The 539,186-nt window shown below is 42.4% G+C and overlaps 1 protein-coding gene and 2 long non-coding RNA genes across 3 annotated transcripts; 1 reads left to right on the forward strand and 2 right to left on the reverse strand.

Moving 5' to 3' along the window:
* The first annotated feature begins 108,179 nt into the window (after window positions 1–108,179).
* Window positions 108,180–113,287, forward strand: LOC135981125 (uncharacterized). The gene is made up of 4 exons (XR_010598088.1): window positions 108,180–108,269; window positions 110,201–110,256; window positions 111,341–111,407; window positions 112,435–113,287. It is a non-coding gene; the product is annotated as an uncharacterized LOC135981125 (long non-coding RNA).
* A 45,829-nt stretch (window positions 113,288–159,116) lies between these two features.
* LOC135981500 (uncharacterized) lies at window positions 159,117–168,059 on the reverse strand. The gene is made up of 2 exons (XR_010598536.1): window positions 167,913–168,059; window positions 159,117–159,817 (listed from the first exon to the last, which is right to left on the reverse strand). It is a non-coding gene; the product is annotated as an uncharacterized LOC135981500 (long non-coding RNA).
* Window positions 168,060–169,065: 1,006 nt separating this feature from the next.
* Window positions 169,066–484,706, reverse strand: DNAH5 (dynein axonemal heavy chain 5). Its single transcript, XM_065584236.1, has 79 exons — window positions 484,178–484,706; window positions 396,779–396,913; window positions 394,463–394,547; window positions 385,157–385,320; window positions 381,855–382,076; window positions 380,945–381,082; window positions 378,369–378,545; window positions 375,600–375,713; window positions 374,525–374,632; window positions 373,590–373,712; window positions 368,881–369,096; window positions 367,058–367,165; window positions 366,090–366,175; window positions 361,271–361,592; window positions 356,060–356,266; window positions 350,310–350,481; window positions 348,626–348,771; window positions 345,112–345,286; window positions 344,187–344,426; window positions 340,184–340,374; window positions 339,984–340,083; window positions 338,039–338,175; window positions 335,831–336,032; window positions 333,753–333,988; window positions 331,077–331,295; window positions 330,138–330,200; window positions 328,882–329,120; window positions 327,626–327,866; window positions 326,778–326,977; window positions 325,426–325,579; window positions 323,718–323,881; window positions 323,026–323,182; window positions 321,287–321,499; window positions 320,657–320,881; window positions 318,002–318,174; window positions 316,168–316,346; window positions 315,098–315,285; window positions 314,168–314,362; window positions 312,400–312,534; window positions 311,442–311,549; window positions 303,431–303,584; window positions 299,460–299,606; window positions 297,682–297,923; window positions 293,138–293,314; window positions 288,752–288,956; window positions 288,084–288,226; window positions 285,851–285,985; window positions 284,836–284,958; window positions 284,270–284,483; window positions 272,758–272,981; window positions 270,644–270,842; window positions 261,031–261,203; window positions 257,449–257,579; window positions 256,680–256,833; window positions 253,999–254,266; window positions 250,221–250,452; window positions 245,517–245,631; window positions 245,052–245,228; window positions 241,571–241,774; window positions 240,983–241,162; window positions 239,048–239,185; window positions 235,677–235,812; window positions 226,444–226,760; window positions 221,712–221,867; window positions 221,062–221,244; window positions 208,376–208,619; window positions 206,501–206,615; window positions 205,850–206,040; window positions 204,316–204,437; window positions 203,558–203,707; window positions 199,833–200,078; window positions 195,967–196,186; window positions 195,019–195,224; window positions 191,921–192,124; window positions 190,776–190,991; window positions 186,646–186,858; window positions 178,865–179,017; window positions 175,025–175,256; window positions 169,066–171,151 (listed from the first exon to the last, which is right to left on the reverse strand). The coding sequence occupies exons 1-79, from the start codon at window positions 484,595–484,597 to the stop codon at window positions 171,000–171,002; spliced, it is 14,268 nt and encodes a 4,755-aa protein (XP_065440308.1). The 5' UTR covers window positions 484,598–484,706; the 3' UTR covers window positions 169,066–170,999.
* Between the last annotated feature and the right edge of the window lie 54,480 nt (window positions 484,707–539,186).

The raw sequence follows: 539,186 nt of genomic DNA on the forward strand, positions 1-539,186 counted from the left end.
TTATTTACTCCATTATCTTTCTGGGTACTGAAGTTAAACTGACTGGTCTGTAATTCCCTGGATTGTCCTTATTCCCATTTTTATACATTGCCACCATATTTACCCTTTTCCAGTCCTTTGGAATCTCTCCTGTCTTCCATGAGCCTTAAAATAATTGCTAATGGCTCATATATCTCTTCAGTCAGTTCCTTGAGTATTCTAGGATGTATTTCATCAGGCCCAAGTGACTGGAAGATCTAACTTGTCTAAATAATTTTTAATGTGTTCTTTCCTTATTTTAGTGTCAGATGCTACCTCATTTTCACTGGTGTTCACTATATTAGATGTCCAATCCCTACTAAACTTTTTGGTGAAAAATGAAACAAAAAGTCATTTAGCACTTCTGCCATTTCCACATTTTCTTTTATTGTCTTCCCTCCCTCCCCCCCCCCCCCATCATTGAGTAATGGGTCTTCCCTGTCCTTGGTCTTCCTCTTGCTTCAAATGTATTTGTAGAATGTTTTCTTGTTAATGGCACTCTGCTACTGTTGTATCCATTGGTTGCTGAATGCCCATCATTCCGAGCCCCAGCTAGGTTTGTATGTTGATGGATGCATAGTAGGAAGAACCCATGTTAACCAAGAGATGATTTTTCAAAAAGTTTCAATATTGCTTGAATGGGAATAGGCAAGCCTTCATATCATTGTCTGCTCAGGCTAGCTGCAGGAGAATGTTGCTTTTCTACAACTTTATATCAGTTTACACACAAAAAACACTAAGGTTACAAAATCAAGCACTCAAAAGTCAGGAAATGTTGCTTGTGCAACCTCAATTTGGCTCTCTTCTGCATATACATTTATGATACACGATCACATAGTATTTTTTCCTCAGGACCTAGCCTCATTCCAGGCACTGGATGGAACTGCTGTGGAGATGAATCAGGGTTGTGGAGTGAAGGAGAATGGTGTCTGGGACCCCTGCTTCATTTGTTGTGCAAATTGGAATGTACATAGTGAATGAAGCAAGGGATTGTAGGACAGAAAAAGAAGGGACAGCCTTAAGGTCAATTTAGTTGAATGCTGGAGAATTGGATTCTATCCCTGCCTCTTCCACAGAGTCCCCGTGTGATGCTGGGAAAATCACTTAAACTTAGCTCTGTTCAGGTGATCACTAATTATCAGGCATTTTCTGGATGCCAGACATGAGATCCTGGAGTCTGATTTGCAGAAGAGCTGAGTACACCCAGTTGCAAATGAATTCAATGCGAGCTCTTCTTTGAACATATGACGTGTTCTATCATCTAAATACTCTGAAAAATCAGATCCTAGGCTAGCTCGATTAGAGCTAAGTGCATGCCCATCTACCGGCGCTGGGAATTAACCTCCCATCTGCAGTGTAGACTTTCCCTTGGAGGGACGGAGGATGCATGGGTTTTGTCAAAAAGGACAATAGGTAATGGAAAGGGATATGTTTCATAGTAAGACACTTTGGTAGTTTTCCTGGAGGACCAGGTAGCAAAGCTCAGGGCAGGTCTACACTACCGCTTAAGTTGAGCTAACTTACATCACTCAGGGGGGGTGAAAAAGCCATCCCTGAACCCCCACAGCGATGCAAGTTTTGTGCTGTCCACACCAGCGTTATGTTACGGGAGATGCTCTCTTGCTAACATAGCTTCCACTTCTCACCAAGGTGGAATGATTATGGAGATGGCAGAGCACTCTCCCATTGGCATAGCACGTGCTCACCAGGCGCGCTACAGCGGTGCAGCTGTATTGGTGCCCTGGCAACCAGAGATGCCTTGTGCTATCCCCATGGAAGTCCACCCAGATTTGGCAGAATTATAAGCCTTTAGGCTAGGGAGTGGGGACCAAAATTTGCACAAGCTTAGCAGAGGTTTTTGGGGGGTATATCTACACTGCACAGTAAATCCAGGGTTAGTGGGACTTGAGTCAGCTGACCCAAGTTAGGGAACCCTGGTCTTGAGCATCTACATTGTATTTAAACCCTACATTAAGACTTTTCTAACCCATGCTGGAACCTAGGGCTCTGGTGGCCACACTGCAGTGCGCAGACCCAATTCAAACTAACCATCTCCCAGAGTCCCTAGTGCCCCTCCCACCCAAAATGTGGCTGCTCTAGTCCTAGGACTGTGGTGCTCTGTGGAAAAACTTTATTGCCTGTCCTGCAAGTTACCAGGAAGCAGCTCACTTTTCTGCAAGGCTTGATAATTGTTTTCTCTCCCCTGAAAACCCAGGAGGCTCTATGATAGTGTGCTTGCACATCAGTGATCAGAACAGAACTCTGACCTGAGCGGCTGCCATTTTCCAAACTGTGGGAGGGCCTACTTTCAATAGAGAGGATTGCAGATTGCTAGCATAGAATGGACTAAGGAAGTTGTCCCATGGAATTGTGAGATGCTTCTGGATGATTCCTGGGACCTGAGGCAAGAGGGGCTGTGGCTACACTGCAAAGCAATAGGGCTTGGACTCTAAGTCCTGGCTTGACCTAAGCTCAGACTCTCTAGCCCTGCAAGATCCTGGGACCCTGGGTCTAAGCCTTGGGTTAGCGCAATTTAACTATTTTTAATGTTAAAAAAACACAAATATATAAAATTTTCACTGATCTTTTCAGTTCATTGAATGCAAGTCTCATAGTAAAAAAGTCTGAGTTTAGTTTGTTGTGGAACACTGCCATGTACCTCCTTTTTACCAGGAACATATACAGGTCTGAATATCCAACTTCAGCTTTGGTAGATGTATGTTTGAACACTTTCCCTTTGGAAGCACATCAGTGACCCAAGCATCATGATGATAAAGCATCAGATACACTATTTTTGATTATCTGTATGGTGTGGAAGCAATTGATTACCCACTGATTAGAATTTGAATCTAAGTCACAATGAGATCCTATTGTGTTCTATGGCATGCCATGAGACAGAACCTTACAGTGAACTAGAATAGACACTAGATTTGTCTCAATGGTTAAGTTATGCAAGACAGTGACAAAGGATTTGACTAGACACAGAAGATGGAGGCAATTGAATAAATGTAAAGACCCCAAACATGGAATATGTTATACCCATGAATTCACATGTAAGCTAATTCATCCCTAGTTTGTCATAGGGAAATGGCCATATGAGAATGCTGCTTAAGGATCAGCTTTCTGGATGTCAAAGCTCCTGTGCTAACAGAAAGAACACATTCTAACGCCAGTGCAGACAACAACTAAGAGGAAGAGCGCAAATACAGACTAACCTGCCGATCCACCTCAATGTCTGAGCAAGCCACTGTGAAATCAACTGTTTTAGGGAAAGTGGCTCTATGAGCAGAAGTAAGAGATTCACAGATAAGAAATGTCAGCCAGAAATATTAACTATTTTTTGGAAAATAAAATGGAAGTAAAACATAACCGTAGCCATTGAAATCTCTGGATACTGAACCCCTGGTGTTGCAAGGGTACTAAATCTTTGTCATTATGACCCAGAACACGTCTCTGGGTCCAGCAAAAAATCAGCACACCCATGTGTCAGACATATCACAAAAGGGAGCTGATACAGTGGTTCCAATAGGACCATATTTGAAGCAGAACCATTAATTTACCTTAAAAATCTTTAGTCACACAGTGGGTTGCAAGACGAAGAAAAGATTATGTGGTGGTACTATGGGCTCACACATCTAGCAAAGGCTAGAGACTAGAAAACCCTCAGAGCAGTTAACCAAAGTATTTTTAAACAGCTAAAGTTTGTTAAACTTTATATGATGTTACAGAACATGTTGTCAACTCTCATTTTTAAATCACTGATGTTAGTAAATGTTACTTGTGTAATGCACACTTGTTTGGTCTCACCAGTCTGTCCTCGCTATACTTCTTGCCCTATAAAATGACTTGGGGAAAATTTTCCCTGTGAGGCTAGACACATCAGTGGGGGCCACATTCAGATATCCTTACTCAAGATAAATACTACCTTAACTCCATGTAATGTCGTTAAAGTGAAGGTGCTATTCAACTAGAGTAAGGGTTCAAAACCCAGCCTTAGGTATGATAAATCACTGAACTCTAAAGAAACTTTGTTACTCCCAGTCTGGTCTTACTTGATCTGAAAAGGGATGCTATTCAAAATTAAGTGTCTACCCATTTCTGTCATACAGTCAAAAAAGCCATAGTCCAAATTTAAAACTGTATATCTGAGAAAAGTGAGATATTTGAGCTTTTAAAAAAAAAAATACTGATTGTATTTTTGCAGCCTCCTGTTTTCTTTTTTAGTTCACCAGTGACAAATAGTTCCTCTGTTCCCAAATCATTTTGTCCACAGCCACTGTATTTGAGCAACAGGAGACAGAAGTCCATCATCCCTTTGTGTTGTTGTATCACTTCCTGTTACATTAATGAAATGGGCATTTGGCACTTTACTTATCTCCTTAAATTTAAAGGCAGTGGCAACAAAGATACTGACTAGATTTTAGGCATCTCCTCAGATTTTTTATTATTACTAAACCATTTTTCTCCACATAAGAGGTAGCAACAGAACGAGCTTTTGCACAAGGCCCTGCTGGTGTGCCTTGAAGGACCACCCAGAGGTTAGTTCTATCTCCAAACCACTTAATTATCCTTTAGTTTTATTTAGTGTTTATACCATTCTCATTATATCCAGCTGCCTTCTAATAGTACATCAACAAACCCAAGTTCCCTCATTTCCTCCTATCTATCCCCACTGTGGGAAGTAAGTTATATACTATCATGTTATCTGGCTTCTATGCTGAAGCTGCCAATACCAATATGAATACCATTGAGTCTTCTCATTGGTATTGTCCTTCACCTCAGGAAAGTTCAACCAGATTCACTGAGCTCTGGAGTTTTAACGAAGAACGACTACCCACAGAAGAGAACTTAACACACTATCTCTGAATAGCATTGAAAAGAAAAGGAAAAAAGCTATATTTGATTTTTCTGCCATCCATTAAGAACAAATTCATTTTTGAGCCAGATATGTAACAAGTACATGGGCTCTCTTTTCAGGTGTTCCAGTGATGGGCACTGAGCACTAGACTTACTTTAACTCATTACGCCCCACACACATTCCCATTTATTTTGAGCAAAATGGGACCCAGTTCCACCTCAAGCAATCTAGTATGGTAGACTGCAAATTCTGTCTCAGCTTCGAGTCACGTAAAAGTGGACATGCTTAATAAATTAGAAGTTAAAATGAATAATATTTATTTAAAATCATCAGTGTTCTTTGATATTTCTGACACTAGTTTGTTTACTTTGATGTCCCCAAATTTTCAGTGGGTTGCCTAATATTATATTTAAAAATGCATGACAATGGTAGACGTTTGCAATGTTTTTGTAGCTGTGTTGGTCTCAGGAATTAGAGACATAAAATGAGTGAGACTCTTATTCGACGAGATTCTGTTGGTGAAAGAGACACGCTTTTGAGCTACACTGAGCTCTTCTTCAGCTCAGAAGTTGTCAAGTAGGAAGCCTGCACACTGGGCAACCCAATAGCAAACAGTTGGAGATATAGACACTCTTCAGAAGGCATGTGAGATGTTTTGGATTGGTTATATAGAGGGTGGTCAAGTGTTTTGGCAGTAAGGGATTACCTCTCTTTTCCTCTTCTCGTAAAGAGATGTGGAAGAGATATGACACTTCTCAATCTCAGGAGCTCTTGACAACAACCAGATCTGCCACAACCCTGACATCTGTCAATGCATGCAGTAATGATGGTTAAGCATATTAACTAAATATTGCTGCTATTGCAATCAGCAATGAAATAATTAACTACATTGACAGCTGTGATGGGTTCAACTCACTGCCGCAGCACCTCCTACTGGCCATCCTGGGAATTAGCTTGGGGTTGCCAGTGTGCCCTCCTCAGGTGGTGTCTCACCTGTTGTCAATCCTCTCTCCACGTCTGGGACCCGCGTCGCTCCCCGAACCGTGTCATCCTCTTCTCGACACAGCCCTCTGGCTGTGCCCCACTCAGTACCTGCAATAACTAGAACTGAAGGTGCTTGTCAGACTGCACATAGCATTCCAGCACCCTGCTTTCCTCTTTAAAAAATGTTTACACACAGAAAAGGAGATTTAGAGACTGAGCCTCTAATGTGGCAAGTGCCTCCTGCAAAGTCTTGTCAACGCCTACTGAATAAATTGACTCACAAAAGATTGCTCAGCACCTTGCAGAACTGAGATTAAAATGCTCTAAACATCAGTGCAGTGTAAACTTGTTGTTTTGAAAGCACAAGAGTCAGGAAATTAAAAGCTACTTATTTCAGCAGCAACTGAAACTCAGTCCCATTACACACCTACTGTGAAGTCTGTACTGAATCACCATCCAAGAAACCAGTAATACAGACTACAATGGAGCAACATAGAGTGAAATCCAATTCAAGGGAACTGTAGTTATTTTAGCTGGTAACTTCATCTATTCCATTTCTTTATTAAACATGCTGACTGCTATCATTGAAAACTGATGTACTGAGGACCGCGTTGGAATTGCAAGCTATCCTTCTAAGGGCTTGTCTTCACTACCCACCTGGATTGGCGGGTAGAAATCGATCTCTCGGGGATCGATTTATCATGTCTCGTTGGGACGCAATAATCGATCCCTGAATCGACGCGCGTGCTCCACTAGCCCAGGTAAGAGTAAGCGCCGTCGATGGGGGAGCCGCGGTGGTCCATTTGCCGCAGTCCTCACAGCGGGGTAAGTCGGATCGGATACGTCAAATTCAGCTACGCTATTCTTTCAGAAATTTGCATATCTGAAATTGATCCTCCCCGCCCCCCGTAGTGTAGACGTAGCCTCAGTGTGCAGGAAGGGAGGGGTTCCTGGTCCTGCAGCCAAATGTGGGAGTAGCAGTCAGCATGGAAAGAGATAACTTAAAGCTAGGAGGGATAAGTTGTGCCTCTGCCTTAGGGAGTAACCTGTTCTCTCTCTGCATGTGTGTTTTCGGGGCAGTCTTGTATATAACTGTTCTGAATGCCTAGAAATAAAGTAGTGTTATGATGTAACCTTCCAGCAAGAGTATTTATGTTTTTATCTAATTTCAGAGTGTGTGTGTGTGTGTGTGTGTGTGTGTGTGTGTGTGTGTGTGTGTGTGTGTGTGTGTGCTGTGAACACAACACAAATGTTTTACAAACATTGGATCCTATGATTAATAAATATTTTATATATTACCAAAAGAAAAAGCAAAGTTATCAGTGCTTATAATTTCTCTTTAAAACCAACAGAGTAAAGAAGGGGGAAGGTTATAAGAGTTGTATACTCTGTTAGCTAGCACAGTAGTGGCACTAAACCACATGCATGTTAAATACTAGTTTGTGAAAAGCAAGACAGCCACATGCAATTGATTTGTAGTTACACTGTGTAAAAGCCATAGAATTTCCTCCAAAAGAAGTATTCCTCTTGTATTTTCTTTGAACTGTTTAGGGATTGCCTGTAAGGCCTTGTCTACACTACAAGAGTAGTTCGATTTTACTTGCATCGAATTTTTGTAATCGATATTGCAAATTCGAACGTGTGTGTCCACACTAAGGACAGTAATTCGACTTTGTGCGTCCACACTAATGGTGAAAGCGTCGACATTCGAAGCGGTGCACTGTGGTCAGCTATCCCACAGTTCCCGCAGTCCCCTCTGCCCATTGGAATTCTGGGTGTAGCCGGCAATGCCTTCTGGGTAACAAAATGTGTCGAGGGTGCTTTTGGGTAACTGTCGTCATCCGTCCATCACTCCTGCCCTCCCTCCCTGAAAGCGCCGGCGGGAAATCATTTCGCGCACTTTTCCAGTCATTGACAGCGCGGACGCCACAGCACTGCGAGCATGGAGCATGCTGCGACCATCGCTGCAGTTGTGGCCGCTCTCAACGCCTCGCAGCTTATCATACAGGTTTCCCTGAGGCAGATGCAGAAAAGTCAGGCGAGGAGGCTACGGCACCGCGGTGATGTCCTGAAGTCTGAGAGTAGCACGGACCTGTCAGAAAGCAGGGGACCCAGCGCCGAGGACATCGCGGTGGCAATGGGTCATGTTGATGCCGTGGAACGGCGATTCTGGGCACGGGAAACAAGCACTGAGTGGTGGGACCGCATAGTGCTGCAGGTCTGGGATGAATCCCAGTGGCTGCGAAACTTTCGTATGCGGAAGGGAACTTTCCTTGAACTTTGTGAGTTGCTGTCCCCTGCCCTGAAGCGCAGTGACACCCGGTTGCGAGCTGCACTGAGTGTACAGAAGCGAGTGGCCATAGCCCTGTGGAAGCTTGCAACGCCAGACAGCTACCGGTCAGTCGCGAACCAGTTTGGGGTGGGCAAATCTACCGTGGGGGTTGTTGTGATGCAAGTAGCCAAGGCAATCGTTGATGTACTGCTGCCAAATGTAGTGACCCTGGGAAACGTGGAGGCGATCATAGATGGCTTCGCAGCGATGGGATACCCAAACTGCGGTGGGGCCATAGATGGAACTCACATCCCTATCCTGGCACCGGACCACCAGGCCACCCAGTACATTAACCGAAAGGGCTACTTTTCCATGGTGCTGCAAGCACTGGTGGACCACAGGGGACGTTTTACCAACATCTACGTGGGATGGCCGGGCAAGGTTCATGACGCTCGTGTTTTCAGGAACTCTGGTCTGTTTAGACGGCTGCAAGAAGGTATTTACTTCCCGGACCACAAAATAACTGTTGGGGATGTGGAGATGCCTATAGTCATCCTCGGGGACCCAGCCTACCCGCTAATGCCCTGGCTCATGAAGCCCTATACTGGCGCCCTGGACACTGAAAAAGAACTCTTCAACTACCGGCTGAGCAAGTGCAGAATGGTGGTGGAGTGTGCTTTTGGCCGTCTCAAGGGGAGATGGAGAAGCTTACTGACTCGCTGTGATCTCAGCGAAACCAATATCCCCATTGTTATAGCAGCTTGCTGTGTGCTCCACAATCTCTGTGAGAGCAAGGGGGAGACCTTTATGGCGGGGTGGGAGGTTGAGGAAAATAGCCTGGCTGCTGATTACTCACAGCCAGACAGCCGGGCGATTAGACGAGACCAGCGGGAAGCGCTGTGCATCCGGGAGGCTTTGAAAGCAAAGTTCCTCAGTGAGCAGGGTAACCTGTGACTTTAAAGTTTGTGTACTCAGAAGCTAAACCTGCCCCCGTTTCTTTACCCAGGTAATGTTGACTATCCTATCCAGTTACATACCCCCTTCACCCCCCTTCCAACACACGTTGCGAAATAAAAATAGTTCAACTTTGTTAAAGCACACCGTTTTCTTTAATACTGTTTTCGCGGGAATTTTTTAAAACTGGGACGCAGACTGTGGTGCGGAGCGGGTGTAGTGTAGTGACGCGAATGCAGCTTCTAAATTCAAGGATTGACAGGCTCCGCTGCGGTGGGATGGTTGTTTCAACGGAGCCTGTCACCCCTCCTGATCGGGACTGTGTGTATGGGGGGGGGTCTATGTGACTTTGTGGCAGGGGGAGGACGGTTACAGATCCTCTGCTGTGTGGCTCTGTGATCCTGCCTAAGGACCGCCGCTTAAGATCTGTAACTGCCCTCCCCTGCCACAAAGTCACAGATCAACCCACCCCCCACCACATAACATGAAAACAACCTCCCAGACTAACCAGGGTAACTAGTCACTGCATCACTGCACTGTGTATGTGCCCTGCTGCTGTGCCTGCCCCCGACTATGTACCCTGCCAAAGGTGACTGTCCAATTACCAACCCCCTTTCCCATCCTCCTCCAAAAGAACATGATTGAAACAGTAGTTTACAGAAACGTATTTTTTATTATCAACTAAACATGGCATTGGGAGGTGAAACTTGGACGGGGGCTTGTGTCAGGCGGGAAGGAAAGAACTTTTCAAATTTTGGGAAACGAGAGCCTTCTGCTACTAGAGCTCTCTGCAGGGGTGGAGTGAGACTTAGCAGGGACTCTGCCGCCTCTCCTTCTTTGCACTTTGGGTGAGGTGGGTATGGGACTTGGTGGCAGGGGAGGGCGGTAAGAGATGGACTGCAGCGGGGCTCTGTCCTCCTGCCTCCGTTCCTGCAGAACATCCACAAGGCGCCGGAGCGTGTCCGTTTGCTCCCTCAGTAGTCCAAGCAGCGTTTGAGTCGCCTGCTGGTCTTCCTGCCGCCACCTCTCCTCCCGATCCATGTTGGCTTGGTGCATTCGGGTCAAGTTCTCCCGCCACTGGGTCTGCTGTGCTGCCTGGGCTTGGGAACAGGACATAAGCTCAGAGAACATGTCCTCCCGTGTCCTCCTCTTCCTACGCCTAATCCGCGCTAGCCTCTGGGAGTGTGATTCCAGGCTAGGATGTGAGACAGTCGCAGACGGGGCTGTGGAAATGGGAAAAAGGGAGTGAATTCCTCAGAAAGAAAAATGTAGTTGTGAACAAAGAACATAGTCTTTCTCTGTGAACAAGACCATGCACAGCACCTATCACATGCGCACTCAGCACAAGGTCGAATTTTCGGCCTTCGCATTCAGTGCCTGGGGTCTTGCACAGCACATTTGAGAATCGGGGCAGCACAACGGAATTTCTGTTGCAGGCAGACATGGTAAGCCGTACACTTGTGGCAGTTTAAAACTTTTAGATTACCACTGCCCTCATTTCACATTTAAAGCTATGTCAGTTCCTGCAGCCAGCAATCCGGCAAGCGGGAACTCTGCCCCTGTCCCACCCCCTCGCGGCTGTCCCCGGGAACGATCCCTTTCGGCTGCCCCTCTCCCGCCTCCACCGCGTGGCTAAAAACCAGCGGTTACAGTTCTGTCAAGGAACGGGAAAGCAGTCTCAACACTAACATTCCCCTACCTAATTAAAAGCAGGTCACCATGGGCGACATCACCCTGATGAGGATCTCTGAGAGCGACAGACAGAGAATGCTCCGGGAAAGCCTCCAAAGACCAGGGCCGTATGCCGCCCTGCTATGCAGAGCAATGATTCCCGAGTACGTGATAGTCTCGTGGCGCGGCAACGTCTCGTACTTCGGAGGACCCAATAAGGCCGCTCTCCCCAGGAACCTCATGGAACGGCTTTCAAGTTACCTCCAGGAGAGCTTCGTGGAGATATCCCAGGGGGACTACTGCTCTATCCCCGGACATATAGACCGCATTTTACTGTAGCTGCAGTAGCAGGGAATAAACAGTAGAGCGGCTTGTGCAGGACAATCACTGAAAACCGGACATTGCTAGATTTTTTTTTTCAAAACTTGCACTGCCCATGACTAAACCGTTAAGCGCATAGGGCACACTAATCATGAACAACCCATTCTTTTAATTGTTAATATTCCTGTTTTGTTAAAAATAAATGTTTAGATGTTTACAACACTTACTGGCTGATCCTTCACCAGATTCTGTGTCCGGGGTAACGGCTGGGGACGCTTCGTAGGGGATCTCTGTAAGGGTGATGAAGAGATCCTGGCTGTCGGGGAAATCAGCGTTGTGAGCGCTGCCGACTGCCTCGCCCTCCTCATCTCCTTCCTCATCTTCCCCGTCCCCTAACATGTCTGAGGAACCGGCCGTGGACACTACCCCATCCTCAGAGTCCACGGTCACTGGTGGGGTAGTGGTGGCAGCTGCACCGAGGATGGAATGCAGTACCTCGTAGAAACGGGATGTCTGGGGATGGGATCCGGAGCGTCCGTTTGCCTCTTTGGTCTTCTGGTAGCCTTGTCTCAGCTCCTTGATTTTCACGCGGCACTGCGTTGCATCCCGGCTGTATCCTCTCTCTGCCATGTCTTTAGAGATCTTCTCGTAGATCTTTGCATTCCGTCTTTTGGATCGCAGCACGGAAAGCACGGACTCATCGCCCCACACAGCGATGAGATCCAAGACTTCCCGATCAGTCCATGCTGGGGCCCTCTTTCTATTCACAGACTGCACGGCCATCACTGCTGGAGAGCTCTGCATCGTTGCCAGTGCTGCTGTGCTCGCCACGATGTCCAGACAGGAAATGAGATTCAAACTGGCCAGACAGGAAAAGGAATTGCAATTCAAATTTTCCCGGGGCTTTTCCTGTGTGGCTGGTCAGAGCATACGAGCTCGCACTGCTGTCCAGAGCGTCAACAGAGTGGTGCACTGTGGGATAGCTCCCGGAGCTATTAGCGTCGATTTCCATCCACACCTAGCCTAATTCGACATGGCCATGTCGAATTTGGCGCTACTCCCCTCGTCGGGGAGGAGTACAGAAGTCGAATTAAAGAGACCTCTATGTCGAATGGGTGCAGGGTTAATTCGATGTAACGGCGCTAACTTCGACATAAACGCCTAGTGTAGACCAGGCCTAAGTGTGATTTCCTTCTCTTAAATTATCAGTTTAAGTGAACAAAGTTAACCCAATGACATCAGAGGTGCAATCCTCAATTTAATGCAGAATCATTAGACTTGAGAATTAGTCATTCAGGAAACACGTTCTATCCCAGAGTCCAGCGATAAGTATTGTGGAAATTGTATTAAAAAACTAGCATGTAACAATGGACTCTATTATGATGAATGGAAGTTATCAAACTCACTTACATCACTGAATCGGAATGAAATCTGCATGATGAAATGCTTATCTTTCCTCCCCATAAGGAGACTAGGACAAAAGCATAATCTGACACAAGCGCCTTCCCATAATAATCTGACACCAGTGGAGGATAAGTAGAGACTGTGCAACAGGACTGCCATAATTATGAGCTGGAACATATTGTCTGCTTCCACAATATTCCTGCAACCTGGTGTAATATTGAATCAATATATTATTACATAACAACATGATAACATCATGGACGTTATATAGAGAGATCATCATGCTGCCATACAATGTTGTCATCTGATAATATTACATAGGATCCAATAAGGACTTCAGACCCAGAGAAGAACACGGCATGTCTGGAAATTCCCTCCCCAATTCTCCACCCAAAGAGACAACCCTCTTCTCCTCCCCCTCCCCGTAAGGGTATATTAACCTCTCTTCCCTGCCCAGAAGTCAGGAAGATATTGGAGACAGACCATTGTGAAGAGATTACAATGCAATATCATCCCATCTCCATGCCAGACAAGCTTGAGGACATGCAATGAAAACCCAGCCTCACTCAGACACAATTGAGGGCTGTAATTCTTCCTACAGTAGTCCTCATTAGAGAGACAGTATTTGCCCTTGGTTACTATACAACTGTAGTTGACATACTATAGTTCTCCCTTGAGAGATTCACTTCTATATCCCATGAAACATCAAAGCTAGAAGTGAGAGCTTTAGCTCATGGGATAAAAGCTGGGAATTCTTAGTTGCTTCACTTGTATCCAATTTGTGTGTAAATTGTTAAGTAATACTAGCTTCATTTGAAACCACTGTAGAGAAAACCCCAACCCTGTTCTTGCAAAACAAATCAAAGAAAAAGTCTCTCTCCACTATGGCTCAACAAATATAGAGTATCACCCTCATACCAGTTCCTCATTTAGCATTTACACTAGAAATGTAATTGTCATCTAGACACAAACTTATAAGATTAAAATATTTAAACTGCTCCCCATGTTTTGGGGCAAATGAAGTTTGGAAAAATAACTTTATGGTTTGTAATTGTCTGATCATAATGGCAAGAGCATAGGACCCCATCTAGTGCTTCAGCTTTGCCTCAGATGAGTATCCCTCAAGCTGGTAAGGTGATTTGTTCCTCTTGCCAGAAATCAAGAGACTTCCCTCTTCCAAAGCAATCATATGAGTTCAAACAGAAACCACAAAGTTATTTTTCCAAACTTTAACTTTTTTGCTCAAGCTGTAGTGATTCATGCTTTTCATAGTAGAAGGTCCCAGTTCAGTCACCAGTAGGTAAGAGCTGTAAAAGTTTCATATCCTTTGTGGAGCAGCATACAGAGGAATTTTGTTTTAAACCACAGAAGAATAAAAGAGGAAGGCACCTTGTCACACTATTATAGTTAGGCTGAGGTTGTAATAATAGCTCTGCCACTGCTGTCTGAGAGGGGAGGCAAAAAAAGAAGCATGTGTGTATATTATATACAATGCAGATGGTGTACAGCAGTTATAAAGATTTTGCTGGTGTGAATTTGGATGACTACATTACTCACAAATGGCAAAGCAGTTAGTGAATTATGCAAGTCATCTCAAATGAGCGCCAATACAAATTTTACACCACACCACCATGTACTTTAATGACATATTTTAGAGAAACTATTTTTTAGAGATGTTTTAAATAGTTTTAAAAGTAAGTGATTTTGTATCTTTAAAAAAAAGTGCGTATAAAACCAGGTTTCCTTAATACAGTATCTGGAGTCTAATTGTACATACTTCAGAGGGAGAAAAAAAAGATAATTAACACATTTTGGAATGCTCTACAAATTAAAGTAGTTTTTCCATACATAATGTCACACTTTTAAGGTCTAGCATCTTGTGTTCAAAGCTAGAAATAAGCATTCTATTCCACTGAAAAGAGGAAAATCCCAGGTATTGTCACAGTTCTCATTTGTAGCCTGTCGTCAGTGGTCTGGCATGGACTATTCCCTATTCTGCTTCACAGACCAGTGTAACTTGAGAGGAAATCCCACATTTGTTGCAATTTATTTTTGTTTGACAGACCTTCAGACCTCCAAGATGTTAGCCACAGTCCTCCACCAGATATGGAAAGATGGGCAGAGTACAGGTAAAGTGCAATATATATGTTTTTTATCATATAGTTCTTCAGTTTACCACATGGCTATAACCATAACTTATAAGCCTATATTATGAGAGAGAATGAATAGCTATTTTATTTTTTGCATAAACATTGTTCAAGGAAGCAATGATTGCATTAAGTAGATACATTTTATTATTTTTCTGTTGTTGAATTCTTTTCCCAAATGCCACAGCATGAGACTCAGACAGCCATGGAAAAAGCCATTGCAAACACAGACAGAGGATGTAGTTTCCTTAGCAACAGAAAGCTCTGAAAAACAACTCATTCCTTCAGGTTGCAATTCAGTTTACGAACTTCCACATCTGCTTGCATGGAGAATGAGACACCTGGGAATATGTTTCTAGAGCGATGAGAAAGAAATTAGAAAACAACAAACATTACGTAGCTAATTTTCTGTGTGCTGTGATGCGAATGAGCCCTCTGATGTTCACTGTGATGAACCACACAAAGAATATGATGTGAATAGGATTAAAACCCCAACACAAACATCAAGGCTCTCCTATCAGTCTTGCCAAAAGTTGGAGGCCATGGGGCCACCAAAGAACATGGCTGCCTAGTATCTACTAGTGAGGCTTAGTGTCTGCATGGGAAAATATGGAAAAAAAAAAACTTTTTCGCTCTAGGACACAACATAAACCAGAGGAAGGAGAGAACTGTACTGTCGAGATGATGCCTGGGAGAGAACAAGCAGGTGGTTCTGCTTGCTATCTCCAGGAAGTATGAAGCAGAAAACTATTACCCTTTGTAATCAGTCTCTGCACATTTAAAGTAATTTTTACTTTGGTGGCTTGAACTGAAGGACTTTAAAAAGTCAGGGCATTTTTATTTTCCAATAGCCTATTTGGAAATATATTGCACCTCCTTGGTGTTTTACCTGTAACTTTGCTTCACAGATTCCGTTGTATAACTGTCACCACTCCAGCTGGCGTATCACATTCAGCTTGACATTTTCAGGAAAACTGCAACAGCCAGACTTCAATTAGCACATCTGAGAAACCAGTGAGCTCCCCAGTTGTTCTCCGCACCTGACTCCCTATTCAACAGCCACTGAAAAGAGAGAGAAAAGCTAATTCCAAGGGATGTTTGTGCACTAGTCACATGATTCTAGAGTAGTTCAAACACAATTAATGCCTGTAGTAGATATAAATGCCTGTAGTAGATATAAGCATTTATAAATGTAAATTATGTGATAAATTACTACAGTTTCTAAAAAAGAAATTCTTCTCAGTTGCCTCCTATTGTTATGGACCAGCAGGTCTCAAAAATTAAGTTGTCTATTGTAAATGTGAGTAGATTTTACAGAAGCACATAAAGTGACAGAGGAGCACAAGTTCTATTGCAAACGAATGGGCTTGTGTTTCTAAGTTACTCAGACAGTTTTGAAAATTCCATTCTGCATTTTCTGCCTATTTTGAGCCCAGCTCTTAAAACACTGGACACAAAACACTTCCTGGAGCATATGTTATGTTACAAAAATAATTTGCCCTTTTCTGGCAATTTTACAAACTCACTTCAAGTTGTTTTGCATTTTATTTCAGTAGCACGACAACACTGTCATAATTTACAGACACTCTACTGCATGAATTGTTCTAGGGGTGTGGTTGTAAAAACAGCAACTGCAGCAGCAAAATTGAATAAGGGCATGAGATGGGTGGCTGGCTTCAGTGAAAATTTGTAAGAGTTTTTAGGAATTTAGATGTGTGTTTGGTAACTAATATTAATGATAATGTTCCACTGTTAAGGTTACACCAGAGGTGACTACTTTGTTTTTTTTCTTCCTACTACCCCGATTGATTGTGTTGCCTGGTGATGAAAGCAGAAAGAGAAAATCATACTTGTTTTACTCAAGCCCTAGTTTAGTATTCTTTATGTTGTTCCAGCCCAGGTCCTTTCAAAAGAAGCAGAGTAAGTGATCATCCATTTCTCACAGGTGACTTAATACTGCAGAGATAAACAGTGAAGTGAATTAGGAACAAACGAGCCCCTGAAGTGCAGCTTGATCCATCTCTTCTTTAAAAAGCATTGCTGGAGTTTTCTGTCCACCAGCACTTCCTTAATGAAATGTTTAAAAACATTGTTCCTACAGTTTAGTGCCATGATTTATCTTGTGGGTGTGCTGGAGGCTGGGAGAAGAACCAAGCCCAAGTCATCATTATCCCACCATAGGTCTTCCTTAGAGAGCGTTGGAAAATGGAAATCTCCTCCTGCAGAAAATTTCACTTCATGGAACAAATTTTCATTTTGAACAAGGATTGTGACACTGAGCCAGTGAGGGTTAAGCAACCAGCAGGCTGGTTGACCTGGTAGCAACCCTTAAGGACACATTAGAAGAGTATTGAAATGCTAACAGGGCCATTCCTTGTAGATAGTTATCAAAGACATGTTACGTAGACTAGAATCTTTAATATGTAGGCCTGTATTGTTAGAGAATCAAGAGTAGATACTAATTGTATTTGTCTGTGTTTACCTATACCTTATTAAAAGTTTAACAGTGATCTAATTAGCTAGTAGATGCTAAAATTCTATTCCTGTCCTTTAATGACTCATTACTGTGTTCCATTGACTAAAAGATCAAAGATGTAAAGTTACTGCAGGAAATAATATTATGTACATTGTCTTCAGCTTAGGTATCGGATATAATGAAATGCCTTGATCGTTTGAATGGTTAATTGCTTTATGTTAATGAATGCAGTTAGTTACCTGTGTATGCCTAGGACACAGAGATTATCTTCAAAGCAACAACATACATTACCTATTCTTCATCCAAGGAAGGCCTGCTGTGACCATTGCTGTCAAGAGACATAACTGGTGGCCTTTAACTATAAAAAAAGCTTCAGGCCTGATCCTTTTTTTATCTCAGATCTGCTTAAACTTTGACAAGGAAAGTCTAAGCCCACAAGACTGAGGTCTCCAGGATACTCCGGATCCACCCTGAAATTCTGATGGAAGAATTTGAACAAACTCTGTGTATGGACTGCCTATTGGACTATAACCTATTGAACTGATTCTAGAAGGACTTTTGCAGATCATCAGCCTCACCATCTCTGCTATGAAACTGACCAAAGAACTTTACTCATATCTGTATGCATATTGACCTTTTAACCTTAACAATTCTCTTCTTTCTTTTTATTAATAAATCTTAGATTTAGTTGATAAGGATTGGCTGTAAGCTTGAATTTCGGTGAGATCTGAAATATTCATTGACCTGGTGGGCAATGTGTCCAATCTCTTGGGATAGGTAGAACTTTATATATAGTGAATAAGGTTTTTAGTAACTCTCACTATATTAGACTTGGCTGTTTGGGTAAGAGCAAAGGCTGGATAGCTTAAAGACTGTATTTTGGCTTCTTGGTAACCAGTAAGGTATTACAGAAGCTGTTTTGTTACTGGCTTAGTGAATCTAATGAAAAAAATAAACCACTCGTTTTTGGATTGTTTGCACTATTACTTGCAGTTTGCCCCGACTGAGCATTTTCAGCATGGCCCCTCAAGGCACAATGGTCATAGGGACACAATGTCAAAACTGCAAAATGTTTCAGTGGAAGGAGTTTTATGAAAAATTCTATTTTGGAAGAACCTAAACGGAATTTGTGAGCTTCCAGACTGCCTGGTTGGAAGTCACTTGTCACGTTCACTTTCTCAGAAAGTGAACTTGACAAGAACTTTTCAGCCTAGATGCCAAAATGCCTGGCTACTTAGGGTATGTCTGAGGAACTGCAGCCAGGATCAAGCTTCCAAGCTTGAGTAGACAAACTAGTGTTACCAGGGCTGGTGCTAACATATTAAAAATAGCTGTGTGGGCATTGCAGCATTGGTGGAGGCTCAGGCTAGCCAACTGGACTCGTCTCCACCCTGGATCCAAGCTCAGGCAGCCAGCCCAAGCCTCCACAGAGGCCACAATGTCCACACAGGCTATTTTTATCATGCTAGCCTGAGGCCTGCTAACACAATCTCTCTACCCAGGCTCAGAAGCTCTCAGAAAGTGAAACTGACATGAGCCTTCCAAGCAACAGCCCGAGGCCTGTCATTTTGACTTTCCCAACAGATATTTTTCCTGCAGAAAAAAAATAATAATTTTCACAAGAAAATTATTCCAGTGACAAATTGCTAACCAGCTCTATTCTTCCTTATATCTAAAAATTCAACTACTTCACATCCATATAATGTATTTCCATCTCCTCTTTTGCAACATGATTCTCCACTGCCTTCTCATTTGCATGGGCATAACTGATGACTCAGTGTGCGTGGAAAACTCAGCCAAAACAAAAAAGCAGCATTTTACACTCACTTTGGACAGATGTAAATGACAACACAAGCAAAAAGGCTATGGTGAATCAAGCCCTGTATTTCAGTGTGGTTTATATTGTTATTTATTAAATCTATTGCATTATACTATTTTGCCCCTTTTATCTCAAGCAGCTAAAAGTTTGGGCCTCTGTAGGTTATTCCAGCTGGGAGGAAAAATTGATGATGGAGTCTGGTACCTTTGATGTAATTTTGTTTAGTTACAAAGAATATATAAATTCCTGTTTCCCTGGCCACACAGGAAGAACTAAACCCATAAATGCGGAGATAGTGTCCTTGCTCACAGCACCAAAAATTCTTTCAGACAGCACTCAACCACAAGCTCTCTCTCTAGGCTTTTTCCAAGCTTGTGCTACCAACTGCTTCTTCAGAAGAGATAGTGTAGAGGAGGAGTGTGTGAGAGCAAGACTGAGAGAGAGAGAGAGAGAGAGAGACACCATCTACCTACCTACCTTACCCAAAGACAATACTCAACAAAAAACCTTCCGTGCAAGGCCATAGGCACACCCAAGGCCAGATAGGAATTCTATTTGTTTCTCACACATAATGTGAATGAAAGGCAGCTACTGCACTAATCAGTTGAAGGGTTTTTAACCCAGCCTGTAACACTATTTACCTCATCAGTGGCTTCAAAGTCTTTATGTGGCTTCCTCTTCTTCAAACAAGTCCCTGTTTCCATGTATCTCCTGCTTTCTATGGGAAGAAATTTTAACAAAATTCTCTCTCTTTTTTTGACTTCAAGTTATGCCTCCTCTTTATTGTCTTTGTAATAAGATAAACAGTCTAAAAGCATCCATTCTTTTCATAGCACCTAGATCAAGAAGATTACCTTTTAATCACCTTTTACATTCAAAGACAAGAGGTTGCATTTTTTTGGCATTCCTGAACATCTATTTCCTAGGCCCTGTATCATTCTGGTTTGTCTTTTGCTGCACCCTATGCACTGAAATAGCCACATCAGTTTGGCTAGGACGCATGCTAAGCATTTTTTTGTGTTGTTTCATTTCTGCAATGTTAGAACCTAAAATGCACAATTTGCTGTCAACTGATTTTAGTGACAATTTTATTGCCTAGGTTGTTCGCCTCAGCATTTTTTTCTTCCCATGTAGTCCTACCTCCTAGTGCTTAAATAGGGTGAGGTTTTTTGGGAAGGGAGGGGGGGGGTGGGTTTTTTTTTTTAATTAGACTTCATTATTCTGAATATTTTTCTTTTAAATGTTCTGAGTACTCAACAGCTTTGGACATTCACATCTTCCCTTTAATTCTTAAGTGTGCTATTTATGCAGACAGTGTTCAGGATTATTTTTCCCCCACCTGTCTTTTCAAAGTCAGAGCTAACAATATTTACAGGGGCTATGCAGTGCTGCATAGCTCTTGCCACTAAATATAGATTAGGAGGAGTATAATCAGTGAATGTGTTTTAACATTTCTGAAAAGCTCACTTTGAGCAGAGCTCGCATCTAAAATAAAATGAGTTTGGCAATCTCAACTCAACATCTGTTGAGATTCCTTTTCCTATACCACTAAAATTAAAAGCATACTATTTTTTAGTTTTAATGTAAAAAAGAGCCCCGTGGCACATATATATGAAATTATAATATGTCTTAGAGACAGAGCCACATTTAACCCACTGGTGGATATGAGGGACAGATGGATTCATCTCTGCTCATTTTCATGACTCCTTAATCTTTGGAAAATCTCACCTAATGAAGACTGGTGGGTTTACTAATGAGATATAGAGACTCTCACTTATATGTTACTGATTCAGATCCAGTCAATTTAGTGAGTGGCTGAAGGTCATTACAATAGAATGGCTGTGTAGTGGTAACTGTATGTGAACTGAGCTAGTCCCGTCAATATAGTTCCAAATGATGAACCCAGTCTAAATTGATACTCTTCTGGGAGTCTTCCACATCAGAGGCCAGGGAATGAGTGGGGAAGGACATTCATGTAGTCTCAGCCATGAATGGTGTGCCAGTTGGTGAAGACTGACTTATGAGATTGTATGGAAACTGATTGCTACAATAACCTTTCTTATGCATATATAGACAGTAATGCCATCTCTTGAAGTATTTATTTTTCTTAACACTCCAACTCTTATTAGTCAGGTGATTACATGAACATTTTTAAAATCAACAATAAAATGCTCTAGCCCTTGTGATTGAATAGAAAAGCTTGAATATGTGAACCCTACATGCTAACCAGCTGGAAAGAGTGAAGAATAAATAAAAACAAACAACAAAATTTTTAACTTTGAAATTCTGGTGGCCTGACACAGGCTATTTAAAGACTTGGGGATGGCAAATCTGGTTTAAGAATTTCAGTCTCCAAAGCTGTCAAGTCTGATTTTGTGCTTGGGAAATGTGCCAATTCATAAAGAGAATTCAAAAGGGAAAAAAAGAGTGGATTTTTATTCTGCACAAACGGGCAAAGCCATATTCAAATTAGGTGCCAGGATGGCACAGTTAAAGGGATGGTTTCCTCCATCACTCCTTCTTCAGAAGGCATGGATTTTGTTTGGTTTTTTTTTTAAATGGCCCAGAGGTAATAGTTGTGGTAATAAATAGTATGTCTATTTCTATTACAAACCCCTTTTCCCAGTACCTCAGCTTATCTCTCAGCTGAAATACAAGCCAGAGTCCTGTCTTTTCAGAAAAATAAGTTTTATACAGAGTTAAACCTTGGAACTATAATATGCCAAACCCTGACTGTAGGTGTTAGTAATTAATGCCAGCTTCACTGGGCGAGTACAATACTATTTCTTAGTGAACAAGCGCTTAATACATACCATTTAAAACTGTTTGTGTATATGGAATACTTTTGAATAACTTCTTAAACAAAACTATTAAGCAGTGAAATTATTGGTGTTCCTTAAACAGACTTTCCCACTTTGCTTCTGTTACATATATTTCAGTGAAAGCTTTCAACAGAAGATATGCACTTTTATACGTCAGTACATACAAACACATTTCCGTTTGATCTATGGACCAACAGACAGACATCTGGATTCTCCAAAGCTTGGGGAGAATGGCAGCCTCTCACTTCCCATCCAAACACCTCAATCTCCCCAGCAAAACAGTCCAGAGAGCCTTACAGCCAGCAACAGCTCCAGTCCCTGAGCTAATAGACACTGACTACCTCTTTAGTTTCTAGTAAGATAGGGAAGCCCATATCCAAAGTGGTACTGGTATTGGGATGCAGCCTTCACAACAGATACATCTCTTGGTCCTGTGTCAGTCAGCCATGAGTGCATAGGGATGTCTCCAGCTCCCATATATAATAATTCCCTCACCCTATATGGATCACTAGATGGCTCATCTCTCAAGTGGTGAATGTGTGGAGCCTGAAAGACTAGTTGCCCTTAATGGAAGCTTTCTTTATGGCATCAGAAACAGCTAGAGAACATGTATAATAACTACCACACACAACCTCTAGCTGTCTGTGCCCTTCTGACTAAATTGCCCTGCCCTCTCTCTGCATGTGTGCAGAGACAACGAATTCAACTGCCTCCTCCCAGCCATTTTTCTCCCTTTCTTTGAACTTAAAAAAAAGACAGACGTCAAATGCTTCAGTGTAAGCATATGGGTTATAGTTTCAAATTATTTTTTTCCCAAAAAGCATGGGACCCACAGTATTTCATTATTCACCACATTATCCTTCTATGATGTGACCATAGAAAAGACCCATGAACAGTTATCCACTGTGTCCATGAGCCTGTCTCAAGTGGCTCTACAGAAAGCATGTCTGCTTTGCATTTTAAGTTGTGGAAATAATGAGTAGCCTTTTAAGGAGAGAAGTACCCCTGCTACTGCTTCTGTTCTGTAAAGCCTTAGTGCCACTTTGTTTCTTTATTACAAGTATTAAGTATGCAGCCAAATGGTAGCTGTCACAGCTATTAATCACTTTAGAAAATATTGAAATTACACAATATTGAAATTACACAATTACAGATGAAATTTTTGTTTTATTACTATTTCTGCTTCAGTTTGTGCAGATGGCACCAACACAACATATATTATCATCTTATTAAATGACACTGATGAGGCATCCTAAATTTAGGAGAACTCAGTTGTGAATGAAGTGATTTAACCCATTGATTAACTTCCATGTTCATTACTATACACTAAAAAAAAAAAAAAAAAAAAAAAAAACGGTTTACAGCACGTAGCTGTTTCAAAGCATAGCTTCACTTTAATGTGTGTTTTAAAGGTATTATTTGTATCACATTAAGAAGGACAAGTTCACATTGTCTTTCAAAGAAGACAGAAGCAACCTTTGATAACTGGAATAAAGGAGTTATATGGAAAGGATTTTAAGGCCTCTCAAAAGTGAGCTGTTTGCCAAATAGAGAGTGTAGCCTTCAGTTGTCAAGTACCATGCATTTTACATTAGAATACATGTTTATATAAAATAGCTTTGCATGCAGAAGCTAATGAACTGTGCATTCTAGAATAGCTCAATTAGTAGTGAAGGCCCTAACATTGCAGTCAAATCCATCCAGGCAGCCCCCATGTGCATCAATCAGATTGCAGGAGCGGGATGTTAAAAGGCAATGCAAATTCTAGGTGACCATATCCCTGAGTGAAATTGGTCAAATCATTTTGGGGAAAAATCCTGGGGGATTTTCCACCACATGATTTTCCATCTTATTTTGTATCCACTACCATTTTTGTAATTTAGTGAAATGTAGAGTACCTAAACACCTTGTTGTTCTGATGAACAAACATGTCTTTGTATTTGACAGGTGCAATGTGTTTGTGGACCGTCTTAGAATTATTATGTCCTTAACTTTGCATTTCCTTGCTTTTAAGTCCTTAGGTTTTGTTACTTTTGTGGTCATGAAGTATGTGTGATCATTTGCATGTCTGAACTGTCTTTGGAAATGAAAATGTTTGTTTCTGGAGTTTAGTGAGTCCTCACAGCGCTCCTGTGAAAGAGGTAAGTTATAGTATCAGGTTTTACAGATAGTTAATATAACACTCTGCCAAAGTTTATGAGGTGCTATACAGTTGAATAAAATAGTACTCTCCAGAGGAGGAAGTGAAACACAGAGAGGTTAAGTGTCTCCAGCCAGGTCAGGCAACAAATCCTAACCATGGTCCTAACTCCCACATTACATCTATTCCACTAGAACCTTTTGCTTCCAAGGGAAGTCACTTAACCCTTGTGTTTCACCTTCTCCATCTTGCCAGTTATATGGGACTGTACATCTTAATTACTTTTTTATCTTTGCATATCACTACCACTAGTTTACACAAGCTCTACATCTTTTAGCAAAAAAATCCCATTCTTTTTCCTCAAATGGTGCATTGTAAAGGCATCACTAGTTTCTCATCCCTAAACCAGGTCTGTTGTTCACGGAAGACCTGACAGCTCAGGGGATAGGTAAGGAGATATGGAGAACGTGATGTGTACGGCACCAGTTTAAGGTCAGCCAACTTCTGTAAGGACCAAAAATTGCTGCGATCTGAAGGCTGACTGATTAATCAGTGATTCTAATATGGATCATGGTGAATACTGGTCACATCTTCATGATACAAAGTGACAAATTATCCTCATACCTCTAGAGATAATCTCTACAGGTCAGTGTTGGTGCAAACCAGTATGGCAGTGTGCATAATTGCAATGCTGCTCTGCAAATAAATGTAAAAATTGAGCCTGAAAGGCTTTTCAGCCCAGCACTATCATCTTCTCACACCTGCTCTTTGGTCTCTAGGCATCGCCCTTGTGTTCACCAGACCACAATCCCTGGTAATCCACCTCTCTCCACATTCCACTGACTGACTCCAGAAACTCAAGTGAGGTTTAAGGCTCCAACTGTTTTTTATCCTTCTCCTCTGCTAGTAAGAGCTACAGGCATTCCTGTCCCTTTTGGGGTGAATGTGACGTTACCCAGGCAAATGCACGCTTCTTAAAAACAAAGATTTTTTTTAAAAGAGGGAAAACCAGATTATAATAAAATAAACCATTTTTTCAGAAAATGCCTCCTTAGAACACTTTGTTAAGTCCAGTGAGGTTGGATTCCCCTAGTATAGTTACAGAAGGAAAAAAAACTTCTATCTCTTGAAATCATTCTCCTTGACTTACTTTTGTACTGTTGCAGGGCTAGCTGCACATCTGTCCCTTTTCTGGTCTCTTTCACCCCCTCAGGTGTCAGGCCTTGTGCCTTTACCTCTCCTGGGGTAGAATTTTGCAATTCTCTCACTTTTAGACCAAGCCCTGGACTACAGTAGCCTGTGTATCAACAATTCTTAAGCTGCAGGTCTGACTGAGTTTGGGAACCTGTGATTCTTCCCCTCAGGGTCTGTAACCAGTCACACACAGTGATCAGACAACTTTCCTAAAACCAGGCTGTTGTTTAATTTAGCCATAGGTATAAAGCTTTTAGAGACAAAAGAATGTATACCAAGCAGTTTACATGCTTGTCTGTCTTACCCAAGACCTACATCTCCAGTACCTTTCCCTCCTGTGTCTTAGAAAACTCCCTCACCAGTCTCTTAGGACCAGACTTTTCAAACCTGTAGCTCCCTGTCAAGTTCTTTGATGCTCAAGGGTGTCCAGAGTTCATTCTAATATAAGACAAGCCCCTCTCTATGTAAGCCACCTATTCCCCAAATAGTTCTTTGGAGAGCAATACGCACAGTAGGTGTCCATAGAGATTTGCATACCACCATGCTCAAGTAGATTATCTAAAGAGAAGAAAGTGAGTTAGCAATGCTGAATAACCTCCTTTCAAATGCTTAACTTCTTGACTTAACAAATAAGCCTTGGCCAGTTACGTGACACCCATGCCACATCTTCATCTGCATTTACAAAGGAAGCCCATAGACTGTCATAACTTAGCTTTACCCTAATTTTACTCCATATATAGTATTACTTAGCTACCAGCACCTTGCTCAAATTTCATTGGCTTCTCTGACCTGATCCCCATGTATCTGAGCATCTCACAAAATATTAAGCATAGGTTCACTGTAGTAGTAAAATTTTATGTTTGTAATTTGTATAATTTAAAATAAAAAATAATAATATAACATGTATTAAATGTATTGATGTATGATTTGACCATATCCTGCCAGCCACATTTTTTGAAAAGCAGAAAGGAATGGCCTAATACACCATTGGTAGAGATGCATCAGCCAGAATTTTTGTGTGTGTCTGAATTGATTTCAAGGCAGTAACAGACCTTTGAGGGTCACCATTTTGTTGTAGTTTTAGCATTTTAAAATAAGTAAAAAAAATTCCATAATTGTTTTCTTTTGCATTGCAACTTAATGTTCCTGTTCAAAATGTTCTGTGTAAATTAATTCTGTTTTGTGTGTGAATAAGAAATGGGTGTTAAAAAATAAGTGTGAAGGCCATCACTAAACGAGATGTTCTTGGGAGGAACCGGAGACAGACGCAAGGGCGCCAGAAGGCTGCAACATGCCCCTATTAAAATATCAGAGAAGGGCAAATTAACAACTCTAAAAATAAGACAGGCACCTTTCAATGGGAACAAAATAGCTGTAATCAAAACCAGCATGGAATAACTCCCTACAAAAATTAATAAAAAAAAAAATAAATAAAAAATAAAAAGGCCTATTTAAAAAAATAAGCACTCATCAAACAACAATTGATTACAGTATATTGGTGCAAAACTCATTGGTCCCAATGAAGGAAAATCACTATATAAACAGAGTGCCTTGCCATGAAACTCTGGGTTCATCCTGCCAAGACTGCCCCGGAGCATTGTGTTGCGACCGACAGAACCCAGATCCTACCTACCCGTGATCAATCTAGCTGACAACTAGATTGAGCCGAACTCTGAATTGGTAACTATAACATCAACTGGCAGAACAGTGTGTGTGTGTGGTGTAATTGAATGCATATGCTAATTGTATCTTCAATAAACGCAGCGTATTGCCTTTTCCCCTAAAAAAAATCCCATGTGCTTCTTATAAGCATAACATCACGACATAGGCTTCACTATCTCTGTGAAGCAGGAAAGCGTTATCCCAATTTTACACATGGGCAACACAGAAAGATGAAGCAACTTGCCAAAATTCTCACAAGTAGTCTGGAGCACAGCTGGGACTAAAACTCAGATCTCATGATTCAATCTCATGACTATGTAACTACAAGACGATCCTTCCTCTTCTAACTGATACTAAATAAACAGTACTCACCCCACAGAAATATTAAATCTAGTTACCCTTGTCCCCTCTCTATGGTCTATAGCGCAAAGTGCTGAAAGGAAGACTGGAGCAAAGGGTGGGGTACAGCATTGTTAATAGAATCTGTGTACCAATAACTGTGTGGTTGGAAAGGAGGAAGGGGTGGCAGACAGTGATAAGAACTTGTACTGCTAAAAATGTTATTTTTACAGGTCTGTCTTTGTGTTCCTGGGAAAGGATTCAGGGCTGAGATTAATGAGAAAGGAGACAACAGAGGAAAAAGAGAGAGAGGCTGCAAACAAGAAAGCAGGAACTAAAAAGATGCAGCAGAAAAATGTGAACAGAAATATAGATAATCACTTTACGTAATAAAAGTAGTGACCTCCACACCCACACAAGCTCTGAAAGATGTTGCAGTAGTGGAGAACAGATGGAAAGATATAACACAGATGCCACTAAACCAAAAAAAAAAATTAATTAAACAATTCAGGCAATCTCATCATCCTCAGAACTCTGTAGACTTGACCTTGGGGGACAAAAATGCTGCTCTCTTTCTAATATTCCTGATGATTTTTCCCCTGAATTGAGAAACAGCAAAATGACCCTTTTCCTCCACTACCTTTACAAAGCAAAAAAATCTCCATTTATTGAGCCCAGCATCAGTTTCCAGCATGTTTTTATTGTTATAACTTCTCTTGGTAGAAGTTGATTAACAAGACAAAGACTGCAACGAAAAATGTTTCAGGAATAAAAGATATTCATAAATGATACCTGTGACATTACGCAGGGTACAATCTGGACTGTTCAACAGCTGTGTCCCCTCAATTCTCCAACTTGGGTGCCTTTTACACTGCTTCACTGTGAGAGCAACTACTCCTGGTCTGCTCACACACAGCCTCCAGCATGTAAATTACTCCCACTCATACTGTAGGAGAGCTATGGAGCCAACCACTCTTGAATTACACTACAGAGCAACACCACCAAATTCTCACTCCTAGACTTTCCCCTAGAAATGTGCATCTTGTACTGCCCCGCCCTCTCCTGGACAACACAAGCTCACATAAAGTCCATTTTATTAATAGAAAACAATAACAGGATTTCTGCACCTCTCAAATGGAGTCTCCCAAACATTTCAATCCAAGCACACTGGTTTAGATAAAATAATGAAACAAGTTTAACAACTACAGAAAGGTAGATTTTAAGTGATTACAAGTAATGAGGCATAAAAGTTAGAATTGGTTACAAAGAAATATAAGGTAAACCTAATTTAACAAGCTAAGTGATCTCAAAGCAAAAGTCACACATCTTTTAGCAGTCTTACTGACTGAATTCATTTTTGCCAGGATCCCTTCCCAGTCCAATGATGCTGCCTTTGTCCTTCCATGTTGTCAATGCCATGAGTAGAGATGAAGGGAGAGATGCATTAGGGCGTTTGTACTCACTTCTTAGGCCTTGTCTACACTGCAGTTTTTTCAGCAAAAGGCAGCTTTTGGCAGAAAAACAGTGGAGGTGTACACACTGCAATGCCACTTTTGGCAACAAAACTCTTCAGTTTTCATGACAAAATAAAGCCACCTCGACAAGAGTCATAGAGCTTTTTGCGGCAAAGTTAAAATTACAAAGCATCCGTATAGATGCTGTCGTTCATTACATCGCCAGAACTGGCCTCCCCCAGTATCCCGCAATGCCTGCAATGACTGCTCTGCTCACTGTTTTGATCTCTGCTGCCCTGCAGGCATGTGCCCCTCCCCTTTCAAAGCTCGGTGAAGTTCTGACAGCTGAGCGTACTGCTCTGCTCTGGCAACAAAGAGAAAATCTTTAACCTGGAATGTTCCTGCTCTCTCCCATATTGCAAACACAGAGGCAGGCAGGCAGGGGCAGATGTGTGTGTCTGTGTGAGAGAGAGAGATGGCTGTGCTGTGCAGAGCCAGGGAGGGAGGTGGAGGCTGATGTCAGGGATGTCCCCCTCCCCTGCCTCAGGATTGGTTGCTTTTGGCAGCTGTGCGCGCTTAGAGACAGCATGCCAACACATACATTCTCCCCCAGTGCACACACCCCCAGTCTGTCACACACTCCCCCAACACACACATTGTCTCTCCCACACACACACAAACACACATGCACCCTGTCACCCACTCTTCCACACACACTTCAGTTGAAAAGCAGCTGGCAATCTAGTAGGATGCCCACGGAACAATGGGATTCAGAAACCTGCATCATGTGATGCTGTACCAGTCCCATAAGGCATTGTAAACCCTTCCCAAACCACCATATGGTCAGTTTCACAGTGGGATAGCTACCCACAGTGCATTGGTCTCTGTGTCAATGCAAGAGCTGCTAGTGTAAATGCGCTCTGCCAACACAAGAAGAATAGTGTGGACATGCCACAGCGGTTTAATTAAAACACTTTAATTAAAGTGGCATAACTTTTGGTGACAAAACTCTGCAGTGTAGACATACCTATAGATTCTTCTTCTTCTTTGAGGATCACCTCCAGCTTTGGTTTAAGAGACAGAAAGTCCACATGGGTGGGAACTCCCAGCTGTTTTTTTTTGTTTGTTTTTTTGTCAAAATGTAAATCTTCATCCATATCCTTTTTTCCTGCCAAAGAATGGCCACTTAAGCAGGTGATGGTTCATTTGATTTCACTGATGCCTGGCTGAGGTGTCAGTTTGCCTTTTGTCTCTGAGGAACTGGTTTGTGGCTGCTTTTTTAAACTTGGAATATGTTTCAGTAAGGTCATACAGTAGAATTTTATAACTTTACATACAATGTTGCCACACATATTTTACCAGGACAATAATGATCAGCAAATCATGAGTTTTCAGATACCTGGCAAGGCATAGTGTGTACAAAATTTATCATAGTCTTGAAAAAGAGGCAGATATAGGGATACAGACTGTCACAATACCCAATTGTGTTAGTGTGTCCATTTATATAGTCAACCAGGAATCAGTATTAGTTGGGTAAAATATTCATATTAATTGCTGAACAAGCTATTTGCTTTGTTGTTCACAAACATTGTATATTTTGCTTTTTCAAAGCTGTCTGAATACTTAATATGAACAAAAATTCATTCCAGGGATTGTTCATGAATTGTGTAGTTGATATAGATTATTACCACTGCATGGTTTAGGACATTTTAAAGCTCTTTCATTCTAAGCCACATAAGGTAGATCCTCCCTTAGCCATATCTGTAAACCTTATTAATATTATTGGTGGTAAGACTTAAAATTAACTCTCCCTCATCACATTCTCACAGAAAAATTGCATGTGTTATATGCATGGAGGATCCCAACCATGAAGAGTGGGGCTAATTTTAATTAGACTTATTTCATTGCCTCTGTTCCAGAGCTGTGATATTGGATTTTATAATCCCACCTATGAATCCCACCTATTTGTTCTTTTGTATTAATGCCAGTATTTTGGAATGCCAGAATCCTGGGATTTTGGAATTGTAGTCCCTGGGGTGTTAAGAACTATGTCCCATTCCATATTCAGCAATATTTAATGTATTTGCCAACTATAGTTAATAAATGTACTGGTCTCTAATTTTCTGATATAATTTCCCACCATTCTCGACAATCATTCTCACAAACCAATTATACATTTTCATGGGTTTATGTATAGACAGTTCTTATTGAAAAGGGTGCAATGGAGCCTTTACATCGTATACTGTTGTGGTGGTGGTTAGCAGTGACCCATAAACCATGTGATGGAATGGGATAGATCCCTGCCAAATTATGGACCTTGTTTGTTGTATTATGACTGAACTATGTACTGAACTGTACTATGACTGGAAACTAGTTTGGACAGGCCCATAGAACAAACTATTGTACTGCAGATAGCTGCTCTGCTCAGGAAAGGTGTGTTTGATATCTTGTTGCAGAACCATCACCGAGAGCAATCTAAGGTTACCATCTTTGGATGGCCCAAGTATTGGCCTACAGCCATGGATCAATGGTTTTCGATACAGATAGGGCAAGCATGACTGAAGGAGGGGGTCTGGAGCATCCCCTGTTGTGAAAATAGCACAGAAGAGGCACTGATCTACATAAGAACAGGTGCTATTCTGTGCACAAAGACAACCATCAGTGCGTGTAAGCAAGACCTGCAGGAGAAAGAGGGGAGGAGAAGCCCCAGATGCACAGAAGAGCTGAGATCAGACATGGGGAGTGTCTGTCCAAGGACTTCTGGTTCTCCCCTCTGAAAAAAATCTATAATTTTTGAGTACTTTATGAGTAAAGTCTCTGCAGTTAAGAAATTCTTTTGCTAAGCCTCTGTTCCTTGCTTTTCTGACACATTGTCCTTGAAAAGGTTAGTCTAGAAGCGTAGAGAGCCCACAGCCCAGATAGAATATGTATAAGTGGTAGTGGTTCAGGTCTCAAACTGATTTCAATGTCTAGGGTGCTGGTATCCCACATCCCAAAGAGGGGTGTCAGACAAGAGGTCTGAGGTCTAAGTGTGTCCTAAGCCTTCAGACCTAGAAGTAGTGACAGGCCCAGTAGACTTAGGGCAGATCTTCACTACAGGGGGCAGTCAATTTAATATACGCAAATTCAGCTACACGAATAGCGTAGCTGAATTCGACCTATCGGAGCCGACTTACCCTGCTGTGAGGACGGCGGCAAAATCGACCTCCGCGGCTCCCCGTCGACGGCGCTTACTCCCACCTCTGCTGGTGCAGTAAGAGAGTCGATTCGGGGATCGATTGTCACGTCCTGATGAGACACGATAATTCGATCCCCAAGAGATCGATTTCTACCCGCCAATTCAGGCGGGTAGTGTAGACGTAGCCTTAGAAGCGCATGTGACCCAGTGATTGGGTCTACTGGCAACAAACAGGTGACCATACAGCAGGGAACTGGGCCAGACTGTAACAAACCATATTTAATGTAACATGCCAAAGGTATTGGATATAAATGTGTCCAGTTTGCTGTCATCCATCAGCATGCGCCAATCATTGACATAATACTATATTAGTTATAGCATGTGTATATGTACCTTCCTAGTTGAGAAGTATGTGGTCAGATCTCCATAACAGACTCAATGTCTGGATTCCGCACAGGTGTCTGGGGAAGGTTTTCTCTGGTCAGTCCTTTAGTTCACAGCACAGTCTGTTCAATGTCATTCATCAAAGCACTTGAAATTATACGGGGAGACTTTGGCAAACCAGTAAAGTGCCTAAAACCACTATGACTTATTGTTAAAAAGCAACCTAGTCAGCAAACTGTAAAATGGCCATTCAGCAAACTCAGCTTCACCAAGGCAGGAGAGGAGGGGGTTTTGGGGTGCCACTGAAGGGGCAGCTTGACCCCGCATCCTTCCTGATAAGAATTGTGTTGAAGTTGCTGATACATGCATTTTAAAAGAGTAGGATATGCCCCTGGAATGTCTATTGGGGTCTCAAGGCTGCAGACTGGAAAAACCCACACCTGGTTAATCAATAATCAGAAGGAGCCTCTTGCTTGCCCATTGGAACTGTTTGCTTGACAAGGTTTCTTTAAGGGACATGTCATTCTATTACTAATGTATAAATAGGGGGAAAAAGCTTGAGATGGGGGGATTCTTCGGGACTGGTCTCTCCCTCTGGATGCATCTATTGTTCCCCACCGGCAGACGGGCTGCTGCTGTGTCACTTGAAAGCCACACTCAGCTTTGGTAATTATCGAGGGTTGGGGGTGTTTTACTAATCCTGTTGCGAACATGTGTAAGTGCTTGAGACTAGTAAAGTTTCGCTTTAAGTGAAAGCACTCTTTTGTTGTCCTGTTTGTGCCAGCCATCTATCGGTCGGACGGCCATGTCTCCCCTGATTTATTTCCTGACATCTCCTCGCACAGAGTAAAAGTTACCAAGAGCTTTGGGTTGAAAGAACCTCAGGTAACAAAATGACATGTTTGTTGTGTACACTGCATGGCACACAAACTGAATTTGTTCTTAACTAAGAGCTGCAAAGCTAGTCACGAAACGAGGGTAGCATTTCCTCTCTTCCAATATTAAAAAGTGATTCGTGTGTTAAGTTCTGTTCTACTGGCAATCACATGTTCAAGGTCCAAATTCCCAAGATCCCTATACAGGCTGGATTTGCCTATGGTAAGGTTTTATGCTGCCAGCGAGAGGAGTCAGGCTGAGGAAAGGAAAGGAAAGAGAGACTCACTCTTGCCTATCAGAAAGGTTTTGACAGAGTTAAGTGAGAAATCTTTAATAATTTTTTTTTTAAAAGCTATTATGGAAGCATCTGGTCTGATGTTCCAGATAAATATGTTTCCATATGACTCTTGTACTATAATGCAATACCACACCATTTGTAGGGCATCTTATGTAAACACCCTCAGGCATTTTATAACAGAAATCAATAACATCACTAAAAAGAACAGTAAAACAATTTAGCCATATGCTATATTAGACAGGAAATACTTAGAACTTAATCCTTGAAAATAAAGTGGAATCTATCTACTCTCACCTGTCACAATCAGCACTCCCTGGACCAGGAGCAGCAGCATACAAAACAGTACTACCAGACAAAGTATTTAATTCTAGAAGCCCATTTTGTAGTGATGATATTATATTTAGATGAGGAAAGGTGCGGAGTGTGGTTCTTACCATGCATGGGTGGCATGGGATGAGTTAACCCTCTATCTCACATTATGTACCTATTGGTAGCTTTCCAGATCTGAGAACAGCAAGTCTTTTATATGGTGGAAAAAGCATAGTTAGGACAAGTCCCAGCTTGCCTGACTGAGTAGCTAGATTTGAAAAAGCAATTACTGAAGAAAAGGGAATGAACGGATATTGATCAGGCTAAGGGAGCGAATTCTACTCTTATTTACATAGGGAAAATTTGAGTGTCTGCAGTTGTGTCAGTGGAGTTACAATGTATTCATATTGGTGTAACTGATTAGGATTTGACTCATTCTCCTCTGTGCAGTGGAACTGTTTCCATAACAATGAACCCTTTCTTTTTTTAACTTCAGGAACTTAAAGTACCAGTAAACAGCCAAATTTTAAATGAAATACCTCTTCTGTGTTTTCTTGAAAAAGTTATTTCTAGACTCTTTGGAGCCACTTTTCTTAGGATGTACAATTTCAAGAGATGTCACTTCAGAACAACATTAGTAAAATACAATTGTGCAGAAGTTTCTATGTTTCCGTTTGGAAGTGTGTGTAGTATTTCATAATATAACATAACATAAGAATGGCCATATTGGGTTAGACCAAAGGTCCATTTAGCCCAGTGTCTTCTGACAGTGGGCAATGCCAGGTGCCTCAGTGATCCATCCCCTGTTGCCCATTCCCAGCTTCTGGCAAACAGAGGCTAGGGACACCATCCCTGCCCATCCTGGCTAATAGCCATTGATGGACCTATCCTCTAAGAACTTATCTAGTTATTTTTTTAACCCTGTTATAGTCTTGGCCTTCACAGCATCCTGTGGCAAGGAATTCCACAGGTTGACTGTGCATTGTGTGAAAAAATACTTCTTTTTGTTTCTTCTAAATTACATTTCAAGATATATAAGTATCAAATTTGTTTCCTTGAAAAGCTCCATTAGATTAGCCACAGATTCTTATTGGAAAATACAATTTTCAATGTCCAAATGCTTTAAGAAGTCATTAAGATTTTTTTTAACCAATTGTGACTTAATAGTTCATATACACCTTTGCCACTCCATGAGACAGGACTTCAAAAGCATTCTACATTGTTGATAGCTTTGGAGTCAGCAGGGCATTTTTCCTCTGTTTTAAGTCTTTGCCCTTACAGTCCTCCCTCTCATTTTAATGCAAAGCTTTAAAGTTAAAGGGACAGCCCTGTGCAAAATCTGCATCTTTGGAAGATAATTTTGTAAGTGAACTTGACAGAAAGATCCAGCAGCTTGTGGTACCAAACCTAGGTTGATAGCTTTGTTCCCTAGATGGAATCTGACATTACAGGAAAGATTTAAACCTATTCATATTTAAGTGAACCATTATTGATTCTAATACCCAATATTAATTCATAATCCCAAAAAGCAGCAAGCAACTTTCATGCAGATGCCATGAGGTACGTTTCCATACTACTGGTATCTCTGTTGAGAAAATTATCAAACAGACAACACAAACTTCAAAGCCATCTAAATATAAAGGACTTTTTTTTTTTGGTGGACCAAGTGCCACCAGCAGTATTATTCATATTTGATGAGTTCTCACTAGCCTCAAAACAATACCAATAACAAATGAGCTAACAATAAAAGATGGGTATATGGAATGTTAAAGTATAGGCATGTTCACTAACTTATATCTAATTATGTTTGGGCGAAGAGTGTAATGCTGAACATTTATAGAATGGGTTACTGTTAAGATGCACTAAGATTTAGGAATAACATGCGTTAGGGATTGTTATTGTTTTGGTTATCACTACTGTAATACCTACTAAAAGGCTACAATTTAAAAAAAAAAAGAAGGAAAGCTGTCTTTCTAATAGATGTTCATTAAATAATCTGCCTACAGTAGAAGCTGCATGAAGATATTTTGCATAGCAAATGGGGTAGAAAATGTCAGATGAGGTAAAATTAGAAGATTTACACTATTAAATTATCATTTTAATGGAAATGTACCAATCATATTTTGATTATTTTGGAAGATAAGAATTAAAGGAGACACTAGAAATAGGATAATCATGTTTTCTCAGTGCATTCCTTTTCTTTTTTGTAACCTCCCAGCGATGGGGCGTAACCCCCATCACCTGCAAGGCTAGCAAATGCACCCAATTAATTATGCTCTGCAGCTGGGGAGGTGAGTAGCTAATTGGCTCCAAGTCCGAGGGAGCAGAGTTAGGCCATGATAATAGATTGCAGGAGCTCAGTTGAGAGAGAGAGGCTGCAAAGGAGACAGGTCTCTCTGGCAGTGAAGAGCTCAGAGCTAGGGTTTGACAAGAGGATAAAGGGGAAACACACTACAGGGACAGAGTACAATCTTACAGGGGAAGCCCTGAGATACGATTTGCAAGTAGAAAGACAAGAATTCAGTAGCCCAAAAGCGCAGAAAAATTATTCAGTTTTGTTTGGACTCATTTATGCTACCCCAGAAGGTATCTGAACTTTGTGACTTGGTTCGAGGGCTGAGCCACAAAAGGTCTGGAGCCAGAGGCAGACAGTCAGCAGGAAGTCCTGGAGCTGAAAGTATCAGCAATTGTACAATAGGATGCAAGGGGGCACACCAAGGTGCCCCACCAAATCAGCTTAGAATTATACACTAGGGCAAGGGTTATGCAGGTGGGAGCCAGCTTCCCAGATTTTCCAGGGTTCTGTAATCATTTCTATTACTTTGTTATTTGTACTGTGATACTGTCCATAGGTCCAAACACTGGTCAGGACTCCATTGTGGAAAATGCTGTACATAAACATTACTGTCCCTTCTTGAAGCTCACCATCTAGACAAGACAAAGCAAGTATTCACATTTGACAGACTGGGAACTGAAGCAGAGAGATTAAGTAATGTATACACACAGTCACATGTGAAGTCTGTGGCATAGCTGGGTATTGAACAAGGTCACCTGAATCCCAGGTCTATGCTTTAACCACAAGACCATCCTCTATCATCCCTGTTTTGTTCTGATTGGAGACAAAATAATAATCCCAAACCACTGACATTTTTGTGGGAGTGAAATTCACTTTCCTAGCCATCTCTACTTGGGGCCCATCTCTGGAACTCAAAAAAGCAAGGTTTTGCCATTTCTTTATTCCCTCAGTGCTTATGTTCTGCTGGGAGTCTACCCTGTGAGACTTGACTTGGAAAATTGAGGGAAAGAAAAGCAGTGATTTACCAGGAAAAATAAAGGAAGAGAGATGATCATGAAAGCAGGGGATGGAAAGAGACCAGTTAGGGTTGTCCAGTTCATCTCCATCTGAAAGCACTTTCTAGTGCATATGCTCTCTGCTATGACAATCTTTGAAGGAAAAAAAATAATAAAGTGCAGCGATTGTAAATGGAGTCTTTAAGTAAATAAGTAAGTCTTCTCAAGAGCAAAACACTAAGTTCTGTGTATTCCACAATTTGGATTTAAGCAAATCGAAGGCAGTTGTGAAACCTACTGTGGCATTCATTATCCTGAGAAGTAGATTCACACTGCTGTTACCTTTACTGAAGACCCCTAATTACACTGGGGGGAAAACAAAGAAACATACCACAAAACAAACTACAATTTGCATAAAGCAACAGAGGGTCCTGTGGCACCTTTAAGACTAACACGGCTACCCCTCTGATACAATTTGCATAAAACTTAAATAATATTGTTGGCAAAATTAGACAATAGTAATGCAATCAACTGTTTTGCAAATATCACACATATTTTAATATAATTGCTACAGTTTACAAGAACCATTACCATTAATTTGATACATTTTGTAACAATCCAAGAAGTAAAAAGATACCTAACACAAATTCAAGCAAGGGCTTCAATTGGAGAGGCAAGTATATAGCACCTTTGAAAGTCAGGACCTTACTCTCAAATTAATCTTATGCCTTTCAGTCAGTATTTAAAAAAAGAAGACTAGATCCCCTTCCTCATATCTCTCCCCCCATTCCCATCCCCCTCCTCACACACACACCCTCAAAAAGGGGAAAAACAATAAGTGGGGGAACCCAATGGGAAAAGTTTGCAAGTTTCTCCACATGAAGCTTCTGTGGAACCTTCCCTACCAATAGGAAGGGGCTGTGACCCTGTGGAAGAGATAGAGAGTGAATGGACTGCAAACCCTGAAGCTCTGTGGAAGGGGAAGAGTCCAAATATGGAGTTCTTATAATCCACTGTGCTAATTGGTTTCTTCCCCATTATTCTGCCCAGTTATTATACCTCCTGCATAAGTAATTCTAGCATTTGTGCAAGTCCTGTAGTTATGTACTACTCCCCTCTTTTTAGAGGCACCTATTGCAATATTAGCCTCCATTTTTCCAGTAGAAATCCACTATATTAAGAAGCGGGATGAGCTGCTCAGTGTTCCCCACATCCCAGAACATTACTATCGGCAGAGCTCGCCTGCATGGAATGTCTACAGAGGTACCTACATGGTCTCTAAGGAAGGAGATCATACTGTAGTCGTGCTCTTCATCCTTTTTCATGCTTCTTCCCTAGATGCACCCATTTTGGCAAGAAACATGGCACTTTGAGGCCATATTTTTGGAGCAAAAAACTCCATATTTTTGCTCCAAAAAGCATTTTTCCTTGTAGAGGTGTAATTTAGCATTAAGAAAATAGGCACAAAACCTGTATATTATATGGTTTGCACTACAACCCTAAGAAAAATACTGTCACGTTGTACAAGTGATGCAAGTTGATGTTGAGAGGGCAATTCCATTATAATTTGGCAAAAAAAAACACACAAAAAAACAAACAAACACACATGCAGGACTAAAACTTCCCACTTATAAAATATGATAGACCCTACAGGCCCCAAACAAAATTTCAGATCCCAACATCCCCAAAACTAGAGGAAGTCTCCAAGCAGATATGAACTTGGAGGCTTAAAAGTGATTTGGAGACCTCTGTACAAATTCACAGAATTCCCACCATATGGCTTCATGAATTTTAGGAAGTACGGTGGTGTAATTTAATCATCTCCCTTGAATATCTCCCATTTAAATGACAAACCATTTTAACATGACAAGTTTCTGAATATCACACACACAGCTGAACTACTCCTTTTTCTGACTATTCTCTCTGACAAGATTTTTCAGCTTGTATATCTTCATGTATAGCCTTGTACATTTGTTTGTACAAGTCAGCAGAAACCATATCAGTTTCCTTTGTTGGTCCTCAGTGGCTACAAGCAATCCAGGAGATTAATAGCAAAACATGAAAGGACAGTAACTCTCTGGAAACTCAGTCCAAAGAAAATGAGCAATCATCAGGTCTGAAGAACTGCTCAGGAGTATGCTTGATGAATTGCACATCTACCATACACAGTGATAATACAAATTAAGTTCTGAGTCACCTCAGGAGATCACAAGCTATCTTCCCGGTATCCATTAAGTAAAATGCTTACACATTACAATTCCTTGTGATATAATACAAAACTAGCATGAGAGCTATATCATTGCACTATGGAGCAGAAGTCAGAAATTATCTAACAAGAATAAACTGTAAGTCATCTTTTCAAACGTTTCCAACAGCAGGCCAATATGCATAATTTTTCATAGGTGTTTAATTATCCAAAGTGCCCACCACTGAGTGGGTTTTAATCAAGGAAGAAGTGAATGTCTATTGGTCTACCAACTAGTGACAAACTGGCAAGTCCAGCTGTTTGGATACATTAGTCATGACTAACCAGGTGGTTTAAAGGAGTGTAGCAGGCCCTTTGAGGCCCCCTGCTGGAGGCCTTGCTGTCCTACAACATCCTGCTCCAGAAAAGGATACACCCTGGGGAATTATGCACCTGCATAATTTTATGCATAAAACGTGTGAGCATGCACTGTCGCATAATATTGCATACTATTCTTTAAAAGACAAAGACTGTGATTGAGGGTCAAGGAAGCATTGATCAGTTTTGCCAGAAAATGCCATGACAAAGGTCACACATTGCGAATATAGCAGCAAAAGAGAAAGTAAAAGTTTTTCCTGGACTTGTATTTGAAGATGGCAGAAAATTTTTGCAAAATGTGCAAAATTGTTCTGGATCAGAGGAAACTGACAATTGCAAACCACCTCACCAAATCACAGAAGCATTTAAAGAGAAAAGCAGCTTTGTAGGGAGAATCACAAAAAATGCAGCATACACTTTCCATGTGTTTCAACATAACCGTAATAGCCCAACCGAGCACCTGGATGTTGTCCATTGCGGGTTCTTTAACTTGCGCCACTGCAAACATACCCTTACATAAAATCGACCATCCTTTCATACACCAGTTTCTAAACACTCAAGTCAAGAATGGTGGTGCAATTTCAGAAAGTTACCAACTTCAATCTACATTGTGACGTGGCACCCATAATGTTTTATAGAAATATGCTTATGAGTGTAAATATGACATAACTGGAATATGTTTTATGCTAGATATGCCATGTAACATTTCTGTGCAAAGGTTATGTTCTTCTACATGTATTCATTCTATTTGTATGAATGTATAATTCTTGTATCTGAAACTAGAAATATGAAATATAACTCTGAGGTCCTATTGTAGTTATGCAAAGTGTGGACCAGTAATGATGGTTTGGAATCTTGATGGCTCCCATTAACCAGGACAATTGATTGTAAATGGCTCTGTTTACTTGTAAGTCTTCCTGTATAAGTGTGTGCTGGCAAGTGGGTAATGAAGTCTTACAGTGACATGTGATCATGTCACCTGAACTGGAATCCATCTTTAACCTGGTGCTTTTTCATTTAGAAGGAGGGGTGGGAACCCAGAGAGAGAGAAAGGATTCCCACCTTGTGCAAAAGATATGTAAGGGTGTGGAACAGAACAAAGGGGGCTGCAGTCATGAGAAATACCCTAGCTACCACCTGAGCTGGAACAAGGTCTGTATCAGGGGAAAGGATTGGGCCCAGCCTAGAAGGAGGCTAGTCTGTCAAAGAAGCTTTTTGGAACATCTCTGAGGGTGAGATTTACCTGCATTTAGCTTCCTACTGTATTAGGCTTAGACTTGTGTGTTTTGTTTTATTTTGTTTTGTTTGGTAATTTACTTTATTCTGTCTGTCTTAACTTGAAATCACTTAAATCCTACTTTTTATACACCTCTACCCCGATATAATGCTGTCCTCGGGAGCCAAAAAATCTTACTTTGTTATAGGTGAAACTGCATTATATCAAACTTGCTTTGATCCACAAGAGCGTGCAGCCCTGCCCCCCTGGAGCACTGCTTTATTGCGTTATATCCAAATTTGTGATATGGTGGGTCGCGTTATATCGGGCTAGAGGTGTATTTAATAAAATCACTATTTACTTATTAATTAACCCAGAGTAAGTATTAATACCTGGGGGGGGGGGCAAACAGCTGTGCATATCTCTCTATCAGTGTTAAAGAGGGCAAACAATTTATGAGTTTACTCTGTATAAGCTTTATGCAGGGTAAAACGGATTTATTTGGGGTTAGGACTCCATTGCGAGCTGGGTATCTGAGTGTTGGAGACAGGAGCACTTCTTAAGCTGTTTTCAGTTAAGCCTGTAGCTTGTGGGGGATGTGATTCAGACTTGGATCCGTGTTTGCAGCAGGCAAGAGTGTCTGGCTCAAACAAGGCAAGGTGCTGGAGTCCCAAGCTGGCAGGGATAATGGGCTCAGAGGTAGTCCCAGTACATCAGGTGGCAGTCCCAAAGGGGTTTTTGTGATCCAACCCATCACAGTTACATATCTTACAGATGTCTCCAAAACTGAGAGAAATAAACTTAAAGACAAAGTGAAGGAAAACTACATGCCAGTTATATTGGATGAAAAAAATGATGATGAGAGCTACTATGTACTTAACATTTTACTCGCATTACTGGTGAAAGACAGTACTGGGAAGGGGTCCTCCTATTTTGCTGACACACATTTCATGCAGAAAACAGATCATAGTACCATGTCTCAAGCAGCCATACAGACTGTGCAAAGTTACAAAATTACTTACAACAATGTGGTTGTCTTTGACATGGATGATGCTGCGTACATGAAAAAAGTTTACAAAACTGTACTATCTGGACTGTTTCCCAATAGCATCCATGTAACATGCCTTACTCTCATAATCAATCTGGTGAGAGAAAGTTTACATAAACCATTCAAGGATGTCAATGCACTGGTAAAAGTTTTCTCACAAATGTTCTATATGGCAGGAAGATGAGGTATTTAAATTACCTCAGGCAAAAAGTTCCCAGTGCAACAATGGCACCAGACACAGTAGCAACTAAATGGAATAGCTGGTTTGCTGTTGTCCAGTACCACAAAAATCACTATCAATATTATCCTAGCTTTGTTGAAGAAGAAATGGTGGTGTGTGACAACTCGGCACCTCATTTGTTGTGGGAACTTCAAAGAGTGCTGTCAGATGAAACCCAATGTGTAATGCTGAAGATTGCATCGTGCTTTATCAATGAAATGTGAAAGCCAATCACTGACCTAATGGCTACATTTGAAACCCGGGGACCATGCACTCTCTTTGCTTTTTGAGAAAATGGAAGAATTGTTCTTTTTCCTTGAGACACATACTCAGTTTTCAGAGGAAACCACTTAAAAGTTTCTCAGGGCTGAAGAGGTCAACAATGTAACAACTGATCAAAGCAGCAAGCTGGTGCACGTGTTTCTTTTGGCTGTTGACAATTCAGCTGAAAAGCTGAAGTACATCAGTGATACTGAGGGTGGGCAGCCCACAATTAAGTTTCTGAAATGCATAAGGATTTTCAACCACAAAAGAATTCCTGTGATGTCTCATGTCAAGAAGGATTACACTTCAATTCCTGGCTTCAGTGACATTTCAGCAGAGTAGTTTGCTTTGTATACCAGGAAGGTGGCCCCCCAACACAATCCAGAGTGCTCTACAGTCAGAGGAAATTGACATAGCCATGTTTTGGTCATGAACAGTTGACCATCTTCCAAAATTGAAAATATTAGCTTTCAAATACACAAATGCTATAACAAACACAACTGATGCTGAGTGCAGCAACTCACTGTATAATCTTGTCCTCTCCAATCGGAGGTGTTTTCTTTTGGAAGACAAACTAAAAAAAGCTGGTGTTCCTTTATTTGAGTCTTGGAATTTAAAAAGACTTTATGTTAACAAAAAATCCATTGATTTAGTCTTATGGATGCTTTATTTTATTTTACTTACTGTGCTCCTATTTTGATAAGCAGTTTGAGACAAGAACCCAATATAACTGCACAATAATTTTATTACACATTGCACAGTACTTGAGATACCACAAGGATTCAAAGCATTATTTTGTTTAATTGTTTTTTGTTTTGCACTTACTTTGAAAAGATATGAGCATCTAATTTACTGCAGAAAAGTGGCCATTTTGCTGAAAACTATAAAAACTCATCTCAATTTAACAAGTCCTTATTTAACAACTTTATTTAGTTTTTAAAATCACACCTGTTGGGTCACTTTTTTTTGTTCAAGAAATCATAAAGCATTACAGTAGATTCTGTGATAAAAATGTGCTGTATGTGCTATATAAATACAAAATACCTGCATATATTTCTAAAGAAGATTCAAATGTTTAAAGATATTTATTTTTTCATAATTTTGATTTTTTTTCCCTTGCATAATTCCCTGGAGTGTAAAAGGAGCAGTGAAGGTGCATTCTCCAGGCCTGCCTAGAAAGGCTGCAGGAAAGCAGCCAATTGGAGCACAGCAGGTTCAGATAAAAGGAGATGCGGGGTTGAGCAGATCAGTTCCTGGTGGGGACCAGAGAAACAAGGAAGGTGCTGCTTGCTTGCTGGAGCTCAAGGGAGAACTAGAAGATGGGTTCTGGTGACCTTGGCATTCCATGAAGAAGAACTTCAGCACTGAGGTAAGGGTGAAGAGGAAGGGGTTACATGGGAAGTGACCCAGGGAATAGCAGCAGCAACTGAAATTCTGCAGCTGATTAGGCTTAATGTACCAAATGGGAATTTAGCTTTGGTACACAATACTCTGAGGCTACAGGATCAGTTATTAAAGTAAACATTTGAACTTTGAGGTAACATAACAGTATTTCCACAGCACATAATATAGGCAAACATTTTCCCTGTGCTAAATAATTCCTCTCAGTGGGCTATAAGGCATGGTTAGCATACCACTTCTTTGCTGATTTCCATTTGTCTCTCAACTACTCTCATGCTAGGAGTTTCATTATCTCCATGATCACTAAGAATCATGCCCAAAAGGGAGCAACATTACCTCCTCTCTTGCTCGTCAGCCCAAGGTCCTATGCTGTACCCATATGTTCCATACTTTTCTGTATGAAATTTAACCCATCCCCAAAAAACCCTGTGGTTTTCAGTGCCTACCAGTCCTACAACTCTTTGCAATTCTTTCACCTGTGGTGAGTTAAAAAAAGAAGCCTTTTCTGGGTCTGTCTGGGCATACATTGTTTTCAGACCAACATGACTATAAAATGTAACAGCTTTGTAATAAATCATTCCTTAAGATTAAGTTTCAAGTCTGCAAATGCTAACCTTTTACAAAAAATGCTTGCAGTTCATATTTCTATTCTGGCTTCACAAGCACCTACCCATGCAGCCAGCATGTGACCCTCGTGCTCGCACTGAGGCAGTTACAAGTAGTCATCAGTACTACTCATTATCAATGCCCATTGTCTTCACTGGGACAACTTGTGTGAATATGGGCACATATGTGTGAGTAATGATTCATAGTCAGGGCCACAGACTTCTAATCTGAGGAAAGGTATACAATTAAATCAGATACATCCCATCGTTCTTAAATGGGTGGAGAAAGGAAGAGGAAAAATAAAAACTGCCTCATTTTTTTGAGGTGAAAAGTAATATTCAAGTTGCAACTTCAAAAACACCTAGTAGTGGATTTGGATAAACACCTAAATGTTTTGATGTCTCCAGGGTCTGAGAAACCTGGAATTCTTGAATGCTGATGTAACAGCCTTCATCTTGATCCTTGGCACTTCCAGGAACACAAGTCCAAGTGGCAAACTAAAGGACAGAAAAATGGAAAAAATAGCAGAAAGGAAAACTGAACTTCTGAAACCTAAAAAAAGTTGTTCTTGTTTACTCAGAAGCTCTTAATTTAATAAGTTAGTTTCCCAAAACAAAAGTTTTCTTTAACCATGAATTCCATACCAGAAGTCAAAGAGTATGTTTGCAACATGAGACAAGGAGTAAAAGATCCACCCTCTTATACTTGATTTTATCCACCCATGCTTTGCAGTTTCACAGTTACTACCTTTACAACTGTAACAGCTAGTTTTCACTGAGAAGATAGGCAACACTATTCACCTAAATATACCTTTGGAGAACTATTACTAGTACTGGTAGAATTGCAATGTTTGGGATCTCTCTCCCAGTACCCCCCCATTTAAATATTAAAAAGACAACTAGCAACCTTAGATTCATGCCAATAGTCAGATATAAATAAACTCAAAAGATAAGTCTGATCCAATTCGCACTAATATACATTATAAAACATGTATAGGTATCAAGTGTAGTAGGTTCCAGTCCCAAATTTTGGGAGATGTGCTGAAAATAATTATTGTCTAAAGCTACATATATACATAGACACCACAAACCAATCTTACTTTAACTTGCATTACAGTGCCCTCAAGTTTCCTGATTTCTTTGCTGTTACTATTATGATGTTGACGGATGCACATCTATAGAATGTTTCAATTTAAGTGACATTTCATCCATCCAAATTGGATCCGAACTACAGAAATAGTACTTAGCTGCCCACAGGCAGTAACGGTTGGCCTTATGTGGTGCTTTTTATTTCCAGATCTCAAAGCACTTTATAAAGGAAGCTAAGCGCCATTCTCTCCTATTTTACAAATTAGGCACCTGAAGTAGAGGAATCAAGTCAGTCACCTAAGGTCAAACAGCAGGTCAGTGGCAGAGCTATGATTGGAGCTCAGGTCTCTTGCCTGCCTATCCAGTGCCATATCCACTGGAACACATTGCTTCTGAGCACACAGGCAAACAGGTGGGACTTGGTGTTTCTTGGAAACTGAAACTTATTAAACTACTGAACATAGTTTAGGATTTGTATGTTGGTCACCATGTACAAAATGTATATCGAACAGATCCTACCTTTTAAAACACAAACCTTGGTATAATGCTGGAGTGTTCGTACCTACATTTTATAATCTAGTAACTTGGAATGGATACATGCTCCCTGTTTGATAAATACAGTCATTAGAATTAATTAGAGCACTGACCTAGCACACCTGAGGTCTGGAATGAATCCCCAGGTCTGCCAGAGATTTCTTGTTTGCAGTGTTCCTGTAGCCGTGTTGGTCCCAGGATAGTAGAGTCTAGGGTGACCAGATGTCCCAATTTTATAGGGACAGATCTGATTTTGGGGTCTTTTTCTTATATAGGCTCCTATTACCCCCATCCCAATTTTTCACACTTGCTGTCTGGTCACGCTAGTAGAGACGCAAGGTGGGTGAGGTAACATCTTTTATTGGACCCACTTCTGTTGGTGAAAGAGACAAGCTTTTCCAAAACTCCTCTTCTGGCCTTCAAACAACCACCCCCCCCCCAAACTCACCATGCTCATCATCAGAAGCAAGCGCCCCACAAACCAGGACACCAACTCAAGGTATCTGCCATAACAGATAAAAACCTGCAGACAAATCTCTGCTACCATGATGATCAGTAACCCACACGACACAACTTTCACGAGGCATGGGTCCTGCCTATGCCTAGCACAGCACATGTTGTCTCTCATCAGTGCACTAACTGCCCCAATAACAGTTATGTGCATGAAACCAGACAGTCACTGTGCTCTCAAATGAACTGACGCAGAAAAATGATAAAAGCCAAACACCATATCGCCGGTGGGCAAATGCTTTTCACAAAGTGATTGCTACAACCTCTCAGATCTCGTCCTTCAAGGAAACCTGCACAACATCTTCAAAACACTAGCCTGGGAGCTTAAATTCATAACTGTGACAGCCACTAAAAATCATGGGCTTTGCATTTAATGGCTCATTACAAAAATCTGTAACCCACTAACCCTACTTCTGCAGAGATGTTAACTGCCCACTTCACCTTGAATGGTCTCTTGCAACATATTAACTCCTTATGCTCAACTGTTTCTTCCACTTTGTATTTAGCTGTGACACTCTGAGTACCTTTATCCAGAGCTGAAGAAGAGCTCTGTGGAGCTCAACAGAAGATGGTCCAATAAAAGATATTACCTTGCCCACCTTTTTGTGACACCTTAAGACAGTTAAATAAGGCCTGATTTAAAAGGCAGTTCAACACCCACAACCATTGCCAGCACCAGTTTAGGGACTTAAGTATTCAGATTTTCAATACATATCAACACGGTAGGGCCTGAGCTATTTTGAAAACTGACACCAAACTCTGTTAAAAATCTGGTCCCAAATGTTGGTGTCTAACACTTGGTCTTTAGTCTTTTTGTGCTTAGGTTTCTCAGCTGTAAAACGTGGATACTACTATTTCCCCCACCTAGCAGAGGTGTTGAGGATAACTATTGTGACATTCTATACCTTGGGGGAACACACGAACCCCCATATTCCTTATTTTCATATAATCATGATCTCGCATATAAAGCAAGTCTTGTAACGGAGCAGGGGAGAGGTTATGATCTGCTGAAAGTCATTTCTCTATCCCTATATGTGTATCATTAATGCATATGAAGTTATGAGGATTGTGTTGTATGGTTGTCACTAAAACATGCTGTAAGTTGGGGAATCAGCCAGATATTAGCTTCCGAGAGGCAACAGCAAGGAAAGTAACACCCAGGTGGTGTTTCAAACAACCCATCAGCAATCATTGTCCAGCAAGGGAACTACAATTCAATGGGCTTGTCTACAATGGAAATTTGCAGCACTGCAACTGAAAAAACACACCCCTGAGTGCAGCAAGTTTCAGCGCTGTAAAGCGACAGTGCACAAGCACTGGAAGCCATGCTCCCAGCGCTGGTAGCTACGCCCCTCATGGAGGTGGGTTTTTTAAGTGCGCTGCCAGCGCTGCGCCACAACCACACGAGGCACCTTAAAGCGCTGTCACAGCAGCGCTTTAGCATTGCCAGTGTAGACTAGCCTAATGACTCACCTGCATGGGGCCACACCAGGGGAATTGCTCAACTTTGCCTGGAGACTCAGCAATGCTTGTAGAATACATGCCTGCAGTTGTGTTCTACAACCACATGGACTGAGGGTATAAAACAGAGTGGACACATACTGGGCCTTTTCTCCTGCCCCCACCTACTCTGCAAGCAACAAGACATTGAGAAGAAAAGACTCCAACAGAGGAGATTGCTCCTTAAACCTGGGCCAAACCTGTATATTAAGGACTGCAATATCCAGAGACTTCTTGTTTGCAGTGTTCCTGTAGCCGTGTTGGTCCCAGGCAAAGTTGAGCAATAGGATAGTAGAGTCTAGGGTGACCAGATGTCCCAATTTTATAGGGACAGATCTGATTTTGGGGTCTTTTTCTTATATAGGCTCCTATTACCCCCATCCCAATTTTTCACACTTGCTGTCTGGTCACGCTAGATTGCTCCTTAAACCTGGGCCAAACCTGTATATTAAGGACTGCAATATCCAGTGGGGTGAGAAACTGCCTCATCTAGATGTTGCCCAGTCTAATAAGGTTGAGGGTTTAGACTGCATGCTTATATTTTATTTTGGTAACTAACTTTGACTTTTTTTTCCTATCACTTAATATCACTTAAAATCTATCTTTTATAGTCAATACATTTGTTTGTTTATCTTTACCAGTGAGTTTGTATGAAGTGTGTGGCAAATCTCCTCATGTTACAAAGGCTGGTGTATATCCACTTTCCACTGTTGAAGTGGTGAACCAATTAATAAATCTGCACTGCCCATCGTGAGCAGTGCAAGACTGTGTATTCCTGAGGTACAGGGCTGGGAGGATTTTGCTCTGGTGCCTTTCTGTGTGTGATTCATGAGTGGCTGTCAAGGCTGATTCTCCACTCTGGCACTTTGAATGCAAAAGATGTGTGTGTGTGTGGGGGGGGGACGGGGGGTGGCAAGGATTTTAAAAATAATACTGGCCACTCCAGTCTTGTATTAAATTCCCAAGGTTACAGCTTTTCTCTGACCTTGGCTTGGTAAATGCTGCCACCACTCAAATGCAAATCCCTTGGAACCCAGGAAAACGCACTTGGGAATTCTTTCCTGTGGGGTACCATCAATCCCTTTCTCACACACTCTCCAGGGAAGAGCTGAGGAGAAAACAAAGGAAATCAGCTGTTACTCCCAGCTAATTATGCACAAACCTTTTAGGACACAAACCAAATCGTGTTCTTAAAGGTAAATTTTATTAAAAACAAAAAAGAAAATACATCTGGAACTTAGGCTTTTGCTAGATTTTAAAAGAGCAATTTCAAAAACTAAGCACCCAAAATAGCTTTCTTGGGGGTTCAGCTTAAAGGTTACAAGCAAACAAACGCATCTGGGGTTAGCACCTAGCCATAAGAAATAAACAGAAATAACCTATTTGTGTCTTTCTAAACATTTCTGATCTACTTACACATTTGTTCCAAATAAGTAGTTCTAGGTATGATCATACCTCGCTTAAAGCTTCTCATAGCATAACTGCTCTCTGTTCCCCTCTTTCCTGGAGAGCAACAACAAAGACAAAGGGAAGTTTTTTCCCCATTTTAAAAAGTTCTAGCCTTCCCATTGGCCCTTTTGGTCAGGTGCCCACTCCATTTCCTTTACCTGGGGGACTTTGTTAACCCTTTACAAGTAAAGCAAGCAGAGAACAGCCACCAAGAGGGACTTTATAGGTAAGTGGCTGGCTGGGTGTCCATAAAAGGGAGCCCCCCCTTCATTTATCACAGTGGCTCTGGTAGCATTCATGCAACATAGCCGGGTGTGGGGCTTCACATGTGATTGTGCTGAGTGATAACACCTGAAGGGGTTTGCTGCTAGTCACTAGCAAGGCACTGTGAGAGACAGCCCAGGCTGGAGAGAGTTAAGGGGGCACAGCGGTCCCACAGTCCCAGGCTGCACCCGGGGGTGGGGGGAGGATCACGTACAAATATATCAACAATTAAGGTGCTCAGATACTATGGACATGGGAACCATACAAGTACCCAGACAGATTCAAACTACTTTTGGCGGTCAAGTATTTTAGGGATTTGTAACACCTGATAAAGAATCCAAGTTTTCCTCTGTGTCAGGAATAAGCTATGCATGTACAAAAATCACTCTAATCTTAACAATGTACACAAACATCCAAAAGCATGGTCAGTTTCAATAAGCATGAGTTTTTACAAATTCAGGTACAATGCCAATGTTGGATAGCAGGCCATTAAGCTAAATATTTACTGAACCTGGAATTTTCAGAAGAGACTAAGCAAGTTAGGCATCTAAATCCCATTGGAAGTGAACAGGATTTCAGCACCCAGTTAAGGTCTCTTTGAAAATCTCCACTATAGACTTGGAGTCCCCAGCCATTCTCCATTAATCTGGACTTGGGCAATACTGTCCTTCTAAAATGACAGAGAAACTTCTGGAGCAGCTTAGATTGAAAATGTTGATTCTCTAACTCCTTTAACATTTCACTCAATAGTTCCATCAAAACCACCCAGCCCTAGGAAGAAAACCACTTAAAAATTAGCTTTACAATGAAAATAAGTGGATCACCAGAGCTATTGTTGTGTGCTTCCATGCAGTCAGGCTGCTTTCAGCTATCATGCCCGCTAATAGTGTGTGATAGCTGAAAGTGGCTTATTGGTGGGGATGCGGTATTAAAAGCTGCCTCCCTGCTGGCATTTTTTTTATTTCCAAAGCAATATTATTTTTATTGCTTTTTTCACTGGCTAGCATTTTATTCTTATAGCAGTGCAGGGTGAACATCAAAAAGTTAACTTTTGTTGAGAAATAGCTTCCAAAAGTTAAGGGTTGGATAATTTGAATGCAAAACTGCTTCTGAGCTTGCGACCAGAAGAACAAACACATTCCCTGGCTGGCAGAGAAATAATTAATACCTTTTCCCTTTACCCTGGGAAGGGCCAGAGCAGTCATGTTTTCACTTCAAAGACATCCAGAAGAAGGTAAGAAACCATTGTGTCAATAATTGCTGTGTAATGTTCTACTCAACTCGAGTAAGGATAGCAGAAACTGGGCCTTAGGCAACAGCATTCAGCTAGCAACACACTTCAAAAGGGTGAGGTAGTTAAACACAAAGTAACTTTGCTATATGTGCAGAGTGCCTCCCAGAGATGCACTTAAAGGAGCAAAGCAGATAACTGAGGCTAACTTAGCAGTAAACGGAGTAGACCTACATGTGAGATCACATGTTGACTTTAATTCTTTGTTACACATCATACTACAAATTCAGTTTAAGAATGGCTTACTGTTTATTATTCGTTCTTATTGCCATAGCACCTACAAGCCCTATTCATGGACCAGGACCTCATTGTGCTAGGTGCTGTACAAAACACAGAACAAGAGCCCTGTCCCAAGAAGCTTACAGTGTTTATTTTTCCAACAAGTTATTTTCCTAGACTGTCTGGCATACACAGAGGAGTAGTACACGGTACTACAAGATGTCATACATCTACCTAAGTATGTTAATCTGTACTTCTCTTGCCAGCCCATATTTTGTGTGAATGTGGCAATTTTTCTTTATGGCTGTGCTTTTAAAACCCTGCTAACTATGCTGAGAACCAAAAAAGTATAATGTAGACTATGACGGGTTCAGTCACAGAGACCCCCTTGGTACTGTCGCCTGATGTGCTGAAATTACCTCTGAGCCCATTTTCCCTGCCAGCTTGCGACTTCCAGAACCCTGTCTTGTTGAACCAGACACACTATCCTGTGACAACACAGACCCAGGGTCTGGTCCATGCCCCCAAAGCTGCAGACTTAACTGAAAACAGCTCAGCAGGGTACCTGTCTCCAGCACCCAGACACCCAGTTCCCAATGGGATCCAAACCCCAAATAAATCTGTTTTTCGCTGTATAAAGCTTATAGAGGGTAAATTCATAAATTGTCCACCCTCTATAATACTGATAGAGAGATATGCACAGTTGTTTGCTCCCCCAGGTATTAATCACTTACTCTGGGTTTATTAATAAATAAGTGATTTTATGAAGTATAAAAGGTAGGATTTAAATGGTTTCAAGTAATAACAGACAGAACAAAGTAAGTTACCGAGCAAAATAAAGCAAAAACATGCAAGAAACTGATTCGAGGTAATATTTCACCCTCTGAGATGTTCCAATAGGCTTCTTTCACAGACTAGACTCCTTCCTAGTCTGGGCCCAATCCTTTTCCCCGGTACAGTCTTTGTTAGTTCCAGCAGACATCTCGGGTGGTAAGCAGGGGTTCTCTCATGACTGGCAACCCCGTTTGTCCTGCTTCACCCCCTTTTATAGGTTTGGCACAAGATGGGAATCTTTTGTCTGTGCTTGTCCTCACCCCCTCCTCATCAATGGAAAAGTACAAGGATTAAGATGGATTCCAGTATCCTGTGACATGGTCACATGTCACTAAGACCCCTAGTCTCCATTCTTCCTGGGTTGGCCCACAAGTACACAGGAAGGTTTGCAGGTAAATAACCCATTTAGAAGCAGGTGTCAGAGTAGCAGCCATGTTAGTCTGTATCCACAAAAAGAACAGAAGTACTTGTGGCATCCTAGAGACTAACAAATTTCCTAGTCAATGGGAGCCATCAAGATTCTAAACCACCATTAATGGCCCACATTTTGCATAATTACAATAGGACCTCAGAATTATACTTCATATATCTAGCTTCAGATACAAGAATGATACATGCATACAAATAGGAGGAATATATTCAGTAGGTTATAACCTTTGTTATGATACCTTACAAGAGACCTTTTTGCATAAAGCATATTCCAGTTACATCACATTCACATTCATAAGCACATTTCCATAAAACATATGGAGTGCAACATCACATAGACATTAGAGGTAACTGTGGCTAGACATTAGAACACTGGACTGGGTGTCAGACCTGCCTGGGTTTCAACCATGGTTCTGACACAGAATACTTCCCCTTTGACCTTTATGCATGGCATCTTACATCTGTGCCTTAGGATGCTATTTTTATTTTACAGCTAGGAAAACTAACTCAGATGCATGTTTTAATGCCAGTTTGACCCCTACACTGGTGAAGCACTCTGATCCTTGGAGAGAGAACTCTATAGAAGTGTTTTTATTTTCCTATACTGAGATGAAGGTGACACTGATGGGACTTTGCAATACAATGTATATTTGTCCACAGAAAATAAGTAAAGCAATTTTATATTGATTTCCCAGGTGCAGGTCTGTCAGATTTTTATATTTGTATCTGGATATTGGTCAGAGATCAAGAGTTTCAAGGAATGTTAGAAATGAATTCCCTCCTGCTCTGTTTAAGAAGCTACTAAGGTTAGGTAAGAGAGCCTGCCCCTCCCTCCCCTCCCCCCGCCCCCCCGAGTGGATGAGTAGATGCAGAGATACCATTTTATTCCTACGTTTATTAAAATATGAATTCTGATATGGCACAGTAATGTTTGTATCTTTTTCACTCTAGTTGATGAGATTTCATAGATTTGCTATGGACAATTGTATTTCTGAAAATCAGATTTACCATGGTGCAGCTCTACAAATTCTCTCATTTTGAGAAAGGGTCATTGTGCTACATGTATCTTTCATTACATTTACTGTATGATGCCTATCTCCTTTCTTAAGATTAGGGCTTTGTCCTACTGTCCTCAAACAAAGATCACTCCCAAATATGCTATTTTGAAGTGTGCTCAGTGTCAGTTTTTTTCTGGGTCTGGGGAAACTACATATAATAAACATTAAATACATTTAGCCCTTTCTTTTCACAAAGTATCTCCAAACTCTGACCTATGGACTTATACATGAGTTCAAATTGTTTCACCAACCTTTTGTGTACCTACTTCATGTGTGTGAGCTATTTCCTTGAATGTGTCCTTGTATTGTATGACCTGAACTACGAAGATATCATTTCTACTCTCCGACTGTGTGACTGATTTCCATTCTTCTGTCTATAAAAGTTGTAAGAACTTAACATGGTGAATAATTGTATGCCTTTGTATGATTTTTATTTTTGACACTTGCATTCTGAGAGATTTTTGTGAACAGAACCAAGGGAATATTCACAGAAAATTTAGAAATCAATACCATCAAAAACATTTGCTTTATTCAAATGAACCTTTGAATAATTTTAAAAAAATATATTTTGTAGCATCTCATGGTACATACTACACTTTCTTGGAGTATTTACTCAGCTCTTTGCCTCCTATAATTTTAAGACTTGGGGAGCTGAGTAACACTATATATATAGACTTGGCAGGATTCAATTTCTGTTTGTTTTATAATTTCAACAAATATCATCAATAGGTTCATCAATGGCTGTTAGCCAAGATGATCAGGGATACAGCCCCATGCTCCAGGTGTCCCTAAACCTCTGACTGACAAAACTGGGATTGGGCAAGAGGGAAATGGATCACTTGCTAACTGTCTTGTTCTGTTTATTCCCTCTGAAACATCTGGCACCGGCCACTATTGTAAGACAGGATACTAAGTTAGATGGATCGTTGGTCTGACCCAGTATGGCCATTCTTACATATTTATAAGCATTTTTATTTTTATCTATTTCAATTTTCACAGTTGCAGGAAATTATGGGGATGTCCAGTGATATTATTTAAGACAGACATTGAGATTCAAAGTTAAAGTTTTATAACCATTAAAACACAAATTGTCAACATCACACAGCAAATTATACAAAGAAAATAGCCTTAAATCAAACTGTAATAGGCTCTCAAGCAGTATCTTTTTTTTCTTTGTCTATCTGTAAATTTTGATTGTTAATGAAAATATTTATTCATAGGTTTGTACATTCAGTGACAATCGATGTTTATTGGGATTTGCCAATTAAAAATCTAACCATTCCAAGCCTAGCTGTATAACTTATAAAACAGATTATACTCAAAGGTTGGATAACATAATACTAGGACTGGATACCTACTTAATGCGGCAAAGTTAGTCTTCCCATCCTTTATTCAGGCCACATCAAATATGTCTACACAGCAACTAGACATCCGCAGCTGGCCTGTGCCAAGTGACTCAGGCTCAAGCTGTGGGGCTGTTTCATTGCTGTGTAGATGTCTGGGCATGGGCTGAAGCCCAGGCTCTAGGACCCTGCAAGGTGGAAGTGTCCCAGAGCTCAGGCTCTAGCCTGACTTCGGAAGTCTACACAGCAATAAAACAGCCCCACAGCCCAAGCCCGAGTCAGCTAACATGGGCCAGCTGTGGGTTTTTCTTTGCTGTGTAGACATAACCTTCATGTCCAAATACCAAATACACCATCCTATTGAAATACTGAAACTTTCCCTTTTTTTTTTTTTTTAGATCTTTAAAACAAGAAGTCCTAATTTTTCTTTCCATTGTAATAAGGACAGATAGTTTGAAACTAGTTTAAAAATAAAGACATTCTTACATAGTCCTTAGACTTTATAGTGTTTCATAAATTAACATGTTACAAAATAGACTTTTCTCTGTCCTGATAGTCTGTTCTATTTCCTTTAAAAACAATGTATTTAATTAATGTTTTAATTAATTTAACCTGTGACAACTAATTCTCTGTGCAGCCTATAGGTGCAATCAAATACTTTACATAACTGAAGATGGATTGCCCCTAGATGCTTTGGTACCATGCATTATTTGGGGAAATGATGTACTGCCCCTAATGCACCTCAAAATTCTGCATCATGAAAACATTTCATAGTACTGACCCATTATAATAAACATTTGCTGGGCTTTACATTTATAAAGCAGAGCTCATCTGAGAAGTTCAGATCTCTTTACGAATATTTATTTTGAAGCACTTGGAGGAGAGGAAGGTGATCAGGAACAGTCAACATGGCTTCACCAAGGGCAAATCATGCCTGACCAACCTGATTGCCTTCTATGGTGGAGATAACTGGCTCTGTGGATACAGGGAAAGTGGTGGATGTGATATATCTTGATATATATATATATATATATATATATCAAAGCTTTTGATACAGTCTCCCACAGTATTCTTGCCAGCAAGTTAAAGAACTATGGATGGAATGAATGGACTATAAGGTGGATAGAAAGCTGGCTAGATTGTTGGGCTCAACGGGTAGTGATGAACGGCTCGATGTCTAGTGGGCAGCCGGTATCAAGCAGAGTGCCCCAGGGGTCAGTCCTGGGGCCGGTTTTGTTCAACATCTTTATTAATGATCTGGATGATGGGATAAATTGCACCCTCAGCAAGTTTGCAGATGACACTAAACTGGGGGGAGAGGTAGTTATGCTGGAGGGTAGGGATAGGGTCCAGAGTGACCTAGAAAAATTGGAGGATTGGGCCAAAAGAAATCTGATGAGATTCAACAAAGACAAGTGCAGAGTCCTGCACTTAGGAAGGAAGAATCCCATGCACCGCTACAGGCTGGGGATTGACTGGCTAAGCAGCAGTTCTGCAGTAAAGCAGAAAAGGACCTGGGGATTACAGTGGATGAGAAGCTGGATATGAGTCAGCAGTGTGCCCTTGTTGCCAAGAAGGCTGTATTAGTAAGAGCATTGCCAGCAGGTCGAAGGAAGTGATTATTCCCCTCTATTCAGCATAGGTGAGGCCACCCCTGGAGTATTGCATACAGTTTTGGTCCCCCCACTACAGAAGGGATGTGGACAAATTGGAAAGAATCCAGCGGAGGGCAATGAAAATTATTAGGGGATGGGCACATGACTTATGAGGAGAGGCTGAGGGAACTGAGCTTATTTAGTCTGCAGAAGAGAAGAGTGAGGGGGGATTTGATAGCAGCCTTCAACTACCTGAAGGGAGGTTCTAAAGAGGATAGAGCTAGGCGGTTCTCAGTGGTGGCAGATGACAGAACAAGAAGCAATGGTCTAAAGTTGCAGTGTGGGAGGTCTAGGTTGGATATCAGGAAACACTATTTCACTAGGAGGGTGGTGAAGCACTGGAGTGGGTTACCTAGGGAGGTGGTGGAATCTCCATCCTTAGAGGTTTTTAAGGCCCAGCTTGACAAAGCCCTGGCTGGGACGATTTAGTTGGTCCTGCTTTGAGGGGATTGGACTAGATGACCTTCTGAGGTCTCCTCCAACCCTAATCTTCTATGATTCGTAATCCATCCTCACCTCACCGTTGGGAGATAAGTGCACTACAGTTATTCTACAGAAAAACAGATAGAAAAATTCAGGCAAGAAAGAGACCGAGGCTTCAATTTTCAAGAGTGTCCATTAATTTTGGATGCCTTTTGTTTGGTGTGCCCAGCCTGTCTTGTGTGTGTATTAGAATATAAATTACACAATCATATGGGAGTTGTAGGTACTCAGCATTTAGAAGTCAGTTAGAGTTGGTACTCAGCACCTCAGAGGCTCTTGATGTTATACTGGACACCCCGACCCAAAAGCACCCAAAATTAGCAGACAGACAATGTTGGAAACTTTCACAAAGTTAAGCAGCTCATCAGTGGCAGTGTCAATAATTCAACACAAAACAGGTGACTGCCAGTCTCCTTGCTCTGGAATGAGCCTCTTGCAGAGCAATTGGATAGAAACAAATCAATTTGGGCCCACCACTGAATGTTGTTAAGTGCTGGGTGGTCTATGTAAAACCAGTAACCAGTTTATGACCCAGGCTGTCTTTACTCTAATTGACAAGTTTACTTAATTTAACTTCTATATAAAACCCTCCTGCATTGACTCCTTAGACTAGACATTTTGTCTTCAGCATGCTAATTTGAAGCTGCAATCAGCTGTAATTTTTCAACTAGGCTTGACGTTCTGGAGATCTTTATTGATTTTCTGATAAAGAGGGCAGCTCTTTCTGCCTCTTTCAATTAATCATTGTGTTTAGCACCATATCCTCATATTCATTTTGTCTGTTGTCCTCATGAGTAATAAAACTACTGTCAGAAAGCAATAACAGCTTAAATAGAAAAAGCCACCTGATTCTCTTCCTGGGCATGGTGCTGCACAACTAGAAATCACTGTAATTAGAACAAACAAAATTAAATTTAAAGGAATTACTGAGGAACCACAGAATAACATCTGAAAGCCTCATAAGTTCTCAGTGCTAGCATAAAACCTTATTCACAGGCTCACCTTCCCTCTCTTCTCATGCTGTCATAAATCGGTAATAGGTATTTTATGGTATCCTAATAGCATAGTGGTGGCATAACTTAACTCATCACCATGTAATATCCTGATAAGGCAGTGTGTAACTACCATCATTTCCAATAAAGTTAACACATTGTTATAGTGACATACAGGGCAATATTTTTCTGAAAGAGCACATACAGTTGCTAGACTAGTGGCCATTATTACTGGGACATAGCAATCCTATTTGAGTTGAAATGAAGACTGTCCAAACCATTCCTAATGCCAAGGACCTGACATTTTTCACCAGTTTTTCGTTTTTTTGGTTTGTTTGTTTTTTTAAACCTAACTTCCTTTCCCTGGCTGGAGATTCAGCTGTGTGATTATGCCTATGCTGCTTTTCCCTCTCCTTGTGAACTTCCAATAGTTTAGAAGTCAAGAAGACAGGAGTGGGCTAACCTCAGTATTTCTAACTTTCCTTCCTTCCTCCTCACATTCCTTATAGAAAAAGACCCCCCACACACACACACCACCAACTCCCTGTTTTTAAAAACCTTGCCTTTGCTTACAGCCCCTCCTGGACCTACATGCAGTAAAAACAGAAATCTTTTATGCTCTGAGGTGCATGGTATACTTAGGGGCGTAATAACTCAGGTTGCATAGAAACAGGGCCAAATTAGACAGCTGCTAGGAATACGGACTCTCTCTCACACACACACACACCCCCCTGCATTTCCTCCTACCACCTCTAGAAGGGAGTGACTGTGCCTCCTTGTTACCTTGTTATCCTTGTTACCCACAGAGACAGTGAAAGGGCTTGGCAGGTTATCTAAAGATCCCTGCTGCTAATTGGATAGAAAAGAGTAAGGCTGATATCCATCAATGAATAGTGAGACCAAGGGGATTTAAAGGGTTTTGGAGAGCAGCTAGGCTATTATGATCCAAGAACTCTTCAATGCCAGCTGGCAAGGGGGTTACAATATTATCCTGATTCTGGTATGTACATTCTGGTTCACCAAAGAATGGCATGTGAGGTCTTATGAAAGCTAGGGTCACGCTGGTCATAGTCATTGTGAAATGCAAATACAGACACTATGTAAGGAGTTATGTATTATACTGAAAATATGTTCTTAGATTCTGTATCACATCAGAAGTGGAGAAATGGGTGTCCTGTCTGACAAAAGATGTTTATTCACTTGTCTCTTTATTGAAATGTAAATTAAGCAGCATCTCACTCAGAATGGGTCTCCTATTGTCTGTCTAAGCTGAATGCAGATGAAGGATTGTCAGAATTTCAGAAAGGAACTAACAGGTATAGAGACACAGCAGAGCAAGAAAACCTTATATTGAGATACACTTCAAAGGTTTGCTGGACTATATTTGGGGAACATAGACAACACCCCATCATCTGTCACTTAGGAAATAATCGGGTAGCGTGTTTACATTCATGAAAATGGGATAACCACCACCGTTGGTTGAAACACTGCAGAGGAAAGTTGTGGTGAGATAAACCTCTTTTCAGCTTAGTCATACTAGGCCTCAGGCATAAGGAGGCCTGACATAAATAGGTGACCCAGAAATAACCCTGTGCCAGTAAAGTTACAAGATGACTGTGAAGAATACGCCAGTAGGTGACGTTCCTGGAAAATATGCCATAATGCTCCAGTCTAGACCATAAGACACCTGATTGTCATGTCAGGGAAATTCTGCTCTTACGGCAAATTACCATGGAAACATGTGTTTGTAGATGTTAATGAGATGCTAATGAGAATAACAAGAACTAAGAGGACAACATATGAAAAGTGAGGTGTGGAAGTACAGCTAAGGAAAAGGAGGTTGGAACGCTCATGGAATGCTCATGCATATGCATAAGGTGTTAGGCGTGGTCATAACAGGATAAAGAGGGTTCCTTGGCATGTATAAAGTGGGAAGACCCCATCAGGGAAGTTCACATGGGAAAACCCCAGTAGGAACTACCCTTCTATCAAATGAGCGTCTGTTGAGAGATCCACCAGACACTACCATCTTTGGGTATGTGTGACATGCTGTACCTCAAAATAGCACCCTGTAGCCCCCATATTCATCATTTGTATGTAGTTGTGACATTTCATACAAAGCATGACTGTAAGATACCATATGAAGGGTCATGATCTTCTGAAACTTATTGTTCTGTCAAAATATGTATAGTGTTAGTGTGTATGAAGTTATGAGATTTTGCTGTATGGTTAGTATTGAAATACGTTGTGAGTTTGGGAGACGTCCATTGCTAGCTCTCCAGTGACAACAACAAAGGAGGTGACCTTAAGGCATTAAGCAACCATCACAGGGAATCGTAAAAAGAGATTTACAATTCTGTAAGAGACAGTTGCACAAGCACCACACAAGGAGAATCGCTCAACTCTGTGACACAGCAAGGCCCACCAGGATATGCCTGGGCCAGTATCTTTCCTGGGGCATGAATTGAGAGTATAAAATAAGGTACAGTGGCATCATAAGACCGCCTCTCTCCTGCCCCTCCTACTCTGAAGGCAACAAGAACAAAGACTTTGAACTGGGGAGGTTGGTTCCAGGCTGAGAAGGGAATTCAGTCTGTGTATTAAGAACTGCAACCTGCCTGCAATGTCCAGTGGAGTGAGAAAAGCTGTTTGATTCAAATCTTGCTTAGTCTGAAAGTTTAGGATTTAGAATGCATGTTTACTTTTATTTTCTTAGGTAACTTTATGCCTTTTTGCCTACCACTTACAATCACTTAAAATCTATCTTTCTGTAGTTAATAAACTTATTTTAATATTTTATGCTTACCAGTGAATTTGTCTAAAGTGCTTGGGGAATAGGTTCAGATTACAAAGGCTGGTGCATGTCCACTATCAGTTGACAAAGTGGTGAACTAATTACTGAGCTTGCATTGTTCAAGGTCTTGAGCAGTGTAAGGCAGTATATTTCTGGGGTGCAAGGCTGGCGACTGAGGGGAGGATTTGCTGGTGTTTCCCTGTGTATGCTTCATGAGTGGCTCAGAGAGCATTCATGCAATTTAGCTGGGTGTGTTCCTGCATGTTGTTGACTGAGTGATCGCAGCATCTGTAGAGGTTTGCTGCTTGTCATTAGCAAAGCACCATGAGAGACAGCCCAGGCTGGAGATTTAAGGGGGCACAGTGGTCCCAAGTTCCAGGTTGTACCCCAGGGATCCCGTCACAGTATGTGAGTACAGTACAGCAGTAGCTATCACAGGTGCTATCAGGTTTTGTATACTTATGAATGACTGTAACCCCAATCATTTGCTTAGTAAAACCTATAATACAGAGAAGATTTCTTACTTGTGACTGGATTAGTGGTTACTGTCCTCATTCTTTGTATACTCCTAGAGTCTCACAACCTAATAAAAGTGCTTGGGGTTACTCTGGCCCTGTTGATCTTTAAACTATAGCAACACCGAAGCCGAACTAACTCATTCCCTAGGGCCACTGTGGTTCAACATAGAACTATCAATTCCATTTAAAATAAAGATTATATATAGATATTTAATTTCCATTTTACAGATGGGAAAACAGAGTTTAACCAAGTCCAAGCTCTCCCCCTCTTCAGCCAGTGAACAGGGAGCATTAGATGATACTTTCTTTTAATCAACCAGCAGGTATTATTGTAACCCACTGAACAGGATACATTACATGTCCCTCACTGTGTCCAGTCCACAGAGAATACAAGCCAGTTGCAGCTCTCAACTATCCATCCTGGCTCCTTAACTCAAACTAAAGAGACTCATGCTTTTAGCTCTGGTGGTGCTTAGTTCAGTTGACAGTGTGTTTGCCAAGACCACATCATATAATCTTACTGTGACTCTGTTAGTGGAACTAACCAGAAGGGAAAGAATCTAATATTTAGCAGTACTTCTTATCAGTCCTCAAGCTTGCTGTTTCTTTATGCTCGTCAACAGCAGCATTTTTAACTAAAACAACAATAATCCTACGTGTGGTCAGCTCACTCTCCCCAGTTACCTGGGTTTGAGTCCAAACAAGTTAGGCAGCTCCCAAGAAAGACTTCCCCAGCCACGCCCAGGTAAAGTCAGCAGGCTGCATAGCTCCCAACTTACAGTTTAACACGCCCTATCTGCCAAATAGCTTAGTTATTTCAAATCCCTGATGGTCAGTAATTGAGGCAGGTATAGTGGAGTTGAGTCCCAGTCACCAGATTTGGGGAGATAGGAAGGTATGCATTACCTATAATGGAGGGTAAGTCAACAACTCTACATAGTACAGGCACAGAGTAGTAATATTCAGGCATTCCAAGCTACAGAAAACTAAAATAAAGTGATTTGTCAAAAGGCTATACAGCCAGCCAGTAGAAAAAATGAATGATTGTACCCAGATCTCCAATTGCCAGTTTCTTTCTCCAACTATTAGATCAGGCTGGTATGAAAATAGCTTCCAAAATACAATACAGATTTCACAGGTGCATAGTGTTCATCACACACTTAAAAAGATGGCAAGGTACCATAGGATCAAATCTTGTTCTCCACTGTGTAGATACACAACTCCCATACATAGGAGTTATCCCAAGGCAGAATTTGGCTCCTCTATTTTACATCTGGGGAATGGATGTAAAATGTAGACTAAAATATTATTACATAAATCTCAATAATCAATTATTATACAAGCCTAGCTGGTAGATAGTTTCAAGCTAACACAGAGCTAGATTCTGCCACCCTTACTCCTGGCAAGTAATTTATTCCATGAATAAACTATATTGTTAGTGGAAGTATGTTGCTAATCATTGCATACATCTGGGCAAAATATTTCACCCAAGATTTTTTGAGCAAAAAAATGCAGATTCAGAGAGACTGAAATTTTGCAAATTTATGTTCATTTTACCTAATTGTTTCAGTAAAAAAATCCTGAAAGATTCCCAAATAATCTAAATGTTTTATTTGGTTTTTAAAACACTGAAACATTGTAATTTTTTGATTGGAAACAACTTTCAAAATGTCCTTTTAATTTTTTAAAAATTAAAAAACATTTTAAAATGCTCAATCAAAATGAAACATTTAATTTCAGATCAAACAAAACATTTTGCTTGACCCACAACTTTCTTTTTTATTGCCCAAAGCCCCATTATTCATTCAGCTCTACCAGAGGGTTAGAGAATCTGGCCCTGCGGTAATGTTGTTTACTTATAATGAACTGACTGCCATACCTGTAGGCTATGCAGACACTTGGCACTCACTCTGTCACCAGAAATATCTGCCATATGATCTAGCAATGACTAATTATTTTACACAGATGGCAGTCAAAGAGATACTTGAGAACAGATCCATTGCTGCTGTATAAAGGTTCTAAAAGAAAGGTTATATTCCATATAAGAGGCCTTCTGAATGAAATCAGTTGGGAAATGAGAGCAGAAGTGATACATTTCTCATGTTAATAACTGTATTTACTCATGTGGAAAAGTTTATTTTTCAGGAAGACCTAAATAAACATAGGCTCTTATGCTAATCATTGGATCACAGAATAAAACACAAGGGTATTTTTAGGCTCCCCCCCCACACACACACACACTTTGCTCAACCTCCATGTGCAGAGAGGAACCTGCATTATTAGATCCTGGCTTAAGTGGATCCTGGCTGAGGTATGGTGCATGAAGGCAGTACAGAGCATTCCCAACTCACACTGGGTTCAGTGGCAGCTGCTCAATGTTCAGCACCTACGAAAAATCAGGCCACTTAAATAAGTACCTCACTTTATGTTGTCAAGTTTGAAGGGGTTGGTCTTCATTTTAACTGTATAAAAGTTGCATATGGATTTGACAATTCATTTTGTACAACTCTCAAACAATAAACCAAAACAGAGTGAGTACCTACGAATATTTTGAGCAAATTAAGTGATTTTTTTAAAGAAATTAATATTAAGGATAGACCTTTGTGGATGGTAGCAATGCTCCATTTCAAGTAAAGTTTCTTTTAATAAAACTTACATCATATGGCAGCTGGCTTATTGGTTTAGTGACCAGTCTCACGTTGAGCATGAAGCCAGAATTTGAGTCCTCTTACCTGACCTAAGCTTGCTACTAGCCTCTTCACAGTCACTGGTCAGTTCTGAGGAAGGAACTGGCCAGAAGGATTGGTTTTGAATCAAGTTGGGCAGTTAATCCTGGATAGCCTCCAGGAAAGTGTATGTCCAGGTTTCCTGGGCCAGGAGGCTGGTATATAGGCCAGAAAACTGAAAGCGCTCCAATGTCATTAGAGATTCCTCACAGAGCACAATATTGTAGAGTATTCAGTTTAATATAGTAAGCACATGGTAAAATTGGAATTTTGTCCATATGTACTTCTACTTAAGGTGCCAAGTGCATCAGCTAGGATGTACCTTCAGGGATTCCCCCAATATACCAGATACTTCATGATGTACCATGGATTTTAGTCAAACTTTAGATTAGTGATCCCCAACGTGGTGCCCATGGGCGCCATGGCGCCCACCGGGGCATCTATTGTGCGCCTGCGTACTGGCCGGCGGATGAGAATCTGCCGAAAAGCAGTGTCATCCAGAGGCGTCGCCGCTGAAATGCCACCGATTTTCAGCAGCATTTCAGCGGCGACGCCTCTGGATGATGATGCTTGTCGGCGGCATTTCGGTGGCGATGCCTATTGACATTGCCGCTTCTCGGTGGCATTTCAGCGGATGCTCATCCGCCGGCCACGGTCTGCAGTGGCTCATTGTCTGGCACTCACCAGACGAAAAAGGTTGGGGACCACTACTTTAGATCATCAGTAGAATGCTGCTGTAGGTTGCCAAGACACATAGCAGATGACCAGCAAGTAAGTGGACAATCATGATCCCTTTCCTCATTTTTTCCTCTTAGTTAATCAAATAGCAATCAACTGCAGATGTCAGATCACCTTGATTGATGGGTCCATCAGCTCTCACAGAGAGAGCCCCCATCACAACACATCATTCGTGTTGTTCTAGCAACACCTTCAGCCACCTGCTGGCCAGGCTGCAAGTGGCACTGAACACCCGATTGGCATAGCCACTGCAACCCAGAACCCCTGAGCTATTCTCCAGCCTCAGCCTCCCAAGTATCTGGGATTACAGATGCACGCCATCACACCTGAGATGTCAGATACCAATTTAAAATATGTAACAAGTGTACCCTTGTGTTTCTAAAAATGTGTCTGTTGAAGGCACTCCTAGGGAACTCAGTAATGTGCTATCTACTACAGTACTGGTCATCATAGTCAGTTCAATTGCTTTATTTAATTTTTACTAGGGCTGTCAAGTGATTAAAAAAATTAACCATGATTTAAAAAATTAATCACAATTAATCGCGTTGTTAAAGGATAATAGAATAGCATTTATTTAAATATTTTTAGATGTTTTCCATATTTTCAAATATATTGATTTCAATTTCAACACAGAATACAAAGTGTACAGTGCTCACTTTATCTTTATTTTTATTATAAATATTTGCACTGTAAAAATAAAAGAAATAGTATTTTCATTTCACTTAATACAAGTACTGTAGTGTAATCTCTTTATCATGGAAGTTGAACTTACAAAATGTAGAATTATGCACAAAAAACTGCATTCAAAAAGAAAACAATGTCAAACTTAAGATCCTACAAGTCCACTCAGTCCTACTTCTTCTTCAGCTAATCACTCAGGGCTGGTCTACACTGGGGGGGGGGGTCGATGTAAGATACGCAAACTTCAGCTACGCGAATAGCATAGCTGAAGTCGAAGTATCCTATTCGACTTACCCCGCTGTGAGGATGGCGGCAAATCAACCGCTGCAGCTCCCCCATCGACGCCGTTTACCCTTCCTGACAAGGTGGAGTACGCGCGTCGATTCGGGGATCAATTTCTACCCGCCGATCCAGGTGGGTAGTGAAGACGTGCCCTCAGAAAAACAAGTTTGTTTACATGTGCAAGACACAATGCTGTCTGCTTCTTGTTTACAATGTCACCTGAAATTGAGAATAGGCATTCGCATGGCACTGTTTTAGCCAGCCTTGCAAGATATTTATGTGCCAAATGCGCTAAAGATTCATATGTCCCTTCATGCTTCAACCACCATTCCAGAGGATGTGCGTCCATGCTGCTAATGGGTTCTGCTCAATAATGATCCAAAGCAGTGCAGACAGCTGCATGTTCATTTTCATCTTCATCATCTGAGTCAGATGTCACCAGCAGAAAGTTGATTTTCTTTTTTGATGGTTTAGGTTCTGTAGTTTCTGCATTGGAGTGTTGCTCTTTTAAGACATCTGAAAGCATGCTCCACACCTCGTCCCTCTCAGATTTTGGAAGGCACTTCAAAGTCTTAAACCTTGGGTCAAGTGCTGAAACTATCTTTAGAAATATTACATTGGTACCTTCTTTGCATTTTGTCAAATCTGCAGTGAAAGTGTTCTTAAAACAAACAACATGCTGTGTCATCCTCAGAAACTGCTATAACATGAAATATATGGCATAATGCAGGTAAAACACAGAGCAGGAGACATACAATTCTCCCCTAAAGAGTTCAGTCACAAATTTTATTAACACATTATTTTTTAACAAGTGTCATCACCAGGAAAGTATGTCCTCCAGGATGGTGACCAAAGCATGAAGGGGCATGCAAATGTTTAGCATATCTGTCATGTAAATACCTTGCAATGCCGGCTACAAAAGTGCCATGGGAACGCCTGTTCCCACTTTCAAGTGACATTGTAAATAAGAAGAGGGCAGCTGTATCTCCCATAAATGTAAACAAACTTGTCCGTCTTAGTGATTGGCTGAACAAGAAGTAGGACTGAGTGGACTTGTAGGCTCTAAAGTTTTACATTGTTTTGTTTTTGAGTGCAGTTATGTAATAAAAAACCTACATTTGAAAATTGCACTTTCTTGATAGAGATTGCACTACAGTACTTGTATAAGGTGAATTGAAAAATACTATTTCTTTTATCATTTTTACAGTGTTATTTTTACACATTATTCAAATTTTCTTTCCATAAAGGGAAAAATCCAAGACATAATCCACACAAAATGAACTTACTGATATGGACCAAATACTGTTGTTCCTTGCAAAGCTAAATACCCACTAACAGTGATAGAAATATTGCCCAAGGACATGATCGTATTCACACTGATTTCAATAGGAATTTTGTTATTGACATCCGTGGAAGCAGAATGAAGCCCTAAATCAGGACTGCAGAATTAGGTGCTGTATTTTTCTGCCTCTACACTATCAGGACTATAGCAGCATAACTATGGTGTCATAGCTATGCCAGCATAATCCTGTAGTGTAGATGCAGCCTACAGTGACAGAAGGGAATTTTATGTCACTGTAGGAACTCCACCTTCCCAAGTGATGGTATCTAGGTCAACAGAAACATTCTTTCATTGAGCTATCTGCATCTACAACAGGGATTTGGTCAGCAGAGCTACGGTGCTCAGGGGGATAGTTTTTTACACCATTGAGTAACATAGCTAAGTCAACATAAATTTTAAATGTAAATCAGGCCTTTCAAATTTTAAGAGGATGGAGTGTGACACTGCAGATAGCCTTTATAATGCTACTGATATGACTGATTCAATATTGCCAACCCCCAAGCATTCAACACCTGACAATGGTGTTGGTCCATTCCTAGAGGGAAATGGTAGAATTATCAATAATAATGCAGAAAAGGCAGAAGTATCCAACAAATATTTCTGTTCTGTATTTAGGGAAAAACACGATATCGTATCATCAGATGGTGGTGAAAACTCTTTCCATTCCACTAGGAGGTAGCTCTTTTAAAAACTCTTGGATGCAAGTTATCTGGAACTGCTCATTTTAAAATGTTTAAGTTTAGTAGCTGCTGTTTAAAATTCTCCAGAAATACTAGTGGAACAGAAAGAAGTTATCACCACCATCTGGTGACACTATATCATCTGATGGGGGTTTTGTTACCCCTCACCACCTCCACCAAATACAGAACAGAAATATTTGTTGGACACTTCTGCCTTTTCGGCATTTTTATTCATAATTCTACAATTTCCATCTAGTAATGGAAAATACCATTGTCAGGATTCTTTTAGTTCCCGTTATATTTTAAAAACTCCTTATTGTCCTTCCTTGCTGGCCATAGATGGCTCCTTGTATCCCTTGGCTTCCCTTATCAATTTTCTACAATTCCTAACTTCTGATTTATATTCATCACTGTCAACTTCCCCTTTCTTCCATGTATTGTAATTTTTTTTACAGGTGTCTTCACTTCTCTCTAAACCAGGTTGTTTTTTTAACCAGCAAAGCCTTATACCTCAGCTGAGAGATTGTGGCTTTTTAGGCATCTAGTAAAGTGTTCTTAAATGATTCCCAATTATCATTCACATTTTTCGAACTAAATTCTTCCTCCCAGCTCATTTGGCTCATAATTGTTTTCAGCTTTGTGAAACTGGCCCTATGAAAGCACTAAGTGTGTGTGTGTGTGTATGTGTATGTATAACCAATGTGGACTTCATTCTGCTTGCCCATTATAAATGTGATCAACTCGTGATCACTTGTACCTAAGCTACCATTAATTTTTAGTTCTCTGATCAGTTCCTCTCAATCTGTCAGGACAAGGTCTAATATAGAAAGCCCCACTTTTTGAGTTAGCAAATTGTCCTCTGTTTATAAATTCCAAAGATATATTTCTACTGGCAGCAGAATGTCTCTAGCATATGTCACTCAAACTGAAGTCCCCCCCATGATCAAACAAATGTTTTCCCTACACATTATGAATAGGTGTGTAAGGAGGTGGTCATCTTGTTCTCTAGTGTGATTCGGTGGCCTGTAAAAGACACTAGCAAGTACCACATCTTGTGATTTATCTGTTAGGACACTGATTCATAAGCATTCAAGATCATTTTCTTCCAAGTTATTAGTGACTCAGAAAGAAGGTAATGCCATTTTTGATGGGGTCCAGTGGAATTGAGAGCATAATTAAGCCAGGACATTAGTAATCTCTTTCATACTCCCACTAAAGCTGCTTTCTACACTGACCAAAAGCTTGCTCAGTGGTGTCCATCATTCTGTAACTCATTAGTGTGATATTGCCAGTTACCCTTACAGTATGTATCAGCAGAAGCATACTGCAATAATGCCGCTCTAATTCAAAAAAATGTGTTCTTCATGGAACTGACATCAAATCCACGTAGAATAAAGTTTGATTGAGGCTCAGCAGCTGTAGTAAGTGGATTCCATTGATGCATAGCAGGGTCTTAGACTAAGAGCTGAATAACAGTATAAAATCTACATATAACATAGCATGAGTTGCTGTATATCATTATAGGGTTATCATATGAATGAGATGCTTCTATATCATGATACAAGGGAAGATGCAAATTTGGGAAGATTGAAAAACTGTTCGAATATGCGGTAAAGCAAGTCAGAAGCAATCATTTGGATACATGGAAATTGAGCTTTGAATCTCTACAGAAAGAGACAGAGTCCTACAACACTGTCTCCCAGCCCACGCTCAGAGAGAGAAATTTGGCACACACGGGCTTTCATGTAACACCAACAGGTATGAAAGTTCTCTCTTTCAGGAATATAGTCCAAAAAAGTGTTACACTAGTCAAAACAAATCCTGTGTTGTGTTTTTATAGAAACTATTTCCTGAGGTTTTCTGCACTTAATAGAATTCTCACCAATTTTTCACTGTAACCCCTGATCATTTGAGACTTGTGTTCTGAACACCATTTGTGCAGGAAGTCAGAATAGAAATTCCATCAGTATAACTCCTCAATGGCCAGACAGTAATAAAAAGCAAATCCTCCCTTCAAGACTGAACATGGTCCCTTGCAGAATTCCCAGTCCATGACAGTGAGGGTTAGTAGGGGGATGGGGGCATGTAATGGAATGCTAAACTATATTATACTGTTCAGTCACTAGGCAGGAGCGGTGTGCATCATACGTTCCTTAACCTCACAATGGCCATTCCTGGCAGTGCATTAAATGATCTGTTGTAGACATCTCTGCTGTATCTCTCTGGGAAGGAAACTCTGTAGCCAGTCCATAACTGATACTGAAGCCTGACCTGCTAGTAGCAGGCCTGCGGCCTACTGTGTATACCATGTATATGAAGGGGCTATGTAAGTGATAAAGTAGAGGAACACTCCATTTCTTAGGCAGAATGTCTCCACTGAAAACTTTAATGGTTTTTAGTGCATAGGTTGCACAAAACCAAGGTATTTTTACAATCTTTTTGGAAGTTCCTGATAATAGCACTCAAAATGAATTATAGTAACTTGTCTATTTGGCTTTGCTTATCTTGCCTGACATAAAGTTGTATGGCCATGCCTCAGTTTCCCCTCGCCTCAGTTACTTGGCTGCTTTGCTGAGTTGGCCATCCAACTAAATCAGGAGTCTACTCTTCTGAAGCCAACAAAAGTCTTCAACCAAATCCACTCAAGCAAATCAACAAAGTGAAATCCAAATCATCCGCTCAGTATCTTACTCAGTCATACTCACAGCCCTCTGTTTTCTCCCCTCCTGTCTCTTTCTTGGCTACAGTTTCCTCTTTAACCTCTGTCCCTAGGTCATCTGGATTTCTGCCTCTCCTCTAAGCCAGAGGGAACCTACCCCTTTCTATTCCAGGTTCCGGCCCAGGGATCCTAACTCAAAACTCCAGTCTCTGTTTTCCTCAACTCCCAGGTCACTTCCTGCACTGTCTGCAGTCCCTGAGGGTCTCATTCTTCTGAGCCACAACCAACTGTTAAGCCTGACCCTTTCAGAGGACCAGAAATATTTAAAGGGCCTGAAACAGGAGCAAGGACAGGGTGGCGGTGGGTCCAGGCTTACACTTAGAGCGGCAGCCACCCTGACAACTTGGTTTAAAAATCAACAAGTATTTGAACACCAAGAAAGGAGAGTAATTGTTTTGGGCAATTGAAAGGCATGCATACTTTAATATATTAGTCATGCATGTATTTGCTTCATGAACGTAATAAAGACCTCAGGAACATTTAAGGCAGATTTAGGTTCTGATTCGCATCTGTTTGGTTGCTAGTATCTCTGGAGACAACAAATACAGGTCTGTTATTATTTCAAAATGACTCAAGACAGCCACTAACCTTGTAGATTTTCCCCCAGTAATGACCCCACCCTACATCAGCACCTGTCAGCTGAACTAGCTGGACACACAGAGTAGATGTTGTACCTTCTCCAAGCATGGTATAGCTGTTGTACTTTTATTGCACACTCTGGGGCTCCATTAAAGACAGTGCACATCAGCACAACCTCCAATTAGAGTCTGTGGCTATATGCCACGGGTGATTCCTTTGTTCGTAAAGGAATAATTAGCAAGAGCAAAATCAGGATGACTCCATAATTATTTCCGCACTACCTAAGTGGTATCACAAAGAAAGGACTGACTTTGGACAGGGAGTAAACAGAGCAAAACATATTCTCAAACAGATTGTTCTTTAAATGTCCAAATACCTCGTGATGAAGATCAGGAGAACAAACAAGCAGATGTGTAGTATTTAGAAAAATGTTTATCAATAGAATTGTTTTCAGGAGTTTCCATACAAAGCAAATGATACTAGGTAACTATTTCGCCACTGTCTTTCTTTCAAAACTCACTAAGTCAAGGAATTTAGTAGGAGATTTTATAATCTGAAGGAAGAATACAACTGGATATACTCTCCAGAATTAGTACAAATGTACACAGTGAAATCTAACCAGCATTCAGAAAGATAACATTAGGGCAGGAAGGAGGTATTTATAAGTTACATATGGGGAGCACGGTTTACAACTGAAAGGGGAGGAAGCACACAAATGTACTTCAATCCTTTGAATAAGTCAACAAATAATGGATAAAAGAACAGAATGACATAACTTATTTGGACTTTCAAAAGCCTTTTACACACAAGTTATTAAGGAAAGTGACTAGTACTGTCTTTCTTCCCCTGTGGCTATGTCAGTAAATGTCTGTTTCACCATACACACAAATGGATTGAAAAAATAATCATCAAAATTTACAGAAAAGCAAAGTAAGAAAAATGCTGCTTGATAATTTACTAGACTTTGGTTTCATAGAGACATAGAATCATAGGGTAAGAAGGGACCGCAAGGGTCATCTAATCTAACCCCTGTTGTTTCTAAACCATCCAAGACAAATGGCTATCCAGCCTCCTTTTGAAAACCTCCAGTGAAAAAGCTTCCACAACCACCCAAGGCAGTCTGTACCGTTGTTCTACTGTTCTTACAGTTAGGAAGGTTTCCTGAGATTTAATCTAAATCTGCTATGTTGTTGTTTGAACCCATTGCCTCTTGTCCTGCCATCTGTGGCAAAAGAGAACAAATTTTCTCCATCTTTTTTATGGCAGCCTTTCAAGTATCTGAAGACCCTTAATCTCCTCTTTTCCAAACCAAACATACCTAGTTCCTTCAGTCTTTGATCATATGACTTACATTCCACCCATAGACACCAGCTTTCTCACGTGCCAGGGAGAGCACTTCCGCCCCAGGCCCAGCTATCCACTCCATCCCTTCCCCCAACCCCCCCACCCCACCTCTTCCTGCCCCCACTCCACCCCATCCCCCAAGTCCCCATCCATACCCCTCCCCTTCCTGCCCCCACCCCGCCTCTTCCCACCCAGTTCTGACCCCTCCCCCTGAGTGCTCCGCCCTCGCTCCTCCCCTCCCATCCCAGCACCTTCTGCATGCTGTGGAACAGCTGATCTGCGGTGGGCAGGAGGCACTGGGGGGGGGAGGGAGAGATGCTGATCAGCAGGGCTGCCAGCAGGCAGGAGAGGCACTGATAGGGGGCTGCTGGTGGGTGGGCTAAGCACCCACCATTTTTTTCATGGGTGCTCCAGAGGGTCGGCACCTATGCATTCCATCCCTTTGATCATTTTTATTGTTCACCTCTGGATCCTTTCCAGTTTCTCTACATCCTTTCTATACATTGGTGACCAAAAATTGGACACAGTACTCCAGCTGAGGCCTAATCAGTGCCAAGTAGAGCAGTACTATCACCTCCCATGACTTGCATGCAATGCCTCTGTTAATGCAACCTAAAATTGCATTTGCTTTTTTTGCAACAGCATCACATTGCTGCCTCTTGTTGATGTCTTGTTGATGTCGTGATCCACCACAACTCCCAGATCCTTCTCAACAAGGATGCTGCCAAGCTAGTTATCCCCCATTCTGTATTTGTGTGTTTGGTTTTCTTCCCTAAGTGTAGCACCTTACATTTGTCTTTGCTGAATTTCATTTTATTGTCTATAGCCCAGTTCTCCAATTTATCAAGATCCCTCTGAATCTTAGCTCTATCCTCCAAAGTGTTGGCAACAACACCCCCCACCCCAGCTTTGTGTCATCTGCAGATTTGATCAGTATGCTCTGTATTCCTACATCCAGGTCATTAATAATGATATTAAACACCACCAGACCCAGAATAGATCTCTGTGGAACCCCACTTGTGATCTCCCTCCAATCCGACAACATTCCATTAACAGTTACTCTTTGTTTCCAGTTGTTTAACCAATTATGTATCCACTTAGTGGTAGTTCTGTTGAGCCCGCATTTCTCCAGCTTACTTATCAGAATGTCATGTGGGACTGTGTCAAAAGCCTTGCTGAAATCCAGGTATATTATGTCCACCACATTCCCCCTATCCACCAAACCAGTTACCCTGTCAAGGAAGGAAATCAAGCTGGTTTGGCATGATTTGTTCTTGGTAAATCCATGCTGGCTACTAGTGATTACCCCTTTGTCCTCCAGGTATTTGCAAATTGAATGTTTTATACATTGCTCTAGTAGCTTCCCAGGTTCTGAAATCAGGCTGACTGATCTATCATTTCCTGGCTCCTCCTTTTGAAAGATGGGCACGACGTTGTATATTATGACATATGATGTTGACAATGTGTTCTAATGGTTATAGAGCTTTAACTTTTTGAATCTCAACATCTACTGTCATTGAATAATCATTTGACATACACCCCCAATAACTTCCCACAACTGTGAGAACTGAAAATTAATAGAAACAAAAATGCTAAAACCCATAATTTTGCATAACTATGAACATTTAAATTGATACAAATATAGATATTGATATTATCTGTCAAAATTATAAAAATCAAATCTTGCCAAACCTAATTATCGTGGGTCAAATTACTTAGAAAAGGGAAAAATGGGCGATATTCAGCATGGCAATAGGCTTAGTAGAAAACCTTGGGGCTTCATAGTAAGATTGGTATTAAGTAAGTTGAATTCGCGTGATAATACAGATATATTAATTAAAGTGTAGTTACATGAATTACATTTTAGACCTAAATCTTTGTTCCCACAAACCTGCTATATACAGATCTTGCTATATGTCATATCACCATAAAAAGTGAATTTATTTAAATACTTGATATCAGAAATGCTGATTCATGATACAGATGATAGATTTATACTAAAAAAAAACAAACAAAAATATATTCTAAACCTTATGCACTGTCTTTCTGAGCAGTGGGAATAAGGTCAGTAGACCTGTCCATGGTTCATGATAAAACCTCTAAGCAGTTTAACAAGATGCCTGGTGAGAACTAGACACAAATCAGCCAAAGCAGTCTTTGTGGGTGGGGTTGGGGCAGCTGGTCACAAGCAGGTTGGACCTTCCTGCTCTCCAAACAGAGCACACTGCCTCACAAACATGCCTAGCCTCATGCAGCATCAGTCCAGGAAGCAGCTGTGCAGACCTGAGAACAAACATCTCCTGCATGACACTTGGACATTGTCAGCTCTTTTGGGATATGTCCACACAGAGAAAAAAAAAAAAAGCCGTGGCATCAAGTCTCAAAACCCAGATCAACTGACTCAGGCTTGTTCTGCAGCACTAAAAATAGCAGTGTAGACGTTTGGGCTCAGTATGGAGCTCCGGCTCTCAGACCCTCCCCCCTTGCTAAATTTCAGAGCGTGAACATCTACACTGCTATTTTTAGTCAGTTGAACTGTGCTCTTAGACTCAGCGCTGTAGGGGTGGTTTTGCTGTGTATACAGATCCATCGTCTCCTTTTTTGACCTCTTTCCTACTCTCACTACTTAAGGATATGTCCTGTAGAATTTAATCCATAAGAATGCATTTTCTGTAGATCTTTTTAAAAGCCATACTACAGAATTTAACCAAGAACTAAATCCCTGCCATAGAATTTGATAGAATGGTGCAAAAACTAGTCTGGCTGTTTTCTCTGCTTCTTAGTATTGATGTTTAGTGAACAGCAAAGGGGGTTTACTCTATGAGTTAGTTATGGGGCTCCCTGCTTTTCTGCCTGGCCCTACTAGGCAACTAGCCTGTGCAAGCTGATCACAGGCAGAGCACAATGCACCCTGCCCACTCCTCCCTCCCATCCCTAGCACCAGTGCTCTCCACTGCACTAGGGAGGCTGCCGTACGATGCAGCTATTTCTGCTCTGCACCTGCTGGTGACCCCCCCATGCCAGGATAATCCCTCATTAAAAACATGTGACTACACCTCACTCCCTCTATGGATGAGAAAGGCAGCACAACCGCACTCTCCTTGTCCTCATTTTGCCTCTTCACTTCCCATTTTTCCTCTTTCTGGACCTGCTCTTTCTAGGTCTATGAACTGCTCTCCGGCTCACAAAATACTGAAAAGAGGCACAGCCCATAGGGGCTGTTAAGGGAAAGCAGAGCATGCACATGGTCATGACTGACGTGGATTGCCAGAGAAGTGCGATGGCAGCTTGTGAAGTGCCTTTCACTCCAGCTCCTTGAGCACCAAAAAGTATACAAGTTAACAAGTCATTTGACAAATACAAATGCCTTCCCAAAACTTCCAGACCAGGAAATTCTGAGAGTTTGCTAGCAGTCATAATTACACATGCAACCTTTAACAAAACCTATTACTTCAGCGCCATCTAGTTTTTTGTCAGCTTTTTGGTACAAGGACTTCATTTTGTGACTTGTACAAAGCTGAGCATTACTTATGGCACACAAACCACCACACACCAATCCATAGCACAGTGATGGGCCATTGTTCCGAAGAGTTTATAGCTTAAATTAGACTGTCAGAGTGAAGTCTGCAAAACGTTAATACATTTTTTTAGTTTGAAAGAGGATTTGTAATTCATGATTATAGTTTTGGAAATGTAGAGCACTATACAAGTGAGATTAGTAACTACAGCTCTTTTCGACAAAAAAAATGCAGATTTAGTGACTCAAATGTTTGACGAATGTGTCTTATGCCTAATTGTTTGTTTAAAAAAAAAAAAGTTTTGTTTCAACTTTGTCCAAAAAATAAAAAGGTTTTAATCTTTTCAGTTCAGAACAGCTTTTTGGTTTGACATTTCCTTCAATTTTATTTTAAAAATAAAAAATAAAAAGTTTAAAAGCTCAAAATCAACATGTAACATTTCATTTTGAATTAAATGAGATTTTATTTGACCAAAAACTGAATTTTTTTCTACTTTTTTGTTTTGTCAAAAGATTTGAAATTTTTCATTTTCAGTTCAACCTGACTGAAATTTGATTTTTTAATTGCCAGCAAACCAAAATCATATTATTGTTCATACAGCTCTCTCAATGACCGTTAATAATCCCCCCCCCTCTTTATTTTAGCAATGCCATGACAGGTTATTCCATTGCATTTCAGCAAATATTTCCATTTTTAGGCATTCCGAGATTTTTAGCTGTACCTTGCTAATGGTGCTGCTAAACCATATTATAAAACAAATCTGCATTGAGTATTCACCCCCATTACTGCATGGAAGGGGAACCTGCTAGAAAGCAGACTTCAGAACCTTGTGCCAAGAGAATTAATTCTATACCCTCCCTTGCTCTGATTTCTACAATCACTGACATGAATAGATAATGGTGCTATTCTCTGTTCTCATACCCATCTTAAAATTGTCCTTAAAATGGATTCATCTGGCACTATTCATTGTTCTCATCAGAGACACAGAGATAAGAATGGAAGTTTGTTGCAGAATTTCAGTGCCTTTTTTGGTTCTCATTCTTTCTTAGAGGAGCGAAAAATGAACAGAAAGGCAGGGAAAGTATCCATTCTTGTCAGGCTCTCAGATCAGTCTTCTCCTTGGATGTCTATTTTCCTCCACATAGCCATCTAATTATTTAGGTAGCTGAGTTAAGACGACAAATAATCCCCCTTCATCATCATACTGTACATAGAGTCCAGCACATGCAGACATTTTCATACACTTTTTGATTATGGACAAAGCACAAAGGTTAGCTTCATGGATTATTCCAGGGACCAGATCCATTCTGTCATTCTCATTTTTCTTCATAGCCAGGAGTCATACAGGTTTTATTCATGCAGACATGAAAAGAAAGCCCTTTCTGTAGGATCCTCTCAGTTCCATATGGCAATGGGTATTTACCAGTCTGATATATTTTCTCCAGGTATTTGTGTATAATTATTTGCAGTGATCACTATTAATTTCTTGTATAAGCTATTAGCATGACAAACAGCCCCTTAAAGGAAACCAGTTATCATCTGGAGAAGGAGGAAGGAATAAAAATACAAGTATGCATCCATGCGTGTGCGTGCGTGTGGGTATAAATATATGAAAAATGCACACACAGACCCCTACACTGTTTGATATTTGCATATCACAACTGTTTCCATGTAGGGTAAAGGATAATTTCCTGGAGGAAAATTGACAAGGCTGACTGCATTAACCTGGAACCATCATTCCCTTAGATTGTAAATTCCTGCAACCTTCTGACATGTGAAACTGTTTGGAAGGGAACAGCAGGAAAAATAAACAAAAAAGAACTTTAAGTTACATTAACAGGAAGAGAGAATAATTTTCTCTTCTGAAATGAATGCTGGGCCAAGAGCACAGGCAGAAATCCAAACTTACTCTAACCAGCTGCATTTGAGTCTTTCCGGGCCCCAAACAGCACTTTTGTGAGTTCTGTTTGTCACACTATAGTATTTGCATCATTGTACACACATCAGCTCATTGTAACTCCAACCAGAAGGGCCTTATGCTTTGGGACCCTACCTAGGAGCCAAGTCAGTTGAAGGGTGAGTGGGCTACAGCAGAAATTGGAAAGGTGGGGGAGGGGGAGAGGAGGGAAATAACTTCAGACCAGGGTTAGGAGGAAAACCCTTGAATGAAAATAGGCAAAGGATCAACAAAAGGATCAATAACCTAAACCAGGCTCAGTTCCTGACAGCCTAAAATTGTGTCCTTCTAGACCTTTCCCAGCCTTCCTATAACCTGTTGGGGAGTGGAGGGGTCCCTCAAGAGCCGATTAATTTAATTCAAAGTGAAAAAGCTTAACACAACTGGTCCCCAAGCTTTCCATTTCTTCAAGGAAACCACCTGTGTTGCCAAACAGATGAAAAAACTATAGCTGAGCTAACCTTACCCTCTTGTCCCCACCACTCCTCCTCTTGTCAAGGAAGATTGTAGTCCAAACACTTCAGGCATTTAGAATACATTTCCTTCCAGCCTTACAAGAGATCCTTTCTCTGCTAGTGCAGCCAACCCCCCTGAAACCTGTTCCCACCCTCTTAATACCTGTTCCTCTCCTAATTATTTTCTCCCTCCAGCTTGATGTTTCTGGGAGCGATACAGGGCAGAACTGATTGCAGCTCCAGGCTGCTGGCCAGACCATTTAATAACTTACTATCCTAGCCTCTGTGCAGGATTTCTGTACTGTATCACAGATCTCATTCATGGGACCCTGCAGCAGGGCCCCCTGGGAAGGAGTTCAGGTTTAGATTGCAATTTAGGTTTTGCAGGTTCATTCTCCCCTTTATGCTACCCAGCGACACTGCAGCACCTAGCAAATGAAGCTTACATTCACACCCCTCACAGCCTTTTGCCCTGCCTCAAAAAGCGTCTGTTAATTCTGTGGCATGTTGAGTATCTTTGCTTTTCAACAAAAGGGTGCCTAAAGTTAGGTTTCTAAATCCTGATGTAAGCAGCTGAAGAAGTAGCAGCCTGATTTACAATAATGCTGAGGAGCACCCAGCAGACTTCAAATTAGTGGAGCTGCTGGGTTCTCTGCTGAGTCTACCATAATGCAAAGTATTATCACTAGAGAGAGCAGAGGGCAACTGAAGCTCATCCCTTCTGCCAAGCTATATAGTCACCTTTGGTTCTGCTCCTCAGACTTATGTTGTGGCTGCTAAATAGGGTATAATAATCTTGCCTGAAATATGCTGCTATTTTGAAGTCTTGTTATAAATGTGAGCTACAGTCTAGGACAGTGGAGCAGGTATCCCTTTAAAACAGAGGGAAATAAAGCCATTTTGTTTCTCATTACTGGGCTCAAACTCAATTTTTTCACCTTCACATAAGGAGAATACACCAGCTGTATTGTTTAATCACGCAGCCCTTTAAAGCAATGGGGAGGGAAGTGATTAGAGCAGCCATTACATAAAAAAAGCTCATGTACAGTCCTACAAGGATTTGCTCTGCATTCATCAGCTGATCTTTTTTCCACTTGGACTGAAACATGGAGGATTTCCTCTTCTCTCATATAATGTTTCTGCCACTGCACTGCTTGCTAGTGTATGACCTCAGCAGACTTCCTGAAAACAAATGAAGGAACTGGCAATCAGCTGTTTTAAGTGCATTCCAGAATCAGGGCTGGCTCATGGAGGTGATGCTTGCAGGTGAAAGTGGCCCACACAAAATCTTGTAGTGCCAATTAAATAGTAACTTGTAGACAGTGAGGGAAAGGGGAATATAAAGTCAGTGTATGGGGCAGAATTCTAAAAGTAATGCCATTGTAGAAGCATCTGGATTTGGGGAGGAGGGGTTAAATACCTGCCTTTTGGTGTAATTTGGTGTTTTCCAAAAGCAAAAAAAAATTGCTTTTCAGAAATAACTTCAAGTCTGATTCTCTCTCCAAAAAATGTATTTTAACCACCCCCTCCAAAATAAATATCACCCCTTCTCCCCAAAGAATTCCAGCAGTCACTCACTAACTACTCATGTTTGCCCCCACAGAATTTGATCTTGCTCCTCACCCTCTAGATTCCATTTTGTGTTCCTTGACTCACTGGGTATGGGAATGGGTGGACAGAAATGTAGGCTGGCTGAAGAAGGCTTAGTAAGAGGTGCTGGACTGAGGAAACTGCCAGAGGGAGAAATGGTTACAGTTCCCCTTACTTCCTTTCTACCAAAAGCATATGGCAGAGGCACCGCAGCAGGTCTGAGAGCCCATTCTGTCGAAGGAGAATGCTCATGCAGTGACAGCAATGGGACGAGAGCCTTGAGGGTGAAGTGAGGAAGGGGAACTAGTGTAGATTAGTAGCTGGGACAATTGACCGTTAGTGTTAAAAATAGAGAGAACCCATTTGACTGTGCAGACACTGTTGAACACATTTTAATTTAAGTTATCTACTAGACTGGCAAAGACCGGATGTGAGAAAGAAATGGTTACTCTGCCTGTTTGTCTTCCCAATATGCTCTTGTTTGGGCTTACACTACCAGTAAGTTTGGGTGATGTGGCTCTACTGGCAGCTGAAAGTTGTGTTGAGAATTTCTTTCATGCAAAAATTGAGTATTATAGGTAGGGTTGGTAGCACTGTTTGACACTGAGCCAGCAAGCGTTAAACAACCAGCAGGCTAAGTGATCCAAAATCAACCTTTAAGGACATATTAGAAAAGTATTGAAATGATTATCAGAGCCTGATAGTGTAATATCATCGTCTATATTTCTCTTTGACGTTTTGTAGTAAACTATCTATGAACTGCTTGAATAGTTAATTGCCTTATGCTAATCCATGCAACCAGTTACCTGTGTATATATAGGAAATAGAAGTTAGCTTCAAAGCTACAATATACACTGCCTATTCTTTACCCGGGAAGGCCCCTGCTGTGATGTCTGCTGTCAAAAGGCTATTAGCCTGCTAGAGAATTATAAAGGAAGCTTCTGGACTGATCCTCACCATCTCAGATCTGCTTAAACTTTGTCAGAAATTCAAGCTGCAAGATTGAGATCTCCAGCTGCATTTTGGATTAACCCTACAATTCTTATGGAAGAATCTGAACAAATTCTGCACATGGACTGCCTATTGGACTGTAACCTATTGAATTGATTCTGGAAGGACATTTTACAAATCAGCAGCTTCACAATTTCTGCTATGAAACTGACCTAAGAACTTTATTCATATCTTTTAGCCGCAGTAACTCTTTCTTTTCTTTTTAAATAAATCTTAAATTACCTAAGAACATAAGAATGGCCAGACTAGGTCAGATCAATGGTCCATCTAGCCAGTATCCTGTCTTCTGACAACGGCCAATGCCAGGTGTTTTAGAGGGAATGAACAGCACAGGTAATCATCAAGTGATGCATTCCCCATCACCCATTCCCAGCATTAGTTAATACGAGTTGGCTGTAAGTGTGTATTTGGGTAAAATCTGAAATATTCATTGACCTGGTGAATAATGTATCTGATCTCTTGGGATTGGTAGAACTTTATATATGGTGAATACGATTTAAAGTAATCCTCATCATATTAGACTTTGGCTGGATTGCTTAAGGGAACTATATTTTAGCTTCTTGGTAACCATAAGGTATTATAGAAGTTGTTTTGTTACTGGCTTGGTGAATCTAATTATTAGAATAAACCATGAGTTATGGGAATCATCTGTCCAAGTCTTTGTAGTCTGCCCTGATTGATCATTCTCAGTGTGGCCCCTCCAGCGGCCATGGTCACGCACTGCCTATCATTGTTAATTGTATTGCCATAGCATCTGGGAAGCCCTAGTCATGGACTAGGACTCCATTGTGCTAGGTGCTGTACAAACACAAACCAAAAAGAGCACCTGCCCCAAAGAGATTACAAACAAATATTAAGATTGCCTGAAATTTTTTCATCATAGGACCTTTTTTCAGTTTCTTATAACTTTGCCAGATTTTCACTATTAGGACTGAAATTTTCCATGCTAGGAATCTGCCTCAGGCAGATTATTATTATTATTTTAATTTTAAAGTATCAGCCAAAACGGTTCAGCCATTTCCAAGAACAAGGCTAGGGAAAACTTTGGCAGGATGGCAAAACCATTTCCCACCCAGCTCTACTGGTATGTGTGTGTAAATGAAATGAGTTGCATTAAGAATATACCCAGATGTCAGGTCACTGATTTCTCCTGTAATGGGAAACCAATCTATAAGACCTTGTCATGTGGGAAGCTTGGTAAAGGGAAGACAATTTTGAAGTACTCTTGTTAAATGCAATACTTGCTTCATTGTCAAGTTCCCATTTTGACCACAAAGCCCAATTCTGATCTTGCTTTCATCAGTGTAACTACTGATTTGCATTGGTGAGGAGGAAGAATCGCATCTATCTGAGCAAATTAAGGACTTAATTCTGCAACCCTTACACTGAAAAGTACTTGTTCTCATGAGTAGTCTCAGTGAGCTCAAGGGTACTACCTGACAGTAAGTAGTATTAAGCAGAAGTAAGGATTTTCAGTTTGGGCTTTGTTTTGTGCAAGGTTCTTACTACTGATAGTACAGGTCATTTTTTTATTATTTAAATACTTTGGGTTTTTGTTTTTTTTAAAGTATGGATCTAAACAAAGTAGTGCTCAGTCATTTAGTAGACAAGGAGCGACCCCTCAGCAAAAGTCTAGATAGACACATCTTCAGATAATGTCTGATGTGTTTAGATTATATACCGGTGCAAGATTGTGTGCACAGAATTTTGAAGTCTGCAGGAGTTATTGGCATACAATTAATGAAGACTGCATCTCTTTGGAAAATACAGATTAGTCAAACATTATAAAACTGTCCATTATTTTCTTATAACAGTTTATTTAATATTAGCCCAGAGTTGGGTCTGCCATTCATAAGAGGCTGCTTCTATTTTTGAATGATTATAGAATGGCTAAAAATAAGCCATTAGTTAGCAGATATCTGAAGCCAGAAAAACCATGCCCCGGGCTGTCTGGTTTTCTTTCTGATCAGTGAAATTATTTTTGTGTGTGTTTTTTTTCCCTTTAAGATTTCTTCTTGTCTTGGGAAAAAAACTTTAATAAAATCTTGTAGCTCTGCTGGAGATTAAAAAGCAAATTGTAGTTTCCTGGGCATCTTACAGCAAAATATCTACAATGTATTCTGAAAGAAACAACTAAGATATAAAATGTCATCTTTTTAGGCTCTATAATCAAGAGAAAATTACTGAATAATAAAGGCTCCCTACCCTCTCAATCACTGCAGGCCAAGTTACTAATAATCACTAATAAATCCTCTCTCTCCCTCTTCCCTCGCCCCTCCTCAAAAAATCTTCATTTTTTCCCTTTTTTGTAAAGCAATTACCCATTTCTTTTCCTCACAGTGAGCAATACAATTAACGACACCATCCTTGGGTGTCTGAGGTTTAAAGCATGGTTAAAAATAATCTCAGAACAAATCCGGTTAGGAACAATAACCTTTGTTGGGACAGTAACACATTCCTCCTTTGCCCAGACAGATTTATTATAAGCAAGGAGTGGTGTCCGGAACTGCTTTTTAAGAAAAATCACTGTGTGTTCTAACACACAGACGGGACCCAATTTATTATAATGCAACTACACCACCATGAAAATGGCAATTTTATTTATCTTTCTGCCAGTGTGCCCAAAAAAATACACAAAATGGCCATTTTCTAGCCATCGTCCATCTGCTAAACTTATCCATTTCCAGACATCAGTGTTATTTTGTGCTTTAGGGAAAGATGCATATTACATGAATAATACCTGACTGGCTGGCTGTGGGTTTTCTGTTGGTTTGATTTTGGGGTTTTTTTGGCTCAGCTGCTCAGGAGCGTGTGTACGTGCGTGTGAACTGAAAACATTTTCCATCCTCGCCAACAAAAGCCCCTTCGACTAATTGCGAATGGTTGCTACTTTTTAAAGATGTGTCAAACCTAACTATTAGCCCTACCCCCTTTCCGAGAACCATCCTCTCCCCCGCTTTCCCCTACATTATTTGTTTGGCAATAGCTCTGCTGTTTGGGTATGAGTTCTTTCAGATACATTTCTTTCTTTGTCTCTTCTCTTGCATCCATCACCACAAGCGGGTGGCACATGACACCACATGATAAACACCCTACAGTGCCCAGTCCCTCTGACTGGACACTCACAGAAATTACTAAATTTGCTGCCTCCGGAAAGACCTGCTAAGTTAACTGAGGATTCACTCTTTACTTGAATATAACAGCACTGAGATGGTTTATAGTAAAACTAAGAATAAGTTTATTAATAAAGAATATAGATTTAAGTGATACTAAGCAAGGAAAGAAGAGACAAGTATGGTTACAAACAAAACAAAATATGCTCACTTACACCAAGTTACCAGCATCTCTAACCCTCCAGGCCAGATGATCCAATGTTCACAGAATGAGATGATGCTATCTCCTAAATGATAGATAACTAATATGCCTTCCCCCCCCCCCTTAAATTTTCCAAAGTCCACTGTCTTTGTCTCTAGAGCCAGGAAGACTTTCTGAGGGTGCACACGCTGCCCCTGATGCGCTCACTAAGCTGTTTCCTCCACCACTTGTTAGCTCAACTGCTTTGTTTATCTAATATATAAATGTACTTTCATCATCCTCATCCTGTAATCCAGCCAGGTAGACAGGTCATTCCTTTGTCTAGGGCAGGCTGGGTTTATGCACTGCCTCCCAAACACATTTTAAGAACATATTTCCAGCACACATACATACACCTTTATACACAACCCAGACACACATTACACAATAATATTGCTGACTAGCAATCACCAGTTTACACAGGATACCTTACAAGATACCCTTTGGATATATATCATGATAAGAGTGTGTTGGGGATAGTGTGTGTGTCAAGCCTGATATGAGTTTCAGTATCTTGGACCTTCTGCCAGCAGGCATGGAGCATTTCTTAGGGTCACAGAGCAACATCTGTTTTCAAGCCAACAAAGTAGCAACTAATTAAATGAAAGTAGTTTGGCTTCAAGTAAAGCAAGTTATCAAAACAGAGATAGCACTGGATAAAGCAACAACATTTTTGCCTACAGGCTTCCCTACTGCATTCACTCTTACCAGAACATCTTCTCCCCCCCCCCCCCCCCCCAGAGTGGCAGCATGTTACAATAGATCTAGGCATTAGAGTGGCATCAGGAAACCAAGTTCTGCTCCCAGTTCTGCTCTGGGATAACCCACTTTCACTGTTAGTTTACTCCTTTGTAAAAATGAGGAGATGATACCTCAGAAGTGAACCAACACAATCTTCCTGAAAAGAGCAATCAATCTTCAAAGCCAACACTCACTGGAGAAAGCTTCTCCAACTACCGTCCAGTCTCCAGCCTTCAATTCCTAGGCAAAACCTTCAGAAAACAATAATCACTGGGCTGCACCAACCTATGCCATCTGTCTGCATCTTGGATGCTTCAATATCTGGCTTCAGATTAGAGCACAGTACAAACAACTCCAGTAGCACTAAACAATTATATCCTCATGACACCTAACGTGGCACCAAACAGCGCTCAGAGCACTTGGCCCTTGTCCAGCCTTCAACATCATTAGTCACCAGGTTGTGTTGACTCAACTGACTCCAGTTGTATGGCACAACTGGAATGGATGGCACAGCATTGCAATGGTTCTAATCCTTCCCCACAAGGCCCAGAGAGCAGGGGGGGCAATTGCTTGTCTTCCCCAAAACTCCACATCTGCACAGAGCAATACCGAGATCTATGCTGTTTCCTCCTCCTCTTTATTGTCTCAGCTGTTAACATGAAGCTGATGACTTCCAGCTGTACCTCATTTTTCATAGATGCAAGCAACTCCATCCCAAAGATGACACTCCTACACTACACCTACACTAAAAACATTTGACTCAAATTCAAGCAAGACAAAACTAACATAATGTTGGTTGGAAAGGTAATATTTTGACAGACTAGTCAAGATAATTCCATCAGGAGTCTGTCCCTTGTCCATCCAACTGGTGCAAAGATCTTGCTATTACAATACATTATTTATAATGTGGTAGAGCACCTTCAAGCCCCAGTGTGGCAAGTACTGTACAAATGCATTGTCAGCGATAGTACCTGCCCCCAAGAGTTTACAAGCTAAGTGGACAAGACAGACTAAGGAAGAGAGAAAGTATTATCCCTATTTTACAGATAGAAAATCAAGCCAAGGAAAGATTAAGAGACTTGCCCAAAATTACATAGAAAGTATGTGACTGAGCCAGGAATTGAATTCAAATCAGCAGAGTTCCAACCCAGGGCTTTAACCACAAGGCCATCCCTTTCTCTTTACTGAAGCAATCTCTAAATTTGGATGACCAGGTAGTATTGGCAGCAAAAGTTGCCTTCCAGGTCCAGCTTGCTAGCAGTCTTCTTCCCTTTCCTCCTGGAGGAAGACCTGGCAACTTTGATCTGTGTATTCATGACTTCCAAACTGGATTACACTAATTCACTGGTATTGGGGGCTGAAAATGTAAATGATACAGAGGTACTATCTTATGCATAGTGTGGTATCTTACCTCTTCAGCACGGCAGGCCACCATGACCACTTCATCTCTGTGCTCAGATCTCTCCACTGGGTCCTAGTTCACTTATTACAATTTCAAAGAATTAGTCCTGATGGTCAATGGCTTTATAAGACCCTGTTTTCAATTGCTTATAACTTTGCCAAACTAATCCTTTGGGCTGAAATTTTTCATGCTGAGTATCTTCTATGCATGTGGTTGTGCCATAACTTATTGTCTACATCGAACCCCCTGAAACATGTGTCTGAAGATGAGTAAAGGGTGAGGAAGCTTGCACACCTTAGAGGTGTGGGTGTGTACATGCCTCCGCTGTTGCATGGCCCTGTACTCATGCCAGTGTGCAGTGTGGATGGGGACAGGGAGTGTATAACAGGTCCTGGGTTTCAGTGGTCTTCCAGGCCCATTCCCACAATGCAGTGACCCCTTTCATGACTAACCCTTATCCAATCTATAAATATCCTCGTCCCTCTGTTGTCACCAGTAGGCGTGAGCTGCACTGACCACTTGAGAACAAGTGTTCTGCCGCACTTTTTTGATCAGTACAGATGAACATGGATCATGTTCCAAGAGCAGCTGCCAAGTCTGCCACATAGTACACCATCCTCCATGAATTCTCCGGAGCAGAAGGAACATTCATTTGTACCCAGAGTTTTCACAGAGGATGGAGGAGGCTGGCATTCACTAGACCTGGCCCAGTCCTGAAATGAATCAACCACCTGAGGGCCAAAGATTCCAACAGTCACTCTGGGATGGACCCTCATACATGCCCATTCTGTGACAAGCTGGACTGGTGCTCTCCATTACTCCCAGTACTGAGCATGAAGTGGCTCATGACCCCCTCCGGAACCCTGCCGACCTCATCATATGATGGAACCCTGATCAGAGCCCAGGTGAGGAGGTAGCAGGGACTGCAGTACTCACCTGTACTGATCAAAAAAGAAACCTGGGGGAAGAGAAGCATGTAAAATGAACAAAAGGAGGTACTTCTTCACAAAACACAGTCAATCTGTGGAACTCATTTCCAGTGGATATTTTGAAGGCTAAAAGTATAACTGGGTTCAAAAAAGAATTAGATAAGTTCATGGAGGATAGGTACATCAATGGTTATTAGCAAAGATGGTCAGAGCCACAGCCCCATGCTGCTGGTGTCCTTAAATCTTCTAGTGCTAGAAGCTGAGACTGGGTGATTGGGGCTGGAGCACTTAAAACTGCCCCGTTGTGTTCATTCACTCTGAAGCACCTGGCACTGTCAGAAGACAGGATACTGGGCTAGATGGGCCATTGGTCTGACCTAGTGTGGCCATTCTTCCGAATGAAAAGGTACAGAAACAAAGATGTAATTACATAGTTAATGAAATGCCAGCTGCAAGGGAACAAAACCTCACAAAGGTATGTTGGCACACGGCTACATGCCAATGTTCTCTCTTGTGCTGTTCTAGCAGCTGAGTAGGGTGTGAGAATGTCCATTGGCACAGGCAGACTTCACTCTCTGCCTTCTCGCTGTTCCAGGATGTGTGCACATATAGCATCCCAGATTTCCTGTGCCTGCTGAGAACCAGGACTAGTGTGCATGTGGGTGGGATCTGGCTGTTTATAAAAGCTTTGCAAACCAGTCCTATCCTGGGACCACACTGTACCAAAGTATTCCCCTTTACCTCACAAACACTGTAAAGGGCATGGCAGGCCATGATTATCCTACAGCACTAGCCACATTGGATCCAGACTGGTTCACCAGCATCACCAGTGAGACTTCAGCTGCGCAAAGGAGCAATCCATGACCATCCCTGAAGTTACTCAGTCTGTAGCTGAATTCAATTTTTCCTGGGTCATTAACATCAGGGTACAGTTTCATCAGCTAAGATAGGAGTGGGTATGCAAGGTCTCCCAAAATAACTGTTGGGATACTCTCGCGCGCGCTCTCTCTCTCTCTCTCTCACACACACACACACACACACACACACACACACACACACACACACACACACACACACACACACACACACACACACACACAGTAGAGAATGTCAAGGGAATAAAGTCCTTTCTTTCCCTCTGAAATACAATCCAAATCTCCTGAGCACTCTGGTGTCACAAATCTTTCCTCTGTTTCCAGTGCTGGTATTCATGAACCTGCCTTTGTGGTCCACAAAGCCTTGGAAAATGAGTCACAACCTTTTCAGTTCACATACTCATCCCTTTTGGCAGGTACAATATTGGGATGTAGGTGCCATTGATGGCCCCTGCACAGTTCAGAAAACCCATCCTCTGAAACTCAGTTATGATGTCCAGTACTTGATATATGGTAACAACCTGTGAGTAGAGGACAGTACTGATTGCCTCATTATCCTGTACAACTTCAATCTGATAGTGGACTTTCCCACCTCTAACTGGTTTGAAACTCCCCAGGACCTGTCTGGTGCTGCCAGCTTCCACAGATCAATAGCCACCCACTTCTGAACTTCGATGGGTTCCAAAATTGAGTGCTCTGGCACTGGAGGATTGGTGCAAGCTCCTTGCACAGCTCCATGAAGGTCTGTTTCTTCATTCAGAAGTTTTGAAGCCACTGGCCATTATCCCAGGCTCCAAAGACAATGTGATCTTACCACATCGTGCTGGTTCTCCTGCACCAGAAGCAGCAGTCCTCGATTGGGCATATTATGCCAATACTGGCAGTCACTCTATCTGTACCATGGAACCACAGCTGATCGTCACTTACCCTCTCAGTCAGCTGTCTTTGGCATGTCAAAAAGTTCTGTTCCAATTCCATACAATAGCTTGCTGATTGAGTACTGCACTACATGAATATTTGTCCCGCAAGAAGGAGCAGAACCACATCATCAGACACTTGCTCCATGTCTTCCACCCAGTTTGGCAGAAGGGAGAGGTGAGCAGGAACTGCCATCAGCAAATGTGTCAAGATAGTGGACAATACCAGCAACATGCAGCAAGGTTGTTCCAATCCAAGAGTATCTCCTGTGTTGCTCAGCACCCTGGGTTACCACCCCTAAAATGGTTGCATAACAAACAGAGGTAGTATAGATACACATATACGTACGTGCACAGAATGTAGCCATGTCCAGCACAACATACATGAGCACTTGGTGAGAGCATAGCAAGCTCAACTACCTGAGCACATGCACTAATATAGTCATAGCCTTAGATTTTGGCAGCTAAATTTCCTGACAATTCAGTCTACAGTATGGCCAGTATTTCCATAGTATGCCCAATTGAATCATAGAATATCAGGGTTGGAAGGGACCTCAGGAGATCATCTAGTCCAACCCCCTGCTCAAAGCAAAACCAATCCCCAGACAGATTTTTGCCCCAGATCCCTAAATAGCCCCCTTAAGGAGTGAACTCACAACCCTGGGTTTAACAGGCCAATACTCAAACCACTGAGCTATCTCTCCCCCTGCACAGGTAGCCTTAATTCTGGCATTTCCTAAATTCAGATTGTTTGACTTTGCACCCTTGATAATGTTCTTTTATCCTAGTTTTGTGTGCGCAATTTATATATAAAGTAAATTTTAATTTAATTATATACAATTTATTCAAAAGGATGTTTTTCTCTCACTGCTAAGCTTTCCCCGTTTGGTCAGCAATTCCATTGTTCCAGTGCAACATCGCCATCATGGTCACTGAGAGAAACAACTAGTTTGAAACATAGATGAAGGTAATATTTTTGCAGGGATGCTGAAGAAGCTGCCAGCCTTAGTAAGATATTGCATAACAGCAGCACATTTTAGAAGACTGTTCAGAGCAGCTACAGAAGCTGGTTCATTCCAGCAACATTCAATGTATCAGAATCCCAGTGGGTGAGAGAACTCTGCAACCACTTTCATTTATTAATACTTTTATTGTGAAGACACTTTAGTTTGATTTGAAGAATAATTCCAGGTGTAAAAAACACTAGCTTCTTTGAAAGACACTCAAATGCGAGGCAATCTGTAGTTGGAAATACATAGCAACATTATTAGACTTGAAATCGTGAATGACTTCTAGTCAAATTTTCTGTACATTACACAAAAAATCTTTTTTTGCTAATAAAAGATATTACCTCACCCACCTTGTCTTTCTAACATAAATCCTGAACACCAGAAAAGAAAACCGAGGTGAGTTTGATGCAGCAGGATTTAAGAATGGAACAGGCATTCATATAAAGCTCACAAATAAAAGGACTCTCATTTTCTAAAATTATGTAAATGTTAAAGACTTGTCCTGCAGATGAGAATCATAAAATAATCAAGTGGATGACTTGCTGTATAATTTTCTTGCTGCAGCTGCTCAGTTGCTTTGCTTTCAGTGTTAACTTTTGGAGATGAGACACTGTCTCAGTTGCCATGGAAAAGAAACTGCTTTTAAGTGTGTGTTTATTTGGTTTAGGCTTGCTTTTTTGATTAACTCAAAGCCTGCTAATACAGGGAAAGCTCACTGTATAACTTCTTTCCTTGTCCAGATATATCAAAACTAGTACTAGCAGCTAGCACATATGCTTACCCATCTTCTCTAGTCTCATAATGTGGAGACAAGGAGGGGCAGAATGGTGAATGGACTATTTAACCCTTTTGCTGCTACTTCTCCACCACACCTGCCATGATGCCATCCATCACTGGGACTGATAGAATGAGGACAAAGCTAGCACATTCAGTGGCACAGGTGGTATGTTCTGCATGGGCTGTTTGGCAGCAAAGGGGGAAAACCAAAATTTAGAAACATGGGTTCCAAAAGTTAGGCACTTGCTTATAGTTGAACATCTAAGGAACCTGTAGATGTTCAGCACTTCTGAAAATCAGCCCATTCTTTTACGTACCTAGACTTAGCCATCCAAATTTGAAAATGTTGGCCTAAGTTTCTTGCCTTCCATTATCTTACTGTATTTCTGCATTGGAATCTTATGGTTCTCCCAGTTACTACTTGTAGAACTTTTGGTTACAAAACAGCCAACTTTAGTCTCACCTGCTGTTTTGTCTTTTGCCAACATGTTTGTTAGCTGAAGCCAATAATGACTTCAAAATTCATGTATGAACTATTACTACCACCCTTGCTTTCCTATGTGATCCACTAAGTACAATCATGTGACTGCAAGTGTTAAGTTCAGCATGATGGCATGTACAAACCTCATCAAGTAACTGGCAGGGCGAGGGTTAACACACCTTATCAACCTCTAGATTTTATAACTACCTCTTATTTTCAGATTAAGTGCACAGGGACTGTTCTTTGCACATCTGCTTTGTTCTCTTCTCATTGATACCAATATCTGGCATCAATAGTGGGACCAGAATGGGTTTAGATGCAAACTGTAGAACTAGTATGCTTTATTTTATGAAGCAAACTTTTACAATTGGCCAAGTTGACACAGCTCTATGAAGGCAAAGAATGTTCAGTTGCTGGAAACCCTCTTGGTCTTACTACTTTTACTGCATGAATCCTGTTTGTATCAAGCCCTCAGTAGTCAAAACTTTTGGGTGGCTTCTCCTTCACCTGGCAATGACTACATAAACTGTCAAATTCAGAAGAGGAGCCATGAAAGAGCATCCAGCAACAGAGAGAGAGAGAGAGTACAGAAGTTCTACTGTGATATTATGATGCCAAAAACTTGAGATTGATATGCCAAATGATATGGTATTTTTAAATGAGACAAGAAAAAATTAGAGTACTGTGATATCATTATGAAGCTGTGGGTAGTGGTATAGAAAGACTACCAACAAAGACATTTTTATGTACCATGCAAGTTATACTTATTCCTTTTTCACTACCATTTAGCAGTAGCTTTAGATTTTGCTTCCTGCATGCAGTCAATTTACCTATGGGCATCAGTAAATAATATGTTTGCCTGGCAAAATAATTCATCAGCTAAGAACATAAAATTATATACCAGGTGATGGCAAATTTAAAGCAGGTTACTGCCATGGAATGGAATTTCAGTACCTGGCCAGAGTGTGCTTAACTCTTTCACAGCATAATATACCATCGTGAAATACCAGTGTAAAAGAGCTCTGTGACCGTCCTGCTTTACTGAATGCTCTACTTATCTTAAGTAATGGTAGCCCCATTTCTTTTTGTGAATCACAATGCATATCAGAGTACAAAAGCACAGAGATGACCTACTCTCTTATTCTAGACAGAACAGCTTTTACAAGTAGTGTTTTTAGTGAGACAGCGAAAGTATGTGGCAGAGCATTGGTGGTTCATTCTACATCACTCATCTTGTCCAGTGCTGACAGTGGTTAACTGGTAGAATGCTGGAGGATCAAAACTGTAACCATGCACCTCACAAAACTGCAGGAAAGAATATCAGTCTCACCATGCAGCTAAAAAGCATGAGCCCCAACCACAAGCAAACTTGAGGGATGTTGAAATAAGAGAGAGAACAGAATAGCAATCTTAGTGTGTAAGCCCTTTGGAAGAATTTTTGTGCTTTCACGTACACCAGTTTTACCTTGGCACAATGTGCCTACCAATTACTAATTCATAATTGAGCAGAATGAACACAAGAGTTTCAAAGAATTATTGCTCTTTAGTCAAAAACCCTAGCTATCAGCTAGGGACAATTCAACTGGCAGCAGCTGTGGGCAGCTTTGTAAGCCCAAGTTCCAACCTCTTGCTTGGCCAGCATGTTAAAAGGAAAAAGGGTAAAATTGTGCCTATGCAGAGTAAAGGCCCTTTCCTGAGGAAAGAATGGCTTCTCATTCCCCCCCTCGTATACCTTCCTCATGTTTTTCTCAACTAGTTGGGAACAGGCTCCCAGTGAACGATGCAGCAGTGTTGATTGCCCCTTCCTCTCTTCCAATGTCTGCTTTTGCTGAGAGAGTGTGGACTTTACCTAACCATGCCCAGGTAAGGGAGTTAATACACTGGGACTAAGCTAAAAGCTTCCAAGAATGGGAAGTGGAAGAAGTGCTCCTCAAAATCTGCTATGGCATACACCATTATTGGCCTGTATCTTGTAAAGGAGCTCCAGATACAAAATTGATGTCCAAATCTGTATTTTAATACCACAAAGTGTGAAGGTGTTCAGATCCAAGGCTGGTCTAATAATCTATGTATGTTCTTACATGATGCTTATTCTTGTATCTTTTTTTCACCATTTGTTTCCAGCATCACCTGTGTGTTGAGCACTGTACAAACAAAGGAAGACCACATCCCTGTCACCCACTTCCCAACCCCCATCAACTCATGACTCCTGCCTGGGTCTTTAAGCTTCCTCCTGTTTTCACCTGCCATAGTCCTTTGCAATACATCTTAAAGCGAGAGGCCCTTCTGTCCATGTCCCATCCAACTTAGCCTATTGGTGGGTGGGTTAGGATCCAAGAACTACTTACCCTTCACCACTGTGCTCAAAAGCATCCCTGTATTCACACCCTATGCTATTTCCCTGAGCCTCTTCCATCTCTATCCCTATCTCAGGGCCAAGGTCCTCAGGCTTATCTCCTTCTGCAAGCCCAGTGTAAGTTCATCCAGCCATAAACTCTGGCTACTTATCAGGCTCCTCTGGCCAAAACAGAGCACCCTTCTTCACTCCTCTGGTCCCAGCCAGGAACTGGCTTGCTCAGGGCCTGCACTTCCTTTTGTTTGAGCCTGCTGGGCTCTGATTGGTTGTCACTAGCCCTTAAAGGACCAGGTCTCTCTAACTTCCAAAATGGCTGCTTCAATGAGGCCTCCTTAGGCAAACCTAGAGGACTCATCTTTGTTGCTCTTTTTCTCCCACCTCACTTCTTCCTGGAACAGAGTGTAGGAGAGGAGCAGGGCCACCAGCAAGGGCCACAAAGGCCTGGTACTCCCCATCACAGTGCCTTAGAAAAAATTCCCCCTCAACAGACTAGGACAGGGAGGGGACATCACTCAGCTCCAACTGCCAAGATTAAATCTCAACCTACAGTTCTTGACTAATTGAGACTCTAGTGAAGAGGGTGAGCCTTCCTTAGTCTAGTAATTCACCTTACTATTTGGTACATTACTATTATTGTTTTACAATTAAAGCTTTTCCTCCATCCCCCAAAATCAAATGGGTGGCTTTGAGCTAAAGATTCTGTTGTGTTCATCCCAGCTCACAGTAACTAGAAAACATTCCTCTGAATTCAGTTCAGGCATCTGTCCAACTGTTACAGTGGCTCTATCCACTTCACACACAGAGAACTTTCCTAATTCTGATCTGAAGTACCCACACGTGCACAAAGACTTGAAAGGATAATGTGTGCTGTTTTGATAAGACAAGTTGAAAACCTGCTGAGAGAAAGCCTAACTTCATTTCACAACTGTCACATCATATTTATATAGAACATATTTGAACCAGAAGAAACAACTACACCTAGAAGTACTGGAGTGTAGTAGCTTCTGACCCAGAAAGCAAAGCAGACTATGAGATAGTACACCAAGCTACAGATGTCACAAGTTTCTATTTTAGTAACACTTTTTGAAAACTTATTTTTGGAAATGAATCCAGTCTGAGGAGGCTTCCTTGTATGAAATTTGCAAGTTGTGTCATGCCCTGGCTGTTGCTAAGACATCTGTACTTAAGATATGGTTATGTTACTTTCCATATCTGCTCCTCAGGTATCCTCCAAGTCATGTCTGCTTTGTTTATTGACACCAACAATCAGTTGCTTACTGCCAGGTCTGCAGAGCTAAGACAGCTATTGAAGAGCAAGCTGGAATGTATTCCACTGGATGCATCCTCAACAAATTGTTATTGGCGACTAAGTACTAATTTCAGAATCTTTTATTATAGTACTTGATTGCTTTTTAGATTCAGAACTAAAAATAAACATTGTGCCAGAGTGCTGAGAATTTTTCTCCAAAGTTCTGCTCTAGATTTTTCATTACTTCACTATTGATTATTTTGCTCCTCTAATGTCACCATGCCCAAAAATGATGCTGAAAAAGTAATTTTTCACCTCAAAACATGCAACTAAGGTAAAAAGTTATTCTGCATTTTATACTGTCCAAATATCATATGGAAATGGAAATAGAACAGTTACCAACTAATCTTTCAATTGGGGTGGGGGCCAGGAGGAAACATGGGTTTGTAGTGAAGAAAAGAGAATGAAAGAGTCAGAAAAATGTTACTATGGGTGTTGCTAGTTACCCTAAGACTGCTCTGGCATGCACCAGGCCTGGTATCAGGGAGTTTAGGCGGCATAAATGTGGTCTAAAGCCATCATCCTCCCACATCCCCCAAGGACTGCATCAAAGGACAGCTCAGCCAGAACAGAGCAGCTAGCCTGTGTGTGCCCTGTAAAGAATTCTAGTCAAGAATTTTGTCCACTCATTTCTCTATTAACAGAGAAATAACTCACTCCAGGAGTTCAAATCTTTCCTGACTGTGCAGGAGATGAGACAATGTCCAAAATTGGACATTTTCTAATTGAAAATCCAGCTACTAAAAAAATTGGGTTAGTTCATACTGTAACTTCTCCCAATTTGTATAACAGAAATCTCCCCCAAACATCATGTAAGACTTCACTTATATCAAAAACACTCACATTCCTCCCACTGCTTGGATGTTGAAACTTTTTTCTTTATAGACACTAGTGACTACTTATCACTTGGAATATTTTCACAGCCATCTTTTAAAACATTTCCTACACTGTCCACTCCCAGTCAAATTTTTACAACATTTTGACTCCTCTTCACACATGATTCTGAAGTTACAGTATATTTAATATACAGCACTTGAGGGGGAAAATCACTTCTCAGTAATGAACTTTACTTTATTAGTACCATGATAGTAAGCCAAAAAGCTTTCATATTTTATTCAATAACATTTCAACTCATAAACAAACTAGGGAAATGCAACCTAGAGGGAACTATTATAAGGTGGGTAGATAACTGGTTGGAAAACCGTTTCCAGAAAGTAGTTATCAGTGGTTCACAGTCATGCTGGAATGGCATAACAAATGGGATCCTGCAGGGATCAGTTCTGAGTCTGGTTCTGTTCAATATCTTCATCAATGATTTAGATAATGGCATAGAGACTACACTTATAAAGTTTGCAGACAATACCAAGTTGGGAGAGGTTGCAAGTGCTTTGGAGTATAGGATTATAATTCAAATGATCTGGACAAACTGGAGAAATGGTCTGAAGTAAATAGGATGAAATTCAATAAGGACAAATGCTAAGTACTCCACTTAGGAAGGAACAATCAGTTGCACACATACAAAATGGGAAATGACTGCCTCGGAAGGAGTACTGCGGAGAGGGATCTGGAGGTCATAGTAGCTCACAAGCTAAATATGAGTCAATAGTGTAATGCTGTTGCAAAAAAAAGCAAACATAATTCTGGGATGTATTAGCAGGAGTATTGTAAGCAAGACACGAGAAGTAAGTCTTCCGCTCTACTCCATGCTGATTAGGCCTCAACTGGAATATTGTGTCCAGTTCTGGGCCCACATTTCAGGGAAGATGGGGACAAACATGATTAAAGGTCTAGAAAATATGACCTATGAGGGAAGATTGAAAAAATTGGTTTGGTTAGTCTGGAAAAGAGAAGACTGAGAGGAGACATAATAGTTTTCAAGTACATAGAAGGTTGTTACAAGGAGGAGGGAGAAGAATTGTTCTTAATCTCTCAGGATAGGACAAGAAGCAACGGGCTTAAATTGAAGCAAGGGAGGTTTAGGTTGGACATTAGGAAAAACTTCCTAACTGTTAGGGTGCTTAAGCACTGGAATAAATTGCCTAGGGAGGTTGTGGAATCTCCATAATTAGAGATTAGAGGTTAGACAAACACCTGTCAGGAATGCTCTAGATAATATGTAGTCTTGCCATGAATGCAGGGGACTGGACTAGATGACCTTTTGAGGTCCCTTCCAGTCCTATAATTCTATGATTCTAACTTCCTCTCTTTATCTTTAAGAGACTGTATTAGATTTTACACTGTGGGCCTGGTTTTGCTCTCACTTGCACTGGTATGTAACAATGATATAATGATGTAGCTTGACTGACATCAGCAGAATTACTCCTATTTGATACGGGTGTAATCCACAGGGGAATCAGGCCCCTTCTGCCTTTATTACAGAACTGTATGATGTAGGTATACCTTCAGATGCTTAGGTCGCTATACAATGATGTAATGCTCAGAGCAATCTGATTTGCTGACTTCGACATGTGACTATGCACGTACGTTCCCAGCACAGATGTTAAACTAACATCTTAATGCTTTTAGGGGATTTCACTGATTTTATTTAATTTCTTGAATGGATATATTTAAGCCTTGAGGGTAATAAATCTTGATACTGAGCTCAAAGTGACTCAATAGACATTACTGTGCCTGTTAACAACATATAAACAATTTCTGCAACATGCTGAATTGGTAGTACAAGTTATCTTATAGTTATGCTTTATTACTACTTCATGAAGATATCCCCCTTCACAGCCATTGCTGTCATTACAGGGTAATGTCCCCTACAGATCTGAAAGTTGACTACAGCTTTACTGGGTGTTCTCTTTCCAACTGTAAATTACTATGGGCTGTAGTCATCTGGAATGATACGTGGCCGCATGAGCCCATATCTTGGCTCCAGCTCATCAGAAATTCAGCCAACCCCAAAAGACCTTTTATTTTTCTTGAACAGTTCAGAAAGCTGTTCTGATTCTGAATCCATACAAATAACCTCTCCAGCCTCCAATCAATTATTCACTATAATTATGAGGTGTCAAAACCTGGCAATTCCATGTCCATGGAGGTGTTACCTTAAGAACATAAGAACGGTCATACTGGGTCAGACCAAAGGTCCATCTAGTCCAGTAGCCTGTCTTCCGACAGTGGCCTATGCCAGGTCCCCCAGAAGGGATGAACAGAACAGGTAATCATGAAGTGATCCATTCCCTGTCGCTCATTCCTGGCTTCTGGCAAACAGAGGCTAGGGACACTATCCCTGACCATCCTGGCTAGTAGCTATTGATGGACCTATCCTCCGAGAATGTATCTAGTTCTTTTTTGAACCCTGTAATAGTCTTGGCCTTCACAACATCCTCTGGCAAATTGTTCCACAGGTTGACTGTGTGTTGTGTGAAGAAATATTTCAAAGTGAGATTAGCACAAAGCTAGAATGACAGTAAATGTGTAAAGCTAATTGTTAGCAAGGTGCTTGTCTCATTCACTAATAGCACACTGTGTACTATCCAGCAATTTTGTAAATATAAGAAATTTCACCTACATGAGCTTATAGTCTCTACTGTTCTATGGTACCGAAAGAAGAACTGCAGATAAACCACAAATCTTGTTAGCAAAACCACGAGGCTACACAATAGTAGTTCCCTCTCCCCCTCCCCTGTGAAAGCAGAGTTATGTGTGCACAATGAGCCTTTCCATTCTGAATGAATCCTCAAGTACTTCAATCTCTTAACACATCCATGGATGCTTTGATGTGCATTCGAAAAAACAGATTATATCTATGTGATAAAATCCATTAGCCCATGTCTCTGACCACCTCACCTGCTCTCTGCCTACTAGTCAAAGTCCCCTGCAACTTCCTGTAATAGTCCAACCCCACATAGCTTGAAGTCATGTGACAGGTGGCTATAGCCTGGTGAATCTGGCATCTGTATTTTTTCAAAAATAGTTTTAGTCTCATGAAACTGATTCTTCTGCAACTTTGTGGCTTAAGAAACAGAAGTAATTTGCTCCCCCTATGGACAAAAGGGCCAGGATAGCCTTTAACTGCTGTGAGGTCCAGCACAGGTCAAACACAAATTCTCTACTTAGAGTAAGACACATCAGTCAGCGACGACTAAGTCCATCGTGAAATACCCTGGCTGCATAAATGTACCTTTTTCATCTCTGTGAATGCTTCTAACTTGGGCTACATCAGGCCATGACTCTATTCCAGCAGTAAATAGCAAATGGGTGATGGCATTGCTATAAGTGCTCTGGCCTGCATAGCAACCTAAGATACACTGTGGATAACTCCAAAATTACTGAGCTGTCTCAAAGGGACTGGCAACAGCTTTTGCCATAATCTTTTGTGACTTAAATAGTAAAATTCTAAGTGTCTTTCAAAATAAATTCAGACTTGTAAAGCTCTTTTTAAGATCCAGAATAGCAAGGTGAAGTCTGATATGGTACTAAACTTTACAGTAATACTGTCTAATGAGTGAGAAATTGGGTTTCATGAAAGACGAGGAACACAGGTTGGCTGTGGTGAGAATACAGATGATTACATTGAAGTAAGAGTAACAACTCATAGGGATAATTAAGGGCAAAATCAATTTGTGGAAGGTTATTTTCTCCTATTTTCCCTTGGTTTAACTGTCCATATCTCTCTCATAAGCCCCACGTTCTTAATCCAGATTATACTGGTACAACAGAACACAAAGCCTAATTTAAGAATTCTCTAACTTGTATTGAGGTTTTTTCCTCATTTGTACTAGGATACCAAGTGTGTTTGCAGTCTCTGGCACCAGTCTAGTCCTAAAAGGGGGCCGTGACAACAAGCTCACTGCTTCCTAAGGCAACAGCTCAGGAATGCATCAAACAACAACCCACTGGATTTGACACTCATTATAGGCCACTATTCCCCAACCTTTTTACATTCCGATCTCCTTCTTCATTTGTTTCTTAGTAGTGCTCATGCCAAGTTAACGTAGCTGCCACCACTAACAGAAAAACACCACCATCCGTCCTTTCCTCCACTGGAGAGTCTAAGGCCATCACTACTGTTAGACACTCTGCCCCATCCCAGCACTCATTTGCCTGAGGAGCAAGAGCTACAGTGCAGTACCCCAAATAAAATCTTGTGTTTGGGCCTACAGCCTCCAAGGGATCTAGGCACCTAACTCCCTTTAATGTCAATGGGAGTTATATGCCTAAATACTTTGGATGGTATGGGCCTTGGTCCATTGTACTGTCATTTGGCTATCTAGAGGAGATGTAAAATGAACAGTATTTCCCCTTCACTTCTCACTTGTCAGTGTTTCTATGAAGTTTCTAATTAGGATTGGATTATAACTTAGTAACGGATTTATACCAATTCACATACAAAAATTATGTGAAGGTAATATGGTAATTTCAACAATGTGTGTGTGTGTTCAGTCTCTTTACTGATCAACAGGATTTTTCTCCAGTGACAACTCTTAGGCCCCTTTCATGAGAAAGGACAGTTTTGTGTTTAAGGCAATGAACTGGAACTCCAGCAATCTGCTTTCATTTCCCAGCTGTCCTGCATGTTTCTTATATGACTGTGCAAATCTAGGCCTCAGTTTCCCCATCTGTATAAGTTTAATTTCTCCTTTGATTTACACTAAGAGGCTCTACCCACAAGCTCAGAGGGCCCTTTCAAAACCAAAACACGCAGTTCTGTCAGTTCATCCCTTCTACTAAGCAGCAGCTCAATCAAATAATAGCACCTCCGTATGTTGGCCTATGTCTCAACGTCCATGCCTCACATTCAAAAGCCAGGTGAAACAAGGGGGTCCCTGCACTGTGCACTGAAATCTGACAAATACAAGCTGTTTCAGACCAAGATGGGACAGCGTTCTAGAATCCCAAGCCTTTACAGGTAATGTCAGCCACTCTTACTCCCATATATGAAGAAGCACCTTTGCTGATTGCAACTGTGGCAATGTGTCACTGGAGGAGCCCTCAGATAGACATTGGGATAATGCTACTTTTCCTGCCCAAAAGAGGTGATGTGATTATAAACTCATTAATATTTGTGAAGCACTCTGTTACTATGAAATCATAACATCATACAAATAAAAATACCAGTTTTAATATACATATTAATCCACTAGCCTTACATTTTAAAACATCACTAACTTGAAAAACTCATTCAAATTAGTAATAATGCACAAAGCAAAACAAACCCTAAATAATCTTATCCAGAATAGTAATCTTACAACAACAATTTGCCACACTTGAATAAAAGATGTGTTCAAAGCTCTGCTTATATTACAGGGAATAATCGTTTTAACTGAATTAATTACATATTGCCACTTACACAGTTTGTTGGAACAGTATCATTCTCACACAAATGCTCTTACCCCTGCTTCATATATCAAGTTGACAAAAGTGCTGCTTTTATTTAATAATAATCACAGCGTCAAGCAGGGGACTCTTAGCCAATACATATATGTTAGGCATAGGACATACCATATTAATATTGTATTATACCCAGCATGTGGGCAGTTATGTTCACTTTGCTTGCCTATGTCAAGAAATATATATCCCACAATACTGTGCAAAGCTAAACATAGTTTTTAGCATAAGCGAATATACCTGTCAAAGGCAACATATGTTTGCTCTATACTCTAGTACAGTGACTCTCAACCTTTCCAGACTCTGTACCCCTTTCAGGAGTCTGATTTGTCTTGTGTACCCCCAAGTTTCACCTCACTTAAAAACTACTTGCTTACACAATCAGACATAAAACTATAAAAGTGTCACAGCACACTACTACTGAAAAATTGCTTACTTTCTTATTTTACCATATAATTATAAAATACATTTATTGGAATATAAATATTGTACTTACATTTCAGTGTATAGTCTATAGAGCTGTATAAACAAGTCATTGTCTGTATGAAATGTTAGTTTCTACTGATTTGCTAGTGCTTTTTATGTAGCCTTTTGTCAAATTAGGCAAATATCTAGATGAGTTGATGTATTCCCTGGAAGACTCTGCGTACCCCCAGTGGTACACGTACCCCTGGTCGAGAACCACTGCCCTAGTTCAGATTGGAAGGTACCTTCACGGGCAACTGATTTGGAATGCAGTATCTAAAATAAAGATAAGGAAAGGTGCAGCCAGGGCCGGTGCTACCATTAAGGCAAACTAGGCGGTTGCCTAGGGCGCCAAGATTTGGGGGTGCCAAAAAGCGGTGCCCTCAATTTTTTTTTTACAGCATTCCTGGGCTGGGCTGCCGGCAGCGCGCTGACATGTGTGGCTCAGACTCCCTCTCCCAGCGCAGCAGCCGCTCCATGCAATTATTGTCATTTCCAGCGGGGGTGGCATGCTCGGGGAGGGGGCGTAGCAGAGGTGAGCCGGGGTGGGGAGCCCTGCAGCAGCTCCCCCCCCCCGGCCCTGAGCCACCCCCGCCCCCAGTGGCAGCTCCCCACGCCCCCGGGCCGGGGAGCCAATCAGTTGTTTGGCACCACAAGTCTGGGAGGGGAGGAGAATTTGGGGGGGCGGCGTGCTCGGGGAGGAGGCGGAGCAGAGGTGAGGCGCTGCCGCATGGCTCCCCGAGGGGGGGGTGAGCTGCCACAGTGGAGGGCGCCTCAGGATGGGGGGGGCAGGGAGCTGCCACAGGGTTGGGGGGCCCTTGCACCGGCCCTAGGTGCAGCATGGTACCAGATAAAACAAGGTAAAAAGATGATTAGTAAATTTGAATCTTGAATGATGTATACAGTGCTTTCTAACTTGTAAAAGGATCTGGTATAAAGAACGGTAGTTTGGGGGGCATATATTTGAAGTACACTTACTGTGCAGCATGAACGTGCTACAAGATAAGAATTGCTTTCTGAAAGGCTGGGTATGTATGTCTTCTTTTCATATTGTACTCTTGTCTTTAGGCAATAAATTGGCTAAGCTTGGTTATTTGGTCTGAAACATTTTTAATATTGAACCACAAGTGTAGTCAATCAATCAGCTACATATTCTAGAAATAATAGAGAGCTGAACTCACTTCTGAATTCAATGTTTACACATATTACAGGGGGAACAGAAGCAACTCATATAGTAATGTTACCTAAAGCTTCCTAATATTAAAATATAAGGCTAGAAAAAAATTTAAGCTAAAACACCTTCATGATCCGCAGTGAGATTTTGAAGATTGGCAGGGGTTAGTCCTGGGGTCAGAGAACTGTCTTTTGCTGTGCCCAAGAATTTCTGTATGGATTTGGCCAAGTTATAGAAAGTCAAAAATAACTATTTTGTATTCTGGGTAGAGTTGGTAATCTTAGCTAGACACTTGCTACTCTAATCACTCACTCAATCCACATTTAGCAGAATATGAGTATTGCATTGCAGTATGCCTCAACAAACTCCATTTCAAAATGTGACACAGACAAAGTGGATCCTGCATGTCCTCTGCGTATGGCAGTGGTGGGCAACCTGCGGCCTGTCAGGGTAATCCGCAGGTGGGCTACGAGACAGTTTGTTTACACTGACTGTCCGCAGGCATGGCCACCCACAGCTCCCAGTGGCCGCGGTTCACCATTCCCGGCCAATGGGAGCTGCGGAAAGCAGCACAGGGACATGCTGGCCACCGCTTCCTGCAGCTCCCATTGGCCAGGAATGGTGAACCGCGCCCACTGGGAGCTGCGGGTGGCCATGCCTGTGGACAGTAATGTAAACAAACTGTCTTGCGGCCTGTCAGTGGATTACCCCAAGGGGATGCAGGCCGCAGGTTGCCCACCATTGGCGTAGGGGAATATGCACTGGGTAGAATTTCAGAAGATTGTGACAAAACCTCACCTCACCTCTTCTTTTGACTGGAATTAATTATTTGCCCTTCATAATCCTTATTACAGAGCAAGGCCAATCTCACTCCCATGCTTATATCTCTGCCATTGAATTTAAGGATAGACAACAAAACAAGTCTGCTGCTAACAATTTCTTATTTAAAAGTATTTACAGAATTACTTTTCCAAATGAAATAGCTAAGTCCCAAGCTCTGCAGAAATGTGATTTAATTTATAGAATTTTAAAAACAGACACATTTTTATACAAATATTTCTGTTCTCATTGTACAAAAGATGCATCAACCATCCAAAACTACAAAGCCTTTTTTAAGGTTACAGAAATGTAACATTAAAACATCCCAGCTATTTACTTTGCCCTCCAATGACTTAAATCCCAGAAATATTGTCCCTGGATTAAAATCTAGTATGTCATATTTCAACCTTGGAGGCAACTTTTATAACTGAATTATACCTTTGAGTATACATCATATTATACTGGAAATACTGGCAGGTTTTTATATCTAACTGCACTGGGATATGTGCCACTGTAAAGAAGAACCAAGGTCCCAAAAGTTTACACATACCGTAATTTGTTAAATTGGCCTAAAAAACTATGGCCTGTTTTCTAATCAAATTCCAGGCCTTGTGCTCCATTAATGTATGTTTAATGAATAACTGATTTTATATGATGGGGGGGGGGGCAGTGGGGCGGTTGTATATCTGATTTAAATCTTTATTTTATAAGTGCTTTTCTATGAATTTGCTCTATACTATAGGAAGCAGTAGGGATAGGATTATGTCACAGAAGTCGCAGATTCTGTGACTTTCAGAGACCTCTGTGACATTTTCCGCTTTAGCCCTGGGGCAGCAGGGCCAGAGCTCTCAGCCAGTGGGGGCACCCGAAGCTCCCAGTCACCACAGGTGGTGGAGGGGCACCTGGAGCTCACAGCTGCCACGGGCAGCGGGGGGCACCCAGAGCTTTACAGTTACATACCAGGGGGGCCTCGTGCCATCTGGCATTGGGGTGCTCTTAGGGTCACAATCAGATCCTGATGTGATAAAATGGTGTTATCCTCATTGTACAGATGAAAGCACATATATTAAGGCCAAATTGTCACAAGTGTCCACTAAATTCAGATGTCCATTTTGAGATGCATCGGACCTGATTTTTCAGAGTACTTAGTATTCTATTGCATTTCATATGTTCAAAGCACAGCTTCCACTGACTTCAGTTTGCAGCTGTGAGCACTCAGCACTTCAGCAAATAAGACTCCCTGTGTCTTTCACTTGGCATCCAGAAAATAAGGAACACAATTAATGGCCAGTGGTGAAAAGTTTTGTTTAAGTAACTTGCCTAGCACCACACGGGAACTCTGTGGCAGAGGCAGTTGTTAGAAGATATTAAACTCCCACAATGCTTTGTATATAAACTCCCCGTGATCTTTGCGCATGAACCAAAGTGATTTGTACTTAAAATGCTAGTTCTCTAAATCTAGGATCATAGGGACCCTCAATTTAGGAATGTATGTAATATCTTACTATGACTCTGTTAGCCATGGAAAATGTGTCCAGATGTCCGAAGAGAAACCCCTTGTGATTGATCAGGGTTGTAGTTGTCATTGCAAATGTGTTTTGTGATTGACGAAATAATGAACTGCTGAGCTATGTTTTCAACTCATTAGGAATTGCTTGATGCTACAGGTCATTTCTGTAATAACTTGAGTACCAGTGCCTTTAGTTTATAAATTATATTATCTTAGAGATCTTCAAAGAAATTCTAAGGTAAATCAGCTGTGGTCAAGGAATTTTTTGTTGTTGTTGTTCTAAACACACTATACAAAGAGGAAATGTTTTGAGAGTTAGTTGAAAGTCAGTCAAGCTGTAGGATGCTTCTCCAGATCAGCTGGGTAACGTATAAGTTTCCTTTCTGTGTTCTGTATTGTGCTGTATTAACCTTTAACTAATAATCTTTGATTAATATATTCCAGTTGAGCCTGGTTATGTGATGTCTTATCCGTAATTTAAATTGAACCCTAACACAGTGTTGGAATCCAATTCTCCAGGGCAGCATTCAATTACTTCAACTATGAGACCCTATGTTCTCTTCCTGCATTCCCCTACCTCATGCAGTATACACCTTCCAACTTCTGCAACACATGAAGCCTCATTCACAACACAGCCTTAATTCACACTGTGAGCACCCCCCATCCTATGCCCTGCATGAGGCAGGAGTCGTGGAAAAAGTGTGATCAGGTAATTCAGGACTGTATCAATACATATGTACAAGGACACCAAACTAAGGTTGCAACGGTAACCTTACTTCTGGCATTTCCTGACTTTGAGGCTTGACTTTGAAACTTTTCTCCCTTTTTAAAAACAGTATTTCTATGTATATTTTGTACATATACAACTGAATGAAGCATCTTGACAATCTAACATCCCTGTAATGTTCTGCCACATGGGGGATCTGAGTTCAGGACCTGAACTTGCTCCTTGAAACCCCAAGTTGACGTGTGTTAGATATGCTGGACAGGCAGCATACTCAGTCCTAGGGGCCAGAAGCACCTCATGACACTCACTTATCATTCTTCCCACCCTTTCAAAGTGCATCATTTAGAGTCTTCATAAAGCCAACACCCAACAATCCTTGGAAGGAAGCGTTGTTTTTATTATGCCAGTTCTGTGGGGCCAAACTATAGGAAGTGAAGTACAGAGATCCTTGGAATGCAGAGCATCTTCCTTGAGGAAAACACACGTATGTGTTAAAGCTAGCCAGAGAAATAAGAATAAAAAATTCTCAGAATGGTTTTCCATTTTTCAAACAGCTGTAGCATCCCCCTAGCATTTTTGTAGTCTAAGCATTCACTCTATTCCAGATTCCTGTTGCCATGGATATTTGATAATTTAAGAATAACTCACTACAAAAATGTACTGCTTCCAAGGTCATTCAACACTTTCAGCTATTCCTGACCTTAACCAGAACAATTCACTGTGACTCACTAATGAAGGATCACTCTCAAATCCAAAATGTAGTCATTATGCATAGTTTCTTCACCAAAAGCTAAATCCTTTAGTCTTTATTCAAGTAAACTCCAGCTGACATCAATGACAATTTCACCTCAGTAATCAGTGAATAAAATAGGACAAGATGATATCAGGAGATTGAAGGAACAGACACCAGAAAAGCCACTATCAGTTCCCAGTTATGGACATACCTTGAATAAAGTTTGTTTCTCCTGCAAAAAAAAATCTCTTGTTTCAAAGTTTCAGTTATTCAGTTCACATAAGCTGGGGGAGCCGGGGGGTGGGAATTACCAGCCTCAACATTAGCACCCACAATTTTATGCCCGTGGTTTCTGGAATGCAACTTTTAAGCATACAAGTGCACCTGTAAGATTAGATCCGTACCTTTAAACATCTTTACACACACACATTGTGAGGAGCAGTTAGTGACCTAGAATTATGTGTGTGCAAATGCTGTTTGCATGCCCAAATCAATATGTTAGGACCAAATTATGAGCCTATATGCTTTAGTACTTTAAAATAATGGGCATGCATTTAGTGACACTTTAAAGCTGTGGTGTGATATTGTTAAGACTCATAATTTGGGGAAACGTACCCAATATGACATTTTTATGTTTAGTGGACAGGAAAGAAAAGGAGAGATGGCAAAGTCAGTTGGTGTGTTTATGACAATTTGGTGGTTTGCAGACTGACTTCCCTAATGACATTCTCATTAAAAGTTCTTGCTACCAAATGCTGTTTGCTTTTGTCTTCAGAAGTGTTTGCATTAATGAATAACTCCATTTGGAAGCCATTTACATAACAGTATTGTTCTCATGTCACTGTCATAGACAGTAGTTCCATACTAGATATGAGAGAGAGACAGAGAGAGAACAGGTGCACGTGCACCTTGCAAATAAATGTGGGGACAACTCCACCCAGGCTAGCCTATCATGGGTTAACCTCAGTGAATACATACCCTCAGAGGAAAGTGCAACACCTACCCACCACAACTTAAACAGCTTATTGAAATCCATGGCTAGCTTCCTTAAAGCCAAAGGGATAATTGGCTTGTCAGTTTTAGCAAAGCAACACAAAAAGCTTTCTGAAATTTTAAAGTGAAATTTTCCATCACTTTGAAAATGAAGAAATTTTTATCCTACACTATGGCAGAGACAGTAGTTACACCAGTTTCTACATGCTGTACCTGATGTGTTTGTTTATTGTGACAGACCCAGACCAGTGGGGTACAGGAGTCTGGTAGAGGGCAAATATACTGGTCACTGGATGAGTAGTTTTCTGTTCCCTGAGTGACCAGAGCAGGGGCTGCTCTAGAGTAATCAGGAACCTGCTAGAACCAGTTAAGGCAGGCAGGCTAATTAGGACACCTGGAGCCAATTAAGAAGAAGCTGCTAGAATCAAATAAGGCAGGCTAATCAGGGCACCTGGGTTTTAAAAGGAGCTCACTTCAGTTTGTGGTGGGAGTGTGCGGAGCAAAAGGCGCAAGGAGAAGGTGTGCGTGTGCTGCTGGAGGACTGAGGAGCACAAGCATTATCAGACACCAGGAGGAAGGTCCTGTGGTGAGAATAAAGAAGGTGTTTGGAGGAAGCCATGGGGAAGTAGCCCAGGGAGTTGTAGCTGTCATGCAGCTGTTACAGGAGGCACTATAGACAGCTGCAGTCCACAGGGCCCTGGGCTGGAACCCGGAGTAGAGGGCGGGCCTGGGTTCCCCCCAAGCCTCCCAATTGACCTGGACTGTGGGTTCTTCCAGAGGGGAAGGTCTCTGGGCTGTTCCCCCAACCCACATGGTGAATCTCTGAGGCAAGAAAATCTGCCAATAAGTGCAGGACCCACCAAGATAGATGAGGAACTTTGTCACATTATATATTTAAATATAATTGTAACTCTCTTCCAATAGTGTCTGTCTCAAGATCTCCCCATCCTCAGACCACCCCTCCTATTCCAATGCACCCCGTGTAACATAAGCTGTCTCTCGATAATTTAAAATGTTGCGTATGCCAACATTTGTCATGATGGGCTTTGTACTATTAGAGCCAGGAAACCTTCCTATTTCTTCACAAAGTATTCACAGCAATCTTGAAAATTTGAGCAATATGTCACATAAATTTCCAGGAATTCACTTTCATTTTGCAAGATATCCATTTTGTGTGTGTGTGTTTGTCTGTCTTGGAAGACAAGGTCAATTTCCACAGGCAAGATTTTACAAGCAACATTCCACATCTTCACAGATTTCTTTTGACTATTTAAAGTCAATCAATAAAATGACCAAATTCCTACTACAATTCCTATTTTAAGCTCTGTGGGCCAAATATTGTACTGAATGGAGTCTATAGCACAACTCCCAATGACTTCACCTGGATCTAGTTTTGCTCCTGTATATCAGACTTTTTGCTGAGCTCTTTTTTTTTTTTTAATGAAAGAAAATATAAAATGGTGGGACAGAGACCTATATTTTTTTCTGGTCTTATTTAGACTTGTAAGAAAGATCACCATCGCTTGCATACCCTGGAGACCTGTACCATATTTAAAAGCATCATCCTAGAAACATCTGAACTAAGTAAGGCAATTCAGCTAAAAATCTCTCACCAAAAACGCAGCTGGAAAACCCAGATTAGATGGAAAGGAGATGGAGGGTGTCCTTAGATTAGCAAACCGAAACTTTGTCTGACCCACTGGGAAGCGAACTCCCAAAACTGGAGTTCCATACTATGTGTCCAACCTCCAATTCACAAGTGGTTAAACCTGGGAACCATTTTCCAGAATTTCCAAGCCAATCTCAACTGATAATTTATAGTGCATAAAAATCACCTTGAGCAGGATATTCTTACTCCTGATTTACTCCAGTGTAAGTGACTCCTTTTAAGTGAAAGGAATTCCAGAGGTGTAAGTTAGAGGGAAATCAGGCCCCTTGAATTTCATACAGAAAAAACAAAAGTAAGATTGTAACAGGGTGGTCCTTCCCATTCAAGGGCCAGGAGCCAGTCAGCCCTGTGGTGATATCAGATCCAGCTTGGAAGGGGTCAGGTGATCTCTATAAAGAGCTCAGTTGGAAGGAGTGTGGCTCCTATGACTGGCCCTGAAGCAAAGAGAGACGGTGCAGGTTGAAAGGCCTCTAGGGCCCTGCAGCCCATGTTAGTCGGAGGAATAACTTTATTTTGTGTTTCTTTGCAAGTATTTTGTTTGAATTAATGACACACTTGTTACCTGATAATTTTCTGTTGGCCGCTTCTCTCTGAATTCATTACTCATGGGCTAATGCCCCCTCCTGTGTATTTGGAGTTGGTCCAATGTTGTTGTTGGAAGCTCCAGGGCTCCACCCTTCAGTTCAGGCCACCAGAAGAGTTCTTCCACAGCTGTAGACACACTCCAGCAACAAATTATCAGCATTAAGACAACTTGATATAATGTACTAAATTAGCCTTCAGACAATAAATGTCTAAGCCCACCCCTTTAATGAAATTTTTCAATGTATATTCTTATTATTCACAAGGCTACCAGTGTGGGTTGAATTCAGAGAGACAATACTAACAGAGAGACAGCTATCAGGTAAGAAATTTCTCATTCTGTTGCATAGCTTCTCTCCTCATGCATTATTCATAGGAAGTAGTGAGTGGTGAACCCCAGAAAAGTAGGGAGGGAAAGGATAAGCAGAGTTGAGTGTTATAGCAGAATAATAGGAAGGAATGGAAGTTCCCCCCATATAAAGAAAGCTTTATGAACTAAGGAGTTATGTGGAACCAACACAGGAGCACCTTCCTACCAATGGATGCCTTGGCAGAGGAATAGAAACTTACTTTGCAAATCTCCCTCAGGTGAGGCTCATATGCTTTTTCCCCAGTTCATCTAGGGACCTCTGAATAATTTCCCAGATGCCTCCCATGCCAACTGGTGTAAGATTTTAACATCTTGCCTACAGCAACCTTGAGGCTCTAAGGCCTTGGCATTTTGGATAGAATGAGATGAGCAGCTGTATGTATTCTACATGCTTGAGATGCATCTTTAGAGCTCTAGGAATGGTCATTTATGCCACATCTTTTCAACAATTGGGGGGAGGGGGGGAACTCTTTCCCAGGAACTTACCTTGATGAGAGAGGTTTCTGGAACTATCAGAATAACTTTTTCCTCATAATAAAGGCAGTGTGGTTCTTGTCTGGATACAGGAACTAATTCCAAAACTTGCTGTTCAGAAGTAATGGAGACTAGAAAGTACAGCCACGGGCATGCCTAATTTGTCAATGCGATTAAACTTGGCACCTGATACTCAAATGGAGGATCCAATATGCCTGGCTACAAAATGCTGCTACAGCTGGTATCCATAGTTTTGTGGTGCTTGGTTGTAATATCGCAGCCAAACTTTTTGGAGAAACGCTAGATGTAGCTGAGATCATCAGACCTTTCAGATTATTTTAATATTTCTTTATGATAGCATTGCAAGGCCAGGGCCCCCTGTGCTGGACACTGCACACAGAGGCAGTCCCTGCCCCAAAGAGCTTTGTTTCCTCTCATCCCACAAATATACATTTGACCAGATCAATGAATGAAATACCCTGATTGAGTTCTGTCTGGATACCCAACTGTCAGAGGTTAATGGAGAATCCATGCTGAATTACACTTCTCTTTCAATACCCAGGGTGTTACTGGTGTTCCTGGTCTGAATGAAGGAGTCCCTGCTTCAAGAGGTCCGGTGTTTCCTGCAGGTACAATGTGGGTACTTGGCTATCTATCAAGTCCAAACTGCCTTCTGGGCCAGTGGAGGACTAGGAGGAGGACTTCAACTCTTCCTTTTCCTCTTTTCTGTAGCCTTTATTTGAACTGTCTTGAATTGCTGCAAATTCTTCTCAACCCAGGACATTATTTCCATTGTTGTGGAAAAGCTTTGACCTCTGGTTACTCCCTGATTTCAGAAGGGATATCACCATTCATGTCTCAAACATAAGCCAACCCCCAGTGGAAAGTAGGAGAAAACTTCCTTTGCAAGTACCAGAATTGCCCTCTGTGTAATTTCTTGCACCGTCCACTGATACAGCTGGTATTGGTCACCATCATAAACAGGATACTGCACTCGGTCGACCACTGGTCCAGTCCCAGCAGGCCAGTGTCAGGGATCAAGGCCTGCAGCAGAATCAGTCTCCTGACAACCCAACAAGAGCAGCTGGCCTGCAGCAGACTGCCTGATTGGCTTCACCACCTGACTGGTCAGGAAGGGTAGCTGGCTAGCTTTTAGCCCAGTAGCAGCAACAACCTGGATCCTCAATGCATTCATACACACAGCTGTGATCCTCCCTGTACCTGCTGCTCCTTGCCTTGCTCCTGTCCTGCTCCAGTCCTGCTCCTATCTGAGAAAGATACCTAAGTTTGCATTGCATGAGTGCATGGTTATATGTCCTCAGAAGGAATTTCACCAGGTGCATTTTGAGAAACCCACTCCAAGGATGAAGCTGATGCATGGCACCAGCAATCCTAACCATTAGAAATAAATAGCTACTGATGGTAGCTACTCTCAGGAAATGATTGCTGAATGAAGTTTGGGATCTTTGCAACTTTTTACCATTATGGTAAAATTACAGAGAACATGTCTGTTTCAATCTCTGGGTGAGCAATTCTCTGCATGGGGATCAAAAACTTCTCTTGATTAGTGGCTATGAATTCTCTCCAGCAGTGCTTCATTTATGAATGTGTCCATTTCTCTGGATAGGGTACTGATGGCATGTTGTCTATCCACAGGTATAGGGGCATAGCATGCAACCTCTGCCTTGCTATGACTACCACCAGCTGCTTAGGATTCTGGGTGCAGAGGGTGGATCAAAAGGCAGAGTCTTGCACAGGAATTGTGAGCTCTCATACACAAATGCTCTTCGTCTTTGTTATGCTGAAGATTTTGTTGGTTTGAAGGAAAATTTATCTAGGTTACTTTGGAAGCTTCTGCTCCTGATTTTCCCCTCTGCCAGGGTAATAGTCTCTTCTTGGATACCCTTGGTGTTTGAAGCCTCCAATGGTTGGCTTTAACAATGAGGGATGAGGCCTCTCTTCAATTTCAGGTAGTAATTTCTCTAATGTTTCCACCAATAGCACCTCACCTACAAGTTTTGCATGTACAAGATATCAATTTAATAAGCAGTGGATGTTCATGGGTGTAACATGGCTTCCTTATAGCCACCAAGCTGGAATTTGTTGCTCATCACAAATCATATCAAAGGTTTGATCATGACAGAACCCAAGACGTCTCACTACAAGTGGGGATCATACTTCTAGACAATAAGCCACTTGTTTGCCACAGAGTAGGCTTTCGTTACTAAATATATGAAAAACCTCTGGTCTGAAAAGCTATAGCAGAGCCTTTGAAATTGCTGTGCGGTGTGTCAGCACTCCTATGGTCTATGTGGTCTTTTGAAAAGGAAGTCCCCTTCTGGAGTTGTGGCGATGTCTTTCACTGGTGGAACTATTGCTGTGCCAACCTTAGGCTCCCAAAAATTATGAAATTTCTTTGTTTATATAAAACATTTTGGTTTAACATTTTGTGTAATCTGATGTCCTCAAAGGAGGCATCAGCAGGAAAGCATGTATCTGAGAATGCTTGAAGGGGAAGATATTTTATTAATAATAAAGAGTTCCTTGCAAATCAGACTGACTGATACCCTGTCCTGGAAAAGTCCTAGAAGAGGTGGTGGTGGTTGTTTTGCATATGTGGTACTTCTTCCCCTGGCTGTTTACGGGGAGGGAGGTGTAGTACATGATTCATCCTGGCGTGAGGACCACTCAACAGGGGAGGGTTACTAGTACACATACCTCAGTTGTGAAAGTAGCTTGTGAAAGGCTGCCTTCCTGCTTCCCCAGGCTGCCCAGCACCCACGCAAGTGTTGCAGGAGCAACCTACCACTTGGGATTTTACTCAGTAAATCAGGATCATTCTGAACATGGGAAGGTATTTCTCATTTACTTCCCTGTAATCCCATGATAATGCAGCTTTGTGAGGAGTGGAATCCTCATGTGCATCTGTTCTGGGCACAGACTTCTTGCAGTGCTCTTAAGACTTTAATGTGTGACCAGCCTGTAAAGCAGGTGCGGGATCAAGGGAGCAGGGGAAGGTGTTGGAGAGAGAGACCCTTTCTGAGTCTGGAACCAGGCAGGCTCAATTTCTATTAGGCTACAGACTGAGGCAGGGTTCTGTAGGAGGAATAGGCTACTCTGCATGCCCAGACATACTGTAGAGTGTGGGAGGAGTGGTGAGCATGATACAGAGCAGGGCCGGCTCCAGGGTTTTGGCCGCCCCAAGCAGCCAAAACAACAACAACAACAAAAGCCGCGATCACGATCTGCGGCGGCAATTCGGCGGGAGGTCCTTCACTCCCAGGCGGAGTGAGGGACCATCCGCCGAATTGCCGCCGAATACCTGGACGTGGCGCCCCTCTCCAGAGTGGCCACTCCAAGCACCTGCTTGACAAGCTGGTGCCTGGAGCCGGCCCTGATACAGAGCCCTGAGAGAGAGAGACTTATTTTAAAAAAGCCCCAGCAAACACTCCCTCAGAAGGAGAAGGCAAAAGTGAAGGGCTTTCACCTTCTTTGTTGATTAACAATACTAATCAATGCCTTGCAAAGGACACACTTGCTTTTGCTTTTTTGGAATTTAGGATCTCTGGTATTTGCAGTTCTTACTCCACAGTATCAGGAGAATCTCCCAATTCACAGCATGAGGAAAGGGAGCAGTGTAGGAACTATGCTTCTTTCCCCAGGAGTTGAGAATCCACTTCAGTATCTGGGGGTGTGGGGGACTCCTGGATCCTTCTCCTCCCCACCTCCAGCCCATGTAGGTTGTGGAACGTGCACCCTGAGCTGGCCAGATAGTTTCCTCCTTAGACTCTCTCCCCAAACACTCAGAAGCTCCTGAACTAACTTTTTGGTATTGGAGTTGCAGCTCCTTTGGGGCAGGGTAGGAACCGAGATGCTAGTCTGACTCAGCCTCATGCCCTAGCAGTGCAAGAATCAGCTGACTGCCCTGACTCTGAGCCCAGCTGGCACCAGGCCGGGCATTATTTATCCTCTGTAGAGCCTGTAAGTGCTGCCTCTCATAGGGAACACTGCTTAGATTTCAGCCAGGTATTTGCTGGATAGCTCTGCCACACCTGAATGGGAGCAGAGAAGTATGGCAGGGTGGCACTGCAGTTGAAACCACCAAAATGCCTTTTACTCAATGCAGGGGAGGGAGGAGAAGAAGATTATAAGTTGCAACTGCACGAAAACAAATAAGAATAAAGGTTGTAAAACAAAATGGTCATGAGAAACTGAACTGCCAACTTGTTCCACTGCTGCAGGCAGACAATCTGGTGGCTTGAACTGAAGGGCTGAGCATAGTCCTGGAACCTCCAGCAACAACATTGGAACTCCACCAAATTCCACAGGTGGGAGCCATTGACTAATGAAGTGGTCTCCAAAGTGGGGTGTGTGCACCCCAGGGGGTGTGCAAGAGGATCCTTGGGGGTGCGCAGCAAGAGGAGCGCTTTTTTTTTTTTTTTTTTTTTTGCTTTGGCAAAAATGGTAGAGCTGGCGCGGTAGGGGGTGCGTGCTCAAAAATTTTTACCGATGGGGTGAACGATCAAAAAAGTTTGGAAACCACTGGACTAATGAATTCGGAGAGAAGCTGCACAACAGAATAAACCACGCCCTGAGAGAAAGGCCTGAAAGACTTGTGTGTGGCGCTGAGTTTTTCCTGGATTGGTGAGGGAGCTCATCAGACTACAATACTCTTTAGAGCAGAGATGTATAACCCTTCTTGCCTGGTGTCAATAGCAGCAACAAGGGCTGGATTCAAAATATTTAACAGTCCTTTCTGGCAACTGACTAAAACAAATAGCTCCAGCCTTCACCCAGAGTCTTATTTTATTTCAGCTCTGGGGAAAAAAGTAAAAAAAAACCCTCTCCTTTGTCAGCCTGAGCAGGTGCTTCTTTCCCACTCACAAACACTCCTGAGTCGATTTTGGAATAGAAAACAAAGAAGTATTTTATTGGGAGAAAAGGAGCCACAGAAAGGAATTATGGCTAACTATATGCAAAGGAAACTGGCCAGAGCTGACTTTTCCCTTCCTCACCAGAGGGAGCAGAGTTCCATCCCTTGAAGTCCTCTGATCACGGCGCTTACAGACATAATATACTCCATATTCATGACACAACTGAACAAGGAAACCTCCAATTTGTACCATATGAATTTTCAGAGTTGTCTTTAAATTGTCCTGTGGAGAAACAAATGAGTTTAGTGTGAAGGTAGCAGACACAGAATTCACTAGGCCTATATTTCAGAAGACTCTTCATAACCTCTCTAGCTTGATACATATGGGAAAAGTCACCTAGGTTTACAGCTACTCCCTGAAAAGCTAGGAACCATCAAGCATGCAATGGCCAATCTGATAAATAAATCCCAATAAATAAATACCCATCCAAGCCCCTTATTTGGCAGGCATTAGGAAAGCAAAGATACAACAACATATGGGTCTGATTAAATTAATATGTAGAGCTAGTATAAGCATGCTAATAACAATACAACCCAAAGTATCTCACTGTCTCCAGAGGTCTAACATGTACGCTGAACAGAGGAAAGCAGGGAGATAAAAAGTAAAGCTCCAGAATTCCACATGAATATCTGTGGGCAGATGAGCAACTTCCCAGTGCTACTCTTCAAGATCTGCCTCAGAGCAAAGAGCTATTCAAACACATTTCTATTCCAGCCAAGATCTTCAGACAAGTCAACACTATCATGATCAATGGTATCAGAAGTCGTCAACAGATCCACATACACATCAGAATGGACTCCTGGCCTTTGGCTGCGGGATACCGTAAATTTCTCTGCTATAAGCAGAGGGAGAGCTCCCCTCCTGTTCCTGTCTTGGCTGTATAGCTGTCTCCCACAGCTCTCCTTTCATCTGTGCAGTGAGAACTGCTCATGTTTCAATCCACGTTAACTGCTATCTTTGCTCATTGCTAGGAAACCACTAAGAAAGTCAGTGCAATCTATCTATCATATCCAGGTCTCAAGCAGGATTGACTGCATGTCACTGAAACCAGAGATCGCTGGAGAAGGCTGGAACTGCTTTGTCATAATCTTTTAACCATTTCCCAAGAGAAGGTTACAGACAAGGCAGTAATACATTGTTAGCATTAAGAAACAGTTTACTTGGGAAAGGGTCCGACAACTGTTCATTTGAATGAGCCCAACATATTTTGCCTTCCCATAGGGAGGCATTGAGAATTTCTGCTAACAAGAGTCCCAGTATTATTTACTTGCTTCCATTTGCCATGGAGTCACATTGGTCCATCTCATGGGTTGTAGACAGACGTTCTTCAAGCACTTTCAGCAGCTTCATTTAGTCTCAATTTTTGGTGCAAAAAGCACTGGTCATTAGTAACTGGTTCATGCGTTGGTGGCTACTTAGACATTAATTATGAAGATGATTAGTGAGACACACAGAAACTTTGAGTTTTATCAATATCACGCAATATACGCAAAATCACATAACAAAAAAACCCCCCAAGATAAGTATAACAGCAGAATCTGCATCATGTGTACTCACAAATGCACCAGGCTGTGGGTTGTCACTACCCTTCTGAGGGTTGGGTTTGATTCCTTTTCATGCACCTATTCCTTACACCTACCTATTTCCAAGACCATATTTAATTAAGTCTTGGCCGCTTATCCATTTGTCATTCCTGCTATATATTTTGGGGTTCCAACAAATGTCATAAGCATTTGTGCAGTTAGATGGTTCTCTATACAATGTGGTTAAAATGTCTGGCTAAATATCGCCTTTGCAGTCTAACTCTATCACATGGTATATATTGCTAAATCTTCTGACCCAATGTTACTTACTTATGCTAAACTTAGATTAAGCCAAATAATGGCCTTACGTTAACTATTACTACTACTAGGCCTCTGACCCACTGCAAAGCCCATTTTAAAATAATGGTCACGTTTCTTTGCTTACTCCTACTTGCATTTTAGCTTTAGTTTCGTTTGCACTAGGTTAGCAAGTTTCCTGACTCTAAAATATAAATGAGTATTTACCTGATCAACTGAGCTCAGGCATGGGTCAAAGATTAACAGTGTGGCCTGCCCAAACTCAATCAGGGAAGTTCTCTTTGTATCCCCTTTGCTGCTGGTTATCATCTCCAGCCGTTGTGCTGTAGCAGAATATGCTTGTATTCAATTGACGTTCCACAGAAGTGACAGTGGAACACACTGATGTAGTATTACTGCTTGGTGTATTAGGTGACAGCGGCAGCAGAACACCTTGTCTGACATACTTCATAATTTAAGCAAGTTATATTTGTTCCGCACACATGCCTTTTTTGAATTCCTAATAGTGTAAATGATTCCTACAGGAATAGAAAAGGGTGAAGATGTATGTGGAAGGGAGGAAGTATTGGTACATCGACTTTTACAGGACTTTTCAGGGCACTATATTTGTTGTGGAAAGAAAATCAACCTAGTGGCCGCTGACCACACATACTAAATTGTACAACCAGGGTCATCAGGGCAAATTATGGAGAACTGCTATTACATTCAGTTTCTTGTACTTCATCTTAACTTTGCTGAAGCACAAGCGGAGCTCTGCCTATCCAGAGGATTTCTAAAAATATTAGTGATACAGAGTCAAACCCAGGGCCGTTGTATTTTAACTCTCACTTTACATCTTATTAACATTTCCTAATCACCTGGGTTTGACTCTATGCATCACTTTTTTTGCTTAACCACAGGCCAGAGTTCTGTCTCTTCATGGGTTTTCAGTGAGTTAAGCTGAAGCACAGGAAAGGATATATTTGAAGGTTCTTTGTTACACCGTAATATTGTATATAAATAAATAAGAATGTTCAGCAACAGACTGATGTCTTTCCATAGCAGAAATACGCTATGGTAGATGTACTGATACCCCACCTTCCCATATTTATCTTCAACCCCTTTGCCCTCAAATATCTTGTATTTTGGTAGGAAGAAGAAGGCCTTAAAAAAAACCTGTGTGTTTAGTTAACTGCTTCGCCACTGCTCGAGTTACAAGGAACATCAAGCAAGATGCTGGCCTATAGCTGCCAAGTGTACCAGGTAATAAAGGGACATCAAGACATTCCATGCCAACAGAACACCAGACCATCAGCTGTAACTCTCCTTGTGCAAGCATCATGTGTGATCTCACATCGGTGCTGCACTCCAACAGCCTTTCCCACACTGCTCTTCACTGTGCAAGGACCTACAGGAACAAAGCCTTCATGTATGAGGTGCCTATTTGACCTAAGGGAAATGAAATTTCAGTTTTGTTTAAAAAATTAAGAGGGAGTACAGGGGGAACTTCACCCTGCATTACTAGAAATGCTGGCAGATAGGCTGCATCTTTCTGGTGTGATGTTTAAGACCTAAAGGGGTGAATATGCAGACCAGCACCTTGTAAGTGTGATGAGTATCTCAATTAAACCCAGGCCTCTTCAGACATTTCTGTTCTCTGCCTTCAACCTGCCCCTTTTACTACTCTTCCAACTTCACTGTAAAGGTGCAAGTACATAGGGGGTTTGAAATTTACTTCTGCTCAGTGGGAAAGACAATAGTATAGAAGTACTGGTAATAAACTAGATGCCTCATTCCAAGAGTTAGAGAATACACATATTATGTGATCAATGAAAACTAAACCAACACAACTCACAGTGCAAATTCTGAAAACTCTCCAACTGCCCGCAAACTATCTATGAAGCACAATTATTGGCAAAAAATATTCACTCGGTTAATAGTTGTGAACAAAAAAAGTCGCGATCTGCTTGCAAACAGTCCACACATGGAAAAGAAGAGTGCTAGTCAACCGCATGATTGGTTATAAATTATTTGCTGAGATCTAGACAAAAAGTTCTTCATCCAAATTTGCAATTATCTAATGGTTCTGGATAGGATGAGACGATGAATTTTACAAAGCAACTCTGTTTTCAAAGACCAATGGAAACAGTACATGTTATTTGAAGCAAGAAGGCAGCACTGTCTTGTTAACCTTGAATTTATCAAAGTGTTCACAGACAAATGGATTTTCCTTTCATGACATATTTCTGTCTTTGATGATGATTGTTATGATAGTTTCCTTTCACGTGTATTTTTTTAACAATTGCTTTGAGCATTAAAATAATTTGAGAGTTTAATAGAAAGAATCCACTTCCTCCTTTGTAATTTGTTGGTGTTTTTAAAGCATCAGTTGAAAAGAGAGTAGCTATAACACTAATACGAAACTATAATATTTTATTTCATTTCATTTCAGGTATTTAAGTATTTTCTAATTAATCTTGTTGAAGCAAATGAGACAAATTGAACAAAAAAAAATTTGTACTTGACCAATCTTTACATTGGATTTAAACATCACCATGCTGAAGTTGTGTTTTATTCTCTCTTTATGCAAGTGTTGGGTAGTACTGGCTGCTGTTTAACTTACTTGAAGAGTTCCATGGAAGGCTTGTCTTCACGTACAGTGCTACTGTGACGCAGCGGTAGCACTTTAGCGAAGATGCTCTTACACTGCGGGAAGAGCTTTTCCCATTACCGTAGTTTATCCACCTCCCCAAGAGGCGGTAGCTATGCCAGTGGGAGAAGCTCTCCCAGCGACATAATACTGTCAGACGCTGGGTGGGTAGGTTGGTTTAACTGCATTGCTCAAAGGTGTCCATTTCCACACCCCTGAGCGATGTAATTATACCGAGATAGGTCTGTAGTGTAGAACTGGCCTGTGTGCAAAACACTCTCTACCCTTTCTCCAAAAAGCAAGCAAGTTTCCATGTAGGGATCCAATAAGAGTGGAAGTGTTTGATAAAGAATTATCATCTCTGGAGATGCATTTTCTCTCACAGCAGATGTGGGTTACCTGGCTCATATCATGACCCAAGGTGTTTTATGCCCCTATCTCCTCCGTACTTATTATTCTTTTAGAATATAGAAGCAGCCTTGCTTGAACTATGGTTTTGATTTAGTGAATATAATATATATATGGCTGCTGTAAACAGTCCTCTACCTTTACTTACATTGTATTCCAAGCCTTTCCCTCTTAAAATCACAAATACATCTCATTAAAGGCTTGCTTTGTGGCCTGCATTCCCTCCCCTCTCCCCCTCCCCCCCCCCCCCCCCACACTCATACTGCAGGTGTGGTTGACTAGCCCCTCAAAAAGAGCACTTGGGTTTGTTTAACACAGAATGATCTCCTCCTGTGATCCTGACTAATCTTAAGTAAAAATATTCAGTGAAAAGAGTGATTAATTTCTGCTCATCCCTGGTATATATTGCTGTAACCATTATTAGGAAGTCAATACATCTCAATTAACATGGCGACTCTCCTCTACCATCTGTGAGGCAAACCCAGAGCTGGACCAGGGCTGCTCACTCAGCTACAACGTCTAACCCCTCCAACAGAGCCTGCAGTCACTCATCTCTCAGGCATACTGCAGCAATACATAATTATGTACAGACTGATAATTTCCATTAGTGTCTAAAAGGGCTTTGGAAGAGAGTACTGTCAGTATACCGCTATTATGCCCGGTAAAGTACCAGGCAGTAAAGGCAGGTTGTGATGCTACATTTTCCTTTCCATGTAACATAAGTTGAACATGATCACATCTTGCTGTCTCAGAGATGCTGCAGTGAAAAGCCAGCAGGAAAATGGAATAGTAAGTATACTTTAATAATCAGGACCACAATATATTTTCTATGAGAAAGTTTCCCAGGAGTTGGGCAAGGGAGGATGACCAAGTTTCACTCAAAACATTCAAAAATCATTTGTACATAAACTGAGAACACACCTGCCAAACTTCAGCCCAAAAGCTATGACTGACAAAATTACAAGCAGTTGAAAATGATGCCTTAGAGTGGAAATGATGGTGAAGCTTCAACCAAAAGCAGCCACGTTGCATCAGACCTGTGACCCACCGAGTTCAGTATCTTGCCTCGGACAGTAGCCATCACAGACGCTTCAGAGGAAGGTGTAAAAGAACTCCACAGCAATACCTTTGAAGCCACAGAATACCTTCCCATAGGGAAAAACCAATGCCTTCACTAAACTTCAGTAGCTGGTAGTATATATAGTTGCAATGAAGCACAAAGATTCACATTCTAGTCAAGCTTTTTTTTAAAAAAAAAAAAAAACCCTACCACTCTGGATGTTCTGGCTAGCTATATCCATGTCTAATCCTTTTTTGAGTCCTATTGCTCTTGGCCTCAGTGGTATCTTATGGCAATAAGTTCCTTAGACTGTGCATAAAATATTTCCCTTTATCCATTTTAAATGTGTTGTCTTTCAGGTTCATTGAAATCACATTTTTCTTGTATTATGTGGGAGGGTCAATAGAAGTGCTCAATCTATCTACTGTAATACCATTCATTAATTTGTATGTCTAAGTCTCATCCCATTTTATTCACCTCCTCTGTACAATAAGCATCATTCTCATTATGTGGGCACTTTTCAGTGCCTCTAGAGGTGTCATTAAGTGAATTATCTAAATACTTAAGTAGACAATCCACTAAAATAAAAAAATTTAAGAGTTGCGCATATTCCTAATGCCTACCTTCCATTTAGCTAATTACAGCAATCAGTTGCTATTCCAGAAACTAACAGTGGCTGAATAAAATGTAATACTGATCCTTAGCATAGATCTCAAAACCTTTTTATAAGATATAAGGTATATATATTTCATATATAGGAAAACTAAGGCACAAAAAATGAATTTCTTGTATAAGGTCAAGCAGAAGAGCTCTGAATAGAAACCAGGTCTGTAGAGTCCTACTTGTACGTCATTGACAAGACAGAGTTACGTAGGTGGGAAATAATATTGAAGAGCATCCACAAGTGTACGCTAGATCTGAGGGAATAGTTTATTCAATGATTTGCCCTTTTTTGAAGTGTCACTTTTATGACTAAGTAACCTTTCAGAATGAAAGATACAGTTCCATTGTTTGGCTCATCTCCTTAGCTGTTGTTATATAGTGTTGGAAGTTACCACTAACTTTTGTCACAACACTTACATTAACGCACACTTGGTAAGATTCTGGAACATTAAACAATTTTAATATGTATATTGTAGTGCTATTTAATGTACTCATTTTATATAGAAAAAGGTTATTACTTCTCTTCAAGTGCAAACCGGCTCGAGCCCCCACCCAGTGACCTAGGACAATTACATACCACCCCCCTGGGCGCCTCTAAGAGGCAATACTTCCCCTCTTGCAAGCACAGAGTCTGAGTGTAGCAAAAGCCTTTTAATAAAGGAGGGAAACAATGCGGCATTATGTTGGGGAAACACCACAAACAGGATTCATAACACAAACCATGAGCAAAAGACTCACTCCCAAGTAAGTTTGGCAGTGTCCTTTTCCCCTCAGGATCTTAAGTCCAGCAAGCCAACAGTCACCACCTCCCACAGTTTCTGTCCTTGGTCAGTGCAGCCCCCCAGAGTTCAGAAGTTCATCTGCAGAGTTTACCTCCCCCTGCCTGGGTGGAAGTGGGGGAAGTATGGCGGGGAGGCATCTTACATGCTCCACTGCTCGGGTTGATGGCCAATTGCCACGCCTCTCCATGGGGTTCTGCTGCAGTCTTCACCGCCAGCTGCTCTGCTCTGCCAGCCACCCTGCTATCCGCTCCACCAGCTGTGCCCCTCTGCTATCCGCTCCGCCAGCCATGCCTCTCCACTATCCGCCCTGCTAGCCACTCACCAACTTGTCTTCAGCCTCCCTCCCTCCCCACACACACACACACACACACACACTTAACACAGCACTCAGTGATCTCAGCTCTTAGGATATGTCCAGACTACCCGCCATATCAGCGGGTAGCGATCGATTGATCAGGAATCGATATATCGCGTCTCGTTAAGATGCGCTATATCAATCCCCGAACGCGCTCCCTGTCGACTCTGGAACTCCACCAGAGCGAGCGGCGGTAGCGAAGTCAACGGGGGAGCCGCGGCCGTCGATCCCGCGCCGTGAGGACAGGAGGTAAGTCGGTATAAGATATCTTGACTTCAGCTACGGTATTCCCATAGCTGAAGTTGCGTCGACACTCTCTTTCCCCCCCCCCCCCCCAGTGTAGACCAGGCCTTAGTAACTTCAGCTCTTTAGTGACTTCAGCTCTCAGTGATTTTAGCTGGTAGTAGGGGAGCCTCAGTGCCAGTGCACCACTAGCCCAAAGTAGGTTGAATGCTTAGACCCAGATATCAGTGATTTCATCTTTGTAGCATGTAACAAAACTCCCAGATATCAGTGATTTCATCTTTGTAGCATGTAACAAAACTCCTAATGGAGTCAAAATTAGCTCTGTTGTTGCACAGTGGAGAGAGGAGGGGCAAGAGTGGTGTTTAGGGCCCTCAAAAGGGGCCCACACTACCAGGTACACATACCTGTCCCCAGCCTCTTTCAATTCACTGGGTTTGGTTAGAATAGATTGAAAAAGGAGGGGGAAGGTTTTGCTGTACGAGCCAAGGCTGCACTGTTGCTGCACATGCTGTAGTTATTCTGTGGGTAAACAGGGGGTTTCAGGATCCAGGCCTGTACCATCTTGGCACCTTTCATCAGATCCTAAAAGTCAGTTTACTCACTGGTAAAGGAGTTTGGCAAGATCCCGCCTCTTCTAACATAATCTTGAAAGAATAAAACAGTGTTATAGTGCCATCTACCAGGATGCATGCAGGATGCATACAGGAGGCAAAGAATCACAAAAGCCCAAGGGTATAGGCTGAATCAGTAAGCTGATAGATGGTGACTAGCATGGCAATTTTGAGAGTTAATAGTCACAGGGATGCATTTCTCAGAGGTTTTAAGGTAGAGCAGCACAAACTTTGAACGAGAGATGAGAAAGGTCTGTTGAGGTATAATTGTTCTGCAATTGAGCCTCCTTATAGAAAGGGCCTTGATAAACATGGTATTGTAGGAATAGGACCCAAAGGATTGACACATCCTATAAGGGCCTCAGAAGGCAAATAGCTAAGACCTGTACCCTGATGGAATGGAGCTTGAAATCTTTGTTGAAACCCATTGGATAAAATGTAGGATGTTTTGAATGTTAACAGGAGGGAAGGTTCGGTCTGTTTCAGGGAAACCAGTTAGAAAAATCTACAGAGATTTTGGATCAAGTTTAATTGGTTGAGGCTGTCTAGCTGCTTGCCAGGATGCTGACAATGTCAGATGAAAAACCTTCTGCTAGGAATCATTACCATGCACCCTCCAGGCCATGATGTTCAGCAAGATTGGGTTATGGAAGGGAACGGGACCTAACAATAGCATATGAGTGGAGAAGGATGAACCACTTAGAACTGAATGAGTAACTGATTTTTGACATGGTGGTTGAACAAAAAAAAAGTGGGTGAAAAAAGGTTCATTTTGAACTAAAGCTGATTTTTTTCCCCTCGCCAAATGAAAAAATGAAATAATTTGATTTGGGTCAAATAAAACATTTCAAATGTTATTTCAAAACAAAATTCATTTTAAAAATCTCAAAACAAATCCTTTTGACTTATTTGAAATTTTTTCCCCTCATTTTTTATTCAACTGAAACTATTAGTGAAATTCAAGCAGAAAACAGCAGCTAGAGAACTTTGCATTGCACCTGGAAGCAAAGCAGTTCAGTGAATGTGTGGCCCACTGATGACAGAGGGACATGAAGACAGCTTGGAAAAAGAAACATTCCCCTGAAAATCAGGATTGTTGATTCAAGTCAACCCACTGGCTCAGATTGTCTGGTCCTTTGGGGTACAGGGCTCAGAGAAGACCAAATGAGTTTCCACCAAAGAGCAAACTTCTAGTACCTCTGTCAGCAGTTGAGGACTGTAGGTGCCCTTGACATTTAAAATAGGCCACCGGTGTGTTGTTTCTGCACAGATCTTTACATGCTTCCCCAGGATGATTGGGTGGGTGAGAGATGTACTGGGATTCCAGTGTTTGAGAGCCAAGCCAATAGCCCAGGTGTTCCAATGATTGATACGATAAGCTCCCAACTCAACAAGCTGGCATCTGAGGTAACTATAGGGTTACCTTCTCTCCACTAATGGGAAGATTTTGGCACTATCACTGGTAATATCTCCGAGAGTCAGTGTGGCTTTTGTGCAGGAAGCAAAACAATAGATATGATTTTTGCTGCTCACCCAAACACAGGAAATGTGCCAAGAAAAAAAAAACATGACCTCTAGATAGTGTTTGTAGACCTCACAAAGGCCTTCAACACTGTTAGTCACGAGGGTCTCTGGCGGATTTTGCACGAAGTTGGGTATCTGCACAAATTCATCACCATCCTGTGTTCATTCCACAATGGCATGCTGGCTAAAGTGATGGAAAATGGTGTTTCATCAGAGCCTTTCCTTGTCATGACTGGTGTTCAGCAGGGCTGTGTGCTCACACCTACATTATTTACCATTTTCTTTGGTGCTTTGTTGCTAGATTCTTTTAAAGACTGCATCTGGGGTATTTGCATGCAATTCCACACAGATGGCAGCATCTTCAATCTCCAGCATCTTCGTGCTCACTCTAAAATGATTGATTTGCTCGTCAGGGAGCTCCTCTTTGCTGATGACTGCGCACTTATAGCACATACCATTGAAGACATTCATTGACTGCTTTTCTAGATCAGCAAAGCAATTTGGACTGTCTATCCTCCTCAAGAAAAGCAAAGTGCTTTACCAGTCTGCTCCAGGAAAAATGTATTCTGCCCCTGAAACTGCAGTTGATGACACACTGCTTAATGCAGAAGAAACATTTTGCTATCTTTATCTAATAATGCCATGGTTGACTATTTTTGGTTGACTATGAAATCACACTGCACATTTCTAAAGTCAGTTCTATCTAGGATTCACTTTGTCACCACCTGTGGAATATGAGAGGCATTCAACTTCACACCAAGATTGGCATCTATTATGCAATCATGTTAAGTGCTCTTCTCTATGCTGTGAAACATGAACATTTTATAACAGACACTTGAAGCAATTAGAGGGTTTTCATATGTGCTGTCTGCATCTCAGCTGTAACATCAAGTGGTTGGACAGGATACCAAACATCAAAGTCCTGGAGCAGTGCTGCATGACTAGTGTGGAATCCCTAATCATACAGGCCGAACTTCGCCAGGCTGGTCACCTCATGTGTATGGATGATATCCAACTCCCCAAAGCCATATTTTATGTACAATTGAAAATGAGTATGTATGCTGGGAGGCCAATGAAAATTATGTAAGGGCACACTCAAAGCTCACCTGAAAGCTGGCCAAGATGACCTAAACACATGAGAAACTGCTGCTGCTGACAGATCAGGATGATGGCAGACCTGTTCATCTGCAGTTAAAGCCATCAGAAAAAGCCAAAGAGTATGAGTGAAGAAAGCAGGCTGTGGCAAAAACATGCAACCACATCTGTCTAATGTGTGTTGGCATCTGCGAATCCCTCATCGGTTTACATTCACACAAGAAGACACACCGAAACAAACTGATTCATATGTAGGTAACTCCAAAAACGACTTTAACATCTGAATTCCGAAATGGTCATCTGACCACCCTACTGCCCCCCAGAAGAGGAGGTTGCTTATGTACTATTAGTGACCATCCTTGTTCAAGAGCTGGTGTAGCTAGGAGAAACCAGCTAGCTCTGCTAAGAAAACGCCTTTACTCAGTGTCACTGATTTCACCATCAGTGGGAAACAGACTTGCAAGATCCCCAAAAGCTGCTACCACTTGGCAGAGGGGAGATAAGATCTACAATCTACAATCTTAGAAATGAGACTTTAACAGGAAGTCAAAACTGGCAAATACACCTCTACCTCAATATAACGCTGTCCTTGGGAGCCAAAAAATCTTACCACGTTATAGGTGAAACTGCGTTATATTGAACTTGCTTTGATCCACCAGAGTGCGCAGCCCCGCCCCCCCGGAGCACTGCTTTACCAGGTTATATCCGAATTTGTGTTATATCGGGTCGCGTTATATCGAGGTAGTGGTGTGATTGCCTCAACAAAAAGAGTGTTGAGCTAAGTGACTCTGCAAACCCAGAAAAAGTAACACTGCAATCATTTAAAACTACCTATTGTAGTGTTATGAATGTACAAATTTATTATGTTCTTACTGATAAACAATTTTCATTCTCCCACACATTCTCAGATATCTCAAATGTCAAATAAGCTTTTCAATACCACTGTTACTCAGCAGCTTCTACACACTACAGCTTCTCTATCACTTGTGATATCATTCTGGTTCTCTTTCAATATCATATCATTTAGAAATCTCTCCCCATGTTTGCTCAACTCCCCCCACTTAGTTTGTGAAGGGTGGGGGGGAGTTTTTTTACAAGGTTAACTACTCAGTGTCCCTCTGACAGTTCAACATGTCTTCCCAATGCCCAAATGTAGTATTTTTCTGCAACTATATGACACTGGGTAATCCATTTTTTAAACAAACAAGACATCTATCAATTTCAAGTAATAACAATACTTTGCACTAATATAAAACCTTCCTTCTGAGCATTTTAAACATTTTAAACTTTAAAAGAGTTAATTAAGCAAGCCGAAGTGGTAAGGGAATAGTATCTTTATTTCAGATGGGTAAACTGAGGCAAAAAGTGATTTGTGCAAAGGCACAGGATCAGTGACAAAGCCTTGAATAGACTCAAACACCTGATTATCAGTCTTGTGCTACAGTCACTCGACCCTTCTATTATGTTAGCATGCAGATACTTTCAGGCAGATAAGCGATTATCATTTGCTTTCTATACCAACATTCATGAAAATATGCTCATTTCCTTTTCAAGTACAGTACTTGTGTGATATGTATTATAAAATCAGTGATTATCTGTAATTACAAAGCCTCAATTCATATCCTAATCATAAACCACGTATATAAATCTATCTGTGGCAGGTGGACTAAAGGGCAAACAGGCACAGCTAGTGAAAAGCAGCCAGAATTTGTGGGGTTCATGCCAGTGACAACCAAATAAATTATGTCTCCTTCATCTGCTATAATGGGATAAAATAGCAGTCATTCTATGCACCTCCCATAATAACACTCATCCCTTAGAAGAGGTCATGCTATCTATACATTGCCTTCCTAATGACTGAACTTTAGCAGGTACAGATTAATTTGGAGTTGCATTGTATTCGGGTCTGCATGCCTTAACATAACAGCACTGCTGAGCAGGCACAGTAAGTATTTGATGTTAAGTATCAGCAAGTGCCAGAGAGAGAAGAGGAAGCGTACAGATACTGTAACAGAAATGAAACATGAAGTGGTTCACCATGTGAGCAAAACTCAAGTGATTTCACGTCAGAAGGGTCTTGACATTACACATACAGCCTTATCTATTTTTCATGCATTATATTTTATAATTGTAACAGATATCCAGCAATCAACATTGACATGTGCAGCAGACACAAATAGGCTGTTCTGCATGATTACTCTTGGTTAGATGTAGTTTATCAGGGAAACAAATTAGGACAGAAGAAAAGTTGCAGAAAAATATTCTGATTTCAAAATAGCTGTGAACAGCATAATGGTGGGTAGAAGGGACTGGGATAGCTGAAGCATTTTAGCCAATTTCTATCCAGCTGACCATTCCATTTATTTACATACCACATCATCAGTTTTAATGCAGTAAAGTGTTGTGTTGGATTTTTCTTATGCTCAGGCATATTTACAATTAGGGATAGGCTAATGTGTTTTGGCTAATTTTGAACCTGATCCAACACAGTTTTAATAAAGGTTTAAAGAAACACAAGATACAGGCAGAAGGTAACACTTACGACCCATTGACATAGGCAAAGGATGGAAACAAAACAAAATATCAAAAGTAGACGTTTCACTAAAAGCACAAGATTCAATATTTTTATGTCAGTTGTAATCAAGTTGAATACTAAATGGCCTATGTAATCACTTGTCATTCTCCTTCCCTTTTTCTCTCCTACGGTTTTAACACCATCTCATTGCATCTTGTTTTAAATTAATTATAAGATCTTTTAAGCAAAGACCGAATCTTACTGTCTGCACAATGCTTAGCACAATGGGGCCTGCTCCCAATGGCTGCCTTTGCACAGTGTACTGTAGTCATATAGAAAGTAAACCCCAACCTAAAACAAAAAACAACCCCACAACAACTTAAAACTTTTAAGCCAAGGTGATCAAAAAAGGGGAGAAGTTTGTGACAATATGACACATTTTTTCCAACAAATTTTGTTTAAAAATTTATTCAATTTCACCTAGATTTTTGGGGAGGGGAAATGGACCAATCTGTTAGGAACTCATGTTTTGCCAGTTACTTTCTATTGCTGTCAGCAGAAGCAAGCAGCCTGGGCCATATGCATTTCTAGCTAACCAGGGCAGCCTGCCTTTTATCTAAGCTAAGATATTTATGGAGTAGCAGTAATGGGCTAAGACTGAGCCTTGATGTTCAGCCATACATAGGGAGTGGCATATGGCTTTACTGACCCAGGAGAGTTTTGTCTACATCACAATTATGCCTTTTCTCCTGAGACAGGGGGTGGGGATGGAAGAGGTAACTTTCTTTATCCATTATAATAGTGCAGCATGTTTCCCCTTTGCACCTGGCCAACAATGCTAGCCAACAGGTAGGGAGGCAAAGGCACAGCTCCATCCGTTCCCCAGTCACTTGCTTGCGGTAGGGGAGTCAGAACATGCAGCTCGTGTAGGGTGACCAGATGTCCCGATTTTATAGGGACAGTACCAATTTTTGGGTCTTTTTTTATATAGGCTCCTATTACCCCCCACCCCCGTCCCGATTTTTCACATTTGCTGTCTGGTCATCCTAAGCTAGTGCATTTCCTCCAGGCCTCAAAATGAAATATGGACAACTAACATGGACAGAAGGGGGAGGAGGGAGTCCTTTCTCTCCTTTACACAGCTGTGTGGCTGCTTATGGGGTGGGGCAATCAAGCATTTAATTTAAAAAAGGAGAAATATGCAAAAATGAGGGGGTTAGATAAACAGAAATTAAAAGGTACAGGGACTAAAGTGAAATCCCTGCAAGCTGCATGGGCGCTTTTTAAAGACACCATAATAGAGGCCCAACTTCAATGTATACCCCAAATTAAGAAACACAGTAAAAGAAATAAAAAAGAGCCACCATGGCTTAACAACCATGTAAAAGAAGCAGTGAGAGATAAAAAGACTTCCTTTAAAAAGTGGAAGTCAAATCCTAGTAAGGTAAATGGAAAGGAGCATAAACACTGCCAAAATAAGTGTAAAAATGCAATAAGAAAAGCCAAAGAGGAGTTTGAAGAACGGCTAGCCAAAAACTCCAAAGGTAATAACAAAATGTTTTTAAGTACATCAGAAGCAGGAAGCCTGCTAAACAACCAGTGGGGCCCTTTGATGATCGAGATACAAAAGGAGCGCTTAAAGACGATAAAGTCATTGCGGAGAAACTAAACGAATTCTTTGCTTCAGTCTTCACGGCTGAGGATATTAGGGAGATTCCCAAACCTGAGCCGGCTTTTGTAGGTGACAAATCTGAGGAACTGTCTCAGATTGAAGTGTCACTAGAGGAGGTTTTGGAATTAATTGATAAACTTAACATTAACAAGTCACCGGGACCAGATGGCATTCACCCAAGAGATCTGAAAGAATTCAAATGTGAAATTGCGGAACTATTAACTAGGGTTTGTAACCTGTCCTTTAAATTGGCTTCTGTACCCAACGACTGGAAGATAGCTAATGTAACGCCAATATTTTAAAAGGGCTCTAGAGGTGATCCTGGCAATTACAGACCGGTAAGTCTAACGTCGGTACCGGGCAAATTAGTCGAAACAATAGTAAAGAATAAAATTGCCAGACACATAGAAGAACATAAATTGTTGGGCAAAAGTCAACATGGTTTCTGTAAAGGGAAATCGTGTCTTACTAATCAATTAGAGTTCTTTGAAGGGGACTACAAACATGCGAACAAGGGGGATCCAGTGGACATATTCAGAAATGATCTGGAGAAAGGGGTAAAAAGTGAGGTGGCAAAGTTTGCAGATGATACTAAACTGCTCAAGATAGTTAAGACCAAAGCAGACTGTGAAGAACTCCAAAAAGGTCTCACAAAACTACGTGATTGGCCAACAAAAAGGCAAATGAAATTTAATGTGGATAAATGTAAAGTAATGCACACTGGAAAAAATAACCCCAACTATACATACAATATGATGGGGGCTAATTTAGCTACAACGAATCAGGAAAAAGATCTTGGAATCATCGTGGATAGTTCGCTGAAGATGTCCACGCAGTGTGCAGAGGCAGTCAAAAAAGCAAACAGGATGTTAGGAATCATTTAAAAGGGGATAGAGAATAAGACGGAGACTATATTATTGCCCTTATATAAATCGATGGTACGCTCACATCTTGAATACTGCATACAGATGTGGTCTCCTCATCTCAAAAAAGATATACTGGCACTAGAAAAGGTTCAGAGAAAGGCAACTAAAATGATTAGGGGTTTGGAACGGGTCCCATATGAGGAGAGATTAAAGAGGATGGGACTTTTCAGCTTGGAAAAGAGGAGGCTAAGAGGGGATATGATAGAGGTATATAAAATCATGAGTGATGTGGAGAAAGTAGATAAGGAAAAGTTATTTACTTATTCCCATAATACAAGAACTAGGGGTCACCAAATGAAATTAATAGGCAGCAGGTTTAAAACAAATAAAAGGAAGTTCTTCTTCACACAGCTCACAGTCAACTTGTGGAATTCCTTACCTGAGGAGGTTGTGAAGGCTAGGACTACAACAGCGTTTAAAAGAGAACTGGATAAATTCATGGAGATTAAAGTCCATTAATGGCTATTAGCCAGGATGGGCAAGGAATGGTGTCCCTAGACTCTGTTTGTCAGAGGGTGGAGATGGATGGCAGGAGAGAGATCACTTATATTATATATATGGAGATATAACTGTCTCATAAAACTGGAAGGGACCCCAAAAGGTCATCAAGTCCAGCCCCCTGCCTTCACTAGCAGGACCAAGTACTGATTTTGCCCCAGATCCCTAAGTGGCCCCCTCAAGGATTGAACGCACAACCCGGGGTTTAGCAGGCCTATGCTCAAACCACTGAGGCATCCCTCCCCACTTGATCATTACCTGTTAGGTTCACTCCCTCTGGGGCACCTGGCATTGGCCACTGTCGGTAGACAGGATACTGGGCTAGATGGACCTTTGGTCTGACCCAGTATGGCCGTTCTTATGTTCTTATGTTCTAAGCACTATATAATCTATAGCTTAAGATAGATCAGACGTAGCAAAACCCCAAAACTTTATTCAAAAATGGACTCTGCTCTTGCCATCATAAGGTTTGTTAGCTTTTATCTGGATTTCTCTCTCCCTCTTCCAGCTTTTGTTATTGTGGGTTGGCTTTACTGGAAATGTGGGCTTCACCGCGTGCTTGCCTCTCTTCTCCAGGAGGGTGCTCCACAGCCAGGAAGTACACACAATACCCACAACCCATTGCCTGTAGGCTCTAAAATGTTCAGAAGGATTGTTTGTTCCCATTGAGCATGGCTGTCTCAGAAGATTGCAAATGAGTAGGTAGTCTCTGAGGTAGCTGGTTCCAGTCTTCTGAGGGCTTTAATTTTTACAGCCAGGACCTTGAACTAGACCTGGTAGTGATGAGAGATACTGGGGTGAAGTCCTCAATTTTTTTGGACCTGCTCAATGTGGGTATGAGCCACATATGACTTCTACTGAAGTCTGAGTGGCCTTGACCATTAGCTCTGCTGGCAGAGCATTACAGGAATAGAGTCTTGAGGAGAGAAATGTGTGAATTGTAGTTGCTAGGTCCTCATCCAAGAGGGAAGTGTGTTGAATCCTGTCAAGGTGGAGGCGGAATAAGATGTTCCTTGTGACAGTTACTACCTGGTCGTGCTCACTTAAGGAAAAGTGATTAACATTAAGACACCAAGTCTTCATGCTATTTTGCATTGAAGAGTGGATGCTTTTGATCAGGGTTTCAGCTAATTCCCCAAAATGTTTCACTTTTCCTATGAGCATCACTTCCACTTTACTTGGTTAATCTTCTTCTAGCTGTTCTTCCTCCAAGTACTTGTACTGTGACATCTTTGTCATGACATTGTCTGTCAGGTAACAAAAAAGGGGATAAAACTTGGTTGCATCAACAGACGGGTGTCAGTGGAGCCCAGCAATGCTCTCTGGTCTATTTTTTTATTTTAGAGAAATGATTGGAGGATTTCACAGTGTGTTGTCACCACCCAAGTAAGAATCGATAACCCCATGGGGCCAACCACTTCCACCAGTTAGAGAGAAGAAACTCTCCCTCCTGTCTTCACTCCGGCCCCATTTCTATTCTTTTTTACTTTAACTTGCTTATTGCTCACAAAAAGGGAGAATGTCAAAACATGCAGAGAACAGAGCATCTGCCTCAGGAGTGCTGGAATTGTTCAGGACAAAGAGTTAGCCTTTATGGACAGCACTGCCAAAGCCCTGAATATTCATGTTATTAGGAAAAACACACTAGTAAGAACAGTTACACACACATCACAATGGACCGCTGATTGTCTGGTGGTAACCATGGATACCAGAGGGCCATGTCAGCAGCTTCCCCAATATGGCATTTGGTGCATTTTCAAATTGAACAGGAATACAACTCTGCACCATGAATTCTGTAGCCTGGAATGAAGATCGGGTGTTAAGTCAAAAATCAAACTAACAGCATTTCCTGAACTGCCCATTCATGACTAATCTTTAACAACCAAAAGAAAAAAAAGCCACCATGGCTTGATTGATTAGGGTAAAGAAAGAGACCTTTATCTCCTCAATCTCATCTAACAGAGTAAGTCCGGGAAGGCTGGATTCACACGTTAGTCCTGTCAGTAATGTAAGTCAGCACTGTGTATTAACACTGAACATTGGCATTGTACTTCTGGTGGGGATTTAAGGAAAATTAGCATTCGAGTGTCACTGGAATACAGGGGATAGAGGAGCAGCACAGCTCCCCATCTATCAAGAGCACAAGAGCTCCCCTAGCTTGGGTAATGCAAGACCCCACCCCCAAACTCTCCATTCTCCTTGGCTCATACAGCAAAACCTTCCCCCTCCTTTTTTCAATCTATTCTAACCACAGCTGGCATGGGGAATCTCTTATTACTTGCAGCCTCGAGTGATGCTTTTGGAAAGAACAGGCTTGCTCCCTCAGGTAGCAAGTGGCCTCAGAAACAACAGAAGTATTTCAGCAAGCAACCCCTATATTAGGAAGTGCTTTGTGGGGGAATTAAGAGCATTACTTGCCATACCACTGATCCGGTGTGACCATATCAAATTACAGCTTCTCTGTGCAGCAGTTTGCCCACCTGCATAATGGACATACGACTACTTACCTACCAAATCATATTTATCCATCCTAACAAAGAAAAGTATCGTAACTCTCCCTGAACTATCAAGAAGTAGTCCACACAAAATGGATTGATGATGAGAGGGTACAAAGGGGTTTTGCTAGAAGTTTAGTATTTGGCTCCTGGCACCCAGGAACCTCTTTGTGCCAACTGGCAGAGTGCACAGGGACTGTACAGCGTTTTACCGGGACCCACTGGGTCAGATATCTGCATAATAGTTCATCAAAGGGTTGCATGTGAGCTCTCTACAAGAGTGTGACAGGGTCTGCTTACCCCGCACAAGCCTAGACGGGGTTAAGACCATGGTATTGACAGCGGAAGTCCCGCCTCCCTGGCAAGACTGGGCATGCTCCAAGTGCTCTAGGGAGTATAAAGGGAGGGAGACCACCTCATTCTGGGCTGGAGGTCGCAGGGGAAGGACTTGCCTGGGAAACTCCTGTGGAAGGCCAGCCACAGCTTCGGACTGCACTGGGAATCGAAGCTGCACCCCTGCGACTGGAGGAACCCCTGGAGACGACTGGCCCTGCTGAACACAGAGGACCCGACATTTCATTGGAAACCCCCACTCAGACTATGGTAGGAACTGATCCAGGGATGGTGACGGAGTGGTAACTCCCACCCAGGATAACTCAGTGTGTTTCGGTAGGATCCCTCCGCTGAGTCAGTGGCAAGCTGCTACGCCACTGTTAGGGCCCTGGGTTGGGGCCCGATGGAGTCGGGTGGGCCCAGGCCCCCCAACTGGGGCTGCCCCACCCCAAAAGGGGTGCCCAAACACTTTGTAAACCCTGGCCGCTAGGCCACGCTGCCCTGCACCAAAGGGCCGCTTTGTAGACTCTGGCCGCTAGGCCGTGCTGCCCGACACCCAAGGGCAGTGCTATAGACTCTGGCCGATAGGCCATGCTGTCCTGCACCCAAGGGCGGCGCTATAGACTCTGGCTGCTAGGCCACACTATAGACTGTGATGAATAGGCCACGCGGCCCTGACCCTAGGGGCATGGACCGTCACAGAGAGTCATTTCAAAATGAATGTACAGATCATATTTAATATTTATCTTCACTAAAAATTATGTTCTGAAGGTCTGGGAGGTAAGGTATGTCACCTCCTGGTCATGTTGCTTTCAGGCAGGAGGTAACAGCTCTCTCTGCCTGGCCATGACAGTATTGTATATTGTATGCCTCATAATGGATGCCTATTTGTATACTGACCTAGATACACATTAAAAGGTTGTGAAAACTATAAGAGGGAAAATCTTCAGGAAAAACCAATCGGCCAAGGGGTGTCCTACTTATGACTAAGATCAAAGGATTAGTCTGGTATATCAGGGAATGCAAAGAACCACACAGGATCCTTCACCACTGAGACAAGCTGGCAGTGCGGTTGTCTCATGAGAAGAGGGTCACAGCCAGCCTGGTTGTAAAGCACCGGAGAGCAATACTTTATTAGACATGAAAGTATGTTAATTAAGTCTAGGCTCTAGAGTGTGTTACGATTTTGTCTTGTATGTAACCACTTCTATTTGCTACCGTTTGACTCTCTATGCTTTGTTAAATAACTTGATTTCACTATAAACATATCTAAGTGCCATGTGTTAAGCAGAGCAGTGATCTGAGGTAGAACTGGTAAAGTGGGGTGTATTGCTTTTTTGGAAGCAGCAAATCTGTGAATACTGCAAGGGAAATGATCGGAAGGCTCAGAGGTTGGAGTGTGCCTATGGCTAACCTGTAGAGAGACAGTGGGGCCTGCATAGGCCTAGAGGGGAGTGCCTATGTTGCCTGTAGCTGGTGGAGTTGGGGAGCTGACCCCTGGCAGGCACAGACAAGGCTTCCTCACACTAAGGGCAGGCAGGTGCGAGGTACCTCACAACTCTGGGTACTCCAAGGATGTGTCGCAGCTCTCTCAATATTATTCAGAACAGCTGTATCAACTTCTGGTCCTTGCAAAACAAGAATATATCAGTTGTTCCAGGGAATGAGAGAGGAAAACTAAATTTATCTAAATTATTATGGAAGAATGCGGGGGAGGGGGAATGAAAATCATGTTAATTACCCATCCATGTTCAAAAATTCCTGCCTCTTTCCTGTATCCTGTTACACTTCGGATACACAGTCACTTTAACAGTCTTACAAATTCACAAGAATCCAAGATGGTAGTCATAAGGAGCAGGTACACATGTGAGACACTGAGTCAGCCATGCTGGCAGTGATGGCACCACATGCATCAGAAAATACCCTGGTAGTTAAAGACTCCACATGAATAATTGGATTATTGTAGATTAAACTCAAATTTCCCATTTCTCACATAAATTATTTAACATTTCCTCTCTATAGAAGGAAATGAAGGATTATAGAACTCTTTAAACTCAGACTCAATTCATGTTTTTCATATTTCTGTTGCGGGGGAAAGCATTCAAATTTATTTTAGGAAAGAAATTAAACATCTATTATATCCCATCCATCTACGGATGGTTAGACAATACTGCACAATGAGATGTTTGAGCATGCGTGCATCAGATAATATCAGCATCCTGCACTTTAATATATGAAGAATTTTGTAACCCCAGAGTTCAGCTACTGCAATATGTAGCCCTTCCCTGGAGTGTCTTACTGCTGAACCCAGATGTTAACTTGATATTAATACATGAACTGCTCAGCTTCAACACTGAGGCTCAGTAGCAGATTTATAAGAAGTAGACACCAAGTTCATGCAAGGTCTGACTAGATACTAACCTTATTTTTCTTTTCCCTGAAAGTTCCTTCCTACCTAAGCTCCCCAACTTAATTCTATATTTGTAATCAGACTTTCCTTTCACGTAGCACTTTTTTGTCTGAAAAATCTCAACTTTTTTTTTAACAAATGTTAATAAATTGACCCTTGCAATGCCCCTGTGAGGTATGTAAAGATTATTCCTCTTTTATTGATTGGGAAACTGAGGCCCAGAAGTTCAGTAACTAATACAAGGCCCTGCAACAAGTCCATGTAACCACCAAAGAGTGAATTTTAGATCCTCTGACTTCCGACTCTGTTCCTTGATCAGAAAACTGTCTTTTCTCTCCAGCACAGGTTCAACAGTGTGTCACACTCCCACCAACAAAAAGAGGTCTTGACAAAGATCCCTACAGACTGTGTTAATACCTGGCTATGTGTCCATCAGATGGACTAATTAAATAGCCCCAGAAGATTCCAGTCCCCCTTATTCCCAAGTGGTTCAGTACCTCACACTACCCTTGGTCTTGGAGATTGGGACCCAGACTCCAATCTCCCATGTTGGAACCCTTAATTATTATAGATCCTAAATAAAGCCAGCTCATCTTAATTATCCTGACCAAGACACTGCTACAGTATTTCCACAAGGTCTTCCACAGTGAAAGGTTTTCTACTAACCTCACTTTAGTTTCTGTGCTATGAGCGGATTCCTTTAAATGGCTCATTTATTTCTGTTCTTTTCAAGTGATATTCCTGAGAGTCACTTTTATCCAAGTAGTATCTAGTTTTGGCAGTGGTTCCAGTTTCTCTGATTAAGCTATTTTATCTGAGAACCCCTCATAGCTAATGTGTGTATATTTCTTTTAACAGTGCATCCAACCAATCTGGTGGTAACATATGGTTAGTTTCTTTTTTTAAATTGGGCTTTTACTTATGCTACATCTGCAAAGATTCTTTAACTTTATACTTAAATATTTGCCATCCTCAGGCAAACTGTTTTGCTATGTCTGTGTTTATTGTTCCCCATATGACTGTAGCATGTTTTATACTAGTTTCTGGCAGAAGCTTTGTTAAATTCCATCATGTGTTAACTCTCCTTCATATGCATTTCCTTCTCACCTCTGACTGTTTCTTGGGTTCCAGTTACAATGAAGCATCATGAATCATGTGGCAACAAACTACCTTTTAAATTAGTGCAGTGTGACCTTTTGATTTTTAGCCCAAAGCAAGCAGGAAGCCATAGAAAAAGCAGATGCAATGATGGTGTGAAAAGTGACTGTTCCCCTGGGTAAATCATTTAGAGATCCTCAGATGAAAGGTGTTATATTAGTTTTAGGTGTTATTTCCATGTCATAGGTGGTTCACTAGGCATTTGATGCCAGAGACTGTTCTGGCAAGTTCAACAGCATGGAGCAATTGTTTTCATTTCTTTGGCCTCTAGGTCTTTACAGCTTTGTTATTTCTGCTGTATGTGGTGATCTGCATGAAGCCTTTGGCTTTAACTCTGAAGACAAAGCACTGTTTCTCTAACAACCTTTCTGTAGTGGAACACCTGCTATATGACAAAACTTGACTGGATGTGCCCATTGTGTAAAATGTATTTGTTTCCCTTTCATTTTTACAGTTCCATCAATAAGGTACTATCTGTTTTTTTTATTTTAGTACAGTATTTCACAATGGGGTTACTCTGCAGCTTCAGGTTTAGAGAGCCACACGTAACCTTGAAGAGCCATCCTATAAAATCTTGATTGAGAAGTGTGCATTCGGGCTGGTAGGAGCTGATCGGTGGGATCCCTGAACCTAAGACAAGCGGATTAGCCACTTCTGTATGCGTCCCTACTTAGTATGATGAAGTCAGCAGCAGAATGAGTTGACAATCCCAGTTAACCCCCTAGTTGGAAGTGCCTTCTTCTAGACATTCCTTCATACATCTCCTACTGAGCTACTCTGTCTGAATGCCCTTCAGATCCCATCTTCCTCTACCAGCATGACATCCAGTGGGAGAAAAGGGAGTCTATTACTGCAATTTATGCAATGACAGCTGTTAGTTTTAAGCACAAATCAGTTTTGTGTGTGTAGGATCTAAAGATCCCACTGGTTTGGGAGCTCACCAGCCTGTCGAGATGATGTCAGGACACAATATTAAACATGCTTGTGGAAGAATGTAAGATGTGCGAGGGACTTTGCAAAATGAGATAGGCAGTCCCTGCTGCCAAGAGTGAGCAGTCTCAAAAACAAAAATGAAGGGTGGAAGAAACGAGGTGTAACACACCCATTTTTGCACAAGCCACATGCTTTGTTTCTCTGTGCCTCACATCTGTCAGAAGCAGCAGATGTTCAGGGACGATACACTGTTTCTATCAATGTGCATTAAAGAAATGCCCCAAGAGCTACAGTCACACATCTGTGTTCCTTCATGCACAACCTGCACCCTCTTTTTCATGTCCACTGGGGAGAATACCTGCTGAGAATTTGGCCCTTGGAATTTTGTGTTATGACCCATTCAGCTCAGAATAGAATACTACTTATCTGTCTAGATGCATAGTATATGATTAAAATTATTGACTAAGAAAATCTTATTGTAATGCTCCACACATTTTATATTTATACACACAGAAGTAATTTTGTAAAGCTAAAGTTAATACAAAAACAAATGCTATATTATAGGGTGCTGGTTTTTCTTTTTCCTTTTGTAAATTTAAACCACATTACCTCATCATAATTTACTCTGCCTTGTTTAGTTAGTTACTCTTGATGAGGTCACAGCCAGAGAGATGTTTTAACTCAGCAAGAAAGGTACTTCTGAAAAAAACTCCCAGTCAAAAAATTGTCACTACCCATAGTTTTCAACAGACAGCATAAGTATGTTGACTTAACCAGTCATGTTTTGGCAAATGCTCTCACAAAGAGGAAATCCCCATAGCAACAGTGACTACTCCATGGAAACTGCAGCTATGGAACAAAAGAAATTAGAGAACTACTCTAAAATGTATAAACATATGCAAACACTTTTTTTTGGTTATTTCATTGTGTTGCTTTGTCACAAATCTTAGTACCTGAGAAAAATCCCTAGGAAAAATACAGAGCTCACTGAAACTGTGTATAATATGTTCAAAACACTTGTTTAAAAAAATCAAGATTGCTAAATCAAACACTCCAAAGTTACAAAGTGCCAAAATTAAGGTTGCCTGTGTAACCTTAATTTGGCCTCCTTGTGCATATGCATTATGACAGTCCAGACTCTGGTTAGCTGATTACATAATATTTTTTCCATAAGACTCCTGCCTAACTCAGTGCATAAGGTGCACAGTGCTCACTATACAGGTAGCTTTTCAATATTTCTTTTTATCCTCATAATTCTGTGATGGCCCCCTACATTATTTTCTGCACATTGTGCAAACCCTCCACAAATACAGAATTTTTCATTTCTTCGTGGGCTTTTGTATGATGCTCTCATCAGGGTATCTTACTTCTTTACAAAGATCAATTTAACTTCACAACACTCCAGTGAGGTGATATTTGTGGCACTCTGTACCCCTAAGCAACACCCTGGAACCTCATATTCACCAATGTCATATGATTATCATATGTTTCATACAAAGCATGCCATGTAAGGTATCATATGAAAGGTCAGGATCTGCTGAAACCCATTGCTCTGTCCAAATATGTATAACATTAGTGTGTATAAAGTTATGAGATGTTGCTGTGTGGTTGTTACTGAAATACGCTTTAATTTTTCTCAGGACAACCCCCCACCCAGAAGGGTACTCAATGACCATTACTCAGCAGGGGACTTGTAAACAAGGATTTACAATTCAAGGACAGTTGCACAAGCACCACACAATGGGTCTGCTCGACCCCATGGGATAGCTGCACAAGACCACACCAAGGGTATTGCTCAACCAAGTGACTCAGTGAAGCCCTCCAAGCTAGTGTCTTGTAGGGAAGGATATAAAAGAGAAGAGTAAAATTTCATCTGAGGGACTGGTCCAGGCTCCAGGGGGAAGTCTGTGTATTAAGGACTGTAACATCCAATGGAATGAGAAAATTGCTTGATCTAAATACTGCCTAGTGTAATAGGGTTTAAAATTTAGATTGGGCACTTATTTTTATTTTCTTTGGTAACCATCTCTATCCTTTTATGCCTACCACTTATAATCACTTAAATCTATCTTTCTGTAGCTAATAAACCTGTTTTATGTTTTACCTAAAACAGTGTATTTTCCTTGAAGTGCTTGGGGAAACCTCAGCTCAGGTACAATGGCTTGTGCATATCCTCTCCATATTGAGGGAGGGGCAGAGAGAGTTATAAACTTATATTGGTCAGGCTTCTGACGAGGGAAGAACCATACAGCTCAAGGGTACTAGGCAGAGGAGCTGGAGGGAATTGGCTGGAGCCTCTCTATTTTTAGTTCTTGGATGGCCGGGAGAAGCATTCATGTAACCCAGCTGGGTGTGTCCCTGTCTGTAGATGTCTGTGTAAGTGCAGTACCTGCCAGAGGTTTTAAGCTTGTAACAGCATCACAGAGTGAGAAGGAGCCAGAAACTGGGAGTGGGCGACAGGGGATGGATCACTTGATGATTACCTGTTCTGTTCATTTCCTCTGGGGCACTTGGCATGGCCAATATCAGAAGACAGGATGCTGGCCTAGATGGACCTTTAGTCTGACCCAGTATGGCTGTTCTTATGATCAGCTTCTTGATATGCTCTTTGCGTGTTAGTATGTGATCTAAGAAGACCCCAGGGTACACCAGATATTCATAGTGCTCAAATTTTGTACCATCCAACAGTATGTGCAGTTTTTGCTAGACCTGATGGTGTTTCATGTGGAAGGTGCACACTTGTGTCTTGCTAGGAATTCAGGAATGTTGTGCAATAGAATTTTCAAAGTACACTCATGGAACCAGTTGGAATGTGCTCAGTGTCCTCAAATCTCTCCAGGTGGATAGCAATGCAAAGATCATCTGCACAAATGAATCTCCACACCTCAGAGAATTCTGGTTGGTCATTTGTGTAGACAGTAAACAGCAAGCGTGATAGCACTGAACCTTGGGGCAACCCATTTGTGATGGGGTTTACAAACCCCACACTGGGCAATAGCGGGTTAAGGGATTATTTTGAGCTCAGCCAGCCCCACACCACCACACCTGCAGCAAATGCTCCAGCTGCTGGAGGAATTAAGAGACAGGGAATTAGCTTATTTGGATGGCAGAGTTGGAGGTGAGCAGACCTGCAGCCCACAGCTCCAGCAGCGCAAGCAGAGGGAAGCCTAAAGCCTCTGACACAGCTGCCCAAAGGGGCACTCCCTGAGGGAAGGGAGGACCCACCCCAGAGACAACCAGAGAGTTAAGCATCCTGTGGACCTTGGACATTGGTAACCAGTGTTCCCTCTAATTTTTCCCACACGTGTGCGGAATTAATTTTGTTATATGCACCAACATGAAGGTGATGTGTGACACATCACCTTCATATTGGTGCACATAACAAAATTCATGTGGTGGGGGTGGAGCCGAGGGGTTTGGAGGGTGGGAGGGGGCTCACGATGGAGGCAGAGGGTTGGAGTGCAGGGGGGTGAAGGTTTCAGCTGGGGGTGCAGGCTCTGAGGTGGGGCCAGGGATGAGGGGCTCAGGGTTGGGGCAGAGGGTTGGGGTACAGGAGGTGTGTGACAGTTCTGGTTGGAGGTGTGGGCTCTGGGGTGGGGCCAGGGATGAGGGTGCTCCAGGGCTACGGTGGAGAGAGAGGACTCCCCCACAGCTCTCTCTCTCTACAGCAGCACTTCGGCTGCGGGAGAAGCACCACTCCCCACCGCAGCTGGTCGGGGGGGGGAGGGGGCTGAGTTTGGGCCAGGGAAGGGGAGGGGTTCCGCAGCCATGGCAGATCTGGGCCAGGCTGGGTTCTGGCTGCCCCTCCCCCAGCCACAATCAGGGGAGGGGCACCCCCCAGAGAAAAAATTAGCAGCAGCCAAGCTCCCCCAGCCCTCTAGCACCTCTCATCTGCCGGTGGCCCTGCTTACCACCTCCTCCTCCTCCATCCCAGCACCTCCCATCTACCGCGAACAGATGTTTCATGGCATGTAGGAAGCTCCAGGAGGGAGGGAGAGGAGTGGGGATGGGGCGCGCCTAGGGGAGGAGGCAGGGAAGAGGTGGGGACTTGGGAGAAGGGGTGGAAAAAGGGGTCGAGCACCCCCTGGCTAGAGAGAAAGTCGGCGCCTATAGGCGCCCCTCCCCTGGCTGTGGCAGGTTGGAGCTGGGGCTGGGCAGGTTCCCTGAGCACTGCGAGCTTACAGGGAACTTAGTTGATAACCTCCTCTTACTCATTTTGGTTTGGATTTCCCCACCAGGGCAAAGCCTTGGACTAAGCTGATTCCGTGATTCCGGGGGGGGGTGCAGGGGGGACGCGGATGAGAGGAAGAGGCCCAGGTAGATCAGCCTTAATGAGCCTTAGTTGCCAGACTACAGAGGATGCAACAGAGACCACTAGGCCACACTCCCCTACCAGACCCTGAGTGAGGACCATTACACCATTACAATGAGTAAGCTATTGACTTCTGGTCATCCTTCTGTACAAAGAAACATCAGTTCCTGAGAAGGAAGGCGACAACTTGGACTGTCTTACTGTTTCTCAAAATTCTTGCCAATTTCAGTAGACGTGTGTGATGGTTCACAGTGTCCTAAGCAGCCTATGTGTCAAAAACACAGTCCCTGTAATTTTGTATTTTTGAAGCCATCTTCAATGTATGGACTCAGGTTTGCAACTTGGCCACTACATGAACATCCTGGGTGGAAATTGGCTTGGTGAGTCAGTCAGCTGCCCTTCCACTGTTGGTGCTGTTCAACCCACCATCATCCACTCACATTGCTTATAGGTTGAGCAAAGTAAGGATATTGGGCAGTAACTCTTTGTAGAATTAGGGTATTCATGTAATTTGAGTAGTACAGCCATTTTGGACTGTGTCCACAGCCTACGTATCTGTGCTTTCTCCATGCTAGAGTTAAAAAAGGCACGCAACCCCTTCTGTGGTATCATCCCAAAGTGTAGTAATAGGTCATGAGATATACCATTGAGTCCAGCTGCCTTCCCACATTTCAGGGTTTTCATGGCTGTTGTCTGCTTCTCAGTGCTGAGTTATTCATTGTGGACTTTGTTTCTGAGACGTGAGCAAAGTTTGGCCAAAGTATAAGCAACTGAAACAGGGTCTTATAATGAGAAGTCTCATACTACTTTAACTATAGGCAGCACTACCTGTGACTCCTATAATATGACAACTTCAGTTTGAAAGGAGGCATGTATGGTAGTAAAAGCACTGGAGGCAAAATGGTCCATGTTTTATTCCTAGATTTGCTACATACTTGCTGGTTAACATGTGACAGGCTTCAACTTGTGTGCCTTAATTCCCCCATCTTTACAATGTGTTATAGTATAATAGTTACAAATTACAAAATGGAATATAATTTGTTCATGTTTGTAAAGTGATTTTGAGCCTCAGATATAGAAGTACCATCAAAATGCAAAGCACAGTATCTTCTTTTAGGAAAATACACTTTTCTTCTAAGTCAATTGTGGCTTCTGATATATAACTCTTCAGTTATTTGCTTACTGTTGCACTAGTGTATACGTTAACAATAACTGACCTAAGTAGTAGGATAGTGATGATTTTGCATTGTTTTATTAACACTTTTTTGTTTTCATTAGTAACAGCTCATGAATAATTCTGTAATATTAAGGTTAGGAATGGCAAAGTGACAACTAGTAGGTAATGAAAGCTCAAAGTATTAGTTTAATACAGCATCTCTCTTGTAGGTAAGCTGCAGCCAAACTGTAGATTAAATAGCTTTAGAACTTCTCAGCAGATTCTGTTGTCCTTTACCCATTATAATATTTTCTTTATATGAACGTCTAGCCTTTTACCATTGCAAAGAGATCCATTGCTACATTAATGCACTTTTGCCCTGTTTATCTGGCTTTACAGAACACAGTCTGTCATGCCAAACAATAATGAACCTGCAGACGTCTGAACTTTGTTCCTCATTTACTTCAATAAAGTTGTTATGAGCAGACATGGGCATGGAGCACAAGCACAGAGAGAATTTATTCTAACACTGCCACAAGCACACTGCCAGATGACTTCCCGAACTCTCCAATTTCCTTTCACTGTTGTAGGCACATGCTAACAATGAAAGAAAGCAAACCCAGCACACACTCAACTGGCATTGAACTGCTTACAGAAAACAAGCCAAGAAAATCTTAATATTCCCCATTGCTCTCAGTTTATCCAGGAGGGACTTTCTTTTGTCCCCTCTTTCCTTCCCACCCACCCACCCACCAACAGACCAGTCATGCCACACACAGAAACCTAAGCCAGAACAGCCCCTATGTTGCCATCTACTTAAAGAAAGTAGGCAGAAGGGGAAAGTTACTCATCTAAAATACCAGAGATTTGTTTTGCATGGGATGATGCACCAAGGCATATGTTCTGCAGCCAAGGGGTCAATGGCTACACAGAACAAGTAAGTCACACGCCAAAACCAGCACACAGACTGAAGTGTAAAATACCAACATCTGAATGCCCATGAAACTCTTCCTCTACTCAGAATTATGACTATCTTAGCATGCATGGGACTCCTCCCACTATCATGGCAGGCTCCAGCAACAAGTACTGCCATTGCCTCTCCCTGCTGCATGCGCTAATGTTACCTGTCTGGCTCTTTATCTATAGTAAGTGAATGGTGCTCAGAACAATCATGTTTTTCTAGTGTCAGTACAACTCGCTTCAGTGGCCCTCATGCTGAGTTAACCTGTTGTTCCAACTTCTCACCCCTTCTGGCATGCCAAGCCCCATAGATTTGGGCTGTGTAACATTGCCTCATAGTAGTAGTTGGCAGCTGCTCAATGGTTATTAGGCAACAGCTTTTCCACTCCAAGCACTTCCCCAGACTCCACATTTCCACTGTGTAGATGTTTTCTGTACTGTGTAACAAAGGGAATCATAGGGCCAAAAATATTTGGGTTTTTCCTTCTCTATCATTCTCCTCATCTTGACATTTAGGTTACTGATATTTCTTCCCTTGTAGCAACAGCAACACGGCAACTTGTCTTCAGTCTAGAGCGTGGTCTAGTATTCTCTTGGGTAGCTACTGGTGCAAGCTGTGGTACATACATTTAACAAAGGGATGCTGGAGAGTGATAAAGCATGCTCCTTAGATTTAGAGACACAGCATACATTGTAGTAATATCCAGAATCTTCAAAGACAGGAACTGGATCCTCTCAAGTCAATAGGAGCTGTAGCTGCTTAGCTCCTCCGAGAAACAACTGATTTAGATAACCAATTATGAATTCAGGAGTCTAAATTGAAGTGCTATAAAATGAACATAAGTAAACTTACAGCACTAGCAGATGTTAAGATTTAATGTCTGTGAAATGCTTAAAACAGGAAAACTCTGCTTAAATGCCCAGAATTAATAATGAAAGAATCAGTATTGTCTTGAGGAAGAACATTGGGATCCACTTCTTTTCATATTGAATACTCTCATATTTGGATATTTCAGACTGGGAGGAAAATACTTTGTATATCCCAGACGAAAATGTTATTGTCCCAATGTTTGGGCTGTGGTCAAAATCTCTCAGCAGAGTTAAAATGTAATATCGTTGCTGTGACGTTGCACTCAATATGATATTATGAAAATATGCTAATGTGTGAATATAATATAACTGGAATATGCTTCATGCAAAAGGTCTCTTGTAAGGTATCATTACAAATCTTATAATCTACTGAGTGTGGTCATCCTATTTGTATACACATATCATTTTTGTATCTGAAACTGGAAATATGAAATATAACTCTGAGGGCCTATTGTAATTATGCAAAGTGTGGGCCATTAATGGTGGCATGGAATCTTGATGGCTCCCATTAACCAGGACCATTGGTTGTAAATGGCTCTGTTTACTTGTAAGTCTTCCTGTATACCTGTGTGCTGGCAAGTGGGTAATAAAGTCTTACAGTGACATGTGATCATGTCACATGAACTGGAATCCATCTTTAACCTGGTGCTTTTCTATTTAGAAGGAGGGGTGGGAACCCAGAGAGGGACAAAGGATTCCCTCCTTGTGCAAAAAAGATATAAGGGGGTGGAACAGAACAAAGGGGGCTGCAGTCATAAGACATCCCCTAGCTACCACCTGATCTGGAACAAGGATCGTACCAGGGGAAAAGATTGGGCCCAGTCTAGAAGGAGGCTAGTCTGTCAAAGAAGCTTTTTGGAACATCTCTGAGGGTGAGATTTACCTGCATTGTTTCCTACTGTATTAGTCTTAGACTTGCATGTTTTATTTTATTTTGTTTGGTAATTTACTTTGTTGTGTCTGTTATTACTTGGAACCACTTCAGTCCTACTTTTCGTATTTAATAAAATCACTATTTACTTATTAATACCTGGGGGGGACAAACAGCTGTGCATCTCTCTCTATCAGATTTATGTGGGGTTTGGACCCCATTGGGAACTAGGTATCTGAGTGCTGGGGGCAGGAGCACTTCTTAAGCTGTTTTCAGTTAAGCCTGCAGCTTGTGGGGGACGTGGTTCAGACTTGGATCCGTGTTTACAGCAGGCCAGAATGTCTGGCTCAAACAAGGCAAGGTACTGAAGTTCCAAGCTGGCAGGGAAAATGGGCTCAAAGGTGGTCCCATCATATCAGGTGGCAGACCCAAGGGGGTTTCTGTGACCCAACCTGTCACAGTTACTACTGTGGTTATCTAAAGGTATTTCTTTGTATTCTGCTTCCTCTCATTTGTTCTTTTCATGTTCAATGTCCAGCTGACATGATCTTATGTTTAATTTTGTTCCCACTTCAAGATGAATTAGTGTCACTAACACTAGCACCACTCTGACAGATCAGAATTGAGACACTTATTTCAAATTCCAGTATCTAATTATATTATGAACAATGCTCATGTGGCTTGAAATCTAGATCTGATCATATAGGGAAGCACTCTCTAGGCCAACACTACTGCTGCCTATTCTACTGTTAAGAGTTCAGTGAACATGTCTGCTAATAAATATTGTTACTGATGCCCCTCCCATCGAGGTAATAGAGAATAACCTGATGGGGCAAGACAGCATGTACATATGCATGATGAAAGGCTGAAGTCCTGGAATGTGCTTTGTTGCATATAAGCATGAGGGCTTGTTTTGATTAAGTTAATTGAGGGAAACCCATGTACATCATTGCAATGCTACAGAACAATAGTATTTTCACCAAAAGCAAAGGTACCCTGAAAATTGTGTCCTGGTAGTCATAATTGTGTGTCCTAGCTGCTGAATGTGCACTGTCATACAGAGCACATCATAATGAATACCTTGTCTCAGCTTGGCCTGAATACTACTCCTTCAACAGCCCATATTTAGTGCTTCAGCATAAATGGAGGCCAACCTGTTTTCTCCGGAACTCTTCTGCCTGGATCCCCCAAAGTTGTTATTTCCTGTGATATACTTCAGCTTTATCAGATTCCAATAAAGTAGATCAGCCAGAATATAAGGTTTCCCACCCCTTACAAAACCTGATGTACATCCACACTTGATCAGAAACAGACTAATCATCAGTTCCATAAGCAACTAAACCTCACTTTCTGTAAGCATTGTCAAGACAATTCCCAAAGCCACTCAGCGATTGCTTCCACAGTCTTTTACCTTATGGGTATTTAGATAGTTTGATGCAAAATTAAGGGAATTTGGGGAATTAATCTATTGCAGAGTATTTCAAAATCTTGAAAACAGATCATATTTATTGACATAGAAGCAGAGTTAAACAAGATGTCAAATATGTCGATCAACTCAGGTTGCATTTTCCAGAATGATGTCATAGTAATGGAAGTGCCTTGTGGACCAAATGGTAATCTTCTGAAACTTTGATGGATAAATATATGCATATTGCACACAGACAACATTTATATCTTAATGCAAAAAGAAAGGAGACAATCCCTTCTCATGTACTGTACAGCAAGATAGACAGTGTAGGCAGATTGGTTATACATATCTAGTTATACAAATCTAGCATATATCCAGTGCTGTTTGAAGTTCTAGTTCAAGTGGTAGTCTAGCTGAGGTCATTGTAGAAAGACTTTTCTGAAACTTATTTTTTGATGGAGGGATAGATTTAAAGGAAATGGAGATTGTCTGTCTGGTGCCTGACCAGGGAGGCACTTCTGAAGTTAGGGGGTGAGCTGGAAGAAGGTACAAAGATGAAAGTGGGAGAAAGATACAAATGGCAGAGTTAAGGGGGAGTACTATGAAGTTATGTTCAGAGGAAAATGAGGACCAGAGATGTAAGGCAGTAAAAAAGTTGCATGTGGCTGTGGCCAGAGGAAAGCAATGAAGGGACGTGAGGAGAGGAATAACATCTGAGTGGGAGGAAAGGGCAATGGCTTTACCTGCAAGTGAAGATACATCGTATGTCTGATAGAAGCCTGCTGTGATCTGTTCTCATAACATTTAACAACCAAAGCTCTTCTTCAGGTCTGGGAAAGGTATTCAGAGTATCACAGCTAAAAATAATCTTCCATTGTTGTTTGCAGTGTTGTTGTAGCTTGTTGGTCCCAGGACCTGAAGAAGGACTCTGTATAGCTCCAAAGCTTGACACTTTCATCAACAGAAGTTGGTCCAATAAAATATATTACCTCACCCACCTTGTCTCTTGAATACAGGGAGACAGCAGTTGAGCTAGAAACAAAGCTGATATAAATGTAGGAAGCCCAGTAGCACTACCTTTTTTATTCAGGCTAAACTGAGCCAAACAACCTACTCTGGTGAAATATTTGTGTTATCTATCTGAAGGTGGTAAGCATGAGTTACTTTCACAGTCTTCCAACATTTCTAGATTACTTGGCTGCCACCAAGTGGGCTTTAATGTAAGATTTGTTTTTTTAAACCACATTTTAGAGAGTCTGGAAAATGAGAGGCTGTTATTGAGATATTCTTTTTACTTCCACTTCTAATGCACAGCTTTAAAAAGTCAGTGCTTATGATTTGTAGAAGACTGAATCATATGACCCACAGTGCACTTTAGTGGCACCAATTTCCCTCATCACATTTACAATTTTTCCTTTAAAGTAAAAATTAAATTAATACTACTTTTCTAATGTGATGCATCTGTGAAGCAGGGGATTATAACTCCCATCAGCTCCCTGCCCAGTACATTTCCCTTTCCCCAGGCCAGGTAAGGAGAAAGGTCCCGGAGTAAGGAGTGACTGGGCTCTGTTTGGGAGTGCTGGCCATGTGGCTAGCTAGGTGCTATAGGGAAGCTGACATAGGAGCCACATGGCAAGCAGGGACTGGAGGGAAGCCCCAGGAATTGTATGCAGAGCCACATGCAAATCACAAACACTGACTTTTTAAAACTGCATTAGAAATGGAAGTAAAAAGAATATCTCAATAACAGCCTCTCATTTTCCAGACTCTCTAAAATGTGGTTTAAAAAAATCTTACATTAAAGCCCACTTGGTGGCAGCTAAGTGACAGCTGGACATCACAGCTGGGGTGCCACTCTGTGTGGGCTTATGGGGGAGCAGCAGCTGGGCAGGGAGCTAGTGGCAGGGGCCCCAGTGAGAGACATTAACTGAGCTTGGCTTGGAAAACTGCAAGCTCCTATTTGCTTGAATAAAGACTGGACTGGAGAGGACACCCCAAACACTAGGCCTGAAGAGCCTTACCTCTCAACTGGACAGCCCTGAGGGAACTATTATAACTCACTTTGAACTGTAACTGCTGACGTCTCTGACCTAAAGTATCTGCATTCTTTTCTTTTCCTGCCAGCCCTAGTAAAATATCCTTTCACTTAGCCATGTATCTGAGTGGTTATTGTGACCCACCAGAGCTAGCACTTACAAAGCCTAGCAGCTGAAGAACCTACAGTGCTTGCAACCGAGCTGTGGTATGCGCAGCACATCACTGGCACTCTAGGGGTTTGGTGTACTGGGCAGCCTCAATGATTACATTAATATACAGATGTGCTAATGTCAACCTCCAGAGTGGAGTGACTAGAGGGAAAGGGGTAATAAGGAGTGCAAGAGAGGTGGAAGAAGAAAGAACACTGAAAGTTAGGTTTTTGAAAACTTTTCACAAAGTTTTCTGCCTCAAGGAAACCTATCACAGGCTCTGAGTTTCAACCTTTTCATTTCATATTTCAAAAGCTTAACTGGGAGCTCTTGGATCTCATAAAACTTACAGTTAAAGTTTTTAAATATACAGTGACAGTTAAAATCAGCTCCTTGTTACTGCTCCACACTTTCTTTCAATCCACTACTATTGAACTACGGCATTGTATTCTTTGTTTGCTTTGGGGTCATGCCAATCTTGCTATATGTTCTGGGCCAGATTTTCAGCTGCTGTAAACTGTGATAACACTGGCTAGGAACCAAGCCTTGTATCTTTCAGAGGGCAGAGTGTTTTCAGGTCTTCAAGACTTCTGCAGATTACAATGTTTGTGCATGTAAATATTCTAAGAACGGTCACCCTCACTGCTGAAAATGGAAATTAAGGGCTTTAACCAAAGATGTGCCAGCTATCTGTGACACCTGCAGTGAGTAAGTTAGCCTCTCATCCCTTCAGAAATGGTTCCCAAAGGTCAAGGCTCTGCATGGTAGTGTGACACTGTGGGGAAACTTAGACTGCCCCCAGCTGTTATGCATCCCATAGTTGCCAGTTTGGTATTGTTCACATGCACTAAATGCACTTACAATTTATCCTTTTAAAAATATATATTTAAATACATCCAATGTACAAAATGTTTTGGTACAGAAACAACAGCACAGGCAAAGCAGAGTTCCTCTAAAATTTCTGTGTCAATTTTCAACTTAAGTCAGTAGCGCCAACTGTCATTAAGTCATTATTTAAGCAGAAAAAAACATAGTAAAATGTTAAGACTTTCTCCAGTTCATACACAGAGTACGAAAGGTAGGGAGCTATGTCAGCCAAGTACAAGAAACTGACCAAAAAAACAACTAGTGAATGGCGAATGCTGTCACCGATTAAAGTAAACTGGAGGTTTTGTAAAACTCCTTTTCATTTTAGAAATTATGGCAACAGCACTGCACCTGTCTTCTCTCCTATGAGTTCTACTAGTTTATGCGCCCGCAATGTTTCAATACCAACACTTCTACCTCCCTCCCACTCACTTTGCCTCTACCCCTCAGGACTATAGCCTGTACTACTTGGTCACTTCACTTGTCCACCGTTTCTTTCCACTACAGAATAAAAAAGAGCTCCATCCACTTAATTTAACTTATACCTGTCTCAGGGAAAATAATAAAAAGAAATTAAAAGTCTAGTTATGCAATGAGTGACTTTATATCAAGGTGTCAGCTGAATTATTTTACATTGGAATTTTAGCCAAAACTTCTGACATTAATTCTCCCTCTCCATATATAAGCACACTTCAATCCTTAGCCAGAGTTTGGGAGGGTAGTGAAGGAGTTGGATTGAAAAAGGCCTAGTCCTTAGATCGGGGTAGGCAACCTATGGCACGAGTGCCAAATGCAGCACGCGAGCTGATTTTCAGTGGCACTCACACTGCCCGGGACCCAGCCACCAGTCCAGGGGGGATCTGCATTTTAATCGAATTTTAAATGAAGCTTCTTACACATTTTAAAAACCTTATTTACTTTACATACAACAATAGTTTCGTTATATATTATAGACTTATAGAAAGAGACTTTCTAAAAATGTTAAAATGTATTACTGGCACGCGCAACCTTAAATTGGAGTGAATAAATGAAGGCTCGGCACACCACTTCTGAAAGGTTGCTGACCCCTGCCTTAGATGAAGCATAATCAATACACACAGGGCCACACAGACCGGCGATCTGACAAAATAAGTTGTGGGTCAGGTCCTGAGGACTTCAAGTATCTGATGACTATGGGGGCATATCAGAAGTCACCTCAAGTGGAAGCAAAATTATATTGATCCTCAAGAAAACACCCTCCCGCGTCAGAAAATTGTCTTCTGCTCAGAAATCCAAACATCAATACCCACATTCTTCTCCAGAACCTCTGACAAACAAGCTGGCCATATACAAAATACTTGTAATTATGATTGTAATTGATTGTTTTTGCATGTAAGCTTGACAGGCACCACTGAGAAGTTAACTTGTTCAGCTGAAGTATGGGCTTCAAGCATCATTTAACACTGCAACTCTATTAGAAACTAGTAGCTGAAAGCCTGTGCTGTCGCACAGATGTAATTCATAAAGTCGTGTGTATAAAAAAAGCAGCTCAAAATGGCTAAGAACTTAAAAATTGGATAGTAACAGACTGCAGATCCCAGTGATGATTCAACCTGGTGATATGCTGAGCATAAAGAGCTCTCAGCCATGCTTGCAGCTCTCGCCATTGCTTCAGACTGACTCAGACATTCTAGCTTCAGAGTGACAAACCTGGAAATGTATTGTATAGATAACAGGTTTGAGCTTTCAAACTCACACCTGTCTCAAAAACGGAACATTTAAATAGCTTTCTGAAGGACAAGGTTAGAATTCATGTTTACGGCTATGATGTGGATTGTTGCCCAAATATATGTTCCTGTTATTTGCTGATCCTTTTGAAATCATGATTTGGTTTTAACTTGATTTATTCTTTGTTTCTAGTTACCATGATCTCCATATGAGATGACTAGTTCCAGTAAGTTTCCATGAACTCTAATATACAATTCTTGTTCAACATTATAACTGGATGATTTGCCCCCCTCCCCCCCAAAAATGGACATTTGAGAAAAAATGTTTCATCAAAAACAGACACCAAGTGTTTTTCAGTCTCCCGGGTTTTTTTTGTTTTGTTAACAAAACCCCCAATCACTTTTAGAGCCCAAAGTGAGTTTATTTGGAAATTTTGCACAGGAAATAAATTCATTTCCCTAGCAACCCTACTGAACATTACTCCTGGGGGAATTCTGCACCAAAAAATTAAAAATTCTGCACACAATATTTTAAAATTCTGCAAAATTCTGCAAATTTTGTCAAAATAACACTACATAATCATGCCGGTTTCAACTATTTTGGTAATTTATTTAAAAATACCTGTCAGCGGGTATGTCTGTAACAATATAGACACATACAAAATTTCCCCCAGGAGTACAGAGTTAAACAAAACCCCTATGACAACCCAGTTACTGTTTCTCTGCCCCCTCACGCTCCTCCGAGCCCAGTCAGGGGGACAGACACCCACACACACACCCCCGAATCCAGTCACAGGGCCCCTCCAGTCAATATACCCGAACCCCCTTCCCCCAATCCCAGCCATAGGGGCCCTGCTAGCCCAGATACCCACACCCCTTCCCCCCCAAGCCCAGTTGTGGCCCCCCCGCATCCCAGACACCCTCCCCCACCCTCCCAGAGCCCAGCCTTGCCCCCCCAGCCCAGACACCCTCCCTCACCCTCCCAGAGCCCAGCCTTGCCCCCCTCGCCCAGACACCCTCCCCTCCCTCCCTCCCAGAGCCCAGCCGTGGCCCCCCCGCCCAGACACCACCACCCTCCCTCCCAGGGATCCAGAAGGAGAAAAAGCCTGTTGCTGTGTCCCAGCCAGGCTTGTGTGGAGTTTCCTTCCCTCAAGGCGTCTGGGGAACTGCAGCTGCTAGGAACTCTCTACTACCCCCCCTTGCAGTGTCTTCTATGTGCAACCTGGGCTCTGCCGGGTCCAGCAGCTCCTAGTAGTGGCCAGTAGCACTGCAGCCCATTTCTGTTGGGGAAAGGAAATCATGCACAAAAACCATTAACTTCTGCAAATTCTGCAATGCGCAGTGGTGCATAATTCCCCCAGGAATAGAACATACAGTATATCCATTATCCTGTATTTTAAAGGACTCTATGTATTAAAGATACACCTCTGGTTTTTTTCCCTAACATTGTTCTGAATAATACCTGAAAAAGACCCTCTCAAAAGCATTTCTCTGCCTTTTCAATTTTGTGCATTTGACAGCAATTTGTGTAGAGTCAGTTCAAGGGATAGGGGGAGAACTTGTGGGCCAAAACCCCAACTCTTCTGCACCCTCCATCCACCTCGTGGGGAGGTAGTGGTGATAGGACTCAGAGTGAGTTCAGTCCTGGGGGGTAGGCTGAAGAGAGCCTACCCCAAATTACAGGTTATATGGTAGGACCCTGTAACTCTCAAACTGGGACAAGTTCAAAGCCTACTCTATGAGAGTATGGGTGATGGGTAGGTAGCAACCTCTCCCCTCTGTTTAAGTTAATAAAAGTAGTGGCCTGCTGTTTAAAATCCATCCATATGTCTGTCTTCATTTCGCTACTGTGTCCAGATCAACTGAGGCATATGAAATAGCTGGAGCTGGGAAATTCTGGCCAATCAGCACTCAGCCACACCCCCCCCAGCTAGCCAATGGGTGCCAAGGTGGGGGAGGAGCTATCTTCTTCCCTGGCTGTGGGGCTGTTCCCCCTCACTGCCAGCCCAATCAACTTCCCCCACCCATTGAGGTGGGTGTGTGGCATCTGTGGTATACCCAGTCTGACATACCTTAAATGCTCCTGATTTTCACAAGGGGGTTCTCAGGAATTTCTGAAAATCAGGCCCCTGTAAAGTGTCTCAAAATTGCACACCCAAGAATTGAGGTATCCAAAGTCACTAATCACTAATGAAAATCGTGGCTGTAACATATTCTTTTCTCAGTGCATGATCATAGTTTCTATTAACATTAATGGAGACTCTGTATGATTGTTAGTAGAATCTCTCTCTACTGGAGCAAGTGGAGGGAATAGGAGAAATGGATGTATTTTAACAGAGTAGTGCAGTAAAGGAGTTTCTTTTGAATTAAAATCCTCCACTGTCTAGGCTCAACACTGTTTAGATAAGTGGCTGATAATACACTGTTTTTCAGCACCCATTTTAATTGACTTGATTCCTCTCCACATCTTTCTTATCTCAACTGAATTCAGATAGCAATTCCCTTACAAGAATAAGCACAAAGATGGTTTTAGTGATTGCCCAATTGCTACACCTTGCGTTGTAAAATAGCCCAGATAAAAGATAATACAACAATATGGACAAGGTGGGACCCGAACTGTCCAATAGAGACATTTGTACTATTTTAAGGTTTTTCATCTTCAAAGCTCTGTGCAAACACTAACCATTTATTCCTTGGAACATGTCTTTGAGGTCAGTATCACCACTGAACAGAAACTAAAGGGGAAGCTAAAACAGAGATTAAGTCTGTGACAGGTATTGCAACCCCATAGAGTGTCGGGGGGGGGAGGGAGATTGTATTAAATGTTATGAATGGTTTATGGAGGATTTGTTCTACTCCCTGGGGAGGGTTACTACAACTCCTACACAAATTAAAAACAGTGGGTGGTGATTAAGGTGAGTCACAGACTAAACCCTAGAGAGAGGTAACATCCCCAGAGTGGTTTGCCTATATTGGTTCAAACTGTGTTTTCCAGAGACTAGCAGACAAAGAAAGGGCTTGCGGTATAAAAGGATGAGCTTGAACTGACACAGGCCTTCTTTCTGATCCAGCAAACGAACAGTACCTTCTGTTCAAAAGGGGCCCAACCCACCCTTGCGGATGGGTTGGAAAAAACTTTGGCCTACTTGGGCCCCATAGGAGCGAGGGTGACTCCTTGCATGTTTAGTGTGTGTTTTTAATCTGTTTGGGTTTTTTCTATTTTCTGTGTAATGCTTTTATCTTAGAATAAAAGAGAAAGAGCTTGTTATTCATAGAATATCAGGGTTGGAAGGGACCTCAGGAGGTCATCTAGTCTAACCCCCTGCTCAAAGGAGGACCAATCCCCAACTAAATCCCCAAACGGCCCCCTCAAGGATTGAACTCACAACCCTGGGGTTAGCAGGCCAATGCTCAAACCACTGAGCTATCTCCCACCCATTACATGTGACTACTGGCAATCCACTGTTCAAAGCCTTTTGAGAGAAAGCAAAGCGCAAGTGCTGGCCTTTAGACAGAATGCCTTGCTGGGGACATGACAGTGTAAGGCAGGGAGCTGGGCAGCCTTAAACCCCCCACTCAGAAGGGAATGGGAAAAGGGTCCCTGACCAGACACAGGTGACAGCTGGAGACCTGAGGCCTGACTGATCACTCCTGGAGTTGACCACGGGGGCGGGGGGGGGGGGGGAGGGGGAAATATAACAGCCAAATATCGTTCGGGACAAAATAAATTCTTAAAAGATTCTACATTATCATTTAAAAAAAAACATTTTCTGGGGTACTTATAAAATTAGAACATGACCAGCGTGCCCTGCTATTACTGGACTGAGGCAACAGACACAAGCACTTGGGCAGATCAATTGCCTTCTGCTGCATTTAAGCAACTACTTCTGGCAAAAGCTCAGAGCACATGGATTGAAATTAAGGAGGAAGTTCCTTATCACTATGGGATACACTTGAATGACCTCCTCTGACCTCCTTGTTACATGCCCAGAGATAAGCGTCAATTTGTGCCATGTCTAATAAACATAATTTTGCCATGACAACCCCCCATTCACACAGAAATTAACAGAGCTGTTGGGCAGTTCCCAGAAAAGACAATACAATGTACAATAAAAATCAGTTTATCTAATATTAGTTCTATGTGTATCATGTCTTCTTTATTACCTTTTTAGAATTCGGTTTGTCTCCACTGTCTTTCTTACTGTTCAGATTCTGCTTTCTTCTCCTCAGATCTAGGCATCCCATTGGACATGCACCAAAAGAAACATATGGGCCCTGCTCAAAACACACTTTCCCTGAGATATGTAACTAAGAAGCACATCAAGCTCTGAAGCAGTGCTAACCTGGCTCCATTTTGAGAGAGTGAAGTCCAGCCTTCCCTTGGGTGCGGGGTGGGATTACTGACACATGGTGATTTGGAGGCTGGTGTGGGAAGGAGGAAAGGAAAAGCCTGTATGGGAAGGGCTGCACACAATAAACAAAATCAAGTTTTATATTTTTATACATTACTATATATTGTAAAACAGCTTTTACACCAAAAGGAAAGTGCTGAATACTCACCATGTCATTGTCTCTGTCATATGAGTTATCATATGCAAGACTCAAATGCCAAGTTTACTTTCAGGTTTATTATTCTGTGCTTCAGTGAGCATATTACAGATGTAACAGAGAAATGAAAAGGACAGTTAAATTTTGGGCTTGAACAACTAGACATTGTCCTTTTAATATGCCCAATTTTTGTACTTTCATTGGAATGGACTCATTTAAAATTCTGAGTTACAATGGACATATTTGGATAACACTAGTACAAAATGGGCAAAATGTTGCAATGAATAAGTATCAGTATATGTGAACAAAACCATATTTCAAAACAAAGTAATGCTAAATTGCTGCAAATGAAGACTCAGACAGGAGTTGCTCTGAATATGTCTTTATTCAGCAAAAGAATCATAGATCTGCCTCACTCAGACATATACTGCCCTCTAGCAAGAACAGTGGTTACAAATCACTCATCAAGTCAAACAAACTGGTTAAGTCAGTCAGCATATTTGCTATTGCAAACACATATTGATCAAGTCACCAGAAAAATAGTACAATGTTCAGCAGAGCTCCTCACATTCAGAGTGCATTTTACAAAGTGGCATGGACTATCACTGCTGAAGCAAGTATGTATCTGTGGAAAGTAGTATAGTTGCGAACTACTGAAAAGCAGAGACAGGAGGGTATTGTGTTGCAAGAGAGTGAGACCAGTGTACAGCAAGGAATACTCCAATTTAAGTTTTTTAACTTAAAAAGGGACATCTTTTGTCTCCAAGTTATATATGTTGCTTTTATATTTGGCAGTGGTGTTTGTGGATATATAATGATAAACTATGAATCTATCAACAATATTTTATAGTCTGGAGATTTATTTAAAATTAACAGCCACCAACTCATGTTAAACTTGACTTAACCATGTGTGTGAAGCTTTTTCCCAAACTGTAGTTCTCTAACTTTTTTTCTGTGCAAATGCTTTTGTCCTTTAATGGAAACTTTAAAGATGCAATAATTTTTTTCAACTGCAGTCAAACATCTGTTTATTTTCAATGTCCTTGCCAAAGCCGGATATATAGTACCTTCAGATAATAAAAATAGAAATTGAGACATCTACTTCAGTTGAGTGATCACAACAGGAATAATGCTATCATTGATAAATTAAGGTGTGAATAACTGCTTCAAATATTAACTCTAAATGGAAAAAATATTACCCATGCTTATTATGCTTATTGAGAGTCCTGCTGAGGGAAACAGCAGGAGCTGCAGCTCTGCTTTGAAACTGACATTCAAATGAGCTCCAGTCTGAATGGCTGAGATGAAACAACCCCAGGAAAATGCTTCTCTTTTAAACTAAAAAGAAGGGGGGTGGAAGCTTTAGGTCGTCAACATTTGTAAGTCTTCTCTCCCCTTCATCTCCCCCTCAGGAATATTTACAGCAAGGAATGCACCTCTAAACTGTCAAATGGGTAGCATCCCTCAGATGACAGAGTACATTTTAGGTTTAATTCTACCACTTCTATTAACCAGAAACCTCTAAGACCCTGTAGATAACCCAAGGCTCTTCCCCTAGTTATCCACCCCACCCTCCCACTTCCATTCCAAGGCCATGTGCCATGGCAAGTCTCTCTCTAATGGAGAGGGCTGGACGTAGCTCCCTCCAGAGCTCATCAGCGCTACTTCTTCAGTGAGTGTTATAGATTGAGCTCCCCTGCATCGTGAGGTGTTAAAGGAGCTGCCTTCACAGCATGTTGCCATCATGCTAGCTGGGTGGCTTATGTCCCAGACTCCGACTCTAAGTTCAGATGAATATTAATTTAAAGTATTTAGTATTAAACAACAAACTTGTTTCTGATTAATCATTACATTTCTGGAGAGTGAATGTGTTTGTGTGGGAATTTTGGAATTCTCAACACATTTTTAAAGTTATCTGTCAAAGGCATCAGCACTTAAGTTTCATTATTTAATCAGTGGGCGCATCTGTCTTCATAAAGATCAATACTTCTCAAAACTGAAGAGTTAATAAAAATTATTTAATCCTAAATACACTTAAACATGCATCACCTGATTTCACTGATATCACCATTGTAAAGGGCTATAGTTACCTAAATTATTTATTTCTTCACTAACAGCCTTTTTTCTATTTTGTTAAAATGCTTGTATTTAAATGAAAGCTCAGAGTAGATAGAGAAATTAAACGATAACTACTTGCATGTTGCTTGAATGCAAGCACAAGATTTTTTGACTTTGTTAAAGTCAAAGTTCCAATTCAGGAAGCACTGGACATTAAGCACTTACTACTTAACTGCTTTGCTTAATCAGAACCTAAGCCATGGTATATGGCCTACATTTTCATAATGTAAGTTATCGACCTGACTCCCATTCATATTCATGGGAATACGCTATTTTGAGAAAGCAGAATACAGTAATGTTTGGAGTTTTGTTTTAGCTCTAGGACAAATCCTGATGTCCTTGCTCAGTTTTTAGTTAAAATATTTAAAGTCGTTAACAAGTAACATGCCTTGAAGCGTAGTTTCTCCTCATTTCAGAGGTCTGCTAAAATGTTTTAAGCAAGTGAAGATGACTGAAAATGCAGTCATATTAATACAACCTCAATACGAGTGCTCACAAACACTGGAAGAAAACTAGGATGCATCATCAAATTCAAATATTGCTGTTAACTAGACATCAGGTGCCCAATGAAATTATACTTTATCAGCTTTAAAAATGGGGGGGGGAATGGTTCCGGCCACCCAACACTGTAGTCAAGTGTTTGCCCTTGTCTTTAGGCACATTCAGCAAGTGAGGAAGTTTTAAGTGTGAACATCACAACTCTGTGTGACCTGAAGCTCAGCAGCAAATTGGAAAAAGGGTGTCAGAAGTAGAAGAGATTTTCAATCTCTGTCAGAATATAGGCTTTTCTTTACAAAAGTTCTCTTTTTCCTCTCTGACAAGTGCCCCTAGGCCTCACTGTACTGAGCCATGTTTGGAAAGGGTATCATACCTGTGACTGGGGAAATCTCTTCAACTATTCCGAGTGTTTCATTTACTAGGCCGGTCTGTCTGAGGCTACACATGACAACCAAATACTGTCAACTGCAGGTTAGGAAACGAACTGAAGAATTTTAATACTATAATTACAGAAGGCTACTACAAACCAACATCAAGGCCATTCAAGGTTCACAGCGAAATTCATTTGGCTGCAGAGGCTTTAAATAAAAAAATGAACAAAACTGATGTTCAGTTGGAAATCACTAGATGCAGAGGATAAAAGTAGAGGAGTGGTCCTCAATCTGCTATACCTGACTGTATATGCTCATACAAATAATCCTGAGTCCCACCAAATGGGCAGCCAAGTTTGACAGTGCAGTATGAACCCCTTCCTGGACAACTCAGCGTTGCCTGAAATCTGAGCTAGGGATAACTAAGGTTGCCACTGTTTCAACACATCCCAGTTTTACAGTGCTATGTAGCTAACTTGCATGGCATCTAAAGATCCCAAAGAACTGCACATTTGACATTTGTACCCACGCACCCCCATTTTCCACCGTTTCCAGCATTGGGAATATGTTAGGAGTGTGGTTGAGGGAAGTGACATGGCAGGAGATCTGCTGCACAGCAGAGACCCCTGGCCAGAGTAGTTCAGCTTAGACCTGACGCCACTTTAAGTTGTGCCTCTTACCCACCCCCAGGATCAGCAAGAGCAAAGGTAGTGTAAAGCCACACTGTTCTTCCCACCATAGGCTCCATGCTAGCAGTGTGCCAGACCACAGGATTGGAGCAAATAATTTTGTTGCACAGAATACTAAGCCTTCAGGTACACAGCTACTCAGAACAGGATCCAAAGCCTCATTAGGTGATCAACTGCCACTATTATTTCCCCTTTTCCAGCAAAAGAGGCGGTCACTTACCTGTAACTGGAGGTTCTTTGAGATGTGTGGTCGCTATCTGTATTCCACTGATGGTTTATGCATATGGACCATGCACCTGGAAATGGAGAATTTGAAAGTAGTATCCGTTGGTCTGTGCCTGCGCCCTCGTTCACCTCGTGCTTCCATCCAAAGTAATAAAGGGCAGGGCGGACCGACTACATCTGCAGTTCCTTCTCCACTGCGAATCCGGCAGATCCATAGCAGAGGGAAAGGACGGCGGGGAGTGGGGAATACAGATAGGGACCACACATCTCGAAGAAACTCCAGTTACAGGTAGGTAACCTCTTCTTCTGAGTGGTGGTCCCTATTGTATTCCAATGACGGTGACTAACAAGCAGTACCTAAGTCAGAGGAGGGTCTGAGGATGATGATGGAGTAGTCCTGTACAAAGGCGTAGTGCAGTGTAGCGGTGCGTACAGGTCAGTGAGCAGCATATTCTGAAGGGAGACCGAGGTTGAAGCCTGGCCCCCAGTGAAGTGAGCTTGTGCTCCTGTAGGAGGAGGTAGGCCCAGCTGTGTGTGGCAAGTTCTATGGGCCCCTGGTTCCCAGGCACCAGGAATATTCCTGGTTCCCGGGCACCACAGGCCTGGCTCCAGCACTGGTCTCTCCCTCAGCCCCACCTTCTGCCCCCAGGCACGCCCACCCCCCCCCCCCCCGTGTCCCCTGGGCCATTTCAAACAGCCTGGGGTGCCCACTCACCATCAGCAGTGCAGCGGATTTGAGTGGCTTCCTGCCTGCTTGCTCCACATGGCTGCTGGCCCCTCCCTGCGGCCCCTGGGCGGGGTGGGTCTGTGTCCCGCCCCAAGTGCCCCTGCAGCCAATAGGAAGCTGCGGGGGAAGTGCCTGGGGGTAGCAGCACACAGGGGCCATTATGGGAGCGGATGAAAGGAAGGAAGGATTGTCATGCTCTCCTCACGACTGAGCTCCAGGGTGCATCCTAGATTCCCTGGGAGTCCATGTTCCTTGAACCATGTGGTCGTCAAGATGCATTCCCCAGCCAACCAGAGATAAGTTGGTGATAATAATCTTGTCTAGGGAAGAAAGGGAACTCTCACACAAATGCAACGTGGCTCTGTCCACCACTGGAGGGATGATAGTACCACAGCAGGAACTGTCAGCATGGAATTCATGGAGTGGCAGTTTAGTGAGTAAACGGACTGGAGCCTTGTCAGAAGGCAGTGAAGGTGGAGACGTGTGAAGAGGGTCACGTATGCCATATGCCATGTGGGCTAAAAGGGACAGGCAAGTCCTGGCTAGTACATATGGATTGTTCATGATATGGGTTATGATGTTGATCATCGCCTGGAACCTGTTTGCTGGCAAGTAGGATCGCGCTGTGACTGAACTTACTGTAGCCCATATGAAGTTCAGAGACTGTGTGGAGTCTAGAATCAATTTCTCGACATTGATGCTGACTCCAAAGGATGAAAGAAGGTTAACATAGAGGTTGATGTGTGGGATGTGTGGGCTTCTTGCCAGGACCGCGAGGCTAGAAGCCAGTCATCAAGATATGGAAATATGAGGATACCATAATGTTTAACATAGGCCGTTGCAATGGAAAAAACTTGGTGAAGACTCTGGGAATGGTGGCTATCCTGAAGGGGAGCACTCTGTACTGGAAATGATGAGTGTCCACTGTGAATCTCAGGAAACATCTGTGGGCTAGATGGATATTGATGTTAAAATGAGTCCTTCGTATCGAGATTCATAAACCACATGCCTTTCTCTAAGAAAGAGATAATCACTGCTAGCATAACCATACAAAACTGGAGTTTCTGGATGAAGCAGTTGAGCTGCTGGAGATCGAGGATTTCTTCTAAGATATCAGGAAGTAAGTTGAGTAAAACCCCATTCCCTGATATTCCAGAGGGATGCATTCTACCATTCCTCATTGTAATAAGGAGTTCACCTATTGGGCAAGAATGCGGTCATGAGAGTGATCCCTGACAGGGAAGGCAGTCTTGGAGAAGGTAGCGTGATAAACTTGATTGTATAGCCATGGTGGATGATGTTCAACACCCATTTGTCCATTGTTATCGCACTCAAGCATGGGAAAAGAATGATAAATGACCCCCAAAGGGGGTGGGAGGATCATGAGGTTGTTGGCATAGTGGTTGCTGGCTCTTGGGATTGCATCAGAAATACCTCTTAGCTGGTGGTTGTAGCTGCGACATTGAAGCCTGCAAAGGTGTGAGATCTCTGTGTCTTTTGATGTTTCCTCAGAGGCTCGTAAGATCTGATGGTAGAATTCAGGAAACCAATAGCACTGAGTGGAAGGTTGGTGGTGGAATTTGCGCTTCGGGGTGGAGTGTAGATGTGAGTGAAGAGTGGCCCTGGAATCTTTGAGGGTAAGCAGTGATTCATCTGTCTTTTGATTAAAGAGATGGGAATTCATCAAAAGGGAGGTCTTCAACTGTGTTCTGTACCTCCCTAGGGAACCCAGAAGAATTGAGCCAAGACTCCCTAAGCATAACTATGGCCATAGCCAGGACCCTGGAGGAGGTATCTGCTTCATCCACTGCCAATTGGAGGGCCGTTCTGGCCATCAGTTTCCCTTCCTCAATGAGTGCCTGAAAATGAGCCTGATCGTGTTATGGCAGGCTATAAGTAAAATCCTCTAATTTACTGTAATTTAGGAAGTCATACTTGGCTTGTAATACTTGATAGTTCACAATCCTGACTTGTAGGCTAGATAAGGAGAATACCTTTCACACCAAAAGGTCCAGACACTTGCCCTCTTTATCAGATGGTGTGTATCAAAGTTGTTGTTGTTTGGCTTGCTCAGTCGCAGCCTGGATGATTACGGAGTCGGGAGGAGGGTGACAAAAGAGGAACTCAGACCCCTTAGCAGGAATGTAATAATGCTTTTCGGACTCTATTGGGTAGCTGTGCACACGGCCAGGGTGTGCCATAATGTTCTGGAGGGCTCCAGAATTGCTTTGTTAATTGGTAGTGCAATTCTGGCCGGTCCTGAGGTGTGGAAGATATCAAGCAGCTTATGTTGGGGGTCTTGAATTTCTGCTAAGGGAATCTGGATTTCTCCGAAGACTCTCCGCAACAGTTCCTGAAATTGTCTAAAGACATCCAGTGGGGAAGGGGATGCTGCAGTCACCACTTTGTCTGGAGATGAAGAGGGAAATACTGCTGGTTCTGGAAACTCTACTGGGACTAGACTAACTGGTTCCTCCTCTACCATCAGATCACAGCATCTGCTAGAAGGGTTCCTTAAGGAGGGGGCAGGCGAGCATTCCCTTGTGGATCAGGCAGCTTCCAAGGAGGGGGTATTGGGATCAGAGTCCCCAGTATGGCTAATAGGCTGGATCCAAGGGAGGTTGTGGTAGTCCCCACAGCATGGGGGTACCAGTGACTCCAAGCTGGTTGATGTGATAGATGCTGCCACGGACATGACAGTCTCCATGAAGGCATATAGGGATGATATGACATGATCTTTCTTCTCCCAGTTGCGATTTGTTGGAGGAGGAGAAGGCAGACTCTAGTTCCAATGGCAATACTGTCGGAGCTAGTGGAAGGATGTAGAGTACCGGTGCAGATAGTGAGGGGTCACGTACCGTAGGCATATCGTGATGGAGATATGATTTCTCAAGAAGTGGAGGGATGATGGACGGGGTGACTCCAGGTCGCCTTGCTGGACATGTCCTGAGGCCCAGCTATGGTGCCGGATCTCCCCAATGTAAGAAGCACTCTTTTTTTCAGGTATCGGTACCAGTGCTGTGGTCTGGCTTGGAGGAAGACTTAAGCTATGTCTATAATACCACTTCTGTCGATATACCTTATGTTGTACCCCATGAGCTACATAAGTTACATCGACCTAAGCACCAGTGTGGACAGTGCTATGTCGGTAGGAGAGCTTCTCCCGCTGTCATCGCTGCTGCCACTCACTGGGGCTGGATTAAGTCAATGGGAGAGCTCTCTCCCATCCGCTTAGAGCGGCTCCACTAGAGAGCTTACAGTGGCACTGCTACATCAATGCAACTGCGCCGCTATAAGCTCTCTAGTGTAGCCATAGCTTTAGTCCCATGCTTATGGGTACGCTTCCTTACCTCCTGACTAGGCCCCGTCATGGTGTCCCTGGGGTAGTTCCACTGGCTCCAAATTTGGATGTGGCAGTGGGAGGTGCACTCCTTGCTGTGTCAGGCTGATGTACAGGGCGTGTTCCCAAGCCTGGGTCCGAATGAGGTCTCATGGCAAGCTCCATGAGGTTCTTCTGGAGGAAAAGAGCAGAGCCTTCTTGGGTGTGTGGCGGGGGAGGATTGGCAAATACGATGTGATGTAAGCTTCCCCCAAGTGGTAGAGGCAGTGTTCATAGTCATCACTGACCGACAAGGAGCACAGGCAAGAGGTGCAGAGTTTGAAGCACAGAGTTCTGGGCATAGTCCAGTGGAGTGGAGGGGTAGTTTCAAAAAAAAAAAAAAAAAAAAAAGCTATCTAAACTAAGTACTAAAACTACAATAAAACTGGCAAAATGGGTAAAACTATGCACCTTATCTTATTTTAAAGTGCATCACAGACAAGGACAATTAAAGTTCTGACCCAGACCATGCAACAGTGAGAAGGAATTGGAGACGCGGTCAGTCCATCCCTCCCTTCATTGTCTCGGACAGAAGCACAAGGCAAACTGTAAACCATCAATGGAATACAATTGGCACCATCACTCAGAGAACAGTCTCGTCCACTCACTTTTCCCACATTGTGACTATCTGTCTAGATCTCCTGGAAGGATTTCTGGAAAATGAATTTCAACAAAGCTGTGCAAGCAGCAGTTTAAAGCTATTCTCTATTCACAGTATCTTACTCTAGTCTTTCATGCTCACAGCATTATCTTGTTCTGGAAACAATCTTCTGCTTCCAGTTGACATCCTCCCCACATGCACTAAAGAATCTCCAGGCAAAATTGGGGCATTAAGCAGAATTATGCATTTAATTACTCTCCACCTCCTCAGATTAGAAGCTTGCAGGAAAAGACGGTGACAGAAAAGTCTCAAAAGTTACATGTTAAACATGCAAAATTCTAGGAAATGGAGGGGCGGATTCCCTGAGTTAAACAAGTCCATTGACTACCATGCAGTTGCTCCTGATTTACATCAGCGTGAGAGGTATATCAAGCCCAGAAAGATTGTTTTATTTAAAGCACAGCACAGGGGAACATAATTAAAGCTAACTGTTAAAACAGATTTATAAGCATATTGCTCGTGCAATAAACCCTTACCCAATGCACATAGCTTACCGCGATTCTGCGGCCAACACTGCGGAACCCAAGGCTGGCCATAGAAATTAGTTAAAAGCTGGAAGCAGCCCTTCTTCCCTTTCCCTCCTCTCTCCCTTCCTCTGCTGGCTTTTGAGGTGCTGGTTAATGCTCCTTAAACTCATTTCCCTGTGTTTGGATATATGAGTAATTATTCAATGTATAAGGAAAGGCCATAGAAGTCTTACATTACCTATTTGCATGCTTCACAAGCCATATTCACCTCAACAATTTCAAATCACTTTAGAATACTCATTTTCTGTTTTTCCTTTGTCTATATACACTGTTGATACTGAACACTAACGTAGCTGTTATTATAGATTGTGTATATGGCATGCAGCAAAAAAAAAAAATGTACAGCAAAACCAAGCATAATTAAGGTGGGGAGAAGACAGCAAAGGAGTAAATCAGAACAAGAGGAAGATGGGGGAAAGGGATAAAGAATGAGGAGAGGAGGGTATTGACTAGAAGGAGACAAAGTGCAAAGAGGTAGAGCTTGAAAAGAAGCAGCAAAGGTGATAGGAAAGAGGAAAAACATGATATTGAAAACTGAGTTAGATTCTCTAGTAGTCAAAAAATGAAAGCTACATCACCACCCACCCCAGGAATTCCAAGGCAGACCAACTTCATGCTTCTTGTTTGCATAACTGTGAGTTCTTAAGTTTCATGATGCCTACAATGTTAAATAAAACAGCCAGAAATTGCCAGGTTTGTAAGCATTTCCATTAACTATGCTCTGGCCAGTACAAGTGTTTACATAAATTGAAGGATTTAGGATTGAGGGGTTCAGAATCATACTTACATGTACTAATACTGCAGCAGGGCAATATTAATCCTTTTATCTTCTTATAGCTGAGGGTGTTGCAGATACAATCTACACACAGCCATATTAATACACAGTGTGACAGTATTAGAGATCTCTAGCAGCCTTGCCCGTAGAGATTCCACTACACCATGAAATATTACAAAAAATGAAATACATTCAGGTTCCTCCAAGTTATTGATTATCGACTAACATTTAAGATAGTAGTAAATTAATAAATGTACATTTTTGAAATTAAACAGTGTGATTGTATTATAGAAATGAAATGTTACAACTATCCCTTCCCCATTAAAACACCAAGTACAGCCATTCTGAAATAGGTTTTTAATACTTGTTTTGTAATACTGTGAAAGGTTGTCCTTAGATCATCGATGAACAAGAGTTGCATTTTTTTTACATTTTTATATAAGATCAAATTATGTATCTACTGAAACAAAAATAGAATCAAACCTCCACCAAATGCTTCCTTGTGTTGAAATGAAAACCTGCTTTTCCCCCCAAAGCATTTATGTAAGGCAGATCCACTGTGCATTGTTGGCCCATCCTGTTATGTATTAGAGCTCCTGCCACTACTGAAGCAGTAGTCTGCCACCTGTGACTTTGATGTATTGCAGACTACCATGAGACAACCGACCAGCCTCAATAGCAAAGATCCAATAGCTCTGTGCTGAAAAACAAAGGCACTTTATATGTGAAGTCCCAGTGCAACTGACTAGTACTGCCTACATTTCTCTCTGCAGCCAGCTCCCAGTGTGGAATGTTTCTATGGTAGATGAAAAGTCAACAAGGCTGCAGTAAGACAGACAGAAAAAAAGGAAGGAAGATAGAAAAGGAGGGGACATGAAAGCAAAATACTGCAAAATGAGAGCAAAGCAAAGATAACAATGGTGGTCTTAATGTTGGTACCCTGCATAAAGGTTTCCCTCCAACATAAGAACAGCCATACTGGGTCAGATCAAAGCTCTATCTAGCCCAGTATCCTGTCTTCCGACAATGGCCAATGCCAGGTGCCCCAGAGGGAATGAACAGAACAGTTCATCATCAAGTGATCCATCCCCTGTCGCTCATTCTCAGCTTCTGGCAAACAGAGGCTAGGAACGCCATCCCTGCCCATCCTGGCTAATAGCCATTGATGGACCTATCCTCCATGAATTTATCTAGTTCTTTTTTGAACCCTGTTATAGTCTTGGCCTTCACAACACCCTCGGGCAAACAGTTCCACAGGTTGACTGTGCATTGTGTGAAGAAATACTTCCTATTGTTTGTTTTAAACCTGCTGCCTATTAATTTACTCTTGTTTTATGAGAATACTCCAAATACTCATGGCCCACAATTCTCAGAATAGAAAATAAGACTTTTCTGGTAAACAGAATTTTTAAATGAATTTAGTGCATTAGTGAGGCAGAATGACAGCAAAGTGCTATGTTAATTAAGGCATAAGGAGGAAATGCTAGCTTCCCACACTGAACTAACAGCCTCCCTACCTCTAGGTGCTAAAAAAGTGAATGCCCATTCCATTTTTACCCTCTGTGCTGAGACTTCCATGAGACTCATATTTGTTAGGGTGATGGCCTCTGTGATGTGCACCTCTGTCCAAGTAGGAATTGGACTGACACTACAAACTCATTTCACACAAACCCCAAGCAGCGATCGGACTGCATACCACTTTGCATTTACCACTGACCTAGGGCCGGATTCAGACTGGTTCTCACTAGAAAACTGAGTCAACCTGGAATACGATATTGAGGAGTTGTGCTAACTAACACAACATTTAACACACCCTAGCTGTCAGCATTGACAGGATTTGTGTGCTTAAAATTGTAATCTGGTTGCAGATAAGCACTGCTGGAACAACAGCATTAGCCATGACCAGCTGACAATGCTAAGGACAGCTAGCCCATTTACACTCATGGCTATGTTGTGTTTAATACAGCATTTGTTCAAATGACCCAATTTTCTAGTGAAAACAAGCCCTGAGAGGTGAATAGGAGTGGGTATAGTCAGTCAGTTGAGCCATCCAGGCCCAAGAGACTTATCTTCTAGTACATGTCTTTAGCCCACTAACTTCTAATAGATAAAGCAGGAGTGGAATAAAGGGGGAGCACAACTACCAAAAAGAAAAATCTGTGATCCATCATCAAGCTCATTACCTCATTAGTGTTCATGTTAAAATTATGTGCAGAAAAAAACCCTCTTAAAATCCTGGTGAGAAACACTGGGGGGAAAAAGTGAAAATTGATTTAACATTACTTGACATCACAAAGAAGTGCTACACCACGCAGTATCCAATGCTCTGGAGGTTGGATGGTTTTAAGGTCCACAGCAGCAACATAATTCAGGTCTGTTCGATGTGGTTTTTTGTAGATTGGACACGAGTACAGACGAGGATCTTTTGAAGCTAGGAAAATGGAGGGGGAGAAAAAAAACACACATGAAAAGATGCCCTGGGAAATGAGGCTGAACAGATAGGATGTGAGAAAGCAGAGCACAACTGAAACAGAAATATAAATACATCGAGTCAAAGTTCAGTAACCGATAGCTCTTCTCAACAAAAGCAAAGGAAGTTCAGTTAACAACACACTGCTCACTTTTTTGCTACTACTTGCAAAACAGATCACATACAGTACCGTGTGCAGCTCTTGTAAGTTTGGGATTTAGTATTAAACTACAGTACTTTGACAGAGTAAGAAGTTTAAATGAGCCCCATGCAGTGACTAGGATGCTGGCAGTTTCACCCTTCCACTCTACTTTCCTATTTTTGAATGTTTCATGCTGACACATCAAGATGTGAAAATTACCTTATTAAAATCTATTCATCTATTTTGAAATACTTTTTTCAGTCCAGTACAATTATTTACATGCTGCAGAAGTATGCATTGTCAACCGATATTCTTCACTGTAAAACTGGGACAAAATATTCCAGGCTTGATTAATATACAAGTGTTTGTAATTCAGTATCTCGGCTGGTTTTTAATTTGCTTTTTAATATAATAATGATTTTCAGCTTGCAGGATCAGAGCCTTATTTGTCTATCAAATTGGTTTTTGTAAGTAATACAGTTTATGATAATAAGACTTCTATTTCTTTCTTCCCAAACATCTGTAGAGTTCAAACTGTGCTAAACAGATTCATTCAATTTAGTGTTAAATTGTTACCAGGCTGAGATCTTGTGTGTCAATCAGTTTGAAACAATTTTTATGGCTAGGTTGTAAGTAAACTCCTGCAAATAGTAATTTATACTGAAAATACTGATAGACTGCATATTATAGGCATTTAGAATGTTACCCTTGGTTAAGCAAATGACATACACAAAAAGGGCACGCCACGTACTGTCAGAGAAGATAAGCAACGAACATGGAATTCTGATAGCAAAGCACAGGAAACATAGCCTGTAAGCAGACTGTCTCTAACAGCTAAATGATTCCATATCTTTTCAGCTGTTTTCTGTGGGATTTGATTTCCTACTACCTACTTTATTTGCAAACATTAAAAATTCAGTTCCACAAAGCAGAATGGCCTCGACTTCTGTTCTCCAGCTCGTTAGAATAGAGTGCAGACTGACACGTCTTTTCCTCTTTGGTGGCCCCAAATGTCATCCCACCTCCACCAGCTCTTTCCATCCTCTCACTTGGCTTCTGTTTGCTCAAGCAAATCCCCTCCACAGAACATCAGTGTTGTGGCATTTATGCATACAATCAACACCTAGGTATAACACAGTGGTTCCCAAGAACATTGTTAAACTTTCTGGAAACTACATTTTCCTTGAACCTCCTAGGATGTTGTCAGCCATGCCCTCGTGGGTATATAAGGGGTGCAGTGTCACCAGTCAGTCAGTGAGATTTAAGAATGAAGTGAAGTGAAGTGAGAGCCAAGCTGCAATATTGTGAACTTTGTTTTATTGTGTAATTGTGAAACTTTACTTGTGTTTTAAGACTTGAAGAGTGTAATTAGTTACTAATAAAGGGCGTATTTAATGAGACATCAAACCCCTATCTACGCAACAATATAAAAGAAATACTGTTACTTCTTTTGCCATGCTTAACATGTAATGTTTGATGACTTTCTACCACTGCGGAACATAGATTTTTGCTCTCCCTAATGTTGTGTTTTCGCCTGTAGAAAATAAAAGATGCCCCCGAAGAAGCCTTCAGGAATTCAGTATAGGAACCAAAAAGCTCAATTGCAATCTAGTTTGCAGCAAGGGACAAATCTGAGAGGAAAATATCTGAAACAGAACAACATAGACTGGGCTTTAGGCAATAGTGATCATCCCAGTGCAGAAGAAATTGAGGAGCGAAGCATAAATGAAAGAAGTCCTATTACTCAGAAGTTAGCAGATTTACCTGAAGAGAAGGAATGGCGGCATAAAGGAGAGTGATGACAAAGAAGAATGTGGCTCACATGAAAAGGAGAGAAACAATAAAAAAAGAATCAGCCTCTCATGATGACAGAAACAGCAGTGAGAAAAATTGCACACCACGAATCTATACATCAGATCCTGCTTTATGGCTGGCGATCCTAAACTGTGCTGATAATTTATCGTACAATTTTGAACAGGCTGGGCAAAACTGAGGATATGACATTGCTAGTAAATGAATAGAAGCAACACTTCTCAAAGTCACACTGCGAAAGAGTGCTTGAAAATGTTGAGAAACTGAATCAGTCTTCGGCTAGTTTACTCAAACTCAACTGTTCTGTTTTTGTTGCAAAATATTTGACAAGAATGTCAAATCATTGCTTGTCCTTTCCGGGTACAATTACTGGCATAACTTAGTTGATGCTCTGAAGCAACATGAAAAGCAACATCTGGCTATTTTACAGCCTACTCCAAATGGATGGAGGTCAAGTCCAGGCTCAAGCTGAATAAATGTATAGACGCAGGAAACCAGTGCATTATTAATGTAGAAATCCAACATTGGAGGAACATGCTTCAGCATCTGATCTCAATTACCCTCTTCCTTGCAAAGAATAATTTGGCTTTCCGGGGCTCGTTGGATAAGTTGTTCACTGAATATAACAGTAATTTCTACGGTTTGGTAGAGCTCCTTGGGAAATAGGACAATGTCATGCGTGAGCACCTACGTTGAGTAGTTCATAAAGAAACTATGAACCATTACTGCAGCAAAACAATCCAAAACTAATTGATTGACCTCATGGCAAGGAAGGTGCTTGATAACATATTGATGCGACTCAACAAAGCAAAGGACTACACGGTAATAATGGACTTCACTCCCAACATTAGTCACAGTGAAAAGATACCATTTACAGGAAGATTTGTTGCTATCACCTACTGTAACACTATAACACTGGTCCACCCAATATTGGTGCACAATTCAATTTCTCGATGTTAGTACATTTGAGTTATTCTTAACATTAAAAATTTCTATAAGCTTAGAGGAAACTTTTTTGGAGGGGTGCTTATAATAAATACAGATTTACAGATTCTAGCATGCAAATTTATCGTCTTATATGACAGTGATAAATCATGCATGCAAATCATGCATCAGAGTCATGAAATGCAATACAAGTGCAATAAAAAAATAAGGTATTCAAATGTTTAACAAATGGAGAAGGGGAGGCACCGAAGATGCTCCTTGCTGGGGGCGCTATTTGGTCTAGGGTCAGCCCTAACAGCCCTATTGCAAAGTTGGGGCTTCATTCTTGTAAAGAAGCCTAAGTTATGCATGTAGCCCCACTGATATTTTGGACTATCAGACAAATATTCAATGAGAAAAAGGATTCCTACTTCATTTACAATGCACTTGAGTATTTTTGGTACTCCAAAAGACTGTATAGAGAGGGGATAAATGGTTTCTGCTTCCACAGTTATGCTGTAACACCACTACTGGGGTACACCAGAATTCTGAGTCTTAAACATACATTTTGTCATATACATAATATAATGGTTAAGCACATTGGAAGTGGAAGACAAAATGCTACAGTTTTGCAGAGGTAAAGAAGGTTAGGAATCATTTGTAATTGCATATATTCCAAAACTACAGCAACAACAACAGTATTGTGACATATGTTTATAACCTAATTAGAGTGTCAGTTTTCAAGGCAGGGACCATTTATTACTATTCATGAAGTACGACTTCAAATCCTGATTGTTTTCCAGTAGAAGCCCGCACTATATATATATATATCATTATGGATAGGCAATCACAACACCCCATGCTCTGAAGAATCATTAACAATTGGTCAAGTATATGTAAAACAAATTAAAATTAAGCTGCTATCAATACAGCATAACCTGAAGTTAGTCACTTACTGTTGTTCTCTGCATAAATCCGTATGACAGGCATCATTTCAAAGAGCACCTTGGGCTTAGACTCAATGATTTTTAAATTTCTTCTGTCCCAACCAGCTCCTTCTAGATAGAGTCCGTATACATAGACGCCCTCAGGAGGAGGAGTTGTGATGTCATCCTTCATCCACTTGGTGACTTCATTGCACAGTGCTACACTATCAAGTGCCCACCCTTTGTTGGCTCGAGTTATTTCCTATTCAAAGCAACAATGAAGACTATGGGTAAAATTATGAAGAGTGTCTATGATTTAGGACAATGATTTCAGTGCATACAGGGCCATCCTTAATCTTGCATTATCACAAAAGTAATTACTTTAAATCATCATAAAAGCAAACATTTACCTTTTTTGCAGTACTCTCTATGATTAAAGCAGCATTATTTCCCTCTAGCCGAGCAGCAGGGTGTTCATTTCATAGCAAATTAAGTATTTTATTGCCAACCACCCTTCTCCCTCCAAAAAAAATTCACTTTTGAGACAAGTCATTTTTAGATTCATTTTCCCTTCCAGATAAATAAATAATGAAAAATGCACTAAAAAGGTACCAGAGTTAAACAAGTCTGCCTTTTAAAGGTCGGTTTGCAATGTTGTAGCTGTATCGGTCAGAGGATATTAGAAAGACAAGGTGCGGGAGGTAATAGCTTTTATTGGAACAAATTCTGCTGGTGAAAGAGACAAGCTTTCAACCTTACACAGAGCTCTTCCTCAGGTCTGGGAAAGGTAGCTTATCTTAAAGGTCAGGACAGCATATGAAAAATAGGTGACTATTTAGGCTGATTTTTCCTGGGAGTGCCAGGAAATCTTTCCTGGATGATATATTATTAAAAAGAGGTCTGAACTGATTTATCTGTATATGTGATTTTCAATTTTATATTTGTAACATTATAGCTCATTAATGTAAGTACTATGACTTAAGAGGAAAGAAATAAAACATCCAGTCAATGATCTGGCTAACTGGCTTATCTGAGTGTGAACGTTAAGAGCGACTGCTTCCTGGAAGAGTGGGAACATTAAATTAACACATAATCATTGAGTAAAAAAGTCCTAAATCAACATGGTTATGTACTCTCTGGAACTACATGCAGTTCTGTTATTGGAGAACTCTGTTCTTTCTGGGGCATGAAGTGTGTCACTCCACTATATAAAGCTCGAAGGAGACTTTCTGCCATAAACCAGGCATACAATGCAACATGGTAACCCTCGAGATTTGACTTGTGTTTAATTTTTCTTTAGGAGTGCAGTTCGTGTGTATTATCTACACTGTATATTTTAAAAGGTCATTTCTGATTCCAAGAATTTTCTGACATACTGTAACGAAGTGAGAATCACCGGTGTGGCACTGGGAATTAGCTCTTGTTCAGTCTGGACCGCCCTCTGCAGGCAGGTGTCTCGCCTGCCTTAGGGCCCCCGTGTCCCTCCCAGACCCTGGCGCCCCTTTTCCTCTGGGTTCTGCCCCCAGCAGTAACCCACAGTCTGGGTCTCCCCTCCCAGGGGAACTCCCAACCCTCTACACCCACCTTGCCTCAGTGGCTACTGCCAGTCATCATCTAATCCCCCTCATTGTGGCAAACTGCAGTCTGTAAAGGCCACTCATCATTGGCAAGGGGTTAGGACCAGCTGTCTCTGCCTATTCCCGGGCTGCACCTCTGTAGCCCCAGGACCTTGGTAGGCCTCCAACAAGGCCTACAGCCTGGGGGTTTACCAGGCTGGAGCTCCCCAGCTCCCTTTGCCCTTCCCCAGCACTGCTCTACGTTCAGTACCCTACTCCCAGGCCACTAGCCCGTCCCACTCTAGAGCCATAGTGACACTCCTTCAGCTCCTGGCCCCCAGCCCTCTTATAAGGGCCAGCTGGACCCTGATTGAGCTGGCCACAGCTGTGGCTGCTTCCCCAATCAGCCTAGCTTGGCTGCTTTTAACCCTTGTTACATACCTTATAATAAAAGCCTCTTTTATGTCATCTGGTTGTTTGATTTGGGGAGATACTTGCTGAAGAAAGTGATTACTTACCAGCTTTCAGATCTGGAGAAAGGCAATAAAGTATGTTACAGTGCAGGGGTGCATTGTACTTTTGACCTCTCTTTCATTCGCTCCCATAGGCATCCTTTGCAAGTGATATGCCTAAATCTGCACTCTTCTCAAGAGTGGAAACTCTGCTGTTCACCCCACTTTTAGGCTGAATCACCAGGTTACAGCATCACCTGTATGCAAGAATTGTATTACCTCTGCAAGCTCAACTGGTTTCAGACCCTGCTACAGAATTCTCTCTAGGTGCTTATGACCAGTATGAAATGGCAGTGACTTAGGTCATTCAAAGCAACTATGATTATTCAAAGCTTATTCAAAGCAACTATGATTTATTTATTCAAAGGAACATTACAAGTAGAGAGTCAAGGATTAAAATAACAAAAGACTACATGCATATGGTCTGACCTAAGTTTGGCCTCCACTTACCCCTGATGCCACAGCATCAGGGATCTGTGTTATAGTCTGTTTCTCCGCAGATCCTCTGAACTACCTCTACTCCAAATCTCAACTTTTTAAGCATTTCAAACTTTTTTGTTTGACTGTCCCTGCCTAAAAGGTCCTGGGGTTTCCAACTAAAGATTCCCCCTGCCCCCAACTATCTAAACCCTAATTCCACATTCCAAGAGGTATATATTCCATTGAATGCCTCCTCTGAGTATGGCTGTCTACAACCAGTAGCTTTTAGGTTCCTACAATCCAAAGCTAGCTCAAACTGATTTAACTCCTAGGCAACCCTTTACCCAGAAACACAATAACCACCATGTTCACAGATTGCACATATCTCTTCCATACAGACAGTTTCACATTCTTCACTGAGAGAAGCTACTCTGCTTCAACTTCTGAACTCCAGGTGTGACAAAGAGGATTAACTTCATTTTTTCTGGAAACTCTTCAGATCGGCTAAGCACTGAAGAGGACAGAGACCAAGGGCTAGACTCTGGTCAGCCCTTGTGTGAGAGTGTGCAAAGAAGAAAAGGGCACAAGGATTTCCTACCCTTTGCACACCCCCCAGAGGGGCTGTTCAGAACCCAAGTGAAAAACATAGTATCTCCACCACAGTTGCCAACTTTCACGTGGTAAACAAACACCCTAACTTTCACAATAAGCCAAAAATCAAGCTAATCCAATTTCAAAACAAGGCCAAAACAAGCCAATCCCTAAGAACCCCAACACTCTATGTGACTAGATCCCCCCAGCATGCAGTCTGGGACTATGGTGGGCCTGCTGTTCACACACTCTCTCTCTCCCCCCCCCCCCTTGCCTCTGCTTGCCCACCCTTGCCGGGAGCTGATAAAAAAGAAAAGAAAAGAAGAAGCAACAAGCTACAACAAGCAACAAGCCAAACAAGCTACAAGCCAAACACTAGCCAATAAGTAACTCACAAGCCAATTAAGCCAAAAACAAGCCCAATTTCTGCAGTTTTTTCTGCGGGTTTGCCATGTCTGATCTCCACTCCCTCCTAGAGACCCTCCAAGGCAGCCCTTGGCATGAAGATGGGTGGGCCCAGAGTAGTAAGTACAGTGCACCATACTCAAGGGTAACATGGCAGGTATGACTGCTAAGACAGCCAAAATTTGTCCTGGGGATTTCAGCTGTCCCGTAGCTCCCCTTCTAACATGTCCTATGTAGCCCAGGGCAGAATCTAATCCTAAGAGGGCAAAGTAGTTCAACACACAAAAGAAAATATTCCCTCTCACACACACACTCAGCCTTCTCATGCAAGCTATAATAAAGGGGGAATATTATTGAAAGGGTAATATAAAAATAAAACTATTCACCTGTCTCATTGCAGTCAAAAATCCTTGCGGGTTAAAGAACCCTGTCATCCAGAAGCAATTTGGTCGGCCCTCAAATATCCAGCAGTAAAACTGACTGTTTCTTTCCAGAAGTTCAGTAAACCAGAAACCTAGTGTGCTGGAAGCCCAAGATCCCTAGAAACAGGTATAAAAGAGGTGTTTTTTAGGGGAGGGGGATGTTTAGAACTTTCAAGATTTTGTAATCATAGCAATGCCAATTAATTTATCATATCAAGGAAAATATCTCAAAGTATTAGAGACATATTATTACAAGACTATTGAAATATTAAGTTTGGAATTATCAACCTCAGGCTGAAATTTTGGCCCTACTAAAGACAATGATACAACTCCAATTGACTTCAGCAGGGCCAGAATTTCTCCCTATATCCATTATTATAGACTGGATTAGTAGCACCACCTGTTGCTATGGTGGTCAGACATTTCCCATTGTAAGACCCCATTTCAGTTGATTATAACTTTGTCAAACTAATTGTTTGGGACGAACGTTTCCATGCTAGATGTCTCTCACAGGCTGAATTTTTTTCTTTGAACTTTCAGTCAAAATGGATTGGCTGTTCTGAGACCTAGTGTAGGGGATTTTTTTTTATTTTTTACTTATGTTAAAATTCTGTCACCTCTTTTTGAACAATAGCAACATACCCATTCTTCGGAGCAAGGACTTGAAATTTGGCAGATGGGTGGACCTCATGTAAGGTACGTGCCTTCTGCAATCCCCAGGAAAATCTGCCCAAATTTGGCCAAGTTATATGCCCTTGAAAAATGCAGTTCCACTGAGAGTATCACAAAGTACAGGAGCACCTCCGACTCCCAGGGTAGGGGGAAAGGCCTACCTCAGTTTCCCCTGACCACCTTCTAGTTCCAGCACATGATGCCAGAAGCCCAACCACCTTTCTGGATAACAGCCTTCGCTTGCTGTCAATTAGTCCAGTATCTCAAAGGGTAGCAGTCTGTGTTGCAATGATTAAATCACATTTCCAACCCTGCTAATGATGCATGATGGGGAGGTAGTTGCATGTAAAATAATTGTTTTTGCCTTTATCTTTTTAAGAAAAGGCTTTAGGAAATTACATAAAACAAATAGTATTTAGGTTGCAAAGTAAACAACTCAAAAGTTATTAAATGCCAGCAATAAGGGGTGCCCAATTAACCTCAGTTGGACCCCTTTCCACATTTAAAACAATACCTAACTAGTGCCTTTTATCCATAGATGTCAAAGCACTGCATTTTTCTATAAACCTGTCTAGAAATCATATGCTCATACATTAAGCTGCTTTCATGTCACTTACAGAATAGACAATTGTCTTGGGAACTAAAAGACTGAATTTTCAGACTTTAAAAGGCTCTGTCTCAATAAAATCTTATGCAGTGATAATACAGAGCATTTGAATAGCATTTTCCATCTTCAGAGATCTATACCAAGTACCTCTATAGCAGAGAGAGATGAAGAGAAGCTAAGTTATTTGACAGAGGAAGCCAGCGTCAGGCTGGGATTAGAACTCAGTCTCTGCTACTCCATCTTATGCTCAGACTACTCCACAGAAAATTAAAGATGGAATCATAATGCATTAAGTTAATTCCACAATCACATCTGTTTTTTCCACAGGTCCTCTGCCCCTTTCAGTGTCCAGGATGGATGCGCACAATGAGGAATTAATAAGGTTGCACGGGCAACCTTAGTTCTGGCACTTACTGAGGTGGCAAAGCCAAACACTCAGTAACATCCATTTAGCATAGTTTTTTAACATAATATTTTAAGGAGGCTTTGGCGGTGATTCATTAATGCTGACTTCAGTTTTGAACTTAAAGCAATGATTCAAACTCTTCTGCATGAAAAATATGTTTCCCAAGACTAAAGCACATACTTTTGAGGTACAGAATGAATTTTCTGACAACTTTGAAGTAAAAATGGGCCATAAGAAATTATGCATCCAGTATCAGATTTTTACCCCAATAAATCTCAGTAACAGAACACCATTCCTTAGAGTCCCTCCATAGTTAAAACTCATTGAAATTCTGCGTATAGGCTACTTTTCTTTTCTTTTGTTTCTTTATGAATTTAAACTCATTCTCCCTTTGATCTTCTTCATAAGTGTATTTTTCAGCAGAAACCTTAACTCTGCCCTGCCATAGCACTATGCAAAACCCATACAATTAGGATTAATCTATTTTAGTGTTTGTGAATTCAGAAACTGATTTTTCAAGACACATTTTCCCCTTCATAGGGTCACTACAGGAAAGAATTAAGGGTGCCTTATCTGCGCATTTCCATACCTTAATATGTTTGGATTTCTTTTCAATTCAGACTTAATTCTAAATTTCCTAGGATTATGATGCTCAGTTCTTGGAAGATGACAACATACCTGTAATGCAGTTCACCCTAAATATCTGATATGTGGCCTCAAACTTAACTACATTTTGATGTAGTGGGTGTCAGCTTCTATAAAAGTTCTTCTTAATCCCAGGCAATTAATGGTCAGTTTATGCCCTGAACCATGAGGGTTCACTATCTCTATAAGTTTTGTCCTACATTTTCAAGAATGAACACATGCCTCTCAACATTTTAAAAAGCCCAATTTTCAGGAAGTGCTCAATGCCCACCCTCTGACCTCTTTAAAAAGAATGAGTATTTGTGGCACCTTAGAGACTAACAAATTCATTTGGCCATAAGTTTTTGTGGGCTAAAACCCACTTCATCAGATGCATGCAGCGGAAGATACAGTAGGAAGATATATATACATAGAGAACATGAAAAAATGGGTGTTGCCATATCAACTCTAACGAGACTAATCAATTAAGGTGGGTATCATCAGCAGGAAAAAAAAATTTGTAGTGATAATCAGGATGGCCCATTTCAAACAGTTGACAAGAAGGTGTGCGTAACAGTAGGGGAAATAGTTTTTACTTTGTGTAATGACCCATCCACTCCCAGTCTTTATTCAAGGCTTGAATTTTTTCATGTTGTGTGTGTGTGTCTTCTTATTGTATTTTCCACTACATGCATCTGTGACGGTTCATGCCCCTAGGGTCAGGGCTGTGTGGCCTATCCGTCAGAGTGTATGAAGCAGCCCTTCAGAGCAGGGCAGCGGGGCCTAGAGGCCAGAGCCTACAAAGCATTGGGACGCCCCTTATGGGGTGGGGCCCCCCACTCCACCGGGCCCCGACCCAGGGCCCTAATAGTGGCGTAGCGGCTTGCCACTGACTCAGCGGGGTGGGGGGGGAGGTCCTACCGAAACACGCTGAGTTTCCCTGGGTGGGAGGTACCACTCAGTCACCCTCCCTGGGTCACTTCCTACCAGAGTCTGTGTTGGGGTTTCCCATGAGATGTCAGGTCCTCTATGTTCGGCAGAACCAGTCGTCTCCAGGGGTTCCTCTAGTCGCCGAGGTGCAGGCAGGCCGTGAATGGCTTCGATTCCCAGTGCCGTCAGAGGCTGTGGCTGGCCCTCCACAGGAGCTTCCCAGGCAAGTCCTTCCCCCACGGCCTCAGCCCAGAATGAGCTGGCCTCCCTCCCTTTATACTATTAGAGCACTTGGAGCATGCTCAGTTTTGCCAGGGAGGTGGGACTTCCGCTGTCAATACCATGGGCTTAACCCTGTCTGGGCTAGTGCAGAGCAAGCAGACCCCGTCACAGCATCTGATGAAGTGGGTTTTAGCCCACGAAAGCTTATGTCCAAATAAATTTGTTAGTCTCTAAGGTGCCACAAGTACTCCTAATTTTTTTTGCTGATACAGACTAACACAGCTACCACTCTGAAACCAGTCCTCTTTAAGTTGTCCCAAAAGGTATGTCTACACTGCAATTAAAATCTGAAGCTGGGCCATATCAACTGACTACTGTGTCAACTGATCGACGTCTCATCTTAGCATAGGTAACTGTAGATGATGTCATCCAAATAATTACTACTTTGAGTCTCATAAAGAATTTGGCATCATTAATAACCTAATAGTAGTAATGAGTTCCACAAGTTATGCATTGCATAGAAAGTTATTTCCTTTTATCACTGTTAACTATTGGCTTTCAGTTTCATTTAATATCTTCTTGTTCATATAGTATGAGAATCAATGAAGTACTTGATTTACCTTCTCTAAACCATTCACTATTTTAAACAAATGCACCTATTTCTACAACATTGCCTTGCTTTTGTAAATGTGTGTCCCATATATAACCATGCAATGTTTGGTTTATTTTATGTGTTTAGTAACATACAATGATTATCATAGTAAACGTATCTGAACAAACCCCAATCCAGGCAATTTATGCACATCATTAAGCGTTTGCAGGATTGAGGTTACAGAGGTTTCATTAAATTTTTGTAGAAAAACTAAATAAATGTTAAATACAAAAAATTAAGATGTGTTTATAAAAGGATTTAATCAAGAAGGCTTATAGAAGGCTTATAAACTGTCACAATTCAGCTCATTAGTGACTACATGCATATTGTAACCAAAGCTCGTTATTTTAAAAAAAGCTAAACTAACTTTAGAAAAAATAAACCCAGTGGACTAAATTCTACTCTCAATTATATGCAGGCAGTCTCATTAAAATCCATACGTTTGTACAGGTATACAAATGAGAGACGAATAAATTAAGCTACTTAAAGAGACAAATTCTGCTTCTGATCACTTTTCAGAATGTGGTTAAGGCTTCAAATTTGGTTGTCTAATGAAGAAATTCACTTGACACTACATTTGAGCTGAGGCCTGTTTCTCTCAAGTAGTTTCAAATGAATATTGCTGCTGATGTCATGGTCTTAATGGCATTGCTCAGCATTCGGCTAGTTCCCTCTCCCGCTTTGGACTATTAAGCCAGGATCTCATTTTTATTCTCTTGCTTTTAGTGTCTGATTATTACTTGGTAGTATGTTTACTTTTGTCCTAGCTTTGAAGTTACATCACTCCCACCACCAGTCTGACAATGAGTCAGAACAGAGACTGCAGTAATTTTTTTTTCAAGTCAATCTTTAAACATTATGGATAATGCCCATATGGACTGAAATCTAGCTCTAAATACTGTTAGTCAAGTTCAGCTATTGAGAGCTCACTGAGACTGTGTCCACAGGTAGTATTTTTTTCTTGGTCTCCCTTCAAGCCAATAGACATCAGCCAGATAGGACTAGAAAGCATCTGCATTCATCCATATCTGCATTAATACCACACAGGCATGTTTTGATTAAGTTAATTCCAGCTCAGCTTCTACCACCGCAGCACTACAGGACAATGGGTAACATTTACATCAAGAGCAATACATTCTGAAATGCAAGTGGGCTGGTGTTTATATGTTTGAAAAAGTGTCATTTGTATTTGACCGTATTTAACTTTAGAGGGAATCGCTGATATATGTCAGTATCCTTTCCCATCACAAAGGTGATTAAGCCTATTATAAGAAAACACATGCCTCCAACTTTGAAGGATTATTCTGAAGTTCAAGACAGGTATCTCAAGCTACTTCAGCCCTTATGTTCCAGCTATGTCAGTCAATTTTTTTTTTTATCATTGCTGTTGGTGCTTTGGTGTGACTGTCAACAAAATGCACATAGTGAATAATTCCAAAGCACCTCAGAGGCCTCAAAAACATAAGCAAGAAGCTGATATTGCTATCTGTGCGGGGGGGGGAGGGGGAAGGAATTTAAGGATAATCTCTATCATCAATAGATTGGCATCAGTTTGAATAATAAAAACACTGAAAATGGTTAAGTTCCAGAACACCAAGCTCAAGGATGCACTGCACAACAACATGAGTATCATCTTGGCTTCATGCTGTTATGCTCAGGGTTGGCTGAAATCTTGTGGAAGCTGGTAGGCATGATTGCTACCCTGCATCCAGGATAAATTCTGGAAAGCTATTAAGTTCCTTTCTGGAAAGAGACAGCTGAAACAATAGGAGCCATCACCCAAATAAAATCCATATGCAATGCTAGTCAGAAACCTGAGCTATATGGGTGGAGGGGTTTCACTGGGAGCTCAGTGTATTGTTACTGAGTACAGTAACTCCTCACTTAAAGTCATCCCGGTTAACATTGTTTTGTTGTTATGTTGCTGATCAACTACAGAACATGCTCGTTTAAAGTTGTGCAATGCTCCCTTATAACTTTGTTTGGCAGCCGCCCGCTTTGTCCACTGCTTGCAGAAATAGCAGCCCGTTGGAGCAAGCTGGTGGGGGCTTGGAACCAGGGTGGGCCAGCAGCCCCTCTATCAGCTCCCCCATCAGCTCCCCGCTCCTCTAAATTCCCTGTGCGGCAGCTGCCCAGCAGGCTAGCAATTGCTGGGCCATTCAGCTGTCCCTCCCCCCACTGCTGTGTGCTGCTCCTGCCCTCTGCCTTGGAGTTGCTCCCGGGAGCCTCCTGCTTGCTGTGCGGGGGGGGGAGGGGGATGCTAATGTCAGGGTGTCCCCCTACCCCTTGCTCCTGCCCCCCGCTCCTTTACCCCATCTCCATAGAGCAGGGGCGGGGGGCACGACAGGGCTCAGGATGGAGGGAGCTTGCTGGCAGCAGCTGCTGTCTCAACTTGCTGATCTACTTAAAAAGGCAGTATACTTAGAGTGGGGTCAGCGTATTTAAAGGGGCAATGCGCGTCTCTCTCTCTCACACACACGGTGTGTGTCTGTCTCTCTCTGTCCCTCCCTCCATTTGTGCTGCCTTGTAGAGTGTGAGGCTACATTAACAATAATGTGTTAACCTTTGAGGGCTCAGCCAAGTGCTAGTTCATCATTTAGCAGTAAGACATTCTCTGGCAAATATCCCACCCTCTGACTTCACCACCTCAACCAAGCTTCACAATCATCATTGCAGTGTACAGTATTCAATTGTGTGTGTGTATATATTATATATAGTCTTTTGTCTGGTGAAAAACAAACTGTCTCCTGTTTTGTTCCTACTGTTATCAAGGAAACATGAGTATATCTACATTTTTTGTAAACAAACAAAACTGCATCAATTAAACACCTGACTCCAATATCCATTTCTGGTCCTAACTGAAACAACTCTCAAGACCCAAATATTAGATAACCACCTGGATCAAAATACAATGAACTGTTCACATGCTGTGCAGGCAAATTATCTGATGTATCATCTAATTTTAGGCAAGCTAATCAGCTATTTGCCCGGATATCGTTTGTATTTGCCCTGGGCTTCTAGACAATAAGATAAAAAGGACACACACTGATTTTCTTAATGGATCCAGAATTTAAACTCAAATTAACAGATTTATAAATTCTCAGAAAATGCATTCTGTACCCAAAAAATGCTGTCATGATACATGGTATTTTTCATACCTAAGAGGATTAATCTCTGCTTTAAATATAAAATGGAACTCAATCTTACCTTCTACAGTTTACCTAATACTTCAGAAAAAAATATTTCTTCTCTGGCCAACTAGGTATGAGAAGTTTTAGACAAAAAGGACTTTTTAAAGTAAGTTAGAAAGAGGGCAAAGAAAGGGGGATATATGATCAGATTCTGCCCTATTTTACACCCTGTACAATCCCATAACTCCACTCTTCGGCTATAAGCTCTCTCTCAAATTTGATAATGCAGTCACAACCATGACTTCATATTATCATTGAGATCTAGCACTTCATTTCAAGGTTATATTTTCAAAAAGGGGTTGAACAAAATACATTAACCCTTTTGAAATTAAAGTATATTAATATATCGGATATTAATGATGATTAATAATCTGAGTATGTAATTTTTTTAGTCTTTAAAATGTAACATTGACAGAGGACTCTAAACAGTTTAACACCTGCCTTTTCCCAACGGGTAGGAATTCTTGCATCATACATGCAATCCAAAGCATCCCTCAGATTTTCACTCATGATGATGGTCCCATCAATGGCAAGTTTGAGATCAGTCAGAGTGCTTCGCACTAAGGTGATAACCTTCTGCATTCTGTCTACCTCCTGTCTCAAGAAGATGTTCATAGGCTGGAACGGTCCCATCTTCTGCAGCCTTTCCTTTACCTGTCAAGAGAAAGCCAAACAAAAGCAGATTCTTATAGATAAATCAAGAGAAAGTTCACTTTATGGCAAAGTTAGATACCAATACATGGAAAGATCAGATCGTTTTCATTAGACGGTTATAAGTAAGGGCAATCAGCTAGGTAGGTATTGTCACCCCTGACCCAAGCAGTAGCAGATCACAAGGCCCTTGTTGGTCAGCTCTCCACTGGAAGAGATATCAGTGACGCGGAGTCCAGGAATATTCCTGCCATAACTTATGTACACTCTACACACTAGCCCTGAAATAGAAGGCATCATGGCAACTTGTAGACAATTCCCATTTTCAGAAATCTCAGCCTGAATACCAACGCCCCGTTCCCAGGGAGCACCTATGCACCAAAACCAGACTCTAGTTTGAGAACTTAAGGAAGAGATCAAACTCCCGTGCTGCTTTCCACAAAAACTGTACCCTTCTACTCTAATAGTATTGTTGTGGGTTGGATTAAACCTTGTTGTTAAGTTTGAGCATAACTTCTGTCTTTCACTCAGGGTAAACATAAAGAAGAGGCTGAAACAGTAGCATGAACACCCAAAACATAGGCACATGGTAGTGCTAAAGTAGAGAGAGAGAGAGAGAGAAGCTGCTAGGAAGCCAAGTAGACCATAACAGAAGCACTGGTAACTTGATCCTGGGAGGCAGCTAAGAGAGGAAACTTGTTGGACATGCATGCTGGCTGGAAAGGCAGATTTGGAACAGTGAGCAAAAGAACTGTCTCCTGCTTTTTTTTTTCTTTCTTTCTATGTTCAGGGAAAGAAGACTCAATGTATCATCTTTGCAAATAAACAATATTGCATCAAAGAAAATACCTGATTCTATCACTATTTTCTCTGTCTATGGAGAAACAAGACACAGGGCCACAAAGTTTGACCAGCCACTTGGGTCAAAGGAGATCACACTATTAATCTCATATTCTAATAAAAATGAGTTCTACAAAGTTATCATGAAAAGATGCAGAAGCCAAAATGAGAAATCAGCATGAAGAGTGCAAATTGAATTAATTTTTTTAACTTCATTTTACATCCTCTGTGGTGGTGGTTACAACATAGTTAAGGAAAACTGTTTTTAAATGAACCTGATAATGACCCTTCAGGGCAGTGTGCACATCCTGATGAGATTCACCTCCTGAGTCCTAATTTCACCTCCCATTGATGAGGCAGCTTTGAGCACAGCTTCTGACTTTCATTCAGGGTAAAAGTAAAGAAGCGGCTGAAACAGTAGCATGAACACCCAACACATAGGCATACGGTAGTGCTAAAGTAGAAGCTGACCAAAGAACATCAAGAAGAACAGCAGCTCTGGCAGAGATGAGTTCTCCAATGCCCAACAGAGGGAGTGAAGGTGTTATCAGAGGAAGGGGTACTGCACTTGTCCACACTGTTCCTTTAAACCCTGCTCAGCCTCTCAAGCTTATTGGGCTGATAATAAGGGTCAGATCTGTGAGATGTGTAGTTTGACACCTTGTGGAAAAATTGGAAAGAGTCCAGCGGAGGGCAACAAAAATGATTAGGGGGCTGGAGCACATGACTTATGAGGAGAGGCTGGGGAACTGGGATTTTTTAGTCTGCAGAAGAGAAGAATGAGGGGGGATTTGATAGTGCTTTCAACTACCTGAAAGGGGGTTCCAAAGAGGATGGATCGAGACTGTTCTCAGTGGTACCTGATGTCAGAACAAGGAGTAATGGTCTCAAGTTGCAGTTGGGGAGGTTTAGGTTGGATATTAGGAAAAACTTTTTCACTAGGAGGGTAGTGAAGCACTGGAATGGGTTACCTAGAGAGGTGGTGGAATCTCCTTCCTTAGAGGTTTTTAAGGGCAGGCTTGACAAAGCCCTGGCTGGGATGATTTAGTTGGGAATTGGTCCTGCTTTGAGCAGGGAGTTGGACTAGATGACCTCCTGAGGTCCCTTCCAACCCTGATATTCTATGATATTCTATGATATTCTTTAGCTTCCTGAGAAAGATTACAAGAGACAAGGCTTTGTAAACTCACTAGTTCAGCAATTTAACCATTTGGGTCTATGTGGCAACACAGGGCTTTTTAAAGTTACTGGCTAAGTACTCCTCCTACCTTGCTAGGATGAGTGTCAGCCCTCTCTGAGGTTACTGGTTGAGCACCTCTAGCTTTTGGGCTTGTGTGAAAGCTTAAAAACTTGTGAAACCTCAGCCTAAGCACTACAAACTTGCTGACGGGGATAGCAAAAGGCACAAGTCTTGTGAGTTCAAAAGTGCTGCTCTGATTGGATATCAAGTCTCATGCTTCAGAAAAGTTTCCTAACATCTTCTATGGCTTGCTGGGGTGATAGTGCTCAGGCTTCTGTGAGGTCATTAGATCAGAAATTTCAATGTGCTGAGCTCATGCCAAGACACAGACCTGTGGGAGGTCACTGGCTCAGCAGTTCAAATTAGAACAGGGGGCTCCTCATTTCAGGGCCAGCTCCAGGCACCAGCAGAGGAAGCACGTGCCTGGGGCGGCACATGCTAAGGGGCGGCATTCCGTCCATTCTTAGGGCGGCACAGTCCGGTTATTTTTTTTTCCTTCGGCAGTTTGTAGGGTGACCAGACAGCAAGTGTGAAAAATCGGGACGGGGGTGGGGTGTAATAGGAGCCTATATAAGAAAAAGACCCAAAAATCGGGACTGTCCCTATAAAATTGGGACATCTGGTCAACCTAGCAGTTCGGGCAGCAGTCCGAGCGGCTTTTTTTTTTTTGCTTGGGGCAGCAAAAATGGTAGAGACGGCCCTGCCTCATTTCTGTTGGGTTTGTCATCACTGGTGTTAACTACTGTGACATGACGCTTACATCATACCTGATGGAACACAGCACAAGTAAGATAATGGACAAGGGAATAACTGTATTTGAAAAGAGCTGAGCCAAAGCCAGACAAACAAGAGTGTGCACACATGGACATGTACACCGACTGTGCCAGGGCCGCCCAGAGAGCGGGGCAAGTGGGGCAATTTGCCCTGGGTCCCACAGAGGCCCCCATGAGAATATAGTATTATATAGTATTGGAACTTTTTTTTATGGAAGGGACCCCCGAAATTGCTTTGCCCCAGGCCCCCTGAAGCTTCTGGGCGGCCCAGGACTGTGCAGCTTGTGCATCTAGCCACATGCCACTATGGTCCTGTCTGTTCACTCTCCCCTCCTAAACTCTCCATTCTGTTTCCCCTGGATGCTAGCTAGGGGAGGGTAAGTCAGTGGCAGTGTTTCCTCTGCACAATGTGGGAAAGTGTCTATTGCAACTATAACTGAAACCAAACTCACCGCAATTGGGCTACTAAGCATTGTTGCTGAGTCAGTAGTTAACTTCACTGGGTTTGAACCAGTGAAGGCAAGATGAAAAGGTTCCACGCGCGCGCACACACACACACACACACACACACACACACACATATTTTTATTTCACTCTTTCACACCCACATCCACATCACTGTCAATCCCGGGAGCCATTCACTCCATTGTAAAGAAACACTGTAATATATGAAAACAAATTACAACTATCTGCGGTTTCTATGCTGAACTGCAAAGTAACAAAATTTAGGAATTTTAATTTACAAACAGAGCACAAGTTCTCTCTCACAATGTTATCTAGTTTAGCTGACGAAAACTGCTGACCTCCCACAGTGTAAACGGAAAATCAACAAGTGGTTTAATTTTTAGCAAAGCAATAATGTCCATCAGTACAATTTTAGCAGCTTCACTATGAACATTTACATCCCATTCAGGCTTCCTCAGTATATATTTTTAAAGCATTTGTCAGTGTAAATGGATTCACTAAAACTTTTAAAGAAGATTATATGGGACTTTTCTGTGTTTTTTTGCACATACATAAGGCAAGACAGAGCAGATGTCATTTCTGACAGGATTTCATGAACTCACTTCAAACGGTGCATAATCATCAGGAAGCTTCTCCAACATATCATCAGCCAATCTAGCTACCACCGCCTCTCTAGTCTCGCCTCCTCCACTGGAACTGTCTTTAGGTTGAATACTGAGGATGGTATCCAACACATCCTTGGCAAGCTTGCTTTGGTAAGTGATATCAGCATTGGGATGCAGCCCAAATACCTCAGGAGTGTCATAAGCGGGCAGGCTCTAGATGATCAAACACAAAGAATTGTAATTGGAGGTAAAATTCACAAATGCCAGCTGTAAAAAAGCCAGAGGAATAAAAGCAGTTTCCACCCTATAAAATAAAAAAAAGCTTTATTTTCCTAATTTTGTCATCCTGTGATGCTCAATTAGCAGTCTTCAATGCAAAGAATCCAGTGCTTCCTAAAACCTAGCACTGAAACACAAACCCTGCTGACTGGAACCACTTAGGGCAGTGTTTCCCAAACTTGGGATGCCGCTTGTGTAGGGAAAGCCCCTGGCGGGGCGGGCCGGCTTGTTTATCTACCGCATCTGCAGGTCAGGCCGATCGTGGCTCCCACTGGCCGCGGTTCACTGCTCCAGGCCAAAGGGAGCTGCTGGAAGCGGCACTGGCCGAGGGATGTATTGGCCGCCGCTCGGCGAGACACGCAGGCAGAGTCGATGGGGGAGCGGCAGCAGTTGATTCACCGTGGTGAAGACACCACAGTAAGTCAATCTAAGTACGTCAACTTCAGCTACATTATTCACGTAGCTGAAGTTGCGTAACTTAGATCGATCCCCCTTCCAGTGTAGACCTGGCCTTAGTATGCAATTTCCCCCTATATTTGAGTAGTCATTTTCCGCTTCAGACTCCCCTAACATTTCCTGTGCGGTAGGGCCAAGAGCCTGAACTCCCATTCTCTATTTTTCCTTTGATAACGGTCTCTCTAGATAGTACTTCTCTCAAGGGAGTTAAAAGGAAAAATAAAGTGTAGAGCTACTGGAACAGCATTATGACTCCTTCACTAACAGATATTTAGGCAAGTATGCAGACAGGAGAAAAATCTGTTTAACAGACTGAAACTAAAGGAAGATGCTGAAGGGTAGAAAGAACTTGGATGAGTGTTTATTAGTATTGTTTTCATTTGATAAGAGCTTGATACTGTACAAACCTGTATGTACTGAAGGTACTGATCCACTGTGGTACATTTGGGTATGCTGTACCCTTTGTAAAAGCAGAAGTCTTGACTGAACATGTTTTCACTGAACCAGACTTTAGCAAATGTGTTCAGCAGTCTTTTGTCATAGTCATCAGTCACTCGACCTCCATACTGGATCTCGCCTACCATGTAGCGAACAGTATTCCAGGAGACACCCTAAAACAACATACAAACATTAATTATGGCTAAACCTCCCTGAATTTCATGCAGAGCTCTGTTGACATCTTCATGTGTCTGTATACATACAGTATTGTATATAGGCCCAGATCATCTGACCGTCTTGAGGGTGAAAGTGACTTTACATCACCCTTGTGTTCCCCTGATCTTGAGGTCTGCTCAATCCTCACACAACTTACAGCGGCTTAAGTCAAAGCCGTTCTGCCGCTTGTTCAGAGAAAGCCCCTGCCGGGCTGGGCTGGTTTGTTTACATGCCGCTTCCGCAAGTTCGGCTGATCGCGGCTCCCACTGGCCGTGGTTCACTGCTCCAGGCCAATGGGGGCTGTGGGAAGGGCAGCCAGCACATCCCTCGGCCCACGCTGCTTCCCGCAGCCCCCATTGGCCTGGAGTGGCGAACCGCGGCCAGTGGGAGCCGCGATTGGCTGAACCTGTGGATGCGGCAGGTAAACAAACTGGCCCGGCCCGCCAGGGGCTTTCTCTGAACAAGCAGTGGACCGGCTTTGAGAACCACTGGCTTAAGTAACAAGGGGCTCTTTTGGCAGCTGGGATACCTGTGGTACAGCTTCGCTCCAACCATGCCCCCAAATGCCATTTACAATGGAGATTTACAACCAGAGAAGCAACTATGGTTCACTACACTGTTTTGGATTCTCCCATCCAGAGACATCTTCAGGAGACTAGTTAAGCCAGTTTTACAGTCCCCTTTTGCTGCCAGAGTGTCACAGAAGGGCCACAGAACCATGGAATAGCTGGTCGGTAGTAATATGCTTTCTGCTTAGGTCGTTTAAACAAAATCCACCACCATTGCAGTGCAGAAATAATTAGGATTATCTTTGTAGACTCCTAACTGCTGCTCTGATGTCCCACTGTATTTGGTTTTTAGGCAGGGGATGCATTGGGGTTCAGAAAATTCATCAGCATCTTTAACTTTCACAAAATTAGTACCAACAAATTTCAAATAATATTTTCCTAAATGTGATACTCTCCTCACAGATACACCTGTACAGCTTGCCATCCAACCCGTTCCCCAAAACTGGCGTGGGCATGAGAAGCACTGATTTATGAAGACAGGGTCAAAAAGCAAGTGCTAATTCCATTAAATCACAAATAATTGAAATATATTATTAAAACATTTGTTATAAAACAGAACATCATTCTGAAATACAAAAAACAACTTTTAGCCATTTAACACTATCTCACAATAAAAATAAACTCTATGTCATGGTGTGTTTTGCTTTATTAATTTCGATGGAATATAGGTGTCCAAAAAGTCAAAGGTGATAGCATAACCCAGTCACTGTCCAACATCAAGCAGTCTTAAACAAGCTTCAGTGTTTGGTATACAGAGACCTCAGCTGGCTTAGTACTTTGGCAAACAAACCATTAGAAATCTTTTTAACCCTTTAAATATGTAGAAAAGAAGAGAAAAAAGACAGTTAAAGCATTTGCTATGTAAAGTATTAAATAAGGTTTTCATTTTAACAACATCCCTTGGTCCTTTTTTTTAAAGTTTTTAAAAGGACAAAACCCCTTATTTGACAGTCCTTTAGATGGTATTAAAGATGGTAATAACTGTCCTGTTTGGGGAAAACAGAAGTTAGCTAAGATAGCCTGGATCTCTTATTGCGGCTGCTAAAGTTTGATCCCTTTTTCTTGAAGACAAAACAAGACAAGTACATGCAACAGGGAAAAGAAAAGAATAGCAAAATAAATTAGTTTCTATCTTTGGTGTTGACTCTCACTTGCAACCTCACTGCTGGAAAAACACAGGTATTACACTTGGTCTTATCAGCCATTCTGAGACCTGACAAATTTACACCAGCATCAGGTTGCTTTGGGCATTGCTTTTAGCTGCCTCTCTGCTCACAGGCTTGCAGCAGTGCTGTAAAATATATAGTCTTAGCCAGCTAAGCCAGACTCTTTTCAGACAGAAGGCAATAGGAGAGAAATAGGAAAGAGAAGAATTAAGGTGGGGAAGGAAAAGGGTGCACCAGGAGGGGGTGAAAAAGTTTCACATCCCCAGTGGTGGTTGGGGTTTAGCTGGAGCCAACAGTGTCATCTGGGTCTCTCATTCTGGCTCAGTCTGGTCAGGACATCTCAGGATTAGGATGACAAAGGCCCAAGAGTGTCATGGTGGACTCTGGGGTTCCAAGAGATAAAGGGGATGGAAGCCATAATGATAACGCTCGATCCTTCCTGTTTGTCAGCCTTTCAGTCAGCCATAGTCTGCTAATTTCCTGCCCCCCTCCAAAGTCTTTCTGAGGACCCCAAAAGGAGAGCAATGGGTGGAATAGCCCTTCTCCTCATTACTTTGTCCACCAATTACATCTATTTTCCAACACACCAATTTTGAGTCACTGATTTCTGGTCCCACACTTCCCTTCTTTAGCAAATACGATCTCAACACAGTCCTTTTTGTTTGGACTAATTCAGTCTGTTTCCCCTGTGCACTTTCCCCCCCACACCAACATTTATTGGTATAGGTTATTTTAACATTTTGTGAATTGTTAGTCACTTCCTACAGTTAGGTTTGCAACTGGGACAAGCCTACTAGGCCTCAACTATTGCTGCAGTTTACAGCTCCCCTTTTTTTGCATAATTATATATATATATTTGGATTAATAAAAAAGTAACCACCACAAACATAACTAGAAAACATACACATGGTTAAAAATGGATTTAAAAAGTTACCCCCCACTGAGCCGTTGCATTTGTATTTCAACATATGTAGACGAGTGTTTTCCACGCTGTGGGCACTCAATATATCTGGAGTTAAAGGAACAAGCTTTTTAAAATCTAGCATTCATGTTTGTATTTCAGTTGTTTGGGACCATCCATAATATTCCAGTTACCCAAACTATTGAATTAAGTACCTTCTTGATGTCCATGTCATCTAAATGATTCTGGATGAACTGCACAGTGGCATTAAAGTCAGCCTGGTTAAACTCATAGGGGATGTTCCAACCTAGTGGTCCAAATTTGCGTCTTTCTTGAACTGTGGAGTGCAGGAAACCAACAGCGTATAACATTGGTTTCCATTGCACCATGTTACTGACATCCAGGAGATCTTGGCTCACACCTGTTGGAAAAAAGTGGACATCACAAGCCATAAGCTACCAGCATTTTAGTTTCAGTGTGATACATTACTAAAATACCTCTCCTGGTGGTACTTAGTTAGCTTTGAATCTCTCCAGAGATGCATTTACTATATCACAAAGCACTCTAGTCTGGAGAAAGTATGCTAACTCTTTTTAGGTAGCACAAGTTAGCATAAAGTTCAGAAATATAAATGAACATGTTACAGTGCACATCTGGTGCATTTATCAAATCAACAAGCCCTTTGAGGACAGGAGATACAGCTTTTTAGTTCCCAGAAAAGCACATAAAAATCATCGCTCTAGCATGATAAAATCAGCATATGGCCTTTCATCATAAAAAGTGCAAGGGTGTTCAATTATTATTATTATTAAATGATGTGTTAAAAAGCATTTTAAGCAAGACACTGGAGGTTATAATTTGTGGACAAAATATTCCTGTTTTTATATCAGATGAGTTCAGCAGCTCTCCAATTTCTCTTGATTTTCTTTTCATCTGGCTTCATTTTAGGGTCAAGTTGTGCCGTGGAATCCACATGAACAACTCTTGTTGTTATCAGCTTCAACGGATAAGGTCTGCAGGCAGCGTCCAACAATTTCATTCTGATTCTACCAAGAACTGCAACATGATCACATGGTAACATAGGTGGGGCTGGAAGGAAGGACCTATTTAATTGTGTACCGCTACAAATTATATTTTATTCCCTGTTGATTTTTTTCACTCACCACCATATGTTCTCTTCAGACCAGCTTTGAGCCCCTGTGGAGGTTCATTGGTGAATTTAATGGACATTTGAAGAAGGGTAATGGGGAACTGCCGGTGAACCTCAGTGGTCATCCACAAGCGAAAGTTCTCATGGACAGTCTCAGTTTCTATAATAGTGTCCATCAGCTCATCCAAAAAGTCAAGCCCCAGGTGGCAGTTCTGAAGAAGTGCCCATCCTCCCTAGTGCAACAGAAGAGAACAAGATGTGATATGCATTTGTGTGGCATTTAAATTTATTTGCAAACTGAAAACACTAAATGACATTTTATTTATCATTACAATTAGAAATGTATCAAACAATTCTAATTTACAGCATGGTAATCAAATGTGTCCAACAGCTCATGTGCAGCAAGGTGGGAAGAATTTAAGTAACATATTCCTCCACATTCCAGTTCTAAGCTTGTCAATTCTGCACCAAGTCCTCATCAATTCAAATTAGTGCCTTTCAGAACTTTATATTTTCCCACGTAAATCTCAAGAACTGGCAGACAGTTCACATGCTAATTGTACAACTAAGATATAAGAACATAAGAACGGCCATACTGGGTCAGACCAAAGGCCCATCTAGCCTAGTATCCTGTCTACCGACAGAAGCCAATGTCAGATGTCCCAGAGGAATGAACAGAACAGGTAATCATCAAGTGATCCATTCTCTGTCACTCATTCCCTGGCTAGGGACACTATCCCTGCCCATCCTGGCTAATAGCCATTGATGGAGTGACAAAGTATTTCCCATCTGCAAGAAAATGCTAATTGCAGCCCATGCTGTCTGACAAGAATGGCAAATTTACCACTTGCAGATGTGTGGGATGACCCTTTGAGTGTCCTTTTTATACTCCTCCTCAAAACAAGGCCTACTTAATCCTCCATCATGTACCCTTGATTCTCAACTTTGATGGTTATGAGTCTTGACCTGTCCATGATTCTAATCAGTGGATCCATTGAACCTGCTGTCCTCCATTAAGTAGAAGTTTTGTTTCCTTTTCACTACAATAAAAGTATTCCTGAAGACCACTGGGATAGAAGTGCTAAATCAGTGAACTCGGAAATACATGCCTTGACATGCTAACCAGCCCACATATTACAGACACTATGATGATGGTATCCTAGTGACCTGATCAACCCAGCAAGCTGGAGATGCTAAATAGGGGTTAAAACAAAATAGACTGTATGGGACCACAGCTCCCCCCCTCCACATACACCCCTTCTGGATTTGGGAGAGTTCTGTTACCTCTTGTTCTGCCTCAGGTAAATGAGGCTTCATTAAGTGAGAAACTCAAGTGGAAGCAACAGAAGGACTTGCATCTGACTAAAGAGTTGATAGGACTCAATACCTTCACATCATTAGCTGGAGCACCATCAGCACCAGATGGGTGAATTGTGCAAAAGCAGAGAACCCCCTATTTCCTTTTATCTACAGGAATTTTTGTCCCCCAGACTCCTCCAGTTCTTCTTCAGGGAAAATGAGATCTTGCTACCAAATTCTCCATTCCCTATCCAAAACCCAGAAGGGAAAGAATTACCTAGTTAGTTCCCTCTCTCTCAATGCTCAGAAGAGTAAGCGTATGGATGGGATAGAGTTTTGGGGAGTACAAAGGGTGTTTACTCACCCTTTGCTGATTATGGGTGTGGAAGAGGGATGCTGACTCCTTGCAGATACATTTATTTCCCCATTCGCAATCTTTTCCTTATGACATTTCCCATTACCAGGCTATAATGTCACTTCACTACATAATGATAAATTATCACCAGAAGGCAGCCTCCTAATTTTATGTATTTTACAATGCAGGGGGCAAGGTGGCAGCTATCACTCACTGCTTCCAAATACAGCACAAAGAGCTGAAAGCCTCTGAGCTGGGCTCAGCTGTCCATACATTTAGGAAACAAGTGTCAGTTTAACTCATTGCTCTCCTCTTCAGCTGAAGTAGTAAGATTATAATGATTTCACTGCTACCATAAAATGGATTGCTATTGTGCAAAGAACATGTATTATTTTCCCCTTTGAATTGCATTGCAGTCCTATTACACATGAGCACTTTCAATTGCTAATTTGTATTAATAAAAACCTTGTTCTCTTTCCTCCCCAGACTGCTTACAGATAACTTCCATTCTATGAGTATTTATATTAAAAAGCATTGTATTAAGTCCAAAGTAGATTGCGAAGAGTTACAGGGGAATCTCACCAAACCAGGTGACTGGGCAACAAAATGGCAGATACAATTCAACGTTGATAAGTGCAAAGTAATGCACGTTGGGAAAAATAATCCCAACTACACATATATAATGACGGATTCTAAATTAGCTGTTACCGTTCAAGAAGGAGATCTCAGAGTAATTGTGGATAGTTGTCTGAAAACTATAGCTCAATGTGCAGCAGAGTCAAAAAGGCTAATATAATCATAGGAACCATTAGGAAAGAGATAGAAAATAAAACAGAAAATATATAGCTACTATATAAATCCATGGTGTGCCCACACCTTGAAAACTGTGTTCAGTTCTGATCTTCCCATTTCAAAAGGGATATAGTGGAACTGGAAAAAGGTTCAGTGAAGGGCAATACAAGATGATCAAGGGTATGGAACAGCTTCCATATGAGGAGAGATTAAAACAATAGGGCTGTTCATCTTAAAGAGATGACTAAGGGAGGGAAGAGGTCTATAAAATCATGAATGGTATGGAAAAAGTTCATAGAAAAAGTGTTATTTATCATTTCCCACAATACAAAAACCCGGGGCCAGCCAATACAATTAACAGGCAGCAGGTTTAATACAAACATGAGAAGTACTTTTTTACATAACACAAAATTAACCTTAGAACTCATTGCCATGGGATGTTGTGATAGCCAAAAGTATAACTGGGTTTTAAAAAGAAATAGATAAATTCATGCAGGATAAATCCATCTATGCTTTTGTGCCTCCCCCACCCCCATTTTTTTAAGCCACAATGAAGTAGTAATCAAAATAAGTGGTATTATTTGGAAGATGAGTTACAGAGGCTCCAAGCTATTTAGGACAAATTCCATTTCAGTTTTTGAAGCTGTAAGGCAAATATATAAATGGAGAACAAATTAAGGCTCTTTGAAACTTATATGCTTATTAGCCAAGATGGTCAGAGGGTGAACCTGGTTGCCAGAAGGAGAAGATAGGGTGGATCTCTCCATAACTGTCCTGTTCTGGACATTCTCCCTGAATCTCTGGTATTGGCTACTGTCAGAGACAGAAAACTGAGCTACATGGACCACTAGTGTGACCCACTATGGCAGTTCTTATGTTATGTTTTTGTTTTTCCACAGAAAATCACAAATATGTAATATGCTCTCTATAAGAGACATGAAATTTGGAAGTCCTCTCAATGTTTACACATTGTGTCAATATTTGTCAACAATATAGTAAAATAAATTTAAAAGCATCATATACTATATACTATATACTAGTAGTTAATAATCATTAAGTCCTCTCAATGTTTGTCAATCATTAAGTCCACTCAATGTTTGTCAACAATATAGTAAAATAAATTTAAAAGCATCATATACTATATACTATATACTAGTAGTTAATAATCATTAAGTCAGATCATGAAGTTGGCATGTCATAATCAGTTATGAAATTCCCATTAGTCACATGCATTTTCACTGACTGGCTTTCCTTGATAGTCTACCATTGTATGACGCAGGCCTATTGTTTTGGAATTCAAGTTACTTTTATAAAACAATTAGATCTACATGCATCAACAGTATCAGAACGCTTTGTTTCTATTCGGGGTTATAACACATTACATGTTGTAACCACGCAGTGACAAGACAACAACGATTCAGGTTTTGCCTTACATGTGCCATGGTCTGCTGTAGAAGTTTACGAGCATGGACTTCTTGTCCCTGACCCATGGAAACATAACGTGTCTCTGTCTTCAGTCTTTTCCCCAGAGCAATGATTGAGTCGGTAGGATCAGAACCCATAGAAAGAAAGCAGATGAGAGGAGTACGTGGATCTGATTCTTCCCATGTCTTCTCCAAGTCCAAGATGACTCCTTCTGCATATTTTTCCCCCATGGTATCCATGATATACTTCCTGGCCTATATTAAAAAGTTCAACCACATCTATTATAGTCATTCAAATGTTGCTTTCTATAAACTGAGGCTGCAAGTTATATATATTAACTACTCACCAAATTTAACACTACATTTTATCCTATAGAAACACTACATTTTATCCTATGTAAGATGGCCAACATATAACCACCATATGCAATGTTGTGGCCTATTAAGAGTTGACAAGATGATTTAAAATCAGATCACCATAGGAGGAAGATATCACGCTTTTGTGCCTCCCCCCTTTTTTTTTAAGCCACAATGAAGTAGCAATCAAAATAACTGGTATTATTTGGAAGATGAGTTACAGAGACTCTATGCTATTTAGGACAAACTCCATTTCAGTTTTTGAAGCTGTAAGGCAAATATATAAATGGAGAACAAATTAAGGCCCTTTCAAACTAGACTGAAGTGATCTCTGCTCTATTGCTTCTCTGGCAGTTGAGTTCTGGATTTACAGTAGCTACCAGTTTAATGTACAAGAAAAAGGACCAATCAGTAATGAGTCAGTTCTCAGAGACAAAGGCATTCAAGACTAGAACTGGCTAAACTTCAGTTTCATGAGACATTTCATTTTGTTCTGAAGTATAACAAAACCAAGTTTTTCACAATCTCTCACAAACTGGAACTTCATTTTAGGATTTGGAAACACTAACATATGAGCAAGAACAATGATCAGCACTTCAGAGGAGTCATGGACTTGGAAGTCATGGCTTAGTCGTCATGGAAGAGCAGGTGGCTAGTGCTTAAGATCAACTGGCAACTAGAAAGAAGGAACATGGAAAATGATTTCTTCAGGTTACAGACCTGAGCCAATAAAGAGGGAGGACAAAATCCCTTGAATTATGTAAAAGTTAGTGGGTAATTAACTAAATGATCTCTTATTTAGTTTCCACAGTTGAAACTAAAAAGGAGTCAGTCACTGAGCACTGTAGAAAAGAAGCAAAGTAGATATGAAACTAACTGTAAGGAAGCCTCCAAAGACAGACCCTTCAGAAGTGAAAATAATAAGCTTTTGAAAACTGTTACCCTCAAGTAAATTTGTATTTATTCTCTAAAGCCAAGTACTGTATAATCATAACAAGATAAGCGAGATTCACCGTGAATAGGGTATTCCTGTTTTTGTGAGAGGAATAATCTGGACCAGGTTAAGCTCTGGCATTGAAATCAGTCCCCTAACTTCAATAGAAGTTGTATCCATGTACACCAGAACTGAATTTTTACATCTATCAAAAGTCCAGAGAGGATTGCAATGCCAATAATTAAGTTCTGTGAAACAATATACGCAATTTAACCGTAATAATATCATCCTAGAGTTTAATTCCAGCCTTCCACATCTCAGTATGGATAAAATCTCTACAGTTTCTTGGGTAGGTGAGGCAATAAATAACTGAAAGGATCCTAAGTGATAGGCAGAGTACTGAAATTTCCTCTGAGAGACAAAGGAAAGTCAATGGGCAAATTAAAACCTCAGAGAGAAGGAAGAGGAAATCCAAGCAAACAATAATAAAACTAGAGCAGCCACATCGGAGCAATTATACAAAATCCAGAGAAGTTAAAGTTAAAGAAGTTCTACCTCAAAAAAAAAAAAGTCTAGCTTCTGAGCAAGCATGTAAGACAGAATACTATTAAGCTCATTTGCTTAGTACAGTAAGGAATCTGTAGTCACAGCCTTATCTGTAAGATGTGGTTTACAGCTGATTTTGCATTTAAAGATTGTACATATTGCTTTTCTTGAAAAGCTTTCATCATGGACTAAAATTGAAGACAAGATATACACATACATATGCACATAGGTGTACAAACTTTTTTTTTTATAACACACAGAAACACAGAGAGAGAGAGAGAGATGTAGGTAACAGAACAAGTTTAATGTTAGGCAGAAAACTACTTGTGGGATCCAGTATAAGTGGGAAAGCTGACCTCACATTTGATTCTCTGGTAGTGTAGATCAATAACCAGAAACTAATAAATTTAGCATAACACAAATAGGAGGTTATCAATACACTATGGACATAAGATATCACAATGATATTCTGCTTAGAATAACCTGTAGGCAGAGGTTAAAAGAAAATCAAGTCTTGAACAGGTCTGTCAACTCACCAACAACGAGCAGGTGAGAGTTGTGTCTTCCCCTGCTCACTGTCAAACTAGCGGATTCCTCAAGAAACTGTCTCACAAGGGCCTATGCCCACTGGGCTTTGAGAGTGGGTGGGAAGGGGTTGCAGTTTCACCACAAAACTTAGTATCATTGATCCAGATACTGACACCATTCCTCTGTTAATATGAACTCACTCATTCTGGGCCAATGCCACCTTGCTTTGCAGCACCCACAGGGTGGGATGTGGCCAGGGGAAAGAGGGTCTTTCCAGAATTGTTGTTTTTTGCTGTAGCATTTCCAGGATATGGAATATTTACATATTTTCCACTTGAAGCATATAGTTCCTATATTTCTCTTCTCATTTTCCATGGAAATAGTTGGACAAAAACTACTTATCTGGTGCAATTCTGCACAGTATGAAATGAGGATGTGCTCAAACCAAATAGCAAAAAAAAAAAAAAAAAGGGTCTTAAATGATCTGATTCTCACGTAGTTTAACTCAGTAGCATGAAGGAAAGACAAGGCAGAACATGTAAAGTTAAATAAGCAGAATGGTGTTTAAATAATGTTTTTCAAAGTTTTGGAAGAGATTTCAGCTAAACTTTAAGGTGGCGATGAAATTCCAGCTAGGATTTCTGTTACCATATTAACGAAGCCAGCAAGCAAGTTTCTATTTCACTTACAAGGCAATGTAGACTGAGCACAGTAACTCCTGAGTTTAAGTTTCGACTCTATGGGAGAGTCAATTTTTCCATCAGCAAAGTGGAATCATCATACAAAGGGATCACCCCTGCGATAGCTGTATGAATTAGTATAGGTCTGTAAAGCACTTTGAAAAAATCCCAAGGGCTGTTTAAGTAACAAGGATTATTAGAAGATAGTAACATTTTACATACATAGCACTGAAACTCTGATGCTATATTGCAGGGATCGGCAACCTTTGGCATGCGGCCCATCAGGGAAATTCACTGGTGGGCCGGGGCAGTTTGTTTACCTGCAGCATCCGCAGGTTCGGCTGATCGCATCTCCCGCTGGCTGCGTTTCGCCGTTCCAGGCCAATGGGGGCTGCAAGAAGTGGCGTGGGCCAAGGAATGTGCTAGCCGCCGCTTCCTGCAGCCCCCATTGGCCTGGAACGGCGAACCACAGCCAGTGGGAGCTGCGATCAGCCGAACCTGCGGACGCTGCAGATAAACAAACCATCCCGGCCCGCCAGCGGATTTCCCTGACGGGCTGCGTGCCAAAGGTTGCCAATCCCTGCTATATTGTATATTTGATAAAATATATTCAAACTTAATTAAATAATTCCTACAGGAAATTATTACATCTGAAGGAGCAGACAAAATATGCCTACAGGTTAATGTACCTGAGCTATGGTTCTATCAGGACACCAGGATCTAATAAGGAGGAGACGTCTGAAGCAGTCCAGAGATTGATCATAGCCACTGGGAACAAGTTCTTCCTCTGGATTCTCCTTATCAAACCAGATTTTCCATTGTTTCTCTGTTCTTGAAATCTGTACACATAAGGCAGAGAACCGCATCTCACAATATAGAAGGAGTCACACTGCAACACACAAACTCCAAAACTTTCAGTGAAGGTCAGACATTAGAGGCATACCCATGTTTATTTATTAATCTTTGTTTATATAGGGTTACTGTGGATATTAGAGAAAACAAATTTTTAGACGGAGTACAAAAAGAAGACTATGCATTGATGCCCTCAACCAAACGACTATACTAAATATTCACCAGAAAGTGTTGGGAGGGAAAGTCAAAATGGAGCACTCTAGGGATGCAGGAAAGCTTGCATCCCCGTGGGAACAGAGTTAAGGTTGTGTTATGTGGTGGAGGAGAATTGGAAAAATGTCAAGGGGCGTATGTGTTTGTGAATGGAGGACAGAAAATATGTATTACTAAGTGGCCTCTCTTCATTTACTTGCTTTCCTGAGTTCTTTCATGGGCATAGTGTCTGTAATAGCCTTAGTTGTTTCATAGCCTAATTTTGTATATTAATTTAATTCCATTGTTCACAGATGACTAAGGACATGGACAAATACTTAATGCTCATCTGTTGCTCGGTGCCTCTTAATTTATAGGACTCTTTGGAGAAACTGCTACTTACTTGGTCCAAAACATCTGAGAATTGTCTAAGCTTACTGAGTTCCACCAGGTTCAGCCAAGTCATATCCAGGATCCATTTAGATGGTTTAGGAGGACAAGCTTTAAGGTCCAGAGAAGCACCACCTGTGAGGGGTAAGGCTATAATTAGAGCCTGTTTTAAAAATAGAGTTTTCCAGAAAAGCAATATTTTGGAAAACCTCATCTAAATATTGAGACCATATTCCATGCACTTCTGTAGTAGATGAAAGCTCTAACATTTTCCCAAAAGTCTGTTCTCTATTTAATTTCATCAGAAAAAAACTTGAGAATTGAAAACATGAGGCATTTCAACCAAATCTAGTGTTTTACACATACACACACACACATACACTTCTGAAAAAAAGATTTTTGAACATGCGAGAGCCCTGTCAAAATTGAAACCTAGTTTCATTGAAGTGACAAATCTTAGTTTATACAAGTTATTTAAAAAAAAAAGCTGGCCTTTTAATTTTTACTTTTTTTGTGTAGAAAACTAGTACAGAAAAAGCGAAATTATTCAAAGCTCAATTATCCAAAGGTCATTTGTCTCCTCTGAAGTTCACTTCAAGCTAGATTAGGATGGAGGAAGGGGATCTACCTGAATCACTGACTTCTTGAAGAGAAATGGACAAGGAGAAACTATGTTGTGCATAAAAACTTTTGCACCAACTTCAGTTAGTCAACACTGGAGAAGCCAAGTATCAATTGTAGTCTTGTAATGAGTACATTTACCACACATCTTGGACTACCTCATTTGGACTCTGCTTACTAGTTTGCCTCCTGAAGACTTTTTCTAACACTCCTATGTCTTGAGCAGCCTCAGACAAACTGCCATTCCTTTAAGCCAACCTTCAGTTCCCTCCAAAAGTTAGCCCTCTTGAGGGGCAAGATTCAGCATGGACACAGGAACAAGTTTTCCTTTTAAACCATAAGAAGTGTTGCCTGTGAAGTCTAATATCTTACTGGGCTAGAAACAGGACCAGTATCCCCTTGGAAAGTGGACAGGGGATGATATTTAACTTCTCAATGAGGGCACATGGCACTTGCATGAGGTTACATGACTAAAGTCGAAATATTTTTTTGTCCAGAAAAGCTTTTTAGGTCATTAAGAATTATTTTACATTATTTTCAGTTTCACTTCCTGTGAACCCTCTGCATTTACTAAAAAGCCATGGGTCCTTTAGTGTCCACGTCTCTTTTTTCAAATTATTTGATAAAAAAACACTCATGCTGGGTAGTACTTGGACTACCTACTGCAAAGTCATCTGGAATCGTGCTATAATGAGATTGCTCTTTTACCTCTTATCACCTCTTTAATTCCCAACACCTACATCATTGAAGTTCAATATTATTCCCATAAGTTATCAGTACAATATGATACTGCATTCTTTATCTCCTCTGATCTTTCAGAAGCAGTAACACCTGACAGGCAGAAAAGCTGTACCTATAAAAGAGTGACTCCTAGATATTGCACAATAATGTATTTGCACATTTTCTAATTATACAGATGTTCTGACCTTTAATAAGTGTCAGGAACTCTTCATGCTTCACTCTGTTTCTCTGCATGTCTATTTTCAAGGTAAGCAGTAAGGTGAACAGGAATTTGTGCTCCTCATAAAGTCCCCTGGCAGCATACTTATATACTTCATAGGTCATATGCTCAATTATATTAGCAATTCTCTTACTCGTAATTGGGCTCTTGACAGACCTGTTCAAAAGGAAAATTTAGTTCAGCGCCTTTATTGTTTAAGTTTATAGAAAAGATTTTCTGGAAAGGAGTAGGGCAAGTATGCAGGAAGTTCTAGTTCATTATCCCGAACATCTCAAAAATGAATAGGTCACTAAGACATATTACCAGACAGCAGAATACTAAAACAGACTCTAAAGCTGAAGCAACTTATCCGAGTTCTTACCTCTGACTAGATCTATTTGCATTGGAAACAACTGTCTCATAGTGGACTAAAAACCTGCTCCTACCAAGGTCCACAGACAAAGCTTAAGAAATATTGGTAAACAAGTTCTTTTCCTAGTTCTCTGCTTCTGCATGTGATAGCATAATGAAATAGAGGCAGGAAAGCCCCATTTTCAGAGGAACACTGTAATTTACTTTACTACAGTCCTTTTCAAGGGGGAAAAAAGTCATCTGATCTTTCAGTAATGTTAGTTACCTGGCTAGAGAAAGGTCAAAGAGTCCCAGAAACTGTCGAAGAGAAGTCTGATACATCACATTGACCATACTCATCTCAGTTATAAGGAAATATAGGATGCTCCCTCTTGTTGCAACTGAAAGATGAAGAGAAAGGCTGTGCTTAAAGCAGAAAATGCAAAAGAAAAAAATGCAGATCTCTAAACTTACTGCATCAAGTATAACAATGTTAATGATGACAACTAAAACTTTTAGCTGTTATATCATTAACCATTCATACGTGGTTTAGTGCTAATTTTAGTCTCATTTACATGTCAGTAAATAAGTAACCCACTACATTGTAACTCATTTTACTCTAACCAGGCAATCAGCAGCCAGGGCTTTCCAACATTCTGAAGGAGTATTGCCATTTGTCATGACTGGGACGTGGGCGGGCTAAGCTAGTGGTTGGAGCAGGAGTCAGGTTACCAGGAAATCAGGAATGGGCACCAGGTTACGGACAGCAATCGAATAGCAAAGTCGAGGACAAACCAGGGTCTGAAGCCACATCTAGGGTCTATTGCAAGGGTTCTCAAACTGCAGGGTTGGGACCCCTCAGGGGGTCGTGAGATTATTACATGGGGGGTTGTGAGCTTTCAGCCTCCATCCCAAGCCCTGCTTTGCATCCAGCATTTATAATGGTGTTAAATACATTAAAAAGTGTTTTTAATTTATAAGGGGGATCACACTCAGAGGCTTGCTATGTGAAAGGGGTCACCAGTACAAAAGTTTGAGAACCACTGGTCTAGTGCAAGCAAGGTCTGGAGCAGAAGCAGGCAAGCAGTCTGTGTTGTTGCTCATCAGATTCCCTTTATGGCTTCCTGGTTTATATACTGGCCAGTCAGTGGGGTGTGAGGGACTGCCCCTCAGGCCCTGCTGGGAGGTACTTCCTGTCTAACCTAACTTTACAGGGTCCTCTCATGGATGCCCAGCCTGAATCTCCAGTGGTGATATGGAGGCATCAGTCCCCCAGAACCCCTATGGTCCCAGGTTCTAATCCTACATGTTCTTACACTATGTAACAAATACCATTTCATGAATCTCTCAAAATGCAGAGAAATCCCAACTGAATACTACCTGGAACTTTTCATTCCAGAAGTAACAAATCCAAAAGTAAAGCACAGAATACAAAACATACAAAATACGTAAGGACCTTGCCATTGATCCAGAGGAGGTCTCTTGACTTCAGTGATCAAACTCTAAAATTGCTAAGATTTATAATAAATTAATGCATTCTGTTAAAGACATCACAGTGTACCTGTGTCCCCTTTTTACTGCAGTCTTCTACATAAGTATAATGTGTAATCACATGTTCCATTGTTAACCATTGAGCTAATTTAGAGGCAAAGTATCAAGAATGAATGAAGCATTTACAATACTACAATAGTGCCCAAATAAAAGCTCAACACATTAAGACTAAGGGATGTTAGGATGCTACAAACAAGTATATGCCCTTTCCTCAACACTGATCAGGTTGGCAGCCTACAAAATGCCAACATTTTGTGGGTTGGAAAGTAGTATAAAACTGGGCTGTCTCTTCCCAGGTCAACGTTACGGATCTGCACTTCCAGCGTATACAGGCACAGAAGTTAGCCTTATAACAGATTTTTCATTGGGAATTGGTAAGAGTTCAGCATGTGATTCACACAACATAAATTGATAAATTTTTCCACAACAGATCACTATGCTATTTGTCTTATCCATTGAATTTACGGAGAAACACAGTTCCCCTGTTATTTGTATAATCCCTTTTTTCTTCATGCTCTCATCCTCATTTCTCCCACGCTAGCATTGCTTTTTTTTTTTCCCCCCATTTGCTTGTCACATTTGTTTTTTATTATTAGGGATTCCAGCTCACCGGGTCTGTACTCCTCACGGGCTGAGTTGATCTGTATTTCAGTCTCAGCAGAAATCTGCAGTTTCTGTGTCACTTCCTCAGCAGTCTTCTTGGTGTTACTCAATACAGTGATCAGACTCTCATCCTCCACCAGAGAACCCTGTGTGCTTGTCAGTCGATAGAGCAAGTTATCTTCCAGCTCTTTCATCCTTCTCTTGTTGGCTGTCACATCTTCCATGAGATCAGTTCTCTCTTTCTCTAGTTCCTTTTACAGTGAAAAGCAATACTTGGGATCAGCCCATGTGCATCAAGAGTAATTTATTGTTCTAACTACCAATGATACAGAGTGCTTTCACTAAAACTAGTTTAAATCTGGAGTAGCTTGACTGGAGTTACTTCAGATTTACGTTTAGTCTCCCTGAGAACAAATTTGTCCCAATATCTTACCCCTGGTTTTTTTTTAAAAGGTGTGTTACCTAGCACTTTAAACAAGTTTATACTGTTAATAGAAATATGCATGAGATTCACCATTCTATAACCAGAAAGACTTCAGTTAGTCACATCCCAAGAATATTCAAGTTAAGGCCACTTACAAACTCTATCCACATTCTTTTAATAGTAGGGGCCAATGGTAAGACTAGCTACCGCAAGAGCATGAATTGTATGTACATTCCACAGCTGTAGGATGTGGCCTAGAACAAAATCAGTGGATAACAGAGGATAATAGAAAATATCTTACCCATAAACAGCATTTCTCCAATAGACATCTCAATCTAGCCTGTTGGGTCCTAATTTAGATCTATTTGTATAGGCACAAGCTGCAACACATCCACAAATACTAGAATCCCATAATTCCTCAGGCACTAATCAAGGTGGGTTCAAGCTGCTTGTTGGCATCCCACCCAGAAACATCTAAGCACTGAAAATACTTAATTGGGTAAGAGGTGGTACCTGGTCAGAATTTAAAGTTTGCAAAGAGAGTTTTGCTCTAGGTTTGTTTCAAGTAAGAGACTTTCCAGACAAAAGTGACAAAAACCAAGACAGTCTTCAATAAAGCTATGATTCAGCAAGGTACTTTGACATATACTTCACTAAGTGTGTCTGTGTAATCCCATAATCTGGAAGAACCACATTCCCTGGTATAAAGAATCTTTCTGCAACTTTTGGGCCACCCTGATACAAAGACCTGTCGTACGCAGACTGATTCCTCCCTAACAAACTTGTGGCCGCAGAAAGGCTGCCAAGAGATTCTACAGTACAAGAGGAAATACTGAGTTATTGTTTGGAAGCCAAATTTATTCCCAAGCATAAAGGAAAATCCTAATTATTTTAGCATTCCTTGCATTTTACTTATTAATGTTAAGGTACTCCAGCTTTACTAGACATATCTGTATATTACCTTCATATACAGCAGCGGCACAGGAGGCAGCGAACAGGGCTGCTAACAGGGGAGTTTGAGTGGGAGTCTCATTGGAGGAGAAGGTATCTGTACTTGTGTCTGTCTTTGTAGTCCTTGTGTATGTGTAGAGGCCTGTAGGGGCAGGGTGCTGGGAGGGACGCCGAGCCCTGAGTAGGGGGCGGGGCTTGGCTGAGTAGGGGGCCCATAAAAGCGGCCGCCCAGCCAGGCAGCGGCACAGGGCTGCTAACAGGGGAGTTTGAGTGGGAGTTTGCAGGGGAGGTGGAAGGGGAGGCAGGAGGGCACAATGTGTTGTGTGCTCTGTGTCCCCAGGTGCTGTGGGCAGAGACTGTGGCAGCCATGAGCCAAGCAGCAGCAAACAGAATGCAGATGGCTGCATGTGGAAGCTGTGGTATGTACATAGTCCTAGCAGGTGAGCCAGAACAGAGGTATGTTTGCATGAAGTGCCGCCTAATAGCATTACTGGAAGAAAAGATTAAGGGGTTGGAGATGCAGATAGATACCCTGGTGGAGTTTAGACGGGGGTTCGAGCAGCTGATGGAGGACAGGCAAGGAGGGGCTGAAGGGGAATGCTCAGGGGTGCAGGTGGAAGCAGAGGTAGAGGACTGTGAGGGGGGAATGTTAGGGGGAGAACAAGGGCAGTGGAAGCATGTGACCGTGAGAAGCAGGCCAAGGAAAAGGAGGGCTAGTGAGGGGGAAATAGAACTCAGGAACAGGTTTGGGTGTTTGGATAACGAGGAGGGGGGGCAGCAGGTGGTGACTGAAGGTGGGAGGGTGAGGAAGAAGAGAAGAGCAGCTAATCCAATAGAGAGAGGGGAGGAGTTGATGGAGACAGCACCAAATCTGGGCCCCCAGATGATTCAGGAAGGCACAAGGGGGAGTATAGGGGAAGATAGGAACAGACATGGATTAGGACTAGAGGGATCAGAGAATAGATTAGTAGATCGCACTGTTGCCAGGCGACGGCAGGTGTATGTGATTGGGGACTCTTTACTGAGGAGATTAGACAGGCCTGTGACCAGGGCGGACCCAGAAAACAGAAGGGTGTGCTGTCTACCGGGCGCAAAGATACGCGATGTGGACCTGCGGTTGAAAAGTATACTAAAAGGAGCAGGTAAGAACCCCTTGATAATCCTTCATGTAGGAACGAATGACACGGCTAGGTTCTCGTTAGAGAGAATCAAGGGAGATTATGCCAGGCTGGGTAAGACGCTCAAGGAGATAGAGGCTCAGATTATCTTTAGTGGGATTCTGCCTGTTCCTAGAGAAGGGAAGCAAAGGGCTGATAGGATTGTGAGAATAAATAGTTGGCTAAGGGAGTGGTGCTATAAGGAGGGCTTTGGGATGTATGGCCACTGGGAGGCTTTCAGGGACAGACAGCTGTTCTCACGGGATGGACTTCACCTGAGTAGAGAAGGAAATAGACTTCTGGGAGGGAGGCTGGCTCATCTCATCAAAAGAGCTTTAAACTAGGAAGTTGGGGGAGACGGTTGGGAGATGTACAGTTAATCTCCACGCCAGATTCCAACATTGAAAAGGCGAGTGATGAGATAAGAGGAGATATAGCCAGGGGGATGGGACTGGACATAAGAAGGAGAGGGGGGATGAACAGTAAGGGGTCTGTAACAAATTGCGTTACTAATGGGAGACAGGCTAAACGGCATACATTAGGATGTTTATACACCAATGCGAGAAGCCTAGGTAACAAAATGGAGGAATTGGAGCTCCTGGTCCGAGAATTGAAACTGGATATCATAGGAATAACTGAAACGTGGTGGAACGGCAGTCACGACTGGAATACAGGTATGGAAGGGTATGCGCTGTTTAGGAACGACCGGAACAAAGGTAAAGGTGGGGGAGTGGCATTGTATGTCAATAATGAGATAAGCTGTAAAGAAATAATAGTTGATGGAATAGATAAGACTGAGTCCGTCTGGGCAATACTCACACTGGGTAAAAGAACTACTAGAGCCTCTCCGGGGATAGTGCTTGGGGTGTGCTATAGACCGCCAGGATCAACCCAGGATATGGATAAAGAACTATTTAATGTATTTAGGGAAGTAAAGGCGAAAGATTTATACGATCTGAAGATAGGAACTGTGTAATTATGGGGGACTTTAACTTCCCGGATATAGATTGGGGAACAAATGCTAGTAGCAATAATAGGGCTCAGATGTTCCTAGATGTGCTTGCTGATCAATTCCTTCATCAAGTGGTAGCTGAACCGACGAGGGGGGAGGCCATTTTGGATTTGGTTTTGGTGAGTAGTGAGGACCTCGTTGAGGAAGTGGTTGTAGGGGACAACTTGGGCTCCAGTGATCATGAGCTAATTCGGTTTAAACTAAATGGAAGGAGTAACAGAATTAAATCAAAGACTAGGGTTTATAATTTTAAAAAGGCTAATTTTAACAAATTAAGAGGACTGGTAAGGGAAGTGGATTGGGCAAACATATTAATGGATCTAAAGGCAGAAGAAGCCTGGGATTATTTTAAATTAAAGCTGCAGGAGCTGTCGGAGGCCTGTATCCCGAAAAAGGGAAAAAGGTTAGTGAGCAAGAGATTTAGACCGAGCTGGATGAGCGACCGTCTCAAAGGGGCGATTAGGAAAAAACAGAAAGCGTACAAAGAGTGGAAGAGGGGAGGTATCAGTAAGGAAATTTACCTTAGTGAGGTCAGAGCATGTAGAGATGGAGTGAGAAAGGCCAAAAGCCGTGTAGAGTTGGACCTTGCGAAGGGAATTAAAAGCAATAGTAAGAGGTTTTACAGCCATATAAATAGGAAGAAAGCAAAGAAAGAAGAAGTGGGACCGCTGAAGACTATAGCTGGAGAAGAGATTAAGGATAATCTAGGCATGGCACAATATCTAAACGAATATTTTGCATCGGTGTTCAATGAGGCCAATGAAGGGATTAGAAATATTAGCAGCGTGACAGAGGGGGATACAGGAGGGGGGATTACCGTATCCGAGGTAGAAACCAAACTTGAACACCTTAATGGGACTAAGTCGGGTGGACCGGATGATCTTCATCCGAGAATATTGAAGGAATTGGCGTGAGAAATAGCAGGCCCCTTAGCGATAATTTTTAATGAATCTGTAAACTCGGGGGTTGTTCCGTTGGACTGGAGAATAGCTAATGTGGTTCTTATTTTCAAGAAAGGGAAAAAAAGTGACCCGGGTAACTACAGGCCTGTCAGTTTAACATCTGTAGTGTGCAAGATCCTGGAGAAAATTCTGAAGGAGAAAGTAGTTGAGGACCTTGAGGTCAATGGCAATTGCGACAAATTACAACATGGTTTTACCAAAGGCAGATCGTGCCAAACCAATCTGATCTCCTTCTTTGAGAAAGTAACGGACTTATTAGATAAGGGAAATGCAGTGGACCCAATCTACCTTGATTTCAGTAAGGCGTTTGATACTGTACCGCATGAGGAATTATTGGTTAAACTGGAAAAGATGGGGATCGATATGAAAATCCAGAGGTGGATAAGGAACTGGTTAATGGGGAGACTGCAGCGGGTCGTATTGAAGGGTGAACTGTCAGGTTGGAGGGAGGTCACCAGTGGAGTCCCTCAAGGTTCGGTTTTGGGACCCATTTTATTTAATCTATTTATTACTGACCTCGGAACCAATTGTAGGAGTGGGCTGATAAAGTTTGCGGATGACACAAAGCTGGGAGGTATTGCCAATTCGGAGGAGGATCGGGATATTCTGCAGGGAGACTTGAATGACCTTGTGAATTGGAGTAACAGAAATAGGATGAAATTTAATAGTGAAAAGTGTAAGGTGATGCATTTAGGGATGACTAACAAGAATTTTAGTTACAAGCTGGGGACGCATCGGTTGGAAGTAACGGAGGAGGAGAGAGACCTCGGGGTCCTTGTAGACCGCAGGATGACTATGAGTCGACAATGTGACGTGGCGGTGAAAAAAGCCAATGCGGTCTTGGGATGCATTAGGCGAGTTATATCTAGTAGGGATAAGGAGGTGCTGCTTCTGTTGTACAAGGCACTGGTGAGACCTCATTTGAAGTACTGTGTGCAGTTCTGGTCTCCCATGTTTAAAAAAGATGAACTCAAACTGGAACGGGTGCAGAGAAGGGCCACTAGGATGATCAGAGGAATGGAAAACCTGTCATATGAAAGGAGACTCGGGGAGCTCGGGTTGTTTAGCCTGACCAAACGAAGGCTGAGGGGGGATATGATTGCTCTCTTTAAATATATCAGAGGGATAAATACCAGGGAGGGAGAGGAATTATTCCAGCTCAGTACTAATGTGGACACGAGAACGAATGGATATAAACTGGCCGTGGGGAAGTTTAGGCTTGAAATTAGACAAAGGTTTCTGACCGTCAGGGGGGTGAAATATTGGAACAGCCTTCCGAGGGAAACGGTGGGGGCGAAGGACTTGTCTGGTTTTAAGATTAAGCTAGATACGTTTATGGAGGGAAAGGTCTAATGGGATAACATGATTTTAGTCAAAGGAACAGTGTGCCATCGCTGGTAAATAGTATAATAGCTAATGAGGGTCAGGCTGGAGAATCTTGCCTACGTGCTCGGGGTTTTACTGATCGCCATATTTGGGGTCGGGAAGGAATTTTCCTCCAGGGTAGATTGGCAGAGTCCCTGGAGGTTTTTCGCCTTCCTCCGCAGCATGGGGCAGGGATCGCTAGCTGGAGGAGTCTCTGCTAATTGAAGTCTCTAAACCACAGGATTTGGGGACTTCAACAGCAGAGTCAAGGGAAAGGGTAGGGACGGCTTTGTGGCCTGCATCATGCGGGAGATCAGACCAGATGATCATAATGGTCCCTTCTGACCTTAAAGTCTATGAGTCTATAATGCTCGGATATACTGGAGAGCATTGATTTGGGAGATGACTGTTTAGTGATACATTTTCTTTGCTGGATGATGAAAATGCTTTTGCTTGAAACTTTGGAAGCAGTCTCTATGCTAAAGTAGTTTAATGCAAATTGCCTTTCACTTCTGCAGATTTGAGTTCAAGAGCCTCTATGTCACAGGTGAAATAGAAAAGGTTGTGTCCCTACACCCAACAGTAACAATCTACATAGGAAATCATGTAGCTGCCAATCAAGCAGAGTCTGTAGTCTCTTCTCAGTGAAAGCCTGGGAGCAGAAAAGTAGGGAGCATTGTAAATCAGGCCTGCGGTGCATTGGCAAAGCTAGGTGGAAAAGCTCACATAATAGAAATGGGCATAATGCAGGCAGCTGCTAACCAGCCCAATCATTCTCTCCCTTTCATCATGTAAAATTTCCCCTTTCTAAAATAGGAGGATTTTCAATTAGCATTACTTCTTTGAGATGTGGCAGCTGAAGCAGAAGATGCTCTGTTATTATCTTTGTCTGCTTCCATCTGTTCCCAAGAAACATATGAAAGCATTTTAAGCAGTTTTTTTTTCCAAACTCATTTACCCAATTCAAAGAAATATCAACTTGCAGAAAAATTATTAGAAACAATACAAAATGTGATATTTAAGTTATGTTATCCGGCTTTCTTTACATTCACTTAGGCTTACAAGGAAACGTATACCACTTAACTGCTAGCATACAATTAGAGTAATAATTAGAACCCCAAGGCCAAATATACATTCATTCCTATATTGTTTCAGCCAGGAGGAACTAGAATAATTTCTTGTCTGTTTTACGTCTCTTCCTTCTACCCATACTATGATTAACTAGAAAATTGCAGCCAGTCCTTCTTTCCAAACATCAGACATATCAGAAAGTGTTAGGGTTGTGGTTGCAGAATAATACAAACAATACCTCATCAAGGGGAGGCAGCCAAAGCACAGGAGCATTCTCAGGACAGGGCTTTCTGGACAAGAGGTAAAGAAGCTGAAATTCATTTCACTTAAGTCATTCAATGAAAAATGTAACAGGAGGACAGCAGACAGAAATCCATGAAGCATGGCATGAATTATTCAGGTCTGATGAAGAAGGTGTTGTTGAACATTTTAAGGATGGTAATGGTCAGTTAAATGTAATAGTTAATACTGCTGAAAAATCAAATTGACCCCAATTAAATTTAAATGTTTTGTGAGTCTGATTTAAGGAGTTAAAGCATTAAGAACAACTATGGTTTTCTCATAGAAAAACTGCTGAGAACAAGTGCAATCTGAAAATACAAAATGTAATTCACACTAAAGCAGTAGTTATGAAATGTCTTTGGACACTAAATAGCAGGCAATCTGTTGAGCATCAAAACAGGAAACATATCTGTACCAAAATAAAAAGTTCATTTCTGAAACAAATGGATGAAATGTTTTTCCATTTGGCTAATTTTCATCCAAGATGTAAATGGCGCAAAACCATTCTTGCTAAGTTTACATTTTAATTGACTCTGCTTGGATATTTGTTTCACGGGTAACTCCAGTAAACTCAAGTGTCTAGTGTTTCAAATCTAGCTGTGTGGGCTCAACTCTGGAAGGCACTGTCAACGATCCAACTGATCCTGAACACCGCCAGATCCCACTGGCTTAATCAGACATGAGCTTGCTAAGTATTTTACAGGATTTCGGCCCTACGTGATTTGGAAATATAAACTAAGTAAGGAATTGTATGGAATTTGACCCTTTTAAAATGTAAATGCTTCACTGTTCAAATTTGTATGTGCTTGTATGATAAATAAAATGATAAATAATAAAATAAAACAAAATAAAATAAATAGGAGCTAGGGATGAGAATATAAAGAGATGGCCATAGAAGTAATTGTTGCTGCAGAATATCATGCCATACTTGCCCTTTGACTCGTAATTTGGCCTTTGTTGGATATTATTCTATGGCTCTGTTGAGGGATTTTTTTTGAGACCACACTATAGAAACAGGAGTACTTGTGGCACCTTAGAGACTAACAAATTTATTAGAGCATAAGCTTTCGTGGACTACAGCCCACTTCTTCGGATGCATATAGAATGGAACATATATTGAGGAGATATATATACACACATACAGAGAGCATGAACAGGTGGGAGTTGTCTTACCAACTCTGAGAGGCCAATTAAGTAAGAGAAAAAAAACTTTTGAAGTGATAATCAAGCTAGCCCAGTACAGACAGGTTGATAAGAAGTGTGAGAATACTTACAAGGGGAGATAGATTCAATGTTTGTAATGGCTCAGCCATTCCCAGTCCTTATTCAATCCTTTGTTGATTGTGTCTAGTTTGCATATCAATTCCAGCTCAGCAGTCTCTCGTTGGAGTCTGTTTTTGAAGTTTTTCTGTTGTAATATAGCCACCCGCAGGTCTGTCACTGAATGACCAGACAGGTTAAAGTGTTCTCCCATTGGTTTTTGAGTATTATGATTCCTGATGTCAGATTTGTGTCCATTAATTCTTTTGCGTAGAGACTGTCCGGTTTGGCCAATGTACATGGCAGAGGGGCATTGCTGGCACATGATGGCATATATCACATTGGTAGATGTGCAGGTGAACGAGCCCCTGATGGTATGGCTGATGTGATTAGGTCCTATGATGATGTCACTTGAATAGATATGTGGACAGAGTTGGCATCGGGGTTTGTTACAGGGATAGGTTCCTGGGTTAGTGGTTTTGTTCAGTGATGTGTGGTTGCTGGTGAGTATTTGCTTTAGGTTGGGGGGTTGTCTGTAAGCGAGGACAGGTCTGTCTCCCAAGATCTGTGAGAGTAAAGGATCATCTTTGAGGATAGGTTGTAGATCTCTGATGATGCGCTGGAGAGGTTTCACCTGCACATCTACCAATGTGATATATGCCATCATGTGCCAGCAATGCCCCTCTGCCATGTACATTGGCCAAACCGGACAGTCTCTACGCAAAAGAATTAATGGACACAAATCTGACATCAGGAATCATAATACTCAAAAACCAATGGGAGAACACTTTAACCTGTCTGGTCATTCAGTGACAGACCTGCGGGTGGCTATATTACAACAGAAAAACTTCAAAAACAGACTCCAACGAGAGACTGCTGAGCTGGAATTGATATGCAAACTAGACACAATCAACAAAGGATTGAATAAGGACTGGGAATGGCTGAGCCATTACAAACATTGAATCTATCTCCCCTTGTAAGTATTCTCACACTTCTTATCAACCTGTCTGTACTGGGCTAGCTTGATTATCACTTCAAAAGTTTTTTTCCTCTTACTTAATTGGCCTCTCAGAGTTGGTAAGACAACTCCCACCTGTTCATGCTCTCTGTATGTGTGTATATATATCTCCTCAATATATGTTCCATTCTATATGCATCCGAAGAAGTGGGCTGTAGTCCACGAAAGCTTATGCTCTAATAAATTTGTTAGTCTCTAAGGTGCCACAAGTACTCCTGTTCTTTTTGCGGATACAGACTAACACGGCTGCTACTCTGAAAACTATAGAAACAGAAACTTGATCTTACATTTAACGGACAACTTTATGTCATGAACCAATAAACATTATGGTACATTCATGAAAAACATAACCCATTGTAAATCCCAAACCTTAGGGGTGGACTGGCTTTAGGCAGGGAGGATTGATATACCTGAACCTACTGCAGCTTTGAAATCTTAGAAATTATGCTTGGCTTAAAGTACTCTGTTGGAATGATTTTATATCAACTTCTCCATCAGAAAAAGAGAAAGATTGTTCTGTGATGTGCTGTGAAGTTTTCCCATGAGGCCACAACCCATCTCTAAATTTATACATGTTAACTTAAGCTCATGCAAGTAAAATTTTGAAAGAGGGAATATGCAGCCACTGTCACCTGGAGAAGAGGTAAAGTGCAAAACAAACACAGCTGCCTAGGCAGGATAGGAAAGCTCAAGGGTTAGAAGGCTTTGAATGGGTCAAGTTCCTAGCATATCTTTAACTGAGCATGCACACACTGAGTTTGTGTCCTAACTTGCTTCCTTCCTGAAGTTTTGTTTGAAGGTTAACAGACAAAACTATTAGAGAGAAAGAATGCTTCCTCCCTTAGCTTGACTGTTCTTATGATTTCTCTCAAAGACCTCCTTTACATCCCAGTTGGAGTTAGTTGCAGCCACCTTGCAACATAGCTCAGCAGTTCAGCACCCAGGAACCTTAGGTAAGGGTTCACACTTCCAAGTCTAGGGTGACTAAAGAGATCCCTGCATTTCTATACAAAGTGTCACTCTCTCAGCATGTCACAGACTACCTCATCCATTCCTGCCATACTCCATAGAGCAGGCAGCATCCTGGTCTGTATTAGTGCAGGCTATACCCTAGCTTGTAGATGCAGTTCTCCTAGCAACTTTGACTCAGCAGTGAACACCCTCATGCTGAACTTCTGCAGTGGGAGGCAAAGTGAGACCAGCATTCGCTTACCCAAGACAATCATAGCCAAGGATCTGCTGGTCAGCTCCCACATACCATCAACACAAAGACCTCCAAATCCCTTCTTTGGTCAAGAATTGGCAGCAGGGAATGGGAACTCCAAATCTGACATCAAAATAAACTACTTTCTAAATAGAGTATTTTTAAAAAATAGGGTACGATTGTAAAAGGTTCCAGTATCTGAACACTGAAGCCTGATCCTACAAGATGCTGAGTTACCTAAATCTCCATAGCAGTAGGAGGAGCACTCACATTGTAGCCCTGGTCAGATTCTCTGAATCTGCAAATCCTGCTGAACAGCTAGCACTACAGTATAACCAAACACTATGTCTATGCCTGCAAACTGACGTAGTCGTCAGCATAACCGACCAACTGTACCTGAAGGTCAGTGCAGTTGTCAGTGTCATTCAAAAGGGTCCTCATCAGGGCTGACGCTGAGGATAATATCAACAAATATCAAAGGGCTCTTGGGTGCCAAACACCACCTGATAGCCAAAATGTGCACAGACTACAGCTGCCAGCTGTTATGCCTCCAGGAGACATGCAGATGGATCAACAATAACTGTCTCCAGTTACTAGAGATGAACTTGGCCATCAAAAGACACAGAAGCAATATGGCAGCACCATTTTAATCAAAGCCTGATCTTGTCATTAACACATCTGTGACCAACAAGGACAACATTCAAGCCCTGACTGCTGTGACACTGGTGGCATTTCCATCATGTCTTTCTACAAACCATCAGCCAAACAGGTCAAGTTTGGTAGCCCACATAACCTCAAACATAACAAAACATGGGTGATCATTGGTGACTTTAACAGTCCAGAGTCAAATGAGGCAATAGGATAATTGATGAAAATGAAGAATTAGTTGAACTGTGGCCATGGGCACACCACTTAATTCATAAACCCATCTTGGAAATGAGCAAAACAGAAAAACGGCCAGATATGGGACATTAGATGGGGAGGTCTCTGAGTTACCACAGAGAATTCTTTCCAAGGTATCTGCCTGGTGGGTCTTGCCCACATGCTCAGGTCTAACTGATCACCATATTTGGGGTCGGGAAGGAATTTTCCCCTGGGTGAGATTGGCAGAGACCCTGGGGGGGGGGGTGCCTTCCTCTGCAGCATGGGGCATGAATCACTTACAGGTTTAAATTAGTGTTAATGGTAAATTCTCTTTAACTTGAAGTCTTTAAATCATGATTTGAGGGCTTCAGTAACTCAGCCAGAGGTTAGTGATCTATTTTTAAATTGCTTCCAAACAAAAGTTGATAGGACAAAAGTCCATATGTGGATGTGCAGCTATTCCAATGACCCAGATACATGTGACTGTGATGAAACAAACCATGGAACATCTGTTGGTCTACCAGCTCCTGGAGGAACCGTGCACCATGGAAGATCTCACCAGGGCTACAGACCAGGACATATTATGAAAAGCCTATGGTTGTGTGGTGGAAGGACAGAGGAAAACCTAAATCTCTGTGGGAAGTGATGGCAGTCAGAACTTCAAACCAGCAAAGCAAAACATTGTCCTTTAATTACTGCTATTGATTTAAGGAGATTCTCTGACCTTAAAAGACCATATTTTGAATAGAAAACTTTATTTACCATATGTTGGAATCCAAAGTAGTATATTTTGCACACACACAAAAAAGATAGAAAATGTGCATGTTTGAGAAAGACCGAGTAGAAGACCTTAATCAGTGGGTAAAGGGAAGACTAATCAAAAGAATCAAGAGAGCTTTTTCAGGATCATATCAACTTTGTTTTACGATTGTGCTTATTTTTAAGAGCTCTCTGAGCAAGGCTGCATCCACGGTTGTTCATAGAGAATGAAAAGCAGTAACCTTGTAGTATGAGAGAACGGAATAATCAATTTAACTCAAGTGAAACTTGCCTGTCAACACACGCACACATGTATGTTCATTCTAAACCAAACAGAAATACAGTGGAATTATTTTCCTCCTACCTGTTTCTCTGTGAGAATGACTCTCCCTAGGAGTTGATCTTCTAGACCTTTCATGGTCACAGTAAAGTCAATAATGGATGTGCGGGCACTAATTTCAGGGGTATATGCTGGATTTGGGAGCTTGGTGGTGATGTAAAGTCTGAAGCCATTCATGACATCTACTTCTTTATCACCAACTTTTACCTTATTGCAAAACACAATGAGATATTATGAAACAGACAGATGAATTGAAAAGCACTGATAGTAAGGGTCACATTCTTACAACATAGTTCAGAATACACAAGTTAAATTTTTCTGCTACTGCATTTTGGAAAGATCTAACTTAAAAAGCCAATTCTATATTAAAAAACTGTGCAAAGATAATATCCATGCCGTGCCTCAAACTACTTGTTCAGAAACTTGTCTGATTCTGTAATTTCTGCACAATTATGCATGCAATAATTAATTTACAATACAGCACAATGGGGTTTTAAATAGGATTTTCTTCTAATGCTTATAATCCCGTTTAAGACTAACAGAAGAAGAAAAATGCAGGGTTTAAATATCTTGGCTATCCACAAATCCAAACATAAGGCTATCATAGCTGTACAGAATTAGCATTATTTTAACATTTTAATGCACTCCCCTACAGTTATATTTTCTTCTTTTACCTTATAGGAAGAACCAGTTTTGATGAAGTTTTTCTCCAAAACATTATCCAATGCTGGATCAAGCTCTTCCCCAACATCTTCAATCAGCAGTGGCCTTCCAAGAGAAAGGCTGTCCTCTAAGTGGTTTCTGAAATACTTGTGATTCAGATATGTGATCTAGAAATAAACCATGTAGCCAGTATATTATGCCTCACTTCGTTATGAGAGCAGTGGTAAAAGAAAATGTTTTTAGTATGTTTACTATGGTTATGTTATTGAAAGAGACACTAGCTAAAGACCAAGATCAAGGAAAAGGGGTGTGATTTCAGAATGCTCAATATTAGTTGAACTACTCTCATTCTCCATGAGGAGCTGGCTGGGAATTTTTCAGCTCATTTTTCTGTTGAAAACTGCCAATTAACTGACATTGTGAAACACGGTCAATTCTGACAAATTTCACAACCTGAAAAAAGTTGAGAAAAAAATTGTACATGTCAAAACAAAACACTGACATTTTATAAACAAAAAAAATCAATTTTTTTTATAGTTTGAATGACTTTTTATTTAGAAATGTAAGCTAGACTAAAAAAGAAAACAGGTCAAAATCAAACCTGACCAAAATTATCAAGACAAAACCTTTCAAGTTACCTGAAATGAAAATGAAAAATCTGGTTTTTGGTTTACAAATATATTCACAATTTTGACTTTTTATCATGATTCAAGAGAGGAAAATATTTTCTACTTGAAAATATGTGTGGGCCAGAAAAACTGTTTCCCACTCAACTATAGTCAAGGGTAAAACTTCTGTTAACTTCAGTGGGAGCAGAATTAGGCCAACACTAAGCATTTTTGAGAGTCTCACCCCCCAAATTCATAAACTTGTTCCAAAAGTTCAACCACTTGATTCATCACCATGGGACTCCAGTTTTGCATAGGTTTAATTCCACTAGAGTAAAGTGGAATACAGCAGTGGTAAACCCAATCCTAAATTTAACTTCTTCCTGTATAAAATGTTTTGCATGGTACAAATCATGCATCAGATTTGCTTTTTAAGCTTAAAACTCAGCTGCTTTTCTCATCCCAACAAAACAAGACCAATAATAAGGTAAATCATCACAGTCTAGTTTCTTTGCTCTTGTCTAATTCAAATCCAGTAAAACTTCATTAATATCACTAGTTATACAATTGTTACCAATGTATAAGAGATGCAGAACAGTTTTCAGGTACCAGTTACAGATAAATACAAGGCTCATGCTTGGGAGGCGCTCCTTCTAAATAACCACAAACCTACATCATTAACCACCTTCAAATTCCCCTTAAACTCCTTTGCCACAATGTCTACAAAAAACTCAACCATTAGGCCACTGGTACGCTAAGACCACTGCCAACATACTGATCAATATCATCTCATTGTTTCCTTGTACTCTCCCATCTGTCTGTATCCATCTGATGTCTCTTGTTTTAGACTTAGATTGTAAACTCTTTGGAGTGGGGACCATCTTTTTGTTCTGTGCTTGTATAACACCTATCACAATGGGGTCCTGGTCCATGACTAGGGCTCCTAGGTGCAACACTAATAAAAGAATAATGATAATAAAATAAAATAAAATAAAACAACAATAATGGCTATTTATCTCCAATTCAGCAGAAAGCTATGGAATAGTGTGATGCTGTGTCTGCTGATTTTTTAGTACATCAGCATAATGCAGGGTGCAGTCTGGTCTCCCACGTTTAAGAAAGATTAATTCGAACTGGAACAGGTGCAGAGAAGGGCTACTAGGATGATCAGAGGAATGGAAAGCCTACCTTACGAGAGGAGAGACTCAAAGAGGTTGGCTTGTTTAGCCTAATCAAAAGAAGGCTGAGGGGAGATATGATTGTTCTCTATAAATACATTAGAGGGATAAATAAATACCAGGGTGGGGGAGGAGTTAAGTGTCAATGTTGACATAAGAACTAATGGATATAAACTGGCCATCACCAAATTTAGCGTTGAAATTAGATGAAGGTTTCTAACCATCAGAGGAGTGAAGTTCTGGAACAGCCTTCCAAGGGGAGCAGTGGAGGCAGAAAACCTAACTGGCCTCAAGATTGAGCTTGCTAAATTTGTGGGTGGGGATGGTCTGAAGAGACTCCCTACTATGGAATGTAGCCAATCTGCAACTGCTAGCAGCAAATATCTCCAAGGGCTAGTGATGGGACACTAGATGGGGGGGGCTCTGAGTTACTACAGAGAATTTGTTCCCATCTGTCTTGCTGGTGGGTCTTGCCCACAGGCTCAGAGTCTAACTAACTTGTCTTTGGGACTGGGAACAAATTTTCCCCTAAATCAGATTGGTAGAGACTCTGAGGGTTTTTCGCCTTCCTCTGCAGCATAGAGCATGGGTCACTTGCTGGTTTAAATTTGTGTAAAGAGTGGATTCTCTAAGTCTTTAAATCATGATTTGAGGACTTCATTAACTCAGCCAGAGGTTAGGAGTCTATTACAGGAGTGGGTGGGCAAGGTTCTGTGGCCTGCAATGTGCCTGCAGTCAGACTAGATGATCATGATGGTTCCTTCTGGTCTATGAGTCTATAAGAGAACAAACTATGGCATACACATTTTCATTTTCCTAGGGTTAATGGCATACAACATTTTCCTTGTAGAATTTATCAGGTCTTCCATCTGCACACTAACAGCCACATTCTTCATTGGATTATGCTTCAAGCAAGCCCACTGAAACCAACAGGTTTGCCTGGTTACAAGGTAACAAAGGGGAGAATTTGCGCTAGTGCTAAATGCTAAATCTACCTAGAGTGTACACTGACTGCATGCAACAAAATATTAGCAAGAGATGTTAAGAGCAACAAGAAGGGTTTCTTCCGGTATGTTAGCAACAAGAAGAAAGTCAAGGAAAGTGTGGGCCCCTTACTGAATGAGGGAGGCAACCTAATGACAGAGGATGTGGAAAAAGCTAATGTACTCAATACTTTTTTTGCCTCTGTCTTCACGAACAAGGTCAGCTCCCAGACTGCTGCACTGGGCAGCACAGCATGGGGAGGAGGTGACCAGCCCTCTGTGGAGAAAGAAGTGGTTCGGGACTATTTAGAAAAACTGGATGAGCACAAATCCATGGGGCCGGATGTGCTGCATCCGAGAGTGCTAAAGAAGTTAGCGGATGTGATTGCAGAGCCACTGGCCATTATCTTTGAAAACTCATGGCTATTGGGGGAGGTCCCGGATGACTGGAAAAAGGCTAGTAGTGCCCATCTTTAAAAATAGAACTGCAGGCCAGTCAGCCTCACCTCAGTCCCTGGAAAAATCATGGAGCAGGTCCTCAAGGAATCAATTCTAAAGCACTTAGAGGAGAGAAAAGTGATCAGGAACAGCCAGCATGGATTCACCAAGGGCAAATCATGCCTGACTAACCTAATTGCCTTCTATGAGGAGATAACTGGCTCTGTGGATGAGGGGAAAGCAGTGGATGTGTTATTCCTTGACTTTAGCAAAGCTTTTGATATGGTCTCCCACAGTATTCTTGCTGGCAAGTTAAAGAAGTATGGACTGGATGAATGGACTATAAGGTGGATAGAAAGCTGGCTAGATCATCGGGCTCAACGGGTAGTGATCAATGGCTCCATGTCTAGTTGGCAGCCAGTATCAAGCAGAGTGCCCCAAGGGTTGGTCCTGGGGTCAGTTTTGTTCAATATCTTCATTAATGATCTGGAGGATGGAGTGGACTGCACCCTCAGCAAGTTTGCAGATGACACTAAACTGGGAGGAGTGGTAGATACACTGGAGGGTAGGGATAGGATACAGAGAGACCTAGACAAATTAGAGGATTGGGCCAAAAGAAACCTGATCAGGTTCAACAAGGACAAGTGCAGAGTCCTGCACTTAGGACAGAAGAATCCCATGCACTGCTACAGACTAGGGACCGAATGGGTAGGCAGCAGCTCTGCAGAAAAGGACCTAAGGGTTACAGTGGACGAGAAGCTGGATATGAGTCAACAGTGTGCCCTTGTTGCCAAGAAGGCTAACGGCATTTTGGGCTGTATAAGTAGGGGCATTGCCAGCAGATCGAGGGACATGATCATTCCCCTCTATTCAACATTGGTGAGGCCTCATCTGGAGTACTGTGTCTGGTTTTGGGCCCCACACTACAAGAAGGATGTGGAAAAATTGGAAAGAGTCCAGCAAATGGCAACAAAATTGATTAGGGGGCTGGAGCACATGACTTCTGAGGAGAGGCTGAGAAACTGGGATTGTTTAGTCTGCAGAAGAGAAGAATGAGGGGGGATTTGATAGCTGCTTTCAACTACCTGAAAGGGGGTTCCAAAGAGGATGGATCTAGACTGTTCTCAGTGGTACCAGATGACAGAAGAAGGAGTAATGGTCTCAAGTTGCAGTGGGGGAGGTTTAAGTTGGATATTAGGAAAAACTTTTTCACTAGGAGGGTAGTGAAGCACTGGAATGGGTTACCTAGAGAGGTGGTGGAATCTCCTTCCTTAGAGGTTTTTAAGGTCAGGCTTGACAAAGCCCTGGCTGGTATGATTCAGTTGGGAATTGGTCCTGCTCTGAGCAGGGGGTTGGACTAGATGACCTCCTGAGGTCCCTTCCAACCCTGATATTCTATTCTATGATTCTATGCAACGTAGGTAGTATATAAGCATTATAATTGCTAGCTACAACCTGAACCCCCCCTATTAGCCAAGCATTTGGGCCGCTATGTAAGAGCTACTAGAGGGTATGAAATGTCTGCATTCAAGTTACCTGAAGTTCATTCTTGGTTTCCTTATTTTTAATCCAAATTTTGCCCTGAGTCTGTGGATCAATTAACAAAGGATAACGAGCTGCTTTCGTGGCAATAATTCCATTCTGTATGGATAGGTCATCGTTTGGCAATCCTTGGAGGTTCCACTCACTGATGGTCGGAGCATCAATCAACATCTCTGTAAGGTTTAGGTTGTTGCCAAATGGGATTTTCCGGGTTTTCATTTCCTTTTGCCAATCATTTAACAACAGATTGCGGAACTCTTGGTTAAAAGGACCAGAATACGATAGAAAAGCTGTAGCCAGCAACACATCTCCTAAAAAAAAAAAAAGCACAAGATACTGAAACACTGTGACAGCTTTGTTAGGGTAATACATGTGCTTGGATGAAACAAACAAGAGAGACAGGCAAAGCTTCCAACAGGACCTACAGTATAATTTTTTGTGGAAGGGCAGATTTATTTGCTTGACTATGCTGTGTGCAAAATATCACTGAAAATGTTTTTTTTTCCTAATTCTAACCTCATGATTTTATTGAGACTTTGGGACCATTTAAAAAATATAGTTTTTCAAAGGTGTTCTGAAAATTCCCAGTGTATCATACCAGCAAGGGTCTGTTGTCTGGCTATAACAAAAGAAGGACCGGAGACATTTGACATGGGTTTAATTAGGCCGCAACAGTATTATTAGATGTCTGGGACTACCCGGCAGATAAAAGTGTACAGTACAAGTAACCCCATGTTTATTCCATAATTATCTGGGGGGCTTCCACCAGCTCCCCCCATTTTTCCATCCAGGTCTCTCCAGCAAATCCATTGCCAGGATTTTACCATCCACCCTAGGGTTACCATATTTCAGCAAGCAAAAAAAGGACGGGAGGAGCCCCACCCCGTCCTGCCCTGGCCCCGCCCCATCCTGCCCTAGCCCCGCCTCTGCCCCTCCCACTCCCCCCCTCAGAACCCCCAACCCTCCCCCCGCCCCTTGTCCCGTGACTGCCCCCTCCTAGGACGCCTGCCCCTAACTGCCTTCCAGGACTCCACCCCCTACCTAAGCCTCCCTGCCTCTTGTCCCCTGACTGCCCCACGATCCCCCCCAAATGCCCCCCAGGACCGTACCCCCTACCTGTACCCTGACTGCCCCAACCTTTATCCACACCCCCACCCCCAGACAGACCCCCGGGACTCCCATGCCCCATCCAACCACTCTCCACCCCCTGACAGCCCCCCCCAGAACTCCCAACCCTCCTCCCGCTCGTTGTCCCCTGACTGCCTCCTCCTGGGAACCCTGCTCCTAACTGCCCTCCAGAACCCCACCCCTATTTATGTACAGGCGTGACTACCTGCCCTTTCCTGGTTACTATACGCGGCCAGTCCGCATCCACATCCAGTAGTTAAAAAAAAAAAATAAACTAATAATTTAAATTGGAATTTCATCCATTAATAAGTATTTATTATATAGTTAAAACCATTCTATTGAAGGACAGATATTAAATAACACTAAATATGTTAATGTTCAAAACAATATTAAAAATATGAAGATTTAGAGCTTGGAAACCAAAATAGCTAAAATTTAGTTTTGGCAAGATACACGGAATGGAAACTCCGGGATCTTTACCTGTCACTGAATATAGCCATCATACCAATAGTGGAATATAAAACAAGTCTACATACACTCTCCTTAAAATTTTTACTTCTGTCCATTCCCAATAATTGTAACAAATCATTATTCCCTTCACTCCACTTGCCACGCGCCCCAAGCACAAAACCAAAGAAGTGGATATTTTTACCTCCCGTTAAGTTTTTAATTTCTTCCTCTAACTCAAGATAATAAGCCACCTTCTCACTGTGGGCTTGTTCCAAACTTCCGGCATTATCCTCCCATCGCACTGTAACATCAACCACCACTGCTGTATCTGCTTTTCATAAATATAATATCCGGCTTTCTTAACTCACCCTTACTATTTCTCAAATGGGGCTCTATTATTGCCTTCCACCCTAATTTACCAACCTTATCTACAACTGCAGACACTACTCTATTATGCCTTTTTATCCTAGCATTCTTAGTCTTATAACATTGTCCTGAGATATGGGGAACAGTCTCCCGCACTTTACCCGCACCATCTACAAAGAGCATTCACACCTCCTCTTCCTCTTGCTAATGTCTCCCTAGTAGGATAAATATTTGCCCTAAGCTGCAATGCTGCGATATACGCTGACTATTTAACTTTACTAGAGTTTCTAAAAATCGAATTACTAATTAAATCATTTTTAAAATATTTTATCCCTATTCCCTGACATCTCAGTTCCGACCATCTTAAAAATTCCTCTTCCCTCCATTTCTTGGGATGAGATGTTACTGCACTAAATAACAATATTTTATCCACAAGATTTTCTCCTGCATATAGATAAGATAGGTCCATCCAATCATCTCTCGAGACAATATGTCTCCTCCATTTACGAATTAACATATTTGGGATTTGCACACTAAACTTAGTGAGAGCTAAACCACCATCCCTACCTCTAGAATAAAATATCCCATCTGTGGTACACTGAGGTAAATGTAAAATCTCTTTAACTATTTTTCTAACACATCAAGATCATCTAAAAGATTAAAAGGGGGTTCTATTAAAAGAAGATTATAAAATAGCTTCGGTAAGATGTATGTCTATAAAATTAATATTTTTGGGGCCGGTTTTAATGGGGCCTTAATTAAATTCTCACTCCAATCTTTCAATTTTTCTTTAAGTACCGGTCCCCCTACACCTATCCAGGGATCTATTCTAGCTCCTAAATATTTTTCAAAATCCCCTGGTTGAACATATTCAATCTCCTCTGACCCTATCTGCCAATTATCCTTAGGATTAACTACATAGGTTTTACGTTTAGTTAAAATATGAAAGCCTTTCGTTTTCTTCACATTAACAGAGAGATTAGTATTTTTACAAAACTCCTCTAAGATACCCAAATTTTTGATCATTGCTTTATATGAGCTACTTAAAATTGCCACATCATCGGCAAAAGCCAATGACGTGACACTATTACCCTTAACATAAAAACCACTTCCTTCTACTTCTAATCTAGTTAAAAGGGGATCCATAGCAATATTAAACAAAATTGGGGACAACGGGTCACCCTGCTTGACCCCCCTCCTAATTAAAATAGACTCAGTAGCTTCATCACCCACCCACACCCTTGTTGTGCAATTATCATAAAGGTCCCTAATAATATCTATAAAATGTTCATCTATACCAAATCTTCTCAACCCGGCTATTATATGTCCGTGTCCCACAGAATCAAATGCTTTAGCCAGATCTACAAACACTATTGCAATTTCATTCCCATTTCGTTTAGCCCCTTTAATCAAATTATCTAATATAGCAATATTTTCCTCACACCCAGGGGCGGATATAAACCCTTTTTGTCTACTACATATCTTAACTGTTTCCACCAGTCTTTTTGCTAATATTTTGGTATAGATTCTAATCCAAACTGACCCAATTGTCAATGGTCTCCAAGATGTTAACTTCTTCATTTCCTCCTCATCTTGTGTCTTTGGTATTAAAATCGTTCTATTTTTCTTAAATTCATCTGGTACCTGTCTATTTAGAAACCATATATTAAAAATTTTTGTAAGTATTAAGGAGTCTAAATTAAAAATATCCCACAAATTGCTCACTTTTACTTTATCTGGGCCAGGAGCACTACCTTTTCTTATTTCTCTTAAAGCTATTCTAATCTCATCCACAGAGATCGGACTATATATCATTATCCGCATTCTCTGTGGATGATGGCCACCCTATCATATTACCATGTCCAATTGTTCCCAAATATTTACATAGTATTCCTCAATTTCTTTCATAGGGATAGCACACTTAGCCTTATCTGGCTCTCCCATTATAATGCGAGTCAATCTTCTTCTATCCTTATCAAATAATTGTTGATAGAATTTATACTTAGCTTTCTTTGTAGCATATCTCCTACTTGCATTAAATTGCTTCCTTCTCCCCTCCTTTCTCATCTTCCCTTTTCCTTTATTCCTCAACTCTATTTGACTTTCATTTCTAGGGTCCTTTCCCTCTACTAATGAATAACATAATTTTTCCAACATTGCCCATCCGAGAGCTTTTGTTAAAATCCTCCTTTAATAATCCTTCAATTTCCCGTAAACTATTTATTATTTCTCTTCCCTCCCTACTTTGTTTTCCCCGTTTACATATTTTCTCCACTAAATCCACTTCTGGATGTCCTTTTAGTGGGAAAATCCTCTCTCTTGGGGGCGGAATTTCTAATATATTTACTCTAATATCCTCTACCTCAGTCACTTCCTCCTATCTCCTGTTACCACTAACTTCTTCTTTGCTAATTCTCGTCTTTTATCTGATATTTGTTTATTCGTTTTGGTCCCTCATCTCGCTCTCAATACATTTATTTATATTCCTTTTCCAATATATTTCCTTTCAACTGTATAAGCTGCGCAACCTCATCTTTGGTCCATATACGAGATCTAATCGATCCCTCTTTGATCTTACTTTTAGCAGCCATATCTTCTTTTCTTTGCTCATTCCTCACAGCAGGGTGTCTATGTCTACAGTGTTGGCTCAATCCAGATCTAGTATGAAAACCAAGCCCACAGACCGAGCACATATGGCTCTTCATTGGGGTATCCGCCTTCTTGGGTATGCACTTGGGGTAGTGGCAAGCTATATTACGATATTGAGAAGATTTTCCACATTTACTACATACAACTCGTATGGCTTTACTTTATGAACCACATTAATGTGTCTGGCCCATTTACCAAATGTTGGTAATATCTGGGGACATATTGGACAATTAAAACTATCAACGGGATACTCTAAATAAAAAACCCCATCCTTCCACGAACTACTTTCTAATATATTATATTACTACCAGTACTGTTAAGATCCTTATTACGATCCCTATTAAAATCAGTACTTGGTCTAAAACTATTTAATAAACTAGACCCATTAACTAAATGAGCATTAAGATATCCCAATTCCCTAACATATGGATCATCAAATGTACTTAAATACTTAAAATCTGGATTAAAACTGTCCATAGTTAAATCATTAAAAGTGTCCCTTGTAAAAACCATCGGTAAGATAGATAAAATCTCCTCACCACGATCATCACAAACATTCTCCTCTACCTCCTCTCCATGCTCCACTGGAGGACTTGATTCTCACTCTCATTCTCATGAGACTTCATATAGTCCACACCATTTTATCCATTGGTCCAGCGACCCTAATCACACCCCTAATATATTTAACACTGTCGGCCGGGGCATCAAAGCCAACAGCGGGGGCGTTATTAACCCGGTCCAGCGCCAATCCGGTATAAAAATATAAATTACTTTTTTCCATAGCTAAAAGATTTACCCTTCTCAGGGGGAAACTAACCCTTTCCAGGGGAAACTAACCCGTGCCTGGGGGAGGCTACCCTTACCAGGGGGAATCTAAACCCTTACCAGGGGGAGTCAGCCCGTACCTGGGGGAGGCTACCCTTACCAGGCGGGCATCCATGTGGCACCATATGGGGCTGCCCAACCCCGTCCCACACCCCACTGAATGTGGGATGTGGGTTCGTCCTCCGCAATCCGCCTGGCTATCCAAGCCAGTTACCGACTCTCACCACGAGGAGGTAGCGGTTGGACTTGCAATCCAGAGGCTTTCCTCAAAGAGGGGTCCCAAACAGCATAATGTCGAGCTCTAACGGGCGTGTGAGAAAAAGCCTCCCTGTTCCTTGTCCCCTAACTGCCCCCTCCTAAGACCCCCCCCCAAATGCCCCCAGGACCCTACCTGTACCCTGACTGCCCAAAACCTTATCCACACCCCCACCCCCAGAAATCCCCGTCCTGAACTCCTGACCCCGCCCCCATCTCTTGACTGCCCCCTCCAGAACCTCCCTGCCCCTTCTCTGACCTCCTTGCCCCCTTGTTATTGGCGTTGCGCCTAATGTCTCTGAGCTTGCTCAGGAACGGCCTGAGCCGTTCGTTCCGGCACGCTGGGCAGCAGTGGGGGAGGAGCTTCAGACTGCAGAGGCGATCTGCGAATGCAGGGAGAGGGAGGGAGGGAGCTCTGCTGCAGGGGAGGCGGAGGACGGGCTCTCTCGGGCTGTCGGAGCCCCATGTAAGTGGCACCATCCGGCCGGCTGCCCTGTTAGCCACGCGCGCTCTGCATGAGGGGGGAAGTCCGGACATTTACAAGTTCCCCCCGGACGCTATTTTTAGCTCAAAAAGCCGGACATGTCTGGGGGAATCCGGACGAATGGTAACCCTAATCCACCCCCCTCGTAGGAGGGTTAAAGTGGGCTATACGAATGGGGGGGTTGGCTCCATGCCATACCAATCACAGAAGTCCCCAACCGTCCCTGTTCACTCCTTTAACAAACACCTCTTTTTAAGTCTTTTTCCAAGCCATTTGTCTGGTCACTGTATACCTTCCCTATGGAGTACCTGCACTGGTCATCCGCCACAAGGATGTTTGGCTGCCCCCAAGACTGCTCCGTGTAAAACAGAGCTTCCGGTGCAGGGCTTCCCCTTTTAAACCCTGCATTCCTAGGGGGTGAGTCAGCAACCACGTCCCCTTTTGCAACAGTTTTCATCTCCACCCCCTCCCTGCCCCCAGACCTAAAGCACTGGTCCCTTCATTCAGCCAGCCAGCCAAATACTCCCCACACTTAAAGGTGGAGGAGGGTCACTCTCTTGTCTTGCTTCTCATAGTCATTAATCTTTAGCCTCAGGGTGGGGGAAGGTCTGGTGCTGATGGTCTTTGTCAGCTTTGGGGGTTTTCCCCTCTCCCTGCTCTGCAGTGAAACACTGAAAAGCCAGGATGCAGGAGAAATAGACATCCCAGGCAGGAGGCAGCAACAGCACAGTGCCTATTATTGGCAAGAGGTTGGAAGAGCAGAGTTTTTCCCCCAGTCACATCCTTGCTCAGTGCAGAGAGCTCAACCTAGCCTGAGAAAACAGGGAGGTGTGTGCACAAAATACTGCATCCCCGGGTACATCTACACTGCACACTCACTCACTGCAACATGTAGAGTGCACATATTGCACACACACCCTATCACAGGTATAAATAATAGCACAGATGGTGAGGCACTGCTTACGTGATCAAAGACATGCCAGAACTTATGGTATATATATATTACATGGGGTCTCTGCATGCTCAAGCAGTGTCTCTCCCATCTAACTGCTATTTTTAGCAGTGTTCATCTCACTGCCTCCCTGCTGCCAGAGCATTTCCCCACTGCAGTGGAAGGCTCCAAAAGTGGGTGCTGCCTAGTATTTCCCCGCTACCTCCCCCTGCCAGAGCCTGACACTGACGGATATAGTTACACAACACAGTATGGATGCAGCTGGCTTTTCACTTTGGCATGTAGCTACCCATGCCCCACATGCCAGAGCTGTAACAGTGTAGACATAGCTCCAGTGTCTCCTTCAGTAATGGGAGTGAAAGCAGGGAATACCCTTATGTTTTGATATATTCCAGGCACCCATGATTTGATTCAACAAAAGGAACATGTTCAGTTGTATCCATGATTTTTCTAATTCCACAGCAGTTATCTACATGGCATGCTAATGTAATCATTAAGATCTGTGATCTCTGTTGGACAGGATCTAAACTGTTCAACCCACATTTTTGCAGTGGATAAATGAATTTATTTTCCAGCTCAAGAAACAGAGGCTTGGGTATTTGGAGCATAAGGGCTTGAGTTCATTCCCATTAATTTCCCAGTGACCCTGGCACACATCATGGCCATGGAAGTTACATGTTATCAGAAGAAAAATTTAACACCTGTGAAACTGGTATTTTTAAAGGTGCTTTATATCTCCTTGCGTTATTTGGATGGTATCATAGATTCAGAGCTTTGATAGATACTGAAGACTAAATCCAATCCAAATGCCCCGCAAGAATAACAAAACAGTTAACTGTTAAGTAGTTAAAGTTATTTCCACCCAGCGGTGCAAACTATAGAAATCAAGAAAATAAAAAAGTGAGTTCAACCTTCACACAATATAGTACCAGTCCCCAAGCACTAGTCCCCCACCATCAGGACTCCACCAACCACCACACTAATATCCTGCAACACTATCATGTTAGTTTACAACCAAGACTAGACGGTTAATGACTCTTTTTAAATCAAAAGTTTAGATTCTGAAAATTATGGCAACAGTATTAGTAGACAAACATTTTTTAAAAGATTATCATTGTGTAGAGAGAAACTGATGAGCAATAATGTAAATATATAGAAGCAAAGTGGTCAACTTTCAAAGTCGTTTATTCCTTATAATTTTTACAGTATAGAAAAATCTATTTTTAATCTCAAAAACCACAAATTTACTAGCAGGATCTGAAGAAGGTTACTTACTGTAAATATACTTATAACTCAAAGTATTCATTGGAAAATTGTCCAAAAAGTTATTCTATCCTTGAAGAATAAGTGGTCTATGTGTAGGGAGGATACACTCTATTATTCATACAGAACAATTAATCTCTATTTCAGGCACAAATCTTAACATCTTTAGCTATACAAACTATGCTGCTTCCGTAATAGTCATCATTCACATGTCACCCTCTACTAGCTGCAGTCCACAGATTATACTCCCTAATATTACTATATAAGCATGAAAGTATCATGAGTTACCACTAGTTTTATATGCTGTACAAACTATTTTATACCTTACTATGTGCATCTTGCTTTTATGTAGTGTTTCTCACCCAAAGATGACAAAAAGTGCTTTACAAAGAGAATTAGACTTTATCCTCATTTTAGAGCTAAAGAAACTGAGGCTAGGTCTACACTACCCACGTGAATCGGCGGGTAGAAATCGATCTCTCGGGGATCGAATTATCGCGTCTCGTCGGGACGCGACAATTGATCCCCGAATCGGCGCTCTTACTCCACCAGCGGAGGTGGGAGTAAGCGCTGTCGACGGGGAGCCGCGGAGGTCGATTTTGCCGCCGTCCTCACAGCGGGGTAAGTCAGCTCCGATAGGTCGATTTCAGCGTATCTTAAATTGACCCCCCCCCCCCCCCCCCCCGTAGTGAAGACCTGCCCTGAGACACAGAGGAGGTTAAGTGACTTGTCCAAAGTCACCCAAAGAAGCCACTTGCAGGGCAGGAATAGAACCCAGGTGACCTTAGTTTCACTTCAGTTCATAGTCACAGGGAGAGTTCACAGTAAGTCTGTATAATGAAAAATTATTCTTACCCACAAGCCTCTTAGTTTGTGCAGCAAACTCTTTACTCTGTTCAGTCCATCTCTCTTTTTCACCTGCTAGACCACTTATAAGACTGGAGGCTGTTTGCATCTTATGTCTGCAACGTTCTGCATCTTCAAGTAAGGTCTACAGACCACACAAAAAAACACTGATTGGAAGTGGAAGGAAAACCCTACTTTTAATTAAACTCTTAATGGCATAATGACTCACAAATAGTACTTTAATATTTACTGCATTACCATATGCCAAGTATCATAGTTAAGGCTGCGTGTCTGTCATGGAGGTCACAGAAATCAGGGATTCCGTGACTTTCTGTGACCTCTGTGACTTCTGCAGCAGCTGGTACTGGCTCAGGGGCTGCGCACCTGGGCAGCCCCTGGACCAGCATCAGCAGTTTGGATGTGTGGGAGGTAGCTCTGGGCTGGGGCAGGGGGTTGGGTGTGGGGTGGCGCTTACCTGGGGGGGGGCCTCCCTGGCTCCCACCAGCATGTCCCTGCAGCTCGTAGGCAGAGGGGCTAGGGGGTTCCACATATTGCCTGTGCCCGCAGGCTCCGCCCATGAAGCTCCCATTGCCTGCGGTTCCTGGCCAATGGGAGCTGCGGAGCTGGCACTTCTGGCGGGAGCAGCGCACGGAGCCCCCCTGACCACCATTCGCCCTAGGAGCTGCAGGGACACACAGAGACGAGTAGGGAGCCTGCAAGCCCTGCCAACCTTCCCCCGCCCAGCAGCAGCAGGGGGCCTAGGCCATGCACTGCCATCCTCCCCCGTCCCCAGCACCGGCAGAAATCCTGGGCCGCATGCCGTCACCCGCATCCCCCCCCCCAAAACCAGCGGGGGGCCCGGGCAACCCTCCACTCCAGCACCAGCGGCATCCCCAGACTGCCCCCCACCGAGCACCCATGGCCTCCCGGCCCAAGTTTTAGTTAGGGGTATATAGTAAAAGTCATGGACAGGTCACGGGCCATGAATTTTTGTTTACTGCCCATGACCTGTCCATTACTTTTACTAAAAATACCCGTGACTAAAACGTGACCTTAGTCCTAGTGGCCTTAGTCATAGCACGTAAAACTGAAATGCTCCATCACTATGCATTAACTTCAAAGAATGGATGCATATTTGGGCTTGCTCCATACAATTGTATATAAGGGATCAGGGGCACAACAGGACCCATCCTTTCCCATAAACACTGCCACCCAACAACACAGTCAGGACTCTGGGCAGAGGCTACAGCATGCTGCCTAGCCCTGCCCATGGCTCAGACCCCCAGAGATACATCTCACAGGGGGTCACAGAGAACACACACTCACCCCAGTGGCTCCTGGTCCCTTCCCCTAGTGGACAACTCTATGGCATAGGTGCTGTGTGCAGGATCATGCACTCTGGTCACACCTGTGGCGACCCCAACCCAGGATGGAGCTACTGAGTCAAGCTGGATGGTTGAGCTTTCTCTGTGGCTACGACGGCAGCCGAAGCTGCAGCACAGAGCAGCTGGAGCAATACAGACCACAGATCCATCATGGGAACCCCAGGGCTGGAACAGGTGGGAGGAGTCCAGGGCTGAGGAGGACTTAATGAGATGGTCCCTAGAAGGGGAAGATCCTATACCACTGTGCAGTGCGGGGAGCTTCCATCTGTGCCCCTGGGGATAGGGATGCCTCCTATATGTCATTGTGCATGGCATACGAGGGACCAAAGGGGACCCAGTTACTGCCCCCGAGACACTGTCACAAAAATCTATCTCTGAATTAAAATTTCAGGCAGATCTGACAACCTCAGGGAGACTCTCATATGTAATTCCCCCTCCTCCGCATCATGCTTGACCCTAAATACCCAAACCAGCACCCTCTGGCCCTTCATTAGGAAAATTCTGGTTGTGCCCCTTCATGGGAACCTTTGAATTTTGTTTTAATTTTTTTACTGTACACATGTATGTTAAGTGCTGGTGAATGGTGGGTGACATCTGCCAGCCTGGGAGCTTAAAGTCCACAATTTCAAATATCTGTGCACAGAAATATTCACATATTCATGTAACAAATGCAGTGTTCAATGCATGAAGCTTTGTGCTACATACACAGTGGGTTTTAATGAGGCCAGGAAAGTATATAAGAAAAAAAAAAAAAAAAAAAAAAAAAGAAGGATGTCCCTGTAGCGGGGTGGCCTTGCTCCCAGGCGCCCCTGGAAGGGAAGAGCCAGAACAGCCGCCAGAGTGGGCGGAGCCACCACCGCCTGTCTCCGCCCTCCAGAAGTCAAGGGGCAGGACAGGAAGTATAAAGGCCAAGCCACAACGCTCAGTAGCGGGCCGGCAGCGGGAGAGGACAGACGCTGGTGCCCGAGCTCCCGTGGGCCTGAGCTGGCCGAGAGCCCGGTATCCAGAGGAGGACTGGCCGAGCCTGCCGAGAGCCCGGTATCCAGAGGAGGACTGGCCGAGCCTGCCGAGAGCCCGGTATCCAGAGGAGGACTGGCCGAGCCTGCCGAGAGCCCGGTATCCAGAGGAGGACTGGCCGAGCCTGCCGAGAGCTCGGTATTCTGAGGAGGACTGGCCGAGCCTGCCGAGAGCCTGGTATCCTGAGGAGCGGTCTGAGCTTCCCCCCGCCGAGGGCCCAGAGGGAGCGACAAACCTACCCGGTGCTCGGGGCCCGGAGGAGCCCATGATCTGGGACATGGTAGACGAGACTCAGGATGGACAGGTACCCATGGAGGAGGAGATGGGAAGTGGCCCGGGGACAGCAGACCCCGAACCCATGTCAATGTGTTGCGGTCAGGATCCCCACTGACTGCGCGGCAGACGGACTTCTGCTGATAGGGCCCCGGGCTGGAACACACTGGAGTGGGTGGGCTTGTGTTCCCCCCTGCCACCCCGCGCTGGGTGGCTGTCTCTCCTCCTCCTTGTCTAAGGGGCCTGGGCCTCTGACAGACTATTTGTTTGCTGCCCCGCCCTGACCTAGGGCCTGGGCTATCACAAACTGACCCAGCCCCTGCTACAAGGCCTGGGCTGCTGATTGACTATTGGGTTGCTGCCCCGCCCTGATCTAGGGCCGGGGCTGCTAATTGTGTGCTCAATCCCTGCCTAAGGGCCTGAGCCCTGAACTGTTAATTGTGTGCTCAATCCCTGCCCAAAGGTCTGAGCCCTAAACTGTTATTAGCTTTGTAGCGGGGCGGCCTGGCTCCCAGGCACCCCTAGAAGGGACGAGCCCCACCCCGGAACTACTACAGTCCCCAAAAAATTCAAATTTTGTTCCCTAAATTCTCCATTTCAAAGGACAGTAGTGAGTTTGAGGAGATGCACTGTATTTTGTGATTGCATAAATAGTATCAGTGACTAAAGCAGTCAAAGAGTATCTTAATGTAAGGAATACTGCACCTGTTTTTCCCTCATGGCTTTTTCATATTCTGCCTGTACAAAATCTAATTCAGCTTGCTTGTCATCCAACTCTGCTTGGGCTTTCTGCAGATCTAGCATGGCAGTGGCAAGGCGATTCTCCTGGACTGCCAAATTAGCCTACAAAATATACATATGCAAAGCAAATCATACACAGAATGTTTCAAAGCATTTGATATAAAGCACATCTCAATTAAAGCTTCATAGCATTATATTTAAAATCTAAACTGCTCTGTATAATTAAGCTATTACTCAGAATCCTTTCAATTCAATTGTCTGACAGACTGAATTCTGCTACAATTCTCAGCTGCAATTCTGTGATAAAACACTTCGCAGGAGGGGATAAAGCATTTCACTCAGATGACCCTCCACATTTTCTCAGACTACATGTGTACAGAGAACACATTTCTGAATTCAAATATAAACATCCCAGACCTATAGCTATTCCATGCTCAGATCATGTCCTTCTAATTCCTTCTTATTGAGTATCAATCTGTTCTTTGAAAGGCCTCAAAGTATAAAGGAGATAATCAACCATCTCATCTAAAATACAGTACTAACAAGCCAGTACTACAGGTCATGTATAGCCCTAATTTATGATACAAATCCCATACTTATATTAAGAGTTTTGTGAATGTAGATAAAGGGTTGTAGGTAGGCCAGGTCCTTGGCCTTATGGTTTGCCCTGCTCGGTCAGCAGAAAGCAACTGGAAAATGGCCATATAGGGGGTAGCTGGGGATTCCTTTGACATAGAGAGTTATGCAGCTAGCAGAGACAGCTCCACAACAGACACTCCTGGGCCCTCTCAATATAAGAGCAGCATTGAGATAAGACAGCAATGCCTTGCACTCCTGCAACAGCCAACTGGAATCATGGCTCCTAAGAGGCCATTCCTGCTGGTGTTGGTAAAAATTAGCTCTCAAGCTGCTCCAACTTATACTGGCGTCCAAACCAGCACTAAGGAAATGTCCCCAACATTGATATTTTCTTTTACGAAATTCCAGATTTTACTAATTCTGGAGGCATTTGGTTAATTATGATTTACTCAGTTTTGCATGAAGTTTGTGTTTGCACCTACAAGTCTCATTGTTAGATAAATAAATACTTCAACTGTGAGCAAATCCAGGTTTGTTTATGAAAAGGCAGATGTTACTTTCGAAAATTTCTCTCTCAGTACATCTATCTGAGAACAGAAATGGCATGGGCAATTGCCCAGAAAGCACTTCAACTCTGTGGAAATGGCAGTTTGAAGTTTCATATTTATTGTGCAAGTGATTTTCAGATCTAATATGCTTAGTTTATAAACAAAAAAGGAATACATATTTATAACTGCCTGCCCTGTAAACTGCTCCTTGACGCTAGGTTCTTTCCCTCTGCTGCCTCATTACCAGTCATAAAGGTTCTGTAGGCCTAGTTATTCCCTTAGTGCTACCTGTATAGCTCCTTCATTAGTCGCTCTATAGATACACAAGAACTGGATGCAAAGAATCCAGTTCCCTATGCCACACCTGTTCAGTTCTGCAGTGCTTACAGGCGTCAAATGTGGTCAGCACAATTTTTTTCCACCCAAGTGAACAGACATGGCTAAATATATACAGGGAGCAGATTCTGTGAATACGATAGAGCTGTTCTACTTTATTAAAAAGGCACTTAGAGAAAGAGAGCCCAAAAGCCTCAGTTCAACAAAGCATTCAAGCACATGCTTAAAAGCTTTACTAAATCAGGATGGACTTGCGCATATGCTTATTGTTTAAAAATCCACAACTTGCTGGGTGAGCCCTCTTGTGGCATTTTTGATTTTGTGGTGGTGAGTTCCCTTAGTCACATGCTGGAGTTAGTAGTTTGTCTGCCCACTGGGCCAAATCCCACAGTGTTATTTAGGAAAACCTCCCACTGGCTTACCAATACAGACTTACCTTTAAGGGTAACACTTCTTTGTTGATAGAAAAAAATGCAGCCATAGCCTTGGTCCATGAGCAGAGGCCAGAAACATTCCCACACACTCGCTTTGCCGTCTCAATGTTATAGTCTACCATTTCAAAGTAAGGATTCAAAAACTCCACAACTTCTTCGTTGATTGTATCTTTTGGGAATTGCTGGAGACATCATGGAGAGAACAATTTAGCCACACTGTATTACCACACATCAGTCAGCTTCTCCAAAGGTGTTTTAAAAAACTCACCGACAATTTATTTGGCACATCCTAATTTGTGAATGCCCTGTGATTTAAGCAAATAGATAACATAACTACCCCCCAATAGCAAATTATCTGACAATGAGCCCAATCCTACAATCCTTACTTAGGCAAAATTCAGATGGGAAATCAACAGACATTTCCTTTGAGTGAAAACTGTATGATTATGCCCTGTTTTTGTTTCTTCACAATACAATGGGTTGAAAACCCATAACTTTGAAAATGAAATATATAACATATATTTCTTACAACATTTGCTTTGCTGCAGCCATTAGACAATCCATTTTTCTCTTCTATGTTTTTAAAGTACCTGCAGGTTCTGTAAGAAGTTTCCTGCTGTCATCAATTTCAGTGATTCCTGCCACGATGGGATGGTGCAGCTTTTCTCCTGGTCCACTTTCACACTGTTCACTTTTCTCTGGAACAGCAGGAGCACGCAGTCCATAATACGCATGATAAGATGAGGAGGTCGGCCCAGTGTACGGACAGTGGCAATGTCTGCAGGTTTGATTGTCTATGAAATCGAGAGGAAGGAAAGGGATTATCACTGTTGTTGCTGTAGTAAACCATGTTGTCCATCTCAAAGACATGCATATCAAAAAATGATGGACACTTGCATTGAATCCATCCTACAGGCATAGGATCTGTTTGGAAAAATTAATCCAACCTACGTATTCATAGCAAGTTTTTAATTGTTAAATCATGCTCAAGCAGAATAAAACTAGAAAGGTCCAGTTCTGAAAGGTTTTAACTGCTGCCTCTTGTAAGCTACTAAGTAATTTCTGCTCAGCAGCACCAAGTAGGCACTCAGCAATTTACACAAGCAAGCCTGTTCTGAGGGATGAAAAAGAAGAGAAAAAGCTCATTCAATAACTTAAGTTTAGTTACATGACGTAATGCTTTTGTTTGCACATTTTACAAGCAATTATCAGTGTAATAGAAAGGACAAAGGGACCGTAATTTGTGTTAAAGAATTTTACATTTTTAAAAATTATTTATGTAAGACCACAATGTATCTTCTCCACTTAATAGTAGTCTTGTCATTTAAAACTAACAAGTCTTGAAGTTATGACGAATGGGCAGATTGACCAATTAAAGGTCACTTAACAGCTAAGAAACCTGTAAATGAATCAAGTATTGCAGTACACATTTCTCTGTGCTGCTAGCAAAATTCCATTAAATTCTTAGTAAATAATTTAAAATTCTCAAGTCCTTGCAGACCATAATTTGCCAGGTTATTATAATGAGAAAACCAATCTATGCAACAATCACAACTGACAAGGAGTGTTCTCAGACTCAAAGGAAATTGTGGTCTGAAATAATGTTAAAATAATTTTACATACATATTTATTCATATGCTTGTTAGCTCCTGCTTGTGTGTCTTTTTCCCTATTGAAGCTGTCATGTGAGCAGTTATAGCGCAGATGAAGCCAACACAGTTCTTTCTCAGACGGAGAAAACAATGATATCCTCATGGAAAATTGTCATCTGTATTTTACAGAGTATAAGTGTCTATGTAATGTATTTGACACCTTTACCCAGAGTGAAATTTTACATGCATTATTTAAATTTTATATCTCAGATGATATTGGAATTTATTTTACAAAGATTATATTGTCAGTTAGTATTAGTAAAACCAGGATAGCTGCATTAAAAAAATAGCTGTCAAAGAACTAACTCGCTTTGGAGATTTATTTTTGGTCAATCACAGAATAAAACAAGGAACAGGGTATAGGGTAGAAGACAAATATACTGCAGGTAATTGAATTACTGTGCATTAATTCCACTGAGGCCTTCTGATGATACCATAAACTTTGATGGGATAGTTTGAGCAGTTTATGCAGTAATCAAAACTCCTACAAAGCATCCTAGCACCATAATTCTGTTTTGTTTTACATGGTACTGTACCTAATAGCTGGATCTTAGTTACAGATCCATGACTTGTACATGCTATCACTGCATTCCGACTGTCACAGTCACACACTAGATTGCTGTCTTCATCTTCATTAGGCCAGGAGCAAATATGGATCAAATATGTAAATATTCAAAGCCTTCACATATTAGAATGGAAACCAAACCATTAGAAAGTTCCTAAGTATTTGATTACAGCTTCCTTGGTGCACAGATCTTCTTGGAGAAGTAGTCAAGATAACTTGGAGCCCCATCCCCTTTTACAGAGTTTTTTATTGGGAGGATTTTCTTCAGGGGTATCCCACTTATTTATATCTTTGAACGTGACCAGAGGCCTATTATTTCACTCTGGTGCAGCATGATTCAGTCATTGCAACCCCAAGTCTTATGATCATTTCTGCTTTAAAAGGGCACCTTGGAGTTTACGTCTCAAAATGCACTATAGTTTTCTGACATCTTAGTGTGCACAAAAGCCACTACTCTTATGTGAAGAATAGAGAAGGCCTCTCAAATCACCTTTTCATGAAAAATCAGTCCTGCAAGGCCAATATCATCTGAAGGAGGGGTGTATTTGGAGGAATAATGTACCTGAGTGAGAAAGGCATTTGGGGGGAAGGCTGCTCAAGAGTTAAGGAAAGCATCTGAAAGTCTGAATACTTCTCTGACACGAGCCTGCAAACCTAGAGGTTTTCCCATCACTAGTCCATACCTCCCACTCATTGCTTTGCTCTTCAGAGACTCTCATTTCCCGCCCCAACAGCTCTCCACTATTAGATTAACAGGTTTCAACAATGGGAACTGAAGCTATTCTCCATCAAAAGTTCTTTTCTGAATTATTATTTATCACTTTACATACTAGTGTAAATGCCCATTGAATTATACAGTGCAAGATCTAAACCAGCGATTCTCAGACTGAAACTCGGGAGCCACAAGTGGCTCTTCAATGTGTCTTCTGCGGCTCTTGGCAGCACATGATATGAAAACACTGTGTGATTTACTTATTAACCGATCTAAGTTATTAACCAATCAGGATGCTTTTACTATGTTATTAACTAATTGTAGAATATGTGGTCAGTCATTTTGCTGTGACAATAATAGTGAATTAATTCACATGACTGTGGCTCTTTTGGGTAATGTTGATTGCTAATTTGGCTCCTGAACCACTGAGGTCTGAGTATCACTGATCTACACTAAACTAAAGTGGGACTTTCACTCCCAGTGATGCACAATGTAAAGTCATGGGCAGAAACAGACATTACCACTACCAAGAACATACAGAATGAGCTACTCCATTACAGCGTAAACACTTCACAGCAAAGATGTCTTTTGGAGTAGTGTCCAAAGCTGGAGACAAAGGGAACATGGGAAAACTAGTGGCAATAGTGTTTCCAGGTATTGGAGACCTGACAGAAGTAGTCATGAAGAAGGAGGCAAAGGGAGTAGGACAGCAGTAAACTTGGTGCAATATACATAATAGGAGAAAATATAAGACAAGAGGGAAGAGACCTATGTTAGGATGGAATAAAGCAGGTTTGCACTCTAGTCACTGTCTATTCAGCAGTGTTTGAACAAAATATCAGCAGTGGCATTAGCTGGTTACCAGTGTGATATCAAAACCAAGGACTGGAGTCGCTTTTACATATGTGAGTTGCTGCGAGTTTAACATGAAAAATCACAATCAGTATTTAAGTGTTGAAAGCATTCCTTTTGTTGTAGGATTAACTAACTCATGAGCACATTGAGTTTGACCGACATTTATGAGATAAAAGGGAAATGTTTGTCAACTGGTAGGGTATGTGGCTCAACCCACCAGCCTACTGTCTGTGGAGCACATCCTCTGAAAATGGTAGACCTACTTGTCCCTGTCTTTTAATACTGACCTTTAAAGCTGCCTCTGCCTCTTCTAAAGCAGGCTTAGCAGCCTCCAACTTTTCTTCAGCAATGGCTTTATCTGCTGAAATGCTGTCTACAATAGCCTGGGCTTTATCTTTCACTTTCTGTACTTCAGCTTTCACCTTCTCAGCAGCTTGTGCTTTCACAGTGACTTCTTTCAAAACCTAAAAATGGGGAAAAACACAACCAGCAAATATCAAAGAAAATACACTGCTGAAAGAATTTGTTACTGTGTATTAATTTTCAGTGTAAGAATCCATCTGTCTAATTTCATATCCATGAACTATTAGGATATTCAAATAAATATATTACATTCACTATTGTCATGCTATACCACAGATCCCTTTTTAACTCCTAATTGACTCCTCCTTCTTAAATTATTCCTTGTCAATGAGAAAATGAAAGGAAGCACAAGAAGTTAAAGAGCACTGCACGTACAAAGCTATGCCTACCATGTCAGCTTTTTCATTAGCAACCTGAAGCTCCTTTTCTTTAACCTCCAGCTCTGTGCTTAGAGCAGCCACTGATTCAGATGCCTCTTTCAGTTTCTCCAATCCAGTATTCATTCTACAATTTAAAATACAAAGCAAAGAGCATAACAGGTTCCTTAGCAATTTTATGATTCTCCTTTTACAATTATTCTTCTAACAAGATGAATATGAAAGCTACTGCCAAAAATGTTTCATGTCAAGGAAACTGGTACAAAAATTGTCATTGAAGTTTTCCATTATGTAATTTTCCACTATCCTTGTTTATCAGAAATTGGTGTTTCACAGGTTAAACAGGAATTTTCTATCAAGACAATTCAAATCGGGGAGAAACCAATGGAACTCTGCATGCACACAATGACTAAAGATTGCTGAATATTAGGGCTGTTGATTAATTGCCATTAACTCATGCGATTAACTCAAAAAAAAATTATCGCAATTAATCACAGTTTTAATCGCACTGTTTAACAATAGAATATCAATTGAAATTTATTCAATATTTTGGATGTTTTTCTACATTTTCTACAATCTATTTATCATGAAAGTTGAACTTACATTATGTACAAAAAAAATGCATTTAAAAATAGAACAATGTAAAACTTTAGAGCCTACAAGTCTACTCAGTCCTACTTCTTGTTCAGCCAATCGCTAAGACAAACGAGTTTGTTTACATTGACGGGAGATAATGCTGCCCACTTCTTATTTATGTAACCTGAAAGTGAGAATAAGTGTTCGCATGGCATTTTTGTAGACGGCAATGCAAGATATTTACATGCCAGATATGCTAAACATTTGTATGCCCCTTAATGCTTCAGCCACTATTCCAGAGGACATGCTTCCATGCTGATGACGCTCGTTAAAAAAATGTGTTAATTAAATTCGTGATTGAACTCCTTGGGGGAGAATTGTATGTCTCCTGCTCTGTTTTACCCATATTCTGCCATATATTTCATGTTATAGCAGTCTTGGATGATGACTAAGCACATGTTCATTTTAAGAACACTTTCATGTACATTTGACAAAACGGAAAGAAGGTACCAATTGGAGATTTCTAAAGATAGCTACAGTACTCGACACAAGGTTTAAGAATCTGAAGTGCCTTCCAAAATCTGAGAGGGACGAGGTGTGGAGCATGCTTTCAGAAGTCTTAAAAGAGCAACACTCTGATGCAGAAACTACAGAACCCGAACCACCAAAAAAGAAGATCAACCTTCTGGTGGTGGTATCTGACTCAGATGATGAAAATGAATATGCATCAAGCCGCACTGCTTTGGATTGTTATCAAGCAGAACCCGTCATCAGCATGGACGCATGTCCTTCGGAATGGTGGTTGAAGCATGAAGGGACATATGAATCTTTAGAGTATCTGGCATGTAAATATCTTGTGACGCCGGCTATGACAGTGCCATGAGAACACCTGTTCTCACTTTCAGGTAACATTGTAAACAAGAAGCGGGCAGCATTATCTCCTGCAAATGTAAACAAACTTGTTTGTCTGAGCGATTAGCTGAACAAGAAGTGAGACTGAGTGGACTCATAGGCTTTAAAGTTTTACATTGTTTTATTTTTGAATGCAGTTATTTTTTGTACATAATTCTTCATTTGTAAGTTCAACTTTCATGATAAAGAGATTGCACTACAGTACTCATATTAGGCAAATTGAAAAATACTATTTCTTTTGGTTTTGACAGTGTGAATATTTGTAATTAAAAATAAACAAAGTGAGCACTGTACACTTTGTACTTTGTGTTGTAATTGAAATTAATATATTTGAAAATGTAGAAAACATCCAAAACTATTTAAATAAATGGTACTCTATTATTGTTTAACAATGCGATTACTCACTCAATTAATTGTGATTATGTTTTTTAATCGCTTGACAGCGATCATTGTTGGGCTCAAGACCAGAGAGTGAACAGTAGATAACCATGTAAGGGAACACATGGCCTGTAAAAGGTGCTTTCCCCATTTTTAACTAAAAGCTTCTCTCTACAGTAATTCTTGAAACTGTGAAACTAACAATTACTTTACAGGGAAGTCAGTTAACCATAGCATCCATTTCTGATTTGTGGTTCACCCAAACAAGTCTGATTTTCAGAGGGTAGGAAGCATTTTCCAATAATTGGGATCCTTAGAAACATCTCACAATGAGACACTAAAAAATTAAGGCACTGAATCACTGGGCATTTGTTCTGGCTAGAGTTTCAAAAGTACCTTGATCCTGTAACTTGAATCATGTGACACCAAATTAATTAATGAAACATTTAATTTCTAGGTGGAAAAGCCTACATGAACAAATATTAGAAGGTAATGCCCAACCAAAGTGAGTCAAAGAATGGAATGGCTGTAGAGCAGGCTGGGAAAATTCATAGACTTTAAGGCAGAAGGAACCAATAGATCATCTAGTCTGACTTCCTGTATAACACATTTCACAGTTACTCTTGTCCTGAGCCCAATTACATGGCTAATGCACATGTTCCAATCTTGACCTGAAGATGTTAAGAAATAGAGAATTCCCTACTTCGCTTGGTTAATCACCCTTTCTGTTAAAAATGTGTGCATTATTTTTAAATTGAATTTGTCTGGCTTCAGCTTCCACGCAATGGTTCTTGTTATGCCTTTCTCCACTAGATTAAAGAGCCCTTTAGAACACAGCATTTTCTTCCCATGAAGGTCATCAAGTCACCTCTCAATTTTCTTTTTGAAAAACTAAACAGATGGAGCTCATTATGTCGCTCTGTAAGGCATTTTCTCCAGCCCCTAAATCACTTTTGTGACTCTTTTCTCAACTCTCTCCAATTTCTCAGCCTCCTTTTTAAATGAGGACACCAGAACTGTACTCAGTATTCCAGTACTGGTCTCACCAATGCCATATATGCCATAATGCAGAGGTAAAAATCATCTCCCTACTCCTATTCACAACTTCCCTTTTTATATATATAAGGATCTTGTCAGCCCTTTGACAAGCCATTAGACATCATAGAGGACAAACAACTCAACATGAGCTCCCAGTGCAATGATGTGACAAAGTCGCTGCTCTTTTGGCAAGCTGAAAATGCTAGGTTTCTTGCCTGCTGGACGGGAAGATACAGGAAGGCTTAGGCAGCATGAATCACCAGACACAGCAGCACAGAGCTGCCAGTCAGAGGACAGGGTGGCTGCTGGGACTGAAGCAAAGAACTTTGATACTTCAGATATAAGAAAAGGAGAGGATGAGTAGAGCAATAGAATGGAGCTGCCAGGTCGACAGCAGGCTAGGGACCTAGATGTTGACAACCACTAAAGCCAAGCCTTGGAAGATGTGCACTGATCTGAGATCTGTGGTGGCTGGGAAGGTCAGAGATTTGGTCTGGCCTTGTGGTTTTAAAAGACCCTAACCATTACCAGAAAGGCAAGATGATGGATTCATCTGGCACCCAAGCCACAGTATGCACTGTAGTAAAGTAAGCTACAGTCTGATTCCTTGCTGAAGGTGTCCAATACTGGTTTCAATTTATTTAATTGCAAATTGTAGACTGGTGCTGCAGGGGCCAAGCAATTTAATTTACACACCATTCCTTGATTTACACACTATTTTAAACATATTTAAATATGAACTGTAGAGACTTGGAAGATTTAAAAAATATATTTGAAAATTATCTGGATCATATCAAACCACCTTGTTGGGTTTTCTTGAGTAGAAGGTCCATCATCCTGAATCTGCAGAGGATATACTGAGGCCAGGGCCGGCTCCAGGCACCAGCCCACCAAGCATGTGCTTGGGGTGGCGCCTGAAGGGGGGCAGCATGGTGGGGCGCTCTGTCCCGAGAGCGGGGCCGCGACTGGGCTCGCCGCCCTCCCCGTGGTGCTCCAGCCGCCGGGGAGAGTGGAGCCGCAGCGGGCTCGCCACCCTCCCACCGGCGCTCTGGCTGCCAGGGGCTCTCCGCCCTTCTCCCGGCGCTCTGGCCGCCGGGGAGAACGGAGAGCCCCGGCCGGGCTCTCCGCCCTCCCCCCGGCGCTCTGGCCAGTTGGGGATTGCGGGCCCACGGCCGGGCTCAGCGCTCTCCCTTGCTGCGCTGCGGGGGGCGGGTGGCTTTTTTGCCTAGGGCGGCAAAAAAGCCAGAGCTGGCCCTGACTGAGGCTCTTGGGCCATGAAAGCAGAAAGCATGCATCAGAGGAATGAGAGATGCGCTCCAGAATTCACAGAAAGGTTAATACCCATCTGTTTCACATAAAACAAGATGAGATTTTAACAAGAAAGCACCCTTCTGATAAGCTAGATGTTCTTTTGAGTGTAAAATCATACCACATGTACGTGTTCCATTGCTCATGTGAAAAATATGGAAGTAAGAGTTTACTGTGCAAAGTGATGTCATTTATGACTGAATTGCTTTGAAAAACAAACTAAGATTCACATGTTTATTTACCTGTTAAGTACCACTTACATTATTTCATTGTTATAGATTTAAATACTCTAGCTTGTAGGCCAAAAAATGGCACTAATATTGGATCAAATATATTAATACCCATAAAATGAAAAACCTGAGAGGCAAATTCAAATCCAACATCAGTGTTTTCTTTATAAAGTGATCAGAATCATCAATTGAGATCACCACTGATTGTCATGAGCTGTTCTGTACCCATTTGGGGGAGAGAAAAAAAGGAAAAGGAACAAATAAGGCATTTTACCTATTGGCCAATGACTTCACCTCAGCATGCTTTTCTTTGTAGGTAGCTTTATATCCCTGAATAAAGGATAGGTAGGATTTTGGAGTCACATGTGTAGAACGTCTATATCTCTGGAAGTAGTCAACACACTTCTCTGCTACCCCATCCTGGAAGGAGCCCATACATTGCACCACCTCCTTCTTGGTTTCAGTGGTGCAGTCAATTTCATATGAGGATAGGAAGTGTTCAGATACTATAGAGAAAGGAAAAAAAGGTTGTGAACTAACCCATTTAAATTAGTTTCTTACATGTAAATATTGAAGAAAACTTCTACGACAGCATGCAGTGTGTCAGCAACATCATGGAGAAGCGTTTTACCTAATTTACCTATCAGGTCTCAAAAAGCCACTGAACTCAACATCATTTTCTGGAGTGCATGTGGACTGAACAAGTGGCATATTTTTAAATAGCTTTTTATTTATATGGGTCCATATGCAAACACACATTATACTATCTTCATCAGAATGCTGAATAGATCAGGCAACACTTGTTGGCTAAAGACATCTGCAAGTAGATTCTCCACAAAGGGTTCTGGCTATCTGATACACAGCATATTATTCTCTTCTGCACATCTGCCTGGAACTCTAGATATTAAGAGCCAACAAATCTGTTTTAAAGCTGTGAACCAGGAGGGGCTTTCACAGAAATGTTTCAATTTACTTGAAACAAAACTTTTTTCAGATTCTTTGTTGTGATTTAGCCATTTTTCACCCTTTGTGGTTTTTTTAATTGATCAAATTTGAAAATGAAATGCCATTTTGAAATAAAAAGTCAAGTCAAATGAAACGTTTCAAAGATGTTGAAACAAAAAATGTCAACTTTTCAGGGTTTGGGGTTTTGGGGGGGTTTCTTTTTGGTTGAAACTATTTGTCAAATTCAACCTGAATTCACAAATAGTTTTGGAGCCCCCAAAAATGCATGTTTCAGCAAAAAATATATTAGCTGAAAAAGTTTTGCCAAACTCTAGTTGAGAGCCTGCAATGCTATCTGTTTAGCACTACATTCTAAAAACAAACTAAACAATTGGGGGAAGTTATATGGTAAACACTGATGTGATACCTCAGCTTTCCAAAATACTTAGGAAGTTTATTTGTGTGAGAGGTTGATCACTGACAATTAAGCTCCCCAGATGGCCTGGCTAAGCCGCTACAGGTTATGTGGTGATATTTTGCTTATCATCAAGTCCTGTGGCCACTAAATAAAGCTTCATTCTACTGACACTACCCTCAGAAACCACTATTGAAGCTAGTGGCCGTTGCTAATAGGGAGACACGCCTGGTCACTAGAGTTGGTCGTCTCAATACTTATTCATTTCACATAGGCATTTGAGCAGCCAATAGAACATAAGAGCTCTTAGGCCTTGGCTACACTTACCCGCTAGTTCGGCAGCTGGCAATCGAACTTCTGGGTTCGACTTATCGCGTCTAGTCTGGACGCGATAAGTCGAACCCGGAAGTGCTCGCCGTCGACTGCGGTACTCCAGCTCGGCGAGAGGAGTACCGCGGAGTCGACGGGGGAGCCTGCCTGCCGAGTGTGGACCAAGGTAAGTTCGAACTAAGGTACTTCGAACTTCAGCTACGTTATTCACGTAGCTGAAGTTGCGTACCTTAGTTCGAATTAGGGGGGTAGTGTAGACCTGGCCTTAGTCATTTCTGATCTTGCTATTTTCAAATCAATGACTTAAAGGTAAAATATTCCATATCCCAGCACCTAACTCCTGAGCCATCCAGCCCCCCATATGTAGCAATCACCACATTCCACCTACTGTTCTCAGGCCGTATGAGAGACAGAGAAAGGAACATGTGCATTGTACTTACACAGCTGATCCAGAACTCAGCCTTCTGTGTTTGTCTTCATCTAATAGTCTTGTTCACAGTCAAAGTGGGCATTGACACCTTACAACCTTGGCTTACATATCTGTCAGTTACTGTTTGAACATAACTCTCCCACAAAAGACAGACTTGCACTGAGTTTGTTATCCTCTCCATGACTCTGTGGCCATACTTTCACACAGGGACGGATGCCTTTATTTTTTCAAATTTATTCTCAATAGTACAGGTTGGCTTTTACCAAAATGAAGGTTTAGGGTGAAGTTACCCATGTGAAAGGGATCAGGACACAGCCTATGTCCCACTTAAACCCTGAAAATGGGGTATACGACAGGTATAGGCATTGTGCCAGTGTCCTGCCCAGGATTCCTTAGTTCCCAGTTTTCAGAGCTGCTAAGCACTCTTAGCTCCCATTAACTTCAAAGATAGTTGTGTGAGTTCAGTATTTCTGAAATTGAGGCTGTTACTCTAAAAACTCATTGTATTGCTCATGTGGTTAAACAGAGCTATCAACTCTGCTTATTTTGAAAACTTAGGCCTGGTCCACACTAACCCCCCACTTCGGACTAAGGTACGCAAATTCAGCTATGTTATTAACGTAGCTGAATTCGAAGTACCTTAGTCCGAACTTACCGCGGGTCCAGACGCGGCAGGCAGGCTCCCCCGTCGATGCCGCGTACTCCTCTCGCTGAGCTGGAGTACCGGCGTCGACGGCAAGCACTTCCGGGATCGATCCGGGATCGATTTATCGCGTCTAGACAAGACGCGATAAATCGATCCCAGAAGATCGATCGCTTACATCCGGACCAGGAAGTAAGTATAGACGTACCCTTACATGGTATTAAATCCCTTTTATTCCAACTCATAGGTAGAATATTCATTTTACTTTTGAATTAAAACTATCATCCTCACTAGTTTTGAACCTATTCCCCCCACTCTCCAAACCCTACATCATCAGCCACCTATTTCCTGCCGAAGAGCCTCTAGAACATTCCCATTAACTATTAACTTAGTGAGAAAGTGAGCACTCTATAACAAAAGTTTTCTTCAGAAACAATCGCGTTGAAGATGATTTCATTAAAATATACTCATTTGTTATGTTAATGATATAGTTATCCTCCCAGAAGAAAAAAGTGCAACCAGCATAATCTTCACATTTCTTCCTCCCATGTTGGCTAATTATTCTTTTGTGGCTTATCTGCTAAATATGCACACACTTTAGTAATGTTTTTGGGAAGAATTCCCTTCTTGACTGGTTTCAAATGTGTGGGTTTAATTTCTTTCTTTTGTTCAGCGTTTTCACATCAGGACTTTTTCAGGTAAGGTTCAACAATATGGAATGTTTTAAAATATTAGCTATCAGGTTACTTAAACAATGGGTCCAGAAATATATTTTACTAAATAATGTTCTGGTATTTTTCTAGTCAACTTATAGAGTAATGGATGTGGATTTTTTCAGCAACATTCCACGGCCGCTTTTAGCAGATATTTGGGCAGCATGCAAAAATATGAAGTGGAGCATCTTAGAGAAGGCAGTGAGGGGAGAAGGAAACTTAGAGGGTAGCCAATTATGACTTAAAACTTGTTCTAAGTCCCGAAAATAAAGTATTTACTATTTTTTTTAATCTTTTCTTTGAATGACTAAAGGGTGAAGGATTTTTCCAGTATCACATTTTAAGCCTTTTTTATATAATGGACATTTGCCTTTAAAAGAGACACAGTAGAGTCTTTTATGATTCTGGGTGTCACAGACTACACTATAAACCTCAAACAGAACAAAGAAAAGCTTAAATCCAATATTATGCGTCGAAGAAGCTTGCCCATTTGGTAAGGGGGGAATTTTCCCTATTTACTTCATTGAATTTCCAGATTCAGCATAGCAGGACTACAGAGCTTCAACTAACACTCACCTGCAACCAGTGCATCCTTAGGCCACCGGCTGAACCAGTCTGTAGTACAACCAGAAATAAGGGCAGGGAACTTCAGGGCTCTGTTTCGGAATTTTTCACCCACTGGTGAAAAACAAAGTATTACATGGAGGTTCTGACGGACTCTGGTCATGAAATATTCATACAAATTCTCATTGGTTGGAGGTCGACGTGGGTGTTCCTTTTTCATGACAGGTATGAGATCACTAGTGATTTCATCAATTTCATCACGTGCAAACAAGTTGGAGACCTTATCAAAAAGAAGCAGATTTTTTAAAATCAGTTTGGTGGGCTATTGTGACTGGAATGATGTACTGTGGAAGCTCTCATTCACAGAGCATGACAAGTAGGTGCATACAGTTCTGATATAAACACATTGGGCCCCTCGCTCCACACCATTTCATCAGTTTTATGTCATTGACTCTACCAAAACCAGTGGAGTCACACTGGTAACAAATTGGTCTAAGAATGGAGAATCAGACCCACTATGACTAATTTTACTTGCTGCTTTAAAAGACTTGGGTTAATTTCCCTCATTTTAGTGTTAAGTTAACTAGTTAAAACACCTCTCTGGAACAAAACCTGCCACCCTAAATACAATGTATGTTAGTAATTTTAGATATAACTTTACCTCCTTCCCGCACAAGCCTATTTTACTTCTGAAAGTTACTAAAACTCTGAATCAAACAGAAAACTTTATAAATGTTTAAGAAACAAAGTTCACATTGTTTCAGATCTCATCCTTTATTTCTATAATGTGTCTCAGTTTGAGTTTGTCAAGACATCTAAAAGACCTGATTCACGTATTTTCATTCTAGGGGATAAATAGCTCTGCACTAAATTTCATACAATCATAGAATTATAGAAGATTAGAGTTGGAAGAGACCTCAGGAGGTCATCTAGTCCAACACCCTGCTCAAAGCAGGGCTACCACCAACTAAATCATCCCAGCCAGGGCTTTGTCAAGCAGGGCCTTAAAAACCTCTAAGGATGGTGATTCCACCACCTCCCGAGGTAACCCATTCCAGTGCTTCACCACCATCCCAGTGAAATAGTTTTTCCTAATATCCAACCTAGACCTCCCCCACTGCAACTTGAAACCATTGCTTCTTGTTCTGTCATCAGCCACCACTGAGAACAGCCGAGCTCCATCCTCTTTGGAACCCCCCTTCAGGTAGTTGAAGGCTGCTATCAAATCTTCCCTCTTCTCTTCTGCAGACTAAATAAGCCCAGTTCCCTCAGCCTCTCCTCGTAAGTCATGTCTCCCAGTCCCCTAGTCATTTTTGTTGCCCTCCGCTGGACTCTCTCCAATTTGTCCACATCCCTTCTGTAGTGGGGCGGGGGGGGGCAAAAATGGATGCAATACTCCAGATGTGGCCTCACCAGTGCCAAATAGAGGGGAATAATCACTTCCCTCGATCTGCTGGCAATGCCCCTACTTATACAGCCCAAAATGCCGTTAGCCTTCTTGGCAACAAGGACACACTGTTGACTCATATCCAGCTTCTCGTCCACTATAATCCCCAGGTCCTTGCCGCTTAGCCAGTTGGTCCCCAGCCTGTAGCAGTGCATGGGATTCTTCCATCCTAAGTGCAGGACTCTGCACTTGTCCTTGTTGAACCTCATCAGATTTCTTTTGGCCCAATCCTCCAATTTGTCTATGTCACTCTAGACCCTATCCCTACCCTCCGGCGTATCCACTTCTCCCCCCAGCTTAGCGTCATCCGTGAACTTTCTGAGGGTGCAATCCATCCCATCATCCAGATCATTAATGAAGATGTTGAAAAAAAACAGCCCCAGGACAGACCCCTGGGGCACTCTACTTGATACTGGCTGCCAACTAGACATCAAGCCGTTGATCACTACACATTGAGACAGACGATCTAGCCAGATTTCTATCCACCTTATAGTCCATTCATCCAATCCATACTTTTTTAACTTGCTGGCAAGAACACTGTGAGAAACTGTAACAAAAGCTTTGCTAAAGTCAAGGTATATCACGTCCACCGCTTTCCCTGTATCCACAGAGCCAGTTATCTCATCATAGAAGGCAATCAGGTTGGTCAGGCATGACTTGCTCTTGGTGAATCCACGTTGACTGTTCCTGATCACCTTCCTCTCCTCCAAGTGCTTCAAAATGGATTCCTTGAGGACCTGCTCCATGATTTTTCCAGGGACTGAGGTGAGGCTGAGCGGTCTGTAGTTCCCCAGATTCTCCTTCTTCCCTTTTTTAAAGATGGGCACTTTATTTGCCTTTTTCCAATCGTCCGGGACCTCCCCTGATCACCACAAGTTTTCAAAGATAATGGCCAATGGCTCTGCAATCACATCAGCCAATCTCTCAGCACCCTCAGATGCATTAGATCCGGGCCTATGTTCTGGTGCATGTCCATGTTTTCTAAATAGTCCTTAACCTGTTCTTTCACCACTGAGGGCTGCTACAGCTTTGCCTCACCACACAGTCAGATTCTGTGATGGAGAGATGACCAATTTGTATTAAGATTCCAGTGCCGCATATCACTTGAGACTGCATTTGTAAAACTGCTGCCATGATGTCTAAGAGACTACTCACATGAATCAAGCTACCCATAATCAGGCCCTCTCTCTGCTCCCTGATTACAAAACCAAAAAGGATGAAAGAAACAAGAAAGTAAAAATTGTACCTCTCCAGATGATAAAACATTATTCAGGTATTCTAAGAAAGACTCATCTTTGATCTCATTATCTGTAAAAATGAAGCTGATGCCCTTTCCTTGTAGCCCTGCTGTCCTGTACAAGAGCTTCAGGTCTTCCATCAGGTTTGAAGTGTTGTATGATCTAGAGAAAAAACAGTTATGTTGCCACTCAAAACTTTTAAATGGGGATGTTGGTAAACAAATGTGCCCAGCAAAAATATCTTTGCATTCAATGCACAAACTATGTAATTATGCTCAAGAATATCCATTTAGAGTGGTTAAAGAGCCACAGCCCATTTTAAGTCTCAATTTAAATAAACATACCCAATTTGTAATTTTGTCATCATTTCTTTTTTTAAAAGAGGTAAATGTTGACCCCTTTCTCTGTGACTCTTAAAGACCCACTCAAACACAAAAGGGATTAATGGTGCATGGCAAACAAACCAACCGCACAAAACACACTCTCAAAGGCACAAAGTAAACTAAATTAAAAAACATTTTTCTCTAGGCTTTTAATTACAGTAATTTCAGGCATTAACCTGTTATTTTTTGCTTATTTAAGAAAGACATTCAGACTGGGAGGACACATTGTATTTCAGCACAGAAAACAAAGGCAAACATTTTTAAAAAGCTCTTAAGGATGCACACGTTTCCATTCTCAACTGTGGTTGCCACTATATGCTCTGCTTGTAGAAGGAATCCAAAACCCAGAAATCAGAGTACATGTTATTGAAATATATCTTGTTCAACAGCCTACCTTGTTAAAGTGATCTGGAATGTAGCATAGCCAGCTATGAATGATGCCAGTTTAGTCAAGCTCTGCTTTCCTGAGCCACCAACTCCAACGAGGAGAGCATTTCCACGAGGGGTGCGAATCACACGAGAAATCTACAGATCAACATGGCAGTTTGTTGCTAAATATATGGAATGTTTGTGCCAGAACAATTTAAGCCACCATAGCAAGGGGAACCTTCGAATTAGTGAGAACCTTAGAATTATCACACTTTTATTTTGTGAATTACAAATCCTTTAATTTTGAAAACTTATTTGTATGAGAAACTGATCACATGTAAACACAACATACCATTATAGTACAGGAAGTGCTGTTTCCACTTTAAATATTACTATATGATAACAGTGTTGTCTTGTCAGAATAGATTTCTACAGGATTTCCTGTAATACCATATAAACCTTATGCTCTATATCTCCCTTACCGTTCACTGTAAATTTAACATTAATTTTGATTTCTCATTTGTGTAAATCAAAAGTAACTCATTAGTCATCAGAGTTACTGGTGTAGTGTCAGACAGAGCTATTAAAGTAACTTCAAAACATTGGGGAGAAGAAAGGTAGTTTAGAGGACAAAGCCCTGGGCTGGGATACAGGAAGCCTAGGTTCAATTTGCATGTCAACCATAAGCTTTTTGTGCAACTTTGGGCAGCTCACTTAATCTACTCTGTGAGTCGGTCTTCCATCTGTGAAATGGTGTTCCTGTTGCCCTGTCTTCCCTGGGCATCATGATGATAAAATCCATTAATGATTCTGAGACATCCCCATACCATGGTCATGAATGCCATGTAAGTACCTAGATAGATAAAGCTAAGTACTGTACAGTTTTAAGAAGCACAATCCTCTGTTTCCACAATCAACCACCTTCACTGTAGTAGTGGCATTTTTATATATTATTGGGCTAGAACATTTCACAAGTGGAGTTCCTTTTCCTTCCCATCTCGCTATTTTAAATGTATTTTAAACAAAGGAATAGTGATCAGATCATGCCCCACATTTCCCTTCATATCTAGCTCTGTCATAAGGGTACATCTACACTTCAAGATGGAGGCAGAATTTCCAACTTGAGGAGACCTATGTTTAGCACGTTAGCTCGATTAGAGCTAACACAGGCATGTCTCCTCGAGCTGGAAATTACACTTCCAGTTTGAGGTGCAGATGTACCCTTAGTGACAAGAGCCAAATTCTCCTTCAATTTACATGCAAATGACTGCACTGATCACCAGGATAATGGGCCTGCAGTGAACAAGGTGGGCTGAGGAGAGTGGTATCTACTCTAGGGTTAGGTTTGGTGGATTTGCTCAGCAGGATGGGGAATTCCTTTAAATGAACTCATTCTCACATAGACAGACACAGCAGGAATGTCAGCAGTGAAGATCAGGGATGGGTTCCTAGCTGTCTTTTAAAAAGCCAGGTATAGGCTTTGCTATGGGCTTCTCTGCAACCTAGGTTATTACTGGGGGATGCAAGTCTTTGCCCCAATGGGCCCTGTCTTGTGTTACTGGATGAAAGCTCTGTTTTAAAGCACCGTCTTAGGCTCCACATCCTCACTCCGTCTCCTTGCCATCATTCAGCAGGTTTGTTAGGGGCAGACAATGCCTCCCCCAACAGGTCTGACTGGTACGTTGCAACCAGCCTGGGAGAACAGCCAAGGAAGCAATAAATAGCCCCGCAGACGGGAATCCTCTGCAGCCGTCACGTATTTGTCCATGGCTCTGGAGCCCAGTTGCTGAGAGTTCATCATCTGCTCTCAACGTGATGCTGTAGCTAAGGGGACTAATGGGATCCTCTGATGTATAAAGTAATATGAAGTAGGAGTAGGAAAGTTATTCCCTCTGTATACAGCATTAGCAAACTGTTACTGGAATCATATGTCCAGTTCCTGTGTCCACTCTTCTAAAAGAATGTTGAGCTGGAAAGGGTTCAGAAAAGAGCTATACAAGTATTTGAGATCCAGAAACATGCCTTATAATAAGAGACTGACATTTTATCTATTTAGTTTAGCCAAGAGAAGGCTAAGGCGAAGAAGGGACTTGATGATGGTCTATTAGAACCTATGTAAGAAAGAGACATCTGACAGTAGATTCTGCTCTTTAACCTACCAGAAAAAGGCACAGTGAGATTGTCATGCTTAAACTAGGCAAATTCAGACTAGAAATAAGGTTCACATTTTTAAGTGAAGGTAATTAGCCATTGGAACAATTTACCTAGGGTTTTGGTTGACTCTCTGTCAATAGAAGTCTTTAGGTCAAGATTGGATATCTTTCTAACAGATATGACATAGCTCAAACAGAAGTTATGGGCTTGATCCCACAGTTACTGGTCAAGGTTCAGTGGCCTGTGAAGTCAGGCAAGTAATCACAGTGTTACCATTTTGCCTTAATCTATGCATGTATACATTTACGAACAGTTAATGCTGTTGTACAAGGGTGTGGACCAAAATTTATACCCGGACAGGATTACCACCACTACTTACCAGACTAAAAATTGTTAGCAGAACCTCACTAATTTGCTCTGAGTTACTTTTTGCAGATTACCCAATTTTTTTTAATTCATTTTTCAACAATCAAACACAAAAATGCAATTTTCAACAGCACATCAAAGTTGGGTTTTTTTTTATTTCAACAAGTGTAATTTAGATTTATTTACTTACTACTTACTAGTACTTTTTTACCACATTTTTTTCAATTAATGTAATCTAGTTCAAGTAATCTAATATACGACCTCACCACAACTTTTATTAAAATAATGGCTGAGAAACAGGGCTGAGCCCACGGTGCAGTGGAGAAATACAACGTTTGCAGTTTACAAAGGAAGAATTAGGGTGATATTACTATTTAGTTTAGAAATTTTCTGTGTTTCCATCATCCTGGGTTCCACTGTGCTCTGAATTATAATCAGCTGTGTGCAGTAAGTATAATGAGTTTCACGTTCTGAGGTTTGACAAAACAAGAGAGCATACTGTGAATCAGGAGTGGAAATTTGTAGCTAGACTTTGCCCCCATTCTAAATGGCTGTGTGGCTGAGTAAGGCTGACCTTGCTTTTCCCTACAAAGATGCTTTGGTGCTACCCCAATTGTGGGTTTTGTCATTATGGGCAGAGTGAGGGATGAGGGTGGGGGAAGGCAATACTACTTTCTGCAACCCAATTAATAGAAAAAGGCAAAGAAAAGCATTGTATGTAAAACCATGGTTCTACTTCTCTGGCTAGATGGGACAGGAAAGGTGTGTTTGATGCATTTTATAGAGAGTTGATGTGCTCTATTACCCATTCAGGTGAGGGAAGCTCCAAGGAATTGTGTTTCCTTTGGATGCCTCACCACTCGGTATTTGGAACTGTGGCTAAATGCACATCTAGCCCTTTATATTTCTATGCAAAAATCTAGACTTGTGTTATATTACTTTAAAACAGAAACAAAACACAAGCCTATACCCCCACTTTATTTGACAGAATAACTGAAATCCCACATGATTACAGAAAGTAAAATTTTCTATAATGTCAAACTTCTGGTCATGAAAAGGCAGGAGGAGGAGAACGTGCTCATCTTACCTTGACTAAATGAATCATAGCATCTTTGAAGAACACCATGTCCAGACGTGCACCCCGAATGCTCTCGTTGTATGTTTGTAGAAACATATTTAAACGGTCCTTTAGGTGATTAAAAGATTCAATTGGCTCATAGATTTTAGGCATATCAAAGACAGTTTCTTCTGGCTCTTCACCTGTGAGAAGAAGTGATAACAAGTTGTTAAGAGTGGAAATTACTGAGGAGGGCTGAGTTTTCTCTTTCCCTAAAGATATGCTCTAGATATCAGCCATCACATTTTTGCAACCTCTTTCCTATGTCCTCTGAAGTGGATGGCTGAATGATTTAGGGCCTGCGCCTACTCCACTGAAAATCAATCATATCTGAGTTAAATGACATCAGGACTGAGACCTTAACAAAGTACTATAACTGGTAGCAGATGCCACACCTTTTTTTTTTTTTAATGCAGTATTCACTGGGAATGTAAGTTTATTTTATAAACAAGCAGACATCGTGCACATAAACAAGGGGGCCCATTTATTATGCTGTATTCTCTATTAATATGATATATTGGCAGTTTAAGTACATGCCCATTGCAAACTAAGTTGACGCGCCTCATTTTATTTACCTCAGACAGAAATTAAACTGTAGAAAGGTCAGAACAATTGACTGTGTGATATATAATTCAATAAAAAGTCTCTAAAATAAAATGCATGGACCACTTCTTTCTTTATTAAATCTAGAACATTTAAATTCTTCATATACCAGCAGCTGAAAAAAAAAAAGCTATGCGGTTTTCCTAGGCATACAACATGGGCAGAGAAAGGCTACACCCATAATTTAAGTTATGTTTTTCCATGAGGCTCTGCTATGTGGCAAGACATAATACAGCTGCTCAACGTAACTATGAAAAAGTGAATGCAGGTAAACATGCATATACTAAGCACCTGGCCAAAGTTTATCTTCATTTGTATCCTAATATTAATCAATTATGGACAGATACATGTGGTGCAAAGAGGTGGATAGCACATTTCGCTACCACATTCCCTCACATCCCTTGCTGACAGTGAAAATGATACACAACTAAATTCTGCTCTCAATTACATGCTTAAAACTCCACAGACTTTAGGATTTTATCCTATATACTTCAGAGAGATAATGCCATGGCACATTCTCTGTGAAAAGCATTAATTCGCTATGACCATTGGGTATTTCTCGTAGATACAGGGTGCAGCATCAATAGGCTTCTGCTTACCTTCCTATTACCTCAAAAATTACATGGGCTCATCACCGTAATTTCGGTATTCTAAGGGTTGATGAGCAATTGATAAGAAGGTATAATATCCATAACTTGATTGCAAGATCAAAATGCTTAATCTGATCTGTGCATACATCATCAAGTCCAGCTGCTTTGCCATTCTTCAGGTGACTTGTCCCAGCATTGAGTTAATCTATTGTAGTCATCAAGCACCTTACATCACGAAAGAGTTTTATAACCAGTGTTCAGAGGTGAAAGTAAGCTGGTCCGGTCTGGTACGGCATACCAGCAAGAGCCAGTATGCCGTGCCGCACTGGACCGGCTTCTCCGGCAGTGATTTAAAGGGCCCGGTGCTCCAGCCGCTGTGGGGAGCCCTGGGCCCTTTAAATCACTGCCGGAGCTCCGGCAGCCAGGCTCGGGTGGGGATTTAAAGGTCCCAGAGCTCCGGCCCCTGAGGGGAGCTCCGCGCCCTTTAAAGCACCGCCCAAGCCCTGCTGCCGGAGCTCCGGTGGCGCTTTAAAGGTTCCGGGGCTCCTCGCAGTGGCTGGAGCACCAAGCCCTTAAAATCCCCGCCGGAGCCCGGCTGCTGCTACCCCAGCGATGGCAGGGCTCCAGCAGTGATTTAAAGGGCCTGGGGCTCCCCACAGCGGCAGGAGCACCGGGCCCTTTAAATTCCTGCCCGAGCCCGGCTGCTGGAGCCCTGGGAGCCGGGCTCCGGCGGGGATTTAAAGGGTCTAGGCTCCCCGCAGTGGCTGGAGCCCCAGGTCCTTTAAATCACTCCTGGAGCCCTGCCACCACTACCCCAGCCGTAGCCCGAGCCTTGCCGCCCCAGGGTAGCGGTGGCAGGGCTCCCGTGGTGATTTAAAGGGCCCGGAGCTCCATGGTGGCTGGAGTCCTGGGCCCTTTAATTCGCCCCTGAGCCCCGGGGCTCCCAGCCGCCTCTACAGCTGGTAGCTCTGGAGTGCTTTAGAGGCCCTGGGGCTCCCAGCCACTGCAGGAGCCCCAGGGCCTTTAAATCTCGAAAGGCCCTGCCTCTTCCCATTGAGGCCACGCCTTTTCCCATTGAGGCCATACCCACTCATGACTCCAGCGTACCAGTAAGTCCTTTAAGTTACTTTCACCCCTGCCAGTGTTGTGCTTTTGGATACGACAGCTGGTAAAGTAGAACTGAGGTTATGGAATGAAAGACTACACGCAGTTGGACACACTGAAATAAATCTGGAACCCTAGGAGGACTTTTCTGGAGGGGCCAATACAGACTGGTCAATGTAGTGATGCCTGAATAAACTGGCAAATCAAAGATTAATGTAATCAAATAGGGCTACTTTAATTACACGAATATATGTGAGAACAGTGAGGTGCAGACCATAGACTCATAGACTTTAAGGTCAGAAGGGACCATTATGATCACCTAGTCTGACCTCCTGTACAACGCAGGCCACAGAATCTCACCCACCCACTCCTGTAACAAACCCCTAACCTATGTCTGAGTAATAATAATATATGGAGATATACCTATCTCATAGAACTGGAAGGGACCCCAAAAGGTCATTGAGTCTAACCCCTTGCCTTCACTAGCAGGACCAAGTACTGATTTTGCCCCAGATCCCTAAGTGGCCCCCTCAAGGATTGAGCTCACAACCCTGGGTTTGGCAGGCCAATGCTCAAACCACTGAGCTATCCCTCCCCATTTACCAACTCTTTGGGGAGACCTATATGAAGGAGGACCTCACTGTAGTGATGGAAAGAGTCCTCGCTTGTGCATGGTTCTAGAAAAGCCTCTAGTTTGTGACAAGGATACGAGAAAAGGAGAACCTCAAAAATACATATCTGTATTAAAGAAACCATCCGATAATCGCGGAAAAGGATGAAGTCTGAACATTTTATTTTTTCCAAAAAGCTGATTAGTTCAGAAGGATGAAGCGATCATGATCAAAGGAGAGTAACAGGAAATGAGGGATTTGTGTTAAAAGTACTGTGGGTGACATTTTTACTTCTCTGAATTTGTCTATTTACTTCTATTTACCTTATCTGTTCTTCATTTTTAGAATGACAGCAGTCTAAATGTGTTGTCATTTACAAGTACATAATGGGGGGAGGACTTCTTATCAAGATGGATGTAATCAAGGAAATAGCTTTTCATCAAAAACTAGAAGTCCGCAAAGTAAACTTGAGGCGCTCTGCTAACATTAATAGTTCACACATCCTTTGCCAGGCATGCAATGAAAACAAGAACTCCTCTCAATTTCAATGGGAATTTTGAAACTGCTACAAATTTATGAATCCTTAATTGTACATTAGTTCTGTGTACACAAAGTAATTTATTTACAGCAATCTTAAAAATAATTACATTTAATTGATAATTTTGATGTTAACATGCAAAATGCTGGGTAACAGATTAATATCCAAACTTTAAAAAAACGTATCTTGAAATGCTGAATTAAGCATTTCAGGTTTCATCTGATGAAACTATTAATAAGATAATTAAAAGCAAAAGTCATTTTCATAGAATTGCTTGTAAGTGAGTAACCCTATAAAATCTTAAACCGTTTCTTTTCTGTATATGCTTGACCGTTCTGCAGTGATATTTAAAGGAAGAACAATCCCATGATGGATAGAAAAATGCTCTGAAGTTTTCAAACTGTTCTGATATCTGACGTACTACAGGGCATGCAGCGGTTGCCAGCTACTTTCAGATTAGTGATCAGCTGTCCTTTTCTAGTGGCTGATACCCCATCTACTCTGTCTCTTGCTCTGCTATCAGGGATATGTACTTTGAAGTTACAGTATGAAGAGATTAGGGTGACCAGACAGCAAGTGTGAAAAATCAGGACGGGGGTGGGGGGTAATAGGAGCCTATATAAAAAAAACAAAAATTGGGACTGTCCTTATAAAATCGGGACATCTGGTCACCCTAGAAGAGATTGAAACAAATGAGTAATCATGTGACTGGACGTTCATGGGTAACAGATTAATATGGAAACTTCATGCAGAGGATTTTTGAAATTGAGACAGTTATTTTAAAAAAATTAGGGCTGTCAAGCGATTAAAAAGAAGTAATTGCGATTAATCGCATGATTAATTGCACTTCTAAACAATAATAGAATACCATTTATTTAAATATTTTGGATGTTTTCTACATTTTCAAATACATTGATTTCAATAACAACACAGAATACAAAGTGTTCACTGCTCACTTTATATTTATTTTTTATTACAAATATTTGCAATGTAAAAAAAAAAAAAGAAATAGTATTTTTCAATTCCCCCATTACAAGTACTGTAGTGCAATCTCTTTATCATAAAAGTTGAATTTACAAATGTAGAATTATGTACAAAAATAACTGTATTCAAAAACAAAACAATGTAAAACTTTAGAGCCTACAAGTCCAATCAGTCCTACTTCTTGTTCAGCCAATCGCTCAGACAAACAAGTGTATTCACATTTGTGGGAGATAATACTGCCCGCTTCTTGTTTAAAATGTCACCTAAAAGTCAGAACAGGTGTTTGCATGGCACTGTTGTAGCCAGCGTCGCAAGATATTTACATGCCAGATGTGCTAAAGATTCATGTCCCTTCATGCTTCAACCACCATTCCAGAGGACGTGTCCATGCTGATGACAGATTCTGCTTCATAACGATCCAAAGCAGTACAGACTGACAAATGTTCATTTTCATCATCTGAGTAAGATGCCACCAGCAGAAGGTTGATTTTCGGGTTCTGTAGTTTCCGCATCAGAGTGTTGGTCTTTTTAGACTTTTGAAAGCATGCTCCACACCCCATCCCACTCAGATTTTAGAAGGCACTTCAGATTCTTAAACTTTGAGTCGAGTGTTGTATCTTTAGAAATTTCGCATTGGTAACTTTTGTGTTTTGTCAAATCTGCATTGAAAGCGTTCTTAAAACGAACAATGGGTGCTCGGTCATCATCCAAGACTGCTATAACATGAAATATAGGGCAGAATGTGGGTAAAACGGAGCAGGAGACATACAATTCTCCCCCCAAGGAGTTCAGTCACAAATTTAATTAACGCATTATTTTTGTAACTAGCATCATCAGCATGGAAGCATGTCCTCTGGAATGGTGGCCAAAGCATGAAGGGGGATACAAATGTTTAGCATATCTGGTACATAAATACCTTGCAATGACGGCTACAAAAGTGCCATGCAAACACCTATTCTCACTTTCAGGTGACACTGTAAATAAGAAGCAGGCAGCATTATTTCCCATAAACGTAAACAAACTTGTTTCTCTTAGCGATTGGCTGACCAGGAAGTAGGACTGAGACGACCTGTAGGCTCTAAAGTTTTAGATTGTTTTGGTTTTGAATGCAGTTATGTAACAACAACAACAAAATCTACATTTGTAAGTTGCACCTTCATGATAAAGAGATTGCACTACAGTACTTGTATGAGGTGAATTGAAAAATACTATTTCTTTTATTTTTTACAGTGCAAACATTTGTAATAAAAATAATATAAAGTGAGCACTGTACACTTTGTATTCTGTCAAGTATCAGGGGGTAGCCGTGTTAGTCTGTATCTACAAAAACAACAAAGAGTCTGGTGGCACCTTAAAGACTAACAGATTTATTTGGGCATAAGCTTTCGTGAGTAAGTGAGGTTTTTACTCACGAAAGCTTATGCCCAAATAAATCTGTTAGTCTTTAAGGTGCCACCAGACTCTTTGTTGTTTTTGTATTCTGTGTTGTAATTGAAATCAATATATTTGAAAATGTAGAAAAACATCCAAAAATATTTAAATAAATTTCAATTGGTATTCTATTGTTTAACAGTGCAATTAAAGCTGTGATTAATCACAATTAATTTTTTTAATCATTATTCTTTTTTTTTAGTTAATCGCAGGAATTAACTGTGATTAATCGACAGGCCTAAAAAAAATCCATGCAACATCCAAACTCAATTCCTGTTCTTACACTCCAATATAGCAGGAAACAGCTGACTGTCCTCACTGCTTCTAAGGCCCTGGTCTGAGGGAGAAAGCTGAGTCTTGTGACCCATTTGACTAGGATTTTAAATGTTCACTTCATAGCCTTACGTCCTACAGTCTCCTCTCTTTACTTGCATTTTGTTTCACAAAGGAGAATGTTACTTTCCTTATAGTAACTGGAGGTTCTTTGAGATGTGTGGTCCCTATTTGTATTCCACTGTGTACTCATGCACTTCATGCACGCAATTGTAGAACTCTTGAAAACAGTGTCAGTTGGTCCACACAGGCACACTCGCTCTCCTCGTGCCTCTGATCAAGGAGATTAAGGGTTGAGCAGACCAACCTCTCCTCCAGTTCCTTCTCTACCATAAATCCAAGAATGTTTTGAAGCAGAGGGGAAGGAGGGCAGACAGGGTCCACATATCTCGAAGAACCTCCAGTTATTACACAGTCGGCAAGTAACTTTCTCTTCTTCTTTGATTGCTGGTCCCTATGTGTATTCCACTCTGGGTGACTGACAAGCAGTACTGAAGAAGGAGGAGGCTGCCAGGATGCAGGCAGAAAAGTCATTTGAAGTACGGCCATCCCAAAAGATGCATCAGTGGAGGAGTCCTATACTAAATCATATTGTCTCACAAATGTGTGGATGGAACTCCATGCAACTGCTCTGCAAATGTCAAATGTCACTTCTTGAAGCGATGCCATTAATATCACTTGTGTTCTTCTAGAATGAGCCCTCATCCCATGAGGGGGAGGACAATTAGACAGCTGATAGCAGAGACAGATAGATAGATAGATAGAGGATCCATTTGCAGATCCTCTGAGAGGATATAGCTTGACCTTGAACTCTTTCCGCTACAGCAATAAACAGTCTGGGAGTTTTTCTGATTGCCTTTATCTTTCGCAGGTAAAAGGTTAAGGCTCATCACATGTTGAGGGAATGAGGTCTCCTCTCTTCTTCCAATGCGTGTGGTTTCAGAAAAAACACAAGTGAAGTGACTGGTATAAGTGAAACTCTGAAACTACTTTGTGGGTTAACTTCGGATGTAAATGCGATGACACCTTGTCTCTATGGAATATGGTGTCAGGCAGATCCATCATCAATGCTCCAAGCTCACCCACCCTCCTGGCTGAGTTGATGGCTATCAGGAATGTAACCTTCATGGACAGAAGAGAAATGAAACATGTAGCTAGTAGTTCAAAAGGAGGTTAAGAGAGCACCAAAAGAATAAGGTTTAAGTCCCATTGAGGAGCAGATTTCCTTACTGACAGAAAGGCTCTGATTAGACCTTTCAGAATCTAGTAGTCGGTAAGTGAGCAAAAATTGAATAATCATGAGAAGATGAGTGGTACACATTCACTGGTGCCAGGTGGATCCCAGCTGTTCTGAGAGAAAGAAGATTGTCCAGAATAAGGGGAATACCCACAACTCATGGGTTTCTGTTGTGCTCAGACAAAGAAACACTTCCACTTGACTAAGTAGAATATTCTAGTGGAATCTTTTCTACTGTTAGTAAGGATGCTTTGCACAGCTTCAGAGCATGAACGTTCGAGAGTTGACATCCATCCAAACACCTCACCCTGAGATGGAGTGCTTGGGGGTTAAGATGCTTGATTCTGTCTTTTCCCTGGGTCATGAGATTGGAAAAGGACTGAATGTTGATCATTGACCAAGATAACATGTGTATGAGACTCAGGAACAAGATAACATATGTATGAGACTCGGGAACAAGAACTGTCTGGGCCAGTTGGAGGCAATGGGGATGACTTGTACCTTGTCCAATTTAAAAAATATATACATATGTATGTACAGATCCAAAACTAAAGGAAGATGAAACTCTAGACACTGGAGGTTCCAACCCAGGTCATGCAGTGATAAGAAGGAACTATAGAGGCGGTCAGTCCACTCTGCCCTTTATCTCCTCAATTGGAGGCAAGAGGACGGCAACAGCGCATGCATGACCCAACAGACACGGCTTTCAAGAATTCTCTGACTCTGTGCTCATGTGTACTCACAGTGTAATACACACAGGTACCAGCACTCAAAGAAGTACAAGTTTTCAGCTTGCATACAATGTATGCTGATGCAAAAACAAGTGTCAAGGCAAGGACTGTCTACCACAAAATGTATAGCAAAATGGTGCCCCATTCTTGGTTGGCCATCAGGCACTATCATAATTAATAAGTTAAATGTACAAATCAAAATCCATCTCTTGTACTCTACTACATATTTTTTTTTCTTTCTTGCTCATTCTTCATCTATTCCCTGTGTTTTGTGTTCCCAATACAACAAAATATTTAAGCACATGTTTGAGCACTTTCCTAAATCAGGGTCTATATTTTCTACTCCTTTCATACATTTTTCTGCACAATTCTTCCTTATTGCTCTCACCTGCCATATCATTTAGGAGTCTGTTTTCCAGCATTGGTTCAGAGCATTACTTGGTTTATTCTAGTCATTGTGGTACCTCTATGTATCCATCATTTATGAGGAGGGGAGTAGCTGACTGACCTCAAAATAGTTTAATAATGGCCTTTCCCAAAACCAAAGCAATTCATACAACACAATGAAACAGAACACAAAATTGTATCATTTGCCCATTTTTGAACTACTTCAATTGCACTGTAAAGCAATTTAGCTTCCTTACAAAATAGTACCTAATGAATAGGCCTTCATTATGCATAACTTTTCTTGCAAGAGAAAAAATGAACAAAGCAAGTGAAAGAAAATAGGTATTTTATAAATAATACAAATACCAAAATAACTATTGTGTAAATAAGATGTAAAATGTTATTTTGATTTGAAACACGTAGGAGAGACTATGCAACAAGTGAAAAGGACAATTTAATAGGAGTCATTAGTAATGTAACAAGAAAACACTGAAGGCCACACACATCAGTAATGGTTGCAGGTAAATTACATTTACCTGACATTAATGGATTAGTCAAAATTGGGCTTTTTTGTGTACTAGTTGGGGGGCGGGATAGAGGTTAGTAAGTGTAATAACTATTTATACAGTTTTAGTTCAAGTATTGCAATCATCAGTGGTTACTATATACTGGACTCATGTTACAGAACATCCTTCTGGATTGCACCATTATAGCATTATGCTTGCAACAGACCCCATGTGCCAGATTATGCCCAGCCATTATACAGATTATCTGCTCTCCACTTCTATCCCTACATGGGCGCTGGGCATAAATGCAACTGGCAACATTAGCTACCACAAAAAGGATAGACAAGAGTTGGGACCATGGCCCTGTGAACTAACCAGAAGAGCTGGCTAGGCACTGAAGGGTGTTTATAATATGCATTCTGAAGTCTTTTCTGCATAAGCATTTACTGTATATTTCCCTCCCCACACCCATTGTGATAAATTACCAGAACACCATTATCTCTTCTTGCATCAAGTTTCTGTAGTTACCTGTTGCTTCAGGTGGATCCCTTAAGAAGTCAACAAAGTAAGCATCAGTTTCCGAATCCACTAAAGCCTTTTTCTCTTCACCGAACTCCTCCTCAACCAATTTTGCCAAAGCTGTATCAAACCAATCTACATCCGCTGGGGTTGTGAAACGATCAGCAATAACACACTTACATTCATGCTTCCACAACTTTATCAACACCTGTTCACAAAACAAAAATCTCAATTCATTAAGTTTGTAACAGAGCATGACCGGCTCCAGGCACCAGCCAAGCAAGCTCGTGCTTGGGGCGGCAGATTCTAAGGGGCAGCATTCCGTCCAAGCTTAGGGCGGCACGGCTGCCCTATTTTTTTATTATTATTTTTTTTGCTTTGCCTCCAGGTCCGGCTGCCCTGGGGTGGTTTTTTTTTTTGCTTTGCCTCCGGGTCCAGCCGCCCTGCGCGGGTTTTTTTGTTGTTGGGGGGGCGGGGTTTGGCTTTGCCTCCGGGTCCGGCCACCCTGCACCGTGGTTTTTTTTTTTTTTTTTTTTGCTTGGGGCGGCAAAAAAGTCAGAGCTGGCCCTGAACAGAGGAACTTGTGCTCTTCACAGCCATATCTCAGCAAGGTTAGAGTTTTGTCACTATTGTTCCGTACAGTATCGCGTTACCTCTAGACAATACAAAGTAATGCTTTACTCCTTACAAGGGAAGCTGAAATAGTATTCTTTGTCAGACTTTGATTCAGCTTCATCTCAGCTTAAGTGTATGTCCAGTTTACAAAAAAAAGAGACACTTCACATTCAGGACAAAGTATTAGATGAAGCCTCAGTCTAGCCTCCCAAACTACATAATTATGTGTCCAATTATTGCATGGCCAAAACCAGACTTTATGAATGCCAAACATATTTTTACAAGCAAATTCAATAGCTGACTACCCAGTTTGCTAACAGATCTATTTCCCACTCACAAATCATACGTGTTCGTTCATAAGCTGGTGTTCACACTTTTATATGCTACTTCTGACAGCACCATCAGTGGAGATGGTTGGATAATGATTCATCTGCACTGCATTGAAGACTCAACTTTATATTTCAGTATTAAAGAAAATTGACTTTTCGAAAGGAAAATTGAAAAATTCAGAGGGAAATATTTACGTCAAGTATCTTATTTTTCACAAGGAGTGTGGAACGTACAGTAATGAAATACAGAAAGACTTGTTACAGTCCAGTGTTATTCCCTCTTCCATTTAAGATATGTCTGTGCTGCAATCTTGGGCATGACTGCAGCATGGGTAGACATACCCATGTTCGTTGTACGCACACTAGCACAGCTAGAAATAAAAGGATAGGTGTGCTGGTACAGCCTTCAGATGGGGCTGGACAAGCATATTGGGGATCCCAGGTATTTACAGGCATTGCTATCCCATGCAGACGCTTGTGCTGCTGTTTCTCCACTGCTATGTTTAGCTGTGCGAGTACAGATAAAGCTAGCATGGGTATGTCTGCCCATGCTGCAACTACACCTCAGACTGAAGTATAGACATATCCTTATAGCTTTAAGCCAAAAATCAGCTTTCGGCCAATTACATGGTTTGAAAACCTCAAGGCATCCTATACCTTAAGAACAAAATTATTTGTCATTAATACACTGAATAGCTTGCTGCTATGTATGTTTATAAAATTGAATATTTTAAAAAGCTTGATTTTTCTCCAGAATTTTAAAAATTGAAATAAGTTAACATTTATCAGTAAGTAAAACAGACCACAAAACTGATGCAGACAGTGTAACAAACTGGTTTCTGTTCTTTTGCTACATTGTATGTCCATAAAATCCTTTGGCAACTTAGCAATTTAGCCTTCAGTATCACAGTATTGTTTCATCACTGATGCTTATTATTTATTATTTGTATTGAGGAAGCACCGTGGCGTCCCAGATATGGAACAGGATTCTACTGTCCTAGACAGAGTACAAACACAGAACAAAACCACTGAAGAGCTTACAATTTAATAAGAAAAGTGATAACAAGTAGAGACAGAGGCTTCCTACTTTATACTGAACCACCAAAGAATCAGTTATAGTCTTCATCCCATTGCTACTTAAAATGCTAACTTCATGAAAGAAAGCTGTATGTTACTTACATTAGGTTCACTGATTACTTCCGATACGGTATTTAGCATCCCCTGCCAAATCCTTGAGAGATCTCGTAGATTGAAGACATAATGGAACTTGGCTGGAGTGGGTAACATTTTGATCTTGGTCATCTGCCATAACCTGCGTGTCAGTGGCACCAATTTGGCTACTGATCTTCTCACCTCTTCTGAGAAGCCCCGCTGACTACAATAATGCCCTATGCCAATCACACCTGCGCAAAGCAAAATTGATGGTTTGAAGGGGAATTACCAAAATAAGGCTCGTCTACACATGGAGCTATTCTGGAACAGCTATTCCTGAATAACTCCAGGCACAGACAACCTATACATGTAAGACAGCAATACTCTTTGCAGCTTCACCTCATGTCCCCTGAAATAAACCAAAATGCTGCAGCCTAGCTAAGCTATAAAATGCACCTCTTGGGCTGTATTGGGAGCAATACGCTAAGGACCAGACACCAATTATTTTAAGTCCAGGGTCAAAGTTATTTCTGCAAAATTTTTGCAGATGTGTACAGCAGTGTAAACATGTAGCACCTGCACATGCAACAAATGTGCACAGAAATCCTGTATTTTCATATGTAACTGTGGAGCGTGCAGATTTTCCAGGGACAACTTTGGTGCCAGCCTCAGAATCTTGGATCTAGATGTTCCATTGTAAGACTATTTTCTTGAGTTTATAAATCAGTTGGTGAACTTCACGTTGAGTTGGAACATTCCAAGTCAAACCTGAGCAGAGACTCGATTTGGATTTTTCAACAAGAAAAATATAGTTTCCACTGAAAATGTTAAGGGGCTAAATGATGGAAACCTCTCTACTCTCTTGGGTTTTGTAAAAAATGACACTTGTTCAAGGCCTTAGTTTTGGGTCAAATTTTACCTCAGAAAGTCCATTTAAAAATGGACACCATTTTGATTTTGTGCTAACGTTACTCACAGTTTACTCCTGGGGGAATTCTGCATCACTGCACAATGCAGAATTTTGCAGAAATTAATGTTGGGCACTCAGAATTTCCTTTTTTCCCCACATAGAAATGGGCTGCAGAGATGTTGGCCACCACTAGGGGCTGCTGGATCCAGCAGAGCCCAGCTCATAAATAGAAGGCAAGGCTGGGGGGAGAGGGAGGGAACTGGAGGGTTCCCAGCAGCTGTAGTTCCCAGCATACCCTGAAGGAAGGAGGCAGCACTCAGGAAACTCTGTGCAAGCCTGGGACCCTGCATCAGGTTGTTTCTCCCTCTGGATCCCTGGGAGGGTAGGGTCTGTGAGTGTCTGGGCCGGGGTGGGGAGCTGCAGCTGGGCTCTAAGGGGTAGAGGGTGTAAGTGTCTGGGCCGGGGGACCCACAGCTGGTCTCTGGGGTGGGGGTGAGTGTCTGGCTCCCCAGCTGGGCTCTGGGGGGAAGGGGCAGAGAAGCAAGAAGAGGAAGTTACTCGCTTTGTGCAGTAATGATGGTTCTTCGAGGAGTGTGTCCCTATGGGTGCTCCACTGTAGGTGTATGTGCGCCCCTGCGCCTCTAATAGGAGATTTTTGGTAGCCGTGTCCATTGAGCCCGCGCATGTGCCCTCACGCCCTCCCTCCTGGTCTGCCTCGAGGCTATTTAGCACTGCACGGGCAACCCCCCCTCACTTCCTTCTCTACCGCAGAGCCCTATTGAGAACTCCGAAGTAGAAGGGAGGGTGCGGGTTGTGAAGCACTCCTAGGGGCACACATCTCAAAGAACCATCGTTACTGCACAAGGTGAGTAACTTCCTCTTCTTCTTTGAGTAGTGTCCCTATGGGTGCTCCACTGTAGCTGACTCCTGAGCAGTATCCACCACTAGAGGCTGGGACTTCGGAGTGGAGTCTTTTACTACAAAGAGTACTGTGGAGTCAAAGATGGAGTCAGTGGCCAAATCTTCAGTGATCGCATAATGTTCTGCGAAAGTATGGGCAGAGGCCCAAGTCATCGCTCTATAGATTGCTGAGATAAGGGTATCCCTACGGAATGTGATTGAGGTAGAAACGGACCTCGTGGAGTGTGTATGGACTCTGGATGGAAGCAAGTTGCACCCTTGATAAGTTGATTAATGCAACCAGAGACCCATTTGGATAGTCTATGAGCGGATATCACAGAGCTTTTGTATCTTTCTGTGGATGAAAGGAAGAGTTTAGGGGATTTCCTGAAGTCTTTAGTCCTGTCCAAGTAGAATGCTAATGTCCTTCTAATATCTAGCATATGCACAATTGTCTCCCAGTTGTCATAATGTGGTTTTGGGAAAAAACAGGGAGATGGATCTGTTGATTCATATGGAAAGTGCAGCGAAAGTAGGGAGAAACTTGGGATATGGCCTTGGAGTTACTTTGTCTTAAAAAAAAAAAAAAAAAAAAAAAGACTGTGAATGATGGATGTGCCACCAGGGCCGCTATTTCTCCTACGTGCCTAGCTGAGGTGATGGCAATTAGAAATGCTGTCTTCATGGACAGGGGTAAGAGAGAACAAGTTGCCCTGGACTCGGAGGGAGGTCTAGTCAAAGCCCTGAGAACTAGGTTAAAGTCCCAGGCTGGAGCGGGTGGTGTCACATGCGGGAAGAGAGTCCCAATGCCTTTAGAAGGTTTCAGAGTAGCAGCCGTGTTAGTCTGTATCCGCAAAAAGAAGAACAGGAGGACTTGTGGCACCTTAGAGACTAACAAATTTATTAGAGCATAAGCTTTCGTGGACTACAGCCCCACGAAAGCTTATGCTCTAATAAATTTGTTAGTCTCTAAGGTGCCACAAGTCCTCCTGTTCTTCTTCTTCCAATGCCTTTAAAGAATCTACACATTAGTGGGTGAGCAAACACCAACTGGGAAGCCGTTTTCGCCGTGAGATGTACCTTAAGGGAGCTGAGTGAGAGTTTAAAATGTAGTGCAAAAACAGAGGGAGGAAAGATGAGGTTGGGTCTGTGTGTTTGGAATGACACAAACTTGGAGTTGTTTCCATTTTGTAGATAAGTATGTCGAGTGGTTAGCTTTTGGTTGTGTTGCAACACGTCTTTCAGCTTGACAGAGCAATCTGCCTCTAAGCCTTGGAACTAAGAAGGAGCCAAGCTCGGAGGCGGAGGACCTGCAGGTTGGGGTTAAGGGTCAACCCATTGCTTTGAGAGAGCAGGTGAGGAATGGGCTGAAGAGAAACAGGAGGGCATATTGCCATCTGTGTGAGGTAAGGGAGCCAGACTTGTCATGGCCAAGAGGAGCAATCAGAATAATTCTCGCTTTGTTTTGTTGAATTTTCAACAGAATCTTGGATAGAGTAGGAAACTGGGAAAAGACATACAAGTGGGCCCTGTCCCATGGGAAGATGAGGGCAACTGCCAGTGAATGTTTCCCCAGGCCAGCCCTGGAGCAGTAAGAAGGACCTTTCTTGTTCTGTTCAGCAGTGAAGAGATCCATAGTCAGGATTCCCCAAAGGGCGGCTATATCTTGAAGCACTTCTGAATTCAGTACACACTCATTGTCATGAGAAAATTTCAGCTGAGACTGTCAGCCATCACGTTCTGTATCCCTGGTAGATAGACAGCTGAGATGAGCACATTGTGATGGGTGCATCAATTCCAAAGTTTGAGTGCTGTCTTGTAGAGGGAGGGAGATCTGGCAGCCCCTTGGCGATTTATACAAAACATACAGGTCACATTAAGTCCATCATGACCTTTGTGTGTTGTTTTTGATGAAAGGCAGAAAGTGTGCACAGGCACTCCTGACAGCCCTTAGCCCCAAAAGAGTGATATGGAAGGTCATTTCTGTGAAAGGCCATTTGTCCTGAAGAGGAGGTTACTCACCCTGTGCAGTAACTGACGTTCTTCGAGATGAGTGTCCCTGTGGGTGCTCCACTCTAGGTGTTGGTGCGTCCCTGCGCCTTCACTCGGAGACTTTTCGTAGCAGTACTCGTACTGGCCACATATGCGCAGAGGCTGCCCCCCGCAGTGAGTCTAGGATAATAGTGCGCATGCGTGGCCGGTCTCCTCAGTTCCTTCTCTACAACGGAGGCTACCCCAACTCCGAAGTAGAGGGGAGGAGGGTGGGTAGTGGAGCACCCACAGGGACACTCATCTCGAAGAACGTCAGTTACTGCACAGGGTGAGTAACCTCCTCTTCGAGAGAGAGATGTCCCTGTGGGTGCTCCACTCTAGGTGACTTAAAAGCCGTGTATCTTAAGGAGGTAGGGACTTCGGATCTGATAGGAACGCCGTTGATAGTACAGCCCTGCCCAAACGTATATCATATAGAGGGCCTTGAGTAAGGGCATAGTGTTTAACAAAAGTGTGCTCAGAGGACCAGGTAGCTGCTTTACAGATATCAGCCAGGGGAACTTTGCGTAAGAATGCTACAGAGGCAGCCATAGATCTAGTGGAGTGTGTTCTGATGCCGTCTGGAGGTGTAACTGTCTTCATCTGATAGCACAACCGGATGCACTGAGAAATCCAGTTCGAAAGTCTCTGGGTAGAAATAGGTGTACCTCTGGAACGCTCCGCGATGGAAACAAAAAGTCTGGAAGAATTTCTAAAAGGTTTGGTTCTATCCAAATAGAAGGACAAGGCCCTGCGTACATCTAGTGTATGCATTGAGGCTTCGAACGAGTTCGCATGTGGCTTCGGGAAAAAGGTTGGTAAGTGAATCGGCTCATTAATGTGGAACGAGGAGTGTACTTTAGGAAGAAAATTGGGGTGTAACCTGAGGGTAACCTTGTCTTTGAAAAATATCGTATATGGTGGGTCTGCCATAAGAGCTGCTATTTCTCCTGCCCGCCTGGCGGAGGTAATTGCCACTAAAAATGCTGTTTTCATCGAAAGGTGTAAAAGGGAACACGTGGCTAGGGGTTCAAATGGTTGTTGGGTTAGGCAAGAGAGAACTAGATGAAGGTCCCACGGGGTGGTGGGTGGTTTTATGTCTGGGTATAGCGTTTGGAGTCCCTTGAGGAAGCGCTTGGTGATAGGATGAGCAAATACGGAAGTACCCTCAATTTTGTCATGAAAAGTTGTAATAGCAGCTAAATGGACCCTGATGGAACTGGAAGAAAGGCCGGATTGCTTAAGGTCCAATAGATAGTCAAGTATGAGCGGAAGAGGTGCTGACGTGGGACTAAGTTGTTTAGTTGAACACCAGTGTGTGAATCGTTTCCACTTACATAGATAGGTGGTGCGAGTAGATTGTGTTCTGCTATGCAGGAGCACTCTTTGAACTTGTTCAGAACAATCTAGTTCATTTTGGGAGAACCATGTAGGAACCATGCTTTGAGGTGGGGCATGGATAAGTTGGGGTGGAGAAAACGGCCGTGTTGTTGTGATAGGAGGTTCGGAATGAGAGGCAAGGGGATTGGTGGTCGAATGGACATTTTGGAGAGAAACGGAAACCAGGGCTGTCTGGGCCATGATGGGGCAATTAGGATCACTTTGGCTCCATCTGTTCGTATTTTTATCAGGACCCTGTTCAGAACCGGTATCGGGGGAAACGCATACAGTAAGTTTTGGTGCCATGGGATCATGAATGCGTCTCCCAGGGAATGTTTGCCTAGCCCTGCTCTGGAGCAAAAATTGGGACATTTCTTGTTTTTTGCAGTTGCAAAGAGGTCTATTGCTGGGTAGCCCCAAATGCGGAATATGTCGCGAATGATGTGCTCGTTTAATTCCCATTCGTGATCCCACGGGAAACGTCTGCTTAGTTTGTCCGCTGTGGTATTCATCACTCCAGGAAGGTAGGCCGCTGATACCCAGATGTTGTTCGCAATGCACCAGTTCCAGAGTTTCATAGCCTCTGTGCACAGAGACTGGGATCGAGCTCCCCCCTGCCTGTTCACGTAGAACATGCATGCAATATTGTCTGTCATTATGCGTACGTGTTGGTTCTTGATCAGTGGTAGGAATTGACGGCACGCATTGCGAATGGCTCGAAGTTCTAGGACATTTATATGGAGAGAGGTCTCGGTTGAAGACCAAAGCCCCTGGGCTGTGTGGTGAGACATGTGTGCACCCCATCCTGTCAGAGATGCATCGGTCGTCAGTATGAGGGATGGAGCCTGCTGAAGAAAGGGGACTCCAGAGCAGAGGTTGGAGTGAATTGTCCACCACTGTAGAGAATCTTTGACTCGGGCAGGTATGGAGAGAGTCTTGTTTAGAGGGTGCACATTCGGTCTGTACACCGTGGCCAACCATGCTTGGAAGCACCTCATATATAGACGTGCATTTTGAACGACGGAGGTGCACGAGGCCATGTGACCTAGTATTTGTAGGCAGTCCCGGACAGTCACCTGGGGACTGTTGCGAATCCTTGTGGCTAGTTGACTTATAGAATTGAAGCGGGCTGGTGGGAGAGATGCCAACCCCGTCCGGGAGTCGAGGTATGCCCCTATGAACTCCAGATGTTGGATGGGGTATAATGTGGATTTGTTTTTGTTTACTTGCAGGCCTAAAGATAGGAAACAATCGATGGTAAGCCATATGGATCGGAGAGCTTCGTCGAACGTTGAAGCTTTGAGGAGGCAATCGTCTAGGTAAGGAAATATTACGACCCCTTGTTTTCTGAGGTAGGCTGTAACTACGGCTAAGATCTTGGAAAAAACAAGGGGGGCCGTGGACAGTCCGAAAGGGAGAACCCTGTATTGGAAATGTGTGGAGCCGAGAGTAAAGCGTAGGAATCGTCTGTGGGATGGGTATATAGTCACATGAAAATAGGCATCCTGTAGGTCGAGGGCTGAAAACCAGTCGCCCTGCTCCAGCGCTGGGATTATAGTGGTGAGAGTGACCATCTTGAACTTTTGCTTTTTGACAAATTTGTTGAGCCGCCTGAGGTCGAGGATTGGTCGCCATCCCCCATTTTTCTTCTCTGTTAAGAAATAATGGGAGTAAAAACCCTTCCCTCTGTGTCGTTCTGGCACAGTTTCTACTGCTCCCAGTTGAAGGAGATGCTGCACTTCTTGGAAGAGTAGTTGCTCGTGAGATGGGTCCCTGAAGAGGGACGGGGAGGGTGGGTGGGTAGGAGGGAGGGAGAGGAAGGGGATGGCGTATCCAATTGTAACTACCTCTATGACCCATTTGTTGGATGTAATTTTCTGCCATTGATGAGAGAATGGTCGTAGGCGGTGTCCAAAGATAGGTGTGCCGGCTGAAGTGGGAACGCTGTTTTCTAAACCCTCGACCAATGCTTCAAATCTGCCTATTAGTTGGAGGGGGTTGCAACGCCCCTGTAGAATTAGGACGACGACACTGGAATCTTGGTCTTTGGCGTCGTTGTTGCTGTTGTTGTTCCTGTGGTCTATAGGAGTGTTGTGAAAATGTGGGGTAGCCTGGTCGGTGATAAGGTTGATATCTATATTGTCGTCTTCTGGTCGCAGGTGGCTGGAGGCCTAGGGACCGGATGGTTGCTCTTGCGTCCTTCATCGAATGCAGCATGTCGTTTGTGGTGGAGGCAAAAAGTTTTTCCCCATCGAAGGGAAGATCTTCAATGGTGCTCTGGACCTCTCGAGGGAAGAAGGAGGAAGAGAGCCATGAACCTCGTCGCATGACCACTGCTGTGGCGGTCGACCTTGCTGCAGTGTTACCTACATCGAGGGCCGCTTGGAGAGCAGTGCGTGATATGGTTTGTCCCTCGGAAACCAGAGCTGTGAATTGTTGTTTCTTCTGTTCTGGGATGTGATCAATAAAATCCATGAATTTATTATAGTTTTTGTGGTCATATTTTGCAAGGACTGCGGTATAATTAGCTATGCGAAATTGTAGGGTCGAGGATGCAGCGTTTACGGCCGAAGAGGTCCAGGCGTTTACTGTCCTTGTTGGCTGGGGTGGAGCGGGCGTACTGTTGTTTGGCCCTCTGGTTTGCTGCGTCCACTACCAATGAGTTTGGCGCTGGATGGGTAAAAAGGAATTCAGAGCCCTTTGAAGGAATAAAGTACTTCCTGTCCGCTTGTTTACAGGTAGGTAGGCTAGTGGCTGGATTCTGCCAGATGGATTTAGCGGGTTCTAAAAGGGCTATGTTGATTGGTAATGCCACTCTAGAGGAAGAAGAGGGCTGCAAAATGTCTGTTAGTTCATGCCGTTGTTCAGTGACTTCCTCTAAGTTAATTTTCAAGTCACCTGCAGCTCTTTTAAAGAGGTCTTGGAATTTGGCATAGTCATCCGACGGGGTTGGAGGAAGGGGAAGTAAGGCTTCCTCAAGCGTTACGTCGGACTCTGCTGGAATAGGAGCAGGACTCAGTTGCTCCTGGGAGTGTGACGGTGCTGCCTGGTATCTTATGTCACTGGCAGGTCCGTCACGAGGCAGTGCTAAACCGGTGTTGCGCCTGGTCGAAGTGCCGTAGCGCATGTGTTCTCGGGGGTACGATGCCCATGGTGCCCAACCTTGCCATGGTGGTGGGTAGGGCATAGGTGTTGCCATCCAAGGGTTCACTCCCCATGGGGCAGGATACTGAGGACAGGCTGAGGTAGTTTTTTTGTAACCCCTGTTGATCTGGGTCTGGGAGTCTTGAGAAGGAGAAAAAACTGCCTGTGGATCAGTTTCCTCCTCACTGGAGGAAGGTTGTTCTGATCCTGAATCCAGCATTGGAGAAAAACAGGCATTTATCAGGGGAGACTGCAGAATAGGTGAGACCAATAGATCTGCTGTCTGAGTGAATTGAAAAGATGAGGCTCCTGCATGAGGTGAAAGCTGCGGAGGAGGAAGTTGCCCTGAGGGAACATTCCTCTGAGCAGGGGTTTTTCCTTTGATCTCCCTGTCAGCCTGTGCCGCGATTGCCGGTGCCGTGGTAGGTGCCGGGGGGACAACATCAGCCCGCACAGGGTCAGGCAAGGCTGGAAATGTCGGCACCGTGTTCGTCTCGGTGCCGAACGGTGCCATAAACGAGGCAGGCAACTGAAAGCCTGAAGCCTCGGCACCGGAGCTTCGCGCCGCAGCCTGAGGCGGCTTTCGTGCGGTGTCGGAGGAGCCCGGCTCTTCAAAAGTGCTGAGGGGAGGAAACACAGGCAGGGAAACTGTTGACCTGCCTGAGGCACTTTTGTGCCTCACCAACTTCTTTGCTGGAGAGGGCTGCTCCTTTTTTGTAGCTTTCTTCATTTTTTTTGAAGCAGGGGGGCTGTGGCGGGCAGTAGAGCTGGAGTCGGCTCCTGGGTCTGAAACTGACCCGATAGACTTCTGCAGGAGGAGCAGTTTCAGTTTAAGCTCCCTGTCCTTTCGTGCCCTGGAACTGAGTTTGGTACAGTGGGCACATTTTTGGGGAATGTGTGTTTCCCCCAGGCATTTTATACAATGAGAGTGGCCATCAGAGAGCGGAATAGCGTCCTTACAGGTAGAGCAGCGCTTAAAGCCTGTGGAGCCAGGCATGGTAGAAGCGGCTGCGGCTGAGAGAAATTTTTTTTTTAAACAGATAAAAGAACTAATGAGCTACACTAACAAACAAACTAACTACTAGAACAGGTAATAGTAACAAAGTGAGGGATTTCCTAACGAGTCTGCTGAGCTCCGTCTCAGGCCGGGGACAGTAGAGAAGGAACTGAGGAGACTGGCCACGCATGCGCACTATTATCCTAGACTCACTGCGGGGGGCAGCCTCTGCGCATGTGTGGCCAGTACGAGTACTGCTACGAAAAGTCTCCGAGTGAAGGCGCAGGGACGCACCAACACCTAGAGTGGAGCACCCACAGGGACATCTCTCGAAGAAGAACCTTGTGGTTGTGTAGGTGAGTTCCTCAGCGTATTTGGGAGACATGTGTCCCAGGGTGGTAAATGTGGGTAGCGAGAATAACGCTCTCACTTGTACTGCATCAAAGTTGGTGCTGATATAGTCCAGTCACTGTACCGGGGTTCTTAGGCCGCTACAATGAAGAGAACCTTGGAGGATACCCTAGCAGAGCTCACAGCTGGGGGCCCCTTCTCAGGTGCCATGCTTCAAAGCTGCGGTGCCGACCTACTGAGGTGGCCACTCTGGGAAGCCCCACTGGCTGACCAGCTACTCGGAACCCATGTGTTTGGATCGGTGCTGAGATGGCCGTACTGGGGAACCCCTCTGGCTGGCCAGTTGCTCGGAGGAGCCCTTTTTACGAGCCTTTCCGAGGGAAGTCTGCTGGTGGCCTTTTTTATTTTTCTTCTTCTCCTCCTCCTCTCCTCTTCACGACTCGACCCCTTTTGAAGTGAAGGCTCCGGGGATGATCCGGGGTCAGCACTCACCGGAGTCCCCTGCAGACTGAAGTGTTTTCTCCATAGGGAGGCTGCCATTTTAGCTGTGGCAGGTAAAGCACTTCTGTGAGGCTCTCCCAGGCACAGTGAGTGTGTCTGGCCATTACAGGAACTGACTCCTGGCAAGAGAGGCACTGCTTGGAGCAGAGAGAGCCAGGCATGCCCCTGGGCAGGGGGTTGTCATTCTCTAGCAGTCTTCTTTACTTTATTTTTTTAACTGGAAAAAAAAATTATGAGTCTACTAGATGCCCGGGGAGGGAGAGGGGAATGCCCCCAGACAGGGCAGGAAACTGAAGTTCTTTTCCTTTCTCTCTCTCTTTTTTTTTAACCCAAAGGAATAAAATAAAATAAGGAAACACTAGCCTAAGTACTTTTAAGGAGAACAAAGGTAACAAAACAAACACTACTTATGCTAATGACACAAATAAGGAAGGGACAACTGCTCATTCTGTCTGAGGCCAAAGCTGATAGAGAAGAAAGTGAGGAGGGTTCACCCATGCAGTGCTAAATAGCCTCGAGGCAGACCACAAGGGAGGGAGGGCACATGTAAGGGCTCAAGGAACACTGCTACCAAAACTCTCCGATTACACACAGGGCGCACATATACCTACAGTGGAGCACCCACAGGGACACTACTAAAAGAAGAACTGGGTTGTCATAGGGATTACTTTAACTCTCTACTCCTGGAGGAATTTTTGTGTGTGTCTTTATTGTTACAGACATACTTGCTGACAGGTATTTTGAAATAAATTACCAAAATAATTGAAACTGCCATAATTATGTAGTGTTATTTTGACAAAATAAATTTGCAGAATTTTAAAATGTTGTGCACAGAATTTTTAATTTTTTGGTGCAGAATTCCCCCAGGAGTAAATTTAGAATCTTAGTCTAAGGCAGAGATTTGGTTTTGTGTTTGTTTGTTTGTTTTTAGCTTCCAGGGCATGACCAAGGAGTGGGCAACAGGGGGAGATCAAGGGCTGAAAAAAAAATCAGTCGAAATTCCACTGAGCACTAACCACCAGCACTAACCAAACCCAGCACTCCCCACCAACTCCTCCAGCACTACCACCAAAAGCCAATGAGTTCATGTACCCCAGTCCTTGGTGTAGTTTGGGATTTAACTGAGTCCTAATCACTAACCACACGTGGAAAAATTGAGAGCCACTGTTCTAGGAAAACCTGGGTACACATATTTAAGACCCCCACTCCCCACACACAAAAAATTAAGATTTCCCTTTAAAGTATGGGGGGGCGAACAAACAAAATTTGGCACCCCAATTCTAACTGTTTCAATCAACACTTTCTAAAATGAGTCTTCATTTTACCAAAGATCTTGTCAATGGAAGAATTGGACGGCAGAGTACAGTTGAATATGGAAAAATGTCTCTTTAGTCTCTGTGGGATGTCATTGCGACCTCCACCAGGGTGGATCATGGCTGCCAAGAACTGGATATCAACGATGTTGGTAAACTCCCCTGGTTTCTCCAGGTTATAGAACCCATTCTGTTCCATCAGCTGTCGAACTATCTCATTGGTGACCTATAAAGAGCCCGTTAGGATTAGAAGAATATCTCCCTGATGCATAACGGCATGCAAAATTATTTATGAGTACCCAAAAAACGTAACTCCGAGACAGATTTTCCTTGTCTTAAAAAACACTACATTTTCTTCTGCCATGAAGAAAACAACATTTATAAATTACCAGAAATAGGTGGGATTGGATCGCCCTTTCATCTGGTAATATCTAGAGGAGGGATCTCAGAGGAAAATAATCACATGTATTTCAAATACCTCAATAACCTGACCAGAGTGGGAAGCCATTTCACCTATGTCACAAGGAAAGAGAAAAACAACAGATCAGCATTAAGCCAAATTTCAATACTTAACTAACCTGATCTCCCCACTCATTGATTACAGGCATATTCACATCATCAATGAAGACAGTCATCTTCTTGCCTGCAGGAGGACCATATGTCGTCCCCATGCGTTTGTCCACATAACTCTCTATTGTACGCTGTAAGAAAAAACTTTATTACCTAAAGCTGTACAGTTCCTCTCCATCAAAGGATAGTTTATTCTTTTTAAATGCACCCATTTAGTAGCAGGAACTCTTCAATAGCGAAGGCATACATGGGTACTCTTCAGACTGTTTTGAGGAGATTTCCACTAAGAAATGCCACTGGCTTTGTAGAATTGGTAAATGGAACATTGGTTTCTGAAGTGAGGTAATAGGTTGCTATACAAATTGAACACAAATTGCCTTTAAAAACCATAACTGCTGATGTAGTACATGCAATCCATTTGGCGAATTCTGAGTTGGATTATCCCTTTTTTCCCCCCATGGACGGGTGTAATAAACTAAGTTTGAACTATTGTGATCATAGATAACTGTGTGAAATATCACCTGCATGAAAGATTTAACTCAATTATGAAATAAACACAACTTACAACCATTAGTGTAGACTACATTTTGTAAAGTTTTTAGTCTTTTACACAAGGTTTTAATGACAATCCAATAAAAATGAATGGCCACTTCAGCCAGTTAGTGTGAACTGGCATATTTCCAGACATCAAGAAACATTGAGAATTTGATGAGGGAAGTATAACGTGTCAAAAGCATGAGAATAACCAAATAACCACTGGAATGACTGGAAGAGATGTGGTTCCTGAGGATTTGCTGAAATTGATGAACAATTTTAAAAAGACATATTGTGAGAGAAGCAAGTTACATCCCTGTAGAAAGGCCATTTTGACTGAAGCCCTTGGAGTAGATTGGTGCTTTTGTTTGTTTGTATCTTTGTAATTAGAGAAAGCCTTCTTTTAATGGGATCTTTCTGGCAAATTCTCGGTGTACAAATAAAGCAGTGAACCCAGTCATCTTATTAGAAGTAGAGTGATTACTATACCTGGAACATTAATGGGGTAGTTGCAGATGAAAAGTTCAGACTCTTGGCCATGTGGCTTTCAGGATTATATTTTGACATGAATCCTTTGATGATGACAGTTTTAGCAGTTCCTTGCTCACCAATTAGTAGCACAGCCTAGACAAGGAGAGAATTCAAATGAGCCCAGAGGTGCAAAAGCCAAGTGTGCCAGCAAAGCCTTATCAACCGCAGTATCTATCCTTGTCAGGAATGAAACAAAGAAATAAAAATGTAACTTTCAATGAGAAAAAAATTGGCAAACTGGAAGCAGTGGGCTGCTTTAACACTGAACAATTCAAGGTGTATTAACTAACAGTATGTGTGGAAAAGGGTCATTAGTTTCCACTATACAACAAGGGATCCTCGCATTTTCACCCATAATTCCACACTGTCCTGCTATGCTGGAAGGAGGACAGGAGACACTAGATGTGGTTTAAATTAGGCTGCAATCTTATTCCTAAATGTCTGGAAGTACCCGTCAAATAAAAGTGTACAGTGCTGGTAGTTCCATAATCATTTACACATACCCGGGAGCAGGGGTTACCCATCCTAGTCCCTAGCCAACCCACTGCTGGGACCCTCCCCCATCAAATGAGGGTTAAGGCGTGCTATAAAGGAGGGTTGGTTGGCTCTCTGCCATACCAGTCATAGGAGCCCCGAACCCCTGTTTCTGCTCCTTTAAAGAATACCTCCTTTAAATCATTTACTAATCCACTTTATCTGATCACATTATCCCTTCCCTGCAGAGTACCTGCACAGGATATCAGCCCCATATTTACATAATGAGTTGCAAATCATAGCCTAACTTCTGTTTCATATTTTCCCCAACTAAGCCATGTAACCCTCTGTCAGGAAGGTGGGGGGAAAAAACCCATCTTGCCTTGGCCAATCTGGCAGTGAGGGGAAATGTCCTTTCCAGCCCCGTGAGAAAGGAGCGACTGGTGGAATGGCCACCATGGATCATGACAAAGCCCGGTATTTAACTACTTCCATGCACGAGAAGATGGGTGCTGCTCCACCTGGTCCAGGTAAAAGAGGGTTTTTCCTGCCCCAGTGTGGACCTAAATAGTTCCCCCTCTCTTCTGCTCACCTGGTGTGGGATGGGACACTGACCTGGTCAAGCTGCCACAGCAAATCACTCTGGCACTCTAGTCTCTAAAGGGCCCACACTCCTTTCTCTGCAAGCCAGATAATGGCCCCCACTGCTTAATGTGCAGTGAGGTCATTTTATTTAAGAACATAAGAATGGCCATACTGGGTCAGATCAAAGGTCCATCTAGCCCAGTATTCTGTCTTCCAAGGGTGGCCAATGGCAGGTGCCCCAGAGGGAATGAGCAGAACAGGTAATCATCAAGTGATCCATTCCCTGTTGCTCATTCCCAGCTTCTGGCAAACAGAGGCTAGGAACACCATCCCTGCCCAACCTGGCTAATAGCAATTGATGGACCTATCCTCCATGAATTCATCTAGTTCTTTTTTTAACCCTCTTATAGTCTTGGCTTCCACAACATCCTCTGTCAAGGAGTTCCACAGGTTGACTATGCATTGTGTGAAGAAATACTTCCTTTTGTTTGTTTTAAACCTGCTGCCTATTAATTTCATTTGGTGACCCCTAGTTCTTGTATTATGAAAAGGAGTAAATAGCACTTCCTTATTTACTTTCTCACCAGTCATGATTTTATAGACCTCAACCATATCCCCCATTAGTCGTCTCTTTTCCAAGCTGAAAAATCCCAGTTTTATTAATCTCTCCTCATACGGAAGCCGTTCCATACCCCTAATCATTTTTGTTGCCCTTTTCTGAACCTTTTCCAATTCCAATATATCGTTTTTGAGATGGGCAATACATCTGCACACAGTATTCAAGATGTGAGCGTACCATGGATTTATATACAGGCAATATGATATTTTCTGTTTTATTATCTATCCCTTTCTTAATGGTTCCCAACATTGTTAGCTTTTTTGACTGCCGCTGCACATTGAGTGGATATTTTCAGAGAACTATCCACAATGACTCCAAGATCTCTTTCTTGAGTGGTAACAGCTAATTTAGACCCCATCATTTTATATGTATAGTTGGGATTATGTTTCCAATGTGCATTACTTTGCATTTATCAACACTGAATTTTATCTGCCATTTTGTTGCCATTTATAATTTAACTCTCCCACCACCCATGCAGATCACATCATTGATGTACACAAACAAGAATGATACCTTGCCCTGCCCAGCAATTGTTTCAATAAGGAAGTCTGTTCTCACGTTGTCGACATTTGGCACCAAGATGGAACTATACTCTGGAATGCTGTTAGTGGGGTACACATACTCTTCAACACGAGTACTCCAGTGCATCCATTTACCTAGTCAGAACAGAATAAATTGATACTTCCAAGCTACAAAGAATTTGCTTCTATCCCATTCTCCAACTAGTAGTACAAGTGGATTGTTACCTATGAAGTTCTCTTACCCTGTCTGGGGCAGTGGTTCCCACAGGCAAAACCCACCCACTATAATGATCAGCAATTAACTTCACAAGGAGTATTCTTAAAAACCCATGGGAAGGGCCACATGACCTGTTGTTACAAGTGACACTTAAGATGAGAGAAACACCTTCCAGCTTGCTTACATTTGCTCATTTGACAGTACTTTGTGATACAAAGTCCCTGTTTCCTTGTGTAGTCAGTTTCCCTTGTTTTGGTATCTTACAGCAACAGGGAGAAACTTTATTAAAACCAGTAGTAAAGCGTGATTTTAAAACAAAAACTGCCAGGGAACATGGGAAAGTATACAACCTGAAGTGCCTTCTCTATTAATTCTATGAAATATACTCTTTCAAGATCATGTCTCTTCAAATGTTATCTGGTATATGCCAGTGGGTTACTAACCATCAGTTGCCACATAGTAGTCAAACATGGTATCTTCACTTCCTTCTGAGATATGGGGAAGATCAAGCTTTATTTTTTTATGATTACGAAGCCAGTGCTCCATTTTGCATCTGTCTTCCAATTCCAGCAATGCTCCAACACTCCACATGAGGGAGAAGACGTACAGCCTTTCCAGGTACTCTGGTGTTACTTCCCCTCCTTGCTCCTGAGAGGTAAAGCATTGTTTTAGCTACTTTCAAGGCTTAAGGCCTTTCCAAGAAACAATTCCTACATCAGACTCTGCTTTATATGTCCAAGTTGAAAACCTTTAGCTTTGATTTACATAAGTCTCAATAGGTGTCCCTACCCATGCTCTGGGCAACCATTACACAAACGAAGAGCTACAATACATACTGTGTCATATTATTTATTTTCCCTAATTCAGAAAAATAGCCATCGGAAAAAAACCCATAGCAAACAAATAGCTTATTTCTCTCCAGAAGCCCAGGGAAAGATGAGTAGTTGGTTTATTAGTTCATTAAAGCCCTGACTCTGCAAATACATATGTTGAATGGGTTACACTATGACACAAGTAGTCTCACTGCATTATGGATATGTGGTTACAGGATTCAGGCCTTAGACTCAAGATTCCTTAGGGCAGAGACCTATTATTTTTAATGCCTATAGCGTAATGCTCTTAAGAGATCTCTTCCTGGAATATACATGGAAAATTAACATGATGCAGTATGCAACTGCTCGCTTATTAAATGATGGCTCTCAGAAGCAGCATATGTTAACAGTGCTCTGAGACTTGCACTGGCTGAATTTGTATTTTGGTAGAGTTTAAAAAGCCAAAGATGTTGTGGGTCTTGCCCGCCTGCAGTATCACACCTCTCCCCGTGCTATGCTGCCACAATTTTGGCTGGATCCCCTTTAAAAAAAAGGAGGCGCTGGAAGAACAATATTCATAGAAGCAGTTTTCTTTAAGGAGGCATGTGCTTCTCCCTCCATGGTCCAAATTTACTTGCCTTCCAGGCATGCTGCTAAATTCATCTATTTGACTTGGCATAGTTGGAGGGCTGAGTCTGTTGAGATTAAGGTTTTTATATGGTGGCAATGCATGTAAAGAGGTGGGTTTGATTTACACATGGTAAAGTGAGTGGAAGGGATGAGTGCTGCTGCTTTGAAGTAAGTTTATTCATCTTATATTATTGTATTTTTCAATAAATGTCCCGACAGCCCTGAGCTTAAGGGGCATGCCATTGGGCACTGAGTATTAGACCAGAGGTGTTTAGTCTAAATATGGCCTGGTCTACACTAGCAGGGGGGAATCGATCTAAGTTACGCAACTTCAGCTACGTGAATAACATAGCTGAAGTCAACGTACTTAGACCTACTCACCGCGGTATCTTCACTGCAGTGAGTCGACTGCTGCCGCTCCCCTGTTGACTCCGCCTGCACCTCTTGCGGTGGTGAAGTACAGGAGTCGATGGGAGAGCGCTCGGGGGTCGATTTATCGTGTCTAGATTAGATGCGATAAATCGACTCCCACTGGATCAATTGCTGCCCGCCGATCCAGCGGGTAGTGTAGACATACCCTATGTTACATTTAAGGACATGAATAAAGTTATGTTTTCACATAAGGATAAGTAGATATGAATAGTTCTAGTGCAATTGGTCACATGCGGCATTGGTCTTTTTGCAGTATCCTCCATCAAGGCAATCCAGACAAATAAAAAATTGGCCTGTATTTTGTCTTTAATTAAATTCTTATTGAATAATTTTGCACAAATGTTAGTGTTTGCTTACAAGAGTTCCCTGACAATATGGAAAACAATTCGACTTTTAGAAGAAGCGATTTGTTATCAGAAAGATAACAACAGCAAGTCAGTTGGTTTGCCAGCCGCATGCTAGTATTTGCACTGGCATTTCAATAGCAAAGAAACAAAGTGCACCTTCAAATGTGGCTGTAATGAAATTAAAGTAGGGGGCTCCAACTGAGAAATTAGGCTGCATCATGTATACACTTGAATTTTGCTGTAATGATGGTTAGTAATTACTGTATAGATCAAAGGGAAAATGATGCATAGAATCTTAGAATCATAGAATATCAGGGTTGGAAGGGACCTTAAGAGGTCATCTAGTCCAACCCCCTGCTCAAAGCAGGACCAATTCCCAACTAAATCATCCCAGCCAGGACTTTGTCAAGCCGGGCCTTAAAAACCTCCAAGGAAGGAGACTCCACCACCTCCCTAGGTAACGCATTCCAGTGCTTCACCACCCTCCTAGTGAAATAGTGTTTCCTAATATCCAACCGGGACCTCCCCCACTGCAACTTGAGACCATTGCTCCTTGTTCTGTCATCTGCCACCACTGAGAACAGCCGAGCTCCATCCTCTTTGGAACCCCCCTTTAGGTAGTTGAAGGCTGCTATCAAATCCCCCCTCATTCTTCTCTTCTGGAGACTAAACAATCCCAGTTCCCTCAGCCTCTCCTCAGAAGTCATGTGCTCCAGACCCCTAATCATTTTTGTTGCCCTCCGCTGGACTCTTTCCAATTTTTCCACATCCTTCTTGTAGTGTGGGGCCCAAAACTGGACACAGTATTCCAGATGAGGCCTCACCAATGTCGAATAAAGGGGAACGATCACGTTCCTCGATCTGCTGGCAACGCCCCTACTTATACAGCCCAAAATGCCGTTAGCCTTCTTGGCAACAAGAGCTCACTGTTGACTCATATCCAGCTTCTCGTCCACTGTGACTCCTAGGTCCTTTTCTGCAGAACTGCTGCCTACCCATTCGGTCCCTAGTCTGTAGCAGTGCATGGGATTCTTCCGTCCTAAGTGCAGGACTCTGCACTTGTCCTTGTTGAACCTCATCAGGTTTTTTTTGGCCCAATCCTCTAATTTGTCTAGGTCCCTCTGTATCCGATCCCTACCCTCTAGTGTATCTACCACACCTCCTAGTTTAGTGTCATCTGCAAACTTGCTGAGAGTGCAGTCCACACCATCCTCCAGATCATTAATAAAGATATTAAACAAAATCGGCCCCAGGACCGACCCTTGGGGCACTCCGCTTGAAGAATTTGTCAAAGAATTCTGCATAAACCAGGAAACAGGCTGATAAAGACTAATATTTCCACCTTCTTGATTAAGTATCATTGCTGTGGAATTATGTCCCAGATAATGTTCAAACTGCTGAATCTATTCCTGCTTTTATATTTCAATTCTACACAGCATTGACTTGGATTTCTCCAATGCCATTGACACTGGGTAACAATGGGAACGGTTATCAACAGTAAAACTGACATTGGCTTCACTGAATGAAGAAGAAATGTTTAGCACAGGAAGATCAGTGGTGAACATTTTGAAAATTCCCCTTTTTCATTCCAGTAACTTTAGGCCTTGTCTATACTTGTGACAATGTGTAGGGTACGTGTAGCTACACATCGCAGTGAAAAGCGATCTACGTCCACAATGCAGTACATAGTTACATGCAACTGTAAAAGACTCTGGCAGCACGATAGACAGGGGAAGCACTGCTTGGGCATGTACGTAGGGTATATATATATTCTAAAGCTCTGGGCTGTCTTTACTCACCTAAGAAGTGCCTTACCATGTACACTGCTATTTATACCTTTGCTAGGGGAGTACAGTATCTGTACACTACACACCACCTTAAGTGAAGACATAGTCTTAATGAAAATCTAAACACTGAAAACTGAAATCTTCTCTTTAACCATAAAGTCAATATTCAGCAGCATGGGCACTAGCTTTGCAAGTTTCCCCAGACTGCCCTGCTAATCCAATTTGCCTCAAACCTAGTCTCAAGAAACCATCTCTATTGGTATGAAAATGTTCACCATGTACATCTACTCCTTGGCCGCCCTTTTCAGTCTACCAATAAGGTTACTGAAAAGTGCCAATTTTTGAACACATCCTCTAAGACATAGTGCAAGGGAAAACTTATTTCATATAAATAACAACAAATAAAAATCTATCAGATAGCATTAACTTTTGATCACCACATTCAACATTTTGTCTGCATTTAAGAAATTATAAGTGAAATGCCCTGCAGTCCATTATCCATTCTGTGAGCCATCCAGTGACTCCTGTTATTAAAACAGCAGTTAGAGTGACTGCTGTCTGATGCTGCATAACAATTCTTACAATTGTCATTGTAAAAATATCAGAAAAAGCACTATATAAATATACTGAAATAAATATGGACCATCCTAAGTGTCATTTTCCAATGGAAATTAGGTATTCACATGTAAGATATTTTAAGCTCCCACATCTTCACAAGAATGTCTCTTCTCTAAATATCCTGGTGTGCTTTCTAATATGCACCCACAGCACAAAACAACGTAAATCAGAATAAATAGGTGGCAAAATATTGACCAGTTTACCTTCAGAGGGATAAGTCCCTGCAGCATGTTAATGCTTTGCATGATCACAAAGGCCTCCAGCATCTCTATCTGATATTCCAAGGTCTGGATGCTGAAGCGGTAGAGTTCTGGGAATGATGAAGTGTACAGCTGACGCAGAATTTCAGCTTCTTGAGGAGAACGTTTTTTCAAAAAGCCCTATTATCCACATGGAGAGGGAGGGAATATCCTTTAATTTCAAATCAAGACTTCAAAATATTTTTAAACGCTGTCAAGATTTTAGTAAAACAGACTCAGGTGACATGCTGACTTACTGAGATTCACCTTTCTTTGGTGATGCAAACAGAAGGCCAAATTCTGCATTCATGTATGTGTATAACTCCCAGTGGAAGTTGCACACACATATTAAAAAACAGAACTGGGCCAAAATCACAGCCAGTCATTCATCACTGCTCATGAGACAAAACTTCCACTTTAATTCTCAATCAGCATAGCTGTTTTAAGTGCATTTCAACTCTGCAAAGTGGCTATATAAAAATGGAGTTAGAGGTAGAACTCAGGGGTTAATTTAGCCTGAATAATTTTTATGTTTGTGAGATGCTACACCAGAACCCACCCAAATTTACCCCCAGAACCCAGTTTGGAAGTTCAAAATAACTGAGCTGAGCATGTCTGGAAGCCACTCAGAGGACAATCATGCGGTCTTAAAATGCTATTTTTTGTTTATCTCTTGGCAGTAAAAATATACCCTATGTCTAATTGATTCCAACATATATATAGTATCTCATTCAACTTCCTCCCTCTCATATTCAAACTAGGCCAAAATTGGAGAAAATTTAGTATCCACTTTTTTTGAATGTCCCTACATGCAATACATCAGGTCAGAGCTTTAGAGAAATACTTATGCTTATCACTGCCTTTTAAATACATATGTAATAAAGGATGGCAAAGCCCCAAGTTGCTCTACTAGGAATACTTTCATCTTCCATATTTGTCTGTAGTTCCAAAGGATAGTCTTGAGGCTTTTGTTTGTATACTTTATTTTGGTGCAGCTTTTCCTGTGTTTACTGCCATTTCTTCTTTTATCCTGCAAGTTCATTTTTCCTGTGTTTGACAATAATTGGTGCACCAATATTGCTGGCCAAAGTTCCATTTTTTTCACCAAAGCCCTGGTTTTGTGTAGTCTGACTCATCTCCAAGCTAATACACCTCTATCTCGATATAACGCTGACCTCAGGAGCCAAAAAAAAATCTTACCGCGTTATAGGTGAAACCACGTTATATCGAACTTGCTTTGATCCGCCGGAGTGCACAGCCCCTCCCACCCCCCCTCCACCCCCCGGAGCGCTGCTTTACCGTGTTATATCAGAATTTGTGTTATATCGGGTCGCGTTATAGCGGGGTAGAGGTGTATTTCTCCAGATACTAATTTCTCTTTTTCCTCACATACCCCTCCTTAATACACCTCAATACAGCATTCACTGCTTGATGCTTGTAGTTCAGAACAGTACTACAATAAGTGAAGAAAAAGCTAAATGGGACTTTTTCCATTTTGGAATCAATTTATCTGTAGTGGTATATACTTTAGCAATGCAGTACTCTATCCAAATACCTACGGCAGATTCAGATGTTTTCAGGCCAAGAGATTTAGAATGGAAAGAAACCATTTAAGATTATTATTTCCTGAATGTGTCAGTTCTGCTAATAATAATTTTAATAGCTCTTATATCTAGCACATACCATGCTTTTTTCCTTCAGGGATAAAGAAGGATTTGAGCATAGAGAAAAATAATTTTAATTTGGTTATGGAAAAAAATAATCAAATCTGACAATGAATGACTCAAGAACATGAAGTGCTACCCTATACTCTTGGAAGATATAGCAAGAATCATGACTATTAACAGCAGAAATATCTGACTGTTGTGCTGATTGACTACAGCTAGGAAGCATACCTTTATGGAGAGAAAATATGAATAAATATCAGAGAGGTAGCTGTGCTGGTCTGTATCCACAAAAACAACAAGGAGTCTGGTGGCACCTTAAAAACTAACAGATTTATTTGGGCATAAGCTTTCATGGGTAAAAAAACCACTTCTTCAGATGCATGGAGTGAAAATTACAGATACAGGCATAAATATACTGGCACACAAAGAGAAGGGAGTATAAATAGATGTGCTGGAGAATAAATAGATGCCATTGGTTCAAATGGCTGAGTCATGAGAGTTTGTTATATTGCGGTTAGGTCTAAGGCCAGAGAAATAGTTTTAACAGTTAGTTTGTATAGGCTTGTTGCCTTGAGGAACCACCCCAATCTGGTAATCTACCAGCCATTAGGATCAATTTGCCTTCATAATACCACATAACTCTATATTATAACCCTCTCCTGACTCAGCTGTGAACCATCTGATCCATACTCTTGGGTAGGACAAAAGGGGTGGAAATTCTGCAGGATGGTAGGCGCTTGTAACCTGGCAGAAATCTCAATTAGGATTTGTTAATCAAGAGTCAAGGTATAGGATCAGGTAATCCTAAATGGGATAAGAGATCCTTTCCTACTGAAAAGATGAATTAAGAGTTCCATTGTCTGAAGCTTTGTTTCTCATGACCAATTTGGGAACAATGAATACAATAGCCATTTCTTCCTATCTGAGCTTCTGATTCATTCTTCCCAGAAGTTGAAGGATGTACATACAAAGGAAATTTTAATTTGTGAGAGAAAGCAATTATTCTCAGTGATCATTTTTCCCTGATGAAAAGATGCCAAATTCATGTTTCAAAAGAAGGTGTGTATGTTCACCAGGAGATAGCCAAAGTTCCTGATGATCAGATAAAAACTTCTTGATTAAAGGATCAGTTTACGAGTGTCTACAGGCTATTTGTGAACAGACTAGCAAACCTCTTTTGTTACATTTAATATATCAGAGGAGTAGCCGTGTTAGTCTGGGTCTGTAAAAAGCAACAGAGAGTCCTGTGGCACCTTTAAGACTAACAGATGTATTGGAGCATAAGTTTTCGTGGGTGAATGCCCACTTCGTCAGATGCATCCGACGAAGTGGGCATTCACCCACGAAAGCTTATGCTCCAATACATCTGTTAGTCTTAAAGGTGCCACAGGACTCTCTGTTGCATTTAACATATGTACATTAAGTGCACAGGAAATGAAGTGCATTGGTTTTATGTTTAGACCTCGCCACTTTGCCAGTTTACATATATCACTGTTGGACTGGATCAGGATATGCTACTTCATTAGGTGATCCTCAGTCCAGAAGGCCTGACTGGACTGTCCTTATATGTAATAAATTAATGCTCTGAGCCCTCTGACCTCACCTTCCCTAAGAGGCCATCATCCATGGTCAGGAGTTTGAGGTCCAGACTGTGAAAGGAGGATCCAGAAATCACACAGGCTTCTTGCTTCCATCAGGACAATGAAATGATCACTATGTTATCTGCACTTCCCTCCACATTTCTTGTTGGGAACGATTCCAGCATGTTAAAAGTAACCCCTGAAGCTCTCCTGTGCAATCTTGCCCAATGAGTTAACTCTCCACATGGAGACTCACACATCCAGGAATTGCTATTTAGCTGAATGGCTAACAGTTCTGTGACACCATACAAATCAGAGTTTGGATCTTGTCAAATTTTCCCTGTTGGGAAGATTGACTCTCCCTCTTTTGATTTGAGTTGACAAACCTCCAAAGGGAATCAACGAGCTCTTCAACCTTATTTCCAAACTGTGTGTCGGAAGCATTAAGAGGGTGCTGTGAACCTTTTCCTGCACATAAGGCTCTAAGTAAACCATTGATGACTAAATACAAATAAGTTCCTGGTCTTCAATGTAATTATGGTCAATATCAAAACCTTCAGGAACACCTAAGACAAACAATACCTGTTTTGTCAATTAGCTAATACTGGTACTAGAGATTCTGTGGATAAATCAGAGGAAATGTTAGAGCCCAATGTACTGGTTCCATTACCCTTAGCTCTAAGAAGGGGGAAAGGTCCTTTAGGTGGGCTGATGCGATACTTGTCTTGAAGTTGAAGAGGGAACAGGAAGACATGGAGGAACATGGCACCACAGAGTATATCCATGATGCCCTTTCCCCAACCCTTACCTTATCTGAAGTAGATTCACTGCACTAGGAGCTATTGGGTGGTTGGTATTTTTGAAAATCAGGCCCTTTGTTTAAGAGCCTAAATACAGCTTTAGGAATTTGGCTTTAGGTTTCATATTCTTAAACACAGACTGAAATTCCAGAATGAAAAAGTGGAAAGTGTAATAGACCACCCAAGCTTCTAAAGACTTAAATCTTTCAGTATTCAGTACCACCACCTGGGGCATAGTTATGTTAAATGATCATCTGGCAGTATGTCTAAGACAGACTACAATTAATGCATTTACATAGTGTTTCAACTGAATAAATATACTGGATAAAATGAGTATCCCCAAGTTATAACCTAAGCACAATGAGCTACTTGAAAATCATTGGTATTCAACACTCATTAAATATACCTAACTGATAAACTTCTATCAATATATCGAATCATCTAATTATTGTGGACCATACCTCAAGAACGGGGCTCCAGTTGAGAACTGATGAACTCATGAAAACCATGCCATTCCTTGATACAGTAGCAGGGGAAGCATTGTCAATATTATGAGGCTCAAACACTATTTTACAGTTTGGTGCCATCGGAATACGGTCTCCATTAGCTAGTGTTAGGGTTCTATTATCATCCAGTACAGAGTTCAGGTTCTCAATCCAAATAGCATCAACAGGACCATCAAGAACTATCCAGATGTGCTCACCTGCGATCCAAAGAACATGTCTATGAAGCAAATCATATGGTCTCACAAGCATTATCTAATTACACTTTATTGTACAGAATATTGCACACTAAATCTAATTGTTGTAACAACAAGAAATACAAAAGTAACTGTATCAATTCAGTTTGTTTCTACCAGTTTGAAATAAAGCATTTGATCTGTTGCTATCCATATCCAAATGCTTATCTGTCACACAACACATAAAGGTAGCATTATCTGCCCAACACCTGGTAATGCTTGTAACATTCTGGTCAACAGCTTCATGGATTTTTACTATCTCCCATCTTAAGAATTTTAGCTCTTCATATAAACCTCCATTTAATTAAATCATCAAAACTCAGGGTAGAAATTCTGTACTTTAAAAAAAAACCTACAAATCTTCTGGTTCCAAAGGTTTTGATAAAGCTCAAACGAGAATTCCTAAACCAAGTAGGAAATATAGTTAATACAAGTTGTCAGAAAATCGTTAGGAATAATTTCATGTAGTTTTACACTAACTTTTACCGTTCTGATCCAGCTCCCATTGGAGTTTATGGCCATTTTTCCATCTACTTTATTGGGAGTTGGATCGGTCTTTATTTCAACTGGGTTTTGTCCTGCAGAAGCACAATAATCAGTCTTAGATAGGAGCTATTTGCAATATTGTGAAGTCTTTTTAGGCCAGTTAATCTATAGACAATATTACCAAATTTCAACTACAGTAATTTACCTTAAATAATGTCTGATCACTGCTTACAATTTTTATCAATAGAGAAATGACTACACAATAGCCAAATACTTCCTGACTGTAGTCACCAGTGACCCAGTTTTTGAGCTAGAACATTGAGTAGTCAAGTAAAGTAGTATACAACAAGTTTATACATAATACGGGGCTAAATACAAGTCTCCTTTGAAATAAATGAATGTTTCTGCCTAAAAATGGATGGTGTGACCAGGAAAGTTTTTTCCTTTGTTTCCTTTACACACTGAAATCCCAAGTGCCTGTTAACATGGGTACACAAACACAGAAAGGAGCAGAATGGGTTCTTCCCTATAAGTTTTTCAAAGCCATTCCATTAACGTCCAGCAGCAGGTGTAAAATTACACAAAAAGATACCTCCTCTTTAATCCTATGACCAATCCTTCAAAAAAAGGATTGGGAAAATTAGTGGAATAGAATTTGCCATTTTGCAACCTGAAGATGACACATTCTGAGTAAAGCAACAAAGAGTCCTGTGGTACCTTATAGACTAACAGACGTATTGGAGCATAAGCTTTCGTGGGTGAATACCCACTTCGTCAGACGCAGTGCTGTCTGTAAGTGAAAGCTTATGCTCCAATACGTCTGTTAGTCTATAAGGTGCCAAGGGACTCTTTGTTGCTTTTTACAGATCCAGACTAACATGGCTACCCCTCTGATACTTGACATTCTGAGTAGTGATTATTATCTGTCCATGCAAGGAAGTCTTACTTTTGAAACCATATTAGTTATTTGCTTGAAAACAGCTTTTTGATTAATGCTTTGGTTGTGTGATTTACCTTTCTTGGCTCTCAAAGTTTTCCTCCACAGAGTGGAGAAAATCCCATCTGTCCAGTCATTGGTTGCTACATCAAGGCGACCAAACATCTGAGGTGCTGTGATAGCTTTGGGATTCATTCTCATTTCACGGTGTGGCTGTCCGCAATCTGCAAAGGTCAAATCAATCTGTCAACCTTTGGTATTTCAAGCCAAATGTCATGGTACGGTATTACACTAACTTACCACACAAAATTATATGGCTGTTAATGGTTTACTACTATCATAACTGCAAGAATACTTCGAAAATTCATTTCTTCTTGTACACCAAATTGATAATTAGAGCTGTCAAAAAATTAACAATAAAGTACTCTGTCCATGCATGATGTAAAAGGGGAATCCGTGCATTGACAAGTAAAGGAGAGCACAACAACATGATGACATGTATTTAAGGCCTTATTTAAGGTGGCGATTCTTTAAACTACATAGCTCCAAAGCCTTTAATTTTCAATGTACTTTTCTATATCTTGTGCTTGGAGTACCACACAGAAACTTTATTCTCCACATTCCCTCATTTTCTGTGATATGTTCTTGCTCGCCTTGGACTAACCCAATTAAATTGTAGTTGCATGATTACAGAACTTTTCAAGCAGCCACAGGGAATGCATTTATATCACCAGCATCTGACCTTTAAAATCCCTTTATTAATACAAGACTATGTTTCATTTTCCAAAAATGTTTAATGTTTGATCAGCAGTAGAGATGTAACAAAATCTTAGCTCTAATAATCCTGAGTAAAGTATAGACAATGGACCTTTAAAAATATGACTTGCACTGCACATAAACACCACCCTATACCAAAAACCTACTGACCACTATACGTACCTACATGCCTCCAGCTTCCATCCAGGACACATCACACGATCCATTGTCTACAGCCAAGCCCTAAGATACAACCGAATTTGCTCCAACCCCTCAGACAGAGACAAACACCTACAAGATCTTTATCAAGCATTCTTAAAACTACAATACCCACCTGGGGAAGTGAGGAAACAGATTGACAGAGCAAGACGGGTACCCAGAAATCACCTACTTAGGGACAGGCCCAACAAGGACAATAACAGAACACCACTGGCCATCACATACAGCCCCCAGCTAAAACCTCTCCAGCGCATTATCTCACAGACCTTGGGAGGCAGGCCAGTCCTCGTTTACAGACAACCCCCCAACCTGAAGCAAATACTCACCAGCAACTACACACCACACCACAGAAACACCAACCCAGAAACCAATCCCTGTAGCAAACCTTGTTGCCTACTCTGTCCCATATCTACTCTGGCGACACCATCAGAGGACCCAACCACATCAGCCACACCATCAAGGGCTCATTCACCTGCACATCTACTAATGTTATATATGCCATCATGTGCCAGCAATGCCCCTCTGCTATATACATTGACCAAACCGGACAGTCCCTCCGCAAAAGAATAAATGGACACAAATCAGAAATCAGGAATGGTAACATACAAAAGCCAGTAAGTGAACACTTCAATCTCCTTGGTCATTCTATAACAGATTTAAAAGTCACTATCATTGAACAAAAAAACTTCAGAAACAGACTTCAAAGAGAAACAGCAGAACTAAAATTCATTTGCAAATTTAACACCATTAATCTGGGCTTGAATAGGGACTGGGAGTGGCTGGCTCATTACAGAAGCAGCTTTTCCTCTCCTGGAATTGACACCTCCTCATCTATTATTGGGAGTGGACTACATCCACCCTGATTGAATTGGCCCTGTCAACACTGGTTCTCCACTTGCAAAGTAACTCCCTTCTTTCCATGTGTCAGTATATAATGCCTGCATCTGTAACTTTCACTCTATGCATCTGAAGAAGTGAGGTTTTTACCCACGAAAGCTTATGCCCAAATAAATCTGTTAATCTTTAAGGTGCCACCAGACTCCTTGTTGTTATTGCAAGAAGGAATTTTTTCATTTTAAATATCAGTAGTGCCCAGAAGTATAAAATTTTAATGCTGTGCAAATAATTATGCAGTTCTGTAAATCATAACCTGACAAAGCTACTGCAGTATACTGTCATCTGTGGACATTATTACTTCAGATATTCAGACTGACAGATGTGTTGCATCATCTGTATCTTGGCAATGTTCAGTAAAAAGTTCTGCAGAAACATACAAAAAACTCTAAGAAGGTATCATATTGCCTTTGTGTTCTTTTCTGAATGAGAGCCTAAATTAAAAGATTAGATTATTTTGATCTTATGCTGGCTTTAACTGAACCAAGATATTGCATGGAAGTGTATTACAGTTTGTTCTCTCTCTTCAAAAATATTCCTTTACACTACATCTTCACAGGCAACTTGGCAAGTCTAACAGGAATCATATAAAACCAATGCTGTGAAGTAGTCAGGTAATAAATAGTCTCACAAACCCATCTACAGCAACAAATAACTGTCGACTGGCATAGAGAATAAGAAAGAAGATATTTAACTCTTGAATTAAACTAGTGTTAGGTTATGTTTGTTACTTTTGTGCACGCCTTGGATAGTATTTCTGTACCATTACTATTTACATTATGTACTAGAAACTGTATGTGCAGGCATAAAGTTACACAGGTATTTATCTACACTATTTATAAGTAGAAATTCACTGCATTTTCAAGAGATGCTTTTGTGAAGGAACTGAAGGCACAATTTGTACAAATGTTGGTCCTTGGAGGTCAGGTCTGAAATTTAGTGTCCTTAAAACATAAGATTGAGGGTCAAGCCCAAAGGTCTAGTGACAATGCTCTTATTTACCATATCAAAGACCTGGATTTGAAGTCTTGGCTCGACAGTTCCTTCCAGGGACAAGAAATATGGAGAAAGCTGCAGAAGCAACATGCTTAGTTTTGCTACAGGAGATGGGAAAAAATTGCCTCAAAAAGATACCACTCCATCCCAAATATTAAAGTTTTAGATCACAGAATCCAAAAGCCCATCAAATCTTTCTTTGGACTAGAAAGAAGATGGCCAACACATGGAACCCTGAGAGTATGAAATGGGGGGCAAGAAGGGAAAATGGTCATAATTTAGAACTATGAGAAAATAAGGTAGATTTCTGCAGGGCCGGCTCTACTGTTTTTGCCACCCTAAGCAGCGCGCCGAATTGCCGTTGCGGATGGCGGGGGCAGTCCGTGTGCCGTTAGGGCAGCATGCGCGTTTCCACGGCAGCGGCAATTCGGTGACAGCTTCTGTCTTCAGCTGGAAGACAGAAGCCGCCGAATTGCTGCCGTGGGCAGCTGAACATAGAAGCTGCCACCAAATTGCCGCCGCCGCGGAAACACGTGTGCCACCCTAACAGCACACTGACTGCCCCCGCCGTCCATGGAGGCAATTCAGCTGCTGCTTGGGGCGGCAAAAACACACGGACTGCCGCCCCTTGCAGATTGCCGCCCCAAGCACCTGCTTGGAATGCTGGTGCCTGGAGTCGGCCCTGATTTCTGGAGACAAAGATGAACAACATCTTACGCTGTTAAAAATCCTTGCATTGAGCCTGTTTGATCATCTTCCACAATTATTCCTCATTAAGGGAATCTTCAACATTTCTTCAGCTCTGTCCTTTGAGACAATACACCCACCTACCCACCCTTCCAGACTTTGTGTTCCTTATTTTGCACATCTCTTAAATGACAGTCTCTGACGCTCATACTGGTGAGTTGAATGTAATGCAAGTACATGAGATCTTCTCCAAGATTTATTTTATTTATTTTTATTTATCAGTTTTTCCTTCTTAATTTGTTTTAATATTCTGCTTAAAATTTAGAGAAGTAACCCTTGCTACTACTCAGTCATGAAGATTTGTGCGCTAGGGCACCATACACTGAACCTCATCCTTACAATGATTTATCCCCTCTGGTAAAAGTAAACATTGTAAAGTATTTGCAAGAATAACAGAATTGTAAATCTGCTTTACATAACACAAATGGCTCCATACCTGTCATGGATTTCATCAGAATGTGGATGCAAGTACTTTTACCTGCCCCACTAGGACCTAAGGCCATCATTCCATGCCTTACTTTCTGCGTTTCATACAGCTGGATAACTTTCAGTTTCCAAGGAGGATGACTAATTAGGCCAGCTTCTTCAACCTGTGGATATTGACATAAATCCAAACTATTGCTTCTTTTATGCATCAGAACAATTTGATAATCAGATTCAAGGTATAGATGCATTACAAGATCCTGATCATATTTAATTTTGTATTAAGTTTCAGTACTTGTAAAAGAACACTGGTTGAAGCCAAGTAATACAACAGTTTCTACACTGGAACTCAGTATCCCATCTTCCACAGTGATTTGAGGAAAACATACAATTCCAACAACAAATAAGTTTTAATACTGAAGGGGCAAACTTCAATATTGATGCAAAAAATGAATTATCATTTATTCTTGTAATGTTAGGTTGTTACAAACCTGCCTGCATCTTTACTGCATTGTAGCAGACACTTACAATTATTTTCATAGACATGATTTTGGAGAATGTGATAAGCAAATAAAAACATAAGCGTGTTAGTTATTTAATTATATGAAAGGTTCAAGCTAAGGACATTCTGAGGAAATCTATTTTTTAATCAACATGACAGGCTCCTGCAGTGTCAAAGAAGAAAAAACTATGTTTATTACCCCAACTCTGAAATGCAAATTTATAGATTATTTTGGTTTAACATCCTATACTATTTTTATACTACATTTTGAAAAATTAAGTTATGATTCATGTTTTGTATAGAACTACAAGTTGAAATGCTATAAATGGTAGCTTGTTTAAAAGAAAGTGAGATTATTCTCTGTTCAAGACAAATAATGCCTAGGATATGATTTCAGAGCAATAAAACGAGTCAAAAAGAGGTCTTTTCACCCCCTCTTTTCTTCATTTCCTCAGTTTAAACACAGACAAAGGATTTAAGTCTTATTGTCTGAAGTCTCCACTTAGCTTTTAAGAGAACACATATAGATGAGACGTGCTTTGGTTACTTCTAACCCCATGTTGCCACTTAAAAGGTGAAAACTTTTGTTTATTCATTAAATGATCAAAATGGCATAAGCTTTTTTGAGATGTATATTTGTAAATGTGCTGCATCTAAATCCATATAAAAACTTCTTGTTATGTGACTAGTAAGATATTTTATGTACAAATACAACAAGGTCATTTGATGCTGTAACTCATTAATGAAAGAAACCATATGAGTATAAAAATATTGAATTTAATTGGGAAATTAGTTATCTGACAATCATCGTAATGGGACATCCCCCAGAGACGTGGCCCCCTTGCAGATCAAGCACCACCTGGATCGATCTCTGGCTAGGTCCTTAAGGTAGTTTGGAGGGATACTTAGTGTGTCCATCACTGGCAATGTTATTGTGCCATCAAAGCTTTTGGCACCCACAAAATTGCCAGCTGCATAGTGGCATTCCTTGGTGTAAACACCTCAGAATTTGTTAGTCTTCGATTCTTATAATATGTCCAGCCAAAAAAAAGATGCTGAAACTGAACCAATGGTAACACCAGCAGTTGCTGTTGGCTTCCAATATCCTCATCTCTCATCTTGTCTTTCCCCTTAATATAGAGCAGCTGGTGGAGATGATGAGAATCAAAAATGTCAATCCCACATTCTTCAGCCTTCCTCAGTGCCCATGTTTCACTTCCATATAACACAGCTGGTATAACTGTGGCTCGATAGATCTGCACCTTCATAGCAAGCTTGATGTCACAACACACACACACCCACAGAGGCAGCTGAAGGACATGAAACATGGTGGCAGCTGCTGCTATACAAGCATCCACATCTTTTGAACTTCCTCCATCACTGCCTGATACTTACCAAGTATTTGACATTCCTGATGTCCCATCTGGATGGGTTAATATTGAGCTGGTTATAATCTGGATCTGGAGGCTGCTTGATGTTAATGGCCAGGGACTCAGATTTATCTAGATTAAAAACCAGACCAATGTGCATTGCTTTTTGCCTGACCACATCTGCTATCAGCTGCAGCGATTCCAACTGAGCCAACAATACAATGTCATTACCATATTGGAGATCTCAATGCAGAATGGCGGTCAGCCCATCAACACTGGCACCAGCCTTCTGAAGCTTACCCACCAACCTATCAATGCCTATATTGAATAACAATGGTGGTGGAACACAGCCTCGCTGAACTCCTGTGGAGACAGGAAACTCCCAGTGACTAAATGCAGCTTATAGTTCCACTGTTAGAACTCTTCTGTCAATGATTCTATCTTCTCAGGGGTACTGTGTCACCTCATCTGATCCCACAAACTTGCTCAATGCCCTGAACCAAAACCTGATGGAAGTCTGTAAAAAGTGCAGCTCATGGCTTATTAAATGCAGCCATCTTCTCAAAAAGCTCTCATGATAAGATCTGGTTGACAGTGGAATGACAAGGTCTATAGCTGTACTGAGTATCCCAGCCTTTAAATTAATGGAGATATCCTATCTCCTAGAACTGGAAGGGACCTTGAAAGGTCATCGAGTCCAGCCCCCTGCCTTCACTAGCAGGACCAAGTACTGATTTTGCCCCAGATCCCTAAGTGGCCCCCTCAAGGATTGAACTCACAACCCTGGGTTTAGCAGGTCAATGCTCAAACCACTGAGCTATCCCTCCCCCCAGCCACAGAGTGCATCACTGATTCAAGACATTAACAGGGAGGCAAAAAACTTGCCTGGGACTGACTATAGTGGCTACATCCAGCCTTATCACCCCTTTTTTGAACACAAGCAGATTAGACCTCTTCTAGTCATCAGGAATATTAGTTTGCCCTATGGTCTGGAGGAACCCTTGCAGCCACAGTACAACAATACCCTCTCCTGTCTTTTACAACTCAGGGATGAGGTTACAAACCTCTGGTGTCTTTCCAAACTTGACTTTATGGACTGTGATGCGGATCTCTCAGTTGAAGGAAAGCAGATCTACTGTAACATCTTGCCCCTCTTCAAATGGAGAAGGGACTACAGGGGGATGGACAACCAAAGATCATCTTGAAATGAACTTCCCATCATTGGAACTGATCCAGCAGACTGGCTGATGCTGCCACCTCAATATTTAACTTGACGAGTTGGGGTGATGTTCCCTCACAGACACTGTGAAGTTGAACAGAGGGTGCGGAGATTGTGCCTTTCTGCAATCTGTTCTAAATTAGCTGCCTAAGATGACCACCGGGATTCCTCATCTTTCTTATACAGTAACTTGACAATGTCCCAAAGTCTGTCCCATTCAGCCTTTGTTTTTGTTCTTGAATTCTGGAAACTCCGATTGTAGCCTCTCTTTTTTTCTAGCTTTGACTGCAGTGAGCATCTCCTCGCTTATCCCTGGATGGCATTTGAAGGGCAGGGAATCCAGCACTGAGTTGGCATCAGGCAGCACTAATGACTTGAAACAACACTATTCCTCATCAGATGGGGGAGGGAGGGATACTTCAGTCTCTAATGCTTTGATGGCCTTACACGGTTCAGAACAGAGAGCTGCCTGATAACTCAGCTGTAACAAACATTTTTGGTTTAATCTGACCCATTTGGGCCCATTAACTGGCAGCATTCAAAGTCGGAGGCAGCAAAAGCTGATGATAGGTGTTAAGCTCAGCACCTCTGCAAACTTGTACATCCATGACTGTTGACTGCCAGTGACTATTAAGTGCTAGTGAAACCATCTGGGCTGTACTAGGCCTGTTTTTGAATCTTTGAGTGATGGAACAGTAAGTGAGTCATCACTATGTCATTGGCAGCCACAAATTCCAGCAGTTGCTGCCTGTCCTGTTCTTCTGCCCAACACTGAGTTTCCGAAGCATACTTGCCCAGGTGTCATTATTCTTTCCTACTTCTGCACTGAAGTCTCCCAAGATCACTCTGCTACTGAAGGGAAAATGACCAGCAAAATCTTGCTAAAGGACCATTTTGGTATCTTGCGTGTTGGTGGCAAATGTAAAATTGGTGCCTGGAACATTCAAACATTGTATGACAGTTCTAAAGCCATCCTTATCAAGCAGTTGAAAAATCTGAGCATCAATACCTACACTATCTAAAGTATGCTGGCCAAGAAATGGTAAAATATAGAGATGGGGGTTATACATTTGTGTTCTAAGGCTGCCCTGACAGGTTGCATCAGAAAGGGGTTCCTATTGTACTTTCACCCAATGCCTGACTGGCCTAGAAGTACTGGAGGGTGATTAGGATGATTTATCAGCATCTGATTACTTACTAGCTGTGGGTATCTTCCCATCATCACAGTGTATAGTCCCACCACACTAAGGCCAACCATGCAGCTGCACATAATTTTTACCAGCAGCTGCAGCCACTCCTTAATGAACGCTTATGTAACTCCTTACCAAACACAAAAAGACAAGAACCCCCTCTCCAAAGATTAAGAGACAATGCCTTCTTTGATGACTCTTCAAGTTTAAAGATGCTAAGAATATTTTAAGTTTAAAAAAAAACTATCTTGAAACATGAAAGACCTTTATATAGGAAATAAGAGAGTTGGACTCATTTGAAATAGAATTTCAGCTCCTATTAAGACCTGATGAAACTAAAGATATCACAGAAAAAGGACTGAACGAAATAAAGTTAAAATTACAACTTTTAAAGACATTCTGGGATTTTCTGCCACTAAGGCAATAACAACTAGAACCCTGCTGCATATGCATTAGCAGATTGCTTATTCATGAGCTGAAGATACTAACAAGACCAGCCCACAAGCAAATTGAGCCAGATGGTGACAGTGGCTGAAAGAAGTACATTTTCCTCCTCCTGTGAAATTATGGAAGAAGCATGTAAATGTCTCTGAATTCAGAAAGCGAGCTGCAACACTCTGCTCCTATCATCACAGCACTTATTCTCAGCAGTAAACTCAGCTCAAACTGTTCATTTCATCACTACAAACAAGCAAACAGCAACAAGGCAGCAAGAAGAACAAAGCAGCGGCAACCTTCCAGGCCAGCACTGCCTCTGCAACATGACGTGACTAAGACTTCAGTTTCATGGGTGAGATGGAATCTGCAGAAATACTGCCAAGGGATTAGATTTAAGATTTTCTTGTAATGATTTTACTGGGAAATTGGAATGCTACTGTAACTTACGATACTAACAGCTTCTTCTGTTAAACACCCAATTGTTTAGACTGTGCATTCCTTAAGAGGGATATAAAACTGCTGACCTTTCTCCCCACCCAGAAAGGTTTGGCACCATGCCAGAGTGTTCTTCGGGCCCCTTTTTCTTATGCCTACAACTGTATTTCTTCTACATAAAACTATTTCAAAACATCAGTCATTCCTTCACCCTAATCTGGGGTCTTCTGCAGGGATCTATCTATTCCCTATGGGTTTCCACTGTACAGGCCACTTGCCTGAGAATCATATGCTGTTCCCAGACCTACTACAGGGACCACACCTGCACCACAGTCTCCTGCTGGGTCCTTCCAGTTCTCTGCAGTTCTCTGCAGCTCTCCCTCTAACTGGCCTACTTGCTGACTTTTATAATCACCTGATCCCTAGCTGATCCGTTTCAGCTGGAAGGTGAGGCTGGGCCCAACTTCCATTAAAGAGCCAGCCATCCTGTGACATAGAGACTTATGCTCATCTTGGTAAACAGAAATAGTGCGATTTAATTTGAATTTAAGATTTTTAATATTCATTCATTTGCCTGTCTCCGGATGGCTCCTTGGGATGGTTTCTTTTACGTCACTGAGTCAAAAACTCTTCAGTTTCTTAAGACGTAGCTACATCTACACTATGAGCTGGGGGGTGAGTCTCCTGCTCATGGACACATATCCCACTAGCTCTCATTGAGCTAGCGTGAGTATAAACAGCATTGTAGCTACAGAAGAGGCATGGCTGAGCCCTGCTGAGTACATACCCATCGGTTTCAGGGGGGTTTATATTCAACATAGCTCAGCCATGCCTCCACTGCCTCTACCAGTACTACCTTGGCTACATTGCTATTTAGACTCATGCTAGCTTTAGGAGAGCTAGTGTGAGTATGTGTATGTGAGCAAGGGAAATCATGCCCCTAGCAGGCAGTGTAGATGTAACCTTAGTAAAGATTACTTACTTAATTGGCCTCTCAGAGTTGGTAAGACAACTCCCACCTGTTTATGCTCTCTGTATGTGTGTATATATATATCTCCTCAATATTTATTCCATTCTATATGCATCCGAAGAAGTGGGCTGTAGTCCACGAAAGCTTATGCTCTAATAAATTTGTTACTCTCCAAGGTGCCACAAGTACTCCTGTTCTTTTTACGGATACAGACTAACACGGCTGCTACTCTGAAACTTAGTAAAGATGACGTATCTCTGCCCATTCATGAACTGCCCAACTATAACCCGTTTTAGTAATCTATGATACACTGAGACTGTACTCACTACTGAGTTGGGGAATAATGTACTTCACTTTTAGTTTACCTAGAGGAGAGCATTCCCACCAGGGTAGACCCATTCTCAGAAGGTGTAACCTCTGTTGATATCGGTCTACCGAGAAATTTGCAGAAGAGATTGTATCTGAAGTACCCATTGTTTATTTTTTATGTTCTATTTGTTTTGTTGTATTGTTATTTTTCCCTTGAATCATAAAATAATCAGTTAATTGTGATTATTTGTCTTTAATCATGGTGTCCCCTACAGCATTAAAAAAACAACAACCCTGTGATTAAATAATGGGAGTGTCATCCCCAAACTGGCATTTATAAAGACAGTTATAAGATCTGGCCTACCATCTTTTGTTTCACAAAACTACAATTTTTTAGTAATTTCAGGAATAAAAGTACTTGGTTCTCAACCACTTGAAACACCCTTTTCTACCCCACAATACCAGAACTTGAGAGGATGGGCATTTTCCCTTTGATATATGCTTGTGATTAGTTTTGCCCTGAGCAAGAATCTCAAAGTCTACGATCTTTAAGCTTCAAACACACCTCAGAAATAAGTATTATATCCATTTACAGACAAGTAAGGTGAGAAAAAGAGGTGTTAAGTGATTTGCCCTGTGTCACAACCAACCAGTAAAAAGCTCATGTTAAGGAAACAGGACTTTAGTCTCCTTGTCCTTTGATCTATCCATTAGAAAACTCAGCCCTTCTGAAGCACAACAGTCAGAGCCCGTGGAATTATTTATCTTAGCCAAAGATTCTCATATATGCAAGCTTCTGTTCTGTTTTAAACTCAGGCTGTTTGGCAAAAGTATCTGATGATTTTCTGTTTCACAAGTTTTATTACCCACTGTATGAATAGCTTGTCTTTATTTCACTGAATGCCCTCTTGTTTGTGTATTATGGGAGCGCCCAATTGACCTTTATACTCTCATATGCATGTATCAAATATAACTAGGTGAGCATAGCTAAGTGTTTAAATTGGTAAAGGAAATGTACTTCTCATGCACCGTGCAGTATTTTAGATGGAGAGTCAGGAAGTTTTGACAAATAACAGCTGAGAAAAGGAGCTGAGGAAGAGTTACAGCATTGGACCCAAATTCAACATGGCAACTCATTTGGATTCACGCTACTCAGCAAAGTTCCGATTGATGACTGCGTGTATGACAAGTGTGAGGTATCTGAGAGGAAGTGACACATCTGAAAATGTCTGCTGGAGAAAAATATTCTTTCCGTGCTCAGGTGTTTTATTTTTTAACTGCCTTTCCACAGCAATTCACTTCTGGGCTGAGAACAAGGATGACAAACGTCAGCCTCCAAAGAGTTACTTTATAGGTCATTGAAACTAGCATTCATGAATTTAAGCAACAGTACTATAGATTCACTAGCATGTTACTATCCAATATTTATTTTCACTCAGTAAACTTATTCTTCCTGTATGGAATTTATTCATTTTCAAAAGGGTTTGATTATACTAATGTATTACTGTGTTTATACTCTGCACACAACCAGGTTCTCTTACTCCTTTTGTCATGCTGGGAAAATACCATGCATCAAAAGATGCATTATTACCTGTTTGTTAATGGCAGCTTCTAGTTCTGGATAGCCTGCTTTGTCAAGCTGTATACTTGGAAACAGGTCTTCAATCAGACTCAAGAACAAGGGTTCATCTTCATCAATCTAACAAAAATTAGAAAACCATGAGGAAAATAAGACAAATGCAATCTAGCATAACCAATGGTGCTTTAAGGTCAAACTCTGCACTATACCATGGGCCTAGAAATCACTGAAAACACAGAAGTAATCCAATTAGGTTTCCAGGTGTGGGGGATAATGCAGAGAAAAGAATTCAGATATACCGGAGACGGAAGAAGTAAAATTGCAAGTAGGCCTAATGGCCATAAGTTACTGCTATCAGATAACCAAAACATGCCCAGTGATTTTAGTCATATATAAAAGTACAGATTGTAGTGATCTTATAAATGAGTGATAGGCCTTCACTAGAATCTGGATAGACACAGGGAAGCAGACAATTAACACGAGGGTGCAAGTCTGTAGCATGGTAATTGTAATACAGTTTTGTCAGTGACAGAGTAAGGAAGTGATGGAGAGAAATTAGAAGGAAATCAAAATTATTCAGTTTTGAACACTTTGCTTTTGAAATAGTGGTTGGACCTCCAGATGGCACCATACCCAGCTTGAGATAAGAACTGGACAGAAGACTACAACTCAAGTGTGGAGAAGCATAGCTGGGAATCAATTCCTAGAAGCAGTAGTTGACACCATGGGAATGAGGAGGTTGCCTACAAAGACAGAAGAGCCAAGACAAAACCTGAATCATGCCAACAAGAAGATGGAGCATTTCTGAACCACTGTTCAGAACGGTATCTGAACAACCAGATCACACAGAGCCACATCCAATCTTAAAGTGGCCCTCTTGACTGTCAGTTTATACATTGGTTTATCAAATAAGAAAATTAGATGTTTGACTCAAAGACAATTACACAACATTTAGATCTGCATGACTTACCAATTTAGAAAGGTTCATATCTCTCAGAACACGCATGACAATAGTAGATTCTGTATCAGCGGGGTTTGCTCTTTTTGCTGCCCCCAGCGTGCGCAGCACTGACAATATATTCCTCAAACCAAAGTCATAATGCACCTAAAAGGTGTGATAAGTTTGAAAAATTAAACAATCCACCTTTCTTAACATATTGATTTAGCAGTTTATTTTCTCCATGCAGGAAAAAGATTCATAGCAAATGTAACAAAGCTGGGGGCACCTCTACTGTATAAGTCCACTGACTTCCAGTATACAGATTGCCTTTTGATTGCATGGCCTTGCACAAGTTACCTCACCTCTGTGTTGCAGTTTGCCCATCTGTTAAATGGGGATTATGATATTTACCCACCTCTGTAAAGCACAGACCTATGAATGAGAAGCTCAATTTCAGTGCCAAATTTTATCATCAAATGAGGTAATAATCTCCAAAAAAGCTGTTTTTCTTGCTCTCAGAGCATGAGTGCCATGTAGAAGGGTTAAGGTTCATGGCAGTAGCAAACTAAGTTTAACAGCAATAGATACTTGATCAGAACCTGAAGTACTGTAGCAGTAATAGTATTCATAGGACACCTCAGTGGAGGGGTAAAGTTATGTTTTTTCTTTGTCTTGCTCTTTTATATTAAAGTACACTTTCACTTAATGGTAATGAAGGCCAAGATTCCTGTTTAATTTGACCATTTTGAAATTAAGAGTAGCAGTATTTATATTAGTTTACACCACTGTTGTGGGCTAGGTGACCAGTCCATTTAGGTACAAAAAAAGTCACTCTCCCATTACCCATATTTGATTTATGAACATAAATTAAAAGATATCCACCTCATGTACACATGCTAGTAAACAAACAATCTGGTTTGTTCAGGATGCAAGTCAGGGCAGAATTTGACTCAGTATTTAAAACTCGTTCATAGCAAAGATGTATAGTATGAACCACAATGAGTAAATTAAGTGTTTTTTCTCCATGATATAGGTGGCAGAAGTTCCTCCATGAGGTCTTTGGTCAAAACCCTTCCAGTGTTCTGGGAGGAAGGGAGACTATATAGAATCTCCTTCACAGTTCATCTACAGAAGTGCTTTAAGGTAGAATCCATGAGGCCTGAGGATGGACCCTTACTTCACACAAGTTTGCTATCTCCATGGAGAGGAGGCCAGTGTTTTCTGGGATCCCCATGGAGTACGAAATCAATGAGGTGGAATTTGAAGGATAGAAGCATGAGTGCCTTGAACACTTTTGCAGGAGGTGCTTTTGTTTGTTATGGGGCCTTTTGGGGGAAAGCAGGGACTGATTGAGTTTACTTTTATTTTTAAAAAGGCATCCTTGGATACATGGTGGGCACTGTGACAGACGTCACTTCTTAAAAGAAGAATTCCTGAACATACATTATTAAACTAGGAAGCATAAAATAAACTAGATCCTTGAACTACTGCTTTACAGAGCAAGCATTTGCGAACATATAAACTCCTGTTAGTATTAATCTGCCTCTGCTCATTAGAGCCACATTTGCATCGTAAATGGGGTATGGCTCAGTCTCACCTCTTTGCACAGAAAGCAGTAAACCCAGAATAGAAGGTAAACCTCATGGAAAACAGAGAGCACCAACACCAGGTGACAATTCCTGTTTGGGTTTTGTTTGTGTTGATGAACACCAATTAGCCCCCACTTCTCTGCTCTAACTCTCCAGTCTTAAGTATTAGATTAAAAGTCTTTCAAAAGGTGGTTTTCTGACAGCTTCACCTGCTTAGATAGCTGCTCCTCACACAGCTTGTACAGAGTGAAGAATTTCCTTGCCAGTATGATGTTATCTATGAATCCACAGCTAGCCAGTTTGACACGAATTATTATCTGACGATCAGGAACCATCATGGCCACTGAACGGAAGTTTATCTTCAAGTTTTCAGGCAACTCTTGTCGCCCAGCGTATCCTGGGTTCTGATTATGAGGAAAGAGTTTGTAGTTGACTTCATTGAATGTAACAAGATAAATAAGCAAAGATGCTTCTTCAGAAGTTATAACAAAAGATTAACGATTATTATTAGATAAAGTATTTGTTACAAACTCTACACCGGATTTTTGATATACTACCAGAGTTTGGCTTTAATACATGTTTGCACTCTGAAGTACCCACAGACATGACTGAAAATGCACATATGGAGTCATGTCTGATTACTGACTACTTTGTCTTAGTACTTCTTATTCCCTTTAGTCTTGCATAGCTAACACAGCTAAACAGGTAAGAGCTGGATTTTATTTCTTCTTGTGCACCAGAATTATTTACCCAGTTTTAATCAGCTACACTTGTGCCAACCTGTTCAAGGTAATCTTATTACACAGGTATCAGAGGGTATAATTTGGCAGGCAACACACAGGCAACAATATCACTAGTTGACTTTCAAATCTCAGGTTGAGTCTGAATGGGTAGTTACTAGTACAAATAGGTTTACCAGTGAATTGTGCACATTTGATCTGGAATCATTGAGATTCAACCCTGTAAATCAGTTTTCTAACAAGGATTACTTCTCAAATTGGAAATTAGTTTTAGGAGACTAGTGACTTCAGCACCAGGGGGTTAGTAAGTACAGTAAACGTACCAAATTGTAAGCAGTAAGTAAGTAATTTTAAGTGTGGTATTATCACTGAACTCTCACACCCCCTCAGAATACCTACCATAGTAAGAAATATTCCAAATTCAGGGTTCATTTCCACATTATCTCCATCAGTAAATATAAAGTTCTTTTTACGCTCCTTCTTACATGTCAACACAATTGCAATTTGCTGTGCAGCTACTGATAATACAGGTAAGTCGATACGGTTAAATTCATCAAAGCAGCCCCAGGAGCCAGACTGAGCAAGACCTTGAACAGAAAGAAACCTCTGAACAGTCTAATGGAAAGCTCATATCAGAGGATTAAGAAACAGCAAAGTTGTCTTGACTTGGAAAGAAGATGAACATCAACCCAACTTTGAAACCAGTTTTCCAAAATTAACCAAGGAGAAACTAGGTAAGGTGCAAATAACAGAACAGCTTGTAAAAAGATATTTAGAGGTCTTAATTTGGTTGCTAATTTTGCACCTACCATCACCCACTGGGACAACCAATTGCTGGCACAAAAGATATAACCTAGACTTTCTCCCAACATTAATGAACTGTACACAGTGTTTGACAACATTAGCATTGCCCTTACAGAGCCTTTTGTACTTGATCACCTTCTTTGAAGTGATATTGTTTGTGAAGAATTTAAAGTAAAGATTTTATACAACATGGCAAGTCAGATCGCATCCTGTTTTCATACCAATTTCACAACCAATTCAACAGCCTTTGACTTTAGTATTTACAAACTGTTTAACCTAAAAATTTTTGTTTATTTTTCAAAGAGGCTAAGTATTAAAGGAATATGGATATTTTGTTTTGTTTTCGCATCTCATGTAGTCAGTGTTATAAAATGGAATGACATTTGTTTTTGGAAGAATAAAAGTCAAATTTCCTTTTAGAAAAGTCACCACAAAACCTAGTCAGAAAGGTTTCTGTTGAGCCATATCCTTTTAATAAGAAAAAATACTACTAGTAATACAGGGACCTTTCTGTTGTCTTTGAAGCTGGTCTACATGAGAAACACTGTTATTGTAAAATACTGACCACTAATGTAAACGGTAGGCCATAACTGGTAAGTATGTACTAGATCTTGTTTTACAAAGGGGTGTCTCAATTTGGGACTTCTAGGCATGGGAATTCTCACCTTTGAAGATTCTTCCTAGTCCTCTGAAATCCATCTGGTCTGAACAGTTGAAGACTACTACATATTTACCAAGGCATCTTCCCATATCTTTAGTAGTTTCAGTTTTGCCTGTCCCTGCAGGTCCAGCAGGTGCTCCACCCATGTTCATTCCCAGGGCCTGAGCCAAAGTGATGTAACATCTACATGGAAACAGACTGTTATTAGGTATTTTCATTGTTCAGGTACCCACATCTGCTTGATGGCCTAACTGAAAAATGCATCAGTGTGATTTGAGGCCCAGTTTGGGCACAAGGAAAGCCCTCAATTAGCAAGCTTCATTATCATTTCTGCTGTGGGAGAGATATCCTCCAATTTATTTGAGGAGAAATGCTCCACATCAGCAGTCTTTGGTGCTCTTTACTGGCCACTTCAGAGCCACCTTATCACCTCAGCCTGTGCACAGTAGGGGGAGAAGATTGAGGGGGATGTCAGTTGGTAAGTGGAAGCTCATGAGGAAGGAATATACAACAACTCCAGAACACCAGCTTCAACAATTTTACCTTGCCCAATCGCTCAAATTACTTTAGCTGAAGTGACTCACAAATTAGGTAATATGTATGGTGAAACAAAATCCTGTATTCACCTCTAGGACAGTGAGATGTATTATATCTTTTCCATCTTTCACTCTTATGAGTCTATGACAGGGGAGGGCAAACCATGGCCCACGGGCCGGATCCAGCCCATCAGGGATTGCCAGCCCCGTGGCACTCCCGGCAGCAGCCAGCACCACGTCCCTGCAGCTCCTGGGAGATGTGGGGAGGCAGAGGGCTCCATGCGCTGTCCTCGCCTGCAGGCACCTCCCCCTTCAGCTCCTGGGGGTGATACCCACAGGGAAGGCAGTGCACAGCAGAGCTGCCTGCCCCACCCCACCCCCAGTAGCCACTGCTGGACATGCTGGTCACTTCCGGGAGCGGCGCAGAGCCAGGGAAGACAGGGAGTCTGCCTTAGCCCCACTGCATGCCGCTGCCACCCCGGAGCCGCTTGAGGTAAGTGGTGCTGGACCGGAGCCTGCACCTCGAACCCCTCCTGCACCCCACCCCCCTGCACCCCAACCCCCTGCCTTGAGCCCCGACGCCCCCTCCTGCCCCCTAACTCCCTGCCCTGAGCCCCCTCCTGCACCCCAACCCCTTGCCCTGAGTTCCTTCCTGCACACCGCACCACCTCTCACACCATGCACTCCCTCCTGCACCCTTGCCCCAGCCCTACATTCATGGCCCTGCAAACAATTTCCCTATGCAGATGTCGCCCTTGGGCCAAAAAGTTTGCCCACCCCTGGTCTATGGTGTGACCTGATGCCAATTCCGATTCAATGAAATTGGCCCAATAACAAGGTCAGATGAAGAACTTACATATGCTTGAGACAGCAAAAAATAGAGAAGTTCATGTTGGTTATTTTGGGTTCATCAAGGATTCATCCTGTTATCACAGTCATGCAGGTGGACCCCTACTTCCAAGCAGATCCACACTGACTTCAGCTCTCAGATTTTATTGCACAATAGGAACTTAAGTTTGTTTCTAAATCTGATCAGCATTCATGGGCATTTTCATGTGGAATTTAACTCAATTATTTATTCTCTTTTTTTTTTTTCAAACTAGACTACTTGTGTTAACTTTCCTCTAAATAACGTAGCTGTTTTATGTCACATATCAGCCACCATAAAGACTAACACAGCATACAGAAGTAATCCTGAATTTCTGAACATTATTACATACTGTAAAGGAAAAGAACAAACATTATGCCTTGATTCCCAGCCAAAAACTATGAAAGTTTGGGTAAGTAATCGAGCTTTGTTACCGGTCAGTGAGAGGAGTTATGACAAGCCTGTCAGTACAGCCTAAGAATTCATTCTGGTATGTAAAACCCACATCAGTGATGTTAATTATCATCTTGTCGGAATCTTCTTTGAAGTAAAATCTACATTGTTTCAACCACTCAAAGTCTGTAGGGTTCTTGATGTGCATACGGCACTAGGAAAATAAAAAAAAATCCTTAACAGAGCTAACTGATTAAAATAGGCATTTTGCATTTATATAGCACATTATGTTAGCAGATCTCCAAGAGCCAGATTAGAGCACCACTGGAAATTCAGTCAATTCAGCAGTGACCTGCAGCAACTAGCAACATTACACACACTTGCTGTGTAATGGGAGCAGAATTTTGGGCCAAAGTTTTTTGGAGGGGCACCATGGAATCTAGTGACCTCAGACTATGATATTTTCCAAAAGTCCTAAACACAGCTAAAAAGCATGGAATTCTGTCTTGGAAAGATGGAGGGCTCATTCAGTCCTGCTATCATTTGATTATATGATTTTTAGGAGTCTAAGAACCTGATTCTCTACTGCCTTCCACCTTGGAGGCCCACACCTGTGCAAAGAGCATGTAAAATGCCACCAGATCAGAAAGAGGGAGGGAGTAGAGAAGAATTTCAAGGAATGAGGTAGGACTTAGAACAAGAGCTTTTTTGCATGTGGATGCTACAGTGTTCAGATACAGTAAAAACGGTGACAGGGAAGTGGTTAAAAAAGGAAAGCTGTCCTGTAAAGATGAGACTTTGGGGGGATTCTCTCCCAAATTATCCCTTATCTAAAATGTACTTATTTTTATTCCTAAATAGGAAAGGTTGGTGGAAGTATAGAAAGGTGGGTTTTGACTGGCTAAAGGGGAGAGGAAAGGGTAGCCACATCCTTCTTTCTCGAGATCCCCCAAAGCAATGGATAATATAAGCTCCCGCAGATTTCTTCAGACTTTGAAAATCTGAGCACCCCTTGGGTGGTAATTTATGTACAGTTGGCAAGTTCTCTTATGACCTCCTCAAGGTTTGAAAAAAAATCTCCAGGTTTCTTTCCAGAACAAGCAGTTTTGTTTTCCTTTTAAAATACCTGTCTCATTCTGGAGTATCATGGATGCAGCAGATGAGAGGTGCAATTTATTAATCTTACAACCAACATAAGCCAATATTTCTACAGAACTATTATCTATATTGTAGAGATATGCATACATCTCAGAATTGCAAGGGGGAAAACTATTGTAACTGATTTCAGAGTAGCAGCCGTGTTAGTCTGTATCCGCAAAAAGAAGAACAGGAGTACTTGTGGCACCTTAGAGACTAACAAATTTATTAGAGCATAAGCTTTCGTGGACTACAGCCCACTTCTTCGGATGCATCCGAAGAAGTGGGCTGTAGTCCACGAAAGCTTATGCTCTAATAAATTTGTTAGTCTCTAAGGTGCCACAAGTACTCCTGTTCTTCTTTTTATTGTAACTGAGTTACTGTGTTGGCTGGATCTGTGTGTGGCACATCCACAGACAATCCCTAAAGGGTGTGCTTCCTCCCTAAGGGGAAGTAACCCTGAAAGAAAGGTCAGAGGATGAGGTGTTTCCTGCCTGTGGAAAAGTGGAAGGATTTTGTGAGAGCAAGCATCAGGAGGGGAATTGCCTTTGTTCTCTTCATGTTCTGTTGTTACTTAGCTTGTGCCTGTGTCATCATTCCACTGCCTGCTTGTGCTACCCCATCCCCACCAAGAAAGAGAGCACAACGTCACACAACGATATTTGGCCTAGAAGCACCACGTAGTAAAAAAAATTCTTCATTTATTATAAAGTCAATGGATACTTTTTGTCCTGAGCTGTAATTGTTACTAAGCCCTCCCCGACCATCTCATCCCATTAGGCTGCTCTGCCCGTGTGAAGTGACTACGTGGATGTAAGTGTGTTAGTCAATGAGATTTCGGCGCTTTGTTTTAGGTTTAGTGTTGTGACTTTGACATCATCGGTTTCCATCCTCTTCCCATCCTTTGTGAAGTTTTATGCTAGCTCCATTCAGTTTATTCTTGGAACCTCAGTTGATAATCCACAGAATTGCACTCAGAAATGTATTGAACACTTGCAGAATTTATATAGCATTTGGTAAAAAATTGTCTCGGGGTTAACCATTCACCACAGGCATTGATCTTGACTTGACACACACCTGGAGTTGTATCTTGGTCTCTTTCCATCAATGCAAATTAGCTATGTTTAATCTTGTCTCAACCTTGACATTTTATCAGTGGAAATGAACTCTTAAACCCTCACGTCAGCAATTGTAAAAGCAAGGCCTATTTTTCTAACAAGACCAAGTAGTAGAAGTCATTTTTGTCTGCCAATATTTTTTCTTACAATCCTGAAGTCTAGTAGCCTGATTCGTTTTTTATAGTTTCCAAATTATTTTACTGCCTGTGAAGTAACAAAACCCTTAATTTATCCATGGATCAACTATAACCTGGGCTGCAGTAGTGCAAGCTTCCTCACAGTATCCCAACACCAAACATCACAGGAATGAAATGGAAAATCAACCACTAGATGTAGGCATGCATATCATTTTAGTGTTTTAAAGGGCATATTCAGCAGCCATATAGCCATGTTTTAATATAATACTGTGACAGCACACAAAAGGCTACACTGAACGCTTACCAGATCATCAAAGATGTCCCTCTGGTGCACGTGGATAGTGATTAGTGTCTCATATTTAATTCGCTCCACTGGACTGAGGTCTTTGGTTGTCATGTCTATCAGAGTGTTCAGCAGGTCTAAGAAAGATTGGTTTGTCTTCTGCATTATTTTTTTATCATATCTGGCATTAGTCAATGCCTCTTCTGAGTCTCTTGTCCAAATCATTTGGATCCCCAATAACCCAACCTTGTGAAAAAACAAACAGTATGCTCTGTGACGTTTTTTCAGTTAGCATACATAAATATGCTTTTCTATTAATACTTAATAAATTACTCAATAAAATTAAATACTTAACAATTTATTAAAAGGTGTAACTCATGCCTTCATCAGAGAAGTAAAACTAATGTGAGTTTATATCCCAAGTCTAGATCTATTTGGTGTACAAATGTGATGCCTTTTGAAAAATCAACAGGAGCTGCACACATCTGAGGATGACATTTTTTTAATCAAGGTTCACTCAAACATATTTTCTCCTAATCCCACTATATATTTGCACTTTTATAGTGCTGTTTATTAGTAGATCTCAAAAGGCTTTACAAATCATTTTATTAGCTTTATTTATTAGCTCTTCACCCATTTTAAGAAGCTTACCTGGGCTGGGAAAGAAGAAAGAAATTCAATCAACTGGAATCCAGTTTCCTGGATATCCATGGCTGCCTGGCGAATGACAATATGTAATGAGGATTGGGATTCCTTTAAGAGAGAATTGAGCCAGACTTCCACATTACCCTCAGCCATTACAGGTTTATCCAAGTCAATTGTCTCACCCTCTCGAGAACAAATTGACAGAATGCGATCATATATCTAGTTGAAACCAAAAAATACATTGTAATATACAGAACATTATTGCTATGAGCTTGTCATTTCTCCAACATCTCCACAACACCATTAACTATTTTTAATCCTGGTAATTTATTGAACAGGTCAGGTTGTACCTGCCAAAAGAAAATAGCCACAGTAACAAATTAATAACTACTGATCCTGGTAGGGCTTATTCAGAACCAGGGTTTCCTTTAACAGTGTTTTAGCAGTAACTGAAGCAAACTTTCAAATGAATAATAGGCTGTAAAATGATCTCACTTGTTAAGTTTTACTTCTTATTTTCATGTTAGTGCCTAGAGACCCCAATGATCTAGGCACTATACAGATGCACTCACTACGCTTAAAGTCTTAAACTGAAAAACAGACCAAGAGTGGGATGCTGAGGAACTGAGTATTAAGGAACTTGTCCAAAGTCACACAGACAATCACTTGCAGAGTCAGAAGCCAAATCAGTGTCTGAGTATTAATTCAATGCCTTAACTTCAAGATTATACTTAATCTACAAGAGGGGTTTTTTTAAAGCTCCTGAGGTTTTCAGTACACAAAGCAATAGGATTTGTGCTTGTGAAATCTGTAGTCATTTTTGTACGTCTCCCCACCAAAAACCTAAAGGCTCAGTTTCTCACTGTTTCCCTACTCCCAGTAGATTTGCTAAGGATGAAATCAGAATGCAAAAAGACTGCTTACATTGTACATCCCCACAGGTGTAGTCCCAGTATTCCCATAACTACCAGGGCTGCTCTAGGAACATGCCAATACCAGTACAAACCTCCCCAGAATGTAACTAGTGAACTTGTGATACTATTTACCTTGAGTGGAAAAGTGTGCTTTGTTTGGAATAGGGAGGAGATGGGAAATAACCTAAAATCCCAGTAGTTAACTGTCACAGATATTAAACACTTGGCCTTTACAGGTCTGATTTCATAAAAAATACAAGACAGCCATTCTTGTTTTGCCTGTTTTCTAACTCTAACACCTGGGCTTCAAAGGTCAACTGGAAAGTGATTGGTTTTAAGTTTTGCAAGTGATATCGTGGGTGGGGATAACCTAGATAGGGAGAAAATTATTTCTAACCAAAAAAATGATATACACACACAGGGCACATACTTGTGGCAATCTAGTTCTTTTTCATTGGAAACGCAGGGGAAATTTTATAATAGAACATAAGTTTCTCTTTTGCATGACAGATGTGTGTTTTCAAAAGTCTAATCTCCTGTGAAGAATGTGTCAGTGTTTAAAACCGCTAACATGATGTCATGTTCCTAAGCCAACATATAGGTGCAAGTTTCTGAACTATCATCCTCTCTACACACAATTAATTTGTTATGTGAGCTAAGATTCGGAACCCAAGTCCCTTGAAGAAAAAGTCTAATCAGCACTAGGGCACTCAAGATTCTTTGTGTATCTGGTGCATGGACCATTTACCCTTATAACTTTGCATTTAACAAACACTGTGCATTGCTTGCCAATTTGCAAGACAAGTGTGGCAAGATTAGAGCAGTGCCCACCTTTTCATGGAACCTGACAGTTTTAATGTTGTCAAAGACATTCAGCAGGTGAGCCTGTATAGTGTGAGAGTCTGATGCCTGGCCAAGTATCTCCAAGAGAGCAGGGTCCGACACAAAGAAGAACCGAGGAAAGGAAAGTCGTTTTTTCTCAAGGTACCTGAGTTTAAAAAAAACAAGCCTCATGGTGGTAATTTATTCAGCACTGCCTTCATAAGGTGAGCTTCATCTTATCCCTTTGGTGATGGGAGACCAAAGTTTTCTCAACACAACACATTAATACAGTTTTCATTAGTGGTAATAATAGCAGTTCAGACCAACTGTGCCCCGATGGGTTAAGATTCTGCTTTGATGTTACCATTTGGAATTACAGATTATCTCACGGCAAAAAGCCAGTGGAGGTTACAGATCACTCAGAATAGTAATTAAAATTTAAGAGTGCAGTTCTAGCTTGCTGAAGTTGGATGCATTTGTTGAAAGTGTTACTAATGAACTCCATGTCAGGCTTCCTTTACTTCAAAATTAAGTTATGGACTAACTTGCACCCTCTTCTTACATGGATGCACAGAAAATAAGCCTGCACCCCCAGGCCCAATGCAAGAGAAAAGCACTGAAGGAATCATTCTGTTGTCTAATCCTGTGGTTGTGCTACTTATCACCATTTTCTTGGAGTTGTACCCTATTAACAGTCTTACCCTGTAAGTGACTTTTGACAGATTTCGAGCTGTTCTAACAAGTGTGGCAGAAGCTGCCCCATGGTTTCATCTCCAACACAGCATTGGACCACATTTGGCATCTCATGGGCCCGCGTCAAGATCTTCACCCATGATTTATCTATGTTAGAGAAACGCTTGGCTTCCTATGGGGAAAGGAGGGGAAAGCAGGTCATCTACATAACTGAGATCTTCAATTCAGATAGAATGAATTCTGAATTCATGAATGCTGCTAAAACTAATCTCCAGACCACGCAGATTTTGTCAACTATCCCCACAGAATGTCAACTTTGGTAGGTGTAATACAGGCTAAGTATTCTCTGTCAAAGCGTTTACATTTAGTTTTCAAGTCTCTGGCACTGAACCCAACATTTCCCTTCCCTCCTCACTGAAGGAAGCAGGACTGCTCAGTTGCCAGCATTTAGATCCATCATGTTTGACAGAGTCCCCCAAATGTATATTACTTTCCAAAAAGTAATGTTAATTTTAAAATTAAAGAAACTAGGAGAAATGTTAGAAGAGGACGACTTCCACCAGAACTGTATGCCCTTTTTAGTTTGAAAGATGAGTGGACACCTGTAACAATTATTAGTAACTAAGTAACAGTCTAGACATGAAAAAGCCTACGGGGTCATCTAATTTAATTTACCTCCCCGTCAGTACAGTAATGTTCTCGATTGTACACTCCATGTTATAGTCAGTCTAGTTTTAGTATGTACCCAACAATGGGACTTAGACTATCCCATAGGCAAATACATCTCAGATAAGTTTCACTCACAAAATTAACAGTGAGAAGCTCAGATGATATATGGATTCTTTATCCAATCTGATTTCACATTAAGAATATACTATTTTTAAATGATAGAGGATATACAACACATTATATATACACACACACACACACACACATCTATACTTTGATCATTTGCTGTTTTTACATGACTTCATGAATGGCTGCATTATCTGCTGTGCTGAAGTTTATGAAGCAACTGCTGAAGTTACATTTGTTTTGTATCAGAACAATGAAATTGTTTGTTCAAGTGCAATTGCTTGTGCTCCTAATTATTGGATTTGCACTTGGAATTAACTTGAATATGCAACATGTGGTGCAAGTTGTGCAAACAAAAAGTGAATTTTGATTATAGTAACACTTAAGAGGATGCAAAAAAGTAAATAAAAATATTGCTTTCAATAGACAGATAATCATGCACTCTTTTCAATATTAATACATATAAACTATCACTTTACTAGTTGTCCACAGTAAGGTATGGCAGACATCTATGATGAGAGGAAGCTAATAATCAATGGCCCAAATCATGTCAATGTAAACTGCACCAGATGTGCGGCCCAAAATTTGTTTCTCAAAGAAGTTAATATTTGGTTGTGTGTATGCCTTTATTTCAACAAAACCAGTACAAATATCAATCATTTTAAGATCCTGAGCAAAAATTATCACATCATAGTTCAAAACCCCTATCTAGTACTTTTCAAAAATGGATTTCAGCTTTACACGCTGTTCTCTCCAAAAACCTTACCCCTCTGCCTACATTAAAAAAAGGCCTGAGGGTAGGAAGATGGCAAAGCAGGAATGCTGAAACCTACAGTTATAGAAAATGCCTCAGTCATTTTTTAAACTAATCCAGCTGTGTATTTAGAAAGTAGAGTTAAAAGAAAGTAGCTATTCAAAAACCTTTGGAAGCTGCTTCGCAATGTCTCCGCCCACAAAAACAGCCTCCAAATAAATCCACAAGTTCTGCACTGTCATCCAGTTCTCAATTATGTCTGTTGTGCTGGAAAGGTAGTGTACCCATTTTTGGATCTGCGCCTTGAATGGGGTGTTGTACCTAAAAAAAATGCATAAAGTTGCTGCTATTAAAAAAGAAAACTATGATTTTTAAAGCATATTTAGGCCTTATCAAGCACATGACATACTAAGTGGGGAGAATGCATGCCTTATGTAAATTGGACAGCACTCACCCCCCCCCCGCCCCCATATGATAATATGCTACACTGACTTAAGGTCTTCTATATACAGTTTTTTCCAGCGTCAATTCCTGCTCATCAATAGTCCCTGGACTCCAATGGGAATGTTAAAGTGAGTAAGGAAAGCAGGACTTGATCCAGAATCTTTCAAAAGCCCTGGATACATAAATATAGGCAATGTGAACTACTCTAGGGACATTGAAGGGTCAACAATTATTTTAGTATTTTTTTTCCCTCTAGCAGCTTACATAATGAAAGTTAATACAGCTATCTGTGGATAAGGAAGTAATCTGTAATTACTGTGATCTGTAATTACATTACAGATTGAAAAGTGTCAGAAATCCCAAGATTGCCAACATCGTCTAGCCACAATCTCACTTAATTGATAGGTCCTTAGCAACCAGTCATCCAAGATTCCCCTGACTCTTGCATCATTTTTGCATTATATTGTTGAGTTGTCACAAAATATAGAAATCCGGACTGGCATGCAAGAAAACAAGCTTTCCATCCAAAGAAAAGTTCCTCTGGAAGTGGACAACAGCCAATTCTCTTTATACAAAGATCTACAATGAACCCTATCTTTTCAAATTTTAAAATTAACACACATCATTGAGATAGCATTTTATACTCTAACCACACATGAAACTTAACATGGATTAGTTGTGTCCTGTAAACTGTACAGATATTTTACATAAGAAGTTCTTGGAACCATATATGGTCCTCAGTCCATGCAATTAGGTTCCCAGGAAGTCAGGGGATCATGCACAGATTAAAAGAATTGTTAAGCCTTTAGGTTCCGATCCTGTACCATGGATATGTGTTTATACCTACATGGAGCCCCGCCAAGATCAATATGACTCTGCAGGGGCAAAGCTGACCACCTGCCTAGGCCAGCTTTCAGGATGGGGCCTTCCTTTGTACTAATAGGGAAATGTTTAGCATTAATATACCAGTGGTATTTCTGTATTTATTTTCTAATTTTTCCTTTTATGTTGGAAGGGGCAACTTTATCTAATAAGCCAATGTCTTTTGCTAACAATGAATCCCCTCTGCTGTTACCTGTTGCTCAAGAGAGAGCCCAGAACCATCAAGCTATCCTCCATGCTAGCAATCGTTTCTGAAGTGCTGTCTCCTCTCAAGAGCAGCTCACCACGAGTTTTAAAGTTGGCAAAGGTGAAAGTTTTGTTGTCCCACTCAGCAATCACCTGTTTCAGTTTCTGCTCAATGTCTCTCTCCTTCACCGCACTAATGCAAATATCCTAGTAAATAAATAGCCAGTTAATATGAGAAGCTCTTTCAGCTCAGCCTCACGCATCCCCATTCTACTCTCTCTCCATGAGCATTAGCTAGGCTAGATGGTTAATGTAAATCGGTAAGTGTAAAGACTACCAAGATACTTTTCACGTGCAAAATAATGGAAACCTCTTTATTCATATTCATCTTAAAAGTAATACTCCTGAAAAAGGCAGGAACTTTGATACTGCAATCCTTCTACAGATGAGTTACATGAGAAGGTAGAGAGCTACTCTGTTCATTCCTGGCAGCCAGACCAGCTGTTTAACTCCAGTTTAAGGATACAAAAGGCTGAGTGGCTATACAAAAGAAATCTACCTACCTACAGTTTCTCAAGATCATCTTTCACCACAGTATATCTACTAGTGGTAGGGACAGGATGGCCAGCTCAGTAATGTTAAGGCTTCGTTACTTCATAAAAGAAATTCAAGGGAAACCTCAGGAATGGGGTGAGTATTTGGAAAGGATACCTTAGTGTGGTTTTGAGTATGTGAGAGTTGCTGAAGGATGTATGGATTCCTTCTATTTAACTACTATGAAAAATGTCACACTAAGGCTATTACAATGCCTTGAAAAGTGTTAACTGTTCATTTCGGTGCCACTCTAACAAATACCTCAATTTCCTCTTTATATTTCAGCAGAGGTGCTTCCATGATATTCCTCAATTTGAAGGTTTCGCTTTCCACCTCAAAGCTGTGTTCAGTGAGATCTGTAATCCTCTTCCAGTGCCGAGCCATCATGGCCTTATTTGACATAAGCTCAAGCAAAGGGCAGCACTCATTGAAATCATCAATTGTCTTCTTTAGATCCAAAAATGCCGGCCATTCCTTTAAAGCACGAGGAAGTTTGCGACACCTGCATATATACAATCAGTTAACTTTTTTAAAACATTTCAGATATTCCTTTATGTTACTGAATTAGCTAAGGTAACAAGGCAACAGCAATGGCACAACATATTTCTGAAGTTAAAGTAGAGTTTAATTTAAGTTCTCTGAATGTAGTAATTATACATGTGCTTTAGGAGAACCTGTTTTTTCCCCATCAGCCTATTTCACTGGCTGCAGATCAGGGAAGACTACACACCTGTTCTAAGGAGTTCAGCTGAACAATCGTACTACCCTTACAAAGAACATTTTAACTGTCTGTTACTCCATCTATGAGCCACTTTACTACATTATAACAACTATTATCCCAGTAATATTTCTTCACCACATACAACTCTGGAATTCATTTTAAGTTATTTTTATTTTTCAAACAACATTTGCCAAATTTCAAAAATGGCAAAGAATTTAAATTTTCTCAAACATTCTCCTTTCCCAAACTTTTGACCAATACTACTGATTATGGGGTAACTTAGTGGCAGTATTCTGCCTGGATGTGCAGGATAATCAGGTTTGATTCTTAAACTCACTCAATTCCCTGTTTGACAAGAGCTTCAATTCTGTACACGTATGTCAGCTCCTGTTAGACAGGAAAAGTGTTGGGTTACACAGCAGCAACCCAGTAGGTTACTGAAGGGGTTCTTTGCAGTGGAAAGTTAATTTAAATTATTTCATTTGTATTTCAGAAAAATGTAACCATCTTTCAACTAGAGAAAAGTAATTATCAATTCCAAATTTGCCCTCTAGACACAAGGAAATTATTTGTTACTTGGAAAAAACTCCCAAGGAACAAGAATCCTTTAACTCTCAATTGGTAAACTACTCCCTCTTTGGTGAAGATAGTAAAGAGAGAAGAGTGGAAGATTTCAACTAAATTTTAAAGAGCAAGAACATGCTTATCTAAGTATAGTGAGTGAAAGGCAATCCACACCATTATTCAACAAAAAAAACACCCAGCTTAATCTGTACACACTTCAACACTTCCTTACCTGTTCTGAAACTCCAGAAGTTCATTATTTATTTTCACAATGTTAACTTCTGACCAGAGGATATCGTAGTAGCCATTGACCGTGTCAATAACATTGTTGTACAGGCTGTAAAGTTTCTGTAGCAGGGTCAGCTGCGTCTTTATCTCAAGTAGCTGAGGATACTGGGTAACAGGCAAACCAAAAAGTTCTTCCCCACCAGTGTAGGTAATGTATTTTCGATAGAGGCTGTCAAATCGGTTCTAATAAAAATATATAGATGCAAATGCTAGTATTATGCTCAGAGCTCACAAAAGAAAACACAGCCCCTGCTCACAAGCATCTATCATCTAAAAAGGCAGACAAGAGACACAGGGAGATGCAAAGGATGGTTAGAAAGTTATGTTTAAATAAAAATGGGACACTAAGTAGAACCTGTGTTTGAAGTCCTCATGGAAGAAGTAAGTGGTAGCCTACATGGTAGGTTAGAAGGTTGTTTCTGGAACACAGGGGTGGATTGAAGAAAGCAGTCGGATTGTTATCTTTGATGGCACAGAGTGAGAAAGGTTGGTTATGATACGCAAGAGCAGAAATAAAGGCATAGGTGAGGTTTGCAGGGCCTTGAAAGCTAGGGTTCGGGTCTGAAGTGCAAATCCTCAAGTGAGGGATTTGAATAGGGAAGTCGTAGCTTTTCCTTCCTAACAATGCAGACCACATTTTGCCTGTGAACTCTGGCTGTACTTGAGGGAGCAACATGGGAAGCAGAGGCCAAATAAAGCAAACTGCTATAATGAGAGTGGAAACTAATCAAGGCATGTGGAAGCATTTTATCAGAAGGGGTAGTGAAGAGTACATATGTTTGGGGGAGGGTTGCATAATATAAAGAAGTGGCACGATTTGGCAAAAGCCTGGTGGTGTGGAGTGAGCATTAAAAAGTGAGACCAAAGATGCAGATATATCAAAGTGTATGCTCAGCACAATTAGACTCCAATCAGGACACCTGCACTTAGTAATTATGTTTTATTATACAAATTCTGTATGTACGATGCACGTTACCCATTTTTTGCTATTCAATTGTTTATTATTCCTTGCTAGCTAATGTCAAAAAATTTTCAACAAACTTTCATACCAGTAGGCAAAATTAAGTGGACTATGGCCACTGCATGAGGCTATATAGCCTTGTAGAATTTATTTAAGTGTTCTGCTAAATTCTGACTTACTGAAATGTTTTTGCTACTTACATGACATTTTTATTAAGTCTTTGAATTGGGAATGAATACCTGGAACATGATAAGCCTGTCACTGGCTTCCTGAGGCTCAAGACCAACCGCCATTGGTCCATTCTGGAAGAAGAAAGTTAAAGATGCTGTTCACCAATTTTAAAAATAAAACATTTGGCACATATGATTTCACTGTCTCTTCAAGTGTTAACTTCATTAATAGTTTTTACTACTGAGTTTTGCCACCCTGACTCATATCTAGTAGTACCAGAGAGATCAGCACGCCCATTCATAGGGAAAGGTGCTTGACACGACTAAGGGTGACAGAAGGGGATTCAAGTACTTTTCATACTTAATGAATTGGAAAGGACCTTTAAGAAGTACACATCGCTATACCCTTCTACTGTGGGAGAACAGATACTAGTGAGCTGGTTTACTGGAGACTGACTCTGCCTGTCTTCTTTGCAACAATGAATTTGGGAGGGTGCAAGAAGCTTCCACCCTCCTACATGCCAGACAAACCTTGCACTAACTGGAGTACAAGCATTAATAATAAAAAAATATATATAGACTATATGGAGATATACCTATCTCATAGAACTGAAAGGTCATTGAGTCCAGTCTCCTGTCTTCTCTAGCAGGACCAAGTACTGATTTTACCCCACATCCCTAAGTGGCCCCCTCAAGGATTGAACTCACAACCCTGGGTTTAACAGGCCAATGCTCAAACCACTGAGCTATCCCTCCCCCCCATTCAATAAGCTTGGCCTCCGAAACATTGAACTATCATCCCCATTTGCCCCCAGCTTCCCTTGCTGAAAAATCATGACCCCTACCACATGCTCCAGAAAAAAAAGTGAACTGACTCTCGTGCTCCATGATCACAGCACCCTCTGCAATGAAGTTGAACACCACAGAGTTTACAAGGGTCACCCAGAGAACTTCCAAGCTGTTTTTTTTTTAAGTTTCTTTCTTTTGAAACACTCCAGAGATTAATACCTTGTCGTAGTCTGCATAGTACTGATGACAATCTTCAGTGAATATCTCCACAGTGCTAATTAATTCTCCCCTGAAGTTGGGCTGCAAAGCTACTAGCTCATTCTGCACTTCATTTGCCCGGACCAGAAGCTTCTCCCAGATATAGCGCAGGGTGTCCACCTTCTCCATCTCTTCCTTTGCCACCAGCAGCTCATATTTGTTTAACATTGCATAGGATTCCTGTCAGAACAATGGTTGCATCTATATCCACCATGTACAGAACATGCTATATTCTATACAAATACATATATAAATTCTCAAGATTTTAAATGTGGGAGACTGAAGACAGTGCCAGATGGTCTTTTAGAGAAGCAGGAAGGCTATGCTAATATAGTTGTGCATAAACAACAAATTCAGGAATCCATGATTACACAGAAATTAAAACTACTGTTTTTCCTCTTCACAGCTCTGATGGATTTTTGTTTGTGTTTCAACCTGTTCCTCTAAAATTCTTTGCTGGTTATAATGACAAGACCCTATGTAATCTACAAATTCATTTTCATTGCCATAAGTGTAAGAAGAATTAAATTAAAGCTATGCTTCAGAACTGACCCACTATAATGACTACATTCAGCACTACCACCGGTAATACATGGAAGAGAGGAATAGCTAAACATTTTACAATAAAATAGCCAACACTCTTGAACAGATCTTCTTTTGCATACATGCTTAAATCTAATACACCTCTACCTCGATATAACGCTGTCCTCGGGAGCCAAAAAAATCTTACCGCATTATAGGTGAAACTTGCTTTGATCCACTGGAGTGCGCAGCCCCGCCCCCCCGGAGCGCTGCTTTACCGCGTTATATCCGAATTCGTGTTATATCGGGTCGCGTTATATCAAGGTAGCGGTGTATCAGATATTTACCACTAAGAGTAGTGGGAATCCAGAACAGCCAAGATTTACCAGAGAACTTAGGTGTATGAATTGACAATTAAGTATATTAGCTGCTTTATTACCTGCTCTCCCAGCTCTGCCCCCTCCCACATCTATAGATTCCAATACTGTGGTGTCTGAGTACCTGGATTTTCATATGTACCATTGATGCTTTGTTTTGATATGCGACACTGCGACAACTAGCTAAAGTAATCAGAAACCAATTAAATTGGTCTCTCATATTTTCATTCTAGAACTTTAAGAACTTTGGGTAACTCTTTGTTACAAACAAAAATATGGGTGAAAGAGGGACTGGAACTGTACTCTACTAATGACAACCAAGAAAAACATTTAATTTAGACCAAATAATGGACTAAAAATCAATCTTGATATGAGTTTTCTAAGGAAGATGTTGTATAGGAGTACACCAAGATACAAAGCTAGCCAAAAACTGGTATGTGAATCAACAAATATGTCTGTTATTTGCACCTCTAACAAATGCTTGAATGCTTTCTAGCTTCCAGGGATACTGAAAGTATCATGTATGAAACACAATATTTTCAGTCCACAACCCATATTTGGAGCACATTAGCATATTTCCTTAATTACAGCTATAAACTCCAGTTCAGAAATTGCTGAAGTTTATTCTAGAGAAAACTGACATAGAAAAACAGTTGTCCTAATCAAGCATTTCATCAGCAAATGCACCCCTTATATATCCAAGCTACGAGAGTAGACTTGCTAGTACCTCTGGTAAGTAGAAAACATGCAGTAAGCTAACTAAAGAGCTAAGAATTCAAAAGGCAGGCACAACAGAAGCACAAAATAGTTGGTTGCTGGTTGGGAATTTAAGCCAGAAGCTTCTATTGTGAGGTGTAGCCATCAATAAGCCACACTGTACAAAACTGCACTGGGACAGGGTCATGCTTTAATGGTGAAACGGTCGAATAGGAAATGGACATTTTCTTTAAAATTACAGCATAAACTTTAAATTTTCTGTCTTGATCAAGAGAACCTGTGATTCTCCTTAAGAGTCAGCAACACTTTCTTTATCAAGTACTTGTCGTCAGCAAGATGGACATCCTCAGGCTCAATTCCACCTCCATCTTCCTTCTTGACTTAGATCTGCAGTATACCCTCCCTACCTCATATACAACTCCCTACAGCTCTGTGTCGATCTACCTGTCACCATCTCCTGCCTCTTGTTTTGGCTACCTGTCAGCTTGAAATGTCCATAGTTCAGCACAGACCTGCAGCCTGCCCTCTCCCACTCATGAAGCCGCACAGTCACATCACCTATCCTGCTCTAGCACCTATATTGAAGCCCAGTTCTTTTCAGGATCCATTGTGCAATTGCCATTTAAGCCTGCATGGACTTGTTCTACTAGACTCCAAAGAGCTCTGGCTATTCATCTAACAGTCACCTCCTTTGTGTCTCCATACGCTTTGGCCTCTGCTGCACCCAAGGGCAACAACTTTCTTGTCAACTGCCTTAGTAATTCTCATTTGAGAATTCCACTTGTCTGAGCCTCTCCATTTCTCTCTGCTGCTATGACAGGCTCATGCCTACATGCTGCCTCTTGGCTCACTGAGTTTACATTTGCCATAATGGGAGTTCTGCACATGAAGGACTTTCAGGACCAGACTCATTTTATTATTTAACTAATTTGCTCATATTAGCACTACTATATATTTTTTTCTCATCACATTTTCAAAATTTACACCGCAAGTAAACACACGCTTATCTCTTTTTGATTACCTCAATAGGTACCACTTGGAAGTCTATGGGGATTTGTTGCTCTCTAATCTCTTTTAATGCAGCCATAGCTATTCTTATGTCATCCAAATCCTTAATTTGTCGATTCAGTTTCTTGCCGATTTCCTCTACAAATGTGAAAATGTTTTCCATCTCAGTTCTGTATTTCTTGTTACAGTGACGCCCCAACTCAATCATCCAAGCCTTGGTTTCTGCAGCCAGTGCTAGCTTCAGGTCAGCTAGAAAACAGAGAACAAGTCATTTTAGATCATTTCCCCAAAAGCAGATTTTATACACGAGCCTCTTGTTAAATTGTCAGTACTTTTTCAAATATAGACATTGATTTTGTTTTCAGATGACTGTTACATATGTGTTTTATTCTTGTGTTTGTGGGCTTAAGAGATTTGGCAAAAAGCAATGTACATTTTGTCAGAATGATCATTTCAATTTCATCTTAAAACAATTTAATTGTCAAGAACCTGTTTTTGCCTTTAAGTGACATAAGGATGCTGGACAAGGGTCCTTGAGCCACTGAGCTTCGGTAGTTGGAGCCTATATGATTATAGAAGGCAGTTTATGTCATGTCTTCAGGGATGCTAGAGAGAGCATGCTGAAGAGTGGCAATGACTGTATCTCTACAAGCATTTCAGCGTCCTATTTTCACAAGTGCTATAACCAATGCTCCACCCTTCTGTAAGTGCATAACCTCAGTTCTAGCCTCCAGGTACAAGTGTGCATGTGGTGAGGGAAAAACCATGCACAGAACCCAGCCCACCACCCTTTTGGGGGTACATAATACTGTTCATAGCTCAAGTGTCACCCCAACCAGGGTGCACCTGAATGATGACTGATTCCTGTATTGGAGTGCTTTGGATGGACCCTGCACTCTTCCCCTGCTGTGAATTCACACAGAGGGAGCCATAGTTTGGCTCTTTACTTCACTTCTATTTTACACGATTGTGAGCGCTCACACTGCACATGTATTATCTTGTTCATCAGTTTAGTTGTCCACACTCCAATTTTATTCTCTGAACTATCAGGTTAAATAAAAACACGATGGGAAAGTTATCATTTAAATCATTTTAGAATAACTGGGGTAGGGAATTAAGTGAAATCTTAAAAAAAAGAATGATACACAAAACTACTCATTTAACTTGTAGGAGCTTTGCCATTTATTTAATGGGCACAAGTTTCCAATTTCAATGGGGAAAATTAAGGCCCCAATTCTTACTTCTGCTATGCTGCTGTAAAACCTTTTGAAGCAAGATCAAAATCAAGGACATGAAACTGCTCTGGCTTCAATGATGAATATATATTAGTGACAATGCATAGGATTAGTTTAAATTATCCCATTTAATATAGGTTATTGCTTGTATGTCCTTCTATTACCTGTGCAAAGTGTGACATTTATTATTTTGACCTGTCATATGCTCCTATGCATGGAGCCCTCTTATTCCCATGAGCATATTACCTGTTTTGTGGGTCACAGAATGAGGCTCCTCCCTCCCTCTGCAGGGCCACTAGCCCCCATGCTGCACAGGTGGGCAGGGAACGTGCAGGAAGGGGAAAGGCAGGCCGGCTGTGTCTTGGTTCTGCCCACGTGTTGGCTAGTGTGATTACATCACACACCCACACACCACTTTATCCCCTGCAACAGAGTGTCTCCCTCTGCTAGTGCAACTACACCCATCCCTTGCACCCATGCCACCAATGAGTTCTGAGCATACCAAGTAGTTTTTCCCCCCTAATAACTTTGAAACAATTTCATGAATTGATTCTAAATATAAGTAAATGCATTTGACTTCTTCCAAATAATAGTAACATTTTGACACAGATAATTCATGCTTCAGATCTGAGCATGAAGGGTAAAAGTAGATCTTATCACAGAAGCCTGGCTATAAGCTTAAGATACTGTCCCTCAACAGAATCTTTTTATGGGTCTCAGAGTTATAATTATTGGGAGAATTTAAAAGTGCATTTTAAGGCAATAGTCTCAATTGCTTCAATATGCATTAATGATAAAGGTTAGAGTGGGAAAGTATAACATTTGTTCTACAAAATACTTGAGTTGACCACTGTACCACTATATAGTGCCATAGCTCCCACACAGATGTATTCAGGCTCCGAGTTTATCTCCAGCTCCAAGTCTCTGAAATGGAGGATCTGGGACTCAAATTCAGAGAGTAAAGGATTCCCTGTTATGAACTTATTGATGGTTTCCTCCTTCTTCCTTTGCCAGATGTGGTCATAACATTTGAAACGCTCCAGAGCTGTAAGAACCTCCTGGAATAAATTACAAGGTCAAAGGAAGTTTCTCAATGAGCAGCTGTGAACAAGTAATTTCTCAGATATTTCAGATGTTGGTTCGAGTTCAGTTGAAGTAAATGGTGGGGTAAGCTGCATTTCAGCACCAAACAGGAGGGTGTTGAAATATTTAAGTTAAGGAAATACTGCTAGAATGCAATATCTATTCAGATACAAAAAAACTAATCATACTGAATATGGCTGAACAAGTCACCATGTACCTGTTAGATTATTTAGTACTAAAACCTTCCCTCAGTTACTAGTATGCAACCTCAACTACAAATCAGTGGAAATAATATGGTCCCTTTAGGTTAAAAGGGGCAATGTCTTAGGGGTTGTCTACACTACCCGCCGGATCAGCAGGTAGCGATCGATCATCGCATCTAGTATAGTATAGACGCGATAAATCGACCGCTGAGAGCTCTCCCGTCGACTCCGGTACTCCACCAGAACGAGAAGCGCAAGCGGAGTCAACGGGAGAGTGTCAGCTGTCAACTTACCGCGGTGAAGTCTCCGTGGTAAGTAGATCTAAATACGTCGACTTCAGCGATGCTATTCATGTAGCTGAAGTTGCGTATCTTAGATCAACCCCGTGCGATAGTGTAGACAAGCCCTTAGTCAGTGTGATGGCAAGAATTCAAATAGAGGAGGCAATTTCTCTTCTCTTTGGATTATCTCTCTTCCCATAGCCTAGAAGAGTTTTGAGACAAAAGTGTGCCTAATTAGTTTGCAATCTTTATTTTTTTATATTGCCTTTGGCATTTTCCAGTAACCCACTTCCATACTGCAACTTATGAATAATGAGAAATAAACATTACTTTGGGGTTTATTACTCGCCTATGAGGAAATAACCACTAACCTGGATTTCTACCCGTGTCATGTGCTGGACATTGCTATTAGATCCACAGGGCAGTGGTGTTCATTTATATGTTAGGCAGAACAGTGTTTAGGCCTTTTGCACACTGATGATGTACTGTGACATGCACATTCTCAACTGTGGCCTTTATTCCATCCATGAATGTATGCATTTCTGGCTAAATCTTCAATGCAGTTACCAGCCCTAAATGATGAGCTGGGTTCTGAGCAGATACAGGGTAGAGCAAAGTAAATCCCCCCTCCCAGGCTGCAGAGCACCTTCAAAAGCCAGTGGCTCTGAGTAGGCCCAGCAGACACTCGTTGCCCCTACAACAATACAGTCTCTGGGCCTATGGCTGACCTAGGGTGATCAGACAGCAAATGTGAAAAATCGGGACGGGGGTGGGGGGTAATAGGAGCCTATATAAGAAAAAGATCCAAAAATCGGGACTGTCCCTATAAAATCGGGACATCTGGTGACCATAGACTCACCCCTTTCACACCATGACATGCAAGGAATATACACCCATAGGGTCATCTCCCCACAGCCAGACCACTGCACCTCAGGCAGCTGAACATCTATGCCCCCCTCCACAGCTGCAGAGGCAGCAGCTGGATTTTCCTCTGAGGGCTTAATACACCAGTCTTACTGAGGCACTCCCACTAGCTTTGGCAGAACTTTTACTTGAGTACTCAGGATCTTGCCTTCTCACTAATACATTTCTATAGCAAGTGTCTGGTCACTAGTGAAAAATTACCACCTCATCCTGTCAAAAATCATTAAGATGTACTAGCTACACTCTTTCAGATGTGTCCAGTGGGGTAGTTCACACCCTGGGGACTTATTATCCATGTTTAGTTTTATGTTAAACAATAAGCTTAAACTCCCATAAAGCTTTCAGGGCTGTGTGCTTTTTTACTGTTCAAAGTTACCCTTTCTAGACATGATGCAACTTTGCAACTACAAATGTTCTCTCTCCACCATCACAGTTTCTCTTGTTCTCATTAAGCAATTTTTATAAGCATGTCACCATCCTATATACATTAGCCCAGTGTTGTAGGCTCCTTATATTTCATGGCATAAGGAGTGCCATAGATAGTAAGATTCAACCATAACCCTGCTTGCTTACCTTTTTGGTAGAACTGAGGACAGTACTAAGTACAGAGACCAATTTAATAATTTCCTTGTTCTCAGAAACACTTTTGTAGTAGTTTTTGTTTTGCACTGGAGCAGGCAAGTTTGCAGTTGCTATTTCTGAGGTGGTATCTAAAAGGACAGAGCCATTGAAAGTATTTGTAAAGACCAATTTAAGAAAATGTTATAATTCTCAGTTCGACAAAACTCCCAAGTTGAAGACATGTAGTCTCTCAATAGGCATTCCCTCTAAGTCTTAATATTTTAATCAATCAAAAGAGTATAGTCAATTTTACAAGTGGCTGATACAAAGCCATTCTTCACCAAAGACACCTAGTGAAGAGACAATCCTTGTCACCAAATAGCCACCTGTTCACTTCAAGCTCCCCAGCACAGAGTAGGGCAGTGCACTCTGTTTCGGTCTCACCCGAACAATCCCTGTTTTTCTTTCTTTCAAGGAGTTTATATCATGTACATCACTTGGAGTGACTAAGCCAAAAGTGTGGTATTTGGAAGCAGCATCAACCAGCTCTGGAGGAAGACAAAATCAAATCATCTCAAGCAGAGGGAGATGGGCCACCATTCACGTATATTGATATTAATGAAAGGGGGAATCCCAAAAGGGCACCCTCTCCATCCTATGTCCTAAAAAATGGAAGTACTAAATTAGCATTATGTGTACTTAAGTATTACTTCAAGGATGGTCCAGTGATTAAGGTGCTAGGCTAGGACTTGGGAGACCTGGCTTCAAGTCCCTGCTCTCCCATAGACTTCCTGTGGCAACTCTGGGCTAGTCCCTTGAACTCTTGGCCTCAGTTCACCATCTGTAAAACAGGAGTACTAGCACTTCCCTATCTTACCAGGGTGATGTGAGGATAAATATATTAGCAGGTTTGAGGCATTCAGATACACAGTCCCTATTAGTGTAGTAAGTACCCAAGATAAATAGATACAAACGATGAATTTGGCTTAAGTTTAAATTTACTCCAACACTACTACACTACTATAAATCACTACCCAGGAAGTAGACACCACCTTAAAATGTATTTTTAATCACATAAGTATCTGAATGTAAGTGGCTGCACAGACAGTCACAAAATAAACTTTGTCTTTAAATGTTCATATTGCAGTGTTAGTCTACATGCACCCCATCCTGAAACCCTCAGAGCAGCTTCTCTGTGACCACTACAATCACTTGTGCAATACATTTTCTTATACTGAAGAACTGAAATGTAAGTGCACTCTGCTTTTGGTGTAAAGTAACATTCTAAAGGGGTAAGGTAAGTGCAGGTCTAAAGACTATATTGTGGCAGTGAAGACACAGTGCACATTGGAGTGGTCATGGAAACATTCCACCATAGTGGAGTCCCCACAAACATTTTGGCTACCTCAGCCAGAATTTCCATGAAGGTACTAGGAGGGCTAATCATCACAGAGCCAGGGCTGCCACACCTTTAGCAGGGTACAATAAGCACTCTCCTTAAGCCAGTTCAGGTAATTCGGAGGGGGAAGGGCAGCCAGCATATCCCTCATCCCCCGCTGCTTCCTGCAGCCCCCATTGGCCTGGAGCAGTGAACCGCGGCCAGTGGGAGCCGCGATTGGCCGAACCTGCGGACGGGGCAGGTAAACAAACAGGCCCGGCCCGCCAGGGACTTTCCCTGAACAAGCGGCGGACCGGCTTTGAGAACCACTACTGTAGACTCTCCTGGTCCTCATATACCAGGATAGCAAGCACAGGGATTGTGCCCAGCCCCTCACTGTATTTGCACCCTCTTCCGCTCGTGCACCACAAATCTGTCCTCCAGGGTGATATAATATTAGTGTATTCTGAGTGATATCATCTTCATATCCAAGTAGTTATACATATCCCAGAACACATACCGTAGGAGACACAACATTTATGTCTAAATCTGAGGCAGTGATATTATAAAGTTAATTACCCTGAGCATTTTTTACTCCAGTCTCTCTCATTCCATCATCAGAATCACTGTCTTCGCTACTGCGCCGCAAAGCAGCTATTTTTCTTTCTAGCATTTTTTTCTGTGTAGGAAGTAGAATGATCATATTTATTTTCTGTCAGAAATTTTTCAAGAGCGGGATTTTTAAATATATTTTAAAAGGAAGTCTACTGAAGACAAACCTTAGACATTCTCTCTTTACTCCACTGACCAACTCCTTTCATGACACTGACAATACTCTCCACAGCTTTATTAAGTGTTTGCTGTACCTCATCCAAAGCTGGCATCATAACGATATTTGGGATAGACAAGTTAATGCTAGTCCGAAAAATAGGCTGAGCACTCTGTTTTTGCTTAGAAGCACTGTCATTGTCTAAAGGAAAAACAAAACCGATTGTTATAAGTAGAGTTTTAAAAACCTGTTCAGTATTCTTTATTTTGTCCATAGATATGAAACTAAACCAATTTACAGTGATCTGTTCTCACCATCTATAGCTTTTTTTAAATATAGCATATTGGTGGTTACTGAACTTAGTATTGTTTAGGGGAACACTTATTCCAGCTACTTATTTTGTAACTGAGGCTCCATTAAAAGACTCTGAAGTCAATAGCAATACAAAAATCCTCTAAACTCTTATGCCATTACTTTATGCACTCTCCCCCCACCACAACAGCTGATTGGTACACAAACATTAGAACAAAACTATCGGCAAATAATCTGATTTGTGCACTCAAATACAAATTTGTAAATAAAGAACATAAGAACGGCCGTACCGGGTCAGACCAAAGGTCCATCTAGCCCAGTATCCTGTCTACCGACAGTGGCCAATGCCAGGTGCCCCAGAGGGAGTGGACCAACAGGCAATGATCAAGTGATCTCTCTCCTGCCATCCATCTCCATCCTCTGACAAACAGAGGCTAGGGACACCATTCCTTACCCATCCTGGCTAATAGCCATTAATGGACTTAACCACCATGAATTTATCCAGTTCTCTTTTAAACGCTGTTATAGTCCTAGCCTTCACAACCTCCTCAGGTAAGGGGTTCCACAAGTTGACTGTGCGCTGCGTGAAGAAGAACTTCCTTTTATTTGTTTTAAACCTGCTGCCTATTAATTTCATTTGGTGACCCCTAGTTCTTGTATTATGGGAATAAGTAAATAACTTTTCCTTATCCACTTTCTCCACATCACTCATGATTTTATATACCTCTATCATATCCCCCCTTAGTCTCCTCTTTTCCAAGCTGAAGAGTCCTAGCCTCTTTAATCTCTCCTCATATGGGACCCGTTCCAAACCCCTAATCATTTTAGTTGCCCTTTTCTGAACCTTTTCTAGTGCCAGTATATCTTTTTTGAGATGAGGAGACCACATACGCAGTATTCGAGATGTGGGCGTACCATCGATTTATAGAAGGGCAATAATATAGTCTCAGTCTTATTCTCTATTCCCTTTTTAATGATCCCTAACATCCTGTTTGCTTTTTTGACCGCCTCTGCACACTGCGCGGACATCTTCAGAGAACTATCCACGATAACTCCAAGATCTTTTTCCTGACTTGTTGTAGCTAAATTAGCCCCCATCATATTATATATATAGTTGGGGTTATTTTTTCCAATGTGCATTACTTTACATTTATCCACATTAAATTTCATTTGCCATTTTGTTGCCCAATCACTTAGTTTTGTGAGATCTTTTTGAAGTTCATCACAGTCTGCTTTGGTTTTAACTATCTTGAGCAGTTTAGTATCATCTGCAAACTTTGCCACCTCACTGTTTACCTCTTTCTCCAGATCATTTATAAATAAGTTGAATAGGATTGGTCCGAGGACTGACCCTTGGGGAACACCACTAGTTACCCCTCTCCATTCTGAGAATTTACCATTAATTCCTACCCTTTGTTCCCGGTCTTTTAACCAGTTCTCAATCCATGAAAGGACCTTCCCTTTTATCCCTTGACAACTTAATTTATGTAAGAGCCTTTGGTGAGGGATCTTGTCAAAGGCTTTCTGGAAATCTAAGTACACTATGTCCACTGGATCCCCCTTGTCCACTTGTTTGTTGACCCCTTCAAAGAACTCTAATAGATTAGTAAGACACGATTTCCCTTTACAGAAACCATGTTGACTATTGCTCAACAGTTTATGTTTTTCTATGTGTCTGACAATTTTATTCTTAACTATTGTTTCAACTAATTTGCCTGGTACCGATGTTAGACTTACCGGTCTGTAATTGCCGGGATCACCTCTAGAGCCCTTTTTAAATATTGGCGTTACATTAGCTAACTTCCAGTCATTGGGTACAGAAGCCGATTTAAAGGACAGGTTACAAACCTTAGTTAATAGTTCCGCAACTTCACATTTGAGTTCTTTCAGAACTCTTGGGTGAATGCCATCTGGTCCCGGTGACTTGTTAATGTTAAGTTTATCAATTAATTCCAAAACCTCCTCTAGTGACACTTCAATCTGTGACAGTTCCTCAGATTTGTCACCTACAAAAGCTGGCTCAGGTTTGGGAATCTCCCTAACATCCTCAGCCGTGAAGACTGAAGCAAAGAATCCATTTAGTTTCTCCGCAATGACTTTATCGTCTTTAAGTGCTCCTTTTGTATCTCGATCATCAAGGGGCCCCACTGGTTGTTTAGCAGGCTTCCTGCTTCTGATATACTTAAAAAACATTTTGTTATTTCCTTTGGAGTTTTTAGCTAGCCGTTCTTCAAACACCTCATTGGCTTTTCTTATTACATTCTTGCACTTAATCTGGCAGCGTTTATGCTCCTTTCTATTTGCCTCAATAGGATTTGACTTCCACTTTTTAAAGGAAGTCTTTTTATCTCTCACTGCTTCTTTTACATGGTTGTTAAGCCACGGTGGCTCTTTTTTAGTTCTTTTACTGTGTTTCTTAATTTGGGGTATACATTGAAGTTGGGCCTCTATTATAGTGTCTTTAAAAAGCACCCATGCAGCTTGCAGGGATTTCACTTTAGTCACTGTACTTTTTAACTTCTGTTTAACTAACCCCCTCATTTTTGCATAGTTCCCCCTTTTGAAATTAAATGCCACAGTGTTGGGCTGTTGAGATGTTCTTCCCACCACCGGGATGTTGAATGGTATTGTATTATGGTCACTATTTCCAAGCGGTCCTGTTATAGTTACCTCTTGGACCAGCTCCTGCGCTCCACTCAGGACTAAATCTAGAGTTGCCTCTCCCCTTGTGGGTTCCCGTACCAGCTGCTCCATGAAGCAGCAGTCATTTAAAGTATCGAGAAATTTTATCTCTGCATTTCATCCTGAAGTGAAATGTTCCCAGTCAATATGGGGATAATTGAAATCCCCCACTATTATTGGGTTCTTAATTTTGATAGCCTCTCTAATTTCCCTTAGCATTTCATCATCACTATCACTGTCCTGGTCAGGTGGTCTATAATAGATCCCTAATGTTATATTCTTATTAGAGCATGAAATTTCTATCCATAGAGATTCTATGCAACATGTGGATTCACTTAAGATTTTTACTTCATTTGATTCTACATTTTCTTTCACATATAGTGCCACCCCCTCTCCCCCGCACGACCTTAAATAGGATATGAATTTTTGAATTCTCAAATATTGTGTTGCACAAAATTGCAGATGCAACTTAGATGAAAGATGGAAGCCTCTAATTTTATTTATGTCTTTAAAGGTGGGCTGCCAAGAAAATAAACTGGATTTGTGTCCACTCTCATGATATATGAACAAGTCCTAAAAGACCTGTGTTTGTCTGTGGCTGCTTGTCAGCTAAGAAGCAGAGGGAGTTGATACCTGTAGTGCCAAAACCTCTCTATATAAACTTCAAGACCCAACAGGTTACAGTGTCCCAGATTTTCAGTTACAAAGTCTGGTCACCCTATGCACACACAAGGCTACACCTACTTACATACATCTGGCCCCAAAATACTTATATTTAATTTTGCCATAATAAACATAACCCACCAGTAGCTGGGGATTCATCTTATGGGGAAAATTCCCTCGGAAACGTACAACGCAGGCAACTGTGGTGTAACAAGCCAGCCCACAAAATTGCTTGCTCACCTATTCCACCCTCCTTTGAAGATCTGGCCTTGGGTTAGCATGATATTAGGATACCATGTCTAATTGTTTTTTTCAGCACACTAATTAAAATGTAAAGTAGTAGAACCTATGGCTACCTAAGAAGTTGATCGCAGAAGAGGCATGAATGCGCTTGCGTATGGTCTCCAGAGTGTTCCGAGTGACCTTCAAAAGGGCATCAATATTGCGGTGATTGAAGTGGGTAAGCAGTTCTTGGGCTTCTTCCTCTAACATTTCCATCTCCTTTCTCTTCTTCTTTGTTAAAGGAGGAGACATCCCAGCCATAATCTGACTTGCTGTATGAGAGGTTGCCAGTTTCTCCTTTCTCCCTTCCTCCTCTATTGTTAAAAGCAAATCAGTAAAATTATAGTAATTTATAACATAATTTAATAAACTATGGAGAGAAAGAGGAATACAATTACATGTCTGGAAATTAACAATTTTTAATACCATCTTTATAAAGACGTGTAAGTGAGTGGATGTCCATAATGTCTTGCCCATGGGTAAATCACTTTGCATTTTACAGTGACCTGAAGACTAGATTCTATATTCAATACAGACCTAGTAGATTTACCTCTGGGAATGTGAAGATACATCTTTTTGCCTATCCAGTCAAGCCTTGTCCTTTCTCTATGAAATGTGGTGGCCAAATAATGCCTATCACTGCTAGCTTCTGTGACATGGACACTTGGCTGTGCAGGTTGGATTGATGTCACTAGCCTACTTCACATAAGGAAAGCAGCTGAAAGGTTTCGTATCACCTTTCAGTCACTCTAAACTAGATTCAAGCCTGTAATCTGTAGGTGTGAAAGTCTCTAAGTATCAAATTCACTATTAGCCCTCTGGGCCCCCAGCATATTTTATCTACATGTACAGACAACTAAGTGTGAAGCAAAGACAACTGCTTTTGCATCCGAAGAAGTGGGCTGTAGCCCATGAAAGCTTATGCTCAAACAAATTTGTTAGTCTCTAAGGTGCCACAAGTACTCCTGTTCTTTTTGCTTTTGAAGTGTTTCCTCTTACCTGTACTTTCATTCACCTCACTCGTTTCAGCATTGACTGGACGCAGAATTGACTTCTCATTTTCTCCTTTGGAATGCACCTCTGTGTCCAACAACATGTTTATCAGCTCATTGGCTGCTTCTTCCACCAATGAGCTTTTCAAATGCAAAGTATGTGCACCTTGAACACAGAGCTCCTATCAATAAATACAGCAAATACTGTTGAGTCTGATTTTTTTTTTAGTCTTTGCTGGCACACAAAACTTTGAGTGGTACATTATCCTATAAGTAATTCCACTACCATCAATAAGGCTAGACATGGAATAAGGTATGTAAGTTGATCAAGTGTGCAGTGTCATGAACTGAAGCAATCTCATGATTATTTTGATATTTGTTTTTCTTAAAGCGCCGGAATCTGGTACTGCATGAGAATCTCAGCTTTTATTAAAAAAAAACACTTTCTAGGTTTAATTAATTTAAAAGCTCAAAAAAATCAGAAGACACATAGACAGCCAAAATTTACTTTTAAAAATATCTTGATTTTTGGGAAGGGGCCTAATTCATGATTTTGAACGATTATGTTAGCAATAGCAAGTCTGGCACGATCAGGCTTTCTCAACAATAGTGTTTTTCAAGGTCATTTTGTTTAGTTTAATGAGTCACATGACTTTGCTCAGCATTTGCACCAAACTATTAAGTTTTCATAAGGAACGCTACAGAGAAAGGGAAGAAGCTGCATAATCCAGCCTGTCACATTTATATCAGCAAATTTGTTTTGCTTTGTTTTGTTTTCTTTAAAAAAAAAAAAACTCTCCAATTTTGAATCAGTTAGCCAGTCCAGATGGAGCATTAATCAATTCCATGTTATTCTTTCATCAGGTCACAAGGGAAATACTGGTGAGCGCTGCATTCATGGTTAAGATTGGCAGGCGGGATACCAAAACTTTTTTAGAGCAACAGTGATTAAAGTGAAATAGTTAACAGAAAGTATGGGAAGAGGACAAAATATTAACACAGAGCAGTTACATATCTATTCTTAGTGTAATTTCATTAGGGCTGGTCAAAAGTGTTCAAAACAGAAAGTTTAATTTTAAATTGAAAAATATGGGGAAGTTCCCACCTTTTCGCTTCTATTAATTTCCCATGGAAAAAAAGTGAGGAAGAGCTCCAGAATTTAAAATTGAGAAACTGAAATTTTTTTTACAAGTTTAACTGATTGACAAAAAGTTTTGACTTTTAATAGAAATCATGTTATTTTATATAGTGGAACTATTTCAGAACATTTCAATTCAGCCTCTGATTTTGGACCTGTGATCAATAGTGGGTGCAGCTTTGCAGAAGCACTGAAGCAGCACATGAGATAGAGGGCTTCAATAATTTTCGATGAGATGTCTTTCCATTCTGATTTTCTAATCAGTAACCTGATGTCTAAAGTATCAAGATATCTATCAAGAAGGTTAGTCTTCTCTGCTACAGGTATCTGCAATTGACTGCACCTATAACACATCTCCCCATTGTCAGTAGAGTGTCAAAAATCAAAATCCATCTTTAAGAGGTCAGCTCTAAAACTTTTATTTTTGCTACATGTGTTATAACTGTACTAGGACACTCCTCGCTACACAGTAAGGCTGATGGTCTCCTTTCTTGGGTGCACTGGAGGCCGATGGCTTCACCTCATAGTCCACTGAGAAGTTTCACACAAACAGGTATTCTAGTTCAATATAATCAATAACTGGAAAGATTTTCCTTTAGCACATTTTAATGTTCTAATACATGTAATATACTATGTTTCCAATAATCAAGATCACTTCCAATTGTGACTTAGGCTTGGTCTGCACATTTTTGTTCCAGTGCAACCATTAAATTAAGGTTGTGATTTTTTTTTAAACCCAGTAAATTATGCCAGCACAACCCCTAGGGGGGATGCAGTTATTCCAGTATAAAGGCAAAGCTTATTTTCTTTCCCTTATGGGAATAAACTAGAACAGTGTAATGCACCTTTATCCCAGTTCAACTGCATCCACAACACAGAGTTGTATCACTCATTATGCTGGTATAGTTAATGGTATGGTTCAACTTTTCAGTTTAGACAAGTCCTTACTTTGCCACTTGCTCCTGTTTAGAATTTATTCATTCAGGACTGTTTTCACTACTACAGGTGTATTTGCATCAATGTACCTACTAGAATCCCCATATTTAGGGTTACCACAGCAGCACTCCAATTCTTTATCCAGCCCTAGACATTTTCTTATCTGTTTTCCCACTTACTGCTAGCTATCTAAATCCAAATTATAGTTGTATCCACAATATTTCAAATGTACAGATTATGGATGCCCATTACCTTTGTATCACTGACCACTGCATGCATTGGGGGCTTTAAACTACCCTCCCGCCACCAATAGGTTACATCCTAACTACACTGAAGGGAGAGCATTCAGGTATGATTACTTCAGCAGCAGAGTCCAGGGAAGGGGTAGGGACGGTTTTATGGCCTGCAGCATGCAGGGGGTCAGACCAGATGATCATAATGGTCCCTTAAAGTCTATGAGTCTTCTCAGAGGGTCTTTCATGGAAATTATATTACACAATTGCCTAGAAATGCCCTGCTTGCTGTATCTTACTGCTTTAAGAATCATGGAAATCTGACCATGCTAACACTTACGTGAGTAGTCACATGACATCACTGCAACTACTTATGGATATAAGAACTAGCTCAATGAGGACGGTTAAATAATTCGGTTAGTTGTTTTAAGAGAAACCCTGGAACTGAAAGCCCATGGAACGTCAGTTAAAAATTAATTTGTTCTTTGTTTGCAATTTTAAATTCTGTAAGTAATTCTAACACCTCATTCCAGAATTCACTGTGATTTAACCAGCAATACTTGTTTTCATTTGCCTATTACATGTGAAAACTAAAAACTTGAATATGATTGGGTTAACTCATACCCTTCTGTGGGGAATGAAGTCTTTCCAAGGACCTACTCTTTTGCAATGTCTCAGGGATAGGGTTTGCCTGTGCACTGGCCCCTCTATCCAGATCAGCTCAAGAGGCCATGGGGATAAAAAAAAACTGCAAATTCCCAACCATCTCCATAGTACTACTCTCAAGGGCAGTTGAGAGCTGACCCCTCCGGTCAGCCAAAGCATGTTCACAGGCAACTCCAGCCCTTCTTGCTTCACAGAAACCATGTCATGACAAGTGTCAGACCTCTAAGACAGTGAGAGGAAAAAGGGTGAATGGAAGCTCTTCAAATTAAGTTCATTGGTGTAAAACAGGACAAGGAGTAACTACCATAGCCTGTCTGACACTGGAAGCTCAACAAGCCACCTCATAACTGAAACATTTGTGCATTTTAAACATGTCACTCTCAGAGAACTGGGACATTTTTAGTCATTCTCATTATCAAATTACTTCAGTAATTTAAATCATTAGTGCAGTGTTCATGTCTAATGAAAAGCATGTCATACTCACTCAGGAAGCACATACTTCAATGTAGAGTAACTAAACATATTTTTAGAAGAGTAAGTCTCATAACCTTAGTCATCTGGAGAAATTCCTCACAGGTAAGCGGTTCATCTTCTGGCAGTTCACAAAGCGTCACACTGCTCATTTCTTGTAGAACAGCATCAATACGAAATTCTATCAGATCATTCACTCGATCAAGCAGCAGCTCCAGCTCAGCTTTCCAAACAAAAGATCATGCAAAAAAAAAAATCCAAAAGAGGTTCAAAGGGAGGAGATGGTAGTTGTTATAAAGCCCCCCCCCCAATTCCTTTCTCATGCTTTTGCCCTCAACATGCTGATATATTTGGACTGATCACATTAGATTACATCAAATTTTCTTTCATTTTAAGTGTTATGACTTAAGGAGTAAGGTTTATGAATTCATGAAATAAAGTTTTTCTAAGAACTACCATTTTAGCATGTGTGCAACAGACAATGTGCAGCAAAATCTGGCCCCAGTTTCATCATATAATAACACTACCTAGTACTCAAAAACTCAGAATTTGCAATTAAGAAATTTGCCACTTATGAGGGGCAACAAGCAACAAAGTTTTTTCCTTTATACAGATTAATTTACTGACCGTCCATATAGCCAAACTAATATTAAAACATTTTGACAAGGTATACCACCCTGCCCTTAAATAACTTTTTTTAACTTCAAAGACGCTCGCAAGCATTATCCGCACCATTTTTTTTTCCTTCTAGATGTTTCGGTTGAGAGAGTTTAAGTGACTGCTCAAGCTCAGCATACCTGGATCTGACATGAATTAACGGTGGAGTACAATATGTGACAAACACCCACAATCAGGGACCCAGGTCATTTATGGATAGGTAACTTAATGTTGCAGGATTCACTTTGTGAGTCATGTTAAGCGCCATTTCCTGTATTTTTTTCTGATATAAGTAAACTTAGTTATTAGAGATGAAAGAACTTTTGGGTGGGATGTAGGTATCTTTGGCACTACATGGATCTGAAGTAAGCCAGATCTCTTGACCTTTGGGACAGGCTACAAAACCCATCTCTTCTCCCAGGCTGTTGCAGACGAAGGTGCATCCCATACAATGTTATTTATATTCTCTTTTCAGTTTTTTTTTTTTTTAGTTTTGTGAGGCCTGTGGAGTTTATTTTTGCTTGTACCAGTATGACAGCACATGCTAAAAATTCAAAAGGCACTGGTGCCCTGGATGGCAGCTTATGTATTAGTGGATTTACAAGCGTTTTAGAAAAAAATGCTAATTCAGTAAGATAAGAAGTTGTTCAGTGACAACATAAGAGGACCTTTACGTAAAGGTGCAGAGAAGCCCAGACAAGGTAGAGATTGATATGTGGTAGCTGCTGGGGAAGTGGAGGAGAATATCACAATTGTGAAGTTTGATAGAGTTTTCCCCTTTCCCTCCTATTTTCTTCAAGTATTGGCATGCTGCAGGCATGTACACATGGAAGTAAAATGGTGTATACCCCAGACAGCCCCACTGAGATCCCAGGGAAGTCAGTGAGATTGAACTGAATTTAAGGCAGCTCAGAATTTGGCTCCCAGGGGTGAATAAACATTACAGTACATTACGGGTGAGAATTTTGGTGTTTTAATTTATGCAACAGTATAATTTGTATGATAAAAATGAATGTTGCACTCAACATTGGACTGTATATCTGGATTGAAGCAAACAACTCAGAGTTTAGTGGAAGAATGCTGATTCGCTACAAGCATGCTTACCTAGTTTGTCAAAAATATTATTTATGTATTTCTCAGTGTTCAAGGAGGTCCAGTTTAGTGAAGTTAAACCAGGCTGAATAGCATCATCTACATTAGCTAAGTGAGGAGCCATTAGTTGATCAATGGGTGTTTGTATTTTTGATTTAATTCTCTTATATTCTGCCAGCATCATCTGAAATAAATGGAGGGTAATAACACTAATTAACAAGCACAATGCAAACCTTTCGCTATGCTGATATTTGCATCTAGTTTCATTAAAAACAAAGTTCCACGCTTCATGAAAAGTCAGGTTTTTATTATTTTCCATTTTATAAAAAAGTATTTTGGAAACAATGAAACACTTGATTCTTTTCACATTGGCTTTAACTCTGTATTTTTAATGACCCTACTAATCCTTAAGAATCCTAAAGTCTCCTACAAAAAATACCACGAACACTTGATCACTGAAATGCACTACCACTACTGCACAACATAATTGGAGCAATGGGAAGAGAAGAACTAACGTAAATGAAACTTTGAGGGGACCTCAGTGTCACCGTCTAATCAGAATTAGAATTCGGCTAGGATAACCAAATTAACATCCTTGCTGAAAACAAAATGTTATATTGAACATATTGATCAGGGCCTCTTACATTTAATCTAGTAGACAGCACTTCCAACAGTGCCACTTAGTACAATGACAGGATATAAGTCCAGTACACCACCTAGGGACAAGTTCTAAAAGGCACCCGTTAGCTTTGGGTACCCACCTTAACTCTCCTAAAGCCTAATTTTTCCACAGATGAGTGAGTATCTGCAAACTAACCTAAGCAATTGTAGTGCCAAGTGGATCCACACCTGTGAAATATTAGGTCTCAGATGACTCAAGCTGGGCATCCAAAATTTAAGGTTGCTTTTTTCAGTTTTTGGTCTCAGGCCGAGATGCTGCAGCCAAGTGTGGATGGGTGCAGCATTCTAACGCAGAGGAACAGTTTAACATCACCATACCAATGGATATCCTGAGTCAGACCAATGGTCCATCTAATCGAGTATCCTATCTTTCAGCAGTGGTCAGTGCCAGATGTTTCAGAGGGAATCAATAGAACAGAGCAATTTGGACATGTGATCTAGCCCCAGCTTCTGGCAGCCAGAAGTTTATGGACACCTGGAGCATGGGGCTGCATCTCTGACCATCTGGGCTAATAGCCATTGATGTACCTATCCTTCATGAACTTATCTAATTCTTTTTTTATCCCAGTTATACTTTTGCCTTTCACTACATTTCCTGACAATGAGTTCCACGGGTTGACTGAGCACTGTGTGAAGAAAAACTTCCTTCCTTTAAATCTGCTGCCTATTAATTTCCTTGGGTGACCGCTAGTTCTTGTGTTATGCTAAGGGGTTAATAACACTTCCTTATTCACTTTCTCCACACTATTCATGATTTTATATACCTGTATCATATCCTTTCATCAGTCATCTCTTTGCTAAGCTGACCAGTCCCAGTCTTTTTAATCTCTCCTCATATGGAAACTGTTCCATCCCGCTAATCATTTTGTTGCCCTTCTCTGTACTTTTTCCAATTCTAATACATCCTTTTTGAGATGGTGTGACAGGGTGTGCATACCCCACACTAGCAAGAAAGGGTTAATCCCACCCTCAGACCGTGCTGGGCATGCTCCAACTGCTATGCTAGTATAAAGGAGAACAGCTCAGCTCAGTCTGGGATGACTGCCAAAAAGGAAGGATGCTTGGTGGAGGCTCCAGCCCAGGAGCCGCTACAGCCCTTACCTCCAGGAGCCGGAGATCCCAAGAACCAGACCGGAGACCTGTTGCCTACAGCTAACCAGTTGCAGTCAGAGTCTTAGGGAATTACCTGCACCAAAGAGCCCAAAGACCCCAACGTCAAACAGACCACAACTTCAGGAAACAGGGTAAGAAGTGTCCCAGGGAGGGGGAGCGAGTGAGTTGTAACCTCCTTAAAGCAGAGTCAGTGTGTTGCAGTAGGATCCTTGCTGACTGGGTGGTGGACTCACTTGCCACTGGCAGGACCCTGGGCAGGGACCCAGTGAAGCAGGGAGGGCCCGGGTTCCCCTACACCAGGTGTCACCCCCCCTGGGTGGCGACCCCTGACTCTGGCCACTAGGCCACACAGCCCGGCACTCAAGGGCCACCACTTTGTTTTGGACCACTAGGCCATGCAGTCCTGAACACCAGCATAGCCACTTTTACTCTGGCCATTGAGCCAAAGTATCTTGAATCCCAGGACAGTCTGGTAGACTGTAACTGCAGTGCCACCACACCCACGATCCACCCCAAAGGGGGACGGGATGTGCATACACTGCAACAGATGAGGTGACCAGTACAGCAAGCAGTATTCACGGTGGGGGTGTATCATGGATTTAGATCGTGGCATTATATTTTCTTTCTTATTATCTATCCCTTGCCTAATGGTGCCTAACATTCTGTTACTGTTTTTGACTGCTGCTGCACATTGAGCAGATGTCTTCAGAGAACTAGCCACAACAACTCCAAGATCTCTTTCTTGAGTGGTAACAGCTGTTTTAAACCCATCATTTTGTATATATAGTGGAGATTATGTTTTCCAATGCTCATTACTTTGCACTTATCAATAATGAATTTCATCTGTCATTTTGTTCCCAGTCACACAGTTTTGCGAGATCCAGGGCTGGCTCCAGGGTTTTGGCCGCCCCAAGCAGCCAAAAAAAAAAAAAAAAGCCGCGATCGCGATCTGCGGCGGCAATTCGGCGGGAGGTCCTTCGCTCCGAGCGGGAGTGAGGGACCGTCCGCCGAATTGCCGCTGAATAGCTGGACGTGCCGCCCCCCTCCGGAGTGGCCGCCCCAAGCACCTGCTTGCCAGGCTGGTGCCTGGAGCCAGCCCTGGTGAGATCCCTTTGTAACTATTCACTGTCAGCTTTGGACTTAACTATTTTGAATAATTTTGTGTCATCTGCAAATTTTGCCTCCTCACTCTTCATTCCCTTTTCCAGATCATTTATGAACATGTTGAACAGCACAGGTCCCAGGGCAGATCCTGGGAGGCCGCATTATTTACCGCTCTCCATTGTGAAAACTTACCACTTATTCCTACCTTTGTTTCCCATCTTTTTATCCAGTTATTGATCCCTGAGAGGACCTTCTCTCTTATCCCATGACTCCTTACTTTGCTTAAGAGCCTTTGTTGAGGGACTTTGTCAAAGGCTATCTGAAAGTCCAAGTACACTAAATGCACTGCATCACCCTGTGCACATGCTTGTTGACACTCTAAAGGAATCCTAATAGATAGATGAGGCATGATTTCCCTTTACAAAAGCCACGTTGACTCTTCCCCAACATATTGTGTTCATCATCCATGTATCTGATAATTCTGTCCTTTACTATAGTTTCAACCAACTTGCCTGATACTGAAGTTAGGTTTAACAAGCTGTAATTGCCAGGATTATCTCTGGAGCCTTTTTGAAAAATCAGTGTTTGCTGTATTAAGTAGTTTGGACATTAAATGCTAAAAAGGTTGGTAAACTGTAAGAAGTAGGTTTAGTTTTGGTGGATCAGGGGGTCAAGTCTACATATGGATCTGATATTGGTGCTAAAGTCTTTTTTCTGCAATACCTTTTCATGGGACCTAAATGATAATACAAGTAAATTAGTAGTCAGAATTTTGAATATTTTTGAGACCCAAAGCCTAATTTTTTAAAGAAAGGCCATCTTTTAACAGCCCAGTCAAAAGACATCATATGAAGATATTCTGATAACTGGTGATGCAGTTTTAAGTTTAAAAGGAGTTAGCAGAATATGTTTTTAACAAATCTATGAATATTCCTGGAAATCTGATATAAAGATATCCAGAGGCTACAAACATTTAGTTTGAAATATACTTGCTTCACTACTGTGTGATCTTACCACACACAACAGCATGACAAGATGCCACTGCCCACCACTGAAATGTATATATAAAGGAGGACAAAGATAGAAATGGTATTCTATAATCACCCTGGTTTGTAATAAGTCCAAACCAGTTGTTTAAATTGATAAGTGACCTAATCTGTTTGAGTTTCTTGAAATCCAAAAGTTTTGAGTACGAACCAATCTATAGGCCTCTTCCTGAACTCTCCACAGGTTTTACTTGCCAAGAGTTCCTTCTCAGCCATGTAAACATGACTCCCCTCAAGCTCTATTTCCAAGAAAGGGGCTCCTGCATTACCCAGAACACTGACTTCTCCTGTTTCTCAGCATGGCAAAACAAGAATGGTCAGAAACAGGCCTCCTTTCCTCTATTTTATTATACGGGCATCTCAGCAGAGTCACAGGGCTCTTTCTTGAAGTGGACCAGAGCACCTCCGCATCATTCTTTGAAATCAGCATATTAAGCCAATGAAGCTTTCCCCAGGACTTGCTTCCTCTCCTGAAACCCAGTCTATTAACAGTAGCTAAAAGTCAGCTTTGACCCTCTCTGCTCTGAGCCAGACCAATGGGTCTCTAGAAGAATGATGGAGATAAAAACAGTCTAGGTACAAGCTTTTTACTGAAACCCTTTACTCGCACTCTAGTGACAACTGGCTCTCACAACCCAACCATAAAGTTTCAGAATATTTTTTTGAAATTTGTCATAGTATGAAACATTTGACAGCTTCAAAGTACTGCAAAAGCATCAAGCAATCATTACAGTGCCCGTATGAGAAAATAATTATTCCCTTACACATATGAAGAAAAGGAGCAACAAGAGGGGGGTGAGCTGAAGGAGATGAGTTCAAAAAGCTTATATTATATATTCGTATTGCAGTAGCACACAAAGACTCCAGTTAGGACTAGGTGCTATACAAAAAGGGTATGTCTACACTTTAATAAAAAACCCATGGCATTGAGTCTCAGAGCTCAGCCTCGGGCTGCAGGACTAAAAATAGCAGTGTAAACATTGAGGCTCGGGCTGGAGCCTGGGCTCTGAGACCCTCCCCCTCTCAGCCCTGTGAGCCAGGCCAGCTGCAGTCATGGCATGGGCCTTTTATTGCACTGTAGACATACCCAGAGAAAATGAGAATCCCTGACCCAAGAGCTTGCAGTAAAATCATGAGATTTCCCTACCAGCCATCTTCCATCCTTGGTCACATTCGTTTGAGCCTAATGATTGCTGCTGGCTTGTATCACTGCTGATGGCAGCTAACTTCCCAAAAGGAAATTAAGAGACAAGGGGAGAAACCAAAACTCCATCTTCTCTCTACATCTTCTAGCACAGCAGGCCCAAAAAGTACACCAAGTGTAATGCTGGTGCAGCAGCTGCACTGCCTAGTTACTGGAGTCTTTGTGTCTATCCAAGGCACAATACTTTTATGGGCAACTGCTGGGTCGGCATGCCTCATTGCTGTCCCCTACCCAGATTGTGCTCAAAGCTGTGCTCACAGTTGTGTTTGAGAAATGTCAACTGTTTTGCCTGAACTCATACAGCAATAAGGTTATATTACTTAGGAAGTGCTTCCACCCCTCCAAACTTCTAGACCTCAGTGCCTTCCTTCCACACTGCCATGCCTCCTAGAGGTTATGTTTAAGAACAAAGTCATAGTAGCACCTAAAAAATTGCATGAAAAAGATGGAGGTGAACTGTCAAGTCCTTTTCCCACCTTAATCACTTTCCTGGTGCATAGTAGTCTGAATTTGTTCATTTTCAATCTTTAAATAAGATAGTATTTTTATCTTTCATGAAATTATTGGAGCTTTCAATAGCTCTATGCAGATCTAAACGAATAAAATAAACCTACCTGCAGTTGATTGAAATTCTTCTTGTATGAGTCTTGCTTTTGCTGTAGAGCAATGGCGAAAGGCGGGATTTCAAGGTGCATGTGAGCCATGCACTCTGTTTCCCGAATTAAAGTCAATATCTGAGGGTCAAAATTCACAAATAATTCTCCTGTCTCTGGAGCCTTCACCAGCAGGGATGCTTGAAGCCCTGTTTTCGTTACTTCAATCTGCAGGAAACAAGAAACAGTCTTGCCAAATAATCACAACCAAGTCAATACTATGCTCTGAATTTGGATTCAAATATACACATAGAATCTGAATTACAAAAGTGCTAGTGGAAACAAATTAATACTCAAATCTGATACAGTCTGAATGTAAGCTTAATATCACCTCCATGTAGATTAGAGTGAAAAACTGCCTTCCTGCCAAGCTAAGTAACTACCTAGATTTTCTTCTGAATTTTGGGCCTGTTGTAATAATTGGGCGTACAAGTTTACCCTAATTGTGAGCTCAACTGTAAAAAGTGGGTAATGATGCATGAATTGTCACAATGACCTATTATATAAAATTATTTCAAAAAAGGTAAAGAAACTCAAAAAATTTAAATTAATTTAAACAAGAAGGGCTTCACTAATACCACTCAAGGACTGTTAAAATCATGCCTGGTGAACAAAAAAAGCTAAGGACCAAAAATGTATAAACAAAAACTGGTGTGTCAGAAATTAGGACTAATTAGTAACAAAACAGCAAGGAAATGGGCTATTCTATCTCTCTCTCCTTTTTATGGTCATTTAAAAAAAAACTTTGGGGGAAAAATTGGCTTCTGGAGCTAGCTTCACTATCATGGCTTCCACCCCCACTGTCTCCTGGGACCCCAGGCTTCATCATCCTATACAAAGAAGTGTCCTGACCAACCTGGGCAAAAAAATAGGGTGGGGGGGGGGAGCCCAGATGACATTGCCACCTCTTCTAGCTCCAGCTGAATCCTGAGCACCATCTGGGTTCTGAGACTTTATCTCCCCCATCCTTTCCTTCCTTATTTCTTTTCTTTCCTATCTCTCTCCTTTTTGCTTTCTGTTTAATAAGAGTCGGACTTAACTGGCCAAAGCTATATATTTTGCAACACTGCTGTGAGCCTGCACACCTAAAAACAGTGCCCACCTAAACAGCCTGCTAACAAAACAATATGCTGTGCCTGTGTTTTCTCAGTAAGTTTACATGTACCAGTCAACAAGAAAAAGACAGAGCTGCATTTTCTAACTTTGCTATTCTTTTCTCTTCTCTTTTGTGCGTGTTTGTCTTTTTAGAAAATGGAATCCAAGTTTAGCAGCCACAATAACAGCTCCCGCCCAGCTCAACTAACTTCTCTTTTCATCAAAAAGGACAGCTATTACCAGCTTTAATACAATCTAAAAAACTGTCAGACAAGGGGGTTTTCCTTCTAAAAATTCTCCAGCTAAAAAATGGAAACAAAAAGTCAGTTAAAATAAAAGCCTTACTTAATACTTGAATAAGCCCTTCTCCCATCCCCTTCACCCCACCCCCATCCCCACCAGCGCTTCTTTTCTGTATCTTCAATAAGAGGTTTAAAAGCTTTTAATGGTGTTTCAGAGTAGCAACCATGTTAGTCTGTATCCGCAAAAAGAACAGGAGTACTTGTGGCACCTTAGAGACTAACAAATTTATTAGAGCATAAGCTTTCGTGGGCTACTGCCCACTTCTTCAGATGCATCCGAAGAAGTGGGCAGTAGCCCACGAAAGCTTATGCTCTAATAAATTTGTTAGTCTCTAAGGTGCCACAAGTACTCCTGTTCTTTTTAATGGTGTGTTTGCTATGGTACTAAGCAGGCTAAGGTCTCTATATACCAAACTCCAAACCTTATTTAAAACTGTCTAACATTCAACTGTAACTGGGTTATGTTAACACCTTTAGCTCTTTGGGAACCTTTATTCCACCTAAATTAATCAGGCAGGCAACGAACATGAAAATTAATGCAGCAACACAGATTGGAGCTATGAAGGAAGTAGTGTCACAAACAGAATGGAGAGCCTCCCAAGGCCATAGAAATGTAGGGCTGAAAAGGACTCTGAGAGATCACATCGTCCAGCCCCCTGCACTGATGCAAGATCAAGTATTCCTAGACCATCCCTGGCAGGTGTTTGTCTAACCTGTTCCTAAAAACCTCCAGTGATAGAGATTTCACAACCCCTCTTTGAAGGCTTTTCCAATGCTTAACTACCCTTATTGTTGATTTCAGATAATTTTTCCCGTTTGTCATGGTCCTTTGGAAGTTTAATCCTGTCCTCCAGAGTGATTGCAACATCTCCCAGCTTGCTGTCATCCACAGGTTTTATAAAAAATACTCTCCATTCCATTATCCAAGTCACTATTGAAATGACTGAATAGTACTGGACTCTGGACAGACCCTTGCAGGACCCCACTAGATTCGTCCTCCCAGTGTGGCAGCAAATCACTCAACTTTTTTTTGAATAGTTTTTCAACAAGTTGCAAACCTACATTATAATAATTTCATCTAGGCCACATTTCCCTAGACTATGAGAATGTCACATATAACAGTTCAAAAGCCTTACTGAAATCAAGCTATATCATAGCTTCTGCTTGCCCCTATTCACTAGTAACTGCATCAAAAAAGGAAATAAGGTTGGTTTGGCACGATTTGTTCTGGACAAATCCATGCTGGCTATTACTTATAACACTGTTATCCTCTAGATCAGGGGTCCAAGGCTGCAGGCTCTGGCCAGGAGGTGCTTACCACAGGTGGCTCCCGTCAGGTGGCACAGCAGGGCTCTGGCCCCACATCCCAGAAGCGGCTGGCTGCTGGTATGTCGCTGTGCGCCCCTTCGGGGAGGGGGGCAGCGGGTTTCCGTGCACTGCCCACGCCCATAAGCAGCGCCCCCGCAGCTCCCATTAGCCGGTTTCCAGCCAATGGGAGCTTTGAGGACGGTGCTGGGGGGTGGGGGCAGCGCACAGAGCCACCTCCCCTCCCCTGCTAGTGGCTCGCAGAGACGTACCAGCAGCCAGCCGCTTCTGGGACCTTACCTGTAGTAAGTGCCTCCTTGCCAGAGTCTGCACCTCGTACCCCATCCCATACCCCAACCCCTTGCTCCAGGTCAGAACCCCCACCTGCATCCAAACTCCCTCTAACTCTACAAGTAGCTTTGCATGTGATGTGGCTCTCAAAATGTTTCGGTCAAAGACAAAAACAAAAAAATGGCTCTTCTTCTTTGAAAAGTTACCGACCCCTGCTCTAGATGCTTACAAATATAATAAAATTTGAAAAAATGACAGATCTGTATTTATAGTTATTTGGGGGTAAGTGGAACACAGCTTCTTGCCTTGTATGGGAAATAATCCCAACCTGAACTACCTGCTGCTGCTATGTCTCAGCCATAACTATGCTACTATATGTCCATTCCTCATTATTATCTCCCCCTTGATCATCATTATGCGTTCAAAAGTTGTAGATAATGGCTGCCTAAGCAATACTCTGCCATGTGATTTATCCCATGTTGGGCACAGTATTTTACTTTCCAATCAGATATGTAGGAGATCTTTTCACCATATTTCAAGGGCCAAAACACACTTATAGAGGCTGCTCAAACAGTGTCACAAATTCATTGAACACAACTGCAATAATTCATGATCTCAGGAAGCTGTCAAGTCATTTCACGTCTTGCAAGTTCATTAATAATAATTCAGCTAATATGACTGTACATTACTCAAGATGTTACTGTTCCATAACATTCATTGTGCAAATAAGGCAGCACAACTTTCCCACAAAGAAATTCTGGAGTTCCCACATTTCTGTTAAGAGATTCATTATCCCCTCCACCCTAGCTGGGGTGGTGCAATCCTTTTCCTCATGCAGGTATTATGTTTTTTCACTCAATTTTTTAAAACACTTCTCCATGAAGTATCCCTTACGCCTTTTCCCATCCTGTACTAACATAAGCACACAAGCCCAGTATTGCTGCAAGCTTACTTTTAATGTCCAAACTCTTTCATCACCAATATATGTTGAACAGAACTAGACTGACACAACACTACAAGAGATCATGGTGGTAACTATCTTACTGTAGAAAGAGGGAGATGGACAAGATAACACTCTTTTAGCAAAAATTAGAGACAGAAAAGATCTAGTTGGTGACTAACCTTTGGAATGGCCAAAGTGGTCTATGCAAGGAGTTGCTAGCAGCACAGAGGAGGAGTGTTTCTGTTATGTTCCCAATAACTACTGGACAGGCCATCTGGAGACCAGGTACAGAAACCAACTCTAGATCTCTCATGGTAGGATGTAATGGTAAAGACAAGTCCCTCCAGTATCTCTAAAGCTTTGCAACATGTCAGCCAGGCCACATGAGTTTCAAGCTGATGGTAACATAATAAGTCATTCAGCAGTCACTGAAGAGCAGTGACTATTTCTAAGTGTCCATCAAATCCCTATTTCTATAAAGGAAAATCATACCTTGTCAAGTGGGTGTACTAAGAAGAGAGCATGTAGGAAGCTTTTATCATCACGAGTGCTCCTACAGCAGCAAAGAAGGAGCTTAGCCTTGTTCTCAAGCACTGAGATGGCAGTCTAGTCCATATCTATCCACCCTCTGTGGCTTCAAACAAGTATGATCTGCCAGCACAGTAATGCTGCCAGCCCCCTACTGCTGCTATGAACAGTAAGGATAGAATTTGCCTGGAGTGCATAGTATGCTGCCTGAACTAGGGACACATTTCATTTTGAGCTAGGCACTTCAACAGGAAAGTTGGCCAGATTCTCTTCAGAAAACAATCTGTGGGACACAGCAGAGTATGAGGGCCTGCAAAGGAGCCTGTTACAGAGCCTTGATTATGGTTTAAGTTCTATGCCAGCCCCATCCCATGACACTTTAAAGCAGCATAGAAAGTGCTCTAAAGTTGAGCTGTTGGCCATGACCTCCAAGAGGCCATCTGCCAGTGGAAAATAGCCAAAGCACAGTAACACTCTGGTCATTCCCTCTCCCACCCAATTTTTATCCCCGTGCTGGGAGCTGCAGGAGAAGGTATAGTAGCTAGCTATACCAGTACTCTGCTAGTTAGGGACTTCTTATACCATGGCAATCCACTTATCCCATGTTTATGCAGCATCTAACACCGTGGGTCCCTAGGCATTAATATAGCAGCAAAAATACTAAAAACAATTCAACTTTCAGTCACAGCAGCAAGTGAAACATTTTACCTGCTGAAGCCATCCCCTGTGATAAATAACCTCAAACTCCAAGAGGACTTTTGCCACTTTGTTATAGTTACGAACTATGCGCTTGGCTTCTCCTGTCTGCAGAACAGTGGGATGCTGTTGGAAGAGGTCCATTGGTTCCTGGATCCTGTGGAAGAGTTGGCGTGCCCACAAGATCTTACCAGCTATTGGTGGCAGGTTACGAGCCAAAGGAGGGTCATTTTTCTGTTTAGTGTACAGCTTAGAGACCATCTCAATGTCATGACCATAGTTCTGAAGGATTTTCTGGTATTTTTCATCAATGCCAAGATTGGGGATTTCTAATCTGATAAAAAAAAAAAAACAAGGATGATCATTGGAAAATTTGCCACAAGACTTCAGTGATTAGGGGGCTCTTCTAGTTTTGAGTTTGAATGTACAATCATTTTTACACACTTTTGTATGCTCTGTGGAGAACAAATGCATTCTCAGCCTGACATTCAGCAACACCTTCCAAAATACATCCCTACCAGAAACTAGGCCAGGTTTAGACAGTGTAACAGAAAGTGTTTCTAAATAAGCCTAGAAATATCCCTCTATCACACATATAAAGGGAATCTCACTAGTGCTAACTTCAAGTGTAACCTCACATGGTTTTCAACAAGTAGTAACACAACCCTGAACCCACCAATGGCCTGAAATACAGGAACTCAGTTATACAGAATAGGGCAGAAGAATTGTGACAGTGCAGACTGAGCTTGCCCTTCATTCTGCCATTTTAATGATTGAAAGCAGTACTCATAGACTCATAGACTTCAAGGTCAGAAGGGACCATTATGATCATCTAGTCTGACCTCCCGCATGATGCAGGCCACAAAAGCTGACCCAACCCCTTTCCCTTGACTCTGCTGTTGAAGTCCCCAAATTCTGTGATTTAAAGACTTCAAGTTGCAGAGAATCCTCCAGCTAGCGACCCCTGCCCCATGCTGCGGAGGAAGGCAAAAAACCTCCAGGGCCTCTGCCAATCTACCCTGGAGGAAAACTCCTTCCCAGCCCCAAATATGGCTATGAGTAGAACCCCGAGCATGTAGGCAAGACTCTCCAGCCAGACCCTCATTGGCCATTGATACTATTTACCAGCGATGGCACGCTGTTGATTTGACTAAAATCACGTTATCCCATTAAACCATTCCCTCCATAAACTTATCTAGCTTAATCTTAAAGCCCGATAGGTCCTCCGCCCCCACTGTTTCCCTCGGAAGGCTGTTCCAATATTTCACCCCTCTGATGGTTAGAAACCTTCGTCTAATTTCAAGCCTAAACTTCCCCATGGCCAGTTTATATCCGTTCGTTCTTGTGTCCAGATTAGTACTGAGCTGAAATAATTCTTCTCCCTCCCTGGTATTTATCCCTCTGATATATTTAAAGAGAGCAATCATATCCTCCCTCAGCCTTCTTTTGGTTAGGCTAAACAAACCGAGCTCCTCGAGTCTCCTTTCATACGACAGGTTTTCCATTCCTCTGATCATCCTAGTGGCCCTTCTCTGTACCCGTTCCAGTTTGAGTTCATCCTTTTTAAACATCGGAGACCAGAACTGCACACAGTACTCCAAATGTGGTCTCACCAGTGCCTTGTACAACGGAAGCAGCACCTCCTTATCCCTACTAGATATACCTCGCCTAATGCATCCCAAGACCGCATTGGCTTTTTTCACTGCTACGTCACATTGCCGACTCATAGTCATCCTGCGGTCTGCCAGGACTCCGAGGTCTTTCTCCTCCTCCGTTACTTCCAACCGATGCGTCCCCAGCTTGTAACTAAAATTCTTGTTAGTCATCCCTAAATGCATCACCTTACACTTTTCACTATTAAATTTCATCCTATTTCTGTTACTCCAATTTACAAGGTCATTCAAGTCTCCCTGCAGAATATCCCGATCTTCCTCCGAATTGGCAATACCTCCCAACTTTGTGTCATCCGCAAACTTTATCAGCCCACTTCTACATTTGGTTCCGAGGTCAGTAATAAATAGATTAAATAAAATGAGACCCAAAACCGAACCTTGAGGAACTCCACTGGTGACCTCCCTCCAACCTGACAGTTCACCTTTCAGTATGACCCGCTGCAGTCTCCCCATTAACCAGTTCCTTATCCACCTCTGGATTTTCATATTGATCCCCATCTTTTCCAATTTAACCAATAATTCCTCGTGCGGTACCGTATCAAACGCTTTACTGAAATCGAGGTATATTAGGTCCACCGCATTTCCCTTATCTAATAAGTCTGTTACTTTGTCAAAGAAGGAGATCAGATTGGTTTGGCACGATCTGCCTTTGGTAAAACCATGTTGTAATTTGTCACAATTGCCATTGACCTCAACGTCCTTAACTACTTTCTCCTTCAAAATTTTCTCCAGGACCTTGCATACTACAGATGTTAAACTGACAGGCCTGTAGTTACCCGGGTCACTTTTTTTCCCTTTCTTGAAAATAGGAACCACATTAGCTATTCTCCAGTCCAACGGTACCACCCCCGAGTTTAAAGATTCATTAAAAATTATCGCTAAGGGGCCTGCTATTTCTCGCGCCAGTTCCTTCAATATTCTCGGATGAAGATTATCCGGTCCACCCGACTTAGTCCCGTTAAGGTGTTCAAGTTTGGCTTCTACCTCGGATATGGTAATCCCCCCTCCTTTATTCCCTTCAGTCACGCTGCCACTATTCCTAAGCCCTTCATTTGCCTCATTAAAGACCGATGCAAAATATTCGTTTCGATATTGTGCCATGCCTAGATTATCCTTAATCTCCACTCCAGCTACAGTCTTCAGCGGTCCCACTTCTTCTTTCTTCCTTTTCTTCCTATTTATATGGCTATAAAACCTCTTGCTGTTGGTTTTAATTCCCCTCGCAAGGTCCAACTCTACACGGCTTTTGGCCTTTCTCACTCCATCTCTACATGCTCTGACCTCCATAAGGTAAGTTTCCTTACTGATCCCCCCCCTTCCACTCTTTGTACGCTTTCTGTTTTTTCTTAATCCCCCCTTTGAGACGCTCAGTCATCCAGCTCGGTCTAAATCTCTTGCCTACTAACCGTTTTCCCTTTCTCGGGATACAGGCCTCCGACAGCTCCTGTAACTTTAACTTAAAATAATCCCAGGCATCATCTGCCTTTAGATCCATAAATATGTTAGCCCAATCCACTTCCCTAACCAGTCCTCTTAATTTATTAAAATTAGCCTTTTTAAAGTTGTAAACCCTAGTCTCCGATTTAATTCTGTTAATCCTTCCATTTAGTTTAAACCGAATTAGCTCATGATCACTCGAGCCAAGGTTGTCCCCTACAACCATTTCCTCAACGAGGTCCTCACTACTGACCAAAACCAAATCTAAAATGGCCTCCCCCCTCATCGGTTCAGCCACTACTTGATGAAGGAATTCATCAGCAAGCACATCTAGGAACATCTGAGCCCTGTTATTGTTACTAGCATTTGTTCCCCAATCTATATTCGGGAAGTTAAAGTCTCCCATAATTACACAGTTCCTATTAGTATTTACTTCCCTAAAAACATTAAATAGTTCTCTGTCCATATCTAGGGTAGATCCCGGCGGTCTATAGGACACCCCAAGCACTATCCCAGGGGAGGCTCTAGTAGTTCTTTTACCCAGTGTGAGTATTGCCCAGACAGACTCCGTCTTATCCATTCCATCAGTTATTATTTCTTTACAGTTTACCTCATTATTGACATACAATGCCACCCCCCCACCTTTACCTTTGTTACGGTCGTTCCTAAACAGCACATACCCTTCCATACCTGTACTCCAGTCATCACTACCGTTCCACCAGGTTTCTGTTATTCCTACGATATCCGGTTTCATTTCTTGGACCAGGAGCTCCAATTCCTCCATTTTGTTACCTAGGCTTCTCGCATTGGTGTATAAACATCTTAATGTATGCCATTTAGCCTGTCTCCCATTAGTTATGCAATTTGTTTCGGACCCCTTATTGTTCATCCCCTCTCTCCTTTTTATGTCCAATCCCATCCCTCCGGCTATATCTGTTCTTATCTCATCACCCTCCTTTTCAATGTTGGAATGGCGTGGAGATTAACTGGACATCTCCCAACTGTCTCCCCCAAATTCCTAGTTTAAAGCTCGTCTGATGAGATGAGCCAGCCTGCTAGCCCATCTTCAGCTATTGATACCACAGCAAACCATTGCAATGCGACATTGTATGTCAAGATGCAGCATGCTCAATGACGAAAAATAGATTTCAATATCCAAAAGAGAACCTTCAGCCCACGTGCAGATAGTCAGTTCCCGTGCTATATTTCAATCGTAAAGACAGATAAAAATAAATAGACTTTGTATACTGCATTAGAGATACAGAACAACAACAACAATTGAGTGATTTTTCTTTCCAGTGTCTATAATCACTGTAGAAGTTAAATATGCTTGACCCTAAAAAGATTAAGAAATTATTCAAGAACCATTATCCTTACATAAAGTTTACACTGTCATCTAAGGTCAGTAAGATCAGGTGATCTCACAAATGTGGTGGCCATGCAACTGCCCAGAAATAAATTCTATTTATGCAGACTGTCAGAAGTGTTCAGCTTTTCTTTTAAAGCAATCTAAGTGGATCCTTTCTTTTTATCAGAATTGGTGAAAAGACATACTTAAAATGATTACTCGAGTATCAATGTATGTCCAACAAGAACAAAAGCATTTTATAGCCAATTTCTTCATTTTTTCTTTGTCAAAAGAGGTTATATTTGACCTAATGTGCAGAAAACTGGTATGCTGCTCTAGGGCATACTAGATATATTTATAAATATCCCTTTACCTTTCGAATTTCTTCAGCATACTAAGAGCTCTTTCAGTGGTTGGAATCCTTTCAAAGGTGATGTCCATAAAGGTCTTTAACTGATTCTGGAGAACGAAAAAGGTTATACTGAGGAGAGCTCTATGGAGTGCACATATTAAATATACAAAGTACTATTTGTCAGTGTGTTTATCATATACTGTACATGAACACAAACTACTTACCTGATAACAGCTGCAGTTATCCTACTTTGGATGTTGTGTGAAAAGAAAATAGCAGAAAAGCAATCTACCTCTCCAGTTCCCTCTGTAGCTACAGAGACCACAGGAGCTCTTTTCTCAGCTGTTCAACCACGTCAACAACTATAATCTGAGGGAATGCTTTCCTTCTCCAAGGCAGCCAAATCAAGCTCTTACACGGATATTGACTTAGTGTAGCAACCTAGTTCTCCCATCAGCTTTACATGGCTCCAGTGGTTAGTGTGTGCAGTTTGCCCTCTAAGAGCCTGCATTTGGGGATTAGGGTAGAAACTTCTCTTTTGGAAGAAATGGGTGCTTAAGTTCTATAAAAGTGAGCATCCTCTATTATTCCATGCACTGGAATACTATGCGTGTGCTGGCCTTTATGCACCAGGCTGGTTTTACCAAGAGACAGTTAAATGCAACATGTAGCCCCTATAAACAGACTCAAGAGTTAAGCACTCCCAAATGCTGTATCAATCTCAGGATGGATAGGAAGTGTTAATCCACTAGGTGCTGTGTGATATTGGAGTGGTATTAGATTTATCATTCATTCTACATGGAAATTTGTATTTTTGATCCATGAGCAAAAACACTCCAAATGCTCCAGCCATTAAATCAGAGCATGCATACACACATTGATATTGCCTCAAATGGACACTTTTTCCCCTTTTGGCATTCCAATCAATTAACAGTAGTAAGCCTAGCCAAAAAAATAATAATCACCAAGCACTTAATTATGCAACCTACATGAAGGTCACTGGTTTGTTTGCAAAACTCTTCATAGTCCTGGTCAAAATCAGTCTTTCGTTGATCTAAGAAGTTGTACTCCTTTTTCTTCATGGTGGCAACAATGCTCTAAACAATTTTTGAAAGAAAACAAAATATCAGAATACAGTTGCCTTATCAAGCAACCTGTCATGTTCAGTTACTTACATCTGTTGGGTTTACAAGGTTGTGTTCTGTGTTTTCTACTATAGATTTTAAAATCTCCATTTTTCAAATGCATAAACAAAACAATCTGAGTGATAGATAAGGAAAAAATTACAACACAGTCCACAGCAGTTGCACTTTAAAACACTTCCATCTATTGTAAGTTTTAATGTAGAAACTGATAGAAAATTCAAACCCTAGTGATTTTCTCATTTAAACATATTTGTTACCCATAAATAATTCTTTTCACATACAAGTGTGCAACACTTCCATATAATACACTCTGGTACAAAGTAGTAGTATATCAGACAAAGCGAACAAAAGTTCACGTTAAATTTCTAACAAAAACACACTATTAATAGTATTTCCTTTAATTGATGTATTCTGTGAGGAAAAGAGGAATATTCAGAATCACATTCCACTGCATAAACAGCCCTAGCATTTGTTACTTGCCCACTGTTCAAGCATTGCTGCAGTTTGCACAAACGGAAGCACAGATTGGTTGGCTCCCCGACACCAGTAGCCAATAATACTGTTAAAAGTTGGGTTTACTCCTGCTGATCAGCCACAGTTCAGCATGCTAGCTGCTTGTCATGCTCCACTTATCATTTAAGTCCAGACCCATATTTTTCATGGGCATAGATGGATTCACCATTGTGAAGACATTTTAATCTAAACCTACTGATTTTTTTTACCCTTGTTATAATAATTTCTTCCATGAACAAAGTAAACCTAAGATAGCAACTAAATGACAGAAGATTACATGTGTTCATACTGTTCTATTCAACTGGTAAATGAACTCCAGAACCCTTTACCTGTCAAGTGTTTCAGCCAGCCACAAGACAGTGGATACCTATGACACTGCCACATAGTTCAGTAATTTAAATAAGGCTACTACCATTCAATAGCAGCATGGCCTCATAATGACCTTCAGGCCTTTTTTTAATTGGCCTTTGATTTTTACCATCAACAGCATGATATGTATTATTTCAGAATGAAGCATAAATTTTCTCCCCCTGAACAGAGGGCTGCATAAAGCTCTTAACATAGGGCTTCAGTGGTGCAATGGCTGTTGAGTGTGTCCATGGAGTTTTACCCTAATATCATTATCAAGACAATTCTTTACTGGCAACTCATCTTAAGGCACAGCTGTAGCAGTGAAACATCAGCACCAGACAACCTAAATAGGTGACCTCCCATCACAATGTTCAAATACCATTAATTTTATTTTTATACTGATAGAATCATGACATTGTGCACTTGACTGTGAAAGGAATAATGAGGAAAGGAAATAAGGAATCCATGTATCTCTGCCCTAACCTCTTGCATTTATCCATGTTTTGCATATTTTGCCTATTTCACCCCAACCTTTCTTGCTTATACTCCCTCCTTCTTTGCACATTTATCCCTCCCTCTAAACCTTTGATGGAAAATGCTTATTTAACAGCAATTATATTGACTATAAAAGTCTTGTGTTTTCAAGTAGATTCAACAATATACATCTTTGATAACGGACTAGTACCCAGTAAGATTAGTACAGCCTATTTTTAAAATTTCTCCATAGTCTGTCATCTACATTTGTTGTTTTAATTCCAACTCTGCCTAATGGTGTGAGGGGGCAAGATTTGCTTGGTGTGTACCTGATATTTTGTTGCCATAACTTCCAATCCTTCAATCTTTGATTCTTGCAGAACTAAGTAGGTTGTAATGGTACTGAAGACATGTATAATTTTAACTAGACGTCGATGAAATGTTTCAAATTTTCCAAAGATATACATCTCACTAAAATCAAACTGTCTTTCAGCTGGATTTTGTTCTAGTTTTTCTTTTGTCTTGTGAAAACAATTTTGATACTCCTTGGAAACAACAAAATTGAACAAACATGACAGACATCATAAACATTTCATTTTCATAATCTAGAATAGAATTATCTAGACAGTCACCATCTCTAATCAACTTGGGGTGGGGGGTAAATTTGATCAAGTAATCACCTGTCTACGCTACACCAAGTCTTTAGTGCAGTTCTTCTCTGAAAAATTAAGTTGAGAAATGGCATCATGGGATTCCACATTCATTATGTCTTCATATTTCAATATTCAGTTTGCTTATCACATTCTTAGCTACATCAAAACAACCCTATTGCCTTCAATGGCACTATACAAGTGAACTCAAAAGTGGGAATTTAATTAATTAACATGTAGAAAAAGAACCCAATTCACTTTCCCTTAGTTGGACAGTAGTTAGAACAAGGTTTATCATTAAGGGCAGATATGACTGAGTACAAACCAAATAGTTCTGCTGAGTAACAGTGTCTTCAGTTTTCCCAAATCATTTCCTACAGTAAAGCACTGCATAAGTTAGAGTGCAGCTCTGTTGCAACAAAAATACTTATTCTGGCTTGTGTGGACTGCACCAAACCTTACTATAATCAAGTTAAAAAAAAATGTTCTGTCAAGGGTCAAACTATGAACAATTTAATAACACCGGTACATAGTTTCTCTCACAGATAGCCCCATTTAACTTGCATACAATTACTCTCGTCTGAAGGACTACTGAAGAGCCAGGATTTTCACAAGTGCTTAGTAATTCTGGGTGTTGAACCTGTAACACTTTAAACCATTTTCTAAGGTTGGATGCTGAGAACTTCTTGAAAATCTACCCCCTTTACAGTGTTTTAAGTTCAGCACCCAGAATCACTAGTCACTTTTGAAAATCCTGGCCCAGATTGCTTGCTTGCTTGCCCCTGACAATAAGGGATTCATAATCTATCCCTACATTCATGAATCAGACTTCAATTCCAAGCCAGTGCTTCTCAATATGCAATATTCCATCTTTAACCCAAGTACAGACCTAGACTTAAGTGTATGTAACTCAACTCTCTTCTTTTAAGATTAATCCCTAAAAGCATCTTCAATATGTAAATGAAAAATATTTAATTTAGATATTAAGGTTTGGATTTTTTGTAAAGGGGCTCGAAGGAGTTGGTTGCCAAATTCCAAAAGGCTTTTTTGAAAAATCCCCACCTTAGCCTATAGGCAGTATGCAAATCTCCAGTGTGCGCTCTGGTTAACTTCAACAGCTCCTCCAAGTTTCTAGGTTGCCATGTATTCACTCTAACAATCCCCACCACCTCCTTACCATGACTACCATCTTTCTGGAGAAACTCAGAGGGCAAGAAAAATCCCAAATATTGCAGTGTTAAAAATGTCTATGTTGAAAATTTTACTCTAAGATTTTAAGTGCCTACATGATTTAGGAGCCCAAATTCCATTTTCAAAAGTTACTTAGGTATTTCAAAAGTTTACCCATAATCTCTTCTGGAGCTAATTAGGTGTTGAGGAATGTTTCCTTCCTGCTTTCATTATTCTTTCTAGTTATACTGACCAACATGCACCGGCCTGGGTACCTAGAGCAAACCTCATATTTAAGCACCCAAATGAAAGATAGAAATGTGGCAAAAGACCACCGTGGCTTAACCACGAGATCTTGCATGATCTAAAAAATAAAAAGGAGTCATATAAAAAATGGAAACTAGGACAGATTACAAAGGATGAATATAGGCAAACAACACAGGAATGCAGGGGCAAGATTAGAAAGGCAAAGGCACAAAATGAGCTCAAACTAGCTACAGGAATAAAGGGAAACAAGAAGACTTTTTATCAATACATTAGAAGCAAGAGGAAGACCAAAGACAGGGTAGGCCCACTGCTTAGTGAAAAGGGAGAAACAGTATCAGGAAACTTGGAAATGGCAGAGATGCTCAATGACTTCTTTGTTTCGGTCTTCACCGAGAAGTCTGAAGGAATGCCTAACATAGTGAATGCTAATGGGAAGGGGGTAGGTTTAGCAGATAAAATTAAAAAAGAACAAGTTAAAAATCACTTAGAAAAGTTAGATGCCTGCAAGTCACCAGGGCCTGATGAAATGCATCCTAGAATACTCAAGGAGCTAATAGAGGAGGTATCTGAGCCTCTAGCTATTATCTTTGGAAAATCATGGGAGACAGGAGAGATTCCAGAAGACTGGAAGAGGGCAAATATAGTGCCCATCTATAAAAAGGGAAATAAAAACAACCCAGGAAACTACAGACCAGTTAGTTTAACTTCTGTGCCAGGGAAGATAATGGAGCAAGTAATTAAGGAAATCATCTGCAAACACTTGGAAGGTGGTAAGGTGATAGGGAACAGCCAGCATGGATTTGTGAAGAACAAATCATGTCAAACCAATCTGATAGCTTTCTTTGATAGGATAACGAGCCTTGTGGATAAGGGTGAAGCTGTGGATGTGGTATACCTAGACTTTAGTAAGGCATTTGATACGGTCTCGCATGATATTCTTATTGATAAACTAGGCAAATACAATTTAGATGGGGCTACTATAAGGTGGGTGCATAACTGGCTGGATAACCGTACTCAGAGAGTTGTTATTAATGGTTCCCAATCCTGCTGGAAAGGCATAACGAGTGGGGTACCGCAGGGGTCTGTTTTGGGACAGGTTCTGTTCAATATCTTCATCAACGACTTAGATATTGGCACAGAAAGTACGCTTATTAAGTTTGCGGATGATACCAAACTGGGAGGGATTGCAACTGCTTTGGAGGACAGGGTCATAACTCAAAATGATCTGGACAAATTGGAGAAATGGTCTGAGTTAAACAGGATGAAGTTTAACAAAGACAAATGCAAAGTGCTCCACTTAGGAAGAAAAAATCAGTTTCACACATACAGAATGGGAAAAGACTGTCTAGGAAGGAGTACGGCAGAAAGGGATCTAGAGGTTATAGTGGACCACAAGCTAAATACGAGTCAACAGTGTGATGCTGTTGCAAAAAAAGCAAACATGATTCTGGGATGTATTAACAGGTGTGTTGTGAGCAAGACACAAGAAGTCATTCTTCCGCTCTACTCTGCTCTGGTTAGGCCTCAGCTGGAGTATTGTGTCCAGTTCTGGGCACCGCATTTTAAAAAAGATGTGGAGAAATTGGAAAGGGTCCAGAGAAGAGCAACAAGAATGATTAAAAGTCTTGAGAACATGACCTATGAAGGAAGGCTGAAAGAATTGGGTTTGTTTAGTTTGGAAAAGAGAAGACTGAGAGGGGACATGATAGCAGTTTTCAGGTATTTAAAAGGGTGTCATAAGGAGGAGGGAGAAAACTTGTTCACCTTAGCCTCTAAGGGTAGAACAAGAAGCAATGGGTTTAAACTGCAGCAAGGGAGGTCTAGGTTGGACATTAGGAAAAAGTTCCTGTCAGGGTGGTTAAACACTGGAATAAATTGCCTAGGGAGGTTGTGGAATCTCCATCTCTGGAGATATTTAAGAGTAGGTTAGATAAATGTCTATCAGGGATGGTCTAGACAGTATTTGGTCCTGCCATGTGGGCAGGGGACTGGACTCGATGACCTCTCGAGGTCCCTTCCAGTCCTAGAATCTATGAATCTATGAATCTATGAAAGCTTATATTTAGGTAACTAGGTGTGGAATTTGTCGTGCAACTTTAGGATTGCAAATGTTATCCATTGAAGATATGCCACCAGATTCTAATTATAATTATCCCAGGTTAAATCCTTAACTGAACTTCAATTAAGGAAATGGAGTTACACCAGATTTTTCCCGGGGAAAGTGAGATCATAGTTTGGCCCACTGTTTTACTAGAGAACTGTCTTTCACTTTTCTGTATGCAATGAATTCTTTAATGTCAGTCAATGTTAGACAAAGACAGAGAACACACCACAAATACCAACAAGACTAAGGCAGTTGGAAACATCTGTAAGAATCTATGTAAACTTCAATATAGGATTCTCTCTGAAGAAAAGTATTTAGTATTGAATGACTCTAAAGTAGTTAGTGCATTTGGAGAGAGACTTTAAAAGAGGCTCTGTACCCAGGACTCAGAATATGATGACAAAGGAAAATACTGCCAGAGCATGAACTCACTACATGCAACTTCAGGGCTAGAATAGGTGCAAGGAAAGGGATGTAGAGAAGAGAACCCAAGACGCCTTGGCCACTTTTGCATACTTGATTAAGAAGCAGTCAGACAGTCTTTATGCACCAAGAATGAAAGGAGTCAGTCAGTCCCCAGACTACATGGGAGAACATGTCCCCACCTGTCCTTCTACACCAGCAGTCAGACAAGGGAGTGGGGTGGAGATCTCGCAAGTAGACTATGAAGCCTAAGTGGACCAACATCATCCAGTGGATGTATTTTGCCTGCAGAACACAGGGCAGAAGATTCTAGCAATAGAACACTGAGGCACTCTCCCGCCCCTTCAGTCCCAGGAGAAAATCCAGTCCTGAGGCCACACATTCTTTGCACTTTCATTTATCACACACTGAGCTTTAAGGTTACCTGTTTAAGTCTAATAGCTGCTTGCAGCTTCTCCATAACTATCTTCTGAGGCTGGTCCCAGATGGTGGCAGTCTTGTTGTTAGTTATGTAAGCTTTACATGCTGTTATCATCTGATTTGTTACCTAAGGATAAAATTAATTTCTAGTCTTATGAATAGGTCATATTTAACATGCTTTGTTTTCATTTCATTTTATGTCCCCCATTTACTCGCTACTGGCCGACTGCACATGAAGTGCCAAAGCTTCCAGCCAGGTGTGTAGACAAATGGTTTCACCTCCAATTGCCAATCTCAATTCTATTCCCCAACCAAAATGTTGCTGATCAAGTCACTACACAAGAGATGGGATAGTCTAGAACTTTAAATGTGCCAAACGAGGTTGAGGTGACAAAGCGCTTTTGTGCCTTGTGAGTCAAGTATAACTAGTTATGTCCCAGATGACTGCACTAGGAGGGAATAAATAAGAGGCATTCTTAAATTGAACTCCTATTTTCATGCAGGAAAGCAGAGTGATAGTTAAGAAATGAGCTAAGTTAGTAAAACTGTTTGTATACAGAGTGCAAAATTCACAATTGGCATAAGCAGCTATAACTCGGTAGAAATCAATGCAATCACACCTGCTTATGACCAGAGTAAGTTTAGCCCAGGTTGTCTTTCAAGGATTCTCCCCAAGGACTCAGTAGGTTTTTAAACACTTGTCATGGTTACTTGCATCATTTAAAAGACTTCACTCTAGATTCTTTTGATCAGCATTTTAATGTAGTCTACATTCAAAGGAGAGTCAAGAATTCTACACGTTGAGACAAAGGTGGTCTCACTAAATTTCCAAGATTCCTTTGTGTTAGTCTCCCCATGGGATCTTTTAATTAAAAGTCAGCTAGCTGTTTTGTACAGAAAGTGATATTGACACAAAGAGAGTATATTGTATGCACCCACCTTCACAAACAGTGAGGTTATCTTCTCAGAGGTATTGTAGTAACGCGAGATGCTGTGAATCATTTTTATTGCATTTATGAGACCTGGAATAGCATCTACCATGGACACCTAAAAGGAAACACCAAACGTTTCTCAGTGAAATTCACCACTGCCTTGTATCTTGTATAATTTACAAATATGCAGAGAGGGTACAAAGCGTCACCTTTCTAATTTGACAGTCTCTTTTCTACTGTGCATTCCCTTTACTGCATTAGCTGACCTATCTGATAGCCCAACTACTGTGATTAATTTGTCTGATTATTTTGAGAAAAATCTTGCAATTCAGGCTCAGACAACAGAGATGCAAAATGGAATCTAGAAAGGTCAAATAACTAGGGCCTTGTCTACACAATCTTCCACTGATTTAACTATGCAGTGTTGTTGTAGCCGTGTTGGTCCCACGATATTAGAGAGATAGGGTGGGTGTGGTAATACCTTTTATTGGTCCAACTTGTGTTGGTGAGAGAGACAATCGTTCAAGCTTACACACAGCTCTTCAGCTCTTCTTGGCACATTCAGGCACTTAGAAGCCTAAATCCCACTAACAGTAATTGGGATTTTGCCTCCTAAGTGTCTAAATCAGATAGGTGTTGCAATGCTGAGCACTGCAATGCCTCAATATCTTTACAAATCTGGGTCATGGTCTTTGACCAGGTAAGTTATAATGAGGAAAAAATAAGCCGTCTCTGCATAGCTTCAGCACAGCTCTAAACTCCCAAAATTTATATTGAAATTAGTAAAAAAAAGAGTCAGCATTGCATGTCCTTGGATGTCACAGAAACCGGAGCATTTGTTAGATCTGGCCTGGTATCCCTGAAGAGGGAACACTCATTACTAAGTAACTTGTTTTTCAATGACAGTATACTATAAACCTGTTTTGAGAACTTGGAACTAGATGCAGGGATTCTGCGGATGCAAAGTAATGTTACATGACTTTCAAACTGGCAGTGAAACCTATGAAATGGAAATTTGCTTGCATTTCAGTTACTATATGGAATCTTATCTTTTCATTCAGGGAGTCAAAAGTTGTACTTACAGGGTCACTGTTGTATAGGGGGTCACAGCATTTTTCCAGAGTGTAGAGATACTTAACATTGTCTTTGGCTTCATTAGCTGCATCAGTGATGCGAGTATCCAGCTCTCGCCAACTCTAAAATTAAGAAGTAAAAACCAAAAATAATTATTTTAAGAAAAATTGAAATGTCAAAGATATTGTACCAGGTGAGGATCTGGCCCTCTGTATCATATCAATAATTTAATTATAACCTACAGTAACAGATACGTAACAAAGCACAATAGAATGTAGTTAGTATTATAGTCTATTTTCCATTAGATGCCTATGTATATAATACCCATTAAAGTTACATTAATTGATCCAGAGAACAAGATTCCCACTATGCGTAGGTATAGCTACGTCTATACTGCACACCACTTTCAGCAGCATGCAGAGTGCATGCAGCTACACACTGCAGTGGAAAGCAGGCTGAGTCCACACTGTGGTGTGTAGCTACATGTGTCAGGGAAAGGCTCTAGCAGTGGAGAGGGAGCAAAGAAAGATTTCAGCAGCATCCTACTTTTGGAGCCTTCCTCCACTGCCAGAACCTTTCTGTGCAGCTTGGGAAGACTCCAGCAGCAAGGAGCTGGCAGAACCTTTCCCCACTGCCTTCCCACCAGCACCTTTTCCTGCTGCAGGGAAAGGCTCCTGCAGTGGGACATAACACTACTAAAAACAGAAGTGTAGATGGGGAGGTGCTGCTTGGACATGCAGAGAGCCGCATAGGGTATATACCACCTAAGCAATGCCTCATGGGCTACACTGATACTTACATCCATGCCAGGGGTGCTACCTGTGTTCAGACTCTACACACCACTGAAAGGAGTGTGCAGCATAGAGGTACCTTATCAGTTTGGTGGAGTTCCCAATTCAGCATCTAACTTATCTTCACTTCCGTTACACCTCAACCAGACAGGTGACACAATAACATTCGAACAGCAAGTGGCAGTGCCAGGGCATATTTTATACACTATCTTCTATGTATGTATCATGTGATGCCATGAGGGAATGAACTTGCATCACTCTCACCAAGACAGGAGAAATTCTAAAGGCAAAAGGATTTTTTCTTTTTTTTTTTGAGTTGGGGAATACTTAGTTAACATTCCCCTCAAGAATAGTGGTAAATCCACCCAGACCCCTCAGCAATGTGTGCGAGCCCTGAATTCCAAGAACTTGCAGAAGCTGCTACTGCTTACAGGTTATGGGCCTGTGGAAAAAACAAAGCACAAGAGAGGGAAGTGATGACCAGCATATGGTAGGGAAAACTACTTTATCTTTTCCCTCATTGCAAAAAATGCCTGATGCTAGGGAACTGGTTGGTAGCATATTTGAAATTAATAATCTGCCATCAACACCTGAAGTGGCTACTGAAGCAGCACACTTAGATCAGCTGCTGCCAACACAGGGATGTAGTGAATGGTAAAATAAACCTCTTATTGCTGATCGGAAGTGCAAGTTGGAGAGCAGCACATGGGTGGGAAGGATAGACACTGGAAGCGAATGTGGTGGAGTTATCAGCAGAGGCAGATTAAGGTTTCCTGGTGCCCTGGGCCAGAGAAAGTGTGGGGGCCTTCCCCAGGCCTTCCCCCTGAAGTCCCTCCCCCACCCTGCCCCTTCTGCCTGTGGCCCCGCCCACAGCCCCACCCCTTTCTGTCCCTTCCCCCCTCAGTCTCACCCCATTCCACCACCCCGCACTGCACCTCCGCAACCCGTTTGTTCCTTTCTGTCTCCCCCCACTACAGCCCCAAGACTGGAGAAGCTCTGTCCCCACCCCACAGCCCTGGGGCCACAGTGGGGAGTGAGAGCTCCCGCAACCCTGAGGCTGCAGGAGGGAGCAAGAGCTCCTCCAGTCCCAGGGATGCAGCCGGGGTCCGGGTGTGGAGCTTCCCCCACCACCCTGTGCTTCGGCGGGAGCCCAGGGTCAGGGTGCAGTGGTTTCTCCCACCCGGCACATCTGTCAGGGACCGGGGTCAGGACACGGGCGCTTCCCCCTCCCCACCCCGACTTGTGCTTCTGCCAGGGCTCCAGGCTTCCACCACCCCACAGCGGATTTGTGCTGGGGGCAGGGCCCCCATTTTTATGGGAGCCCCCCAATTTGCCTGGGCTCAGGCCCCGTCAGCCCATTGGATAATCCACCACTGGCTATCAGGAACTGGGCTGAGAGGAAGCAAAGTGACACATGATAAAATGGATGTTTTGGATAGGTGGTAAAAGGAAGAGCATTTGGGAAGAGTGACACTTGAGGAGGCTCTCCTGCTTTAAATTTGTGCTTGGGAGTCCATGACTATTAAGCCAATTCCTCTACCTGATAGATTTCTGAAGCCATTAGCTATGTGCATCTTATTTAGATAAACAGAAATGCCATCAAGTGGAATGTAAGGAATTGTTTTGCTTGGCCACAAATATGGGGACTATCAATTTTATTTTCTTTAGCTACCTGCCTGTTCATTCTAATCTGTTTTATGTCATAACCAACTTTTCACTGAAAAAGCTTTTACTATTAAATACTGATTTGTGATACGCTCCGGAGATGCAGGCCAGTGCTTTATCACCTAATAATAAATATTAAATCAAATCTCAGTCTTTTCCTAAGTCCCAGTTTAGTGTGTTGAACTTCAAAAAATATAAGGGGCAATAAAAAGAGTATATAACATCAGGATTTTGTCCATTAAATATACTGTATATCCTGGGAAACTAATGCTGTATATAACCTATTTTCAGTCTTTAGTTCTGTCTTAAGTTAACAGAAACCTTCAGAAGTCTGGATTTAGCAGCAGCAAGTACTCCCAGCACCGCCTTCACATCTGGGCTCTTCAGTTGGTCCAAAAGGTAGTTGAATTTAGACAATCGTTTCTTCCAGTGATCCAGTTCTGCTCGTGGGCCCAGGTCATCAGCTTCTTTCCTCAGTTGATCATTTTCAGCCAGGACCTTGAATCACACAGCAATATATCAGTGACTGATACAGAAGTGCTGCTATTTATCTGAATGGATGGCAGCGATCTGAAGTCTCCTATTATTACTGACATTCACCCAGGGCCAGCTCCAGGGTTTTGGCCGCCCCAAGCAGCCAAAAAAAAAAAAAAAAGCCGCGATCGCGATCTGCGGCGGCAATTCGGCGGGAAGTCCTTCGCTCCGAGCAGGAGTGAGGGACCATCCGCTGAATTGCCGCCAAATAGCTGGACCCGCCACCCTTCTCCGGAGCAGCCGTCCCAAGCACCTGCTTGCCTGGCTGGTGCCTGGAGCCAGCCCTGCATTCACCTCCTGTTTGCAGTGTTGTTGTACATGCAGTTTTCTATGGTGGTCCCAGGATATTAGTGAGATAAGGTGGGTGAGGTCATATCTTTTATCGGACCAACTTCTGTCAGTGAAAGAACTGACAAAGAGCTCTCTGTGTAGCACAAGCACTTGTCTCTTTCACCAACAGAAGCTGGTCTGATAAAAAATATTACCTTACGCACATTGCCTCTCAATTATCCTCCTGTGACTAGTTAGGAGCTAGGCTCCTCCCCACCCCCCCTTCTTAAAAAGCCAAACTGACTCGATTTTGCTTAAGACTGTAAATTTGAGTAGACAATGGGTATTTCTTCAAAAAGCCAATGTAAAAAAATCAAATTAACATATTAAGACTTGGATAGCCAGCAACAGTGTAACCTTAAGTCTAGCTTAGGTCAGACATTTACCTTAACACACTGAGTTCATTACTTCCACTTTGTTTCATCACTGATTATGACAAAGCTTCTACAAAGAGCATAATATTCTGATAAATCAATGAGAGAGGTTTAATAACCAAGTGTATTTGGCACAGGATAGGTGAGGGAAGGAAGCTAATACCATTTCCACTCCTTTACAGCCCATGACTATGTTGTGAAGTGCGTTCGCCTCTATAGTCTTCATTGCAACTGCAGTACATCAAACTCCCAAAATGAAGTGATGCTATTAACAATATTAAATTGTTAGCTTACGTAAGTTAGTGCTTTTTAGTATTAACTCCCCACAGTCTATAATCGAGTCCCAAGAACAGCACCCTTAGACCTCTCTAATTTACATAGATTTTTACATCACTCACCACAGTGATATTTGAGTGCCTTAGGCTAAAATCTGCTTGTTGTACTAAGTATATAGTAGTGACAGCTTTAATGAGCATATTTTCCTTTTAGCAGTGTGTGTGCAGTACTAAAATGAGATTTTACAATCTTTTGGCAAAAGGAAAATACCCTGAAATGTTGCCAGCTGTCCTTACTGTGCACCTACATCAAGATCCTTGCATTTCCTTCCTCCCCCAGGAGATCATGGCTTTTTTTTTTTTTAATTAAGGCCGCCAGAAGTCAATGCTGATTTCTTTGTGATTTTGTATTTCATCATTTAGGAGGTCTGAGATGCAAGAATTAATTTCTAAGAACAGAAAATCAGTAAGACTTAACATAAGACACATTTTATTTCTCATGCTAAATAAAATTGCAATCTGCATATATGTACATTACAGAGCCCTGTTTTCAATTGAGTTATATAATTTAACCCTAGACAATATACTTTGAGCTACAACACAAATTCACAGTTTGGGAATAAATGCAGTTTTTTTAAGTCAATTTGGTAGTTTGACTTGGTGCTTGTCTATACGAACACTTAGTTTGCAGCAAGCTGGGATGTAAAGCTTCCCCATACTATTATGCCATGCACTAAGTGTCTGGTATGGCAGCAGGTTCATTACAGAGTTCCCTAGGGCATTTTTGATCTATCCAGCTTTGAAACAGGAGTAGGCCAGTGTGCACTATTGAAATTTTAGTGTGCAGAAGCAGAATCCCCCCCCCATAAACTAAGTGTTCATGTGGATACAAGCCCTTATCCAAGGACACAGAATATAGTAATTAATATTCAGCAGAATAAGCTTTTAAAAAACACGATACTACCAAAGGATAACAATACAAAATAATCAATCTGTAGTTCATAAAGGATTCGCTCATTATGTTTGTGCCAAAAACAGATACAATAGATGTATATGTATCATAGGGCTATTTTGGAGTGGAGAAGTTGAACAAGTGCTGTGCTTTACAAATAAGCTCAATCCTTTAAGGACAGCAAGGAAGCTTATCTCTGAGCATGATAGCTAGCATATACTGTATGCATTTATTTACCAGTTTCAGACGGGCTGGAGCTCTGTATAGTATACTGAGTAGAGAATTAAGTACATATGTGGCCACATTAGTAAATACTACTTCTTTCTACCAGTTCTGGGCTTAATGCCACTTGTGTAAACAGGACTAATCCAAGTTTCACTGATATTTGTGTCAGAACAGTTGGCAATGTTTCAGGTCTGTGCAGCGCATCACCTGTTCAATTTGTTTGATCCATACTTTCATGCAGGCCTCTATTCTTTCTAGAGCTTCTGTGCTGTTAGCAACAGCCAGATAGTCTGAAGGTCCCTTTAGAGTTTTCAAGTCATATGTGTCACACTTTTTCAGATTCACCTAAAAGAGGAAGAATTAAAAATTCAATAGAGACAGTGAGGACAGATACCTCAGGAGTTACCATTCCGTTTGAAAAATTATTGCTTTGCCCTCTTGAAGAGAAGTCTGCTTTACATACCCACAGTTACTTTGAAGTTACGCCATTGGCCCTCCTGACACCCTAAACCAACAGGCCAAATTTCAGTAAGTTAATGTTAACAATCTGCATGTCACGACTGGAATGTGGGCGTTCAGACCTAGTGGTCAGAGCAGGAGTTGGGCCAGGTCAGGTACTGGAAGGCCAGAGTCCAAGACAGGCCAGTGGCCAAACCAAGAGTCAGGTGTCAGGAGAAAGGCAAAGTTGGAAACCAGAGTCTGGGGTCTCTAACACACTGTGTCTGAAGCAGGGACAGCAAGCAGTTTGTGTTGTTGCTCAGACAACTCCCTGTCATGGCTTAAATACTGGTGCCAGCAAATCAGTGGGCTGGGAGAAGCTGCCACTCAGGTCCTGCTGGGTGGTATTTCCTGCTGAGTCCAGCCTCTCAGGGCCCTTTCTCAGGAGCCCAGCCTGTGGTGATATGCAGGCATCAGCAGCCCAGAACCCCCATAGTCCCAGATTCTAGCCCTGCAAGTTCTTACACTGCAGTACATGATGATGCCTTTTGGTCTGCAGTTTAGAAAACACCCTTGAAAGGAATTCTGGTGTGGCCAGCAATGCAAAAAGCACCAGGCCACTTTCTGCAACAACAGCAATGTTAGGTTCATTTTATAGCATACATGCTGACAATCTTACCTTTTCCATCAGACTCTGCTGAGATCCTGACAAGACACTAACAAATCCCTCAAGGGAGCCAAGGAAGTCCTGCCGAATATTAGCTGCTTGCTGAGGACTACCAATCTCACCCCAACCTTGGTTCATAGTCTTGATGACCGGAATGAAGATTTCTGACAGCAAATGCTGCACACTTTTTAGTAAGCCGCCCTGAGCAGTATCCAGCATATTGAAATTCACTTCCTGAAAGAAGGGGATATGATGCATATCAAACTGGAAAATAAAGTTGGTTAAGATATATGTGTGTGATTATATAGGCTGGTCACATTATAGGTGCTTGGAGAATTAGAATTTCAACTCCTATTCTTTAGCAAAGGCTGCAAGAATCCTAGTCCTGAACAGACTGGCCCCTCTCAGGATTGTGGCTCAGTTGAACTGGCTAGCAATGAGCATTTCCCTGTTCCAATTTATTTACATGGAGGCAGGCAACTCCTACCCTCAAAGAAGGGGGAACCGAACGTCCTGATGAGGCGGCCCAAAATTTTTTTGGAGGCATTCATCCAGTATTCCACAAAGACCTAGGTAAACCAGAGAGGTCACCATTGTACACCTGGACTCACTTATTTCAGTATTAAACCAAAATAGGTTTTGAGGTTTCAGAATAAAATAGTTTTGTCAACAACATATACACTGAATTTGCCACTGACAAGGAGCTCGGAGGAAAATTTTCAGACTCCTGGCATGAAAAGTTCAAAAGAAACCTTGTTCCCTTGAGTTGAGATCAATGTCAAATGCCAACTGAGGTACTATTTTAATTGGGGTAAATTTACAGTGTCCTCAGCAATGGTATGTGGTCATTTTAATCACAATTTCTATATTTAGTTAAACACTTGAGTAAAATATGTGTGTAGCATATCACTACCTAACGCAGAGTCAGGTAGATTAAAGCAGGCATTCCATAGGAGACTAACCACAAATACACTGCTGTTTATACAGGGAAATCCCAGAACCAACAACAAAATTAACAGTTGCTATGTTAACTTCAATGATGGAACGTAGGAAAAGTATCTTGAGAGGTCCTAAATCTGTCAGATTTTAACATCATAACCAATGCTTTTAATTACTCTAAATGTAGGTAGCCCATCATATGTTCATCACCCATCTCAAATAAGAGTGAGGTTTAAATTTTTTAAAGTACCTAAACCCATCTTCCAAAGCACCTAAGTGACTTAGGAGCTTAAATCCTATTTCAAGTTAATGGAACTTAGGTGTTTTTGATTAATTTATGTAGATTTGTCTTTTCTTCACCAAATGAAGCCAATGAATGTTTTTCAAAGGGTAACCCAAAGTAACGCTTTTACAGTGAACTAGCCTGGAGAAGAGCAAGGCAAGGTTGACTGTGACAAGGACTTATGCAGAGCTCCCTGAGTTACTACCACTATCTCGGAATGTAAAACTAGCAAACATCTGATTATGACCCCTAGATTAGGAATTATATGGGGAAATGGTAGACATATGCCCCTACTTAAGGATGGAAACCAAATCCCTGACCACACCTCCTGGTACTATACTTCCATTCTGAAGATTCCATACCTTTGCCAGTTTATATACCAAATACACGTTCAGCGACTGCTTCATCTATAACTGGAATACAGCAACATCTTCAGGGCTGTGACTACTGTGTATCAGAGTACAACCATTTAAGGCATTTAGCCCGTAGAACTACAGGGTCAAGGATTGAAATACCAGAGCCAAAATATTTGATAAAATTTGCCTCTCCTTGCCTATTAGCATCACTTCCATATTTTTTCAAAGCAAACTTCAACCATCCTGTATCAGTCACCTTGTTACTTCCTGGTTCATTGGAAGACATCCCAAGAAGCATTGTTCAGTGACACCAAAAATATTAACAGCATGGGTTGTAATCAAACTGCTGATATTGATATCAGGCAGTGATGCATTTGGGTACCTTCAGTCAATCCGGAAACTACAGTTAATTTGCCTGTGACGTTTTATGAAAGTCTAGTCACAAATTTTGTAGTGACATCCCTGCATCTTTGTCAGTGAGTTTCTAGTTCTGTCTCAATGATTTATGCTTTGCAGCTCACTCTTAAGAGTAAAACATACTGTATGTCTACCACTATTTAAGCATAAAGGGATACATTAAGAAATTCTTTACCATACACCATGCTCTTTTGCTCTATTTTTGATTGTGGCTACTTTCTTGCATGCACTATTAAATAGATAAGAAAAATCTTTAAAGGGTTAAGCACTACATGCAATTCAAGGGATTGCATTAATACAGGATCTTTTAAGATGGACTAAAAATATTTATGCTGAAAGGATTAACAAGTAAATATATTTAACTGAACAGTAAAACACTACATTACAAATCATTAAAAGCAAAAAAGATTTTAATGACATATCAGATCTCAATTCATCATATCCTCATGAATGACAGATCAGTGTTTTATGCTACTTACAAATATTTACATATCTTAAAAGACTTCAGTATAGGACCTCTGGTTGAAAAGCACTTTTAATAGTTTACTAGTTACTTTAATAGTTTTCTACAACACCACCAACTCTGTTCCCTGTTTAGATTCTGACACGCTAGATTGCTAACATAATCTCTGGTATCAGAGACCCAAGCTATCAAGAGTCTTCATGTTTTGATATGCATTCCTAATTGTCAGAGGATCATGAGATGAACTGTGTCCATTTTGGTCACCTCATATTATGCCAGAGTTAAATATTTCATCGGGTACGCTTTTATATTTGAGTACATATATTTTGATTTTCATGTGTTCTTTGTGCAAAACTTGATTCGATCATACAGACAAGCATGAGATAATTTTCACTGCTAGTCCGCAAGACTAATGTGTGGAACAGCTGGCTGTAAAAACAAAAAGTGACACCTATATAAAGTTCAAGCTTCAGCATCACAGTGCCACCGTTTGGCACAATCTATGGTGTGGTCAATAAATCATCACTGGAGATGCTGCTGTTTGTTTTCTTAGACCCTGACACAAATTTTCCCTTTTTGCTCCCCACTATTCAAATCGTGCGTTGACTATAACAATGCGCTTGAAGTTGGTGCCACTGACTGCTACCAGCACAATTGTTTGTGACAGACAAACTATGCCACGTTTCCTCAGTTACACTCTTCCTTCAGTGGAAAACGCAACAATATTCCCTTTTTGGAGCTCTGCTCAGTTAATTGTACCAAGAGGTCTCAAATTACAAGCTGCTATGATGCACCATAAAAATTGAATTAAATTTAAATTTCTTATACTAACATCCAACATTAACCTTTGTCTTACCTGATGGATATTCTCTGCAGTGATGGTTTTGGAAGGACTAGATCTAATGAAGAATACACATACACCAGTTAGGGCAACATCTATTCCCTCTGTCACAAACACTTTAGGTTTCTTGCTCCTTGCCGAGTGAGGATTGGGTCCTGTGCCTGGTAGGCCAAAATGTCCTATAATTTATATGGAAAAAAAAAGAGAGTTAGTTGGGGGGAGGGATAGCTCAGTGGTTTGAGCATTGGCCTGCAAAACCCAGTGTTGTGAGTTTGATCCTTGAGGGGGGCCATTTAGGTATCTGGGGCAAAAATCTGTCTGGGGATTGGTCCCCTTTAAGCAGGGGGTTGGACTAGATGAGGTTCCTTCCAACCATGATATTCTATGAATAGCTATGGTAAGATATTTTTTCTAAAGGAAGGAAAGCACTAGCTCAACTTTTCCATACCTAGTACAGGAGCTGCTCCTAAACTGAACTGGGGACAAAAGTTTGTGAAGGGGAGACTGGGGTCTACACCTGATTTAAAAAAAAAAAAGTTGTGTAAACTTTCACTAAAAATGGAAAAAATATATTTGGAGTTTTAAGTCAACATGGAAAAAATGCCTCAAATTCAACATGAAAATTTTCATTTGGGTATAGTTTTTGAAAAGTTCAGTTTTGGTTTTCAGGGGACAGACAGATGGAGATGGACACACACATTTTCCTGTGAAGGGCACCATAAAGTAAAGAGGAAAACAGAGGGTGCTTTCCCACCATCCCAAAGAAAAACAGATCAAAATTGTTTGGTTCAAAACAAATATTTTGGTTTTGAAATGAGCAAAAAGGTGAAATATGGATATTTGTTATCTTTAAAAAATAGTTTTCATTGAAAAGGGAGAAAGAACTGTGGCCAACTTTATTAAGTTATACTGTTATGTTTTAAGGCATGAGGGACAATACCGCGACTAGGAAGAGAAGAGCAAAGTTATCAAGTGCTGAGAAACTCAGCTCTGCCTATGGTATCCATTAGGGACATCTATATGTCCAACTATCTATCCAGTAGTAGCAATAGTAGAGATTGAGGGTATGTCTACACTACGAAATTAGGTCGAATTAATAGAAGCCGGTTTTATAGAAATCAGTTGTATACAGCCGATTGTGTGTGTCCCCACATAAAATGCTCTAAGTGCTCTAGTCGGCGGACCGCGTCCACAGTACCAAGGCTAGCGTCGACTTCCGGAGCATTGCACTATGGGTAGCTATCCCACAGTTCCTGCAGTCTCCGCCGCCTATTGGAATTCTGGGTTGAGATCCCAATGCCCGAATGATGCAAAACAGTGTCGCGGGAGGTTCTGGGTACATGTCGTCAGGCCCCTCCCCCTCCGTCAGAGCAACGGCGGACAATAGATTCGCACCTTTTTTACCTGCCCCTCCCCCTCCGTCAGAGCAACGGCAGACAATTGATTCATGCCTTTTTACCTGGGTTACCTGTGCAGACAACATACCACGGCAAGCATGAGCCCGCTCAGCTCAGCTCACCGTCACCATATGTCATCTGGGTGCCGGCAGACGTGGGACTGCATTGCTACACAGCAGCAGCAGCTAACTGCCTTTTGGCGGTAGACGGTGCAGCATGACTGGTAGCCTTCATCGGCGATCTGGGTGCTGGCAGCTGTGGGGCTGGCAGCTGTAGGGCTGCATTGCACCAGCCCCTTGCCTTTTGCCTTTTGGCAGTAGATGGTGTATTACGACTGGTAACCGTCCTATTACAAGTTGGATCATCGCACATTAGCAGAGTCTTCCCTGAGCAGCAGATTGTGCAATAGGCCTGAAGGCCATCGTCATCATACAGGAAAAATGTGGCTATCAGTCTTAGTACACTAACTGCCAAGCGCCCAGTATTTGCTGCCAAGCACCCAGAAAGATGCCGAGGGCTATCAGTCACGCTGCACCGTCGTCTTAAGATGTAAAAAATAGATTTGCTCTGTATTCATTTGCTTCCCCCCCCTCCGTCAAATCAACGGCCTGCTAAACCCAGGGTTTTGAGTTCAATCTTTGGGGGGGGCATTCTGTGTGACAGTTGTTTGTGTTTCTCCCTGATGCACAACAACCTTTGTTGATTTTAATTCCCTGTACCTGTATGCCATGTCGTCACTCGCCCCTCCCTCCCTCCCTCCCTCCCTCCCTCCCCTGGTCCGTCAGATACTAGTTTTGTGCCTTTTTTCAGACCAGACGCCATAGCTAGCACTGGGATCATGGAGCCCGCTCAGATCACCGCGGCAATTATGAGCACTATGAACAGCACGCGCATTGTACTGGGGTATATGCAGAGCCAGAACATGCCAAAGCAAAACCAGGACCAGCCGAGGAGGCGATTGCAGCGCGGCGATGAGAGTGATGAGGAAATTGACATGGACATAGACCTCTCACAAGGCACAGGTCCCAGCAATGTGGAAATCATGGTGTTACTGGAGCAGGTTCATGCCGTGGAACGCCGATTCTGGGCCCGGGAAAAAAGCACAGACTGGTGGGACCGCATCGTGCTGCAGGTGTGGGATGATTCCCAGTGGCTGCGAAACTTTCGCATGTGTAAGGGCACTTTCATGGAACTTTGTGACTTGCTTTCCCCTGCCCTGAAGCACCAGAATACCAGGATGAGAGCAGCCCTCACAGTTGAGAAGCGAGTGGCGATAGCCCTGTGGAAGCTTGCAACGCCAGACAGCTACCGGTCAGTCGGGAATCAATTTGGAGTGGGCAAATCTACTGTGGGGGCTGCTGTGATCCAAGTTGCCAGGGCAATGAAAAACCTGGTGATATCAAGGGTAGTGACTCTGGGAAACGTGCAGGCCATAGTGGATGGCTTTGCTGCAATGGGATTCCCAAACTGTGGTGGGGCCATAGACGGAACCCATATCCCTATCTTGGCACCGGAGCACCAAGCCACCGAGTACATAAACCGCAAGGGGTACTTTTCAATGCTGCTGCAAGCCCTGGTGGATCACAAGGGACGTTTCACCAACATCAACGTGGGATGGCCGGGAAAGGTACATGATGCTCGCGTCTTCAGGCACTCTGCTCTGTTTCGAAAGCTGGAGGAAGGGACTTTCTTCCCAGACCAGAAAATAACCGTTGGGGATGTTGAAATGCCTATCGTGATCCTTGGGGACCCAGCCTACCCCTTAATGCCATGGCTCATGAAGCCGTACACAGGCAGCCTGGACAGGAGTCAGGACCTGTTCAACTACAGGCTAAGCAAGTGCCGAATGGTGGTGGAATGTGCATTGGACGTTTAAAAGCACGCTGGCGCAGCTTACTGACTCGCTCAGACCTCAGCGAAAAGAATATCCCCATTGTTATTGCTGCTTGCTGTGCGCGCCACAATATCTGTGAGAGTAAGGGGGAGACATTTATGGCGGGGTGGGAGGTTGAGGCAAATCGCCTGGCCGCTGATTACACGCAGCCAGACACCAGGGTGGTTAGAGGAGCACAGCATAGCGCGGTGCGCATCAGAGAAGCTTTGAAAACGAGTTTTGTGACTGGCCAGGCTACGGTGTGAAACTTCTGTTTGTTTCTCCTTGATGAACCCTCCGCCCCCCCACCCCGGTTCACTCTACTTCCCTGTAAGCCAACCACCCCACCCTCCCCTTCCCTCTTCGAGCACCGCTTGCAGAGGCAATAAAGTCATTGTTACTTCACATACATGCATTCTTTATTAATTCATCACACAACTAGGGGGATAATTGCAAAGGTAGCCCGGGATGGGTGGGGGAGGAGGGAAGGAAAAGGACACACTGCAGTTTAAAACTTTAACTCTTATTGAAGGCCAGCCTTCTGATGCTCGGGCAATCATCTGGGGTGGAGGCCCCCCCACCGTGTTCTTGGGCGTCTGGGTGAGGAGGCTATGGAACTTGGAGAGGAGGGCTGTTGGTTACACAGGGGCTGTAGCGGCGGTCTCTGCTCCTGCTGCCTTTCCTGCAGCTCAACCATACGCTGGAGCATATCAGTTTGATGCTCCAGCAGCCGGAGCATCGACTCTTGCCTTCTGTCTACAAGCTGACGCCACCTATCATCTTCAGCCCGCAACTTGCTCTGTTCATCCCGCGATTCAGCAGGCCACTTCTCCTCTCGTTCATATTGTGCTTTTCTGTAATCAGTCATTGACTGCCTCCACGCATTCTGCTGTGCTCTGTCAGCGTGGGAGGACATCTGGAGCTCCGAGAACATATCATCCCGAGTCTGCCATTTTCTCCTTCTAATCTTCACTAGCCTCTGTGAAGGAGAAACATTTGCAGCTGATGGAGGAGAAGGGAGAGGTGGTTAAAAAAGACACATTTTAGAGAACAATGGGTACACTCTTTCACGTTAAATTTTGCTGTTCACATTACACAGCACATGTGCTTTCGTTACAAGGTCGCATTTTTCCTCTTATATTGAGGGCCTGCCGGTTTGGTATGAGAGATCACTCACGCAGTGCCAGGCCACAGATTTCAGCTTGCAGGCAGCCATGGTAAGACACAGTCTTCTGGCTTTTTTAACCTTCTTAACATGTGGGAATGGTTTCAAACAGTAGTGCTCTCATTTCCCATACCAAGCACCCGTTGGGTTGGCCATTTAAAATGGGTTTGCAATGTAAAAGGAGGGGCTGCGGTTTCAGGGTTAACATGCAGCACAAACCCAACTAACTCCCCTCCCCCACACACCCAATTCTCTGGGATGATCACTTCACCCCTCCCCCCCACTGCGTGGCTAACAGCGGGGAATATTTCTGTTCAGCAGAGCAGGAACGGGCACCTCTGAATGTCCCCTTAAGAAAATTGCCCCATTTCAACCAGGTGACCGTGAATGATATCACTGTCCTGAGGATAACAAAGAGCGATAAGGAATGGATGTTGTCTGCATGCCAGCGAACACCGGGACCATACGCTGCCATGCTTTGTTATGCAATGATTCCAGACTACGTGCTACTGGCCTGGCGTGGTAAAGTGTCCTACCATGGCAGACGGGATAAGGCAGCCCTCCCCAGAAACCTTTTGCAAAGGCTTTGGGAGTACATCCAGGAGAGTTTTCTGGAGATGTCCCTGGAGGATTGCCGCTCCATCCCCATACACGTTAACAGACTTTTCCAGTAGCTGTACTGGCCGCGATTGCCAGGGCAAATTAATCATTAATCATTAAACATGCTTGCTTTTAAACCATGTGTAATATTTACAAAGGTACACTCACCAGAGGTCCCCTGTGTGCCCTCAGGGTCTGGGAGCACGCCTTGGGTGAGTTCGGGGGTTACTGGTTCCAGGTCCAGGGTGATAAACATATCATGGCTGTTGGGGAAACCGGTTTCTCCGCTTCCTTGCGGCTGTGAGCTATCTACATTTTCTCCATCCTCATCTTCCTCGTACCCCGAACCCGCTTCCCTGTATGTTTCTCCAGAGAGGGAGTCATAGCACACGGTTGGGGTAGTGGTGGCTGCACCCCCTAGAATGGCACGCAGCTCCGCGTAGAAGTGGCATGTTTGCGGCTCTGCCCCGGACCTTCCGTTTGCTTCTCTGGCTTTGTGGTAGGCTTGCCGTAGCTCCTTAATTTTCACGTGGCACTGCTGTTATGGCCTCTGTCCTTCATGGCCTTGGAGACCTTTTCTAATATTTTGCCATTTCGTTTACTGCTTCGGAGTTCAGCCAGCAGTGATTCGTCTCCCCATATGGCGAGCAGATCCCGTACCTCCCGTTCTGTCCATGCTGGAGCACTTTTGCGATCCTGGGACTCCATCATGGTTACCTGTGCTGATAAGCTCTGCGTGGTCACCTGTGCTCTCCACGCTGAGCAAACAGGAAATGAAATTCAAACGTTCGCGGGGCTTTTCCTGTCTACCTGGCCAGTGCATCTGAGTTGAGAGTGCTGTCCAGAGCGGTCACAATGAAGCACTGTGGGATAGCTCCCGGAGGCCAATAACGTCGAATTCCGTCCACACTACCCCAATTCTGACCCCCTAAGGCCGATTTTATCGCTAATCCCCTCGTCGGAGGTGGAGTAAAGAAACCGGTTTAAAGGGCCCTTTAAGTCGAAAGAAAGGGCTTCGTTGTGTGAACGTGTCCAGGCTTAATTCGATTTAACGTGGCTAAAGTCGACCTAAACTCGTAGTGTAGACCAGGCCTGAGTCTCATTTGTTTATTTCTTATGCACATGAATAGTCACTAAGTAAACAGTAATATTGCTTGTACTGGCAAGGTTACCTCAGATTAAGGGATACATAATTGTGCCAGCAAAAGGCTAAAAAGAAGTTTGCAGAAAATTTTTTAGAGGTGATTAATCAGAGTTAAGAACAAGGAGAGATGGCCAGTGAGACCACCAAGGTGGCACAGCAACGAGTCAGAGTTAAGCAGAATATGGGGTAGTTAAGTTACCTTTCTTTGGGGGTAAAGACCTACACCATATAGTTACCCTTTGCAAGCAGTGAATGTGAGGAATTGTTTGAAAGATATCCCAATAAGATGGTGATTTGAGAGTGTTAATAATGAGCTAGAGCTTAAACAAGCATCTGAATAATAGGATCACACTTCCATCCTCAAGTTTGGCCAAGATCATAAAGCAACAACTTTGTGTTTATTAATGGAAACTAGAAGTACTGCTACTAAGTGATTGGGTTGGGAGAAGGAAAACTACATTTTTATAGTTTAACTTTAGGTTATAAATTAACTTCCTCTACCCCTTTTCCCAGTTCATTTGCAAAGTAAATGTCAAAAACCTAAGGGCCTCATTACAATACAAATTAAACCATGTAGTTAGGTTAGTAGGGTTTTTTTTTTTTTTTTTTTTTTTTTTTGCCCTCAAGATACTCAAAGCAAAACTTTTGTTTTGCCTTGTCACTCAAGAACTTAATGAACCTTTTTCAGCAATGTACCAACATCAGGTCAATAAGCCTGGGAAAAAGGAGGTCATTCATTCAATATGCATGAGTAATTTCTTTAATCTTCTGATGGTGTAATGTGATCATATTTGTGAGCCACAAGAAAAGAAAAAATAATTACTAAAGGTTAGTAAAGTTTTTATCTACTTGAGTAGATAAAAAATAATTTGTGAAGACACACGTGTGTATAAATATATTTGCGCATATGTCAAAGCCAAATGGTATACAGTTGCTTTCAGCCTACACTGAAAGTAGTTAATTTTACCTAATTATAATAGTGCCTCAAGACATGTTTAAGACAGAAAAGAGAACCTAACCTTTTAACCTTTCTCCCACTCCCTGAGTTGATTTGCAAGACTGAGATTTTTCTTTCTGTCTTCACTTAGTTTTTAATAGATACTTCCAAGCCTCCCAGTTTCTAGGGATTTAGGTTTTTAAAGAACAAATGGTATCAGAGTTTGTCCTCATTTTCTATTAGCACTAAGTTAGAGTTACCATATTTTGTGCCTCCAAAAGGAGGACACTCCACGGGGCCCCGGCCCCGCCCCCAGCTCCGCCCCAACTCCGCCCCCTCCCCAAAGTCTCCGCCCCCTCCCCTGCTTCCCGCGAACATTGATTCGCGGGAAGCCTGAAGCAGGTAAGGGGGAGTGTGGGGGGAGGAGGCGCAGCCCAGGCTGGCCCCCTGGCGGCTCCAGCCTGGGTCGGCTCGGGCCCTGGGGTGCCGGCCCCGGCCCCCGGCCGACCACCCCCGGCCCGCCCAGCACTCCCGGCCCCCGGCGGCCCGGCGCACCCCCCGGCTCCCGGCTCCCGGCCCCGCGACCCCGGCTCCCGGCCCCGCGGGCCCGGACCCCCGGCCCCGCAACCCCGGACCGGCTCCCGGCCCCGCGGGCCCGGACCCCCGGCCCCGGACCCTCGGCCCGGCACCGTGCCCCCAGCTCCCCGGCCCCGTGGGCCCAGACCACCGGCCCAGCACCGCGCCCCCGGCTCCCCGCCCGGCCTGGCCCCCGGCCCGGCACTGCGCCCCTGGTTCCCGGCCCAGCACCGTGCGCCCGGCTCCTGGACCCCGGCCCCGCACCGCCAACCCCAGCCAAAGAGGCCCCGGCCGAGCACCACCGAGCCCTCCCTCCCTCCCGATTTTCCCGGACATGCCCGGCTTTTGGGGATTTCCCCCCGGACGGGGATTTGAGCCCCCAAAAGCCAGACATGTCCGGGAAAATCCGGACGTATGGTAACCCTAACTAAGTTTTAATGACACTCACAATGCATTCAGAAATAATTTTGCTAATTTGCATTATTAATTGCTTGCCTAATAGACTTTACAGCAAGAGAGAGCAGTACGTTTACATCTCCTCTACATTTTGATTAATGGACTTTTTTGTAAGTTGTATTTTGAGCGGAGAGAAAAGTTGACTATTATTGCATAATGTGATGGTGCGAAACTGAGTACACACAACATTCCGTTATTCAAGACATTATTGATTAAAAATTTCATTCTCCTTACCTCATACATTTCCTGCCAAAAATCAGACTGATGAACTGTAAGAATTTCTGGAGGTAGATTACAGATTTTAAAACAGGAACTATTTCTTCTGATATAAAAGGTGTAACCTTTCCCACACTTGGCGCTATAGGCAGTAGCCTGGTAAGAAACCCAATATGATTTCGGTGTTGTAGCCAGGAGAGTAAAGCAAGCTGCTGGGCTTCTTAGCAGGATGTAACCACCAAATAGTATAAGGTATGCCACTGGGTTCCCTTCCCCTTTTTTGGTATTGCTCTTTGCTAGTATATGTCACAGATTTTGAAGCTGTCCTATAATATTCTCCTTTCTTCTCTCGTTACCCATCAGATGTTTTCACGTCCCTCTTTGCCATCTGTTAGCTTCTCCCTCTTTTTATCAAACTAGCTCCATCCCTCAGTACCTCACCTCCATATACAGTCAACCCATTCCTCCACTCTACAACATCCACCCTACTTCAAAATTTAATCTTCTAGCTCCAAGTGTAATTACACCAGGTGTAACTCTGTCAGTCACTGGCACACAGGTGTAAGGCAACCTGACTGAGGTTCAGAGTGACTTATATGTCACTTGAAGCTGGTAAATTCAGGAGAATCACCCTTCTAAATTATTTCCATCCCTCTGCAAATGCTTCACTTTTGAACATAATTCAGTTTATCTACTCTGTTTAAGGTTACACAGACACACAGCTACCATATCACGGAGCATCATCAGGGTTAGTTTATTGCATATGTGCAATACATCCTTGGCATTCACAGAATTTAAGTGGAGGGAAATTAGAAACATGTGATTTAACAAGATTTCAGGTGCCTTGATCCTCACTTTATTTAAATTGGAAAACAGCTATGTTTCAATATCACCTAGCACAACTCGGGATGTGACATGTTACAGTAAAGCAAATAGTACTATTACAAGTTACTTAACCAGTTTCAGGTGTCTCCACATCTTGATAGTAGAACATGATATGACGAAATCCTTCAATGGCCAAGAACTTATTGATGCGCTCAATCTGTTAAAAGGTTAGATCATTTACATACCTTTCCTACTTATTTACTGGATAGCTTAGCAGCATTCACAAAATCAAGCCTGAAGTACATGCATTTTAGCATCATTGTTAAATATGAAAGTTAAGCCATTATGTAAGGCCCAATTCTGCCACTTTTATTGAAGCTGAATTGCTTCTATCCAGGGCCACCCAGAGGATTCAGGGGGCCTGGGGCAAAGCAATTTCGGGGCCCCCTTCCATAAAAAAAGTTGCAATACTATAGAATACTATATTCTTGTGGGGGCCCCTGGGGCAAATTACCCCACTTCCCCCCTTCCTCCCTCCCCCCCACCCCCCGGTGGCCCTGCTTCTACCCCTGCCAATAAATCTACTTAATTAAATGGGGTTACTCAAATTGGTAATTACTGTGTAACATGAGGAAAAGTAGTAGGATCAGGCCCTTATTTAAGTCAGCCATACGTCAGCCATTTACTCTGTTTCTCCACCACCACAGTTTTAAAGATGAACTACACTGATTGGCTAATAATTAGCAAAATGTAGCTGCTGTTCCTAAGCAGTATGGCAGCAGCTTTTTGGATGTAGCCATGTTTGAGCCTCAAGGGGAATTTCATAACTATGTCCAGATTTAAGACTACCAAGAATGCCCTGCTCCTCTAGCTTCCTTGAGCTACATCTTTGGGATGTTCCGCCTTAGGTAACTGTCCCATAGGCCCTTTAGGGCTTGTGGTGGGGCAGCTGCCCCACGTCCGGAGAGGATGGGCTGCGGCAGGCCCAGGCGCCTGCGTAGACGCGCAGCCAATCAGAGAAGGGCTTACTGGGAGCCAATCAGAGGACAGATTGGAGCCAGCCAATCAGGGGCCAGCTCAGCCATATAAAAGACTGCTCAGGGCGAGAGCAGTCAGTCTGTCACAGGTCTTCAGAGGGGAAGGTCTGTCTCCAGAGCTGGGAGGCCAGCACCACGGACAGCGCAGTGCAGGCCAGCCTTAGAGAGCGGGAGAAGGTTCTACTCAGTAGCCTGCCAGGTGGCAGGTCTGGAAGGAAAAGGCCTAGCGGGGAGAAGGGCCGTTGGGGAAGCGGTCCAGAGGAGTAGTCAGAGGAGGAAGGAGAAGGAGGACAGCAAGGCTGTCGCTAGAGGGCCTCTGGACCGGGACTCAGAGTAGTGGGCGGGCCTGAGTCCCCTCCCTTCCCCCCTTTTTGTTCCCTTTGGTCATATGCTCAGCCATAGGCCACAGGGAGCGGCCAGCCGTAACCATGCCCGATCCTGGACTGTAGGGATCGGACTTAAAGGTGTGAGACTGTTGATCACCCTCCCTTCCCCCGAAGGGGGCGTGAATGGACAGAACTGTCGGAGGGCAGTGTTCCAGAAAGAGGACCCTGTGGGTCGGGAGCACAGCGGGTCCACACGCTAACCCCTGGTGGGATGACAGATGGGACACCACCAGAAGGAGGTGCTCTACTGGATCGAACCGATTCCTCGTAGCAACCAGTAGGAGATGCTGTGGTGGTGAGTCCCAACCCTGTCACAGGGCTCTATAAAAGGTAATCAGCAGCTTATTCACCCAGCCATTAACTGGCAGTCAGGGGGCTCAGGGTACAGAACCTATGCTTAATATTCTTTTATAGTGGCTGTATTGGACATGTTGGGGGTGTTTCTTAGCACATCCACAAATAGCCCCTAAAGGGTGTGGCTTCTCTTAGATGGACAACAGCTTCTGCTGAAAGTGTCCTTTCTTACTGCTGAAGTGGGAGTGCAGGTGACATCACTATGATTACAGATCACTGACAATGGGTCACTGAGAATCTCCCACAGAGCAAGTACTTCAATTTTGCAAAATCCTAGAGAAGCTCCCTCTACTAATCAGATGCATCACATTCAAAAGTCTGGGTTTAACCCCAGATTGATCTTCCATTCTGTTAAGGCCCAAATGTGAACATGGGAAATGAAGGGCTCCATTAAACATGGAAAGGGAGTTACTTCTTTCCTAATGAAGTTAACCTCTCTTGTAAACTTTGCAAATTCTCAATTATGTATTTTAAACTAAATATTCTATAGCCTCAAAAGCTGGAAGTGCAATATAGCTGAACTTGAGTGCAAGATGAGGGAAAAGTAATCAGAGGAGTCTGGTGATCCAGAGGCACGTACAAATTAACTGATAGCTGCTATAAAAGTTACAATAGTAACTCTGAAGCCAGAAAATGTGCTACAGACTTTACAGAGGTAAAATTCAACATACCTGGTTACCCTCAAGAATAGCATCTTCCACTTCAGCTTTGTCCAGGTCCACGCAGGAAGCAACAATATCCAATATATAATCATGCCTGCCATCCAGCTGAGCTCTTTTGGCCTCCTTCTCCTCCTTGAGCTTTTGCTGTAAGAAAACATTGACCATTGGGAGAAAAGTTAGAACTGCTAAAGTGATTTGTACAACTTAATTTGCTCACTTTTCAAGCTACATCTCCTTCTTTTGGTGTTTACTTACAGCTGACCTATTTTTAGGCCCCAACCTAGATTTGTGAAAAGTTATGAAATTTAAAGTTTTACAACTAATTTACTTGGTTCAACCATCCAATTTAGCCTACGACTTTATAAACTAAGCGTATTATATAGCATCATGTATTCCTATCAGAGGCCTTCTCTGGAGGAAATTGCATGAGGTACCATCCATATACATAAATCTATCACAATCCTCAGCTCCTAAAGCCACTAGTCCCTGTTTTTCAGACTATTTACATATGCTGTTTAGATCAGGACATGATTCCAACACATCCTATTTGTTATTCATGTAGGATTGCTAAGGTTTTGTGCAGTAAAAGGACAAAGAAGCTAACTGAGGTGGTTGGGATTTCACACATTATCTCTTTAGTATAAGGAGATGTAATACAAGCAATAAGCTTGAAGATACACAAGTGTTTACAAATGCAGTTAGCTCCTGCTATTAGATTAGTTTTTCAAATACTATACCTCAGCTTCTAATTAAATTGAATCCCATATGCAACACATCTCCTTTGGTTAGAGACAAAATAACCTTCTGGAATAGTTGCTGGTATTATTGTGCTAGCAGATCACACGAATTAATATTATTTCATTTTCAATAGAAATTTAGAATTATATTTTGTTGGTGGTAAATCCAAACTTAATTTCCCCAGGGATAATGGAGACTCCAGTAATTCTAGAGCATGAATGCAAGTAATATAGCCAGAAGCTGTAGCAGATCCAATAGGCCTTGCATAATTGAAATTATTCCTTTACGTAAATATCCTTCCTAATTACTGCAGGATCTTATAGAAGAATTTGTAAAAATTTCTTTAAGTTCTAGAGACATTTGTTTAGAATGCTTGAATGTGTGGGGACAGAATTCTTTTCTGTTAACTTATAAAATAGGTGACTGTGTTTTCATTAGGTTGATATGGTTGAAGAAGGCAATGGTAGTAAAATATTAGTTTTGTGCACATTAAGCACAATCTTATCATATCTGCAACTCGTTTGGTCCCTGGAAACTACAAAAGGATAAAACAAATGACAATGTGCTATACGCTGCAATCTATGGGCTTCACTCTGTGAGGTGGATAATCCTTGTCTTACAAAGAGAAAGATATTCAACTACAAAATGGCATCTCACATTTGTCAGCATTATTTTGCTCATTTTGTCCTTTTAAAAAAAAGTTGTCACATGATTTGAGCTCAATGTTCATTTACCCATGAAGCTGGTTAGCAAACTGATAGAGGGTGAAGTTCCTCCCTGTGATGGGGGTCTATTGCAATTTCTTTGCCCCACCCCTGCTGGAGGCGGTGCCACCCTAACACCCCCTGCCTAGGAAAAACCCACTCAACCTAGGGTACCCACAATTATTAGTTCTCTAATGGCCAGGCAGAAACAGTAACCAGTCAGAAGTCGCCAGGCAAGTTAAGAATGCTTCAAGCCAGGATGAGTGTGGGTAGAGCTGGGACGAGAGGAACTCCCCAGTCTCATCCAGAAACGTGGGGCCAGGTTAGGGCCTTTGTTTCCAGCACTGCAAACAAGCAACTACATTTTTGTTTACTAGTTTAAAGTTGTAGACCACCAAATTGTATTTTTGTTTGTTCATTAACCACTTAAAAACTGAGACCATGTTCCCTGCCAGAGTTCTTCAGCTCCAGGCATGCTGCCACAACTTGGTAGTAGAAATGGAATCGACTTCGCCCCTTTTCCAGGAAGGGGGCCGTGGAAGATCCCTTACAACTCCTGGCTCAGCAACTGCCGACCCAGGTGGAGAACCAGCAACTGCTCCATGAAGAACACGAGGCCTAGTGGGCCACCCAGCTGCAGCAGAGTGCTCCTCAAGCCACTTCTGCTGTTGCAGAAATGATAGCAACAGCATTTCCAGGAGGCCATACTTCAGTAAGTCACCAGCTGCTCCCCATCTGAAGCAACACCACTAGGGCTGGATATAATCCTCTCCAAATTAAAGCTCACTGATGATCTTGAGCCCTATCTCATCATGTTTGAGCAGGTAGCCCCAGTAGCTAAGTGGATGAAGACTACCTGGGCCATGCAAATAGATCACTTTCTGTCTGGGGATGCTGCTTACCAGGCCTTGATGACAACGCCACCAAGGACTATGACATCCTGAAAGCTGCTATATTCAACCAACTGGGGGCATCCCTGAAGATATACCGCCATCAGTTCTAGAGCACAAACCAAGGTTGTTCCCCAATGCCTAAAGGATTGGGTCAACCACTGGCTTCAGCCAGAATACTGTTCTTCAGAGACTACAGACTCTGTATTGCTGGATTGATATCCAGAGGTCTTGCAGCCTTTGTCAGACCTGGGAACACAGACAGAATCTTCGAGTCAGTGTCAGCTGCCATCCAACTCAGAGGAATTTGAGGGCAGGCTAGCCATGCAAGGATGATGGACATAGGCCTAGAGGGCCACAGGCCTAACCACATGAGGAATCCGCTTTGGTTATCAGGAAGGAACTGGAGAAGTCCCGGAATAAGGAGCACCCTTCTACTAAACCCCCAGGAGGCTCTCCGAGACACTGCCCCATGAGCCGCTTGAAGAGGAGCATGTAGAATCATGACCAGCAGGAGGCAACTGAGGATCCCCTAACTGGACAGTCATCTGTTTTCAGTGGGGGAAACCTGGGCATCTTAGCTGTTTGTGCCGTCTCATGGGCTGCAATTACTTGGTGTCTCTTGAACCAAACAGAGGACAATTGTAGCTCAAGTATGCCTTGGGACAGTGTTGAGGCTAATAGGCTTAGGATGCTCCCAAACCTTAGCGTGGGAAACCCTACTAGACCCAGAGAAACCACAGTAGGATGACTGGTATTCAATACCTCCTCAAGTTTCTGTACAGCATATACAATGCCTCCCTTTTGCTTGCTGCTAGGTAACAAGATGCTAGTGAATACAATGTTCTTGACAGTTATGTTATTCTTATGGCTAGTCTATTTGTTTTCTTATGTGCTATTCAGAGTTGATGATACAGACATGCCTGAAGGCTAGTAAAACATTAATAAAGTGTTTACATTTAAATACTGTTGGCACACAAACTACAGTTAATATAAACCTAATCAGCTTGAGTAATTCTCAAAAAAGAGGACTCTCTCTCATCATTACGCTTTATAACTCCTGAATTTCCCACTGACTCCTAGGTTGCAACACTTCATAAAACTACTTGCAAACTCAGACATGGAGTTACTGACTTTTATTAACTCAGCCTGTGTACTTAATTTAATACACATCTTATACACCTACTCAAACTCATAGTCAAAAAATTACAAAAGGTTGGTCGGCAAAGTTTCTGAGTGCCTATTTTCCTACAGATCAGTACTTTCCTGTAGGAAATCTGTTGAGCAGTTTATGAAATATTCAAACAAATATTTGGAAATAATCCTATGTGTTACTCCTTTCTATTCAATTAAGTTATACCAAGGCTCAACTGGGCTAATTGTTTTCTGACATGGCTTTAAAATGGTTATCCACAGCCTATTTCTCTTTACAAAGTTTTGTCATTTAAAAGACAGCATAAAGATAACAGGATCAACTAATGCTCAAGATTATTTTATTATCTGATGCAAAAATCACCACAACCATCAAATATACCCTTCCAGCTACTGGCTGGAGTTAGGTTGATAGGGAGCCTTAATTGTGGATTTCCTTAACTTAAGGTTTTAAACTGAAAAGAAATCTAAACTAACTTTTGAATTCTTGTTTTGGGGTAATTACACCCTAGCTATACTATATTGTGCCTTAGTTATGGTGCTGGTTGGGTCTATGTGTGGTATATGCACCCGCAGCCCCTAATGGGTGTGAGACCTCACAGCAGGGAAAACCCCTGACTCAGGAAGTAACCTTTAGAGACAGGCCCAGGGAGGAAAAGCAAAAGTGTTCTGAGTCAGCAGCAGGAGGGGAGCGGTCTCTGGTCTCTGTTCCAGTAATAAATACATTGTCTGCTCTTAAGGAACTTGTACCTGTGACATCATTCCAGGGACTCTGCCTGGAGACCACAAAGTCACACATCAATATTTCATCCTAAATTACTGATATATACTCTCCATTTTAATTTAGTCTGAGCATTCCTTTTTTTAAATGTTAATAAATATGCTGACATTAAACAAGAATCCAGAGAAAGAGCTACCATGCTATATTTCTAATGATATGAAGGCAAATATCTATCGCAGCATTGCCTTTCACGTTTTAGGGCCTGATTCACCCATATGTCCAGGCTGCTTTATGCTGCTCTAGAGCAGTGCAAGGCAGTCATGGCATATTAGCCAGTTTAACTGGACTTACAGCTGCTAGCATTGCCAGATTTACACCTTTTTCCCCCTCTTATCTTCCCTGTTGAGTAGATCTGGTACGACAGGTTTTTAAAAGTACAGCTAGGACTAACCATCTTTGCCAAAAATAAGTTTCACCTTCAAAGTAGGCTGGTGCATAAACTTTTCAAAAAAAAAAATTGTGAAAAGTTCTCTTAGAAAATGGCTGCTATCAGTTGTTCACAATTGAGTTAAGGCCACAACTGCCCTTAGCAAAGATGGCTGCTATCTCCTATTGCTCTCCATAAGAGCAAAACCAACCTGCCATCACCAAAGATGGCATCCTCCATGCTTTCATATCAACACTTAGCAATAAATAAATGGAGACGGTGGCCATCTTTTCTTATGAGTCAGTGGCCTCCATCCCAGTGAAACAGTGAGTTATGGTGGCAATTTTGAAATTAGTATTCTCAGTTTCTCTACAAATTGTTCTTCGGCTGAAGAATAATCTTTCAATTACGAGTAACAAGGAAACAAACATTTATGTATCATGGTCACTTTATCCATTTCACCCACATCTGAGGTTTCACTTCTGTACCTGCTTCTGTGTAGAAAGACAATGCCTGTGCTTACATCATTGAGGACTAAGAAAGGTCCGATACTTTCAACAGGATGCCTGCCTGACTCGTTACATAAGTTGGAAGCTATACACATAATGAAACAGATGCGTGTAGTCAATGAGGCAAGAGTCAAATAACAGCAAAGAAAGATTCTCCACTGCTTTTTTTCATTAGTATACACTGTTCAAGATCTGCACTGACTGAGGCAGGGTTCCTGTAAAAAATATAGTAATGCCATCATTTCACTGAAGACTTATTGTCATGTATATGCATGAATAGCAGAGTTAATTTGCATGAACAGTACTTTTGAGTACTCCACTTTAAAGAATATTCAGGCTGCCAAGTATTTCATGTGCAGTTTGTTCCTTTTTCATCATTCATGAAATCCTAACTTTTATGGGGAAATAGCCTTCTCCTGATACTGATTCCACGTTAAAATTGGAATTCCCAATTAAATGGTAATGACGTTCTCCTCCCACACCTTAGAATGATTCACTTGGTAATTTCCATCCAATGGAGCACACAATTTGTTCTTGTGATATCCAATTCTACACACAAGGATAAATCAAGCCTCGTATACTTACAACTGCCACTAAAAACTATTGAACAACGTATGTTGGGGTTTTTATAGATATATGCACAATATAATGTTATAATGTTCTAGTAATATCCATTAAGCACATATTATCAATATAACATTATATTGCATATATATTTCTAGTAGTTACATTGCCTGAATTGGTTTGTCTTTTTATAATCCTATTCACTTATGCTAAGCACCCCATAGCACTTTATAAAGCTGAAGTCAGCTTTGGCATTAGAAAGTAAGAAACATGTCAAAGGCACAATACGTTAATGTTCTGCCTCACTACAAGCTTGGGAGATACCTTCACGGATCAGTACCTAGAATTCTGGTATCCAAAACAAAGATAATGAAGGGACAGAACAACAAGTTAAGGAACTGGTACAAACTGATGGGTCGAATTTTAGTGATGTGTAATGAGTTTTGTAACTTGTAAAGTCATCCTATAAAACACTCCTAGCTGAAATGTGTAACTTTGGCAGCACACCTTCTGTGTAAGATGAATGTAGCAATGCTACACAAGACAGCTTCCAGGAAACTGCTATCATATTAAATCTTTTTTCCTGTACTATACTATTATTGACTTTTACAATAAACCTGACTGATATTGGTTATGTGGTCTCTTGAGTATATTTTATAACAAACCAAAGTGTGGTCAAGCAACTGACCATGAAATTTATCAACAAGGTAGTCTCCACCAAAACTTATTTTATAGTACAAATCAATTCCAAAGCTTTCAAGTATACTAATGTGTCACATAAGCCAATTTTTATATACCCAGCCTGTCTGCTGTAACAAGGCCCATGATTTAAGGAAATACCGTGTGGTCTACATTTTCTGCTCATCCTCTTTGATTAAGGATTTAATTTTGTGCACTATATAAAAATCACTAAGTATCTAAATGCTGACTGTTCTTTCAAAATGAGTCCAGACCAGCAGTTAAGTTCAGCTCAGTTTCATGTGCAAATCAATTAAAGACAACAGGGAACAGCACAGTTTGATCCCATATGCTGCTTTTAATTTCCAGTTTCAACAGAATTAGCGTACATGTCACCTTTTCACTGAAAAATGTCTTTAGCCAAAAAGTTTGGAATCACAGACATTGTCACTTTGAAACCACAGAGTACCTTATGTTGTTAAAACATATTGGAAAATTAGCTTAATACAGCATAGCAACAGTATCACTTTTTCACATAAAGGCTATCTGATGCAAATTTCAACTATTTGATTCTGCTAAATAAGAAAAGCCAAAACCTCAGGCTTCATACATGGAAATAAAGAGGTACATTAGTCTTTTACATTCATATGCCAGCTCCACAATAACCCAGCTAATTATAAAAAGATTTGAGGACAGCACAAAGAGACGGCAGTGATCATTTCTGCTCCACCAGACCTTTGGAAATTCCAGCAAGTAAAAATATCCATTGAGCAATACAAGCTACTATGAGCACAAACAACTTACCCTCTGCTGTATACATAGGTAAGAGTTCAATTCCACGTCTGTGCCCTTCTCTTCAAGGCATACAATGATCTCCGGAATATCCTGGGCCCAGGTCACCTGAAGCTCTCAGACTAAGACTAGTGAACAAATCCCCTCCATATTCACAGTGAGCTGTCCATAGCACAGGGAAAGCTCATCTGTACTGGACAAAGGCTTCTCAGGGGCCAGTCCAAGGCAATGGAATGAACTCCCAAAGGATCTTAGAGCACTTCAATCACCACTTTTTTCAACACTTAGACCTTGTCTTCAGTAACTAACAGACAGACAAGATAAATAAACTGTTCTGATAGAACATAAGAATGGCCATACTGGGTCAGACCAGTGGTCCATCTAGCCCAATATAATGTTTTCCAATACTGGTCAATCCCAGGTGCTTCAGAGGGAATGAACACAACCGGCAATCATTGAGTGATCCATCCCGTGCCACCCACTCCCAGCTTCTGGCAGTCAGAGACTAGAGACACCCAGAGCACGGGGTTGCATTTCTGACCATATTGGCTATTAGCCATTGATGGACCTATCCTCCATGAACGTATCTAATTCTTTTTTGAACCCAGTTATACTTTTGGCCTTCACAAAATCCCCTGGCAACAAGGTCCACAGGTTGATTGTGCATTGTGTGAAGAAGTACTTCCTTTTGTTTTATGATAAGCCCTATTAATTTCATTTGGTGAACCCTGGTTCTTCTGTTATGCAAAGGAGTAAATAACACTTCCTTATTCACTTTCTCCACACCATTTATGATTTTATAGCCCTCTATCATATCCCTCCGCCCCTTGGCAGTCTCTTTTCCAATCTGAAAAGTCCCAGTCTTTTTAATCTCTCCTCATATGGAAGCTGTTGCATACCCCTAATCATTTTTGTTGCCCTTCTATGTACTTTTTCCAATTCTAATATCTTTTTTCAGATGGCGTGACCAGAAATTCACTCAGTATTCAAAGTGTGGACATACCATGAATTTATATAGCATCATTATATTTTCTGTCTTATTATCTATCCCTTTCCTAATGGTTCCTAACATTCTGTTAGCTTTTTTGACTGCCGCTGCACATAGAGTGCATGTTTTCAGAGAGGCATCCACAATGATTCCAACTTGTTGTTAGTTTTTGTGTCTTTTGCTAGTTGCTCTTCAAATTCTTTTTGTCCTGCCTAATTATAGTTTTACACTTGACTTGCCAGAGTTTATACTCTTTTCTATTTTTCTCAGTAGGATTTTACTTCCAATTTTTAAATGACCACTTTTTGCTTTTAGCTGCCTCTTTTATTCTGTTGTTTAGTCATTGTGGTACTGGGTTTTTTTGGTCCTCTTCCTGCCTTTCTTTTTTTTTTTTTTTATTTGGGGTATACATTTAAATTGAGCTTCTATTAAGGTATTTTTTTAAAAATTCCATGTAGCTTGCATCCATTTCATCCTTGTGACTTTTCCTTTAACTAGCGTCCTCATTTTTGTGTAGTTCCCCTTTTTGAAGTTAAATGTTAATTTGGTGAGTTTCTTTGGTATTTTGCCCCCTACAAGGATGTTAAATTTAATTATGTTATGGTGGCTATTACCAAGAGGTCCAGCTACATTCACCTCTTGGACCAAATCCTGCATGCCACTTATGACTAAATCAAGAATTGCTTCTTCCCTTGTGGGTTCCAAGACTAGCTGCTCCAAGAAGCACTCAATAATGATGTCTAGAAATTTTATCTCTGCATCCCCCATTCTGAGGTGATATGTAGCCAGTCAGTATGGGGACAGTTAAAATGCCCCATTCTTATTATTAGAGTTTTCTATTTTTGTAACGTCTCCCTGAGAATTTAACAATCATTGACACCATCTTGGTCATGTGGGCGGTAGTATATTATTACTGCTCTTAATATTCAAGCATGGAATTTATATCCATAGAGATTTATGGTACAGTTTTCATTCATTGATTCATTATATTGGACTCTGTACTTGCTTTCACATGTAGTGCCACTCCCCCAGCAGCACAATCTATTCTGTCATTCCTATATATTTTATACCATGGTATTACCATGTCCCATTGAATGTGATCATTCCATCAAGTTTCTGTGATATTTATTTTATCAATATCCTCATTTAATACCAAGCACTCAAGTTCACCCATCTTAGCATTTGGACTTCAAGCATTTGTATACAAGCACTTACAAATTTGCCAATATTTAGTTGTCTGCCTTCATGAGATGTAACTGAATGGGACTCTTTCGTTTGACTGTTTCACTTCAGTTCCTACCTGTATTTTGTCAACTTCTATCCTCTCCTTGTTATACTAGGATATAAAGAATCCCCATTAATAAGTCCTCCCCAAGGGATGTCTCTGTCCAAACCATGTGCTCATCTGTCAGCTTTCCCTTATGCTTTAGTTTAAAAATTAAGTACCTAGCATCAAATGTTATATACCTAACTATCCTTCTACTTGGAGGAGCCTACTTCAGATACATGTACAATTCCATTTTCAATTTGAAGTTTTTAGTGCCATTGAACTAGAATTTGTGAACAATCCTACCCTGTTAAAGGCTGTAGCCTAATTTGGGATGGGCATGATGAGGCTGGTCCTACTGTTTGAAGAGATGTTCCATCAGGCACTGAGTTTTCACTATCCTTTATCCTATTGAGTTCTATTCCTGCTGTGCCACTTTGGACAAGTTACTTCACCTCTGGGTCTCAAGTTCTCGATCTGTAAAAAGGGGAAAGTTTCTTCAAGCCCTTTCAGATCTATGCATGAGAGGCATTATTGAAGACTCAAGTGTAGTTTAACCAATTCCATCTGTGCTGCACTTTGCCAGGCAAGACCATTCTCCAATGCATACATGGAAGAATGGACTTACCAGTGAAGTGTTTCCTCATGACTGGATATGGCATAGCAGCTGTCCCCATATGGTGCCCCCTGCCTACAGCTGCTCTGGTCGTCCACCTCTTCCCATGACTCGGCCCTCCAGCCAAGTCACAATTTAAGTCCACCCATCCTTGGGTATTTAAGTCCAAAACTGAAGGACCACTATGAACTCAAAAACAGGCTCATCTGAGAAATCTTCAACAGGACTCTACGCTTCCACTCAGGGCTTGTCTTCAGGCAGGCACTCCTTTCCTGGGCCCAGTCATCTCATCCTCAAAGAAGCACACCCAAGCAGCAAGCAGTCAGACTCTTGGCTGAAACCAGGTTCCCTAACTGAGGGATAAGCGAAGCTCTGATCTTTCCTGGTCAGCCCCAAACTGAGGTGGGTCTGCTTTTATCTCCCCTCTCCACTCCTCACATCTGCTACAGGTATAGCTATGTGGGGCCAAGTGGGTCCCCAGTCCCTCATTAACCTCCTTCTTGCCGGTGTGGGGCCTGTGTGCCCCATTGCAGGAAGACCATGACCTGAATTTGCTAATATCAAAAGTATGTCAACACAGGTTTAGATTCAAGATTTGACTATTGAACCCTAACCATGCTGCCCAGCCACGAGCAAATGAGCAACTGCCAGATCCACTTAGCAGGAAGAAGGATTGGAAGCTGCTTCCCAACTTCAATAGCTCTTTCTCAAATATGGAGCACATACACATAAGCTCTCCCTGACAGGAGAAATTTGCACAAGTCATTTGGATAAGGTATTATCTTCTATTTGTATTCTTTCCCTGTGGTATTGAATGAGTTGCAACAAATGTGTGAGTAGAGGATGAGCCACATTTATATTCAGGTAGTCTATGAAGGGGCATGTCCTCACACAGGCTGACAGGAGACAAACAAGCTTCTCTGGGCCTGTTCAACACCAACAAGGTACACCTGCAAGGCTTGCTCTGCCTGGTGAGGGGAAAAGTTAAAGGGGAAAACCTGCCATAGGAAGGGGAGGTGAACAAGAAGAGGGCTGCTCCACCTCACACAGCCAAGACTGGTTCACCAAGAGGGAGACTGCAACAAGCCTCACCGATCCCAAAGCTGCAAGACCCGGTCTTGGAGCAGTATGTCCCACGAGGAGGGGGTGGAGATAGACCCTATTTTAGACTAAGCCCAAAGGACGGACCTAGGAAGATTGCCTGATATCCAGGCCAGCCTTTCTCCTCTTTAGTCTCCTATGGACTCCCCTCTCCCATAAGGGAAGAAAGAGGGGAGAGGACTTTTCTTCTGTTTGTTTGCTCTAAGAGCCCCCTTGGGTATCCCTCGGGGGGGCATGGAGAGGAAGACAGTATAAGGACCTGAAGCAGGGTCGGGAGAGGACTCCTGCCCATCGCAAATGGTGGAAAACGTGGGCATAACCACACCTGATACAAGGGATTTTAGAAAAAACACCCTAGAGGGAACAGAGATCAACTGCTCCATGCAACATGGAGCGGTGCTGTGAGTGGTTAGCCAAGATGCAGCAGCAGCAAGCTGCTCAACAACACAACACCAGTTCCAACAGCGTAGCTGCAGCAGTGGACCGCCCAGCAGCAAGTTCAGACCACACAACAGCAACACCTGAAGGAACTGATGGCCCAGCAGCAGGAATTTCAAAAGGAGATGCACAGCGGACAGTGCCAGCCCTCTGCACTCAGGGAATCACAGCAAGTCATGCCTCCACCAAAGGTGTTCCCCTGCCAGTACCAGTAAAGCTAACCAAGATGGGGCTAGATGATTACCCTGACACCTTCCTAGTTATATTTGAGAGAGTGGCATTAGCAGATCAGTGGCCCTCAGAACACTGGGCTTTGATCCTGGCCCCATACTTGATGGGTCCTGCCAAGGCATCCTATCATAGTCTGGACTTGGAGAGGGCAAAAGACTACAAACAAACAAGTAAAGTCCACCATTTTGGACAACTTGGATATTTCTGTGGAGACCCATCGTCAACAGTTTAGAACCAAGAGCTACCCCAAGGGGACCAGACCCTGGATAATAGTGCAACAGTTGAAAACACTGTTGGAAGTGGCTCCATCCGGAGGAGCAATCATGGGCGAGGTGGCTAAGGCCATTGTGACAGAGCAATTCAGAAAGATATTACCCGCAAAAGGCAAGAAGTGGATGCCATGACACTGCCTGGGGACGTTATCAGAAGCTGTAAAGCTAATGGAAGGCTTTGTAGGAGCCAGAGGATTGTTAGGGACAGAATCACCCAAGGCCTTGACAGGATAGCGGATGGAGAGGCAAGAAACCTCGGGAGGAGAGAGAATGGTGAGCCAGAAACAACAATCTCCCAAAGGGGCCCAGCTCTGAAGAGGCCCTCCCACATAGTCAGATAACTCCATGGACCAGTATTGCCATAGCTTTTGTAGAGCACAGAGGAACAGCCTCCAGGTACCTGGTTGCATAGTCGACAATCATTAATATGTACTGATGCCCCAAGGCAGTTTTTTCTAGGGATCCAACCATGGCCACACCAATTCTCTTGAAAGGTTTCTCGATTAGGAGCAGATGAACATATTGCACACAGATGCTTTGAACGTTGGGCTCAGCACCGTACTCTCACAAGACTTCGGAGGAGAACACCCAGTCCTATATCTGAGTAGGAAGCTCTTTCCTAGAGAAAAGGCTTACTCAACTATAGAAAAGAAGGCATTACTGATTAAATTAGGGTTGCCACCTGTCCAGTTTTCACCCGGACGGTCTGGGTTTCGGGTTGTGTGTACAGGTGCCATTTGACAAGCCCGGATGTCTGTTTTTTTTTAATCTGTGGCAACCCTAAGTGGAGGAAGGAGGCAGCGCAGCAGCCACAGCTGCTGGGGGCCAGGCTGCTCGTGTCGCTTGCAGCGGCGCATGACATGCAGGGGGCAGAGCCTTGGGGGAAGAAGCAGAGCAGAGGCAGGCTGAGGTGAGGTCTTGGGGGAAAGAGGCAGAGCAGGAGGTGGGGCCTCAGGAGTCCAGTTAACACCCATTAGAAAGATGGCAACCCTAACTAAAATGGGCTGTAGATTCCCTCAGGTATCACCTGTTGGGTAGCCACTTCTCTCTGGTCACGGATCACACTGCCCTATACTTCCATGAAAGACACAAACCCATGCATAATGAGATGGGACCATGCGCTACAACCCTACGGTTTCAGAGTACAGCACGGGTGGGAAAGGACCATGCTAACGCTGATTTCTTTTCTCAGGAGATATGGGAGGGTGACAAACTGCCCCAGAACAGCCTTTCCAGTTTGAAAGGTGGGGTACATGAAGCAACACACCCTCACACTAACAGAGAGGACGCCAATAAGCTCCTCTGGGCCTATTCAACATCAACAAGGCACACCTGCAAGGCTTGTTCTGCCTGGAGTCGGGGAGCTTAAAATGGAAAACCTGCCACAGGAAGGGGTGGAGAACAGAAAGAAGGCTGCCCCACCTAAGGCCTGGTCCACACTAACCCCCCACTTCGAACTAAGATACGCAACTTCGGCTACGTGAATAACGTAGCTGAAGTCAAAGTACCTTAGTTCGAACTTACCGCGGGTCCAGACGCGGCAGGCAGGCTCCCCCGTCTACTCCACGTACTCCTCTCACGGAGCAGGAGTACCGGTGTCAACGGCGAGCACTTCTGGGATCGATCCCAGAAGATGGATTGCTTACCGCCGGACCCGGAGGTAAGTATAGACCTACCCTAAGACATCCGAGACAGGCTTGCTGACAGGGAGACAGTACGAAGCCTACCACTCCCAAAGCTGCAAGACCCAGTCTCAGAGCAGTATGTCTTATGAGAAGCGGCTGGAGTTAGACCCCATTTAGACTAAACCCATAGAGCTGACCTAGAAAGACAGCCTGAGATCCAGGACACCCTTTCTTCTCTTTATTCTCCTACGGACTCCCCTCTCCCATAAGAGAAGGAGGAGGGGAAAGGACTTTTCTTTTGTTTGCTCTAAGAAACCTGCTTAGGCATCTTCCGGGGAGTGGAGAGGAAGACAGTATAAGGACCTGAAGTGCGGTCTGGAGGGGACTTGAGGGGACCCTGGCCCTCCATGTTGTCCCAAAGGCTACCCAAGGGTATAATTTTTCTAGACGATTTATAACCACTCAGAAGTGTGTACTAACATTTTATACCTCCAGACAAAACTCTAAAGCTTGCTTCAGCTGAAATCTGTATATGATTCCTTTCTGAGGGACCCAATGTTGCCAAAAGGAGGTACTCCCTCCTTGAAGGTCAAAGATACAACAGGAGAAAAGTATATATCTTCTTTTAGGTTCAGGTTCCTAACTAGAAGGGAAAAGCTAATTGTATTAGGAAATCTATGGTGTCTGCTTAGAGAAACCAAAAATAGAGCCTTAGCCAATTTCAGGTACAGCTGGTGAAGTACTTCTAATGAAAACTCAACTCCTCCTCTACCTCTACCACTGCTGGCAATTATCCAAGCATAAGGTAAAATCAAGTCTTTAATATGTCCGGTCTGTATTTCTAACACATGTACTACATTTTGAGGTTTAAGAAGTTTTACATAAAAACTAATTTACATTCGTTTCCTATTTAATCTCCGTACATAAAATATATTAGCTTCTACGTGGAGCCTTGCTGCACAAACAAGCCTAGACTTGACAAACCAAACATTTGAGTTGGATTATTTCACCATGACAGCAAATGGAGCTCTTACTGACAGATTTGTTTGAGAAACTAATAGCAATCCATCCTGCTATGCAGCTTTCTTTCTGAGTTATTGCAAACAGTACAATCAAAGGTAGAGCAAATGGTCATGATGGCAATCTAAGCAACTCAGTTTTTATCCACTTTTAAAACACTCTTCATTTAAGCCACCCCTAGAATAGGGAGGGTAAACATCCTCTCACTCAGGCCACTGTCACATTTGCCAAAGGTATCATTTAATGGGTGCTTTTCATTATTAAAGCTCTCTTCGCATCCTACTTACCATCAGGAGAACCAGTTTGAACTGTGTATGTAATTATGTTTCCATGTGTCCATAAGGCAGTAGAACAGAAAACTACATTGTAATGGAGGTGTTCCATTGTAGAAAAGAGATCCACAAGTCACTACTGATAATGCACAACTACTAAAAAACTGAAGAGCCTTCTAAGGTTTTTTGTTACTGTTTTTTCTAGTTTTTTTTTAGTAATCTAGATTAACAACTAACCTGATTTCTGGTACACAACCCTTTCCTGTGGACGACAATCAATTTCAGCTCTTGCAGAACATAAATCCCATACTGGACAAGCTGGCATGTAAAGAGTATTTAAAATTGTGTTCAGAAAAATGAATTACTTATGCATACCTGACCTTCTGTCCACAGACAAGAAAAGAAGAGTTGCCATAACACACACATAGCATTAGGTAGAGACTAACAGTACACCATCATCATACCGTCATCTGGTTTATTGGAAAATCTTTGAGCTCACAGCAACCAAGATGATAAAAAGCATGGAACAGGCAACTAGTCAATATCCAAAGTAAAGCATAATAAATACAACAGCTGCCACAGAAGTAGAGTGGAAGTGGTGAGTGAGTGACTCCAGACACAGCTATTCAGAAAAGGTATCCCTATGTATCAAGCCATAGTTTGTGTTAACAGAAGGCAAAGGACCCAAGAAGAGAGCAGGATGCCTCAAACCCCATCAGTGATATGAATCAGGGATCAATAGCCACAACTAAAGTGCAAAACAGATTATTTTGTGACAAGTCTACACTGGTAGCTGCAATTTGAATATAATACATGCAAGGGATGCATACTACCGATGGTGAAGCTAAGGCACAATCACACCTGAATGCTTGCATGTGCAGACCAGTACCATCTCCAAACTCTACCTGATGGACACTTGACAGTCCAGAGGGACCCAGAGTTATATGTAATTTCTCACAGGAGGCCACAATATTAACAGTAGCAATTATGTACTCAGCAACCCAGACATTTCAACATTAAGCAGCCTGAACACCACCAATGGGGACTTGGACTGCCAAGCACATCTCATCCCATGAGCCGAAGCACAAGTCTACCAGGGCCCAGCACTGAACAGTTTCTCCTGTTAAGGGCTTGAAGTTCAAGTACTTCCCTCACACCCCCATCCATCTTTCCATTTTCAGGCAAATTATTTTAATTGTCATGAAACCTTGTTCCAGCATCAGTTCTCTTTTCTTGCTTAAAGGATAATCAAAAGTTTTCCTGCAACTTTAAACAGTCTCACTCCTTACAGTATAAAGGGACCACCATTCGAGAAGGTCCTGTTTCACAAGAAGAGCAAATTACTTAAGCACACATAAGATATATTTGAATTGGACTTCTACATATTTTGCTATACTAGTAAATATATTGAGGGCTTCTCTACATGGTGAGTTAGTGCATGGCAAAGAAGGATGTTAATCTGTACCACACTTCCACACTAGGGATTTAATGAAAGGGTACTATGGAACGTGTAGTGAGTCGTAGTGCGGTTCACACAGAGTGTTAGCACAACTGCATAAGAATGAACTTTAAAAATAAAGCATTTTTCATTGAAATTATTTCAAATTACACTTTACATTTGGTTTCTTACCTGAAAATCTTCTTATTCAGAAGATGACAACAACTTGAAAATAATGTACCTGGACAAGAAGTCAAAACTTTTTAGTTTACCAAGATCCTTTCTATGGAAGAAAAAATGTGGTTCATGCATTCTAAAAATTCACTTTCAAACTAAAAGTCTCAAAGCAGTTTGTGTGTTGTACATTAGGTTTTTCGTGCTGGATTCTCAGAGAACTCATTTAATATACTTTTGAATATGAAGCCTGCACTAAGTAGTCTCTCTGACCATCCATAATCACATCAAGCTAATCCAAAAACTGTGTGTTAAAGTAACTTCTCATCTAATACACCTTCAATTACAGGATATGTAAGTATTTAATATAATTGACTGAATTTATTCTTCAACATCCAAGTTTAACCAAGTCATATTGCCATTTTACATGTAAATAAACTGATGCCAAAGTAAGGTAAAGTGACTTCTTCAATGTCACAACAAGTCAGTTCTAGTCCCAAATGTGTCCTAAGCTTTAAAAAAAAATAAAAAATTTAAATCTTGGGCCATTTAAATCTTACACCTAAATCACACAAACAGATAAACCAGACCAACTTCTCACTGTTCTTAACAAATTACTTGCAATTGTTCCTTCCTTAGATTGTTTTTTAATTTGTCTGACAAATCTTCAAGATATTGTTTTACGAGATTTTTTTATGTTAGTATGAACTTTTTCCACACTTCAGTCTTCCTTACCTTTAAAACTCTGGTGACACTTTGTTTCCAAAGTTGTTTTCTTCCAGCCCTAAACATTGCTTTAAATCAATGTAGGATACTATCAGCATCAAGAGGTGTCAGTTTTCAATCCACACAGCTTATAGATTTGCTTGAGCTGCTACATTCCTCATCCAATAGTCTTTTTTCCTAACAGGCCTCTTGGAGAGCCAGCAGCTGTCAAAGTTTGGATTTGTGTTTCTTGAAGCAAGAACTGATGTGTGCTTTTACTAATACAGGCCAAGCTGAACTGATTCAGAAATCACAGCCACTAACCACCATAATTTACTGTCTTTGGAGCATGAGCCATGGAAATACAACTAACAACCAACCTCTCTGTTGTTAAGGTAATATTGTTTATGTACAACACTGTTTGGTTTAGAAATACTCATGCTCAATGGCCAACGTAACCATTTGTACAAGTCATTTTAAACACGCCTTATCTTGATTTCTGTTTACTCCTATTAATGAAGGCCTCAAGTGAACAGAAATCTTTACCTCTTTGTCAGCTATGACTTTTTGAGTGATACAGAAACTCAGGAAAGAAGCCTCTTCCACAAATCTTTAATCAAGACCTTGGTCTGTGGACTACTGAAAAAAGTACTATTAGGCATTTTTGTGCCCGTTTTTTGCCAGCCCTATGCTCCTCTTTCCTCTTAGTCCTGCTCAGTTACACACTGAAATAGTTGTTAAATGTTTAGCTTTTTCTCTTCAAATATTTTCAGCAGTTAGTTTTCAGAAGTGGCAGATCTTTAAGGCCTCCACACAAAAAAAAACAAGAATAAAGCAAAGTAACTTATACAGCTATTTTTAGGAACTTTTGTTCAGTGTGATAAGTACTTAAGGTTATACTCAATACTCAAAGTGAGAATTGTTAGGTATATTGAAATACTTTGTTGCTTAAGAAATATTGTTAATTTCCCTCTCCATCTCCCCACCCAATGTAATGGAAATCTAGATTAGCTTTACACCCCCCCGCCCAAAAAAAAGGTTAGACAAGTTCATGCAAGAAATGTGATGGCAATTAAGAGAGTTGTGCTTTCCTCTGCATCTTTTGATGGTCTTTCTCTTTGCCTACAAAGTACCAGATGTGCGAGCATGCTAACGCTTCACTTTGAGTTGTGTATCAGTTCACAGGTATTTCAGAGCCCCCACAGAACGTCTAATACACAAGATGCACTTTTTCAAGTAAAACCACTACTAGTATATTTTCTTCTATGGAAGCACATATCCCTCTATGGTCCAGCAAGGACACCAACTCAAGGATCCAGGCTCCTCAGATGTCACCTCTCTTGGACAGAGACACACATTTCCCCCGCTCCTGACTGAGGTATTTCTAGGCTGCACAGCTTCTTGCCCACACTGTGAATTACCCAGCAAAGGACGAACTGCCTAATCAGGCCTGCTTCACTTCTCTTCTCAGAGATGGTAAACAGTGCAATTACAACAGTTTAGTTACCATGCAGGCTGCCCTTTGTAAGCAAATTCATTTATTCTTAAGGTGGAAGCTTGAGAGAGAAAACAAATTAAAGCCAATCAAAGAGCCTAAACGCATGCTAATCCCAGAGATCACCCCCGATGCCAACAAGGGCACTGGCTGGTGATTAGTCCTTCAAATCCCACTCAGAGTGTTTCCTGTGGTCACAAGTTCATCACAGCTGCAGAACAAGCCCCCTTAGTCTTATGGGGGCTCAGTAGACCAAAGTCCTGCCAATCCTTCCCTAAGGATTGGGCCCCCTGCCCTATAACAGAGGTGCTGTCCATTTTCTGGATCAGAAAGAAGGCCCTGAGTCAGTTTAAACTCTGGCTTTTTAACCAAAAACCCTTTGTTGACCTCTGGAGAATCCACTTTGAACCGGTATATATGAGCTTCTCTCAAGGTGGTGGTAGCTCTCTGGAAGCGTTAAACCTGAGTCAACTTGCTGTATCACTCTCAACTGTGCTTAGTTTCTGCAGGGTATGGTCCAGTCTTCCTCCCCAATAGACACAAATATAATCTTTTACCAGTACATAAACATTTGCATTTTTAATACAATGAACTCTTAAACGACCTAAAATTAATTCCATAAGGTTGTCCAGGATATTTTTATATATATGACAGCAATTTGTTAGGTTATACTGCATCAAAAACTCAAAAAACAAAAACTCACCCTGGGCCCTACTGTTGTAATCCTTGCACAAAAGCACTTTTACCTCACTGAGTTATACATTCATAAATGCTGCATGATCATAGTATCATCTTCTTCACTATGTTTTAAGGCTATGTAATACTGACACCTGTAAGTGTCCTTGCTCTCAACACGTTTAGAAGATGTTAAACATTAAAGGCCAAAACATGTTTCCTTACTCAAGTGAGTAATACCATGGAAATTCATGGACCTGGTATATGGTTTCCCCAAAAGTCTTTGAACCCATGCCTACATAAGTACCCAAATCAGGGGTTCTCAAACTTCATTACACTGCAACCCCCTTCTGACAACAAAATTACTACACGACCCCAGGAGGGGGGATTGAAGCCTGAGCCTGCCCAAGCCCCGCCTATACGGGTGGGGGGAGCCAAAGCCAAAGCCCAAGGGCTTCAGTCCCAGGCAGGGGGCCTGTAACCTGACCCTGATGCCCAGGGCTGAAGCCCTCGGGCTTCAGCTTTGGACCCCACTGGTGCGGCTTGGGCTTCAGACCCAGGACCCAGCAAGTCTAAGCCAGCCCTGGCAACCCTGTTAAAATGGGGTCGCAACCCACTTAGGGGTTCCGACCCACAGTTTGAGAACCGCTGCCCCATCACTATATCCCACAGACAACAAAGTTTTAGCCGCAGATCTATTAGCGCACATGCCTGCACCCATACATTGCATCTATATACAATGGTAATACTCAGAGAAAATATGACCCAGATAGCAAATTCTGAGGCAGGATTGCAGCTCTAGAGATTAAGGTTGAGACTCTGAGCCTGTTGTTGGTATCTGGAGGCCCAATTCCCAATAAATCAATGAACATTCAAATTCCTTATGATGCTTTGAAAATTTCAGCTTCAAATGTTGGAAGCAAGCACACAGCTCTACCTCAAAAAGATGCCATCCTCTTTTCCAGCTAAAGAAAAATATGCAACACTTTTCATAAATATGTGCATTCTCCTCTTCCTAGTCATACACTTTGTATACAGACTATTTCATAAACTTATATTAAGCCTTTAACTTAATAGATCAAATTTAACTTATTGCACAATTCTCTTCAGTACAATCTAACCTTTCCAAAAAAAGTCACCTTTGAATGGTATCTTCAAGCTCCTGTGCTTTTCCTTGTTTAAGTATTTGTAAAATCATTTAAATTCCAAGCATCCTTGTGTTCCCTCTTAGTAGCCGAGATGTCGTTTTCCCTTCCAGCTAAATGTATCCAATTGATGGAAGATACCCAGGACAGAATCACCTTCAGATTCTCATAACCACTGTCACTTACTCATTTTCTGAACACTGGGGAAATCAGAGAGCAGTACTGTCTAAGGATTCCAGCCTAATGACAATACAGATAATTAAATTTCAAGTGTAAACTTTAGTCTGATTTGAAAGCAAAATAAGTCAGCCTTAAAGAATGAGCTCGACAGTTAATGGGCTAGCCTTGCAATTCAGACAGGTCATTTTCCAAACGAAAAAGGAGATACAGGAACTGGGCAAGAACGAAGGCTCCCAGTTTGTCAGGAGTTGAAAACAGAAACCTGAAAGGAGAGAATGGATGCAGCATCTGCCAAGCTGTATTCTTCATTTGCCTCTGAGGGGGTCAGGACCCATAATTCCAGAAAAGCATGGCACATGCACTTCCATAAAGGACCCAGGGTAGCTGAAAAGTTATTGAGAACAGCAAAACAGAGACTGTTGAAATATATTGATTTTTAACTATAAAAGAAAAATACACCCAACCTTCACTATAGCAGACCTGGCATTTTGCCGTAATCAAGTATCTTTTAGAGTCTATTTTGTAACCAAGGTAACACTATTTCCATGCGTCTGACGAAGTGGGTATTCACCCACGAAAGCTTATGCTCCAATACTTCTGTTAGTCTATAAGGTGCCACAGGACTCTGTCACTTTTTACTATTTCCATGGTTCTGGTTAACAGATTTAAGTGAAAGGAACAAATAACCCATTCTTGCTTTTTAGAAAAATATTTATTAACATGCAAAAAGCTTTAACTATAACATGGAGGTTGTACAATAAAGCATTTAAATCAGGCAAAGCAAGGTTACATGTCAAAGCTAAATGTCCTCCTGTTATGAGACAGTAGTTAGTAATGTACTTTAGTCTTCATTAGGGGCTAAAGATGGTGACTCACCAGCCACTACACTACCTTATGGCTGAATGAGGTGATGATGGGTTTTTCCTCTCCACTGCCCATTGACCAGCCATTCAAGTCTGCTGGTGGTCCCCTTAGCCTTGTGGCTCTGTCCACATTTTACATTGATGTCACATTTTACTCCTCACCCCTTCCCAGGGAAGTCAGAGTCCAGTTCACTAGCAGTCTGGCAGCCTTGTACCGAGTCTAAACCCACTAGCCCTTATGACGCTTGTGTTGGGCCTTCACCATACCTTTCCTTGGTGGCCTGTAGGGGAAACAAGTCAATCTCTCTACTCTGTGTTCCAGCCCAGGGTCCCTGTAGCAGGTGATTAAGATCTGCCTCTTCAGTCCTACTGATTCTTCCCTGGACTTCTTCCTACTGTGGCCCCCTAGGCCTTCTTCCCCAGCCTTTTTCAGGCCTTGGAGGGAAGGTAACAAAGGAATGGCATGACAAGAATAGTTAGGGTTACCATCCATCCGGGTTTCCCCGGACATGTCCGGCTTTTTCAGTGTTAAATGGCCGTCCAGGGGGATTTCTAATCAAGTAGAAATGTCCGGGATTTCCCCCTTCCCCTCCTGCGGAGTGCGGCGCGGCTGATTGGACGCCTGGCCTGATTGAAAGCCGCTCGCAGCCACTAGGGCCTCTAGCAGCCAGAGTCCCTCCCCCTCCCCCGCTCCCTCCTCCCCCACAGAGCAGCGCGCTGTGTTTGATTCCACGTGGAGCCTGCATTTCTCCCTCTGCCGGGGGAGCGGGGGGAGCAGGGCAGGCGGCGGGTGTGTATGTGTGTGTGTAGAGGCTGCAGGGGCAGGGGGTGCAGAGGCTGCAGGGCGAGTGGGGAGCAGGGGGCACAGAGGCTGCAGGGGCGGGGGGGTGCAGAGGCTGCAGGGCGAGTGGGGAGCAGGGGGCACAGAGGCTGCAGGGGCGGGGGGGTGCAGAGGCTGCAGGGTGAGGAGGAGCAGGGCAGGCAAGGGCATAGGGGCTGTGGGGCGAGTGGGGAGCAGGGAAGCACTTAGCAACCCCCAACCAAGATCAGAGTGGGAGGGAGGAGGGGGAATGCGGGGTGCTCAGAGGAGGGGGCAGAGTTGGGGCAGGGACTTTGGGGAAGGGGGTGGAATGGGGGCGGAGAAGGGGTGGGGTTGGGGCGGGGCCGGGGAAGGGGCGGAGTTGGGGTGGGACCGGGGCCCCGTGGAGTGTCCTCTTTTTTAAATGTTTGAATATGGTAACCCTAGAATAGTCCAAACATGTTTCTAGCCTGGCCTCTCGCCCTTCAGGAGATACTGTCCTCCGTGCTCTCACCCAGCATTCACAGGAATGCTCAGGTAGCTTCATCCTCTGAAATGCTACTTTTGGGAGCTAATGGGGAGAGGTCTGCCCACCTCCTAGGGCTGGGCCCTTCTGAACTAGACTACTCCCTTTTAAGGCTTCTTCTCCACAACTGTCATGTCTTGCAGGTGTGGTAGGGCAGGGCTGCCTGAACCCAAAGCTGTTTTTAAACACCCTTTTTCCTGGTGCAAGGTTTGTACACCCATCGTGACATTTTTTGAGGTGTTCATAATTTAGCATTTGCTTCAAAATCTTTTTATCCTTATAGTGCAATTTCACCATTAGAGTTAGTTATATGGCTTTGTACTTACACGCACAGCTACTATATAGTAGTTGAGGATGGTAGTTGCATATAGATATTTAATTAAGGGCCATAATTCAGATTTACAAGACAAGAATTAAGGTTTCATCAACTTATGCATATACCTAACTTAACATTGGACAAGGTGAACGTTTCAGGAAGTCATAAGCCTGTGAACAGAGACTATGGAGCCTGTGAAAAAGGACTATGCAAGTAAATTTTGCAACATCAACTATTAGCAGGAACAATACAGTGAGAGCAACCTTTAGTCCAGGAACTGATCCAACACCATTCAGGTGAGTAAAAGTTTTTCCAGGAGTTTCAGAAGACAGCAGGATCATTGGTTACAGTACAGGCTGAAAGCCTCAAGATGATAGTTTCCTTGCTCCGCAGCAGACTTGTCTGCCCTGAGAAACATTACACTGAAACCTCTTTTGAAAATTTGTAACTTAACCTCTGATCATTAAGCCCTCTGCAGGATGGGGCTAATTAATATTTATATGGTGCAAAGGATTGTTTTGAGGCTTCATTTATTAATGTTCATAAGCAAATTGGAGATTCTCAGAGGAAGGCATCATAGAAGTTCAAAGTATTATACACCTCTACCCCGATATAACGCTGTCCTTGGGAGCCAAAAAATCTTACCGCATTATAGGTGAAACCGCGTTATATCAAACTTGCTTTGATCCGCTGGAGTGCGCAGCCCCGCCCCCCGGAGCACTGCTTTACCACATTATATCTGAATTCGTGTTATATCAGGTGGCGTTATATCGGGGTAGAGGTACTTTGAAAAGAGTCAACCAAGGAAAAGAATTTTCTGCAGATTAACTTGTGCTTTTATATCTCCTACCCTATTCTTAGTACAATAATTTCTGCAGAAACTGTTTAAAACATCATTTCCAGCAGATATTAAGAAATTACTCAGATATGGTTTGGCCATCAATATTCAAGTCTGAAGAGTTAGTGCTGATGTTTTCTATGAGGGATTGCATAAAGTGAACAGAAAGCAGTGTAAGCATTTGAAACAAAATCTTGTGGCAGGCCTCCTGAAAGACATGCTGTTTGCTTAAAAATATAGAGACTTCATGAGTATTGAGCTATTTTGGGGTCATGTTTTTAAGCTGATCTCTGCCAGGAGGGCTAGAGATTTTTTTTAAAAAGTCAATATTAATGTAACAACTCTAAGAACTGGGGCTTTATTGTGAGTCTCATGATAAAATTTCTCAAATTGGCAACATTTTCTCAATGTATCCTAATTAACACCAGGTAGCTGGAGGCAATACATTGAAACAAGAATAGCAAATGTGGCAAACAAACTAAAGAAAGACAAAAAGAGGTATTACTGGGAAAAGTTACAAGGAAAGAAGGAGAGGGTAAGTGTGGAAAGGAGAATAAGAAAAAAAGTGGGATAGAGGTAGAGGTCACTAGTGTAATAAAGTTAGTGAAAGTAAACAATAGTGTCTTGATGAATCTTTACTGAGAGCCTTTGTTATACATCAAAAAAGGAAAGGAGGGGACAAGAAATTGAGGGAAAACAAAATGTAGTACTTAGTGTACAGCTTTATACCAAAATAGCTACAACTACATACTAACATTGGATTATATACTGTGACAGACCCAGACCAGTGGGGTACAGGAGTCTGGTAGAGAGCAAATATACTGGTCACTGGATGAGTAGTTTTCTGTTCCCTGAGTGACCAGAGCAGGGGCTGCACTAGAGTAATCAGGAACCTGCTAGAACCAGTTAAGGCAGGCAGGCTAATTAGGACACCTGGAGCCAATTAAAAAGAAGCTGCTAGAATCAATTAAGGCAGGCTAATCAGGGCACCTGGGTTTTAAAAAGGAGCTCACTTCAGTTTGTGGTGTGAGTGTGAGGAGCTGGGAGCAAGAGGCGCAAGGAGCTGAGAGTGAGAGGGTGTGCTGTGCTGCTGGAGGACTGAGGAGCACAAGCCTTATCAGACACCAGGAGGAAGGTCCTGTGGTGAGAATAAGGAAGGTGTTTGGAGGAGGCCATGGGGAAGTAGCCCAGGGAGTTGTAGCTGTCATGCAGCTGTTACAGGAGGCACTATAGACAGCTGCAGTCCACAGGGCCCTGGGCTGGAACCTGGAATAGAGGGCGGGCCCGGGTTCCCCCCCAAACCTCCCAATTGACCTGGACTGTGGGTTCTTCCAGAGGGGAAGGTCTCTGGGCTGTTCCCCAACCCACATAGTGAATCTCTGAGGCAAGAAAATCTGCCAATAAGCGCAGGACCCACCAAGATAGAAGAGGAACTTTGTCACAATACCTCTTGACCAACACTGATAGTAAGGCTGTTGATTAATCACAGTTAACTCACAATTTTAACTCAAAAAAATTAATTGTGATTAATTGCAGTTTTAATCACACTGTTAAACAATAAAACAGCAATTGAAATTTATTAAATATTTTGGATTTTTTCTACATTTTCATATATATTGTATTCTGTGTTGTAACTGAAATCAAAGTGTATATTTTTTTTATTATAAATATTTGCACTGTAAAATGATAAACAAAAGAAATAGTATTTTTCAATTCACCACATACAAGTACTGTAGTGCAATCTCTTTGTTGTAAAAGTGCAACTTACAAATGTAGATTTTTTTTTTTGTTATATAACTGCATCAAAAACAAAACAATGTAAAACTTCAGAGCCTACAAGTCCACTCAGTACTACTTGTTCAGCCAATCGCTAAGACAAACAAGTCTGTTTACATTTACAGGAAATACTGCTCCCCTCTTCTTACTTACAATGTCACCAAAAAGTGAGAGCAGGTATTTGAATGGCACTTTTGTAGCTGGCATTGCAAGGTCTTTACGTGCCAGACATGCTAAACATTCGTATACCCCTTCATGCTTCAGCCACCATTCCAGAGGACATGCTTCCATGCTGATGACACTCGTTAAAAAAAAAAATGCGTTAATTAAATTTGTGACTGAACTCCTTGATGGAGAATTGGATGGCCCCTGTTGTGTTTTACCCATATTCTGCTATATATTTCATGTTACAGCAGTCTTAGATGATAACCCAGCACATGTTGTTCATTTTAAGAACACTTTCATGCAGATTTGACAAAACGCAAAGAAGGTACCAATGTGAGATTTCTAAAGATAGCTACAACACTCAATGCAAGGCTTAAGAATCTGAAGTGCCTTCCAAAATCTGAGAGGGACAAGGTGTGGAGCATGCTTTCAGAAGTCTTAAAAGAGCAACACTCCATTGCGGAAACTACAAAACACGAACCACCAAAAAAGAAAATCAACCTTTTGCTGGTGGCATCTGACTCAGATAATGAAAATGAACATGCGTCAATCCGCACTGCTTTGGATTATTATTGAGCAGAACCTGTCATCAGCATGGACGCATGCCCCCTGGAATGGTGGTTGAAGTATGAAGGGACATATGAATCTTTAGCACATCTGACACGTAAATATCTTGCGCCGCCGGCTACAGCAGTGCCATAAGAATGCCTGTTCTCACTTTCAAGTGACACTGCAAACAAGAAACTGGCAACATTATCTCCTGCATATGTAAACAAACATGTTTGAGCAATTTGCTGAACAAGAAGTAGGACTGAGTGGACTTGCAGGCTCTAAAATTTTACATTGTTTTATTTTTGAATGCATTTTTTGTACATAATTCTACATTTGTAAGTTCAACTTTCATGATAAAGAATTGAACTACAGTACTTGTATTAGGTGAATTGAAAAATACTATTTTGTTTTTTTTACAGTGCAAATACTTAATTAAGTGAGCACTGTACACTTTGTATTCTGTGTTGTAATTGAAAACAATATATTTGAAAATGTAGAAAACATCCAAAAATATTTAAATAAGTGGTATTCTATTATTTCTTAACAATGCAATTAATCGGATTAATTTTTTTAATTGCACGATTAATCACAATTAATTTTCTTAATCGCATGACAGCCCTAATTTATAGGTATTTCTGTTTGGCTAAAGTTAATATCCAGTAGACTTGTGGACCACTCCAAATAAGTCAGGTTATTTGCATTCAGAACAGTGGCATTGCCAGCTTTCCCCACCATCAGCAGGTTCTGCACTCGGTCTCATGGGCAATATTTCCCCCATCTCCATTATGGTATGAGGCACCTCACTATGAAGGGAGAACACAATAAGAACTCAATGATAGTTTCAATTTTAACTGCTCCCTAATTATAGTTTCCTATTAGATCAAGCCATCTACATCCTTGGGAAGGGTGGGAGCAGCCATCCCCAAAACTAAACTACACAGTTCAAAGGTGAAAAATTAAGTGGATTTGGGAAGTTTCAATTCACAACAGGAACTCTGTCTGTGGCATAGAGGAAAAGAATCTGCTAAGGCCCAGTGTTGAGGACCTAACTCAGTAACAGGTTTAGCCAATGGCCTTCCTTTCAGATGCAGATCAATACAGCATACAACAGCCAAAATGTACTGATCGGCAGCTGAAGCAGAAAGCAAGATGTGTTTAGGCTCTTTGTTGATGAAATGCTGGCTTTTACCATTGCCATCTACATTTGGCAGTTTTAAGACATTGCCAAATAGTATATACCTAGGGCTAACTCCTGCAAGGTACTGAGCACTGTACACATCCAGGAAACACTAATGTGCTTAACTTAAGCACACAAATAATATCATTGTCTCTAATAAGACTACTCATGTACTTCAGTCAGTGCATTAGTCGACTGGGGCTAGAGTCATTGATACCTTGCAGGATTGTGCCCCTGATTAGCAAGGTCAGTTTGGGTTGTAACAGTCAGCAAGAAACCAGCTATACCAGGAAGCATCTAGTTGAAAATAAAAGTGTACTAGTCATATCACTTTAATCAAGAGAACTCTGATGCAATTTAAATACTGACAACCTTGTTCGATTTGAAACCAGGTGAATTTAGGAATTTTGGTTTTTCTTCTATACAGTAGTTGGTTAAAGGCAGTGGTTAGCTGCCACCAAGTGGTAGATATTGAAAAATGACAAATGTACCTTTCATTTAAAAAAAACAACCATAGCAAAATATTGTACAATTTCCATACAAATATTAAATGTGGCATGAGCACACATTGAACTTAGACATTGATTGCCAGTTTCAAAATTATAGACAAAAAGCTGAGTTATTATCTGTGGCCACCTATCCCTGTGCTCTATTAATGCTAGAAGCCACAGAGTGAATGCATGTCTGAATTACTAAGGCATGCCTTTTGTAAAGCCCATGGTCTGAAAGACTTATGAAAAACCCACCCTTGGCCTAAGCCACTTTGACAGTCATATAAGATTTTAAGTACTTATGAAAAAAAAATCACGAGACTGATTACCCGCCTAAGTGCAATACTTGCTCCAAAAAACATCAACTAGAGTAAGTCCTATTAGTATTCTAGGATGTGACAGTGGGATTGTCAAGTGCCTAAATGGCTTTAAAAATCTGGCCCCTAGTTTCTATACTCTAATCGTCAACTTGACTGCTATCAAAAGAGCTACTTGACAGAAAGAATATATCCTTAAGAGATAATGTTATGCATGGGCATTGAGGACCAGACTGCAATTTTAATTTGTAGTCCTGTCTAATTGTTGAGGATTTAGCCGAGACTCTGTCTGGCAACTGTGAATAAAGCAATATTCTTCTTACATATTGCCAATGCCCCAGTATAGTTAATACATGTACCTTTAACCTGGGCACATTAACCCTATAATGAGATTGTCTTGTATTAAATCGAAATATACAAAAATATATTTAAGTATAAATTTGCCTAATGCTTACTATCTGATGCAGACACAGACAAGTGTGCTCTATGTATAGACCTACCTGTCTGAGAATCCATTCTCATTGCTTCCTTTCAAAGGCTAGGCAGCCAACTTTCATGTGCTAAGGTCAGGTTACACAGTATAATGAGATGATTAGGTCCCTTCCGTATATTAATGGGCAAATATATCACCTTAGTTACCAACTCAGCTAATCGGAGTCTCTGCAGCCATTTTGCAGGGACATTACTGATAGCTCTACTAATTGGCCCTGTGAAGAATCAGGAATGACTGGAAGCATTCACTTGGGCCAGGACTAGGAAAGCACATCCATAGATACTACTCTCATGGAAAGTGATTTTGTGACTTTATTTCATCTGGAAGCAAAGCGGCCCATTGTTAGATTGCACACTTATGTAACTAGAACATCTGGATTAAGGCTCCATCCTACCTGGTATATACCTTGTCCAGTTAGGCACTCTGCAATAAACAGAAAAGAGAAAACAGCATAGAGGAACAGATTTTGCAAACATCTAATTGAGATCTGAGCCTCCCAATAAAGATCAAGTGATCTGGTTCTCTCGTGCTCGTTCAGGTATGCAATCACATTGTCTGCCACAGCTACACAATATGCTGGATATTTAATTGTCTTGTCTTCTGTTTTTTATGGACACCAGGTCATTATAGGCCATTGATAATGTCTTCATAAGACTCTACGCTTAAGACCTTTATGTAGAAGTGAGCACTGGGGGAAATGGTATTCCCTCTAGGTTGGCTGGTTAGGGTAGTCCTGTCCAGATCTGAGATTTGGACATCGCTTACAGAATCTATTGTGTACCACTGTACTGATATGGTTATTTGTGAGAGAATCTTTGCTGGCCATGATAAGCCTATGGTATATAGGAGGGACCCTCTGGGAAGAGGGTTGCATTGAGTTTGGCCTCGTTCATTGGCTGCATAGGCAACTCTGGAAAGAACTGGAGGCTGCAGAACCTGTAACATGCACAGAGCTTTTACTAACTTCCATTTCTGTCCTCATCTTAACATAGAAAACTGGGTCTGTATCTTAAAAGCATTGAAGAGGTTTGAGCTGGCTTTGTCATATAGTCTTGTTTTCACTGTATTGCCTACATCATGTCCCCAAATGGAACCCATCTAAGAAAGTGTAGTTTTCTGTTTGTGATCAACTATTAGAATCACCAGAACCTACAGCGAGACCCAACATGCTGTGCAAAGCTCAGTGCTAGCTATCTGCACTAGTTTAGCAGAACTATAAACAATGCCAAGTAACCTGTTGTGAAAACACAACCAGATCTCCCTGAAGTCTAGATCAAAGGACATCAATCTTCTTAGATATGGGTCCCTTAACTTAAGATTTCATAGAAGTTTGTTCAAGGGCTTCAGATGTATAACTGCCCTCTTGTCACTTGAGGAACAAACAGGATAGAGGCCTGACTTTTGAGTCAGGAACTACTTTTATCATTCCAGTCACAAGATGGCATATAGCATCCCTAATCTGTATCCAAAGATTAACTACGTTTGTTATAGGTTTGAGTGCACACACTTCAATGCCAGGGGAATATCTGTACTATGCATTCTTTTAATGCTACTAAATATCTGACTATATCCAATATAGATTTCTCATACGTAGTTGGTGGCTATTTGGCTGCAGAGCACAACTCTCCACCTAATTGAGACTTCATTTTTAGTTGTTGTGTAAGGTGGCATACAATCTTTATTGGGAGGAAGCAAATCTCCTGGTGACATGTCCCTTGACATGTTCAATATTGCCCTTCAGTACAGGTTCTTTGATTGTAATTATTCAAGGGCTAGCTTCATGACTTCACTTTGTAGTTAGTCTACTCTTTTTATTCTGCCTTGTACATGGGCACATTTACTTCCATTTCTCTCAAGCAATCAGCCAACACTCTGTGCATTAGCTTTCCAAAAATTCCTCCAGCACGTTTTGATGTTTCCAGGGGCTCAGTAATAGCTACGATAATGTAATTAAATTTAACATCCTTGTAGGAGGGGAAATGCCAAAGAAACCCACCATAGTAGCATTTAACTTCAAAAAGAGGAACTATACAACAATAAGGAAGCTAGTTAAAATTAAAAGGAACAGTCACAAAAGTGAAATGCCCGCAAGCTGCACGGAAACTATTTAAAAACACCATAATAGAGGCTGAAACTGTATATTCCAAATGTGTACTCCAAAAGAAAAAAAAAAAAAAGAGTAAAGACCAAAAAAAGTCATCATGGCTAAACAGCAGAGTAGAAGAGGCAGTTAGAGGTCAAAAGGCATCCTTTAAAAATTGGAAGTCAAATCCTAGTGAGGAAAATAGAAAGGAGCAAAATCTCTGAAAAGTCAAGGGTAAAAGTATAATGGGGCAGGTCAAAAAAAGAATTTGAAGAGCAACTACCAAATGATACAAAAACTAACAGCAATTTTGTTAAATTACATCAGAAGCAGGAAACCTGACAAACAATCAGTGGGACCAGTGGACAATCAAGGTGCTAAAGGAATAGTCAAAGAAGACAAGGTCATTACAGAGAAGCTAAATGAATTCTTTGCATAGGTCTTCACTTCAGATGATGTGAGGGAGCTCTCCATACCCAAGCCATACTTTTTAGGTGACAGATCTGAGGAACTGTCCCAGGCTAAAGTGCCAATAAAGGATGTTTTGGAACAAATTTATTAAATAGCAACAAGTCACCAGGACCTGATGGTATTCACCCAAGAGTTCTGAAGAAACTCATATTGAATTTTCAGAATTACTAACTACGGGATATGTAACTTATCACTTAAATCGGCCTCAGTACCAGATTACTGGAGGACTGCTAATATTTAAAAAGCGCTCCAGAGGTGATCCTGGCATTTAGAGGCCAGTAAACCTAACTTCAGTACCAGGCAAGTTGGTTGAAACTATAGTAAAGACCAGAATTATCAGACACATAGAAGAACACAATGTGTTGGGGAGAGTAAATACAACTTTTGTAAAGGGAAATCATGCCTCACCAATCTATTAGAAATCCTTGAGGGTGTCAACAAGCATGTGAACAAGGGTGATCCAGTGCAGATAGTGTACTTGGACTTTCAGAAGCCTTTGACAAGGTCCCACACTAAAGGCTCTTAAAGCAAAATCATAAGATAAGAGAGAAGGTCCTCTATTGTATCAGTAATAGATTAAAGAGGGAAAAAATATCAGTTTTCACAATGGAGAAAATTATCTGGAAAAGAGGTCAACAGTGAAGTGGCAAAATATGCAGACGATACAAAATTACCAAAGATAGATAAGTCCAAAACTGACTGCAAAGGGTTACCAAGATGACTGGGCACCAAAATGGCAGATGAAATTCAGCGTTGATAAATGCAGAGTAATGCACATTGGAAAATATAATTCCAACTATACATATAAAAGGATGGGGTCTAAATTAGCCATTACCACTCAAGATCTTGGACTCATCATAGATAGTTTCTTGAAAACATCTGCTGAGTGTGTGGTGGCTGCCAAAAAATCTAACAGAATGTTAGGAACCATTAGGAAAGGGATACATAATAAGACAGGAGACATCGAAATTCCCCAATATAAATCCATGGCATGCCCACATCTTGAATACTGCTTGCAGTTTTGGTTGCCCCTTCTCAAAAAAATGTATTAGAATTGGAAAAAGTACGGAGAAGGACAACAAAAATAATTATAGGTATGGAACAGCTTCCATGAGACGGATTAAAATGACTAGACTGTTCATCTTAGAAAAGGTACAACTGAGGGGGGATATAATAGAGGTCTATAAAATCATGAATGGTGGAGAAAGTGAATAGGTAAGTGTTATTTACCCCTTTCCATAATGAAGGAACCAGAGGTCACCCAATGAAATTAATAGGCAGCAGGTTTAATACAGCAAAAGGAAGTACTTCTTCATAAAATGCACAGACAACCTGTGGAATTCATTGCCAGTGGATGTTGAGGGCCAAAATTATAACAGGGTTCAGAAAAGAATTAGATAAATTCAGGGAGGATAGGTCCATCAATGAGACTTAGCCAAGATGGTCACAGATGCAACCCCATGCTCTGGGTGTACTTAAACTTTTGACTGCTAAAAACTGGGACTGGATGACAGGGGATGAATCACTCAATGATTGCCTGTTCCATTCATTCCCTCTGAAGCATCTGGCACTGGCCTCTGTTGGAAGCTAGGATACAGGGTTAGATGGACCATTGGTCTAACCCAGTGTGGAACCCAGTGTGGCTATTCCTATGGTTTGTTTAGCTGCCTGTTATGGCATTGCTAGCCATATTCCTAGCTATGAATGAAGTACTATTGATCTGAAAAAAGCTATCTGACATAAACAATGCTGTTAGGGATGTCTTTTGAAAACTTAGCCCTGATCTTTTCATACTTTAACATTTCATGGAAGGAAGTTTGTTCAAGCAAGAATCATTGACGCAAAGGAAGAAGCTGTAAAGGCATAGAGGATATGTTTACACACACAGCCTGTGGCAGTGAGCTTCACAGCCTGGATCAACCCAACTCAGGTTTGCAGGCCCCATGTTAGCACTCTAAAAAAAGCTGCATAGACAGTGCTTTGAAGTTGCAGCTCAGGCTCTCACTAAAGCATGTAATCAGCTACTATACTAGAGGAGAACTTGTGTAGGGCTTTCTGAATGCTTATGACTTTGAGATTTTTCAGTGCTCCCTCTAACCAGTACCTACATCTACCTGCTAAGGAAATTAAGCACATAGCCTAACTGTGAGGCCTACAGTTGTAGTGTAGATCCTGTACCTGTCCATACAAGTAGTCATAAAACAATTAGGTTTTAATACACTGAGACTAAATACGTGACCCCTGACAAACGTTTGCTTATTTGGGGGGCTTTTTTCCATCACTTTGCATGATGAATGTAGTCTTCAAAGATGCAATTGGTCTCCACAAGCAACAGCATGTCATTTCCAAGGTATCAACTCCATTGTCCAATCTAAGGGATATCTAAAACTTTAGTCTGACAGCATTTAAGGGTGTACTGCTGACCCTTCAATGTGTATTAATTCGCAGATGCACTGCTAAACTGAACCAAGACTGAAGGGAAGTGGTTGTATTTTTCCCTAGACCTCATTAAAGTGCCATGGAATGAAATTAAACACTGCTAACATTTAAGTTAAAATTAATTTAGTCAACTAGCATAACATTGTCTTATTCCACCAGATGGTGCTCACGTTTCAAAATGTTTTGCTGCTAGAGGAATTGATTTAAAAATCGGTGACACCATCATCTGCAACTGTACACAGACTAGATAGTGAGGCAAATTTTGTGCTGACTTACAATTGGGTGCATAACATTGTCTTATTCCACCAGATGGTGCTCACGTTTCAAAATGTTTTGCTGCTAGAGGAATTGATTTAAGAATCGGTGACACCATCATCTGCAACTGTACACAGACTAGATTGTGAGGCAAATTTTGTGCTGACTTACAGTTGGGTGCATACACCCCAATGTCACCCAATTTTACTCTCTTAGTAAGGCTAATGATGATTTGTTTTATACACCAAAACCTAAATGCTGCAAGCCAAGCCACCATGAAAACCATAGTGCATGAAGTGGGTCGACTCATAGAATCATAGGACTCGAAGGGAACTCTAGAGGTCTTCTAATCCAGTCCCCTGCACTCAAGGCAGGACTAAGTATTATGTAGACTATCCCTGACGGGTGTTTGTCTAACCTGCTCTTAAAAATCTCCAATGACGGAGATTCCACAACCTCCCTAGGCAATTTATTCCAGTGCTTAACCACCCTGACAGTTAAGAAGTTTTTCCTAATGTCCAACCTAAACCTCCCTTGCTGCAATTTAAGCCCGTTGCTTTTTGTCCTATCCTCAGAGGTTAAGGAGAACAATTTTTCTTCCTGCTCTGTGTAATAACCTTTTATGTACTTGGAAACGGTTCTGTCTCCTCTCAGTGGTCTCTTCTCCAGACTAAATAAACCCAATTTTTTCAATCTTCCCTCATAAGTAAGGCTACGATTTAATCACAGGTATTTTTAGTAAAAGTCATGGATAGGTCACGGGCAATAAACAAAAAGTGATGGCCAGTGACCTGTCCATGACTTTTACTAAAAACACCCCTAACTAAATCTTAGGGTATGTCTACACTACGAAATTAGTTCGAATTTATAGAAGCCGGTTTTATAGAAATCGGTTGTATACAGCCGATTGTGTGTGTCCCCACATAAAATGCTCTAAGTGCTCTAGTCGGCGGACCGCGTCCACAGTACGAGGCTAGCGTCGACTTCCGGAGCATTGCACTATGGGTAGCTATCCCACAGCTATCCCACAGTTCCCGCAGTCTCCGCCGCCCCTTGGAATTCTGGGTTGAGATCCCAATGCCCGGATGATGCAAAACAGTGTCGCGGGAGGTTCTGGGTACATGTCGTCAGGCCCCTCCCCCTCCGTCACAGCAACGGCAGACAATAGATTCACGCCTTTTTACCTGGGTTACCTGTGCAGACAACATACCACGGCAAGCATGGAGCCCGCTCAGCTCACCGTCACCATATGTCATCTGGGTGCCGGCAGACGTGGGACTGCATTGCTACACAGCAGCAGCAGCAGCTGCTAACTGCCTTTTGGCGGTAGACGGTGCAGTAGACTGGTAGCCTTCATCGGCGATCTGGGTGCTGGCAGCCGTGGGGCTGCATTGCACCAGCCCCTTGCCTTTTGGCAGTAGATGGTGTATTACAACTGGTAACCGTCCTATTACAAGTTGGCTCATCGCACATTAGCAGAGTCTTCCCTGAGCAGCAGATTGTGCAATAGGCCTGAAGGCCATCGTAATACACTAACTGCCAAGCGCCCAGTATTTGCTGCCAAGCACCCAGAAAGATGCTGAGGGCTATCAGTCACGCTGCACCGTCGTCTTAAGATGTAAAAAATAGATTTGCTCTGTATTCATTTGCTTCCCCCTCCCTCCGTCAAATCAACGGCCTGCTAAACCCAGGGTTTTCAGTTTAATCTTTGGGGGGACCATTCTGTGTGACAGTTGTTTGTGTTTCTCCCTGATGCACAGCCACCGTTCTTGATTTTAATTCCCTGTACCTGTACGCCATGTCGTCACTCGGCCCGCCCTCCCTCCTTCCCCTAGTCCGTCAGATACTACTTTCGCGCCTTTTTTTTGAATTCTGGGTTGAGATCCCAATGCCCGGATGATGCAAAACAGTGTCGCGGGCGGTTCTGGGTACATGTCGTCAGGCCCCTCCCCCTCCGTCACAGCAACGGCAGACAATAGATTCGCGCCTTTTTACCTGGGTTACCTGTGCAGACAACATACCACAGCAAGCATGGAGCCCGCTCAGCTCAGCTGAGCTCACCGTCACCATATGTCCTCTGGTTGCCGGCAGACGTGGGACTGCATTGCTACACAGCAGCAGCTGCTAACTGCCTTTTGGCGGTAGACGGTGTAGCATGACTAATAGCCGTGGGGCTGGCAGCCGTAGGGCTGCATTACACCAGCCCCTTGCCCTTTGGTAGGAGATGGTATATTATGACTGGTATCCGTCGTCGTCATACTGCAGTGGCTGTCAATCATGGGCACCTGAGCAGACATGCTACTGTCTCGATGATGATGGCTATCAGTCGTAGTATACTATTTTCTGCCAATTGCCCAGTATTGTCTGCTAAGCACCCAGAAGAGGCCGAGGGCGATCTGGGTGCTGGCGGACGTGGGGCTGGCAGACGTGGGGCTGCATTGCTACACAGCAGCAGCCCCTTGCCTTTTGGTAGAAGATGGTATATTACGATTGGTATCCGTCGTCATCGTACTGCAGAGGCTATCAGTCATGCTGCACCGTCGCCTGCCAGCTTAAGATGTAAAAAATAGATTTGTTCTGTATTCATTTGCTTCCCCTTCCTCCATGAAATCAACGGCCTGCTAAGCCCAGGGTTTTCAGTTTAATCTTTGGGGGGACCATTCTGTGTGACAGTTGTTTGTGTTTCTCCCTGATGCACAGCCACCTTTCTTGATTTTAATTCCCTGTTCCTGTACCTGTACGCCATGTCGTCACTCGGCCTGCCCTCCCTCCTTCTCCTGGTCCATCAGATACTAGTTTCGCGCCTTTTTTCTGACCAGGCGCCATAGCTAGCACTGGGATCATGGAGCCCGCTCAGATCACCACGGCAATTATGAGCACTATGAACACCACGCGCATTGTCCTGGAGTATATGCAGAGCCAGGACATGCCAAGGCAAAACCCGGACCAGCCGAGGAGGCGATTGCAGCACGGCAAAGAGAGTGATGAGGAAATTGACATGGACATAGACCTCTCACAAGGCACAGGCCCCAGCAATGTGGAAATCATGGTGTCACTGGGGCAGGTTCATGCCGTGGAACGCCGATTCTGGGCCCGGGAAACAAGCACAGACTGGTGGGACCGCATCGTGCTGCAGGTGTGGGACGATTCCCAGTGGCTGCGAAACTTTCGCATGCGTAAGGCCACTTTCATGGAACTTTGTGACTTGCTTTCCCCTGCCCTGAAACGCCAGGATACCAAGATGAGAGCAGCCCTCACAGTTGAGAAGCGAGTGGCGATAGCCCTGTGGAAGCTTGCAACGCCAGACAGCTACCGGTCAGTCGGGAATCAATTTGGAGTGGGCAAATCGACAGTGGGGGCTGCTGTGATCCAATTTGCCAGGGCAATGAAAGACCTGGTGATATCAAGGGTAGTGACTCTGGGAAACGTGCAGGCAATAGTGGATGGTTTTGCTGAAATGGGATTCCCAAACTGTGGCGGGGCCATAGACGGAACCCATATCCCTATCTTGTCACCGGAGCACCAAGTCACCGACTACGTAAACCGCAAGGGGTACTTTTCAATGCTGCTGCAAGCCCTGGTGGATCACAAGGGACGTTTCACCAACATCAACGTGGGATGGCCGGGAAAGGTACATGATGCTCGCGTCTTCAGGCACTCTGCTCTGTTTCGAAAGCTGGAGGAAGGGACTTTCTTCCCAGACCAGAAAATAACCGTTGGAGATGTTGAAGTGCCTATCGTGATCCTTGGGGACCCAGCCTACCCCTTAATGCCATGGCTCATGAAGCCGTACACAGGCAGCGTGGACAGGAGTCAGGACCTGTTCAACTACAGGCTGAGCAAGTGCTGAATGGTGGTGGAATGTGCATTTGGACGTTTACAAGCGCGCTGGCGCAGCTTACTGACTCGCTCAGACCTCAGCGAAAAGAATATCCCCATTGTTATTGCTGCTTGCTGTGCGCTCCACAATATCTGTGAGAGTAAGGGGGAGACCTTTATGGCGGGGTGGGAGGTTGAGGCAACTCGCCTGGCCGCTGATTACACGCAGCCAGACACCGGGGCGGTTAGAGGAGCACAGCAGGGCGCGGTGCGCATCAGAGAAGCTTTGAAAACGAGTTTTGTGACTGGCCAGGCTACTGTGTGAAACTTCTGTTTGTTTTTCCTTGATGAACCCTCCAACACCCCCCCCTGACCCGGTTCACTCTACTTCCCTGTAAACCAACCACCCCACCCCACCCTCCCCTCCCCAATTCGAGCACCGCCTGCAGAGGCAATAAAGTCATTGTTTTTTCACATTCATGCATTCTTTATTAGTTCCTCACAGCAGTAAGGGGATAATTGCCAAGGTAGCCTGGGATGGGTGGGGGAGGAGGGATGGAAAAGGACACACTGCATTTTAAAACTTTGACTCTTATTGAAGGCCAGCCTTCTGATGCTTGGGCGATCATCTGGGGTGGAGTGACTGGGTGGCCGGAGGCCCCCCCACCGTGTTCTTGGGCGTCTGGGTGAGGAGGCTATGGAACTTGGGGAGGAGGGCTGTTGGTTAAACAGGGGCTGTAGCAGCGGTCTCTGCTCCTGCTGCCTTTCCTGCAGCTCAACCATACTCTCGAGCATATCAGTTTGATGCTCCAGCAGACGGATCATTGACTCTTGCCGTCTGTCTGCAAGCTGACGCCACCTATCGTCTTCAGCCCGCCACTTGCTCTTTTCATCCCGCCATTCAGCCCGCCACCTCTCCTCTCGTTCATATTGTGTTTTTCTCATGTCCGACATTGACTGCCTCCACGCATTCTGCTGTGCTCTATCAGCGTGGGAGGACATCTGCAGCTCCGTGAACATATCGTCCCGCATCCTCCATTTTCTCTTTCTAATGTTCACTAGCCTCTGCGAAGGAGAAACATTTGCAGCTGGTGGAGGAGAAGGGAGAGGTGGTTTAAAAAGACACATTTTAGAGAACAATGGGTACACTCTTTCATTACAAGGTCGCATTTTTCCTCTGCCTGCCGGTTTGGTATGAGAGATCACTCACGCAGTGCCCCAGGCAACATATTTCGGCTTGCAGGCAGCCATGGTAAGCCACAGTGTTTTGCCTTTTTTAACCTTCTTAACATGTGGGAAAGGTTTCGAACAGCAGCGCATTTCCCATATCAAGGATGAATTGGGTTGGCCATTTAAAATGGGTTTTCAATGTAAAAGGAGGGGCTGCGGTTTCCCGGTTAACATGCGGCACAAACCCAAGTAAACCACCCCACACACACACACACACACACGATTCTCTGGGATGATCACTTCACCCCTCCCCCCACCGCGTGGTTAACAGCGGGGAACATTTCTGTTCAGAAGAGCAGGAATGGGCACCTCTGAATGTCCCCTTAATAAAATCACCCCATTTCAACCAGGTGACCGTGAATGATATCACTCTCCTGAGGATAACAAAGAGAGATAAGGAATGGATATTGTCTGCATGCCAGCAAACACCGGGACCATATGCTGCCATGCTTTGTTATGCCATGATTCCAGACTACGTGCTACTGGCCTGGAGTACATGAAGGAGAGCTTTCTGGAGATGTCCCTGGAGGATTTCCACTCCATCCCCATACACGTTAACAGACTTTTCCAGTAGATGTACTGGCCGCGATTGCCAGGGCAAATTAATCATTAAACACGCTTGCTTTTAAACCATGTGTAATGTTTACAAATATTTACAAAGGTACACTCACCAGAGGTCTCCTGTGTGCCCTGAGGGTCTTGGGTGAGTTCGGGGGTTACTGGTTCCAGGTCCAGGGTCACGAACATATCCTGGCTGTTGGGGAAACCGGTTTCTCCGCTTCCTTGCTGCTGTGAGCTACCTACAGTACCTCCATCCTCATCTTCCTCATTCCCCGAACCGTCTTCCCTGTGTGTTTCTCCATTGACGGAGTCATAGCACACGGTTGGGGTAGTGGTGGCTGCACCCCCTAGAATGGCATGCAGCTCCGCGTAGAAGCGGCAAGTTTGCGGCTCTGCCCCGGACCTTCCGTTTGCTTCTTTGGCTTTGTGGTCAGCTTGCCGTAGCTCCTTAATTTTCACGCGGCACTGCTGTGTGTCCCTGTTATGGCCTCGGTCCTTCATGGCCTTGGAGACCTTTTCTAATACTTTGCCATTTCTTTTACTGCTACGGAGTTCAGCTAGCACTGATTCATCTCCCCATATGGCGAGCAGATCCCGTACCTCCCGTTCGGTCCATGCTGGAGCTCTTTTGCGATCCTGGGACTCCATCACGGTTACCTGTGCTGATGAGCTCTGCGTGGTCACCTGTGCTCTCCACGCTGAGCAAACAGGAAATGAAATTCAAACGTTCGTGGGTCTTTTCCTGTCTACCTGGTCAGTGCATCTGAGTTGAGAGTGCTGTCCAGAGCGGTCACAATGAAGCACTGTGGGATAGCTCCCGGAGGCCAATAACGTCGAATTCCGTCCACACTACCCCAATTCCGACCCGCAAAGGCCGATTTTATCGCTAATCCCCTCGTCAAAGGTGGTGTAAAGAAACCGGTTTAAAGGACCCCTTAAGTCGAAAGAAAGGGCTTCGTCGTGTGGACGTGTCCAGGCTTAATTCGATTTAACGCTGCTAAAGTCGACCTAAACCCATAGTGTAGACCAGGCCTTAGATGCTGGGGGAGAGGGAGCGCTCCAGCAGATGCTTGTGTTCTGGGGTGAGGGGGTGCTCTAACAGTCTTGTTGCCTTCCACTTTCAAATTCTCAACCAGTTCCTCCCTATCTGTCAAAATCAAATCTAAAACAACCTTTCCCCTAGTAGCTTTCTCCACTTTCTGAAATAAAAAAATTGCCTCCAATACATTCCAAGAACTTGTTGAATAATCTGTGCCCTGCTGTGTTATTTTCTCAACAGATGTCTGGGTAGTGGAAGTCCCCCATCACCACCAAGTCCTGTGCTTTGGATGGTTTTGTTAGTGGTTTAAAAAAGGCCTCATCAACCTTGTTTTTACCTCTTTTATCCTTACCCAGAGACTTTCAACAAGTCTGTCTCCTATTTCCATCTCAACATCAGTCCAAGCATATACATTTTTGATATATAAGGCAATGCCTCCTCCCTTTTTTCCCTGCCTGTCCTTCCTGAGTAAGCTGTACCCTTCTGTACCAATATTCCAATCATGCATATTATCCCACCAAGTCTCTGTGATGCCAACTATGTCATAGTTGTGTTTATTAACTAGCATTTCTTGTTCTTCCTGCTTATTCCCCATACTTCTCACATTAGTATACAGACATCTAAGACAGTGATTTGATTTTCCCCCATGTTCTCTCTTGACTCTCCCTACCACAGGGCATCCTAGCATAACATACAAAAGGGCTGAAGCAGATGTTTGTACCAAGTGTTACAGGAAGCGCACACAAACACACGTGTGGGTGTCCTATAGGCCAACATCCATCCACAGCATCAAGAGACCACTAGCTTCAAATTGACAGTGCTGATTCAAGTTGGAGCAACAAGCAACCTTGCAGTACTTCAAGTTGGCTCAACATGTCATTCTGGCTTGAGATAGCATCATTTAATTTACACTTGGCATATCTGACAGTAACTAAGTTCTCCTGATTCTGCAATCTGTATAGTACAGAGTATTGCCTGAATGTGGTCTTTAAGTATTGTTCTACTCTGAAAAGTGACAGCAAAAATAGCATGTTACTTATTAGATCTGTGCCTTGTCTATTCATTTCTCTGTCACTTCAGTGACACAGTAAGTTTTAATGGTGAATTCAATAAACATGAAGAGCCAAATGGAATTCTAAAATTCCGACTGTTCCAGTTTTTCCACCTCCATTGAAGGCAGACAGTTTGTAAATGTGTAACTGGGGGCCTACTTTGGCCATATTAACTGTATTATAGGTGACGCATGAGAAGGGAAGAATTGAGTTTGACTCTCCGCCCAGAATTTGTTTGCAGGGTTTGCAGTTATGGAAAAAAATACTTTTAAACTGAGCATATGTGGGATGCAACTTCTAAAAATATAATCATAATCCCACAATGCTTTTTTTTGTTTTAAGTCACTTCTAGCACTTCTCTGCCAACTGTGAAGGAACAATTCTCACATTGCAGTCTTACAATATACCTTGCTATACATGGAACAGTTTGAGCTTTCAAAATAAATTCTATTTGGATTAGTCTGTATTTGACAGTATGTAACAGAGATACTTCATAATATTGCAAACGTGTGTCAAGAGATTGGGATAATGTGTCTGTTTTGTCAAGAATCACCATAATACATTGCTAATGTTTCACTTTAAATGAGTGATCGTAAGTGAAACTAGCCTTCCAAGTATCCTGACTTAATTTACTGACATTTGTTTATATACCTGTTACTCATTGTCTATAATTCCAGCAGGATTTTTGAATGCTGAAACCCCATGAAGACCAGTGGTAAAGAATTCATATCAAGTTCAGGTTCTGGTAGCAGAGCAGCTGCCAGCTTCATTTCATGTGTAATCTTATGCTATTATAATTTTTAACTTATTACCCTGAATCATAACATGGTGTGACAGAATATATCCTTGTGTTCATACCCTACACACTATTGTAATAATATTTTATAAGGTATACCTTGCCTTGTGAATCTCATTTAAAAACTCATAATTTGCCATGATATTATTGATCAGCAAAATGCACATGACAGTATTATATGTAAAGTTATAAACATAAGATGAGATCATGACTAAAAGTATGCTTTCCAGATAAGTCTGGGGAGTGGGCAAACCAGTTCCTCAGAGACAAAGGGCAAGCTGATGTCTCAGCCATGTGTAAACAAGGCTGATGGACCATTACCTATAAAGTGGCCATTCTTTGGCAGAAAAGGGGCAAAAATCTACACCTTAGCTCAGAAACAGCATGGAGTTTCCTTCCTCACACAGATGACCTGTCACCTTGCTCCCAGATGGAAATGTTTTTAAAGAGGGGGACTGAAACTATAAAAACGGGGGCAAACACCCCAAGACACCCCTCTCTCTCTCTCTCTCTTTCCTTGTCACCTGTAGAGACAGAGGAAGCAGCTGTTGGATTCTTCAGGAGGGGTTCTGACCTGAGAGTTTGGTCAGTAACCTGCTGAAGCATGCGTTGAAAAAACTTTGCATTGAATCTAATAGATTTTAAGTTAGGCACCTGTAAGCATTTTATCTTTATTTTTCTTGTAATCATTTCTGACTTTTATGCCTCGTTACTTGTACTCACTTAAAATCTCTCTATATTTAATAAACTTGTTTTATCTAAGCCAGTGTGTTCAAGTTGAAGTGTCTGGGTAACTCCATTTGGGGTAACAAGTTGTGTGTATATTCCCTTAAAGGCATAACGGATTTACTATATTTGTACTGGTCAGGGCAGAGCTGGGTAATATATTTCTGGGGGGAAATCTGGGACTAGGAGTGTGTTGCGGTCACTCTGTGGTAATCTTTAAGACGGGTAAGAGCCAAGGTGTAACTGGCCGGCTGCAGAACACACACAGACATAGCTGGGAACGACTTACAAAAAGCTGTTTGTGAGCAGTCCAAGTTGGAGGCTACAGCAGCAAAGCATTGTAAAGGGCACCCCAGGTTACAGGGCAAGGGTGACACAGCTACTCATTGGTCTGGATTGCACCCTGATATGTCAGAGGGCTTTACAGTTGTGTTAGCCACACTGGAGTTAGCTTAACATGCTTAGACATATCTATGGTAGTTGAGACACCGCCTTTGAGTGAAAGTCACTCCTTTGCACAAGGACAACACAAAGCCTGGTTTCTTTTTCTGACTCTCAGCACTGAGGTGATTTTCACTGTCATAGAGGCAGTTAGAAAGCAAACGTTTGAGTGATACATCACCTTTTGTCAATACATTTTCAATATGTGGTCAACAACTATGTTATTGGGCTCTCTTACAGGGTGCTCCCTCAGTTACCCGGTATGTTGTGCTTCCTTGTCTGTTTCCATAACCTCACATTCACAGACATACCCAGGCTGTTTTCTTTTCACTACATGTACTTGGCATAAGAACTGCGGAAGAAAAAACAGAACAAGACACGAGCATATTGCTGCAAGAGCTTTCCACGCAGCTTCTCTTCCTCACACAGCTCACCCTCTGAGCTCCTCTGCCTCCCCCCCCCCCCACCCACTTCCTGTTCCTTCAATTACTGCCAGTTGTATCAGTAGCCTAGTAATTACCTCCCAGGCACTTGTAATCCCCCAACAGAAAGTGGTGAACTCCTTCCAGTTAAGCCTGACGCCTTCTCCATGCTCAAGCAACCTCAGGGACCAGGGTGCTACTGCTAGCACTCTGTCACTTACCTCCCCTCCATTTCAACTGAGACCCGTTCTTGCCACGTAAGGTGAGGGGGGTTCTTCACTGTTACCCTCTTTGTGAGGTTGGGATTCTATTGGGGCTTCTGATGCCCTTTCCAACTGGCCTTCCATGGGCCACCAGTGAGGATTTTCACTTTTAGGGTGGGGGTTTCCCCCCACAGCTCCATCTCAGCCCATAGGTCACTGTATCCAATCACACCCCATGGACCTTAGCTCTGGGTTCTTTTGCCTTAGGCTCATCTCCCTCTTCCACTGCCTTATCTTGCTCCTTGCTCAGGACTATCAGGGTAAGTTCACCTGTCAAATCCTCCTTATCAGGACCCTTCCATTCTCTCTTTTTGACCTGCCCTTTTTCTTGCGTCTTGCCCATGGCGTGTTCTTCCTGGAAGTCAGCCAAACTTCCACCCTCCTCCTCTAGGAGTCCCCATTCTACTTCCTGATGCACTGCTCCCTTCTTGAGTTTCTCTCTGCCCCCACCCCCAAGTCCTCCAGCATGTCATTTCTTTCTGGACTTGTTAATACACATCTAGGTGCTTTCATACTAACTCTGGAGGGCTAACTGGAGGGTCTATGCTCAGGATTACCTTTAACAAGGACCCACTTATTATAGTTTCCCCTCCATCTTTTGTCCTTTTTACACAAGGGAAACAGAATCCAGTCCATTCCTGTCATAACCACATAGGGTAATGACTTTACTCCACATACTGTGTGCCACTTCAGTCTTCCTCCCAACTTCAATGGGAAGATGACCAAATAGTAAGTGCTCTTTTCCCCATGCACACAGTGGATGGTTATCATCACCCCCTTCTGTTATCACTATGACATACCCAATCTGTTTAGAACTAGGGAACATGCAGCTGCTGAGTCTACCACTCCCCTTGTGGTTTCTGGCTTATTCTGACAGGAACCATCTTTATTCCGGACCCGCTTTCACACCTGCCCACCTACAGTACTTGATAAATCCGCACCCAAGGCCTGGGTAGTCTTTCTGTGTGTCCTTTGCCCCTGAATAGTAACAAACTATTGTGCAGGCAGTTGGGGCATCCTTATTCACCCTTTGTGTCCCCTTCCTCGGTTTTGATGAAGGAGGTTCCTCAATCTTCTTTCCCCCTTTCCTGCTTCTAGGGGGAGGGAATTCTTTCTGTAGACAGTCTGTTACCACATAATCCTCCATTAGTTTCAAGGTGGCTGTTTATTTTTATATAAAGTACAATCACATAACTAAACAAATATAAATACACACAAGCTGGAAGTACCATATGAAAACAAAATTCAATGTTCAAATATTTGTAAAACCTGGAAAAAAACAAAACAAAACAAAATAAAAAAAAAACACCTTAACCCGTAGAGGTTATGTAGGGCATCAATTATTGAAGTGACTAAATAGAAAAATAAGTGAGACTATAACCTATGAGTATCGGGGACTAATCTATACTGAACTGCAAAAGTATGCAATAGTTGTACATGTGACCAGACACACTCATATTTTTTCCAAGTGCTTCTATTATGCAGCCATTTTTTTCCATCAATTTTGTAGCAGAGAGCACACTAAGCCAGTCTGTTTTTGAGGGAGGAATTGCAGATTTCCATTTTCTCAACATAATTATTTTGGCCACTAAAATAGCTACTGCAATCCATTTCTTAATGTTAAATGGTTATATCAACTCATCCAACACCCTAAAATACACAAGCTTGGAGAAGGAAAGATAGCAACACCAAGTTTTTGAGAGAGCACTGAATATGGTGTTCCAGAGCACAGGCATTTTTGGACAGATATAGAGGATGTGTGAAGAGTTGGTATGTGGCTGTTTGCATCTCCAAGATTCATGGTGTTGTGACAGACCCAGACCAGTGGAGTACAGGAGTCTGGTAGAGGGCAAATATACTGGTCACTGGATGAGTAGTTTTCTGTTCCCTGAGTGACCAGAGCAGGGGCTGCACTAGAGTAATCAGGAACCTGCTAGAACCAGTTAAGGCAGGCGTTCAGTCATGTCAACTAAAATTGTTGCAATTATTTTGCAATCTGTGTTCAATAGCTATATGGGGCGGAAGTCGCAACAGTTGTAACCATCTTTCTTCTTTAATATTAAAGTAATTAAAGCAGTTCTCAAGTCATGAGACGTGGTTCCTACTTTTTAGAATGTTTCAGTAAAGACCTTTGAAAGAAAAGAAGATAGCTGATTACAAAACGTTTTATAGAAATATGCCAGAAAGCCATCACCCAGGGACCTTGCCGAAATTCATATTTTTATAGCCCGTTCCATCTCTTGGTTGTGATAGCTTTGTCCATAACAACACTTGTTCTGAAGTTAGGGTATATTAAAAGATAGGCCTTCAATGAAATGGTCAAAATTATTAGTCAAATTGATTGTCTGATTTATATAAAGCTTGACAGAATTGCTTAAAACTTGTATTTTTTATATCTATTGGTTCAAGGATGGAAGAAATGTTGTTAGCTAGTTCCATCTTAAGTCTTCTGGCAAATAGTTTACTGCTTTATCTCCCCATTCATAATATCTTTGTTTGACCCTATTGAATGCAAATTTGACTTGACTGGATAAGCATTCATTACATTTATATTCAGAGTTGATTAGAGAATATAGGTTTGTAGCGGGGCGGCCTGGCTTCCAGGCGCCCCAGGAAGCGATGAGCCAGAAAAGCCGCCAGAGTGGGCGGAGCCACCGCGGCCTGTCCCCGCCCCCCGGAAGTCAAGGGGCGGGACAGGAAGTATAAAGGCCAGGCCCCAGCGCTCAGTAGCGGGCCGGCAGCGGGAGAGGACAGACGCTGGTGCCCAAGCTCCCGCGGACCTGAGCCTGCCGAGAGCCCGGTATCCTGAGGAGGACTGGCCGAGCCTGCCGAGAGCCCGGTATCCTGAGGAGCGGTCTGAGCTTCCCCCCGCCGAGGGCCCAGAGGGAGCGACAGACCTACCTGGTGCTCGGGGCCCGGAGGAGCCTATGATCTGCGACCCAGCAGACGGAACTCAGGAGGAGCAGGTACCCATGGAGGAGGAGATGGGAAGTGGCCCGGGGATAGCAGACCCCGAACCCATGTCAGTGTGTTGCGGTCAGGATCCCCACTGACTGCGCGGCAGACGGACTGCTGCGGATAGGGCCCCGGGCTGGAACACAGTGGAGTGGGTGGGCCTGTGTTCCCCCCCCTGCCACCCCACGCCGGGTGGCAGTCTCTCCTCCTCCTCCTTGTCCAAGGGGCCTGGGCCCTGACAGACTATCTGTTGGCTGCCCCGCCCTGACCTAGGGCCTGGGCTAACCCAAACTGACCCAGCCCCTGCTACAAGGCCTGGGCCACTGACTGACTATTGGTGTGCTGCCCCGCCCTGACCCAGGGCCGGAGCTGTTAATTGTGTGCTCAGTCCCTGCATAAGGGCCTGAGCTCTGAACTGCTAATTGTGTGCTCAGTCCCTGCATAAGGGCCTGAGCTCTGAACTGCTAATTGTGTGCTCAGTCCCTGCATAAGGGCCTGAGCTCTGAACTGTTAATTGTGTGCTCAGTCCCTGCATAGGGGCCTGAGCTCTGAACTGCTAATTGTGTGCTCAGTCCCTGCATAAGGGCCTGAGCTCTGAACTGTTAATTGTGTGCTCAGTCCCTGCATAGGGGCCTGAGCCCTGAACTGTCAATTGTGTGCTTAGCCCCTACCCAAAGGTCGGGGCCCTAACTGTTATTCGCTTTGTAGCGGGGCGGCCTGACTTTCAGGCGCCCCAGGAAGGGACGAGCCCCACCCCGGACCTACTACAAGGTTGTTTTCACTATTTGGATCGTCTTGTGTGTTCTCAGCAACTCATCTATTCCCTTGTCTAGTGAGTCTAGTAACTTGAGTCTCTCTATTCTTTTGGGAGGCATACTTTATGCATTCACCCCTTATAGTAGCTTTCAGAGCTTTCCATAAGATGGTATCTGAGATAACTCAGTGCTTATTTTCCTGTATAAAGTTGATGACTGAATCAACAGTGGAACAAAACTTTCAATCCTTTAATAGCTGAGGGGTTAGCTTCCGCCTAGAATATTTTAATTATGTGTAACCAGCATCTATAGTAAGTATAATTAACTTTTTTGAGTTGAAACAGCCTTCATGAAGAAGGTATAGAATCACAGATTCATAGAATATTAGGGTTGGAAGAGAGCTCAGGAGGGCATCTAGTCCAATCCCCTGCTCAAAGCAGGACAACACCAACTAAATCATCCCACCCAAGGCTTTGTCAAGCTGGTCCTTAAAAACCTCTAAGGATGGAGATTCCACCACCTCCCTAGGTAACCCATTCCAGTGCTCCACCACCCTCCTAATGAAATAGTGTTTCCTAATATCCAACCTAGATCTCCACCACTGCAACTTGAGACCATTGCTTCTTGTTCTGTCATCTGCCACCACTGAGAACAGCTGAGCTCCATCTTCTTTGGAACCCCCCTTCAGGTAGTTGAAGGCTGCTATCAAATCACCCCCCCCCCTTCTCTTCTGCAGACTAAATAACCCCAGTTCCCTCAGCCTCTCCTCGTAAGTCATGTGCCCCAGCCCCCTGATCATTTTTGTTTCCCTCTGCTGGACTCTCTCCAATTTGTCCACATCCCTTCTGTAGTGGGGGGACCAAAACTGGACACGATACTCCAGGTTTGGCCTCACCAGTGCCAAATAGAGGGGAATAATCACTTCCCTCAATCTGCTGGCAATGCGCCTACTAATACAGCCCAATATGCTGTTGGCCTTTTTGGCAACAAGGGCACACTGCTGACTCATATCCAGCTTCTCATCCACTGTAATCCCCAGGTCCTTTTCTGCAGAACAGCTGCTTAGCCAGTCGGTCCCCAGCCTGTAGCGGAGCATGGGATTCTTCCATCCTAAGTGCAGGACTCTGCACTTGTCCTTGTTGAACCTCATCAGATTTCTTTTGGCCCAATCCTCCAATTTGTCTAGGTCACTCTGGACCCTATCTTACTTCCTTCAGGTATCTTTCTTCAGGATCAGACAAGATTGTATACATTGAAAAGTTACACTTTTAGAATTAAGATGGATGTGTCTCTGCTCTTTGAATTCAATGATGAATGATACTCGCAAGTAGAATCAAGAAGATGTGGGTAGGTGCATCTATTTCTCCTAGATGAGTTTCCTGCAATAAAGCTACTTGACACTTTTTTGATCTGAGGTGTCTCAGGATTATAATTCTTTTGGAAGGTTGAGTAAATCCCCTCACACTCCAGGAGTACACTAAAAAATTCATGGCAAAAATTTAAAAAATATATAACCTTAAGATACATATTTCCCCATTGATATTATAAAACAACATCTCTAGGATATGATCTGGATTTTTACATATTAGATACTGGTTAGTTTTGAATGAATTTATGCCTTCAATTGAGCCTCTAAGGGTGTCAACTACACAAAAACATCTGTAGTTAATATCATCTGTCTTCCAAAGTATTTGTCACAGCAAACAAAAAAAAACTATTAACAGACTTAAAACAAGCCAGTGTAGTCTTGTTCAGATTCCTGATGGCTTCAGTTTTATCCACTCCTCCTCTCACTATATTTTCCAATAATAGTCTAAACATCTCTAATTACAAATATATTTTAAATCAAATATTACTCTGTAAATACCACCGGGTAGTCTATAATATGCAGAGTTTAAATTCTCAAATTATTTTCTGGAGCCCCATCCACCAGCTCTCATTCGGGGCTCCAGATTTCAGCTGTGGGGCGGGGCATGCTGGGACTCCAGTGGGTCTGAAAATATTTACTGGCACTCTGCTCCAGTGAGCTCCAGCTGAATTTAAACCCTGATAATATGTATAATATATTCATACCTACAGAAGATTTTATGTATACATACACATATATATAGGCATATGCATATATACAGACTCATCACTTGCAAATTTACAATTGTTTTGATAAATCAAATATAAATTGTACAAAATCTTAATATGAAAAATACAATATAAAAAGCATATTCATAGTATGTGAAATGCCCTACACAAGCTGAATAACTAGTGCTATTCAAGGTTTAGGTTATAGTCTACTTTATATGTCAGAAGTATGAACTGTTCCAAGGGACTTGTGGTTACCCTAACACAATCCATCAAAGGCAGAGCTAGTGATAAGATTCTGTCTAGCATTACAATCTGGGATGATTAGTGCAGTTAATACTTCAGTCAGTAGATGGTGCTATAAACCCCATTTTTCAGTTCAACTATTATTCTGTGCATTGCAGTGCTATACAATTATTGTTATTGCTCAGTTCCAAAGGAGATCAACAGAAGAGTTCAGCCTAACTGGTTATTTGCTCGGAGTTGGAAGATTACATAAGTGAACACTACCGAATCGATAAGGATACATAGGAAAATAAATACTTGTTGAGGTATGCTTTTATGATAAAAAAAACACATTCTATTTTTGGTAAAATCTGATCTGTCTTTCAAGAGTCTGCCAAGCTTCAGAGGGGGGTTTTCAAAATCTTGTGGAAGCTGCTAAATCCATAGTGAAAGGTGGATGGGTACTTGATGCTGTACCTAACATTGATCCTCCTCAGGATTTCCTTTATGTTCATCTCAATTAAGAAGTAAGGAAAAAGAGAAATTTTGTAGCCTTTGTACATAAGGATTTCAGCTTTTCTGGCAGCATTCATTAACATTACTTTATCATTGAACTTTGGCAGCCTGAATAGGATGGGTCTGGGTTTACCAGACTCCTCCCTTCTAGTACGAAGCATTCCATGAGCCTTTCACTATCTAATGGGGGAGCTGGGGTACAATTTAAGTATAGCAGAGAGCAGCTTCTGAACAAAGCAGAACACTTTCAAAAGACGAACCTGGGAGCTTAAATTCATAACTCTGCTAGACACTGAAAATCATAGACTGAACAGAGACACTAGATTTATAGTTTATTACAACAATCTGTAACCCACTAACCACTCTTTGTCCTAAAACTGAAGAGGTGTTAACGGGCCCCTCTACTTTGAATGGTCCCTTTGAACAGTGTTTCTCCATGACCACAGGGGTGCTGGAACAATTTTTATAGTAGAGGTGTTGAGAGCCATTGAACCAAACTGTAAACCCTGTATATGATGGAAACCATTTCAAGCCAGGGTGTGTGACAGCACCTCCCTCCCCCCCCTCTTCCCCCGCATCTGTAGTTCCAGCACCTATATTGGTCTGTGGACCAGCGCCAAGTCCCTGAGATCTCCCCCAACGGTTTAGGAAGACAGCAAGTCAGCCCCTGGTATCAAAAAGATTGAGAAACACTGCTTTAAAATGTGTTAACTACTTTTGCTAAACAATTTGTCCCACCTTGCATTTAGCTGTGATACTCGGAGTACCTTTCCCAGATGTGAAGAAGAGCTCTGTGTTAGTCGAAAGCTTGTCTCTCCCACCAACAGAAGTTTGTCCAATAAAAGATATTACCTCACCCATCTTGTCTCTCTAATATCCTGGGACCAACATGGCTACAACTACACCACATATAAGAAGTCTTTAGCACTGATGGCACCTTTCACCCCAAGTCCTGTTATTTAAGAACAAAAACTAAGCCACACAACAGCCCTGCAAGAATAGCATGCATCTTAGGGCTTGTCCTCATGTGCTACAGCGGCGCAGCTGCAGTGCTGTAGTTTAGTGAAAAAGCCACTACACTGACAGGAGAGCTTCTCCAGGTGGCGTAGTTAATCCACCTCCCCAAGAGGTGGTAGTTATGTCGATAGGAGAAGCCCTCCCATTGATATAGCACTGTCTACAGCAGAGGTTAGGTCAGTATAAGTCGCTCAAGAATGTGCATTTTTCACAGCCCTGGTCTACACTACGGGTTTAGGTCGAATTTAGCAGCGTTGGGTGCAGGGTTAAATTGACCTGTTCACATGACGAAGCCATTTTTGTCGACTTAAAGGGCTCTTAAAATCAATTTCTATACTCCTCCCTGACAAGAGGATTAGCGCTGAAATCGACCCTGCTGGGTCGAATTTGGGGTAGTGTGGACGCAACTAGACGGTATTGGCCCCCAGGAGCTATCCCTGGCCTCCGGGAGCTATCCCAGAGTGCTCCATTGTGACCGCTCTGGACTGCACTCTCAACTCAGATGCACGGGCCAGGTAGACAGGAAAAGCCCTGCAAACTTTTTAATGAGCTCCAGCATGGACCCAATGGAAGGTTCTGCATCTGATCGCTGTATGGGGAGATGAATCTGTGCTATCCAAACTCGGTTCCAAAAGACAAAATGCCAGACTATTTGAAAAAATCTCCAAGGGCATGAAGGACAAAGGTTATAACAGCGACCCACAGCAGTGCCGCGTGAAACTTAAGGAGCTCAGGCAAGCCTACTAAAGAACCACAGAGGCAAATGGCTGCTCCAGGTCAGAGCCCCAGACATACCGCTTCTATGATGAGATGCATGCCATTCTAGGGGGTGCCCCTCCAACTACCCCAACCCTGTGCTTCCCCCCTCTCTCCTGGGCTACCGTGGCAGTTATCCCCCCATTTGTGTGACGAATTAATAAAGAATGCATGAATTTGAAACAACAATGACTTTATTGCCTCTGCAAGCAGAGATCAAAGTGGGGAGAAGAGGGCGGTTGGCTTACAGGGAAGTAGAGTGAACCAAGGGGGTGGGTTTTCATCAAGGAGAAACAAACAGAACTTTCACACCGTAGCCTGGCCAGTCATGAAACTGGTTTTCAAAGCTTCTCTGATGTACAGCGCACCCTGCTGTGCTCTTCTAACCGCCCTGGTGTCTGGCTGCGTGTAAATCAGCAGCCAGGTGATTTGCCTCAACCTCCCACTCCGCCATAAACGTCTCCCCCTTACTCTCACAGATATTGTGGAGCACACAGCAAGCAGTAATAACGATGGGAATATTGGTTTTGCTGAGGTCTAACTGAGTCAGTAAACTGCACCAGCAAGCTTTTAAACACCCAAAGGCACATTCTACCACCATTATGCACTTGCTCAGCCTATAGTTGAACTGCTCCTTACTACTGTTCAGGCTTCATGAGCCATGGGAGCAAGGGTTAGGCTGGGGTAGGTGCGACTGCGCGGTGCTGCCGACTGGGAGAGCAGCCTGAGGCAGAAGCCTCCAGCTGGCATGATATTCCAGGCAGGACTGAATCTCCATTAGACAAAACCTAAAGAAGAGAATGACCTGAAGTCATTCCCATTTTTGTCCACGTGCCCCCAGCCGACCAGGAGCACCCATGTCTGCCCAGGCACCCCCGACCAACCTAACCGAGGTCGGCCAGGAGCACCCATGGGACGACAACGACGGTTAGCAGTCGTATTTTACCGTCTGCCATCCACAAGGCAAGGGAATGCTGCTATGTAGCATTGTAGTACCGCATCTGCCATCAGCACCCAGGAGACATACGGTGACAGTGAGCTGAGCGGGCTCCATGCTTGCCGTGGTATGTCGTCTGCACGGATAACCCAGGAAAAAAGGCAAGAAACGATTTTTTGCTGTTGCTTGCACGGAGGGAGGGAGGGGGGCTTGACGACATGTACCCAGAACCACCCGCAACAATGTTTTTGCCCCATCAGGCATTGGGAGCTCAACCCAGAATTCCAATGAGCGGCGGAGACTGCAGGAACTGTGGGATAGCTACCACAGTGCAACGCTCCAAAAGTCGACGCTAGCCTCGGTACTGTGGACGCACACCGCCGACTTAATGTACTTAGTGGGGACACACACAATCGACTGTATCAAATTGATTTCTAAAAAATCGACTTCTATTAAATCGACCTAATTTCATAGTGTAGACATACCCACACCCTGAGCGACGTAGTTATACCAATATAAGTCTGTGGTGTAGACCAGGCCTTAGTCTACAGAGGATATGAACAAGGCAAAGATTAGATATAGATAGGCCAGTCAGACACTCCCAGTGGCTTCCTCAAACTCTGAAGTCTTTTCATTAACCTAAGAGAAAGGAAGGCTGTTTCTCAAACTTAATATGAATGAGTTAATGTGGGTCAAATTTTGCCACCCTTACTCAGTAGTAAATGCACAAGGAATAAGTTACCATTCATTGACCATCAACTTGACAAGAGTACAGGGCCAGGTTCTCTTTACAATTGTTTCTGAAGCACTCTTGTCCATCTCCAACAACCTCAGAGAACTGTAATTCTCTTCAGCAATGTAACAGAGAGAAACAAAAAAAAATCCATATTTGGAAAAAGAAAACATTTATGTTTTGCAGCTCCTAAAGATCGCACCATTGGAGTTGAGGCAAGGAACAAAAGCTGGTTTTGGGGTCTTGGATACAAACAGGTCAAGAACTCTTGCCTGAGCAGAATTGGCAATTTAAACCAATGTGTGTGTGGGAAGGTTATTGCCCCTCCTCACTCCAAAGAAACTATCATCTCCTGCCTCTGGTTTCATCAGAAGACACTAACCAATTTCCACAAGAAACCCTCCCAGTCTGAACCGTCACTTCAGACTCTTTCCCCCAGATGACAGTATACGAACCCTTTTGCTTCCTGAAATCTACTTCCCTTGTATCAAACCAGGAAAAAGTCAGATGCATGATCCACTTCAGTCTTTTGCCAGCATATGCCCTGCTTTTCAGGGTGCACTAGTCAACACTGCAAGCATATTAGTCATCTTTTGTCCATTTAAGAATTTTCCTTTAACTTAGGGTGAGATCTAAGATCTACCTTGCTAATTTAGCAGAAGCCAGAGTTCCCCCTGTGACACAGAGTCCCACTGGTGGTTCACTACTCCATGTCAGCAACTCTTGCAAGGTCTAACAAATTAACTACACCTAACACATTGCTGTCATGCTGTTTGTCCAAAACCTATCTTGGAAGGTATCAAATGGAAGCACTGACAGACTGGTCACTAATATAACTGTGAATGGATGCATTATTGCTATATAAGGAACTATATTGCTGACAGTATGCTTTAAAGTCTGTAACCAAGTATGGAGAGAAACAAGTTTTCCTCCCAACAGGAGGGAAGGTAATTATCTCCCTGCCTCTAAAGTAAATTAAGCACTGGGAAAGCAACACGAAGCAAGCTGAGTGTTCAGTAATAGGGCCTGGATGCTCCAAAGGAAAGCTCTTCTAGAGGGCTTAGGAACTACAGTGCACAAAGTGTTACCCGGAAGGCAAAGTAAGGGCTGGCAGAGTTCTGAGATATTTGTCTGGGATGGCTAACAGACTAGGGTGACAGTTATCCCCAATTTAGCACCACCAAATCTCTCTCGTGCGGAGGCAGATTGGTTACACAGTGACCTATGGTTTGGGTACCCCGGAAAAGTGTCAAACCTCCCTTAACTACTTTATTAGAGGTACAGGTTATTTTGAGTGTGGTATACATAGCCACAGCATCCTCCAACATTCAACTCTAGTCTCAACTCTTCTATTAAGTAGTCATCTTCTTTAACAATGCTGCTCACTACACTACATGTACATTAAGAAACTATTTCACTTATGGCTAATGTTTCCTATTAATAATTGTTACAGTACTGTTTAAGACCCATCTACACCATATGCTGCAAACAAGAATTGCTCCATAGCAAGGTGACACTAGCCCAGGTACTAAAAGAAGCCTTATACATTGTGACAGGTTTCAGAGTAGCAGCCGTGTTAGTCTGTATCCGCAAAAAGAAGAACAGGAGTACTTGTGGCACCTTAGAGACTAACAAATTTATTAGAGCATAAGCTTTCGTGGACTACAGCCCACTTCTTCGGATGCATATGCATATAATAAATTTGTTAGTCTCTAAGGTGCCACAAGTACTCCTGTTCTTCTTTTTGCTTATACATTGTGTATCTTAAGTATAAGCTCAAATAAGGAATCTGCTATCCATAATAGTATTTCATCTCCAAACATATGCAGAAAGGGAACAGTTTTGTAAATGCTTCCAGTATATAACAGCTCACACAAATATACAGTGTTATGGTCAACAAGGGCCGATTTAGTATTTCAGTGGCTGAAGTACGTTATGCATGTAAGCAAGATTCTCCATCATTAATTAAAGGTTATATGTCTTCCTGCAATTTTCCAGTTTTAAGAGATGTACCCAGAGATCTTACCATTGTTGTGATGTTTTGGCATGCTAGAATATATGACAGAGTTGGAATTGGGGGCTATCTAGGTATGGGGGCTCAAGTGTCTCAGTACAGGCAAACCAAGGCACAGTGGAAACCAAAGGAAGATCAATTCAGAAAACTTACTATGGCATCTCAAAATTGTTGCAATTGGCTTAAATCTGACACTAAATGCTTTAAGTAACAAGACCATGCAATAGGCAGCTGCTTTTTTTAGGTGAATTAATAGGAAGAAAATGTGGCTTCTGTTTCCTCAAGAGGTCATCTAGTCCAGCCCCCTGCATTAGAGGCAGGACCGTGTATACCTTGACCATCCCTGACAGGTGTTTATCTAACCTGTTCTTAAAGACCTCCCGTGACAGGGATTCCAAATCCACAACTTCCCTTGGAAGCCTATTCCAGAGCTTAACTATCCTTATAATTAGAAAGTTGCTCCCAATATCTAGCCTGAATCTCCCTTGATGCACATTAAGCCCATTACTTCTTTTCCTACCTTCAGTGGACATGGAGAACAACTAATCACAGTCCTTTTTATAGCAGCCCTTAACATATTTGAAGACTTAGACTCATAGAATATTAGGGTTGGAAGAGACCTCAGGAGGTCATCTAGTCCAATCCCCTGCTCAAAGCAGAACCAACACCAACTAAATCATCCCGGCAAAGGCTTTGTCAACTTATCAGGTTTCCCTTCAGTCTTCTCTTCTCAGGACTAAACATGCCCAGGTCTTTTAACCTTTCCTCGTAGGTCAGATTTTCTAAATCTTTTATCATTTTTGTTGGCTCTTGTCTGTACTGTCTCCAGTTCATCCACATCTTTTGTAAACTGAGGCACCCAAAACTGGACACAATACTCCAGCTGAGGCCTCACTGGTCTGAGCAGAGGAGTAGAATTACCTCCTGGGTCTTACATACAACACTCCTGTAAATACACCCCATAATGATATTAGCCTTTTTCACAACCACATCACATTGCCAACTCATTCAGTTTGTGATTCCCCAGAGCCCTTTCAGTAGTACTACCACCTAGCCAGTTATAGCCCAACTACAAAATATGTAGCCACCTCCCACAAAGTCAGATATAGACAAAGCCAAATTGTTAGTTACTCAGGAGCTCTACAGAGCTATATTCAGACCATTAATTTGAGGTCTGGCTCTAGAATTCAATTCTGAAAGAACCAGGCCAAACCTGTCAGGTCAGGATTTAAGTGGTTCCACTCACTACGTAGGGTCAGAGTGTGACATTGCAGGGGTCTTCTTCGCTACCACCACCTATTGACCACTTGGGTCTTGCCCTGGCCACATTTTTTGTAGTCCAGCCTTCCAACCACGTCACGTTTTAAGTTCGGTCCCCTTCCACAGTAATAAAAGTCCAACTAAACAGCCAAACAAAAATGTTCTTCTGTCCCTTATGGGCTACTCTTCAGCCTGCCTTCTAGGCTCAGCTCTCACCCCTTTAAGTCCTTCTAGCTTTGTTATAGGGATCTGACTCTCAGGCTGCCTTTCTTTGAATCCCTCTCAATCTATGATTCACTGATATTCCCTGCTCTTTACCCATACTCCCATGGGTCTGCAGACTTCTTGGCACCTTTTAACTGAGCACTGCTTCCTAGGGCCTTCTCCCTGGAGGCTCTTTTCCTCCTAGCATATTTCCCACTGCTTCCCCTCTCTGAGGACTCTGACAGCTTCTCCAAGAGACCTCCTTGCTTCTTTACAGGCCCCATCTTAGATCCTCCCATGCAAGCCTAGCCTGTGCCCTGTAGACTCTCTCCGGCAGGAGGCACCTCCATGCGGGAGTTCTCCTCTCTCCGTATGTGGTCCTCTGATACTTCCACAGCTGGGATCACTTCTTGTAATTAGTCAGATTAATATCATCTGGGGTAACTGTCACAGGCAAGGCTGAGCTTCACTCCCCTTCAAGGGCCAGACATATTTCCATACCTGTTTGGTATCCCCTCATTTTCAGATGCAAGTCTGTCTTCCATAAAAAAATATTCATGGAGTCAAAGTTAACTTAAAGGAATTCATCACACATTGCTAGTCAATCAAAGCATGATTTTACACTCACCTCAATATCATTTCTATCTGTATTTGACACAATAACTTTTGAAAACTGCATCCAATCAATCCCCAGGTTTCAGAGAATGTTCTGGACATCAGTGGGCAGATCCTTACTGATTTTCTTGACTAGAAAACTTGAAAAACCTATTTTTCACTATAATTACTATTTGATCACTCAGGATAGAGAAGTGGGCCACCGACTTCAGGGTTAGGGTGAATGTTTTGGGGTAAGGGTTAGTGGGCCCCTCACTCCTCTGGCCAGCCCCCTCCCCCACAACCAATCAGTACCCTCTGGATTTTGGTAAGAATGGGAAGAGTCTGATTTCCCTTAAAAATCAGGCACTTCTGGTTTTAACCAAAGTCAATAGTGTTCATATTGTAGGAGTCAAGGAGAGGGCAGCAAAAGCCCAGCTGCGTGTACAGCTCAGCTGGCATAAGCCACAAAGCGTACAGCCCTTAAGTTAAGTTTCTTGAGTCTTTGTCACATTGTATCTCACATTTAGCCCTTGGCTGGTTAAGTGAGTTACTGCTGGACAGAACACAAATACAGATATGCATTCCAGAAGCGAGCTTTTTAGAGCCTCTTTTAATGACACTTGCTGTATTCTTCCTTGAAGCCTCAATCCACCCCCCCCCACCCTTCCCTTCAACCATGCTAGTCATAGCAGATCCTATTTCTTAGCTTCCTAATGTTACCATAGCAATAGAAGGAACTGCTGAGAGACAGAATGATGCAAAATCCAGGATGCTGTCATGTTGATGTGGCAGAACTACAAAGACTGCAATAACATCTCAGTTGGGCTATATTTAATGCATTCCTGATTTGGGATTCGTTATCTGCACCCCAGGCAGAGAAACAGAGGGTATGGCATATGACCATAATGCCAGAGTCATTGTCTTAGCCATCAAACAGGAAAGCATATGCCTGCAGCAACAGTATATGTTTTAGCTCTAAGTCCCAATTAAATACAGCCCCCATTAACTTCAGTAGGAGTGGTGGGTGCTCAGCTTTTTCTAAAAATCAGCTACTGGAGTTCAAGTAATTTTAGAATGGTACTCCTAGCATCAGGAGTATTTTAAACATTCTGTACAATTTGTGTAAGACTTGAGAAACTTGTAATTGATTGTACTAGGAGGTTTTAGCAACCCATCTTGCTACTCGTGACTTACAGATGAATGGATAATGTTATCTGACTCTTAGCTACAGAGGTAGTTCTTTTTAGCCTCAGTATGCTTTATGGACTTGTATCAGATGCTTATATCCTCCAGTCTCTCAGTTCCTCTGACTGCTATGGCAATATTTTATGAGGCTGAAAAAATAAGGTATTGTATTTGTGTAGCAGGTCAACTTGGATATAAAATCCACAATGAGACTAGAATGGAATGGAAGGGGAGATGAGAAGCAGGAAGTGAGGTCTGGAGGAAGAACACAAAATTAAATCAGTCCCAGTAACAGACTCTGGTGAGAAACTGTCCTGCTTAACTCATATATTTGCTCAGTTTTATCCAGGATGAACTCACTGCTCAACTCCCCCAAGGGCCAAGTGTGGCACACAATGTGACAGACTCAAAACAAGAATAACTACCTATATAATAAACTCACGCTGTGATTAAGTTTAGCTTCCACAGGAAAGTTGATAATGTCTCAGTAAAAAGAACAGGAGTACTTGTGGCACCTTAGAGACTAACAAATTGATTTGAGCATAAGCTTTCGTGGGCTACAGCCCACTTCATCGGATGCATACAATGGAACATATAGTAAGGAGATATATATACACATACAGAGAACATGAAAAGGTGGGAGTTGCCCTACCAACTCTAAGAGGCTAATTAATTAAGATGAGCAATTATCAGCAGGAGAAAAAAAAACTTTTGTAGTGATAATCAAGATGGTCCATGTCAGACAGTTTGACAAGAAGGTGTGAGGATACTTAACATGGGAAAATAGATTCCCAGTCTCTATTCAGGCCTAAATTGATGGTATCTAGTTTGCATATTAATTCAAGTTCAGCAGTTTCTCGTTGGAATCTGTTTTTGAAGCTTTTCTGTTGCAAGATTGCCACTTTTAAGTCTGTTACTGAGTGACCAGAGAGGCTGAAGTGTTCTTCTACTGGTTTTTGAATGTTATGATTCCTGATGTCAGATTTGTTTCCATTTATTCTTTTGCATACAGACTGTCTAATTTGGCCAATATACATGGCAGAGGGGCATTGCTAGCACATGATGGCATATATCACATTGGTAGATGTGCAGGTGAACAAGCCCCTGATGGCGTGGCTGATGTGATTAGGTCCTATGATGATGTCACTTGAATAGATATGTGGACAGAGTTGGCATCGGGCTTTGTTGCAAGGATTGATTCCTGGGTTAGTGTTTTTGTTCAGTGGTGTGTGGTTGCTGGTGAATATTTGCTTCAGGTTGGGGGGCTGGGGGCTGTCTGTAAGCGAGGACAGGTCTGTCTCCCAAGATCTGTGAGAATGAGGGATCATCTTTCAGGATAGGTTGTAGATCTTTGATGAGCTGGAGAGGTTTTAGTTGGGGGCTGAAGGTGATGGCTAGTGGCGTTCTGTTATTTTCTTTGTTGGGCCTGTCCTGTAGTAGGTGACTTATGAGTACTCTTCTGGCTCTGTCAATCTGTTTTTTCACTTCAGCAGGTGGGTATTGTAGTTTTAGGAATGCTTGATAGAGATCTTGTAGGTGCTTGTCTCTGTCTGAGGGATTGGAGCAAATGCGGTTGTATCTTAGAGCCTGGCTGTAGACAATGGATCGTGTGGTGTGTCCTGGATGGAAGCTGGAGGCATGTAGGTAAGTATAGCGGTCAGTAGTTTCCAGTATAGGGTGGTATTTATGTGACCATCACTTATTAGCACAGTAGTGTCCAGGAAATGGACCTCTTGTGTGGACTGGTCTAGGCTGAGGTTGATGGGGATGGAAATGTTGAAATCATGATGGAATTCCTCAAGGGCTTCTTTTCCATGGGTCCAGATGATGAAGATGTCATCAATGTAGCGCAAGTAGAGTAGGGGCATTAGGGGACGAGAGCTAAGGAAGCGCTGTTCTAAGTCAGCCATAAAAATGTTGGCATACTGTGGGGCCATGCGGGTACCCATAGCAGTGCCGCTGACTTGAAGGTATATCTTGTCCCCAAATGTGAAATAGTTGTGGGTGAGGACAAAGTCACAAAGTTCAGCCACCAGGTTTGCCATGACATTATCGGGGATACTGTTCCTAATAGCTTGTAGTCCATCTTTGCGTGGAATGTTAGTGTAGAGGGCTTCTACATCCATAGTGGCCAGGATGGTGTTTTCTGGAAGATCACCGATGGATTGTAGTTTCCTCAGGAAGTCAGTGATGTCTTGAAGATAGCTGGGAGTGCTGGTAGTGTAGTGTGAGGAGATTCCCACCTTTTCATGTTCTCTGTATGTGTATATATATCTCCTTACTATATGTTCCATTCTATGCATCCAGTGAAGTGGGCTGTAGCCCACAAAAGCTTATGCTCAAATACATTTTTAGTCTCTAAGGTGCCACATGTACTCCTGTTCTTTTTGCGGATACAGACTAACACGGCTGCTACTCTGAAATGTCTCAGTAGAAAGCTATATGGACTTGAAGAGTATCACCACACCCCAACATTTTAAGTGCCCCACCACTCAAAAGGCTTTCAACCTCTCTAGCTTCCCTGAGATGGGAAGCCACATTTTCAGTGCCATTCCAGTTTTTATTTCAGAAGGAACTCCTTTGGTACTCCAGACCAAAGCATTTTGTGCCTATCACACTGGTTTTGATAGGTTGCCCATTTCCTGTTGAACACACAAGAGCAGTACATACACCATGAGTCAATGGGTAAATGGAAGCTTAGAAGCACTAAGTGAGTAAACCACTGTGAAGATTCTTTCAAGGAGTTTATAAATTCGCATACCTAAAAGAGGCTATTGCCTAGTAGTATAGACAGAGACAACTTATAATACAAGAAAAAATATAAAGCAACTGAAAAGTGTACAAACTACAAAGCTGACCTCAGTTTAAAGTACTGAAGTTAACATCCCTTACAAATAACAGTTGATTTATCTTATCATTAAAAGGTTTTAACAACAAATTCATGAGAGATAGCAGATGTCTAAAACTGAACTTAATCATGTAATTTATCTGTCTCTTTGCATGGTATAAAGTAGTATTTCAGCTAGAAGCATTTGCTATCAAATAGTGTATTTTACCATTGTGTGAAGGCTGTAGGAGAATTGTTCACATTCTTTGTAGTACCACTTTTTACTACATAGAGTAACAGTTTTCTGACCTTGCATCACCCCTGTCAGTTTGTGGTTTCACAAATTTATTTTCTTTCAAACATTTTTAGTCCCTAATGCTGTGTGCAAAGGCCACACAAAATTAGGAGACTGACCAACTGGCTGCACAAAGAAACCAGAACAGTTAATTATACACAAACCAGGCAAACTGTAATGAACACAACAAGTTGGTTACAGCAGCACAGTTTGCTTCCTGATTTTACCAAGGTGCTGAAAACCTGCCGCTCCCATTAACTTCAAACCAAGATGTGTTGGGCACCTGCAACCAGAATCCATCACTCTTTAAAATTCCTGAAGGTGAATATTGTTCCAAAAGCTTAGACATCTTTTTTGTGAAGATTGGCCTTCACTTGACCACAATTCAGAAACAGGAAGGGTCCCAAAGTGGAAGGAAATGCTTGTCTGTTGAGCACTCCCCAAATTCCAGGCCATATGCTGGCAGTACAGAGAAGGCCCAAACCTCTTAGCTCTCCTTTCACAACCTTGGGGAGGTAGGAATTAACACCAGAATTAAATGCCACATCCATGCATAAAACCAATTTTTGTATCTGGGCAGGGACAAAACATCAAAGAAGGACCATTCAGGAGCTTCTATGGGAGTCATGTATACTTTACATCCCCAGCAATAGCGCAATCTAACCCATCAGAGTTCAAACTACTCACAGCCTCAGTCCCAAAACAGAGTACCTTCTTTCTCTTCCAGTGGTCACTGATGCTTCAATTCAATGTGAGCTTGGAGTGGTGAAACTTAGTTAGTTGGGTTGCCAGGTGTCCTTCATTATGCTGGGCCAGGGCCACTGTTTAAATCTAGCTGCAGCTCCACCTAGCCCAGGTCATTCGCCTAGCCCCAGGGACAGGTTATGTTTGTGCATACTGTCTCCAGAAGCCTCCGCACTAAAACATGTTTACTGCCTGTAGCAGAATGCCATTTCCAGAGCTCCCCCGCATGGCATGAGGTGGCCCTCTTACACCCCAACCTCACTTCTCTCCCTGGGTCTCCCAATAACCTTCCACACTCCAAAGTATCTCCTGGGGGTCCAACTTATTGAGTCTGTAGATAGTTTCCATTGGCCCTTTGGGCCCAAACCCTTTCCCTTGGTTAAAGGATCCGACAGCCCTCTTTTGTGGGGCTGTACTTAACTTCAGGCAGCTTCTCCCAGTTGACCCCTTTAAATTATTCTCATCCAGTTCCACCTGGACTGGCAGCAATGCCTTTCACACAGAGAACACAAAACTAAGCCTCAATAATAAAACTCTTCTTCTCTCAGGCCCTTTTCTCTGCTGGGTCGAAGCTTCCAACCTTCCTCCTGAACCTCGAGACCGGGTCTAACCACCTCAATCCTTTCTCTCCTAGGCTGGGAGCGATCAGCAGACAAACAGGCCTTCCCCTGCTACTGTCTCTCCTTAACTGGGCTTTAGGCTTCCTTTTTGTTTCACCTGCCCTCTTGTCTAACCATCACTTGACCCTTCCCCTGTAGGTCTAATAGCCCCAAACACCTGTCTGAACCTGCTAGGAACAAGGGGAGCCTTGCCCTTCCCTCTCTATAAAGTTTCTAGTCCTTGGCCCTTAAACAATAGCCTGAATTTTCCCACTCCTTACTCCTCCCAGACACTAACTATTCCCCAGTACCATCTTCTCACCCAATGTCTGTCTTGATTATTTCTTTGACCTTCTTTCACCTGGAATGGCTGACTCCTCTAGTCTTAGAGGCTCAGTACCCCGTTACACTGACCAAGTCCCCTGTTTTCTCTCCACCCTGCCCCACACTAGCTCATCACCTCAAACTGAATCAGATGGTCTGCAACTATCCCCCCTGTCCTTATTGAGCAGGGATAATCTCCCACTCTAGAAAGACTTTTCCCTCCTCCACTGAGAAGTGGGCAGACACAAGGAAGTCAACGGTATATTTCCTTCCAGCCCTCTAGCCAGCCTGGGCTGTAGGGCCCAGCTATCATTGTTGCTCATCCCCTAGTCAGGACATTTATGGGTCAGGGCTGGGCCTTGCACACTGCTGACATGCCTCTGGGGACAGGGCCGGCTCCAGGCACCAGCTGAGCAAGCTGGTGCTTGGGGCGGCAGATTGTTCGAGGCGGCATTCTGCCCAATCCTAGGGCGGCACGGCCGTTTTTTTTTTTTGTGTGTGTGTGTGTGTTTGTTTGTTTGTTCTTGTTCTGCTCCGGCCGCCCTGTAGGGGGGGGCAGCACGGAGAACCAGAGCGCCCTGCAGGGCAGTCCTCTTCCTTCCCTCCCCGCCGACCGGAGCGGAGCCCTCGCGGCAGGCGGCAGGAGGCGGCGCAGCGGGAGGAGCCGCGTGGCAGTGCCCCTGCTGTAGCCCTGGCCGCCCTCTTCTCTCTATCTCCTGCCCCCTCCCTCCCCCTCCCCCCCCAAGCCGGTCCCCCTGCACCCGTGCTCGCAGGTTTTTTGGTTTTTTTTTGCTTGGGGCGGCCAAAAAGCCAGACCCGGCCCTGTCTGGGGAGTGAGAGCACCACACTAGTTATAGTTAGGGTTACCATACATCTGGATTTTCCTGGACATGTCCGTCTTTTTGGTCCTCAAATCCCAGTCCGGGGAGAATTGCCAAAAAGTCGAACATGTCCGGGAAAATACTAGTCCCCTGCTTACTTTAGAGCGGCTCCGGCAGGCTGCGAGCTGCAGACGGATTCCCCCGCGGCAGTGGCTGCTGCTGCTCCCCCCAGACACCTCAGCTCTGTGCAGCTGAAAAGCGGAGCTGCCCAAGCGCTACCGGCTTCACGTTTTGCCGGGCAGCCCCCAGACCTCCAGATCCTGCGGCCCCGGCCGGGCGCTTCCCCTCCCGGGCTCCGGCTGCGCTGGGGAAGCGCCCGGCCGGGGGCGCAGGGTCTGGAGGTCTGGGGGCTGCCTGGCAAACTGTGAAGCCGGTAGCACTCGGGCAGCTGTTTCGCGTGGCTGGGAGGGAGGAGGGGGAATGCGGGGTGCTCAGGGGAGGGGGCGGAGTTGGGGCGGGGACTTTGGGGAAGGGGTGGAGTTAGGGCAGGGAAGGGGCAGAGTTGGGGTGGGGACGGGGGTGGGGAAGGGGCGGGGCCAGGGCCCCGTGGAGTGTCCTCTTTTTTTAATTTTTAAATATGGTAACCCTAGTTATACCTGCATTTCAACTATATGAAGACAATCTTGGTAACCAGATTCTGCCATAATTGTAGTTTTAGCACAAAGGCTCACAACACTACTCTTAAGTGCTATACTTAACGCAGCTTTTTCCCAGCTTTTGAAAGCTAACCCCCTTCCTTAATCCCTACCATGAGTTTGAGGCCTACACATTTGAATGTTTTAACTGAAAATTGAGTGCGTGTTTTTACTTCAGGATTTCAGCAGCAAGTCATGATTAAGCAGAAATATCATGCTTGTCAGTCACATAGTCTCTGTAAGAACAAAACTAGAGTTTTTTGGAAAACCACTGTATTTTTCTGTTCTGGCTCTTCAGAAGTAGGCTTACACAATCCCTTGGAAAATGCCATTTTCTTTTCACTAGCATCTAAAAGTCTGTGCAAATAAAAATTTCCATGTCCCTTTCCCTTCTGCTGTAAAATGTGATATTTCAGTACATACAGATTCCCCTGTACATACCAAGCACTACTGCCAAATTTTGTGCATACGGATACATGCACAAAAGTCATTACTTCTAGAAAACACAAGTGTTAAAATTATTTTTCAAATTAACATTAGTGATCTATGTAATGCTCAGTGTCTAGTACATAACTACAACACAAGCAGTGCACTCATTTCATTTCAGTTTGAAGCAAGTAATTTTTACCTGTAAGAAATTTTTCTCTATCCCTTAAGGGAACATTTGTCAGTTCGTTTCCACAGCAAAAAAGTAAACATGTCACATCACTATACATAACTACTACAGAAACTGATGACTGGACAGTAAGTTTCTCTTTCAATAAACTGGAGACAGTTTAAAGAGCTCCAGCTGCTTGAACACCTGCATGTTCTCAAATAATCTTGTGTGAACATGTTGGCTGACACCACTGCATCCCTTCAAATGAGCCAAGTGCATTGATGGAAACACAGCAAACAGTCATTAATTCCTTATACATATCAGGCTTATCTAAGTACCAAGCAAAATTACATTTATATGTATAATCTAAAGCCTTCTTGGTCTGTTCAATAATTGCCCAAGTGACATTTTACTTCTCCTTACATTGGCTTCATTTGTGTTTCTGCCCCTTCATTTGTGTTGGGTATTTATAGGGTTACCATTCGTCCGGATTTACCCGGACATGTCCTCCTTTTTGTTCTAAAAATAGCGTCCGGGGGGAATTTGTAAAGCACTCAAAATGTCCGGGATTTCCCCCCTCCCACGGCAGAGCAGAGCGAGCAGCTGGGAGGGCTGCAGGAAAGTCCCGGGCTGGACGCTGGAGCAGCTGTAGAGGAGCCGGATCCGCCCTGCATTCTGAGCCGGCAGCTCTCCCCTGCAGCCCGGTCCAGCAGCACTGTGCAGGGCCAGGGACTGGGTTTTGTTGTGCTGGGGAGCGCAGCCACGTGTCCGGCTCGGCTCGCACAGAGCCCAACACCCTGTTCTGAGCAGCAGGGTAAGGGGGCCAGGGGGCAGGAGAAGGGGCAGGGAGGTTCTGGAGGGGGCAGTCAAGAAACGGGGGGGGCTTTTGGGGGGGAGTGGAGAAAGTTTTGGGCAGTCAGGGTACAGGTAGGGGGTAGGGTCCAGGGGGGCAGTTGGGGGGGGTCTTAGGAGGGGGCAGTTAGGGGACAAGGAACAGGGAGTCTTAGGTAGGGGGTGGGGTTCTGGAGGGCAGTTAGGAGCAGGGGTCCCAGGAGGGGGCAGTCAGGGGACAAGGAGCGGGGGAAGTGGGGGGCTGGGAGTTCTGGGGGGGGCTGTCAGGGGGCAGGAGTGGGGAGAGGGATCGGAGCAGTCAGGGGACAGGGAGCAGAGGGGTTTAGATGGGTTGGGAGTTCTGGGGGGGGCTGTCAGGGGGCAGGAGTGCGGAGAGGGATCGGAGCAGTCAGGGGACAGGGAGCAGAGGGGTTTAGATGGGTTGCGAGTTCTGGGGGGGGCTGTCATGGGGCAGGAGTGCGGAGAGGGATCGGAGCAGTCAGGGGACAGGGAGCAGAGGGGTTTAGATGGGTTGGGAGTTCTGGGGGGGGCTGTCAGGGGGCAGGAGTGCGGAGAGGGATCGGAGCAGTCAGGGGACAGGGAGCAGAGGGGTTTAGATGGGTTGGGAGTTCTGGGGGGGGCTGTCAGGGGGTGGGGAGTGGTTGGATGGGGCGTGGGAGTCCCAGGGGTCTGTCTGGGGGTGGGGGTGTGGATAAGGGTTGGGGCAGTCAGGGGACAAGAGGCAGGGAGGCTTAGATAGGGAGTGGAGTCCTGGGGGGCAGTTAGGGGCAGGGGTCCCAGGAGGGGGCAGTCAGGGGACAAGGAACGGGGGGAGGGTTGGGGGTTCTGGGGGGGCGGGAAGTGGGAGGGGCAGGGGCGGGGCTCCTCCCGTCCTCTTTTTTGCTTGCTGAAATATGGTAACCCTAGTATTTATATGACAAGGCTATTTGAAAAAGTAGCTGTCCATACAGTACATTAGAGAGACAAGGTGGGTGATGTCATATATTTTATTGCACCAACTTCTGTTGGTGAAAAAGACAAGCTTTCAAGCTACACAGTGCTCTGGAGAAGTTAACCAGAGTATCCAAGCTACACACCAGGTGGAACAGATTGTTTAGCATACGTGGTTAACACATGTTCTAAGGGCCCATTCAAGGTGTGTAGTAGAAAAAGAAAGCCTGAGACATGAGGCCTGGTATGAGGGCCGGGTGTAAAGCCTAAGGCTAAAACTAAAGTCAGGCCCTGCTGATTTAAAGCAAAGTTAGCAAGTTCCAAACTATGAGCAAAAGTCAGGCCCTGTTACAAAGCAGATGCCTGCGTGCAAGTTCACTATCCAATACATGAACTTAGCAAGAACAGGGTTGGCGTTACAAAAACACAAGCACAGATAAGTATTCATGTAAACACATTCCGGAAGGATCGTGCCAGAAAACCCCGATACAAGGTTATGGTGTAAACACACTCCTGGAAGATGATACAGAGACACACTGACCCCTCCTAAGACAATGGATGGAGATGTTTTGATCGAACCAACATGTACAAGGTAAAGGATGATAACTAACCATGTCAGGGGGCAATATATAACCTGTTTGTATCAGTGTATATAAGACGGGTCACGGAGTGGGTATCTTTGGCCAGCCTAGGGGGAACGGAAGGTCCCGCTGCTCACTGAGCCAAGTCCATTGTAATGGGCATACATGTGTTAGTGTCCTGTAGAGTCTATGGGATACTTGGACCGTGCGTCATTAAAAATAAACCTAGCCAATCACCTTCGCTACTGAACCGAGTCTGTGGTCTTGGGCAGTTCACTCGAAGCCTGCTGTATGGGTTATCTGGCCAGATCCAGTGTAACATGCAGAGAGAACACACATGCAGCCAACAACTGACAACAAGGTGAAGTGGCCCATTAACACCCCTGCAGTCACAGGACCAAAAAATGGGTGAGGAGGAGGTTTAGTGGGTTACAGCAGTGGTTCTCAGCCTTTCCAGACTACTGTACCCCTTTCAGGAGTCTGATTTGTCTTGCGTACCCCAGGTTTCACCGCACTTAAAAATTACTTGCTTACAAAATCAGACATAAAAATACAAAAGTGTCACAGCACATACTTTCTGAAAAAATTGCTCACTTTCTCATTTTGTCTGTATGAAATTTTAGTTTGCACTGACTTCGCTAGTGCTTTTTATGTAGCCTGTTGTAAAACTAGGCAAATATATAGATGATTTGATATACCATCTGGAAGACCTCCACGTATCCCCAGGGGTACCATACCTCTAATTGAGAACCACTGGGTTACAGCTTATTACACTGTAATAAGTCATAGGTGATGGGGTGTACCACACCTGCCCCCAGGAAAGGAGCAGTGAAGGTAGGTCCTCCAGGCCTACCTAGAAAGGCTGCAGGGAAACAACCAATGAGAGCCCAACAGGCTCAGGTAAAAGGAGCTGCAGGAGGGTGGAGTAGGTTAATTCCTGGCTGGGACCGGAAAAGCAAGGATGGGGAGCTTATTGCTAGTCACGGGCGCTCAAGAAGAAACCCAGAAGGAGGGTTCTGGGGGTTCTTGCATTCAGTGAGGCAGGAGAGGAGTTAAGCACCTCAGCCCTGAGGTCAGAATGAAGAGAAGGGGCTATGTAGGTGTGATGTTATCTGATTAAAATATGGCCATATTTTATGGCCATTGTTGCTTCCACTGTTATACAATTGCAACAAAGCTTGTACAAAATATATCATGTAAGGTGTCTATGGAAAAGTTATGATTTGCTGAATATGTTTATCCTATGTGTATGCATGTATCATTTAGTATCTGAAGTTATGAATATTGACTATGTACCTGTACTACAAATGTTTGCTCCTGTGGTAACACCCACAAACTATTTAGCCAGCACATTGTGAGGGGACTATTCAAATTGAATGGCCCATCAAAGAACACTTAACTCACAATGGGCCATGGAAGAAGCCTATCCACACCTGATGGACTTTCATGTGGCATGGGACTAGATCATGTTACTAAACCATGTGATACTAAACTCCATCTTGTTACCTGTATTTTTCTAAAAGCTATGCTAAAGGCTTTGTTTGAAACAATGGGTTTCCCTCCACATGGCAAAAGCTATAAAAGGCCCTGGAAACATCTCCATTTTGCCTTTTTCTTGCTCTGATCTCTGGACTATGGACTTAGACTAATGGGAGCATTCTAACTAAGAGACTGAGGACCTTCCAATGATTTGGGAGCAATCAGAGACTTAACAAGCCAGCAGTTATTTCATCACTACTTCAAGCCTGATCCAAAAACTTTGCAATTGTTGTATGTATTTGATTCCTTTAACCAATTTTAACTCTCACCTCTTTCTTATCTAATATCTAAACATTTATTTATGCTAAAGGATTGGCAACAGAATGATTATTGGGTAAGATCTAAGTTATATATTGACCTGGCTGGTCCTTTGGGATTAGAAGAACCCTTTGGTTGATGAAATTGGTTTTAAATAACCACTCATCATTAAGTTTACTGTCTGGGTGTTGAAACAAGGGCTGGAATACCTAAGGAGGCTGCAGTTCTGACTTCTTGTTAGCCAATGGGGTGAGACACAAGTTTACTTTTGTTGCTGGTTTTGTATATTTTATGGAAGAATAACCACTGATTGGGGGTGTATCTGCCCTATTTCTCAGCAGTTTGTCCTGAATTTGGTATTCTCAGTTGTGACCCTTCTTATGGAGGCTTTGTAGCCTGTTCTCGGTACTTGAACCTAGGCCTAAAGGCAATTAAGTCATGTAAGTCGTGTGTGGATTTAAGGCCATAGTGTTTCCCTCAACCCTGTGCAGAGAAGCATAAAGCAAATGTTAAAACCCAGTCACTTGGGGGGGCTGTATTAAGAGACCAGTAGCCCAAATCTGCACCACATTAGACCCTAAACAGGTGTCAATTTTTTATTAAGTGGATTGTTGTGATGTTTATAAAGATGGCTTTGAACAGCAACACTGTCACCTCCTCAACTGTAGTGCAGCTACTTGCAGGCCTACAAATAATTAAAGCACCAAAATCTCCAGTTCATGGCTCCACCTGAACTGATTAAGAAATAACACACTACAAAATATATTCAATATTATCTAGTGTGGTAAAAGTGGAATATCCATATGGCTGTCTTTCAAAGCAGATCATATGAAAGTGAAAAGTTGATTTTTGGACAGAAAGGTAGTTGAAAAAAACACTTAAGGGCTTTCTGGCAGAAATCAATGCAATATCAAATCCTGCCTCCTCTGGCCTCTGCTTTTGACCATTTTACCTTTAATCACTTTTGTACTCTAATTCCCAAGATCACACCTAAGCTTTGAAAGAAATAAGTACTCATTTAGCCCACTGGTAAAGCTCTTGTTAACATTCATAACTATTCGTAATGATTTTCTGTAAAACTTCTCTGCTGAAATACTGTAAAATAATGTTGCCAAGATAATATAAATGTCAATCAATCCCAAAGCCCAGGCACCTTAGTCTTGTCACTTCTCAACACTTACCTGGTCAATGAAATCAGTGTTTCCTTTTTATTTTCTCTGTTCTAATTGGAAGTTGTGTTTCTGCTTATGTTGCAAGTTCTTTGGGGTAGGGAGTGATTTTTGTGTGTGTGAGTACAATCCTCTCACCATGGGACTGTAGTCCTGATTGGGGGCCCTGGACACTACTACAATGCCAACAGTGATATGTTTTGGTAGCTAGTTAACTCTGGATAGTCATTTTGGTACAGCCGCAAGTCTTTCGTGTACCAAACAGGGTGGATTTGATTTAAATCACCAGTTAGGAAGACTCTATTTAATCGTGGTTTTCTACATAAAAGTGCATTCTTGTTGGTTGTTCTTAATACATATTCTTCACAACTCAGAGATAGCTGTAGGTTTCATTTTTAGAGGATACACACTATACATTTTTAAACAGTGATTTATTTTGAAAACTTTTCAGATTAGTTTTACAGCTATATCAGAAAATGAATGATTGTTTGGTTATTTCATTTACCAAAGGTAATTGAAGCAGATATTTATGAAGTCATTGGGAGGTGAACTATCTCCAATTCAACAGGTTAATCATTAATATTTGGAGGATTTTCTTGCTATGCTGTATTAGGAGGAGATCACCACCAGACAGACATTTAAATTGTTTAATTTAACTAAAACAACAACGTTAAGTACAGTAACTCCTCACTTAAAGTCATCCCGGTTAACGTTATTTCGTTGGTACGTTGCTGAGCAATTAGGGAACATGCTCATTTAAAGCTGTGCAATGCTCCACTCTTATGTTGTTTGGTTGCCTGCTTTCTCCAGAGCTGGCAGCCTCCCTATGCCCCCCTCCCTCCCCACAGCGCCTCCCACCTGCTGGCAGAGCCCGCGGATCAGTGCCTTCCCCCTCTTCCCCCTGCTTCCTGCCCACAGCAATCAGCTGGCTTGCGGTGTTTAGGAGGCAGGAAGGAGGGGGGAGGAGCGAGGACTCGGCGCGCAGGTTTCCCCTCCCTCCCCTGCCTCCTGAACACCGCAAACCAGTTGATTGCCCCGGGCAGGAGGCAGGGCGGGGAGGGAGGGGGAGCCTGCGCACCAAGTCCTCACTCCTCCCTCCTGCCTCCTAAATGCCACAAGCCAGCTGATTGCCCTGGGCAGGAGGGAGCGGGGAGGAGTGAGGACTTGGTGCGCAGGCTCCCCCTCCCTCCCCGCCCTACCTCCTGCCCTCAGCAATCAGCTGGCTTGCAACATTCAGAAGGGAGGAAAGGTAGGGGGGAGGACACAGTGTGCAAAGTAAAGGGGGAGAAGAGGCAGGTCAAGAGTGGGGGCTTGGGGGAAGGGGTGGTGTGGATGGGCCGAGGGTTGAGCCCCCTGCCCCTGGCAAAGTCAGTGCCTGTGCTTGCAAGAACAGCAAGCGGAGCAGCTGGACAATCCATCCTCCTCCACTCTCTGACTCCACCACCTCAACCAAGCTTCATACTCAGCAGTGATGACTGTAGTATTAAATTGTTTCTTTTAAATTCTTTAAAACGTATTCCTGTATTAAATTGCTTGTTTAAAATGTATATAATGCCTTTTGCCTGGCAAAAAAAAATTTCCCTGGAACCCTAACCCCCCCTATTTACATTAATTCTTATGGGGAAATTGGATTCACTTAACATCGTTTCACTTAAAGTCACATTTTTCAGGAACATAACTACAACATTAAGTGAATAGTTACTATATTCTGGATTCTTTTCTTCAACAGTAAACATATAATATTTTAACAAAAAAGCATATGTCCTCGCTTCTCACATTTATCTCCAGACTTCTTCTCCTTGTCCAGATCTATTCCACCCCCAACAATCTTCTATTCATTGAACTTTTTGAAACTTTGCACTTTTAGAGAGAGGTTAGGGTTAGAGTTAGGGTACACAAATTTGCAGAGGGACAGTAGAGTTGAGGTCTGTTATTTCTCAACTCTATATATTATTTATTTAAAAACATTTTTGCTGTTAAAAAGCATGTTACCTCTAGAGACACAAATCCACAGTTTGAGAATTGCAAAACTAAGCAACTCTGATGGTGTCTTCTAGATTGAGCACTGAGTCCCATTGGGTAGATAGAAAGATTAAACCTGAATCATCTATACAGAAGCCCCTGGAACCCCATAAGATTGGGTCCCTAATCCATGAACTCTTGGAACTCATTTACAAAACTTTTCTTAAACATTACATGAATATATTGTCTCATATTATAGAATTAGAATTTATAAAATCCCTATTCCATTATGAGATATCTTTGAGCTATAATGTATCTTAATTAAAACTATCTTTAGATAGGATTTTTCCTCAAAAAGCATTTTACCAAAAAATCCGATTTAAATTAAAAAAATCCGATTTTTTTTTTTTTTTTAAATCATTGCTTTTTATCCACCCGGGTACCAAATGATTCAAGTACCACTACTGAAACATTCACGGATATCTTAATCAAGTTCAATTTGGCACTTAACAGCAATATGCATTGCCAGACAAAGCAACCTAAATGCATACATGACCTTCAGTTCTGAAAGGCAACTACATTCTGTGGTTTTAATGAGTAAAATTTGGCCCACCTGAAAACTATTGTAATTACATCTATTTTAATAAACCTGTTTTTAGAAACTATTTATTTTGCAATGCCTACATAAAAGTAATTCTACACCCCCACCCCAAAAGGATAGATTTGCTATCACTGAGGCCTTGATTCGAGGATGGCTGTGAATTCTTAAACATATTCAACCACCAGTAGGCCTGGGCACTGAACTGTGGGTAGTTGGTATCTTCAACAGCCTTGCCGTTACCTTCAGTAATTTCTCATCTCTAGCACCAATGAGGCATTAGTGTTATAGTATAGTATATTGACAAAAGATGACTCATTTTCCTTCACCTCACAGCTGCACAACCATGAAGACTAAGGAAAAGCAAGACAATATACCCACACATTTGAACATTACCACAACTTAAAAAGGCAAGTTTAACAGAAAGTAAAGGGATAAAAAGAGGAAAAAATGACTTCTGCCCCCAACCACCAACTGAAGTTAGTGTGTTTGCACAGACTATCTGTGAGAAGAGTTTGTGGCAGGTTAGACTAGATATTAGGAATAGGGTGACCAGACAGCAAGTGTGAAAAATTGGGACAGAGGGTGGGGGGTAATAGGAGCCTATATAAGAAAAAGCCCCAAATATCGGGAGTGTCCCTATAAAATCGGGACATCTGGTCACCCTAATTAGGAAAATCTTACAGAGACTATTGGACAGTGGAGAAGTTTTCCAAGGTAAGAAGAGAAAGCCCCCATCACTTGACAGATTTAAATTTAGGTAGGACAGACCCTATAGTGAACCTGCACTTGCAGAGGATGGAAAAAAATAAACCAGGGATCAGCAAACTTTGGCACGCGGCCTGCCAAGCTAAGCACCCTGGCGGGCCAGGCCGGTTTATTTACCTGCTGCGTCCGCAGGTTCGGCTGATCGTGGCTCCCACTGGCTGTGGTTCTCCGTCCCAGGCCAATGGGGGCTGCGGGAAGCAGCATGGGACGAGGGATGTGCTGGCCACCGCTTCCCGCAGCCCCCATTGGCCTGGAGTGGCGAACCGCAGCCAGTGGGAGCCGCGATCAGCTGAACTGCAGACGCAGCAGGTAAACAAACTGGCCCGGCCCGCCAGGGTGCTTACCCTGGAGGGCCGTGTGCGAAAGGTTGCCAATCCCTGCCATAAACAAATCTGTTTTTATCTGTGATTGTAGACAAACATCATGTCAACCAGTATTTAGTTGTTTTCTGGCATCCCCCAATCCTTATCTAGTCATGCTTAAGAAAGCAATGTATTAGTACTACTTTTGGATTGCTGAGGTCTTATTGGATGAAGTTGGCCTTATAAACTATCAACACCTTGCTGTTTGATGAAAGGTAGTCATGTGAGTATCCATTAAAAGCCTTAAGCTGTGTCCTGATATTCATCAGCCTCCCTGATTATACATACTGTTGGGCCCTGGACAAAAGGAAAAGTTAATTGAATTAGTTTAGCCTGAAAGTCTCACTTGAAGTCTAATCATGCAAAGGTTTATATAAGTAACTGATTTCAAGGCTTATGTCAACAAAACCAAGGGCAAAGCAACTGCCATGGCAGCAAATAGTCATAAATCTGACCACATCAGCATAAATTTGGAGGCTAATAGTTTTTTTTTGTTTGTTTGTTTTTGTTTTGTTTTTTTAGAGCTCCCTGGATGAGTTGACAGCCTTTTGGATTATCAGATTGTGATAAACCCATATGGATATCTTGTCTTCAAGATCTGCCCCTCTGCTTGAGGGTGCTCTCAAGAACCCTTTTCTGCAAGAGTTATTACAATAAGATCTCTGAAGTTATCCTGTTTTAAATAGTTCAACTTCTGGGGTTTAAAACCAAGCTGCAGTTACTGAACCTAGCTGACCTTTATAGAGTGGCTTTGTATACAACTGAAGTTCACTGACAATTCATCACAGTACAAACAGCCACATGAACAACATGCAGTAGAGACAGTGATCCAAAATTGTCTGCTCTCATTTATCTTTGTGCCATTGATATCAAGCCAAATCAGAGGTGACCACCCTCCCTTGCATTGGGTGAGTTAAGAATACTCCTGAACAGTGCCATCTATCTCAGACTAGGTCTACACTACCCGCCTGAATCGGCGGGTAGAAATCGAGCTCTCGGGGATCAATTTATCGCGTCCCGTCGGGACGCGACAATCGATCTCCGAATCGACGCTCTTACTCCACCAGCGGAGGTGGGAGTAAGCGCCGTCGACAGAAAGTCGCAGAAGTCGATTTTGCCGCCGTCCTCACAGCGGGGTAAGTCGGCTGCGATACATCGAATTCAGCTACGCTATTCACGTAGCTGAATTTGCGTATCTTAAATCGACTCCCCCCTGTAGTGTAGATGTACCCTAAGGATAATCCCCATCTTGTGGTCCAAATAATTGTGTTGTTGCTACACTGATAGCAGCATTATCCAAGAATTGACTTGCTGAGAATTGTTTTCTCTGATGTTGTGGGAGAGGGAATACAGCCACTTTTGGCAAGGCATGCGAAGTTAGACTTTGTGAGATCTGCTAACCCAAGTAACTAGCAACACAGGAACTGACAATGGCCCGCTATCCTGTCTTAACAGGACCAGTACCAGATCTCACAAGCAAAGTAAAAGAAGCCACCCTGCACTAGGCAGTTAAACTTGGATTTGCAGCTGTCTGTTGTGTATCTACCACTGCAATGATTCAGATAGGGTTATGTTATGTCCTACAATAAGAAAATTTTAAATAGCTTTTTAGGACTTCGGTGCTTGGTGATAATTTTCTTTTCAACCCTGCTACGCTCTTTTGGTCTCAATGACATTGTGATCATGAGTTCTACAGACAAATGCCTTGGGTAAAGTAATATTTTAGTTACCAATTAGTTGCCTTTTGGTTTTGTTCACTGCCCCCTTGTTCTAACTTTATTCAAATTGGTGCTCCTATTCATCCTTTCTTTCTTTGTACTTTCCATTGTCAACCCCTTCGGTCTCCTTCTTAGGTCCCCCTATTCAAAGGGAAGAATTCTAACTTTTTTCTGTGAAGCTTTTCATTCCAATTATTCCTGTTGCCATCCACCCCCACCCCCGCCCTTTTCTAAGAAACCATCCTATTTCTTCTGTACTCAGATATGCAATAAGAAAAACTGCACACTCAATATTACACTGGTACCTGATTTACAGAACTTAATATTTTCGTTTTTTTTCCATTCCACTCTTTATGTCTATTCCTATGGGGTGAAGCTGCCTCCCCCATGGCTGTTGTGTGGTTTCCTGCTATGCTCTTGAGAGTTTGGCAATGTACCCTACCCCTTAATCGTTTGCATCATCTCCCTTGCAGCTCCATGCCTCCCTGGGCTTCTATTCCCCTTAAGACTGATCCTTTTCTTCCAGCCAAAGAAGACAGGGTTTCTTCCTACAGCTGCCCCTACTGCTCCAAGATCAGGGAAAGGAGACTGGACTGGAGAAGTGGGGGAAGGAGCCAGGATCTTTACTCCCCTATTCAGGTCTAGAGAGGGGGACCAGGATCATTGCTCTCCCCATTCTCCTGTCAAGAAGAGCAGCAGTGGCAGCTTCATCCAGGCTAGACAAACACTAGCACTCATGATGGGGAAATGAATCCCCACAGGCAGGTGAGCAAGGGGATGAACTAAGGCCCAACACCATTTCCTTTGGATGTCACTCCCTTCAATTAAAACAACAACAAACAAACTTCTTCGGATGTGGCTGTAGTCCACGAAAGCTTATGCTCTAATAAATTTGTTAGTCTCTAAGGTGCCACAAGTACTCCTGTTCTTCTTGTGAAAGTTATTAGTGACCCCCCCGCCCCGTTAACAGAGTAGCCGTTATGTCAGCCAGCGGCCATTAGGGGGAAGCAGACACTTTAAGGACACAGTAGCCTGAACTTTTTAACTGTCTTCTTTTCAAGGCTTTAAGGTAGTTGGAGCTGGTCCCAAGCCGGTTTTCACTGACCAGATAGCAAAAGCACGGGGCTGACCACCACCAATCAAGTGTTAACACTGCAAAGACCTTGGTCTGAATGTGTATAAATGATCTGTAAAATGTGTGTGAGACAGAGTTTTTGTACTAAGGTGCAAAGCTCTCCTTTCTTCTGCAGAATAAAGCAACTCTTCCTTATCCCTGTCTGGCTGTTATTGGCTCTCAGCTAGGTGGACCCGATATTTCGGTAACAGTTTCTGGCACCCCAGATGGGACCCTCCTAGCTCGGACATTGGACTCCGGACGGCTGCGGCGAACTGGGAACGGCGCCAACGGGGTGTTTCGCCCCTTTTCTCTGCTTCACCGCGGCCCCCGGGGTTCGTGCTCCGATAAGGTGAGTCCTAATAGGATAAGGAGACACTATCTGGTTCTGGTCTGGTTAACCGGTTTATGAATTTCTGTCTTATACATTGGGTGTTAGGTGTGTATTGGTAGAAATTCCTGTAATAAGATCCTATTAGACCATAATTCCTTCTGTTCTCTGTGTAATTCTCTGTTAGAGTGTCAGCAGGCAGATAGGTGGGTCTCTGTTTAGACCATAATTCCCTCTGTTCTCTGTGTAATTCTATTTTAAGAGTGTCAGCAGGCAGATGGGTGGGTCTCTAGTAAAACCCTCTAAAAATAGTCCTTTAAATTATATGTTAAGCAAATGGCCCTTACCCGGTGTTCAAAAAGGGATGTCAAAGAAGCGTTTTTTACAACTTTGCACCAAGGACTGGCCAGCCTTGGAGACTGCGTGGCCCGAGTATGGCTCCTTTGATATTCCTACCCATTTAACCCCCTTACGCCTGACATTGGAAAACCAAGCGCCAAGGCAAATAGACTATTGGTTTTTGTGGGACGATGAGGCCCATCGTCGCATGAAGAAGGTACAGGTTCAAGCCCCTCTATTCCCGAAAGCTTCTGTCCCTCATAAGGCTGATTATTTGGAGGATATCCCCCCCATATATTGCTCTAGACCACGCCCATCCCCGGCGGCAGCATTACCAATTAGGGGGGACCCGGTACCCTCCTCAACGGAGACCAAGACAGCAGGTCTACCAAGACAGATATTACCAATAAAGACTGAGGACACCACAATGCAGGCAAGCAAATCAGCTAGTGGAGCCACCAGCAGTAGGTACACTACCTCCCTGTCTGTTCCCAGCCTTAGTCCGTCCCATACAAGGAAAAAAGCACTTTATGAAGACGAAGTAATTAATGTCCAAGCACCCCTCCGGACCATCCCAGTCCCTACAACGGATGGGAATGTTGTAGACCGTTATGTTCATGTCCCCTTTACCACTGCTGACCTTATGAACTGGCAAACCACTACACCTCGCCTTAGAGACGACCCGGACGTCGTTCACAGGCGATTCCGTGCCATTTTCCAGTCTCATAGTCCTGATTGGCAAGACGTGGGCCAACTTTTAGATTGCTTATTGCGCACGGAAGAGAAAGAGCGGGTACTGAGGGGGGCCCGGGAGGCTGCAGAGGCTGCCAACGACGGTCGCAATTTTATAAGGCTCGCCAATCCGCCCCATTGGAACCCAAATGATTTGACCCAACAAGCAGATCTGAAGAAATTCCTAGATTATATTTTGACAGGCATAAAACAAGCGGGAAAAAGAACTTTAAATTGGACAAAAGTTCATAATACTGTGCAAGGGAAAGAAGAACACCCTTCTGACTTTTATAAAAGACTTTATAAAGCATTTTGTATCCATACTAATATAGATCCCAAGGCCATGGACACACAGTCCACGGTCAGGCTTATTTTTATTTCCCAGTCAGCCCCGGACATCAAGAAGCGGTTGCAGCAGCTTGAGAGTGCTGAAGGAAAATCCCTGAAAGAACTGGTAAGCGTGGCCACCCGAGTATATCATACAAAAGAAAAAGTTCAAGAGACCAAACAGGTGAGGATGCTAGCAGCCCTTGTAAACACTAAAAATAAAAAACAAAAAAAAAAAACAGGGACCCCCCAAGTGGCAACCAAAATCAGATTATGGAAAGAACCCGAAACATGCCAATAATATATGTAACTACTGTAAGCAGCTTAGCCACTGGAAGAGAGAGTGTCCGAACAGACCTACTGGACGACAACCCCGTCGCCCAGACCGACCTCAACAACAGATGGCTGTAACAAGAACAAACGCTGTTGCTAATGAGGAATGACGGCAACCAGGGGGTCCTCTTGTCACCTATTCAAATGATTTTACCACTTATGTTTGTTCCTCCACAGACCCCCAGGTTCGCCTAACATTGGGAGGAACCACCTATTCTTGTCTTTTGGATTCAGGGGCTGCACTTTCTACTGTTACTGCCAAGCCGGAGAGAAGAAGCCTTACAGATAAGAGCATTCCAGTAATGAGTATAGGCGGAAAGCCATTTAACTGTTCTGTATTACAGGAAGCTGCTGTAGAAATCTCTAGTGTCTCCTCCTCCCATGCCTTTCTGCTAGCCCCGGATTCCCCAGTTAACCTCTTAGGCAGAGATCTGTTGTGTAAACTACGTGCTCAGATTTTCTTTTCAGATGACAAAATCATTCTTCGGTTGCCTCAAACCCAACTTCCCCAGCTGTGTGCTGTTCTAACCCAAGTTTCAAAGGACCCGATCCTGCCTGCGGACCAAATCTTACCCGAGCGACTCAGACAGGAGGTAAACATCTCCCTGTAGGGCACTTCAAGGGCAGACTTGGGGACTCTCCAGACAGAGCCAGTGCGTATAACCCTGAAGCCAGGCATTGAAATTCCTCGGATTCGTCAGTATCCCATCCCCCAAGAAGCTCTGCTTGGCCTCCGGAGTCTTATCACCACATTCCTACGGTTGGGAGTGCTGGTTCACACCAAGTCTCCTTTCAATACTCCCATCCTGCCAGTAAAAAAACCTGACATAGACTCAGAGAGAAAACCGGTATACCGATTTGTCCAGGACTTACGTGCAGTAAATAAGGTTGTCCAAGCTAGACACAATGTAGTACCAAACCCTCACACAATCCTGACTGCCATTCCAGCAAGTACTGCTTGTTATTCAGTAATAGACTTGTGTAATGCTTTTTTTAGTATTCCTCTAAATAAGGACAGCTGGAATATCTTTGCATTTACATGGACGGACCCAGAAACTAGGAGAGCAGAACAACTGACCTGGACTCGGCTCCCGCAAGGATATGTTGAGTCCCCGACTATTTTTTCCTCTATCCTGACACGTGACTTAGCTGATATCAGCCTACCGGGTGGGTCTACATATCTCTTGTATGTGGATGACGTCCTGGTTTGTTCTCCGGATCAAGTAACATGTAAAACAAACACTATTTACTTGCTAAATTGCTTGGCAGACAAGGGACATAAAGTATCTCCTTCTAAGTTGCAGTTTGCCAAAGACAAGGTAACTTATCTTGGTCATGTACTCACCCCTGGGTATCGAGCGTTATCTAGTACCCGTATTCAGTCAATTCTTAACATTCCCCGACCAAAAACAAAACGCGAAATGCGGGGATTTTTAGGCCTGGCAGAATTCTGCCGTTCCTGAATTCCAGGTTTTAGAAAAATAGCAAAACCCCTCTTTGAACAGATCACCCATGATGCTGAGGAGCCCCTTCACTGAAATTCTGGGGCCATCAAAGCCTTCCAGGGAATTAAAACAGCTTTGGTCTCAGCCCCAGCCCTTGGACTCCCTGATTATCGCAAACCCTTTATTCTCTATGTACATGAGCGACTTGGGGTAGCCTCTGGTGTCCTTACTCAGGCTTTTGGACCCAGAAAACGACCTGTGGCCTATTTCTCCAAAAAATTAGATGCTGTGGCACAGGGCTTTCCTGGCTGTCTCCGAGCAGTGGTTGCTGCTGGTCTCCTGGTACCCCAAGCGGAAAAAATTACCTTGAGCCATCCACTGACCTTACGGACCCCTCATGCAGCTCAACAATTGTTGGTCCAAAAGAGCACGCAACATTTGACCTCTCAAAGATTAACGCATTTGGAAGTTTCTTTATTGTCCAGGACCAATTTAAAAATTGAACAGTGCCATACCTTGAACCCTGCAACCCTTTTACCGTTCCCGGACTATGATTATGAGCCCTCACATGATTGCCTTCAGATAGTGCAACATCAAAAAAAACCTCGAGTAGACCTTTCAGATGTGCCCATTCAAAATGCTGAACTGGAACTGTATACTGATGGTTCAGCACGGGTCATGGAGGGCCAACGAGTATCTGGGTTTGCAGTAACTACTCAGTTTGATGTATTACAGTCTGCTCCCCTGAGACCTTCCACCTCAGCTCAGGCAGCAGAATTGATAGCCCTCACCCGAGCATGTGAGTTGGCAGCAGGTCAGTCGGTGAACATATATACTGACTCGAAATATGCCTTTGGTGTTTGCCATGCCACAGGCCAACTGTGGGCAGAGCGTGGCTTTATTACCTCCAGTGGCACTAAAGTGGCCCATGGGCCCTTGATCCTGAAATTATTGGAAGCCATACATCTGCCATCTAAAATTGCCATCGTCCATGTTCGGGCTCATCAGAAGGGAAACGATCCCACCGTTAATAAAAATCAGTTGGCTGATTCAGCTTCAAAAGCAGCCTCCCTACAGCCATATGTTACCAACCAAATAGTACTCACATCCTCCACCCCGCCAACTCCAGTCCCAGCCCCTTTTACCCCTGAGCCATCAGAAGTCGAGCGTTGGAAAAGCATGGGGGCCACCAAAACCCGAGGGGGGGAATGGCAACTGCCAAATGGAAGAAAAGCATTGCCCCGAGCTGCTCTACGGCCTGCCCTATTTAAATTACACCAAGAAACCCACGGTGGTGCAGAGGCCATGGCAGCTACTGTGAATAAACTTTGGTATGCTCCTGGAGTATTCCAGGAAGCTAAACGAGTCCTTGCCACTTGTGACATCTGTGTGAAATTCAATCCAAGGAGAGAACCTAAAGGCCCCCCTGGAGCCAGGTTATAGGCATACACACCCTTCGAGCGACTTCAAATTGACTACTCAGAAATGCCTAAATGCCAGGGCTACAAGTACCTCCTTGTAATCGTGTGTCAACTGACTGGATGAACTGAAGCATTCCCGACTAGACGAGCAACTGCCGTAAAAGTAAAAAAGACCTTATTAAACCATGTCATTCCTAGGTTTGGCCCCCCTAGGTCTATTGACTCTAATCAAGGGACTCATTTTACTGCCCAGATTATTCAAAACATTGCAAAAGCCCTAAGTATTGACTGGCTTCTACACACCCCTTGGAGACCACCATCTTCAGGACAAGTGGAAAGGATGAACCAGACTTTAAAACTTAAACTTTCTAAGCTGTGTGCTCAAACTGGGTTAAAATGGCTTCAGGCTCTGCCTTTGGCCCTCTTGGCAGTTCGAACTGCCCCTAGAGGCCGGCTCCGTCTCTCTCCCTTTAAACTTTTATTTGGCAGGCCATACACCGGATTTGCTGATCCAGGATTTGTAACTGATTTAGCCACTTGAGGTGACAAAAAACTAACCAAATATGTTGTTTCCCTTCAAACCACTCTCAAATCTCTCCACAAGTATGCGGCTCAATTTCAGTCCCTACCCGCTGATGTTCCTGCCCACCGGATCGCTCCAGGAAACTGGGTCTATGTGAAAAAGTAAAAACACGAGCCTCTCCAACCCCGGTGGGCGGGCCCTTTCCAAGTCCTTCTTACCTCTCACACTGCTGTTCGAGTGAGAAAGCAAGACACTTAGATACACCACACCCGAGTCAAGCTAGCCCCTAGGACGGGGCCAGAAGCAGACGACTTCGGACCTCGAGGGAGCACCGCCAGCTCTTCCCACCGCGACCCGGAAGAGCCAGAAGCAGACGATACCTAGAAAGCTGAACCTCTTGAAAGACTAAAGCTTCTGTTCCGGCGAACAAAATCCTAAAACTTTATAACTATGGGTTCTCAGACGGTGCTGCAGTGGCTATTGCTTTTAGGTTTGCCCCTTGTACAAGCTAATCCACACCCAGCCGCTAAATCTCTTCAGCAAATAGCCACATTGGGACACTTATCTAATTGTTGGCTGTGTCACAAAACCCGCTCTGAAAAAAAAATAAAATTGTAAGCTGTACCAGCAAATCTTTCTAAAGTACTCTCCTTACAAGTAAAACAAAAAACTAAATAAGCATAAATTAAAAAATATCAATATAACAAATATAAAAAAAAGTCTGAAGTTTGGCATTATTATTAGGCAGCTAAAAAGGTCCCTCTTTTTGAAGTTCTTGGGATCGGGTATAAAATGCCCCTTTGTTTAAAAAATGCTGAAGGAAGGGGGAGGGAAGTAAGCTACCTTCCCCTGGAGGCCTGTGATCAAATCCTTCAGTTTAAAGTCAGAAATGAAACCTTTTACCCTTTAAATACCCCTAAAAATGCCCAAAAACCCCATTGTCTCCTACACATGGCCATTACTGTGAGACCAACAGGCTTTTGTTATCAAAGACAGTGGTTTCCCTCATTCCTCCCGTTAGGCCCCATAAATAAAACACATATGTATTATATAAATATTTACTCTGGCATTCTGTTGCCCCACACATCCCTTAAAAGGATGTCTGGATGCCCAGAGCCTATGGGATCACTTGCAAGTTTTACAGCTAACATATTTAAAGTTACGTATTGTAAAGCCATTTTAAACACTACCCATGCCCTAAGAAACTTAAATGTTTCCCATTAAAAGTGCCAAGACCGGCTAGTAAGTAACTCCGAGAACTAAAATAAAAAAGTGACCTGGCGCCATCGAGTTGCAGGTAATACCCTTACCCTCTATTTAGAGACCCCTGGCTTGTATTTTATCTGTAGCCACAATGTCTATAAAGCTCTTCCTCCAAGTTAGCAAGGTCAGTGCGGTGTAGCCCGGGTGTTACCAGATGTCCAAGTAAACGACACATTGGATGCCAGCCAAATTCTTAATCTGGGCAGCTATGCCCATAAGTTTTTGACACCCCCCCTTATAAAGACTCGAGCAAAACGTGCCAACAATCCCCTAGTAGTCAAGCAAACAGGGTTTCACTCCTTTGTTCGTGCGCTCATTCCTGAGTTAAAAATAGCCGAGCTAGAAAAAGCAGTAGTAAATATTTCTGCAAAATTAAAAAAAATAGCCAATGCATCAATAGACGCTTTGCAAAAGTTAAAACAAAAGATTAATGAGGTGGCAAAAATAGCTTTGCAAAATAAACGTGTGTTAAATGCTATAAATGCTGAATTAAAAAAAGCTTGTGCTCGCATCGGGGAAAAATGTTGTTTCTATGTTAATCATTCTAGCTTAATTGAGCAAGATTTACAAGCCATTAAAAATGCTGCTGTTGTTTTCCATGCTGTATCTCTTAATCACACTTTTAGTTTTGAGGACCTCCTCCCAGACCTTGGGTCATAGTTTACAAAGCTCTTTCAAACAATTGTTAAATGGATTCTTTTTTTTCTTTTCCTTCTATGTGTTATTTAAACAATAATACAATGTGCCAAATGCCTGTATAATGCTATAATCAAAAGCTCTGCTGTCCATAAGAAAACCCAATATCTGTCCCTCCAGCTTGATCGCAAATTGCGTAACGGGCCTGACAATTTTTGAATTTGCCAGGCCCGAAAGGGGGACTGTGAAAGTTATTAGTGACCCCCCCGCCCCGTTAACAGAGTAGCCGTTATGTCAGCCAGCGGCCATTAGGGGGAAGCAGACACTTTAAGGACACAGTAGCCTGAACTTTTCAACTGTCTTCCCTTCAAGGCCTTAAGGTAGTTGGAGCTGGTCCCAAGCCGGTTTTCACTGACCAGATAGCAAAAGCACGGGGCTGACCACCACCAATCAAGTGTTAACACTGCAAAGACCTTGGTCTGAATGTGTATAAATGATCTGTAAAATGTGTGTGAGACAGAGTTTTTGTACTAAGGTGCAAAGCTCTCCTTTCTTCTGCAGAATAAAGCAACTCTTCCTTATCCCTGTCTGGCTGTTATTGGCTCTCAGCTAGGTGGACCCGATATTTCAGTAACATTCTTTTTGCGGATACAGACTAACACGGCTGCTACTCTGAAACCTGACAATCCTTGGAAGGTCAAGTTGGGTTTAATGCCTCTTCTTCCCTTCTCCCCCCAGGGTAAACCGCCTTCCCCTGTCAATATACCAGATTTCAGTTACAAATTTTTATTCTATTTGTTTTCCTTTGCAAGGCCTGTCAGCCTGGGATCATGACCCAATGTCAGGGGTCCCAACTCCCTTATCCCCCATCTAGGAGTTGGAGGCAGATTCCAGAGTGGTCCTGGAATAGCGGAGTCCTGTGCATGGAAGAGGCTGAAAGCCCCTGTTTGAGGGCATTGCTAGGGTTGCCGTGGCGTTGCATGGGGCTAGCTAGTGTGTGTGTCGATATCTGCTCTCCCCTGGGGGCACGCATGGCTCGGGGAAGAACCTCAGCCTGAGTCTCTCTCGCTTCCCGCCCCAGAGGAGACGAGCACCACGCGCCCGCCACCCCCCAGAGAGCGCGGCACGCGCTGAGGAGCCGCGCGCGCCTTAGCTCGCCCCCGCCCAGCAATAGCCGGGCCCCGGCCGCAGCTCGGCAGCTGGAGGCAGCGCAGTGACCCTGCGAGCAAAAGGCTCCGTGTTGCTGCCGCCTGCTTTCCAGCTTCTCTCCCCAGGGGCCTGGGGAGCAGCAGCAGATCCCCTCCCCCACCTCCCCGCTTCGGACCGGAACAAACCCGCGCGCCTCACCTGCATTTCTTTGATGTTCTCCACCGGCGCGATGGGCTGGGCGGGTCTGGCGTGGCGATAGCCCGGCTTGGCTTGGGGCTGCGCTCTGCCCGCGGGGGTGGCAGCGCCGCCGGCAGCAACCGCACTACGTTGATCCCCAGCCCCCTTCTCCATCCCCTGCGCCCCCTCTAGCTCCCAGCAGCGCCGGGTGCACGCCCGGGAGCCGCTTGATCCGGCTGCGCTCTCCTCGCCGGCTTTCAGGCCAGCCCGCAGACCCTGTTTGCTGCTGCTGTTTCCATGGTGAGGAGGAATCCTTAGACACTCGCTAATGGTCCCCAACAAGGGCCTCCTCCCCCGGGACAATCTTCCCCGGCTCAGTTCTGCCCCGGGCGCCACTGCTTCGACACACACAGCTGGCTCACTCCAGCAATTAAAGAGCATGTGCCTTTCCTTGTAGCTCGAGTTTTACAGCCAGCCAGCTCTGGCTTTGAATATCAATGCTCTACCTGCGTGCCAAAGATTGTTTCAAGAGCAACTTTATCACTACTTATCCCAAGTCATAACATTTTTAGATGCGCAAGATCTGCCAAACCGTTTGAAAATTGGCTTCCACTTAAATAACTAGTAGAGAAGCATCTGTAATGGGTTCTTTTAAGAGATCTTTATCTTCACTATCAAGTTCTCTGAGTGAAGAGTGGTGAAAACCTGCTGACTAAGAAATCCTCAGGTTACCTGAGAGGATGATCTAATTGCATTGTCTTGTAAAAGACAGCTGTATTAAGCTGACATGATTATTTGCACTGTCAAAATGGATTTAATTTTAGTTCTGGTCTATCATGTAGCTACTATTAGATAGTTTGGATTCCGATCTAGTATGTTCACTCAAAAAGAAGAACAGGAGTACTTGTGGCACCTTAGAGACTAACAAATTTATTAGAGCATAAGCTTTCGTGGACTACAGCCCACTTCTTCGGATGTGGATACAGACTAACACGGCTGTTACTCTGAAACCTATGTTCACTCAGATATTTAAAAACTTGGTATCTCACACAGTATTGCCAACATCAAGGATTCAAACATGAGATTTTAAAAATGAGATTAAATTTTGGGTTCTCTTTTGAATTTTGAGGATATACCTGGTACAAGTTTTAAAGCTGTTCTATGCAATCATGGGGGCTAGTAAACCTTTCAGAAACGTAGCTTTTATTTTCATGTAACCCTATGACCCCAAAAACAAGGGTTTTAAAAAACAAAACACAACCAACCACATACAAAACAAACATGAGATGAGAAAATCAAGGGTTGTCTACACTATGCATAATGCTTCCTTGAGAATCAAAGCACTGCATGTGTGGGAGATCACAACTCCCTCAACTGTATCCCTTATTTATCATTGATAACTTTTATTAAAATTACTTGGACAGTATGTTCATTGAACTTAATCCCCCTTCTATAACAAATTAAAGCACACTAGGGTTAAACGCTTGCAAGACTTTGCATTATTCCTGTGTCAGGTAGATATGCACGGGTATAAAGTCTGAGGGAAAAAACTAAATATGCAATTGGCTGCCTAGGTGAAGAAGTTCTGCAGCTACTGTTCGTCATCCCATACCTGCATAAAGATTTGATCCTACTAGTCAGTGCTTATTTCTCAGGCCCAAAACCAGCACTCCACCATCTGCAGCTGCTCTGTGAATGCCAACAATAGCCTTGAATTGTTCCTTTCTAGATCTCATAGCAAGCTAGCCTCCAAGGAATTGTCATGTTCCCCGTGGTTCCCCTGGTGGCTCTGCAAATACTGCTGGATCAGGTGCATTGTGCTCGCAACACTCATGGCAATAATGCAGAGCTCTGCAGGATCCATTCTTCCCACAGAGATAGCGGACATGCAGGTTTGCGGGGCTTTTGAGGAGAGGCACAAAACATTATGGGATGCAGGTAAAATTATCGGATGGAGAAAACTGCATTATGGGTCGTTGAAACCATATTCCCAGTCAAACTTGTGCAACTCATTTGCCCCCCATGAGGCATTTCAAACCCTGCCCAAAACTCCCTGCACTAGATGGTGGCAAGTTGCACAGATGAGGTGGTTACCCGCAGTGCACTGCTCTCTGCATCAATGCAAGCGCTGCTGGTGAGGACGTGCACCGCCGACACAAGGAGCATAGTGTGGATATGCAAAATTGATTTAATTACTGTGGTGGCTGTACATTGACATAACTTAGGTCAACTTAATTTTGTAGTTTAGACTTGCCCTTAGGTTCTAATCCTAGCTCTGCCATTGACCCGCTGCGTAAATTTGGACAGCTCCCTTCACCTCTAAGTGTTCCTCTTTCTCCCACGTCTGACGAAGTGGGTATTCACCCACGAAAGCTTATGCTCCAATACATCTGCTAGTCTTAAAGGTGCCACAGGACTCTCTTCCTCTTTCTCCCCTTTGTCTAAGTGTAAGCTCTGTGGAACTGCAACTGTCGTACTATGCATTTGTATAAGGCCTAGCACATGGAAGCTCTGGGGCTAGTCAGTGCTACTGTAAAATCATACCTTCAGGCTTTGAGAAGTGCCACTCATACTATTAGTTATTTTATAAATAAATCAGTCATGAAAATCGAAACATTCATTTGTAATACTTTTATGCTTAAAACATTAATATATTAATGCATCAATCTTGGTTACCATTTAAATCTCTGGGAATTGCTATTCCTAGCATGAGATCAAGCTCCAGCCCAAAATTTGTGCAATAGAAAATTAAGGTTTTTTTTCTTGCTCGTTTAGAATATTTCCCCAAGAGAAAATAGTGGCTAGAATTGCTAAGCCTTGCTCTTGGAAGATTTTGAGTTATATAAGGAATCTGAACACACAAATGTTGCTGACAAAGAACAGATATAAAAGGAGAAAATGAAGGTCAGAAATTAAAAGTGCAAGGGCTAGTGCAAGCCAGTAGCAAACTGGGTAGGTCAGGGTCCAAAGAGGAGACTGCCCTGAGGCAAGGATAGAAGCACTAGAGACACTTCTACCCCCAAATGAAACCATATGTGGTTTTACAACAGCTGTGTTTCCCACTGAGCCCACCTAAAGAACTAGAAAAATTAAAGTGATTTAGTTTGGTATGACACATCCTCTGTGTGATTGTTATCTAATTCTTAGCCCAAGGAAGAGAGCGATCATGTCACTGAGCAGGTCTTATGATATGACAGTTCAGGCCCCAAGGTCCTGTAAGATTGGCTGTTACCAGGCTTAAAGTCATTTACCACCTAAACATAATGCCAGGTGCCAAGGCCTTTTCCATTTAGTATTTTATGCTTACCTGAGGTAGTCTTCTAAAGCAAGATGTTTCCTCAAAAAGGATAAAATGTGTGCTCTCCTCTATTTATTTTTGTCATCCTCAGCCTGTCAGCTACGTTGAACCCCTTGATTTTTCTCCCAGCGGTGGTCCCTGTGACGTTGTGCAGTCTATATGGTTTTATAAAAACATGATAATAAGTGAATATAATGTAACTGGGATAGTTTTAGAAAAAATCTGGTAATAAGTGAATATAACGTAACTGGGATATGCTTCATGCAAAAGGTCTCTTGTAAGGTATCATTACAAAGCTTATAATCTACTGAGTGTGATCATCCTATTTGTAGAAATGTACCACTCTTGTATCTAAAACTAGAAATATAAAACATAACTCTGAGGGCCTATTGTAATTATGTAAAGTGTGGGCCATTAAGGATGGTTTGGAATCTTGATGACTCCCATTGTCTGCAGATGGCTGTATTTACCTGTGAGTCTTCCTGTACATGTGTGTGCTGGCAAGTGAGTAATGAAGTCTTGCAGTGACATGTGATCATGTCACCTGAACTGGAATCCATCTTTAACCTGGTGCTTTTCCAGTGAGGGGGGGTGGAAACCCAGAGGGACAAAGGGTTCCCGCCTTATGCAAAAGATATATAAAGGCGTGGAAGAGAACAAGGGGGGAGAGGAGCCATCATGAAGAATCCCCTAGCTATCACCTGATCTACAACAAGAGCTGTACCAGGGGAAAGAATTGTGCCCAGGCCTGGAAGGTGTCCAGTCTGAGAAAAAACTTACTGAAGCATCTCTGAGGGTGAGATTATCTGTATTCAGTTTGATTAGGCATAGATTTGCGCATTTTATTTTATTTTGCTTGGTGACTTACTTTGTTCTGTCTGTTACTACTTGGAACCACTTAAATCCCACTGTCCGTATTTAATAAAATCACTTTTTATTTAGTAATTTACTCAGAGTATGTATTAATACTTGGGGGAGCAAACAACTGTGCATATCTCTCTATCAGTGTTACAGAGGGCGAACAATTTATGAGTTTACTCTGCATAAGCTTTATGCAGGGTAAAATGGATTTATTTGGGTTTAGACCCCATTGGGAGTTGGGCATCTGAGTGCTAAAGACAAGCACACTTCTATGAGCTGTTTTCAGGTAAACTTGCAGCTTTGGGGCAAGTGATTCAGACCCTGGGTCTGTGTTGGAGCAGACGGGAGTGTCTAATTCAGCAAGACAGGGTGCTGGAGTCCTGAGCTGGCAGGGAAAACAGAAGCAGGGGTAGTCTTTGCACATCAGGTGGCAGCTCCCAAGGGGGTTTCTGTGATCCAACCCGTCACAGTCCCCATGCTGGACAATAGCAGATTCAGCAAGACAGCTTGAAATACTATTGTAAATGCTCTGATTTCTGTTGCAGGAGCACAAAGCCTGCACTACTAATAGTTTGCCCAGAAAGGCTTTTTTTTTAGTGCACAGTACACTGTGGGATAGCCTATGAAGAATTAAGCATTGTACAGCTGGCTCCTATATTATAACACAACATTCAGCAGTTTACACAGGTTGTAACAACTGAACTAATAATTCAGCCTCAGTCATTCTCTTAAGAACCCTACAGTAAATAGCTCACCTTATAACATGAGCTAAACTTTACTAAGGAAGAAATGTTTTGACAGCTATCCATTTGCTTTACTTTAAGTAGGTAGCTCCACTGATTTCTACGGAACTACTCACATGCAAAATTAAGTACTTGCATAACTGTTTGCACAATTGGGACATTGTTTGGAATAACTGTTGTTGTTGTTGTTGTTTTGTTTTGTTTTTTTAAAAAAAGCTAAAATTGTAAAACTTTCCCCCTAAAATACAGACTAGTCAGAAGCTAGTAACAGTGCCTCCATATATATATTCAAGGTGGGTGAGGTAATATCTTTTATTGGACCAAATTCTGTTGATGAGAGACAAGCTTTCAAGCTTATACAGAGTTCTTCTTCAGGTCTGGGATATGTACTCAGACTAACATGGCTACAACAGCACTGCATATATACCTCCTTATAGATGACATTTATCATTATACTTGCCCAAATATTTATCTGAACAAAACCCCCAGTTTCAGTGGTTCTGTTGAATTTGTATTTCTATACCATTTCAAGAATAAACAAGAAAGAAGATTGTTCTTTAAGTTTATTTATAAAGCTGTGGATTCTATGATTATCCATAGTTGTACAGCTAGAGTTTGGAACGGAGTTAAAATGAAGTGCGTTTTTGATCTTAGTCTACGTGTGGAATTCTTTGGAGAGTTTATTATTAGGAGGGTGTGAGTGCTAGTTTTAATTAATATTTGTACTTTTGCCAAGACCATGTGATTGATGGCAGTTTAAAATTCTAAATTAATAGGCAGGACTCCAGACATAGCACTAAAATTATTATTCATAGCACTTGAATTATGATACCATCCTCTATTCCTGAGGCCAAACTATTCCTTTTGAAGGTGTATTTTGGTACATGTGTGAACACATTTCTCTCTCCATTTGGTGATCTGCTTCCATAATGTTACTTTTATCATATTGTCAAAGAACAGTTACTAGAGCTCCACCATGCATGTTCATTCAATGTTCGATTACAGTATTTTTGATTGGTGAGCTCAAATCTCAGCATCACAGTCCACTTGCATTCCCTCAGGAACATCTCTCCTAGCAATACTGCTTGCCTGAACACTGCTGTCAACACCCGGCATCATCATCCCTACCAAGACCAGGACCAGCACTTAGGGTAAATTTCTGCCAGTTTTGGGGGGGTATGTGATGGAAGAAGATCGGTCACTACCTTCTGCACTAAGGAAGAGGTGTGCTGCTATGGCCAATGCTTGCAGTACAGCATTGTGGCCTGTGACCCTCCAGCCTGGGTCTTTAAGATATCCAAGAAGTCTGATCCTTGTAGTTTTCACTAATGCTCCTTTACACCACAGTGGCACTGTAAAGGGGTCCTAGTGTAGATGTGAATAAGGCCCATAAGCTTCTACTGCTGCAGCGAAAGGAACGTTTTTCGTACCTGTGTGTAATCTTAGGGTTTATAGCCTCTTCATAAACCAGCCACTAGAGGGCAAAATAATACCAAACACTTGAGCTGGTCTGATTCTATAGTACCTAAGTATGTGCATATCCTTTAACATGACCCAGTGTGCACATGCAAAGAATCCTATTCTTGAACCTCTAACCATGAACCAAAGCCAGTCCAACACACTGGGCTTATTGTTAGCAGTTAAACAGATTATTTCCCCCCAAATATAAGCCCTTCTTTAGAAAGGCTTAGATTTTCATTAACAATTTTAAATTAAAAGTTGATTATATTTTGGTTATTATTAATTGTTGATTATTGTGTTTGTAAATTTTGTGTCCCTTTAAGATGAACTCAGTAAATCAAATTGACTAAATGTCAAGCCTTTATTCAGCACACTTCTAAGCATTACACAAACATGAGGGGCTAGATAGTGACTTGGAGTACAACATGGCAACTAGGCAAGTGACCATACATTGACCAACAAACAGTTGAGCTGTGCTGCATGTACGTATGCATAGGGCCATCTAACAAGTCCCAATGATCTCCCAGTGATAGCCTGATTCTGCCACCCTTGCATAGTGTATACCTCATTTCATGGGTCGCCTTAATGAAAGGGGGGGAGGGATAGCTCAGTGGTTTGAGCATTGGCCTGCTAAATCTAGGGTTGTGAGTTCAATCCTTGAGGAGGCCATTTAGGGATCTGGGGCAAAAATCTGTCTGGGGATTGGTCCTGCTTTAAGCAGGGGGTTGGACTAGATGACCTCCTGAGGTCCCTTCCAACCCTGAGATTCTATGAAATCTATGAAATCACTGGGAACACTTGCACAACCGGTACTACTCGATGTAAGTAAGGGTGGCAAAGCAACTATTATACTGTTACACAAAGCAAACCAGGATAATATAGCCTTTAAAAAAAAAACATTAGCCACCCACATCACCAATGCAGAAATACAATCCAGCCATGAAAACAATCTGCATGTAACAGCCATGATCACTAAGTTGGGATGGCACCATGATTATTGGAATTATTATTATTTTTATTTGGTTAAGTTGCAATTCACTTACAAGCACCAAGTAGAAAACCATACTTAGTTGTGCTGCCCAAACACCAATCCAGAAAACAGAATGTGACTGCTTCAGGGGAGAGGTACTTCGCAACAGCGCTGTGCTGCAGCATGTCCATCAGCACAACTATTAGTTCTCAGTGCCCCACTCCTTCACCTGCTTGGGAGAGAGTGGTAGCTTTACAAAGGTCGCTTCCCTCCCTCCCCTTCTTCTCCTTCCCTCCCCTTTCCTTCCCCCCGTTGTTCATAAACAGTGTAAGGAAGTAAGGGGATGCAAAACCGGCAAACCAAATGCCAGCTCTGGCCAAGGCTGTAGGCATTAGCTAAGAATGACAAACTCATAGCTGGAAACCAAACCAGCTTACCTGCATGTTACTTTTGTTCAAAACAGGTATTAGTCTTAAGAATGTTGTTAGTGTTTAGACTCTATGAAATGTTTGTAAGTTGCTACATGCATTGATCTCACTTGTAAGGTCTGTATTCCATGCTACAAGGTAAAATAAAAGATTGTTTTAAAATTGTAAAATACCTGCTCTGAATTTGTGAACTCAAAAAAGAAGACTATCCAAAATTAAGTAGGCTATTGTATAACAAAAGCTTTATTAATTGCCCCATCCACCCATGGAGAAGTACATGCAGACGGCCCCATCCCATTTGTTTGAATCCTGGAAGAGGGAAATAATAGCTAAGCCTAAAACAAAGATTTTTCATCTCTTTGCTGTTTTGACTCTCACACGGGCTGGAGCTAAGAAACAAAAAAGCAGAGATCCCAAGGGTGGACCTGGGTTAAGCCCTAAAAAGACGTGCAATGCTGGCACATTACTACATCTGTCGCCTTTTGAATCAGACTGACCTCTTATTTATATATATTTACTTGCTTTAATCTAACAACATTTCATTTTCATAGTTAATAAACCTTTAGTTTTTATTACAGGATTGGCTACAGTCATCTTTGGTGTAAGATCTAAGGCTATTGGCTACACTACAGTTTAAGTCTCCTGTTGGCTTAGAGCAGCTACAGGTCACTGTAAGCTGTAATGTAGCCATAGCCTAAGGTACAAACTGATCTGGGGTAAGTGATTGGTCTCTCGGGGCCAGGAGCAACCTGAATATTTTGTAATTTTTTATGGTGTCAGTGACCATTTATCATAGGCCCCTCTTTCCCGTGGGTGCACAACCCCCCCCTCTGCCCCCGCCCCCACTCCACCCCTTCCATGAGGCCCCAACCCTGCCCCGGCCCCATTCCACCCCTTCCCCAAAGTTCCTTCCCCAACTCTGCCCCCCTCCCTGCCCCTATTCCAACTCCTTCCTCAAATCCCCACCCCGACCCCATCTCTTCCCCACCTCCTCCCCTGAGCGCGCCACATTCCTGCTCCTCCCCCTCCCTTCTGGAATGTGCTAATGCTGCCAAACAGCTGTTTGGCGGTGGCTGGGCAGGAAGCGCTGCGAAGTAGGCGGAGGAGTGGGGACGCGGTGCGCTCAGGGGAGGAGGTGGTGGGGCGGAGGGTCATAGAGTCATAGAATCATAGACTTTAAGGTCAGAAGGGACCAATATGATCGTCTAGTCTGACCTCCTGCACAACGCAGGCCGAAGAATCTCACCCACCCACTCCCGCAACAAACCCCTAACCTATGTCTGAGCCATTGAAGTCCTCAGATCATGGCTTAAAGACTTCAAGGTGCAGAGAATTCTCCAGCAAGTGACCCATGCCCACGCTGCAGAGGAAGGCAAAAAACCCCAGCGCCTCTGTCAATCTGCCCTGGAGGAAAATTCCTTCCCAACCCCAAATATGGCCATCAGCTAAACCCTGAGCATGTGGGCAAGACTCACCAGCCAGATACCCAGAAAAGAATTCTCTGTAGTAACTCAGATCCCACCCCATCTAACATCCCATCACAGACCATTGGGCATATTTACCGCTAATAATCAAAGATCAATTAATTGCCAAAATTAGGCTATCCCATCATACCATTCCCTCCATAAACTTATCAAGCTTAGTCTTGAAGTCAGATATGTCTTTTGCCCCCACTGCTCCCCTTGGAAGGCTGTTCCAGAACTTCACTTCTCTGTTGGTTAGAAACCTTCGTCTAATTTCAAGTCTAAACTTCCTGATGGCCAGTTTATATCCATTTGTTCTTGTGTCCACATTGGTACTGAGCTTAAATAATTCCTCTCCCTCCCTGGTATTTATCCCTCTGATATATTTATAGAGAGCAATCATATCTCCCCTCAGCCTTCTTTTGGTTAGGCTAAACAAGCCGAGCTCTTTGAGTTTCCTTTCATAAGACAGGTTTTCCGTTCCTCAGATCATCCTAGTAGCCCTTTTCTGTACCTGTTCCAGTTTGAATTCATCCTTCTTAACCATGGGAGACCAGAACTGCACACAGTATTCCAGATGAGGTCTCACCAGTGCCTTGTATAACAGTACTAACACCTCCTTATCTCTACTGGAAATACCTCACCTAATGCATCCCAAGACCGTATTAGCTTTTTTCATGGCCATATCACATTGGCAGCTCATAGGGGTATGGGGAGCTTGGCTGCAAGTCGGTGCAGAGCACCCACTAATTTTTCCTTGTGGAAGCACCCACGGCGTCGGCCCCTATGCCATTCATCGCTAAGTCCAGTTTGTATCGGTGGCAAGATAGACTGGAGAGCCTAAGCAGACTTTCTGTGACTCCATGGTAAGACTGTTACAGTGATCTAGGAGTTCACATTTATTACTGGGTTGGTGAAATCTAATTATAGAACATGCCACCAGTTTGGGGGGTCTGCCCTGTTTTTGATAGTCTGCCCTGAGGTAGGCACTCTCGATCATGAGACAATCCAGACAGCATGATAGGGGGCACTATATGTCCCCTTAGCCTCCTACATGGCTGCTTTGGACCAGCCATGGTTGAGTTGTTGTTAACTGCATAGTTTTAACTGGATGATGCAAGTAACTGGAATTCTTCCTTACTGTAGGCTGTCAACAGATAAAGCAATAATTTATTGGGGGGAGGGTCACTGTGTCCCTCACTTCGGGCACACCCTAGGGGCAAAGACAGGACCTCTTCACACACCTGGCCTCTGGTCTGTGACATCCAGGCATTCCTACACACTGGTCCAGTCTTAGGAGATTCAACCATCCAGTTGAGTCCCAGATATTTCAACATTCCAGGGTTGTCAACAAACACACACACACACACACACCAATAAACACAAACGAACAGTCCCACTGGCAAGATAAGGCTCTTTCCTCAGAGAGCCCCTGGTGAGCAGTGGTCCCAGTCAGGTTCACAGCCCAGTCTACAGTAATGGTCCCCAACTGCCATTCAGCATTAGGCCCACCCACTCTCCCGCCTTCCAGAAAGGGAACCATAAGATAAAAGTCATTTCAGAACCTCCTCCCTTCCTCCCTTCAGCCAAGAGCTGGAGATCTGGGATATGTCTATTCAGCCCCCCCAAAAAAACACCCCAAAACCATGGCAGAGAGTCTCAGACCCCTGGTCAACTGACTCAGGCCTGTCCTGTGGGGCTAAAAATAGCAATATAGACTTTTAGGTTTGCCTGGGCTCTGGGGCCCTTCCCCTTCCTGGGTTTCAAAACCTGGGCTCCTGCCTAAGCCCAAATGTCCACATTGCAGTTTAATAGCCCCACGGTACAAGCCTGAGTCTGTTGACCTGGGCTCCGATGGTATGTCTACGCTATGTTAACAGACCTGCGGCACAGCCTCAGCTGGCCTGGATCAGCTGACTCAGGCTCATGAGACTTGGGCTGTGGAGCTATGAAATTACAGTGTAGACGTTCGGGCTGGAATCTGGACCCCGGGACCCACCCATTTTGTGGGGGTCTCAGCCTGGGCTCCAGCCCAAATAGCTACATTGCAATTTCATAGCCTCAGCAAGCCCAAGTCAGCTGACGCACGCCAACCATGGGTTTTTTTACTGCAGTGTAAACACCTTTGCTCTCAGTCTCTGATCTCACTCCAACTGTTCTGTGCTCTCCCTTTATGAGCTCCTCTCCTTCCTCAAAGTCTGACATCTCTCACGGGTGTGATGGGGCAGGATTGGTAGAATCCACAAAATCTCATCAACCTGATGTTGCCCAGTGTGGGGTTTGTATACCCCATTCCAAAGACGTAGCTATTGCTAAACAATATTTGCTTGAATGTTTTTCGGAAGACATGACGATCAGGTGGTGAACACTAGCATACACTCTCAGGTGAGGAAAAACAAATACTGACAGAAATCACAATTACATCAGGACAGATGATCAAGACATTAGACTGTAAGAAGAAAAAGGGAACCTATAATTATAATGTAGATAAAAGACCAAGTGATGGATAAAGAAAATGGAAGGTTTAATGGTCAGAAACATATAGGAATTTTAAAATAGAAGCTAGAGTGGGCTTCCTTAGATATTTTTCAGTTTAAGCTGATTTTTACTGAAAAAATCCCAGGTTTTACAAAAAGTAGTATGAGTTTTTTTCTGATTTTCTGATTTTCACCCTACTTTTGTATCATTCAAATATATAAAAAAAAACCTTGTTTTATTAGGAAAATACAATACATTGCATGAGATATATGTTTTACTATAATACATTAGTTTGTGTGTATATGCAAAGCTCGCTGTTGAAGTAAGGCTATGTATTAGTCTAGAACAGTGTTTCCCAAACTTGGAAGTGGCGGTCAGTACGTCCCTCGGCCCGCACCGCTTCCAGCAGCTCCCATTTGCCTGGAGCAGCGAACCGCGGCCAGTGGGAGCCGCGATCGGCCGGACCTGCGGACGCGGCAAGTAAACAAACCAGTCCGGCCTGCCAGGGGCTTTCCCTAAACAAGCAGAGTCCCAAGTTTGGGAAACACTGGTTTAGAAGTTACACACAATAAATAAACAAGCTCTGACGTGCATGCTAATTGAATGTACTGATGAATCTCATGCCCACCATGTACATTTCAAACTGTTAGCAGATAATGGTTTAAAGATCTGACACTAACATGGGAAGAAAATGAAAATCTGTATCAGAATATGTTTCAGAACCAAGGAAGTATTCAAAAGTTTAAATAAAACAAAAACAGGAGAAAAGGTATGTGCTGCAAAGGGTGTGGCCCCCTTTATTAACTGTAAATATTTATCAGCTAATAGTTCTAAGTCTACAACAGTAAACTGTTTATTCAAATTAAAAGGTCTATTTGGGGATTAAAGATATATTGTTTTCTTAAACTCAGAGGTGGCATTGTGTTTTGAGTTTTCTTTTAGTTCTGCAGCAAACTACATTAAATTCCATTCATCAAAGCATTAATCTACTAAATACTTTTTTCCCTGTCCTTCCAACCACCAAAATAAACCTCGATATTTACCCAGAAAAATTAATTTTTTCCACCAATTTTCACCTGTTTTTGTTGTTGTCGTAATAAACACCGATAAAGTTCTGAGAAAAATTAAATAAAGTAAAAACTGAAAATGAAGGGTCCTACGCATGAGACATGACTCCGGGACAGAAAGGAAAATCATCTCTTAGCATGAAGCTTTTCACTCTTAATATTATGATCCCCTTCTTAAAACCCAACAAATACAAATTGTATTCCAGCCACACAGTTGCCAAATTTTGTGTGGCTCCCAACATGGAGCTTCATAAGCATGACAGCAAGGCACTAATTCTCACCCCCCCCCCTTTAAGTGGAAGCAGGTATGGGCAGGATTGGGTGGCACAAGACAATTCTACCCCCTCCATCCACAGAACAGCAGGAGCCAGTGCGGATGGGAGGGCAGGTGAGATTGTATTCCTCTCCGTCTCTCACACCGGTCAAAAGGAGAACCCTGCTGGACCATGGATGGGTTGAGAAGTTAGTCATGGGAGCAGTGGGGAAGTGCTTGGGCAGCTGGTAAGATGAAAGTGCTTTTCATGTTCAAGAAAGAAAAGGGATGCTTTGGCAGCTGCAGGTGCTGATGCTGAGGGGAGGAGTTCCTGTGTAGCTAGAGAAGTGGGCATTGCTTGTGGGTGGTGATGGATGAGGGTGCCTGGGCAGCTGCAGTGGCTGGGAATGGGAGGGCAGGCATGATGGAATGGGAGGGGAGGGAGGCTACACCAGTTTGTTGAAACAAGCCTTTAAAAGATTCATTTGAAAATCTGTGAAGAAAGTTAGTACATTTTTCAAGGAATGGTTTAGATGTTTAAGCAAGCAGGTTTTAAATAGCTAGACTTGTTATGGACAAGTCAATCCCTCTTTCTTCTGCAACTTCTTCATTCTTATTCTTAAGAAAGGACATTAGGGAAGGTTTCAGAAGAGATCACTGACTTCAGCAGTGGAGAAGATAGTGGAATTAGTAAACCAAGAGATTAGAAGAATACCCAGAAAGTTAGGTTTTAATTAGTAGTAATTAGCATCAAGCCACAGAAAGGAGTTCATGCCTGACAAATCAGACAATCTCTTTTTAAGTAAAATACAATTGATGGGAGAGCAGCTGTGGATATAATTTACCTGCTCTCCAGGACAGCTTTGATACAGAACCACACAAAAGACTAATCTACAAAGTCAGTAATTACACTGTGGGGGTGAGCTAATTATGTGGATAAAGAACTGGCTTGGCTAGTAAAGACAAAGGGTAATTGTGAATGATAACAGTTTGGGCTAGAGCAATGTGATTAGTGGAGTGCCATAGAGATCAGAAAGTACTGGGAGTGACTTTGTTCACTGTACATGTATCAGTGGTGGTAAGGAAATGGAATCTGCTTAACTGGACAGAAACTCAACACAAAGGAAGAGAGCAATAAATATCAAAATATCTTGGACGGACTAGGAGCAACAGGATGAGTTGCTTATGCAATTCCATTAGGAGAAATGGTGGCATGAAGCACTGGGACCAAAAAAAAAAATTTTATTTTGGTTCATTGTGGTGGAGCAGCTGCCCCACACAGGTAGATGGAGGGTTAAAGCAGAGGAGGGCTTCTAAAGAGCCAATCAGGAAAAGGTTTGTTGGAACAGCCAATCAGGGCCTGGGTGGGCCATATAAGAAGGGCTGTTCAACAGACCAAGGGCAGTCTCTCCCTAGAGTACAAGGGAGAAGGATTGGCTGCCTTAAAGGAGTAACTTAGAGCAGTGCTGCTCAAGGGAGCAATAGGGAGCTCCAGCCTGAGGACTGCCAGACTGAGGCCCCTTATACAAAGAGCTGGAAGGGACTAGGGCTATGGGGAAGTGGCCCAGGGAAATAGGCAGTGGGAGTTGGAGGAGCGGCAGCATGTGGCCACTGGCTCTGGGGTCCCTGGGTTGAGGCCTGGAGTATCGGGCGGGCATGCCTCTCTGCCACTTGCCACAGAGGGGGTGGCCAGTATTTGGACGGCAGTTTACCCCTTGAGTTGAGGGGCTAGACCATGGGTAGGCAACCTATGGCACGCGTGCCGAAGGCGGCACATGAGCTGATTTTCAGTGGCACTCACACTGCCCAGGTCCTGGCCACCGGTCCGGGGGGCTCTGCATTTTAATTTAATTTTAAATGAAGCTTCTTAAACATTTTTAAAACCTTATTTACTTTACATACAACAATAGTTTCATTATATATTATAGACTTATAGAAAGAGACCTTCTAAAAACGTTAAAATGTATTACTGGCACGCGAAACCTTAAATTAGAGTGAATAAATGAAGACTCGGCACACCACTTCTGAAAGGTTGCTGACCCCTGGGCTAGACCGAAGGCTTCAGTAGGCCACAGTGGCAAGTGGATGGACTAGAGACAGCCGGTTCCCCCGGACAGGGGGAGAAAGCAGAGTGGGGCACAGCTGGAGGGCTGTGCCCAGAAGAGGATGCTGTGGTCTGGGGAGCGACACAGGTCTTATCGGGGGAGCAGAAGTGACGGCAGTGAGACATCACTAGAGGAAGGCGCACTGGTAACCAAGAGCTAATTCCTAGCACGGCCAGCAGGAGGTGCCAAGGTAGTGAGTCCCGCCCCATCTCATTCACTTACTACACCCATGACTCTGGCATCCAAACACCTTAGTCACACTATAATGAAATGCTGAGCAGGACAAGGATGAGCAGTTATAGACTATAAAAGTCTAAAACATTTATCACCATTAGGAGTTGAATGACAGTTCAGAATGGAGCAATGTAATCCCCTCTATCACAGGGCTCACTCCACTCACCACTGGGGTGCCCACCTGGGATTAACTCACCACTAGTTTAATGCCTCGCCTTGACGTTTCTCACCCCCTTGTCCCAATCCCTCAATTTCTGGTCTCTCTCATTCTCCACAAGCTGTAGCATTTCCTCTTCGCGATTTGGCCCTCCAGCCAGCTCACTATGTGGTTTCTCTTTTCAGGGTATAGCATCTCATTGGACCTGCTATCCAGGCAATACTGCTCTGTTAGGAGCTGGTAGGGGACCCTGGGACCATTCCTATTCTGGCTTCCAGTCTAGAGACCCTACAACACACAGCGAAGGTCTGCTCAGTTCCCAACCTTGCTGCTCCTTTCCTCAGCTACTTCCTCTCCCCAAGGCTTTCTTCTTCATCCTTCTCTCTTCCGGGAACACCCTTCCCTCAAGGCCAGGCTCCCACGGTCCTGCTCTTTCCCTGGATTTTCTTCTTCCTAATGCACAGAGGATGCCACAAACTTCCTCACTGCAGCCATTTCTATTGCCAGTTTCTTGGCTCTATACTAGTTCAGCCCACAACTACTCAGCTGAGCTCCATCTTCCAATCAGGAGTTGCTTCTCCAGCTTAAACTCCTCAGGTGTGGACTGGCCCTTTTTTCCTTAACCCTTTCAGGGCTGGTGTGGGATGAGCACCTCATCACAATCTCTTTTCTCACTTTCATAACTTTTCCAAAATTGACTTTTGTGATGGCAGTTTTCCACCCCAGGTGTCAGTCAATATAAGAACCTTTTTTTAAAAAATGTGGCTGAGCAAAGTCTCTTCAACCACTTGTGAGTAAAATATGTTTTAAAAACATCTAACCCCACTTTTGTATAAACGGAGCTACAGGGAAATTCAGTGAGTGTTAAAACTTGAAACTTGGTATAGACATTGTCCTTGTTGAAGGGCTCTATACCTTTGCTTGTTTTAAAAAATATTGTTTTAACTTAGCAAAGTTGTGACCATTTAACAACTGTGTACTGAGCACATGTTGTAGATACTTTTAAGATCTATGGTTGTGCATTTAGTTATTAACATTGCATCTTTGCTCAAATGTTTAGGTCTTCTATCCATTTATTTACACATTTTTTGAGGAGAGCAAGCCTTCTGTAGCATTGCTTGTGCATCGACTCATTCCCAATTTATTTTAGGGTTTGTAATGCTGGATTCCATCCTGCAGCTGATACTAAACAGATGGGTATTGAGCAATGGAATGTTGCCCTGCCTCTGATGGCAGCTAGAGATATGCAGTTTGCCTCCCCCAGACAGCTCCACCAACATCCATTAGGAATTGGGCCAATGCAGGGTGCTGGTGATCAAGGATGCTTGAGCGATGCAAAAACAATCTAGTGAACCACTGCAAAGCAACTGGATAGACTGAACCTACCCAGACTGTTCTGGACTGCTTTGACATTGACTATTAGAGCAAAGAATGAGCCAATGGGAACCTTCTGCCTCAAGATTTCTGTCTCAGAAATGGTATTTGGAACAGAAGGATCAGATGCATTGCAGTTACATGTATTTGACATAAAGACCTAGCTTCAATATTAGGGCATAATATGTTTTCTATATAGACATCTCTACTACTCCCATTACCATACTCTGTGAGCACCGAAAAGAACTTAAACTCAGCATCTGTTTTGGATGAGTTAAATATAACTTTCAGGCTAATGTGGTGTGATAAAATCAGACCTGATAGCTATAAAAGAGTGATGGAAGGCAGGTATATCACCCCTAGAATGATAAAACTCTTTTTCCCTATGAGATGAAAAGACGGTACCTCAGGTTAACTAGAGACACCTGAGACCAAGTAAAGGCTGCCTGAAACCTTAAACCCTTCTTCTGATGAGAGAAGGGGAAAAAGAAATGAGAGACAAGGTGCAACAGGGTTAGAGGCAACAGGGAGAAAAGGCTTCCCCTGGGTGGAAAGCTGCTCTTCACCCTATAGGGAAAGCAACCCAGCTAACTGTTGTTTGGGGAAGGACTGGCATCCAGAGGCCAGCATCCTAAGGCAACACCAAGATGGGGCAGAGAAAGGTACTCATATTAATGAGTTTGTTGCTCTGGTTCGGCTGAAGAGTACTGCTGGGGCCTACCCCGAGGCTCACTTTGTAAATACTGAAAAAATAAACCAGAGTGTGAGGCACAAAGAAACTGCTCTGGAGTCAGACTGATTTACTCCTGGCCCCCTCCACCAGAAGGAGAAATGCTGAGACTGACAAAGTAAAGGAGATGCCTTGCCAAACATGGTGTCAGGGTGGGATTTCATGCAGCATACTATTCCAGTGGCAAGGTTGATCATTGCTGAGACTGGATGATATGGTGAGGGTACTGGTGCAGGCCATGGTAGCACAACAAGAGGCAACCAGAGTCCAGATGGATGCTCAACAGGAATCAGTGCAGTTACAACAGGAGGGTAATCAACTGCTGATGAACCAGGCAGTCCAAGACTGAGTCACCCTATAGGAGGTGGTGAGACAACTGAAAGCTCTGACTGCTCTGGGATGTGACCATGACAGGACCCAATCCCTCAGGACCAGCAGTTACCTGCAAAAGATGGTGATGGAAGATGACATTGAAGCATATCTCCTCACGTTTGAGGGTGACTGAGGATGGCTATTCCAACTCGCAGCCTCTGCAGCTAGACGCCACCTCCTGGGTCCTAGTGCCAATGGAATTCCTCTTCTGTGTGTGCTGGGCACCCTGCATGACCACCATCCTGTTTCCTTACAATGAGTGCCCACAGTATGGCAGGATAAGTGCGGGGGGGGGGGGAGAGAGAGGCAGTGGGGAAGGAAGGGAGAAGGGACAGAGCAAGAAGAAGAGAAGGGGATAGGGGAATGGGAGGTGGAGGGGAATGGGGTGGTGGAGGGGAATGTCGGAGTGGGGAGATAGGGAGAGGAAAGGCGAGGGGATGGGAAGAGAAGGGGATAGAGAAATGGGAGTGGAAGCAGGAGCCTGGAATGCAGCATCCTCTCAGCAGCAGCAACAGCTGAGGCTTCCCCATTAAGCTGACCTATTCCCCCCCCCCCAGCACTGGCAGCCCAGGTACCACTCGGGGGGGGGGGGGCGGAGAGCCAGTGAGCAAGGGGAACTGGCTTCAGCACGTGTGTGTGCGTGTGCTCCCTCTCCTCTGCCAAATATAGCTGTCAAACTATTCCTATACTTGCCACCCAGGACTGGTGCTACCATTAAGGCAAACTAGGCGGTTCCTAGGCGCCAAGATTTGGGGGCGCCAAAAAGTGGTGCCCCCAATTTTTTTTACAGCGTTCCTGGGCCACTCCACTTCTCCTGCCTCCCAGGCTTGCTGCGCCAATCAGCTGTTTGGCGCTGCAAGCCTGGGAGGGGAGGAGAATTAGAGCTGGGGCGTCAGGCTAGGGGAGGAGGCGGAGCAGAGGTGAGCTGGGGTGGGGAGCTGTCGCATGGCTCCCCGGGTCGGGGGGGGGGGAGCTGCCACAGGGCTCCCCACCCCAGCTCACCTCTGCTACGCCCCCTCCCCAGCACACCGTCCTGCTCCACTTCTCCCGCCTCCCAGGCTTGCGGTGCCAATCAGCTGTTTGGCGCCACAAGCCTGGGAGGGGAGGAGAATTAGAGCGGGGGTTTGGTGCTCGGGGAGGAGGAGGAGCAGAGGTGAGCTGGGGTGGGGAGCTGCCGCATGGCTCTGGGGGGCGGAGATGTCACGGGAGGGGAGCGCCTCAGTGCAGGGTGGGGAGCTGCCACGGGGGAGGGTGCCTCAGGGCGGCGGGGGGGGGGCAGGGAGCTGCCGCATGGTTGGGGCAGCGCAAGGTGGAAGTTTCACCTAGGGCGCGAAACTTCCTTGCACCGCCCCTGTTGCCACCATGGTAAAATCAACGGGTGTATTCTGCTTTCAATGCTGCCTGTAACTCTCATCGATATAGAAAAAAAAAAACTAGTGTCCATTATAACGCCTCTTCTCTGACACTCGGGATACTGACTGTCTCCTGTGCCACAATCTGCTCAATTACAGCTCCGTAATTCACAAGTCACATTTTCTCCAGCCTTGGCGTAAATTAGAGCAGCCCTCTGAGACTTGATGGATTGCACTACGTTGGGTAGGTGAGGCGATAGGTGTAGGCGAAAGCTATGATTACTTCACTCAATCTGAGGCTCCACTATCCCAAAGGAATTCTCATGTAGGCAGTTAGGTTCTGTATTCTTTGTAACACCTAATTGCAACAAGGGGCTAGAACAAGAAGAGAGAATCAGCCCTACCTTCAAAAATTTCTGAAACATTCATCTTCTGGCAAAGACTAAGCATGGACGATTTCAGCCCAAAGGTGAATAATTAGGGTAGATGAATTTCAGAAATCAGAATGTGTTATAATGGAAACTCTTCTGCAACACTAGCTGTACTGGTCATGACTCTCACCCTCTGTAATACGCTATGAATCTCTGACTGTTCTCCCCACAAGGTGTGTGTCCAGGTGGAATGTCCGATCTGTGCTTGTGTGATTCTCTAGGAGCTAAATCATATTTTTAAAGCCAGAATACTGCTATTTCTTAAGCCTGTGTAAAGATCATGTCATCCTCCATGGCTGCAGCCTACAGACATTATAAATCCAAGCCCTGCCAAAGCTAGAGATTCTCCATAAATTCTCAATTTTCAGAGCCTTCTATGAGTCTACTGAGAAAACCATCAGTCCACTGAGAAATCTTTATTTGACTGGACCTCTCCCCTATTTCTCTCATGTTCTGTGGAAGTTCAGCCAAAACAGCCACTTTCCTCTCTCATCAACTGATACAGGCTTCCTGCTCAATCCCTTCCCCTGTATATAAGGGACTGGACTCCTTAGATCTCAGTCAGCAGGGGAACTGCTGCTTCCTGCTATCTCTGCACTCCCACGTCCTTTCTGGCTCTTTCAGCCCTGCCCCAGAGACTGGGATTGAGAAGTGAAGAGACTGCTGTACTTGGCCTCATCACTCCTTGCCCTCTGCAAAGCACCAACTTCCTCTTCCCCTTGTTAGGATATGAAGGAGGAAAAGAATGAAAGGGAGTAAGCAGTTAGCTAGCATCTCCCCATGAGAACTGTCCCCAACACTCACCCTTTTACATACACTAGAATTGGAGTATTTGCTGATGATATGGGGGATTCTATTTTCTCATCCTTGGTGTATGTGGAGGTTGAGTGGAGGGGGCTGAACCCCATGGGATAGGAGACAGCATGCATTTCTCTCACCATTGGGGACCCTGCCCACACCAAGGAAGAGGACCATGAAACTCCTACACCATCAGCAAATGCTCTAATTCAGATTTATGTAAACAAACAAATTTTGACTCTGAGTTTTTTTTTTTCAGATGAGCTGGCAGAAATGACACCCTGATACTAATATGAATGTTTCACAGGTTCCTGCTAGTTAATACTCATGAGAGCCGAGTCAGCATGCATATCCATAACAGAACCATTACATGAATAATGCTTGGCAATTGTTTCTTTTTGTTTTGTTTGTGTATTTGTTTCTTTAATCTGCTGTTAATTATTCCAGCCCTCCTATCTTGTAATTAGTGTTCCCTGATTTAAGACCTCTTTGAAAATAATAAAATTTGAGTCTCAGTGAATATGATATTCATTCCCCACCTAAAATAATCGTATACATGTTTGGAATGTAGATGCATATTAATAATGTGTTTATAGTTTTGGAAACGGCTATCATAATAACAAAATACCATACTAATGAAATATAACTGTTTCACATTCAAATAATAGAATCTGGGAATAAAATGATAAAATGATTATATTAGAGAGAACAAGCAATTTATATTGGCAATTTATGTAATTTATTTAAATGACATAATGTGTTGTCAAAATGCTATAGAATATTAAAGAAGTGTTGTGGACTGCAGCACTGACGAGATTCATATGGAACACTAATATAAAAATGAATTCTATGGACGATTACTTTTCATAATTCTATTTGATTTTCCAGGAGTAGAGCTGATCACTCATTGCACATATGAAATTGTGCACCTGGGCAGCGAGATTTGTAACTGAGGCAAACACAGGCTCCAGCTAAAAAGAGGATTTGGGATTATAAATATTTAACCATAACAATCCCAATACATAGACACATTTGTACAAAGGCTGAGGTTACAAATTATAAATCTATTTTCAGTCCTAATGATATGTAAGAACATGCTGGAAATAAGAAATATGTAGAAGTTTAAATTGTGTTATGTGGCTTTGTGTGGTAGCTTGACCAGAAACACCATTTTAGAAATCCCATTACTAAATAAGGCTTAATCCTCTATTTCTTATATTTCAAACTCCCACTCAGAAAAAATAGAATTTGGAGTGTGCAAAGACTGCAGGATCAAACCAAGAGAACTGATTTTGTTTTAGTTAAAATCAAATCTATCCTACTAAACTTTTTTTTGCTGTAAACATAAGAATAAACTATAATCTTTCAGTATTCAGTAATTTGCAAGACTTCTTTTAAGCCTTCTTTATTGTTACTTTGCTAAAACAGGAAATGAAAGTAGGGAAATATTGACTAAAATTGCACAAACAATTGCATTATTTGAAAACCATCTATATGCATGACATCCTCTGTGGCAGAAAATTACATACAGAGAGAAATTCCTTCACACTGAAAGAAAAGTCATGTCTGACTTCTACTAACTTTTTTTTAATACACTGGGTAGTTCCAGTGGCCATTTGATTTTCAAACACCTGTGCTGAGGGTACACTTCTGTACAGAGACACAACATTTACCACATCACAAAAGTTTATTTTCTACTGGATGATGTCTAGTCCCTAAGATGCATTTGCAACCATACATCATAGAACAGAAATATGTAGAAAGCAGAACAGATGATGATTTTGATTCTGATACATACACAGTACTCATAATCTAGGAACAGTAACAATGAGAAAAATATGCTTGTACATTTATATTAGCATTTTTGAGTGTTTCACAAATATACTACTATCTGCGATAATACTGAAAAAGAAATCTCCATCCAAACTGATTTGGAAAAAAGGGTTTTGTTATTTTTACATTAAATTTTAATTTAATTAATTTTAAATTTAATGTTAATATTAAAATATAACAAAATATGTGGGGATAAATTTAAGATAATGTAATTTGACAAACTTCCACACAGAAGAAATGGTTACTTACTGTAACTGTGATACTTTGAGATGTGATAGAGACATGAATTCCACTTAGGCCTGTGTGCACCTCATGGCTGTGGCTCCTCCCCTGGCTATATGAGGCAATGAGGCCCTGATGCCCCTCAGTTCTTTCACACCAAAAGTCCTTGAAAGGAGACACTAATGCAGAAGGGATGAAGGGTGGGTCATGGCATACACATCTGCATCACATCTCAAAGAACCATAACTACAGTAAGTAACTGTTTCTTCTGGAAGTAGATGCAGACGTGTATTCCACTTAGGTGACTTATGAGCAGTACCCCAATCCAGAGGCGGGGGCTTAGAGCCCACTGCAATAGGGATCGCAGGACAGTCCTTCCGAGGCCTGCCTCCGCTCTAAAAGATGCGGTAACACAGTAGCATAATGGTCCACAAACATATGTATGGATAACCATGTTGCCGCCCTGCAAATGTCCAGTATGAATATGTCATGGAGGGACACTAGCAATGTCGCTTGCACTCTCGTGGAGTGAACCTATATTTTCTGAGAAGGTGTAAACAAACTTATCTCATATGCAGCCTTGATACAGGATATTAGCCATCTAAAGGTGGTCTGTGCAGAGACTGCTTGCCCCTTCATGCGGTCCACATATGACATTGGCCGAGGTGTCTGCAATGTCAAGGGCAGACTGCAGGGACATTATGGCCACCAACCAGCCTTCCACAATGAACACCCAGAACTCTTCACATGAGGCCTCAGGCAACTGGTCCTCAAATTTAGCCATGGCTGATCAATTGAGGAAATCCTACTTGGACAGCAAAGCTTGTTCATTTGCGAGCCTCATCTGTAGGGATGATGAGGTATAGATTTTCCTGCCTAAAAGATCCAACTACTTGGAGTCCCTGTCCTTGGGGGTAGACGTGAACCTACCCCACCAGGCCCTTTCATTTTACCTCCATTACGACCATGGAATTTGGGGTCAGATGGGAATAGAACCCCTCAAATCCCTGCATGGGAACAAAGTAGCACTTTTCCATGTGCTTAGCCTCTGGCAGTACTGAGGCTGGTGTACTCCACAAAGGCTCTTGCCGGCTCAAGGAGCATATCATTGATTGGGACGGCCACTCTCCTGGGGACAGCAAGCTGTAAAATGTCCACCGATATGTGCATCTTCTCTTGGAGGAACTCCTTCTGGAGGCCCAGGGATGCAGCTATGGGGCATAACAGGTCCTGGTATGCCTTAAAGTCCTCCAGAATAGACAAGGAGGATGAGCCAGGCAACACGGTACTGTCTAGCAATGAGAACAAGGGTCTTGGATGAGCCAAAACCAGCTCTCCCTCCAGGAAGGAGGGAGGATTCCTTTGGTTCTGTGGGGAGAAAGACCACTAATGCCTGGGTTTCTGGTTGACCCAAAGCCACCACCATCAACCAGGCAGGTAGGTGACTTCAGCTTCAAACGAGATGAAGACTGATCTCTGCAAAAAAGGAGCATCCCATTGAGTCCAAGGCAGCTGAAATGGGTAGGGAATTGGTGGCCAGTAGGGGCCAGGCTAGGAACCTCCATCCCAGACAAGGGAGACACCAACCCTGCGAGCCATACTGGTCCATTCGCAGCCACTGGAATTCATCAGGTAATGAGGAGCCGGAGGATGACGACTCAAAATCATAGCCCCAATAGCTCAGCAACATGAGCAAAGAAAGGGAGCCAATAGGTGATGCGATTCATCTGTCACCCAGAATGAGGTGTAAATTGTCACCCCGATGAAGGCAGAGCCACCAGTACTGAGCATGCCAGTGCCATAGGCAGTGTCATTCCCAGTACAAACAGCGGTACCGGAGCACCTGTATGCACTGATGTCGAAGCTGGTGACAGCTGCCATGGGAACACTTGCAGCATCAAATGCAGCAGGGCCAAAGAGAGTCCTGGTGCCAAGGTTCTCCACACCAATTCTGGCACTGGTTCCATTCCTACCACGGGGCGGGGAGCGTCTGGATGTGGTGCTGACAAAAATGAGGTCAAGTATCAGGGGGTAGCCGTGTTAGTCTGTATCTACAAAAACAACAAGGAGTCTGGTGGCACCTTAAAGACTAACAGATTTATTTGGGCATAAGCTTTCGTGAGTAAAAACCTCACTTCACAAAAATGAGGGTTCACTGGCTCACTCCATCGGAGGGGCCATAGGTGGCGCAGCCCTGGGAAAGTCCTGGACAAATGGTGAGATTGGGACTGAAAGGAAGAAGAGGTCTCTGGCTGCCTGGTACTCTGACATGGACACAGTCCATACCAGCATCATCCTTGTTGATACCAGACTCAACAGATGCCTGGAGGCCAGAACCAGAGTCAATAGTACATGGTTTCTGCCCTTCCCACTCAGTACCACAAACGGGTCAGAAGTACCCATGCCATCCCACACGCCGGAACCGGTCCCATGCCAGTCCACGCTTTTCTGGGGAGGCAGAGGAGTTGCCCCATGACCTGGAGTGGTCCCGATTGGTCTTATGAGACCTCTTCCTCAGCGCCAATGATGGAAAAAGGCTCTTCCGCCTCTTCGAAGAGGTGCCTCCCTGGAACGAGAGGCAGCAGCACTCTCCAAGCCTGAGGGCAATCTTCAACCCGAGGAGGGCCTTGGTACCAAATCGGGTTCCATGGCCTGTTCAAGCAGGTGCTACTTGAGACAAAAGTCGCACAACATCTGTGTCCTCTTTTTTTTTTTTAAATGATTTACAAAGGTGGGCCTCTCTGAGACAAAGCAAGCACCATGTGTGGAGATTGCCCCTCCACATGGGCATCACCAGGGAATACTAACTATATACAATAAATGAGGATAAGACTAAATGAGAGGTTGTGAGACTAATCACACAGAGCTCCAACTCCAACACAGGCTGTGAGAAGGAACTGAAGGGGATCAGGGCAGTGCTGCCTCACATAGCCAGCGGAGGGGCCACAGCCATGAGGCACGAGCGCTGCCCCTCTACAGGTACTTCTGGGCAAAGTCTCTGGTTCCAACGCTTTGGGTGTGCACACACTTCAGTGGAATAGACATATGCATCTACTCGAAGAAAAATACTACCTAAAAAATGCTATTTTTGCTATGGATTTTCCAACCTATTCTTATATCAATGATTTACCTGCTAAGGTTCTGATTCCAGGATTTGTTCTATATAAAAGCCTATACAGACTTATCACTCTGATACCATGGGGATGGGCACCAGGGAAGTATCCGAAAGGGAAAGAGACAGAGGGAAGTCATATTGGCCCAGATCCTCAAAGGTATATACACTCCTAACCTTCATTGATTTCAGTGGAAGTTAGCAGCCTAAATACATCTGATCTGGACCACTGTGCCTAGATACGAGGGTCCATATCTACAAAGGTACTTAGACATCACCCTAAGTCCCAGTTTTAGGCTCCACTACAATCCACAAAACTCCCACCAATCCCTAGGCTATTGACACCTAAATTCACTCAGCATCTAAGTTCTCAGGGTAAAAGTTTCCTAAGTGCCTATGGTTCTGCCTCTGAGCACATGCACTGCTGCTGCCTCAGTCTAGGCGGCCAGATGCCAATCTCCCACCTAACCTCAGAGCAATCCACAAACTGGGGGAAATTAGGCATTTGGCCACCTAATTCAACTGCAGTGCCCAATCTGGTAGGTGTGTTCAAAGGCTGCCTACCAGATCAGGCCTATTCAAAATTTGGCTACTGCCAGGAGGGGCTGGTGGTGCTGCCCACTTTATAACTTTTATCCCAAGTGATTAGGGTATTCACCTGGGGCGTGGGAGAACCAGGTTCAATTCCCCCCTCCGCCTATGTGGGAGAAAAGCGTTAGAGAGGTGTCTTGCCTCTCAGACAAATGCTCTAACCTTTGGGCTATGGGCTAGCCTAATGTAAGGCTCCCTCCGTCTTGTGGGTTGAAGTTGTTTCACTGTGTATGAATTCTTACAGAGCCATTGGCTAGACAGAGAAAAAGTGAGTGACTCTGTAATTCAGAGCTTAGGGCTTCCAACTGAGAGATGTGAGGCCCTGGGTCCAGTCCCTGCACTGCAGTAACTCTCTAATTATTTATACACCTTGGAACAGCTTCAACAAGAGAGACTGAGGGAGTCCTATATCACACTGTCCCATAACCATAGTGGTTAGCACATTTTCTTGAGAGGAGGGACATCTTCTTCAAATCCTTTTTCTCCCTCTGTCTGAGGGCAGCCTGCATCTCCCACATCCCAGGTGAGTGCACTAACCACGGGGCCCAAAGGTACAAGGGATGAGGGGAATCACACCACCTCCTCTTCCAGCCATTTTGTGTGGAATGAGTCAGGCACCTAACTCATTCTCACAGGAAACAATTCAGGCACCTATATTACCTGACTCTATGAGAGGCATTCCTGGCTGTGGAGTACTAGCAGAGATAGGTGCCTATCTCTGTGAGAGGGGTGGGGCTTAGGTAGGGTGACCAGATGTCCCTATTTTATAGGGACAGTCCCAATATTTGGAGCATTTTCTTCTATAGGCGCCTATTACCCCACCCCACCCCCTGTCCTGATTTTTTTCACACTTGCTGTCTGGTCACCCTAGGCTTAGGACACATCTTCTTGGCCTCTTCCATTGGCTAGCTCAGGTGGCTCCCTGCCTAGTGTGCTGGCTTTATGGATCACATTCTAAGGTGCCTCTCTCTCTCCATTCTTTGTATAGAGAGCATAGGTGCCTAACTCAGGCTTTGTAGATCACAGTGTTGTTCCTATGCTTTTCTAAGCACCTAAAAGTTAGGCATTGCAACTCTCAATTCCCATTAAGTTCCTTTGTGCATCTCAGACTCAATTCAGTTTGACTGAACCAGAAACAATTGCAATTTCTTGCTATTAGCTAAACAGATTCTACAAGTTGAGAATATTTTTCCCTTAAACTTACTTTTTTTTTAATCACTTTATTTTTGTAGCACTGTTTCTGAAAGCTGCTAAAATTCTTGTGCTAAATCTTCATTTTACAACTGCTAGCTGAAGCTTTGGATGTGGGTATATTATCATTATATACAGCATTTACCTCAATGCATTCATCAAAGAGCAAATTGTGAAGACTGATAAAAATTATTTCCCTTAGAGTTTCTAGAACTGTAATACCCTAGAGATTATGATTTTCACTTCAGTTCTAACACCATTAAACAAAGCTACTTGAGGTTACAAGTAGAAAGTTATGAGATCAGTTGACAGAATTATATTGGACTCAATTAATGCCAACTTAAGAGTCAATAACTGGTGACTGTGTGATCACAAGGTGTCAGGGAAAAAAGGTTGATTCGATATTATTACTGGTGTCCTTTTATGGGTTCCCCTTGTCCTGCTGCTTTCTGTTATTCAAGTCTGAATTTATTTATAGAAGATATGCTGTAGCTCCATGACAAGTATTTGGTCAGCTGCAGGAATTACTGGGTGGTTTTATGGTTTGACTTATGCAGTAGTTCAGACTAGCTGATCATAATGGTGCCTCTGGCCATAAAATGCATGATTCATAAACAATTATGTAAGTTATATCTAATACTTTTTCATATATATGTGATTACTTTTACTTAGACCATAGTTTTATTGCAGTATTTGTAAGATTATTTTTATTTAAGATTTTCATATTTCATAAAAAAGTAAAGAGTAAAGACAGATTCAATGGGCTAATTTCACTTTCAGTGGAACTCAATTTTTGCCTTTTATTGCTTCTTTATGGTTCATACAGAAGACCTGAAAAAATGTCGGGTTTTCTTTTTAGTTTTGTTTTTACTTAAGAAATAATAGGAATATACAATCTTGGGTTCCCTGTTTTGCAGAGGGTCTCTCCTGGAGGGCCCAGAGATGTGGGTTAGAGCTTTTCCAAACCTTAACTGAATAGGAATGAGCTTTATCAAAGGAGATTTTCTCCCAACTTTTAATTCAGCATTGGAGTTAAATAACAAAAATACAGAGAATGTTTTAAATACTTGGAATAAATATCACTTCCCCCCTGGTTTAATTTTCTCGGTATTTGTGATGTCTAACTCTACTGGTTCTCTATTCATCCACTAAGTGTTCCATGAAAAAATGGGTAGGCAAGGCCTGAATTTCTAATGTAAAAAATAATCAGCACATGTAAAACAAAAACATAAAAACTTTTCAGCCTGTCTCCACACATCACTAAGAAGCACACAAAAAGGGCATAGGCCCAATTTTTTCCCTTTATGGACACCATTCTTCTGCTCAAATCTTGTGCCCTGGTAAATTCTGCTTCCCTTCAGTCCTCCTTTGTATCTTTCTCCCCACAGTCACGTCCATACTTACTCCTATGATGTTCTTTATGCTTGGAATGTCCTCCCTGATCCTGTACATCACACAGTCTCCCTCTCCTCCTTCAAATCCGTCTTCAAAGCCCATTATCACAATGTTAACCTCTCTCTTTTCTGTGGTTTTGCAGCATTCTGCATGTCTGTCACACTGACCCTCACTCCTATATCAACCAAATAAGGTATAAACCAACATAAACAAATAACTGTATTATCTGAACAATTAACTACAATAGTGTTCAAAAACAAGTCACCTCATATACATATTTTGTGAAGTTTTCTTTCTTTCTCTGCCTTGTCCAATGTCCTCTCACCTGGCATAATGTGATGTCTTATCTAGGATAGATGGCAAGCTCTTCAGCACAGAGACCAGGTCTTTATTTTATTTGTAAAGCTCCATACAGGCTGGTGGAAATATTTTCAAATGGGAAATCATCACAACAAATAATTAATAATGCCATATGATGAAGTATTCTAAAAAGATTTCAACCTCATAATATTTAAACTAGGCTGTCAAGTGATTAAAAAATTAAGCATGATTAATCGTGCCATTAAAATAATAGCCTGTTATTGTTAATAATAGAATACCATTTATTTAAATATTTTTTGGATGTTTTCTACATTTTCAAATATATTGATTTCAGTTACAACACAGAATACAAAGTGTACAGTGTTCACTTTATATTTGTTTTTATTACAAATGTTTGCATTGTAAAAAACAAAAGAAATGGTATTTTTCAATTTCCACATTACTAGTACTCTAGTGCAATCTCTTTATCATGAAAGGTGAATTTACAAATGTAGAATTACGTACAAAAAAACCTAAAAAATAAAACAATGTAAAACTTTAGCGCCTACAAGTCCACTCAGTCCTACTTCTTGTTCCACCAGACAAACAAGTTTGTTTACATTTGCTGGAGATAATGCTGCCCACTTTTTGTTTACAATGTCACCTGAAAGTGAAAACAGGCGTTCACATGGCACTGTTGTAGCCGGTGTCGCAAGATATTTATGTGCCAGGTGCGCTAAAGATTCATGTCCCTTCATGCTTCAACCACCATTCCAGAGGATATGCGTTCATACTGATGACAGGTTCTGCTTGATAATGATCCAAAGCAGTGTGGACCGACACATGTTCATTTTCATCATCTGAGTCAGATGCCACCAGCAGAAGGTTGATTTTCTTTTTTGGTGGTTCGGGTTCTGTAGTTTCCTCATTGGAGTGTTGCTCTTTTAAGACTTCTGAAAGTATGCTCTAGACCTTGTCCCTCTCAAATTTTGGAAGGCACTTCAGATTCTTAAACCTTGCGTCGAGTGCTGTAGCTATCTTTAGAAATTTCACAGCGGTACCTTCTTTGCATTTTGTCAAATCTGCAACAAAAGTGTTCTTAAAATGACATGTGCTGGGTCATCATCCGAGACTGCTGTAACATGAAATATATGGCAGAATGTGGGTAAAACAGAGCAGGAGACATACAATTCTCCCCCAAGGAGTTCAGTCACAAATTTAATTAACACATTATTTTTTAACAAGCCTCATCAGCATGGAAGCATGTCCTCTGGAGTGGTTGCCAAAGCATGAAGGGGCATATGAATGTTTAACATATCTGGCATGTAAATACCTTGCAACGCCGGCTACAAAAGTGCCATGCAAACGCCTGTTCTCACTTTCAGGTGACATTGTAAACAAGAAGTGGGCAGTGTTATCAGTAGCATAGCTAGTGGGGTTCAGGGGAAGTGGCTGCTTCTCCTGACCATATTCCCCAAAAGTGGCGCCTGCAGAATGGGGCTGCGGGCTGGCTCCCACCTCCCGGAGCTCTGGCCGGCGGAACGGGGCCACGGGCTGGCTCCCGGCGCTCCGGCCGGCCCGGCCGGCGGAACGGGGCCGCGGGCTGGCTCCGAATGGGGAAGCAGGGCGGATGGGGAAGCGGGGTGGCCCTGCGCATGCGCCTCTCCATCTTTTGGCAGCATTTTGGCGCATGCGCAGGGCCGCTGAAATGCCACCGAAGGACCGGCGCCTTTTTTCTCCACCGCTCCTCCTCAGCTGCAACCCTGGCTACGCCACTGAGTGTTATCTCCCGTAAATGTAAACAAACTTGTTTGTCTTAGTGATTGGCTGAACAGGAAGTAGGACTGAGTGGATTTGTAGGCTCTAAAGTTTTACATTGTCTTGTTTTTGAGTGCACTTATGTAACAAAAAAATCTACATTGTAAATTACACTTTCATGATAAAGAGATTGTACTACAGTATTTTTATGAGGTGAATTGAAAAATACTATTTCTTTTGTTTATCATTTTTACAGTGCAAATATTTTTCATAAAAATAATATAAAATGAGCACTGTATACTTTGTATTCTGTGTTGTAATTGAAATCAATATATTTGAAAATGTAGAACATCCAAAAATATTTAATAAATGTCAATTGATATTCTAATGTTTAACAGTGCTATTAAAACTGTGATTAATCATGATATTTTTTGAGTTAATCGCGTGAGTTAACTGCGACTAATCGACAGCCCTAATTTAAACATTTTTAATGTTGAAACTCTCTTTGGTCAAACACTGGACTGAACGTTGACATTGTAGGGCCTGTGTTGTACTTTTGATATGCTAGTTATCAGTGTTAGGATTCTCCAGTGGGGTGTGATTGTAAATCAGAGTTGGGGGGAGGGGCTTGTGTGATTTACAACTTCTCTTTAAGATGTTTCTCTAGAGTTCACATCATCACAGGCTTATCTTATTAAGCATTTCCCTTGGCACACGGCTTGGTATGTACTATTTTTTGAACAGCCACACCTCCTTTCAAGTTATAAACTCCTATCCCTCGCCCTCCACTCTTTCTGTTACTGGAAGCTGCCAACGCCTGCATTTTGTCTCTTGTAATAGCACTGTAGATTCCAAATGGTCATAAATTAGACTCCTGACACTTAATGGTCATTTTTTACTTTTCTTACACCAAGGATATAACTTATACCACCATTTACACCACCACAGGATTTGGCCCAGTGAACTGAGCAATAGGCGTTCGGCTGAAATCACCTTATGTCCAGTTATCAAACCAGCACAAAAATTAAAACCTGGTAATATTACAATGTTAACCTTACTCTTTTTGTGGTTTTCCAGCATTCTGCACGCCTATCACACTGATTAGTAGCTGCCAAATCAAATAAACTCTTAATAGACACTCAGTCTTTTAAAATTCAAAATATGCCAACAAGGTTTGCAGTAGAAGTGCCTGAACTAATCCTAAAGGAATGTGTGCCACCTGCTCAGTCAAATTCTGCCTATTGGAAACATCTCTTTAACACTTATCCTAATTCGAATTTAGGCATAGGTGTTTCACTCTCATATACCAGGAGAGGCTTACCTTTCCATGGGTGTAATTAACTGGATACTGCCTGCAGCACAGAGCAAACAGAGCCTGTTGATCTATGGATGAATGATGTACAACTTCTGCCCCTTTGTGATTCGTCTTAGAATTGGGAATGTGCACTCACAGTGTCATTTGAAGAAATAGTATCTTGCACCTATGCTCCTGGATTCCCTTGGACAGGGTTACCAATGAATAGACCTAAGGGCCAAAATCAAAGCAGATTTAAATGCAGATAACTGAAAAACATTCTTACAAGAGTGCTAGGAGTGCATAAGCACTAAATATATAATGTCTTATCAGAAATCTGTCTGCTCTGCCTAGCCCAACCTGCCGGAAGTTTATTGAAGCAGAAGATTTCTCAGAGGTCCTGGTAGCAATCTAGCTTTGCAAAAATGCCCTGGTTAACTATAATGACAAACAAGAAGATGGAGAAGAAAATGTCCAGACCTGTTTGAGGGAGAATAATGAGAAAAAGAAGCATATCTGCTATTAGAACTAACCAAAAATTGACACTTCAGAAAAAGTATAAATAATAATTGGAAAATAAGTGTTCATTGTGTGTAGGTGACAGCTTTCTTCTGTAACTAAACACTGGTCCCCCATGTCTACAGCAATTCTGGGCTTACACAATATACTTTAGAATAAAACACGATTGCCCATTTTTGCCACTATCGTTTACACTTACAATAGAACCTCAGGTGGGCATACATCTATTAAGATGTGCAGGTGAGCAACACAAGTGAAGCAGGACTCAAAATGGCAATTTATGAGGAGCACTTCTTGGCATTTTCTGGGTTATCAAAGCTTAAAGAATCACTGTTTGCAGTACAACACAATCTTAATGACTAAGGGCCTGATCCAAAGCCCACAGAAGTCAGTAGAAAGAATCCCATTGACTTCAAGAGACTTTTAGGCCCCAATCCAGTCTGCTTTCATTCAAAATAGGGAATTTGATCCACTAGTAGAGTTAATCAACATGTTGCCTGGAAATTTCCCTGTGATAGAGATGTGCCGAAAGATTGCGATGCTATTCCTAATAACGAAAAGAAAACAGACCCAAACTTAATCTTCCCTAACTGAAAAGAGTCAACAAGATTTACTATGATGGAAAGGATTAGGGCCTGGGTTTTCCATGGTACTGTATAAACATGTCCTTCTCCCCTACCTGTGACCTAACATTGTCCCATCATCTGTATGTATCCCTGGCATCCTCACCTCTGGTGGACCGTCAGGCCAGGGAGAAAGGGAGCAGGGAGTTACTGTGGCACTAAGAGAGCACATTTAGCAGGAATGGAAGTGCTATAGTAACTATGTCTAGCCATGTTGCAGTTGCATAAGCGCCACAAAGGATGGCCTTGGGAAGAGCTACCAAAATCATTCTATGGAATGTATATATCTAAGGGAGATGATGAGCTATGTCAATGCATAAAAGACAGCTAATATTTTAATTGGAATAAATAAATTTTTAATAGTGGAGGGAAGGGATAGTCCAGTTGTTAGGACACTATGTGAGGATTTAGGAGACCTAGGTTCAAGTCCTTGTTCCACCACAGACATCCCATGCAACGTCAACCAAATCACTTAGTCTCTCTGGGCCTCTGTTTCCCATCTATAAAATGGGGATAATAACACTTCCCTACCACCAAGTAGAATTGTGAGGATACATCTATTAAAGATTTTAAGTTGCTCTGTTATTGTAGTCCTGAGGCCATATAAGAACCTTAGATAGATACATTTAAACAGAGTTGGGGGGGGCGGTTGTGTAATTTACAACCTCTTTAAGATGCTTCTCTAGACTTCACGTCAACACAGACTTACCTCATTATGCATTTTCCCTTGGCATACTGGTTGGTATGTTCTATTTTTGGGCAGCCACATCTCCTTTCAAGGTATGAACCTCTTTTACTGTACTGCAGCCAGTGATACTTTAAGCTTTGATAACCCAGAAAACATCAAGAAGTGATCTGCATACATTTTCATCTTGAGTCCTACTTCATCTGTGTTGCTCACATGCACATCCTTGCAGGTGTATGTTCACCTGCGATTCTATTCTAAGTGTAAACAGTATTGGCAAAAATGGGCAACCATGCCTCATTCTAAAGGATATCTTTGGCCTTATCTACAGTACTGAGGTAAGTCGAACTAAGTTACGCTACTCCAGCTATGTGAATAACGTAGCTGAAGTCAACATAGCTTAGGTCGACTTACTGCTGTGTTTACACCACTCTGCATTGATGGGAGACACTCTCCCGTTGACTTACCTTTTCTTCTCATTACGGTGGACTACCAGAGTCGACCGGAGAGCACTCTGCGGTCGATTTAGTGGGTCTTCACTAGACCCACTAAATCGACACCTGCTGCAGCAGTGTCAATCCCAGTAAGTATAGATATGGCCTTTGTATAAGCCCAGAATCACTGTGGATATTGGGGCCCATAGCTCTGTTACAGAATATAGCTGCCACCTACACAAAGTAAGCACATACAAATGTCAGATAATAATGGCTGTCTGTAACAGGTGGAGAACATTAACAAAATGCCTTGCCATCTCACAACTACACCATGAAACAAATAGTTCAACTCCTGTAATTCATACCGGGGTTAAGGATGGGGAAGAGTTTAACGACTGAGAAAATAAAGGGTAGTGGTTTTCAAAATGGTACATTTCACATCTTTGCTGCTGTTATATGGTAGGCTACAGAGAATGTGGCAGCTTTTTAATAGTACTGAAATTTTATTTGAGGACAGGCTATATGTTATTTCTACAAACTATTTCATCAAAAAATTGGGGGAAGGGAAAAACAAGTAGAATAATAACATAGATTTGAATATTGTCTCCAGCATAGAGTCAGTGAAGGAAAGCCTTAAAAACACAGAAACTTTGTAACAACATGTGATACCGTATATCACTATAATATTGCATACAGTAGATTTCTCTTTTCTAATTTCAACTTGATTCATACATACTAATTTTAATAGGTTCCATCTCATGTGAAATTACATGTAAACTACTAGGACCTCTTAGCTAGAAGCAATAGTAACAGGCATTCCTCCACTTCTAGCTAATGATTTGTCCCTATCAAGAAACAAAAGAACAAAATTGGAAAAATGGCATCAGATTTTTATTATTTATATACAGACTATGGAATCTACAAATTATCTAGAATATCCATATATGCATTTATTTATCTTCCGCATTGGGATTTGTTACAACATAATTTTAAAATAGGAAGGAAGGTATGCTACTTCTGATTTATGCAAATAAATGCGAATTTGTGCAAATTTGCAATGCATTGTCTTTTGGTCAGAGGATAGCAGCAGGTTTCCTACTATAAGCATTCAAGTTCTAATGATCAAACCCTGCGCTGTGTTTGTTCTGTCTCGTTTTGTTCTGTTTTCCTTTGCTTTTGACTTTGGATTGTTAGCCCTCTCAGGCCATCCTTCTGCACAACAGTTAAGTACAAACCATCACTGACTTCAAATTTTTAAAGTTAAGCACATCGCACTTTAGGTTTGATAAGCTATCACGCGCAAACCAGAGGCCTTGACTTAAGTGAGCTTTGGACTAGGCCCCCACTGATTATGATAAAGAGATGCCAACAAGTTGGTGGTGTTTCAGCAACAGTGCATTTGGTTATGAACTGCAGAGGCTATATTTCCATTTTCTGCAACTCTAAAGCCCAGGAAGAAAGGAATTGTACTACACACCTATAAAACGGTTCATTGCCCCTGGTGTACTGGAAAGCAAAACTTACATCCATGATTACAGAATTGGTGTCTATTTTGAAGTTTACTTGATCAAAGATTATATTCATGAATTTAAAAGTTCTGGCTGCTTGCTATTGCATTCTAGTACAGAGTATAAGCAAACAGTCAAATTCAAATGAACTGGAGCTTTCAGTTCCTCTCCTGTTCAGCCATCCCAGGTGAATTTAACTGGATAAATGAATAAACCTCCTTTATTAAATTAATGGTGATATAGTGAAACATTTCACAGATTTGTATTAGTGACTGGTCAAACTTTCCTTTACCCAAAAGAAGTCTGTAAAGGATGCTATAAAGAGAGTGCTCTGGATTTCAAAACAGACTCTTTGGAACAATGGGGAGTTAAAACAATTACTATAGAAGTTTCTATATATTTTCTCTATATACATGTATAGAGATATCAGGGCCTGATTTTCATTTATTCTAGGGCCCCTTTACACTATTCTCAGGGTAAAGGAGCTTTAAGTAGGTGTAAATTACATCCACTTTAAGGCCTATTTACATTACCAGAGCACTGGAAAGGGGCCTTAGCATAAATGAAAATCAAGCCCAATAATACCTATATATATATATATATACACACACACACCTCTACCCCGATATAACGCTGTCCTCGGGAGCCAAAAAAATCTTACCACGTTATATCGAACTTGCTTTGATCTGCCGGACTGTGTAGCCCCGCCCCCCCAGAGCGCTGCTTTACTGCGTTATATTCGAATTCGTGTTATATTGGGTCGCATTATATCGGGGTAGAGGTGTGTATATATATATATATATATATGCCCAGAATTGTATTGGTATAATTTATATTGGGATTTTAAATTTTGCGGTAAAGTAGATCTTCGGACATGACACCCCAAATAATTGCTGATAACCAAATTGGTGCTTTTGAACTGCTTCATTGCCACAACAACACAGTCCACAAAAAGGCCATTGTTAATCCCTATTGGCATAAACCGGACTTCCTGCTGATGTGTTGCCAATACACTGTGATCAGTGATTACACATTTTAAAAGAATGTCAACAACTCTCTGACTAGTGCAGGACAAGAAGTCATATGGCCCCACACTGAGGCTGCCAGAGAGAATAATCATGTTGATAGATGGCAGAGGTCTCTAAAGAGAAGTTTACAACATCCGCATAGTCCGTTACTCTTAAAAGACTACACATATGGATCTATGAAGCTGAAGTTGCATTTTAAAGGCACTGCCTCCTGACAATTGCAATCCAGTACATCATCCAATTTCCTCCAAGAGTTGGATCCTAAGACATTTTAGGCATCTAATTCAGTGGCCTGATTTTCAAGATTGCTGAGCATGCCACGAGTTCCCAGTGACTACAAGGAAAGCTGCTGGGCATTCAGCACTTTTGAAAATTAAACCACTTCTAAATCCATATTTATAAGCCTAATGTTAGGCTTCAAAGTACAATTTTGGCCAATATTTTAGTGTCTTCATGTCACATGAAACAGCATTAATTACACATATGATTAATTTGCAAGTGGTGCCAGTACTTCACCACTAGCCCAGAGAAGCTATTTCCTTCATAAGGGATGTTATTTGCAGTGTAACACAAAATGCCTGCCTTAAAACCATGGTTGCTTTGCAACTGTGCCCTAGTCAATGTATCTGACAAACTTGCGAGTAGGCACCATGCCATCCTAACAGATGGGCTTGATTATAGACAACCAAGAGCCCATGTATGTGCACCAAGTATGGGTGATAAGGGCAGGATTCCTTGCCAAGAACATCCAAACAGCTGTCCATCCTTAATTTATATGCCCCATGGATGAGGATATGTGCCTTCACTAACTGAGTTCTAAGCTGGATAAAGTTTCAGAAATTGAGGCTTCTAAAAGTACATAAAGAAAGCTGTTTACATGGCTTGTAATCGAAGGGATTCACTAGGAAGAAGTGAGGCAATATTATGACATCTCCACACCCTTTGTCTCTCCTCAAGAGGGCCCAGCAGAACTGGTCATAACAAGTTACTTTGTTTTAACAAGTCAGCTGGGGTGCAGAAACCTGTTCTGCAGGCTTTCTCCCTGTGGAAAAGATGTATAACGTTTTATATGAATAAAGCTCGAAGTAAAATTTCAAAAAAAATGCATAGACACTGTCTTATTGTATAAAAAATCTGAGGGGTAGAAAATAAGGGAACAAGCTCTTACAGTACAGAAATACAAGAACTAGCTGGGCAGATTTTCATGCAGTTTAACATGTCCCCCAAACAACTGAGTTTTTGGACATCTGGACACTAACACTTAAGACTCAGAGGAGTATTTTTTTTAAAAGTTGTTCTCTCAGGTTAGGGTTAGGCATATTAGTGGGATGCAGGAGAAAACCTTATAATGCTTGCAAGACTTTCATTTCAAGAGCTATCAGTACAGTATCATTCAAGATCACTAACATTCACACACACACACACACAATTTCCAATAGACAATTAAGCAGTACTCCAAATACATTTGTCTTGGGTTCAAGCTTCAACAGCAGCCAGAGATCTGTCATGACAAACTGAGTGTTTTAGTTAAGTTCTGGAAAGATTTCTACATTATTTCAATTAATAAATGACTATCCTTCTTTGTAAACAGACTGGACATGATGAAGACCATCTCAACTAACTCTAGAGCAAATAAATGCCTAACTGGATATCATGAGGTCCACCTACAGACTTCCTACTATAGTTTAATATCTTGCCATCAGAATAAATATAACTATTATTTTATTGACATTACTATATTACATAAAGTACAGCTATACTATGTATAGTAATTATACTACTATATAGAAAAAGTGTTGTTCATTCACATATATATAAAACACTATAGTCTTTGTATAAAGAAAAATGATTGTTAGTTCAGGTATATATATAACTCTTTTATAAATGGGGAAACAGAAGCTATATTAATGAGGTTATATTAGGTTATATTCAAAAAGGATTCAAAAAGTGTGTTTCCTGTCAGGACTCCATGCCACGGTCGAATGGGCACTCACATTGTGTGACGTGCCTCGGGGAAACCCACATCCCTGCAAAGTGCCTCCACTGTACAAGCCTCAAGTCAAGGGCTCGGCGCGACAGGGACCTGCGGCTTAAAATGTTTCTCATGGAAAAATCCCTGCAGCCGCTTTTGGAGATGGGGAAAGCTAAACTCGCTCCCACACGCTCCCCGGCCAGATCCAAACAAGTTGGGAGCGTTGCTTCACCCTCTCTGGAGCAGAGGCAAGAAGCACAGCAGTCTCACAGGAGAGACTCTAACAAGGGTAAAGGGTCTCCCGCGAGATCCGGGAAGCTTTCCACGGCACCGAGCGCCTCAGCACTAAAAATAGCCGCGGTGCCGGCTGCGCACTCTGCCCCGGTGCCTACAAGGACATCGGCACCGATCCCATCCGCGCAAAGAATAGCCACGGTGCAAGCTGCGCGCTCTGCCCCGGTGCCGGGGAAAACGTCAGCACTGAGCCTGCCTCCTGCCCCGGAACCAGCACCGGACCCCCTGCAGGGCACCTCCAACAGACCCGCGGCACCGCCAACACTTTCACTTTCATCTGCTAACGCGCTAGAGCACAGTCCAGGCTCAGCACAGCCCAGGGAGCAGGAGCAACAGTTCCTCACTCAATGTGACCTCTCAGTGCCACCTGAGCCTAACTCTCCACTCCTGGAAACACAGGGCTCACTCTTCGAACAGCCGTTCTCACCACCTGAACTGGCTACCTTCTCTGATAGCGAACCCAATGTACAGCAACAGGTGGAGTTCTCCCCACCTGCCTCTCCTGCTCCCCTGGAACCTCTTGCACCTCAGGCTACGGTCCACAGCCACCAGCCTCAGCTTCCCTACTTCGCCCCCCGCCCCGTGGGCGGCACTTGGGTTCTCCTACCCTATGTCTTGGCCTCAGTGGTACTCTTGGCCACATCCTCCTATCACTCATCCTCAGACCTCTGTGCCTCGATCTCCAGCTCTGTCCACTTCTAGAGTACCTGAACCCCCTCCTGAGAATGTGAGCTATGAAGCATATCCTGACTCATCGAACCCTAATTCTCCATCTGCTCCAGACGGAGCCCTCTCCCCCCTGCCTCCACAGAACGTGGACGACTGTAAACAATTTAAAGAGCTTTTCAAGAGGGTGGCACTCAGTCAAGACATCCCCCTAGAAGAGGTTCAGGAGACACAACACAAACTCCTCAGAATCCTTCAACCCTCTGCGCCCGCAAAGATCACGCTCGCTATAAATGAAGCACTCCTGGAACCAGCTGACACTCTCTGGCAAACTCCAGCTTCTTTATTACCAACCTGCACAACGGCCGAACGTAAATACTATGTTCCTGCTAAGGACACTGACTTCCTATTTTCTCACCCACAACTGAAACTCTCGTCATCGATGCAGTCGCACAAAGGATGAAACAGTCACAATATCGGCCCACCCTGCAAGACAAGGATCTTAAACACCTTGACGTCTTGGGTCACAAGGTTTACATGTCCTCCACTCTACAATTCAGGATTGCAAACTACTCTGCACTCCTTGTCAGCTACGACTTTGATAACTACAATAAACTTTTTGAATTCACCTCCTACATTCCAGAGGACAGGAGAGCAGACTTTAAATTAATTCTGAGCGAGAGCCAATTGATTTCCAGAACGGCCCTACAAGCTTCTTTAGACACGGCGGACACAGCACTACTACTGAAACTGCTGTGGTTGTGCGCAGATATTCATGGCTTTCTGCATCTGGCATCCCTAAAGATCTGCAGACCAAAGTGGAGGACCTCCCCTTTGATAAAGACAAACTGTTTTCCAAAAAAACCAATGAGCTACTTCACACCATGAAAGATTCTAGAGTGACACTGCACACCATGGGCATTCACCCATCTCTTCCCAGGAGACAACGATACCAACCCTACTAAAGACCGCGCACACAACAATATTATCAGCCTCAACCCAAACCATACGACATAAATAGGAATCGCGCTAGACCCCCTAAGCGCAGACAAAATCAAGCTCAAGCAACCACCTCCCGCCATCTGGGAATAAACAACAATTTTGAAATGTTGGTCGAGGGTCTGCGCAACCACCCCTTGATTCCACAGCCTACTTGCCCATTTGGCCACCACCTCCAGAGTTTCCAACATGCCTAGCAGTGAATTACACAGGACCAGTGGGTCCTCGAAATAGTTCAGTCCGGTTACTCTATCCCATTCATATCCTATCCTCCTACCCTTCCCCCTTCCCCGTCCCTCTTCAGGGACCCCTCTCACAAGCTACTCCTTCGTGTAGAAGTGGCACACCTCCTCCAGCTAGGCACAGTGGAACCTGTGCCCACGCAACATCGAGGGAAAGGGTTCTACTCCCATTAGTTCCTGACCCAGAAAAAGACTGGGGGATGGAGGCCTATACCTACGCCGACTGAACAAATTCGTGAGGGTACAAAAATTCAAGATGGTCACACTGGGCATAATAATTCCTGCACTGGCTCAAGGGGACTGGTTTACAGCCCTTGACCTACAAGACGCTTATTTTCATATATCAATTCATCCAGCTCACAGACGCTTCCTACGATTCACAATCGGTCACAACCATTTTCAATACAGAGTTCTTCCTTTCGGCCTCTCCACAGCATCGAGAGTCTTTTCCAAAACTCTAGCCGTGGTCGTGGCTTACCTCCACAAACATGGGATCACGCTTTTCCCCTATCTGGACGATTGCCTCATCAAGGGCAACTCCTATGGCAGGACACTTCAAGCTACCCATTTCGCCATCTCCCTCTTTCACAGCCTAGGCCTCCAAATAAACATCCAAAAATCCACCCTGACACCTACACAACAGATCGAGTTCATAGGAGCTCATCTCGACTCAATCCAGAGCAGGGCCTCGCTCCCATATCACAGATTCCTCGCTATCACACAGCTCATACGCACGCTCTCTATTTGTCCCAGGACACAGGCAAGAATCTGTCTACAGCTCCTTGGTCACATGGCAGCCACCACCTTCGTGGTTCAGTATGCCAGGCTACACATGAGATGTCTTCAGGGCTGGCTCAATTCCGATTTCAAACCCAACAGACACACCTTAGGGACGCTGCTAACTCCTCCTCCCAATGTTATAGCTGCCCTACATTGGTGGACAAGACCAGAAAACCTCTGCACGGGGGTTTCCTTCCAGCAACAATCCCCAAGCTCATGCTCACCATGGACGCTTCCCTAATCGGTTGGGGAGCGCATCTAGGGGGACACAGGGCACAAGGCCAGTGGTCCGCATCAGAGACGCATCTACACATAAATCTCTTAGAGCTAAGAGCAGTGAGGCGAGCATGCCTTCACTTTCTTCCCCTCATAAAGAACAAATCTATTCAGGTCTTAACAGACAACATAGCATGCATGTACTACATCAACAGACAAGGGGGAGCCCGATCACATTCCCTTTGCATGGAAGCCATCCGGCTATGGAATTGGTGCATACAACATCAAATACAAATCATCGCTTCCTACCTACCAGGCTGCCACAACACTACTGCCGATGCACTCAGCAGGCAGTTCTCAACAAAGCATGAATGGGAGCTTCACCTCGCAATACTTCAACAGCTCTTCTTCCTCTGGGGCACCCTGTCAATAGACCTCTTTGCCACAACCCAGAATCAAAAATGTCCCCTGTTTTGCTCCAGAGTGGGATTCGGGACTGCATCCTAGGAGACGCATTCCTCATCCCGTGGAACAACTCTCTCCTGTATGCCTTCCCACCAATCCCTCTACTCCACAGGGTTCTTCAGAAGATCATAGACGACAAGGCCTGGGTCATCCTTATTGCCCCGGCTTGGCTGAGACAGACGTGGTATCCTTACCTACTCCGCATGTCCTCCCGTCATCCATGGGCTCGCCCCAACAGGCCAGATCTCCTTTCCCAGGACAATGGACAGGTTCTTCACCCCCATCTACAAAAGCTCCACCTCACAGCCTGGTTCCTTCATGGTTCCAAAGCCATGAACTAGCCTGTTCTGAGCAAGTCCGATACATCTTCCTGCACAGTAAAAAAGACTCCACTCGTAAAACCTACCTGCAGAAGTGGAAGCGTTTCGCTCTCTGGTGCTCACGTAATCACTTAATGCCCAATATGGTGACCCTCCCTAACATTCTAGACTACCTACTGAAACTAAAACAGGATGGACTTTCGCTCAGCTCCATCAAAGTGCACCTGGCGGCGCTTACCACCTTCCATGACCTGTTAGAAGGTTATTCACTCTTTACCCACCCCACCATAAAACGATTTCTCACGGGCCTGCAAAATCTGTACCCTGAAATTTACCCAACGGCGGCTACATGGAATCTTAACTGCTTTCTTCACGCTCTCATGAAACCTCCATTCGAGCCCTTGGCTACCTCCTCTCTTTTCCATATGTCCACGAAGGTAGCTTTCTTAGTTGCAATAACATCAGCAAGGAGAGTAGGTGAAATAAGCGCCCTGATGGCTCATCCTCCCTACACAATCTTCTCCAAAGATAAAGTCACTCTGAGACCACATCCTAAATTTCTCCCTAAGGTGGTATCCACCTTCCACCTTAACCAACCTATATACTTACCTACTTTCTATCCCAAACCTCACAAGACTCCACACAAGGCAACCCTGCATACTCTCGATGTCAGGCGAGCAATCGCTTTTTACTTAGACAGGACTAAGCCATTTCGTAAATCTCCACAACTCTTTGTCTCCATCACCGAAAGATCGAAAGGTACGGCTATCTCTAAACAACATCTGTCCAAGTGGATCTCTGACTGAATCAGATCCTCTTACAGTATTCAAAATATTCAACCGCCCGAAGGCATTAGAACTCATTCCACTCGAGCTCTGTCAACATCCGTTGTCTTCCTACATAACGTACCCATTTCTGACATCTGTAAAGTGGCTACATGGTCCTCTGAACACACGTTTGCCAAATACTATGCTATCACGGAAGACACCATGGCAGACACCATAGTAGGCCATACAGTACTCTCTGCAGTACTCACTTCCGCATCTCCAAAGTCCCACCGACCATAGTGGGAACTGCTATACATTCACCTAGAGTGGACCACCCACAGGGACAGCACTCAAAGAAGAAGGGGAAGTTACTCACCTTGCAGTAACTGAAGTTCTTTGAGATGTGTGTCCCTGTGGGTCCTCCACTCCTCACCCTCCTCCCCTCTACTTTGGAGTACTAGTATAATTGCTCCACGGTAGAGAAGGAACTGAGGGGGGTGCGGGACGCAGGTGCTCAGGAGGATTCCAATGAGATGGGAGATACCAACTGAGCGCCTGCGTCCCGACCAGGCACTGCTACCGAAAATTTCCAATCAACGGCGCCGGGACGCACTAACACCTAGAGTGGAGCACCCGCAGGAACACACATCTCAAAGAACTTCAGTTACTGCAAGGTGAGTAACTTCCCCTTATCTTCTCAGCACAGCAAGCTGAACATTTACGGAGCTATAAACACCTTGTCAACACATAAAAAGTGTAAAATACATTTAGAAAATGAATGGCCAAATTACAGCCATTTTGGTGCGGGTGAGGTAGATGGGAGAGAGGGTGCTAAGAGTTCTTTATCTGCAATGCACAAGTTTGGGGCAGGCATAATTGGGGCCAGGGAGTTGGGAAGCATAGGGAGAAGCGGGCAGCAGGTACTGACAGCGGTGTTAGAGCCTGTACTGAGTCGGTGTTGCTCCCTGCCGCCCCGGAAGGGGAAGAGCCCATCCGGAGGCCAGAGTGGGCGGAGCTAGGGAGTTCTGAGCCCGCCCCTCAGAGGGTCAGGCGGCGACCCGGAAGTATAAAACGGGGCTCTCAGAACTCAGTTAGGCCCCAGCAGCCGGAGAGACCAGACATCTCCAGCCTAGCTCGGGGCTGGGAAACCTCCGCGGCCCAGAGTGACCACAAGGAGCTGCTGGGCCTGCCCTGCGCCCGCTACCCAGAGGAACCGCCGAGCCTGTCCGGCACCTACTACACGGAGGAGCCACCGGGCCTGCCCTGCGCCTCCTATCCAGAGGAGCTCCCGGACTTGCCAAACAATCCCTGGCCAGACGAACCCATGGTCCAGGATCCCCCCGAAGCCGACACCAGGACCCAGGTAGGCCCCGAGGGGGAGTGTGGAAGTAGCCCGGGGGCAGCTGACCCCAGTCTGGCTGCAGCACTGCCAGAGCCGACGTCAGTGTGTTGCGGCCAGGATCCCCACTGACGAAGCAGCGGGCCTTCTGCCGCTGCTAAGGCCCCAGGCTGGGACGCAGTGGAGTGGGAGGGCCTGCGTCCCCCCTGCCACCCAACCTGTGGGTGGCAGTCTCCCCCTCTCCCAGGCCTGTTGAGGCTCAGGCCTATTACTGTTGCTCAGCCCTACCTGAGGGCCTGGGCTCTGCCTCAGCGTTTGTTGCCCCGCCCTGACCTAGGGCCTGTGCTTAAATACTTTATCTACTGTGGCTCAGCCCTGCCTGAGGGCCTGAGCTCTGCCTCAGCGTTTGTTGCCTCGCCCTGACCTAGGGCCTGGGCTAAATACTTGGTTTACTGTTGCTCAACCCTGACTAAGGGTCTGAGCCCTGACCTAACGTTGGTGCCCGCCCTGAGTTGGGGTCGGGCTTCCTGTATCTTTCAGGACTGCAAGGGCTGCCGGGCAAGACTCTGCAGCCAGACAAAGCACTCAAGCCCCAGCAGGTAGTGAGTTGGTGTGGCTCCCCGCCACCCCGGAGCGGGTCGAGCCCCGGCAAACTCCTGTACAGAGCCTCTCTGGGAGGGCACAGCTAGAGCCCTGTCCACATGCACACCAGCAGAGCTGAGTGGAGGATGTGCTGGCTACACCTTTGCAAAGATGTAACAAAGGGTGCCTCTACCCATCCTCCATGCATCACGCAAGAGGCACTATGCTTTCAAAGGCTCCCACAGAGCTGCAGAGGCAATGAATTGCTTCTGTCTCCCCCTTCTCCACCTCCTTTTTCAGGAGCCATATATTAATCCTTGATGCATTTAGAAAAAAAATTTAAAGGACATTTCTGAGCTGGCCTCAACCATCTTGCTGAAAATGATAATTTATGGCATTAGCAGTATGGGAAAGCAATGAACTGTAAACTAACTTCCTTCCTATTTAAGTTTCTTGTGTGTCGTTTATGTTACGGCATTAACTCTTGAGGACATTGGAAAAATGAGTATTTTTAGAAAATGATCGTTCTCACCACATTGTGAATGAAAAGCACCAGCTCCTCTGGACCAATTGCCCTGTACTTGGCATAAGACCAGAGGAGGGAGGCAAAGGTGGCTTTAAGGCACCTTTATTCCTTGGGCCAGGGTAGTCTCCACCATAGAATCATAGAATCAGAATATCAGGGTTGGAAGGGACCTCAGGAGGTCATCTACGCTGTCTATGGCCCCAGAGGGCTGTTCTGGCAGCAGAGAATTGCCAGGACATACACCATGCCCCAGTCATTACCCATTTTCCTAGCCTGGCCTCTGGGTCTGAGAGGAATAGGAGCTGCCACATCAACTTTACACCACCTAGCATTCCCCTGTGGAGCAGAAATTCTTTAGGAGCTGGAGCTGCTGGCTCTACAGATGCTACCGTATGTGGTGTGAATTAGCTTTCATGGGGCCAATTTTATAATAACATGCTCCATATACTTAAAAAAATTAATCTGTAAGGTAAGCAAGCAATAAAATGTGTTTGAGAATTTTCTTGAAGCATAAAAAACACCTAGAGTCATTTCAGATCACCAAAGTTTGACTTAAGGAACATGTTGTATTATTATCCAGATGCTATCAATATATTAATATCCTGCTTTCTGGCTTCTCAGACCATGTATATTTGATACTTGGCATTATTCTATTATAAACTTACCTCAGCAAATAAAAAAGTGATATAATTCATATACTCTACATTTATTGTGCTGTTTTTAAATGAGGGAATGTGTACTCTAAAAGTTATTGCATTTCAAAATAGTTTTCCAACCCAGTTTTGCAGATTGGTCCCTATTTTTATAGTGCTGAGCCTACTGATTATTATACTGCATTCAGAGAGGGAACGGTGATTCAAAATATTAATATTTTGCCAGGTAATATCAAACTGTGAATTATTAGTTGCTTGGAATAAGCAGATGAAGAGAAATTTGCATTCAGAATAAATCTCACAATAGAATGGGCCTTGTAGCCTTGAGAGATGTAAATTAATTGTTTTTCATTTTTACATAGACATGTTCTACGAATTGCAGCATATCCACATTGGAACAAATCAGGAGTGCCCCATTTGCTGTTTAGTTTAACACTGCATTGTTAATTCAGTGAAATACATTGTATCATTCAATAGACTGCATTTTAATGGACTGCTACTTACAGTGGACAAAAGCAAATTTCCCAAATTACTCATTTAGTTCAATACATTTTTTGGCAGGAACTTCATAAATAATGGACACTGTCTGTTCTTTTCTGAGCATTACTAATGCTCGGAATTAAAGGGGTAGGCGAGCTGGCTAGTATTGAAATAAAATGGAGCTCCAAACGTTCAGTTTGGTAGAAAAAACAATTATCCATAAGCTGTGCAAGCTCAATAGAGTTGTGCTATGGTGAAAGAGGCTGAAAGTTTGCAAATCATTTATGCCCTTGTCTATGGGATTTTTGGAGATGAGGGTGTGACATTCCACTCTGGTGTTATGTGGACCGGTGATCTGCTAGGTCACTCCAATCCTTGGCTCTGGAAACCAGCCTTACCTGCTCTGCTGTGAGAACCCCCACTCCCGGGACATTCACGCACAGCCTCTGGCATTTAAGCTGCTCCCAGCTACTTGCAACCAAGTGACACTAGCCAATATCTCCAGTCCCCGACAAAACCCTAGGAACCTCCGTCTTGCAGTGTCCAGTTATACCCACTGGACACTGCAAGCTTATATGAGTTCATCAATTTAACAAAGAAATTGATATGTACCAGGCTTGTTATCCCAAGGGGAGTCTCTGACACACTTCAAACCAAACACACTGCTTCAGGTAGAATAAACAAACAAATTTATTAACTATAAAGATAGATTTTAAGTGATTATAAGTCAAAACATAACAAGTCAGATTTGGTCATATGAAATAAAAGCAAAATGCATTCTAAGATGATCTTAACACTTTCAATGCTCTTACAAACTTAGATCCTTCTCATCACAGGCTGGCTGGTTGCTCTTCAGCCAGCCTCTCCCCCTTGATCAGTCCTTCAGTCGCTTGATGTGGTGTCTGTAGATATAGGTGGTAGAGAGAGAGGAAGATCATGGCTAACGTTTCTCCCTTTTATCATGTCCTTTCTTCCCTTTTGGCTTTGCTCCCCCTGCCCCCGAGTCAGGTGAGCATTACCTCATCGCAGTTCCAAACTGACCAAAGGAAGGGGGGTGACTCATTCCAGGGTCCAACAGATTCTTTTGTTGCTGCCTAGGCTAGTATCCTTTGTTCCTGTGAAGCTGGGCTGGGTTTGTCCCATACCTGCCCTGATGAGGTGTGAACTGCCTTTCTGCTCTTGGAGAGTTTTTGCCTGGCCTTATTTTAAGCCATGAGGATACATTTTCAGCCTCAGAACTACATACATGAAATTATAACCTATAACATTACTGTAACAACAATGCTCAGTGCATCATGAGTTTTCTGAAGACACCCGACATGACAAACTTTGCATTGGATACCAGACAATCATTTTACAAGGATGAACATGGGGGTGCTGGGTGTTCCCCCAAGGTACATAGCATCACAGAGGGATAGGGTGACCAGATGTCCCGATTTTATAGGGACAGTCCCCATTTTGGGGTCTTTTTCTTATATAGGCTCCTATTACCCCCCCCCCACACACACACACACACACACTCCCTGTCCCGATTTTTCACACTTGCTGTCTGGTCACCTTACAGAGGGAAGTCTTTCTCTCAGGTGCATATTTTTGAACAGGCTGGTAGTCATATGTTGCACTTCCCTCATTCCTGTTCAAACTGTTGAGGATGGCTCTAAACGTATTATCATTAAGGCCCAATCCACAAAGCTATTTAGTCTCCTAACTTCTACTGATTTCAAGGGAACCTAAGAGCCTACATACCTTTGTGGATCTGGACCTAAGAGTCCTTATTCTGAAAAAAAGGACAAGCAAATCCCTGCTCTCTGTAGCCCCAATTCAACAAAGCATTGCTCTGAGCAAGTGAGTAGTCCCATTTGCCTTCAAAATGACACATGTACTTCAGTGCTTTGCTTGATTTGGGGCCTGCAAGGACCACATTCTGTAGCTGTTCCATTAGCTCAATCATATTGCCATTGAAGTCAAAGGGAATTTGCCGTTTTCACTCTAATGGAAATGGGATTGGGCTTTGTGCCAGAATTTCTGGCACACTCCAGTCCCTTTGCACTTCTCAGGTGTCATTAAAGGGTTGTATTCTTGCAATAAATGATCAGCAGAGAATTCTCCTGGGGGCGGGGGGGAGGGAACTTCCTACTAATGTAAAGCCAGCTCCTGAACTAGCATCAACTCCTACTTCTGGCATAGGGGGCATGCCAGGAGCAACATGGAGTTGTGCTCCATTGATACTCCACTAGCATTAGTTAGAAGTACCGGTAGGCTCCTTTGAGGGCTTTGTTTGTTTTGCAACAAACCAGAGTGCATCTATTGAATTAGATCTGAAAACTAGAATTGGAGAAAAATCCCTGCTGTTTTTCTTTATGAAGCTGGGAATTTTTTCTACATTTTTGCCTCATGTTTTGCTTTAAAAACAAAAGAGGTGTGTGGACACAACAAACAAGAAAACAAAAATCCATAAAAAGGAGAGGATGTGGGCAATATTACGTGGAATTGTAATAAACAGATAAAAGGCAAACATTTGAGGACAATTTTGGCAGAACCTATCCCCCATATAGGAATGACACACACATATACTCTCTCTTTGTTTCTTTCTCTCTCCCTCTCTCTCACTTTACTCAGCTCAACAGAGCTTCAGAAAGTGCTAAGGAATTTTAATCTATTTACTGGCCAGAGACTGAACTTTCCCTTTATTCAGTATCAGCTGTCAAAGCAGATGTTCACCTGCCTGCTCAGCTGGAGGAAAAGCACTGGGCAAAAGCCATTATGCTACACAAGAGAAACGGGGAAATTAAACCAGAATAACAGGAGTGGAGAAGCCAAAAAGAAAATATATATGAATGTAAGCTTTTATATTCAGTATTCGCATGTGAAAATATCTCATACATTTATATTAATAAAAAGTGAGAAATTGAATAATGGCAGCAATTTGCACGTGCTCAGTGTTTTATTGTCTCCAGTTGCTGTTTCCCTGGCAAGACACTCTGCATATTAATTAAGAAAATGAAAGTCATTTCTCTATTTTCAAAACTGATGGAGTGGGCTAATATTTAACAGTGAGGAAACTTTAAATAACATGCTAAGTGTATCAAAACTGGTGAGACAGCAGATGTTCAGCGGTTGGCTTGCCTGTGAAGTAAAACAGGCATCTCATTATAAAACCAGGAAGTATATAATTAATCCCAAAATGGTGTAAAATTTAATAAAGAAAGCTCATAAACAGACTGGTATAACTAATATTCTGCAGATTAAGTTTATAGTTCTACATCAAAGGAACTAGCAGAGTCACATCAGAGAGGAAGGAACTGTCTGTGATTCAGATTTCCAGTTCTGAGCCAATTCAATTGTTATAATTAAGAAATGTTGCAACTTCCGAATGTTAATTCATAGCAAAATGTAAAGCAGTTGCAGAGTTTGGGTCACATTCCTGACCTTAGTGGGAATTGAGGGTTGGGGTTTAAAAAATAAGGACAAGTTTTATAAATTCCCCTGTGTGGCTATGAAAGGGAGTAAGGGGGCATAAGCATATTACTCTTGTTACTGCTTTACACGTAGAGGGGAAATGCAGGCTCCACAGGGCACTACTTCCCCCCTGCACAGGGAGCAGTTGGAGAAGACTGGGAAGTGGGCAAAGCCCTGGCTGTCTCACGATGTACAGATATACTGACCAGGACATTTTACCTGGTGAATGGAGAGAAGTAATCTGTGCCTGCAAATGGGGCACATTACTTCCCTTTGCAGGACGATGGGAACCACAAATGAGTCAAATTCATTTTCTTGGCTGCTCTTGGAGTATGCACTCTCTCACACAGGCTGAAATGTAAAGTTTCAGTCTTGCCATAAACATCAAGCCTAGATTGAACTTCTTGTCCTTCAGTTATTTGCAACCAGTGTGCCCTATAGATATAGGTATTTGCTCGGTAAGGCATAGGTATAAATTAAGGCAGTAATGCAATGAGCCTACAAACCTCAAGGCCTGTAAGACAATCAGGGCCGGCTCTAACTTTTTTGCCGCCCCAAGCAGCAAAAAAAAGCGCCGCCCTGCCGTAAACCCCCCCCAGCGCCGCCCCGCTGAAACACCCCCCCACCAAGTGCTGTGCCGCGGAACCCCCCCCCCCACGGAGTGCCGCACCGCCGAACAGCCCCCCGCCACGCTGCCAAACAACCCCCGCCCCCCACCGAGTGCCACGCTGCTGAACCCCCCCCGCGCAGAGTGCCGCCAAACACCCCCCCCGCGGAGCACCATGCAGCCGAACAGCCCCCGCCCCCCACCGCACTGCCGAACATCCCCGCCGAGCGCCCCGCTGCAGAGCGCCGTGCTGCCGAAAATCGCCCCGCGCGGAGCGCCACGCTGCTGAACACCCCCCCACGGAGCGCCGTGCTGCCAAACCCCTCCCCGCCGAGCACCGCGCCACCGGAACCCCCCCGCCGAGCGCCACGCCACGCTGCCCCCCGCCACCCCAAGATTGGCCGCCCCTTACCAGGTGCCGCCCCAAGCACGTGCTTGGTTGGTTGGTGCCTGGAGCCGGCCCTGAAGACAATAGCTTAGCTAAACTAATCAAGGCATAAGGCCCCAAAAGCCTTAGCCTAAGCAGCTAACCAGGAGCAACCATAGATCATAAGATATAACAAGACAGAATGCTGTAATAAACAAGTATGACTAAACTGCTGATCGGTAACCACAAGATGCCAGTTTATACCAGCTCGAGATATTTTAAGTTAGGAACATCAGCAGATGTCCAACCACAAGAATGCCAGGGTAACTAATGGACACATATGCTAATGAACTGGAGGTAAAACGCCTACTAACCTATGGGAGAAGGGCACCCCAATATTAGTAGGATGATGAAAAGGGGCCAAAACCCCTACTAAATATGCATTAGGGATAGTGGGCGTCAGCGTAACACATCATAAAAGCTGTATACCAGCTCACATGCCTTGGAACATAACAGAATGACAACCACTGGTGATGAGGATGATGACTAACACTTCAGATTGTTCTGCAAGGGATGGTGAGAGTATATGGATGCTCATTTTATATTATCTCTACTTTCTTGGCTGGATTGGTGTGTTTCTGATTTTGTTAACTGCTAATAAAAATATTAAAAGGACAGTATGCCTTTCCTACATGGAATTGTCTCTGTGCACACTGGCATCCTCATAATAACTTCAATATTTTTGTGTCTGTTCATGAGGCAGAACTCTGCCAAACCACAGAATACTAACTGTGAATTAATACATAATCAACAGAAAAGGCAACATCAGAAAAGGAACATTAGTGAATGAACTCTGCATCACTGTACCTTATCTGCTGCTGCTGTGAATCCAAAGCCTACAAATGAAGAGAATACATTTGTTTTGGCAATACACATAAGAAGTAATGTCAACTGACTAGACTGTGTCATCATGAAATAATAATATTCTGTCAGAAGAAGAAGAATATGAGATATTTGCCACCAGTGTTTGGACCTGATCCTGAGAGGGACTGAGTACCTGCAATTCACATTGTAATCAAACTCTCAGTAGTATTATACCAGCATAAAGCTGTAGTGAAGTGGAGAATCAGCCCCTTTCTCCATAAACTGGCAGTATCTTTCTCCTGCTGGCAGGCAGATTAGACACTGATTTAGATCATTTGGGGCAGGTCCCCAGTGATTTCAATGGAGCTATGACAATTTACACCAGTTCAGGTTCTGCTCCTATGATTTTTACCTGCTGGTGTAAATTGGCTCTGCATGGCACTTTAACATGTCCATTTGACCCATCCACTATCAGATGTCACCTTTCTCCACTATTAACCAATTAACATAAAACAGATATTCACCAGGGAGTGGGTACTAATACCAGAAGATACTTAAAATACAAATAAGGGATGTCCAATTATAAGTCACTGTCAATGTCAGAAACCAAGACATGGATGGTCAGGCCTAGTGGTTGGAGGAATGGCAGTTGGGCCTAGTAGTCAGTTGAATGGCAGTCAGGCTGGAACTGGAGCCAGAGCTGGAATCAAGAATCAAGAGTAGGGTTGGAAGGGCAAGATTGGGAACAAGGCTGAAGCTGGCCAAGACTGGTGGAGTCTGTCACTCTTATCAGGCAGGTCAGAATTCCAAACCATGAAGTGACATTGGGCAGACTGAGCTGCTGCAGCTCCTGTGAGGCTTATATACCTGCACGGAGAGTCACCTGACCAGCTCCTGGTTTGTGGATTGACTGGAGCCTAGCACAGGAATGACTCATCACCACATGTAGCTTAAACAGGCTTCAGTTCAGGGATGACTCATTACCTTACAGTCATGGTCCAGATCATCCCTTTCTGTGGTGGTGTTAAAGCTGCAGAAGGGGCTTCTAGGGAAGGAAACTTTTACAAGAATCCCCTTCTGCTTTATTCTCCACATAGTCCCTTTGGGGAGATGGGGTCTGTTCCCACTGACAGGCTCTGGCCTCTGGCTGCCTTCTCAGCTTCCTGGCAGCAGACAGTCTACTCTTACCTCTGCCTTGGTCAATCTCCACCTCTTGCCCATGTGCAGACCCCAGATGTCACAGAAAGGACTCCATAGGATGTGGGGTCAGGGGGTGGAATGGTGCCATGGAGGCAAATTTTGCTTAGAAGATGGATATCTGTGCATGGAATGTCTCTTCCATGAGTGGATTTAGCCAGTATTTCCATCTTTGTGTTTGGCCTATGTCCAAGGCTATTTCTTAGTGCTTGATTTTAACATCTTGTTTGGGTTGTATTACCTAACAGGAGTCTGAAATTTTATTTTTTTTATTTTTTTGTGTAACAGAGAAGTGCACCTACCAGTAGTCAATTAAAAAAAAAACATTTACTTTAAAATTGTTTTAGCAAATAAAATTATATACCTACTAGAGGCTTACAGAGATGCAGATATGAATTTGACCTTTTAAGACCAAAGCACAGTGTTTTTCCGGTGTCCTACATTCTAAACGTTTATCGGCATAGTTGTGTTGCTCAGGGCGAGATGAACTGTGTTATGTGATTGATATAACTGTGGCAAAAGCCCCTAGTGTAGATGCCGTATAGTTTATTTCACTCGGGAAGGCTGGAATAAGCTAGATTGGCAAAACTGCATACACACGAGGAGCTTATTGCCATTATAACACACTGGAATATTTATACCAGGAAAGCCTTCAAAATATTGACCTGGATCAAGAGTGTCCACACAAGGAACTGTACTGATATATTTGCAGAAAACTATTAAGGAAGCTAAGTAGTCACGGGTGAGAGGTAAAGTACTGTACTATGATTCCTTAGAAATGGATCAAGAGAAATAAGAGTAGGAGTTAATGGTCAATTTTTTATATGCAAGTAGACTAATTGTGCAGGGAAGTGAGATGCCCCAAAGATCAGTACTAGGACCAGTGTTATCTAAAAAAAATTTTTTAGTGATCTGAAAGAGGGTGAGCAACAAGGGTGGCAACATTTGTAAATGACACAAAATGAATTAATCAAATATACAGAGGACTGTGAAGAATTTCAGTAGATATTCTAATAACACTGATGATGGGCAATCACTCGTTACCGAGAATGATCATCTTCCATGGGAGTTATGAGTCCTCAGGTGGTTAATAAGGCCAATCCTTGAACCACAAGTTCTATTACAATGAGGGCAGATGTTTCCAGGCTCAGCAGGAGGCTGTTGACC

This window comes from Chrysemys picta, chromosome 2, assembly GCF_011386835.1.
Source record: "Chrysemys picta bellii isolate R12L10 chromosome 2, ASM1138683v2, whole genome shotgun sequence".
NCBI classification, from domain to species: domain Eukaryota; kingdom Metazoa; phylum Chordata; order Testudines; family Emydidae; genus Chrysemys; species Chrysemys picta.

What these genes read in the sequence shown, in the direction of transcription:
- DNAH5 (XM_065584236.1), bottom strand. Translation starts at nt 484,597, where the DNA reads ATGCTCTTTAATTGCTGGAGTGAGCCAGCTGTGTGTGTCGAAGCAGTG. An exon ending in AACTTTGAGAGCCAAGAAAG is followed by an intron (nt 297,924 to 299,459) that starts GTAAATCACACA and finishes TTTGGATCGCAG; the next exon opens with GTGAGCACATCTGGATAGTT. An exon ending in AGGCAGAGGCAGCTTTAAAG is followed by an intron (nt 241,775 to 245,051) that starts GTCAGTATTAAA and finishes TCGATTTCATAG; the next exon opens with ACAATCAAACCTGCAGACAT.